General features: G+C 47.9%; 5 protein-coding genes across 8 annotated transcripts; 3 read left to right on the forward strand and 2 right to left on the reverse strand.

Moving 5' to 3' along the window:
* The first annotated feature begins 8,533 nt into the window (after positions 1-8,533).
* C20H1orf159 (chromosome 20 C1orf159 homolog) lies at positions 8,534-49,636 on the forward strand. Its single transcript, XM_063145072.1, has 9 exons — positions 8,534-8,583; positions 28,066-28,156; positions 33,560-33,635; positions 36,922-37,026; positions 40,324-40,389; positions 41,824-41,958; positions 44,578-44,603; positions 45,384-45,411; positions 49,446-49,636. Exons 2-9 carry the CDS (start codon positions 28,085-28,087, stop codon positions 49,538-49,540), a joined length of 603 nt encoding a protein of 200 aa, XP_063001142.1. The 5' UTR covers positions 8,534-8,583; positions 28,066-28,084; the 3' UTR covers positions 49,541-49,636.
* A 36,981-nt stretch (positions 49,637-86,617) lies between these two features.
* RNF223 (ring finger protein 223) lies at positions 86,618-96,447 on the forward strand. Of its 2 annotated transcripts, none has more exons than XM_063145067.1 (2): positions 86,618-86,673; positions 95,527-96,447. In XM_063145067.1, exon 2 carries the CDS (start codon positions 95,535-95,537, stop codon positions 96,384-96,386), a length of 852 nt encoding a protein of 283 aa, XP_063001137.1. In that variant the 5' UTR covers positions 86,618-86,673; positions 95,527-95,534; the 3' UTR covers positions 96,387-96,447. The 2 variants fall into 2 exon arrangements, with proteins under 2 accessions (XP_063001137.1, XP_063001136.1); XM_063145066.1 differs by lacking the exon at positions 86,618-86,673 and adding an exon at positions 94,171-94,280.
* A 5,869-nt stretch (positions 96,448-102,316) lies between these two features.
* LOC134411333 (tyrosine-protein phosphatase non-receptor type 11-like) lies at positions 102,317-167,834 on the reverse strand. Its single transcript, XM_063145063.1, has 16 exons — positions 167,762-167,834; positions 139,311-139,433; positions 127,144-127,338; positions 124,717-124,909; positions 123,920-124,039; positions 123,555-123,668; positions 120,700-120,796; positions 118,382-118,461; positions 116,165-116,320; positions 113,540-113,671; positions 111,830-111,984; positions 109,239-109,306; positions 107,074-107,225; positions 106,038-106,138; positions 104,430-104,555; positions 102,317-102,655 (listed from the first exon to the last, which is right to left on the reverse strand). The coding sequence occupies exons 1-15, from the start codon at positions 167,773-167,775 to the stop codon at positions 104,471-104,473; spliced, it is 1,785 nt and encodes a 594-aa protein (XP_063001133.1). The 5' UTR covers positions 167,776-167,834; the 3' UTR covers positions 102,317-102,655; positions 104,430-104,470.
* Positions 167,835-181,412: 13,578 nt separating this feature from the next.
* On the reverse strand, positions 181,413-450,488 carry AGRN (agrin). Its single transcript, XM_063145056.1, has 36 exons — positions 449,694-450,488; positions 435,646-435,907; positions 341,470-341,505; positions 281,284-281,499; positions 277,603-277,827; positions 274,379-274,603; positions 272,144-272,350; positions 261,945-262,166; positions 253,995-254,189; positions 252,345-252,545; positions 246,185-246,333; positions 244,772-244,877; positions 243,109-243,222; positions 238,935-239,099; positions 230,579-230,722; positions 230,294-230,418; positions 227,775-227,880; positions 224,895-225,275; positions 223,912-224,046; positions 220,948-221,075; positions 220,120-220,234; positions 218,166-218,285; positions 217,234-217,581; positions 216,157-216,349; positions 215,349-215,564; positions 213,452-213,681; positions 212,280-212,414; positions 210,037-210,133; positions 208,038-208,202; positions 207,361-207,472; positions 203,627-203,743; positions 202,117-202,306; positions 201,272-201,359; positions 189,849-190,073; positions 186,819-186,922; positions 181,413-183,767 (listed from the first exon to the last, which is right to left on the reverse strand). The coding sequence occupies exons 1-36, from the start codon at positions 449,886-449,888 to the stop codon at positions 183,610-183,612; spliced, it is 6,150 nt and encodes a 2,049-aa protein (XP_063001126.1). The 5' UTR covers positions 449,889-450,488; the 3' UTR covers positions 181,413-183,609.
* A 98,459-nt stretch (positions 450,489-548,947) lies between these two features.
* HES4 (hes family bHLH transcription factor 4) lies at positions 548,948-552,104 on the forward strand. 3 transcript variants are annotated; one of them, XM_063145042.1, is made up of 4 exons: positions 548,948-549,182; positions 549,875-549,970; positions 550,305-550,392; positions 551,209-552,104. In XM_063145042.1, exons 1-4 carry the CDS (start codon positions 549,075-549,077, stop codon positions 551,760-551,762), a joined length of 846 nt encoding a protein of 281 aa, XP_063001112.1. In that variant the 5' UTR covers positions 548,948-549,074; the 3' UTR covers positions 551,763-552,104. The 3 variants fall into 3 exon arrangements, with proteins under 3 accessions (XP_063001112.1, XP_063001111.1, XP_063001110.1); XM_063145041.1 differs by having other exon boundaries at positions 548,949-549,182; positions 551,182-552,104; XM_063145040.1 differs by having other exon boundaries at positions 548,954-549,182; positions 551,179-552,104.
* The last annotated feature ends 24,612 nt before the right edge of the window (positions 552,105-576,716 follow it).

The raw sequence follows: 576,716 nt of genomic DNA on the forward strand, positions 1-576,716 counted from the left end.
GAAACAGGGTATTCCTAAAAGAAAGAAAAAGACAGGCAGGGTTAGCAGCGGTGATCTCGAAGTAACGAAAAAACAGGCCTCTAATCCCGAAGACTGAGTTCATGATGTATTTAACCGATTTGAACAGAAAAGAGGCGTGGACACGGAGATTGTCTTCACCGAATAGATGACTTTGCTAATTGTCCCATTATGGTCATAAGGCCGTGTTTTGCTGGGCCCTGCTACGTTTGAATTAGTTGTATGTATTTTATGGTGTATTTATTTGTGTTGTTCCCTGCCTTGATCCATAGGGAGAGGCGGGTAACAATTATTATTATTATTATTATTATTATTATTATTATTATAAAAGCGAACGGTTTTGTAATGGCCAGCACATTCCAGGACGTGATGGTCTCTTCGTACGTGTGAATACAACAAACCCTGTGTGAATCAGAGAGTTGTGTTTTCATTCGGACATGTATGCTAGGAATTGTGGGACATTTTCCCATGTAAACAGGCATAGAAACTAGGGCTATGCATGGCCCCCCCCGCTCCGCTCCCGATCCGCAAATAGCAAATCGGAGCTCTGCAGCGGTGGGGGGAGGCGCCAGGTAAGGCCCCCCTCCCTCCTCCCCCTTACCTGCTTCCATCCCGGCCCGCCGCCAGCTTCACAAGACCCCGCAGCTCAACCAGGAACTGTAGGCCCCGCTTGCGGCCTACACTTCCGGGTTGAGCTGCGGGCTCTAGTGAAGCCGGCGACAGGCCGTGACGGACGCAGGTAAGACCCCCCTCCCCCGTGCCCCCTTACCTGGCTCTGCCGCCGTCGCCACACAGGCGGTGGCGGCAGGGCCAGGTAACCACCCCTCCTTCCTTCCCATTACCTGCGTCCATCCGCAGCCCCGCGGCTGCTTCAACTGAGCCCGACTCCTCGGGCTCAGTTGAAGCAGCCGCGGGGGCGTGGACAGACGCAGGTAAGACCCCCCTCCCCCCTTGCCCCCTTATCTGGCTCTGCCACTGTCGCTGCACGGGCGGCGGCGGCGGCAGCAGGGCCAAGTAAACCCCCCTTACCTTTTTTGCAAAGCTCCGGATTGAGGCAAAGAATCCGCCTTCACTTCGATCCACTCTGCAATGCTCTGCTGCTCCCCCGATCCTCTTCGCCTCCGCCTTAAGGGGAGGCGAAGCACCCCGATCTGCTTCTGCTTCTCCGGTCCAAGGAGAAGCGGAGCACAGCCCTAATAGAAACGCTTCAAATTAATTGATTCTCATTTACTCCTTTTCCCTCCTTCCTTCATCTTTGTCGGCGGTCCAAACCCCTGAGGATTTTCTCTGGCCTCTCCCTGACGTTGACGCTCTCCCACCACGTCCCGCTGCTCCCGTCAAATGGCTAATATACTTCCCGGTTCAGTCCCCCGTCAACGCCTGCCATGTTCAATATTTATTTTCCCCGAAGCGGGCTGCGCTAAACTCAGATCTCTCGGCTTGCAGCTCTAGGAACGTATAAAGTGCCTCATTGGAGAGGACAGAGGGAGACATTTGGGTGGGTGGGGTGGGGTGGGGTGGGGCGAGAGAGTGGGAAATTGGGGTCTCGGGAGACCAAACCCTGATTGAAGCTTCTCGGAGGGAAATAGCTTGTTTAGCACAAACATCATGGGCCATTCGCAAAAGCAGCAGGGATGATTTGGGGGCAGGGTGTGTGTGGCAAAGCAGAAGGGGAGCTTGATTATTTCTTCACAAGTTCTGCATCTTACAAAGGCAGGTGCCCACGGTGTAGGGGAAGCTGGGAGAAGCCGAATTTGTTTCGCTTGCAATTCGGGAAACGTAGAATGTTTACGGAAGGGATACCTCCAGTTTCAGAGGCAGTAAGCCTACATACATCAGTTGCTGGGGAGTCCTAGGGCAAGTCTACACCATGCCTTATCCCGGGGATCGGCCCGGGATCATCCCTGTGCATCCACATGATGCACAGGGGATCGTGGGGGCAGGCAGGGATGATCCCTCCATTTCCCCGGGATAACCGGGATGGCTTTAATCCCGACTTTTCCTGCGGTCATGGGATCATCCCGAGGCCACAGGAAGTTTGGGCGGTCGCCCCGGTTTTGTCCCGGCTCCTCGCAAGCTCCTGCTAGTTGGTGCTTACAATATCGGGCTGGAGCACGAGTAGGGACCTGTTCTCCTGGTGAGGGCTACATTCTCCCAGTTGGGATTTGTTGGGGAGCGGCATGCTGGCAGGGGCTGGGGCCAGAGGCCCCTTATAGGCCCCTTCCAACTCTGCTATTCTATGATTCTATGATTCTATGAAGTTCAACTACAAATTGGTTGTTTTTCTCTTGGCAGAATTGTATTGTTTACGTCACAACTTTGTGGGGGGTGATAGGCATTGGGCTGGATCAGTTGGGGAGGGAGAGCGGGACTCGGCTTCCTGCTCCCCCACGGTGGGATCCCCTAAAGGGATCAGGGTGGGTCTGGCACCAAGACCGGGCCAGCACGGGGGCTGCAAGGGTGCCACATCCAGGGTGGAGGGAAAGGGGATTCACGTTAGCGGTCTGCGCCGTGGTGGGCCTCTGCCCCTTCCACCCACAACCAGCGCTCCTGGCAGGCGGGCCAGGAATGGAAATTGGACCGCAGTCGGGCTGCCCGATGGCAGAATCCGTGCCCTTATGCCTCCGCCAATGCGATTCAAAATCAATAAAGTTGTGGCCAATTAATAGCCAATTTAATAACCAATTTAAGTTGAAGTCTCTGGTTTGTTCCTTTCATCTGCCGCACAGACACAATTAGACACGCCGCCACACAAGGGGTGTGCACCGACCACAAGATTTGGTTAAGACCCCAGTTCAGCACTTTGGAGAGCCTCGTATCGCGCAGAGCGGTAAAGCAGCAGTTTCTGCAGCCGAAACTCTCCCTGCGGCCTGAGTTCGATCCCAGCGGAAGCTGGTTTCAGGCAGCTGGCTCGGGTCGACTCAGCCTTCCATCCTAACGAGGTTGGTAAATTGAATACCCAGCTAGCTGGGAGAAAGGTAACAATGGCCAGGGAAGGCAACGGCAAACCACCCCGCTCTAAGGCCTGCCAAGAAAACGTCAGCGAAAGCTGGCGTCCCTCCAAGAGTCAGTAATGACTCAGTGCTTGCACAAGAGGTTCCTTTCCTTTCCTCAGCACTTTGGAGAACAGCCTGATTCAACTTTGAACTATTTGGAGTTTGCCTGATTTGACTCCGGTCTAAGCTCAAAGCAAAATTTGGGACCAAGCTTCATGTCTCCCATTGCTTACCATGAGAAATCCACAAACAACTTTAATGTTTTTACATTTTAACAGAACTGGGTGACATTCACACGTTCTCCTAGGCCGCAATCCTATATACACTTAAGTATAACTCATCGGGACTTATTTTGAGCAGACATCCATAGGATTGTACTATTAATAACTTACGTTTATTGATTTATTTATTGCCAGCATTTTCATCCCACCCTTCAGACAAAAAGGCTAACAGAGCAGCTTACAGAGCTAAGAATTAAGGCAACCCCATGCCCACAGGCTTGCAGTCTAAAAATCAGGACACAAAAGGAAAGGGCGTCTGGTGGGTGGACGAAAAGCAAAAACTAATTCAGGCACTAGATCCTCAGCTGCAAAGTTCAGTAGGTCATGGAGCAGGACCTAAACACAGTGGAAGGTCTTCTTCTTCATCATCTGAAATCCTCAGGGTAGGAATTGGTAACAGGAGGTGAGGAGGATCTAGGCACAACGGAGGGTGCATGTCTGGTCCTTCCTCTCTTTCTGATCACCTCAGCAGTTGTACTTGACGCTCAAAAATAGGGGCTAAATACAGCGAATCTTTTGGATTTATTGCAGAATTAAGGCAGGATGCAGGGGAGTACTTCACAATCAAAGCAGATTAAAAGGTGGAAAACTTCGGAGTCCTTTGCACGCAATTCGCAGGGATTGCACCGTATAACGCTGGTGTGATTAAACTCCAAGAGAAAACCACCTTCTTCGAATTGGAAATGAAGCGATTGTGCTTGTTCCGGTACGGGCACGAATGTCATTGGCCATGCTGGCCGGGGATGATAGCAGCTGTAGTCCAACACATGGTGAGGGCACTTTCAACTTGCATCCGAAAGAACGGACAAATTGCTGAAAACAGCCAGCTCAGATCACAACGAAGAGCTCTGTGTTCAATAGCAACTAAATGCTGCAGATCTTTTTTGCCTTCAGGAGATGTTACATTTTGTCAGACTAGAGCATAGGAGTAAGGAGATTCCTTACACTCTCTCAGTTGCTATTTACTGTCTTTATCTCCCCCTCCCCCTCCCCACCCTTCTCCTCTCCTCTCCTGACCCCCCACCTTCCCCATCCAAAAATCAAAGATTTCTTTCAAATCAAAGCCGCCTTTGATTCTTCTGAAATATCAAAAAGCAGTTGTGGCTTTCTTTTCCCTTTCCTGGATAACAAGAATCGGCTTTTCATGTTGTGATGTCTTTTTAGCGATACACCAGTTCGGTGGAATATTGTGTGTTAATTGGCTGCCTGGGAAAAGAAAAAGGCGATTCCTTGTGTGTTTTAGAAGTTGTTTCTATGCTTGTTTGCACATTTCCTCAGATGTCACCTACGCTTAGTTCAGCGAACTTCCCTCCAAGTAAATTTATTTATTTATTTATTTATTTTATTACATTTTTATACTGCCCAATAGCCGAAGTTCTCTGGGTGGTTCACAAAAATGAAAACCATAATAAAACAACCAACAGGTTAAAAGCATAAATACACAAAATACAGTGTAAAAAGCACAACCAGGATAAAATCACGCAGCAAAATTGAAATAAGATTAAAATACAGAGTTAAAACAGTAAGATTTAAATTTAAGTTAAAATTAAGTGTTAAAATACTGAGAGAATAAAAAGGGCTTCAGCTGACGACGAAAGGAATACAGTGTAGGCGCCAGGCGGACCTCTCTGGGGAGCTCATTCCACAACCGGGGTGCCACAGCTGAGAAGGCCCTCCTCCTAGTAGCCACCTGCCTCACTTCCTTTGGCAGGGGCTCACGGAGAAGGGCCCCTGTAGATGATCTTAAGGTCCGGGCAGGTACATATGGGAGGAGGCGTTCCTTCAAATAACCTGGCCCCAAACCGTTTAGGGCTTTCAATGTCAATACCAGCACTTTGAATCGGGCCCGGACTTGGACTGGCAGCCAATGAAGTTGTAAAAGGACTGGCGTAATGTGATCTCGCCAGCCAGGAAAAATGCGCGCAGGATTAAAAAAAAAGCCGTTGTGGATCAGACCAAGGGTCCATCTAATCCTTTCATCTCTCGACACAGTGACCAACCAGCTATTGATGGAGGATCCACAAGCAAGACATGACTGAAACAGTACCCTCTCATCCATGTTCCTCAACAATAGGGTGACCATATGGAAAGGAGAAAAGAGCTCCAGTATCTTTAACAGTTGTATTAAAAGGGGAATTTCAGCAGGTGTCACTTGTATGCATGCAGCATCTGGTGAAGCTCCCTCTTCATCACAACAGTTAAAGCTGCAGGAGCTATACTAGAGTGACCAGATACAAAAGAGGGCAGGGCTCTTGCAGCTTTAACTGTTGTGATGAAGAGGGAACTTCACCAAGTGCTACATGCATAGAAATAACACCTGCTGAAATTCCCCCTTTCAATACAACTGTTAAAGAGACACGAGCCCTGCCCTCCTTTTCATTCGGTCACCCTACCCAACAATTGGTGTACCTAGGCATACTGCCTCTGATACTGGAGGTAGTATATCGTCATCAGAACTAGCAGCCATTGATGGCCTTCTCTTCCATGGATTTTTCTAATCCTCTTTTAAATGGCGCAGTTGTATGGACTTGGCTGAGTTTAACTGGTCAGTGTCATTTGAAATTGACCTATGGTGTTAAAGTGCACCTAAGCAATGTCTGGGCATTTAGTCAGTGAAGTGGATTCGGCAGGATGAACTTAATCAGTGTCCCCTGGAGCTGACAAGGCTAAGGGGCTTGATGTGTGCCTACGTGCTGCTTGCATGGGGGTAAATGGAGTTCTTACTGGGGGTATCTGACCACTCCTCCCTTTTGCCTTGTGTGCCACTTTACCCTTCCAAGGTGTCCCTATTCATGTTCCGGGGAATGTGTGTGCGTGTGTGTGCTCAAGTGGGTGCTTGTGTGTACACGTGTGCGGGCACACATGTACACACGTGTCTGAATGCATGTCCGCGTGTCAGGGGAATTGAACATTCTAGGTTTTACATCACCATTCAGTTTCCTCTTCATCACAACAGTTAAAGGTTCAGGTGCCCTGCCCTCTTTTAAATCTGGCCACTCTAGTATAGCTCCTGCAGCTTTAACTGCTGTGATGACGAGGGCATTTCACCAGGTTCTCCCTATATACAAATGACACCTGCTGAAATTGCCTTTTCTATGCAACTGTTAAAGATACAGGAGCCCTGTCCTCCTTTTCATAGGGTCACCCTACCACTGTGTGAACAGAGTGCTGGACTAGATGGACCCTTGGTCTGATCCAGCACAGCTCTTCTTACGTCCTTATGCCAGTTTGATGTTCTTTTCTGTCTTGATTTCCCACCCCCACCCCAATTTCACAATGTACACTTAAAAGGGAAACTAGAACTGTGTTTCACCTCCCTTTTTTTCACACACACACACACGGAAAGAAAGCCCCCTGAGAAAAGCAAGCAGAACAAACTTTGATAACTGGAATAAATCACTCCAGTGGGGTTTTTGTGTGTGATCTGGCGTAAATTATTCCATTTATGCTTGCGCAAATTGCCTCGCAAATAACAAAGAATTTCATATAATGCCATTTTTGTGTGCGTAATTGATCGAAATAAAACGTTGCCGTTTATATCAATTCTGCATAATTGCTTAGCGTATAATAAATATTTAAAGCAATTGAGTAGCGTATGCGTATATATCCATGTATATACATTTATATGACGTTCAATGAAATATGTATATATATGGAACATCAGAAGAGCCCTGCTGGATCAGACCGAGGGTCCATCTAGTCCATCACTCTGTTCACACAGTGGCCAACCAGCTGTTGACCAGGGACCAACAAAGCAGGACATGGTGCAACAGCACCCTCCCACCCATGTTCCCCAGCAACTGGTGCACACAGGCTTACTGCCTCGAATACTGGAGGTAGCACACAACCATCAGGGCTAGTAGCCATGGATAGCCTCCTCCTCCAGGAATTTATCCACCCCTCTTCTTAAAGCCACCCAGATTGGTGGCCATTACTACATCTTGTGGTAGTGAGTTCCTCTATCACGTCTCCCCTCAGCCTCCTTTTTTTCCAAGTGAAACAATCCCAGTTTATTTATTTATTTATTTATTACATTTCTATACCGCCTAATAGCCGGAGCTCTCTGGGCGGTTCACAAAAATTAAAACCATTCATAGTATAAAACAACAGTATAAAACCATAATATAAAATACAATATAACAATATATAACAATATACAATATAACAAAATACAATATTATATTATACATCAATATAAGGTTGATGTAACCTTCCCTAATAGGGGAGATGCTCCAGCCCCTTAATCATTTTAGGTGCCCTTTCCTGCACTTTTTCCTATACATATATCTGAGATGGATAAGCTATACGCATGGTATCCATCAGGGATGCTTTGCGGTGGATTCCTGCATTGAGCAGGGGGTTGGACTTGATGGCCTTAGAGGCCCCTTCCAACTCTATTCTATGTTTATATGATATTGCGCACACTCATGACGCTTTCATGATGTGTAATACATATATGCCATTTATATGCCATTTTTGTGGAAAGGTGGGATACAAATCAAATAAATGTGTGTGCACCTACTGTACTACAAGCATAGGGGTTAAGGTAGGCTGACCCTATGAAAAGGAGGACGGGGCTCCTGTATCTTTAACAGTTGCATAGAAAAAGGAATTTCAACAGGTGTCATTTGTATATATGGAGAACCTGATGAAATTCCCTCTTCATCACAACAGTTAAAGCTGCAGGAGCTATACTAGAGTGAGCAGATTTAAAAGAGGGCAGCTTTAACTGGTGTGATGAAGAGGGGATTTCACCAGGTTCTCCATATATACAAATGACACCCGCTGAAATTCCCTTTTCAATACAATTGTTGAAGATACAGGAGCCCTGTCCTCCTTTCCATAGGGTCACCCTAGGCTAAGGACAGTAGGACACCCATCCCCTTCCAACCCCCACTCCCAACTCCTCTCCTAGGGGGCGTCTCCGTCTCCTAGCAACGCGCAAGATGGCCCCCACGCACGCAAGCCTCTTTGTTCCTTGTAGTCCGCTGCATCTATTCCTCCTAGCGCCACATTCCTCCCGAAGACTACATTTCCCAAGAAGCGCCGCGGCAGAAAGAGGGAAGTGGGGGAGGCGGGGACGGGTTTTACCTGAGCGAGGTGAGGCGCGGGCCGCAGTGGTCGCCGGGGGTTGTAGTTTCCCTAGAGCGGGCGGCTCCAGCGGCGCGGATAGGCCAGAGGGGGGCTGGAGGGACTACAAATCCCAGAGAAGAGCGGGAGGGAGCGAGGCAGGGCGCCGGCTACGAAAGGGAGCCGGTTGCAGTCGGCTGTTGGGGCGGCTTGTTCAGGTGAGGTCGGGAGAGGGGTGCAGGTGGGCGGGGCTTAGCTTGCCTCCCTCTCTCTCTCTCTTCCCCCCGCCCTTCGAAGGTAGAGCCCCTGAGGCGCTGCGGGGGAGACCCCGTTGTACCCCAGCGGGCTTCATAAAGGGCCTGGAGGGAAAAGAGAGGGAGAAATGGGGGGGGCTGTAGTAAAGAGGGCCTTGCTCCCCCCACATATATGGGGAGAATATCTATGGGGGGGGATTTTGGCTCTCATTGGGGTGGGGGGTCTTTCTACCGTATTTATTGTTTTGAGGGCAGGGGTCTTTTTGCCTTGAACTCTGGCCACCTTTGTGGGGCAGGGCAGCCCCACATATTTCACTTCGCAGCTCCAGCAGATGTGGGCATTTGGTGGAAATACATTAACAATGTTTAATGTGGAGCCTTTATTGTTATTGTTATTGTTATTGTTACTGCTACTGTTATTAAGCTGCCCTGGCAAATGTTACGGAAGGGGGTGATAGCAATATGGATTAATTATTATTATTATTATTATTTATTTATTTATTTATATAGCACCATCAATGTACGTGGTGCTGTTGGAAATGTTATGATGTAAGGCTGCCTCCCTGGGCATGTTTAGCCAGGCAAAAGCCAGGCAGCTGTGCTGAGGCGTGGAGGGGGTTTTATAGTGGCTGGGGCAGGCTGGGAGTTGTAGGGTTGGTTTTTGCCTTGGGTTTGGTGCCTAGGGCATGCTGGGAGTTACAGGATTGTTTTTTGACTCGGTTTTGGTGCCTAGGGCATGCTGGGAGCTGTAGGGCTACTGGCTGGGGCATGCTGGGAGTTGTAGGATTGTTTTTTGCCTTGGTTTTGGTGCCTAGGGCATGCTGGGAGCTGTAGGGCCTTTTTTCTGCCTCACTTATGGTGGCTGGGGCATGCTGGGAGTTGTAGGATTGTTTTTTCTTGGTTTTGGTGCCTAGGGCATGCTGGGAATTATAGGGCTGCTGGCTGGGGCATGCTGGTAGTTGTAGGATTGTTTTTTGCCTTGGGTTTGGTGCCTAAGGCATGCTGGGAGTTGTACGATTGTTTTTTGACTCGGTTTTGGTGCCTAGGGCATGCTGGGAATTGTAGGGCTTGCTGGGAGTTGTAGGATTGTTTTTTGCCTTGGGTTTGGTGCCTAGGGCATGCTGGGAATTGTGGGGCTTGCTGGGAGTTGTAGGATTGTTTTTTGCCTTGGGTTTGGTGCCTAGGGCATGCTGGGAATTGTGGGGCTTGCTGGGAGTTGTAGGATTGTTTTTTGCCTTGGGTTTGGTGTCTAGGGTGTGCTGGGAATTGTGGGGCTTGCTGGGAGTTGTAGGATTGTTTTTTGCCTTGGTTTTGGTGCCTAGGGCATGCTGGGAGCTGTAGGGCCTTTTTTCTGCCTCACTTATGGTGGCTGGGGCATGCTGGGAGTTGTACGATTGTTTTTTGACTCGGTTTTGGTGCCTAGGGCATGCTGGGAATTGTAGGGCTTGCTGGGAGTTGTACGATTGTTTTTTGCCTTGGGTTTGGTGCCTAGGGCGTGCTGGGAATTGTGGGGCTTGCTGGGAGTTGTAGGATTGTTTTTTGCCTTGGTTTTGGTGCCTAGGGCATGCTGGGAATTGTAGGGCTTGCTGGGAGTTGTACGATTGTTTTTTGCCTTGGATTTGGTGCCTAGGGCGTGCTGGGAATTGTGGGGCATGCTGGGAGTTGTAGGATTGTTTTTTGCCTTGGGTTTGGTGCCTAGGGCATGCTGGGAATTGTGGGGCATGCTGGGAGCTGTAGGGCTTTTCCCTGCCTAAACATGCATCGAATTGCGTTGTAAGCACACACACACACACACACACACCCCAAGAAGGGCAGACTGTGTTACGCTCTCTTTCCTGCATATATTTTTACTAAAATGCCGCTGCATCCTTGGTGGACTCAAAGCCTCCTTGTTGCTTTGCTGTTGTGCCCCTTTACCACCTCCTTCTCTCTATAAAACATTATGTGATAGCAAGTGTTAACTGATAGAGGGCAGGAGTCTTAAGCTCCCTCACGTTTGGGAGCCAGATCTGAACCCAGATCTCCCTGGTCCTAGGGTGGCACACTAACCCTTATGCCATGGAGGAGTCTCTGGACTTCATATGTTTTCTCTGGAAAAGGGGGTTGTGTCTCGCACATTTCTGTTAGCTGGGTGGGAGGGGAATTTCGAGGCTAGGAAAAGAGTTGGGGGCTCTGCTTGGACTGCGTCTCTCCCCCATCCCAAAATGTGTTCTTGGTTTCCTTATGCTTGATGGGGATTATGCTCATGCCTGATGCAGGAGAGCAGCTGCTTTCCATGTGGAAGGTCCCAAATTCAAGCCCTGGCATCTCCAGTTAAAAAGGCCAGATAGCAAGGAATGAGGGAGACCTCAGCCTGAAATCTATAGAACTGAAACCAGTCAGCGTAAAGGATACTAGGCTACATTGACAAATAGCCAAGCACCGCACTGAAGCAACCGCTTGGACCCTGGTTTTTTGGCCCGTAGCCACTGGCTACCAAAGCAGGCAATGCTGGGCTAGAAAGACTGCGTTCGTCTTTCTTGTTCCATTTTAAAAAGAAAAGCAGCATGTGGCATCTGAAAGATTCACTTGACTCCTTGCGAAATAGAGGAGAGAGAAAAGCGACTGCTGCGTTCCCTTGTAGAGAAAAGAGGTTAGAACATCCGGTGCATGAAGTAGACCGGGGCGGGGGAAGTGATGTGTGTACGTTTTAGGAGAGACAGACTGTACTCTGCATGTAAACTGCTGGCTGCAGTTCCCACAGGCCTTCAATTCAAAAACTGCCTTAGGTGTGTGTCATGGGATCTCCTGTAGCTATTCCGAGGCTGCCGTCAAGCAATGAGGAAGAGGGGTTTAAAAAAGAAACTTTTTCCTGTTACTGGGGCAGTGTTGGGCTACATGGTTTTAAAACTTCGGCCCTGTCTCCTGTGAAAGTACCTTAACGTTTGGTCCTACGGCCGAGGAGTGTAGCCTAAGCATCTTATGTAGGTGAGTGGCAGCATTTGTCTGTTCAAGCTTGTCCCCTGTACCCATGAGGACTAGAAACGAAGTTCCTTACCGAGCGAAAGGATGTTCATAAATTCTCCAAAGAAACAAATATGATCCTGAGGTTAATTCTGCGTCCTTGTTGCTTGGACTTCCACCTCTAGGTGGAGAATCAGCTTTGCCGTAGGGATTGTCATTTAGCGAGAGTTTCATATGATGACGGCAGCTAGATATTTTTTTTAATGCTTTGTATTATTAAACAAGGCAGCATCTGTTTAAAATACCAAACTGAAATGTGGAGCCTTATTCCTGGAAGTAAAGCGATCCAAAAAGGCCATGCTGCGGCCCGCCTTAAAATCTCTCTCCCAGCTAAAATCTGCCTTTCCTGGAAGAATTAATGAGATTCCTGGAGTGGGCAGGGACCGTGGTTCAGAAGCGTTGATGAAGGAAAAGTTGTTTGTGTATTTAGCAAACAATGCAAAAGAGATTAATAATGGGAGAGTTGGGTGGAGAACTTACATTCCTGGCAGGGAAAAGATTCCAGGCTTTGAGTAAGAGAGAGGCTTCAACAGCTTTGCTTCTCCATATTCCAAGCCTTTCCTTCGCCGCAGTATCCTGTTGTGTCAAACGAATCCTAGCCAAGCATATTTCAAGGAAAACATCTGCCCTCTTGATTTCATTGTCTAGGTAAATTTAGGATTTGATATTGTCTCCGTTTTGGCAACTTCACGCCTATTTTTCAAATTTTTAAGAAACGGCTGGATAGTGTGCATAGTTTTGTGCTGGTTCCTGTAGTTACATGACAACTGTGATGAGTAAACGTTGGGCAGAACTACTAGCAGTGCAGGTTATGCAAGTGCTGCCAAACCATGAAAAGAAAAATACCCTTTTTTGTGTTGGTTGTAAGTTTCCAAAACACCTATGGCTGATTCATCTCACTGTGTTTTGGCAATTAAGGGTTGTTTCTTTTCTTGTCTAGAGCTTTTGATGATAGACCTTGTTGCTTTGAACCAATGGAGAGCGGTCTTAGGATTCCCTTCGAGTCATAAGAACAGTCTTGCTGTTCAAATCACCAACAGTAGCCAGTTTGGAATACTCAGCACGGCGTTACCTAGTCTTTGTGCTTTTAATTAGTCTAAGGATTACGAACTTGGGCAAGTAGAAGCTTGGGTTGCACATAATACTAACCCATTATTTATTTAACACATGGTTTGTTGCCCTATTGGCTTGTCTGGCAGATGATCCAACAAACAGTAGTTTGTGTTCTCAGTCTCTGGGTTGTTTCCCTCCATTCGCTCCTTCCCTGAATCCCAAGTGCCTTTGCGGTACTGTAGTACTGGCACATAGAGCATTGGGGTTACCACTCTTTCCTGCTGCCTTAATAGCCTGGTGAAATAACCTATGAACCATTCATGGTTCTTGGTTCACACAACCCTTTCATAGAATCATAGAATAGTAGAGTTGGGAGGGGCCTATAAGGCCATCGAGTCCAACCCCCTGCTCAATGCAGGAATCCACCCTAAAGCGTCCCTGACAGATGGTTGTCCAGCTGCCTCCTGAAGGCCTCTAGTGTGGGAGAGCCCACCACCTCCCTAGGTCACTGTTTCCATTGTCGTACTGCTCTAACAGTCAGGAAGTTTCCTTAAGCTACCACGAGTACACAACCCACGGTTTCTCTTTTGGGGTTGTTCATGGCTGACAAACCATGGTTTGTTAGTGTGGTCATCTTTGCACATCCCAGAACCCAGAATTCAACAACCCATACTGTGGGTTAGTGTCATGTGTGAAGTAGGCCACAAAGAATTTCAGAGCAGGCCGTAGCATAAAGCAGTTGCTTGCTTCAGGGAGCAAGTTCTACAGGAAGTTTTACTTTCCTGTCTCAAATCTTGCAGCCCTGTCACTTAAAAAAAAAAAAAAAAAACCAGAGCAGAAAGCACTGGTGTGCGTTTGACCTCTTCAGGAGTGAATCTTTTTTTTAGGCCAGCGCAAGAGACGTCTGAGAACACGTTGGCTGCATGTCTTTGCAAACTCCGAAACCGAAAAGGTTTTGTGGAAGGCTTCAGTGCCCTACATTGAATCCTTTTTTTTCTCCCCTTTAATGAGAATCTTTATTTCACACACAATGCACCACTTTCTCCTGTAGGCAAGTGATGGTGGCATTTGGCTGTTGGGACAGCATTAACCGGACTTGGGCTCCTATTAACAGCCACAATGCTTTCTCCAACACACCAGAAACCTCATTACTCTGGTCACGCTCATGGATGAATGGCGGGGACCTGTTCTTTCTTCTTCTTAGTTTAACTTCTCTCTCAAGAAAAACATGACCGCTTCTGAACTTTTATTTTTTTTTAAAAAAAACGCACACATAGGTGGTCTATTTTTGGTACTTTCTGTCCTGCTTTTTTATGGCAGGTTTTATCGGCCAGTTCATGCCATGTTCTACAGTCTAAGATACCATTCTGTCAGTGACCTCAATTTATATCCCTTTTCCTACTTATTTCCCTCCTGTCTGAGTACGTGTGGGCTTTAAAATGTGATTATAAGAAGAACCCCTTGCCTGTTTTCACAGGCATAGACACCTTCATGCAGCCGTTCTGAGACCCCTGCCTTTGAAACTACCCACCACTGTGACTATGCCTTCAAGTGCACAACACTTTACAGAGTAACAAATACCCCTGCCTCAAGGACACTTAATTTTAACTTAAATTTAAATTTTACTGTTTTAACTCTGTATTTTAATCTTATATCAACTTTGCTGTGTGGTTTTATCCTGGTTGCGCTTTTTATATTGTATTTCGTAATTGTGTTTTAACCTGTTGGGTGTTTTACTGTGGTTTTAATTTTTGTGAACCGCCCAGAGAGCTTCGGCTATTGGGTGGTATAAAAATGTAATAAATAAATAAGGAGTTTAAAACCTAAAATTTGGAAAGGAAAATTGGGAAAACATATGCATTCAATTCAGTTAAGACATGGGTAGGCTCCCATAATACTAGAACCTGGGGTCATCCCATGAAAGTGATTGGTGGGCGATTTAGGACAGAAAAAAGGAAATCCTTCTTCACACAGTGCGTAGTAAAACTATGGAGTTTGCTACCACAAGACGTAGTGATGGCCACCAATTTGGCTGGCTTTAAAAGGGGATTGGCTGAATTCCTGGAGGAGGAGGCTATCCACGGCTACTAGCCCTGAGGGTTATGTGCCACCTCCAAGATCAGAGGAGGTGTATATAGTATGCCTATATACACCAGTTTCTGGGGAACATGGGTGGGAGGTTGCTGTTGTACCATGTCCTTCTTTGTTGGTCGCTGGTTGGCCACTGTGAACAGAATGCTGGACTAGATGGACCCTTGGTTTGATAAAGCATGGCTCTTCCTAGTTTCAGTAAAGGATGAGGATGAAGGGGTTGTGCGAAAGACTTCACAGAAAAGTTGGCTTTTGAGAGATTTGACTATCTTCTCAGCTCCCGGTTAAAACTGTCCTCATCTCTCAGGCATTTGGCATCATATAATGACTTTTTATCTGGTACTGGATTGTCTCTGGTTCATAGAATCATAGAACAGTAGAGTTGGAAGATTCCAACCCCCTGCTCAGTGCAGGAATCCACCCTAAAGCATCCCTGACAGATGGTTGTCCAGCTGCCTCTTGAAGGCCTCGAGTGTGGGAGAGCCCACAACCTCTCTAGGTAACTGGTTCCATTGTTGCACTGCTCTAACAGTCGGGAAGCTTTTCCTGAATCCTAGAATCCTAGAATAGTAGAGTTGGAAGGGGTCTCTGAGGCCATCGAGTCCAACCCCCTGCTCAATGCAGGAATCCACCCTAAAGCATCCCTGACAGATGGTTGTCCAGCTGCCTCTTGAAGGCCTCTAGTGTGGGAGAGCCCATAACCTCCCCAGGCAACTGGTTCCTTTGTCGTACTGCTCGAACAGTCAGGAAGTTTTTCCTGATGTCCAGCCGGAATCTGGCTTCCTGTCACTTGAGCCCGTTATTCCGTGTCCTGCACTCTGGGAGGATCGAGAAGAGATCCTGGCCCTCCTCTGTGTGACAACCTTTTTAAGTATTTGAAGAGTGCTATCATGATAGTTTAAAAATTGTTTTTAGATATATGTTGTCTTTCTGTGTGTGCTGCGTTGATACGTTTTTATGTAAACAGTTTTGCACTTTGTATAATGTATTTTTAATTGTTTTTAAATTTTGTGAACTGCCCAGAAAGCTTTGGCTATGGGGCGATACAGAAATATAATAAATGAAATGAATGGAGAGAAAGAGAGAGAGTCTGTCAAAGGAGATCCTTGAAGAGGCTGTGATGTGGTTACGGTTGTGGTAGCAACATTCTGGATGGCTTGGGAAATAATTACAAGACGTCTGTGCTGGATTTGTAAGGGGAGAGGAAGACAGTGTTGAGATTTACGATGAGGTGACAGTTGGCCTAAATGTCGAAGTGAATGATTTTGATGACCGGGGTTAGAAGGGTGATGGATGAGTCATGACGACAAAAGGTCTGAGAGAAGAAAGGTTACAGCGATCTGGGTAGGGTATGATCATAGTGGGTCAGAGAAGAAAGGCTGTCAGCTGTTCATGCAATACTGCTTGGTGGTTCTCAGACATTTCAGGCAAGCTGACCTTGGGGTGGCAGGGTGCAGGATGCCCTGAGAAGTAGGTGTGAACGGATGTTCCAGGGCAGAATAAGCCCCTCGGGCAGGTAGAAATGTCATCCTTTCCCACCCCACCCTGCCAAGACATAGGTGGGTTAAATACCCCCTGGAACAACAACCTAGGACCAGCAGCTCTGATTGTAGCATTGCTGCCGCATCTTCCAAACAGAGCATGTATCGCTTGGTTGTAATGCGTTTCTGTACATACCTTTAGGCTGCGGTCAGAAATGCCCGCTCCTAATGCCAGTATTGGGATTCATGCTCCAATCTACCGGCAGCCACTGGCCATGCTGACATGGCTATGTGCCAGGATCTCTGCATGGTTTCTTGTGGAACAAGATTGAAGCAGCAGGGGAAAGGCAGAATGTAGAGCAAGTTTAGAAGGGTTTACCCCAACCTGAAAGTTTTGAGAAGCGCTACGGTTTGGTGCCTGGCTATCTGAAAGACTGTCTTCTCCCATACTGTCTTGTTCTCAAGATCTTCTAGAGAGGCCATTTTGAGACCACTGCTTTCAGAGGCACTTTTGGGGGTGGCCCAAGAGAGGGCCTTTTCGGTGGCCGCTCCCAGGCTGTGGAACTCCCTCCCAAAGGAGGTTAGGTTTGCTCCCCTTCCGTTATCCATCTGCTGGCAGGTAAAGACTGTTTTATTTAAGAAGGCCTTGAGCCTGTAAGTGGACCTGTTGGGTTTGGGCAGTTCTTAATAAGTTTTCCCCTGTAATAATGTTTTTATTGTATTGCTTATTGTTTTAAGCAGAAAGGTGGGGTACAAATCAAATAAATAATAAAGATGGCATGCCGCTTGCTTTCGCCTTCCTCTGCCCACCGTGTTTTCTTATGCATTAACTTAGCTTGAGCGGTGAATGCTGCAGTTGGATTTAGTTGCCGACGGCACGGTTAGCTCTCTAAGGTATCCTAGTGTTTGTATTGTGTAACGAAGAAAGCAATGTTCCCTCTGTGTGTAACAGCAATTCCCCTGTGAAGTTAACCGTTACGAAGTTCTTGCTGCTTAATCGTGCCAGTGAGAAACTAACTAACTTGGTTCAAATAATCCTTAAAACGACGGCTTAGATCATTGGTACCAAGCAAGCCATGCTTCCCCTCCCTTCTTGCATGCCAAATCCTTTCTCTGGCCCCGTTCAGACAACACGCTAAACCATGCTGCTTAACCACATCATGGTTAACGGAATGCGATAAGGTTAATGCCTTCCGTTAACCATTTTGTGGTTAAGCAGCATGGTTTAACGTGTTGTCTGAACGGGGCCTCTGTTTCTGTGTTGCTGTAGGCATAGCTGGCCTTGATGTCCAAATACGGCAATCTATGGTCAGCCCTAGCCTCCAAACCATGGTTTTGAAGTGGGTCTGCAAACCATACTTGTCCGTTCCAGAGCTCCCCGGCAAGCCGTGGCTAGAACGAGGAGATTGGATGGCAGCTGTGTGTGAGGAAGGGACGTATAAGCCTGCCACGGTCCTAATAGCTTGAAGTGTGCGGCTATCTGTTCAAAACACTTGTTTCAGCATAGTTACAGTGAAACACAAGTTATAAAACAAGTTATAAAATCGGGTGGTAATAAGAGCCATTTTTCAAGTCAAATGAATTATACTTTCCATCTGCTCTTAATAGACGAGCCTCCAAAGGCCCTTGTTTGAGCCACAATCCTAGTTAATATCCTGCTTTGAAAGTCTCTTTATTTAATCAGCTTAAATATGGATGCATTGGAAATCTTTCTCATCTTTCAACGTTATCGGGGGCACTGGGGGGGGAGGGCAGCTTACCGTAGCTAAATGCGCCTTGTATATGTTGTGTTGGAGTGAAGGTGGTGCTTGTGAGAGAAGGTGCCATTTCTGTTTTGGGGCAGACTACAGAAACTCAATTAGGAATCATTCTTCCAGCTTTTCATCACCTATTTATTATAAAGGGAAGAAAGGAAAGGAACCTCTCCTGTAAGCACTTGAGTCATTGCTGACTCCTAGAGGGACGCCTGCTTTCGCTGACGTTTTCTTGGCAGGCCTTATAGCGGGGTGGTTTGCCGTTGCCTTCCCCAGTCACAGTTACCTTTCCCCCAGCTAGCTGGGTACTCATTTTACCGACCTCAGAAGGATGGAAGGCTGAGTCGACCTGAGCCGGCTGCCTGAGAACCAGCTTCCACTAGGATCGAACTCAGGTCGTGGGGAGAGTTTCGGCTGCAGAAACTGCTGCTTTACCACTCTGCGCCACACGAGGCTCATTTATTATAAAAGACCCCATTTATTTATTTATTTATTTATTCGAAGCCTTTTTATGCTGCTCCTCAGCCAAAAATTATTATTTTCATTTTCTATACCGCCCACTAGCCAAAGATCTCTGGCCGGTTCACAACAATTACAAACCATAAATACAAGATAATCGAAGATAGCATAAACTGTTTAGCATACGAAATTTTAAACAATGTAAAACAGCAAAAACCATTTCAGTAAAATACTACGCTGGATAAGGACAGCTGACATTCTATGCCTTTAAATGCCTGGGAGTAGATAACAGTATTAACCTGGTGTCAAAAAGATGACAGTGTTGGGGCCAGTTAGGATTCAGTGGAGAGATAGTTCCATAATCGGGGGCCACCACTGAAAAGGCCCTCTCCCTTGTTGCCACCTTCCTAACCTCTCTCAGTTAATTAAACGAGACAAGCTTACGATCTAAAAAGACACGAGGAAAAGCAAATGTGGGAGGGAAAAGAAGAGAAGGAAAAATTAATTATTTCAGCAGGGCTGGTGGAATGGCCCTGCTCTCCCTCTGTACAGCCTGGAGATGGCTTCACAAGCACAGTTTATACACTCAAAAACAGTTTATGGCTGGAACCTCCAGTCCAGCACATTATCTCTCTTCTGCAGGACACTTGGAGCTAGTGTAATGACTAAAAGGCTAAGCAGTAGACCGGCAAGTCCTCCGTTCGAAACTTACCTCTGCTCTAAACGTCACGGGTTGGCCTTAGGTTACCTAATATTGCTCGGCCTGTGTAATGTGAGGATTATCGGGGGTCTGACCGCTCTCCCGGGAAAATGAACTTGCCAGTTGTCTCATGGCAGCCTGGGAAATTGGCAGATAGAACCAAGGCGGCAATGAATTAGAGAGTAGGTGGGTGAGGTGGTTGGAGAAGAAACTGGCTAAGGCATTGGCCACCTGTAGCTCCGTTGCAAATGCAAAGAGGAACGGATGTCCTCTTGGCACGAGTACTGTCAGCCATGCAGATCATCCTGGCTACCTGCCGGGCGTTGCTTATAAGAAGGCAAGGAACAGATGAAGAGGTGGTTCTGTGCCCTTAGATACCAGGGGTATCGAAGTCTGTGAGTGCTATGAACCCTTGCCCTAACTGAGCCTACAAGCTGTCCGAGATGCCAAGAAATCTGCGGTCTGGACCCAAGGAGCACAAGGCACTGGAAGAAAGCCTTAAAGGAGAATCTATCCCCTCAGGCACAGCTTCCTGGGGGCTAAGCAGGAGACTCCCTCATTTCAGAGGTTTGAAGTAAAGATGATAATGCAGGTTGAAGCCCCAGATCACTTTGAAGCACTGTGTACATTCTAACTAGCCTTATTACTGGATTTAGCCAACCCTGATACTGAGAAGTGAATCTGAGGCCAAGCTTGCATCAAGCAATTTCATTGCGTGCGCTGGTCTTCTCTGGCAAAATAATAATATTGGCTCAGACAGAATAAAAGCACCAGCAGTTACAGTCTGAGAGGAAGGCAGATCAATTTTACTGTGTAAATCCAGCGCCCTGTTCTTGCTGGAGCAGCTGCAGGGCAGATGTTCTAATTTTAGCATAATTTGCAGCTATGAACAAGTATCAGTCCGTAGACACAATTGTCGGGTTGATAAGTAGCTTTAATGAGTGTCAAGGCTGGGAAATTGAGGCCCACGCCTCGTACCTGCGAGTCCCAACGTTGATGCTGCATCGGTGCCTCCAACAGCAGCTAGTGACAAGGGTTCTTCCTTGTGTAGCCAGGGCTTTAATTTCCTTTTCCCTTTTCTGCTTTCCACGAAGATAGATGTTTTTTGGAGGAATGGTTAACCACACTTGTTCAAACAAGCCTCTTCAATTTCCCTGCCGTAAATCAAGCGAGTATCAATGGCGGTGTGTGCAAAGTGGCCCCAATGGTGATGGATGTGTCGGCAAATGGCTGCAAACAGAGACTGCAGCCCTCTTTCTGGATCCTCCCCCTTCCCCATCTCGAAGAGACAATATTCACATTTTTAGGGAGACCTAGGTGATTTCCTGTTTTTTTAAAAGAAGAAAAACAAGACTGATGTGATGTAATACGTCCTTTGTCACGGAGAAGTAAGGATGTGTGTATCTCTGGTGGGTTGATTGGTTGCAGGTTTCGAATGTGATGCATCGACCCATTTTCCAAACAGATTGCTGCTGTTGAATGAAGTACAGATGCTTTTTCGTTGACAAAACACAAGACTGGAAAGTTGTGTTGTGCTGAGTCAAACTATTTGTTCATCTCGCCCATTTTCCTCTGACGGATTGTGGCTCTTCGAAGGCTTGGACAGAGAGGTGTTCGCATCACCTCCCACCTGGCTGTTTTCAGTCCAAAGACGGAATCTGAGACCTTATGGAAGCAAAGCATTCCGGTTCACCATTGAACTAGAGTCCTCCCTTGCTTTGTGCTCCAGACTCTATTCACATCCTTTGTGGAGGACAGCTTGCATATCTAAAACCTTTAAGAAGTATTTGGCCCTCCTCAGGTTGCAATCTGACTCTTTCATAGAGTCATAGAATAGTAGAGTTGGAAGAGGCCTATAAGGCCATCAAGTCCAACTCCCTGCTCAATGCAGGAATCCACCCTAAAGCATCCCTGACAGATGGTTGTCCAGCTGCCTCTTGAATGCCTCTAGAGTGGGAGAGCCCACGACCTCCCTAGGTCATGGGTTCCATTGTTGTACTGCTCTAACAGTCAGGAAGTTTTTCCTGATGTCCAGGTGGAATCTGGCTTCCTGTCACTTGAGCCCATGATTCCGTGTCCTGCACTCTGGGAGGATGGAGAAGAGATCCTGGCCCTCCTCTGTGTGACAACCTTTTAAGTATTTGAAGAGTGCTCTCATGTCTCCCCTCAATCTTCTCTTCTCCAGGCTAAACATGCCCAGTTCTTTCAGTCTCTCTTCATAGGGCTTTGTTTCCAGACCCCTGATCATCCTGGTTGCCCTCCTCTGAACACGCTCCAGCTTGTCTGTGTCCTTCTTGAATTGTGGAGCCCAGAACTGGACGCAATACTCTAGATGAGGCTTAACCAGGGCCGAATAGAGAGGAACCAGTACCTCACGTGATTTGGAAGCTATACTTCGATGAATGCAGCCCAAAATAGCATTTGCCTTTCTTGCAGTTATATCGCACTGTTGGCTCCTATTCAGCTTGTGACCTACAACAACTCCAAGATCCTTCTCGTTTGTAGTATTGCTGAGCCAAGTATCCCCCATCTTGTAACTGTGCCTAACCAGATGAGGCCTAACCAGGGCCGAATAGAGGGGAAACCTCTTTGGGGATCCCCAAATATCCTTGCCCCCTCTTTCCCCGTAACACGCATTGTTTGTTGTTTACCCAGCTTTCCCTCATTTTAAAAACATGGAATGTCTCTCCAAAGGCTTGGAGGAAAGAAAGGGGGTTGTATTTTTGGCCCCGCCCATTTTGCTTTCAGCCCCGCCCACCACTGGAACCAAAGCGGCCCCCCCCCAAAAAAAAGCTTCTCTACAAAGTAATGCACCTCTCGGGCTAAAAAACAGCTCCTCTCCCTGTTTTGAATACCTTTTCCATCCGAAGGGTTTGAGGCCAGGCTGCAGCACTTTAAAATGGAAGATTACTGTATTTAACGAACGGCAAAAGCGTTGCGTGTACATTTGGGGGAAGGAAATCTTGTCCCCTGTTGCAAAACGTTTCTCATGAACGCCTGCAAGTCTCTTACTGACCTTTCATATTGCTGTGGTCCCAGCCACTTCCGTCATAGCTCCTTTAGGGCTTGTTGACTGTCGTTAAGGAAACAGTAGTTTTACCTGTTCAGACCCAGCATATAATCAAATTTCACAACTTAAAGTTGCAATAGCGCAAATTTCATTTTGTAGGTTTTATTTCCTGTGGAACATTATTATTTATTAATTACCTGTATTTCTTCGACTCTAAGATGCCATCGATGGTAAGACGCACACTAATTTCAGTACCACCAACAGAAAAAAAGCTTTGATTCTAAGAAATAATAAACAACCTGCGATTCTAAGACGCACCCCGTTTTTAGAGATGTTTATATGGGAGAAAAAGTGCGTCTTAGAATCGAAGAAATGCGGTACATTTATATCCTGCCTTTTTTCCTCCAAGGAATCCAAGGCGGTGTACATAATCCTCCTCCTCTCCATTTTATCCTCACAACAACAACCCTGTGAGGTAGGTTGGACTGGGAGTCTGTGGCTGGCCCAAAGTCACCCAGTGGATTTTCATGGCCGAGTGGGGACTAGAACCCAGATCTCCCGAGTTCTAGTCCAACACCTTAGCCACTACACCACACTGGCTCTCCCTCTCCCCAAAAAGTACAAATGAGGCTAAATACTAGAAATATGCAAATATCTGAGAAACCGTTGGCTTTACAGTAAATGTTGTACAGATCACATTTTAGGCATGGGAAATCACTTTAAAACGAGACCTTAACATTTAAAATCTGTCCATAAATAATGGAGATGCTGACGATTTTATGAATTTCGTTGGCCATCTTGGTAACGTCATCAGCACTACACAGCACGCGCCGTAGAGTGACGCCATGGAAGTGATTCATCTATAGGTAGTTTCCGACGAGATAAAACAAGTCCCAACTTTTCCTTGTTAAAACTGCCAGGCAATTACAAATGCTCCCCTGCTATCAGCAACCAGTCGGGTCAGCAGAAATGTGGGGCTGACCCAGTTAATGAGTTAAGCAGCCTTGAAAATAAGCCTACAAAAGTTACTAGCCTGCTGGGGGCTGGCGAAAGAGAGAGAGAGAGAGAGAGAGAGAGAGAGAGAGACCCTTTGCCAGGCTGCTCAGACACCTGGGTGCGATTCCTTTTCATCTATGGCGACCAGACTGGTTCTTAAATACAAAGCTGAGCTGTGATTTTGTCATACTTCTACCATGTTTTTCAGCCAAGATTGGTTTACGCCCATTAAAATCCAGCACAATGGTGCAATTGCTGTTTTATGGATGGCAGTCTCTCTTCGGGCCCTCGACGCTCTGTAATGTTGACCTGATTCCAGGCTCTGTCCTCCGAAGGAACAAAAGTTGCAAGGCAGGTGGGCGTCAGTAGTAAAGATGTCACATCACAGAAGCATCTTTTCCTCTGATCCATGTACTCCCCTGACCGGATCACACGAGCAGAGAAAAAGCAAGTCCAAATTATAGCTTTCTAACCCAGGTATTTGTCCTGTAAGCTTTAACGGACGGTGTCCTCTAAAGTAAAGAGTATATGGTGAAACTGTCACAAAGGCTACCCTTGGGATGTACGTTTTTATTTCGGTTTATAGATTTGTCTCAACCCCAAGTGGTTGGCTCTATCAAGCAAAGGGCCGTTTCTTTTTCTGCCCTCTTTTCCAAAGAGCCTCCGATCTAAAACTTGTACACGTCTCCGTCTGGCACGCGAAATGTCAAAAGGCATGAAAAGCGCGGCACTCTCTCGGCTCCCGTGCTTTGATATCTCTGTTTGGTTTAAGCGCAAGAACGGCAGCTGTGCACGCCTTCTTTTTTCAGGTTTCTCCAGTTCCCTTTTTAATAAGCCTCTTATCATCTCTTGATGTGACAAATTTCCAAGGAGCGAACGGACGGAACCGGTTGCGAGGAAGATGATGGATTTTCGAACATTGATTCCTTCCTTTCAGCTCTGTAAGTCACGTTGAGTTTAGATGTTGGAGATAAAAGAATACTTCATCTTCTAAGGCAGGGGAAGAAGGTGGTTATCCAATTATCACTTGAGAGAGGCATATATTTTTCTAATCTTGGTTTATCAAAAACCCAATTTGTTCTGTGTAGTTAGCTTCTTCTTTTTTTTCTCCTTCCCTTTTTAATTTGGCCAAGATTGCTTTTATGTTACTGGGAGCGTCTCAATTTGTGCATATGAAATTAACGACGTAATGACAGCCTTGTGAATTAGGTTCGCAAAGTTATTAGCAAACTAAAATTTTACTAGACGTAACCGGTTTATGTTGCTTATTTGTGACCCGAACAGGGATGAATTAGCTTTGACGTATCTTCCTTCTCTGTTCACCTAGAAGAGGTTTCTACTCACCCCAGGAGAATGGTGGAGTCTGTCCCTTAGTTAATACACTTTCTTGATACTGTTTGTGCAGCAGTATTTTTCTGAATTAAAATCTAAATTGGGGTTTTAAAATAATATTTGAGTGTCCACTGGGAACTTTGAGCCTTCATTATTGATTATCTTTATCCCGTTCATCTTCTGAAAAGCCCTTGTCAGAATGGGTTTCCTTCCTCACCTCAAGCCTGTGAGGTTAGTTAGAGGGTGACTGGCAGTAGGTCATAAAGTGGGCTTCATGGTTGAGTAGGAATTTGAACCCAGGTCTCTCCTCTCTAGTGATCTTTAACAAGGTCTGCAAATTTCCTCTTTTTTCTAATGTCTCCCCTTCATAAAATGAAACGAGACTTTAAAAGCCGAACAGGAGGTGGGGGGAGCATGCTACATTATTGAATTTTATTTATTTATTTATTTATTTATTTATTTATTACATTTTTATACCGCCCAATAGCCGAAGCTCTCTGGGCGGTTCACAAAAATTAAAATCATCATAAAACAACCAACAAGTTAAAAATACAAATACAAAATACAATATAAAAAGCACAACCAGGATAAAACCACGCAGCAAAATTGATATAAGGTTAAAATACAGAGTTAAAACAGTATAATTTAAATTTAAGTTAAAATTAAGTGTTAAAATACTGAGTGAATAAAAAGGTCTTCAGCTGGCGACGAAAGCAGTACAGTGTAGGCGCCAGGCGGACCTCTCTGGGGAGCTCATTCCACAACCGGGGTGCCACAGCGGAGAAAGCCCTCCTCCTAGTAGCCACCTGCCTCACTTCCTTTGGCAGGGGCTCACGGAGAAGGTTATGTGTTAGTGTTGATAGTGTAAAGTACTTCTATTTCAGTCTGGTTCTTTATCCTCCCTGTAACCTTGACTTTCAGAATCATAGAATGGCATAGTTGGAAGGGACCTATAAGGCCATCGAGTCCAACCCCCTGCTCAATGCAGGAATCCACCCTAAAGCATCCCTGACAGATGGTTGTCCAGCTGCCTCTTGAAGGCCTCTAGTGTGGGAAAGCCCATGACCTCCCTAGGTAACTGGTTCCTTTGTCGTACTGCTCTAACAGTCAGGACATTTTTCCTGATGTCCAGGTGGAATCTGGCTTCCTGTAACTTCAGCCCATTATTCCGTGTCCTGCACTCTGGGAGGATCGAGAAGAGATCCTGGCCCTCCTCTGTGTGACAACCTTTTAAGTATTTGAAGAGTGCTCTCATGTCTCCCCTCAGTCTTCTCTTCTCCAGGCTAAACAGGCCCAGTTCTTTCAGTCTCTCCTCATAGGGCTTTGTTTCCAGACCCTGGTTGCCCTCCTCTGACTTGATGGGGTTCACATGTTTCCCAAATTCAGCATTGACTAGGCACGTCCAAATCAGCAAAATGTGAGTTTGTTGAGGTTCTCCGAATCCTTCATTGAAGATTGTTCATTTGTTTCCATGAATCGCATCATAAGCTCAGGGTTTGACTGCAGGTCCTGTTCTGTTCCAGGAGGTGTGAACTGGGTAAATTCTGGTCGAAAATGACCTGAAACGAATTTCTCGTACATCCCTAGTATTGATCTATTGAAAGTTTTGTTGTGCGTGAGCGAATTGAAGGTCTGAATTGCGACGATTAAACTGGGAGGAGAAACATATGCAATTTATATTGTCTTAGGGGACCCGTCTTTCTTAAGCCTGCCAGAGTGATTGCTGCTAAATTGGTACTGCCTACGGAACGGAAGACACTTCAGCCTTGTAAACAGCTATTTGCCTGCTTGCTTTGGCAGGTAAAAAAAATGCCTCTTGATCCCAATGACCAGGCTGGGATGCATTTCCGAACTGGACGAGACTTGGCTCTTTTCTACTGGGGCATCCATGTGGCTGTAGCTCAGTGCTAGCACACTTTCTTTGCATGCGGAAGGACCCGTGTTCTCTCCCTGGACATCTCCAGTATTAAAAAAGGATGTGACAGCCCATTTCCTGAAACCCCGGAGGGCCTTTGCACTGGGGTAGTTGGACAAATGCACAAGGCAGCTTTAAAATCCACGGTGCCCTTGCGATATCGGTGAAGCTGCTTTGCAAGGCTGAGCAAAGGTTCTGCCGTTTGCGGTCAGAATCATAGAATCATAGAATAGCAGAGTTGGAAGGGGCCTACAAGGCCATCGAGTCCAACCCCCTGCTCAATGCAGGAATCCACCCTAAAGCATCCCTGACAGATGGTTGTCCGGCTGCCTCTTGAATGCCTCTAGTGTGGGAGAGCCCACAACTTCACCAGGCAACTGATTCCATTGTTGTACTGTTCTAACAGTCAGGAAGTTTTTCCTGACTGTTAGAGCAGGAATCTGGCTTCCTTTAACTTGAGCCTGTTATTCCGTGTCCTGCACTCTGGAGACCAAGTGCAAAACTTTGGTAAAGTCTCTGGTCCTGTCTGTGCTAGGCAGAACAAGCCGGTGTGTTTCTGTGTGTGTGTGTGTGTGTGTGTGTGTGTGTGTGTGTGTGTGCAATGTCTGGAAAGTCATTTCTGCTTTGCTTTGCACTTTTGCTCCCACCTCCTCCTGTCTGCTATTGATCCTGAATCGCTGAGCGCTGCACCCAGTCGCTTTTTGTTCCCAGGGAGTCTTTATCGGTGAGGCGACGGTGTCAGGCAGTTACTGTTCCCATCTGCAATCTCATTGATTTCCATCTCTCTCCGATTCTGGGTGTGGGAGAGGCTCCGCTTTGAGGCAACTGATAAAGTTCCTGGTTCCTTAGCAACGCCCCCTCCCTGGACACATACACACACACACACACACACCCCTGCATGAGCAGAAACGTGCCCCACAGCTGTAGCAGGGGCAGTCCGGAATGTTTCCAAATTAGCACCATTTTTGACACAAGGTAAGGTGCCTCCTTTCTCCATTTTCCCCATCCCCAACTCCTCCTCGCCCCCCCCAAAAAATACTTGAGCCATGACAGGCTGGTCACCGGTACACCTAGGGGTAACCACATTACACCAGTTTTAAAATCTCTTCACTGGCTGCCGATTAGTTTCCGGGCGACGTATAAAGTGTTGGTTATCACCTTTAAAGCCCTACACGTTTTGGGTCCAGGCTACCTGCGGGATCGCCTTCTCCCGTACAATCCACCCCACGCACTCAGGTCCTCTGGGAAGAATTTACTCCAGCCCACAAAAACAAGGCTCACAACTGTTACCCAGAGGACCTTTTCTTCTGCCGCTCCCATTTTGTGGAACGGCTTGCCGGGAGAGATTCGTCAACTTCACAGTCTTCCGGGATTTAAGAAAGCCGTGATGACTGATCTTTTCCTGCAGGCCTACCCTGTTGAATTTTACATTTGCCTTTTAATGATGTGCTGCTTTTAGTGATGTATCGGTTTTAAATGTTTTAATTAGTTGTATGATGTTTGCATTTGTGTTGTGCCAAACCTCAATCCAGAGCGAGAGGCGGGTAACAAATAAATTTATTATTGTTGTTGCTGTTTTGGCAGCGAAACGGAGATGCTAGAAGTTGCTGGACGTTTTCTGTAGTTGAGTGCTGAATTATTTCTCTTTTTAGACTTTGCTCCTTCCCGGGCATGGCAATGTCATGCGTCCTCCTCCTAACTATACTTGGAGCGGAAGCAACCAGCAAATCCACTGACGGTTTGGTACGTATTTGTGCATTTCTGCTTTGCGAACGTCTGAAAAAGAACTGGGTTTAGCCGCGGAATCCCGCTGCGTGCCCCAGATTTTTATTTTTTTATGAATCCCATGACCTCTTAGCTGTCTATTCACTCGTTCGCACGTTAGTGTGCTTCCATGCTTCCATTATCCACCTGAGTTAGGCTAGGTTGAGTCTTTCCTCGTAGCAGAGAAGTCCTGCCGTGATGGTATCAATTGGCTGGTTTGGCTGGTTAGCAGAGGTGCAGAAGTGAGTTTTGAAGTGTAGGTTCTCATCATGACAGTCCCCATAGCAACGATCCTAAGGAGAGTCCCAAAATTGCAGACCGCTGTGTTGATCTGTCTCTGCAAAAGCAGCTAGAGCAGTTTTCGCCTCCAACCGGAGCAGATCATTTGGAAAGACAGCGGGTCTTAATTGCCCATTCAAGGCAAAGCCACCTCAGAACACTTCTTATAGAATCATAGGGTTGTGGACTTGGGAGGGACCACAAGGATCATGTAGTCCAACCCTCTGCAATGTGCAGGACAGCCAGTTCAACCATCCAGGAGAGGTGGCTGTCCAGCCTTTTCGGAAAAACCTTCAGAGATGGAGAACCCACAACTTCTGTAGGCAGTAGTACTTCTGAAGTAGATTCTTCCCAGAGGACCTGAGTGTGCGGGGCGGATTGTACGGGAGAAGGCGATCCCGCAGGTAGCCTTGACCCAAACCATGTAGGGTTTTAAAGGTGATCACCAACACTTTCTACTTCGCCTGGAAACGAATTGGCAGCCAGTGAAGAGATTTTAAGACTGGTGTAATGTGGTCACCCCTAGGTGTACCGGTGACCAGCGTCTGTATCTCGTTCTTGTTTGGAAATGTTTCGCCCGTCGTAAACGTTGCCTTTTAGCCTGAAGCAACCGAGCTGCGGTTCTGTTTTGCCTCGGCCCGGCCGCGAGTTCCTTTTCGGTGCGACCTTGTGCCTTTCTCCTCGGAAGGAAGCTGCCTTGAGTTCAATTGGACTTGCTCTCGGGGAAGTCTGTATAAGTTCACAGCCTTAAAATGCCCATGCTGTTTTGTGGAATGCCATGTACTGGCTGCAGCCTCTCCACCTGTCTGGACTGAAGAAAGGGAAGAGAAGAAATCGGCATGGTGCCATCCACCTGTCACAGCTGCTCTTGAGATGCCGGAGCAGAAGCTGAGACCTGTTACATGCACTTCAGGTGCTCTGCCGCTGAGCTCTACTCTCTCATAATGCTCCTACACCTCACCTTTCCCCAACGTACGCCCTCTGAATCCCCTGAAGATCTGGAAGAGAAGCATTCTAATACCTCCGTTGGAAGCAGGCCTTTGAAAGTTCGATGCGTTGCTTTTGCCGATGCTTTGCGGAAGGATTTTGTGGCGGCATTTCAAGCCAACTTCCCGTCAAATCTCAGAAAGGGCTGCATATGTTAACAGATCTGGGAACATCTCTGTGTTTTCCATAAAGGAGCAACTCATCGCGACGTGCGTGTCTGGATGTACGCATACACACACCCTCCTCCACAACCGCATCCCTTGTTTCAAAATGTCACACATGGTGTTGACAAGAAATATTTGGAGTGTGCTTTCTCTGTGCAGCATACGTGCCTGAAGGAGGGATGGTGTGTGTGTGTGTGTGTGTGTGTGTGTGTGTGTGTGATGCCCTGACAAGCACCAAATGAGCAGTTTTTAAACGCACCATACGTTGCTCTCAAGCTTGGCTTGTATATTCTCAGATTCTATACTCCTAAATTCATAGTGTGGTTTTGAAGGAGATGGGTTATCCATTGAACCTGCCCTCCTGCTGCTTCTGGTAGGGGCAAGTGGCAAATGAGTTGGCATCTTGAATAAAAATTTCCTGGCTGTTAGAGCAGTATGACAATAGAGCCAGTTACCTAGGGAGGTGGTGGGCTCTCCCACACTAGAGGCCTTCAAGAGGCAGCTGGACAACCATCTGTCAGGTATGCTTTAGGGTGGATTCCTGCATTGAGCAGGGGGTTGGATTCGATGGCCTTGTAGGCCCCTTCCAACTCTGCTATTCTATGATTCAGGAAAAGCTTCCCGACTGTTAGAGCAGTATAACAATGGAACCAATGACCTAGGGAGGTGGTGGGCTCTCCCACACTACAGGCCTTCAAGAGGCAGCTCGACAACCATCTTTTGGGGATGCTTTAAGGAGGATTCCTGCATTGAGCAAGGGGTTGGACTCAATGGCCTTATAGGGCCCTTCCAACTCTACTATTCTATGATTCAGGAAAAGCTTCCTGACTGTTAGAGCAGTATGACAATGGAACCATTGACCGGGGGGGGGGGGGCTCTCCCACACTAGAGGCCTTCAAGAGGCAGCTGGACAACCATCTTTCAGGGATGCTTTTGGGTGGATTCCTGCATTGAGCAAGGGGTTGGACTTGATGGCCTTAGAGGCCCCTTCCAACTCTACCATTCTATGACTTGGGTGCCGTTTTGGGTAGAAAGGTGGCATACAAGTCAAATAAGTAAACAGCAAAAGCTAACATAATTGGCAGTTAAATGTTATTTCCTTTCTATTTTTGGACTTCCAATTCCCAACTTGGGAGTAAAGGGGCTAATTGTTTAAGAACTATGTCTGTTCCGGGTTGTGCTTAAATTGGCCTGTATGAATATTTTTCCATTTGCCATGCAAAGAGAGGAGATTCATCCAATTTTCTTTATTGCCATCTTATTGTCCTTGTGAGTCTGGGGATTTAGAGACTATAATGCATGTCTGACTACATTGTGGTTTCTATCAGGATATCAGGAGAGAATTGATTGTGTCTCTATTATCCAAATTGCCTGACAGAGACAATCTGTTTTGTGTATCTTAATGCTTATCCAACATCTTCTCTGCAGTAACCAAAAAGGTTTCCCTGTGTGTGTGTTTTCTGTTTCAGTCAAGTTGAGATGGCGTACTGTTTTACCTCTCTGCATGTACTATATTGCTCTACATGTCCATTTATATGTACTTATTGATCTACAGCGTTTTTATCCTGCCCTTTAACCAATTGAGGCTCCCAATGCAGCTTACAAAGATCAGAAATATTTATTTATTTATTTATTTAGAATATTTATATACTGCTCCCCATTGAAAAATTTCGGAGCGGTGTACAAGGTAAAATGAAAATAAAAACAGAATAAAACAGTTAAAACAAAATTTAAAAGAAGCAAAAACAGAAATCCAAGGCTGCATGTTAAAGAAAGGCTTCTTGGAATAAAGATGTTTTCAGGAGGCGCCGAAAGGAGTACAAGGTCGGAGCCTGCCTGACCTCCAGAGGCAGGGAATTCCACAGGAGGGGGGCCACCACGCTGAAGGCTCTTCCCCTGGTGGATTCCAATTGGAGGATGCATCTATGTGGAAACACCAGGAGCAGGCCCTCAGATGACCTCAGTGACCAGGCAGGTTGGTAAGGGAGAAGGCGTTCTCTCAGGTATCGTGGTCCCAAGAAATATGACATTCCCTACCCCATAGACTTACAACCTAAAAGGCACGACACGAAAAAGAGGAGGCGGGGAAAAGGAAATTTGGACACTAGATTCTTAGCGGCCGAGTTCGTCGGGTCGTGGGTACAGTAGACCAGCTGCTGCATTCTCTGATGGCTTCAGCAATGATAGTTGATAGCAGGAGGAAGGTGAACAGGTATATCCAGACATGATGGCTTTTGGGTGAAAAGTTTTATTTTGGGGTGATTTGCAGAGAATCAGCAAAGCGTTTTTCACTCCCAGTAGCATAAGCTAAAAAGCTTTGCTTATTGCCTCCTTCCTCATCGTCTCTAAATAAAGCTGCTGACATGAATAAAGTTGTGGGCCATTATGGCTACGAATGGATTTTTTTGTGTGTGGAGGGGTTGTGAGCCTCGTTCCAGAGCTAAGAAAAATGAATTCCTGAGCTGAGCTTGTGTTCAGCCGGGCCCCGGACCTTTATTCAGAGAATGTGCTTCTTCCACCCCAGCTCCTATGCTGTCCACACAGATGTGCATGCCTGGCTCCAGTTGGTGGACGTGGGTTTTCCCATCAAAAGCAAAGTGGAACCTGCAAGCCTAAAGTTTTACACACAGCTAGATTAGAGGTCATAGAATCATAGAATAGTAGAGTTGGAAGTGACCTATAAGGCCATCAAGTCCAACCCCCTGCTCAATGCAGGAATCCACCCTAAAGCATCCCCGAAAGATGGTTGTCCAGCTGCCTCTTGAAGGCCTCTAGGGTGGGAGAACCCACCACCTCCCTAGGTAACTGGTTCCATTGTCGTACTGCTCTAACAGTCAGGAAGTTTTTACTGATGTGCAGCCGGAATCTGGCTTCCTGTCACTTGAGCCTGTTATTCCGTGTCCTGTACTCTGGGAGGATCGAGAAGAGATCCTGGCCCTCCTCTGTGTGACATCAAGCCCATCCATCACATTAAGAATTTACAGAATAGTCATAGAATCATAGAATAGCAGAGTTGGAAGGGGCCTACAAGGCCATCGACTCCAACCCCCTGCTCAATGCAGGAATCCACCCTAAAGCATCCCTGACAGAGGGTTGTCCTTGGGTTCCTTGGAGGAAAAAAGGCAGGCTGTAAATGCAAAAATAAATAAATATACAAACACAAAGCTCTGACCAGGTGTGCCTCAGACAACCTTCAAGGATAGAAAACCTATTCACGGAAGTTGTGGAATCCACAATCGCCGAGTTGGAAGGAACCATAGAATGGTCATCGAGACCAATCCTGTTGCGCTACTTTTAAGTTTATTTGTTCATTTCGTTTGTATGTCACCCCATAGCCGAAGCTCTCTGGGCGCTTTTTATTCCAAATCCTTTATAATAATCCAACCCTCTCGGGATTGAATGCCGCCGCTGACATGGAACGTCCTTCAAAGCTGCCCATGTTTTCCTATGTTTTTTCATGTTTCTGTGGGCTCTGTATATGTGTGTGTGTTCTAATTAGGAAAGGAAAGGAACCTCTCGTGCAAGCACTGAGTCATTACTGACTCTTGGAGGGATGCCAGCTTTCGCTGACATTTTCTTGGCAGGCCTTATATAGTGGGGTGGTTTGCCGTTGCCTTCCCTGGCCGTGATTACCTTTCCCCCAGCTAACTGGGCACTCATTTTACCGACCTCGGGAGGGTGGAAGGCTGAGTCAACCTGAGCCGGCTGCCTGAAACCAGCTTCCGCTGGGATCGAACTCAGGCCTTGGGGAGAGTTTCGGCTGCAGAAACTGCTGCTTTACCGCTCTGCGCCACACGAGGCAAAGGCATTAAATTGGCGTCTGCCTATCATTTGCTCTGTGTTGCTGTGGTGTAAATGGAACGGAAAACTTGACTGGACTGGCAACATCAGGGAAATGTGTTTGTTGCTATTATTTATTTATTATTAATTACGAATTCCTCTTCTCATTTAGGAATCTGAGCTAGAATGTTGCATGGAGGCAATGGAGGCAAATACCACCTGTCTGGCCAACAACCAGTGCAGCCCAGGTAGGCTATCAATGGTGATGGTTATGCGCTTAAGCAGGGATGCAGAACCTCTTTTGGCCCGAGGGGCGAATTCGATTTCAGAGAAGCTCTCAGGGGCCCATGTTCTAGTGGTGGGCGGGGGGGGGGGGACGACAAAAATCCTCACTCCAACGTATTTAAGCTTAAAGTTTTTACTACCAGTAACTGGAGCCAGCCCAAGACAACTTAGAATCATAGAATAGTAGAGTTGGAAGGGGCCTAGAGGCCATCGAGTCCTTCGGAAGAATGCTGGCTTCCAACTGACTGTGTATTATTTGCCCTTGAGGAGATAAGCTCTGGAGAGGGTTCACTCCCAGCAGGTGAAGAGCCTGTGAGAGCTTCCTCCCCCACTGGTCCAGGCTGGCCTGTGTCTGGCGCCGACTCTTCTACTTCAGAGTCTGATTCTGATTGATCACGTGAAACACCTTCTTCCAACCTAGGGGCAGCAGGGCTAGACAGGACACTAACTCTGAGAGAGGCTTGCTGCCTCCTGCTTCTTATCCAGCAACGTGCTTCAGTTATCCAGCGAGCTCAGTGATGGCTCCAGCTTCTGTAGGGCCTGTGAGCGAGACAGTGCCCCCACCCCTCCCACAGTGAGGCTACCTTCTCACCCCCTATTGTCATTAGCTACTCTTGCTCCCACTTTGCTTGCTGGACCGGCAGAGAGCCGGGGAGCAAGGAAGCCACGGCATTTTTCTCCTCCTTCTCATCACTGCCGTTGTCTGGGCCAAAGTGAGGGGCAGGTGAACAGGCAGTTTGCAGTGGGGAAGAGGAGGAGCAACTCCAGAAGAGTCTTGTCAGTGGGTCCCTGATGAGGTTTGGGCCACCAGCAGGTGCCCAACTATACCTACCCTGGAGTGAACCGATGCAAATGCCTAACTTTGCTTCTGTGTTTGGTGGGGAATTGAGTCGCATTGGGTCCTTTAGGCAAGTGACCGTAGGATTCCTAGTTGCCTCCTCGTTTACGTCTCCTTCATCTGTAGGATTCTGTTTAAAGCCCTCCTGATGAAGTTCTTCATGTTGTGGCCAAACGCGTTCTTCCCAGCCCTTGTGAGGCACAACACATCACTACAGCTTCCAAATTGCGCGAGGAACTGGTTCCCCTCTATTCGCCCCTGGTTAGGCCTCATCTTGGGTATTGCATCCAGCTCTGGGCGCCGCACTTCCCGAAAGGTGCAGCCAAGCTGGAGCGTGTTCAAAGGAGGGCAATGAGGATGATCAGGGATCTGGAAACAAAGCCCTATGAAGAGAGACTGAAAGAACTGGGCCTGTTTAGCCTGGAGAAGAGAAGATTGAGGGGAGACATGAGAGCACTCTTCAAATACCTAAAAGGTTGTCATACAGAGGAGGGCCAGGATCTCTTCTCGATCCTCCCAGAGTGCAGGACACGGAATAACGGGCTCAAGTTAAAGGAAGCCAGATTCCGGCTGGCCATCAGGAAAAACGTCCTGACTGTTAGAGCAGTACGACAATGGAATCAGTTGCCAGGTGAGGTTGTGGCCTCTCCCACACTAGAGGCCTTCAAGAGGCAGCTGGACAACCATCTGTCAGGGATGCTTTGAGGTGGATTCCTGCAGTGAGTAGGAGGTTGGACTCGATGGCCTTGTAGGCCCCTTCCAACGCTACTATTCTATGATTCTATGACCAAAGAGAAACGTCCAGATCAGTGGATTACTCGCGTTCAAGGCTTCTTGTTTCCTTCCTTCCCCCTTTCTGTTACGTTAGCGCTGCTAATAAAATTAAGGTCTTGTTGTTCAAAGTGATCTAATCAAGCGATGGGGTAGGGGGAATAGTTTCCAATGAGTTCTGAATATTAATGTTTCATATCTTTTTGAAAGGTTAATCTATTTCAGTCTTTGGCTCTCTCTCTCTCTCTCTCTCTCTCTGTCTTTTTAGTGTGTCAAAAAGCTTTGCCTTCCCAGTAGGTCTGTTTTCATGTTTAGATTAAATGTCAGCTGTAATTTATCACCAAGGGTATCCAAATGCACAGCTTCCTACCGAGGAAACAGGACAGTGGCGCTCTGTTTCCCAATCAACGCCCCGCTCGCCACGTGCCTCATGGAATAATTGATCCTTCTCTTTGGCTGAAGGCTGTAGAGAGGTGGGGAGAATAACATCGGACCAATTCGGCCTGTTAAAATCAAACCGGCAACCTTGCACGGCCGGTCCGCTTTAGACACCTGTGCAGAGGGAGACCGAGTCAAAAAGCGCTCGCTTTGTTCTCCTACATCCTCTTTGCAGCACCTTACTACGTAACCGGGGCGGATCCTGGCCCTAATGAGCTTAGACCCATTCCTGTCGTTGGAGGCTCAAGTAGCCGCCACGGCTCGGAGTGCCTTTGACCATCTTCGGTTGGTTCGCCAACTACGGCCTCTCCTGGACAGGGATAGCTTGGCCACGGTGGTACAGGCATTGGTAACCTCAAGATTGGATTACTGCAACGCGCTCTCTGTGGGGCTGCCCTTGAAGCTGCTCCGGAAGCTGGAGCTCGGCTGTTGTCTAGAGCTGCCCCTTTCCAGCATGGAACTCCTCTGCTGAGGGAACTGTACTGGCTGCCTATTTGCTACCAGGCCTGGTTTAAGGTTCTTGTACTTGTGTACAAAGCCCTAAACAACTTGGGACCAGGATACCTGAGAGAGCGCCTTCTCCCTTACCAACCTGCCCGGTCACTGAGGTCATCCGAGGGCCTGCTCCTGGTGGTTCCACCTAGATCCATCCTCCGATTGGAATCCACCAGGGGAAGAGCCTTCAGCGTGGTGGCCCCCCTCCTGTGGAACTCTGCTCCTCTTCAAATACTTAAAAGGTTGTCACACAGAAGAGGGCCAGGATCACCTTGATCGTCCCAGAGTGCAGGACACGGATTAACGGGCTCAAGTTACAGGAAGCCAGATTCTGACTGGCCATCAGGAAAAACTTCCTGACTGTTAGAGCAATGGAACCAGTTACCTAGGGAGGTTGTGGGCTCTCCCACACTAGAGGCCTTCAAGAGGCAGCTGGAGAACCATCTGTCAGGGATGCTTTAGGGTGGATTCCTGCATTGAGCAGACGGTTGGACTAAATGGCCTTATAGGCCCCTTTCAACTCTACCATTCTATGATTCTATTATTCTAATTTGATAATATAAAGGCTTTGGAGGAGCTCCTTCGGGACGGTCAGGCAGACTGAGCAAAGCCGGCTTCATCCAATGCTCGATTGTGCATGAAGGGTAACTTTGGCGCGTCTCTCGCCCTTCTCAGCTCAGACTCCGTTTCCCCCTCTTCTTGCGCAGGCTGCTACAGGCGCTGGAACGAAGATGGCAGCAGCAGCTGTGTTAAATGTGAGAATGAAACGGCCACCGCCGCGCCGGTGTACAATCTGACTGACTGCCGAAATCGTGAGTTGCGAGATGGGGATTTCTCTTTTGTCTGATCTTCCCTATTTCCCTCTCCCTGATTTTGAGGCCTGCCTATAAAGTGGTCCCCCGAAGCTTCCTTTCTGGACGCTCCAGAATGCTTCTGATCTTTGGACCCCTACTTCCTGTCCTTGCTTTCCCCACCCTACCGCCATGCCATAGAAGTCGCTGCAGATCGATTTGAAGGCTTAATACGTTGATCAGGGGTCTGGAAAGAAAGCCCTATGAAGAGAGACTGAAAGAACTGGGCATGTTTAGCCTGGAGAAGAGAAGATTGAGGGGAGACATGAGAGCACTCTTCAAATACTTAAAAGGTTGTCACACAGAGGAGGGCCAGGATCTCTTCTCGATCCTCCCAGAGCGCAGGACACGGAATAACAGGCTCAAGTTACAGGAAGCCAGATTCCGGCTGGACATCAGGAAAAACTTCATGACTGTTAGAGCAGTATGACAATGGAACCAGTTACCTAGGGAGTTGGTGGGCTCTCCCACACTGGTGGCCTTCAAGAGGCAGCTGGACAACCCTCTGTCAGGGATGCTTTAGGGTGGATTCCTGCATTGAGCAGGGGGTTGGACTCGATGGCCTTCTAGGCCCCTTCCAACTCTACTATTCTGTGATTCTGTGTGTTCCGGATTTTAATTTTTGTGAACCATCCAGGGAGGTTTGGCTTTGGGGTGGTATTGAAATGAAATGAAATGAAGGAACAGCAGGAGCCCTGAGACTGGAGGGAGAGGCAGGTGAACAAGCAGGTTGCCATGGTGAAGAGGAGGGCAGCTCTTGTCAACGGGCCCCTGCTGGGATGTGGACCCTCGGCAGGCGCCCCACCATGCCTACCCGTGACGCCGGCCCTGTTACCACACATAGGCCTAAACTGTGCTGGATTACTGGATTCCATGGAGGGAAATAATGTGCAGGACATGGAATAACGGGCTGAAGTTACATGGGCCCAGGCCCTCCCAGCTGGATACTGTGTTATCGAGCAGGTGAGGTGTACCTAAGTCTAAAGACCAGGGATAGACTGGGGATTCTGTTAGTGTACCGGCCACCCCGCTGCCTATCAGACTCCCTGGCCCAGCTCACGGAACTGGTGTCTGAGTCGATGTTGGAGTCGCCCAGACTTTTGGTCCTGGGCGACTTCAACATCCCTTTCGGGTGCAGGGATGTCTTCAACATCCCTTTCGGGTGCAGGGATGTCTTCGGGTTTGTCAGGTGCAGCTCGGGAGTTCATGGCGTCCATGACAAACATGGGCCTATCCCAGTTGGTCTCTGGACCCACACATTCAGCAGGTCACACCCTCGATGCAGTTTTCAGTTCCGAACAGACAGCTCTGTGGGCGGAGGTGATAAATACCTCTGCGTTGTCACGGACAGACCATTTTCTGGTCAGGGTTAATATCATGGCTACCATCCGCCCCTGCAGGGGTGGCGGACCTATTAAGATGGTCCGCCCTCGAAGGCTGATGGATCCTCATGGATTCCAGAAAGCCTTAGAGGGTGCTATGGCTGGTATTGTCGACGATCCTGTTGAAGCCCTGGTCAATAGATGGAATCAAGACCTAACTAGGGCTATTGACACGATTGCCCCCAAACGTCTTCTCCGACCTGCTTCCAATCGGGCACCTTGGTACACAGAAGATCTCAGGAAGTTGAAGCGGGAAGGTCGATGACTGGAGCGCCGATGGAGGAAAACCCATCTCATATCCGACAAGGCACGTCATAGAGAACATCTTCGCTCCTACGGGGTGGCAGTACGTGCAGCGAAGAAAGCTTTCTTCTCTGACCGCATTGCGTCTGCGAATTCACGTCCAGCAGAACTGTTTAGGGTGGTGAGGGGTCTAACTCAGGCACCTCCTCCCCTGAACCCAGTTTTAGAGCCTTCGGTAGTTCGCTGTGATGCATTTAATGATCATTTCACAGATAAAATCTCTCGGATAAGAGCCAATTTAGATGCCGTCGTTTGAACAGAAGCTGAAGCTGTCCAGCAACTCCGTGAGTAGGATTACACTGGATCAGTTTCAGTTGGTGAGTACTGACGATGTGGACAAGCTGCTTGGACGAGTAAGGAAGACAACTTGTCCTCTCGATCCCTGTCCTTCTTGGCTGGTCTCGCAGGGAGGAGACGCAGTTAGGCTACAACTACAACATATTGTTAATGCATCTCTCAGGGAGGGGAGTTTTCCACCAAGTTTAAAAGAAGCAGTGGTGCGGCCGCTTCTAAAAAAAGCCCTCCCTGGACCTTAATAATTACAGAACGGTATCAAATCTTCCATTTTGGGGCAAGGTAATTGAGAGGGCAGCTGCCTTCCAACTCCCAGCAGTCTTGGATGATACAGATTTTCTAGACCCATTTCAAACTGGCTTTAGGGCAGGATACGGAGTTGAGACAGCTATGGTCGCCTTAGTGGACGATCTCCGCAGGAGTATTGACAGGGGGAGCGTGTCCCTGCTGGTACTTTTGGACCTTTCAGCGGCTTTCGATACCATCGACCATGGTATCCTTCTGGAACGCCTGAGGGCTTTGGGAATCGGGGGCACTGTGCTCCAGTGGTTCCGGTCCTACCTCTCAGGTAGATTCCAGATGGTGATGCTTGGGGATAGTTGCTCTTTTATTTATTTATTTATTTATTACATTTTTATACCGCCCAATAGCCGAAGCTCTCTGGGCGGTTCACAAACCATGTAGAGGAAGACTGAGTCAATCAGTCTTTCCCAAGGGTCTACTCCAGGGTGCTCCCCCCCGGGTCCCTCCCAATGCTCTGTGCTACGTGACCGGTATATTTCTGGAACAAAGGCACACAGACACTCAGGTAAACCAAGATAAAAGCTTTAATGCATAAAAACAGTGATTAAATGAAGACTTGGTTGGTAGCAGCTACAAAAATAGCAAATATAAGGAAAAGGAGGAGAAAGGGGAGAGGGGAAAAAATGAGGTAAATGCGTATCAGGCCAAACCACCCATAAGTCCATCTAAAAAGAAACAGGCAGGCTCTCCGCTAGTCTCCCTCCCTTCCCTAGCGACAAAACTTTTCTCCCTCTTCCCTCCCCATCCCATTTTCCTTGTGTGTGTCGTGTCTTTTTTAGAATGTAAGCCTGAGGGCAGGGACTGTCTTCTTTACTGATCAATTGTAAGCCGCTCCGGGAGCCTTTTTGGCTGAGGTGCGGGATACAAATGCTCTAAATAAATAATAATAAATAATAGCTGATCTCCCTTTCTGAAAACGCAAAGGGTGATTGTAACTTGGTTAACTCTCCTTAAACATGCTTTTGCTCCCTTTCAGATGCTGCCAGAGGAATGAATTCCCAAACAAACTTAACTACCGTAAACCCAGTGACCGTCAGCGTCGGTGAGTCAGGCTCAAGGGACGGTATCAAAGTCCTTTGCCCCCGAAGTACGTGTTCAGCCCCCCATGGTGTTAGAACATCCACAAAAGACCTGCAGCCTTGTTACCACCTTGCTACTAACTTCCTCCATGAGCAGGATTGAGCTCAAACGCCAACCCTAAGTTATGTAGCCTTGAGGGCGTTTGTTTAAGTGCTTCAAGACGGGGAGCTGTTCGCCTATTTTGCTTGGGGAACAGAACACGGTCTCTCTTAACTCAAAGTGTTTTTTGAAAGTTAATAAACCTCCAAGCCCAGATGATTTCAGTCAATCTGGCAGTGGCCAGATTGATTTCGGGAACCAGAAGGTTCGACCATATAACACCTGCTCTGGTCCGCTTGCACTGGCTGCCTGTATGTTTCCGAGCCCAATTCAAGGCCTATAAAGCCTTACACGGCTTGGGACCACAATACCTGACGGAACGCCTCTCCCGATGTGAATATGCCCGGTCACTACGTTCAACATCTAAGGTCCTCCTCCGGGTGCCTACTCCGAGAGAGGCTCGGAGTGTGGCAACGAGGGACAGGGCCTTTTCGGTGGTGGCCCCAGACTGTGGAACAATCTCCCTGATGAGGCTCGCCTGGCACCAACGCTGCTATCTTTCCGGCGCCAGGTTAAGACTTTCCTCTTTGCCCAGGCATATGGCAGCACATCTTAATCACCCACATGTTTAGATTTGTAACGGTTTTTAATGCTTTCTGTGTGTATGTTCTGTGTTTTAGAATTTTAAATTTCGTATACTTGTTTTTATCTCAATTTTAGAATTTCTGTAAACCGCCCAGAGAGCCCTGGCTATCAGTTGACTTTTAAGAGCCCTGGTCTATAAGTGCAATAAATAAATAAATGGTATCCATCTGAGAGTTCTTAAACTTCCATATGAAATTGCTGGTCTTCCAACACAAATCTCTTTCTCGCCGTGGACCTGTTCAGACGACATGCTAAGCCACCGTGGTTCAGCATTTTGAGCACAACACTATGGCTCAGCACATTGTGCGAACCACTCCTAATCATTGGTGGCTACATAACCGCAGTTTAACCACACTCGCAAACCGTTTGCTGCAAACAGGTTAGCGGCCTAACCGATATGCAGGGATGCTGTCCTGAAAGGAAAAAAAACACCTTAAAGTTTTGTTTGTTATAGCAGTCAGCATTTGAATGGCTCCTTGGGGGTCCATCCCATAAACAACCCCCTGGACTTGAACAGTTTTGTCTATCTCAATGCTAGGAAAGGAAATTGATTTTGATTTATTACATTTATATACCGCCCCCCTAGCCGAAGCTCTCTGGGCGGTTTACAAAAGTTAAAAACAGTGAACATTAAAAAGTATACAGAATTTAAAACCATCAAAAACACCTTCTTTCCTTCTTGTTGTTCAGCCTCTCTGTTCTGACTTCACAGGGGGACCAGAAATAGCTGCTTCTCTCATCTTTGGGACTTTCGTCTTCAGCCTCTTCCTCATTCTGTGTGTTGCTTCGTTCTTCTACCTCAAACGTGCCAATAAACTTCCAAATCTCTTCTATAGAAGAAGCAAAGGTATACTGCTTTCGGTGCGCCTGCTTTTTAAGGACCTATGGGGAAGGAAAAAAACCACTTCAATCGTGGAATAAGTGCCCCCCAGAGAAAGAGCCTTTTCTGTAGCGGCCCCCCAGAAACAAACTTCAAAGTGATCTTGATAGGCTGGAGCGCTGGGCTGAAAACAACAGAATGAAATTTAATAGGGATAAATGCCAAGTTCTACATCTAGGAAATAGAAACCAAATGCACAGTTACAAGATGGGGGATACTTGGCTCAGCAATACGACAAACGAGAAGGATCTTGGAGTTGTTGTAGGTCACAAGCTGAATAGGAGCCAACAGTGCAATATGGCTGCAAGAAAGGCAAATGCTATTTTGGGCTGCATTAATAGAAGTATAGCTTCCAAATCACGTGAGGTACTGGTTCCTCTCTATTCAGCCCTGGTTAGGCCTCATCTAGAGTATCGCGTCCAGTTCTGGGCTCCACAATTCAAGAAGGACGCAGACAAGCTGGAGCGTGTTCAGAAGAGGGCAACCAGGATGATCAGGGGTCTGGAAACAAAGCCCTATGAAAAGAGACTGAAAGAACTGGGCATGTTTAGCCTGGAGAAGAGAAGATTGAGGGGAGACATGAGAGCACCCTTCAAATACTTAAAAGGTTGTCACACAGAGGAGGGCCAGGATCTCTTCTCGATCCTCCCAGAGTGCAGGACACGGAATAACGGGCTCAAGTTAAAGGAAGCCAGATTCCAGCTGGACATCAGGAAAAACTTCCTGATTGTTAGAGCAGTATGACAATGGAACCAGTTACCTAGGGAGGTTGTGGGCTCTCCCACACTAGAGGCCTTCAAGAGGCAGCTGGACAACCATCTGTCAGGGATGCTTCAGGGTGGATTCCTGCCTTGAGCAGGGGGTTGGACTCGATGGCCTTGTAGGCCCCTTCCAACTCTGCTATTCTATGATTCCATGATCTGTGAAAAGCCCTTCCCCGGGAGATCCGCTTGGTCGTTATCACTTTATATGTTTAGATGCTGGGTCTTCAAAAACATCCTCTTCCACCAGGCATTTAGTCTTTGCTCGGATTATTAATTTTACTGCTGACTTGTTCATAGTCTTAAAATCCCTTCACTGGCTGCCAATTGATTTCCGGGCGAAGTAGAAAGTGTTGGTGATCACCTTTAAAGCCCTACATGGTTTGGGTCCAGGCTACCTGCAGGATCGCCTTCTCCCATACAATCCGCCCCGCACACTCAGGTCCTCTGGGAAGAATCTCCTCCAGCCAACAAAAACAAGACTGACAACTATTACCCAGAGGACCTTTTCTTCTGCCGCTCCCAGATTATGGAATGACCTGCTGGGAGAGATTCGTCAACTTAACAGTCTTCCAGAATTTAAGAAAGCCATAAAGACTGAACCCAGTTGACTTTTAAGATGCCTTTTTAATGGTGTGCTGCTTTTAATGATGCACTGGTTTTAAACATTTGAATTAGTTGTATGTATTTTATGGTGTTTTTATTAGTGTTGTACCCCGCCTCGATCCAGAGGGAGAGGCGGGTAACAAATAAATTATCATTATTATTATTATTATTATTAATAATAATAATTTATTTACACGTTTCTGTTTTCATTATTGTTTGGTTTTGGTAGTGGTTTTATTGTTTGGCTGGGGGTGTTATAAACTTAGAGCCTCGTGTGGCGCAGAGCGGTAAAGCAGCAGTTTCTGCAGCCGAAACTCTCCTCACGGCCTGAGTTCGATCCCAGCGGAAGCTGGTTTCAGGCAGCCGGCTCGGGTCGACTCAGCCTCCCATCCTTCCGAGGTCGGTAAAATGAGTACCCAGCTAGCTCGGGGAAAGGGAATAACGACTGGGGAAGGCAACAGCAAACCACCCCGCCATAAGGCCTGCCAAGAAAACGTCAGGGAAAGCTGGCGTCCTTCCCAGAGTCAGTAATGACTCAGTGCTTGCACGAGAGGTTCCTTTCCTTTCTTGGGGGTGTAATAAACTGGCCTGAGGGTTTCTGCTAATTAGGCATTGTGTAAATTTAAGAGAGAGAACGAGAACACCCTTGGGAATTTGAACAGACCAGAACTCCTCCCTAGATTGTCTAGAAAGAAGGATCAGGGTTGTGTGAAAACGCGTGGAAGGGGATACATGACAGAGTGTACAAAATGATGTACACTGTGGAGAATGTGGATGCAGAGACATTTTTCTCCCTCTCCCATAATCCTGGCTCGTCCCCTGAAGCTCAATGGTGGGAGATTGAGGACAGATCAAAGGAAAGACTTCTTCTCGCAGCACAGAGTTAAACTGTGGAACTCACTCCCACAAGATGGAGTGACGCCCACCAATTTGGATACGTTTAAAAGGGGGTTGGATCAATTCCTGGAGGAGAAGGCTATCCATGGCTACTAGTCCTGATGGCTATGTGCTATCTCTCGTATCAGAAGCAGTAAGCCTATTTACACCAGTTGCTGGGGAACATGGGCGGGAGGGTGCTGTTGCACTCATTTCCTGCTCATGGGTCCCTAGTCGACAGCCGGTTGGCCAGTGTGTGAACCGAGTGCTCGACTAGGTGGACCCTTGGTCTGCTCCAGCAGGGCTCTTCTTACGTTCTTCTTTTCTTTATACTTTTCTTCAGGGTCCATTGTACAGTCTGCTGAATCAGTAAGTAAAAAATGCATGCTATCCCTTAACAGGAGTGCCATTGAGTCTGAATTTCTAGCCTCAGGGCTCTAGAAAAGCTACGTAAGAGCCTGAAAACACACGACACTTGATCATCAGAGGACCCTTTCTGTCGGAAGTCATTTTTTTAAGAAACCATTCCAGTACAGGGGGTGGATCTGCTGCCTGTATCATGGCAGAATTGTGTTGCTGATATCAAACTGTTTTTTGGGGGGCGGGAGTGGGGAGGTGTTCAAATAATGCAATAGCTTTGTTAAGCGGGGTAAATGATGGGAGTTAGGTGTCGTTTCCCCTAGTGGGTTGGATTTGGCTCTCTGCTACACTGGGGGATTTAGATAAGCATTTATCTTAACATAGGCTTACGGCAGAAAGCAGAAGCTCTTTCCCTTCGAGGGCCGCGTTGCATTTCGGAGCAGCTTTTGGGGGCCGCGTGCCATTGATGGGCGGGGCCGAAGGCAAAAAGGGGTGGGGCCGAAAGGGCCAACGATCCCAGCATATTTTAGCTTGAAGCTCTTACTGCCAGTCAATAAACCTTAGGAGAGGCGTTTCAGCCTTTTAGAAGGAGGTGAAACTGCACAAAAGCAGTGAAAATCAATGCTTAGGGGAAAGAGGGAGGAGATAAGGGAGGAGGTGTGGCCTTCTGGGGAGCCCTCTAGGACCAGGTTTTACCCCTAGGCCTGAGGTTGTCTGCCCTCGGCTTAGTGAACCTCTGCCTATCGAGGAACTTTGAGAAAAACCAAATCTACCTCCTTGTCTTTACAGGCATCAATGTTATCTCCACCTTCTTCAGGTAAGGATCCCTTTTGCTTTGCTTTTTGCACTGAGCTCCTCATTCTCTTGCTGTCAAGTAGTGGCAATACAATGTGTGTGGGGTTTTTTAAGCACTCTTCAAATACTTAAAGGGTTGTCACACAGAGGAGGGCCAGGATCTCTTCTCGGTCATCCCAGAGTGCAGGACGCAGAATAACGGGCTCAAGTTACAGGAAGCCAGATTCCAGCTGGACACCAGGAAAAACTTCCTGATGGTTAGAGCAGTACGACAATGGAATCAGTTCCCTAGGGAGGTTGTGGGCTCTCCCACACTCGAGACCTTCAAGAGGCAGCTGGACAACCATCTGTCAGGGATGCTTTAGGGTGGATTCCTGCATTGAGCAGGGGGTTGGACTTGATGGTCTTATAGGCCCCTTCCAACTCTACTATTCTATGATTCTAAACCTTGCTGACAAGTTATTTAAAGACTAGCATAAAGCCCATGCTGCCATGGGTGCTAGTAGTCATAGAATCATTGGATAGGTTAGCTGGAAGGGGCCTACATGGCCATCGAGTCCAACCCTCTGCTCAAGGCAGGAATCCATCTTAAGGCATCCCTGACAGATGGGTGTCCAGCTGCCTCTTGAACTTTGAACTTTTAAAGCTCGAGCTTTGAACTTTTCCGAACTTCCAAAAAAATTCCGCGCAACTTCGCTGCCCAAGTTTCAGTTTAAAACAAAAATGAGCAAAATTGGTCAAGTGTGGCGCAGAGCGGTAAAGCAGCAGTTTCTGCAGCTGAAACTCTCCCCACGGCCTGAGTTCGATCCCAGCGGAAGCTGGTTCTCAGGCAGCCGGCTTGGGTCGACTCAGCCTCCCATCCTCCCGAGGTCGGTAAAATGAGTACCCAGTTAGCTGGGGGAAAGGTAATCACGGCCAGGGAAGGCAACAGCAAACCACCCCGCTCTAAGGCCTGCCAAGAAAACGTCAGCGAAAGCTGGTGTCCCTCCAAGAGTCAGTAATGACTCGGTGCTTGCACGAGAGGCTCCTTTCCTTTCCAAGAAGCCTTACACTGCCAGATTTTTTTTTTATATGAGATATATATCCAGGATGCTCTTTGGTGTGCCATCTTTATTTGCTGTAAGAAACTCCCCACAAATCAAAATCCCAGTTTCTAAACAGCCAAAACTAAAGAAACCTCTTTCAATGGCACCCTACAGCATTAAGCGCCGCTAATCAGGCCTCTCTCCGGTCATAAATGCAAAGTTATATTGCCTCGTGAAAATGTTCTTCTCCCCCCCCCCCCCTTTGCCCCCACAATGGCACGTTTGACACTTAAGGAAGTGCGCTTTTAAAAATAGACGGATTTCAGGCAATGGGGATTTTTAGAGGCGCTTGAGAAAGAAAACATCCAAGTTGGCTTCAGCAAAGGGGGGACGCTCACAGCACGGATGGTTTCTAGGATCCCCCGGTGACTCATTTTGGGTCTCACTGGATTGAAAACCTGCCACGCTGCCTAGAAGGGATGACAGATGGAACATGAAAAATTATAGAGGGTGGCTCGATTTCCCCACCCACCCGCCCCCCTTTTTCCCCCTAACGAAATAGTTTTAATAAGCATGTGCAGCTCAAGGCAGTTCCCTAGAGGAATGCTTGTTGTCAAATCAAAATGTTTTCCTTCTTCTTGCAAGACGTGTTTGTATATCATTTTTTTTTAATAATAATAAAAAAAAATCAATCTGTAGGTGGTGTGAGCTTTTCCCGCAAAGGTGAGGAAGTAAAGGAGGTATCATTCTGCTTAGTTTCTCTGGGACTGTTTAGTGTGGGGAAGGAGACCTTTCTTTCCCTCCCGAAATAGTAGAACACTGTGGCATCGTCCCATGAAGCTGTTCGGTGGGAGATTCAGAACACGCAAAAGGAAAGGACTTCTTTAGAGAGTGAATAGTTAAACCATGGGTTTCACTACCACTCGAAGAAGTGATGGCCACCGATTTGGTTGGAAATGAAGGCCATCGATGGCTGCTAATTCTAATTATTATTACCCCAACATTAAAATCACTCCACTGGCTGCCAATTAGTTTCCGGGCAAAGTACAAAGTGTTGGTCATTACCTTCAAAGCCCTACATGGTTTGGGTCCAGGCTACCTGCGGGATCGCCTTCTCCCGTACAATCCGCCCCGCACACTCAGGCCCTCTGGGGTGAACTTTCTTCAGTCCGCTAAAACTAGGCTGACATCAGTTTCCCAGAGGACCTTTTCTTGTCGCCCCCAGATTGTGGAACGGCCTGCCGGAAGAGATTCGTAAAATTAACTCTCTCTGTGATTTTAAGGCAGCTTTAAAGACGAGCCTTTTCCTGCTGGCCTACCCAGATCAATGTGAAATCAAGAAATTTTAAGATGTGTTGATTCCTGTTCTAATGTTGTTCCCCGCCTCGATCCAAAGGGAGATGTTCCCCATGTTCCCATGTTCCCCAGTTATTGGGGATCATGGGTGGTGGGACCATTTCAGCCATGTCTTGTTTGTGGGACCGCCTCCAATAGCGCAGAGTTAAACTATGGAGTTATTCACCACCACCAATGTAGTGACGCCCACCAATTTCAATGCTTTTAAAAGGCGTTTAAAATCCCTGGAGAAGAAGGCTATCAGTGGCTACTAGTCCTTTGGTTTAATCTTTTCATTATTTCCAAACACCAATCAATAAAAGTCACTACAAGAGCAGAAACGAAAACAGAACGAACGAACAAAAAACACAAAAATAAAATGTTCTTCCAATATTCTCCCCAGCAAAAATATGTAACAATGTTGTTGTTATTATTTTACTCTTTCACTGTCAAATCCAAATCTCTAATTTCTCTCTTAACATTTCCTACATTATTGGTTGAATCCACAGATATACACGTCACCTTTTTCTCGTCCCTTCATAAAGTTTACAAAAGGTTCCCATTCAGTTATAAATCTTAAAAGTCGATTTTTCTCTCATTATTGCCGTGAGTTTCGCCATCTCCGCTAGCTCAAACCTCTTCAGTAGCCGTTCCTCTGTTGCGGGCACTGTTTTGCCCTTCCGTCTTCGTGCATATAGTAACCTTGCAGCTGTCGTCATATATAAGAATATAGTCCCATGGTTCTTTTTCATCTGCTCATCCATAAATCCCAAAAGAAAGTATTCCGATTTCAGTTCGCTACTAGTCTTGATGGCTTTGTGCTACTCTAGTATTAGAGGCAGTGTGCCGCTTTTCTACTCTATCTCCACCCCCAAATCAACCCATATTCACTGAAGTGCCAAAGCTACAGGCTGAGACCCCTCTGGAGCTTTCTGCTCTGCAGATGCCAAGTGAGCAAGCCAAACTGGGAGAGAGGAAAAGGAAGCCTCTAGTCACTCCTCATTTGGGCTTGTGGGGTGGGGGGAGAGAAAAGACCGCCTTCCGGATCCTCAAAGGGGTGAAAATGCCCTTCCTGCTTCCTCTGTGGTTTCCCAGGCCTCAGAACTCTTGTGACCTTGCCTTCCCTAACCTGTTGGCCTTCTGTAACCCGGCTTTCCCTAACTTGCGCCTGTGATTTCTGCGCTTCGAATACACTCTAAAAAATTAAGGCTATTTGCATTGCCTTCCCCTGAGAAGGTTCTCTTGCTTCCAACACTGATGCCTTTTCTGTGTCAGGCGAAGATAGTTTTATATTCCGAAGCAGGTGTGTTTTTTTTCTGCTTTTAGTGTTCAGAGTGTACATTGTCCTGAATTTTCCCGGCCTTGAGATGTTCTGGATGTCTTTGGACTCATCCTCTCAACATCCCCAGCCGGCATGGCCATGGGAGTTGTAGTCCAACCCATCTGGGGCGGGGGGCACCAGGGGGGGGGATCTACACTACTGCTTTAAAGCGCTTTATAACAGCTTTGAGAACTGTTGGGGCCCAGGACACACTGCATATACAGGTTTCAAAACGTTTTCAAAGTGCTTTAAAGCGCTTTAAATGCAGTAGTGTAGATCCCCCCCAGGTTGCAGAAGGCTGCTGTGAGCAATTTCACCTGAAACCTAGTTCCCCTTGCGAGCGCGTGGCGGTAACGTCGCCTCTTTTCTTTGCAGTCCGGAAACCCCGCTACGTCAGACGGGAGAGATCGCTGATGTCCTCCGGTACCAGCACGACGATTTCCGCAGAGACCAGGGTCAGCAATGTGTAGCAGTGGTCGTCGTCAGCCCCGACTATTTGTAAATACCGGCACCGCCGAGGAAGCGTACACTCCGTCTCCAGCACGAAGGGCCAGGGAAACGGCAGAAGTAACCAGCTGGGAGGAGTGTGGGTGGGTGGGTGGGAAGCCAGCGTGCCTGCAGTGAGTGGGTTTGTGCCAATAAGCACGGAACAAAGAAATGTGAACTTGGAGCCCAGCTTTAGAAGAGTGTCAGTTCAGTGAACTGCTCTTGAGCGGGCCGCTATGTCTCCGTTTTTTTCCTTTTTGAACTGTAGCAGCCTGCTAAACGGCTCAGCTGCCCTTGAGACGCTGCAGATTCAGTGTGTGGTGATGTTCGGCGGAAGCCGCGTTGCAGCCGGGGAGCCCTCGTGCTGGGCCCCTTGAGGCTGGGTTGGCGCACGGGTTGGCGCACAGCAAGTGCCATGTTTTTGACGCTGGTGGGAAGCATTTGGCGCCTCCTAGTGCAAAATTTTCCAGCCTGCCTACAAGAGGCGTTCTTCTCGGAGACATGCTAGACTTCTAGCCGGAGACCGCTCTCCCCGTGTCCCGTGCAAACCTCTCTTTCCGTTGCTCTTGTAGCGGGTTCTAAATGAGGTCTTCAGTGCGTTTTGCGGCGTTGTTTTAAAAGCGGTTTTGTTTCCTTTTCTCCTTTATCTCTCTGCCTTTTGTCAAGGTGGGAAGCCGAGTTCCTCCTCCTCCTCCGTGAAGCGAGGCTTTGAACTTCCCTTGGTTTAAATTTCGGAAGTCAGACGGGTGCCCTGACCTCGCTCGTTCGCTTTCCGAGCGCTTGCAAAACACATGCGCTCGCTGGCTCGGAGAGGCGAAAAGGGTTCCACTCCGTGACCAAACCGCTTGGGGTGAGAAACCGAGGGATCCGCGCACCTCCAGGGGAGGATGTGTGAAGAGTTTCCAAAAGTTAAAATCGTCCGTTTTCCTCTCTCGTTTTGCACTCATCTGCGACTCGCCAACAGAGCAAAAGAGGCATGATAGGATTGTAGGCCCAAAGAGCGGCATTCTTTAGACCACATCCAATACCTTTTGAGTACCTGGCCATGGGTGGAGATCGACATTTAAAAGTGTGTGTGTTGCCTCAAGCACCAATAAAGTCACTTCCCTGGAGTCCACATCCCTTGAGCGCAGAGTTCACAACCCAGGTTCATTTTTGACCCCGTCCTCATCGCCAAAGGGTCATTCCTACCTATTCCAAGGAAGATATAGAACATTGTCAAGATAATGCAAAGATGTTTTAATGTGTTTGGGCGGGGGGGGGGAGAGCTTTTTTAAAAATGGAGTCTTTATTTTTAATTACTTAAATGTAGCTTTAAGTCATTCTGAAGTTCCTTCTTTTGACCTGGGAGTGTCCTCGTTCTGGTCTCTCTCTCTCTCTCTCTTTTTTTAATTTACAAAAATGATTTCGATCCACACGAAGGAGGGAGAGAGAGATGTGGGGGTGGGGTGGGGACCGAAAGAGCATTGAGCGATGTTTCTGTCTCTGAGTCTGTAGGCCAGGAATGGGGGAAGTGTGACCTTCCAGAGGTCGGTGGACTGCAATTCCCATCAACCTTATCTAGCATAGCCAAAGGGGAGGGTTGGTGTGTTGCAGTCCAACCCCGTCTGTACGGCCACACATTCGCTGTCCCCGCTTGTGGGCACCCTAGGCCAAACGTCGGTATCCAGTCTTGAAGCAGAACTTCCTAAGGAGGCATCTCGAACCCCTCAAGGAATTTTTTTTGCAGATATCAGGTACCTTCTCCCCAAAAGCAACCAGTCCTACGTGTAAACGAGAGCCTTGCTTTATATGGATCTTCCCTTTTTTTAAAAAACGTAAATGCCATTTTTTTCCCCCCTACTGGTTCTTTTGTTTAGATTCTTCTCTCGGGATCTCCTTCGGTCGCTCCGATTCCTCGCAGGTAGAAATGTAACTGGAAAAGAGGCCAAGTTCCAGAACTCCTTTTCCTTTTCTGTACGAGTTGGCCGTGATACTATGCAACGATGCCATGCAATGTCCTTTATAAACAGAAGCCAATATTTTTCCTTCCTTGTGCATTTGTGGCTTGATTTAATTGCCCCTGCCCCTCCCGGTATAAGTTCTGGCGAAAGCTCCTGTTCCTGATATGCTCGCTGTCGCCTCGACCCCAAAGCACACGCCCAGCTCTTCTAATAGATGGCTGAAGATCAGTGTTTTTTTATTATTATTTCTTAACCCTAAGGTGAAAGGTTTGGTTTTATTTTAGCGAGTGTGCGTCTTCTATCGCACCACTCAAAGCCGGGAAAACTATTCTTATCGCCAGTATAGTGGAGGGGGGGGAATGTTTGAACCGTCCCATGTTGGGCCACTTGATCGGACTTCCTCCAACCTGGCGGCCGCCAGACGTGTCGGAATACAACTCCCAGCATCCCCCCCAGCCAGAATGGCGGGGATACTGGGAGTTGTAGTTAACTCATCGGGAGGACACCAGGTTGGGGATAGATGAAGCTGCTTTAATTGTTCTTCTTGCACTGTTGTGTCAAATGCAAAACGTGTGTTTATAGGTGTGTATCTCACTTTTTCCATTCCCTTCTCTTTTCTCCACCACTCTTCACTGGCTTTAATAAAAGCACACCAAGTTCTGAGTCCAGTTGTATTTAATTTTGAAAGCTGACTGGTTTGGTGTATCAACGCACTGGGATCTCAGTTTGGCGAACACTTAGGCCTTAACTAGATGGGGCTTTATCACGGGGTGAACCCCGGGATCATCCCTGTGCGTCCACATAACGCACAGGGATCCCTCCCTTGCCTTGGGGTAGACCCTTCTGCTACGACACAGGCTCTGAACACCAAGCCTGGCCGCAGCTACTCCCTGCTCAAGCCAAGCCCCACCGCTTGATACACCTGGGGCGAGGGATAAAACCCACCTTCCTCCAAACTAGGTGGAGAAAGGGGTTTAAATGGAGAAGGATTTCAATTCATTTAAGAAAACACTGAGTTATATGGGCTGAGGGGAATGGTTGACAGAGTGGGTGTTAAATGAGTAAACTTCAGAGGATGAATGCCAAACAGACACGTGGGATTTTTGTGGTAGATAAAAACAACATGATTAAAATTTATTTTTAAAAGTTCACAAGCTTTGTTTCAGAATAAAACATTTAAAAAACTTTTTGAAACCTTTCATCCAATCCTTTCACTCATTCACATATGCACTTTCCTTTCTCTCACACAATCACTCTTGAGCTTTCTTTATTATCTGTATTGATTCATATACGTCAACTACGTGCACACCACACTCCAAAGACACCACTCTCTACCCTGAACCTCCAATTTCCCAGAACTTAAGTACTCTAAACACAGAGAGCACTAAAGACTCTAAGAGGACCTAACAAGTCCCCCACAATCCCCTCCGTCCTTCCCTTATATATCACTCTTCCCCACTCCCAAGACATTCTCACTCCACCCACTCCGGCCAACATTTTAAACTCAACACAGACTTACAAACTGCAGATACACATTTGGAACTGACTTGTGGGGTGTAACGCCACACCCTCCCCTTCGGGCCCGCTTTTTCCACGGTCCTGGGCTGAGACCGCAGAATGCGTGGCCTGTTTCTGCGACTTCTGCGACCAATTACTCGCACGGAACCGATAGCTACACCCGTTGGGGTTAGGGTGGGGTGGGTGAGTGGGGAAACCAAATTAAATTTACAAAAAACACTTACCTTCAGCGCACGAGCGTTTGTGCGCTGCCGTCGCTTTAAGAAAATTTTTAAAAATTGGCGGGCGCAACGCCTCTCTTCCTGAGGTCGTCGCGCCTTACGTGTAAACAGAGGAGGGATCTCGCGTTAATCACAACGCAGGATCTTATTTATTTATTTATTGCGCTTATATACCGCTCCCATAGCCAGGGCTCTCTGGGCAGTTTACAGAAATTCTAAAATTAAGATAAAAACGAGTATACAAAATTTAAAATTCTAAAACACAGAACATACACACATAAAGCATTAAAAACCGTTAAAAAAAAAAAACCTAAACATGTGGGTGATTAAGATGTGCCGCCATATGCCTGGGCAAAGAGGAAAGTCTTAACCTGGCGCCGGAAAGATAGCAGCGTTGGCGCCAGGCGAGCCTCGTCAGGGAGATCATTCCACAGTCTGGGGGCCACCACTGAAAAGGCCCTATCCCTTGTTGCCACACTCCGAGCCTCTCTCGGAGTAGGCACCCGGAGGAGGACCTTAGATGTTGAACGTAGCGACCGGGTATATTCACGTCGGGAGAGGCGTTCCATCAGGTATTGTGGTCCCAAGCCGTGTAAGGCTTTATAGGTCAAAACCAGCACCTTGAATTGGGCTCGGAAAAACATACAGGCAGCCAGTGCAAGCGGACCAGAGCAGGTGTTATATGGTCGAACCTTCTGGCCGCTGCATTTTGCACGAGCTGCAGCTTCCATACACCAGGCAGCGTGGTGTAGTGCCTAGAGTACCTAACAAGTAGTTGGGAGTTGGGTTCTAGTCCCCACTCGGCTATGGGAGGTCACTGGGTGACTTTGGGCCGGTCACAGACTCTCAGCCCAACCCACCTCACAGGGGAGTTGTGAGGATCGAAATGGAGAAGAAGAGGATCAGGTACACTGCCTTGGGTTCCTTGCAGGAAAAAAGGCAGGGTATAAATGCAATCAATCAGTTGCTGGGGAACATGGGTGGGAGGGTGCTGTTGCACCATGTCCTGCTTGTTGGTCCCTGGCCGAGGGCTGGTTGGCCACTGTGTGAACCGAGTGCTGGACTAGATTATTATTCTAGCCCTAGAATTATTATTCTAGCCTCTTCGCGAGGCGAAGAGGATTATTATTATTATTTATTTATATAGCACCATCAATGTACATCAGTGTACAATGTAGATGGACCCTTGGTCTGATCCAGCAGGCCTCTTACTTCCTTAAACAATTGCAGATCTTCAGGCAAACGCGGTACAGTTCAAGAAGAGACGTTGCTGAAGGACAGATGTTCGCTTGCTCTTCCTCTGTCTGCCTTCTCATCACAGCTCTTTGTGTGCCACATGCCCGGGTCAGTTTCTGGTGCGGCTCCTCTCCTCTCCTCCGGCTGCGTGCCCTCCTGTCCTCTAGAGGGCGCCGTCTCACCGCTGTTTTCTGCCCTAGAAGTCGCTCCCATTCCTTTCAAGAACGGGAGAGATCAGTATTTGGGGTCAGATTGCTTGAAGGGTCTGTCATTCTTCTAGCTTCACAAAATATGTACCGAAGCGAAATGAAAATTGAATGAGCCGCCTCTCCCTCCACTGTTCCTCTCCCAAACGCTTTTTTTTTTTGGACACACAGCCAGGAACCTTGCATTACACGATGGTTAAATAAAAGCAATTACTGTTTGGCGTTTTGTTTTGGTTTTTATCCTCTAAAGGCAGCAGGAGAGGAGTTAAGCGTACCTGCTGTTCCTCCCTCCTCTACGCTTCTGCAGAAATCCCCCCTTTTTCCCCTTTCTTCTATGCCAGATCTATCTCACTGTAAACGATTAGCCCCAGGAGGTTTTTTTTAGGGGGGGGCACTGTGAAAACTACACTAAAGAGTGTTGTCAAAGCGGAAGATGATAGTGAAGCGACATTGAAAACGAACGAAGCGTGGGGGGGAGGAGAGAAAACCTGCGGGCGAATTTGTCAGTTAACCAGCCTCTGACCGAAACGTAATGACCTTCGTCAAGTTGACAAGCGCGGAATCCCAGCCGTTCGGCGTCTGCTTGAAAGCACAGGAATCAAACGGCGAGGCGAGTGCACGGGTGGTGGGGCCTGTGGCGTATTCTTCTGCATACCTGAAAGAAGTTGTCTTGTTTCTAAGGAAAACAGCTGTGACACGAGCTGGCACAGACCTGCGCAGCGCCTCGGAGAGAATGTGACGGGGAAAATTGCTTTAAAACAATAAGTTGTAAAGCCGCTGCCGCGCCGGCTGGAAGGCTGACGCCCAATTATGCTCTCTTCAAAAGAGAAATTTCCCTGCCAGCATCCAGGCAACTCAGAAAAAGCAGAGCCGGGTGGAAAACAACCACGCCTGCATCAAATAACCAGCCGGGTCGGCGCAGTGCTGCAGCGGGAGTCCTCGCTAGCCCTTGCAAAGCGACTCGAGAGCGAAGTGACACCGCTGTTGTCAAAATGGGAAGCATCCCTTTAAAGACTGTCCTTTTCGAGACAAGAGCTGTTGCCGGAAGGATTTTCATTGAACGCAGACCCGCGTGACGTATGAAGCTGGGCTCGGGACATTGGTTCATAAAGGCCCAGTTCAGGTTGAGCGTTTTGAGCTGAAAATGGTCCCGTTCAGAAGACACCTCAAATCATGGCTTGAACCACAGGCTTTTTGCCTTATTCTCTGTGGTTCAAGCCGTGGTTTAAGGTGTCTTCTGAACAGGGCCATTATCGCTTAGTGCACAACTGATGCGTACATTTGGGGAAATATGAACGTCCCTACCCCCATACTCAGCACTAGACAATCTGGTCCCTATAGATATTTTGGACAACAACTCCCATCATCCCTGACTGCCAGCTATGCTGCCTAGGGCTGATGGAAGCTATAGAATCATAGAATAGTAGAGTTGGAAGGGTCCTATAAGGCCATTGAGTCCAACCCCCTGCTCAATGCAGGAATCCACCTTAAAGCATCCCTGACAGATGGCTGTCCAACTGCCTCTTGAAGGCCTCTAGTGTGGGAGAGCCCACAACCTCTCTAGGTAACTGGTTCCATTGTCGTACTGCTCTAACAGGAAGTTTTTCCTGACATCCAGCCGGAATCTGGCTTCCTGTCACTTGAGCCCGTGATTCCGTGGCCTGCAAACTGGGAGGATCGAGAAGAGATCCTGGCCCTCCTCTGTGTGACAACCTTTTAAGTATTTGAAGAGTGCTGTAGTTTCCTGGTTGTGTTTTTATATTGCATTTTATATCATGTTTTTATTCTATTTGTTTTATACTTTGAACGGTTTTAATTTTTGTGAACCGCCCAGAGAGCTTCAGCAAATAAATAGTTCAAAACTTTATTTATTTATTTATTTATTTATTTATTTAAAATATTTATATCCCGCCCTATATCACTAAGATCTCAGGGCCGCGTACAGATAAAAACATACAGTATAAAACAATAAATATACACAGTTAAAAAATTAAACCATGATCCAAATTAAAACAATATATGATTTAAGAGCAATAGATACAGTTAAAACAATGTGCCAGTGAGTTTAACCATCAAAGGCTTTGTTAAAAAGCCATGTTTTTACTTGGTGTCGAAATGAAATCAACGTTGGCGCCAATCGGGGCATTCCACAGTCGGGGAGCCACCACAGAGAAAGCCCTCTCCCTTGTCCCATCATAACGTATATGTTGCATTGATGGGATGCGGAGAAGGGCTCCTCCAACAGATCACACACCCGGGTGAAAGTTCTGAAAGTTCACCTTGTTGCCTACCTCTGCTTCAACTCCTTGCTGCTGCCCACCTCCCAATATCTGCCGCCTAAGGCAGCCACTTCATTCGGCTAATGATAGAGCCGGCCCTGAATACAACCTGCTCCAGCCATCTACAATTCTTGCCTTCTTGAAGGATGGAAGGCAGAGGAACGGCGCTCCAGCCAATCTTAACTGAGTGTTGGGGTGGGGTCCCTTCTTTCATTGGTGAGACTCAGACCCTTCGTGCTCAGGAGCTCGCTGTCTGCAGTCATTAGCGACTCCGTGGAAACACTAGCCTGGGACAGTCTTCCACGAACCATTTGTCAACATGTCGCACTTAATGACGGCCTTGGATCTTGGCTCTAGAGAAGATTTCCCGGAGCTTGCTAGGAGCGTGGCTGAGGATTGATGGATCTTGGCCAAATCTTAGTATTTCCTCCTGGGCTCAAAGCTCATGGTCAACAGGGAGTTGTCTTGAAGGGGGAATTGGCTGTGTGTGGAGAAGGAAGTGTGTGGTGAATTCTAGGGCAAATCTTCCCCTTGGAAGGGCAGGGTCCAATGCATTTGCAGACCTTTGTCTGCGCTCAGCATCTAAGGTCCTCCTCCCGGTGCCTACTCCGAGGGAAGCTCAGAGGACGGCGACAAGGGAGAGGGCCTTCTCAGTGGTGGCCCCCCCAATTATGGAAAGATCTCCCCGAGAAGGCCCGCGTGGCGCCAACATTGTTATGCGTCCAGCGCCAGGTCAAGACTTTTCTCCCAGGCGTTTAACAGCATATGTTGAGCTTTAATCGACCCCAGACATATCTTCAGATCTGGCCGAGAGCTCAAAGTTGTTTTTAATAGGGATGTGTTCTGCTTCTCTTTGGTTCAGAGAAGCAGGAGCGAGGCGGCCTAATTCGCCTCCGGAAAAGGCAGAGGCGAAGAGAGTCGGGGGGCTGCGGATCGAGGCGAAGAGGATCGCCTCAATCCGGAGCTTCACCTGCAGGTAAGTGGGGGGGAGGGGACTCATCTGGCGCTGCCGACGCTGCCATCCATGTGGCGGCAGGTAAGGGAGGAGGGACGCTTACCTGTGTCCATTGCGGGCTTCAATTGAGGCCCCGGTTGAAGGTGGAAGTGAAGGCCGAGGCCTCTTCCGGCTTCAACCAGGGCCTCAATTGAAGCCCGTACCGGATGCAGGTAAGGGGGCAGGGTGCGTGTCTTATCTTGCACCGCCGCCGCTGTCCATGTAGCGACAGTGGCGAAGCCAGATCTCGCTCCGCGGAGCGGAGAGGGAGACGGGCGGAGCGGCGCGAAGAGGATCGGGCCCGATCCGGATTTTCCAGATCGGGCCACGAAGTGGATTGGGGGAGGGGTCCATGCACACCCCTAGTTTTTAAATGGATGTATGCTTTGTATGCTGTCTTGTTTTGTGTTTTTAAAGTTTTTCATATCAATGTTTAATGCTTAGTGTTTTCATCTTCTGTAAACCGTCCAGAGAGCTTCAGCTGTGGGGTGATTTTGAAATAATAATAATAATAATAATAATAATAATAATAATAATAATAATATTTTGGCTTCGTCCAAGGAAGGTTGGAGATTTGGTAGTGGCTAGGATCCAGTTGGAAATGTCCAGTGGCTTTTTTTTTATATCTGTGCCTGAACATCTGAACAGCCATGGGCCATATTCATTGGTTTTGTTTATTGGAGTATTCATCTGACAAGCTGAGCTAATTTTGAGAATTCCAGTGCAAACTGACCTAATCCAATTCTTCCTTTTGCTCCTCCCTATCCCTCTCTCTCTCTCTCTCTCTCTGACCTCCTCCATTTCTGGGAGCAAGTGTGTTTACTCTCTTGCTTCTGTGGGTGTAATGGAACACTAAATGGACTGAACTAACACTTTTTGAAACGATGCTGTACCTGCATTTTATATGCAAACGTACTTGTAAGTAAACCACCCAGAGAGCTTCGGCTATGGGGCGGTATATAAATGTAATAAACAAACCAACCCATCTGGACTAATCGTGTAGGTTGGAACTGAATGATCCACTGGTGTTTCCTAACCGTTCCAATGGCGTTCTTGGCTCGAAAACACATATCAAAATTGAGGAGGGTGGGGAATACATTGAAAATACTCCATGAAATGCATTTTTTTTTACCAGAGTTAAAAGAAAAAGAATCTCCGATTCATGTGGGAGAAGGCTGGTGAGAGATCACAACTGAAAGTGAAATGGACAGGGGGAAAAATGGTTGCCTACCTCTGTTTCAACTCCTTACTGCTGCCCAGCTTTCAGCACGTGCTGCATAAGGCAGCCACTTCACTTGGCTAACGATAGAGCCGGCCCTGAATACACCCTGCTCCAGCGATCCACAAGTCTTGCCTTCTTGAAGGATGGAAGGCAGGGGAATGGCTCCTCAGCAATCGTAACTTTTTAGGGCTGGGACTGCATTTTTGTCCTAAAAACGACGTCCCAACGGTGTTACGGTATCTGGCAGTCTGCTTTTGGAAGGCACTGGTTTTCCCCCATCCCAGTTTCAAAATTAGGGTGGGCCGGTGCCCTATTTTAGTCCTCGATTTAGGAATGTCCTCCATTTGAAGAGATCTCTATTCTAAGTCTGGTTTAATGATTTAAAAAACAAAGAAACCTAAGAAAGGAGCAGTTCTGAGACCACGGCTAAGTCCCCGCCAACTGTCTTCGCTATTCAGGTGGCTACAGCAATACTACAAACGAGAAGGATCTAGGAAATAGAAACCAAAGGCACAGTTACAAGATGGGGGATACTTGGCTCAGCAATGCTACAACCGGGAAGGATCTTGGAGTTGTTGTAGATCACAAGCTGAATAGGAGCCAACGGTGCGACTGTCTGCAAGAAAGGCAAATGCTATTTTGGGCTGCATTAATAGAAGTAGAGCTTCCAAATCGCGTGAGGTACTGGTCCCTCTCTATTCGGCCCTGGTTAGGCCTCATCTAGAGTATTGCGTCCAGTTCTGGGCTCCACGATTCAAGAAGGATGCAGAGAAGCTGGAGCGTGTTCAGAGGAGGGCAACCAGGATGATCAGGGGTCTGGAAACAAAGCCCTATGAGGAGAGACTGAAAGAACTGGGCATGATCATTATTATTATTATTATTATTGTTGTTGTATCCCGCCTTTTGCCCATGCTGGGCCTCAAGGCGGCCTTACAAAGTTTAAAATGTACATTGGGGGGTGGGGGGGGAAACAAAGCCATAAATGTTTAAAATACACAACAAAATTATAAGACATTAACATAGATGGAGGACCGGATTATTCTCCAAAGGCCTGCTGGAACAAAAAAGTTTTCGCCTGCTTCCGAAAGCCCATCAAGGAGGGAGCCAGCCTAGCTTCCCCGGGAAGAGAGTTCCAGAGCACCGGAGCAGCCACCAAGAAGACCCTCTCCCATGTTCCCACCAAGCGCACCTGTGAAGAAGGTGGGACTGAAAGAAGGGCCTCTCCAGAAGATCTCAAAGCACGGGCAGGCTCATAAGGGAGAAGACGGTCTTTCAAATAACCTGGACCCGAGCCATATAGGGCTTTATAGGTCATAACCAGCATGTTTAGCCTGGAGAAGAGAAGATTGAGGGAAGACATGATAGCACTCTTCAAAGACTTGAAAGGTTGTCACACAGAGGAGGGCCAGGATCTCTTCTCGATCCTCCCAGAGTGCAGGACACGGAATAACGGGCTCAAGTTAAAGGAAGCCAGATTCCGGCTGGACATCAGGGAAAACGTCCTGACTGTTAGAGCAGTACGACAATGGAATCAGTTACCTAGGGAGGTTGTGGGCTCTCCCACACTAGAGGCCTTCAAGAGGCAGCTGGACAACCACCTGTCAGGGATGCTTTAGGGTGGATTCCTTAATTGAGCAGGGGGTTGGACTCGATGGCCTTATAGGCCTCTTCCAACTCTACTATTCTATGATTCTATGAATTTGTGTTTAACTGAAAGAGGAACGGAGGATGATACTGTCAACTCATTGCCCACAGGCTGTCCTAAGAGAAATGGTTTCATGTATACATCACTTGGCCGTAACAGTATGGCTCATTGTCAACTATCCATCATCCAGTTGCAATGCCGGCCATTTTGCAACCGTTTGGTCACGGGAAGGCGGAATTGTGACACATGGAAGCTGAGCAAGTTCAGAAAAGGACGACAGAGAACTAGTTATGTGGAAATCATTTTGCACTTCGCTGGATGGGGCTGGATTATTTACCTCCTAGCAGGAATTTGCTTGGGGAGAAATACGAACTTTGCATTGTGTTAACATGATCATCATCATAATTTTATTTGTTACCCGCCTCTCAGGGCAGGCTACAACACAAATGCAAACATGTTTCTTTTTTCTGTTTTGCTTTGCATACGGTGATTGCAATTTGATGACCGGAAGGATTCCCTCTTCCCATATTTATGTCTCCACACCCAAAGTTGCCCCTACCAGATGAGGCTACAAGAGAAAAGGCCTTTCACCACCACCACCCTCCGGTTGTGAAATCTTCCCTGGCGCCTACATGATGGTCTTTTTGCACCAGGGGAAGACCTTTTCAGGGAAGACCTTTTCATTCTCCCAGGCATATGAACTGCTTTTCAATCACTGAGCTTTTGCACTGCTGCCGGTTTTACTTTGCTTTTTACATGCTGGCCTGTTTTTATTTCGCCCCGAGGGTTTTATCCTGCTTTTCACAATGTGTTTTCATTCACGGTTTTATTGTTTGTATTTGGAAGTATTGTACACCGCCCAAGCAACTAGGGTTATTGGGTAGTTTAAAAGTATAATGAATTAATAATCTAAACATAATTGCAAGCGGCAGCTGCAGCAAGACGCTGGAGAATAGAGCGCTTATGTTAAGGTTCCAGCTAGCCAGCCATGACCTTTCTTACGTTACTCCGTTCCATTTACCCCCATCCCCCAGTTTTCTATTTCCCCTCCCCACAACAGACAATGAGCATTCTTCGTCCACTTTGTTAATGCTCCTCTAAAGTTGGATTTCAACACTGAAATCCGAAAGTCTGTACAATTTACAAAAACTGATTGAGTCCTAAAACTTTTCTGAATTTGAACAAGAGGCAGAAATGTCCCATTCTACTATGCTCGTAGACTCTGAGCATACTCTGCTCGTAGAAAAATGGGGGTTCAACGGAATTGTTTAGTGTTTCAGGCCTCTGCCTCTGCCTCGTACTCAGTTTTTCAGCCAAGAAATGTGTCCTTTGCCACGCCTCCCATAGCAGCCATTTTGTGGTGGTGTCCCGGACAGATCCTCAAATTTCCGAATGTGCCCACAGCCCAAAAAAAGTTGCCTTCCCTTTCCCTCAATATAAGGGGCTGAAAATGATTTCAGCTTACATACCTGGGAGTAAGCCCCATTGAACTCAATGGGACTTACTATTAAGTAGACTTAGAATCATAGAATAGCAGAGTTGGAAGGGGCCTACAAGGCCATCGAGTCCAACCCCCTGCTCAATGCAGGAATCCACCCTAAAGCATCCCTGACAGGTGGTTGTCCAGCTGCCTCTTGAAGGCCTCTAGTGTGGGAGAGCCCACAACCTCCCTGGGTCACTGGTTCCATTGTCGTACTGCTCTAACAGTCAGGAAGTTTTTCCTGATGTCCAGCCGGAATCTGGCTTCCTTTAACTTGAGCCCGTTATTCCGTGTCCTGCACTCTGGGAGGATCGAGAAGAGATCCTGGCCCTCCTCTGTGGGACAACCTTTTAAGTCTTTGAAGAGTGCTCTCATGTCTCCCCCTCAATCTTCTTATAAGGGTTTCTAGCCTGGCACCTACTCTTTTTGTCCTGAGGTAACGGCCTTTTTTATTTTCTCAGGCCTTTTAGCATTTAGATAACACTGTGTTTTTATTATGGTTGTTTGGCTCTGTGATTTATTTCTTACATTTTTTTCAACTGTCCATTCTGGGTGATCATTTCCTTCAATGGTTTAATCTCTTGATCTCGGTTTTCAAGTGATTTGCTTTATAGTGATTTGTTTGTTGCTTGTAATTCTAAGCCTCGTGTGGCGCAGAGCGGTAAAGCAGCAGTTTCTGCAGCTGAAACTCTCCCCACGGCCTGAGTTTGATCCCAGCGGAAGCTGGTTTCAGGCAGCCGGCTCGGGTCGACTCAGCCTTCCATCCTCCCGAGGTCGGTAAAATGAGTGCCCAGTTAGCTGGGGGAAAGGTAATCACGGCCGGGGAAGGCAACGGCAAACCACCCCACTCTAAGGCCTGCCAAGAAAACGTCAGCAAAAAGCTGGCGTCCCTCCAAGAGTCAGCAATGACTTGGTGCTTGTACGAGAGGTTCCTTTCCTTTCCTGTTGTAATTCTAATGCTTGCTTGCTTTCAAATCTGCTTTCAGACAGAGAACTCTTGTTATTTGACAGATGATAAATTTAAAGGTGTGCTACATCAGCACGCAGGCAGGGGATGCTCCCAATAGATCAGTGCTCCATATAAATAAAGGATTCCCTGCATCAAGAAACCTAGACTATCAAGGTGAAGGGAGTTTAGCCCAGCAGCTCTGCCTGACATCCTAGTTTTCTAATTTCGGTGATTTATTGATTTACTCGTTCATTTGGAAGCATCCTCAGTTTAAACACTGCTGAGCCTTAGAAGGGGGAGAGAATTATTTCTGGGAACAGTTGATTCCAGATTGCAAGGCAGTTTGAGGTCCTGCCGAAAGACGCACGATGTGCGTGATCTTCCATCCGTCATTTGACACGCTGCACAATGCGTTTGATATCCGTTATCTCGGCAATGCCTGTATTTTGGAGTGAGCGTGACTGTATAAAAATAAAGAAAGAAAAGGAACGGGGATGCGGCAACCCCTTTTCCACATTATGTGACTTATTGGTCAATTTGCATCCACCTCCTGTCTCTGGAAATGAGAGTTAATTGTTAATCACAAAGGTTATGGCACTATCTTGGATCAGTCAAGCAAGATGGCTTTGTCGAAATGTTCAAGTGTTGGGAAACGAGTCTTTGCCAAAGTTGCAAAGGATGCCAGAATGCTTAGCAACGAACAGGTGGACCTTATTTATTTATATTTTTTACTATTACATTTATATCCTGCCGTTGTTTTTCCTCCGAGGAACCTAAGACTACCTCCTCTCCATTTTACCCACAACAACCCTGCAAGGTAGGCCGGAAGTGCCGAACCGCTGCCCCCCACCCACTCGCAGGACTTACTGTGGCCTCCATGTGTGCTAGCGAGCTGCCCAGCCTCCTCTCAGGCCTGCTGAAGTTTACAACACTAAATCTTTTCAGTCCAGAGAGGAGGCTGAGCAGATCAATGGCATGCACAGAGGCCTTTGGTAAGTCCCGCGGGGCAGCAGGAGGGCAGACACTGGAAGAGGGGGGAGTCCAATGGGGTGTTGGTCAGCCTCACATCTGGGAAACCAGAGCAGCTTCTCCTGCTTTGGATTCGGAACCGAGTCTGAAGTGAGGCGGCCCGGGACCGAAGCGCCCCGAATCGAATCAGGGCCTCCAAGTCAAATCGAGGATGGGGGTTGCTGTGCACAGCCCTAGTCTAAAGCAGCTTCTCGGTTAAATCAAAATTTAATTGTAATGCCACTTGGGAAGAATAAACATGCAAAAATGTATTTTTAAAAAGGGACAGCTTTATGGCGGCGGTGGGTTATGACAAGCTACTCATTCCTCGGCCTGGTACGCAAAGCAACACATGCCTCCACGAGAAAGGAAGGCTGGCAAAGGCTTGCGTGTAAAATTAAGTTTAATAACCCTGGCAGTTTCTCCGTACGTGCTCCAGGCTTTACCCTGACTTACCTAATAAGCATGTGGAGGATAATTGCGTGACAGCTTGTTTGATGAGATGATTCAGCCCGGCATTTCAGGGGGGGGGAAAGGTTGGGCCGTGCGTGCGACTGAAAGGGCTGTACGGGCGACGCGTCGGCAATGACAAATATGTCCTCCTCGAAACGGCTCTCTTCCACAATACTGATTGGCCTTGAGCTTGTTTATGGCTGGAGCCATTTTGACATGGGGGTGTAGAATGGAGAGGGGACATTTTGATAGCGGAGGTTCCCCCCCCCCCTTTGAATATTAGTCTTTGCTGTTCAGTGAGCTTGTGTGTTTGACGGGGTAGCGCACGTGTGGGCAACCAGCAGACTGGACCCACGCACACGGGCCGCTACTCCCTGCATGCCCCGCCCACTTGCCCCGCCCCCATCCCACTGCCCAGTTACTCGTCCGTTAGCTGGGCGGCAAGGAACAGATGGGTGCTTTCCTGTTGCTATTAGCAGTGGGGAAACAGTGGGCCTGGTTGGGATCGCTGAGAATGGAATGGAGGCTCAGAGCAAAGCATCCACATTGCCACCGATCCCTGCTGCTGTTTCCCTGCTGCTAGAGGACGGTTTCCCACCGCCTAGCTGATGCCGAGCAGCAAGGGAACAGGGAACTGGGGCAGGATCAGGGGGTGGGGTCGGATGGGGGGAGGGGACAGGGCGGGAGAGACTTTAACCTACCTCGCTCCCAGTGATCCTTGTTAGAAATGTGTGTGTGTGAGAGAGAGACAGAGAGAAAGAATGAGGATTAGAGTTAGTGTGAATGTATTTGTGTGTGTGACAGAGAGTTAAGAGTTAGTGTGTGTGTGCGTGTGTGTGTGTGTGAGAGAGAGAGACAGAGAGACAGAGAGAGACAGAGAGAGAGAATGAGAATTAGAGTTAGTGTGAATGTATTTGTGTGTGTGACAGAGAGTTAAGAGTTAGTGTGTGTGAGTGTGTGTGTGAGAGAGAATGAGAATTAGAGCTAGTGTGAATGTATTTCTATGTGTGACAGAGAGTTTAGCGTTAGTGTGTGTGTGTGTAAAAGAGAGAGAGAGAATGAGAGTTAGTGTGTTTGTGTGTGAGTGTGTGTGTGTGTGTGTGTGTGTGAGAGAGAGAGAGAGAGAGAATGAGAGTTAGTTTATTTATTTATTTATTTATTGCATTTCTATACCGCCCAATAGCCGGAGCTCTCTGGGTGGTTCACAAAAATTAAAAACATTCAAAGTATAAAACAACAGTATAAAACCACAATATAAAATACAATATAAAAGCTCAACCCGATAAAAACAGCAGCAATGCAAAATTACAACTTTAAAACACCAAGTTAAAATTTATTTATAGACTGTTAAAATGCTGGGAGAATAAAAAGGACTTCACCTGGCATCCAAAAGCATCTAATGTAGGTGCCAGGCGTACCTCCTTAGGGAGCTTATTCCACAGCCGGGGTGCCACAGCAGAGAAGGCCCTGCTCCCGGGAGCCACCTGCCTCACTTCCTTTAGTGTGTATGTGTTTGTGTGTGTGTGACAGAGGGTTAGTGTTTGTGTGTGTGTGTGTGTGTATGTGTGTAAGAGAGAAAGAATGAGAATTAGTGTGTATGTGTTTGTGTGTGAGAGAGTGTGTGTGTGAGAGAGAGAGAATTAGTGTGTATGTGTGTGTGTGAGAAAGTGTGTGTGTGAGAGAGTGTGTGTGTGTGTGTGAGAGAGAGAGAGAAAGAGAGAAAGAATTAATGTCTGTGACAGAGTGTGTGTGTGTGAGTGAATAAGAGAAAGAGGTGGAGTGTTTGTATGTCCGTGTGTGTGTGTGTGTGTGTGTGTGTGTGAGAGAGAGAGAGAGAGAGAGAGAGAGCCTTCTTGCGTGCCCATGGCAGGTTCTTCCCATGGTATTGATCCAATTGTCATCCTTTTAAAGATCCCAGAAAGGCCTGGGGAGTCCTCAGAATCGTGGCATCATAGCGCTGAAAGTGCCCGTCGTAAACCTCATATGCCCTGTCCCTCCCCTCGTAAGGTGTTTTATAAATCTCCATAAAGAGGGTTTACTGCCTGCACAAACGTCACTGTTCGGAGAACTTGAATGCGGAGCGAACAGCAGAGGGGCGGGCGTCTGTTTGAGGCTTCTCGGTATAGATTAGCTGAGACCCTGATGCATCGCGCTTTGGGGGGTTATGTTATGGGGCGGCGGTATCCCACGGTTTCTCCTGGGCGATAGACCCCATTTCCTACGACATTAAGGGCTTCTAGGGTGGCGGTCATTGTGGGTTTGCCCGGCATTTATTTTTGTACGCTTCTTATTTATCGCAATTATTGATATGCTGCCATTCAGGATATATGTCCCACCGAGGCAGCTTGTGGGAAGCATAAAAATGATGAAACATTTTCCTCCTCTCCATCCCTCTCTCTCCTGAAATCCTTCCTACAGGGCTGTTAATGGTAGATGGCAGAGGCGTTGCTAGGCATGGTCTCACGGGGCCTGTGCCCCCAAATCTATTCCGCAGGGCCCTGAATGTCCTTTGGTATTAATGGAAGGGGTTTCGCTCAGTTGAATTGTCATGCCGGGGGCAATTTTCTGTTGGATAATAGGAACAACGCCACATGGTTCCAGACACTACGGGGCGATAGACAATGTTCTTGTTGTCTGATCAGTTCCTATTTCTCGCTTCCGCCCCTTCCTCTTCCTTTTTCTTTCCTCTGCCTCTCTCACCAAGCACCAGGTGGTCTTTTCCTGAAGGAAGCAAGTTGCACGCTTCCACTCACACACCCAGGTTTTGAGGGGTGCTTGTGATCAGTGTTAGCTAGCCTTCTCCGAAGATGGGGATAAAACCTCTAATAAAGTAAGTTGCTTTATTTTCTTTCAAACTGGCTCTAGTCTGCGCTTATGCCCTCCAATACCAAATGCTGCATTGCCACGCTTTCTCTATATAAAGCAACTCTGCTGTAAGTCACGCCAGACTTTCCGACGTTTTCAAGGGGGATCGCATTTGGGAGATGCAACGCGGCCCCTCATATCTTCCACTGCACGGCCAGTAAGTGTGTGTGTGTGGGGGGGGGAAGAGAATGATCTGGGTCCAGCTGCCAATTAATTGAAGAACTGGTTTTATTTGAGATGTTTTGGATGAGAAATTGATTGGCTGCCTTTCCCTCCTGTGCAATTTAAAGGCTAGTAATAATTTCTAAATGTGCATATATAGATATAAATTGGCATATGCAGATTTTAAGCAGAGTTGTGCCCTATGGCCCTGGGCCCCCAATCTTTTAAATGCCTTTCAACTCCTCCAGTAGAGGTGGGTGCAGAAAACAGATGGAACAGGTCCTGAGATCTTTGCCTGCCTGCCTGCGGACATCATGAAGTCTGCTTGGACGACAGACATCTGCAAACAGACCAACAGGGACAGGCCATTCGCCCCATTCGTCACCATTGGGCTGTCCACCACCGGAAACAGGATACTGGACTGGAAGGCCCTTTGGTTTAATCCCAGAGGCTCAAACCAAGGCAGAAGGGGGAAAGCCTGTAAATGAAACCCAACGTAGCATCATCAAAGGACCAGGTGTTGTTTGAACGTTGGCAAGCCTGCCTGCCTTGCCTCGTGCCTTTATCGCCCAGAGTTAATTGTCGACGTTTCCGTTGCTGGAGCAACAGAAAGCTTGCCTGTGTTTTAGTCACAACACAGACTCCCGTTCTGTCCTGCTCTGGCTGGTTTTCAGCACAGACTTATAGTTTGAAGCTGGGCGAGTGGCAGAGCGCCTGCTTTGCATGCCAAAGGTTGCAGGTTCAATCCCGGACGTCTACAATGAAGAGTTAGCTAGAGAGCTAACTCTCAGAACTGACAGCATTGGGCTAAATGGAGAAAACTAGGGATGTGCTCCGCTTCTCTTCGGTTCAGAGAAGCAGGAGCGAGGCGGCCTAATTCGCCTCCGGAAAAGGCGGAGGCGAAGAGAGTCGGGGGGGCTGCGGATCGAGGCGAAGAGGATCGCCTCAATCCGGAGCTTCACCTGCAGGTAAGTGGGGGGGGGGGCGGGGGATTAATCTGGTGCTGCCGGCGGCGTCATCCATGCGGCGGCAGCGGCGGCAGGTAAGGGAGCAGGGAGGAGGGACCCTTACCTTCCTCCATCGCGAGCTTCAATTGAGGCCCCGGTTGAAGGCGGAAGTGAAGGCCGAGGCCTCTTCCGGCTTCAACCGGGGCCTCAATTGAAGCCTGCGACGGAGGAAGGTAAGGGGGCGGGGTGGGTGGGTGGCTTATCTTGCACTGGCGCCGTCCATGTAGTGACAGCGGCGAAGCTGGATCTCGCTCCACAGAGCAGAGCAGGAGACGGGCGGAGCGGCGCGAAGAGGATTTTCCGGATCGGGCCACGAAGCGGATTGGGGGTTACGTGCACACCCCTAGAGAAAACACGGGCAGCGTCAAGTGTAGGCCCAGTCGGGCATGTGCCAAGGGCCCACGCACCCAGAGGGCCCACGCACCCTGTTGCTAATCCTCTTCATTACAACCTGCTGGTCCATCTGCCTCTCGCCCTGGCTCAGGCAACGGCAGTGGCGAGAAGGTAGAGCAGAAGACGCCATGGTCCGCCTGCTCGTTGACTCTCTGCCTTTCAAGCCAGCAAATGAGGAATGATGAAGAAAAAAAGAAGAGGAGGAGGAAGAACAGCTGGTGACCATGGTGGTGAGAAGGTCCCTGAGAGAGGGGGTGCAATGAGGGTGTCTTGCCCATGGGAGTTTATTTATTTATTTATTACATTTATATCCAGCTTTTTTCCCTGCAAGGAACCCAAAGCGGCGTCCATAATCCTCCTTCCTTCTCTCCATTTTATCCTCACAACAACAACCCTGTGAGGTAGGTTGGGCTGAGAGTCCGTGACCGGCCCAAAGTCCCCCAGTGGGTTTCCATGACCGAGCGGGGACTAGAACCCGGATCTCCCAACATAGATCCATCCTCCGATTGGAATCCACCAAGGGAAGAGCCTTCAGCGTGGTGGCGCCCCTCCTGTGGAACTCCCTGCCTCTGGAGGCCAGGCAGGCTCCGACCTTGTATTCCTTTCGGCGCCTCCTGAAAACATCTTTATTCCAAGAAGCCTTTCTTTAACATGCAGCCTTGGATTTCTGTTTTTGCTTCTTTTTAAATTTTGTTTTAACTGTTTTATTCTGTTTTTAATTTTCATTTTACCTTGTACACCGCTCCGAAATTTTTCAATGGGGAGCGGTATATAAATATTCTAAATAAATAAATAAATAAACTCCCAGTCTGACACTTTAGCCTCTACACCCCACTGCCTCTCCAAAACAAAGGACGTTTAGTTGCAGTTCAGAACAGAGGAAGTTTGGTCTAGAATGTTCATGCTTCCGTCGTTTTTTAAATTTTTCTCTTCACCCCCCCCTTTGCTCCTGCCGCTTTTCATCATTCTTGCAATGGATCCAAGGACCTACCGTATTTCTTTGAGTCTAAGACGCCATCGATTGCAAGACGCACACTAATTTCAGTAAAAAAAAAAGCTTTGATTCTAAGAAATAATAAACGCACCCGCGATTCTATGACGCCCCCCGTTTTTAGAGATGTTTAAATGGGGGGGAAAGTGCGTCTTAGAATCGAAGAAATATGGTAATCACATTATCAACTTTTGAACAAGTCTTATGTCGGCGCAATTTGCAAGAGGATAAACATACGGATATTTGGTCTGCTTTTCTTGAAACCTTTGTATAACTCTCTCCCTATTTCCCCCCCCCCAGTTTATATGATGGAAATGATGATAATTCTATATACACAATCTATGGGGTTTCTCTCCCCCCCCCCCGGTTTTCACGATGTATTTTTGGTTTGTTTGTTGATATTCACAATAAAATGAAAAAGAAAAGAAAAATCTTGCTGAATTTCCTCTTAGCGCTGTGTTTTCCTGACATCAGCCACTTCGGAGGTCCAGCAAGTTTATGACTTGTGTGTTTGTGTGCAATAAATAAATAAATAAATAAATGGCGTTCACGGCTAGATTCGAATTCGTAGCCGAAAGAGAAAGGGAACCCCAGATAAATAAATAAATAAATAAATAAATAGAGTTCACAGCTAGATTCGAATTCGTAGCCGAAAGAGAAAGGGAACCCCAGATAAATAAATAAATAAATAAATAAATAAATGGAGTTCACGGCTACATTCGAATTCGTAGCCGAAAGAGAAAGGGAACCCCAGATAGATAAATAAATAAATAAATAAATAGAGTTCACGGCTAGATTCGAATTCGTAGCCAAAAGAGAAAGGGAACCCCAGATAACGAGTGGGCAGAAAAAGCCGAAAGGCCAAGGGGTGGAGCCAGGAGTTTGTCCGACACACTCCTGGTTCCACCGCTTGCTTTTTGGCATTTCTGCTCACATGATTCGAATTCAGCCCTCCCTCCCTCACCACAACCCACGCACAGCCGCTATGATGTGCCCGCTCCAGTAGCGCGGCTGTGACATTTCCTTCTCCTTGCTGAGTTCTGAAGCCGGTATCAATAGCTTAATCCCTCTTTTCCCATCAGCCCCCTCTCTCGAACTCTGCCACCATGAGCCGCTTTTCTGTTCTGTTTTAGAATACTTCTTCCTAACCCCCAGAGTGGTGATTTTTATACAGAACGGTGCTTATCTATAAGGCGGCCAGGCAAGCCGGCTTTCTCTTATCGCATCCCGTACTTAGCGGCTGGTCCGCTCCACGAGTCGCTGAGGGGAAATTAATGTCGCCGACGCTAACTGCTCTTCCCCACAAGAGACGCGGCCGCTGCCTTCGTGGGACTTCTGTCGAAAGAGCTCTGATACTCCGGGGGAGGCAAATTCCTCTCTCTCTCTCTCTCTCTCTCTCTCTCTCACACACACACACACACACACTTCTCTCTCGAGGTGAAACGTGGAGAAGAACAATGAACCAGAAGATAGGGTGACCATATGAGAAGAAGGACAGGGCTCCTGTATCTTTAACAGTTGAACTGAAAAGTGGGGCTGTGCACAGACACACACACACCCGATCTGCAAATTCTGGATCGGGCCCACGTTGATCCACCTACGGGCTGCTCCACTCCACTGCGGAGCTCCGGCTCCAAATTGGTTCTCCGCAGCGGCGGCGGTGCCAGGTAAGGCCCCCCTCCCTCCTCCCCACTTACCTGCATCCGTCGCAGTTCGGCGGCTGCTTCAACTGAGCCCGAGGACTCAAACCGGAAGACCAGGCCGCGGTTGCGGCCTGGTCTTCCGGTTTGAGCCTCAGGTGAAGCCGCTGCCGGAACGCGACGGACTTAGGTAAAACCCTTCCCCCCTGCCCCCTTACCTGGCTCCGCTGCCGTCGCCACACGGACTGTGGGGGTGGTGGCGGCACCAGGTAAGGCCACCCTCCCTTCTTCCCCCTTACCTGCGTCTGTTGTTTTCCAGTTGCGGCCTGGTCTTCCGGTTTGAGCCTCAGGTGAAGCTGCTGCTGGAACGTGACAGACTTCGGTAAAACCCTTCCCCCCTGCCCCCTTACCTGGCTCCGCTGCCGTCGCCACACGGACTGTGGTGGTGGTAGCAGCACCAGGTAAGGCCACCCTCCCTTCTTCCCCGTTTAACATTGATCTGGATAGGCCGGAAAAGGCTAGTCTTTAAAGCTGCCTTAAAATCACACAGAGAGTTAATTTTACGAATCTCCTCCGGCAGGCCGTTCCACAATCTGGGGGCAACAGAAGAAAAGGTCCTCTGGGAAACTGATGTCAGCCTAGTTTTAGCGGACTGAAGTAAGTTTACCCCAGAGGACCTGAGTGTGCGGGGCGGACTGTACGGGAGAAGGCGATCCCGCAGGTAACCTGGACCCAAACCATGTAGGGCTTTAAAGGTAATGATCAACACTTTGTACTTTGCCCAGAAACTAATTGGCAGCCAGTGGGGTGATTTTAATGTTGGGGTAATATGCTCATCCCTAGACGTACCGGTGACCAGCCTGGCTGCCATATTTTGAACTAGTTGAAGTTTCCAGACTAGGTACAATGGTAGCCCTATGTAGAGCGCATTGCAGAAGACAAGCCTTGAGGTTACCAGCGTGTGCGCTACTGTCTTTAGGTCTTCTGACTCTAAGAAGGGGCGCAGCTGGTGTATCAGCCGAAGCTGATAGTAGGCACTCCTGGCCGTCGCATCCACCTGGGCTGTCATTTGGAGTGACGGATCCAGGAGCACCCCCAAACTGCGAACACAGTCTTTCAGGGGGAGTGTAGCCCCATCCAGAACCAGTTGACACACCTCCAAACCTAGGTCAGAGCCCTTGACAGCCAGCACCTCCGTCTTGCCTGGATTCAGCTTCAGTTTGTTTTTCCTCATCCAGTCCATTACTGCCTCCAAGCATTCATTCAGAGGAGACACACTATCCTTAGCTGATGCTGTTGTCGAAGGCATAGAGAAATATATTTGGGTGTCATCAGCATACTGATAGCACCCTGCCCCATGCCTCCGGATGATCTCTCCCAGCGGTTAAGGCCCTGAAAAAGGATGATCTCACTGAAGTTGCCCAGCTGCAATTAGCTACTGTAGGGCAGCCAGAGGACTGTACTTGCTGTGTCCAGGTCCCCCTCTCCACTCAATTCAAAGATTTATTGCTTGAGACTTTAGGGTGTGCCTGGGCAAACCCGGCACACTCCTTGTACACGCCTATGTTGGCAGGTGTCTAACCATGCCTACCCCTGGCCCTATGAATACAATTACAGGAACATCTTTTAAAACAGATTTAGGAAAGAATGGGAAATCGTCAGAAACTTTTGGACCGCAAAACCCAATGTTATTTGTAGGCAACACATACAGCATTTTATTATCCTTTTCTCTTCCACTTTGGCTCTTCATTACCCAATATAATCCATCCGTTATTGCCTTTCCTACTCCCCTCTACACACACCACCTTCTTTAATAATGTTATTTATTCATGATACTCATTGCACGCTGATATATTCATCATATTTATTGTCTTATTAATGTTTTATCATTGCCCCCGATTGATTAACATATTAAGAGATGTTATTACGGGCTGTATTTTAATTCCCATAAGATAGCTGGCGTGCTTTTGTTTTGATGGTTTAAACTTCTAATGAGTTTTTTTTTTTAAAAAAAAAATCCATTTTGTTTTGTTATTGTTCATTAAAATTACATCCTTTTTATTTGGTACACGTCTTTGACGCCAAGGAACGACAAAGGGAGAATCATAGAATTGCGGAGTTAGAAGAGACCCCAAGGAAACCAATTCAACCATCCCTGAGAGGTGGCCGTCCGGCCTCTTCTGAAAAACCTCCAGAGATGGAGAACCCACCACCTCTGTAGGTAGACGGTTCCACTGCCGTACGGAAGTTTTTCCTTACAGTTCATCAAAATCTAGGTAGCTATAACTTAACGCCTATTATTTCGGGTCCTAATTCCTGTGGCCGTGGAGAATAGTTCTTGACCATCTTCCTCGTGGCACCTTTGATGGACCTGAACACTGCTCACAGGTCTCCTCTCAGTCTCCTTTTCTCCAGACTGAACACCCCCAGTTCCTTCAGCCTGTCCTCAAGTCCCCTGTATCCTCTTTCTTGCCCTCCTCTGAACCTGTTCTAATCTGTAAATGTCCTTCTACAGCTCCAGGTTTTTGAGGGTGAAGACACCCCCGTGGGCCCCCTCCATCAGCGAGTCTCTTTTCTCACCACCATGGTCACCAGGTGCTCTTGGTCCTCCTCTTTGCTCCTAATTGCTTGTTGGAAAGCCAGGGAGCAAGGAGGCCATGGACTCTGATGACATGCAGCTCTATTTCTCCTTTTCATCTTCAGCAGGAGAGGCTGTGGAAGTGTTGAACCGGTGCCTGGCTGCAAAATGGACTGGATGAGGGCTAATAAACTGAGACTCAATCCAGACAAGACTGAGATGCTGTTAGTAGGTGATTCCGCAGACAGGATGGGGGCGTGTTCTACCGGTTCTGGATGGGATTGCACTCACCCTGAAGGAGCAGGTTCGTAGCTTGGGGGTTCTTTTAGATCCATCATTGTCACTTGAGGCTCAAGTGACCTCGGTGGCATGGAGTGCCTTCTACAAACTCCGGTTGGTGGCCCAGCTACGCCCCTATCTAGACAGGGATAACCTGGCTTCAGTTGTCCATGCTCTGGTAACCTCCAAGTTAGATTACTGCAATGCGCTCTACGTAGGGCTGCCTTTGAAGACGGTTCGGAAGCTGCAGCTCGTGCAAAATGCAGCGGCTAGATTGATTTCGAGAACCAGAAGGTTTGACCATATAACACCTGCTCTGGTCCGCTTGCACTGGCTGCCTGTATGTTTCTGAGCCCAATTCAAGGTGCTGGTTTTGACCTATAAAGCCTTACACGGCTTGGGACCACAATACCTGATGGAACGCCTCTCCCAACATGAATATACCCGGTCACTGCGTTCAACATCTAAGGTCCTCCTCCGGGTGCCTCCTCCGAGAGAGGCTCAGAGTGTGGCAACGAGGGACAGGGCCTTTTCGGTGGTGGCCCCCAGACTATGGAACGATCTCCCTGACAAGGCTCGCTTGGCGCCAACGCTGCGATCTTTCCGGCGCCAGGTTAAGACTTTCCTCTTTCCCCAGGCATATGGCGGCACATCTCAATCGCCCACATGTTTAGTTTTTTAGCAGTTTTTAATGCTTTATGTGTGTATGTTCTGTGTTTTAGAATTTTAAATTTTATGTACTCGTTTTTATCTTAATTTTAGTATTTCTGTAAACCGCCCAGAGAGCCCCGGCTATGGGAGCGGTATATAAGTGCAATAAATAAATAAATAAATAAATAAATAAATAAATAAAATCTTCTGCTCTTCACCACCACCACTGTTGTCTGGTCCACAGCACGAGACCAGCGAACAAGCAGGTTGCGATGATGAAGAAAAGGAGGCCGTCTTCTCAGTGGGGCCCTGTTGGATGTGGTTCCTTAACCTATGCCCAACTATGTGGTGGTCTTGCAGTTACGAATAAAATTACTCACGCATAATACAGGAAAAATCTTGCTAAATAGATTTAAGAAAGAGTGGGGAAATCTTTAGGGATTTTTGAAGTGTGCGTGGTCTCTCCTCTCACACGTTGATGCCACCTCCCAGCCTCTGCCGCCTGAGGTGGTGACCTCACCCTGACTCATGGTAGGGACGGCCCTGGGCATCAAATAAAAGGGGAAACACATAAATCTGGGTGGGTAGAGATGCTAATACAGTAGCTGGCACTCCGACCCATTAAGCCAAGTTTACCTGAATCTGACTCCAGTGGCGAGAGAAATACACCTTGGGCCTTCGTGCTAAGAGGTGCACTTTGCAACAAATAGACGTTTCTGATCAGAGAGACAATTCAGCCTCCCTTGCACAGACTTTGCTTCCCACAGGTCAATTTTCTCAAGGTTTCTTTTCTTTTTTAAGTGTCTTTATTTCCTCCCCCTCTCCTCCTCCTCTTCCTCCTCCTTGCAAAGAGGTTTATAGCTGTGCCTCCAGGAACTGCACTGTCACAGATAGTTCTTGTATTTGTATAAGGGGAAGATATACAGCCTCCTTCAAGGCGAGAGCAGGCTCTTTGGACAGAGAGCCTGCCTGAAAAGAGATAAGGGCTTCCTTTACGTAATGGGCCCTGATTAAGTTTAGACTGGGTGTGTGTGCGTTTGTGTATGTATTTTAAAGAGCCAGCCATTTCCAGCGAGGAAACAACCACACCAAAAAAAAAAAAAAATCTGCAGGCTGGTGCAGTCCAATCATGTTCCATCTGGAACCGGGAGTCTAAAGGTGCAGAGGGAAGAAGGACCTTGGAATAACGAGAAGGGTCTTGGAATTGTTGTAGATCGCAAGCTGAACATGAGCCAACGGTGCGATATGGCTGCAAGGAAGGCAAATGCTATTTTGGGCTGCATTAATAGAAGTAGAGCTTCCAAATCATGTGAGGTACTGGTTCCTCTCTATTCAGCCCTGGTTAGGCCTCATCTAGAGTACTGCATCCAGTTCTGGGCTCCACAATTCAAGAAGGATGCAGACAAGCTGGAGCGTGTTCAGAGGAGGGCAACCAGGATGATCAGGGGTCTGGAAACAAGGCCCTGTGAAGAGAGACTGAAAGAACTGGACAGGTTTGGCCTGGAGAAGAGAAGATGGAGGGGAGACATGAGAGCACTCTTCAAACACTTAAAAGGTTGTCACACAAAGGAGGGCCAGGATCTCTTCTCGATCCTCCCACAGTGCAGGACATGGAATAACAGGCTCAAGTGAAGGGAAGCCAGATTCCAGCTGGACATCAGGAAAAACGTCCTGACTGTTAGAGCAGTACGACAGTGGAACCAGTTACCTAGGGAGGTTGTGGGCTCTCCCACCCTAGAGGCCTTCAAGAGGCAGCTGGACAACCCTCTGTCAGGGACGCTTTAGGGTGGATTCCTGCACTGAGCAGGGGGTTGGACTCGATGGCCTTGTAGGCCCCTTCCAACTCTGCTATTCTATGATTCTGTGATTCTAAGAAAGTAGGTTAACGGTTTGTAAGGGAATCCAGGTCGCGAAACCTTAAAGAAAGATCCCATGATGATGATGATGATGATGATGATGCGTTTTTCTCAGTACTGAGACTCAAGGCAGTTTACAAGATTAAAACACATGCAATTAAAACATATAAATATAAATTACAAAAGTTAGAACAGAATTAAACCTATAGTAAAATTAAAAACATGGAGCTCAGTTCCTAAGTCAAAATACAAGTTCTGCGTGTGTGTCGCAGAACTTAGTGTGTCGTGTGAACCATGGTTAGGCATGGTTCACACGACACACGAAGCCATAGTGGGCCTGTTCAGACAAAACCCACTTAAGCCAGGGCTAGGCCGCTAACCCTTCTGCAGCAAATGATTAGTGAGCGTGTTTAAACCATGGTTATGTTGCCACCATGGCTAGGAATGGTTCACACGATGTGCTAAATTAGGGTGACCATATTTGGGAAACCCAAAAAGAGGACACCTAGTGTGTGTGTGGGGAAGCAGCTTTCTGAGTCCTGCAGAAAGTATGTTATTCCCCCGCCACCTTAAAGAACCCGATTGGAGTGGAGGAGGGGAAAGGATTTCATTCCGCACCACCACCATCCACTCCAATTGGGGCCTTTTCTATAATGTCCACGAATGACCCACTTTCCCCTTTAAGACCTCAATTGGAGCTCGGGGTGGGGGAATGATGTGCCTCAAGAAAGCATGTCACTCCCTCCTGCCATGCTAATGGCAGCCTTAAAGGGGAAGGTGTGTCATTCCAGGACATTATTGCAAATTATAGAAAATCCCCCCTGACACCATGGAAAGAACAAAAACCAGGACAAATCCGGGGAAATCCTGACAGTTGGTCACCCTATGCTAAATGACGGTTCACATGACAAGCTAAGCCGTCATGTTTCGCTCAAACTGCTTAACTACCGTAGCTTAGCGTGCCGTCTGAACAGGGCCCGCGACTCTCAGCCTAACCGATCTCATAGAGTTGTTGTGAGGATAAAAGCGTGCGGAGGAAGACCAGGTACACCACCTTGAGTTCCTTGGAAGAGGAAAAATAGACGGAATTAAGAAATCAGTGTGCCCCCAAAGGCCGCCAAAGCCCTTTGCTCCTTCGTGGGATTTCAGCCAGCCCCCTAAAAGGCTTACGGAGCCGAAACTCAACTCTTATGAGGATGACCGTGGTCCTACCAGTCCAAAGATATCGTATTCTGCCTTTAAACTTTTCGACAGATTTTTTTTTCGCGGTAAGAAGAACAACGGAAGACGCCGTGGGAAAGCACGAGAGGGTTACAAGCGGAAGACGGCAACGTGGCGTTCCACAAATGAGGCCGGGCCAGTCAACGATAAAAACACTCATTTGAAAGCACGGATAGTGTTTCTCTCACATTGCCCAGAAATATCTGTATTATAAACTGCTTGGGTGGGTGGGAGGGAGGGAGGGAGGGCGTTTATTTTTTTGCTAGCCCATTCAGAAAACTACCGACAGAAATCCGATCCGAGATCCATAACGATCTAATGAACGGCTAAGAAAAACACGGAGACCTGGCAAAAGGAATCAATCAACCATTTGCGGTCGAAAGGGCTTACGAGAGTGTTATCCTCTTCAATTGACAGACACACCCACGGCGGCATCGAGGAAACTCATGTAAAAAGTGGAGTCCAAAGGCTATGAAATGAATTTCGGCCTGGTAGCGGGGGTTTCCACCGACTACCATTTCGGAGAAGGACAGGGCGGTGCAGTGGTTAGATCCGTCGTCCCAACCTGACATCCTCCAGACGGATTGCGTTACAACTCCTGTCATTCGCATACAGCGTGCTGGGAGGGGAGGTTCAACGCATCTCCTAGGCAGACAATTGGGGAAAGCTGGCTTAGATGGTTGGACTCGGACCAAGGAGCACTGGGTTCAAGTCCCGCTCCAGTGAAGACACTCGCTCAGTTCTCTTTGTCTGGAAACAAAGCTCTATGAGGAGAGACTGAAAGAACTGGGCATGTTTAGCCTGGAGAAGAGAAGAGAAGACTGAGGGGAGACATGAGAGCACTCTTCAAATACTTAAAAGGTTGTCACACAGAGGAGGGCCAGGATCTCTTCTCGATCCTCCCAGAGTGCAGGACACGGAATAATGGGCTCAAGTTACAGAGAGTCATATTCCAGCTGGGCATCAGGAAAAATGTCCTGATCTCTGCTGGGCGAGCCGGGGATATTGGGGTCGGTGGAGCAAAAAGGAGGCAGACCCACGGAGCTCTCCTCCCTGTGTCTTGGCCAACGACTCTAGGGCGTTTGGATACCTGCGTGACAGGCAGAAATCCACCAGGTGTAGCCTTCTGCTCCTGCAGTGAAGAGCTTCACCGGTTGGATTTCTGCCTGCCGAGGTCGTTGTTAAAGTACGCAGAGCCCTTCTTGAATAGGTGTGTGTGTGTTATATTGATTATTGTACAGCTGCATAACGGGCAGAAATCCACCAGGTAGAGCCTCCGTCCTCGTATCGAAAGCCTTCACCGGTTGGATGGCAGCCTGCCAAGAACTTTGTTGAAGTGCACGGAGCCCTGCTTGAAATAGGTGTTGATGTGTTATAATGATTATTTAACAACTGCATAACAGGCAGAAAATTCCCAGGTATCGTCTTCAGGTCCTGCACTGAAGACTTTCTGCCCTCGTTTGTATCTGGTCAAGCTGTTTTTTTATAAAGATACGGTTGTTTTTATGCTTTTTACGTTTTTAAACTTTGTATATTTGTTTTAATGATTGCTGTTTTTAACTTTTGAAAACTGCCCAGAGAGCTTCTGCTATGGGGCAGTATATAAATGCAATAAATAAATAAATAAAGGTTGGAGCAGTATGTCAATGGAACCAGTTATCTAAGGAGGTTGTGGGCTCTCCCACACTAGAGGCCTTCAAGAGGCAGCTGGACAAGCCTCTGTCAGGGATGCTTTAGGGTGGATTCCTGCATTGAGCAGGGGGTTGGACTCGATGGCCTTATGGGGCCCCTTCCACGTCAACTATCCTAGGATTCTATGACTACTAGCACCCATCTACGATCCAGAAGGGCTCTCCTTATGCTCTGAACTCTCAAATTCTTTCAAAGGTATCTTCCCCAAAGAGATAAGCAGGGGCAAATGTGGGGGGACAGAGACAGCTAGAGCAAAGTTCGCCAGCATGTGCTGCCCACGCTCAGGGCGCATACCTACGACGGAAGCAGTGTCACCGGGCATGGGAAGCAGTGATTGGATCTCGGGGCTGGTTGGCTCTGGCAATCACCCACTGGTGGCTCCCTAATGATTCCTGCTGACTAATTGGGGATCATTAGAAGGGAGTGTGTCTGCCCATTGCCCCAGGCTTCCCTTCAGCTGATCACGGGCCTCTGAACACGCTCTCTCGCCAGCATTCCCAGAATACGTCAGGCAAAGCAATTCACCTGGCTTCTCTCAGGCGCGGCTCATGTGCCGCGGGGCCTGTTCCTCCCTCGCGCACCGGGCGAGCCTCCTCAGCCCCGTATAAAAAGAGAAAGGGGCTGTGCGGAAGAGACGGCACCACAGAAGCCCCAGGCCAGGCCCAGTTTCAAGGATGCTCGGCTAAGCCCCTGCGTAAAGAAAAACGAAAAGGGCAGGCTGCCGTGGGACGTCCTGTCTGGAATCCATTTTGTGTTGAGTCTTGGGAGGGGGAAGGGCGCCTCTGAGCATGCAGAGAGTGCGTTTTCCTCCCCCGCTGAGGCCAGTGGAGGCTGGTGGCTCCGATTTTGGCGGGGCTGCCAAGCCATCCTGGGTTTCAGTCTGCTGCTGTCCATGGTGCTGGGGGGGGAAATCCCCCCAAATCACATCCATCGGCTTCCAAGGGTTTACAGCATGCGCGCGCACACACACAATGTGGTGCCCTCCACAGCTTTTGGACTACGACTCCCAGCATTCCCAAGCATTGACCATGCTGATGGGAGGTGGAATCCACAGGGGTTGGGAAGGCTGGCGCCCAGCTACCTCACCCTGTTCTTTCGATCTGCTTTCTCGTCCGCGCATACTTTTATGAAACTCTTGCGTGTGCCCCTTCAGTCACCTATACACACACACACACACACACACACACACACACACACCCTGCACCCTAAACACAAGGTCTACCAAGTTTTTAGTCTCTGCTTTAAACCCGGCTTTGTATTTTAAATCTCTGCGCCACGGCTAGTTCCCATTTGGTTCTTATTTTTACACTGCCGTTTTAAAGCTTCTAAATTGTTTCTATTGTGTCGTATTTGATGGGTCTTTTTTTTTTTAATTTGGGGGATCCGCCCAGAGAGCTTGGGTCTACTGGGTGGTATAAGAATGAAACCAACCAACCAACAAAATACGGCTTTAAACATTGTGCGTATAAAGAGAATCTCTGGTCTTGCTTTAAAAATAAAGGTTTTTTGCTGTTATGGGGGAAAACCCAGCTTTCATGATGTGTGTGTGCGTGTGCGTGTATATATATATATATATACACTCACACAAGTTTCCATCCTGTATGGGCTGTGAAAATGCACTGGGGAGATCATTCCAAAATGATCTCCCCAGAAGGGCCTCCACAGAAAAGGCCCTGTCCCTTGTTGCCACCTTCTGAGCCTCCCTCGGAGGAGGGACTTGGAGCAGGGCCATAGGCAATGAGCATAATGTGTGGGTAGCTTCGTGCTGGGAGAGGTGCGCCATCCGTATGTATGTGTGTGTGTATACACCCAATGTATGTATGTGTTTACACGTGTGTGTGTGTGTGTGTGTGTGTATGTGTATATGTATATATAAACGTCTATGTGTATATGTATACATATTTATACATGTATGTGTGTGATTGCATGTGTGTATACACACATGTGTTTATATGTATTTATACATGTGTGTATATATATTTATACATGTGTGTGTGTGTGCACATGGTTACATGCATGTGTGTATATACACACACAAATGGATGGATGTGTATAAATAGATGTGTGAGTATGTATACATACTTATTCATGTATATGTGTGTATATATGTGCGTATATATGTGTATACGCACATATGTATATATGTTTGTGTGTGTGCATATATGTATATATATGTGCACACACAAATATATATATATATATATATATATATATATATATATATATATGTATATAATGTATGTGTGCGTGATTACACGCATGTGTGTGTACACCCACCCACTTTGCTTGTAAGGATGTGTTTACACATTTGTGTCTGTGTACAGACAAGTTTCTAGTCCTCATGGTCACTGAAGGTATGCTTGGAAGCCAAAACTTCGGGAAGTCTTGTAAGCCTCGAGAAGAGAGTGTTGCTCAGTGGTGAGAGCCCCTGCATTGCCCCTGATTCAATCCCGGGCCCCTTGGGTCTCTGCCAGAGGACCCCGGGCGCTGCTGGCAGGTCACTGCAGGCGCTCTTCAGCTGCCTGAGTCAGGCTGAGGCATGTCCTCCTGTCCTCGAAGCCTAACCGTCTCCTGACCAGTAATTGCGTGGGAAAAGGCGCTGACGTCGAGCCCGGGGGAATGACTGCTATTCCTGAAATTGGGAAGCCGTGCCATGACTTACCGAGTCACCTGGCCGGCTGGGATGACATCACTCCAGCTGCACCGTGGGGCTGATTATAATAGTTACATAATGGCTGTGGGGTTCCGACGGAGGGCAGGAAACGCCAGATGCCGAAATTACCCAAGACTGCAGGAGGAGAGAATGTAGCTGGTCTGCAGCAAGGCGGCTGCAGGAGACGTGACTCAACATGACAACCCCAAGCAAAAACCCCTTCAGTGGACAATTGGACCCGCCCCCTTTTCTTTTAGCCACACCCAGCCTCCCTGTCCCCTTCCTTAAAAGAAAGGTGTTGCAATATGATCTAAAGGAAAGTGTCTCTGAACATACACAGAGCGCCTTTCCCCTGGGCAAGCTGCAGCAATGCCCTCCTTCGTTATTCGGTGTGGTGGGAGGACAGAAAGAGAAAGTCTTTCAGGGAAGGGGTGTGGCTCAGCAGTGACACACACCCTTTGGTTGCAGGAGGGCCTGGGTTCGATTTACGGCATCTCCAGGTAGGGCTGGCGAAAAAACCCTGTCTGAAATTCTGTTGCCAGTCAGCGCAGAGGCAATCCTGAGACAGATGGGGGTAATGGTGTGTCTCAGTATGAAGCAGCTTCCAGTCTTCCTGGAAATGCACTTTGTCCATGCTCAGAAGCACTTCATTAAGTCACGTGTTTCTTTTAAGCAGGTGTGTGGCCCCCGAGGGGAAGGGATGAAACTGAACGGAACTGGTTAACAGCAAAAAGGAAGAGGGTCCCTTTTGGGTCATTGGGGACCTTTGGGATTTTGAGAGTGTGTTGCGGGCGTTCTCACAAAATGGCTGCCAGCGGGGGAGGGGGGGCTTGCGGTTCCCAGAATGGCTGCTGAGGTGGGCACGGGGTGACTTTGGGCCAGTCACAGACTCTCAGCCCAACCTACCTCACAGGGTTGTTCTTGTGAGGATAAAATGGAGAGGAGGAATTATGTACACACTGTCTTGGTCTTTGCTAAACCTGTGCCGTTAAGATGGCCTTTACTAAACCTGTGCTGCTAAGATGGCCTTTGCTAAAAATGCACTACAAAGGTGGTCTTTGCTGAACCTGTGTTGCTAAGATGATCTTTGCTGAACCTGTGATGCAAATTCTTCAATGGAGGTATCCAAGCTCCTGACTGGGTGACTTGTTCAGTCAGCAGGACTCTGGAGTAGGTAGTGGTGAAAGGGGGAGATGTCAGATTACAACTCCCATCATCCCTGGTCATGCTGGCGGGGATGATGGGTGTTGCATCCCAACATATTGGAATGTTGCCAGCTTGGTTCTTTTCTGGTGCCCCCCCCAGTGCTTCCTGCTAGTCTGTACCCCTCTATCTCGCACACCCCAAAATCAAATCCACGCTTATTTATTCTGCACTCCTTCCCCCGCCTTGCCTGAAAGCGCTCCGGGATCCCTTTCGGTGCTACCATTCTATGAAAAGCAAATGCGAATAACACCAGGGAGGAAAACGCCATCTCTTGCATGTCGTTTGCAAGGCCCATCGTCCCCGGTGCATCTCATGTAACTCAACAAGGAGATAGATTGATTAACAGCTGTTATAAAAGGGTAAAAGTGCACTTTAACGGCCCTCTTCCCTGCCTGCACAATAGGGAGCAGAAATCTCAAAGCGCTCTCGTACACAAATGCATCAAGATCTTTTGGAGAGGCTTTTGTGCTATTTGAGCCGCGCGTACATGTTAACGAGGGACAGAAAGCAGATAATTTGGCTGCACTGACACAAAGAGAAAGCCCACACCTTGTAGATATTACGCATATAAAGGGAATCACATTTCCCCCAAGTCAAAATTATTTCCAGCCCTTATGGCAAAATCTCACTTTCCATCTCAAAATTCAATCAAAATGCAAGTTTCTAGCCCTCATGGGCTGCAAGGATACGTTCGAAAGGCAAAGCCTCGGGAGCTCTCGGAAGCCTCCAGAAAGGATCATAGCTCAGTGGTAAAGGACCTAGTTTGCATGCAGAAGATCTTGGGTTCAAATCCCTCACTCAAAGGTCCTGGGTTCAAATTCCCAGTTCGAAGGCCTTGGGCCCCTGCAAAGCTACTGTTACTCTCAGTACACAATATCGGGCTAGATCATAGAATCATAGAATAGCAGAGTTGGAAGGGGCCTACAAGGCCATCGAGTCCAACCCCCTGCTCACTGCAGGAATCCACCCTAAAGCTGTTTAAATAGTCTCCGACCTGGGTCAGATCTACACCACACCTGACATGACACTTTGAAAAGGGTTTGAATACTGTATAGGGAGTGTGTCCTAGGCCTCAACAGTTGTCACTACTGTGATAAACCATTTTAAAGCAGTCGTGTAGATCCTGCCCTGATTTCTGGCAGAAACAGTCGGAATTCTCGAGGCTCTATCCAAGGGGCCCCACTGTTATCCGAGTCACCACCCTCCACTGAATGCTCCGCTGGAGAGCTCATACCACCAGGAGGTTCTTCCAAATGTTTCCTTAAAATCCCTTCCTGCAATCTGAACCTGTTGGTTCTGGGTCCTACCCACTGGAGCAGCGGAGAACAAATTTGTTCAGTCATCTACGGGACAATCCTTCAACTATATCGCGTCTTTGTCGTCTCTTCTCCAAGTGGAACCAAAGTGGCTCTGTTCAAACTTATTAGATGCCGTGTTACATACGAAACTCATGATATTCATTAACTAGGGTGACCATTTGGAAAGGAGGACAGGGCTCCTGTATCTTTAACAGTTGTATAGAAAAGAGAATTTCAGCAGGTGTCATTTGTATACGTCATCATCATCATATATTTCTTACTCACCTCTCCGATTGGATCAAGGCAGGGAACAACAGCAAGAATAAAATATGTAAAATTCTGATTAAAAACATAGCATACACTGTTTTAAAAAAACATCCTAAAAACACCCTAAAAGCATACTAAAGGCATCCTAAAATTCCTGCCGGAAGAGTTCAGCATCATGCAGCACCTGGTGAAATTCCCTCTTCCATCTCAACAGTTAAAGCGGCAGGAGCCCTGCCCTCAAGTGTTTCTGGTCATGCTAAGCAGGGCTCCTGCCGCTTTAACTGTTGTGATGAAGAGGGAATTTCACCAGCTGCTGATTCAATAAAAATGACACCTGCTGAACTTCCCTTTTCAGTACAACTGTTAAAGACACAGAAGCCGTGTCCTCCTTTTCATATGGCCACCCTACATTAACGCAACGCTAGCTACCTGTGCAAGTTCGCTTTACCAGCTTTGCAATTTTGTACGATTCGTTTCCCGCAGCAAAGCGAATCGTTGAATCGATAGCTCCTAACACACACACACACACACACACACTCTCCCCAGGTTAAAGTCCTGGGTGGCCTACCTCTAAAACCCTCCACCAGGCCTGGACTTAGATTTCCTGGATACAACATTTTATTTTCATTTTTCAAAGAGCAAGATACGCACAGCAGTGGATACAACAAACTCTTGCTCTCCTCCTAAAAAAGTGCAAAAGGCTATATAAACGGGAGAGTCCTCTTCCTATCTAAGCTGCTTGAAACAGGAACGCACAGGTATTTCGATTCTCAGGTCTCTAAAAGACCAAAGTGCTGTGCCATGGGCAGGGTTCCCAGGCAATTTGCTGCTCGCAATCAAAATCCACTCCAGCCGGTCCTGTTTGCCAACAGAAGAAGCCCCGCCCTAGCTCTAAGAGCGGTGAAACCAGCCAATGAGGAGGCCTCGAGTCAGCCACTGGCAGAGACAGGTAATGCTGATAAAACTCACCTGCCGGACCAGAGACTATAAAAGATACTCAAGCAATTACCACTGGGCCAATAATAGGAACGGTGTCATTCAAGGTGTGAGCCACGGGGAGGGAACAACCAATAAGGAATTTCTCATGCCGTAAACCGAGCGGAGTTCACTTTAAAACGAAATACTCAGAAGTCACATCTTCAGGGATAGGAAAAGAAGCCCAGAACATGATCTGCTGTTGCTAACGTTTTACAGTCCCGGACAGGTAAGTGAACTTCCTTGTTCTTTCTTCACTTGCTTTCCGACTGGCAAAAAGTTAATTAAAAGTTGTCACGGGGTCATTTAAGATGAAAGAGGTGGGGGGGGATGGGGAACCCTCCTGTGATGAATTTACGAGGCTCAAGCCACTGAAAAGTTGTCCTCTGAAGTGAGCAGAGGTCTGGTTGTTCAAATCTCTGCTCTGCCACAGAGTTCCGACACGGCCTTGGCTGCATCACTGTTCTTCAGCTCACGTCCTTCTGTGTGTAAATCATAAACAACTTCTTACCTAATGATAACCTTTAAAAAAAAAAAAATCCAAACAGGCACGGCAGCCTGACGATCAAAATGTTTTCTCGAGGAGGCTATGGAGCATTGATTTATTTTTATTTATGGTTTATTTGGATACGGCTTTTAAGAGCGGTGCGGCCCTCTCACGGCCGTTTGCGTGACAATGGTATCATGTCATGTAAATCTATTTTTACAAAATGCAACATCGGTATAAAAACAACCTTATCAAAATACATTATCTAAACTAAACAGCAACAATGTAAACATGGCCGTTTTAAAACCGAAGCCACTTTCCAATCAATCAGTCAAAGTGGATGGGAACAGCCAGGACTTTAAAACCCACTTCAAGACATAGGAACTCTTGCAGCGGGGAGTTCCACAGTGATGGGGCCACTGCTGAAAAGGCACTGTCTCTTTTGCCTACCAGAGTAAGACAAGGAGAACTTTTTACCGGTGGAAAAAGTGTGGAATGCCTGATGCCAAGGTTGTTTTAGAATTAGATGCGATCAACCCAGCTTGAGAGATGGTTAAAAATATAATTGAAAGGCCCTGAAGGGCAAAGGAGGTGGCCATCAAAAAGATGCCTCTGAGCATAAGGTATTATCCTGTGACTCTACCAGCCCACATGTGGAGACAAACATCCTGGCTTTTGGTCATTTAATGATCTTAAGCGTGACAATTGTGTGACTTCAAAAGCCGAGGAGGACGTTGATGAGGAGGGCAGCCAGGATGATCAGGGGTCTGGAAACAAAGCCCTATGAAGAAAAACTGAAAGAACTGGGCCTGTTTAGCCTGCAGAAGAGAAGATTGAGGGGAGACATGAAAGCACTCTTCAAATACTTGAAAGGTTGCCATACAGAGAAGGGCCAGGATCTCTTCTCGATCCTACCAGAGTTCAGGCCACGGAATAACGGGCTGAAGTTACAGGAAGTCAAATTCCAGCTGGACATCAGGAAAAACGTCCTGACTGTTAGAGCAGTATGGCAATGGAACCAATGACCTAGGGAGGTTGTGGGCTCTCCCACACTAGAGGCATTCAAGAGGCAGCTGGACAACCATCTGTCAGGAATGTTTTAGGGTGGATTCCTGCACTGAGCAGGGGGTTGGACTTGATGGCTTTAGAGGCCCTTTCCAACTCTACTATTCTATGATTCTATGTGGGGCTGAGAGGGGCCCCATCCCAGGCATGCACAGACCCCCAGACTGTGGCACGCAAACGCCACGTTGGCTAGGAATGAAACAGCCGCAACATTAGTGAAGCAGGTGAAAAGAGCTGCAAATGGTTCCCTACTTCTTCAAGGCCCTGCGGACTTATGAAAGATTTGTTTTACAAATCCTCCACCAGTCTGCCCTTTTAAGACAGATCTAAACATCTCTCCCGCTATTTTTGATGTCCGGGGGTGCGTGCTGCTGCTTACGTCACCCAAACGGCGCCATCCACGCACAGCAGGTTCAGGAAAGTTGCATGTTTTGCAAAAGTAGAGAAAATCTTTAAAAAACAAAAGCAACCCAGAGCTGAGACCGCATCCCCCCCCCCAAAAAAAACCCCAGCTCCGTGAGGATTGAACATGCTTGGTGGCCACGGTACACCAGCTGATGATTGTGGGGGGAAGTGGGGGAGTTGGAATGGGGAGTCCTCCATCACTGCAACATTTTGTTGCAGCGCTGTAACCCTCTTCTCAAGGTTGCAACCACCGGCTCAGACGTTGTGTTGAGATTGTAAAGGTGCAATGAGGAGAGTTTGCATCTGAATGAGTATTTAGGACACTGCGCTACATAGGTGGGCGGAAGGGAATTTCCTGAGGTTTTGGACTTCAGCTCCCAGAAGCCCCTGCCAGCCGGGCCAAGAATCTAGGGAGCTGAAGTCCAAAACATCTGAAGATCTACTTTCTGCCCACCCCGCTGCAAAGGCTCTCTATGTCGGCACACAGAGTTTTTTGACCCGGGCCTTTGTTTTTTTCCCCTTTTCCATCCTGCCTTATCTCGAAAGGAGCAGAAGGAGATAGAACGCGTGTTTTTCTCTCTTCCCCACTTCTGGCCATTTTATCTTCATAACAACCCTCTGAGGTAGGTGAGGCCTTGGGGTTGTCATTAGGTAAGAAGTTGTTTATGATTTACACGCAGAAGAACGTGGGCTGAAGACCCGTGATGCAACCAAGGCCGTGTCGTAACTCTGTGGCAGAGCAGAGATGTGAACAACCAGACTTTGGTACCGCTTTGGTCCCAGGGAGCATCACGCCTGAGAAGGAGTTTGAACTCAGGGCTCCTTTGGCTGCAGTCTCGCTTCCCAAAACTAACCACTGTGCCACACTGTTTGTTTCAGAAAACAGGTACATGTGTTTTTAAAAGCTGGTGTGTAACCCATTCCATACTACTCTGCCTCAAGAAATAAATTGAAGGTGCAATTGTATGCATGTTTAGACAGAAAAAAGTCCTGCAACTCCCAGGGAGATGTAGGACTTTTTTTGTGTCTAAACATACATAGGATTGTAGGACTTTTTTCAGTCTAAACATGCATAGGATTGTAGGACTTTTTTCAGTCTAAACATGCATAGGATTGTAGGACTTTTTTCTGTCTAAACATGCATAGGACTGTAGGACTTTTCTCTGTCTAAACATGCATAGGATTGTAGGACTTTTCTGTCTAAACATGCATAGGATTGTAAGACTTTTCTCTGTCTAAACATGCATAGGATTGTAAGACTTTTCTCTGTCTAAACATGCCTAGGATTGTAGGACTTTTCTCTGTCTAAACATGCCTAGGATTGTAGGACTTTTCTCTGTCTAAACATGCATAGGATTGTAGGACTTTTTCTGTCTAAACATGCCTAGGATTGTAGGACTTTTTCTGTCTAAACATGTCTAGGGTTGTAGGACTTTTCAGTCTAAACATGCATAGGATTGTAGGACTTTTCTCTGTCTAAACATGCATAGGATTGTAGGACTTTTTCAGTCTAAACATGCATAGGATTGTGCCTAAAATCAATGAGTTTGCTTGGTTCCAAAGGTGCCCAACCATATAGGAGGCCCCCTGTAGCCCTTCTGTGAGATTCCCCGTTCCAACTTTGCCTTGTCCCAAGCATCCTCCGCCGAAGCGCAGGCAATTTGATCACATCTCTTTCACATGTGGGAAAAAGTCCCAATCATTCCCAGCACAGAGGTACAAATGTAGTCATGTGCCGTCACAGAAGACTCCCTGTTGTATCTCTCTATGAATCACTGATCTGGGCATGAATCACTGATTAAAATGAGTTGTGCCCAGAGCAGTGATTCATGCAGATACACAGAGGCTGGGCTCCTCTAAGAGCTATTCTTAGTTCTATTACACATTCGTCTTTTACATAAGTCTAATATTAGGTTATCAAAGGTATGCTGCCCTTAAACAAGGAAGTTCCATTCTTTGCTATTTCAGCAAATAGCCATGCGTGCAAGGGGTACGATTTTCTTCGCACAGAACGACTCCCTTCACTGCAAGTATAAGACCGCTGTGCCTATGCCGAATCACCTAAGCTTAATGTATTGATTTTTCAAGCAGGCTTGAATTAGATGAGCAATCGCCGTATAGCTGTTGCTGCGTCAGACCCGGCTGTTAGCAGAATCTGCTGTCGGCCATTGCCGTGTGACCATCACACGTGTGCAGGCAGGGTGTGAATCTATCTAGGGACTCATTAGAGCATCCCCACCTGAGCGTGCCTATAGCCAGCGTCTCACGGGGTGACTCAGCCCTTTTGGCAGGATTGGAATTCCACATCTTCGGAAACCAGTTTTACTCACTCGGTGAGTCGGAGGCAATCAAGGTCTCTTCCTCCGGGCACTAAGCATCCCAGCTATTTCCAGGCAGGCAGTTCTATTGAGCATAAGCACTCCAACGTGGTGAATGTGCGTGTCTGCGTGTTTTTTAAACACCGGTTTAAAAAACTCCCACCGGTTTCCAGAAATCGTAGGAGGATTGAGGAGCTGGCGCGCAAGAATAACCTACAAAAGTTATTCAATTCCGAAGTAAAAATTTGACACGGACGCTTGGATATACACACAGAGAGACAAACACGCAGGCACACCTTCAAAAGGAAGCACAGTTCAGCCTTTTTTTGGGGTGTGTGTGGGAGTTGAATCATGGTCACGGTTTGTTTTTGAAAAGCGACTTTCAAAAGGGAGACTTTGGATCAGGGAGGGGGAAATGGGCCAGGTGGTTTACTTTTCAAGCGAAACAGCTCAGGGATAACTTGGCAAATGCTTCCAGGACAAAGTATTTGGAGGACACGATAAAGGGTCTCGTGGTACGTTAAAAATGAAGAAATCTATGATGGTGGGAGCTTGAATGGACAAGGAATGCAGGAATCATTGACTTCCATTGATAAGTGTGTGTGTGTATGATGGATGGACGGATGGAGATATGTATCTCTGTGCCCTTATATAATGAAGTGGGCGTTTGCCATCGCAAGTATATACCATGCTACATTTCTTAGATTTTTAGATACTGCAAAGCATTAGTTTTTGCAGCAATGGAAGTCCCACACACACACACACTTCTTAAGCCCTTATGTGGGGGCATGATGGGGGTGAATTTAAAAGGAAAAATGGGTGGGAAGGCTTAACCCAAATGCACATACATCCCATATGCTGCAATCTGGATTAAAGCCTTGCGTGCTGACGCAAAAGGAAAAGTTAGCGACACGCTTGGCCTTTAACACCGCATGTAGTTCAGCCCTCTAGCAAGGGGTTTAAGCTGAAATATGCCGGCATTTTTGGCAGCCTATTAAAGCATGCAAGCTTCCCCCAGAATTTTCTTGTCATTTCCTCTCCCTGTTCATTGCTGTCCTTTTTAGGAGGCGAAAATTCAACCTATTTTGGAGCAGGGCCTTTTCTGTCGTAGCCCCGCCATATAGAACAAGCTCCCCTGAGAACAGTGGTGTTAGTCAGGCAATTTTAGCCCTTGGAAAATGGCTTTTCACACACAAACACACACCACCCTCCTTTAGATGGTAACGTGTGTTACTTCACTTACCTTCAAAAAGTGGTCAGCTATCCTTTCCTTTGGGGGGGGGGCTCCTGCTTGTTTTATTGAGTGATGTGGCCCTGGGCTTGTACCCCGAAAGTCCTGACCAGATCATATCTCTGCCTGGGAAGTCAATTTCCTCCTTTGGCTTCCTTTTGGAAACAGCTTAATACATTTTTTTAATTTATTTTTTATTGGACTCGGCGTCTAGGAATTCAGAGTTTTGTCAGTGGATGCTTTCTCAACATTCTGTTTATTGTTAGGGCATGAATTTAAGACGTTTTGCCAGTTTTAATTTTCTGCTGCGTAAACAAACTTCCCGACGTTCTGTTGAAAGGCGTTTATGAGTACAATAAATGGGTGATCGCTTCTGCCACGGTCCCCAGGAGCCGTCGCAAGGGCGGAAGAAAAAAAAAGACAGACTGAGTGAGACGCGCCAAGCAGGAGTCAGGGCTGCAAATCTCAAACGAGAAGCGAGACACCATAAATAACATTAACCAGCCAAAGTCCCATGTCGTTAAATGAAAATAATTGCCTGTACGTGGTGGGCAGGTTCAGTCAGAAACAGAACAGGCAAACAGTTGCCATGAATGAGTTGGAGATAAAGACTTCGAGGGCCAAGCAAGGGACGGACGAGGTTAAGACAACAAGGAAGTCGCCGAACGGGAATTTCGGAGAACGGTTCTGAACATTCCCCTGCAGCCTGTTTTGCTATGTCATCCTTGCAAAGCAGGAAAAAGAAATCAGGGCAGGCATAGAATCATAGAATGGCAGAGTTGGAAGGGGCCTACAAGGCCTTCGAGTCCAACCCCCTGCTCAATGCAGGAATCCACCCTAAAGCATCCCTGACAGAGGGTTGTCCAGCTGCCTCTACTGTGGGAGAGCCCACCACCTCCCTAGGTAACTGGTTCCATTGTCGCACTGCTCTAACAGTCTAAAAGTTTTTCCTGCTGTCCAGCCGGAATCCGGCTTCCTGTCACTTGAGCCCGTTATTCCGTGTCCTGCACTCTGGGTGGATCGAAAAGAAGGGACATAGGCACTTTGGATTTAGGCAGTGGCATAGTGGACGCTGAGTTTGCCACGATTTCTTTTAATTATGTGATCTGCCACCCTTCTCAGACGTCCCCGTTTCTCCTGCCATTTTCAGACTAGCTGGGGAGGGAGAGGGTGAATTTTCCTAGAAACGATATGTTGACCCGTTTTAGTACAGAACGTTTGTGGGGGGGTGAATCGGGCTTGACAGAGCAATAAGACCCATCAGCTTTACGTTAGACTTGATCCTTGTAGAGCGGCAAAGTGCTCAGAATGGGTTTGTTGCTGCAAATCAATAACATTGCCTGTATTTTCAGACTCTCGCCGGGCGTGAGGCTTTAGGGACTCTCATGTAGGGTTGCTGGAGAAATCCAAGGCGGGCTAAAATGTGTTCGGATTTTTAAAAATCCGACTTAGGGAATCCGCTGCGGAACGCCACCCAGCCACCCAGGCTGTGGGGGACTTCTGAATTGATTTATTTTTTATTTCTCTGAAATTTACGCAAATTCATTCACAGGAAAAGCCACGTTTCTGCGGAGACGTACGCCACGCTGGAACATACACACGGGGAACGGTGAAATGGAATAGGGGGTCGATACACGAAATGTTACGCACTAGCCCAAATCTGTAGTGTGACGATACTAGTTTTTATTATTTCATTGTCCCCCGTGCTGGTTGGTCTTTCCCCTCCCTGTTGGTTTGTTACTGTGATTTTAGAATGCAAGCCATAGGGGCAGGGTGTTTTGTATTCTGTTTTATTCTGTTCCGTACAGCGCCATGAAAACTTGATGGCGCTATATAAAGAAGTATTAATAATAATCTGAACCGTTGCAAACTTTCTTACAGAAGGGCCGGATTTCTTAGTGACCGATCTCTATATTTGCAGCTCAAACCCCACCTCTGCCTCATACATCAGGTTTCTTTTAGTCCCTCCGCTTTGCCTTCTGGGAAATGGAGGTTGTGTCACCCCCCCATGCCAGCCATTTTGTGAGAGTGCCCACGGCACCACCACACCCCCAAATAAAATCCCTAACGTGTTCCCCAACTCAAACAGCTTGCATCTATTCTTAATGTTCCAAACAGGATGGATTGGGACCCGTGTTTAGCTTTCTCCTCCTCCTCCACTGAATGGAGTTATCTGTCTGTCATAGGCTTTTGCAAGACTGTCCAATACGCTCCCACCACCACCACCAGCACCGAGCGGGCTAAATAGCGCCCCCTAGAGAGATCCCTTGCGGATTTCATGGAGACAGCGACACTCCTGTCTTCTCACCTGAGAAGAAACAGCGGCTGGGGTACGTCTTTACGCTTTCTATTTTGTGGCTCTGCTCTTTTCTCTCGCCTGCTTTGCAGCGGTGGTACTGGAGGTGACGGGAGGTGGTGGAGCTAACAGCAGCCTAAGCCTGAGGTGGTGGTAGTAAAGTTAAGGCCATAGGGGCCTCGCTGGATCTGGCCGAAAAGATCCACCTGGCCCTAGTATCCTGCTTCCAACAGGGGACAGCTGGATACTTCTGCCTGCATGCATGGTGACAGTTTTTCCCTTGTCGTCGGTTTAGATATATGCTATTGTACCTGGAGGCTCCGTTTAGATAGTCCGGGCTATAATGTTTGATAGGTGCCGCCTACTCCCGTTGAAAAAAGGCTTTCTTTTCATTTGTGGCAGTGGCTATAATCTTTGGGGTGAGTCTATTCCTCGGGTCAGGCCAGGCTGCAAAATGTCTGGGAGCAGCCTGATCCGATGCCACACAGCCACGTTTTGAAGCTCGGGGAAGGAGGGGCCCGAATTCGACTTTGGAGACGCTCTTGGGAGCTGTATTCCAGGGGTGGGCGGAGCCAAATGTAAATAAATGGGGCGTGGCCAAAACCCAGCCTATTTATTATTATTATTATTATTATTATTATTATTATTATTATTATTATTATTTATTTATTTATATAGCACCATCAATGTACATGGTGCTGTACAGATTACACAGTAAATAGCAAGACCCTGCCGCATAGGCTTACAATCTTTAAGCTTAAAGCTTTTGCTGTGAGCAATACCCCTGCTTTAGTTGAAAAGGTTCCCAGAGTGGCTTACATAAGTAGGGTGACCCTATGAAAAGGAGGACAGGGCTCCTGTATCTTTAACAGTTGCATAGAAAAGGGAATTTCAGCAGGTGTCAGTTGTATATACAGAGAACCTGGGGAAATTTCCTCTTCATCCCAACAGCTAAAGCTGCAGGAGCCCTGCCCTCTTTTAAATCTGGTCACAATAGTATCGCTCCTGCAGCTTTAACTGTTGTGATGGAATTTCAGCAGGTCCTCCATATATACAACTGACACCTGCTGAAATTCCCTTTTCTATGCAACTGTTAATGATACAGGAGCCCGGTCCTCCTTTCCAAGTGGCCACCCTATACATTAGACGAACAACCAACGAAATGGACCCTGGTGTCAGGCGACGGAAGGGGAGAGACTCTCAATCAGCCTGCGTTTTTAAGCCACCGTTGCTCCACTCACGTGGCCTCACTTTCGTTCTGGTTCCTTTTGTCTCCCCAGCTTCCATCATGTCCTGCTTCTCCCAGGTCTGGCACACGGAAGTGCCGGACTCACCTCCCATGAGCCCCATCAGCCCCGTGCCGGCTGCCCCCCATGAGATCCCCATCCCACTCAGCCCCATCGTCATCACCTCCCCGACGCCGGAAGACAGGCCCCGGGTGTGCTCCCCCATCTCGTCGCCCGTGGGCTCCCCCGGGGACGGGAAGACCCGGCTGGGCTCGCCAACGGACCGGCCCACCTCGCCCATCGAGTGCTCCATCTGCTTCAACACGTACGACAACCTCTTCAAGACCCCCAAGCTGCTCCACTGCCGTCACACCTTCTGCCTGGAGTGCCTGGCCCGCCTGACGGCCGCCCTGCCACCCAACCGGGCCGAGGACCAGCTGCCGTGCCCGTTCTGCCGGCAAGTCACCGATATCCCGCTCGAAGGGCCTCCGGGCCTCCAGACGAGCAGGGAGCTCTTAGCCACCCTGCCGCCCGAGCACCAGCGGGAGAAGATGCTCTGGATGGAAGGCACCAAGCTGTGCTGCCGACAGTCGTCCGACCCGGAGAACGCCGATGCCTGTGTCAGTATCGACATCGCCCCCAGCAAGCCCGAGGTCCCTCAAATGCCCCCGGAAGGGCTCGTCGGGCGGCTCTCGCGCTGCGACATGTGCGACGACTGGAAGCGGATCATTCTGCTCTCGGCGCTGATCATCGTCCTCTTCTGCATCATCTTGTGGCCAGTTCAGTGCGCCCTGAAGACGGGCAACCTCCGGTGCTTCACCAGAACGTACACAATGGCCAGACCGCACTATGTGCCTCCGTCTTACTTCACCACCGCAGCGCCGACGACGAATACCGCCAGCCCCATAGAGTGACCCGGGACGACCTCCCCCGGAGTCCAACGGGGAGGGGTCCGCAGCTCTTTCTTTGCACGCCGAGGGCTCCAGTCTCCGGGTTTTGCGTCAGTTTCTTAAGGAAAAGGGAGGGTCCGGTCGCAATACCACTTGCTGAAGTCTCCGGAGAGCGACGACCGGCCAGTGAAGACCAGGGGTATTGAATCTCTTTAAGTCCGGGAGCCGAAATCACTTTCAGATGAACTCTCATGGGCCACATTTGAGTGGTGTTGGGGCCTACGGTGACAGGGCCATGGGCAAAACCCCCAACGTGCCAGCACATTTTAGCTTAAAACTCTTCCTTCCAGGAACTACCCCTTAGGAGAGAGGCATTTCAACCTTTTTTTTTGAAGGGGATGGGATGTGAAATCGCCAAATGATTGGCAGTCGGAAGAAAGGGGCGTGGCCGTCTGCGGAATGTCGGCAGGCCGGATTTGGGCCCCGGTGCTAAGGTTCCACACCCCCAGTGTAGACGGGGGTTGACTGGACAAACCAGTGGACAGACCTGGTCGTGGGTCCAAGGAGAAGTCCCAACACCACTCATGGCGACGCCTTCTGCCCTTCTGTATTCTCCACACATCCTTGCTGCTCTTTTCATGCACTCCTGACAACTTTATGCAACTAAAAATAAACATTGCACCATGTTGGCATCCTCTATGGTTTACCGATCCATGCACTTGCTTTGTTACTCCGAACGGCCTTAGAGAAGACTCACACAGAGCAAACGTTTGACATCCCATTTCTTCTTCGGACGTACGGGAATAAGCGGCCCAGGGCTTGGAGTGGACCACACCGCCCCTCGGCCCTGTTGCGGTGCAAGTACAATAAAGAAGACTTCTTCCTATGGACCATCAACAGCTCCGATCCAATATACATGTGTGAATTATGTCTTGGAAGTGGGGGAAGAAATATTTAATTTTATATGTGTTATTAAACATTTCAAGTTTGATATAAATGGAGACGTGTGGTCACTGTTATCCCGAGAGGGTTTTTACGGGCCTGGGTTTTGTTTCACGGGCTGCTCAGGAGGGCGGAACAAAGCGGAGTTGAAACGGAAGGAGAGGGGATGCGATTTTTGGGGATTTTTCGGGATGAGGAAAAGGGCGCCTGTCCCTTTAATAGCAGAGGGAAGTTTGGAAGGTGCAGCTTCTCACATCACAGAGGAACAGGGTGGAGAGAAATGTATACCGGGTCAATTTCCCATTCTGCCACTCTTAAAGGCCCTTTGTCCTCCGTGGATGGATACATTGTCAGTTTCCTCGAAACCTCTTTCGTTCATTTAGTTAATTCAGATAAATCACAGAATACTAGAGTTTGGGAGGGACATGGAATGGGGATGATCCCATGTGTGCACATCCTAAAATCAAAGAGTTTGAGGTGTCTTTGAGGCCATCTAGTCTTACCCCATGCTCTCTGCAGAAAAGACCTCCGGGCATTATCCAACCATCCTTACCGTTAAGACTGGGATCCCCAATGAGGAGTCTGTGGGCTCCAGTTTGCCCATAGACACCTCTCTTAGAGTTTGCCAGGTTCCTTACCCCTCCTGATTTTTATTTTATCAAGGCTGTTTCTGTCATTGTTATTATTTTTCAACTGGGAGGCTAGCCCGGTACAAAGCGCATCAATATTTCAGCGCCATCTTTTCTTGGGTTCAAAAATGTGGTTTTTCTGTTTGGGAGTTCAGCCCCCACCTCTACTTTGGACTCAGGGCTGGCTACTTTTCTTTTCGCCTCGCCAATTTGCCTTCTGGGCCATGACCGGGGCAAGCCCACCACCGCCGCCGTTTTACGAATGGGCACGCTCTCCCGTGGCAGCCATTTTGTGAGAGTGCCCACAAGGCCCTCCCAAAATCCCAAAGCTGCCTGCTTACTCAAAAAAGTAGGGGACCCCTGCATAAGACATTTCTCAAAACGTTCCGCCTAAATCTATCTTCCTGTTGCTCCAGCCCGTTTGGGCTACGCTCTGAGGCAGTGAACATACCTTTGCCCTCTTCTATGTAATAGTCCTCCAGGTATTTCAAGGGGGCTGTTGTACTCGCCTTGCCTCAGGCTTCTCTTCTGCAGGTGAAATGCAACCAATTCCTTCAGCCTTTTATCCACAGAACCTGTTTTCCATATTGCTTCACGGCCATCCTCTGAACCCAGTTTTTGTATTTCTGAAATTGCAGTGTCTAGATCAGCCTTCCTCAACCTGGGGCGCTCCAGATGTGTTGGACTGGAGATGCAGTCCAACACATCTGGAGCACCCCAGGTTGAGGAAGGCTGGTCTAGATGCTGAGACCATGCAATGGGATAGGTGGATGCTCTTCTCAGGCATTTAATTATGACACTGAGCCCTGAGGTACAGATGGGTAAAAGAATGATGTCTGAAATTATTAGGATTCTTTAAAGATCTTCTATCCACTTGACTCATGTCCAATTCCTGTTGATACTTGTGATCACTGCCCATTTTGTGCAGACAGGAAACATGGACGGAGTTTTGCACAAACCTCTCTGAATTTGTGCCAATTTTCCCCGTCCACTGAGGAAAATTGCGCGAATTCAGAAATTTGCGCAAATTAGGACATTGCACGAGTCGAATTGGAAATTGCACGAATCGAATTGGAAATTGCACGAATCGAATTCAGAATGGGGAATGAGGCAAACGCAAGCCTGTGTTCAACAATTTGCGGATATTTTCATCAGATATGTGCTAACGCTTCACGTTCAGACTCTCAAACGGAGGCACGCTCGCAACATTTTGCAAGCACAACCAAAAATTCTCACACGAAGCCTCAATCCATTTTGGTGAAACTCTCGGGGGGTTGCGTTCTTGTGGTGGGTGGGGCCGAAAACAAAAGCAGGCAGGGCTACAAACACAGGCATGTTTTAACTCAAAGCGCTCACTGCCGGGACCTAGGCCTGAAGGGAGACATTCCGAACGTTCGGAATGGTGGAAAAGAAGCACAATAGCCAGGAAACAACAAAATGATTGGTTGCTGGAAGAAAGGGGCGTGGCCAACTCGGAGGGTTGGATATGACACCCATGCCAGGCTTGAGGTACCACACCTGGCTATTTGAGATGGAAAGAACTTGAAAGTTTCAAATGCAGGAGAAAGCCAAACTGACAGATCAGGGCATTTCTCCTCTGCAGACGAGCTGCGGTTGGAAAGATTTTACGAGGGGGGAAAAAAGATGAAAAATCCAGTTTTCAAGCAGAGTAACCACTAGTGGTTTTTAAGAACCGTCTGTATTAAGACATCAACCAGGCAATCTATATCCTGTACGCTGTCAGCCGTCAGTTCTTCCCAATCGAGCACTCAACGCAAAAAACAACACATACAACCCACCACAACCCACCCCAGTGAGGCAAAGACGGCTCTGAATCGCTCATCGGGGCGATTTGCTGAGACGACGTCTTAACCTTTTTGAAAATCGGGGCCAACGTGATCTGTTGCAAATGCCACGACATTTGCACCCATTAAGCATTTGTTGACAGCACTGGTGGAGGCCCCGATAAAGTTCAAGGTTTAATTTGGAAGTTTTGTCTAGAGAAGGTTCGTTATTATTGTTGTTGTTATCATCATCATCATCATCATCATCATCATCATCATCATCAATAATGATGAAGGCTCCTACAGTTCCAGTGGTTATTTTGCACCCAAAGAAAGGTAGTTAGCTTCTAACACTTACAGGGATGTCCCTGATTGGGTCTAGGAGTCCAGTGGACTCTGCAACATCTGGTACTTTCTCGCTGCGCCGCTTGTGCCCCTGGACCTGCCTGAGTGCCCACGAGAGAGTCCAGCAGCCGGCCATCCCCATAGTGATTTCTGTAAGGGTAATGTTGTGCAAATGGCGGTTGAAAAGAAGCCATTTATGCATCATTAGAATAGAATCATGGAATAGGAGAGTTTAATGGAATAATAGGTGAACAAGGGGTGAGAATAATAGTTGAGCAAGGGGTTGGACTTGATGGCCTTATAGGATCATAGAATCACAGAATAGTAGAGTTGGAAGGGGCCTATAAGGCCATCGAGTCCAACCCCCCCTACTCAATGCAGGAATCCACCCTAAAGCATCCCTGACAGATGGTTGTCCAGCTGCCTCTTGGAGGCCTCTAGTGTGGGAGAGCACACAACCTCCCTAGGTAACTGGTTCCATTGTCGTACTGCTCTAAAAGTCAGGAAGTTTTTCCTGATGTCCAGCTGGAATCTGGCTTCCTATAACTGGAGCCCATGATTCCATGTCCTGCACTCTGGGAGGAACGAGAAGAGATCCTGGCCCTCCTCTGTGTGACAACCTTTCAGGAGATAAACCCGTGAAAATGGGTACATCCAAAAGGCACCCCTCTAAAGCTCAAACGGAGAGATCGGGAGGCATCCCTAAGATTCTCAAAAGACAAAAATGGCAGTTGGAGAATAAGACGACAATAAATCAGGAGACAATAAATAATGGGATAAATTGAGTTCTCTGGCCCCAATTTTGCATTTGATTCATCCGAGGATGAATTAAACGCGATGCATTACCCAAATGTAATACATTAATACGGGTGTGAAGAACCTCACCCCAAATCTATTCCAATGGGCGAACACCATTGCTGGAAAAACTAATGGTTTGCAGTATCTAAAAACCTAAGAAATTAAGCATGGTATATATTTTTGAAAGTTGGCATGCTTCTCCTAAAGATTAGTTACTAGTAGTAAGGGCTTTAAGTTATAATTTGCTGGCCTTTTTTTTAAAAAAAAAAAATGGCCACGCCTCCTCTGCCTTTGGTCCCACCCATGACTACAATAGACCCCACCCACCCAAGAGATTCCGCTAAATTTAATTTCACCCTATGGCTGAAAAAGTTTTCTCACCTTGCGTTAACATATCCAATGATGTGGATACATACCCTAGAGAGTTCACTATTTCTCAGGTTTAAGGAACAAATTGGCATATAACTAATAAATTCTCTGCTGTGGCACCCCGGCTGTGGAATGAGCTCCCTAAGGAGGTTCGCTTGGCACCTACATTATATGCTTTTAGACGCCAGGTGAAGACCTTTTTATTCTCCCAACATTTTAACAATCTATAAATTTTAAATAACATGGTTTTAAATTTGTAATTTTGCATTGCTGCTGTTTTTATCTGGTTGAGCTTTTATATTGTATTTTATATTATGGTTTTATACTGTTGTTTTATACTTTGAATGGTTTTAATTTTTGTGAACCGCCCAGAGAGCTCTGGCTATTGGGCGGTATAGAAATGTATAAATAAATAATTGAAATAAATAAATATAAATTTAGCCATTTTTATGTCCTGTCGAGGGACACAGAGGGGTTTTGTTTGTGCTTGCGTATCACGCAAGCATGTCCGATTCAAAGCTTTGAATTCGGGCATGAGCGTACGCCTGCCAAAAATGTTTGCAAATTGCCGAACATATACCCACTTCGTTTCGTTCCCGAATCCCAGTTCGATTCGGGCCACATCCCCAATTTGCGCAAATTTCCTCAGTACCAGGAATTAGCCTCGCTTTAGCCTAGGGAGGAATTTTGCGCAAAATTTGGGGAAATTTCTGCAAATTTCTCATTCGATCGTGGGTTGATTGGGTGCGAATTCCTCGTTCATGCGAAACAAGCGGGGATCCCGGACACGAAGGGGAATCGAGCACAAGATGAATGAGACACATATTCGCAGTGATTTCGAGCACGGCTTCTTTGCTCTTCTTCGTCCTATCGAAAATAGCATCATTGGCTGACACCCTGAACCAGAGCGTTCACCGTGGCAACATCCTCACCATCAAGAATAACCTTGCAGCACCAGACTTCATTTCCAGATGCAACAATGCGTTTTTGGCCCCCGTATTTCCACACTGTTTTAACATTTCCTCCTCCTAAAGTCCCCAAACACGACATTCATTAACTTAGTGTGCTTTTTATATATATATATATATATGTATAAAACAAGTTAAAACGAGATTCGTAGGCTCTACAATAGACGTCCGGAGGCACTTGCAGGTAAGATCGGTGAATCCTTGAAATCAAGGGTAGAGCTGGGGGGGGGGGGTGCGTACCCCTCCAGAATAAGTTAGGCCAAAGTTTGTTCCAAAGGAGGAGAGGCGTCACCCTCTGGCTGCCAACATGTCAGGTGGCTTCTTTTTGGTTTTGGAGGGGGTTTCTGCACTACATCCAAGATGCTTTGGAGATAGAAGGGCACAGCCTGGTCGTAAAACAAGGCAACGGGCGGAGATGGCAGATTTTACAGCAGTGTGGAAGCCACCCTCAGTAAGTCCTGAAAATACGAACGCACCAGAAGAGAGAGACGGAGAGAAAGGGGGGGGGGAAGAGATACAATTTGGTGAAAATATCAAAATAGAACGAAAGAGGAGTATTGCCTGTTTCTGTATTTTCCTATTCTCTCGTGCAAGCCCGGAGTCATTACTGACTCTTGGAGGGACGCCAGCTTCCGCTGACGTTTTCTTGGCAGGCCTTGGAGCGGGGTGGTTTGCCATTGCCTTCCCCGGCCGTTATTACCTTTCCCCCAGCTAACTGGGTACTCATTTTACCGACCTCGGAAGGATGGAAGGCTGAGTTGACCCGAGCCGGCTGCCTGAAACCAGCTTCCTCTGGGATCGAACTCAGGCCGTGGGGAGAGTTTCAGCTGCAGAAACTGCTGCTTTACCGCTCTGCGCCACACGAGGCTCTCTTCGCTATTTTTAACCAGGAGCCACCGAAGCTACAGGCAGTGCCACTGAGTTTGGGCTCTGGGTGGGCGTCCCCTCTCCACCCCACCCACCCCGGCCATATGGTCAAGTGGCAAATTTCAACAGGCTCGCATGGATTGGGATGGATCTTTTTCTCAGCACTGCGCAACTGCTCTGCTCTACACAGTGTTGGAAAAGCTCCCAACGCAGGTCTATGTTGCGGTCTTTCCTGCCCGGGCAATTCAATTCCTCCCTCCGGCGCGTACACGCTGCACTGCGCTGCAGCAGCTAGCCAATCACGTCGCTTTTGGCCTCTTGGGCTCCTCCCACCCTCCCCACCACAATTGGGCTGATCGCCCGGGTTCTTTTCTCCCGGCCCGTTCAACACTGTACAGCTGTGCAGGATGACCAAAGAACGTTGGAGACGGCTGGCGTTCTCCAAACATCATTACGTTCTGCGCAACTCCCTTTCATGTTGGCGATGGCTGCCTGGTTTGCGCAAAGAGGAAGCCTGCGCAAATCGAGGAACGAGCAAACGGGACATTTGCGCAGAACGCATTCCCCCCTCAGAGTAAAGAGTGGCTGATCCGTTCTACTGAGAAAATCATAGAATCATAGAACAGCAGAGTTGGAAGGGGCCTACACAGAGGAGGGCCAGGATCTCTTCTCGATCCTCCCAGAGTGCAGGACACGGAATAACGGGCTCAAGTGACAGGAAGCCAGATTCCGGCTGGACATCAGGAAAAACTTCCTGACTGTTAGAGCAGTACGACAATGGAACCGGTTACCTAGGGAGGTGGTGGACTCTCCCACACTAGAGGCAACTGGACAACCCTCTGTCAGGGATGCTTTAGGGTGGATTCCAGCATTGAGCAGGGTTGGTCTCAATGGCCTTATAGGCCCCTTCCAACTCTACTATTCTGTGATTCTATGATCCTATAAGGCCATCAAGTCCAACCCCCCGCTCAGTGCAGGAATCCACCCTAAAGCACCCCTGACAGATGGCTGTCCAGCTGCCTCTTGAATGCCTCTAGTGTGGGAGAGCCCACCACCTCCCTAGGTAACTGATTCCCTTGTCATACTGCTTTAACAGTCAGGAAGTTTTTCCTGATGTCCAGCCGGAATCTGGCTTCCTGTCATTCGAGCCCGTCATTCCGTGTCCTGCACTCTGGGACGATCGAGAAGAGATCCTGGCCCTCCTCTGTGTGACAACCTTTTTAAGTCTTTGAAGAGTGTTAAATAAATACTAAATAAATAAAACCAAAGAACACACACCAGGCTGCCTGCCCCATTTTGTAGCCTGCCACCTTTGTCTCTAAAGATCTGAAGAGTTGAGAAGTAAAATGCGCGAAGACGCCATACCGGTTTTATAGCCCCTCGTCCACATTTGCGTTCTGAAGCCGCTACCGTCCTGACTTGCTTATCCCTGAGACCTTTGTGGCTTTGACATTGAGGTTCTCGTATACCGAGGCAGATTCGTCGTCAACCCTGGAGAAAGAGAGAAAAAGAGGAAATCACCGAGATCAATTCCCGTCTTCCACCCCAGGGAGAGCCAAAACCAATGAAGTAGAACCTTAAATCAAGGGTGCAGAACCTCGTTCAGCCCGAGGTCCGGATTCCATTTTGGAGGAGTTCTGGGGGGCTGCATTCTAGTGGTGGGTGGAGCCAAGGGAAAAAATGGGTGGGGCTAAAACCGCCAGCATAATGCAGCTTAAAGCTCCCACTGCCAGTATCTCAGCCTTCGGAGAGGCATTTCAACTTTTTAGAATGGAGGGAAGACCGCGCAAAGAACAAATTATAGGTGGTTTGGGGGGAAAGGGGGTGTTTAGGGGAATGGGGTGGGGGTCATCCCAAGAAGCCATATTTGGTCTCCCTGGCCTGACATTCTGCACCTTTGCCCTAAAAGCAAACCTTTTTGTTGCAGCGTCGCCGTCGTCATCAAGACAAGCTTATTTATTTATTTTATGTACTTATTGCATTTATATACCGCCCCATAGCCGAAGCTCTCTGGGCGGTTTACAAAAGTTTAAAGGCCTTCAAGGCCAACATGTTTAAATAATAAAAACAATAAATAATAATAATAATAATAATAATAATAATAATAATAATAATTAGAGCCCACCACCTCCCTAGGTAACTGATTCCATTGTTGTACTGCTCTAACAGTCAGGAAGTTTTTCCTGATGTCCAGCCGGAATCTGGCTTCCTGTCACTTGAGCCCATTATTCCGTTTCCTGCACTCTGGGAGGATCGAGAAGAGATCCTGGCCCTCCTCTGTGTAGGCCCCTTCCAACTTTGTTGTTCTATGATTCTATGATTTTCTCAGTAGAACGGATCAGCCGGGGTAGGAGAAAAAAGCAGAGACTACAAATCCTAAACAGCACTGAACTTTAGTAAATTTGAAACAGTCATAGAATCATAGAATAGCAGAGTTGGAAGGGGCCTACAAGGCCATCGAGTCCAACCCCCTGCTCAATGCAGGAATCCACCCTAAAGCATCCCTGACAGAGGGTTGTCCAGCTGCCTCTTGAAGGCCTCTAGTGTGGGACAGCCCACAACCTCCCTAGGTAACTGATTCCATTGTCGTACTGCTCTAACAGTCAGGAAGCTTTTCCTGATGTTCAGCTGGAATCTGGCTTCCTTTAACTTGAGCCCGTTATTCCGTGTCCTGCACTCTGGGAGGATCGAGAAGAGATCCTGGCCCTCCTCTGTGTGACAACCTTTCAAGTATTTGAAGAGTGCTCTCATGTCTCCCCTCCATCTTCTCTTCTCCAGGCTAAACATGCCCAGTTCTTTCAGTCTCTCTTCATAAGGCTTTGTTTCCAGACCCCTGTTCATCCTGGTTGCCCTCCTCTGAACACTCTCCAGCTTTTGTTTGAAATCGTTATGCACTGCCTTGATGCCTTCCTCAGAAAATAAATGCTTATCGTTAATATGTGTTCATAATAAACCAACGAGCCAACCGCTTACCCCGTCTGGACCCTTGGCGAAGGGGGACGAGATTTCCCTCTGGGTTTCTCCATCGGCGGGTATCGGATATTCAAGTATTCTTTCTCCTTCCGCAGATTTCTCTGAAATGAGACCGTGGGAATGATTTGATGGGTGCCACAGCTCCCTGCAACCCTAATTGGGGGGTGGGCACATTCCAGTGGTGGGCGGAGCCAAAGGCCAAAAAAGGGAGGGGCCAAAAAAACCCCAAACAGAAGCATGTTTTAACTGAGAGCTCTTACTTCCGTTAACTAAGTATTAGGAGAGGCATTTCGAATTTTTACGATGTGGGAAAATGCACAAAATGGGGGGAACTATTTATTTGTTTATTTATTTATTACATTTTTATACCGCCCAATAGCCGAAGCTCTCTGGGAGGTTCACAAAAATTAAAACCCTAATAAAACAACCAGCAGGTTAAAAACAGAAATACAAACTACCCAAAGATCGGTGATTGGGAAAAGACGGCAGGGGGGAAGCCCTTGCTGAAGAGAAATATTTGAAAGGAGTGAAAGAAAATTTCAAAGGCGGCTAAGGTCGGGCGGACCTCTCTTGTAGTGTCTAAACTACGGAATATCTTCCCAATTTGAAAAAGCCGTCTCTGTTGTCAGAAATCATGCACAGATCTGGGGCAGGGCCCTATGGGTCGATGCAATGGCCAAAGGATCCTGGCCCCAGGCTGTTTGCGGCTTTAACAACTCAACGTTTATTTATTTTATTTATCTGTGCCCGTTGTATCCTGCCTTTCCTCCAAGGACTGTTCTCTACTGCATCCTCACAACAACCTTGCGAGGCAGGCCAGGGCTGAGGTTCTGTGACTGGCCCAAAGCCACCCAGTGAACTTCATGGCCGAGTAGGGACTCGAACCCAGGTCTCCCAGGTCCCAGTCTAATACTCTAACCACTACACCACCCTGGCTCTTGAACTTCCCCGGAAGCTAACTGGAAGCCCACAAAAATGGCCCTAGTGCCTTCAAGCCGCATACTTCCACAACAGGGCCAGTGTTATACCCCCTTACCTGTTCCTCTTCTAGCTCCTTCTGTTCCGTCGCAATGTACTGCTGGACGGCCATGTACACAAATTTGTACTGCGCCTCCGTTTGCACCATCCCGGATCGCTGCCTTCGCACCATCTGGATGGTTTTTGGAATATCGATGTCGCAGTCCAAGCCTGCTTATGGGTCAGAAAGCCAAGACAGGGAGGCGTGTGTTCTTGGGTGGGAAAACACAGCAAGCCTACGCTATAAGCCGGAATTTCCCGAGCATCTGATTGCTGTCGCACATGCACCAACACGCACCAACACGAAAAATCGATTCGGCGGCCCACTCTTACACCCAACGTGGGTTTTTCTCATAGCAGGTACCGCAACCTTTTTTGAGTCGGTGGGCGCGTTTGGAATTTTGAGAGAGGGCCGTGGGTGCGCTCACAAAATGGCTGCCACGGGGGCGGGGCTTGCCCGTTCATACAATGGTTGCCAGTTCCAAGGACCGTTGAGGCAAAAGAGGGGAAAAGCACCACGAAAAGACCATGACAAAAAGAGGCTACTAGATTTGGTGCTAAGAAATGTCCAATAAAAATAAAAATAAATAATAATCTTTATTTTTATCCGAAATATAAAAATTCAAAAATGTTCAAAAAAACGTTCAATCAAACTTGTACAACCCTCAACGTTTCGGATCCGGAGATCCTTCGTCAGGAGCAGTACAACGAAATAACTTACTTTTTGAAGTAATTATAAATTTAAAACCTCCTAGATATTTTTTGCAAAATATTGTGTACAGTCGTGTTCGTTCTGTCTCCAGAATGTACAACTCCTGACGAAGGATCTCCGGATCCAAAACGTTGAGCGTTGTACAAGTTTGATTGAAGGTCGTTTTGAACATTTTTAAAAAAATTATATTTCGGATAAAAATAAAGAAATTTCTTTTGACATTTCTTAGCACTAGAGCTAGTAGCCTCTTTTTCTCATAGTCAGTTCCAAGGATCAACAGCACCAGCATAAAAGCATGCCGGTCAGAGATCCGACGACTCGTTGCACTAACGTAGCGAAATGCATCCAGAGTGCTTACGACGCTTTCTGTCCAAATTTTATTTATCTCCCACCTTTCTACCAAAATATAGCACTCTATTTGTTTGCCCTGTCCTGGACGAGGTTGAACTCTCCCTAAAGGATCGGGTCCGTAGTTTCGGGGTGCTCTTGGATCCAGAACTGTCACTTGAGGCACAGGTGAACTCAGTGGCAAAGAGCACCTTTTATCAGCTTAGGTTGATATACCAACTATGCCCTAATCTGGACAGAGATAGCCTAGCTACAGTTATCCATGCTCTGATAACCTCTCGCTTGGATTACTGCAATGCGTTATACGTGGGGCTGCCTTTGAAAACGGTCCAGAAACTTCAACTGGTACAAAACAGGGCAGCACGGTTACTAACAGGGACTGGCCGACAAGACCACATCACGCCAGTCCTTTTACAGCTTCATTGGCTGCCAATCCAGGTCCGGGCCCGATTCAAAGTGCTGGTATTAACATTTAAAGCCCTAAACGGCTTGGGGCCAGGCTATCTGAAGGAACGCCTCCTCCCGTATGTACCTGCCCGGACCCTAAGGTCATCCTCAGGGGTCCTTCTCCGCGAGCCCCTGCCAAAGGAAGTGAGGCAGGTGGCTACCAGGAGCAGGGCCTTCTCTGCTGTGGCACCCCGGCTGTGGAATGAGCTCCCTAAGGAGGTTCGCTTGGCACCTACATTATATGCTTTCAGACACCAGGTGAAGACCTTTTTATTCTCCCAGCATTTTAACAGTCTCTAAATAAATTTTAACTTGGTGTTTTAAATTCGTAATTTTGCATTGCTGCTGTTTTTATCGGGTTGAGCTTTTATATTATGGTTTTATACTGTTGTTTTATACTTTGAACGGTCTTAATTTTTGTGAACCGCCCAGAGAGCTCCGGCTATTGGGCGGTGTAGAAATGTAATAAATAAATTAAATAAATAGGCAGCTGATATACCTATGTTAGTAACTTGTGATCTACAACGGGTAGAGGACACCCTTTCGGAGCTGTTGGCTCACCTGGCAAGTGGCTATTTACAAGGCGGTATTAAACTCTACGGCATGAATTCAATCCTCGTTCCAAAAAAAGAAAAGGAGAAAGGGAAGAACTCCAAGATGGAAGCTACAGTGTTTACCTTGCCTGTGAATGGTGTCCACCAGGATGTCAATCACGATGATGGTGCCTGTGCGTCCTATCCCAGCGCTGGAAATGGGGAGAGAGAAAGAGAGGGATGAAGATGATGGAACGTTTCTAAGCAGATTATCGGATACACAACCCATGGAGTCAAAGCTGGTTGAACTAACTCATCATCTAGATCAGGAGTGCGGAACCCGCGGCCCGCGGAGCCTCTTGGGAATCCATCCAGAAACACGGCACTTCGCAAAGAACAGGTTTGACAGTAGTCCTGCCCCAACGAACTTTACAATCTAAAATTAAAATGGGGGAACAGAGGAAAGGTGGGTGTGGAAATGGAGACGTGGGTAGAGGCAGGGGAAGAATACCGGGAGAAGACAGAGGGGAGACATGAGAGTCTTTGAAAGGCCATCACACAGAGGAGGGCCAGGATCTCTTCTCGATCCTCCCAGAGTGCAGGACACGGAATAACGGGCTCAAGTTAAAGGAAGCCAGATTCCGGCTGGACATCGGGAAAAACGTCCTGACTGTTAGAGCAGTACGACAATGGAACCAGTTACCTAGGGAGGTGGTGGGTTCTCCCACACTAGAGGCCTTCAAGAGGCAGCTGGACAACCATCTGTCAGGGATGCTTTAAGGTGGATTCCAGCATTGAGCAGGAGGTTGGACTTGATGGCTTTAGAGGCTCCTTCCAACTCTCCATGATTCTATGTAACAATAAGGAGGATCCATGGAAGTTCCCCATCTTTTGTGCAGCGTTTCCTCCACTCAAAGTATCAAATTGCAAGAAGAGCGTTAAGGAAACATAGGGTGCCGTTTTTATGCTTTGCCTTTCGGCCCCACCCACCACTGGAATGCGGCCCCCGAGAGCGTCTCTGAAATGCAATTCGGCTCTCGAGCTGAAAAAGGTTCTGCACCTCTGGTCTAGGACTGTCGCTCAGTGGCGGGGTCCCCACTATGCACGCAGAAGGCTCCCGGTTCAATTCCCAGCATCTCTCCTGAAAATCAGGTAGGAGGGGATTGGACAGACGCGGGACAGCCCATGGCCATCAGAGCAGAGAAGATGGCCTCCCTGTCTTGAGTTACCCTTGCCATTTCGACCTGTCAAGGAGAAAGAACCTTCACACCCCCTGCTGTGGAAGCTTTGAGAGTTTGGAAAGGATTCTGGAGTGTGCGCTGGGGTGCCCTCTTCCGGTCATGGCTGGTGTTGACAGTCCTTACTGCAAGGCATGAAACCTGGGGGGGGGGAGCAGGGAGGGGGGCTAGTGGTGATGGGAAATGGGAGGACGAGGAGCTAAAAATTGGAGGAATTACCTGGGGAGTTGCCTGTAGCACGACAAGACACGAGGTAGACCCAATATATAAATTAGAGAGCAATACGTAGAGTGACCATAGGGAAAGGAGGACCGGGCTCCCGTATCTTTAACAGTTGTATTGAAAAGGGCATTTCAGCAGGTGTCACTTGTAGGCATGCTAGCAACCAACGAGTGTCAAAGACACACAACTACTGTAATATACAATATTCTATATACTAAACATAGAATCATAGAATAGCAGAGTTGGAAGGGGCCTGAAAGGCCATCGAGTCCAACCCATTGCTTAATGCAGGGATCCACCTTAAAGCATCCCTGACAGATGGTTCTCCAGCTGCCTCTTGAAGGCCTCTAGTGTGGGAGAGATCACAACCTCCCTAGGAAGAAAAAAAAATCAGTTTGAGATTTTTCTGCCGGGCTTCAAGCAATCAAGTGGATATATAGAATGATGTCTGGAAGCCCTGCCTTTTTGGCCACGGCATTATCCTTATGGTTGGGTGTAATTCTGAAGAAGCAAATCAGCGAAAACAGGATTAATTTACACCGGTAGCCTGTTATGAAAGAAATTCATGTTAATTCAAAAAATATTGTGAGATTTTGTTATTGAAAGATGTCTATGTCAAATTTAAAAAGAAAACAGTATTGAGATTTTCTATCACCCCTTTTGTTAATATGTTTAGTATTTAGAATATTGTATATCATAGTAGTTGAGTTCCTTTGGCACTCGTTGGTTGCTATTATTCATATCAACTACTGCCTTCTTTAATTTTGTGTATTTGTAAGCATGCAGCACCTGGTGAAATGCCCTCTTCACCACAACAGTTAAAGCTGAAGGAGCCCTGCCCTCTTTTGTATTTGGTCAAGAGGGCAGGCCTCCTGCAGCTTTAACTGTCGTGATGAAGAGGGAATTTCAGCAGGTGCTGCATTGCCTACAAAGGACACCTGCTGAAAGGCACTTTCCTGCACAACGTGGCCCATAGTTGCACTGCCCAGGCAAATAAATGTTTTCCACCTGGTACCCCAAAAATATACAGCGTTGGCACTGGGTGCACCTTCCAAGAGAGGTTGGCTCAAAATTGGGGTGCCACTCCAGTAAAGGCCCTAAATAATAAACACACTTTTCCTCGTGGAAGAATCTCGCTGGGTGCTTCACGTGGGACGTAGATCATAGAATCATAGAATAGCAGAATTGGAAGGGTCCTACAAGGCCATCAAGTCCAACCCCCTGCTCAATGCAGGAATCCACCCAGCTCCGCATCGCCCTCTGCTGGCCACTCACCTGCAGTGCACTACGATAGGTCCAGGATCCGGAACGCTCCGTTGGGCTCTGTTGACTTGATCCAGGAAGCTGAGGACTCCTCCCGGCTCGTTGGGGACCCCGTGATCCGGCCAGCTGAAGTACTGAAAGTGCGTGAGGTGTCTGGGCCGCTCCTCCTGTTGAGTTTCAGAGGCGGAAGAGAGGCTCGGTCAAACCAAACGCGGGCACCGCTCCAAGTGGCGCGGGACAGGGAAACGCATGCATCTCCAGCTCGTTTCGGGAAGGGGAGGGGGGAAACTTCAATCGATGGCCACGATTTTAACTTTAGTACCGCATTTCTTCGATTCTAAGACGCACTTCCCCCCCAAATAAACAGCTCTAAAAATGGAGTGCATCTTAGAATCGATGGCGTCTTAGAATCGAAGAAATACGGTAAGAGGAAAAGAGGAAGCTCCTGCAGCAGCCGCGAGCCGTGCGAACGAGGAGGAGCTGGGAGGGTAAGCGCCTGGTTTTTTGTTAGTCCTGAAGGTGCTTCGGAAATCCTACATTTATTCAGAAGTCCCATCAATTTCCACGGGACTTACTCGCGTGTCGTCGTCCCCTGGTGCACCGACAAGTAAAGAGCCGGATACTATGGAGAATTTGGAGCGGCTTAAACGGAACCGATCGAACAGACGCGGGACTGAAGCGTTTTAGCTCCTTAATCGCGTCTTCTCCTCTCTCTCTCCGCCCGAAAATATTGTTTATTCTTTGTTTCAACGCCCCCCCTTCTTCCCGCGCAAACGGCGGTTTCTTCTCGCACAGAGGGGAAAAAGAAAAGGACCCAACCATTAGAAGAGAGTGTGGAGGGGGGGAGGAGGTTGGCTGGGCGGTGAGGGAAGTAGTATTTCTTCGATTCTAAGATGCCCTGTTTTCCCAAATAAACATCTCCAAAAATGGGGTGCATCTTAGAATCGAAGAAATACGGTACCTTTATGGCCACAAACTACGGTGGCCTGGTTCTCCTCGTCAGCGGTGGCAATGGCAGCAGGTAAGCAGAGAGAGGGGAAAGGGAGGCTTTTCTGGGTGCCAGCTGAGCAGCCAGCACCCATAAAAGGCTGAGTCGCCTCAGAGGGCCCGAATCTCGCCTTGGCACCGAGGTGAGGCGGGCAACTCCCGAAGCACCCCGAAGCGAATCGGGGCTGTTTCAGGGGCTCCGAATCAGCCTCTGAGCCAAATCAGGGGTTCGTGCACAGCCCTAGTGTTCTCCTCTTTTTTCCGTATCTTTCAGTTTCACAAGATTTACTGTTCTGTCAGTTACAGGGACAGGCAAAGGGATTGGATAAATAAAATAAACAGAAACAAAATATGAACGATACAACTTAAAGGGGCAACTTTATGAGTCCCAATATAAACTAGCAGAAATCTAATTGAAGCATTCCTTTAGCGTCGGAGATTTCAACAGCATTGCTCGGACGGAGCCTTTGCAACTGCTCTTTCAAGAGGGCTAGGAGCTTGATTTTGATTTGGAGAAAAGCAGGAAGGTTTCAGCTTTGCACACTTTTTCTGAACTCCTGTTAAGACAGCAGATTTTAACCAGCCCTGGATAACTTAATAAGCTTTTCAAGTTGAAAGATAGGTAGGTGTTGGTCCACATGCAGAGGACAGCGAAGTAGGTCAGAGGGGGGAAATACAGTCTGAGCATCAGCACTTATAAAATGAAGTGGAGAGTGGGAAAAGGTGGCATCTCACCCGGTCCGTCCGTGCAATCTCTAGTTCCCGGACGTGGTAACCCTGTGCTTCATGTTCTCTGACATTCATCACGCTGATGCAGCCGTACTCTTTGGTGCAGTCTCGATCCGGCCAGTAACGGAAACATTTATTCTGCAGGCGCACACAGAAAGAAAGCGACGGATTGAATTCCGCGAGCGGGGTGTGGGTGTGTGTCCCACTTGTGCATCAACAGGGAGGGCCGAGAATTTTCTTCCCCTCGGCAAATCACGTGGACACATCCTGCTCGCAAACCAGAGCGCAAATGCCCATAATTCCCAGAAGTTGCGTTCACGTGAGGCGCTGCGCAAATGTGCATCTGCATTTTCAGTTTGGCCCATAGGGGGAACACACATTTTTGATCAGGGAAAAAATGTGCACTTAAAAAAAAAGTGCACTTTTTTTCAAAAAAAAAATGTGCATTTTCCCCAATTGAAAATGCACATTTTTTCCCGAGAGAGAGAGTGCTTGTGTTCGGGAACACCAAACAGGCAAACCGAGCTTAGAGGAGGAAATTAGACAATCTTATTAAGCTCTTACAGCATACATTCGCCCATCCCTGTGCATCAGTACACAAAAGACAGGCTGGCAGACAAATGTTTTTACCTTCGTGCAGCCCCTATCATTCTTAGACTAGGATAGGGTTCTGCGTAGGTGAGCCAGGATTGGGGGTCAGACACCCAACCGGGCTGGCAGTTGAAACATTCTTCAGCACTAGTGATAGAGATGTCGTGGGAATCCAGTTGGGTCCAGAAATTTGGTGGGCAGACCCACGTCGGATCCCCGGACCCAGCTTGTGTGTGCCTCATGGTTCACAAGCACCCCGAAGCCACCCGCTTCCCCTGTGAGCTGCCCTAAACAGCCATTTCCACAAGATTACTGCAGACGCTGACTGCAGCCAGGAAATCAGAAGACGTTTACTTCTTGGGAGGAGAGCAATGACAAATCTTGATCAAATAGTTAAGAGCAGAGACACCACACTGACAACAACGGTCCGCATAGTTAAAGCAACGGTATTCCCCGTAGTAACCTATGGCTGCGAGAGCTGGACCATAAGGAAGGCTGAGCGAAGGAAGATAGATGCTTTTGAACTGGGGTGTTGGAGGGAAATTCTGAGAGAGCCTTGGACAGCAAGAAGATTAAACCAGTCCAGACTCCAGGAAATCAAGCCAGACTGCTCACTTGAGGGAATGGTAGTAAAGGCAAAACTGAAGTACTTTGGCCACATCATGAGAAGACAGGAGACGCTGGAGAAGAGGCTGATGCTAGGGAAAGTGGAAGGCAAAAGGAAGAGGGGCCGACCAAGGGCAAGAGGGATGGATGATATTCTGGAGGTGACGGACTCAACCTTGGGGGAGCTGGGGGTGGCAACGGCCGACAGAAAGCTCTGGCGTGGGCAGCTTGCAGAAATGGCTATTTTCGACACTCATCGTGCGCAAGATCAGATCTGCACACTTCCAGGAGCCCAGCATTTCTGGGTAGCAGGGAAAAACGGGTGGCTCACAGGCGAAGCGGGCAGCTGCGGTCACTTGCGGATCGCGCAGGGTTTGCACAGGCGAGCAGCAGCAAAAACCACGAGCACCAGCCGCCCGGCGACTCCGTCCATCCTTCCTCAGTGGGCACACAAACGCTCTTCTCTAGCGTCCTTGTGGCCACCTCACAGCATTTGCCGCCTGAGGACTCTGCTTCACTCTGCCTTATGGGAGGGACGGCCCTGGCGATGGCTACAATCCAGAAACCGTGCCGTGGCGGCACACCGACAACACTAACAAACAGCAACCGGAAGTTTCCAGAGAGAGCAAGAGGGGTTTCAATTAGGGATTGGCACTGCAGGTTTCCGTTCTCATTGCCGGTAATGAAAAAAAAAAAAACATTCAGGAGACGAGTGAATTAATAAGACTCCTGAACAGCGGGATAATTATGAGGCAGGCTCTGTGCTGGCTCTCTTTCAAGCTCTCGTTTGAAGACGCTGTTCAAGCTCATCAGCCGCTAATTACAACCCACTTGCTCTTCCTGACATGCGGAGAACGTACAGGAGCTCTGGGTGAGCTCTCGAAGCTGTACTTCAACCCCAAAAGGCCAGGAGCTACAGAAAACGTCTGACACCAGCAGAGCAACTTTTGTCCCTCTCCCACCTGCACGGAATATTAGAAAGGGTTTTTGAGGGGCAGAAGCGCCAGACAACCTTCCATTTGGGGTCCTCTATCCCAAAACAAGGCAGGCCGTGTTGACGAGGAGGGTCAGGGGTCTGGAAACCAAGCACTACCTATGATCAGGAATGCTAGAGGTTGGAGTCCAAAAATCTGGAGTTCCGCCCACTCCTGCCCTAAACTAGCCTTCTGCCATCAGTTGCAGGCCTGTTGAAGTCAGGTTGTCTTCTGTTCATGGAATTCAGGTGGGTGGGTGCTATTTGTCCTCTGTCTCACCCAGCAAACTCTCTTATAAGCCAGCCCTGACTATGAAGAATGCTTTTTCCCCATGCTTTTTTTTTTAAAAAAATAATGCATATAGAAAACTCCTTGCATGTAGAAAACTCGCACACAAGGTATAAAGCTTTGCCCTGAAGCACTAGCTTTCTACATACAAGGAATCCAGAATTTAGCTCACCCTCCCTCGCTCCACTTCCTTGGTCGTCATGACGATGACGTGGGTGCGCTCTTGGTACACCATGGCCCAGAAGTCGTTCACCGTGGTTTGGAGGCAGCCTTGGGTGGCAATGTAGATTTTGCTGTGTTCAGAGCTCCTTCCGTCTTCGGGGACGTTCTAGAGCAGCGCAGGAGAGGGGGGAAATCGAGGGATATGATGAAAGGGAAGCGTAGATAATAAAGGAGGGCGTTTTTTGAGCAAGCTCTGGAAACACGTGTTTCCATTTGAGCCATCAACCAATTAAGAGACTTTTTAGCTCATTGAACATCTGCCTTTTAACGGATTTAATTGAATTTAGGTCTGGAGACCGACCGGTTTTGCCTAGCGTTAAAAGCCCTTTTAAAGCGGGAGGCTTCCTTACGCTTATCCCATGTTCATTTCTGGGAGTGAGGTTATCCATTTCTCTGAAAACACACACACACACTTATTTATTTATTTACGTCTATATCCTGCTTTTTCCCTCCAAGAAACCCAACGTGATGTACATAATCCTCCTCCTTGCCTCCATTTTATCCTCACAACAACAACCCTATGAGGTAGGTTGGGCTGAGAGTCCATGACCGGTCCAAAGCCACCCAGTGGGTTTCCATGACTGACTGGGGACTAGAACCCGGATCTCCCAACTCCCAGTCCAGCATTCTAACAACTACACCACACTGGCTTACCAATTTCCCAATTAAAATTTTAAACTTATGTATTATACCTTGAGTGGCAAGTGGGCTTCACCTTTTATTGGAAATACGGTATTGTTTGTATAATTTGATGGTTTCCTCTCCTTTTATTGTAATTATGGCTAAAACCTACACAGGTTGCCTAATAAACATACATACACATATATATATATATCTCCAAATTAAACAAAACTGTGTATGACTTCCTCTTCAACACTGAAGAATACCTATATTTATTTATTTATTTCTAATATTTATATCCCGCCCATATCACTAGGAACTCAGGGCAGCGTACAGATAAAATATACAGTATAAAACAATAAATATACACAGCTAAAACAAATTAAACCATCGATCAAGTCAAAACCAATATATAATTTAAAAACAGTTAAAACAATTAAAACAGTTAAAAGAATGTGCAAGCCAGGTGAATTTCACCATTAAAGGCTTTGTTAAAAAGCCAGGTTTTTACTTGGCGCCAGAATAGAGTCAGTCGGGCCTCCAAGGGGAGGGCATTCCACAGTTGGGGTGCCACAACAGAGAAGAGTGTTAGATCAACAGAACATTGATCTAACACTCCCATGTCCCACCATAGCGTATGTGTTGCGTTGGTGGGATGCAGATAAGGGCTCTTCCAACAGATCTCAAGTCTCGGGCAGGCCTATATAAGGAGAGGCGCTACCTCAAGTATCGAGGTCCCAAGCCGCTTATGGCTTTAAACATCGTAGAATCATAGAATAGCAGAGTTGGAAGGGGCCTACAAGGCCATCAAGTCCAACCCCCTACTCAATGCAGGAATCCACCCTGAAGCATCCCTGACAGATGGTTCTCCAGCTGCCTCTTGAAGGCCTCTAGTGTGGGAGAGATCACAACCTCCCTAGGTCACTGGTTCCATTGTCGTACTGCTCTAACAGTCAGGAAGTTTTTCCTGATGTCCAGCCGGAATCTGGCTTCCTTTATCTTGAGCCCGTTATTCCGTGTCCTGCACTCTGGGAGGATCGAGAAGAGATCCTGGCCCTCCTCTGTGTGACAACCTTTCAAGTATTTGAAGAGTGCTCTCATGTCTCCCCTCAATCTCCTCTTCTCCAGGCTAAACATGCCCAGTTCTTTCAGTCTCTCTTCATTGGGCTTTGTTTCCAGACCCCTGATCATCCTGGTTGCCCTCCTCTGAGGCCTAACCCACCTCACAGGATTGCTGTGTGGATGAAATGGAAGGGGTAACCTATACGTGCTGCCTTGAGCTACTTGAGTGGGGGGATGCACGGTGCATAGGTAATAGATATATTTAAAGAAAACAGCATCAATTTATATCCTCGATGCCCAAGGAGAGGCACCTTGGTTTTCAGCTCGGTGTAGACATGTTATCTTGACTCCTGAAAGAGGCTGGGAAGTAAAGGCCTTCATGCACTCAGTATTTCAAAACAGCGCCTACAGGCTGAAATCCCAGATCTGGATTAAGCCCGGCCACCCTCACCTCCAATTCCAATGCTGCACCTTTTCTGCTCACCTTGATATAATTAGCGTTGATGTAATCCGAACCCGGAATGCTCCCGTCCACATCTCGGAGAGTCACACGTGTCGTGTCAACTACAAGATCAAGAAATGAGATGGCACAGTTATGTGTGGAGCGGCACGTGCACCCCACCCCAAGGCCCTGTCTCCGCTCTGATGAAGGGGACATTGCAAAAATCAGACTTATTCATTGCATTCATATCCCGTTGTCCCTCCTAGGAGTTCACTGGATTCTCCCCACCCTCAATTCATTGATCTCATTCCATTTATATCCTGCCCCTTCATAAAAAGAAAAAAGAAATCAAAGGATGGATATCAATATGAAAAAAATATAATTAAACAGTAAAATAACAATTAACAGAGAGACACAAATACATCACAAGAGATTCTGGCATATTTATTGACTTCCACCCCACATGGCTATCTTTTTGATACCAGAATAAGAACGGTTCTGTTCTCCCAGGCTTTAAGTAGTTAGTACTTTTAGGGAACAAACCTATGGATACAAACCTACAGAGTTGTAGGACCCTTCACTCCACATCTAAACATGCATAGGATTGCACCCGGGCTAAAATCCAAGCCCTCATGAGTAACCGGTTGGTGGCCCAGCTACGCCCCTCTCTAGACAGGAATAACCTGGCTTCAGTTGTCCATGCTCTGGTAACCTCCAAGTTAGATTACTGCAATGCACTCTACGTAGGGCTGCCTTTGAAGACGGTTCAGAAGCTGCAGCTCGTGCAAAATGCAGCGGCCAGATTGATTTCGGGAACCAGAAGGTTGGACCATATAACACCTGCTCTGGTCCGCTTGCACTGGCTGCCTGTATGTTTCCGAGCCCAATTCAAGGTGCTGGTTTTGACCTATAAAGCCTTACACGGCTTGGGACCACAATACCTGATGGAACGCCTCTCCCGACGTGAATATACCCGGTCACTGCGTTCAACATCTAAGATCCTCCTCCGGGTGCTTACTCCGAGAGAAGCTCGGAGTGTGGCAATGAGGGACAGGGCCTTTTCGGTGGTGGCCCCCAGACTGTGGATAGATCTCCCTGACGAGGCTCACCCGGCACCAACACTGCTATCTTTCCGGCGCCAGGTTAAGACTTTCGTCTTTGCCCAGGCATATGGCGGCACATCTTAATCACCCACATGTTTATTTTTAACAGTTTTTAATGCTTTATGTGTGTATGTTCTGTGTTTTAGAATTTTAAATTTTGTATAGTCTTTTTATCTTAATTTTAGAATTTCTGTAAACCGCCCAGAGAGCCCTGGCTATGGGAGCGATATATAAGTAAAATAAATAAATAAATAACTGAACTCCTACACCAGTCTTAAAATCTCTTCACTGGGTGCTGATTAGTTTCTGGGCGAAGTAGAACGTGTTGGTTATCACCTTTAAAGCCCTACATGGTTTGGGTCCAAGCTACCTGCGGGATCACCTTCTCCCGTACAATCCACCCCGCACACTCAGGTCCTCTGGGAAAAATCTACTTCAGCTAGCAAAAACTCGATTAACCACTGTTACCCAGAGGAACTTCTCTTCTGCCGCTCCCAGACTGTGGAATGGCCTGCCGGAGGAGACTCGTCAACTTGACCGTCTTTTAGAATTTAAAAAAGCAATAAAGAATGATCTATTCCGGCAGGCCTATCCAGTGAAATTTTAGAATGTTTTTAGGATGTTTTAAGGATGTTTTAATCATGTATGGTATGTTTTCAATCCGTTTTTAATGTGTATTTTATATCATGTTTTGATACTGTTTGTCTTATACTTTGAACGGTTTTAGTATTTGTGAACCGCCCAGGGAGCTATATTTATTTACTGTCTAAAAAATGCAATAAAATAAATAAATAAATAAATAAATAAATATTCATTTCAATGGCTCTACTTTATATAAGACTTACATCGAATTTTTCCGTAACGGTTAAGATTTCAATCCCCTCACAATGTGGTTATTAACTCCTTCATCTGATGTCGGCTTTTATTTTTGCAACCTTACATTTCACGCTGTGCCAGTGTGCCTATGAATTTTATATTGTGTAATATATACACATACATATTTTTTATATGTGTTATATAGCTTTTATTGTCATCATACTTGATTGTATTGTGTTCTAATGATGTTTTAAATTATATACTGTACGGCGCCTTGATAGCTTTTTTATAAGGCATTTAATAAATTAAAAGCACAGCCCTATGTATGATTACACAGGGAAAAAAGTCCGAAACTTCAGCTGGAGCTTGCTGGAAATTGTAGGACTTTTTTCTTCCTAAATATACGTGTGCCCCAAATAAATATATATTTCCAGTACTTACAGGGAAGAATGTTCTTGTAGCGGTTTTTTGCCTTGTTTTCTAAATGCTGCCCCTCTTTCCTGGGGTAGAGGAATTTACACTCCTGTTGCTGCAACATCTGTGGGGGTGAGAATCATTATCATTACGACACTTGGCAATTTCGCTCCGTGCTTTAAAGCAGTTGAAATCAGTCAACATGGCAAACCCACCCTGCAAGGCCAGCGTCCCCAAATCGCAGATGGGGGTGGCTGACATCACCACCACGGCAATGCTACGTCATTGAACGGGCCTGTTACCAAATGCACAGTTACAAGATAGGGGACACTTGGCTCAGCAATACTACAAACGAGAAGGATCTTGGAATTGTTGTAGATCGCAAGCTGAATATGAGCCAACGTGCGATATGGCTGCAAGAAAGGCCAATGCTATTTTGGGCTGCATTAATAGAAGTAGAGCTTCCAAATCACGTGAGGTACTGGTTCCTCTCTATTTGGCCCTGGTTAGGCCTCATCTAGAGTATTGTGTCCAGTTCTGGGCTCCACAATTCAAGAAGGACGCAGACAAGCTGGAGCATGTTCAGAGGAGGGCAACCAGGATGATCAGGGCTCTGGAAACAAAGCCCTATGAAGAGAGACTGAAAGAACTGGGCATGTTTAGCCTGGAGAAGAGAAGATGAGGGGAGACATGATAGCACTCTTCAAACACTTGATAGGTTGTAACACAGAGGAGGGCCAGGATCTCTTCTCAATCCTCCCAGAATGCAGGACACGGAATAACGGGCTCAAGTTAAAGGAAGCCAGATTCTGGCTGGACATCAGGAAAAACTTCCTGACTGTTAGAGCAGTGCGACAATGGAATCAGTTACCAAGGGAGGTTGTGGGCTCTCCCACACTAGAGGCCTTCAAGAGGCAGCTGGACAAGCATCTGTCAGGGATGCTTTAGGGTGGATTCCTGCCTTGAGCAGGGGGTTGGACTAGATGGCCTTGTAGGCCCCTCCCAACTCTGCTATTCTATGATTCTATGATGACATGCCAAGCCAGGGTTAGGCCACTAAACCTTTTGGCTGCAAATGGTCAGTGAGGGTGTCAAAACCGTGGTTATGCAGGCACCATGGTTAGGAACGGTTCACGCGACATGCTACGCCATAAGGTTTAGCTCACAACACTTCCCCACCATGGCTTAGCGTGTTGTCTCAAAAGGGTCAATTTCATGGATTTGCTTTAAACGTTTATAAACCACTTCCTAGGAGACATCCTCTCAAGTTAGCACACAACAAAACTTAAAGACGCAACGATGGCTTGGGACCACAATACTTGATGGATCGCCTCTCCCGACATGAACCTACCCGTACACTGTGCTCAACATGTAAGGTCCTCCTCCGAGTGCCTACTCCGAGGGAAGCTCGGAGGATGGCAACAAGGGAGAGGGCCTTTTCAGTGGTGGCCCCCCAATTATGGACTGATCTCCCCAAAGAGGCCCACCTGTTGCCAACATTGTTATCTTTTCGGCGCCAGGTCAAGACTTTTCTCTTCTCCCAGGCATTTAACAGCATTTAACAACACTAAGTTTGTTTGTTTTTAACGGACCCCAGAACTGTTGTTTTTAAATGGATACCGGTGTTTTTATACTGTTGTTTTTATACCGTTGTTTTTATACTGTTGTTTTTATGGGTTTGGTTTTAAATTTTGTATAGTTTTTTTAACGTTCACCTATTTAACTTTCATAAGCCGCCCAGACAGCTTCAGCTATAGGGCCGTATATAAATGTAATAAATAAATATATAAAATTAAAAGCACAAACTTTACGGTAGACAGCCAAGTTTTGAACCGCGGACTTGGTGTTTCACGGCCCAAGCCCTTTGCCATGGGTCTTGACCCACGATGGCTCCCCGCTCCCCACCCAAGGAATTCTGGGAATTGTAGTTCTTTCTGCAAGGGCAGTGCGGAAGATCCACCATCTTGCTTAGCTCACTGCTAGCCCTATTACGGGCGACGAGGACAAAGACAAATTCACATCCAAAGGATTCTCTTTCAGCCTCAGGCATTTGCGCCACTCCAGCACAGCGGCCACCAAATATTTATATTTAGTTTAAGTATCATAGACAGATCCGGTTCCAGATTTGAGGGAAATCCTGGGACAAGTCAGTGAAGCAGAGAAATAATTTTTGGACTAAATGTTTGCATGTATCCCCCTACTATTTATTTGAGTTCGATCCCAGCAGAAGCTGGTTTCAGGCAGCCGGCTTGGGTCGACTCAGCCTTCCATCCTCCCGAGGTCGGTAAAATGAGTACCCAGTTAGCTGGGGGAAAGGTAATAATGGCCGGGGAAGGCAACAGCGAACCACCCCGCTATAAGGCCTGCCAAGAAAACGTCAGCGAAAGCTGGCATCCCTCCAAGAGTCAGTAATGACTCAGTGCTGGCACGAGAGGTTCCTTTCCTTTCCTTCCCTTTTTCCTCCAAGGAACCCATGGCAGTGTACATAACCTTCCTCCTCCATTTTCTCCTCATAACAACAACCCTGTGAGGTAGGCTGGGCTGAGAGTCTGTGACTGGCCCAACGTCACCCAGTGGGTTTCCATGGCCGAGTGAGGACTGGAACCCGAATCTCCCGACTCCCAGTCTGACGCTTTCGCCACTACACCCCACTGCCTCTCGTACTCTTTAGATGGTAACGTGTACTAAATCGCCTGACTTAATGTCCCACAGTGCACCAAATCAACATTGTGAAAAAGCACCGTGGGGCATTAAAATGGCGGCCAAACCATGTTTCATGGGGGAGGGGGTCCCATGGCATGTGTCGTCAGTGGCCACGGAAGCCAGGCGTTGACCCCAGTCACGTCAATAAAGGACACCGTAGCTCGGAATTGTTCCCCTACCTCAAACTCCTCCCAGAATCCTTGCTTGGCCTTCTCGCTGTGGTCCGCCATTTTGTTCAGCTCTTTCACTCGGTTCTCGATGTTGGCTGCAATGATTCGCGTGGCGTTGAAGGGCTGCAAGAGAGAGATAGGGAGAGAAAGAAAGGGACAAACAGATGACAACTTCGCCACACCGAGGCCCAAGAAGAGAGGACAGGGAATGAAGAATCATGGAATAGCAGAGTTGGAAGGGGCCTACAAGGCCATCGAGTCCAACCCCCTGCTCAATGCAGGAATCCACCCTAAAGCATCCCCGACAGATGCTTGAGGAAGCCTTCAGAAGGCACCACGAATCTGAAGCTGTTGGGGTGTTGCGGCCACATTACCTGTTTCAGGTGTACAACGGCTCCGGATTTCTCCACCATGGGGTTTTTCTTATAGTGCTCCACCAAGTCCGTGAGGGTGTCAAAACGCTCGCCGCCCCCGACATCGTATTTCCCGTCCAGCTGTGTGGGAGGAAAAGGCAGTTATAATCTCCAATTCTTTGAGAACCAGTGTGGTATAGTTGCGGGGAACCGCACTGCGGAGATGCCCATTCAAATCCTTGCTCAAACACAACTCAGCGGATGGCCTCGGGTCTCGGCTTTGCCTAACTCGAAAGGCAGTGTGGTGCAGTGGTTAGAGTGTTGGACTTTCAGCTGGGAAGACACAAGTTCAAATCTCCACTCTGCCATGAATCATAGAATCATAGAATAGCAGAGCTGGAAGGAGCCTACAAGGCCATCGAGTCCAACCCCCTGCTCAATGCAGGAATCCACCCTAAAGCACCCCTGACAGCTTCAACTGAGTCAATTCTGGTCAAAAATGAAGAGGAACACATTTCTCACCCAACCCTACTTGAAGTCCAAACCACCTCAAGGGCATTGGATGGATTGGGGAATGCTGCCATAGGTTGAGCAGAGTGATTTGTTTATTTGAAGTGCTTTTTATTCCACTCGTAAGCCAAAAAGGCTCCTGGAGAGACGTGCATGCAATCGGTAAAACAAAGAAGTCCCTGCCCGCAGGTTTATCATCTAAGAAGACTCGACACACAAGGAAAAAGGCATGGGGAGGGAAGAGGAAAAAAAGTATTTCAGCAGGAACGGACTGGATGTTTATGATAATGGGTTCTGTCATGCCTTACCTGGTAGCGGATCATGATGTGGGTCACCCGGGGTTTCCGGTCGCCGGTGTCGGCTTTGTCCTCATTCGTCAGCACCGACAAGACGAAGTCACCCGGTTTGCTTTGACTGCTGCGCACCAAGAAACTCCCCGGTTTGCCCTTCTCGGTTAGGAGTTTTTCAGCCTCTTTGCCTGTCAGGTGGCCATGGTACCATCTAGGAAAAGAGGGTTTAGTACCATGCAGGGCACTGGGGGGAGCAAATACGGCCCACTTGGGAGATAAATATGACCTTCTGGGTTTCCCGGATGGCTACACACTCAGTCGCCCTATAAACCGATGCCACATACTTCTATAGCACCTCTGGTAGGTTCAACGGTCACTGCATACATGATCCTTACCTCTGGGGCTGGCAAGAGATAGGTCAGGATTTATTGGCCCATCTCTGGGTGATTTGCAGTAGGATGAGCAAGGTTTTTTTTGACTCCCAACAGTTTAACCACAGCAAATAAAATCGCAACGTTAAAAAAACCCATAAATCTCCATGCTGCAGCTGGTTTACCACATTTCAACATCGCCCGTGGAAAATGACCCCTGTGAGGTCATCCAGTCCAGAATCTAAAGTTAGCGAACTGCACTGCCGGGTGTGAACAATAAAACCTGTTCCCAACTCACTAGGCCTCATGCTTGCCCCATGAGGGAATCTCCAGAATTCCCTCGTTTTAAAATGAGGTTTTCTGACACCTTCCTCTAGATGGCACCTCCGGTCTGTTGTGAGGAGTGACACGCTTCCGCCGAGGGGGGAAGCCACGCCAACCCTGATGTCACCCTCGGTGACGTTGGCGGGTTTTTAGCCGTTCCCGCCATGACATCACCAAGCCTAGGCCTGCAGAAATCTGGGAAGCAGGACAGGGAAGAACTGGAACTCGAGACCCAACAGGAATGAAAACAGATTGGTGAGCAGACCTAGGACCCTGGTCTGGCACCACCATATCTGTAAACCGCCCAGAGAGTTTCGGCTATGGGGCAGAATAGAGATGTAATAAATAAATGAATAAATAATAACGGGACCGCCCAAGACATGACACAGAATAGCACGCCTCTCCCAAGACAAGGTCTTTAGCACCCAAGTTATTCTGGCGCATGAGGCAGAGAATTATTATTATTATTATTATTATTATTATTATTATTAATTATTATATTTATTTATATCCCGCCTTTTTCCCAGTACTGGGACTCAACGTGGTTTACAAGATTAAAACATGTACAATTAAAACATATCGCTATACATTACAAAAGTTAAAAGAGAATTAAACCTACAGTAAAATTGAAAACATGTTAAAACATTTTTTTAAAAGTTAAAAACGGGGGGGATCCAATACGTTATCACAGGTCCAGTATAGTTCTGAAAGCCTGCTGAAATAAACAAAAAAAAAAGCTTTTGCCTGCCTCCGAAACTGTAGCACAGAAGGAGCCAGCCTCGCCTCCCTGGAAAGGGAGTTCCAGAGCCTTGGAGCAGCCACCGAGAAGGCCCTGTCCCGCGTACCCATCAGGCGTGTCTGGGATGGTGGTGGGACTGAGAGAAAGGCCTCCCCAGGGGATCTCAGAGCACGAACAGGCTCATATGGGAGGATACGGCCTTTCAGATAACCTGGACCCGAGCCGTAGAGGGCTTTATAGGTGAATTCCTTAAGCGCCTTTCCATGGGAGCAAAAATGCAATACTAAAGAATTAAATCACTAACAATTGGCTTCCTCTTCATGTCACTCAAAAGTCTGCTGCCTGAGGCACCTGCCTCACGCTGCCTAGTGGAAGGGCCGGCCGTGCCACCATATGACAAGGCATTGTCAGGCAACCGCTGGGCCCACTGCTGACACCATTAATTTGTCCCCCCGCTGTGCCGCTCATTGCCCAGCCGGCCGCCATTTTGAATTCCTCACAATGCCCTAGAGCGCCGTTCCCACGGGGGCATTATGGGAAAAACAGACAGCAGTTGCTTGGGGCCAGTGGGGAGCACTGCCAGAGCAAGCGCCCCCGGGCATAGGAGGGGGTGCTGTCATATACTAGACGCCCCCTCAAGACTTCGGCCAACAGCACGAAAGCATTGTTGTTATTAGAATTAGAATTATTATTATTCTGATCCATTTCTCTCTCCGGAGCAGTGGTCGCAATTACAGTTCTTAGCCATGGCCCGGCACTGTGGGCGTTCAAAGCATTTTACAGCACTGCTCACAACAACCCTACAAGGTAGGTTAGGCCGATCCACTCAAAATACCTGCAATGCAGACGAGTGCGGTGTTGGGCACCCAAAGCAACCAGGATTGAAGGCCAGCCTGCCCCAACCTTCCCCATGCGTTGGACTACAGCTCCCATGACCCCCCCAGCTGGGGGGGTCATGGGAGTTGTAGTCCAACGCATGGGGAAGGTTGATCTAAGGCACGCGCCACTCACCTCTCCGAGGTGGGATCCTGACAATTCAGAGGGAATTTCAGCTCAATGACGTTGCTGTTCCTCTCACGCAGAAGTCCTTGTTGCTCCGTGTAATACTGGATGAGTTCTGCCAACGTGGCAAATTTCTCCCCTCCGTACAGGTCGTAGTAGTCTCCGGTGTTCTGGATTTTGATGTGGGTGACTTCGTCGTTCCTTCTGGAACAGCAAATAAAAATACAAACAGTTGTGCATGGGGGGGGCAGAGAACGGAGAGGGGAACGTGTTACTCACTCTCTCTCTCTCTCTCTATGTCAAACATACGTCTCAGAGTATGTGTGGAGGAGAACTAGCTACACCTCCCTGAGCTCCTTGGGGTGATGACAGAGTGACCACATGGAAAGGAGGACCGGGATCCTGTATCTTTAACAGTTGTTTAGAAAGCCAGTGTGGTGTAGTGGCTAAAATTGGGAGATCTGGGTTCTAGTCCTCACTCGGCCATGGAAACCCACTGGGTGACTTTGGGCCACTCAGACTGGGAGTCGGGAGATCCGGGTTCCAGTCCTCACTCGGCCATGGAAACCCACTGGGTGACTTTGGGCCACTCAGACTGGGAGTCGGGAGATCCGGGTTCCAGTCCTCACTCGGCCATGGAAAACCACTGGGTGACTTTGGGCCACTCAGACTGGGAGTCGGGAGATCCGGGTTCCAGTCCTCACTCGGCCATGGAAAACCACTGGGTGACTTTAGGCCACTCAGACTGGGAGTCGGGAGATCCGGGTTCCAGTCCTCACTCGGCCATGGAAACCCACTGGGTGACTTTGGGCCAGTCACAGACTCTCAGCCCAGCCTACCTCACAGGGTTGATGTTGTGAGGAGAAAACGGAGTGGAGGAGGAGGATTATGTATGCCACCTTGGGTTCCTTAAAAGGAAAAAAGGCGGGATATAAATGCAGTAATAAATAAAATAAATAAATAAAAGGGAATTTCAGCAGGTGTCCTTTGTATGGCTGCAGCACCTGGTGAAATTCCCTCTTCACCACAACAGTTTATTTATTTATTTATTTATTACATTTCTATACCGCCCAATAGCCGGAGCTCTCTGGGCGGTTCACAAAAATTAAAACCATTCCAAGTATAAAACAACAGTGTAAAACCATAATATAAAATACAATATAAAAGCTCAACCAGATAAAAACAGCAGCAATGCAAAATTACAAATTTAAAACACCAAGTTTAAATTTATTTATAGACTGTTAAAATGCTGGGAGAATAAAAAGGTCTTCACCTGGCGTCGAAAAGCATATAATGTAGGTGCCAAGCGAACCTCCTTAGGGAGCTCATTCCACAGCCGGGGTGCCACAGCAGAGAAGGCCCTCCTCCTGGTAGCCACCTGCCTCACTTCCTTTGGCAGGGGCTCGCGGAGAAGGACCCCTGAGGATGACCTTAGGGTCTGGGCAGGTACATTTACTCTGTACAGCACCATGTACATTGATGGTGCTATATAAAATAATAATAATAATAATAATAATAATAATAATAATAATAATAATAATAATAATAATAATGGAGCTATACTAGAGTGACCAGATACGAAAGAGGGAAGGACTCAGGCAGCTTTAACTGTTGGGATGAAAACTTTCACCAGGTGCTGCGTGCATACAAGGGACACCTGCTGAAATGCTCTTTTCCATGCAACTGTTAACGATACATGCCCTCCTTCCCATATGGTCACCCTAAGGATTGGAGGGGGGAGTGATAAATAGATTATCTTTACAGCCATGAGAGCCAGAAACTTGTGGTTTTTGTTTTAAATAATAAAAAGTGAAGATTGCAGGGAGATGGCTGCTAGACTTCCGAATACGTAGACCCTACACTAGGTTTGTATATTCACAGCTCTTGAATCACTGGCTTATCAGCATTTTTAAAAAAACTAGATTAGGCCAGGGAATGAGATGGACCCAACTCATCCATCAAGCGTCTGGAGTCTGAATGAGCTCAGCAGGCAGCCGGCCTCTAAGTGCTTTTAAAATGCAATTAGCCTCCAGTCCCAGGAAGGCTAGCCGGGACAGAGGAGGAGGCCAAAGGGAGACAGTGCTGCTCTTAGTGCTGCTAATAGCCAAATGGCTTTAACCCTCCGAGTGCTGGAAAGGAGAGGACATTGGACTGCAAATGGCATTAACCCCCAGACTTCCAGAAAGAAGAGGGCACATCTTCTTCCTTTTCAGAAATTAAACTTCAAAATCAGAGGCAGGCTAAAATGACACACGTCTGCGAGGCCACAAACAGAGGGCACCTAGTTCGGAAGCGCAACGCAACTGCAACAGTTTTGGAGAGCGCGGCAATGAAATGCATTAAAGCCGTTATGGGATACAGATTACGGGAAGAGCGAACCGTTATATTGCTGAAATACCTGGACGGATGCGCGGGGGAAGAAAATGTCGACGCGGCAACAAAGTTGCTCACTGCAGCAAGAATGTCTGTTATTGCTGTACTAGATATATAAAGAGAGAGAGAGAGAGAGAGAGAGAGAGAGAGAGAGAGAGAGAGAGAGAGAGAGAGAGAGAGAGTTCCTGGGATCCAGGGCTCTGGGGAGACACCTAATGGATTTTTGTTTGTTTTTAAAAAAAGGATTTTGGGCATGAATATAGAAATTGCACACCAAACAAGAGACTCTCATTTGATGCAAAACATATTCATCTTCAATTGCTCTGTGCCAACTTAACACTTTGAGCTGTGCTACTTTCTTATTTGGGATATTTGGTTCTAATAAGCTGTTAGCTATTTGGGGCAATTTGTTGGTTCTGAAAAATGGAAAAGGGGAGTAAAAAATATTGATAAATAAAAAGTTTGCTTTTTATTGGGACGGTCAGTGTCAGGATAATATTTCTCAATATTCATTCTTGTCTTTAAGATGATGGCTCAGTTTAGATAACATGTTTAGAACTCCAGGGTGGGGTTTTTACATCAACGTTGAGAAATGTGTTGTCTGGCAGGAAAACTCCATGCAACACTGGGGTTTGTTTTTTTGGGAAAACACGCCATGCAGAATATCAACGCTGTGCAGAGGTGAATTTTTGCACAACCATTGTGTTGTGTGGTGGGCTCCGTGGAGTTAACTTTTCCCATTGGCTACAGAGTTCTCTGGCAAGAGCAGTGAAAGAAGGGAGGGCCTCTCTAGGAGAGCCACTGGGAACGGTTTTTTTCGCCGCAATGGCTGATGGGATACCATGGAAGGACCAGGGGTGGAGACAGGGCGGAGGAACTGTCAATCAAATATTGTGATGGATTTTACTCAACTCCACGGGAGCCCATGGGAACCCAGAGTCACACAATGGTGGAGTTAGAACATGTTGTGTGAGGAGTGCGCCCTAGAAACTCAACCGTTGGGTGGAGTTTTCACACTGCGTTGACTAATGTGTTGCCTGAACTGAGTTGTTTATAGGTTTGATCACCTACAGTAGATTCCCCCTTCCCTCCTTCCTACAGTGCGTGGTTAAGTATTACTTTTTCCTCTTCCCTCCTCCTCGCTTTTTCCTTTTGTGTTGTCTCTTTTTTCGATTGTAAGCCTGTGGGCAGAGGCTGCCCAGCGCCCTCGTTTAACTGATGATATGCAAGCTGCTCCAGGACACTTTTCAGTGGACAAGTAGCATAAAAATAATTATTTTATTTATTTATTTATTACAGTTCTATACCGCCCATAGCCAGAGTTCTCTGGGCGGTTCACAAAAATTAAAAACATTCAAAGTATAAAACAACAGTATAAAAGCATACTATAAAATACAATATAAAAGCTCAACCAGATAAAAACAGCAGCAACGCAATTTACTTCCAAGTAAGTAAGTAAATAACTGTGATCCTCATTGGGCCCTGTTGCGGCCCCTTCTCCCCTGCTCCGCTGCCGAAATGCGCAGCAGCTGCCCAAAATATAAAATAAAAATGGCAGTTTCGCAACAGAAAGGAGAAATTGCCACTGTTGAATTTGGCAGTGCAAGAACAGTGTAGAGTGTGTGTGTGTGTGTGTGTGTGTGTGTGTGTGTGTAAAAGTAGCCCCTGAACTCTGTTATACAATAGATTTTATACTTTTATACTGAGTTCAATCAATATAATTAAAAAAGTAAAAAAACACATTTTTAATTTTATCATTACATTTCTTTCCGGCCTTTTTTCCCCAGTTCTGAGCAAGCCAAGTTAGCTCACGTGATCTTCCCCCTCTCCCATTTATCCTCACAACAACCCTGTGAGGTAGGTTCGGCTGAGAGTCAGTGACTGGCCCAAAGTCGCCCAGTGGCCTTCATGACCAAGAAGGGACTTGAACTCGGATCTCCCAAGATATACCTCCCTGTGAGCCCTGCCTCGGAAAAACCACTACTGGGCTGAAGGAAAGGAACCTCTCGTGCAAGCACTGAGTCATTGCTGACTCTTGGAGGGACGCCAGCTTTCGCTGACGTTTTCTTGGCAGGCCTTATAGCGGGGTGGTTTGCCGTTGCCTTCCCCGGCCGTGATTCCCTTTCCCCCAGCTAGCTGGGTACTCATTTTACCGACCTCGGGAGGATGGAAGGCTGAGTCGACCTGAGCCGGCTGCCTGAAACCAGCTTCCGTTGGGATCGAACTCAGGCCGTGGGGAGAGTTTCGGCTGCAGAAACTGCTGCTTTACCGCTCTGCGCCACTGTGGAAATATTTCTCTGGCAACAACTGAAGCAAGAAGGAGGCGGCGAAGAGAGAAACAGCGCGAGAAAAACGCTAAACAGCACGCCATGCCGACAACCTAAATACGCGGCAAAGCGGCCAAGGCTCGATTTGTGAGATTTCTGTCAAACGGTCACTCGCAGTCGCGCTGCTGTGGCGGCCATTAAGCGAGGTCGGCGGGATCCCTTCAAACTCGTTGCTGGATTAAACACTTAGCAAAAAAAAAAAATAGCTGTTGTTGCAAATCCGGCTTCAGGGGAGAAGAGCTTCCCTCAGCCTCCGCTCTGCTTTGGCACGGATTTCTTTTAAAACAATACCGAAAGGGGGGGGGGAGAGAGAAAGAAAACCCGCCGCAACGCAGCACAACCCGAAAAACGCAGCTGTGCCTGCTAATTACACCCAAAGCCGCAAAAAGGTCGCATCGCGGGCGACCTGTGACGAGGTTCGGATCTGAAGAGGAAGGAGAAAACACGCCCGCCCGTTCCCATTTCCCCTCAAATTCGACATGACTGTGGCTCAAACCTGTGCGTCTGGACGCAGGGGGAAGGCACGGAAGCCCTAGGAAGGGCTCGAGATAGTGCCGTGTAGTGGTTAGAGTAGTGAATCAGGACTGGGGAGATGAGTTCAGATTGTGTAGTGTTGAATCGAACGCCCACCCTGCCCCATCTGGGGAGCCAGACGCGGCCCACCCAAACTCCCCTGCCCTGCCCCGACCAATCACACTAAGAGACAGTGTGGTGCAGTGGCTAGAGGGTCGGACTGGGAGTCGGGAGATCCGGGTTCTAGTCCCCACCCGGCCATGGAAGCTCACTGGGTGACTTTGGGCCAGTCACAGACTCTCAGCCCAGCCTACCTCACAGGGCTGTTGTTGTTGTGAGGATAAAATGGAGACGAGGAGGAGGAATATGTATGCCACCTTGGGTTCCTTGCAGGAAAAAAGGTGGGGTATAAATTAAATAAATAAATAAAATAAAACGGGTGAATTTCTGGCTTTTCTGTGTTTTCTTCTCCCCCACCCCTTATTCTAAAAGGCAATAAGAGCCTAAGCTAAAAGTACAAGTTTTGGGGTAATTTGGGCCTTAGCTTTTTTACCTTAGGCACCACCTACCACCGGACTGCACACACACACGCCCCAAGAGCTCCCCCAGAACCAAACCCAGCCCTCGGTCCCAAAAACATCCAACAACCTTGACCTATACCGGACGTGGGCCCCTGGGGTTTTCCTCACCTCCCGCTCCTTTGAATGGGGGCTTCCGGCTTGCAACCCCTTCCCTTAAGACACCAGGAACTGCTTTATACAGGGTCAGAGCACTGGTCCATCTCGTCCAGTATTGTCGACACTGACCGGCAGCAGCGGTTGTCCAGGGTTCCACTGAATATGAGCCAACAGTGCGATATGGCTGCAAGAAAGGCCAATGCTATTTTGGGCTGCATTAATCAAAGTAGAGCTTCCAAATCGCGTGAGGTCCTGGTTCCTCTCTATTCGGCCCTGGTTAGGCCTCATCTAGAGTATTGCGTCCAGTTCTGGGCTCCACAATTCAAGAAGGACACAGACAAGCTGGAGCGTGTTCAGGGGAGGGCAACCAGGATGATCAGGGGTCTGGAAACAAAGCCCTATGAAGAGAGACTGAAAGAACTGGGCATGTTTAGCCTGGAGAAGAGAAGATCGAGGGGAGACATGAGAGCACTCTTCAAATACTTGAAAGGTTGTCACACAGAGGAGGGCCAGGATCTCTTCTCGATCCTCCCAGAGTGCAGGACACGGAATAACGGGCTCAAGTTAAAGGAAGCCAGATTCCAGCTGGACATCAGGAAAAACTTCCTGACTGTTAGAGCAGTACGACAATGGAACCAGTTACCTAGGGAGGTGGTGGGCTCTCCCACCCTAGAGGCATTCTGGACAACCATCTGTCAGGGATGCTTTAGGGTGGATTCCTGCACTGAGCAGGGGGTTGGACTGAATGTCCTTGTAGGGCCCTTCCAACTCTGCTATTCTATGATTCTATGATTCTATGTCAGTGGTCAAGAAAACCTCTTTGTATATTTAGCTCCACCCATTTTGCATCTAGTCCCCGCCCCCTTCGACCCACCCACCACTGGAATGTGCCCCCCCCCCCGAGGGCTTCACCGAACTGGAATCCAGCCGTCAGGTTGAAAGAGGTTCTCTCACCCCTGGGCATAGAGTCTATAAGTCCACTGAGCTTTCCCACCTTACAACAACCCTGTGAGGTAGGCTAGGCACCAACCAGCGAGCTAAAATAGCTGAACAGGGGATTTAAAATGGCGTCTTTGTTCACAGCAACAGGAAAACAGCCGGAGAGATGCTCCTCTCCATTTGGGAAGAGACTCAAAAGCTGCCTTCATTCCCTCGGGATCCCTCCCCTAACCAAAGTTACAAAGCATCAGTTCAAGAAAGATTTCTCTCCCGGACGCCTTTCCTTTTCAAGCCAAAAGCCCTCTGGCACTTTATGATCAGGGGACGAAAAGGAAAAACGGACAATCAATCTATTGAGCAGGACATTTCCCAACGTTTCACAAGAGCATGAAGGATTCCATCTGCACTCGCCACTTGAATTGCGGAAAACAATCCAGTCAAAACAGCCTCACCCAAATGGCTCTGCATTCAAATTTTGAATTATTATTATTATTATTATTATTATTATTATTATTAGCATCTTTCTTGCTCATGGTGGTTTTTCTAGATGGACGTGACGGGCTTTGCCAAGTCATGCTATCTTTTACTGATTCAGGGATTTCCTGACTGGTGAACATGTTTTAAGTAGGACTGGTTTTTGCATGTTGGTGTGGATATATTTGGGTAGGCCCAGTTTCTGAAGGTTTTCTGTAAAGTTTTTTTGATGTGATGCCGGTGACTGATGTACCTAACAGAATAACTGTGACCTTTTCCCGTTGCCATAATTCCTTAACTTCCATGGCCACTGGTCTATAGTTTTCTCTCTTTTCCTCTTCCTATTCTACAACATTTTTGTCATTAGGTATTGTTATGTCGATGAGGTAAGAAAAGAACTGTCCCCCTAGAAGAGAACTCGCAATGCATTATTGGATATACACTTGTACACGTGACAGTGGTACAATGCACACCCACAAATAACCTGGAGGGGTTGCATTCGTTTAACAGTTCTGCCAAGTAGAAAACCTGTGCGGGGGGGGGGGATGCGGGACTGGGGATAGAAAGTCCAGAAGCCTTGCTGTCTTGGCTTTTTTCTGATCCCCCCCCCCCTGATTTTTATGTTTTAAACAAAACCCAAGTTTCTAGCCCTATGGCTCCGGAGAAATGCAAAAGATCTGAGCAACATTGCTGAAGGCAGAAAAGGAGTGCCTTAGGATTTCTAGAACTTGATTGGAGGGGGAACACAAGTTGTGCCCTGTAAGACCCTGATCCCTAGAAGCCCCCCTACTAAGCCCCTGTTCCAGATTAGGGCCCCTGTACCTCCTCTAGAGTAAAAAAGAAGAAGAGAGGAGACATGATAGCACTCTTCAAATACTTAAATGGTTGTCACACAGAGGAGGGCCAGGATCTCTTCTCGATCCTCCCAGAGTGCAGGACACGGAATCATGGGCTCAAGTGATAGGAAGCCAGAATCCGGTTGGACATCAGGAAAAACTTCCTGACTGTTAGAGCAGTATGACAATGGAACCAGTTACCTAGGGAGGTGGTGGGCTCTCACACCCTAGAGGCCTTCAAGAGGCAGCTGGACAACCATCTGTCAGGGATGCTTTAGGGTGGATTCCTGGCCTTATAGGCTTCCAACTCTACTATTCTGAGTCTATGATCTTGTGGCAGAGAGTTCCAAAAGCAAATGACTTACATGTTGTGTGAAGAAATACTGCTGACAAAAGCGCAACAATCCTGCTATTAAAAAAAGGTATTGACTAAATAAATAAATGACCATTTGTCAGGGATGCTTTAGGGTGGATTCCCGCATTGAGCAAGGGGTTGGACTTGATGGCCTTAGAGGACCCTTCCAACTCTACTATTCTATGATTCTATGACTCTTGGCCTGATCCAGCTGGGTCCTTCTTACGTTCTTTTACAGTGGGGAGTGTTGCCAGAAACTGAACAGAAGCAGACACACGACCGAACAATATTTCTACCCCCTTTGCCTCCCCTCTCTACCCCCCCCAACAGCAATCGAGATGACAGCCCCATCCAGCAGAAAATAAGATCCGTTCTCATATAAATCGGCCCCCGTTTACCACGTTAAGTGCCGTCCGTGGCGTGCAGAGGCTTTTGAGCTCTCCTCCCCGGCAGCAGCGTCCTCGGCCGGCTGGCCCGAAGCCCAAATACCTCTTAGGGAAATGCGCAAGAGAGCCAATTCCTGTTCTTTGAATTATTTACAGAGATCCGGCTGCAGCTGTAAATGCCGGATTCCCTCTCCTCCCCCTGCCCTCCGCCACACACACCAAGCAGTAACGCAAAACGTTTGGAGGTTTCGGAAGCGCAAAAGGCACAGTCTCAGCGCCCTGTCAGGTGGACATGGCCCACGGAGCAGGGGTGTTCAACCTCTTTCATTCCGAGGGCCGAATGCCATTTCAGAGAACCTCGGGGGGGCGGGTCTGAAGGCAAAGGGGAGGGGCCCAGAATACAAAAAAATAATAATAACCCAGCAACGTTTAGCTTAATGTTCCAACTACATAAGTCAATGAACTTTATTGGGATCACTGGGAATGGCAAGCTTTAACCTTCCTTAGTAGGGCCGGCCCTACCATTAGGCAAAGGGAGGCACTTGCCTCAGGCGGCAAATGCGTGGAGGAAGATACTGTTGTTTTAAACCGTTGTTTTTATATTTTTATTTATTTATTTATTTTATTACATTTATATACCGCCCCACAGCTGAAGCTCTCTGGGCGGTTTATAACAATTAAAAATAGTAAACATTAAAAGTATACAAAATTTTTAAAAAACATAAAAAACAGTATAAAAACAACAGTATCCATTTAAAAACAACAATTCTGGGGTCCATTAAAAACAAACTTAACGTTGTTAAATGCTGTTAAAATGCCTGGGAGAAGAGAAAAGTCTTGACCTGGCGCCGAAAAGATAACAACGTTGGCGCCAGGCGAGCCTCGTCGGGGAGATCATTCCACAGTCGGGGGGCCACCACCGAGAAGGCCGTCTCCCTTGTTGCCATATTTTTGATGGTTTTGAATTTTGTACACCTTTTTAATGTTCACTGTTTTTAACTGTTGTAAACCGCACTGAGAGCTTCGGCTATGGGGGGGGGAGTTATATAAATTTAATAAATTTATATAAATAAATTTAATAAGTAAATAAATAAGAACATGAGAAGTGTCATGCTGGATCAGACCAAGGGTCCATCTAGTCCAGCACTCAGTTCACACAGTGGCCAACCAGCCATCGGCCAGGGATGAACAAGCAGGACATGGTGCAACAGCACCTTCCCACCCATGTTCCCCAGCAACCGGTGCACACAGGCTCACTGCCTCAAATTCTGGAGATAGCACACAACCATCAGGGCTGGTAGCCATGGATAGCCTTTGCCTCCAGGAATTCATCCAACCCCCTTCTGAAGCCATCCAGATAAGAACACCAATAACTAAGATTTAGGAGAAGCGTTTCAATCTATTTAGAATGGGGAAAAGGTGGGGCAGTGCACACACACACACACAATTTGGGGCTTCCCAATCAGCCCTGATATGATTCGAGTCACCTTGGTCCCTGGCCACCTCGCTATGGATTCGGTTCCGAATCTGAGGCAGAGCAGCAGCTGTGGTTTCTGAGGCTCAAGGCCAACATGCCGACTACGCTGTTGCCTTTTTCAACAGTGTAGCTTGAGGGGGTTCAGAGGAGGGCAGCGAGGCTGATCAGGGGTCTGGAAACAAAGCCCTATGAGGTGAGACTGGAAGAACGGGGCCTGTTTAGCCTGGAGAAGAGAAGATGGAAGGGAGACATGAGAGCACTCTTCAAATACTTGAAAGGTTGTCACACAGAGGAGGGCCAGGATCTCTCCTTGATTACCCCAGAGTGCCAAGTTACAGGAAGCCAGATTACATCTGGACAGCAGGAAAAACTTCCTGACTGTTAGAGCGGTATGACAAAACATCAGGAAAAACTTCCTGACTGTTCGAGCAGTACGACAATGGAGCCAGTTACCTAGGAAGGTGGTGGGCTCTCCCACACTGGAGGCATTCAAGAGGCAGCTGGACAACCATCTGTCAGGGATGCTTTAGGGTGGATTCCTGCCTTGAGCAGGGGGTTGGACTCCATGGCCTTAGAGGCCCCTTCCAACTCGACGATTCTAGGATTGAAGGATTCTATACCCTGTTTGCCTGTGCCATGGAGGGCGAAAATGTACTTTCTTCTTAATATTTTTAATTGCCATTGATTACTGCTGTTTATGGTTTTGTTTTTTGATACATTTAGAACTGCAGTTGTATTGGCTCTGAAGCTGCTTTTAATGAGTATATTAATATTGTTTCAATTTTTAAAAATAAAAAGGAGTTGTAGAGTGCCTCGAATGGCCAATCTTGGGTGGAAAGGGAAGACTTTAAAATAAAATAACAACGTCTTCACTACAGGGAGCTCACACAGCCAAACTTCCCCTCACCCCACTCACCACAGACCGCATCCAAAAACCTTCCACAATAACTATCTTGCAAAACCAAATTGTTTTGATTAGGCGAAGTAGGGGGAGGAGGCACTCTGCACAAGAGAACGCACATTTTTTAAGTACGACTTGGCCACCCTCTATGGCAGGGGTGTAGAACCTCCGTCCTGTGGGCCAAATCCTGTTTTCTGGGGTTCCTGATCCAGCACTTTGGGGTTCACCGGGTGGCCTCCACACACCAACCATTTGGTGTTTTGGTGCTTCACTTCGGTCTCGAATCCTGAATCTGAGTCGAAGCAGGCCGATTCGGGCCGAATTTGGTTCAGGGCCGAACTGCTTTGGGCCAATTCCACCCAATGGCCAGCCACTGCCCCCAGCCTGCTCACCGCCAGGACGTACTTCAGGCATACGTACGTGCCGACGACCCATTCAGCCTCCTCTCTGTCCTGTCGTAATTTACAACACTAAATCAATGGCAGTCTGGAAAGGAGGCTGGGCAGCTCGCCGGCAGACGTGGAGGTGTCAGGGAAGTCAGTACAAAGTTTATCCGTATAATAACCTCCTCTCCAAAAAGATGCAACTATTGCACATTGCAAAAGCATATGGTTAAGAAGGAGTATTTGCTCTGTTATACCGCCAGGCCTTTCCTGTGGTGGCACCTTGGTTGTTAATTACTATTCCAGGGCACGAGAACAGAAGGAAGAATAGGATCCATTGCAGCAAACGTACAGTGTAATGAGATTTCCTAGACATCTTAAAAACATACTCCAAGTCCTGTTAACCATCAGCAAGTAGAGATGGGAGAGAAAACTTACCGAACGTTAGACTTTCTAACCTGGGCGATGGGGTGGGGAAACTCCGCCCCAGGGGCCGAATCTAGCCACGCCCCCTGGCCCCAGCCCCAGTTCATACCTGACTGATAAAGTGAAGTCTCCTGGATTGCTTTTACTGGGTCGAGCCAAAAAGCTTCCATGAATGCCTCTGGTTAGAAGCAGTTTCTCCGCTTCGATGCCGTTGATGTTCGGGTGAAACCACCTTGTTGAGGGGCGGGGGGAGACAGAAAATAGAAAAAAAAATAATACACAGAGTTAATAACCTTACCCGAACTCGGTAGATCCAGGGAAGCTAGTCAGTGCTAGAACTCCTATTCACCTCAGGTAACCTTCCCCTACCCGGTCCTCTCCAGATATTTTGGACTACAATTTTTTATTTATTTATTTATTTTATTTATTGCACTTATCTACCGCTCCCATAGCCAGGGGCTCTCTGGGCGGTTTACAAAAATTCTAAAATTAAGATAAAAACGAGTATACAAAATTTAAAATTTTAAAATACAGAACATATACACATAAAGCATTAAAAAACGTTATAAAAAACCCTAAACATGTGGGTGATTAAGATGTGCCGCCATATGCCTGGGCAAAGAGGAAAGTCTTAACCTGGCGCCGGAAAGATAGCAGTGTTGGCGCCAGGTGAGCCTCGTCAGAGAGATCGTTCCATAGTCTGGGGGCCACCACCGAAAAGTCCCTGTCCCTCTTTGCCACACTCTGAGCCTCTCTCAGAGTAGGCACCCGGAGGAGGACCTTAGATGTTGAACGTAGTGACCGGGTATATTCACGTCGGGAGAGGTGTTCCATCAGGAATTGTGGTCCCAAACCGTGTAAGGCTTTATAGGTCAAAACCAGCACCTTGAATTGGGCTCGGAAACATACAGGCAGCCAGTGCAAGCGGACCAGAGCAGGTGTTATACGGTCGAACCTTCTGGTTCTCGAAATCAATCTAGGCAGACCAGCCAGGAAAGAGCTATAGAAGAACTGCATTTCCACTCCAGCTTTGCCACAGCAACACGGTCTCCTGCACCTGCTGCAGCCCGTACCTGACTACCTGTGAATCCTAGACTTTGCCTGACCTTCTGTTTCACCTGACTACACCTTTTGCCTCCGGCCCTGCTTGAACTCTGTTTGCCTCTGGACTCCAAACCCTGCTTGCCTTTTGCCTCCGGCCCACGCCCCGGACCCTGACAATGGCCAGGAATGCTACGAGTTGAAGGCCACAACATCTGGAAGGTAGAGTTTAGGGAAAGCTGACCTAGAGTGTCCAGGAAGGCTTCCTCTAGCTTTGGGGGGAACAGGTATTCTGGCAAATTGCCTACCCCGGTGCACCCCCTGGTTGGATTATTCAGAAGGAAAAGGAAAGGAACCTCTCATGCAAGCACTGAGTCATTACTGACTCTTGGAGGGACGCCAGCTTTCGCTGACATTTTCTTGGCAGGCCTTATAGCGGGGTGGTTTGCCGTTGCCTTCCCCGGCCATTGTTACCTTTCCCCCAGCTAACTGGGTACTCATTTTACCGACCTCGGGAGGATGGAAGGCTGAGTCGACCCGAGCCGGCTGCCTGAAACCAGCTTCCGCTGGGATCGAACTCAGGCCGTGGGGAGAGTTTCAGCTGCAGAAACTGCTGCTTTACCGCTCTGCGCCACACGAGGCTCGGATTATTCAGAAGTACCACAATATTCAGATGGAGCTGCCTTTTTTTAAAAAAAAATCCCATAATATCCTGGAGCATCACTACACCAGGGGCATTGTGGGGAATTAAGATGGCATCAGGCAGCTACTTGGTGTTCACAGCAGCATAGGGGAAATGGGGTCTTCCACCACTGTGTGTGTACCATGGCCCAACAGCTGTGAAAGCCGCCCCAGTACCCTCTTCAACTCAGGTCACCATCTTTATTTCCCACAAAAGCCTCTGATGTAGTGTCACTCCAGGAAATAAATAACGATGGGCAAAGCCAAGCGTGGTGTCGTTTTAAGAAAAGAGTGGGGGAACTGAGTAAAAGAAAAGGGGGAAATGAGAGTGTGCCATGCCCCCTGAAGGGATCCTTCTTAGAGGAGGTGCAGCTCCCCGAGATAAACAGCACCCCACTACAGGTCATGTCAGAAGACCAGGAGGATTCTGGGCCCTTGGGGGAGATGCAATCCCTGCAAGTGGCAGGGGGCTTGTCTCTGAGGGAGAGGCTGGGTGAAACCCACTCGACAGTTTTGTCGTCTTAAGAGGCAGACCGGTAGGGCTTCTCTGAGAAGTCATACTCAATTACAAAGACAGACTCCTCATGGCCAAGGCCCCCTTCATGAATAGGACTTTTGCCAGGGGGGCTGTAATGCGCTGCGGCTGAGCCATGCGTGCAGCTCAGGAAGCTCAGGCTATATATAAAAAATGCTTTCAATTTATATCCCGCCTATATACAAAATATCCCTTTTCCTCCCCATCCAGACAACAAGAGCTTCTTTGAAATGGAATTCATCCCTCTCAATGGAAAAGCTTCAAACACACACACCAAGGCCAATTTAATCTCTGTTCAAGCAGCAACCCTCATGATGAACTGTGTCTTTCCAAAGGATATCTCAGCTCAGTTTCCCCTAATCAACCCGCCTCCTGTCATTTCATCACAGCCCCCAATCCCCACACCATCAGCGGGGAGCAGGGCTCGGGGCATGTGCAGTATCCCTGTGTAAGCGTATGTGTATATCAGCAGGAAGGAAAAAGGAAATGGACGAAAATAGCACAGGGCCGCCGGTTCGAATGTCATTCACGCCTAAACAAGGAAGCCAAGGGACCAGACCTCTTTCTTCTAGCGCCTGGCCTGTAGCAAGCTAATGCAGAGTGTAAAAATAACCCCCCCCAAAGAATTGCATAGTTCCTGATCGTCGCTTCAGCGTAAGGAAAAGATGGATCCGGAAGGCTCCTATGTCGATAGATGATAAATATGTGTCTGGAATACTTCTCTGCCCCGCTGCCCAACGTTTGATACACTTCAGCCTTCCACGACCTGGTGCGCATCAGATGGGTTGAGACTAAAACTCCCAGAATTCCCCAGCCAGGACACTTGTGCGTGCGCCTACTATCGTAGGCTGGTTCTTCTCTTCTTAACAGCGGAGTGTGGGGAAGCATTATCTGTCCCATCAAGGGGTGTTTGATCGGATAGATTATCCACCCCCAATTTGGGAATGCGTTCAATTAGAACTCCAAGCCTTTCCACCACCCCTTCAAGCGCGAAGTCACAACACAGACAAACACACCGTTCATTGCAGGTGTTGAAATGAAGGCAGGGGGGGAATCTTAGCAACTTTCCAGGAGCGAGAAAACGCAGGTTTAGGGATGGAGTGTCAGGTATAGTAGATTTATGAGGACATGCGTTGAGAATGTCAGATGTTCCCTGCAAGCAGTTCCCATGGGAGTCGCTGGGTTCGCTCCCTTGCTTCGGCCTTGAAGCGGCTGGTTCTCTGGGAACTTCAGCGTGTTTTGGGAAAGGTGGGGGCCGCTCTTCGAAGTGGGTTGTAACATCCTGCCCTCTTGGCACGTGGACGCGGTTTACAAGTCAGAGGACCTGTCTGTCAAGTGGCTTTGACTAGGCCTTAAAGGCCGGTGCAAAGCTGAAAAAACTTGGCTAGGTTTCATCTCTCGACGCAACGCCAGACCTCCCTCCTGCTTTGGGTTCCATCTCCGCTTGGGACTTTGAAAGCAAAATCCACGAACCTCCCTGTCTTCATTTCTCATAATGTGTGCAGGTTGCACGTGCGATTTGGGGGCAAGCAATTGCCCCAATAGGCTGCATTTTCAAACACTGGTTCCCCCCCCCCCCGGCCCCATTATATACAATTCTTGCATGCATCGTTTTGCAAAGTTCAGAGAAGCGCGAATTCAGAAGAAGCGCTGAACTTCAGCCGGCGGATGGGTTCGGAAGCGTGAAATTGGAACCAAACTAATTTCCGACCTGTTCAGAGCAAGACAATGCCCACTCAGCGGCCTTTCTCAAGGGCCAAATTCAATTTCAGAAGTGGTCTCCGGGGGGGGGCACATTCCAGGGGTGGGAGGAGCTAAAGGGGTGGAGCTAAAATATATATCAGCCTATTGTAGCTTCAAGCGCTTCCTGCCAAGACCTAAACCTTAGGAGAGAGATTTAGACCTTTCAGCTTGGCCGGAGGCAAACCCTGCCAGGAAGCTCCCAAGTGATTGGTGGTTTGGGAAAGGAAGCAGGCGTGGTCTTCTGGGCCAAATTTCACCCCCAGGTCTTAGACTCCTCGCCCCTACCCTAAAGCGACCATCCCCGTTTTCACACGAACCCAGCTGACCCACGCTTTGAGGCTACGGAGAAATCGCGTGCTCGGTCCATGTGGTGCTTCCTCGCCGGAAGAGGCTGCAGGGAGCGCCTTTGCAAGCTAACCCAGATGAGCTTTGCTAAACCTGAGCAGCCGGGTGGCTCAGGTTTGAGACCTGTCATGCTCATCCCTTGCCAGAGGGCCGGGCCAAGCCACCAGCAGCTGGTAACGAAGAGTCCGCGGCCAGAGAGCTGCACACTTCTGTCTGCAGAACCAAGAGCCCTGTCGTTACACGCATAAGAATTGGTCCCTTAAAGATCATTCCACCACAGCTGAAGGAACAAGATAATAAGGTTTAATGATGCTTAAGAACAAGAGCGAGTTGCCGAACATCGCGGATTAATGTTCTGGCGCACTGAAGAGCCGTAATGAAGACTGAACGCAAGAATCACGCTCAGCTGTGCCTCTCCAAGACCTGCGGCCGACTGACTGCAGCTGCCAGAGCCGTGCAATGCTGGATTGGACACAGGCTCAGGTGCATCCGCCCCAGTTCACTGTTTCCAACAGCGGCCAGCCCGATGCTTCTCCATCTTCCCAAGCAGGGCGTAAAGCAGGGATGCAGGACTTGTTTTCACCCCAGGGCCAGATTCTATTTTGGAGAAAGTCTGGGAGGGCGGCGTTCCAGGGGTGGGCGTGGCAAAAAGGGGCAGAGCCCAAACGCCAGCCTATTTTCGCTTAAAGATGTAGTACTACCAATTAGTAAACCTTAAAAGAAGCAACTCGAGTTCTTATAATGGGGGGCGGGACTATACAACGGTAGGGAAATTACCCCACAATCAGTGGTTGAGGAATAGCATCTGTCGGGGATGCTTTAGGGTGGATTCTTGCATTGAGCAGGGGGTTGGACTAGATGGCCTTGTAGGAGCCTTCCAACTCTGCTATTCTATGATTCTATGATTCTATGATAGGGATAGGGCCAGAGAAAGGGGTAGAAACCTTCTGGAGAAACCCAAGAGGGTCCCTAGGCCCAAAGGTTTGCACCCCTAGCGTACAGGTTATCGTCATTTCTTTCTTTTCTTGCAAAGAGAAACCAGCAGCTGGTACCTAAAGGTGTGCTAGTTTTGAATAAGGAGGGCCTATTTAACTAGTGGCGATTGGTAAGCCAGTGGAGAACCAGTGTGGTGTAGTGGCTAAAGTGTTCGACTGGGAGTCGGAAGATCTGGGTTCTAGTCCCCAATCAGCCATGGAAACCCACTGGGTGACTTTGGGCCAGTCAGAGACTCTCAGCCCAACCCACCTCACAGGGTTGTTGTTGTGAGGATAAAAAGGAGCGGAGGAGTACGCCACTTAGGCTTCCTTGGAGGAAAAAAGGCAGGATATAACTGCAAATATTACTACTACTATTACTACTAATAATAATAATAGGAATGGGGAAGATTAGTGTTAAAATTAATGACAGCCAGCGTGGCATAGTGGTTAGAGCGTCGGACTGGGACTCGGAAGATCCGGGTTCTCATCCCCACTCGGCCATGGAGCTGGCTGGATGACTTTGGGCCAGTCACAGACTCTCAGCCCAGCCCGGGTTACACTGGGTTACACAGCAATTAAGCTACGGTGGGGTGATCTGGGACAGGGGTGCAAATTAAATTGAAGAATATATTTTATTCGAGGAGACCGGGACAAGAAATCAATTAGCCGGCACCGCCTCTTAAATAATTCCTAGTCATTATTGCTTCATTTGCGTATGTATAGAACGTTGTGCAAATCTATACATTCTATGGAGGTATGCATTTTATGCAGATCTAGGAATTTCATGCATACGAGAATCCTATGCACAGACGACAATCTATGCAAATTTTACGCAGGTATGTGCGTCCTATCGGGCTGTCCCCCTACGTCTTTTAAGCGCCTAGCAACAGCCTTGATTCCTTCCCTCATTTCGCTTGTTTAGAGTGGACGTCATCTTCCTCCTCCACCTCCTCTTTCCTTCCTTCCTTCCCGACTCACGTTATTAGCAAACATAAAACGCGTGGGCAGGAACGGCGAACCGGGGTGGTCCTTGTAAACAGGATGGGCTGGGTGAGCCCTCGTTTGCTAGTTCAGCAACGGCGAAACACTCGCCAATGAAACTATCAGGCTGTTTTGCTGCTGCTGTTGAATTCCAAAGCTCCTCAGGGTTGTTTAGTGCGGGAACAGGAGGAAATATATGCAAAGAAGAGGAGACAGGAAACCCGTCCATCGTTTCTCGGCTTCGGGAGCCAGCTTCGTGCAGATGGACGGAACAGATAGTTGACAGCCACGTTCAAGAGTCAACCACAAACATTTACAGTGCAAAGCAACATGTTGCTAAGACCACAGAAGTTTATCTGCACTCAGGCACCCAGCCAAAAATGCCGGTTCTCCCCATCAGGTTCTACAGCAAAGGTCTCTCCATGGGGGATTATCACACCGGATTGTGAAATTTGTCAGCGTTAACTTGATTGCCGCTGCTGAGAAACGGGAAACAATATTGTACCTAGCGATGGACAAACTTCGTCTGGGCGAATTTTTTCGTTCCTTGGATAATGGCAGGGATTTATCACATCGGATTATGAAATTTGGATGTTAAATGGAGGGTTGGAACTTCCGGTTTTCAAAATGAAATGAAATTAAAGCCCTGGACTAAACATGCCACCGGATCTCATGAACGTTACTTGATTGCCGCCGCTGAGAAACAGGAAGCAATATTGTACCTAGCGATGGATAAACTTCATCTGGGCGAATTTTTTCATTCCCTGGATAATGGCAGGGATTTATCACATCAGATTATGAAATTTGGATGTTAAATGGAGGGTTTTAACGTCCGGTTTTCAAAATGAAATGAAATGAAAGCCCTAGACTAAACATGCCACCGGATCTCATGAACGTTACTTGATTGCCACTACAGAGAAACGGGAAACAATATTGTACCTAGCGATGGACAAACTTCATCTGGGTGAATTTTTTCATTGCTCGGAGAACAGCAAACTCACCCATTTAAGTTCGGACGAAAGACCTCCCTTAAAAGCAAGCCTCATTCCATGTAAATGAGCTTTTGCGCATGCACAATCATTAAACCACCTTGGGAGCAGCAGTTTGGAAAAACGTGGTGTTTCACGACGTCATGCCTCACAACGTTATGTACCCCCCTTCCTGACAGGCTGTTTTCGCCTCTCCCAGAAACACTCCATCCATTTATTTCTTTTATTTCTTTATTACATTTTTATACCGCCCAATAGCCGAAGCTCTCTGGGCGGTTCACAAAAATTAAAACCATTAGCAACATAATAAAACATCCAACAAGCTAAAAACCCAAATGCAAAATACAATATAAAAAGCACAACCAGGATAAAACAAAATACAATATACAATTTAAAAAGCACAACCATCACTAGCAATAAAGTACCAGAACAAAATAGAAGCACCGTACGAAGAATGACAACCCAAATCCAATCCACCGAGAAGACAGAGAGACACCCACAGTGTTTACCGTACGCAAGAAAAGGGTTCATCCAACCAGCTCAGCGTGGAAGGAGCGTGGTTTACACACAGACTGCACGTGCTCAGAAACTTGCATTGCGATCTTAAAAGTGAATTCTTAAAACATCGGTTGAGGCTTGTTAAAGAGGTAAGCGTTATGAATAGGGGAAGTTTGACCCGCAAGCTGCTGAATTACGAAATTTGGCGACGTCAGTAATTACATCCACCGCCCCAAGTCTCTCGAATGACCCATCACGCTTGAGTCCGCTTCCACTCAGGACAAACTCTCCTTATTCATGTCCTGGGCTTTAATTCCCTCCTCTTTGTCTGATGGCAAAGTTTTCATTGGGAACTCCTTGAAGCAGTGACTTGTCAAAGCACCTGTTCATTTAAGAAGGGAGGAACAGCACTGCTTTGGGGAGCTGTCACTGTCTCGGAGACATCAGCAGCCACGGCACCAATCCCTCCCACTCCTCTCAGCCCTATTTGCATGTCCAGCAACCAAACCGCATCTCAGTAAAGGGCGGGGGGGGGAGATGACAAGCCTCCTTTCCTCCCCGAGGCAAAGAAGCCGTTTTCCATTTTGGAAACGGTAGGGTGTTTCCTATTGCAAATATTATTCGCTGCCAAATAAACGCTGCATCAATAGGGCCTTAAAAACAACAACAACTTTGTAATCCAAATTGGAACAAAGGAAAAAGGAAAACGTCAGCTGAGGAATGGGGGAGAGATACACACCCAAGTTCCTTTCCTCTTTCTATTTGAGGATTTAAAGTGGCCAGGAAGAGAAGGTCCACAGCTCAGTGGTAACAGCAAAGAAACTTTGCATAGAGAAGGTTACAAAATCAACCCTTTGTTAAAAACATCAAGGAGGAAATCTCTCTCTCTCTCTCTCCCTGAGACTCCTCTCCTGTGGGAAGTCAGAATCAGCTAAAGGCAAGAAGAAAGGGAAAAAGATTCGTCCAAACATACACAGAGTTGTAGATATGCAATGAATCACGAACGGACCGTATATCTGGGCGAGCAGGCGAGCATCGCCTTTGGGGAACTCTGAATTTTTCTCAGCCCATCAGGAAAGCAATATCAGGTAGCCAGATAGGGATTTTGAAAAACTCATTCCATCGACGTTTCGTGGATGGACAGGTGCCTTTCGTGCCGTCGCGCGCTCATTGGCAGAATCGGATTTTTCCCAATTTCCCAAATTTGGACAAATTCACATTTGCAAAATGTGGAAAATCCCCTTTTCCCCTCCCACACACTTCAACCTATATGGGTATGTTTTGTACTTTTGGCCACTCCCCTCCTCCGCCATTAGCTCCGCCCCCCTTCCCAGCAGGATGCAAACACAGCTCTTTGATGACTGCCTGGTTTGGGGACCGGAGGAACAAGCATCTCCGTCCCGTCCCCCCGGGAAGCAAGACGGTCAACGGTAGACAAAACAACATTTAAATCTGTCAGCAAGGTTTCTCCTGGAGGGGCACTATATTTAGAATGATTACAAACACACAAGTGAAAAGAAACTTACGTCGGTGGTGAATGAGTTGTCCAAGCAATTTTTACAGTGATGTTTTTCCTACCTCAATAAAGCACAGAAGACCCTGACCGGATCTGAAAGGGGTGGAATAGGGAGAAGAGGCAGATTGGGGTGCGAAGCGTGATACCCAGGGACAGAAATCTAGCTAGGACACTGCTCTTGGAACCCACTCTGGTACCTCAGGCTTCCCACTTCATTGATTGGTTTTTTTTAACTAAAAATTTATTTTTAAACTATTTTTCAGGAGGCGCCGAAAGGAATACAACTTGTGCGCGTACCCAATTGGAACGGACGAGAATTTTGCTGCTGCGTGCAAAACACGCCAACGTCTCCCACGTTTGCAGTCTCTAACATGAACATGAGCAGGAATGCAATTCACGGGAAATATTTGCAATTTCCCCAGAACTTGCATTCGAAAGTCTGCAATTTGCGCACCTGCTCACTCAAAATGTGCATTTTCACTGTTTAGCATATGGGGGGGGGGTTGAATACGTATTTTCAATTGGGAAACACTTGCATTTCAAAAAAAATCGGTGCTTTTTAAAAAAAAAAATTGGGGAAAAGGTGCACATTTCCTGATTGAAAATGTGCATATATTTTTTCTGATCCAAAACAGAAAAGAAAAATACTCTTCAAATACTTTAAAGGTTGTCACACAGAGGAGGGCCAGGATCTCTTCTCAATCCTCCCAGAGTGCAGGACACGGAATAACGGGTTGAAGTTACAGGAAGCCAGATTCCAGCTGGACATCAGGAAAAACTTCCTGGCTGTTAGAGCAGTACGACAATGGAACCAGTTACCTAGGGAGGTGGTGGGCTCTCCCGCACTCGAGGCCTTCAAGAGGCAGCTGGACAGCCCTCTGTCAGGGATGCTTTAAGGCGGATTCCTGCATTGAGCAGGGGGCTGGACTGGATGGCCTCATAGATCCCTTCCAACCCTACTGTTCTATGATTCTATGAAAAGATGTTCGTATTCCTGAATGCGAAACAAGTTTCAAGGCAGAATTCAGAAAATCCCAATAAGCTCGAATGTCGCACGGTCACCCATCCCTAACAAGCACGCTCAAGAATTGGGTTCATGGATTTATAGCACCATGCAATTGCTTTTCCAGCCAGTCAAGTCGCCCTCCAACGCGGCTCACAAACAGCCATAAAAATCAATCATGCTTCCCTGATGAAATAAACGCACAGTGAGACGAGTCCTCGCAGCCTTACAGTAAAATACAAAATGAGGTTTTGAGTGCAGCCCCAGTAAACTTTTCAGAAGCGTGCGATACCAGCTCAGCAGGGGTGGGGAACCTTAGGCCCACGAGCTAAACCTGGCCTACCTGGGTGACAAATTTGGACCCTGGAGTTTCCCAGGTAGACACGCCCTCTTTCCCCTAAATGCTGGATCATTTGACAGTTTGATGTAGGGGTTTCCCCATTTTAAAAAAAGTTGAAATGTCTCCCCTAAAACTTTGTGATTGTTTTGGACTACGACTCCCATGAGGCTTGGCTGGCTAAGGCTGATGGGGGGTGTAGTCCGAAACAGGTAGAGGCCCACCACTGGGCTAAAGACAGCCCCTTACCTCATTCTTGTCACGGAGCAAGAGGAAGATGAGAAACCATCAGAGACAGAGAGAGAAAAGGGGACGACCCACAGTCTCCACTCGGGATCGGTTCTGTTTGCCTCCGGTGGAATCAAGGACCATCCGAGGGTTGAATGCTTCGCTCCACGCGCTCCATCCGGCGTTGGCCCAACTCCGCGGAGTTGGAACCAAGCGCGTTTGTGACATCAGAGCTGCATCACACAATCAAAACTCGAAGGAGGTTTCAACACTTCCTGGGCGATCTTCGAGCAAGACTCGCTTCGTGTTAGCGCTCAGCCGAATCCTGGCCCCTATTTTCCACAAACTGTTTCTCTCCCTGAGAAAGAGGCGTTCTTTTTTCTGCTTCTTTCATGAGGGGGAGAATTCTGGAGAATTCTCTCCCTGGGGAGAGGGACAGCATTTCCGCATACTTTTTAAAAGTGTAGCCAGTTGTTTAGGGGGTTCTTTCTATAATTTTTAAATTATTTTTTAAAAAACTTGGAAGAGCATGGCACTTCTTCCTGAATGCCTATTGGAGACCATGTGACCTTGCCTTCTCCAATAGGCATTCAGGAAGAAAAGTACCGGGTTGTTGTTTTTTAATTAAAAAAAAATAGAAAGAAGAGCCCTCCAAACTTCCTACACTTAAAAAGGTATGTAGAGACACTGTCCCACCACAACCAGCACCTCCGCATGGAGAAAATTCCCTAGCAAAGGTTTCATTTTTCCCTCTACCCACCACAAATTGCTGAAAATGGAGTAATGGAAATTTTGGGCCCAGCACTGCCTTCGTAGACATCCAAACTCATCGTGCTGCTCTCGTGTACGGGGCAGCTCCAGGCGTCAGGCACGCATTCCCCACCCACCCATTTTATCTTCGCAATAAAGGTAGGTGATGCTGAGAGACAGAACGACGCAAAATCAACCCAGGGAGCTGGCGACGGAAGGCCTTTGCCTGGTGCAAAGCCAAGTGTTTTGCATACAGCATACTTGGTTCCTAGTTGAGGCTCAGATATGACAGCGGTCGTCTTACAGGATGCAAAAAAAGCAAAAAAAAATATCCCCAACTCAGTGTGTGTGTGTGCGTGTGAGAGAGAGAGAGAGAAAGAGAAGGGGGAAGGGTTAGGGAGGAAAGAGAGGGAGAGAGGAGGGAGACGGGGAGAGGGAGGGAGGAAAGAGAGAAGGAGAGAGAGAGGAAAGGGAAGGTGAAGAAGGGGAGAGAGGGGAAGGGTTAGGGAGGAAAGAGAGGGAGAGAGGAGGGAGAGGGAGGGAGAGGAGGGAGAGGGAGGAAAGAGAGAAGGAGAGAGAGGAGGGGGAAGGGGGAGAGGGAGAGGGAGAGAGAGGGAGGAAAGAGAGAAGGAGAGAGGAGGGAGAGGGGGAGAGGAAGAGAGAAGAGGAGAAGGGGAAAGGTTAGGGAGGAAAGAGAGGGAGAGAGGAGGGAGAGGGGGAGAGGGAGGGAGGAAATGGAGAGGGAGAGACGAGGTGGAGAGAGGGGGAAGGGAGAGAGGAGGGAGAGGGGTGGAGGGAGAGGGAGAAGGAGAGGGAAAGGAACCAATTAACAGACAAATGAACTAGGCAGAGCTGGTGTCAAGGGTAAGCATGGTTGGGCAGGGGCCAAGGGCCCACCCAGGCCCTCCTGCTGAGAGCCCCCTGGAGTGGCTCCTCCTCCTCCCCACGGCCACCCGCTTGTTCCACCTGCCTCTCGCTCCAGCTCGAGGAGCAGGAGACGCCCCCGGCCTCCCGGCTCCCTGGCTCTCTGCCGGTCCAGCAAGCAAGTGGGAGCCGTGATGAGGAAGAGGAGGAGCAGTAAGTGCAGCTGGTGACCGTGGTCCAAGGACCCTCCAGAACCTGGAACCACCACTGTACGTGCAACGCACACACACGCACACACCCCAACCACCACGCATGTTTCCGCTACATCTCTCCCTGGGTTTCAGGTTAAAGAACGGTACCGGCCCATCCCAAAACAGCAACAGGGTTCTGTAGCTAAAGCATGAGAACCAAGCAAAAAAATATTTTATTTATTTATTTATTACATTTTTATACCGCCCAATAGCCGAAGCTCTCTGGGCGGTTCACAAAAATTAAAACCATCATAAAACAAATATAAACTTGCAGCAAAGCTCATTCCTTCCTTTGAAGATGTGCCAGGGTATTTTTTTAAAAAAAAAAAATAGAAAGTTTTAGAACCATAAAATTTAATAGGGAAACACACGCAAGTCCTATATTTAGATTCGTTATCTCGCTTCGGGAAGCGTGCCCCTGCACACGGAGGAGGACGACGACATGCAGCAGCTTGCAGGACTCAAAGAGAAACGTTCGCTATCGCCAGGTACTTGAGGGCGCCATCAGGCCCTCAGCCTGGCATCTGGGCGATCCGGACACGTCATGTAAATCGAGGTCGAAGCAGATCCATCTGCTGCATTCTGCGGAGCGCGTCCCGCTGCCAAAATTCAGGATTGTCCAATCGCTCCGGAAGGTTGTTTTGCCAAGTATGGTTACTGCTTTATTTATAAACTTCTTTCCTCATAAAATACTCAGAAGTACAAGCCTTCTGGTGTCTAGTTTTGGGAAGAAGCGACGGCTTTGTGGATTATCCCACGAAAACACTTTGCACGCTAACCCCTGCCGGCGGGTATAAGGGTTTTGCGCTATTTATTTGCCGGTGACGGCAAACGTGGCTAATAAGAGCCAGGCTAATGACAACACTTTGGAGTCTCTGACGTTAGCGATTATTCTTTTTAAATACAGGAATTGATCCATCTCAGATTGGTGGGTCGAAGTGAGCATTTAGGCGTGAGTTTAAGCCAGAGGACACGGTGTTTCGGCCCAGTTTGAAACTGACACCGATAAATAAACCGTCCAGGTATCATGTGTGCTTCGTGGGCTACTAGCATCTCGTTTTGTGTTCATCTATATCAGGCGTGGGGGAGCCTCCGGCCCGTGTGAGCCAAGTGTGGCCTGCAGGTCTGACCATCTGCCCCACCACCTTTCTCTCCCAGAAAGCTCTTATCTCTGCTGAGCTAAATCAAGGGTGGACACCTTGGGGGTCACCTTCACCCCCTCCACCTCCAGATACACCCCCCCCATGGGATGCCCAACTGCCATGCCCTACGGATCGCTTTCAAACTAAGGGTGTCCCTTTTAAGCCTCTGTAGTGATTTGCTGCTGAAAATCCCATTTTTTCGCCACGGCTGCAAATTTCGGCAGAAAGTGTTTCAATCAATTATATGTATTCCATTGTATTTTGTATTTGTGTCGGACCCCGCCTCGATCCAGAGGGAGAGGCGGGTAAGAAATAAATCTATTAATTATTATTATTATTATTAAGATTATTATTGGGCCTCCTCTCTCTCTCTCTCTCTCTCTCTCTCTCTCTTTCTCTCTCTCTCTCGGAGCACGGCGTTGTGCTTCTGTGTGAGATGCCAATTGCCTTTCGTTGTTTAGCCTCTGTTTATCTAGGCTGCTAAGGAGACAGAAGCTGTAGAGAGGTGGCCGGATGAGTTTGGGAGAAACTTCCTTTATATTTAGCTTCCTGGGCCCTGGATATAGCAACCCCGGGTTTATTTCAGAGCAGACTTTTTGGTGTGAAGCACATAGAGCGATGCCGTGGCCAGGATTAAATGCCTCCCAGCGTTCAAGCGAACCAGCGCAACACACCTTCTAAACTCCTGGACTATTACCAAGTTTTCTCTCGCCCAATTCCAGCTGCCAACGCCTTCCTTTCACTCTTCATCCAGGCAGGTGCTGGGGAGACGTGACGGAAGAACCCCAGGAGAAGCCACCGGCCAACAAACGCTATCGTAAGAACGAAAGAACGTAAGAGGAGCCCTGATGCTTGATCAGGCCAAGGGTCCATCTAGTCCAGCGTTCTGTTAGAGCAGTACAACAATGGAACCAGTGACCTGGAGAGGTGGTGGGCTCTCCCACACTGGAGGCCTTCAAGAGGCAGCTGGACAACCCTCTGTCAGGGATGCTTTAGGGTGGATTCCTGCCTTGAGCAGGGGGTTGGACTCGATGGCCTTGTAGGCCCCTTCCAACTCTGCTATTCTATGGTGGCCAACCAGCTGCCCACGGGAGACCCACAAGCACAACATGAGTGCAACAGCACCCTCCCACCCATGTTCCCCAGCAACTGAAGTACACAGTGCTCAGTTGGCCTACTTTAGTTTATTTGTACTTTGGGAGATATTATATATACTGGCATACAAATAAATGTTGGTGATTATGCTAGCTATACTGCCTCTGAACCTAGAGGTAGAACTTAGCCATCAGGACATGCAGCTATTGGTAGCCTCCTCCTCCAGGAATTTGTCCAACCCCCTTTTAAAGCCATCCAAATGGGTGGCCATCACGACATCTTGCGTTAGTGAGTTCCACAGTTTATGGATTGCGTCAAGAAGTCCTTCCTTTTATCCGTCCTGAATCTCCCACCAATCAACTTCATGGGATGTCTCTGGGCCTTTCTACACCTAAGGGTTATCCCAGGAAAATGGAGGAATCGCCCCCGCCTGCTCCTGGGATCCCCTGTGTGTCATTTGGATGCACAGGGATGATTCCGGGACGATCCCGGGGGGGGGGGAGGGGGAAGGCAGGTGTAGAAATGGCCTCTGTTGAGTTTGAGTATTACAGGAGAGGGAGAAAAAATGTCTCCCTCCCCACATTCTCCACACCCTGCATAATTTTGTACACCTCTATCAGGTCTCCCCTTAGCCTCCTTTTTTTCTCCCATGTTAAACCATCCAAATTTTGAAGTACAAGCACTCATACAGAGGCCCCAAAGCTCAGCTCGCTCCACCCCATCCCGAAGGGTTCAAAATTGCAGGCAGCAAAAACTGAGCTCTATCAACGAAGTGGTTCTAGCCATTTTCATCTGTGCTGGGAGCAGGGGATATTTTGGGGGAAGCTGATGGGCCGTGGCGGCCCGTTCAAGCCCCAGTAACTTCAACATACTTTGCTTAACAACAAGGAACAAGATATTGGCACTAGGAAAATATACTGTAGCTAAGCTCAGACGCAGCAGATAAGGCAGCAAAGGGTTGATAGATAACAGCAGCGTCTTTCCTATTAACTAAAAATAAAGGGCCTGTGCTGTTTCTGACGTCTTCCAAAACTTTCGAGACCTTTCCTTGGAGACTGTTCACAGAATTAGGGCAGGAGGTTGAAAAAAGATTCTGGGTGAAATCCAACGAAATCGTGCTTAGAGTAATGAATGGGACCAAAGGTAGTCATGACTAACTTACGTCCCGTTCATTCCAATGGGTCTCCTTTGAGTAGGACTTGCCTTGGATTTTACCCACTGAAAGCAAGGCACGAGTTACGAGGGTCATCGGGGTTGCCAAATTCTAATTCCAACAATACTGACGCACCGCAGGAACCCATGGAAGGGTGGAGCCATGACAGTACCTGTGGATCAGGGAGGTTTTGTAAGATCAGGTCAACACCTGAATCCTTGGGCAATTGCCACGGGGCCCCAGGGCATGGCAGGGCCCAACGTCGTAGGAACTGCGTTACTCAGGTTCTGGAAAAACTGAAATATCGGTCTCATGTACAAATAGCAAATTTGTGCACCAAACGTGGAGCTTTATTATTAAAACGGCACCATTTTCACACAAGGAGAGTTCTGCAATATTGGGGAAACTTGGGTTTCCCCCCCCAAAGTATAAAATTCTTCAGGAAAAACAAACTAAAGGGATCGCCCCCCCTCTCAACTCCCCAAAACAACTCTGTGAGGACTGAGCATGTTCAGTAGCCGCAGAAGACCAAGTCCTGAGAGTTGGCAGGGACACACAGGAATGGAGTACCTTTGGAAAGGGCACGGCTGGCTGAAATCCTGAACAGGAACACCCCACCCTGCAAGACTTTGTCGCAGATCCAACTCGTTTCATAGCCTTAAGAAATCTATACCCAGCAGATCACACAATCAATTTGTAGGTTTTTCCTTGGGGAATCCAACCTGTTTATGAACAGAAGATTTCAGCCCTGTTACATTGTCAGGCTCTAACTGTCCCCGCCTCCCCGCCCATCCACGATCTATAGGCAATTGCATTCTCCTTGGGTGCAGCGACCTATGTAATTCTTAAAGACACACTATACCCTGATAGTGATGCTATAACACCCGATGATCTCAGTTTCTTCAGTACATCGACGGTACCGCCTGCTCTTTTTCAGCACGCAACACATCGTTCGCGATACTTTCAACAGAACTCGTGGTCTCCCATCGGAAAGGGATAAAAAGCGGTCGTTTTTAATATCCAAATTGCTTTAACGGTGACCATCTTTGGGGGGAAAGGCAGAGGATACCTATCTTGTAAATAAATGAGACCTGGGTTTAGGGAAAGAGGCAGGAATCGAGTCGTTCCGCTTCTCCCAACAATTACAGGCTAGCAAAACACATACTGTGCAAAGACTAACATAATGCTATTTGCACCAAGTGTGTGTGTGTGTGTGTGTGTGTGCGCGGGGGGGTTGGGTATTCAGGAAGCAACGGCATTTCCTTGTATCCAGCTCTGTTTTAAGTAGCGGCATTTCTGACCTTCCCTTTGGACCCGAAGCAGGAAATCTACGAAGCGAACAAACTTCACCGCCTGATTAAACAATCATCCCAGACACATTTCCTGGACACGAACCACAACTTTGGAAGAGCAAAGAGTTCCATTTGAGCCAAGATTCGTAACTTGGGGGTCCTCCTAGAACCATCTCTGTCACTTGAGCGTCAGGTAGCCTCGGTGGCATGGAGTGCTTTCTACCAACTCCAATTGGTGGCCCAGCTACGCCCCAATCTGGACAGGGATAACCTAGCTTCAGTCGTCCATACTCTGGTAACCTCCAAATTAGATTGCTGCAATGCCCTCTACGTGGGGCAGCCTTTGAAGACGGTTTGTGCAAAATGCAGCAGCCAGATTGATAGCTGGAACAAGGAGGTTTGAGCATATAACACCGATTCTGGCCCGCTTGCATTCGCTGCCTATACATTTCCGAGCCCAATTCAAGGTGCTGGCTTTAACCTATAAAGCCCTACATGGCTTGGGACCGCAATACCTGATGGAACGCCTCTCCCGACATGAACCTACCCGTACACTGCGCTCAACATTTAAGGTCCTCCTCCGAGGGAAGCTCAGAGGAAGGCAACAAAGGAGAGAGCCTTTTCGGTGGTGGCCCCCCAACTGTGGAATGATCTCCCCGATGAGGCTCGCCTGGCGCCAAGACCGTTATCTTTCAGGCGCCAGGTCAAGACTTTTCTCTTCTCCCAGGCATTTAACAACGCTAAGTTTGTCTTTTAACGGACCCCAGAACTGTTGTTTTTAAATGGATGTTGCTTTTATACTATTGCTCTTATGGTTTAAATTTTGTATACTTTTTAAATGTTTACTGTTTTTAACTTTTGTAAACCGCCCAGAGAGCTTTAGCTATGGGGCGGTTTATAAATGTTACAAATAAATAAATAAATAAAATTCAATTATGGGTTAAGCCCTCCCCCTTGCACCCCACCACCACTACCACCACAAAAGGTAAACAAGCCAAACTCTAAGTAGTCATTTCCACCCAGCCCCTAGAGAAGGATATCAGTTCAATCCCCTTCCTACGGTAGCTGTGGCATGGTTGCTCTCAACGCTCAGATAGCCTGCTCCTGCCCAAAGCTCATGCGCAAGACGAGGCATGAGGGGAGACATGAGAGCACTCTTCAAATACTTAAAAGGTTGTCACACAGAGGAGGGCCAGGATCTCTTCTCGATCCTCCCAGAGTGCAGGACACGGAATAACGGGCTCAAGTGACAGGAAGCCAGATTCCGGCTGGACATCAGGAAACACTTCCTGACTGTTAGAGCAGTACGACAATGGAATCAGTTACCTAGGGAGGTCGTGGGCTCTCCCACACTAGAGGCCTTCAAGAGGCAGCTGGACTACCATCTGTCAGGGATGCTTTAGGGTGGATTCCTGCATTGAGCAGGGGGTTGGACTCGATGGCCTTGCAGGCCCCTTCCAACTCTGCTGTTCTATGATTCTATGAAAAATGAAACCCCAAACGGCACATTCTGGTGGCTGAATGCACAGTGCTGCGTTAGGTTGCAGGCACAGGGACAACGAAAAGCTGCGATGGAACTATTCTGCCTGGCCAGCTGCCCTTACTGAGCCTCCAAGAAAGGCAACATCAATCCAGATTTTCACCTTATTACCTTGAAAGGCGGGGGGAAAAACACCCTTGATTTTATTAAACGAATTAAATAGAATTGCATGATTTTTGCCCAGGAGACGTCCAAACCAGGCGCCTCTATGCCCGCGGTTTTTCTTACGCGATGGGCACATCTTAGGAATTGCCTCACATGAAAGCGCTCGTGAAGAGGAGCTGATCTTGTTTTGAGTTCCCACGAACGACTGGGATTTCTGGCATAGCACCTGCCAAGGCCCACGCCTCGAGTCAAAGACAACTTGGTGGTTTCCCACTCAACGCCGGAGGAGAGCCAACAAAAAGCATTCTTTAAAACAAAACTCAACATATATTCCTCCGGGCAAGTTACGTTTCCATTGCTTTCCCCCATTCCCTCCCCGCCGGAGACAGGGAAGGCAGAAATGCCATGAGAAATCGTCCGGCTCACACCTCTGCTTCCGCCCGCTCCTTTGATCCCATTTTGTAACACTTCGGAGACGTGCACGCCCCGGGTTGAATCACCCCAACACACCCTTTTTTGGGGCCAAACAGTCAGGGATGAGTAAGATCCAGTTCACTGGCATACGCGCTGGCGGAGGGGAGGCGCTTCTCACGGCGAAGGAATGCGCAAGTCGGTAGCTTGAATCTTTCAACCTGGGATTACAGCACGTGGCTGTCCACAGTCGGAGCCAGAAAACTGGGCTAATTAGGAAGATGGAAAAAATTGATTGACGCCGGGTTGGGCTATTTGTCTACCTAGTCTGGTAACAGATCCTTTTTCGTCGGAGCTGTCCGGGTTGAACCTGGGACTTTCTGCGTACTAAGCGGGGGTTCTAGGGTAAAAAGTTGCGGTCTTTCCCCAAATGGCCAGAGCCAATCATGCAAGAAGAAGTGGTGTACAACTCCCAAGTTGAGTGGATCCTTCCTTAGCTAGGAGGTCATCAGAACATCAGAAGAGCCCTGGTGGATCAGACCAAGGGTCCATCTAGTCCAGCACTCTGTTCATACAATGGCCATTCAACCAGCTGTCGACCAGGATGTGGTGCAACAGCAGCACCCCACCCATGTTCCCCAGCAGCTGGTGCACACAGGCTTACTGCCCCGTATAGTGGAGGCAGCACATAGCCATCAGGGCTGGTAGCCATGGATAGCCGCCTCCTCCAGGAATTGATCCAACCCCCTTTTAAAGCCATTCAAATTGATGGCCATCACTACATCTTGCGGTAGTGAATTCCGTAGCTTAACTCCGCGCTGCCCTTTATCTTATCCAATCAGCTTCCTGAGATAAACCCGGGCTCTATTCTTATGAGAGGAGAAAAATGTCAAAGCAAGTTCTTTTAGCACCGACGTACGGCCCCTTCCCAAACAACGCAAGGGCTTCCAACCCCAGCCAGCTCTTCAACTGGGGGCCAGATAACATAAGAGGGCATGGCTCCACTCCCTGACATAATCTGGCCCACGGAGGGCTGGGTGTGAGGGCTATACGCCCCCTTATCCAATTTAAGTTCCCCAGCCCTGCTATAGGGCCACGGCGGGGACAGAAAGGGCTGGCACACGTGGGCCTTTGTCGCATCCCAGCAGCGCCGTGCCGTCCACTGTCCCACCTGTTGCAACGTTGCTCTGTTGCTGATAGGCTAGATCGCTGATTGGCCAGGACCACTGTTGGTATAGCCTATTACGAACAAAAAATGTCAGGAAAATAGGTGCAGGGGCGGGGGGGAAAGGCGTTATAACAAGGGGGTTGAATCTCTTTCACAGCCCAAGTGCTGGATTCAATTTCGGTGCAGCTCTCGGGGCGGGGGGGGGGGGGATTCCGGTGGTGAGCAGAGCCAAAAGGACAAAATAAAAATATATTAATATTAATAAATAATAATAATAATAATAATAATAATAAAGCTTGCTTTAGCTTAAAGCTCTTTCTGCTAGTTACTAAGCCTTTTAGAATGGGGGGGGGGAATGCACAAAAGCTGGAAAATCACCCAATGATAAGAATAGGAGAGCCCTGCTGGACAGACCAAGGGTCCATCTAGTCCAGCACTCTGTTCACACAGTGGCCAGGGACCCACAAAGCAGGACATGGTGCAACAGCACCCTCCCACCCATGTTCCCCAGCAACTGGTGCACATAGGCTTAGTGCCTCAAATACTGGAGGTAGCACACAACCATCAGGGCTAGTAGCCATTGATTGCCTTTGCCTCCACGATAAGTGGGGGTGGCCAAGGAAAGGGGGTGTGGCCAAGGAAAGGGGGTGGGGCTGTCTGGGGAACCCCAGGGAGGTGGATTGGGTCCCAGGGCCTGAAATTACCCAGGGAAAGGAAAGGAACCTCTCGTGCAAGCACTGAGTCATTACTGACTCTGGGAGGGACGCCAGCTTTCCCTAACGTTTTCTTGGCAGGCCTTATGGCAGGGTGGTTTGCTGTTGCCTTCCCCAGTCGTTATTACCTTTCCCCCAGCTAACTGGGTACTCATTTTATCGACCTCGGGAGGATGGAAGGCTGAGTCGACCCGAGCCGGCTGCCTGAAACCAGCTTCCGCTGGGATCGAACTCAGGCCGTGGGGAGAGTTTCAGCTGCAGAAACTGCTGCTTTACCACTCCGCGCCACACGAGGCTATTACCCAATCCTGCTTTATATTACACCATCATCATCTTACTGCTAAGGGGGAAAACTGCCCTTCCCACATACCTCAAACCAGCAGGCCTGAAACAATAGGAGGAAATTGCTGAGCCATGCTCTGGGTGCGATCACGGGTCCTTTCTAGGAACACCACGCAGGGCAGCCAGGGATCTAGTAACAGCCCTCCAGCGCCTGGGAGTGCAAGTTTGCAGCGCCTCGGATGCCTCCGTCTCATCGCGGCGAAAGGCTTTTAATCTTCCCCCTCTCCCCTCCGCCAGCAGGCTGCAGCGCAAGGGAGCAGGCATGTTATTCTTAGCTTGACCTCTCCAACGAGGCAGCCGGGGTGATGGAGCTCTTGAAATCAAGCCAGGGATGTCCGGAGCATCTGAGATTCCAGGCGTGAGGCTGGGCTCGTGCGGTGTTGGGCAACGAAAGACACCCCCCCCTCCCCGGTGGATCAGACGACGGTCCAGCTATTCCAACATCCCATTCCCCATGGCAACCGACACAACGCTTTCAAAAGCAGGACGGCAAAAGTAGAACCGCCTTCCCAACAACCGATATTCAGCGGTACACTGCTTCTGAACCTGGAGGTTCTATCCAGCTATTCTAACGCCCTTTGAAATCCATCTAACCGTTGATATTTCCTCATTGGGAATTCGTCCGATCCCCTTTCAGCAGGGACAATGAACTTGAAGGAACGCCTCCTCCCATATGTACCTGCCTGGACCTTAAGATCATCTACAGGGGCCCTTCTCTGTGAGCCCCTGCTAAAGGAAGTGAGGCAGGTGGCTATTAGGAGCAGGGCCTTCTCCGCTGTGGCCCCGGGCCCAAATGAAACCCACCAAATTCCCCGCCCCGGCCACGCTCAACTCTCAGCTTCGCAAGAAACATTCGGCCGACAGGTTCAGCGCAGCAGCGCATCGGAAGAAAAAACCGCTTCCCGCCCCCCGCAAGAAACTTCTCAAAAGGAAAGGACGGAAAACAAGAACCGCCAACGTTTTCCACGGCCCCTTCGCTGCTTCACCTGCTATGGAAATACATGTCAGCCCTCTTTTTTTCTTTTTTCCCATCCAGTCAGCTCTCTTTAAAAAAAGAGAAAGAAAACAAGAGGAAATGACCGAGGCGGCCGAGGCTTTCGCCGCAGGTTGAGCGCAGGAGGGTGTGAGTCACGAGAGGACGGAGCGCGTTTCACCTAGTTAGGATTGGAAAGAAAGAAAGGAAAGTATTGCCTGATCGAGGGACGAGACACAGGAAGTGGTGCACGGGCCTAGAGGTCTGTAGAGAGAACGGCAAAGCAAAGTCCATTGCTGCAGGCTGCTCCCAGGCTCAAATTAAACTCTGATGGGGTAGGAGAAAAAAGCAGAGACTACAAATCCTAAATGGCACTGAACTTTAGTAAATTTGAAACAGTCATAGAGTCATAGAATCATAGAATCATAGAATAGCAGAGTTGGAAGGGGCCTACAAGGCCATCAAGTCCAACCCCCCGCTCAATGCAGGAATCCACCCTAAAGCATCCCTGACAGAGGGTTGTCCAGCTGCCTCTTGAATGGCTCTAGTGTGGGAGAGCCCACAACCTCCCTAGGTAGCTGATTCCATTGTCGCACTGCTCTAACAGTCAGGAAGTTTTTCCTGATGTCCAGCTGGAATCTGGCTTCCTTTAACTTGAGCCCGTTATTCCGTGTCCTGCACTCTGGGAGGATCGAGAAGAGATCCTGGCCCTCCTCTGTGGGACAACCTTTCAAGTCTTTGAAGAGTGCTCTCATGTCTCCCCTCCATCTTCTCTTCTCCAGGCTAAACATGCCCACTTGTTTCAGTCTCTCTTCATAGGGCTTTGTTTCCAGACACCTGATCATCCTGGCTGCCCTCCTCTGGACACGCTCCAGCTTGTCTGCGTCTTTCTTGAATTGTGGAGCCCAGAACTGGACGCAATACTCTAGATGAGGCCTAACCAATGTCTGTAGAGAGAACGGCAAAGCAAAGTCCGTTGGTGCGGGCTGCTCCCAGACTCAAATTAAACTCAGATGGGGTAGGAGAAAGAAGCAGAGACTACAAATCCTAAACGGCACTGGCCTTTAGTAAATACGAAACAGTCATGTGCTCTTTTCTGGTCTTTTAAGGGCAAGGTGGCCTTCCCGGAACTCGGCGCCCTGCACACAGGTCAGACTCCAACCAGGGGAACTACGTTCAGCATCTAAGGCCCTGTTCCGGGTGCCTCCTCTGAGGGAGGCTCAGAAGGCAGCAGCACGGCAGAGGGCCTTTTCGGTGGTGGCCCCGCCAAGTACGGAAAAATCTCCCTGACGAGGCCCACCTGACATCAACCTTGTTCTGTTTTTGGAGCCTGACCTCCTTATTTTCTCAGGCATATGGATGGCAACATGTGATGAGTTTTAAGCAGGTCCCGGACTTGCTTGGTGGCTGATTGCTGAAAGTTGTTGTTAAGAGATACAAGGTTGTCTCTGTGTGAGCTGTCTATTTTATGTGCACGTGGGCTGTTTTCGTTTTTTGTTTTTAACTTTGCATACTGTGTTTTTAATGGTTTTAATCTTTGTAAAATGCCCAGAGAACTTTGGCTATGGGGCAGTATAAAAATGTAATAAGTAAGAATATAAGAAGCACCCTGCTGGATCAGAACGAGGGTCCGTCTAGTCCACCCGATTCAAAGTGCTGGTTTTAACCTTTCAGTCCTCCCCTGTCTGCCCACCCAGATCCAAAATTCATCATCTCAGGACCTCCTCCAGGTACCCCAAGCCAAATGAAGCAAAGCTGACGGCTGGAAGAGAAAGGGCCTTTTCGGTGCTGGCACTCTTTCTGCAGAATGCTCCTGCACTACATTAGGGTCTTGAATGAGCTGGGTGAAGAACTTTTTATTCTCCAAGACATTTGACGAACGGTTTTTAGCGCTCTTAGGTAATCCCACTTGTATTCTGCTGCTATTTTTGTGCTCTGTTTTGAATTTGGTTTTGGTGCTGCACAGTTTTTACCCGGGAGGTTTTGGGGCTGCACAGTTTTTACCCGGGAGATTTTTTGGTGCTGCACAGTTTTCACCCGGGAGGTTTTTTGGTGCTGCACAGTTTTCACCCGGGAGGTTTTTTGGGGCTGCACAGTTTTTACCCGGGAGGTTTTTTGGGGCTGCACAGTTTTTACCCGGGAGGTTTTTTGGGGCTGCACAGTTTTTACCCGGGAGGTTTTGGGGCTGCACAGTTTTTACCCGGGAGGTTTTTTGGGGCTGCACAGTTTTCACCCGGGAGGTTTTTTGGGGCTGCACAGTTTTTACCCAGGAGGTTTTTTGGGGCTGCACAGTTTTTACCCAGGAGGTTTTTTGGGGCTGCACAGTTTTTACCCGGGAGGTTTTGGGGCTGCACAGTTTTTACCCGGGAGGTTTTGGGGCTGCACAGTTTTTACCCGGGAGGTTTTGGGGCTGCACAGTTTTTACCCGGGAGGTTTTGGTGCTGCACAGTTTTTTACCCTGGTTTTATTTTGTCTTCGTTTTATTTTGTGCCACTTTTATCACTGTCTGTTTCATCTTTTGTGGTTTCCATTTCCCTTTACGCTGGTTACTGGACAGTCTATAAGAAAGAAAGAAAGTTCTTACGTCCAACTGTAACTCAGCTAAGCTAACTGACACAACAATATCCGGCTTTGCTGCTATCTCCCTTTCTGTAATTTACCCAGCATCAAATTTTAGATTGCAACCTCCTCAAGGCAGGGACCTATCCACCATATTCACCAAGGACACCATATGAATAAAAATGTATCATCCCAAAGGTAAATCAGGGTGGGTGGGCTTGGCATACAGAGAGCGAATCCAAAGAAAACAAAGACGGAGAGAATATCCAGGTTGTACCACTACGGTTGTTCTCTAGTTTAGATCAAAGAAGACATTTGTTTATATTCTATTTTTAACCACTCACTTGGGGGGGGGGGACACACACAATATTCTGAAGACACCTTGAAAGCTGGTTGACCTAAAAACAGGACAGGACATTTTAAGATAGATCATTCAAATAAGAAATTCCTGGGCAGTGACACAGCAAGTACGCGTTGTTGATTACATTTTTATCTTGACCTTTCTCCAGAAAGCCCTGGTACATGCGCAAAAAACACACACATCCTTTCAGCCTCTGAACGACAAACTTGCAAGGTAGGTTTCCTTCCCCAATCCAGCATCAAGATGTTTCGGATGACAAATCCTAGAACGCTGGACCATTTTCCGGGGCTGGTGGGAATTGAAGTCCAAAATATCTAGAGGAGACCAGGTCGGGCGAAGGCTGAGTTAAAAGCTAGCTGCTGATACCGAAGGGATTTGAATGCAGATCTTAGAATCAGAATAGCAGAGTTGGAAGGGGCCTACAAGGCCATCGAGTCCAACGCCTTGCTCAATGTCCAGCAATAACCACTACACCACACTTCCAGAAAAATGCAGCAGACCCACAATGCGCTTTAACACAAAGTTGTTACCAAGCTGAGCACAGGTTGATCCAGGCCTTTCCCAAATGCTTCAGTGACCAGAGACGGCTGTCCTACGAGAAGAGCTGTGGGACTCGGAACGGAAGGATGGATTTATTTATTTTTAAAGACAGGAAAGTCTCTTTTCGGATAAGGAACGCAAGGTCAACCAGACGACATTTGGCTGGGAGAAATGGCTCCCCGACAAAGCAGCCCTGGGGTCCTTTAACCATGAACACCTTTCGCCGCAATCAACACGGCCAAATTGAAAGCAAACAACGGTAAATTTTGGGAGAGGAAAAAGCTGACCGCCGGACCGACCCTCGAGGGAGGAAGAGGACGAAAATCGTGCTGCCTTTTACCCGGATGCGTGTGGGGAAAGTTATAATTCTTCGACAGGAAGGAAACATCCCTGCTTTCAGAGGCACTTTTCCCCACAGCACTGCAGAAATCCAAAACGTTCAGCACTCTGCACATCCTCAGATGCACCCGCCAATTCTACGTCGAGGCGCTTTCTAGGTTCCAACCCTGCCAGGGTTAGATTTTTAAGTTGGAGGAAGGGAAGAGGAAATGAAGGCTTCAGGCTGATTCACACCCGCAAAGAGTTATCTAGTTTACGACTAGGAAATGAAGGAAGGAAGGGGGGGGAAACACCCTCAAACACAGAGAGAGAAAATAAGCTGTAAGGAAAGACGGCTGAGTGCAGCAGCAGGGGGAATTCAAAGGTTAGGGATACAATCCTAGACAGGAAAGAAAGCCCTATGACTGCCAGAATGCTGTGAACTTTATGATGTTTTTTCCTTTCTTTCTAAACTTGCACAGGATTGCGGCCTTAGACTGGAATCCAATGTGTACAACCCTGGGAGTAAACATCATTGAATTCAATGGGATTTACTTCTGGGTAGACGTATTTAGGATTGTGCTGTCGGAGCTCAAATGAACATGAAAGCAGCAGAATATGAAGGATTTAAAAAGCAAACCGCAGAGTACAACAGCTCAAGAATTGCCTAATACAGTTGAAAGAGAAGCAGTGTTCCTTTTTCCCCGCACCCAAAACAATTCGGCTTATGACTTCACTAACGCATGATGCAGAGATAACCACTAGGCTATAGGGCGAGGGGAAAAGGAAGAGTTCGCCACACGCCTGGGCATGGTTAGACAGAAAAGATGTCCTACAATTCCCAGCATTGTATTGTACTTCCATGCTAGGACGTTCTGTCTAAACAAGCAGGCTAAATGTACTGAGAACAGGTCTGTCAACAACATCTATTAGCCACAACACATCAATGGAGCTTCTCTGAACAGAAGCAGTGTATCTGAGTACTAATAATAGGAAGTTGACATCTTCCACTTAAATTATTTTTGTCTTCTTTTTTTTAAAGAGTCTTTTGCTTCTGTTTCCACACACACCCCAGCTAAAATCCAATCAAGAATGAAAAATAGGCCACTGATCAACGTCGATAGAGCGATAATTCCACGCTCAGCTTACGAGAAGGGTGAGGGGTCAGTTTGCCAATCTAGTGCAACTCCTAGCATTCTTTTACACAGATGTGGTGGGGGAAACGGATCGCTCCTCAGCGGGATGGAAATACGTCTCACTATGCTCAGAGGCACTCTTTCCCGATTGCACTGCAGCCATTCAGAAAGGTTCCGCGCTCCGCTCATCCTCAGAGACGCCTGCTTCTTCCCCTAAGCTTTCGAAACAAGCAGTCGAGGTTCCGGCCCTGACAGAACCGGATCTTAAAACGTAAGAACAGCCGTGCTGGATCAGGCCGAGAGCCCATCTAGTCGAAGGACACGGGTGCAACACCATCCCCCCGCCCATGTTCCCCAGCAAAACCACCAGAACTGGATCTTAGAACGTAAGAACAGCTATCCTGGATCAGGCCAAGAGCCCATCTAATCGAAGAACATGGGTGCAACAGCATCCCCCCACCCATGTTCCCCAGCAAAACCACCAGAACTGGATCTTAGAACGTAAGAACAGCTATCCTGGATCAGGCCAAGAGCCCATCTAATCGAAGGACATGGGTGCAACAGCATCCCCCCGCCCATGTTCCCCAGCAAAACCACCAGCAGGACACGAGGGCAACAGCATCCCCCCGCCCATGTTCCCCAGCAAAACCACCAGCAGGACATGAGGGCAACAGCACCCTCCTGCCCGTGTTCCCCATCAACTGGTCTGGACTGGGAGAAGGGAAGGGGGCTGGTGGATGATGGGAACTGTAGTCCAATCCGTCCAGAAGGCTGGGTTAGAGAGGAGATTCGTTTTTAATCTCCCCCAAATCAGAAGCAGTCTAGCTGCAAACATGATAAAGCCACATAACCACAACAGGCTCAGCAGGATCGCCCAAACCAATAGGTTACGTAGGCTTTTCATGCAGAGGGGGGTCTAAGCCAGCAGGAGATGTTGCCGGGAGCCTGTTTTAATACCCGGTGAGGCTCTTACCTGCGGGAGGTCATGGCGCAAGGTGGGAGAGCTCGCGTGTCTCCCCTTCCCCAAGACCACCGGCTCCGTCGGCAGCTGCCCGAACTCTGAAGCGGCCACAGCGAGCGGCTGCGAAGGTCCCCGGCGCAACTCCCAGGCCACGCCCCCTGCGCTGCCATATATGGGCAGGCCGCCCGACGCCCGGGTCTCCCATTGGCCGGGCCGGGCAGAGCCGGGCCACGCCTTGGGGAACCCACGTGTCAGCCAAGGGGAAAGCCCTCCCTGCGTGTGTGCGAGAGCCGAGAGGGGAATCCCCCCTCCGCCAATCACCTCTGCCTGGCAACAGGCCCCGCCTGGCAACCGCAGGAGCTGCTTTTAAAGAGACAGCGCTTTAAATCTCCCCGCCCGAAGCGTCCATATTAGGGCAAGGCCTCGCTTTGGAGCAGCAGCTGGAGGCTGGTGACTCCGAGGTCAGTGGGGCTGTGGATCCGCTCCTGGCAATCAGAAATTTTTAAAGATGTATTGATTCCTGTTCTAATGTTGTTCCCCGCCTCGATCCAAAGGGAGAGGCGGGTAAGAAATAAAATTATTATTATTATTATTGTTATTATTATAAAGGAGCTGTCCAAAGTATTGAACCCAATGAGACAGCTCCTTTTATTTTTATTTTATTTATTTATTTATTTATGCATTTTTATGCCGCCATTCAGCCAAAAAAGGTGCTCACGGCGGCTTACAAAAGTATTGATTGCTTTTGGATACTGTTTTTTATACTGTTGTTTTATGTTTTTGATGGGTTTTTTTAAAAAAAAATGTATGTTTTTGAGTTTTTTTTAAAATTTTGTATACTTTTTAACGTTTACTATTTTTAACTGCTGGTATTGACATTTAAAGCCCTAAACGGTTTGGGGCCAGGTTATTTGAAGGAACGCCTCCTCCCATATGCACCTGCCTGGACCTTAAGATCATCTACAGGGGCCCTTCTCCGCGAGCCCCTGCCAAAGGAAGTGAGGCAGGTGGCTACTAGGAGGAGGGCCTTCTCTGCTGTGGCACCCCGGCTGTGGAATGAGCTCCCCAGAGAGGTCCGCCTGGCGCCTACCCTGTACTCCTTTCGTCGCCAGCTGAAGACCTTTTTATTCACTCAGTATTTTAACACTTAATTTTAACTTAAATTTAAATTAAAGTTAAATTTAATGCGGCTGCAAAAAAAGCAAATGCTATTTTGGGCTGCATGAATAGAAGTATAGTTTCCACACGTTGGACAGCTCCTTTAGAGTTCTGAGCGGATTCGCCACCTGACTGACACCAGAGCCACCGGCCTCAAGCGATCCTTTGAAGTAGAGACGTCGCGTCTCGAACCTGGGGCTGTCTATATGAAGTAAAGTAGCTGTTCCAGGGCTGAGCTCCGTTCCCTACCTCCATCCAGGTGACCTTTGCTTTGGCCTTGGCAAAAAAAAAAAAAAAAAACAGCAGCAAAATTGCCCGTGCGACTGAATTCTGTTTGAATAACTGGCACTGTTGCGTTCGCTTCTCTCTGGAGTTCCCTCTAGGACTGTTCTGTGCCATTCTCATTTTGTAATGGCGTATCCATGCTTCTGGTTGCAGGCGTTTCGTTACGCCGGATGGCTAAGCCAACAGCGCGATTACCTCCCTACAATCGGCGTACGCTGCTTTACACCAGGTCAGGCTCCTTGTCCATCCGACCCAGAATTCTCTGCTCCAGGGGTGTGGCTTAATCCAAGGGTCTACCTCCCCCAAATGGCCACACCCTATTCCTATGGCTCCACCCCCTCTCCAATTGTTCTGTGGTTTCTCAAGTTTTGCACAACAGGAGCTGATAACTAAAATATGCTGATACTTTGGCTTTTTCTGGCCCTGCGCCTTTTTTCCTCTGGCTCCACCCACCCTCAGAAAGCAGCCCCCGAGCGCTTCTCTGAAATTAACTGCGGCCCTCAGACTGATAGAGGTTTGACACACCTGCACTAATCAAACAATCCTTCTTTTCATAAGGCAGAGGAGGGGACGTTTTTCCCTCCAGATGTTGTCGGACTCCAACCCCCAGCAGCCCGAGCAGGATGACTAGAGGTCAAGGATGATGGGATTTGTAGTTCAACAACATCTAGAGTGCCACAGGTTCCCCTGCCCCTCCCCACTCCCAGTATAAGGGATATATGTGTAAATTCTAATCCAGAAAAATAATACAAAGTTCTTTAAAAAAGAAGAAGACAAAAATAAACTAAGTGGAAGATGTCAACTTCCTATTATTAGTACTCAGATATACTGCTTCTGTTTAGAGAAGTTCCATTTACGTGTTGCAGCTAATGTACTCAATACATTTTACATGCTTGTCTAGACAGAAAAAAGTTCAACAACTCCTAACGTTACTAATTATAATCCAGAATTTGGGGAACGCTGTCCTGCCGTCTAACGGGAGCAAAATGCAGAAGTGCAGACCGCGCCCTTTTGGTTTCATTGGGGGGGGGTTTACGTTTCCAGTGGGTCGTCGCCAGAATTAAAAGGAAAGGGGACCTACGACATTGCGACCCACATGGCCTCTCCAAAGCCCTGATGGTCCGGAAATGGCTGAGGATTCTTCCAATTCCCTGGAGAACATTCTCCAATCAAAGGCAGACATTGTCTGTCCAAATCGGTCACAAAGGCAGAGAAAGAGAGAGAGAAAAGGAGTAAAGGGGATGGTTTGTTCTCTTTCTTCCTTGGGGATTTTTTTTTTTTTAACACTGGGTATGGAAAAAAAATTGACCGGCCTCCATAACAATGGTGCCTCAGTCGTCTCAGTGGAAAGCTTTTGGAGTGACAGCGGAGGGCCTTTGGGGTTGGTCCCTTGTGCGTGTGCATGCGCGCGTTGGTGGAAAACCGACTCATCGCGGTGTCTCGTTGCTGTCAAATGTTATGAGCTCACTGGTGCGTCTGAGGTCTCTGGACTTCCCCTAGACAGATGTGGCCTTTGCTCGGCCTTATTATAGATCCCTCCGACGATTCTTCTGTGTAGCTCTGTGTCAGTTCTGTGGCATCCGTGAGTGGCCTGGAGGACTTGACCCACACCCTTTCTCTTCCCCTGTCTCCTAAGCAGCGGAGGCTGGTTGCTCCAATGTCAGTGGGGCAGCGAAAAAGAACATAGAACCATAGAATCATAGATAGTAGAGTTGGAAGGGGCCTATAAGGCCATCGAGTCCAACCCCCTGCCCAATAAGAACGTAAGAAGTGCCCGTGTGGCGCAGAGCGGTAAAGCAGCAGTTTCTGCAGCTGAAACTCTCCCCACGGCCTGAGTTCGATCCCAGCGGAAGCTGGTTTCAGGCAGCCGGCTCGGGTCGACTCAGCCTTCCATCCTCCCGAGGTCGGTAAAATGAGTACCCAGTTAGCTGGGGGAAAGGGAAGAACGGGCAGGGAAGGCAACGGCAAACCACCCCTCTATAAGGCCTGCCAAGAAAACATCAGTGAAAGCTGACGTCCCTCCAAGAGTCAGTAATGACTCAGTGCTGGCACGAGAGGTTCCTTTCCTTTCCACCTAGTCCAGCATTCTGTTCCCACAGTGGCCAACCAGCCGTCGGCCAGGGACCAACAAAACAGGATGTGGTGCAACAGCACCCTCCCACCCATGGCCTTGACCCATGACTCGATGGCCTTGTAGGCCCCTCCCAACTCTGCTATTCTATGATTCTATGATGTTCCCCAGCAACTGGTGCACACAGGCTTACTGCCTCGAATACTGGTGAAAGCACCTTGGAAAGTGCCTTTGGAGTTCTGAGCGGAGCGGATTCACCATCTCACTGGCATCGGATCCACCAGCTTCCACAGCTCCAAAGCCCAACTGATGTGTGTGTGTGCGTGCGCGTATTAAATGTCTTATTTCTTATTGGGACCACAATACCTGACAGAACGCCTCTCCCGACGTGAATATACCCGGTCACTACGTTCAACATCTAAGGTCCTCCTATGGGTGCCTACTCCGAGAGAGGCTCGGAGTTTGGCAACAAGGGATAGGGCCTTTTCGGTGGTGGCCCCCAGACTGTGGAATGATCTCCCTGATGAATTTAAAATTTAAAATTTTGTATACTCATTTTTATCTTAATTTTAGAATTTCTGTAAACTTCCCGGAGAGCCCTTGCTATGGGGGCGGTATAGAAGTGTAATAAATAAATAAATAAATTTAGGTTTACATTGGCATACTTTGGGAACAGGGACAAAATTCTCCTATTCCCATTTCAGACCAGTTACTCATGCAGAGGGGCTGCAGGCAGTCTGCTTTTTTCAGATAGGTCATTTTGGTGTGTCATTTTTCAATGTCTGGCAGAAGGTTTGGGTCCCCTGTTTATGACATCTCTAATCCCCCCGTCCCTTCTTGCAAGGAGCTCAAAGGCATTCCAATTCGTCCCCTTTCCAGAATTCACAGGGCATCACCCAGATCTCTTCTCAATCCTCCCAGAGCGCAGGATATGGAATCATGGGCGCAAGTGACAGGAAGCCAGATTCTGGCTGGACAGCAGGAAAATCATCCTGACTGTTAGAGCAGTATGACAATGGAACCAATGACCTGGGGAGGTTGTGAAGGCCCTAGAGGCCTTCAAGAGGCAGCTGGAGAGCCTTCTGTCAGGGATGCTTTAAGGTGGATTCCTGCCTTGAGCAGGCGGTTGGACTTGATGGCCTTAGGGGCCCCTTCCAACTCTACGATTCTATGCTATCGTGATGGGCCTAATGATTTCCTCCTTCCTGCTTCCCCAATTCTGACTTGGCAGGAGCCAGCTGTTTTCATCCCATGCCAGCAACCAGCAGCTGCCACCTCCCTTCCCGGGCAGCTTTGCATCACACTCACAAAAAGGGCCACGGATGTTACGAGCCGCTGGTACAACCAGACCATTGTTGGGAAACTGTCACTGGACGCTGCTCAGCTCAAGCAAAAAAAAAAACCCCAAAAAACAGACCGACCGTGCTAAGCAGCGCAATTCCTTTCGCCCTCTTCGCACAGGCCTCAGGATGCCACTTTTATTTCGGTTTCGCGGGGTTACAGTTTGGGCAGTTCGGATTCCAACCGCCCCATCCAGAAAAGCAAGAACAAAACATCAGGGCGAGTTGGAGATCCCCTGACCAACCTGGAGAAGATTCCCACATTGTAGGATGATTTGGCACCACTCCGACCTTGTCTAGAAGACTGTCCGGTTCTGGACAGTTCTGATGGGAGTTGTAGTCCACCGGAATGCAGCCCCGGAGACCTCCTCTGAAATTCGACCCCTCTGATGTAAACAAATGGGAATGCGTTCAGAGGAGAGCAGAAGGAACTCTAGGAATGATCCACCTGGACCATTAGTTGTGAGCGGGCTTCCCTTTTCGTCTCATTCCCCCATGAATAGGCCTAATCTCCTTTTAATAGCATCTAGGCCTGGGCTGATGACCACATCTTGGCCAGATCTACGCTAAGTGCAAAAGCAAGGAAAACCCCGTGGATGAGTAAAAAGAAGCCAAAGGCAAAGGTAGAACCAGGCAATCTTCAAAACGGAATATTTACGAAAGTTTATTTACAGTGCAAAGGTGCCGCCTACGCGTTTCGAACGCAAAAAGCGCTCTTCCTCAGGGCTGTTATAGAGTTCGCTAAGTTGCCTGGGCCCCAACGATTGTCAGTATTGTTATAAACCATTTCAAAGCAGTAGCGTAGATCCTGACCAGAAGTGTTACCTCCGACAACCAGGCTAACAGTGTTTCGTCCGTCCGTCAACTTAACAGTCTACTAGCATTCAAGAAAGCTCTCAAGACTGATCTCTTCCGGCAGGCCTATCCAGTGGAATTTTAAGATGTTTTTAACAATGTTTTTAGGATGTTTTTAACAACGTATATTATGTTTTGAGTATTATGTATTTTATCGCTTCTTGTTGTTCCTTGCCTCGATCAAAGTCGAGAGGCGGGTAAGAAATAAAATTATTATTATTATTATTATTATTATTATTATTATTATTATTATTATTATTGCCAACCCATTTCAGAAAAGGACTGCAAGGTTGTGGGAGAAAGAGAGACATTCTTTTAAACATCCCGAAGGGTTTCCAGACTTTTCTTTTTATTTCGTGGTGACCGACAAGAAAAGACAGAAGTTAGTCATGAGTATTCAATCCTGCCACTGCTTCTGGGATGTGCCCACCTCACGAATTCATACAGCAGTTCAGAACGGTCATTAATTTGCCCCTTGTAAAGAGATAATCCCATCGCAAATCGTCATTATCGTATCGTAACCTGTTCATTTGGGTAACTGATCCAAACTTCCAGTGTTATTCATTTTAAAAATGTCATTTTGGGAGTATAAATGTGTTATATCACATACCACCAAACAGAAAGCACAAACGTTGTAAGTCTATGCAGCTTCGGACGAATCCTAAATCAGATTTATTTATTTTTTAAAAATCGTTCTGCAATAAACCGCTTACATTTGGGGCATTGAAATATAAAACCCAGTAAGGTTCTGCTGGCTGCACTGTTACTGCAACCTCTCCCGTAGCCCAGGTCTCCTCTAGATGTGTTGGTTGGACTACAACTCCCAGGCCTGGGGATGATGGAAGTGGTAATCCGACAAAACTGGACTATGATCTGGGTTATAGGATTTCGGCAGTGTGGGGCGTCATCCCCTCTTGCACAAGCTGCACTGATAAGAGGTGCTGTGAATGTTCACATCAATGGCGACGGTGCGAGAGAACTTCCTACTTCTTTGGGTCTACTGGTCTCCCACAATCTGCTAGCTCTCCTCTTTCCATTTCGCCAGGAACCTCTGTCTCCAGCTCATGGAGATTGGCTGTCCGAAACAGAATTATTTCCTGCTGTTGACAATTCTAGATCGTTGGGATTCTGCTTACCTCTGCGGCTACGGACACATTGGGGAAAAGCAATCTCCCGCCTGAGTCATCAGGTCATGCCTGCCAGTAAACCCAACCCAACACGCAAATTGAAGAACACTCCGGGCGCAACCCAATGCATGTTTAGACAGCGAAAAAGTCCTGGGAGTTGGGAGGACTTTTTTCTCCGTCTAAACATGCATAGGGTTGCACCTTAGATGCTCAATGGAAGAAAAGATGCAGTGGCCACAAGGTGCCGTGCGCATCGTTAGGAAGAACGTTTCCAAATGCGGGCTAAATAAGATGGCATTTCGATGCATTGCAGCATCCTCAGCGGTCCGTCCCGACGGGATTGAGGGAGACGGCCAACGCTTTGCCCTGCTTTGTTGGGATTTTCGATACATACTGTAACCCACGGGTCCTGCCAATGCTCCTTTCAAGCACCAACACATAAAAGAAACAGGAAAACAGGAGCTGTAATGTTTGAGATATCCAGTGGGTTGGCCGGCCTGTGTCTGGGGCTGTACCGCTTCACAGACGTTCAATGTTTGTTGTGCAACAAACAAAAAGCCAACCCTTTATAGAAAGTAGCATGTCAGAGAAAAGGAGTTTCAGGGGCCCGTTCTCCATGACATGCTGGTTTTCTACACGCAGGGACATTAGGATTAATTTTTTTGGCCATCATGAGAAGTCCCCACCTGCACAAGGCCATGACGTAATGACGTCTTGATGTAAAGGAGAGTCACACTGTGACCGCTTCATAGGGGGAACAGTTTGAAGCAGTGACTTTTTGGCATAACCGTGGATGTCTGCAGTGCAAAATTAAAATGTAGCCCACTTATATATGTTTATATATATATATATTGGTGCATCATCAAAAATCCCTGCATGCTTGCAGGAGGCAACGCTTATCAAATATGCAGATGACACAAAATTGGGTGGCATAGCTAATACTCTGGAAGACAGAAACAAACTTCAAAGTGATCTCGATAGTCTGGAGTGTTGGGCTGAAAACAACAGGATGAAATTTAATAGGGATAAATGCCAAGTTCTACATTTAGGAAACAGAAACCAAATGCAGAGTTACAAGATGGGGGATACTTGGCTCAGCAATACTACAAATGAGAAGGATCTTGGAATTGTTGTAGATCACAAGCTGGATATGAGTTAACAGTGCGATATGGCTGCAAGAAAGGCAAATGCTATTTTGGGCTGCATTCATAGAAGTATAGCTTCCAAATCATGTGAGGTACTGGTTCCTCTCTATTCAGCCCTGGTTAGGCCTCATCGAGAGTATTGCGTCCAGTTCTGGGCTCCACAATTCAAGAAGGACACAGACAAGCTGGAGCGTGTTCAGAGGAGGGCAACCAGGATGATCAGGGGTCTGGAAACAAAGCCCTATGAAGAGAGACTGTAAGAACTGGGCATGTTTAGCCTGGAGAAGAGAAGATTGAGGGGAGACATGAGAGCACTCTTCAAATACTTAAAAGGTTGTCACATAGAGGAGGGCCAGGATCTCCTCTCGATCCTCCCAGAGTGCAGGACATGGAATAACAGGCCCAAGTTAAAGGAAGCCAGATTCCGGCTGGACATCAAGAAAAACTTCCTGACTGTTAGAGCAGTACGACAATGGAACAAGTTACCTAGGGAGGTGTGGGCTCTCCCACACTAGAGGCCTTCAAGAGGCAGCTGGACAACCCTCTGTCAGGGATGCTTTAGGGTGGATTCCTGCCTTGAGCAGGGGGTTGGACTCGATGGCCTTGTAGGCCCCTTCCAACTCTGCTATTCTATGATTCTATGATTTCCTGTCCACTGTTTCTCCCCCAATTGTCATTTTTCTGAGGGCAAACCAATTGGATCAGAATGTCAAAGTGTTTCTCACAGGGACAAAAAACCCTTTCTTTCATTGGCATCTGTGGGTACCAAATAGGTGAAGATGCTGGCTTGCTCTGGCCCCAGACACCAGTGCATGCACTGGCCATCCGCCCCAGGCAGCGTTATCAAATCCTGAAGTGGGCTATTGATGGGGACACATTTCTCCAAGCCGCCAACGTGGACGAAACCATGACAGAACGCTTGTTTTGTCCGAGAGTTTGATTTCGCAAAGTCTTTTGGCTTCCTCAAAGATGGAGCCAGAAGACATGAGCACAGAAGGCAAATGAAGAGGACAGATGGGTGACGAGGATGCAGTCTACAACCCGTTTCCCGGATAATGCCGAACGCAAATTCAGGTTTTAAAAGACACTCCATTTAGCGGTCCATTTAGGGCCAAAACAGATGTTACTTAGTGAAATGTGTGTCTAGCAGCTATGTCCTTAAAAAAAAAAAAAAGCTAGAGGAGACACAGGGCCCCAATCCAGATGCTGAAAGCCCACCTATTCCCCGTGCTAGGGTCTCAATCCAAATCAGGGCTAGTTTAGAGTAAAATGAGGAGAAAGACACAAAACACATATTGAAATTCATGCCTCTCTTGGCCTTTATGGCAGCTGGAAGATAGGATCCCGCAGACACATCACCAATATTAAGAGGGCCGCCAACCTTTACCTAGCCTGTCCATCAAGGAATTTGTAACGTTCATTCAACCACGTCCTCTCAGTTTTGAGTTTGCGCATGCCGTTCTCTGCCTGCGTTCGAGCCTGGTACCCGCAAAAGCAGCCTGCAATTTCTCCTGTTCCTCCTTCTCACCACTGCTGTTGTCTGGCCCAGAGCGAGAGGCCGGTGAACAAGCAGGTTGCAATGGGGAAGAGGAGGAGAAACTCCAGGGTGTTCTGCTCAGTGGGCCCTAGCTAGGATGTGAGCCCTCAGCAAGTGGCCATACATGCCTACCCTTGACTCTGGTCCTGTGTGGCTGGTTAGGTTAGGAAGATCACTCTCCAGGGCCAGATCTGCACGTCGTTGCGAAGGCGCTTCTGTGCGCCTTTTTGAAAGATGTCCCTAAAAGAAGCGCCTCTTTTTTTACTGTGTGTACTGTGAGCTAGGCAGCGCCGCCTGCAGAAGAGTCTCTACCCCATTCAAAGACGCTGCTCGGGCGGCTTCCCCCTCGCGTGTTCCTCCATTTGAATAATCCCCCCTCCCACCCGGCGGCTCTTCTGGCGCGTCTCGGCGGCGGCGGCTCCTCCTGCAAAACACTTTTCTCCCTCGGTGTGTTTGTATTTGCGTGCGCGTGTGCGAGCACACACCGAAGAGAGTCCCGGGGAGATGACACCGCGGGGGAGAGCGAGAGGCAGGAGCTGAACTCGTCCGCCGCGCGCACGCAAATACGAACACACCGAGGGAGAAAAGTGTTTTGCAGGAGGAGACGACGATGAGCCGCCGGGTGGGAGAGGGGATTATTCAAATGGAAGAACACGCAGGGGGGAAGCGACCAGAGCAGAGCAGCGTCTTTGAATGGGGTCAAGATTCTTCCGCAAGCAGCGCTGCCTAGCTCACAGTACACACAGTAAAGAAAGAGGCGCTTCTTTTCGGTAGTCTTTCAAAAAGGCGCCTTTGCAACGGCGTGTAGTTCTGGCCCAGCACAGCCACCACCGGGTAGAACGTTGCAACCGTCAACAATCCCCACAGAAGATGGGTGTGAGGTTTGGGGTCAGCGTGATCGGTGGTGCCCCCCCCCCCCGTCTTCTTCTCTGTTGACGACCTTTTTGTAAGCCCTCTGGGGACAGACGAGAACGATCCTCCAGGAGTGTGGAAACAATCCCATGTAGCCCTTTTCTGTCTGGAAATCCCCAAAGGCAGTTTCACTTTTGAGGCATGCCCTCCACACGCAGCCTTCTGTGTTTTATAGCAGTGTGGCTGTTTCCCCTTCGCAAGAGAATCCATTATTTTTATACAGACATGTGCATGAACATAGGTATGATACCTCCAGGACAGGCCCAAAATAAATAAAAGTATAATAACCCCCCTTGCATATTTCCACTTAAAGCTCTTAGGAGAAGTATTTCGACTGTTTAGAATGGGGAGGAACCCGCGCAAAACTGGGAAAGCCCCAAATGATCGATGGGACGCCAGAAGACAAGAGCGGTAGATTCAGCCCACAGGGCTGAGGTTCAAGACCTGTATTCTACATCCATGAACCAGGCTTGATGTTGACTTGTAGTAGGTGCATTTATCAGGAGGAGGAGGAGGAGGAGGAAAGATGAAAGTTCACAGTGGGTGCTGAAGATGCTGATATTTGGACCCACTCAAGTGAAGAAGTCTTGCTCATCATGTATAGTCCTTGTTTCAACAGCTCATCCACCCTAGTCCCAATCTAGAATGTAGCCATTCATGAATTCATTTAGTCTCTGAGCAACACCAAAAGGGCATCCCGATGGGCGTTTCTGGGCGGGACTGCACAGGTTCAACTCCAGGTTTAAGGGTATTCTCAGCATAGGACCTATTGGTCCCTACCTAGTGAGTGGACTTGTTCTTCTGTGTGTGTAGGGAGCTTCCATTTACATTTCCACGCAATGCTCTGGAATGTACATTAGGGGTGTTGTGGGAAATGGCCCCAGCTGCCCAACACTGGGATGTGGAGGGGGGGAGAGAATTAAAAAGGAACCCAGTGTCAGTAATGGACCCTTCTGGGCCCTCCTCAGTTGTCCAAGGATGCTACATAATAATGACAGGCCTGGTGCTGTCTGTCTGGCAGCTGGTGGACCAGAGGACAGTGGAAGATCACATGCCGCAGTTGTCAGCTGTATGTTGGAGCAAATGTACCCATTTGTTGAGGGATCTCTCTGCTGCAAATGGGTGGGAGATTTATAAGACTCTTATAAATCTCCATAGGTGAAAGCAGTTCAGCTAAAGCTTACCACCATAGGGCTCTCCCAAGACCATCTGTTATCCCTGGACCTAGGTAGTGCTAAAAGGATCATTAAGCAGAGACTCCTGGACATTGATACTCAGGAGCTACAGCAAGCCGCACGGGGCCCATGTTCCCCGTATGCCTTGGGGCTACGGGATCACGACCAAAATAGTGTACCTCTGTATTTAAGCTGGTTATCTATACCCAAATATAGGAGGGCATTTTCCCTAGCAAGGCTTAATGCTACGCCTTCTAGGGTAATGGAGGGCAGATTTGGGAAAGTCCCACTATCAGATAGATGCTGCCCCTGTAACGACGAGGAGGTGGAATCTATCTCCCATGTATTATTCAACTGCAGCTTCTATCAGGAGGCAAGAAAAGTCCTTATCCATCCTTTCACGCAACGATTACCTGGACGATCGTACGTGACCCTTATGTCGGCCCTTTTACAGGCTCAAGATAAGCATACCACCGAACAAGTTGCTAAATTTCTTAATCACGCAATCCTTACCAGATCAGTCATGGTGGCAGGACTTTCCTTTGCTTCTAGCGCAGAACTTTAAGGAGGCTCATGCAATCATACTCTGTTTTAATTTCATGTATTTTAAATATTTATTATGTGTTTGTTTATATGTTTTATTGGTCTGTTGACTGTAATAAAAGGAATTGAATTGGGTAGGTAGGGGGCACTACCCCAAATATAGAGCCACCTCTGGGTCTTACCACCCTCAGCAATGGATTTTTGCTGTGTGTCTAGCACGATCACCGCTAGCACATGAAAAGCGTGGACAGAGTTTTTCTGGACCATAGGTCATAAACCGGGATGCTGAACCTCTTTGAGCTTTGAAGCTGAATTCCATTTCAGAGTTCTCAGGGGCCGCATTGCAGTGGTGGGTAAGGGTGGAGAAGAGCCAGAAACTACCAGCTCGTTTGACCTTGAAGCTCCTAGGAGAAGCATTTCGCCCTTTCAAAATGCAGGAGGACACCGCACCGATGCCGGCAAACCAGCAAACGATTGGTGGAAAAGAGATGAAGAGGGCCACGGTTCTTTGGGGAACCTAGGAGGGCCGGATTTTGGCCCACGGGCCGAAGGTTATGCGCCCCTGCCATAAGGCCTGTAGGCAGGACTCTCCTTAAACCTGGCAATTCCAAAATCCGCTTTCGGGGCTTACAAACACCATGAACCGAGAAAGGCGGTTTCCTGGAAATTGATCCAGGGTGTTTAAGGGCTTGTAGTCATGGCTGCCAAGAGCCAATCTGTTGAGGGGGAAACACCACGCCACGCATCTCCTTTTCTTGCAGCGAAGGCACAAGCCTGAAACCTCTCCCCCGTCGGGAGGTCGTTGTAAAAAACAAAGAGAGGCAAGGCCGTGCAGAGCTGAGACATGTCTGGATAAAAATAACGTGTGGAAATAGGTTCCACAGCTGCTGTTGCGCACTTCCAAGGAGGGACCGGGTGGGTGGGGAGTTATTTGAAAAACAAAAACAGGCTTGATGGCTTGTTAACGGCTCTTTGGACCCTTAGAATCATAGACTGAAAGAACTGGGCATGTTTAGCCTGGAGAAGAGAAGATTGAGGGGAGACATGAGAGCGCTCTTCAAATACTTGAAAGGTTGTCACACAGAGGAGGGCCAGGATCTCTTCTCGATCCTCCCAGAGTGCAGGACACGGAATAGCAGGCTCAAGTTAAAGGAAGACAGATTCCGGCTGGACATCAGGAAAAACTTCCTGACTGTTAGAGCAGTATGACAATGTAGGGAGGTCGAGGGCTCTCCCACACTAGAGGCCTTCAAGAGGCAGCTGGACAACCCTCCGTCAGGGATGTTTTAGGGTGGATTCCTGCATTGAGCATGGGGTTGGACTTGATGGCCTTATAGGCCCCTTCCAATTCTTCTATGATTCTATGAATAGTAGAATTGGAAGGGTTCCAAGCCCCTGGGTTGTCCGGTCAAAGGGGAACAGGATCCGCCGAGGTTCGCCGGAGACGCGCGGCCAGCTTCTCATGGCAGATTTTTTTTGGGGGGGGTGTCCGCATTAAAAGCCAGCAAAACGTCCGTTATTGAGGGTTTGTTTTTATTACATTGTTTACCACCAAAGGGGGAGAGTGCCATTTTGAACCTCCTGCCATGGGCACCCAAAACGTCTTCGGCCATCTCTGAGCCTGCATCTAGTTCGAACCATCCGGAGAGGCCTTGGGGGGTGGAGGTGGGTGTCACAGTCTCTCTCTCTCTCCGTCCGCCTCACGCATGCACACCACAGAAGTAACACCCCCCACCACAAAGCCAGTCACACATCCATGGGCAAGCATCAATGAAATGCAGTTGTGTGTATGTGTGTGTGTGTGTGTGTGTGTGTGTGAGAGAGAAATGGGGAACATGTTTTAGGCAAGGGGAGCACAGCAGTGAAGACTTAAGGGTGGGCAGTTAGGTAGAATGACCTGTCCCTATGCTGTGCTCCATCTCCAGATAAGAACAGAAGAACATAGCCCAGCACTCTGTTCACACAGCGGCCAACCAGCCACCGGCCAGGGATGAACAAGCAGGACACGGTGCAACAGCACCCTCCCACCCATGTTCCCCAGCAACTGGGGCACACAGGCTTACTGCCTCAAATACTGGAGATAGCACACAACCATCAGGGCTAGTAGCCATGGATAGCCTTGACAGATCTGGCAGTGTCAGCGAAGTTTCGGGAGCGCCAGGTAGTGTACCATTTCTTAACCTTTCTTTGAGACGCACACAGAGTGTTTTGTGGGGGGCTCATATGGCCATCTCCCGTGGTCTTTACGAGGGTCCCTTTCATATCGTGAATCCCCCGGCCACAAAAGCAATCACTCTGCCCATTCTCAGAGAGAGAGAGAGAGAGAGAACCCATCTAAGCTGAACTGGTTTTCCAAGGCGTTCCCGTTTACCCCAGTGACCAGCGAAGAACAGATAGGAAATTAAAAAGTCACCTTCCAACAGTCTCAGGACCAATGCTGCCTAGGAATGTTGTCGCCCCCTGCTTTGCTCTCCTCAATCTCTCCTCCTACCCACGCAAGACGAAACCTTTATATTCGGTATTTCTCCCCAGAAGCGGCCTGCAGCCATTCTCGCCATTGCTACCAAAGGGTAGAATCCCCCGTTCACTTATATCAGGGGTGCAGAACCTGAGGGCCGGATTGCATTTCAGAGCAGCTCTCGGGGGCCGCATTCCAGTGGTGGGAGGGGCCAAAGGGGCGGAGCCAAAAACCACCACCCTGTTTTAGCTTGAAGCGCTCACCGCCCGTAACGAAAGCTACCAGAGAGGCGTTTCCCCTTTTTAGAAGGTGGGTGGACACGGCACAATAGCTGGGAAACCCAAGAGGGCCAGACTAGGAATCCACGAGAGCTAGATTGGGGCCTGCGGTTCCGTACCCCTGACTTATATGCATCGGAAGTACATCAGCGGAGAGAAAACCGTCCGTCGTTTTGCCTTCCTAATTTTGAGTACACAAAGATAAAAGTAAGCCTAGTTCAGACTAAAGGAGCAGGCGAGAACGAGGCCATGCCAGAGTTCGAAGGTTTCTTGTCCATCCTCCTCCGCCGGTGCCCCCATTTGCCTCAGCCCCCGTCACGTTTGCTCCATTCCACCGCCTGACGGTCCTGGCCAGGTCTCTCCCCATTACCCGTCCCCACAAGCTGTCTCAGTCGCTGCTGCTGCTTCGTTCAAAACCGTGACGAACTCCGCTTTTCCTTTCACTCCCTCGCGGGCTCAGGGCCGTGGCCGGGAACCTCTTCGTTTTCTCCCCACGGGTGTCAACCGAAAACCGATTTTTTAAAAAAACAAACAAAAAAAAACAAGTTTCAAGTATGAATGACATTTACAGCCGAAGATGACGTCGAAAAGCAAGGCGGAGGTGGGGTGAGAGAGAGTGGATTTGTTCCTTGGTCGCATCCCAGAGTTTGTTCGTTTGTTTGTTTTTTAAAAAAAGATGGAGGCTTGGCTCTTTCTCAAGAGTCCAACTGGCTTGGATGAGGTCAACGCTGCAACCGAACGAGAAACCCAAAAATAAAAGTCCCCCTCTCCGAGGGTTCTCTCTTCGTCCTCCTCTTCTGCTCCCTGCTTTCCCCCCTCCCTTCCCCCACAAAAATATAAAAAGCAATAAGTTTACAAAAATAGAAAATAATTACAGCAATAGCCGGGAGGAGGAGGAGGAAGGGAGAGAGAGAGAGAGAGAGAGAGAGAGAGAGAGAGGGAAGAGGGCAGGAAAGAGGAACAGCGGCAGGCCGTTTTATTTGGCTGAACATTGTAGTATGGTGGGGTTGTTCAGAGCATCCTCCACCAAATGTAGTTCTTGGCGGTCCACGAAGACGTCTCGGATGCAGCCAATGTATCCGGTGCTGTAGGCTTTGGGCAGCTTGTGGGCGACGCTGAGCTTCTCCAGCCCACCTGCAAAATATTTATTTATTTATTTATTTATTTATTTTATTACATTTATATACCGCCCCACAGCCAAAGCTCTCTGGGCGGTTTACAACAATTAAAAATAGTAAACATTTGTTGTTGTTTATTCGTTCAGTCGCTTCCGACTCTTCGTGACTTCATGGACCAGCCCACGCCAGAGCTGTCTGTCGGCCGTCGCCACCCCCAGCTTCCCCAAGGTCAAGTCTGTCACCTCCAGAATATCATCCCTCCATCTTGCCCTTGGTCGGCCCCTCTTCCTTTTGCCTTCCACTTTCCCTAGCATCAGCCTCTTCTCCAGGGTATCCTGTCTTCTCATTATGTGGCCAAAGTACTTCAGTTTTGCCTTTAATACCATTCCCTCAAGTGAGCAGTCTGGCTTTATTTCCTGGAGTCTGGACTGGTTTGATCTTCTTGCAGTCCAAGGCACTCTCAGAATTTTCCTCCATCACACCACAGTTCAAAAGCATCTCTCTTCCTTCGCTCAGCTTTCCTTATGGTCCAGCTCTCGCAGCCATAGGTTACTACGGGGAATACCATGGCTTTAACTATGCGGACCTTTGTTGTCAGTGTGGTGTCTCTGCTCTTAACTATTATTATTATTATTATTATTATTACTATTATTATTATTATTATTATTATTATTTATATAGCACCATCAATGTACATGGTGCTGTACAGAGTAAAACAGTAAATAGCAAGGCCCTGCCGCATAGGCTTACAATCTATTTTAGTAATGTTTAGTAGTAAACATTAAAAGTATACAAAATTTAAAACAACATAAAAACGGTATAAAAACAACAGTATCCATTTAAAAACAATTCTGGGGTCCATTAAAAACAAACTTAACATTGTTAAATGCTGTTAAAATGCCTGGGAGAAGAGAAAAGTCTTGACCTGGCGCCGAAAAGATAACAACGTTGGCGCCAGGCGAGCCTCTTTGGGGAGATCAGTCCATAATTGGGGGGCCACCACTGAAAAGGCCCTCTCCCTTGTTGCCATCCTCCGAGCTTCCCTCAGAGTAGGCACTCGGAGGAGGACCTTAGATGTTGAGCGTAGTGTACGGGGACAAGGAGTTAGGAATCAGGCAGGAAGGAGGCTAAACTCATACAACCTCATCCGGCAGAAACCCATCTAATCTCCGCCTCCGCCCATGCTGCCACCTTTGCTGATTTATTTACAATGTTGACATACCTAGGGTGACCCTATGGAAAGGAGGACAGGGCTCCTGGATCTTGAATGGTTGTATAGAAACGGGTAATTTCAGCAGGGGTCCTTTGTATGCATGGAGAACCTGGTGAAATTCCCTCTTCGGCCTCATCTACACCAAGCAGGAGAATATTGCACTATGAAAGTAGTATGAAAGCGGTATATAAAAGGCAGGAGCCACACGACGGCTTTATAGTGGTACTGAAGTGCACGGACAACTGTTGGGGCCCATAAGACACATACCATATACTGCTTCCATACTGCTATATTCTGATTGGTGTGGCTCCTGCCTTTTATATACCACTTTCATATCACTTTCGTAGTGCAATATCCTGCATGGTGTAGATGTACAGGCTCCTGTATCTTTAACAGTTGCATAGAAAAGGGAATTTCAGCAGGTGTCATTTGTATATATGGGGAACCTGATGAAATTCCCTCTTCGTCACAACCGTCAAAGCTGCAGGAGCCCTGCCCTCTTGACCAGATACAAAAGAGGGCAGGGCTCCGGCAGCTTGACCTGTTGTGATGAGGAGGGAATTTCACCAGGTTCTGCATATATATATATATATGACACCTGCTTAAATTCCCTTTCCTATGCAACTGTTAAAGATACAGGAGCCTTGTCCTCCTTTCCATAGGGTCACCCTAACATACCGCTCCACATCTAGGCAGACTCTGGAGCGGTGAAGGATAAAAGATACACCGGTAAGATAAAAGAGTAAAACTCCATGTAATGAAAAACGATGATTTTTAAAATAACAGAAGTTCGAAATCGGAATTCTGTTATTTTAAAAACCATCATTTTTCATTAGATGGCAGTTTTATTCTTTTATCTTATCGGTGCATCTTTGATCACCATGGATCAATCATGGAAGGCTTCATGGAATAAAGATGTTTTCAGGAGGCGACAGAAACAGGATTTGGAGCGGTCTTATTATTAATCTTTGCAAACTGAAATGGGAGATTTTGGGGGGAGACGAGGCTGAAGACCAGGCATAGCTTATGCAGTCAGCTCTGCCCACACCCCACACACCCCACCTTGCTATTTTGCACCCCTGGCTACAGTTGGCGGACTTTAAAGTCCGATTAAAACAAACGAAGTTGCTTCTCCATAGGGTTGTTGGAGAAATCCGTTTGGGAAGTGGCGTTTGGTGAGTTTTTCTAGGTTGGGCAGCCCGGACTTCGATCCGGTTCCTGCTGCACTGCTCGACTCGTTCTGCAGTGAGGTCGTGGATTTTCCGGGCATTTTTGCGCCTTTTCCCCCCACAGGTTCTGCAATTCGCGCAAATCTGCGTGAATCGCGGCCGAATTTGTGCGGGCCGCGGACGGACGTGAGCGAATTGCTCGGGCACGTGCCCCAAGCTCCGGAACCTGTAGGGGAAATGCGCAAAAACGTTGCCGGAGTTCAGGGGAATGTCCGCCGCTCGAGTCGCAAATGCAAAACAAGTCAGACGTGCCACGGAGGCCAATAAGAACTGGGTTTCCCAGCGATGTCCTCGTTGCCTTCAATCGGGGAAATACGCCTGGATACACTGGCATGTTAGAGGCTCACAGCAGTAAGCATTAGACCCCCATTTGCAGGATTGCAGATAGGATGTATTGGACTGCAACTCCCATCTGGACTTCTCCAGATGTGCTGGATTGCAACTCCCATAATTCCCAGACACCAGTCCAACACATCTGGATAGCAACAGGCTGAGGAAGGCTCCTATAAATACCAGAGATCATAGTCTCCTCATATCCAGACTTCACTTCGGTTACCTGGAGGGGAGAGCGTTGCTAAGGAGAAGCAAACTCCACCACGGTTGGATCAAACAAGGCTCAACTCACCCAGCCAAAGGGCTCCATCCGTGTCCAGCTGAGTTGCCCCAAGAGGGGAGGAGGCTGTGATGGGCGCCTCGTTGCCGACCTGCAGGGACCCTTCCCGCTGCACTCTGCCAGAAAGTGGGTAAAGGCAAGCAGTCATCAAAAGGTTGGGATCCAGTCCAATCAGACAAGTTACTTTGGCAAATGTACCTTCGGTCTCTATTATTTATTACTTATTTATTTACAGTATTTATATACCGCTCCGTATCTGAAATAGATTCCGGAGTGGTGCACGTAGGAATAAAACAGTAAAAAGAAAGATTAAAAAACCCAGCAAATTACAACTGTTCAATTAAAACAAAGGACCGATAATAACAGTGGCTGGTCAGTGGAGGAAGACTTCCTGGAATAGAGTTGTTTTCAGGAGGTGAATCAGCTCAATGAATCAGCTCAAACCCGTATGATTCATCGGTTTAAGATCCAAGATCTCTTTAGCGACGGTCCAAGGGGGGCGTAAATAAATAAATGAACATCCTCCATGTGCCACCTAGGGTATTCGGTATATAGGCGGGATACAAATTGAATAAATAAATAATTGGTGTTAGCGATTTCCAGTGCAAGTGCACTGTTTGGACTATCGTAATCTTTTCGGCGCCAGGTCAAGACTTTTCTCTTCTCCTGGGCCCTGAACAGCACATGCTGAGTTTTTTAACCAACCCCAGAATAGTTGTTTTAAATGGATATTGCCTGTTTCACATAACGCCAGTCCTTTTACAACTTCATTGGCTGCCAGTCCAGGTCTGGGCCCGATTCAAAGTGCTGGTATTGACATTTAAAGCCCTAAACGGTTTGGGGCCAGGTTATTTGAAGGAACGCCTCCTCCCATATGTACCTGCCCGGACCCTAAGGTCATCTACAGGGGCCCTTCTCCGTGAGCCCCTGCCAAAGGAAGTGAGGCAGGTGGCTACTAGGAGCAGGGCCTTCTCCGCTGTGGCACCCCGGCTGTGGAATGAGCTCCCCAGAGAGGTCCGCCTGGCGCCTACCCTGTACTCCTTTTGTCGCCAGCTGAAGACCTTTTTATTCTCTCAGTATTTTAACACTTAATTTTAACTTAAATTTAAATTTTACTGTTCTAACTCTGTATTTTAATCTTATATCAATTTTGCTGTGTGTTTTTTATCCTGGTTGTGCTTTTTATACTGTATTTTGTATTTGTGCTTTTAACCTGTGGGTTGTTTTACTACGGTTTTAATTTTTGTGAACCGCCCAGAGCGCTTCGGCTATTGGGCGGTATAAAAACGTAATAAACAAACAAACAAATAAATTTTAATTGGATATTGTCCGTTTTAAATGGGTATTGTCCGTTTCTGTTTGTATTCTATGCTTTCTTTATGGTTTTAAATTTCTGTACATCTGTTTTTAATGTTCACTGTTTTTATCCTTTGTAAACCGCCCAGAGAGCTTCGTCTATGGGGCGGTATATAATAATAATAATAATAATAATAATAATAATAATAATGATGATGATGATGATGATGATGATGTTGTTGTTGTTGGAGAACGGTTTGGCTCTCTGGACTCAGCGCTTGAATTATGATGTGGGAGAGGTAGGGGGTTCTTAATGACCTACAAACCCCACCCTGGACTTGCCCAAATTTTGTTGAAACAAGGCCCCCTCTGACCCTCTCCCCCTTTAATCTGAGAACTTCCTGGATACCATCTGCACACACAACCCATCCTCCCTGCTCTGCCCTGGACTTGAGGGGCATGGACGGAAAGCCCCGGCATCTCAGCCGCTCGACGCTGCCTCCCTGAGATATAAATAAAAATCCAGCCGCGTGGCGGAGGTGGGCCAGGAGCCTAAAAGGGGGGAAGAGAGAGTGGCTGGCTGCCAAAGCCAATCTAGAGCAAGGGATTTTTGCCTGCCCCCTTGGCGACCTCTTCCTAGGGCCCGGAGAAGGCAAGTCCAGGCCTGAGCTCCGGCCATGGCATCCTGCATCACCGGAGTCATTAAGGCCAGATTTTCTCTCTCTTTCTGATGACCTGCCAGGTTTCCAGGGCAGAGATCAACACGAGCTCTATGAGAGGCCCGTTGCTTGCGCAGCTGTGGTTTTGCGCAGGAGGAAGCGACTTATAGAATCATAGAATCACGGGATAGTAGAGTTGGAAGGGGCCTGTAAGGCCATGGAGTCCAACCCCCTGCTCAATGCAGGGATCCACCTTAAAGCATCCCTGACAGGTGGCTGTCCAGCTGCCTCTAGGGCAGGGCTCCTGCAGCTTTAACTGTTGTGATGAAGAGGGAATTCCACCAGGTTCTCCATATATACAAATAACACCTGCTGAAATTCCCTTTTCTATGCAACTGTTAAAGATACAGGAGCCCTGCCCTCTTTTAAACCTGGTCACTCTAGTATAGCTCCTGCAGCTTTAACTGTTGCGATGAAGAGGGAATTTCCCCAGGTTCCCCATATAGACAAATGACACCTGCTGAAATTCCCTTTTCTATGCAACTGTTAAAGATACAGGAGCCCTGTCCTCCTTTTCATAGGGTCACCTTGCTCTAAGGCCATCGAGTCCAACCCCCTGCTCAAGGCAGGAATCCACCTTAAAGCCTATCTGTCCAGCTGCCTCTTGAAGGCCTCTAGTGTGGGAGAGCCCACCACCTCCCTACGTCATTGGTTCCATTGTCGTACCATTCTAACAGTCCAGAAGTTTTTCAGTCAGGAGCTACGCCCTGTTTCCAGATGTTGAAGGAGATTGACGGAAAGAGTTGGGTGGCACAAGGACACAGTGGCCACTCATAAGAACGTCAGACCAAGGGTCCATCCAGTTCTAGTTGACACAGTGGCCAACCAGCTGTGGACCAGGCACCCACAAACAGGACATGGTACAACAGCACACACACACACCACCCAAGTTCCCCAGCAACTGGTCTATATAGGCTTGCTGCCTCTGATACTGGAGAGAGCATATAACCATCAGAACTAGTAGCCATGGACAGCCTTCTCTTCCAGGAATTGATCCAACCCTCCTTTTAAAGCCGTCATCCCTCACCTGTACGCTTTGATTTGGACCCATTGGTTTGTGTTGACCGGGATGGTGGAACGCAGGACCACGGGCTTGGAGCCGAGGTCGTAGGTCATCTGGACGTGGGCGTCCACAATCGCCAAGGCAATGTAGTCCGAACGGTCGAGGCCTTTCCCGCTCCAGAGGATGAGGCCATGCGTGGCTTCGGTCTTGATGCTCAGCTCAAAGTGGTTCGACTGCAGGGCCTTCTCGCTGCGTCGAGGGGAAAAGACAGAAGCGTCAGGTTTGGAGACAGGGAGGGCTCCCCCTTCGGCGCCCTCGCAACGGCACAAAGGGCAGAGCCGCATCCTTGATGGATGAGCGGTTGGCATTCAACCTAGAGATGTGAAGGCCAGGGAAAAACACGAGGAAAAGTAGGAGGGAAACGAGAGAAAAAAATAGGGGGAACCCAGAAAAAACAGGGCGAAAACATGTCACTTGAGAATTTTTTAAAAAATGTGGAAAAAACGTTTCGCTCCCAAATTTTGCAACCCCGTCTCCTCCTTCATTTCCCCTCAGGACTTCACATCTGTAATTCCATCGTTGTGGAGTTTTCTCTTTGGAGTCAGCCATGAAAAGCCAAACAATGAACTCAACGGCCTTATAGGCCCCTTCCAACTCTACTATGCTATGATTTTATATAGCGTCTCTCTGTTCAAGTGGCACAGAGAAAGATAAATATATATTTTAGGTGGAAGAGTTCCAAGGCCGCTACTCCTCAAGGTTCATAAGGTGGAATAACACTCGGGTTCTAGAAAATGCTACGGAAGGACGTCCCGTTTTACCTCATGGACTCTATGTGGAAGGGCGGTTCTTATCCTCGGCACTCTCCCACCTCAAAACAGCAGAAATTGCTGAGGTAAAAGAGCCACCAAGAAAGCCACATTTTCTTCAGGCTCACACCTGGCCCATGGCAAGGCCTCATATAAAGTGACTGTGTTGACAAGCATATAGAAGGCCACAAGGATGCACATATACCACACACATGTCCACACGAGACAACACCCACAACAACACAGAAAAGGTGTTTCATCCCCCAACAGACATGGGACAGCAAGAGACGCCCAGCGGCTGTTGGTGAAGTCCACATTCGATGAGCCGGAAAGTGGAATAAAGGAGGCGTCATAAATACGGCCATTTTGGTGTGCAGAGTTCATGTGATTTTAAAGATCTGGAGATGAATCTGTAAGGAAGTCTAGCGTTTGCTGTTACCAGTGACAGTTACGGCGGAACCTCCATGTTCAGAGACAATATACCTATCCGTTTGAAAGGTAATCACGGCCGGGGAAGGCAACGGCAAACCACCCTGCTATAAGGCCTGCCAAGAAAACGTCAGCAAAAGCTGGCGTCCCTCCAAGAGTCAGTAATGACTCAGTGCTGGCAAGAGAGGTTCCTTTCCTTTCCTTGAGATGTTTGGGGGGTGGGCAATTAACAAGGCTTGTAAGTTTCTCAGGAGCATTCAGTTTGGGGGTGGGGAGCAGATACAAAACAGAACAGGGGGTCCTCCTGCACCTTGGATAGTTGTGTAGAACATCAGAAGAACATCAGAAGAACCCTGCTGGATCAGACCGAGGGTCCATCTAGTCCAGCACTCTGTTCACCCAGTGGCCAACCAGCCATTGGCCAGGGACCAACAAAGCAGGACATGGTGCAACAGCACCCTCCCGCCCATGTTCCCCAGCAACTGGTGCACACAGGCTTATTGCCTTGGATACTGGAGGTAGCCCATAACTATCAGGGCTAGTAGGCATTGATAGCTTCTAGAGGGCACTTCGGCAGCTACACCTCCTTAAATTCCCTCTTTTACATGACCATTCAAGGGGCAGGAGCGATGTCCTCTTTTTCTTTTCTTTTTTGCATCTGGCCACCCTAACTTCCATTTGTAGAGAATTTTATGCTGCTCAGATGGAACTCTGGTCTGTTCCAGCCGGGTTCTTCTCTTCTTAAAACAGGCATTCTGAGAGGGAGGCAAGGTAGCAAGCTGAAAGAATGGGGTTGCTATCCTCTACTTACTTACCTAGGAGTAGGCCTCATTGAACTCAATGGGACTTACATCGGAGTAGGCAAGCGGGAGATTGCACTGTACATCAATATAACTGCCTGGACCACAAGATCATTTTCAGCGTGAGTTGAGTCAGTTGGCTTCTAAGAAGAAGGCCTTTTCACTGATGGCCCCCAGTTGTGAAAGAACCTCCCCGAAGAGGCCTGTCTTGATGCCTCCCCTGTGGTCTTTGGGGCACCTTATTTAGGGTGACCATATGAAAAGGAGGACAGGGCTCCTGTATCTTTAACACTTGTATTGAAATAGGAATTTCAGCAGGTGCCATTGGTAAGCATGCAGCACCTTGTGAAATTCCCTCTTCATCACAACAGTTAAAGCTGCAGGAACCCTGCCCTCTTTTAAATCTGGTCACTCTAGTAAAGCTCCTGCAGCTTTAACTGTGGTGATGAAGAGGGAATTACACCAGGTTCTCCATGCACACAAATGACCCCGGCTGAAATTCCCTTTCCTATGCTACTGTTAAAGATACAGGAGCCCTGTCCTCCTTTCCATATGGTCACCCTGTTTTAGCTCTGTTTTGTGAACTGCACAAAGAGCTTCAGCTATTGGGCCATATAGAACTGTAATAAACCAACCGACCGACGATTCTCCTGCCCCAGACCCAGGGGCCTTAGCTAGACCTAAGGTTTATCCCGGGATTGTCCCGGGGTCATAACTGTTCATGTGAACGACACACAGGATATCCCGGGAGCAAGCAGGGACGACCCCGGGACGATTCCGGGATAAACCTTAGGTCTAGCTAAGGCCTCAGTCCCCTAGGAAAAGGAAAGGAACCTCTCTTGCAAGCACTGAGTCATTACTGACTCTTGGAGGGACGCCAGCTTTAGCTGATGTTTTCTTGGCAGGCCTTATAGTGGGGTGGTTTGCCGTTGCCTTCCCCAGCCGTGATTACCTTTCCCCCAGCTAACTGGATACTCATTTTACCGACCTCGGAAGGATGGAAGGCTGAGTCGACCCGAGCCGGCTGCCTGAAACCAGCTTCCGCTGGGATAGAACTCAGGCCGTGGGGAGAGTTTCGGCTGCAGAAACTGCTGCTTTACCGCTCTGCGCCACACGAGGCTGTGCCACTCAGTCCCCCAGAGTGCTATTATATGGTGTCGAACCCCAATCCAAGAAGACGTGGTCCCTCCATTCTCCCTCGGCTGTTTTTCCATTTAAGATGGATGTTCGCTTCAATTTATCTGTTGTGCAAACAGAATTAAGAACCTCTTAATCAGGTTTTCCTCGTTCGCAGCAGCCTCGGCAGCTGACAGCTTTATTAAAGATGATCGGCTGCACGTTGATGAATTTAATTTTAAGATTTTATATCTACAGTGTATATATTGCAAGCCGTCTGGATTGGCTCATTACAGCGGTCTGGTTAATTGAAATGAAGACCCCAAATGTTGGGAAACTATTCATCCTGTCGAACGAGGCGCCCCGCGCCATGTGACGGCCACCAACCAATCGGGACAGCAAGGATGAATTAATAAATGACTAGGTATGTGATGAACTACGGGCCACTTGGGACACGCTTCTACTTTATAGAGATCTGTAGAGATGGAAATGCGATTGGGATGGGAAAAGGTCTCTGTTCATAATAGCCTGGGCTGACCACAGGAATCACGTGAAGTAGGGGTGGCATGGGTACCTATCCCTTCCAAGTTAGAGGAAGCTGCTGGACAGCAGGAAAAACTTCCTGACTGTTAGAGCAGTACGACAATGGAATCAGTTGCCTAGGGAGGTTGCGGGCTCTCCCACACTAGAGGCCTTCAAGAGGCAGTTGGAAAAGCATCTCTCAGGGATGCTTTAGGGTGGATTCCTGCATTGAGCAGGGGGTTGGACTCGATGGCCTTATAAAATTCTATGGTTGACTTTTTAAGATGGATGACTGGCAGAGAGCCACGGAGCGAGAAGGCCGTGGCATCTCCTGATCCTCCTTCTCACCACCACCATTGGCTGGGCCAGGGTTAAGGGGAGAGTGAACAAGAAGGTTGCCTAGGGTGACCATATGAAAAGGAGGACCGGGCTCCTGTGTCTTTAACAGGTGTATTGAAAATGGAATTTCAGCAGGTGTCGTTCGTATATATGGAGAAGGAAAGGAAAGGAACCTCTCGTACAAGCACTGAGTCATTGCTGACTCTTGGAGGGACGCCAGGTTTCGCTGATGTTTTCTTGGCAGGCCTTATAGTGGGGTGGTTTGCCGTTGCCTTCCCCGGCCGTGATTACCTTTCCCCCAGCTAACTGGGTACTCATTTTACGGACCTCGGGAGGATGGAAGGCTGAGTCGACTCGAGCCGGCTGCCTGAAACCAGCTTCCTCTGGGATCGAACTCAAGCCGTGAGGAGAGTTTCGGCTGCAGAAACTGCTACCTTACCACTCTGCTCCACACGAGGCTGTGGAGAACCTGGTGAAATCCCCTCTTCATCACAACAGTTAAAGCTGCCCTCTTTTAAATCTGGTCACTCAAGTAGAGCTCCTGCACCTTTAACTGTGGTGATGAAGAGGGAATTTCACCAGGTTCTCCTTATATACAAGTGACACTTGCTGAAATTCCCTTTTCTACGCAACTGTTAAAGATACAGGAGCCCTGTCCTCCTTTTCATAGGGTCACCCCAAGGTTGCAATGGTGATGTCCAAAGGACTCTTGTCAGTGGTCCCCTTATGGGGCAATGGGGCAGGGGCCCTTGGCAGGAGCCTGATTATACCTATCCTTGACACCCTGCTCAAGAGAAGGGGTGCAGGGATGCAGGAACTGGGGTTTGTCCGGAGCACACAGCTCGCAAGAGACGTCTGCATGGGAGAGGGGAAAGGTGCCCTCCTCCACTTTGCAAAATCCATCAGCTGGCTAGGTGTACACACACTAGGCCAAGGCCTTATGAGTGGAAGAGGCAGCGGTGATTGTACGAACTATGAGGGCTGCATGCTCAGGTGAGCTCAACCAGCATTGAGCAACACATGATATTAGCAGCAACTATCGAAAGTCAGGTGGGACCTTATGGGCTTCTCAAGTCACCTGAACCTCCTGGTCCTCAAAGCTGCAGCGCATCCTTGAACTACACACAGCGACGGTGCTACACAGCAGCAAACCTTGCGCCAGATTTGGATCATGGGACCCAGGGATTGCGGATTTTATTAAATATGTTCTGCCTGTGTTTCGTGGGCTGCCGGGTGTCACTCATTCCATCTTTCAGACAGTGACTGAATCATGATTTTTTTTTTAAGGGGTTTTTTTCCTGTTTCCATTCCCCTCCGAAAAGTAAAAACCAAAAAAACCTCTCCACAAGCTTGCAAATCCACACGACTCAGGAAAGGCTGGTCTCCAGTGGAATCTGCAAGTCGGATTCATAGAAGTCCAAAGTCATTTGAATCTGTTGTGGGTTTCTCCAACACCCTTAATGGCAGCTCTATCACTTTGAATCAGGTCATAGAATTATAGAATAGCAGAGTTGGAAGGGGCCTACAAGGCCATCGAGTCCAACCCCCAGCTCAATGCAGGAATCCACCCTAAAGCATCCCTGACAGAGGGTTGTCCAGCTGCCTCTTGAAGGCCTCTAGTGTGGGAGAGCCCACAACCTCCCTAGGTAACTGGTTCCATTGTCGTACTGCTCTAACAGTCAGGAAGTTTTTCCTGATGTCCAGCCGGAATCTGGCTCTTCCTGTAACTTCAGCCCGTTATTCCGTGTCCTGCACTCTGGGATGATCGAGATGAGATCCTGGCCTTACTCTGAGTGACAACCTTTCAAGTATTTGAAGAGTGCTTTCATGTCTCCCTTCAATCTTCTCTTCTCCAGGCTAAACATGCCCAGTTCTTTCAGCCTCTCTTCATAGGGCTTTGTTTCCAGACCTCTGATCATCCTGGTTGCCCTCCTCTGAACATGCTCCAACTTGTCTGCATCCTTCTTGAATTGTGGTGCCCTGAACTGGACACAATACTCAAGATGAGGCCTAACCAGGGCCGAATAGAGAGGAACCAGTACCTCGTGCAATTTGGAAGCTATACTTCTATTAATGCAAGCCCAAAATAGCATTGGCCTTTCTTGCAGCCGTATCGCATTGTTGGCTCATATTCAGCTTGCAATCTACAACAATTCCAAGATCCTTCTAGTTTGTAGTATTGCTAAGCCAAGAATCCACCATCTTGTAACCGTGCCTTTGGTTTCTATTTCCTAGATGTGGAACTACACATCCATGTTTGCAAACCCTGTTTCTCAAAGTTTGGAAACGGGAGGCATCCGCCGCATTTGGACACGCCAAGGCAAATCGAGTGGATTTTAGTTTCGGCCTTTTTTAAAAACATGGTACCAAAGAGGGTCAAGGACTTGAAGAAGGGGATCACAAATGAACTGTGGGAAAGCCCTACTTCGGATTACGGGCTAGAGTTTAGGTTCTTTGTGTCATTAAAAGAAAAAAATGACGATGCAGCCATCATGCACAACAGCAAAGCAGAACACAAAGAAATGAACACATAAATGAAGATGATGGTGGCAACAGTTAGCAACATCTGGGACACCGGAGACACAAGAGCAGAAGCTTTCTCGGGACTCACCTGATATCCAGAGGATAGTCCAGAACATCAGGACTTAGAAGCAGGAAGAAAGGGGAGGCATGCAATAAGCGCCCATGGCAAACAGTGAACTGGCTTGCAGCGGGGAAAAGTGCCTAGTCCCTGTGAAACGTGAGAGATCCCAGCAGCTCTTGCGAAACGCAGAGCTACGCTCTTGTGCCTGAGAAACGCCATTTACCGCTGGGCGACGTCAATGGTTTCTGCACATCCTGAAATAATAGCCCCTGAATAATGAGGGGGCTCATTATTTCAGTGGGAGGAAAGAACAGAGCCCCTGAATAATGAGGGGGCTCTTCCTTTTTCCAGATTTCACGTCTAATTAATTCTTTCCTCTCCTTTCTGTCCTTGGATTGGTTGACATGATCAAACAGAGGGAGTGTGAAGGATTCAGAGACCCTATCTCTTTGTTAATTTAGGGCTCCTGACATACCTCCATTTCGTCACCAACTACGTTGGCTCACACAGTCAAATATGAGGTAACAACCCCTTAGAATGTGTTAGTCGGCATGGGGCATGAGGTTAAACCAGAAAGGGAAGCGTGTGGAAAGCAAGAAAAATAGCCTCTATTTCATATCAGGATACATGACCCCCGCGTACAATAGCATATCATTATCCCAGGTATGCAGAAAGGAGATTCTCTCCGAAACCAAGGTAAGCATGTGATGGCTCAGGAGAGACCCATAATTCCAAGGAAAAGGATGTAACAGGAACCCCAGAGTTGCCTGGCAACCTAAAACAATCGCACGTGTTTCCGGAAAACAACTCCAAATTCAGCCACCCCTGAAACAGTCCAGAGTGTCTCTAATTATGTCAGCCGGCCTCTGTATCCCTTCCCTCGTTACCACGCTACAAGGGCACCTTGCTGTTTTAACACATTTCGATTCCAGCGATACAGCCGAGATCGGTTATTTATCTATTTTTTTCCCTTTCCCAGAATGGGATTTGAGGCTCACAGTGGTAGATTTCAGCTGCAAAAATTGCACCGAGGTCTTAACCTTTGCAACAGCTGGGTCACGGCCGTCAAGCCATCTCGCTCGAAGTGATCTCTGGAGACCGATTACTTTTTTCTTTACAATTTTTTAAAAAAGGCTACCGAGAAAAACAAACAAGCAAACAAAAACCCAGAGCGGATTGTCAACACGCTGAAAAAAAATCCCCTTTGCTTTTCTGCGTATTTGCGGTTTCTGCATAAATAGAGGCGAAACAACATTCCACCGCTTCTGTTTTTGGCTCCGGCTTTCTTTAATTAATTAGATTTGGTACAAACGCACACACACACACACGCACTATTGCTTTTTTAAAAAATATATATGCAGAGATTGGGACAAAAGAGTTGGCTTTGTCGAAGTTAACTCTTGTGCGAGAAAAGTCGTCAGCGATGTTAGAAAACGATGGTAGGATTACTCAAAACTGGGAGTGCAGGACTTCTTTTAGCCTGAGGACTGAATTCCCTTTGGGGAAGCTCTCTGAGGAGGGGGAGGGGCATATTCCTGAAGTGGGTGCGGTCAAAGACAAAGGGGAGGAGCCAAAATGCCATCATAAAGCACTTCCTGCCAGTCCTTAAAGCCTTCAGAGGGGGTGTTTCGACATTTCGGAATGGGGAAAAATACTGTACAAAATCCAGAAAAGCAACGAACTGTCAGTTGGGGGAAAGAGGTCATCTGAGGGGCTGGATTGAGACCCCAGGAAGGTCAAATATTCCCCCCTCCCACACGCCTGAGGTTATATACCCAAAGAGATCCACAAAGGCCCAAAGCCTTATATACATACCTTGAAACAACATCAGTCTTAATTCAAGTTCCCAGTCCTCACAAGGGAAACTTTACCATGGCAACATAAGGCCCAGTGGAGGGAAAGGGGGAGTGCCAGTGGATGGGGAGGGGACGGCTGGCTGATACCGTAATCCCCAGGCCTCCCTAGCCTCCTTTCCTTCCGCTCCCCAGAGCTGCAGCTAGATGGGCGAAAATGCCCGTCTAGCCGAAATGCAGAACGATTGCCTCTTCCGCTCCTCCCGCTCCACACTGGAGGGGGGGCGCAGTACACTTCCATGAATGGAGGGTTACGGCCATTGTGATAGGATTGCGCCCTAAGCCAATGGCAGCTTCCGAGAGTTCAACAGGCTGGGTGTATTTTATTAAGCTAAAATTGTCACAGGCTAACTCTTACATGACCTTGGATGATACTGGCCGGGAAAAGGTATGTCTGATCTCACCCTTTAACAAGCTCTGGTTCTGTGGTCAATGGGGAAGCTAATGTATAGCAAAGGGCAGTGAAAGTATGCATGGTCCCACTTGGATAGCTTTCTGCAACCTGGTTGGCCGTCCGAGACATCTGGAAGACACCATGTTGAGAAAGGGGTGGTTTAAGACTCCCTCCCCACCCCGCAAAGAAGGCTGGTGAACTGGAGTGAGGACGGAGTGACGCGGCGGGTTGATGGCTGGTGTGAAAAGGTGATTGTTGAGGGGGTGCGGAAGAGGAAGGAAGTTTACTTACGCTGGAATCTCATTGGTCAGTTGGCTTGAAAACAAAGAAACAAAGACATTCAGGGGACACACACACAGAGAAAGACAGACAATGAGAGACAGCGAGAGGGAGAGACAGAGAGACAGCACAAGAAAGGAATAACATATAACTAGTATGACCATATGGAAAGGAGGACAGGGCTCCTGGATCTTTAATGCTTGTATAGAAAAGGGAATTTCAGCAGGTGTCATTTGTAAGCATGCAGCACCTGGTGAAATCCCCTCTTCATCACAACAGTTAAAGCTGCAGGAACCCTGCCCTCTTTTGTATCTGATCACTCTGGTATAGCTCCTGTAGCTTTAACTGTTGTGATGAAAAGGGAATTTCACCAGGTGCGGCATGTATACAAGTGACACCTGCTGAAATCCCCTTTTCTATACAACTGTTAAAGATACAGGAGCCCTGTCCTCCTTTTCATAGGGTCACCCTAATATAACGTTCTCCAAAGGGACAACCAAACGGGAAATGGTTGGTCAAGGGTGTCAGCAAAGCTGGAACCCCCAAACAAGAGAATACACCCAAGAGGCCCCTGCTCCAGGTGGGTTAGAAGACAAGGCTTAGGAGCCACGAGGATGACGGACAAAAATGTTCATCATGAGACAAGAGAATACACACACACACACACACAGAGGTAGGCAGACATAATGGCTAGGACTAGGAGGGTGTACTTATTTATTTATTTATTGTATTTTTATTCCACCCAATAGCCGAAGCTCTCTGGGAGGTTTACAAACAATGATGGCCTTCCCCTGTTCTCTGTCTCCGTCTCCTGCTGTTGGGTGATAGACTACCTTTGTACTAGTACTTACTAATCTAGTACTTTGGCTGTAACGGAGCAAAGGTAGCCTATCTCTCAACAGCAGATGACAGAGGCAGAGGACAGGGGAAGGCCATCGTTTTTATACCCTGCCTGAGAGCTTCCCAGAGGCATTCAGCTGGACGCCGGTTGCAAATCAGCAAGCCGAGAAAGACCGAGGCCTCCGTCCAGCATGGCAACTTTGTACTTCCTTCTCTTTTTCAAAACGGGATCGAATCCTTTGCCTTAGACTGCCCCATTTGCAGCTCCCTCCTATCCTACTTGTAGGGCGCAGAAGGCAAGGTTACAAGGGCTGGATCGACAGGGGTATGTGGGGCGCTTGCCCCCCGCCAAGCTCCCGTCGCTGGGATGGACTCTGAAATTCATCCTTGAACACTGTGGATCGTTGGAATGGAAAAGGCCTGCGGAGTTCAGTTTTAAGGGGTCATAGGATCTTGGGACCAGAAGGGCTAGGCCACGCAGGGCTAGGCCACCCACGCAGCTAACTCTCCTCCCCCCTTTACCCCCCATTAAGAATATCAAGCAGGAAGCCGTCTCGGCATCACCAAGCGTTTGGCAGGACATTGAAGCTCTGAATAGCTCAAGGGAGTCAGCCAAGCTGCAGATGGCAGGGTAAAGCTGCCACCACCACCCTCGTCACAAAGACCTGTCCTCTCTGCCCTAAATGACGAACACTACTTGTTTTTACCACTCCCAGCATGACAAAGTCATGGCTCTGGGTGTCTGAAGGCCTTTGGGAAAGACACCAGTCGACCTCGTTCTCGTTCTCATCAGGGCTCCCACTGGCTTGTTGGACAACCGGGGAGCAAGGAGGCCATGGTGTCTCCTCCTCCTCCTCCTGCTCCTCCACCTCCTCCTCCTCCACCTCCTCCTCCTCCTCCTCCACCTCCTCCACCTTCTTCTCCTCCACCTCCTCCTCCACCTCCTCCACCTTCTCCTCCTCCTCCTCCACCTCCTCCACCTTCTCCTCCTCCACCTCCTCCTCCTCCTCCTCCTCCACCTCCACCACCTTCTTCTCCTCCTCCACCTCCTCCTCCTCCACCTCCTCCTCCTCCTCCTCCTCCTCCACCTCCTCCTCCTCCTCCTATTCCACCTTCTCCTCCTCCTCCTCCTTCTCACCACCACCGTTGTTTGGGCCAGAGCAAGCAGGTTGCAATGATGAAGAGAAGGAGCAACTCCAGGGGGCTCTTGTCCGTGGGCCCCTGCTGGGATGTGGGCCCTCACCAAGTGCCCTACCATGCCTACCATTGACACCAGTCTTGGCTCACCCCTACTGGTTGGGCTTTGCAGCTCAGCCCCAACCACTCACAGCCTTGAGCATCCTTAGGGGGGAAGAAGCTGCAGGGGAAGTGACTCCCAAATCTCCAGGCTTCATGGTCAAATATCAAGTCCTGGTCGAGCGCCTACTCATAAATCCACTGTTTTGAACCCCCTGAATCCCTAGTACAAAGGAAGCCTGTTACCTCTTGGTTACAGCATTGTGGTACTCTATGTACGTCCTGCCGTTGAAGGCAATGGCCTCTGAGTCTCCTGCCGCCTTCTCAATGATGACTGGAGGGAGGGAAGCAAGCAAGCAAACACACAAAAAACAGGCGGTCAGGTTAGGCTCCCTGATGGGTTATGCCATCTAGCTATTTACTGTTGTTCCCCACCTTGATCAAAATGGAGAGGCGGGTAAGATGATACTATTATTGTTGTTGTTGTTGCTGTTCAGACAGGTTGAAAATGGACCGCCATTTTTTTTAAAAAAAGAACACAGAACCTGGAGCGCGCCTGCACTCCAGCGCAAAAGTAAGTTTTTTTTAAAAAAGGCCCAACTCCCCTCCCCTCCGCACCCCACTCCCCTCCACTTGAAAACTCTGTACCCTGTGCCTGGTTCCCGGCTCCTCGCGTTGAAACCGGGACAAAACCGGGATGGCTGCTCGGGACAATCCCGAGACTGCGGGAAAAACCAGGCTAAAAGCCATCCGGGTAATCCCAGGGAAACGGAGGGGTCGTCCCTCCTTGCCCTCGGGATCCCCTGTGCGTCATGTGGATGCACAGGAAGGATCCCAGGGCGATCCCCGGGATAAGGCATGGTCTTGACGTGCCCCAGGAGGGGCAGCCACAAACGCAGAACCAAAGCACAATACACACGGTTGGCCCCGCACTGACACGCGGTCCCAGAGCTTTTCCAAATTACGCTGGATACAATGCATCGCAGTCTCTATTTCGTCATGACAAGAAATCGATTGTCCGCAGCATATGTCTACCCTTCCCCCCCCTTCCCTGTGGTAGTTCCTGCCAGTTTAGGGGAGCCCGGCCTCACCTTTCTCACAGTGTGCCCCGAAGAAGCCTCTCTGGCACGTGCACTCGTAGCTCTCCAACTGGGGGTTGCACATCCCCCCGTTCTGGCAAGGACTGGGCTTCTGCGTGCAGGGGTGGGAGCGGAAGGAGGAGATCTCAACGGCGCTGCGGATGTTCTCCTCCTTCAGAAGCGGAATGCCCTTGATGGAAATCTGAGAGGTGGGGAGGAGGAGGAGGAGGAGGAGAAGAGGAGGAAGAGGAAGAGGAGAAGTAGAAGAGGAGGAGAAGGAGAAAGAGACGAGGAGGAGACGGGGAGGAGGAGGAGAAGAAGAGGAGGAGGAGAGGAGGAGGAGAAGGAGAAAAAGGAGAAGGAGAGGAGGAGGAGGAGGAGACGGGGAGGAGGAGGAGGGGAGGAGAAGGAAAGGAGGAGGAGAGGAGGAGGAGGAGGAGGAGAAGAGGAGGAGGAGTGGAAAAGGAGGAGGAGAGGAGAAGATGAAGGAGTAGAAGAAAAAGGAAGTGAAAGAGAAGGAGAAGGAGGAAAAGAAGGAGAGGTGAGAAGGAGAAGAAGGAGGAGGAGGAGGAGGAGGGGAGGAGGAGGAGGAGGAGGAGGAGAGGAAACAAGAATCAGAGTGGATTTAGAAAAACAGGGAAACCTCACCACAGGGTGAGGTTTCCCAACACCATACTTCTGGGTTCAAGTCATAGCGTCGGAAGAGGGGTCTTGTAGGCCAACGCACTGTTGTATGCAGGGTATCAAGAACGATAGCACGTCCAAAAGATGGCGGAGCAACCTCTGTTTGAAGCCCTCCAGTGGAGACCCCCAAACCCCTTTAGGGCAGGGGTACAGATGGTCTTTCAGCCCATGGGCTGAATTCCATTTTGGAGGCACTCTCGGGCACTGGACTCCGGAGTTGGGCGGGTGGCCGAAAAACAAAGGGGCGTGGCCAGATTATTTCTTTAAAAAGCCACGAACACCCGCATATTGTAGCTTAAAGCTCTTTCCGCCCATAGCCACTGTGGAACCACAACTAGTCAGCGCACAATCAAACCTTGTGAACGATAAAGGAAACACAAAGAATGACGCATCGTGATGATTTCGTCAACGCAACCCATGGATGAGGAATTGGTCGATTTCTATTTCTCTCGCTCTCTCTTTTTCCCCCTGAGTCTTAAATTCGGTTTGTTCTGGACTTTGATCATTTTTTACTCAGATTGTATGAAAATCCATAAGCATTTTCATGGACATTTCATCTAATCGGTGCATTTTTATACACACTTTTGCCTACGGTGCCCATTTTTACAAGCAATTCTATTAGTATTTTGCATTTTTACACGAGCTTTTCTCTATTTTATTTATTCGTTTGTTTTTGAGAACTCCATTGCAAAATTTGGAGGATTGCAGATTTTGACGATTAAGGAGTATCACATCGTATAGAAACTCAAAAATGTGAAATTTGTGTGTGTGTGTGTGTGTGTGTGAAATGGGTAAATTCATATTAAAATGCAAACTGAATAAATTTCTCCCGCCTTACCTTCTGAATGGCTCCATCAAAGCTGGTGGACATCGCTGCAGCCCGGGCCAGTTTGCTGAAATCAAACGCTCCCCCGACGTAGAGCGGTTCCTTCAGGTTGAGAGATGTGTGGGGCAGCTGGAGGAATAGGGTGGAAAAAGCCGTGAGAAAAGAGGAGACCCCCCTATTGAAAGCGAGTTCCTGCTCTGCCGTGGGGCAGAGAAAGTAGCGAAACAGGGGCTAAGACGGGCATCGCTAGATAGCCGTCTTGGGCGTTTTGCATGGAAAAGGGGGAAACATCAATTTCGCAAGTAAATTCAGCTCCCGCAAAGAGGTGCAGTGGAGGCTGGTGACTCCGATTTCAGTGGGGCTGTGAATTCATTCTGGGTTTCGGTCAGAACCAAGGAAAATTCTAAAGGAGCTGTCCAAGGTGCCGGGCTTTAACCCCAAACTTGGTTCAGCTCCTTGGATAGCTCCATAAGCGGTCTGGCTGGTAACCAGGATGATCAGGTGGTCTGGAAACAAAGCCCTATGAAAAGAGACTGAAAGAACTGGGCAGGTTTAGCCTGGAGAAGAGAAGATGGAGGGGAGACATGAGAGCACTCTTCAAATACTTGAAAGGTTGTCACACAGAGGAGGGCCAGGATCTCTTCTCGATCCTCCCAGAGTGCAGGACACGGAATAATGGGCTCAAGTTAAAGGAAGCCAGATTCCAGCTGGACATCAGGAAAAACTTCCTGACTGTTAGAGCAGTGCGACAATGGAATCAGTTACCTAGGGAGGTTGTGGGCTCTCCCACACTAGAGGCCTTCAAGAGGCAGCTGGACAAGCATCTGTCGGGGATGCTTTAGGGTGGATTCCTGCATTGAGCAGGGGGTTGGACTTGATGGCCTTGTAGGCCCCTTCCAACTCTGCTATTCTATGATTCTAACTAAAACCCAGAGCGGATTCGCTACCCTACCGAAATTGGAGCCCCCAGCCTCCACTGAATCGATGGGATTCCTGGGGTCAGGAATCTGGTCCTCCAAAGCCTTGTGCTTCTTTTACACCAATACCTAGAGCCTTCCAAAACGTAGTGCCCTCCAGATGCGCTGGACTGCAACTCCCATAATCCCCAGGCAGCCTGGCCAAAGGCTGGTTGACCACATCCACTTCACCCTCCACACAGCCTTTTTTGTTGTTTTAGTTGTGTGTTTGTTTTGAGGTTGTTTTGCCCACGTGTTTGTTATTGGGGAGAGCCTCGTGTGGCGCAGAGCGGTAAAGCAGCAGTTTCTGCAGCTGAAACTCTCCCCACGGCCTGAGTTCGATCCCAGCAGAAGCTGGTTTCAGGCAGCCAGCTCGGGTCGACTCAGCCTTCCATCCTCCTGAGGTCGGTAAAATGAGTACCCAGGTAGCTGGGGGGAAGGTAATAACTGCCGGGGAAGGCAACGGCGAACCACCCCGCTATAAGGCCTGCCAAGAAAACGTCAGCGAAACCTGGCGTCCCTCCAAGAGTCAGCAATGACTCAGTGCTTGCACGAGAGGTTCCTTTCCTTTCCTTCCTTTGTTATTGGGGGGGAGGGAGGAATTCTCTGAGTCGTAATTTTCATTCTGCGCAATGGGTATTTTGTTGTGGGGTCCGGTGGCATGGCATTTGGGACTCCAACCCAACCTCTTCCATTGAACTCAGTTTCTTGCGCATGTTACAGCCATTTTGTGACTAGGCAGTCAGCCATGGCAACCATTTTGTGGCAGTGCCCATGAGAGTTTCTCCGAGTTCCCCAAAGCTGTCCCGTTAGAAAATTAAAGTCTCCTAATGCCAAGTTGAAATCTGCTCTTCTCCAATTTCCACCCATTTGGTTCCAGTTCTGCTCTAATCTGTTCCGTCTTCTGCATAACAGTCTGTAAATATTTGAAGAGATCTATTGTACCTCCCCTTAACCTTCTCTTCTCCAGGCTGAACCTACCCAGCTCCTTCAAATGTTCCTCTTAGGGCTTTGTTTCCGCACCGTCCCTCATCCCCTTCTTGACACGTGACCTCTATCACTGGGTCACGGTTCCTCCCCACAATAGCAGTCTAAAAAGTAAGACTGGGCTCTTAGGATACACAGTTTTACTCAAATAAGACACCTTCAGTGGTTTCCTTAGTCCCGTATCTCCTGTCTCTGCAAAGGAGCCTTTGAACCAGCTTTTCAAAGTCTCCCCATGACATACGGAGTCGCAGAAACTACAGGGAAAAAAATCCTGACCTGCCAGAGTCCCACGGACGTCACCCCGAGTTCACAGCACCAAAACCACATTTCATTGCGTTTTAAAAAAATAAAGAAAAGGAAACTATCTAATAATGTTCAATGGCATTAAAAATGGAGCATGGCCGAACTTTGTGGAAATGTGACACGAAAACAAACCGTCGACGTTAATGAGTCCTTTAAAGAAAAGAAAAGAAGAAAGCGTCTATTCTAACCAGACCCAAAACGACAGGTGATTTTGACAAGACGGAAAGGTCAGGTCGATGTCAGGGATGATAAAAGACCGGCGTTTGGATGGAGGAGCGGAGAGACGGGAGAAGGTGTATGCCAGCGTTGGGTGAGATGGAGAAGGGGGGAGAAAAACGAGACGAAGACCATTATACTTATCTTTTACCTTACGGGATTTCTGAAATCCAGACAGCAGGGGGAAGGAAAAAGGAAGAAAGAGAAATGAGAATCAAAAGAGAGAGAGAGAGGAGACAAAACAAGAGTTCAGTGAGATAACATCATCACACGGAGAGTTGCAAGATATACGCACCAACCCGTCCCCTTGTGAGTGGCAATTGAGAGAGAGAAAAAAGCACAGAATGGAACATTGGGGGGACGGGACGGAGGTGGGGGAGTGTCCGGCTCTGGTAGAAACGAGGTGGTTCCTTTATAAAGCAAACTTTAAAGCTAGGAAGAGGAGAAAAAAAGGAGCGTGGGTAGAAGATCAGACATCAGCCACGAGCATCTTCTGTTCTCTTTGTGTGCAACTCGCCGTTTCCCCCCCAACCTGCTGTAAGTCCGCTTTCGGAAGCGTGTTTCCTTCCCGGTGTTGAAAGGTGGAAAGAAACCGCTGGGTCTAAGATCACGGACCCGTTTGGGGACAGGGCGTTGAAGGCCAAGAGCTTGAAAGCGGGTTTTGTAGGGTATATATCATAGGTGTTTAGAATGTTTTTTAGGAGGTTGTAAGGCTGTTTTAAAGATTTGAAAGATGTTTTAATCACGTATGGTATGTTTTTAACCAGTTTTTAATCTGTGTTTTATATCATGTTTTTATACTGTTTGTTTTGTACTTTGAATGGTTTTAGTTTTTGTGAACCGCCCAGGGAGCTTCAGCTATTGGGCAGTATAAAAATGCAATAAATAATTATTTTTTTAAAAAAAAAAGGATCAAAGAATAGTAGAGTTGGAAGGGGCCCAGTGAGGTCGTGGGCTCTCCCATACAAGAGGCCACCAAGAGGCAGCTGGACAGCCACCTGACAGGGATGCTTTAAGGTGTATTCCTGCATTGAGCAGGGGGTTGGACTGGATGACCTTATGGGCCCCTGGAGTTTCCAAGGTCCATCACTTTGGGAAGGTGGACCTTGGAGGAGGGAGGTACACACCGGAAGGGATGGTTTTACAATAGTTCTCTGAACTGGAGAGAGAACATTACCCAACAAATGACCAGCTTTTGACATTGGATGTTGTTAGTTCAGCTAGATAAGAGAATCCTCCCCAAACTGCTTCAGGGCCGTCCTTTCAGCGGCTTCAGGGACTTACCGGCGACTCCCCCATGATTCGTTCGCCGTTATCGATCCTCATCACCCCTTTGCGGGCGTTCCTCTCCAGAAAGACGCTTATCCAGGTGTTCAACGGGATCGGTTCCTTGCTCCTTGGAGGGACGTGGCAAATATATGGCACAGAGAGAGAGAGAGAGAGAGAGGGGAAAGAAATAACAACAGAAAACTTGTTTATGGAGTTGGATTGAGGCCGCTATCCCGTGCACCGTTACTTCTGACACCTCGTTCTGCTCCATACGCACGCAGATCAAGTCGTCACTCAACCCTTTCCTAGCTCAACGCTGCAACCATAAGGTCTAGAAACTAAACCAAACTCTAAAAGAGAAGGCAGATTCTCAGGATGCTCGATTCTAGGCCAGAGAAGCACCCCACGTTTGCACGTTAAAATCAAATGCACAAAAATCCTGACTGTTAGAGCGGTACGACAATGGAACTTGTTACCTAGGGAGGTGGTGGGCTCTCCCACACTAGAGGCCTTCAAGACAGCCCTCTGTCTTGAGATGCTCTAAGGTGGATTCCTGCATTGAGCAGTAGGGTGGACTCGATGGCCTTGTAGGCCCCTTCCAACTCTACTATTCTATGATTCTATGAGTATACATGCAACTCCACCGAGGGTGAGCCTCCATTACTGCCCTTGCAGTGGAAAGCTGGTCTTACTTGATTACGGCCGCTCCTTTTCCCAGGTCGTATCTGTACTCCAAGTAACCATCGTGCAGGGCCAAGGAGATGAAATCCCCCTTGCCGTCCGTCTTCTGCCCGTTGTAGAAGATCATGCCGCTGGGGTTCTTCGCCAAGAAAACCACTTCCATGGTCATCTTCTCCCTGAAGGATTGGAGAAGCGAGCCTCCAGTTTCAAATCATTCCCACCCCCGTAGCAAAATAAATAAAAGCAAGGCAGCAGGAGCACTTAAATCTGTCACACCAAGGGTGACCCTATGGAAAGGAGGACCGGGCTCCTGTATCTTTAACAGCTGTAGTAGTAATAAAGCTTTAGTGTTTCAACCAATGTTTACAACAAGTACAATGAAAACGATGCAAAAACAAATCATACATGCAAGGTCTGAAAGTTTGCTGTATACATTTGGGCTGTCAGAGCGAAGTTGGCCAATGCTAGGGTGTGTGAATAAGAAGCTGAAAGTTCTGGTGCTTGAAATATCAAAACGATTTTTTAATTGTAATCCTAACTACCAGAAAGTAAATCTTCTTAGTTTAAAACTTGCTACAGCAATTCTATGATGCTCAATGTTTTGGGGCCGAGGACCCTTCGTCAGGAGCTGTATAGCGTCACGGTTTGACTGCTTAGAGAGAGCGAACGAACTCGACTGCGGTTCGTTAAAATTTATTTAAAAGGCTTGTGGATTTACGACTATTACAGAGAAAAAACTGTGACGCTATACAGCTCCTGACGAAGAGTCCTCGGACCCGAAACGTTAAGCATCATACAATTTCTGTAGCAAGTTTTAAACTAAGAACTCATCTCACACTATTGCCCCGCTCGTGCTCTTCGCTCCTCTGATGCCATGTTTCTCACCTGCCCAAGGGTCTCTCCTTCCCTTGCTCGGCTTCGTCCATTTTCTTCTGCTGCCCCTTACGCCTGGAACGCTCTTCCAGAACACTTGAGAACTACAAGTTCAATCGCAGCTTTTAAAGCTCAGCTAAAAACTTTTCTTTTTCCTAAAGCTTTTAAAACTTGATTTTGTTCTGACTTTATACTGCTAGTTTTACCCTACCCTGTGCCTGTTTGGTGCATTCTCTTCCCCTCCTTATTGTTTCATTATGATTTTATTAGAATGTAAGCCTATGCAGAAGGGTCTTGCTATTTACTGTTCTACTCTGTACAGCACCATGTACATTGATGGTGCTATATATATAAATAAATAAATAAATAAATAAATAAATAATAATAATAATAATAAGATTTACTTTCTTGTCGTTTGGATTACAATTAAAAAAAAATCATTTTTGCCAATGCTAGGGTGACCATATGAAAAGGAGGACAGGGCTCCTGTGTCTTTAACAGTTGCACAGAAAAGGGAAGTTCAGCAGGTGCCATTTGTATATATGGAGAACCTGGTGAAATTCCCTCTTCATCACCACAGTTAAAGCTGCCCTCTTTTAAATCTGGTCACTCTAGTATAGCTCCTGCTGCTTTAACTGTGGTGATGAAGAGGGAATTTCACCATGTTCTCCATATATACAAATGACACCTGCTGAAATTCCCTTTTCTATGCAACTGTTAAAGATACAGGAACCCCATCCTCCTTTTCATACGGTCACCCTACTTCATCACCACAGTTAAAGCTCCAGGAGCTATAGTAGAGTGACCAGATACAAAAGAGGGCACGGCACCTGCAGCTTTAACTGTTGTGATGAAGAGGGAATTTCACCAGGTTCTCCATATATACAAATGACACCTGCTGAAATTCCCTTTTCTATGCAACTGTTAAAAGATACAGGAGCCCTGTCCTCCTTTCCATAGGGTCACCCTACTCAAAATACATAGCTGTTCTTTTTCGTTTCGTTTCGTTTTTCCTTTCTGTGTCTGTTGTGGTGGCCTAGCACTGCAAGCAAGAAAGTTACGTTTCTCTGATAGGCCCCGTTAACTTGAATTATTTCTGTGTAGGTGAAAGAAAAGATGAAGGAGAGGACAACTTACTGTAGGTCAGGCACAAAGGTTTGGAGGCCGTTCATCTCCAGGTAAGAGAAGCCGTTAAACTCAGGCAGGAAAGGTACCGTCTGGTCCAGTTCTGTGACTGAACGGGAGAGAAAAGCAAATGAAGAAACCCGTGACAATTCCAGACTGAATAGTCAGCCTGAATTAGGGTGACCACATGGAAAGGAGGACCGGGCTCCTGTATCTTTAACAGGTGCATAGAAAAGGGAATTTCAGCAGGAGTCACTTGTATGCATGCAGCACCTGGTGAGATTCCCTCTTCATCACAAGCTGCAGGAGCCCTGCCCTCTTTTGTATCTGGTTGCTCTACAAAAGAGGACAGGGCGCCTGCGGCTTTGACTGTTGTGATGAAGGAACTTCACCAGGTGCTGCGTGCATACAAAGGACACCTGCTGAAATTCCCTTGTCTATACAACTGTTAAAGAGACAGGAGCCCTGTCCTCCTTTCCATATGGTCGCCCTAGCCTGGATGGTCCGAGAGCGAGAGAGAGAGAGAGAAAGGGATAGTGACAACAGAGTCAGATTCATGCCTACTCAAAAGTAACTGCCTTCAAGTTCAGGGAGCTTTAGTCCCAAGTACATGGGTATAGAACTGTTCTCAGCTACCACCCCAACCTCCTCTAGCTTCGGAAGCAGTGAAGTGGGATTCATGGAAAATATTCCACTAGGAATTTTTTCCACTGCCTAAAAATGTTCAAAAAACAACTTTCAAACAAACTTGTACAACGCTCAACATTTCGGATGCGGAGACCCTTCGTCAGGAGCTGTACAACGAAATAAATTACTTTTTGAAGTAATTATAAATTTAAAACCTTCTAGATATTTTTTACAAAACCGCAGTGGTGTTCATTCTGCCTCCATCAGCAGCCAAACTCTTCTGTGTTAAGACCTTCGTAACAGTTATCTAGAAGGGTTTTATTTATAATTACTTGGAAAAGGAATTTATTTCCTTGTACAGCTCCTGACGAAGGATCTCCGGATCCGAAACGTTGAGCGTTGTACAAGTTTGATTGAAAGTTGTTTTGAAGGTTTTTAAATTTTGGTATTTCGGATAAAAATAAAGAAATGTCTTTTGACATTTCTTAGCACCAGAGCTCGTACCCTCTTTTTCTCATAGTCCACCAGGAGAAGAGACTTCAGCGTGGTGGCCCCCTTCCTATGGAATTCCCTGCCTTTCGAAATCAGGCAGGCGCCAACGTTGTATTGTTCTGACGCCTCCTGAAGACGTCGTTTCAGCAACCGTTTCTTGAGTCGGTTTTACCAGGTCTCGGTTTTACCAACACTTCATTTATTTTTAAAAATACTCGGTTTTTTTAACATGGTGTTTTCATTCTTTTGTCCTATCTGCTGTTCTTTTTCTCTTAGTCTTTTCGTGGTGCTTTTCCCTCTCTTTTTCCTCAACTGTCTTCTCCTGGTGGACCATAGATCCATGTGGAGCCACCAAGAGGCAGCCCTCTGATGACCTCAGTGACTCAGTAGGTTGGTAAGGGAGAAGGCACTCTCTCAGGTATCCTAGAATCATCGAATCATCGAAGTTGGAAGGGTCCTCTAAGGCCAACTAGTCCAACCCCCTGCTCAAGGTAGGAATCCACCTTAAAGCATCCCTGACAGAGGGCTGTCCAGCTGCCCCTTTTCTGAACTTGCTCAGCTTCCATGTGTCACAATTCCGCCTTCCTGTGACCAAACGGTTGCAAAATGGCCGGCATTGCAACTGGATGATGGATAGTTGACAATGAGCCATACTGTTACGGCCAAGTGATGTATGCATGAAACCATTTCTCTTAGGACAGCCTGTGGGCAATGAGTTGACAGTATCATGCTCCATTCCTCTTCGGTTAAACACAAATTCATAGAATTCTAGAATTGTAGAGTTGGCAGGGGCCTACAAGGCCATCTAGTCCAACCCCCTGCTCAAGGTAGGAATCCACCTTAAAGCATCCCTGACAGAGGGCTGTCCAGCTGCCTGTAGTCTCAAGTTTAGGGATTAATACACTAGTAGCAAAATCTTCAAGCTGGCCCAGTAGAAAATAGGCAGCCAGTACAGTTCCCTTGGCAAAGGCACGCTGAAAAGAGGCAGCTCCCAAGAAAGCCGAGCTGCTGCCTTCTGCACTGGCTCCAGTTTTGAGGGCAGCCCCACGTAGGCGGCATTGCAGTCATCCAGCCCTGAGGTTACTAACGCCTGGGCCATGGTGGCCAAGCTCTTCCTGTCCCGGAGACCAGCTCACCTGATTCACAGAACTCCCCCTCCCGTCCCATCGGGCATTCGCATTTGGCGCCCCCTTCTGGCAGCACCAAGCAGGTGGCGGAGATGTGGCACGGGTTGGGGTCACAGGGGTTCCTCTCGTCCGCGCAGGTCGGCCCTGACGGAAAAAAAGAGAAACGCCAACTCAGCCTCTAGCCCGTCGTTTTGATACGATTCTATTTGTTCCGGCATTTGCTGTCTGACTCCCTTTGGGGTACAAAGTCATCGTCACCATCATTTCAAAGATCCACAACCCTGCTTATAGAAAGCTAGTGCATCAGGGAGAGAGAGAGATTCGGGTCACCCGTCCCACCACTCCGCAGCCCAACATGCCGAAAATTAGCAATTCAAGGAGAAAGAATCACAGAATCATAGAATAGCAGAGTTGGAAGGGGCCTACAAGGACATTGAGTCCAACCCCCTGCTCAATGCAGGAATCCACCCTAAAGCATCCCTGACAGATGGTTCTCCAGCTGCCTCTTGAAGGCCTCGAGTGTGGGAGAGCCCACAACCTCCCTAGGTAACTGATTCCATTGTCGTACTGCTCTAACAGTCAGGAAGTTTTTCCTGATGTCCAGCTGTAATCTGGCTTCCTTTAACTTGAGCCCGTTATTCTGTGTCCTGCACTCTGGGAGGATCGAGAAGAGATCCTGGCCCTCCTCTGTGTGACAACCTTTTAAGTATTTGAAGAGTGCTACCATGTCTCCCCTCAATCTTATCTTCTCCAGGCTAAACATGCCCAGTTCTTTCAGTCTCTCTTCATAGGGCTTTGTTTCCAGACCCCTGATCATCCTGGTTGCCCTCCTCTGAACACGCTCCAGCTTGTCTGCGTCCTTCTTGAACTGTGGTGCCCTGAACTGGACACAATACTCAAGATGAGGCTTAACCAGGGCCGAATAGAGAGGAACCAGTACCTCACGTGATTTGGAAGCTATACTCCTATTAATGCAGCCCCAAATAGCATTGGCCTTTCTTGCAGCCAGATCGCACTGAGCCAAATATCCCCATCTTGTAATCCAGGCCAGCCTTCCCGCCGCTCGTCACCCCCGCATTTAGAAAACTAGCATGTCAGGGGGGAGATGTACGCAGGTCTCTCTGCAACCCCGCACATGAAAAGTAGCCTGTCAAGGGAGAAAGGTTCGGGAGCCCGCCAACCTGTATAACCGTTGAGGCATTCGCAGTGGAACATCTCCGCCTCTTTGACGTGGCAGAGGCCGCCGTGGTGGCAAGGGTTGGGGTGGCAGGGGTTGTTGCCGCACTCGCCCACCCCGCTGCCATACAGCACGTCACTGCCTTTCTCCCGCAGGTCGTACATCTGGTTGTTGACGTCCAGCAGGCGGATGCAGCCCTTCAGGCCGGACGTGACCGAGGTGTGCTCAGCCACGCTGGAACAAAAGAGAAGAGGCGAAAGGTCAGGAGGGAGCGCCGGCCGGCCGGGCAAGGGTTTCGCTTCCGAAGACAGAGACGCTGGGGGATCAAACCGGGCAAAAGGCTGCAGCGTATTTAGAAGGCGAGTCCGGAGGAGAGACCGTAGCACACGGCCGTCTGGGGAACGCCAGAAGGCTGCCTTGGGATCCCTGGGCATCAGCGGTCCTAAGGCTTCATCCCACGTACCTGTTTCCCTCGAATTATCCCCTACAGCGTTTAGCTGTTGTCGTTGTGGTTGTACCCCGGGCGGCAGCACTTTGACATGGCTGTCAAAGGCAGGCAGAGAGGGAAGAGCTCAAAACGTGAATTTTTTTTTAAAAAAAATGACTGGAACTGCGGGTTTGGGGAAAAACGAGAGGAGGAAATACCAGCAAGAAACTCAGTTATGCATAGATCTTCCTTTCCTATTCAAACAAGAGATTCCGGACGCCATTTTGGGCCCAACCTCGTTTTCCCCCCCATTCACTTGCATTGGAAAAGAAAAACGCCTATAACTTTTTTGTTTTCCAAGATACACACATGTAACTGGGCACCATGATAGCTTCCACATAGGACCTCAGGCATGGCCACTTTGAAGGAAATCGGATCATGCCCTGATTTTTAGCGATTTTTTGACGATTTAACCCTCAACCATTCCCCCAATTTACCAAACTGGCATGAATAAGGATCTATTTAGACGCTATCGTGGTGCCCAGTTACAAGGGTGTATCTTGAAAAACATACAATAGTATTCCTTGCATACCAAGGAAAGGGTTTAAGGGGGAAATGTAAAAAATCATTAAAAAAATCAACGGATCACCCAATCCGATTCAAATTTGGTACGCTTAAAGCTCTCCTTAATATCTATTACTATGCCGATTTTGATGTTTTTATCTTTAAAACTTGTGGAGATGTAAGCATTTGTTTAATTCATACTAAATCTTCCTCCTGTGCCCCCAGTGGCCGCTTGGAGAACAACAAATGGTTCGCTCCAAAACTAGTAGCAAAATACGTCGGGTCTTTCCCCTTTGAAGCACAATCAAAGCCGGACGCATGGGAGTTCCTTCACAGTCAAAACAGATTATAAGGTGGAAAACTTCGGAGTCCTTTGCACGCAATTCGCAGCGATTGCACGGTATAACCCTGGTGTGATGAAGCTCCTATTTGTTTTTAGAATTACTGTATTTCTAGCTATTTTTAATCTGCTGGTCTATGACCGTAATAAATTTTGATTGATTGATTGATTGATCTGTAGATCCAGGAAAACCCAATTAGATCAATAGATAGATAGATAAATAAAAAAAACCTATGAATCAACCAAACTTCAGCTCGTAGAATTGTGTGCCCCTTGAGAACGCATTCGTCATTCTCCCGTTGATGAAAACATATCTGTGCATGGTTTTTTTTCAAAAGTTTGCCTTTTTTTTTTTTCATGTGCATTTTCCAAATCGATGCACGCGGAGGTGTTCTTCGCTTCGCAAATCGCATTGCGAGCTGGGAAATGCATGGACTCCGACCGCAGATCGTTCCTGCCGGGTATCCCTTTGCTGCACCGAGCCTGAGTATCCTGCCACCGTCTGTCACAGGCGTCCCACAACCTTCCATCCTAAAGAGGGGTGTCTCCCGCCCCCCGCCAACTACTCACGCGGCAATTTGGTCTTCCGGCGCCCCTCCCACAAAGAGGTCGGTGTCGAGATTGAGCCCGTCCGTGCCGCTGGGGCTCTCGCCGTTCACGTGGGGCTCGCCGTCCACCGACAGCATGCCGTTCCTCCGGTTCCGATTGACCACCAGCTGGTGCCACCTGCCCGGTTCGATGGGAACCCTGCTCGTGATCACGCCTGTTCCAGAGCCGGTGTTGAACCTGGAGAAGGGCGGAGAAGCAGGAGAGATTGACTTCCTCCACCCCTGGCAGGGGAAGAAGAAAACGGATGCCGCAAAGTATCGGGGACGTTAGAGAAGGAAGGAGCCTGGAGAAACCGTACACCGAAAGGAGCCATGAAGATCTAGAGAACATCAGCTTCTCCCTGATATTTATACTCCACCATAATTATACTCCCTACGAGCAGAGGTGGCAGTGGTTCCAAACAGAAGCTCGGAATAAGGCCCGTCTCTGAGTCCTTCTTGGAAGGTGGAAGACAGACTCAACATGTGCTACTGATGAAGGCCCTGTGGACCATCCGGGGTGTGGTAGGGCAACAGGGCCAGCTACACTCATGGGCCATGAATGTTCTAGCTGATTGTCTGATGAAAAGGAAGATGGTGGAATTCCTGGGGAACTACAGCGGGAGAGATCTCCTCCCCTTCGGTCTAGCTTTAGGACTTCTTATACCTGCCTGATTGGTCACTGCAGGAATCAGGATACTGGACTAGGTAACACCTCTCCTGATCTTTGTTCCACCCAGCCTCACCTCCGCCCACGAGCCCGCGGCTGTGAAGACCACGAAGCCGCTCACCTGAGCTCCACAAAGCCGTTCACCAGCGCCAGGGAGATGAAATCTTTGCCGCGGTTCTGCCCGTTGTACAAGAGCACCCCGCTGAGATCGGAGGCCCGGAACTCCATGGCGATGCGCACGGTGTGGTAGGCCTTCATCATCTTGAACGCCAGGTAGGACTTGCCACCGAAACTGGGGATGAAGTACCTGATGGCTGTCAAAGGCAGGCAGAGAGGGAAGAGCTCAAAACGTGATTTTTTTTTAAAAAAAATATATGAGTGGAACTGCGGGTTTGGGGAAAAACGAGAGGAGGAAATACCAGCAAGAAACTCAGTTATGCATAGATCTTCCTTTCCTATTCAAACAAGAGATTCCGGACGCCATTTTGGGCCCAACCTTGTTTTTCCCCCCATTCACTTGCATTGGAAAAGAAAAACGCCTATAACTTTTTTGTTTTCCAAGAGGCCACGGTGCCTCCTGCTCCTCCCTCTCACCACCACCGTTGTTTGGGCTGGAGCGAGAAGCAAGGGAACAAGTAGGCTGCAATGAGGCAGAGGAGGAGGAAGCCCAGGGAGCTCTCGCCAGTGGGGCCCTAATGGTCTGTGGGCCCATGGCCCATGCCCAACCATGGCTACCCTTGACGCTGGCCCTGAAACCTGGTACCGCCCCTATTGGCATCGTGAAGTGCTGCAGGCAACCATATTCTCCAGGCAATTTTCGTAGAATCATAGAATCATAGAATAGCAGAGTTGGAAGGGGCCTACAAGGCCATCGAGTCCAACCCCCTGCTCAAGGCAGGAATCCACCCTAAAGCATCCCTGACAGATGGCTGCCTCTTGAAGGCCTCTAGTGTGGGAGAGCCCTAGGGAACTGGTTCCATTGTCGTACTGCTCTAAGAGTCAGGAAGTTTTTCCTGATGTCCAGCCGGAATCTGGCTTCCTTTAACTTGAGCCCGTTATTCCGTGTCCTGCACTCTGGGAGGATCGAGAAGAGATCCTGGCCCTCCTCTGTGTGACAACCTTTTAAGTATTTGAAGTATTTTAAATGCCCTCTCCTGTGTTTGTCCCCAAACATGGACGTTCCGACAGCATCCCTTACATTTTTCACAAACCGCTCCGCCCTTTCCAGCCGGACAGCTGCAGGTGAAGTCCCGTCCGTCATCCTCGCACGTGCCGCCGTGCAGGCAGGGGTGGGAATCGCAGGGGCGCGCCGGTTTCCTGGTGGCCGGGGGCAGGCGCGCCGGCTTCTTCCTGGCAGGGGTGGCCGGGGCGGAGGTGACGGGCCTCTTGGTGGTGACCGGGCCGGGGGCTTTGCCGTTGGGCCTCCCTGGGTACAGAGCCCGGGGGACGCCGGTGGTGGTGAACCGGCGGGTCGTGGCAGCGGCCGGGGCCATGGTGGTGGCTGTGGTGGTGGTGGTGGTAGTGGTGAAGAGTTGAGGAATCCAGTCTAGAACAAGGCAGGAAGGAAGAGAACAGTTGTGTGGGTTCACAGTTGCCCTCCTGTGAACACGCTCCAGCTTGTCTGCGTCCTTCTTGAATTGTGGAGCCCAGAACTGGACGCAATACTCTAGATGAGGCCTAACCAGAAGCATCTTTGTGGGGCCGGTCTCAACCCCGGCCTCGGGGCCGGGGGGGGGGCGCTCATGCTAATTAACTGGGGCACGGCACACTTGTTCCGTCTTCCCCCAAAGAGACGGGGGAGGCTTTCGAGACGGGAGAAAGTGGTTCGTCCCAGAATTTGTCGCACCTCAATAGGACGGGGACCTTGCGAGGTTTCAGATGAAAGGGGCATTGTCTCTTTGAGATAAAAACGCCTTTTAAAAATCCTAGCTTTGGAGGAGGAGGAGGAGGAGGAGGAGGAGGAGGAGGAGGAGGAGGAGGAGGGGAAAATACACCAACGGGAGCTTTTTGATGCGCTGACGACCTGAATGGGGTCAGGTGGAGACCTCTCTTGAAGGGGAAAATGTACAGCTAAGGCAGAGACAGGAATCGGAGAGAGCGGGGGTCGGTTAAAAAGGGAGAGCAACCCACCGAAGTCCATGAATTTGATGTTCTCCTGCTGCGGCCTTTTCACCAGGATGGTCTTTTTCTTGGAGCTTTTGATCTGCTTCAGAAGGCTTCTCTGGATGTCGGCTGCCGTGTAGGTGGTGGCTGCAGGCAGGCAGGAAAGGAAGAAAGGGGGAAAGCGTGAGAACAGGTAGGTTCGGAAGCGGCTTTTCCCCTTTTCGTGCCGCCCCTGAAAACCGGCTCCCTTTCAACTCTCCCCATCCCCACCTCCCCGGCTGCGTTTTCTGCAAAAAAGAGATGTTACGGCCGGCATGCGCCCCGTTGCAGCCGCAGATCTATCACACGCCCACACGCCCTCGCCATGCCTGCTGCGTTTTGCCAAGCAAAAGGCACATCTGAAGCGGAGAGGGAGTTTTTTTCCCCGTTGTGTTTGTTTTCAAAGGGAAAAGGTCCGGCGGTTTTGTGCCTTCCAGATTATTACGAAGCGAAGCCTTCGCCTGCTCTGGGCCTTCTCTTCCTCTCCGTCTGGTGAAATACGGGGCTGTGTGTGAATCCTGCATTATTAATCCTTTTTTTAAAAGGAGGAAATTCTGTGTGTGCGTGCGTGCTCTCCCCCCCCAAAACCCTCGCTTCTGCGACCTGTGATAAACGGCGTAAATTTAGCTCCTCTGGCGTCTGAGGTTTCGTGCAAATTCAAGCGTGTCTTCGCAGGCTTTGGAGCTTTGAACAGCGGGGTGGAATCGCTTCCAGCCTGAAGACCGGGTTCGATTTTGAAAAAGCACTTGGGGACTGCATTCCAGCGATGGGCGGGCCGAAGGGGAAAGGGGTGTGGCCAAAAGCCAATTTAACGATCAGGGGAAGGGGTGTGTGGCCCTCTGGGAACGTCACAGGGCCGGATTTGGCCCACAGGTGCCGTGATTCCAAGCCCTCCCACCGAGGTGCGAGGCAATACAGAGGTCTGCCGTGGAATCATAGAATCACAGAATAACAGAGTTGGAAGGGGCCTACAAGGCCATCGAGTCCAAGCCCCTGCTCAATGCAGGAATCCACCCTAAAGCGTCCCTGACAGATGGTTGTCCAGCTGCCTCTTGAAGGCCTCTAGTGTGGGAGAGCCCACAACCTCCCTAGGTAACTGATTCCATTGTCGTACTGCTCTAACAGTCAGGAAGTTTTTCCTGAGGTCCAGCCGGAACCTGGCTTCCTTCAACTTGAGCCCGTTATTCCGTGTCCTGCACTCTGGGAGGATGGAGAAGAGATCCTGGCCCTCCTCTGTGTGACAACCTTTGAAGTATTTGAAGAGTGCTCTCATGTCTCCCCTCAATCTTCTCTTCTCCAGGCTAAACCTGCCCAGTTCTTTCAGTCTCTCTTCATAGGGCTTTGTTTCCAGACCCCTGATCATCCTGGTTGCCCTCCTCTGAACACGCTCCAGCTTGTCTGCGTCCTTCTTGAATTGTGGAACCCAGAACTGGACGCGATACTCTAGATGAGGCCTAACCAGGGCCGAATAGAGAGGAACCAGTACCTCACGTGATTTGGAAGCTATACTTCTGTTAATGCAGCCCAAAATAGCATTTGCCTTTCTTGCAGCCATGTCGCACCGTTGGCTCCTATTCAGCTTGTGACCTACAACAATTCCACGATCCTTCTCGTTTTTAGCATTGCTGAGCCAAGTCTCCCCCCTCTTCCTCCTTCAGATTCTGTTTTGACCTCCTGAAACCCCTTCCCCCACGTTAGGGGAGCAACAGGCTTCCGTTCAACCCCCTTGCCTAGGAAGCTTGTCCTTTCTTTTTTCTTTTCTTTTCTTAAAGTGAGCGTTGTAACGTTCAGGGAGTTGAATTCCGTGCCAAATTCCACATTCTGTGGGTTCTCTGCCCAATTGAGGTGCACGCACAACGCACACAGCCGTGGCTAAACATCCGCGGGGTGGGTGGAAGCTTGGGCACAGTGTGAGCAGTGTGACAGAATTGGGGTGTCTCACCTGGGTCAAAATGGGACTCCACCATGACACGCACGGCGTTGCTCTGGCCCAGCTGTCGCACCCGGATGCTCTTGAAATCCTTCTTCACATCGGAGTTGCGGAAAAGTTCATCCAGCTAAAAACCAGGCAGGTGTGGCAGAAACAGAGGGAGAGGGAGAGGGTAGAGAAAGAGAGAGAGAGGGAGAGAGAGGGAGAGAGAGGGAGGGGGAGAGGGAGAGGGAGAGAGAGAGAGGGAGAGGGAGAGGGGGAGAGAGAAGGGGAGGGGGAGAGAGAAGGGGAGAGGGAGAGGGGGAGAGAGAAGGGGAGAGAGAAGGGGAGGGGGAGAGAGAAGGGGAGAGGGAGAGGGGGAGAGAGAAGGGGAGAGGGAGAGGGGGAGAGAGAAGGGGAGAGGGAGAGGGAGAGAGGGAGAGAGAGAGAGGGAGGGAGAGAGGGAGAGGGAGAGAGGGAGGGGGAGAGGGAGGGAGGGAGAGGGAGAGGGGGAGAGAGAAGGGGAGGGGGAGAGGGAGAAAAAGAGAGAGGGAGAGAGAGAGGGAGAGAGAGAGAGCAAAACAGATTTATAGAAGGGGTAGAATTGTACCTTTTTGTACAGGCTGTGTGAATCTAGAGCAAAATTTCTGAAGCCATGTCTTTACTGGGCGCCAAAATGAAGCCAGTGCAGGGTGCCAGTCGGGCCTCCAAGGGGAGGGCGTTCCACAGCCAGGGTGCCGCCACCGAGAAGACCCTCTCCCACGTCCCACCGCCTCGCGTATGTCATGATACAGGCGCCAGGTCCGACGGTTCGTGGGCCGGTGGCGCTTGGGCGCCCCCTCTTTTTGTCCCCGTGCTCACCGCGCTTTCGATGCTCCTGGCGGTCTCCCCAAACAGCTCCGATTTGGGGTCGGCCATCTCTGGTGTGTAAAAGAGCTCCTGGCCTTCCACCTCCTCCAAGATGAGGACTCCCTGGAACACTTTGGTCGCTGCAAGGGGGACGGGGGGAAACCGGAGGAGAGACAAGTCCGAGAAGAGACGGCGCCGTTAACTCAACAGAGAAGTGGGAGGCGTGAAGGGGGTTTCAGGGAGCGACAGAAACGTTTCTGGAAAATTTTAATTTTTTCACAGCCAAACTATAGGAAAGAGTGTTCAGTCCCTTGGCAGGAAGGAGAAGCGAGCAGATGGCAGTATATGGGTCGTGCCAGAGTCTGGGGTTAGTCGGGATGGTGTGGTGGGGGCAAGTGCTATGGAGGGTTAGTGTTTTGAGGATGCTGGGTCAAAAAAATAAATAAAACACCCCAGGTTTGTAGAATTGGCAGGGTTTACCATACAGCTTGCTCTCGCTCCACATTAGATTGGAGGCCATCCTGGACCGGCTGAGTAACAAGAGAGAGACGGTTAGCTAGAAGTAAAGGCATATACAAAGGCTTGGGATACGCGCGTGCGAAGAAGGGGATTTTTAAGACACCCAAAGGAACGAAACAAAGGTAAAGAGGAAGAATTCATAACGACTTCTAGAGATGAGCCAACGTGTCCTATTCGAATGCACCCACGTTTTCCGCATTCCTCCCCGGAGTGGGACGCCGCCTCGTTCACGTCCCTGAACACGAGCGTCTCGTCTTCTTTTTCTCCCCAACCGGGGTGGGTGGGTGTGGAGAGAATTGGGGGAAAGGCACAACCACGATGTGCGCTCGGCACGTTTTTCGAACGGGCTAGCAAGTTTGGAACGGCCGCCCACGTTTTCTCCAAGCGCGAATCCGAGCTCATGTCGCATCCGGGGTTCTTCGAACGTTTTTTTTTTTTTTTTTGCGAGGAGGAGCGGAATTCTCGGACGTCGCTCGTTCTTTCTCCCGCGTGGTTCTCGCTGACAAACCGCACGGACGAGGAGCCGGGGAAGGCTGGGTGGCTACGATTTCGGAGGGGGCGGTGATTCCACGCTGGGTTTAACTTAGAACCAGCCGTTAGTCTAAAGGTGCTATCCAAGGTATCTCCAAAATGGATTCAGTACCTTGGATAGCGCCATTAGAGCTCTGGCTTCTTTTAACTAAAACCCAGACTGGAATCACCACCTATCCAAAACAGCCTCCACTACGGGAAGCAAAGAATTTTGGGGAAGCCGTGGAAGTGAGCAGCTTGTGTCTATCAGGACGAGGTTTAACAACATTGTCAAGGTACCACAATCAACGTTTATTTTCACTTTTTAACTATTCTTTCCCATATGTACCTGCCTGGACCCTAAGATCATCTTCAGGGGTCCTTCTCCACGAGTCTCTGCCAAAGGAAGTGAGGCAGGTGGCTACCAGGAGCAGGGCCTTCTCTGCTGTGGCACCCCCCCCCCCCCGTGGAACGAGCTCTCTAAGGAGGTTCTCCTGGCACCTACGTTATGCACTTTTCGACACCAAATGAAGACCTTTTTAGTCTCCCAGTATTTTAACCGTCTATAAATTAATTTTAACTTTGCTGTTTTAAATTCGTATTTTAAATGTGTATTTTTGCATTGCTGCTGATTTTATCTTGGCTGTACTTTTATACTGTATTTTATATTATGGTTCTATACTGTTTGTTTTATACTTTGAATGGTCTTAATTTTGTGAACCGCCCAGAGAGCTTCGGCTATTGGGCGGTATAGAAATGCAATAAATAAATAAATAAATAAATAAATAAATAAATAAATAAGACATTCCTCTGGCACAATATTAATCAATGGAGGATAGAACACAGGCAAAACGGGCACACAATGAAAGAAATTGCTATCATTGACCACCTTAAGTCTTCATCTGGGATTTCTCGGTTAGATACGCTCTTGATGAGCGTATTTGTGAACCGCCCAGAGAGCTTCGGCTATTGGGCGGTATAAAAATGTAATAAATAAATAAATAAATAAATAAATAAATTGATCTGTGGCTATATGACCTCCTTCTCCTATTTCTTTCCCAGTTTTGGAAACCTGTATTGATCACACCTCGTTTCCCATTGATCTTGCCTTCCTCCCATATAATGAATTATGTCAATCTTAATTTTAAACAATTATGGACCTACTTCATGCCCCAAGGTTTAGTCATGACCACTTCCTCTTTTTGGTCGAAAAAGAAGAACCAGTGTGGTGTAGTGGCTAGAGTGTCAGACTGGGAGTCGGGAGACCCGGGTTCTAGTCCCCACTCAGGTGTGAAGCTCACTGGGAGACTTTGGACCAGTCACCGACTCTCAGCCTGTCCTACCTCACAGGGTTGTTGTGAGGATAAAATGGAGAGGAGGAGGAGGATCGTGTATGCCACCTGGGGTTCCTTGCAAGAGGGAAAAAGGCAGGAGATGTAAATGCAATAATAAATAAATATTAAAATGGAGGGACTCAAATTTCTTCCGAAGACTACAGGGGGGCTGATTCACTTCACTGAAGAAATTTGCGCAAATCAGGAAATATGCGGGAATCGAATCAGGAGTGAGACGAACACAAGGACACGCTCGAGCAAATACATGATGGGAGTTGTAGTTTTGTGAAGAACGGAAGGCTCAAACCCTATTTACATATTTCTGCTTCCCAGGTCTTTGGTGGAGAAACACGGCAGTGAAATGGGTCTGAAACAAATTTCGAGAGCTAGCCACGTCGCTCGAACGCTGGCCACGGACGGAGACCCGTTGCTTGGCAAATTTCACAAAGTTTTCCCCTTTTTTCTCAAGAGATGTGTGTCGTCTTCTACAATTCCCAGAGTTCGTAAGCAGCTGAGAGAGCTCGCGAGAGTTAAATGCCTCTTAAAAGAAGCCGGGATTTCGTTCCTAACGCGAGTTCGGCACTTCGTACGCGAAGCTGGGGACGACGCTTACCTGGGCAGTTGCTTCCCTCTGCGTCAGCCGCCGGGGTCTTGCCGTCCGAACAGCATCCCAAGGGGGTGTTGTAACACGTGGCCCTCTCTATCACCGGAGTGCCTGTGACCTTTGCTTCTTCCGTCTCCTCGTCCCCTGTATGGTGACAAGGAAGGACAAGGATGACACGCTGCAAACACCCAGGATCACGCTCAGGTTCAGGAGGTGTAAACGTGGTAAACTCTGGTCACAGATAAGCTGAAACAAGGTCTACATGCAACTCTAAGTTACCAAGCCCAGCAAAAAGACGCTGGGCTCCTCTGCCAAAGACGCGGCCTTCTCAGCAGTGGCCTCCGCACATAGGCATCAGGTTTCTACCTCATTGATTTTTAAATGCTTCTATGAAGAAGCTTGTAGAACGCCGTCCCAGGCCAACGTGACCCCTTTGCATAGAATCATAGACTAGCAGAATTGGAGGAGACCTACAAGGCCATCGAGTCCAACCCCCTGCTCAATGCAGGAATCCACCCTAAAGCAACCCTGACAGATGGTTGTCCAGCTGCCTCTTGAAGGCCTCTAGGGTGGGAGAGCCCACAACCTCCCTAGGTAACTGATTCCATTGTCGTACTGCTCTAACAGTCAGGAAGTTTTTCCTGATGTCCAGCTGGAATCTGGCTTCCTGTCACTTGAGCCCATGATTCCATGTCCTGCACTCTGGGAGGATCGAGAAGAGATCCTGGCCCTCCTCTGTGTGACAACCTTTTAAGTATTTGAAGAGTGCTCTCATGTCTCCCCTCAATCTTCTCTTCTCCAGGCTAAACATGCCCAGTTCTTTCAGTCTCTCTTCATAGGGCTTTGTTTCCAGACCCCGATCATCCTGGTTGCCCTCCTCTGAACACGCTCCAGCTTGTCTGCGTCCTAGGCTCCTAGGCTCTGAAACGGGCATCAACATGGCACCGTAACATGACCCACGACATGGCACCACAACTGCGGCATTCGCTTACCGGCAGCGCTTGTGCCACTGCCTTCCTGGTCTCCGCTGATGCCCATCTCGGGGTCCCCGCTGCCTTCTGCGCTCCCCGATTCGACGTAAGCCGGCTGGGGGGTGACCGGGACCACCGGGGCAGTGGAAAGAGGTCGGACGGTGGTCTGTCGGACGCCGTGCGTGGTCCAGGCGGTAGTGGCCGGGTGTGGGGCGGCGTTTGTGTGTTTCGTGGCTTGGTGGCTCTTGCGGGTGGGCTGGTCTTCAAAAGGCCGGGAGCTGGCTTCCGTCTCGGCCTGCTCGGCTACCTGGGGGGTGGTTCGTGGGGGTGGAGGGAGGAGGAGGGAGTCCAAAGGCCGGACGGTGGCAGGCGGCGTGGTGTGGCTGGCGTGGGTGATGGATTCTGGAGGAAAAGGGAAGAGAAGCCACGGTTAGGATAGGGATGCAAGACTTCAAAGCTGGGGCTCACCTGGGGGGGGCAATCAAAGTCCTCCAGTTTTCCCCAAATGGCCCCTCCCCTTTCCCCTGGCCCCTCCCCCTCTACCCAAGCACCTATGCTTGGATGCCCTCCACCCTAAAACGTTAAAGCCCTTCTCTAAATGCGGAGTGAGTTCCAGCTACAAAACGCCGGGACGTTTTGTAGCTATTCCCTCCACCGCCATTGCCCTGCAGCCCGCCCGCCCCCCCCCCCCAGTTTCTCCGAAAGGGAATCCATCCCTCAGGTTGAAAGAGGTCCTGCGCCCCTGGATTGGAAGGAGGCCAGGATGACGTAAAACCAGGCCTGCACAACATGCGGCTTGCCAAAACGAATGCAGCCCGTAAGCTGTGTACGGTGGTCCAGAAGGCCTTCGATAAACCTCCAGGGTATTGCTGTCTACTGGAGGAACAGGGGTCACCCAGTACCTTGTGGGCTGTCATGCACTGTTAGTGCATTAAAAACGAGTCGCACCCTTGGTCCACCTAGCCCAGTAATGCTGACACTGACTGGCAGCGGCTCTTCCAGGGTTTCAGGTAGGACTCCTTCCTAGCCCTACCTGAAGATGCTAGGGGGTGGAACCTGTGGCCTTTTGTGTACACAGCGTATGCTCTAACACTGAGCTACAGCCCTTCCTTCTTTTTCAACGTCTTGACTCACACGTTGCAGAACACATGCAAAAAGCAAGGGAAGAGGAATAAGAAAGAGCCGGCTAGATGGCAGAATTCATTTGCAGTTTTCTCTGGTGTGCTGCAGGTAAAGGAGTGAGAAGGGAGAAACTGGGTTGTGGAGTTCCATCCAGTTACAAAATAGTCACGTGGGCTTTGTGTAAAGTATCTAAACATATAAAACACTAAGGCAACGTGTGGCATGTGGCAATACGTGGCACGCTGGAGGTTCTGAGCTATGAGAAGAACTTTGGATGCTGGAGGTTCTGAGCTACGAGAAGAACTTTGGATGCTGGAGGTTCTGAGCTATGAGAAGAACTTTGGATGCTGGAGGTTCCGAGCTATGAGAAGAACTTTGGATGCTGGAAGTTCCGAGCTATGAGAAGAACTTTGGATGCTGGAGGTTCTGAGCTATGAGAAGAACTTTGGATGCTGGAGGTTCCAAGCTATGAGAAGAACTTTGGATGCTGGAGGTTCTGAGCTATGAGAAGAACATTGTGTTGCTAAGCAACAGGCTGGCCTTACCTGAGAGGAGCCCAGAGAGGAGGCTGGGTGGCTCACTGGTGGCTCCTCTCAGGTAAGTCATGCAGGTTGACTGGGAGTAAGCGGGAGGAGTGGAGGGGAGTGTGCAGGGGGAGGAGCTGGGAGGGAGTAGGGGGAGTGGCTGGGAAGGACTGGGGGGGATTGCCTGGGAGGGGGGAGTCCAATGGACTCCCAATCAGCCTGGTGCCCAACTTTCCTATGTGCCCACAGGTGCCTGGAAAACCAGAGCAGCCATCCATGCGTATATAAAGAAATGTATGATACTGAACAATAAATACTAGTTCACAGATGCTCTGCACCAGAAAAGCTAGTTAGAAATAAATAACCAGGGCTAGGTTGATTGTGCACTAAAAGCAACTGAAAAATGCTACGCACGTTTCAACTCAAATTCTGTGGAGTGAAAAGCTCAATTCCGCGAGCTGCATTAATTAAGGGGAACGTGCATATTTTTTTTATTTATCCTGGGAATGGAATATAAGGCCAGGATAACACAGCGCTGGTGAAAGACACACACACACACAGGGCTCACTGGAAAACTTCTTCAGCCGTCTCTCTGGGCTTGCAGATTCGATTAGGCCTGGGTCACGTCCTTGCAAGCATTTCTCGGCAAAGTTAAGGGATCCGCTGCACAGCTTGGGGGCACTGTTAGACACGGCCCTACGGATGGATGGATGCTCAGGTATCCGTCTTGGCAGGCAGCACCTGTACGTCGCTTCGCTAGGTAAGCCGGCCCTAGCCTCTTGTGGCAAAGATAGTCCCTGATCACATCCATGTGATAAGAAACTGCCTTTGCAAGGAAGTCTAGGGACCGCTGTTGCTTTAGAAAGCTGCAGAAACGTGGCTGCTTAGTATTTTCGCCAGTCCGTAAAGGACATTACTGAGGGGCGGGGAGAAAAGCAGTTTATGAGATGCAATTTCCAAAGCACCTTTGGAACTTGAGTCACGCACCCCACCTCCCCTCTCCACGACCCATTTGATTCCAGTTCAAGTTAGTACATCAGCTGGGCTACACTAGAGTGACCAGGAGCTATACTAGAGAGACCAGATACCAAAGAGGGCAGGGCTCCTGCAGCTTTAGCTGCTGTGATGAAGAGGGGATTTCACCGGGTGCTGCATGCATACCAATGACACCGGCTGTTAAAGATACAGGAGCCCCGTCCTCCTTTTTCATATGGGCAAGAGAACAAAATGGCCGACGCGGCGCCGATGGACTCACCTTGGCACTGGCCCAAATGCTTCACGTCAATGACCTGCCCTTGCCGGCAAGCGATGGTCCTCAACTGGCACTGGTCTCCGTAGGTCACTCCGTCAGATCCACAGACCTAGGATGTGGGGGAACGTTTGAATGAGAGAGAGAAACAGAAGGAGGTGGTTAATCAGGCAGAAAGGGAAATGGGTGGCGTCTCTATCAACGTAGCTGGGGCGAAGAGCAAAGACCGGTGGGATCCCAGCAGCAGCTAAGAGAAGAAGGGAGAAGGAGGGCGAAGAGGAGAGAGGTCATGAGACCCCCAGAGACCTGGTTTTCAAAGCCCACCTCAGCTGTAGTTAATGAAGGGGCTGGAGCATCTATTATTTATTTATTTATTTATATGAGCCAACAGTGTGATGTGGCTGCAAGACAGGCAAATGCTATTTGGGGCTGCATTAATAGAAGTAGAGCTTCCAAATCGCGTGAGGTCCTGGTTCCTCTCTATTCGGCCCTGGTTAGGCCTCATCTAGAGTATTGCGTCCAGTTCTGGGCTCCACAATTCAAGAAGGACGCAGACAAGCTGGAGCGTGTTCAGAGGAGGGCAACCAGGATGATCAGGGGTCTAGAAACAAAGCCCTATGAAGAGAGACTGATAGAACTGGGCATGTTTAGCCTGGAGAAGAGAAGATTGAGGGGAGACATGAGAGCGCTCTTCAAATACTTAAAAGGTTGTCACGCAGAGGAGGGCCAGGATCTCTTCTCAATCCTCCCAGAGTGCAGGACACGGAATAACGGGCTCAAGTGACAGGAAGCCAGATTCCGGCTGGACAACAGGAAAAACTTCCTGACTGTTAGAGCAGTACGACGATGGAACCAGTGACCTAGGGAGGTGGTGGGCTCTCCCACACTAGAGGCCTTCAAGAGGCAGCTGGACAACCCTCTGTCAGGGATGCTTTAGGGTGGATTCCTGCATTGAGCAGGGGGTTGGACTCGATGGCCTTATAGGCCCCTTCCAACTCTACTATTCTATGATTCTATGGTGGCTTTGGGCAAAACACACTCTCTCCAGCTCAATTGTCTCCCCATCTGCAAAATGGGAGCCGTGATGACTACGACCTCTTGTGAAGAAGAGGAAGATCGGGAATGCATTGTGCCCATTGAAAATCCTATTACTACTAATAAATATTTTTTAACAGGGAAGGCTCAGAAGTCAGCTACAAGGGAGAGGGCCTTCCCAGTGGTGACCCCCCCCCCCCAATTGTGGCATGATTTCCCCAATGAAGCCCGCCTGGCACCTACAGAGTTATTTTTTCAGCACCAGGTGAAGACCTTCCTCTTTTCTTAGCCATTTGGAAGCACCTTGTGAGTTTTTAATTCCTCCTGGATTTGTCTTACGGTTATGGTGGGTTGTTCAAGTTTGTTTTTAGATATATGCTGTCTTGGTGTATACCGCTTGTTTCTGTGTTTTATGGAAATGGTTTTTAAACACCTTTTGTATATTGTATGTATTTAATGTTTTTAATCTTTGGAAACTACCCAGGGAGCCTCAGCTATGAAGCAGTATAGAAACGATATTATTATCGTTATTGTTTTATGGAAATGGTTTTTAAAAACCTTTTGTACGCTGTATGTTTTTAAGGTTTTTAATCTTTGGAAACTGCCCTGGGAGCCTCAGCTATGAAGCAGTATAGAAAAGTTGTTGTTGTTATTAATTTAATTTATATCCCACCTATATACAAAATAGTCCAGGCAGGATACATACCAACAGTCACCCCATGCAATGTATTTACAAACCCTTTTGCGGTATAATTAAGCACATAAGAAGATACCTGTTGGATCAGACCAAGGGTCCATCTAATCCAGCACTCTGTTCACACAGTGGCCAACCATCTCTCATCCAGGGACCCGCAAGCAGGACACGGGTGCAACAGCACCCTCCCGCCCATGTTCCCCAGCAACTGGTGCACGCAGGCTTACTGCCGCTGGTCCTGGAGACTGCAGTGAAATGGCTTGCCGGGAGAGATGTGTCAACTTAATAGTCTTCCGGAATTTAAGAAAGCCATAAAGACTGATCTCTTCCGGCAGGCCTACCCGGCTGAATTTTAAATTTGCCTTTTTAATAACGTGCTGCTTTTAATAATATATTAGTTTTAAACGTTTGAATTAGTTGTAGGTATTTGATGGTGTTTTTATTTGAGTTGTACCCTGCCTCGATACAGAGGAAGAGGCGAGTAACAAATAAATAAATTTATTATTATTATTATTATTATTATTATTATTATTATTATTAGCCATCAGGGCTAGTAGCCATGGACAGCCTTCTCCTCCGAGAGATCTGTTGTCCCCAATCTGGCATTGAGGACCCAGCGCATGCACTACACGAAGGGAAGGGAACCGCGGGCCCTCATCCGACCTGCAGAGCCTTTTCGGATTCCTCTTCCCCTGTCCCCTGTACGAATCCCCGCCGCCATCTCTGACGCGTGACCACGCGCGGAACCCTCCTTCACGGCTTGCCCCTCTCTTTGCTGTTCCCGTCTTCTGCTTACCTTGCTCGTGTTGGCCTCCGTGCAGAGCAAAGAAGGGCACTCGCAGTGAGCAAAGCCGTGGACTTCCACGCACGACGCCCCGAACTCGCACGTCATTTCGGCGCAGGAAGAGGGGGCCGAGGGGTCTGCAGAGGACGGAAGGAACACAACATTGACCCAGCGTCACACACACCTTTGGACTCCCGTTAAGTCCTCCTTTGTGGTTCGGCGGGGAGGCTATTAACGTGTTAAGAGTGCGAGACACGCCCAATGCAGGAAACCGCCACCCCTCCTGATCCTCCTCACCTTTCTCACAGCCAGACATCCCCAATTTCCTGCCGTTGGGGCACTGGTTGCATTTCATGCCGGTGATGCCCGTTTTACAGGAACACAAGCCCGTCATCTGCTCGCAGTCGTCCCGCACCGAACCCACCGGATCACAGTGGCAAGCTTGGCAGGAAAGCAACACAGAAGCACTTTTTTTATATAGAATAGCACAGTTTGGAAGGGACCTCAAAGAACATTTAGTCCAGCCCCCCGCCGACGCAGGAAATCAGCTGCTACGCTGTCGCCACTAGGGGGCCGCTTATCCCCTTGGCAGGAAAGGGCTGCGGCTCAGTTGCAGACCAATACTTTGCAGAAGGTCGTAGGTTCGAATCCCGGCACTGGGAAAAAAAACTGTCTGAAACCCTGGAGAGTTGCTTCTGCCGGTCAACGTTGACAATACTGGGTTTGATGGACCTCTGGTCTGACTCTGTATTAAGAAGCTTCCTCTATTTTTATATGGACGGATCTTGGGTTTGATTCAGCGTTCTCGCCAGAGTGGAATATCCCACTCGAATATATACTGGGCAACGATGTTTCTTTCTCACAGATCCCGGGTGATAAATACAGAGAGTAGCATGTGCAGTCCACACGTAATCATCCCATATTTATCCTTAAGCAGGCTCCATTAGGGATAACTCGGTGGTAGTTTAGTGGTAGAGTCCCTGCCTTGCATGCAGAAAGTCCTAGGTTCGACCTCCAGTTGCTCCAGACGAGGCTGGGAAAATAATCCTGCCTGAAATTTCGGAGAACTGCTGCCAGTCAGTGTTGACAGCAGTGTCTGACAGGCCATAGCTAGACTTAAAGTTTATCCCTGGATCATCAAGGGGTCAAACCGGTTCATCTAGGTGACACACAGGGGATCCAGTGCTCAGGCAGGGGCGAGCCCTGGATGATCCCAGGATAAACCTCAGGTCTAGCTGTGGCCTAAGCGTAAGGCAAGATTCAATAAAGGAGAGTCCACCGTCTTCTGAAAGAACTGGGCATGTTTAGCCTGGAGAAGAGAAGATTGAGGGGAGACATGAGAGCACTCTTCAAATACTTGAAAGGTTGTCCCACAGAGGAGGGCCAGGATTTCTTCTCGATCCTCCCAGAGTGCAGGACACGGAATGACGGGCTCAAGTTAAAGGAAGCCAGATTCCAGCTGGAAATCAGGAAAAACATCCTGACTGTTAGAGCAGTGCGACAATGGAATCAGTTACCTAGGGAGGTTGTGGGCTCTCCCACACTAGAGGCCTTCAAGAGGCATGAGAGCACTCTTCAAATACTTGAAAGGTTGTCACACAGAGGAGGGCCAGGATCTCTTCTCGATCCTCCCAGAGTGCAGGACACGGAATTACGGGCTCAAGTTAAAGGAAGCCAGATTCCAGCTGGACATCAGGAAAAACATCCTAACTGTTAGAGCAGTGCGACAATGGAATCAGTTAACTAGGGAGGTTGTGGGCTCTCCCACACTAGAGGGCTTGAAGAGGCAGCTGGACAACCATCTGTCAGGGATGCTTTAGGGTGGATTCCTGCATTGAGCAGGGGGTTGGACTCGATGGCCTTGTAGACCCCTTCCAACTCTGCTATTCTATGATTCTATGATTCTATGATTCTACAGAAAAAGGCATCTTTTAGGAGAAACACTTTCAACTGATACCTTTTCGTTCTGACTTTTTACAAAACCATTTGCAAACACTTACAGAAACGGGATAGAACACACTCAGGCTTTTGGGGGTCTCAAAAGTGTAGAAACAACCATTCTGGCCCAGCTGTAACCCCGCAGTTCTCCTAGTAGCTAGGGATGGGTGAACAAGCAATCCTTGCCTTCGCCTATCTTCTTCGAACATCAGCTTGACGTTCTTCTCGTCCCATTTTGCCACGGTCGTCTGCGATCTCTGTACGATTCCCGCGAACGGGAAAACCGTGCAAATCAAAACCGATCGAATGGGGGAAATGCGTGAAGTAGGCGCATTTTTGCAAAGATGCAAAATACGCCTCTTGACTAAAACATGACATTGCAAAGGGCTTGTTTGATTAAAAAAAAAAAAAAACTGCACATTTTTTCAAACGCCTGTGCGACGATTTGCAAACGTTTTCGGAGAACATCTTCTGCTCACTTCTACATCTGCGGTTGTGAACACAGCCTGTTCGACAGTTTTGCAAGTCCAAACAAAACTTGTAGACATGACAGCTTTCCTGTAGGCAAATCCTGCTCTCTCTCTCTCTCTCTCTCTCTCTCTCTCTCACACACACACACACACACACACACACACACAGAAGCCCAATTCCCCCAAATTCTCTGCTGAGCATTTCAATAGCAGGAGGAGGGCAAGTTACAAAACAACCCGCCTATCATCTGAAAACTCCCAACGGGGGGAAAAAAAATTCTCTGGTTCATTTTACAAACAGCAGGTTCTTTGAAAAAGAGACAGATGGTTTTGAAATGGTGGAGAATTCATCAATCCCCATCAGTCATCAGTTACGATAGTTAATGAGTGATGCTGTTGGAAACAAACACTCCAATTTCCAGCTTAATCTTCAGCGTCTAGCTATTAGTTCCTAGCCTGGTGTATGCGTGTGTGTTTTATAAGTTTAATGAGCTAACGCTCGTTACAGTTCCCAGAATGGGACTTAAGCGTTTCAACTCCCAATCCAGCGCATAACCCTAGGGTACAGGGCTATTGGGTAGTTTGGACGGATAAAGCCATCTCCGTTTGAGGACTAACTCCAGAACAATTCCGATCCCTCGCTCATGAGAGAGAGAGAGAGAGATGTCTCGGTAATAATTTCACATACCCAGAGAGAATTCCCGCACTCCTTTGTTTGCTATCCCTTCCAAATAACTCTCTTTCCCCTGATAATTCCACCCTCTCGCCGTTTGCCACCTTATCGATTCCTTTGCTTTTGTCTCCAATGGAGCTTGAAATTAACACAGCCTACACACACACACACCGCCTTCCCTCTCCTCTCCCCCCTCTCCCCACACACAACCCGCCCCGCTCCACCCCGGTCACAGTTCACTTCCTTGTTTGCACAGGGAATATAGTTTTGATGCAGATCTGGGGGGGGGGAAACTGACACAGATCTGGTTGGCTCCCCTGCTGCTGAACTGTACCCCCCCCCCGCCATTTTTAAACAGAAATAGAAGAGGCCATTTGGTGCGTTGGATAGGAGAGGGGTTGAAACTGGAAGACGCCCGGGAGGGTGGACAGACAGCTGTGTGTAGAGCTATGGGTGAACGGAAGGAAAACTATATTCTGCTGGTGAACTACTGCAGGACTCATAGAATCATAGAATAGTAGAGTTAGAAGGGGCCTCATAAGGCCATCAAGTCCAACCCCCTGCTCAATGCAGGAATCCACCCTAAAGCATCCCTGACAGATGCTTGTCCAGCTGCCTCTTGAAGGCCTCTAGGGTGGGAGAGCCCACCACCTCCCTAGGTCATGGGTTCCATTGTCATACTGCTCTAACAGTCAGGAAGCTTTTCCTGAATCATAGAATCATAGAATAGTAGAGTTGGAAGGCGTCTATTAGGCCATCGAGTCCAACCCCGTGCTCAACGCAGGAATCCACCCTAAAGCATCCCTGACAGATGGTTGTCCAGCTGCCTCTAGTGTGGGAGAGCCCACCACCTCCCTAGGTCATGGGTTCCATTGTCATACTGCTCTAACCATCAAGATGTTTTTCCCAATGTCCAGCCGGAATCTGGCTTCCCTATCTATCCCTGGGGATCTTAACTGGGGGAATCTTTAAAAAACAGGAAATTTCTCCCAACCCCTGAAAATTGCAACAATAAAACAGAACAACTGGGTTGGGTACACTGGCGATAATAATAATAATAATTTGATAACAACAATAGGAAGAAGCTCTCCGACCCGGCTGGCTCTTCCGCCGGCAGCTGGAGGCCGGCGAGGAGGTGGGCGGCGGTGGCGGCAGGACGCAGCTGGATTCCCCAGCCGCCTCCGCCTCTTCCTCCGTCTCTTCAGGGCACGATCTACACAGTCGTTTTGGGGGCGCACTGGGGGCGCATGCAAGCGCCCTCACAACGACATGTAGATTCCCTCCAACTCTGCTATTCTATGATTCTATGAAGGCGGAGGTACTCTGAAAACTTAGCCTGTGCAACAGAATTTAGGTGAACTCCTGTTCAGCAGGGGTGAGCGACATCCTCTTTCCTACAAGCTGGAGACAAACGGCAGGCTGAAACGCAGGGTTTCTGTTAACATCTGGAGGGAAGTAAGACTACATGTCCCACAGGGGCTGCCACTAACATCTGGTGAAGTGCACGGTGAAATCCACAGCCCATTATTGCTAACATCTGGGAAAGAGAATGTCAGGTCCCTCCCAGAGATCTTGCTAACGGCGAGAAGGAAGTGCGGTTGCGGGTAACATCTGGAAGGCATCAGGACAAATCTCTCTAGCATCTGGAGGGAAGGAAGGAGATGTTTTGGGAAAGGGCCGTTACTGGAAGGAGATGGACCGTGCTTCCTCTAAAAGCTGGGCTTTTAAATTCCCGTGAACCAACATGACGGAATGAGTTTCCTCTGCACGCCCCTCCGACCTGTTGACAGGACCCTTGTCATTTCGCTTGCCGCAGGCCGACGTCACGTATATAGAAGCTTCTTCAGTTTAAAATGAATGGGCGCCAGCACATGATGAACCCAAGGGGGACCTTCTGGAATGAGGCTACTTGCTAGAAAACCCTTTGAATAAGGACTTCATGCCACCGAGAGTAGGTGTGCCCTGACCTCCTGACCCGGATGTTATCCCTCCCGGGTTTGGTCTTTGGGCAGGGGGGGGTCCTTCCATGGAGGGCTCGTTCTTTGCCCCATTGCGGAGGCCAAAACTACCAGAACATGAGTAGACCAAGACTGAAAGAACTGGGCATGTTTAGCCTGGAGAAGAGGAGATTGAAGGGAGACATAAGAGCCCTCTTCAAATCCTTGAAAGGCTGTCGCACAGAGGAGGGCCAGGATCTCTTCTCGATCCTCCCAGAGTGCAGGACACGGAATGACGGGCTCAAGTTAAAGGAAGCCAGATTCCTGGCTGGATATCAGGAAAAACTTCCTGACGGTTAGAGCAGGACGACAATGGAACCAGTTACCTATGGAGGTGGTGGGCTTTCCCACACTAGAGGCCTTCAAGAGGCAGCTGGAGAACCACCTGTCAGGGATGCTTTAGGGTGGATTCCTGCAATGAGCAGGGGTTGGACTACATGGCCTTATAGGCCCCTTCCAACTCTACTATTCTATGATTAGAATAGATTAGTTAAACTATGGAATTCACTCCCAGAAGATCTGGGGATGGCCACCGATTGGGATGGCTTTAGAAACACGTTGGATAAATTCCTGGAGGAGAAGGCTATCCATGGCTACTAGCCCTGATGGTTGTGTGTTGTCTCCAGTATTCGAAGCAATAAGCCTATATACACCAGTTGCTGGGGAACATGGGTGGGAGGGTGCTCTTGCACCATGTCCTGCCTGTGGGTCGACAGCTGGTTTGCCTCTGTGAGAACACAGCGCTAGAAGGACCCTTGGACTGGTGACTGATCCAGGAATCAGTTACCTAGGGAGGTCATGGGCTCTCCCACACTAGAGGCCTTCAAGAGGCAGATAGACAACCATCTGTCAGGGATGCTTTAGGGTGGATTCCTGAATTGAGCAGGGGGTTGGACTCGATGGCCTTAAAGGCCCCTTCCAACTCTACTATTCTATGATTCTATGACCAGATGTAGAGTCTGTTTCTTTGGTTATAGGGTGGAAGATGAAAACACCCCTTCTCCCAGCCTGGCATTGGCCATGCTGCATAATAATGATTGGAGATGGAGTCCCAACACATCTGGAGGGCACCAGGTTGGGGAAGATGTCTGTATATTGAAACGTGAGTACATGCCCCCATGGACTATATAACAACACTGCATTTCATAAGCGTAGGTTCTCCTGTTGTAAATGAACGCACGCTCGGATATGGTGAACGTAAGCTGGACCTTTTGAAACTCTGGCTGCTTGCTATACAGCCAGTGTGGTGTAGCGGATAGAGTGTCGGACTGAGGGTCGGGAGATCCGGGTTCTAGTCCCCACTCGGCCATGGAAACCCGCCGGGTGACTTTGGGCCAGTCACAGACTCTCAGCCCGACCCACCTCACAGGGTTGTTGTCGTGAGGATAAAACGGAGAGGAGGAAGAGGATTACGCACACCGCCTTGGTTTGCTTGGAGGGAAAAAGGTGGGTTATAAATGTAATAAATAAATCAATAAATATCTTTGAACCCTCACTTCCCGCCCCGCAGCAACGCTTCACGCATCTGACGAAGACGACTCTCGTCTTCAAAGGCTTTATGCCATAACGGAGCCGTTCATTTCCACCGCGCCACAGCACTCTCGGTAGTTTTCTGTACTAGGTATGCTGCTTTGAGCATCTATTACTCCTAAAGCGACAGATTAATAGTCTAAACAGGGCGGGGGGGCAGGCAACGTGGTGCCCGTGGGCGGCTGTGTGTCCCTGAAACACCTTTCCCTGCATGTCATCCTTCCCGCTCTCTTTCTTTACAATAAATTAAATTATTATTTTTTTCTTATCGGTGGCTGGGGTTGCTCCAAGGCAAAGCGAGGGCCTGGCCATGCTTCCATCCTCATTTCCCACGAATGCCTCTGGCTCAGACGTCGCGTGCAGAGGCATTCTTAGGAAATGTAGGCGGTGGCTACCTCCAGGGCTACACTTTCCTCTGTGTGCGAGTGAGAGAGAGAGAGAGAAATAGGGGGATGAGTTGACTGGCAGAAGGGAGAGAGAGAGAGAGAGAGAGAGAGAGAGAGAGAGAAAGAGAGAGAATTTTGCCTTCTGTGAAACAGGTTTCTGTCGGGGCCGAAAGCCGTGGATTCAAGGAGTTGCTGTGCGTATTGGGACTGCAGCTGAAACTCTCCCCACGGCCTGAGTTCGATCCCAGCGGAAGCTGGTTTCAGGCAGCCGGCTCGGGTCAACTCAGCCTTCCATCCTCCTGAGGTCGGTAAAATGAGTACCCAGTTAGCTGGGGGAAAGGTAATCACGGCCGGGGAAGGCAACGGCGAACCACCCCGCTCTAAGGCCTGCCAAGAAAACGTCAGTGAAAGCTGGTGTCCCTCCAAGAGTCGGTAATGACTCAGTGCTTGCACGAGAGGTTCCTTTCCTTTCCTTCCTCATCCTTTGGCATGCCTCCCGTGGTGGCCATTTTGTGACGGTGCCTACGACCGTTTCCTCTCATAGCGAAATGTGCCCACGAGGCCCCGGAAAGGTTGCTTACTCTGTCCTAAATAAATGCTCGATAAAGTCTACTTGGACCACCCGTTTTGATAACAAGAGAGTTCCAAATACCTCTATTTATAAAAACAGATCCTATAAGACTGTTCCCCCCACCCTCTGCCAGCCTTCCATCACCAAGAAACGGAGCTGAGAGTCAGGCTGCATAGATAGCTGTAGGCTTGATTTTTCTGGGTCACCCAAGGAGAAGGAACCAGTCCCGTATATCCAGCCCTAGACCTTCTCCTGTCTGGTTCCCATTCCTTCTCAGCGGGGAAAGCCCAGAGCTGTCCTGTGGGACCACGCGGCAGCAGGGACAAACTTTGTCTACCTCTTCTGACCATCGGTGGTCCAGACACCACCAATAAGGACACTCTTGGAGGGAAGCGTGTCCCTCCCCCTGCTTCTGAAGGCAGCTCCAGCGGTGTAGAGGCATTTGGTGATCTGGCACACAACGGGACAACCGGGTGGCGTTCCCTTGACAATCAGTTGCCCAGACTGAACCTGGGACCTTCTCCATGCAAAAGACAATTGGACCGATGAGGCTGCCTTTTACCGAGTCAACCCATTAGTCCATCAAACCCAGTATTGTTCACACTGACTGGCAGTTGCAGTAGGGTGTCAGGCCATCCCCTGCTAGATGGTCTTGTTACTAGAGAGGTCGGCGTTTGAACCTGGGGCTAAATGGACAAAAGGTACCGTGGCCACTTCACCGAAAACAAGAGGAAACGCAGCACCGAAACCCAAGGGGAACAAACTCGGATAAACCTTTTGCCTCTGCTCATTTATAGGGGTAGAAAGAATGACTCTTGTTTGATTCATTTAAGGCTGAAATCCAACGCAGGTTCAGGCAGAAAAAAAGTCCTACGGTTGGCGAGCGGGGAGAGAGGGGTGGAGACGAGGGCGTGGGCGTCTATTTAGGCAGGAAAAAAAGTCCCGTGATTGGTGGGCGGGGGAAAGGGGCGGGCCAAGAGAGGGGGTGTGGCTTCCTGGGGATTGCAGGCCAGCCGGGTGGGGCTCCACGAGGTCCCCCACCCATCTTCGAACCCAAACCTTCCCCGGTTGCAACCGGAGCTACTCACGAGTGCAGCCGCTCTTGCTGTCGGTGACGATCCCTCGGAAGTTCCAGAAGCCCGGCTCGCAGCGGTCGCATTTCAGCCCTCCAACGCCAGGTTTGCAGGAGCACTGCCCCGTGGCGGGGTCACAGCCGCCTCCGTAGGAGCCGTAGGGGTTGCAATGGCAGGTGCCTACGAGAGAGGGGGGGGTGGAAGGAGGGAGAAGGGTCAGGTCTCCGCGAATTGCAGCCCAGCAAGTGGGATGCCGCTCCGGTCCACAGCCCAGAGGCCCGCCCAGCTCGAAGAGGAAACCCCCAAATAAGCGTAAATCTTTCAAAGGGCTTCGAGGGAGCCGTCGCGTTTTCTGACCTTTTCCAAAACCCGGAGCAAAATGAAAGAAGATGGTACGGCCCAAGCCGGCGCAACTCCGGGGTGGGTTGGATTACAACTCCCATGATCCCCAGGGGATCATGGGAGTTGTAGTCCAACCCATCCTCTTGAGCGCAAAAAAAGTTCCCAGAGCGGTTTAAGAAAATCAATAGTGACATGGAATCATAGAATAGTAGAGTTGGAAAGGGCCTAAAAGGCCATTGACTCCAATCCCCTGCTCAAGGCAGGAATCCACCCTAAAGCATCCCTGACAGGTGGTTGTCCAGCTGCCTCTAGTGTGGGAGAGCCCACCACCTCCCTAGGTAACTGGTTCCATTGTCGTACTGCTCTAACAGTCAGGACGTTTTTCCTGATGTCCAGCTGGAATCTGGCTTCCTTTAACTTGAGCCCGTTATTCCGTGTCCTGCACTCTGGGAGGATCGAGAAGAGATCCTGGCCCTCCTCTGTGTGACACCCTTTTAAGTATTTGAAGAGTGCTCTCATGTCTCCCCTCAATCTCCTCTTGCCGGCCACCGCTCTTACAGAGTTCCCTTTTTTGCCTCCTGCCTGTCCGTGTTTACACGCTGCCCCGCTACAAAGAGCTGCTCCCTCCCGCAATGTCAAAAAAGGGACGGTTTCAGCTGCTCGTCGTCATGCGAAACATCCCAGGGGTGTCTGGCTGCACTCAAATTCCCAGCTGTTAGGAATCAAACGCTAATGCGCCGGCGGTCCGACCCTCTGTCCGTCCCTCCATGGGAACGGGTAAAAGTACATTCGGTTCCTGGACGGGTGCGAGCAGGCCGTCCATCCCAGAAAGCTACTCTCTCTGGAACGGGAACCCAGAACGAGAGAGCTGGACGCACCAGGTGACCCTCAACGTTTCTCCAGTCTCCCAGGAAAACAGGCGAGGGGGGGAATTATTGCACAAACCGGCCGCAGGGAATAAATCTGAGGCCTGCCACGCATACAGTGGCTTGCAGGCTGGTGATTACATCTTGATTTATGCCCCTTGCTGGGGACGCAAGGGCACGAGCAGGGATACAAGTCAGAGAGAGGTTTGATTCAAGGCAGGGGGAATAATCCTTGGGCGGGGAGGATTCAAACACTCCCAGCCTGATAAATGGGTCAGATATGCCCACTGTCACGAGCAATAGGCGTAAGCAGCGAGAGGAAACTGAGTCGCCCCCTGATTCTGATCAGTGCTAGCTTCTGAGACCTCATGAAGGGTCGCCTGGCTATTTTGAAGCTGGTCTTCACTGCTATTAAGAGCTTCACGCACACAGGGTCCTCCCAGTCCCAGAGGCAACTGTGATTGCTTAGTGTCATACTTTTCTGAGAGCCCAGAAAAACTGGTCGCAAGGCCGAACAGGAGACCACTGGACTCCCCCTCCCAGCCACTCTCCCCCTGCTCCCAGCTGTGTTTACATCTTGTTGCTTAGCAACCCAAAGTTCTTCTCATAGCTCGGAACCTCCACCATATAAAGTTCTTCTCATAGCTCAGAACCTCCACCATATAAAGTTCTTCTCATAGCTCAGAACCTCCACCATATAAAGTTCTTCTCATAGCTCAGAACCTCCAGCGTTCCATGCATTGCCACATGCCATGCATTGCCTTAGCATTTTATATACAGAGATAATGAGCAAACTGTGTCCTGGGGGCACCCTAGAAAAGCCTTCCCCAGCCTGGTGTCCTCCAGCTGTGTTGGACTACAACTCCCACCATACTGGGAGTTGTAGTCCAACACATTTGGAGAGCATCAAGTGAGGGAAGTCTCATTATGTATTTATTTGTTACTTTGATATCTCGCCTTTCCTCCAAGGAGTATCAGCTGGAAGGGAACGGGAAGATTATCCCTTACAAGACAGGGCAGTTTGAAATGATGCAGTGTACCTCTGGAACTGGCATTGCGGTTGAACTTCAGATCTTCTTTATTTATTATTGCATTTATTTATTGCATTTATAACCTGGCTTTTTTTCCTTTTACAAGGAACCCAAGGTGGTGTACATGACCCTTCTCCTCCTCTCCATTTTATCCTCACAACAACCCTGTGAGGTCGGTGAGGCTGAGAGTCAGTGACAGGCCCAGTGAGGCTGAGTGGGGACTAGAAACCCAGGTCTAATGCTCTAACCACTTCACCACGCTGCCTCTCCCCAATATCCCCATGGGAACCATCCCTATATTGCAGATCCACGGGGAAGGGGGATGAGAATGAATGACTTTCTTCTCGACTCTCCCAGAGTGCAGGACGTGGAATCATGGGCTCAAGTTACAGGAAGACAGATTCCAGCCGGACAGCAGGAAAAACGTCCTGTTAGAGCGGTATGACAATGGAACCCATGACCTAGGGAGTCGTGGGCTCTCCCACACTAGAGGACAGTCAAGATGCATCTGTCAGGGATGCTTTAAGGTGGATTCCTGCCTTGAGCAGGGGGTTGGACTCCATGGCCAGCGATTCTACGACTTTGCCTAGGCTCAGCGGCTGAGTTCGAATCAGCGTTGCGATTTTAATAGTCCCACCATCTCTCAGCTGGTACGCTGCCTCCACTAGCAGTGCGACGCCCTGAGAACAGGCATCCGCCTCCCACCCGCCCCCACTTCCCACCCCACGGGTGACCTCAGTGGCTCCGTGGTCCCGGACTTCCCCTGGGGAGATGAAAGCTGCATTCGCAACGCCTCCGCTTATTAAATTATATGGTGCATGAAATGACTCCGCGTCCTCCATCAAGGCTGCCTCGGCCAGCCGCACGCGCATGCCGGTGCCCGCCGACCGCTAGCCGCCCTACCGGGGCCCCCGCTAACCAGCTGGCCGTCAGCCTCAGCTGTTAAAAAATGCCGCTAATGCTTTCCCTTGTCTCGTTAGGTTAAGGAGCCAGCTCCGGCTAATTATTTCATAAAATATTAATAAAGCCTTCGCCGGCGCGGTTGCAGCACAGAGAAAGGGATGTGCTCGTATTAAAATACCGGGTGCAAGGTTTTTTTTATCTGGGGCGGAGGCGAGAGCCTCGGATATCAACCAGGATCAAGAAGCGATTTCCTAGGCTCTGGGAAGTCTTGCTGTGTCGATGTTTAAGACAAGGCCCCCCCAGAGTTCCTCCGCCTCTTCCCCAACGTAACCTGCTTGTTCGCCTGCCTCTAGATCTGCTCAGACAACAGTGGTGGGAAGAAGGAGGAGCAGGAGTTGCCCACGACCTCCTGGCTCTCTGCCTGTCCAGCAAGTAAATGGGAGCCACGAGGAGCGTGTTCAGAGGAAGGCATCGAGGATGATCAGGGGTCTGGAAACAAAGCCCCATGAGGAGGGACTGAAAGAACTGGGCCTGTTTAGCCTGGAGAAGAGGAGATTGAGGGGAGACATGACAGCACTCTTCAAATATTTGAAAGGTTGTTACACAGAGGAGGGCCAGGATCTCTTCTCAATCCTCCCAGAGTGCAGGACACGGAATAATGGGCTCAAGTGAAAGGAAGCCAGATTCCGGCTGGACATCAGGAAAAACGTCCTGACTGTTAGAGCGGTACAACAATGGAACCCATGACCTAGGGATGTTGTGGGCTCTCCCACACTAGAGGCCTTCAAGAGGCAGCTGGACAACCCTCTGTCAGGGATGCTTTAAGGTGGATTCCTGCCTTGAGCAGGGGGTTGGACTCAATGGCCTTGTAGGCCCCTTCCAAGTCTACTAGTCTATGATTCTATGAGAAAGAGGAGGAGGAGCAAGTGCAGCCAGTGGCAGTGAGGCGGTCGACTCATTGAAGGCCCCCAAACCTGGAACCAACCCTGCCTAAGAGCTCTGCCGTTCCAAGACAAAGAAGAAAAGAAAAGGAGGGACTCAACTCACTGGGGCATCCGGCAGAGCCTACTCCGAGAGCCAAAGTCACGTTGTCCGGGCAGCATCCATAGACCGTCTGGCTGCAGTGGAGGACTTCGAGCGGAGGTGGAAGCGTTGGGACTCCTATGGGGAGGAATGGAAAAATATAGACCGGCGGCCTGCCTTTCCACTGGCAGGTAGGACTCCAAAGAGAGAAACGAGGGGGCCAGAGTGAAGTTAGCGTCTAGGAAAACACACTCCAGGACTGCATGTGTTGTTGTTTTCCTGAATCACACTACATACAGCACAGAAACTGGCAAATGAGTATCAGAACTCAGCCACCTGAGGCCCTCGACATTTATTATTGTTATTGTTATTATTAAAAAAATCAAGTTTCTAGCCCTCATGGTTGTCACAACAGACTTGCCAATGCACGAGGAGAATCAGAACTCAGCCCTCTGAAGCCCTCAACATCATCATCATCATCATCATAATTATATCAAGTTTCTAGCCCTCATGGCTGTCACGACAGAGACTTGCCAGTGCATGAGAAGAATCAGAACTCAGCCCTCTGAAGCCCTCAACATTATTATTATTATTATTATTATTATTATTATTATTATTATTTAAAAAATCAAGTTTCTAGCCCTCATGGCTGTCAGAACAGACTTGTCAGTGTATGAGGAACGCTTGCCAGTATTGGAAGGCAGTAGAATTGTTATTTAAAATTGCAGGGGGAGAAAACCAATGGAATAAAGTAGGGTCCCAGCAAGAGAGCGGGTCCCAAGTGCTTAACAAGAACTCTCGTCCTACCGCCCTCAGCTTTTGCAACCCCCGTTTCCCAAACGTTGGCTGCTAAAGCAACAGGCTGCTAAAGCAACAGGGGCAGGAACGGGAAGCAGGGGTGGATTTGGGAATCGAAGGGACTTTGAGCTCGGTTCTGGTACTGCAAACCCATTCCTGGCCCAAAGAGGTACTCAGAGGCGGCCTGTTGTTTAGCTTGTGTTTGTACTGGGGCTGTGCAGCCACCCCCCCGATCTGCCTCGGAGGCCGATCCGGAGCCCCCGAAGCAACCCCGATCCGCCTTGGGGCTGCCCGATCCGCCTCGGCACCTGAGCCAAGGTGAGATTCGGGCCCTCCAAGGCGACTCAGAGTTTCCTGGGTCAGAGTTTTCTGAGCCAGAAAAGGCTCCCCCCCACCCGCAGTCTCCTCACCTGCTGCCTCTATCGCCGCCGCCATCTTTCTTCTGGCGGCTTCTGGTGCGCTGCTGCCGGAAATGACCAGAAGTAGGCCGCGCGATTTTAAGATATCACACAGCCTCTGCTGTTTCGCACCTCTATGGCCACAAACTATGGTGACCATAGAGGTACTAATCACAGCAGAGGTCACGCGAGATCTTACAATCTTAGGGTCCGAATCATCCCGATCCGCTTTGGATTCAGGGTTCGGATCCGAGGCAGTGCACAGCCCTAGTCTGTACACACCACTTGGCCAAAGGGTTGTCCCCGGTTCCAAAGGGTGAGCGTCAAAGTTCTCATAAAAAAAAAAAAGTGGATCTCATGAGCTTCAGGTCTGCCCAGCCTTTATCTAGAGTAAAGAGGTGGGACGGAAAGAAAACAGAGGTAGGGGCGCTGCAAGAGGAGGGGCCGTGTGCCCACGTGAAGGCCTCGCCGGTCTTGGAGGGGAGGGTTACCTCGGCAGGACCCTTGGCCCGTCGCGTAGATATCTTGACGCTTCTCGCAGCGTGTCTTCTTGAGTTCGCACTCGTTGGCATAGGTCAACCCGTCGGAGCCACAGACCTGCGCGGGGGAGAAAGGGAAGGCCGTTCAATGGCTCTGGTTGCAGGCGAGACAGACCGCTCTTCCCAAATCCAACGTCCGCCAGACGGGTTGCCATGCCCCAACCAACATTCTTAGCTAAAGGCAGGGCCGGCATCGAAGGTCGTTATGGTGGGGCACCTGCCGACATCTCATGCCCAAGTAGGGACCCTCTCACAAATGCCCCCTGGAGTTGCTCCTCCTCTTCCAGATTCCAGATGGACATCAGGAAAAACATCCTGATTGTTAGAGCGGTACGACAATGGAACCAATGACCTAGGGAGGTGGTGGGCTCTCCCACCCTAGAGGCCTTCAAGAGGCAGCTGGACAGCCACCTGTCAGGGATGCTGTAAGGTGGATTCCTGCACTGAGCGGGGGGAGGGACACGATGGCCTTAGAGGCCCCTTCCAACTCTCTGATTCTATGATTCCAGTTTCCAGCTGGACATCAGGAAAAACTTCCTGACTGTTAAGAGCGGTACGACAATGGAACCCATGACCTAGGGAGGTCGTGGGCTCTCCCACACTAGAGGCCTTCAAGAGGCAGCTGGACAGCCCTCTGTCAGGGATGCTTTAAGGTGGATTCCTGGCCTTGTAGGTCCCTTCCAACTCTACTATTCTATGATTCCAGTTTCCAGCTGGACATCAGGAAAAACTTCCTGACTGTTAGAGCAGTACGACAATGGAACCAGTTACCTAGGGAGGTGGTGGGCTCTCCCACACTAGAGGCCTTCAAGAGGCAGCTGGACAACCATCTGTCAGGGATGCTTTAGGGTGGATTCCTGAGTTGAGCAGGGGGTTGGACTCGATGGCCTTGTAGGCCCCCGTCAACTCTATGATTCTGTGATTCCTCATTGCAACCTACTTGTTCACCTGCCTCTCGTTCTCAACAGTGGTGAGAAGGAGAAGCAGGAGATGCCCACGGCCTCCTCGCTCCCTGGCTCTCTGCTGGTGATGATGAGGAAGAGGAGGAGGAGCAAGAGAAGATGGTGACAGTGGCGATGAGAAGGTAGCCTCACTGAGGGAGGGGGCCACTGGGGGTGTCTTGCGCAAGGTCAGTCCACAACCCGGAAGCGGTGCTGGCCAGTGGCCGTGCTGACTGGGGATGACAGGTGTTGCAGTCCAACACATCTGGAAAGCATCACTTTGCGGAAGGCTGATTCAGCCCAGCCTCCAGCTCCATGCAGAGCTAAAGCATCTGGGACGGATGACTGTCCAACCTCCGCTCGCAGACGTCCGGCAAGCTTTTGTAGTTGGCTGGGCTTACGGACGCACCTGTTGGGCACCTACCAGGTTCTTTGGCACGGCCCCGCAGGTATAGTCACACACACAGCGGTCGTCCTCCACGTCCTCATCCCAGGAGCCCCCGTACCGCCGGCAGCTGTCCCGGTCACACTCGTTCGAGTCCCCAGAACCAGACCCACCTCCTGAGCCACAATCTGTACAGGAAAACAAAAGTGGAGCCCATCAATACTCCCCTGCCTAAATCCTAGCCTAGCCAAGGCTGCGTGCTCCTCATTTCAGCAACCACAGCGTACAGCTGAAGATGTTGGTACCGGAAGGCAGCCGTCTTAGAAGCCCGGCGCTTGTTTCAAAATTACAATCAAGTTTCTAGCCCTTATTGTTATCTTTCTTTTCTCGCTAGTGGCGGGTTTTTCTAGACGGACATGATGGGCTTTGCCAAATCGTGCTGTCTTTTACCGATTCGAGAGTTTCCTGGCTATTGAACTTGTTCTGAGTAGGACTGCTTTCTGGATGTTGGTGTCCATGTATTTTGGTAGGCCCAGTTTCTGAAGGGTTTCTGTATAGGGTTTTTTTTTTTTTTAATGTGATGCCAGTGATGAGGCTGATGCTTGGGAAAGTGGAAGGCAAAAGGAAGAGGGGTCGACCAAGGGCAAGATGGAGGGATGATATTCTGGAGGCGACAGACTTGACCTTGGGGGAGCTAGGGGTGGCAACAGCCGACAGAAAGCTCTGGCGAGGGCTGGTCCATGAAGTCACGAAGAGTCGGAAGCGACTGAACGAATAAACAACAACAGTGACTGATGTGACTAATGAAATAATTGTGACCTTTTCCTGTTGCCATAGTTCTTTAATTTCCATAGCCAGTGGTCTATATATTTTTCCCTCTTTCCCTCTTCCTTTTCTACAACATTTTGTAATCAAGTATTGCTATGTCGATGAGGTATATGTGTTTTTCTTTTTTATCGATAACTGTTCTGTCTGGTTGATTGCAAGGTATTTATTTATTTATTTATTTATTACATTTTAATACCACCCAATAGCCGAAGCTCTCTGTGGTGTGGTCCGTATGAATTGTTTGGTCCCAGTATATTTTATGATCTGCATTTTCCAGGATTGTTTCCGGTGAGTATGTATGATATGATGTAGGTTGTTTGATGAGATGATAAGGATTCAATCCCCACCATCTCCAGTTAAAAGGATCAGATAGCTAGGAAATGGAAAGGCCAGGCCTGGAGCATTGCTGTCCTCCAGAATAAACAATACCAGTTTAGAAAGGCAGCTGGTCTGAGCTGGCATAAGGCCGCTTCTTAATGCAATTACATATCTTTAAAAAGCGTCTGCCTACATGATGAATTTGTCTGTTCTGCTGAATTCCTGTCTACAGGCCTTGGGAGAACACGCTCAAGGTTTCTCACCGATACTAGTTGCAGGACTTACATCTCCTTGAGGCAGAATTTGCATTCCCTGGGCACAGAGAATGCACGGATGTATGTCTTTTATGAAACACAACACACACACAGAGAGAGAGAGAGAGAGAGAGAGAGAGAGAGCTGAGCCCATCCCAAATTCCGCACTCACGCACCGCGAGCGAAAACACCTGCAAGAGGAGATCGCACAGCTGAATTCCAAATGCCTTCCCCAGCTCAGTGAGATCCTGTATTAGATTGGACACATTTTTTTTTGGTACTTTTTTTAAAAAGAATACATTAATTTAGGTTGTAAAAAATTCACGGCGCCTCCAAAAGAAAAGCGCCCGTCCCGACGATTTTTCCGTGAGAGATCAAAAGCGGGAAGTTGGCACCAACAGAGAGAATTATTCAAACGCTTGTCTCAGAGGGGCAGCAACCTGAAATTCCCCCGGGGCAGGCACGCTGGATTAAATGCTATTTTCTGCCATCTGCTTTCTCCCCCGCAGCCTTCTCCTAACCGCTGGTGGTGTTCTCATCCCACTGCATCAGACACGCAACGTGTAAAGGGAGGAGCCGTTGGTTCGATCGCCGGAGTCTTCAGGTAGGGGAGGAAAATCTCCTGCCTGGAAACCTGGGAAGGTTTTCCCAGGTTTGCTGCTGCCGGTCAGTGTTGACGATACTGTTCTAGAAGGACCAAGCATCTGACTCGATAGAAGGCAACTTCTGGTGTTGCTAGACGCAGCTTTGGAACAAGAGACCAGTTGCCTAAAGAGCAAGGGTCTCTCTCTCTCTCTCTCTCTCTTCAAAGCAGCCATAAAATGTTGAAGGGATATGCAAGACTTTATCTCAAGAGCTGCAGGATGTGGAAACCAACTTCATAGAATCAATTAGTTTGCCTAAAACGGTGCAACTGCATCGAAGACAGCCTTTTGCAACTTGGCGTCTTCTAGACATTTTGGACTTCAACTCCCATTAGCCCCAGCCGGTACGGCGAATGGTCAGGAACACTGGGAGTTGTAGTCCAGAACTCCTAGAAGGCACCAGTGTTGGGGAAGCGTTGATCTAGGAGCAAACGAAGAATCCGGAGAATGTCGCCTTTTAAAAGCAAGTTTCTAGTCCTCAGTGAAATGAGGTCCTGAATGAAATCGCAGTGTCTAGCCCTGAATGAAGTTTCGAGTCCTGACGAAATTGCAGGCCTCATTAGCACCCTCTGCTGCCAGCCCAGGAGAGCATGCGTCCTCTCCCACCATGGCAGTGACCAAGATGACTGAAACAACTGGGCATGTTTAGCCTGGAGAAGAGAAGATTGAGGGGAGACCTGAGAGCACTCTTCAAATACTTCAAAGGTTGTCCCACAGAGGAGGGCCAGGATCTCTTCTCGATCCTCCCAGAGTGCAGGACACGGAATAACAGGCTCAAGATAAAGGAAGCCAGATTCCGGCTGGACATCAGGAAAAACATCCTGACTGTTAGAGCAGTACGACAATGGAACCAGTGACCTAGGGAGGTTGTGGTTTCTCCCACACTGGAGGCATTCAAGAGGCAGCTGGACAACCATCCATCAGGGATGCTTTAAGGTGGATTCCTGCACTGAGCAGGGGGTTGGACTTGATGGCTTTATAGGCCCCTTCCAACTCTGCTATTCTATGATTCTATGATTCTGGAAAGAAATGGAAACAATGTGGAGGACTTTAAAACAGCCATAGAGATGGAGGCACGGAGCAAGCCAGGTCCTGCGGTGACAAAAAATTATCTCCAGCTTGTGGGCTGTGACCCCAGACTGTGACCCTAACCTTAGCGGGTTGCCCAAGCAGTATTTCCATAGTTTTATTTTTGCTGTTATTATTGTTGTTGGGGACAGGATTACAAGAATGCATTGATTTAAAACCATTTTTAGGGCAATTTTCCAGAAGCACTCGAAGTTATTTAAAAAGGTACAGAGCAGGAGAAAAGAGAGGGAAGCCGGTGGGTGGGAAGTGAAGGGAAAAAAGTATATCAGCTTAAAAAATAAGAAGCTGGTCCCATGGGACTGGAGGCGGTTAAAACGTAGTCCTGAAACACAGTGAGTGGAATAATATAGCAATATTTATACTCTACTCAGCCTGAATTATTATAAAGCTCTAAAGGTATTAATAGCAGCAAGCTGCTAGACCTCATGACTGCATGAAACTGTAAGCCTCATTCCACCCATATATTTTTCCCCTCGTCAACACAGCTGAGTAGGGCCCCACGGGACTGACCGCCCCAGTTGGGAAGTTAAATGCAGCACACAATGGGCTGGAAATGATTCTGGCCACATTCAGAAGACACCTTAAACCACAGCTTTAACCATGGTGGTTAAGCCAGAAAGCCGGGCTGTGTTCAGAAGACGCCTTAAACCATGGCTTTAACCATGGAGGTTAAGCCAGAAAGCCAGGTTGTGTCCAGAAGACGCCTTAAACCATGGCTTTAACCATGGAGGTTAAGCCAGAAAGCCGGGCTGTGTTCAGAAGACGCCTTAAACCACGGCTTTAACCATGGAGGTTAAGCCAGATAGCAGGGCTGTGTTCAGAAGACACTTTAAACCACGGCTTAACCATGGTGGTTAAGCCCGAAAGCCTTATTCACCAGTGTTAAAGCCATGGTTTAAGGTGTCTTCTGAACACAGCCTAGCTTTCTGGCTTAACCACCAAAGTTAAAGCCGTGGTTTAAGGTGTCTTCTGAACTTGGGCCATTGAGGAATTTGAAGCAGCCGTAGAAACGAAGGTCCAGATGGCCGAGGTAAAAACCTCACTTTCAGATCCATCAATCTAATCCCCGGTCATTTGTTCGGTTTGGTTGCCATCCTTGGTCGCTGACAGTAACACACTCCGTACGCACTCAGAGACTCGCCTTCCGTCTCGTGTTTTAAGAAAGTCAGGCCTCAAAGGGTATTGTTGAGGCTCAGTGAGGTACGGTCAAAAGGACACCACGGCTTGACCTCTTTTCTCCCACCCCGAATTGTCCTGCCATGGTCAGGGGAGAGAAGGAGAAAGAGAGAGAGAGAGAGAGAGAGAGAGAGAGGACGCAGAAACACGGTGGCTCTCCCTTCTCCCACCTCCATCTACCCTCTGAAGTGTGAAATTAAAGCACTGATAAACCTCTTTGCCGCGGCCGATTACGTGCCGTCACCTTTCATTATTGGCAGATAAAAAGACAATGAGAAGGAGGGATGGAGGCCGGGGAGGGGGGGGGATACAGAGGGAGAGGAGGGCAACGCCTGACAGAACAGTGAAGCCTGCAAGCTTAATGAAACCAGAGGGGAAACCACTTTCATCCCTGCCACCTCGCTGCGCGCACACGCGGACACCCAGCACAGCGGCACTACAGCACTGTCACACGGAAAGGAGCAGTTCAGAGGCGCGCATGGGCATTGCTAGGCAACGCAAGAGGCCTTCCGGGTACACCGGGCCTGCAATAGCCTCGGGGGCAACAAGTGAGGAAGACCGGGGGGGGGGGGATAAATTTATTTATTTATTTATTTATTATTGCATTTATATCCCGCCTTTTTTCCTCCAAGGAACCCAAGGCGGCGTACATAATCCTCCTCTTCTCCATTTCTATCCTCCCAACAACAACCCTGCAAGGTGGGTTGGGCTGAGAGGCTGTGACTGACTAGGGTGACCCTATGAAAAGGAGGACAGGGGTTAAACCAGAAAGCCAGGCAGTGTTCAGAAGACACCTTAAACCATGGCTTTAACCACAGTGGTTAAGCTAGAAAGCCAGGCAGTGTTCAGAAGACACCTTAAACCATGCTTTAACCACAGTAGTTAAGCCAGAAAGCCAGGCAGTGTTCAGAAGACACCTTAAACCATGGCTTTAACCACAGTGGTTAAGCCAGAAACTCGGGCAGTGTTCAGATGACACCTTAAACCATGACTTTAACCAAAGTGAATAAGGCTTTTTGCCTTAGTTACCATGGTTAAAGCCATGGTTTCACGTGCCTTCTGAACACGGCACAGCTTTCTGGATTAACCACCGTGGTTACTTGATTGGAACGTACTCCGGTTTAGTTACGGTTACAGGAGCTTTCTCTAACGCAGTGCTGTCGAAATGAGTTGGAACAGAACATCATCTTCAGCTCCTTTGGGGAACTCCAAAGAGAGATTCCAGCATGAAATTGAGGAACTAGAATTTATCAATGAGTTTGATTTTATTCATAGCGGGCTCAACCAAGACCAGGGATCTCCCTCACACAACGACGTTACGTTAGTGTAGCGAAGCTAAGGGGGTGGTATTATCAGCAGTGGAGGGGTTTTTTGGGGGGAGAACAGTCCACGCGGTGCAGAAGAGAGTTCCTGCACAACCGTAGTGTGGCGTGTTGTGTGGAGGGCTCCATGGAGTTTCCCGTTGCGTTGAGTTGGCTTTCCCCCCCTGGCTACAGAGTTGGCGAGAGCAGCGAAAACAGTGAGTGCCACTCTAGGAGAGCCGCCGGAATTGGGTTTTTTTTCAGCAATGGCTGATGGGATACCATCGGGAGGGCTGGGGAAGAAGAGAGTGCGGAGGAACTGTCAATCAAATATCGTGATGGATTTCACTCAACTCCACGGTAGCCCGCAGTCACACAACAGTGGACTTTGACCATGTGGTGTGGGGAGAACCCTTTAGAAACTCAACCGTTGAGTGGAGTTTTCACACTGCATTGGCTAACGTGTTGTCTGAACTGAGCCTTTGAAAAACTCACCTACCACCGCTTTGGGGCATCACAGTAGCAGCTTTGCAGGAGGGGGGCCGTGGAATCAGCCCACCGCTATGAGGCAAGGGGGGGGGGTACTTACCATCCTCGCAGGGCCCCGTCCTCGCAATCTCAATGTCTTTCTTCTGTTGACAGGCCGCCACCCGGAGCTCGCACGAGTTGTCGTAGGTCACGCCGTCGCTCCCGCACACTCGTGCCCAGGGCTGTTTCTCGCAGCGGGGGCAAACGCACTGCCCTCCCACGCACGTGGCCCCGAAAGAGCACACTGCAGCCCCACAGATTTCTAGAAGCGGGACGAGAGGCAGCGGGAGGAGAAATCGTCATCCGAGGAAACCATTATCCAACGGGGCAGACACCATAGCCTATGGTGTCTGCCCATAGTGTCTGGTGTCTGGAGGGCCAGGATCTCTTCTCGATCCTCCCAGAGTGCAGGACACGGAATAACGGGCTCAAGTGACAGGAAGCCAGATTCCGGCTGGACATCAGGAAAAACTTCCTGACGGTTGGAGCAGTACGACAATGGAATCAGTTGCCTAGGGAGGTTGTGGGCTCTCCCACCCTAGAGGCCTTCAAGAGGCAGCTGGACAACCCTCTGTCAGGGATGCTTTAGGGTGGATTCCTGCATTGAGCAGGGGTTGGACTCGATGGCCTTGTAGGCTCCTTCCAACTCTGCTATTCTATGATTCTATGATCCCATGCTGCAGGGCCTCCTGACTCTCTGTCTAGCTGGAGGGGGTGACGTGGAAAGGAGGAGGAATCAATTTGGACACACCCCAAGAAGGCATCTCTCAGCCCTGCGTAGAGAGATTGAGGCCCCGTTCAGAAGACACCTTAAACCATGGATTTAACTACGGAGGTTAAGCTAGGGTGACCCTATGAAAAGGAGGACAGGGCTCCTGAATCTTTAACAGTTGTATAGAAAAGGGAATTTCAGCAGGTGTCATTTGTATATATGGGGAACCTGGTGGAATCCCCCCTTCATCACAGCAGTTAAAGCTGCAGGAGCTATACTAGAGTGACCAGATTTAAAAGAGGGCAGCTTTAACCGGTGTGATGAAGAGGGAATTTCACCAGGTTCCCCGTATATACAAATGACACCTGCTGAAATTTCCTTTCCTTTCCTTTTTTATTTATTTTTAAATTTTTATTTTTATTAATTCAAACACATACCACCCTACTTCAACTCAATATCCCACAATAATAAAAATTAAGAAACTTAATAAAATAATATAATCATTATATTATAATAATATAATAATTATACTAAAAAAAAAATCAAGCCATTACTCAGGCAGGTATACAAGTACCCAATCATCCTGAGTTAGCTGCTCATTTTCTTTGGGAAATCAAAAATATGACCCCCTCCATTCCAGAGGCTGCACAAAACCTAGCAGTACCCTTAAGGAAAGAGTATACCACTTTAGACCGCCTGTGTGTGTGTGTGTGTGTGTGCGCGCGCGCGTGAGCACACACACTCATATAATGTAATGCTCCATAAAACCAAAAAAATTATTTTAAAAATTTTCTGCATACAGAAAACTAGCATGAGAGGGAAGAACCATTTTCCTTGACAGGCTAGCTTTCTACATGCGGGGATTTGTATTTATTTGCCCTTTGGGGGATAGAGGAGTGTTCCATTACATGAGTAGCCTCCTTCATCTGCCATCTGGCAGCCCAGACACAGGTTGACCACCTCAGGGAGGACGAGGCTGAAAGAGAGGCAGGAACTCACTACAGTCGCCTTGTGCCGCCACCTCAAGGTTGGTTTGCTGGGTGCAGGCCCGCACGTGGAGTTCGCACTCGTTCCCGTAGGTGTTCCCATCGGTGCCACAGACTGGTTGAGAGGACGGGATGCATTCAGTGGGGCACACGCACCTCCCAGTCTCTGCCTCGCAGATGGCGCCGAACTGACATTTTCCACAGCGGTCTAAAAGGGCAGAGACAGAGACAGAGAGAGAGACTTATTGACCACATGTTTTATCTCCCCTTTCCCCAAAGGAGCTGAAGATGATGTTCTGTTCCAACTCATTTCGACAGCACTGCGTTAGAGAAAACTCCTGTAACCGTAACTAAACCGGAGTACGTTCCAATCAAGTAACCACGGTGGTTAAGCCGTGCCGTGTTCAGAAGGCACGTGAAACCATGGCTTTAACCATGGTGACTAAGGCAAAAAGCCTTATTCACTGTGGTTAAAGCCATGGTTTAAGGTGTCTTCTGAACACTGCCTGGCTTTCTGGCTTAACCACTGTGGTTAAAGCCATGGTTTAAGGTGTCTTCTGAACACTGCCTGGCTTTCTGGCTTAACCACTGTGGTTAAAGCCATGGTTTAAGGCATCTTCTGAACACAGCCCGGCTTTCTGGCTTAACCACCGTGGTTAAAGCTGTGGTTTAAGGTGTCTTCTGAACGGGGCCTACGGCTCACTCTTCCCATGTTTGCTCCTCACTGTTTCCTCCTCCTCCTTCCCTTTCTGCCATTCCTTCCCCCGAGTCGCATTTCAGATTGGAAACTGGGACTCCTCTCCTCGCGTGCCGTAAACCGCTCGGTGCGCCGAAGGCACGCTATAAAGAGCAGCAGGCGGCATGCCTTTAATTGAAAAGATTTCTATGCCACCCCTTCAGCAGAGCTGCCAGGGTTCTCCGCGCAAACAAGGTGAAATACAAATGAAATACCAACAACCTATTAGAAATCATTAACACGTTAAAATGCATTTAAAAGACAGGGGGAATAAAATCGTCTCTGCCAGGCGCCAGGCCTAGCACATTGGGGACAGGCAGGCCTGGCTTTCCCCAGTCTAGCTGTATATACCAAGGATTGAATCTGGGGCCATTTGCAAGCTAAACTGGGACTATACCACTCGGCTATGTCCTGTGTTCCGGTTAGGACTGTCAATTTCCTTCTACCAAGTCAAACCCTTGGTCCATCTGGTTCAGGGTTGTTGAAACTGACCAGATGTGATTCGCTAAGGTTTCAGGCAGACATTTTCCCATCTCTGCCTGGAGAAGCCAAGCCGGGAACCGAACTCGAGACCGTCTGCCCTGCTGCTGAGCTGTCATCCCTGCTCGTACGTGAAATGCAACAGCCCCTTTCCCCATCTAGGCAATCCCAGATTGGATGCACAAATAGTCCGACAGAGTACACGGCAGCGTCCTGTGTTCCAAAGCTGCCAAGCAGGCGGAAATCCAACTGGCGCCGTTTCCTCCATCTCTGCGTTGTGCTCTTTGGGGAGAACCTGATTTGCTAGATTTCTACTTCTCATGCCATGGCTACACAAACCGAGTAACGCTCTAGGATGTGTGCGGGAGGGGAGGGAGTCAACCAGCCGTCCCTCCGATGCCTTGGACTGCAACACTCCTAACTCCCAGCCATTTGGGAGACAACTCCCCACCCCCAGATTCTGCCTTTACAGCCGGCACTCCGGCTGCGGCGGCAAAAAATAAATTGTCTTGAAGAAAAGCTAAATTTGTCCTTAATCAGCATCTGTAGCGGTTTGCTGCTGAATTATCCCCCCATTCAGGGAGGAGAGACCGTGGGGGGGGGGGGTAGTGTGGGCAACATATGTTGCTTAACGCTTTTCTAAATTTTCTATGATTTATTTTATTTATTTATTATTTTATTACTGCATTCATATCCCGCCTGTTTTCCTCCAAGGAACCCAAGGAAGCATACATAATCCTCCTCCTCCTCCTCTCCATTTTATCCTCACAACGACAACCCTGTGAGGTAGGTTGGGCTGAGAGTCTGTGACTGGCCCAGAGTCACCCAGTGGGCTTCCATGGCTGGGTGGAGACTAGAACCCGCCTCTCTCCAGTCCTAGACCAACACTCTAACCACGACGCCTCGCTGGCTCTCCATCAATGGAACCGCCGGGTCTTGAACCCAGGGCCTTCAATACACAGAGCCGGAGCTCAGTCACTGAGCTACAGTCTTCCTGGCTCAGCGGTGTGACGATAAACGGAGAAGAATCAAAGCACTGCCCACAAAAGGATGCGCCCCGTTATCTGCTTCTCCCGATGCTACGGTTGACCCTGAGCGTCGCCTTGCCTGGGGAGGGAACATGGTAATGGGAGAATCGGGCCACTTCGTCGTCGGCATCTTAATGAACTGTCAGGGCGGTCGTAAAAGCCCAGCGCAATCTCCCCTCTTGCTCGCGGTGACGTCGCGGAGCCCAATGCTCAATCAGAGGGCGGTTGACCCCCGAGGAAGGGGAGGAGGGGGGGCGGAGAGGCGGCCACCGACCTTTAAATCCAAGAGTCGCGGCGACAAAATGTCAACCCGGCGCTGCGCTACGCTTCCAAACGGGCGACAGAAGGGAGTTCCGTCTCGGGCGCAATCATAAAGCCATGGAGGCCGCGGGGTTGCGCTCAGCAGGGGATGCGCCGTGGCGAACTAGCGTTTCGAAGATTTCATCTAGATCTACTGAAGAAAATGGGCCCACTCTTGTTTCACTTGGGATTTCGGCTTCTCTTGGGGAGGAGGCTGCTGTTACAGCGGTCCTGCGATAACTGTCTGACCCCTATGATAAACCTCCTTTCTCCTCGCCGGCTCAGGGTCGTGGCAGGTGGGCTGGGTTCAAGCATGTGGGTCAGATGGCTCCGAGACTCACATTTCCTGGCTGGGAAATACGAGTCCCGGGAGGTAGCGCTTAACACTCACCACAAATACAAAGGTTGGTTCAGAGTGGCTCAGGTTAAGCAGACTACTTCACAATTTGGGGTGGGGATGGGTTGGCTTAATTGGATTTGCACCCTGGGGGATTTTCCCGTCACTAGTCACAAGTATGCCCTGGTGAGGAGCTGCCATTCCTGAAGGCTGTACAGAGAGGGAGATCAGAGGGGAATCAGGGCCATTCCACCAGCCCTGCTGAAAGACTATCTCTTTTCCTCTTCCCTCCTCATCCCTCTTTCCTCATGTGCTGTATCTTCTTATAGACTGTAAACCTGTGGGCAGGCATCTCCTCTTCACATTGTCAGGGCTGAGTCACAGGCTCATGAAACTGCGATCTTTCCCCAGTTCAAAACAGACTTCTCCCGTGCATGTGAAAAGAAAATCGGGTCACAAAGGAGAACTGCAGCGAGACAAACTGAGCTACGAAGTGGAGTCTGGAGCATTTCGGCAGACTAGGTTCTCCAATCCAATTGAGACTGCCGTCGGTCTGATCCTGCTGGGCTCCTTCATTCTGACTTCAAGCGCTGGGGGAAACAGTCTGTTCTGGCATCCGGCATTGCCGGTCACAGAATGCAAGACCAGATTTTTTATTTATTTTATCATTGCATTTATATCTGGCCTTTTTTTCCTCTAAGGAACTCAAAGCGGCATACATAATCCTCCACCTCCCCATTTTATCCTCACAACAACAACCCTGTGAGGTAGGTTGGGCTGAGAGTCTGTGGCCTTAGCTAGACCTAAGGTCTTCCCTGTTCATGCAAATGACACACAGGATTTCCCGGGAGCAGGCAGGGATCACTCCAGGAGCGTGTTCAGAGGAGGGCAACCAGGATGATCAGGGGTCTGGAAACAAAGCCCTATGAAAAGAGACTGAAAGAACTGGGCATGTTTAGCCTGGAGAAGAGAAGATTGAGGGGAGACATTATAGCACTCTTCAAAGACTTAAAAGGTTGTCACACAGAGGAGGGCCAGGATCTCTTCTCGATCCTCCCAGAGCGCAGGACAGGGAATAACAGGCTCAAGTTAAAGGAAGCCAGATTCCGGCTGGACATCAGGAAAAACTTCCTGACTGTTAGAGCAGTACGACAATGGAACTAGTTACCTAGAGAGGTTGTGGGCTCTCCCACACTAGAGGCCTTCAAGAGGCAGCTGGACAACCCTCTGTCAGGGATGCTTTAGGGTGGATTCCTGCCTTGAGCAGGGGGTTGGACTCGATGGCCTTGTAGGCCCCTTCCAACTCTGCTGTTCTATGATTCTATGACGATGGGATAAACCTTAGGTCTAGCTAAGGCCTGTGACTGGCCCAAAGATACCCAGTGAGCTTCCATGGCCGAGGGGGGACTCCACTCCCAGTCTGACACTCTAACCACTACACCACACTGGACTTTTTTTTCCCGATCCAGCAAAGCAATTGTTAACCAACAGCACCCATTCGCCACTGCCCCTTCCCTGGGCGCTGAGCAGCCGGCTACGGGCCACCATTCAAGAGCCACGTCCGGAAAGGGTTTTTCGGACGGAGCGGCGTGTCCACGCCGGTCTCATTCGATCCACGTCGGAGGGTGATGAACGCTTTGTGTCTCTCTCTAAAAAGGCAGTGCAACCCCGCGGGCTCCTTTCTCTGATTTTAATAGCTTCTCCCTTCCTGGGAGCGGATGTATTTACAACATGACACCAATAATTCACAGCGCCTGCCGCTTCCTTCTTCCCCCCATCTCCTCGAGCGAATGTGTGTTCGCGGCGGGGGGCGGACGGGGAGGGAGAAAAGGCGGGGGGGGTCGACAGGGTAATTCATCTTCATAGTTCACTCGCCAATTCGCAGTTCTTTTAGCACACGGAGGAAGATGGGTGGAAGAGGTTGCCCGCCTGTTCCTTTGTGATGCCTCCGACCAGAGCTATGCTTTTGGGGTTTGTTGTAGGGAAACATAATCAGCACCAAATTATTAAATTATGAGCCAGTGTGGTGTAGTGGCTAAAGTGTTGGACTGGGGAGAGCCGGGTTCGAGTCCCCACTCAGCCATGGAAAGCCACTGGGTGACTTTCGGCCAGGCACAGACTCTCAGCCCAGCCTACCTCGCAGGGTTGTTGTTGTGAGGATAAAGTGGAGAAGAGGAGGAGGATCATGTAGGCTGCTTCCTTGGAGGAAAGAAGGTGAGGCATAAATGCAAGAATGATAAATAAAATACAACTTGAAGCGAAATATAAAGCTTTGGAAGTTTAAAAATACCACGTCAGACCAAAGTAAACTCAGCAGCGGTTGCATCCCGGGGAAAGCCCGTGGGAAAAGATGTGTTCTCAGGAGCCGTTCAAAGGATGTTACATTTTCCGCCCACTCCCCACCACGAACCGCACGAGTGAAGGTTTTCCAAAGGTGGCGTAGTGGTTAAGGTGTTGGACTGGGAGTCGGGAGACCCGGGTTCGAGTCCCCACTCAGCCTTGGAAAGCCACTGGGTGACTTTGGGCCAGTCACAGACTCTCTCAGCCCAACCTACCTCACAGGGCTGTTGTTGTGGGGATAAAATGGAGGGGAGGAGGATTATGTATGCCGCCGCCTTGGGTTCCTTGGAGGAAATAGGCGGGATATAAATGTAGTAATAAAAATAAATTAAAGAAATTGCCCCTGAAAGCTTGCAATTGCAACACATGCAAGACAGGGGGCAGAACCTTAGCTTTGGGCCAAATGTGCCCCCCTAGGATTCCCTGAATGGCCACGCCCCCTCCCCCTGATCCCACCCCCTTCCCCTGATCCCGCCCCCTTCCTCCCAACTGTTTGGCGTTTTCCTGGATTCATACAATTTCCCCTCATTTTAAACAGTTGAAATGCCTCTCCTAAGGCTCTTACGGCCAGTAAGAGCTTTAAGCTAAAATACGCTGGTGTTTTTAGCTCCACCCCTTTTGCCTCTGGCCACGCCCACTTCTAGAACCCGGCCCCAGAAAGCTTCTCCACAATGGAATCCAGCCCTCGGGTTGAAAGAAGTTTAGCACCCCAAGTGGTTAAGGAGAAAATTGTCTCCTGTCGGTCTTGGGGGGGCGGGGTGTCTCACAGCTCCTCTTCTCTCCCTTTAGCCACACCCATTTAGTACCAACCCCTCCCAGCTATGGCGACGCCCCCTCTTAAAGAGACAGCGTCGAGAAGGAAAACGGGACACGGACCTAGCTGAACCTTGCCTGCAGAACGCCCGTGAGATCTCCAGCGGCAAGGATCAGGTTGCAACGGATCGGTAAAACACTTTCCTTTGAGATCTTGGCGTGTAAGTGATCCTGGATGGTAAGAGGGCGGATTTGGCCCCCAAATTCTGCACCCCGATGCAGGAAATACCGAACAACACGGAGACGGGTCTGACTCGATAGAAAGCAGCTTCCTAAGTCTCTAAGCTGACACAGTTCCAATATCCGCAGTGTGACGCCGCTGCAAACTTTGGCCTGGATGCTCCGGTGTGCCGCTCCCGTACATTTCCACGGGGGCCTGTGCACAAGACGCCCCCAGTGAATTGTGCTCGGCGTCTTAACCTGCATTCTCCGCGCTTCCTGCCAATTTAATTACAGCCTGAAATTGGCAATGTGCAACCGACTGCCACGCCCCACTGTACCGGGGCGCTGCTCAAACGTGCGCTCTTGGCAGGAGAAACAACCCCGTCCCGATCTCCCCCGCCTTTCCCCGCAGATAGAGCATGCTTGGGAAACGGCCCACGGAGAGAAAGCGCAGCTGCGCAGCTGCGCTCGGACAGCAGCGGGGGAAGGACATGGCCCGAGGATTTGATTACACCTGAAATCCAGCTTACGTAACCATGGCCATTTTGACTATCACTGAGAAGAAAACCGTTCCGTAGCCGGTGCTCGCAGCAACCCGGCTTTGTTCGCTCTCCCTCTGCACCCGCCCTGTGCTTCCTGTTACCCAAGAATTCTGTGCCATGTGTTTATTGGATGCAGGAGAGCACAAATGAAAACCGTCAAGCCAAGATAGAGAGAGAGAGTGTTTCTGCCAAGAGAGAGTCCTGAGGCAAGCTGATAGGGAGGGGCCATGGCTCAGTGGTAGAGCCTGTGCTTTGCATGCAGAAGGTCGCAGGTTCAAACCCCAGCATCTCCAGGTGGTGGTGGTATTATCATCATCATCATCATCATCATCCTCATCCTCATCATCATTATTATTATTATTATTCTCTTTCTCGCTCATGGTGGTTTTTCAAGACGGACATGATGGGCATTGCCAAGTCATGCTGTTTACAAATTCAGGAATCTCCTGACAATCGAGCATGTTTTAAGTAGGACCGCTTTCTAGATGTTGGTGTGGATGTATTTTGGGAGGCCCAGTTTCTGAAGGTTTTCTGTGTAGTTTTTTGATGTGATGCCGGTGACTGATGTGACCAACGGAATAATTGTGACCTTTTCCTGTTGCCATAGTTCTTTGACTTCCATGGCCAGTGGTGTATATTTTTTTCTCTCTTTCCTTCTTCCTTTTCTACAACATTTTGTAATCAAGTATTGCTATGTCGATGAGGTACAAGTGTTTTTCTTTTTTGTCTATAACTGTTCTGTCTGGTTGATTGCAAGGTATTTATTTATTTATTATATTTTAATACCGCCCAATAGCCGAAGCTCTCTATGGTCTGGTCCGTATGAATTGTTCGGTCCCAGTATATTTTGTGATCTGCATTTTCCAGGATTGTTTCCAGTGAGTATGTGCGATATGGTGTCATTCAGTATTGCTACGTCGATGAGGTATGTTTATTATTATTATTATTATTATTATTATTATTATTATTATTATTATTATTATTTCTCACCTTTTCCCCAGTACTGGGACTCAAGGCGGTTTACAAGATTAAAACACGTGCAATTAAAAAATATGAATATAAATTACAAAAATTAAAATACAATTAAACCTACAGTAAAATTAAAAACATGTTAAAAATGTTTAAAACTGTAACAGGTTAAAGGAGGTCAAGCAACCTGTTCTCCGCCTTCATCCCAGCCTTGCGGCACAGGGAAAAAAAAAAAAAAAAAACCATTCCGACTCACCGCAAGCGCCTTTGTGTTTCACCCGGATCTCTTTCCTGAGGGCACAGGCCATGGCGTCCAGCTCGCAGGGGTTGCCGTACGTGAGGCCGTCGCTGCCGCACACCGGGTCGTAGACGCTCTGGCACACTTGCTGGCATTCGCACACGGCCTCCTGGTTCTTCACCACGCAGGTCGCCCCGAAGGTGCACTCGATGCTCAAGCAAGGGCTGGGCATGCCGAGATCTGAGCAGGGAAAGCGGGTAGAGGAAGCAGGAGGGGAAGCGTGAGCTACAGTCCTTCTGCCCCAAGGGTGCTTCCATCCCGCACCAGGGCCCCTGCGAACCCTGCGACCGTACGGATCAAGCTACTCGAATATATCTCGGCAAACCTTTTACGTCCGGATGTCTATTGCCCTTTTAGGACTTGCCGGAGTTCTGCAGCGCACTGGACTCAGCTTGCATTTGCAAGCCAAGCCACGGATTTTTCCTAAACTCCAGGAACTTTCCCCGTGTGTGTGTGTGTATGTGTTTTTGTGGAGTACACACACACACAATGGCAACACACTGGTGGCTGGTAACTCCGATATCAGCAGGGCTGTGAATCCATTCTGGGTTCCATTCAGATCTCTAAAGGCGCTGTCCAAGGTTCCAAACCCAAACCCCACTAGTTTCCGCACCTTGGAAAGCTCCTTTGGAATTCTGGCTGGTTCTGAGTTGAACCCAGAGCTGATCCACACGGCCACACAGACATTGCAGCCACCAGCCTCCGTGTCAAAGTAAACGGAATCCTTTGCCGTGTACAGCAAAGCGCTCAGACCCATACAAGTTGTGCCAATCAATGTATGTGTGAATGCCTATACACCCGCAAGTGTCCAAATTTATTTTGTATTCCTGCCAGCCCCACAGAGTTGCAAGGAGCTGTTCAGGATGTTACATAAACTTTATCTCCCGCATTTTATCCTTACAGCAGTGCAATGAAAGCGATTAGGCCAAGATACCCAGAGAGCTTCATGGCTTCGTGGGGCATTGCACCTGGATCTCCTCAGCCCCGTCGTGCCTTTCTTCTGTGACATCACCTAGCATAACCCACACATTTCATGAGGGCTAGAAACTTTGCTTTTAAGTAATATGTCAAAATAACAATAGCCACCACGACCACAACAAAAACAGGCTGTGATTCGCAGGACGCGGCTGAGTTCTGCGCTTGCACAGAAACAGGGGTAGGAGGCAATTTCCCACAATCCCACAGAGCTGTAGCAGACGCCAAATTCCCACTCTAGCTGGGTCTTAGAATTAGAATACCTTGCCCCTGCAGCCGCAAGGTCAGCCTAAGGCGTGTAGGAGGCAGATCCGTGTTTTAAAGTTAAAGAGATTTTAGTGAACCCATAATCTTCATGCAACCGGCAGGCAGCGGGATCAAAAAGGGGTGGGCAGGCAGAGAGGCCTACTGCTCCTTTGCCAGGGGCTGTAAGCTGGTGCCATGCCTTTTCAGGCCGCTTACAGACTCCGAGAGGGATGCTAAAGGCAGGACTAAGGCAGGTTGCAGGGGGGGTGCCTACATTCCATCAGGATCAAAAAACAGCCCTGGGAGTTAGCGAGGAAGGAAGAAAGAGAAAGAGAAAGAGAAAGAGGAGGAAGAAGAGGAGGAGGAGGAGGAGGAGGAAGAAGAAGAAGAGGAGGAGGAGGAGGAGGAGGAGGAGGAGGAGGAGGAGGAGGAGGAGGAGGAGAGGGAAATACTGAAAAGGAAACAGACAGGAAGCCACGATGCACAGACAAGCAAACCGGATAGGCAATTGCTATTCTTAGGCCTAGATTTGAGTGAAGCAGCCAACCTGTATCTGTCGGTGGGGGCTCACCTGGCTGAATGCTCCTCCACCACGCCAACTAAACCAAACCTAAAATAAAATCCCTGCACACAGAAAACAAGCAAGTTAGGCAAGAGGGTTCAAGCCTGGCGTGCTAGTTTTCTACAAGCAGGGAAATGGATTGAGTGCTCCTCCTTATAACCATTTCCTGGCACGTAGAAAACTAGCAGGTCAGGAAGGAGGCTAGGGACTGTCCTCTCTCATGTGCTAAGATTACACATGCAGGGCAGATGTCTACGTTACAAGATGTTTCACGGCTTTACTGGATTGTCGCCAATGCGGCAGCCACCTTTCCCTCCCCAAGCAAGGATCTCATCCACCTTGCATTTAAAGTAAGACCATTGTTCAAAAGGTCTTAGAATTCCCCTTCAATTTAAGTATTAATAAAAGCTAATAAAAAAAAATCCCCTCCAAATGTTGACTGTCCTCTTTCACAGTTAACAAATCGTCTCATGAAAGGGGTGGTAGCATTTAGCTGAGCTGTAATACTGAATGCTCAAGGTCACCCAGCGAGATTCTGGGCTGAGTGGGGATTCGAACTCACATCTTCCGACTCCTAATCTAACACCGTAACCACGACGCCATACTGGCTCGCATGTTATTAGAGCAGGGTAGCCCACGGAAGGTCCTGCCCTGGTGACGTGTCTTGGTTAGGAAACCAAGCTGCTAGTATTTATACTAGGACGAGCCAATCCAGGGGCTTCTTAGTGACTGCCAATCGTGGGACCCGATGCCGCACACTGCTATCCCCTCATCGGCCTGAAGTTTGTGTGTGCAGTTCCAGGTGTTGTGTTTCTCAAAACCTCCCGCCTTCTTGGGAGACAATAACGAGGCCTGCTAAGGAATCCGCAAAGCTTTATCCAAGCAAGAAACATCTCTTCCCACCTGAAGAGAGTCTAATCTCTAGGAATTATCCCCCTTGGCAAAACTATGCAAACTAAGCGAGACAATTGTCCTTTCAAGAAGAATGGAAAGCCTTTTCCCAAGACGCGTTAACTTCAGAGAGACTAGTTCTGAGGCAGCTTCTGACGGGATGTCAGCCGGGCTGACTTTCTCTCGCCTTCCTTTAGCTTCGTCCGTTTTAGTCTGCGGCGTACTCTAGGATCGGCTAACCTCTCCATGCTCTCCCCTTCGGAAGAATATTGGCTCCTCACTGACTGTATTATTTGCCCTTGAGGAGATAAGCTTTGGAGAGGGTTCACTCCCAGTTGGTGAAGAGCCCGTGAGAGCTTCCTCCTCCACTGGTACAGGCTGGCCTGTGTCTGGCGCCGACTCCTCTACTTCAGAGTCTGATTCTGATTGATCACCTGAAACACCTTCTTCCAACCCAGGGGGAGCAGGGCTAGACATGACACCAGGTACGCTGCTGTTTTAAGAGGCCCTAATATCTGGAATCGAAGCAGTTTTCATGCACGCATTCCCGGAGAAAGAGATGCAGACACACGTGAAAGAATGGAGAGGGGGGATGTGGGTCAACAGCACGGCAATTCCAGAAGCCAGGCAGGGAATTTATTTTATTTTTAAACCACCAACCAGGAGCAGCCCAAATTGACTCATTCGCAGGGGGAAAGGAGCAGTCCACGATGCATTTTTTGGGGGGGGAGAAAGGAGCTTGCAAAAAAGACGAAAAGCAAATGCTTGCGACAAAATTCCGTGCACTTCTCGTTTCGGAGCTGGAAAAGGAAGATGCAAAGCGTTTGCAAGGCTCAAGGACTTTGCATTCCAAGTGGGGAAGGGGGCCCTTTTTCTTTTCTTTTCTTTTTTTACCCTGTCGGACTAAAGAGAGGGGAAGGAGGAGAAGAAGAAGGACGGATCATCCTGGGCAGAGCTAAGGAGAAAGGAAGAAGGGTAGAAAGCCGACCTCGGAGCAGAGATATCCCAGCGGGGAACGGCGGCGCGGCGCAGATGTGCTTCCGTTCTCCAAGCAGGCAATGCTGGAAGACACAAGACACACAACGGAAAGAAAGAAAAGGACAGAAGAGGAAGAAGGGAGGAAAGAAGGATGGAGAGAAAGGGAGAGAGAGAGAGAGAAAGAAGACAGACATGGCTACATCGACCCACATGCACGCCATTCCCAGATTTAACCTCCAAATTAGATTACTGCAATGCCCTCGACGTGGGGCAGCCCTTGAAGACGGTTTGGAAGCTGCAGCTTGTGCAAAATGCAGCAGCCAGATTGATAGCTGGAACCAGAAGGTTCGAACATATAAGACTGATTCTGGCCCACTTGCATTGGTTGCCAACACATTTCTGAGCCCAATTCAAGGTGCTAGTTTTAACCTATAAAGCCCTACACGGCTTAGGACCACAATACCTGACGGAACGCCTCTCCCAACATGAACCTACCCGTACTCTGCGCTCAACATCTAAGGTCCTCCTCCGAGTGCCTACTCCGAGGGAAGGGAGAGAGGGCCTTTTCAGTGGTGGCCCCTGAATTATGGAATTATCTCCCCGACGAGGCTCACCTGGCGTCAACACTCTTCTTATCTTTTCGGCGCCAGGTCAAGACTTTTCTCTTCTCCCAGGCATTTAACAGCATTTAACAACATATGCTAAGTTTGTTTGCTTTTTAATGGACACCAGAACTGTTGCTTAAAATGGATACTGTCGTTTTATACTGTTGTTTTTATATTTTTGACGGTTTAAAATTTTGTATACTTTTTTAATGTTCACTGTTTTTAACTTCTGTTCTTATAGGCCCTTTCCAACTCTGCTATTCTATGATCCTATTCATAACATTGCATCATTTTGAAGGTAATTAATGGGTGCGGAAGATGGGCACGGGGGGGGGGGGCAGTGGGGCCATTTGGCATGGGCCTACGATTTTAAGGGGTCCTAGGCCAGATCTACACCAAGCAAGATAAAACACTTTAAAAACGTTTTGGAAACTGTGCATGTAGTGTGTCCTGGGCCCCAACAGTTGCCGAAGCTGCTATAAACCATTTCAAAACAGTAGTGTAGATCCTTCCCTACTCGGAGTCCCCCTGGTAGAGGCAAAGGGGGACCCTTTGGTAAAGATTTGTTACAAAGTAGCTTGATTTTTCTGTTGTTGATGATGAATTTGCCCAAAGAAAAGCACGTAAACATTTCTGAATGTGAAGAAGTGATGTCTTACATACATCTTGAATAAAAGTGCTTGCCATTACCTTTTTAATAAATCGTTCTAGTTCATATGTATTTAGAACTGACTGAAAAATACTTAATGAGCAGTTTGAAATGGGGCCTACATTTCCCATCTGCCACGGGCCTACTACCAGCTTTGCCTGGCCCTGGCTGTGGCCAAATACTCTCAGGGACCTCAGGGGTGGGCAAACTGTGGCCCTCCAGATGTTGTTGGACAGGGAGTTGCAGTACTACAACATCTGGAAAGCCACAGGTTCCCAAACCCTGAAATTAAAGACAAGGACACTTTTTTTAAAAAAAATTGGAACTGGGCAGGAGCCGATGCAAAGCCTTTGCAAGTCTCCAAAGCTTTCGTTTCAAGATGGAAAGGGTTGCATCATTTTCACCCTTTTGGGATAAGGGACAAAGAAGGAGCCTCAAAAACTATGCAATTCTTTGGCATAGCACAAGTTTAACAAGCTGTGATTTGGGATGTGGCTGTAATGAATTATCTGCGGTGCAATGTAGTGTGTTTGGGTGCGCGTGTGTCACTGCAACCTAGACTTCCCCCAGAATACTTCTGCTACGTCGTCGTCTCCCACAGATTTTGTTGGGATTACAACTCCCAGAATCCTGACCCTGGGCTGACTGGGGCTTACGGGACTTGTAGTCCGAAATAACGGATATTCCTGCCCTAGAATCTCAACTCACTCTCATCATGGCACTACTTACACGTCTTGTTTTTAATCATCCAATTAAAAAATAATAATTAGGCTACGTTCTGCGAAACAGCCAAAGCTGCCTTTAGTCTGGGTTGGATGATTTCCCAGGCTTGTTCAGTGGCATCTCCTCTAAATGGGCTCCGAACTCCAGAGTGTCTGGCACGGGCCTGTGTGATTCTTTGAGCCGGGGTGGGTGCGTGGGTTAGGTTGAACCTGGAGACAGCCTGCAGGCAAAGTCTGCCGCTGAGCTGTGATTCCTGACTGTGAGCTGCAGGGAAAGAACATCACCTTCAGCAGGACTTGAACCCGTGACCCGTGAGCGAAAGCCTCCCTATCCCCAAAGGGGAGATGGAAGGGAGATGGCAGAGGGCTTGCCCTTTTTGCATGGGGCTGGGGCTGGAGGACAGCCTGTGAGCTGTGCCTTGCGAGAGCTCCTAAGAGCGAGTTGGTGACATCTTCAGGAAGGCGGGGGACATGTCACTTATTCTTCCAGCACTTTGGGAGCAAAAATAGCTGAGGATAAGTACTGGAGGAGGAGGAAATGAGGCCAGGAGGCCACCCAGGCCACGAGAGAACAACCTGCCCTCCGAAAACTAAATAAGGCTGGAGCTGGGAGTGGAGAGAGAGACAGACAGAGAAATGCCTCCAAGCGTTTCTTGTCCTGGATCTGGCGAGGAACCGCTGAGTCAGGTGTTCTCCCCGCGGCTGACGGTCCTGCGGCCTGCTCCGCCAGGTACAGATAAAAGTCGGCCACAAAGCTTGAAGCTCCACCGGCCCTGGGCTGCAATTGCAGGCTTCCAGGGCTCCTGGTTCAAAAGGGAACGCCGTCCCATCCGCCTCTGAAAGCACTCTTTCAGCGTTAAACCCTGGTTTTGCTGACGACATCGTGATTCCTGGGGGGCAGGGGTTCAGGGGAGGACAACCAGGATGATCAGGGGTCTGGAAACAAAGCCCTATGAAGAGAGACTGAAACAACTGGGCAGGTTTAGCATGGAGAAGAGAAGATTGAGGGGAGACATGAGAGCACTCTTCAAATACTTAAAAGGTTGTCACACAGAGGAGGGCCAGGATCTCTTCTCCATCCTCCCAGAGTGCAGGACACGGAATAACGGGCTCAAGTTACAGGAAGCCTGATTCCGGCTGGACATCAGGAAAAATGTCCTGACTGTTAGAGCAGTACGACAATGGAATCAGTTGCCTGGTGAGGTGGTGGGCTCTCCCACACTAGAGGCCTTCCAGAGGCAGCTGGACAACCCTCTGTCAGGGATGCTTTAGGGTGGATTCCTGCATTGAGCAGGGAGTTGGACTCGATGGCCTTGTAGGCCCCTTCCAACTCTGCTATTCTATGATTCTATGAACTTCTCTCCCCTCTTCTCTTGCCTTCCTAGGAGGGGTCCGAAAGGTTCAAATAATGACGGAGAGAAAGATGCCTTCTCCCCTGCCTTCAACTCTCGTGAAAGAGACATTGACAGAGCTGTGTGTACACTGTACTAAAAGAAAGGCTAAAATTAGAATTCTACGCTGAGATCATCCCCATCACACACACACACACACACAAAGACACAAATTCAGCAACCTGAATAAGGCCACAATCTTACAAATGTCTTGTGGAAGATTAACGAGTATGGACACTGGCTGGAGAAAACTGGGAGAAGTAGGGCTTTTCCCCTGGCCTGAGAATGCTGGGAGTTGCCCCTCCCTGGCAACAAGGGAGAGGGCCTTTTCAGTGGTGGCCCCCCAATTATGGAACGATCTCCCTGATAAGGCTCGTCTGGCACCAATATTGTTATCTTTTCGGCACCAGGTCAAGACTTTTCTCTTCACCCAGGCATTTAACAGCATTTAACAACATATGCTAAATTTGTTTGTTTTTTAATAGACGCCAGAACTGTTGTTGTTTAAAATGGATACTGTTTTATACTGTTGTTTTTATATATTTTTTGGTGGTTTTAAATTTTGTGTAGTTTTTTTTAATGTCCACTCTTTTTAACTTTTGTAAACCGGCTATGGGGCGGTATATAAATTTAATAAATAAATATTAAATTTTAAATATTTTAACTTTTGTAAACCGGCTATGGGGCGGTATATAAATTTAATAAATAAATATTAAATTTTAAATATTTTAACTTTTATATACCGGCTATGGGGCGGTATATAAATTTAATAAATAAATATTAAATTTTAAATATTTTAACTTTTGTAAACCGGCTATGGGGCGGTATATAAATTTAATAAATAAATATTAAATTTTAAATATTTTAGCTTTTATATACCGGCTATGGGGCGGTATATAAATTTAATAAATAAATATTAAATTTTAAATATTTTAACTTTTGTAAACCGGCTATGGGGCGGTATATAAATTTAATAAATAAATATTAAATTTTAAATATTTTAACTTTTATATACCGGCTATGGGGCGGTATATAAATTTAATAAATAAATATTAAATTTTAAATATTTTAACTTTTGTAAACCGGCTATGGGGCGGTATATAAATTTAATAAATAAATATTAAATTTTAAATATTTTAACTTTTATATACCGGCTATGGGGCGGTATATAAATTTAATAAATAAAAATAAATAAATAAATAAATATAAGACTTTTCTCCTGGCCTGGGAATGCTGGGAGTCATAGGACTCCCCCCCCCCTCGCCTAAACATACATAGGACTGTGTATGTTAATAATTATGTTAATAATTTGTCTCAATGTTTAGGGAAAGGGCCCTGGTTCCATTGTACAGTACAACCAACAGGTAGAAAACTGCAAATTGAGTCCCCGTCAACTTCAGGTAAGGCTGAAAAAAAAATCCCTGTCTGAAATTCTGGGGAGACACCGCCAACCCATGGCGATGACATTGAGCTATACAGATCACGGGTCTGACTCTAGATATTATATTAGATGATGTTCTATATTAGAATAAGTTCAATTTATAATAGAACATAAATTGGCACAGAGTGCTTTAGTGGCACGGAGTGCCTTTTACAAATTCCGGTTGGTGGCCCAGCTACTCCCCTCTCTGGACAGGGATAACCTGGCTTCAGTTGTCCATGCTCTGGTAACCTCCAAGTTAGATGACTGCAAAGCGCTCTACGTAGGGCTGCCTTTGAAGACGGTTTGGAAGCTGCAGCTCATGCAAAATGCAGCGGCCAGATTGATTTCGGGAACCAGAAGGTTCGACCATATAACACCTGCTCTGGTCCGCTTGCACTGGCTGCCTGTATGTTTCCGAGCCCAATTCAAGGTGCTGGTTTGACCTATAAAGCCTTACACGGCTTGGGACCACAATACCTGACGGAACGCCTCTCCCGACGTGAATATACCCGGTTACTACGTTCAACATCTAAGGTCCTCCTCCGGGTGCCTACTCTGAGAGAGGCTCGGAGTGTGGCAACGAGGGACAGGGCCTTTTCGGTGGTGGCCCCCAGACTGTGGAATGATCTCCCTGATGAGGATCGCCTGGCACCAACGCTGCTGTCTTTCCGGCGCCAGTTTAAGACTTTCCTCTTTGCCCAGGCATATGGCGGCACATCCTAATTACCCACATGTTTAGTTTTTAATCGTTTTTTAATGCTTTATGTGTGTATGTTCTGTGTTTTAGAGTTTTAAATTTTGTATTCTTGTTTTTACCTCAATTTTAGAATTTCTGTAAACCGCCCAGAGAGCCCTGGCTATGGGGGGCGGTATATAAGCGTAATAAAATAAATAAATAAATACCATGTTGTATTTTGAGTTATTATATTAATACTTCATTTGATATATTGCAAGCCATTTGGAGCACAATCAATGGAATGAATGAATGACCCCCTCTTCTTTTGTTAACCATTTCAGAACCAAGGCTTATTAAAAAAAATGGTTCCAGGCCTGACATACCCCAGACCTCTCTTGGTTAATCAATACCTGCATCACGTGCAAAATTTTCTCTCTCACTCTCTCTCTCTCGCCACACATTTGAGACAGACAAGAAAAGACGCCGCTAGGAATCGTGGCTTGCAGATCGCACCTGTAAACTGAGAAAGGTTCGTCCAGAGGCGGGGCTGGGGGACGGACACGGGAGAAGGCAAACTGTGGATTGTGGGAGCGTTACCCAGGGTGCAAAGGGGGAGCAATGAGAGCTGCTTCCGGGCGGCATGACGGAGCGTTGGGATAGCGAGCGGATGAACAGACGGGCGGAAGGCTGGATGGGAGGCAGGGACTGAACACTCTCAACACTGACACCATTACTCAAAGGTTGCCTTTCACAAGGAGGGAGCAGAGACAGAGGACAGAAAGGCAAAGAACAAGACAACACCAGAAAGAAGGGCAAAGAATCGGAGAGGAAGCGTCAGCACCCAGGACTTGCCTGACAGCGGCCCAGGAGAGAAACCACTTACCTGCAAAAGTGCGTTCGTGGAGGACTCTACCACTTGGACCAAAAGGATGGATACAGAGAAGGTGGAGCGATCAGAGGGTTGGCTTCGTCCCTCCCACCTCACTGCCCCATTTGCAAAGACTTAACAGGGGGTGCCCTGTTGCCCCACGTCCCTTACCACAAGGGCCCTGGTGCTTGACTGGGATGGCGGCTCGTTGCTGGCACTCGGCTTTCTGGCGCTCGCACTCGTTGCCGTACGTCCGGCTGTCCCTGCCGCAGAGGGGCCGGTAGGAGCCGTCGCAGACGATGCGTTCGCATGAGCAGCGGGCCGCTCCCCGGCGGTTGAGGCACACGCCGTTAAAGCGACACTCGTCCTTGCACTTGTCTAGAAAGGGCCGAGCGGGAGAGAGACGTGTTAGCTGGAGACAGCATAGAAGGCCGAGGGGCAAGTGAGGGCAGTCCAGGGCAAGTGAGGGCTGTCCAGGGCAAGTGAGGGCTGTCCAGGGCAAGTGAGGGCAGTCCAGGGCAAGTGAGGGCAGTCCAGGGCAAGTGAGGGCAGTCCAGGGCAAGTGAGGGCAGTCTAGGGCAAGTGAAGGCATTCCAGGGCAAGTGAGGGCATTCCAGGGCAAGTGAGGGCATTCCAGGGCAAGTGAGGGCTCTCCAGGGCAAGTGAGGGCTGTCCAGGGCAAGTGAGGGCAGTCCGGGGCAAGTGAGGGCAGTCCAGGGCAAGTGAGGGCAGTCCAGGGCAAGTGAGGGCTGTCCAGGGCAACTGAGGGCAGTCCAGGGCAAGTGAGGGCAGTCCAGGGCAAGTGAGGGCAGTCTAGGGCAAGTGAAGGCATTCCAGGGCAAGTGAGGGCATTCCAGGGCAAGTGAGGGCATTCCAGGGCAAGTGAGGGCTGTCCAGGGCAAGTGAGGGCTGTCCAGGGCAAGTGAGGGCAGTCCAGGGCAAGTGAGGGCAGTCCAGGGCAAGTGAGGGCAGTCCAGGGCAAGTGAGGGCTGTCCAGGGCAAGTGAGGGCTGTCCAGGGCAACTGAGGGCAGTCCAGGGCAAGTGAGGGCAGTCCAGGGGCCAGCTCAACTAGGGATGGCAGAACAGGAGGAAAGGAGTTTAGATTTCTATGACCAGATTTTCTCGAGTTGCACAAGTTTTGCTACTTTCTGGAATTGTATGCGAATTTAGGGTTAGGGTTAAGGTTCAGAGGACAACGTATCTGGAGGGAAGGCCAGCTTAAGCTATGGTTAATTGAAACAAGCCAAGATCAAACTCTGGTTTCTGATTCTGGCTTGTCTCAAGCAACCCTAGTTTAAGTTATTGACAGTTCCGGGATTGAACATCCACAATAGAATATGGCTCCTTGCAGCAAACAAACAGGTCTTGGCACCACTAGGCAGTGGTGTAGCAGGGGCACAGCCCCAGGCTTTTGTTTTTAATGAGCGAGGTTGCTGACATCATCTGCCTCCCCTCCCAGATTTCCCTGTTCCCTATGCAATCCTCCCAGTAGCAGAAGGGAAATGAATTTTCCCAGAATATTGCTCTCTGTTGTGATGCAAAGTAGTTTGGCGTGGCTTGGTCTGGAATGAGCAATGAAGACCCATCAGATTTATATATGGAAATGAAAAGTGCTAGAATTGGTCTGCTGACATGGATCAACACAGCCGCCAGAATTTTGGGGCTCTCCTTGTGGGAGTGGGCTCTGGGGGTTCTCACGATGAGTGCCTACGTGTCAAAATTTACCACTGTACCACTGCCAATGGGACAATGGGCGTGTGTATATGTATATACGTCCTTTCATGCATCCAATAGTGGGCGGTGCTCCCTGAAAGCGTGTTCAGAGGAGGGCAACCAGGATGATCAGGGGTCTGGAAACAAAGCCCTGTGAAGAGAGGCTGAAAGAACTGGGCCTGTTTAGCCTGGAGAAGAGAAGATTGAGGGGAGACATGAGAGCCCTCTTCAAATACTTAAAAGGTTGTCACACAGAGGAGGGCCAGGATCTCTTCTCGATCCTCCCAGAGTGCAGGACACGGAATAACAGGCTGAAGTTACTGGAAGCCAGATTCCGGCTGGACATCAGGAAAAACTTCCTGACAGTTAGAGCAGTATGATAATGGAATCAGTTACCTAGGGAGGCCATGGCCTCTCCCACACTCGAGGCCTTCAAGAGGCAGCTGGACAAACATCTGTCAGGGATGCTTTAGGGTGGATTCCTGCAACGAGCAGGGGGTTGGACTCGACAGCCTTGTAGGTCCCTTTCAACTCTACGATTCTATGATTCTATGAAATCCTCTGCCCCAATAAACCTTTAGTCTAAATCACCCCAAAATACAGGACTCATTTGCGCTTTTCCCTACCACAACACACACACACACACACCATACACCTACCCAAGAACAATATTTAAGCTGAGACTCACTTACCCTGAGGCTGACATGGTCCTGAGCGCACCTTCTGGATCTCGATCCCCCGGACAGCGGCCGCCCTCACCATGACGCAGTCGCTTTCGTAGGTGGTCCCGTCATCCCCGCACACCAGGTCTCGCTTTAGGGGGCAGCTTTCAGGCCGGGGCAGAAGCTCAGCACGTCGGGTTCGGGGATTGACCCGGCAAACTCGGTTCATGTCATTGTGGGTGCTTTTGCAGGGGTCTCCAAAAAGGAAGGGGAGGGAGAACATGAGCATAAGAAACAGGTCGCTGTTGGAGTCAGCATGTTCATTCATCCCACCGAGTATCATTCCTGACTTCCTGACTGTTAGAGCAGTATGACAATGGAACCAGTTACCTAGGGAGGTTGTGGGCTTTCCCACACTAGAGGCCTTCAAGAGGCAGCTGGACAACCCTCTGTAAGGGATGCTTTAAGGTGGATTCCTGCATTGAGCAGGAGGTTGGACTCGATGGCCATGTATGCCCCTTCCAACTCTACTATTCTATGATTCTATGATTTCTTATTTATTTATAAAATGTATGTACCACTCCATATCTGAAACAGATTCTGGAGCAGTGAACATAACAATCTAAACAGATACAAAAATTTAAACACCATTATTATACTAAAAACACACACGAAATGCCAATAAAATACTTGGCTGTGAGTCAAGGAATGCTTCTTGGAATAAGACTCCTGTTTTTTGTATTCGCTCATGTCAGGGATATAAGAAAGGCGGGTTCATTAAGTGATTGGTATCGATCAAGGACCTGAATCTGTTCTGATCAGTTAGAAAGCCTGTGCTTCGCCGGTGGTGCAGGACACGGAATAACGGGCTCAAGTTAAAGGAAGCCAGATTTCGGCTGGACATCAGAAAAAACTTCCTATCTGTTAGAGCAGTACGACAATGGAACCAGTTACCTAGGGAGGTTGTGGGCTCTCCCACACTAGAGGCCTTCAAGAGGCAGCTGGACAACCCTCTGTCACGGATGCTTTAGGGTGGATTCCTGCATTGAGCAGGGGGTTGGACTCGATGGCCTTGTAGGCCCCTTCCAACTCTGCTATTCTATGATAAGAGTAAGGGGAACATGCAACACATTCGAATAGATGCGCAAGGGCTGGTGTGCGTGCAGAGCTGTGACGGAAAAAAGCAGAGCACAGGTGGGGATCAGTGGGGTCTCTGGCTGCCGCCCGGCTAATCCAGGCTTATCCGGATCACCTTCCATTCACCGCTTGGGCGCTCTTATCAGAATGCTAAAGACACCGGGCTGTTTATTGGCTAATCCCCTCCTCTGTCTCTCCGCTGGGGCGTTTCCAGTGCCCCGGCTGATAACACCTGGATAGAACCACCTCGCTTTGACTCCATTAACAGAAGAAACGCACACAAAAAACATTCCAGCAAAACCAAAACGCATTGTCCTTTTGTTTTGTACTTTAATCCCAGTGCTCGGAAATACCTGTATTCCTATCTGACCCCTCCCGAGAGAGGGCGGGGAACCAAAAGAGGGACGGAGGATTAACAGATCACCATGGAGACTGGAAGAGCCACACATGTATATATTTGGGGGGGGGGGTGTGTGAAAGAAATGACTCCTTAACCCTGCAGAAGATACACAGAATAAGACTCTAGCCGGCTCCAGTTCAGTGGGTCCTCCGATAAGAGGTCATTTTGCCCCAGGGGTGTATAAAGAAAGAATAATAAAACAATAAAATCAATGCCCTTGAGGGTTTTCTGCCGCGCACTGCCTCAAAACCTCTGGGATGAGGTTCAGGAAACACCTCTCGCACCATGGGTTTACATAGCCTACGTTTGCAGGTGGTTATTACTTCATACAGCACCTAAAATCGAGCAGACCCTGCCAAGAGGTTTTACAGGCTGACAGATCACCTTCATTCAGAGCAAGGCTGTTGAAACTCTTTCAGCCCATGGCCCAAATTCCGTTTCAGAAAATACCTTGGGGTCTGCGTTCCATTGGTGGGTGGGGCCAAAATAAAAAAGGGAGTGGCCAGAAATACCCCCCAAAGGCCAGCATCTTTTGGTTTAAAGTTGTTCTGTCTAGAAACTATGCCTTAAGAGAGGCATTTCCACCTCTTCTGTGAAAGAAGGAATATTGCTGTGGTCTGTAGACTGTCGACTGCAAACCTCTGTCTTCGTGCCCTCCTCACCTGTAAAATGCAGCCTTCCAAGAGCTTTTCCAAACTGGAATGTGGAAGCTGCACCCCTGCTCTAGAGAGCTGCTGTCAGTCAAAGCAAGCAATACTGGGCTAAATCAGGAAATAGACTGACCCATGTTAGGTTCAAAGATTCCGCCTGCTAGTGTGCAAATCACAGCCTGCACGTGTGCACCAGGAAGTTAGTGGCAGAATTGGAACAGTGGAACCATCATCAGCTCCTACACACTGGGAAATGCCATCCCATTGCTGGCACCGCTGGCCATGAATAAGATAAGTGTCTAACACATGCGCTCAAGAGAGAACAAAATGGCAGCCGGTAAACCCAGGAAACTCACCACAGAGAACAAAATGGCAGCCGGCAACCCCAATAAACTCACCACAGAGAAGAAAATGGCAGCCAGTATCCCCAATAAACTCACCACAGAGAACAAAATGGCAGCCGGTAACCAAATAAACTCACCACAGAGAACAAAATGGCAGCCGGTAACCCAAATGAACTCACCACAGAGAAAAAAATGGCAGCCGGTAACCCCAATAAATTCACCACAGAGAACAAAATGGCAGCCGGTAACCTCAGTAAACTCACCACAGAGAATAAAATGGCAGCCGGTAACCCCAATAAACTCACCACAGAGAAGAAAATGGCAGCCGGTAACCCCAGTAAACTCACCACAGAGAACAAAATGGCAACCGGCAACCAAATAAACTCACCACAGAGAACAAAATGGCAGCCAGTAACCCAAATGAACTCACCACAGAGAAAAAAATGGCAGCCAGTATCCCCAATAAACTCACCACAGAGAACAAAATGGCAACCGGCAACCAAATAAACTCACCACAGAGAACAAAATGGCAGCCAGTAACCCAAATGAACTCACCACAGAGAAAAAAATGGCAGCCAGTATCCCCAATAAACTCACCACAGAGAACAAAATGGCAGCCGGTAACCCCAGTAAACTCACCACAGAGAACAAAATGGCAGCCGGCAACCCCAATAAACTCACCACAGAGAACAAAATGGCAGCCGGTAACCCCAGTAAACTCACCGCAGAGCCCATCAAACTTCTTGAAGATGTTTTCCTGCTTGTCGCAAGCATGCCTGTTAAGGTGGCACTCGCTGCGGTAATCCTTGCCATCGCTGCCGCACACATAATTCTCCGGGACGCTGCTACAGGAGGACGGGCAGATGCACTTGGCCGACTGCCCATCTGTGGAACGCGCGCAGGTGCTGCCAAAGCTGCATGTCACCTCCGTGCAGGGGTCCTTTGAACCTGGAAAAGAGGGGGACAGAGAACCCAAACTGATGAGCACGCTTGGCATGAGAAATAGGGCAGCCACAATGGGAGGACTCCAGGAAGTGTGGGAGAATGCGACTGATTTTGGAATGGCACGTCAGCAGGTGAAATTGGAATGGACAGGATAATTTTTCCGTACTAGCTGTACCCGGCGTAACATACATCATTGTAGCATATCTTAAAGTTTATTAATTAAATATCATCGCGGGGGCGCTGGCTGCTTGGAGGCCGCCAATACAGCGCCGTCTGGCAGACCTGGGGGGCAGGGAAGTCGGGGGGGAGGGGGAGCAGGTGTCCCCCTCTCCCCGGGGTTCCTGTCAGCCTTGGGCCGCCCGCCCAGCTCACTTGAGATTAGGCCGAGGCCTCGGCTCGCAGCAGGTGAGCGGCCTCCCACCCGGCCACCAAGGGCCCCGGCCGTGCCTCGCTCATGCTCCGGACCGTGGCGCTGCAGGGATGCGCAGAAAGGGAGTAGGATTACCTTGGAAAGCCCAGAGGAGTTGGGCGAGGGGCTTAGCCACCTGTATCAGCTGACATTACACGTTGTTCCTGTTGCTTAGCAACCTGTATCAGCTGAAGCCTTTATGGAAACATACCTAAGCGTTTTATATAGAGAGATTATATTTGATAGAGGTGTCCCACCAACACAGAAGTAAGCAGTAGTTGAGCAGGTGGATAGTGTTCGTTATGCCTTCCACAGCTGGCTGTACCCTACCATTGTTTGGTTCCTTAGTTCCTTCCCTTGGGACCCTCACCTTCCTGCCTGGGTCCACAGCCATGTTTCTACACAACAGCTGCTCGCCAGTGTTATGTCCCACTTTCATTCTTGACTTTCAGCCCTCCATACTAAGCAGACCATCTTCTCCTGGTTCCTTACTTTGAGTTGTGATGGTTGCTAGACCTTACAAATACGTGTGAGGGTGAGGACTTGGGGTCATGGCTGCCAATATCACAAAGCTATTGATATGCCTCTATAAAGCAAGGGAAAGCAATGTATTTCTGCTAGGGCAGCTGTGATCTTCCCCCAGATGCTATTGGAATTCCAGCAACCCCAGCCAGCATGAGCAACGGTCAGGGAATCTCCTTAGCCAGTGTGGTGTAGTGGCTAAGGTGTTGGACTGTGAGTCAGGAGATCCGGGTTCTAGTCCCCACTCGGCCATGGAAACCCACTGGGTGACTTTGGGCCAGTCACACACTCTCAGCCCAACCTACCTCACAGGGTTGTTGTGAGGATAAAATGGAGAGGATGAGGATTATGTACACCACCTTGGGTTCCTTGGAGGGGAAAAGGCAGGATATAAATGCAATAATAAATAAATCTCTCCCAAACAAAAAGTCAACAGATTCCCAAAACACAACCCATTATGTTCCCCTCCCACTCAGCTTTGAAGCAGCTGTCCTCACCTGACCGCTCTGGCAGAGCAATTCAGGGAAAGAAAATGGACAGAAAAAATAGACTTGCAAGTACGTGTAGTATCGCTATGTAGGTGATGTCGTCCCATAGTCTATCACCGGTATGAGCAAATGTCATGTTTGCGGGATCTACAGTGTCCAACAACCGGAGCCAGGAGGAATGTAGTGGCTGTGGGACGGAGGCAGGTACAAAATGGTAGCCCGTGGGGTGGACCCAATTTGTTCCCCATGACCTACAATTGAGACCAACATATCCAGATGAGGCTCTGGTTAGGCCTCATCTATAGTATTGTGTCCAGTTCTGGGCTCCACAATTCAAGAAGGATGCAGACAAGCTGGAGCGTGTTCAGAGGAGGGCAACCAGGATGATGGAAATAAAGCCCTATGAATAGAGACTGAAAGAACTGGGCATGTTTAGCCTGCAGAAGAGAAGATTGAGGGGAGACATGAGAGCACTCTTCAAATACTTGAAAGGTTGTCACACAGAGGAGGGCCAGGATCTCTTCTCGATCATCCCAGAGTGCAGGACACGGAATAACGGGCTCAAGTTACAGGAAGCCAGATTCCGGATGGACATCAGGAAGAACTTCCTGACTGTTAGAGCAGTACGACAATGGAACCGGTTACCTGGGGAGGTGGTGGGCTCTCCCACACTAGAGGCCTTCAAGAGGCAGATGGACAACCATCTGTCAGGGATGCTTTAGGGTGGATTTCTGAATTGAGCAGGGGGTCGGACTCGATGGCCTTATAGGCCCCTTTCCAACTCTACTATTCTACGATTCGGTAAGTACAAATATCAGCTACCTCGGAGATTCTTGAAACTTAGGAATCGGAAACACTTGCCAATCTACTATAAATCATCAGGGTATCTACCAGTAGACGCCATCCTACTTCCTGCCCACCCACATTCTACCATTCAAATATAGAAATGAATCAGGAAAGTTGAAGCCACCCAGTAATTTTAAGTGGCGGTGAGGAGGTCCTCAGAAAGGCATCCACGGTGAGGTCACCTGGATGAGGTGAGTGGTGCAAACCAAGAATTCCTCTCACCTCCTTGGGTGCTCCATGTACCGTGAGAGCGGTGGCACCTTGGCTAGTCCAACCTCACGCAATCATGCCTTCCTGTGGAGCTGGTCCAAGGGGAGGGGGCACCGTTGCCCCATTTACTCCAGAGAAAACCCAACCCTTCCGAACTCGGCCACGAAAAGGAACATTTAGTTTGCCCCTGAAACTCGAGGGCTCGCTGCACCCGGGTTCAACAAAGCAAGGGGTGAATTCGCCCCTAGTTCCTCGCCGCGCCGGTAACAAGGTCCTCTTAATGTGCCGTGAGCAAAATGTAATTAGAGAGAGACATCAAAAAGCCGTTCTCCGCTCGACCAGGATGGGCTGACGTGTTATTTATAGGCTCCCTTTTTATTTATTTAATTGTTTCTCCCTTTCATTTGTCACTTCCCCCCACCTCCCCGCTCCACCCAATCCCCTATTATTATTTTAAATAAATCACTTTGGCGCACCCATCTTCCTTCCTTCCCCTGCTTCCGCCAAGAGCCCCCCAGCAGGAGCAGAGATGCTCAGATTTATTGCGAGCAGGAACCGCTCGTCAGGGGAGGGAGGGGGGGAGAAAGGTCAAGTTAATTTACTTGGGAGACATGCGGGCCGGGGGTTTCATTTGCAGAGTTCCTTGCTTGCAGCTGGTGCGTGCCGTGTTACCAAGGAGGGTTCATTAGCCTCGTTCACGAGGCTTCTCCGGAAAATAACCTGCTCCAGGGCGCAGGGCGCACACTCATGCGCCGCCCGGCCTATGCGCCATGCGCCGGTGCTCGCAAATGCGCCGTTTTGAGCAGACTGACGGCATTATCAGGCAGGCCTGTTGCATATCATAGAATCATAGAATAGCAGAGTTGGAAGGGGCCTAAAGTTTTGCCTTTAGCCTTGCCAAATGTGGCCCCTGTGCGCTTCCCTGAAATTGAATTCACCCCCACCCACCCCGGGCTACATGAAGAGCCGGCCACCGTCACTCACCGCATGCTCCTTTACTGATGGCTTTGATCCGGCGCTGTTGGTTGCACTGAGCCTTCTCCAGCTCACATTCGTTGCTGTAGGTGGAGTAATCTGAGCCGCAAACCGGGGCCACCACCGAAGGGCACGCGTTCTTCTTGCACACGCACAAAGCCTGGGAAGAGTCAGTGGGGCTGCGCTCGCACACGGCGCCGAATCCGCACAGCATCCCCCGGCACACTGCGGACACAAAGGGAAAGAGAGAGTTCAGCAACGGAAGCCGCTTGTGCTTGAAGAAGAAGAAGAAGAAGAAAAAACATGGCAGGAATCGCAGCTTCCACCTTTCGCTTCATTAAGTTGGAATTTCCAGCCTCTCTGCCTAGGAAAGAAAGTCTGAAAGTACGGTGGTCAGAGAGTCCATATAGACAACGAACAACAGCGACCTTCCTCGCAGGGTTGTTGTGAGCGCTGGAGCCGGTGGCTCCAATTTTGGTGCAGCTGTGAATCCATTTTGGGTTTTAGTCTGATCTCTTCCGGCAGGCCTACCCAGTTGAATTTTAAGATGCCCTTTTTTTAATGGTGTGCTGCTTTTAATGATGCACTGGTTTTAAACGTTTGAATTAGTTGTATGTATTTTATGGTGTTTTATTTGTGTTTTTTATTAGCATGAATTTTAAAGATGTGTTGATTCCTACACTAATGTTGTTTCCCGCCTCGATCCAAAGGGAGAGGCGGGTAAGAAATAAATAAATATACAAAATCCCTGCACATAGAAAACAAGCAAGTTAGGCAAGAGGACTCAAACCTGGCATGCTAGTTTTCTACAAGCAGGGAAATGGATTGAATGCTTCTCCTTATAACCATTTCCCAGCATGTAGAAAACTAGCAGGTCAGGAAAGAGGCTAGGGACTGTCCTCTCTCACATGCTAAGATTACACATGCAGGGCAGATGTCTACGTTACAAGATGTTTAATGGCTTCACTGGATTGTCGCCAATGCAGCAGGGGACCTCTGATAGACCCAGGGTGCTGAACCTCTTTCACCCCGCCAGATTCATTTCAAAGAAGCTCTCAGGGGCCGCATTCCATTGCTGGGCGGGGCTAAAGGAGTGAGGCTGCATTCCATTGGTGGGCGGGGCTAAAGGAGTGAGGCTGCATTCCATTGGTGGACAGGGCTAAAGGAATGGGGCCACATTCCATTGGTGGGCGGGGCTAAAGGAGTGAGGCTGCATTCCATTGGTGGGCGGGGCTAAAGGAGTGAGGCTGCATTCCATTGGTGGGCGGGGCTAAAGGAGTGAGGCTGCATTCCATTGGTGGGCGGGGCTAAAGGAGTGAGGCCGCATTCCATTGGTGGGCAGGGCTAAAGGAGTGAGGCTAAAAACACCAGCATATTTTAGCTTTAAACTCTTACCAGTAACTCAGGATTGGGACTAAAACCTTTAAAATGGGGGGAAATCTACAGAACAGCCAGGAGACAGCCGAACAATCAGTGATCGTGGGGGGGGGGGCAATCCAAAGGTCTGGATCGGAACCTCAGGCAGACCAGATTTCGCTGCCAGGAAGACAGGCTGTGCTAATTAAAAAAGGAATACAGCTACTCTACACACACACAAACACACACACACACAAATGCAGATTGCTGGAGTCTGAAGTATTAAGGCTTCATGACTCAAGCCACTTAGTCAGATGTAGTCCCATGGACTTTGTAGACACACCACCCTTGCAGATTGCAAAAAGGAGAGCCGTGAAGAGGGGAGCATAATAGAGCGGGGGGGCGGGGCGGTCAGCATCCTCAAAAGAGAAGCACCTTCCTTTTATCAGGCATGCTAATCAGAGAGGCCAGCACAGACCAGTTCTCCATCTAAATTGCAAATGAAACCGAGGTGCTGGTTGTTCTTTTTTTAATTTTGGAGGTGGGCGCGGAGGCGGGAGGGATGCCAGGTTTGTGAAGTCGAGAAACACACACACACACACACACACACACACACAGAGAAAGAGAAACGTGTGACTTTTCACGCAGTCTCAAAATAGGCACAGGGCCAGCCAGATCATCGGTCTTAGAGCTTGGGCACTTATTCCACCATGGACACTTGGTGTGATCCAACAGGGCTCTTCTTACGTTCTCATCTATATCTAGTTAAACTATGGAATTCACTCCCAGAAGATCTGGGGATGGCCACCAATTGGGATGGCTTTAGAAACGCGTTGGAAAAATTCCTGGAGGAGAAGGCTATCCATGGCTACTAGCCCTGATGGTTGTGTGTTGTCTCCAGTATTCGAGGCAATAAGCCTATATACACCAGTTGCTGGGGAACATGGGTGGGAGGGTGCTCTTGCACCATGTCCTGCTTGTGGGTCGACAGCTGGTTTGCCTCTGTGTGAACATAGCGCTAGAAGGACCCTTGGTCTGATCCAGCATGACTCTGGATACCTAGGGAGGTGGTGGGCTCTCCCACACTAGAGGCCTTCAAGAGGCAGCTGGACAACCTTCCGTCTGGGATGCTTTAGGGTGGATTCCTGCATTGAGCAGGGGGTTGGACTCGATGGCCTTAGAGGCCCCTTCCAACTCTACAATTCTATGATTCTAAGAGGTAAGGCCTAAGAGGTTTTGTGAACTGCCCAGAGAGCTCCGGCTATTGGGCGGTATAGAAATGTAAGAAATAAATAAATAAATAAATAGCTGGGCAACCATTTGCCAGGGATGCTTTAGGGTGGATTCCTGCATTGAGCAGGGGGTTGGACTCGACGGCCGTGTAGGCCCCTTCCAACTCTGCTATTCTATGATTCTATGATTTCATGATTCTTACGTTCTTGCTTAATTATGTTTGGTTCATGGTGGATGGAGAGGTAAAGTAGAAACCTTTGAAATAAATAAAGGGCTGGTGTGTGTCAGAGTAGGCAGGATGAGATATATTTGATTAGATTTATTTAATTTATTTGTACAGGACGTCATACACACAGACGGACGTACACACAAACACATATTCTATGGGCACAGAGCACCTATGAGAAAATGCCTGGCCTACATAATAGCAGGAGGGGGGGGGAATTAAAAAGAGTGTGGAAAGAGAAATCATAAAGGGAGGGGGGAAATAAAAGGCTTGCCAGTGGTTCATTTACACTTCAATACATGGGCGCTTGGCTTCATCTGCCTGGAGAGTTTAAGCTCATATGCACAGCAACAATGCAGCACTAAGAGACTAATATCGTCAAATAAAAAAAGAACTCTCTTTCTCTCCTGCCCAATATCTAAAAGCAATTTATCATTTTTATGAAGCTCTGTGGATCGTCTCTTTCTCTACCCTGCTCTCTCCTATAGAAAAAAAATATATATGCAGACAAATCTTTTTCTCTCTCTCTTTCCCCACAGTGAGATAAGGGGGTGGAGAACGAGACGAGAAAAGCAACGGGTGTCTAAAAATGCAGAGAGAGAGAGAGAGAGAGAAAGAGAGAGAGAGAGAGAGAGATGATTATTTTTTCTCCTCCTCCCCCAAAACAGCCCTCCCTTCTCCTTCATCTTTTTCCAGGGCTGAAGTCTTAAGAGTTTGTAGCACATTATCAAACTGTCACTCAGCTAGCAAATGGCACAAAGACGAGTCAACTCAGGGATGGCCTTGGTAGGGCGCTGGAGGAGAAACTTGCCAGAGTGGGTAGGGAAGCTGGCAACATCTCTTCTAGGCCTCCACTTAGAATACAGATATTAAAGTTCCAACCGGTTCTGTGTGAAACCCGGAGCAGATTCATAGCCCCACCAAAAATGGACCCCCCAGCCTCCACTGCCTGTAGCGTGCTACCCGGATGCCCCCTGCAATTCATAGGGCACCAGGCAGTCTGTGAAGCATGCCAAAATTCTGCAGCGAGCTACTACAGAGTGCTCCAGTGGTTAAATTTCGCTTGTTTCCAGGCTAAATTGAAACCTTCTGGTGCTACGGAGCACCGAAAGGGCCAAGTTTAGCTTGTTTCAGGTTAAATCGAACGCCTCTAGTGCAACAGAATGACGAAAAAGCCAAATTTAGCTGGCAAACTAGCTAAATTTGGCCGTTCGGGCGCTCTATGGTCACTACAGACAGTTTTGTAAAATAAAATTAAAGCATATGGGGAACGCACCAGGCAATGGAGGCAGGGCACACACATCGTCCAGTTTGACAGGTGATAGAAATGTCCAACTTTCCTAGGTAGAGTACTAATGGTTTGATTTGTTTTTTGCTGTGTATATTTATTGTTTTAAATTGTTTGTATGATTTTACCTGTACACCGCCCTCAGATCCTTGTGATATAGGGTGGGATACAAATGTTTTAATAAATAAAAATAAATAAAATAAATAGGTAAGGCCAGTGTGAGCATCTGGCATCCTTGGGCAGATACCAGGGCACTGCTGATATTTATCATGCGCCCCTCTTTCCCCCCCCCCAACACTCCTAGGTGGCTGGACCGAGCCACCAATTTATTTCCCACAATGCCCCATGCCTAATGTCCCCCTGGGGCATTATGGGACATTATGGGACATTAAGTATAGCTTCCAAATCCCGTGAGGTACTGGTTCCTCTCTATTAGGCCCTGGTTAGGCCTCATCTAGAGTATTGCGTCCAGTTCTGGGTTCCACAATTCAAGAAGGACGCAGACAAGCTGGAGCATGTTCAGAGGAGAGCAACCAGGATGATCAGGGGTCTGGAAACAAAGCCCTATGAAGAGAGACTGAAAGAACTGGGCATGTTTAGCCAGGAGAAGAGAAGATGGAGGGGAGACATGACAGCACTCTTCAAATACTTAAAAGGTTGTCACACAGAGGAGGGCCAGGATCTCTTCTCGATCCTCCCAGAGTGCAGGACACGGAATAACGGGCTCAAGATAAAGGAAGCCACATTCCAGCTGGACATCAGGAAAAACTTCCTGACTGTTAGAGCAGTACGACAATGGAATCAGTTACCTAGGGAGGTTGTGGGCTCTCCCACACTAGAGGCCTTCAAGAGGCAGCTGGACAACCCTCTGTCAGGGATGCTTTAGGGTGGATTCCTGCATTGAGCAGGGGGTTGGACTCGATGGCCTTGCAGGCCCCTTCCAACTCTGCTATTCTATGATTCTATGATTCTATGATTCTAAGGGTCTCCAGACACAGCTGCCCCAGTTGCATTGCCCACAAAGCTGGATAAACCCACCAAGGCTCATTGATTAAGGAGGTGTCTAGGTGTCCTACGTCACACAAGGCAGTCCTCTCTTTCAAGGGCTGTCCAGTCCCAGTCCAGTTCAAAAATAAAAGAATCTATTGCTCATCACATGGACAGCAGGCTGATCAGTCACTAGGACATTCTCCACGATGGTGCAATGCATTGTATTTCAATTTATATCACAGTTATTATTTCGAAATGTGCATCTGGACATATAAATTATCATATGCTCATGTTATGCAGAGTGGTATCTGCTCTCTTTCCCACTTTTGGGGGTGCATTTCCTCAGTTTTGGTGGCCACAGATAAGCTCACTGGAGGGTATTTTTTGCCCAGAGTGGCCTCAAATCTGGAGCTGTCCTTGGTGCTGCAGCATCTAGCTGGGTATTGCAAGGGAAAGAAAACACAAAGCAAATACCGTACCATTTTTTTCTCCTGAGAATACCCTTCAGAATGATATGACACGATGACATTGCATGGCTCCAAGTCATTCTTGGTAAGAAAAAAATGGGGGCTGACAGAAACTAGGAGACCGCCTGTCAACTCTGCTCCTCCTCATCCAGAAATTTTGCCCCCAAAAAATGTAAAAGGGGGAGATGGTCCCCCGCCTCTTTTGTTAACCCCCACACACCAAATTTGGAGCAGACCTCTCAAAGTTAGCACACCAGAGGCACATACACCCAGTCTGGGCCCAGTGGCTTCCGGGATGGACAGAAGTTTCCGGAAACCTGAGAGGCCCTCGAAGACATCTGCTATTCAGTACCGGGGCCGTGAAAACGTGACCTCCTTTGAGTCTCTCACCCATGTCATGAGGAGACAGAGCCCATTCCCTGGGATGTACTATAACTTTCCCCACCCTTGTTCATCCTGTCAGGGCTGAGGCCTAGTGAATAATTTAGTGCAGGTTCAGCCAAGCCCTGGTGCTTCAGTCTCCCCCAGCAGAGCCAGGAGCGTGCGAGGACGCAGCTGGATTAGAAGGCCATGAAAGATGTATGAATGCAGAGCGTATGGCGTATGGCTGAGTTACTCCTCCAGTCTTCCATCACCCTGTTCACACACAAACACACACACACACACACACCAGGATCTCCATCCACTTCGGGGTACCAGTTGGCAACAGTCGTGACTGCCAAATTTGACAGGACTATCCCACCACAGCTGGGATAATTTTATGTATTATTATTATTATTATTATTGAGCCTCGTGTGGCGCAGAGCGGTAAAGCAGCAGTTTCTGCAGCTGAAACTCTCCCCACGGCCTGAGTTCGATCCCAGCGGAAGCTGGTTTCAGGCAGGCGGCTCGGGTCGACTCAGCCTTCCATCCTCCCGAGGTCGGTAAAATGAGTACCCAGTTAGCTGGGGGAAAGGTAATAACAGCCGGGGAAGGCAACGGCAAACCACCCCGCTATAAGGCCTGCCAAGAAAACATCAACGAAAGCTGGCGTCCCTCCGAGAGTTAGTAATGACTCAGTGCTGGCACGAGAGGTTCCTTTCCTTTCCCTATTATTATTATTATTATTATTATTATTATTATTATTATTATTATTATTATATTTACATCCCACTTTTTGGTCATAAGAAGAGCCCTGCTGGATCAGACCAAGGGTCCATCTAGTCCAGCACTCTGTTCACACAGTGGCCAACCAGCCGTCGGCAACAGCACCCTCCCACCCATGTTCCCCAGCAACTGGTGCACACAGGCTTGTTGCCTCGAATACTGCACACAACCATCTGGGCTAGTAGCCATGGATAGCCTTCGCCTCCAGGAATTGATCCAACCCCCTTTTGAAGCCATCCAAATGGGTGGCTGCCATGACACAGGCTCTTTACAACAGGCCTGTCCGCGGACACTCCCTGCTCAAGCTACATGCCACCACTTTATGAGCCCTGAGGTGAGGGACAAATACCACCTTTCTACCAACTATGTGGAAAAAGGGGTTAAACAGGAATAATTCCAGGAATAAAATAATGCGCTGTGAATTATATGTGCTGATGGAGAATTAATGTCAGAACGGGTGCTATATGTATATAACTGCAGATGATGAATGCCAAGGAGACACGTGGGATTTTTGTGGTAGTCAAACAAACCGAATAAAAATTCATTTCAATGTTCACAAACTTTGTTTCATAATAAAACTTTTCAGACCCTTGTTAAGACCTCTCATCCAATCCTTTCTCTCTTCTCATACACGCGTTCCTTTCTCTCACACCTTCACTCTTGAACTTTCTTTATTATCAGGATTGTTTAATATACACCAACTGACTATCTGCACCCTACATTCAAAAGACAACCCTCTTTAACCCTGATCCTCTAATTCTCTCCCGAACCAAAGTACTTTCTTAAAAACACCCTCCATCACCTCAGTCATTCCCTTATATATCCTCCTCCCCCCTCCTAAGATATTCAGTCTCCACCCACTCAGGTCAATGTTCTAACCACAATAGACTTACAAATCTAGACATACATTAGGAAACTGACTTGTGGGGTGTAACGCCACAGTGGCCATCACCACATTGTAAGCCTATGCGGCAGGGTCTTGCTATTTACTGTTTTACTCTGTACAGCACCATGTACATTGATGGTGCTATATAAATAAATAATAATAATAATAATAATAATCTTGTGGTAGTGAGTTCCATAAATTAACTATATGCTGTGTGAAGAAGTCCTTCCTTTTATTTATCCCGGATCTCCCACTGATCAGCTTCATGGGATGACCCCACTGAGTTCTTGTATTTTGAGAGAGGGAGAAAAATGTCTCCCTGTCCACATTCTCCATACCGTGCATAATTTTGTACACCTCTATCGTGTCTCCCCTCAGCCTCCTCTTCTCCAAGCTAAACAATCCCAGTTGTTGTAACCTTCCCTCATAGGGGAGATGCTCCAGCCCTTTCATCATTTGCGTTTCCCTTTTCTGCACTTTGTTGCTGTGAACTGTTGGAAGGGTGGTAAATTGCACATCTGTGTATGAAATTGTCTTCCAAACCATACAGACAACCATGTCAAGCGAGCATATGTTGTCAACCATTAGCGTTCCTTGCATGCTTATGGACTGTTTGGTTATGGTACAGAATGGCCCAGAAGGTGGTATACTCTGTTACATTAGCACTATATAATATAGTATTAGTTTTTAAGAAGAGCCTGCATGGCACCCCTATTGGGTGCTGTTTCGTGGGTTTTTTGCATTGCCAGGGGGTGGGTTGGATGACCTCTGAGGTTATTTCCAACTCTATGATTCTAAGCCTCTCTGCAATTTCTCCTCTGGAATATAGATGTCATGTATAGCCCTACTGCTCCTGTATTGGGAGCAGGTGATGCAGGTAATCAATCAGAAACAGATTCAGACTCAGAAGACGCCGAGCCAGACACCAGGCAGTTAGAGCCAGTGGGGGAGGAGGTTCACACAGGAGAGGCTTCAGCTGAGAATCTGCCCCCTCCAGAGTCTATCTCTTCAAGGCCTAATTCTATGCTTTCAGTGGACAGGGAGTCAACTTCTGAGGGTGAGCATTCAGAAACCTTACTTGATGCTAGGAATCACCAGAAACTAAAACGTTCAGTGAGGTTAGCGGCAAAGAGACAGTCGGACAGATGGCATGAGAAATCGTCCACGCATCAACCATCTTGAAGTTATGGACATTTGAAAAGCCTTTTCTTTTCTTTGAACGGACAATTGTCTTGCTTAGTTTGCATAGTTTTTGCCTAAGGGGGAGTTTCACAAAAGGTGCCTAGTTTGTGTTACAGAAGTGTTTATTGCTTGCAATAAAGCTTTGTCAATTGCCTAGCACTTTGCCTGGTTCATCTCCCAGAGAAAGCTGGAGCAGCTACAGTACACGACACTAGTTTGGAAACCACCACCCTATGGGAAACGTAAGCTGAAAACTGTCATGTGCCATCCCGCGCCATTGGCTAGGCTCCTGTGATGTCAAGGAACGTTCACAAGCATCCCAAACCGCTCAAGGTAGGAGGTAAGATGGAAGCAACGGAACTCTGACAGTCAGTGCAGCTCTGGCAAAAGAAGTGAAAGGTCAATACGGGCACGGGAGGAAAACAGTAATCTATCTTGAGTGTTGCTCCTTGATTGAATGGAGAGGGTGGGGTGGAGAGGTTGGGTGGGCACAGAAGGGGAAGCCTATGAGATTGCCCCAGGTGTATTCCTCATCCACTTTGGGTTAATTCCAATCAATCAGCTAATGCTTCCTCTGGTCTCCATTAAAAGGATGGCTTGCTGCAGCTGTGCTAGACAGATGTGTGCTTGGGGTGGGAGCTGGGGGGATGGAGGAAGGACCATTCTAGCCTCCGAGCCCTGTACACAAAGATGCTTAGCATGACAGAGTGAGATAATAATGCTTCTTCTCTTCTAACGATAAGTTATTTCAGATGTCCGGGTTAATTAATCAAGCCTGGATGGCTCTTGACCCCGAAAGGAAGGGGGAAGGGACGAAGCTTATTATTAAACCTTCTGTTCCTAAATACATAGTACAGATATTGGTGGGAGGGGGCTTAAGTGGTGGTCTTCTCAAAGAAAGGGCAAGGAACACTTAGCCTACGTTGATGCCTTTCTTCCTATTAGAGAGATGCCCAGCTCTTTGCAAAAGGTGCTTATTAACGGCCATTATATCTCACTGACTCAGTCGGGGTCCAATTTGCTGAGCAAACAAAGGAAGATCCATTTCTCCCAGGGCTCCGGGAGGAGAGAAACAAAGGGCTTTTCTTTTAAAAACACACAAAAAAAGTAATTTATGTAATTGGATTTTTAGCCCAAGGGTTAGGAGACACTTCTTGGAAGGGGTGTGTGTGTGACCCACTGCAAAAGAGGGCCAGGATCCGGCCCCCTGAACAGCTGTGCAGAAGAGAGGATTTCAGCGGGTACCGCTTTCATTTAAATAAATAAAGACTTGCAAAGACTGCAGAGGGCAGGCCTCATCGTAAAAAGAGGCTAAATTGTAGATTGTGCTTGGGGATATTTATAGAAATGTATTTCGCTGTCTTGATGTACCTATTGTCCCAATCCTTTCCCACCCTTCCTGGGGATTGAACCTCAAGACCTTCTGCAAGTCAAGCAGGTGCAATACCACCGAACTACAGCCTGTTGTAGGCTTTGAGGAGCAAGAAGCAGCAGCAAGGGCTCCCAGAACAGAGTCTGAACTGGGAGACGTTGGAGGAAGAATGGTGTAGTGGTTAGAGGACAGGGGATATCCGGGCCCAAATCCCCACTCAGCCTAGAAGTTCACTGAGTGGCCGTGGACTACTTACTATCTCTTCCCCTTGACTACCTCGGAGTCTTGTCCGGAAGGGAAAACGGCCGGAGAGAAAACAGCCCCAGAGCTCCTTGGAGGAAGAGTGAATTATTCAATCTATCAGGAATGGGCAACTTGTGGTCCATCAGACGATTTGGCCTACACCTCCCATGAACCCTCACCATGGTGGCTAGGCGTTGTTGAAAGTCGTAGGCCAAAACATCTCGAGGGACGCAAGTTGGCCACTCCTGTAATAAATGCAATCTAAACTTTCTGATGGCTGTTGCAGAAGAGAAGAAGAAAGAGGTTACAGGTCTTGGCTGGGGGAGTGTTTTCGTGGACTACCCATGGGCAGGACTGTCACAAGAAGGGGCACAACAGGGCATGTGCCCTAGCAGGTTTTTCCCCGCAGCACCCCAAATCCTCAGAGCTGAATAGTGTGTGTATACTTGCTCACAGAATGGTTTGAGAGGACTCCGCAGCAGCCATAATAAAAAGTTATATCTGAGGCATCTTCCAATTTTCTCCCTATCTGTGCCATGATTTCTTTTATTTGTTACATTTATATCCTGCCTTTGCTTCCAAGCAACCCAAGGTGACATACGTGATACCGCTCCTGTGGTGTTTTTTTTTATCATCACAACAATCTTGTGAGGTAGGTTAGGCTGAGAGACAGTGACTGGCTCAAAGTCACCCAGTGGGTTTCACAGCCGACTGGGGACTAGAACCCAGATCTCCCGAGTCCCAACCACTTCAATCACTACACCACAGGGTTTCAAGGTTGTTTAGTGCGCAAGAAAACTCTACATCTTTGCCACACGGCTCTGTGAGTTGGCGGTTTTTGTTGTTGTGGTGTTTTTTGTCCATCTGGAGAAGCATGGAGGCATCAGCATTATTCTGTTCACAGGTGGGACGGAGACAAACCATGTTCCGTTCAAAGGTGGGAAGGAGACATACCATGTTCCGTTCAAAGGTGGGACAGAGATAAACCATGTTCCGTTCACAGGTGGGACAGAGATAAACCATGTTCCGTTCACAGGTGGGACGGAGACAAACCATGTTCCATTCACAGGTGGGATGGAGACAAACCATGTTCCGTTCACAGGTGGGATGGAGACAAACCATGTTCCGTTCACAGGTGGGACGGAGACAAACCATGTTCCATTCACAGGTGGGACGGAGATAAACCATGTTCCGTTCACAGGTGGGACGGAAACAAACCATGTTCCGTTCACAGGTGGGACGGAGACAAACCATGTTCCGTTCACAGGTGGGACGGAGACAAACCATGTTCCGTTCACAGGTGGGATGGAGACAAACCATGCTCCCCACAGACAGACAGACTGGGCTAGGGCAGCAGACATTACTGTGGTGTGTGATTTGGGTTGGAAGTTCATTAGCCTGCTTTGTGTGAAGATTAAATTACAGTAATTATTTCTACATTTGCATACACACACCCACACACACGCTATGAAGCTTTTGTGCAAATGTGTGTCCAATGGACCTGTGCATTGAATTATTTTAGGTACCTAGCAACACCATGCTTGAGAAGCCGGTGTCAAGAATAGGGCACCTGCTGAAGACCCAGATCCCAGCAGGGGGCCCGCTGGCAAGAGCCCTCTGGATTTGCTCCCCCTTTTCATCATCGCAACCTGCTTGTTCACCTGCATCTCACTCTGGCCCAGTCAACAGTGGTGGTGAGAAGGAGAAGCAGGAGACGTCATGGCCTCCTCGCTCCCTGGCTCTCTGCCTTTCAAGCAAGCAAGAAAGATCTTGGAATTGTTGTAGATCACAAGCTGAATATGAGCCAACAGTGCGAGATGGCTGCAAGAAAGGCCAATGCTATTTTGGGCTGCATTAATAGAAGTAGAGCTTCCAAATCACGCGGTTACCCATCTGTCAGGGATGTTTTAGGGTGGATTCCTGCATTGAGCAGGGCGTTGGACTCGATGGCCTTCTAGGCCCCTTGCAACTCTACTATTCTATGATTCTATGATTCAAGCAAGGGGGAGCCATGATGAGAAAGAGGAGAGCAAGAGCAGCTGGTGATCATGGGGGTGAGAAGGCAGACTCACTGAGGGAGGGGAGCCTTGCCCAAGGGCCCTCCAAATCTGGAGCTGCCACTCTGGAGAGGAATATCAGTGGGCCTGGCACACAGGCCTACCTATGAGAAGAAGACAACAGGGACAGCTCAGGGGGGAGGATCCCCCAAGTAGGGTGGCGAGGTTGACCAACTTGACAGAGAACAGTCCTCCATTTGAAGAGCTGCCACAGGGCAGTCCTCTATTTGAAGGGATCCTCTGTTTGAAGGTCGTAAGCCACAGTTTGGGTTCCACCAGTGTGCGGGGCAAAGGATGTCTTTCTCCAAGACGGCAGTTTGGGAGCAAAGCACCTATCTAAAGCCGCCACGAGCGGACGAAACGAGGCCTTTAATTCTCTTGTCGAAACGTTAAAAACGTGGAACGGGTTTATGGTAATTGGCTCCAGCGCTCAATCGCACGTCCTCACCATGAGAGGCCACGTTTGAGTCAGCGGGTGTTTCCCTGCCGAAACGGGAGCCCTTTATACGCAATCAAAGTTTCGGGCGTTCTGGCAGAAATTACTCTTGCAACCGGGGTAGGGGGGTGGGCAGAGAGAATTAGCAGCGAGAACAATCAAATGGGAAAACTCAACAGAGAAAAAGAAAGGAAGATAAGCGTTTTAAGGCGTGGATTGTGCAAGCCATTTGAGCACATGCTTAAATTAAATTAAGGCACTGGGGGGCTGTCCCATTTAGTTCAAACGCGCCTGGCTGGAAAGAGGGACTGAAATTGGATATGGGGAGGTGGGGGAAATCCTCCAAACGGAGCACAGCGCAAGATGATCTCGGGTTTCCTAGTGTAATAAGCGAGAGAACCGATTCCTGATTAAATATCAAACTGCAAGCGGGCTGTTAGGGGCAGGAATATTCTTGTTAACGTTATTACATTTAAAATGAACCGTCATCTAACGATACCGCGGAAGTCTTTTGTTCTGCCGCAGATGGCAAACTGCCCCCCTTTGTGCATGTGCGGAAGAAGAAGGAGAGACAGGAGAAGTCAAGCTAGGCCAACGCTGCATTCCTAATGTGCCTGGAATGTTTCTCTTTCACAAGCTTCTTCCAGAAGAAGAAGAAAAGCGAGGGTGACCTTGTCCCCTCTCGAGGCGGATTCGTGTCATCCATCAGTACCAATTCGGGTTTCAAAAATATTTGTTCACCAGGGAGCGAGTAAATCTCCCGAAAGCAGTAAACGGCATCAGGGAAAGCTACTGGCCAGCTGTTCTTGGTATTACATTGGCACTTTCTTGTTATCCGGTAACGTTCGTGGGGTGCGAATAAGGATGTTGGAGAATCAATCCAGGAATCCGCATGAGTTCAGATTTGTCTGAATCCGACCCGCAGTTTCTGCAGCAAACCTGCTTCTCCTGAATTGCACAGATTCTGTGGGTCATAGAATCATAGAATCGTAGAGTTGGAAGGGTCCAATAAGGCCATCTAGTCCAACCCCCTGCTCAACGCAGGATATGCAGACCATTTTTTTTTTGATATTTTTTTTTACTTTCTGGAATTTTACCCAACTTTAGTCATATAAAAATACATTTATAATTTTTTTAAAAAAGCATCAACTGAATATGTACATTTCTCCCATAGGCTAAAGCACTGAAATAAGCATTTGGGGAGATTTGCGCATTTTTTGCGAGTGAGAATTTGGGCAAATTCAGGATTATTATTTTTTTTAAAAAAAAAAAACACAATTCCAATTCCAACAAATAGCAGACAATAGAACGAAAGGTGTCTGGGAACTTGCGAAATGCAGATGTCATGGATTTTACAAAATCTATACATTCCGAATTGTGAGCCACCGGGGGTGTGTGTGTGATATTGGCAGAAAGGTGAGATTCAAATGCTTTTTAACCCCCCCAAAAAAGTGTGACCTATTGTGCAGAATCATCATGCATAACCAATATATCGTAGAATTGGAAGGGGATCTTGGAGGGCATCTAGTCTGACGTGCTACTTGATGTTCAGAGCTAGAAAATCCCTAAGAGATGACTTTCCATCTTCAGACAGGGCTAGGAAAGAATCCTGCCTGAAACCTTGGCAAGCCACTGCCAGTCAGTGTCGACAATACTGGGCTAGAAGGACCCAGGGTCTGACCCAGTCTAAGGCAGCTTCTCGTGTCCCTACAATCCAGCAGGGCTCCTGTTCCTACGGTTTCGCACTGCATTGTGGATTTTGTAGTCTTAGAGCTGGATTTTGCTTCACGGATTTCATCATTTCACAGCTGGATTTTGCTTCACGGGTTTTGTAGCTGGATTCTGACTGTGGCCATAGCTAGACCTAAGGTTTATCCCTGGATTGTCCAGGGGTCAAACCTGTTCATCTAGGTGACACACAGGGGATCCAGTGCTCAGGCAGGGGCGAACCCTGGATGATCCCAGGATAAACCTTAGGTCTAGCTGTGGCCCTATTCACAGGCGGTGACTTGGAGTAAAAGGTTCAAATCACTGGGGGAACAGAGATATGGTGAGAACGGAGGATTCTTGGTGACAGTAAGGCGGTAGAGACTTAAGATCGTAAGGATTTGGTTAGGGTGACCATATGAAAAGGAGGACAGGGCTCTGGTGTCTTTAACAGTTGTATTGAAAAGGGAATTTCAGCAGGTGTCATTTGTATATATGGGGAACCTGGTGAAATTTCCTCTTCATCACAGCAGTTAAAGCTGCCCTCTTTTAAATCTGGTCACTCTAGCATAGCTCCTGCAGCTTTAACTGTGGTGATGAAGAGGGGATTTCACCAGGTTCTCCGTATATACAAATGACACCTGCTGAAATTCCCTTTTCTTTGCAACTGTGAAAGATACAGCAGCCCTGTCCTCCTGTTCATAGGGTCACCCTAGATTCGGTCCTAGCTGACCCGAACCCGAAGCCTGCCCCAGCTGTTTCAGAACATACCGCTTCCTACCAGTTGCTTTGAGCAAAATTTGGCTGCAAGCTTTAGTCCAAAGAAAGGAATGGCTAGAGCAACAGGAGACGCCGCTAATCATTATGGTGTTAGCTGAAAACCGTTGAGAAAGGTAGAGTACGGTAAGGGATTGGATTAGCAGGCGGATATGACAGAGGGGAGCTCCTGAAATGAATGGATGGAAACAGGAGCAGCAGAGCTGACCTTTCTCTGGCCCTCCTGGGGTTGCTGGAGCTATGGGGGGGGGGGGGAAGGGGGAGGGAGGAAGAGAAAGGCCAAAAGGTCTATTAGAACAACACTTCAAAACAGCTGTGTGTGGGAACCCCATAGGACGAGAGGGAGGCGAGGGTTTTAACGAAGTTGAAACCTTTGCAAACACACACACACACACACCTAACTGCTTAGTCTTTTCAGCTTTCTGCACTGCAGTTGCCACTGGAACATACTGAATCCGTGACCTGCTCTTTTCTTCCCCGTAGAGAACGGCGCTACGTTTGACCCCCACGCTCCCCCTGGGGAACACGCCGGAAATGCCAAACGCCGGGGAGCGCCTTAGAGGCCGTCGCAAGTGCCTTTCTGTCGACGAGGGACAACAAAAGCGTCCCCCACCTGCCAGCGTCACTGAAATGATGGGGAAAGAACGTCCAGGTCAAGACGTGTTTAGCTTAAGCCCCGGCACTTACTGTTTTACAAATCGAACACTGGTTAGCCAACGCGGCAACGAAGGTTCTGGGACCTTAAAGGCTGACACGTTTATTTTGTGTCGGCTTCATCAGGTGCATGTGTATAAATTGGCCAAACGGAGGTTAACGCTGCATGCGTCTGACGAAGTGGATCGTGTCCACAAGGGCTCATGCTAAAATAAATGTGTTACAGTGCAATCCTACACATCTTTAGACAAAAAATGTACTACAACTCCCAGCACTGCTGGCTGAGGGATACTGGGAGTTGTAGGACTTTTTTTCTGTCTAAACATGCTCTTCTTGATCCTCCCAGAGTGCAGGACACAGAATAATGGGCTCAAGTTACAGGAAGCCAGATTCCGGCTGGACAGCAGGAAAAACGTCCTGACTGTTAGAGCAGTACGACAATGGAACCAGTTACCTAGGGAGGTGGTGGGCTCTCCCACACTGGAGGCCTTCAAGAGGCAGCTGGACAACCCTCTGTCAGGGATGCTTTAGGGTGGATTCCTGCATTGAGCAGGGGGTTGGACTTGATGGCCTTCTAGGCCCCTTCCAACTCTACTCTTATATGATTCTATGAACCAGCAGAACTCTTATGTAAGCAGGTGGAGGGTTGCAAGTGTGCGTGGAAAGGAAAGCCAGCTCTTCTGAGCTTGTGCCCTGTCACAAATTCTCCTCCCGCACCTGCGATACGGCATCGGTTTTCAAGGCACTCCCTTTGCCCTGTCGTGCCGGCTGAGCGGATTCCTGGAAGGAGGGGACCTTATCGAGGAGATCTCCGTCAGCGTCGTAACTCGAGGAAAGAGCACTTGGAAAGGGAGGCAGCTTCCGCCCCGAACGTGAAGGGCATGAAACGGCCAGGTGCTCAGTTGGGCCAGGCGAAACAGGGAGGAGGAGACAGGTATCTACGTCTGTCCCTTCAAACAGGTAACCCCTGTCACTTGAGGTGGCGGAACAGCTGTCAGGATGGCTCTGTTCACTGTCTCTCTCTCTCTCTGTCTCTCTCTTACACACACTGCCCCAAGCTGTGACCAGATGGAGGAATGGCAGCCCCCATTGCTGTTTCAATAGCAAATTAACAAGCCTGCACGCCAGCCTCCCCCCCCCCCCATCAGCACCAGTGGGCTCGCCCCATAAACCCTGAGAATGAAGTTCCCCCCTCTAAATGCAAGGGGCCTCATTGCTTTCCCTTTAAAAAAAAAAAAGATCCCAGGGAAGTGACCCATGGAAACCCATTATTTCGCCCTGCACCCAGAGCCCTGGTAACATGAGCAAAATGGCAAAAATGAAACAGCTGGGAGCCCTATAAATAACATTTTTTAAAAAAGCCTACCCCACCCCAAAAAAGGTCCCCGAGAAAAAAGAAGCATTGTGGGGGGTTCGGATCGGACTCTTGCACAATGCCTCCCCCCCCCCAAAAAAAGGACAAAGGAGATCCCAGGGGAACCGGAATGAGGAGGTGGAGCAGTACGAAGAGAAGACGAGGACGGATGGCAGCTCCCCAAAAGGAATGCCAGAGTGGCTAAAGAGTTGCCAGTGGCTACCTTTTGGGTCCTTGGGCTTCTATGGGGACAGGAATAGAGAAGCCAGAGGGGGTGTAGCTCAGTGGTGGAGAACCTGCTTTGCATGCAGAAGGTCACCGGTTCGATCCCTGGCATTTCCAGGTAGGACGAGGAAGGAATCCTGCCTGAAACCCCTGGAGAGCTGCTGTCAGCCAGTATAAGCAGTATTGGGCTAGGTAGACCTAGGAAGGCAGCTCAAACCAGCCCTTCATTCCGAACCATGAGGACTGGAACCTTTCTTCTGCTTTTAAGGGGATGACTACACCGTTCAGTGGTAGAGCACCTGCTTTATTTGCAGGTTCAGTTTTCAACATCTCCAGGCAGGGCTAAGGAAGAATCCCGGGGAGCAGCTGCCAGTCAGTGCCAACAATACTAGATGGACCAAGGGTCTGACTCTGTGTTTATTTCTTTATTGCATTTATATCCCACCTTTTCCCTTCCAAGGAACCCAAGGTGGTGTACATAATCCTCCTACTCTCCATTTTATCCTCACAACAACAACCCGGTGAGGTGGGTTAAGTATTCTTCAAATACTTAAAAGGTTGTCACACAGAGGAGGGTCAGAATCTCTTCTCGATCCTCCCAGAGTGCAGGACACGGAATAACGGGCTCAAGTTAAAGGAAGCCAGATTCCAGCTGGACATCAGGAAAAACTTCCTGACTGTTAGAGCAGTATGACAGTGGAACCAGTTACCTAGGGAGGTGGTGGGCTCTCCCACACTAGAGGCCTTCAAGAGGCAGCTGGACAACCCTCTGTCAGGGATGCTTTAGGGTGGATTCCTGCATTGAGCTGCGGGTTGGACTCGATGGCCTTATAGGCCCCTTCCAACTCTACTATTCTATGATTCTTTGATTCTATGATTCTAAAGCCAGGTTCTGTATGTATGCTATGGTTTCATAGGAATGCAGAATTCAGGCCTGGGTGCAGCATTCCACTTCCTGTAAACATCAATGAAGTTTCTAGTCCTTATTGGTTAAGAAGACACGCTGGAAAGCATGGAGCATGGCTGGTTAAATCCCAGAAGCCAGAGTAAGATTTCCAGGTGACTGGAGACAGGGATTGCATGTTCCATATCACTTCTCCCCACAACCACCACACCAACCTTCACATTACTGCCAAAGCTGGAATAAAATATGATGCAAATTAGTCAATGCTGAGAAATAAACCATGAATCGCAAGGGGAAATACGCACTTCTGCGAGTTTGCATAATTCTACAGGTTGCAGAATTCAGCTTTCCCTGTCCCAGAACTGGGATGGTCTGTGTGCAGGCTTCTAATGTATGGGTTGATTGTTTTTCCCAGCACGGAGCGGAGACAGTCTTGGCTCAAGCCAGGAAGAATCTCGCAGCAGGAGAAATTTCAGTTTTGAAGAACGGAACGGATCAGCATTGCAGCAGATACAAGAATATTTGGATGGGGAAGAGAAATCGGGATCTCCATTTGCGGTATGAGCCTACTTCCAGTGACTCATATCCCTTAAAAGAGTTGTCTACCAAAGACATTTATTTATACAAATCTCTGAAAATCTCGACAAATTTCTTCTGGGGGAGAGGGGCGTGAGGATATCTCTGTGAAGTTTCAACCGGGATTCACAGTGGCAGATTTAAACAGGACACATTTAATTATAGCCTCTCCCCCCTCCCCCCCCCCCCCCCCCGGGCTCCTTTCAGCCTTGGTTTTGGCAGGGCTGCTTGCCGGCACTTGTTGCAAACAGTTTGGAACAGAGCACGCTGGCCTGCCGATTCTTATTTTCAGAAACTGTGTGGGGGACAAACAGCACGCCGCGTCGGAGGAGGAGGAAGAAGAAGCGAGGCGGCTGGCTAGCTTTCCACCTGACACCAAGCGCCTCTACTCAGAATCATAGAATAGCAGAGTTGGAAGGGGCCTACAAGGCCATCGAGTCCAACTCCCTGCTCAATGCAGGAATCCACCCTAAAGCATCCCTGACAGATGGTTGTCCAGCTGCCTCTTGAAGGCCTCTAGTGTGGGAGAGCCCACCACCTCCCTAGGTCACTGATTCCATTGTCGTACTGCTCTAACAATCAGGAAGTTTTTCCTGATCTCCAGCCGGAATCTGGCTTCCTTTAACTTGAGCCCGTTATTCCGTGTCCTGCACTCTGGGAGGATCGAGAAGAGATCCTGGCCCTCCTCTGTGTGACAACCTTTTAAGTATTTGAAGAGTGCTCTCATGTCTCCCCTCAATCTTCTCTTCTCCGGGCTAAACCTGCCCAGTTCTTTCAGTCTCTCTTCATTGGGCTTTGTTTCCAGACCCCTGATCATCCTGGTTGCCCTCCTCTGAACACGCTCCAGTTTGTCTGCGTCCTTGCCGCTTTCATGGGGACCTACGTCCGAGGCTAACAGGGCTGTGCTGCACTTTGAAATGCTACAGGTTCTTTTCTTCCCAGCCCCACCAAATAAATAAATAAATAAATAAATACATGAACATATATAGCATGTGTGAGAATTTTCCAAGATTCTGGCACAAGGATTCCAAGCTGAGAATCTGGCAATGGGAGGGAAGGGATGCATCCTACAGCCAGCCTTTTTCTCAAGGAAACAGATGCTAGAGTTGTCTGAAGGCAACGGCACAACCGTGAAGGCGTGTGTGGAAGGGGGTTAAACCCACATTAGTTCCCTCTTTGTTCCATCCACATTCATGTGAACACTGGTGCGAAGTGAGTGCAGGAGTTTAAGTAATGTGCTTGCTTACTCAAGGGGACTACTCGTGAGTTGGGCACTCCTCGCGAGGAGCACGTCTGACAAGCCTCTCATGTGATGCCATCGAGCAGGACTGGCCCAAGACAATTTACTGCCTGAGATGGAGAACAAGATGGTGCCATCTGTTTCATGCACAAATGCTGACTAGGCTGCTTCTTCAACACTGGTGATGGACTAGCATCCACCATTGAACCTGAAGGCAGCAGGCTAGTTTAGGGTGTATAGAGCAGGCCAAGAAGCACACAGCTCTGTTTTCCAGCACCTTGTTGCCACCCAAGGTGACTGCTTCACCCTCCCTAATCATAGGGCCAGCCCTGCAGCTGAGCACTGGGTGGGGCTCTAGTAGCTCTAGATATGTCTGCTCTCAGAGCTGCTGGAAACAGTGCGTCTGCCAGGTCCAGCATCTCCCTCCAAGGTGACTGCTTCACCCTCCCTAATCATAGAGACAGCCCTGCAGCTGAACACTGGGTGGGACTCTAGTAGCTCTAGCTATGTCTGCTCTCAGAGCTGCTGGAAACAGTGTGTCTGCCAGGTCCAGCATCTCCCACCCAAGGTGACTGCTTCACCCTCCCTAATCATAGAGCCAGCCCTGCAGCTGAGCACTGGGTGGGGCTCTAGTAGCTCTAGCTATGTCTGCTCTCAGAGCTGCTGGAAACAGTGCTTCTGCCAGGTCCAGCATCTGCCACCTTGCCTCCTGGCCTGGCCTTGTGATTGATGCTCCATGCTACTGAACCTTGGACTGTTTCTTGACCCTGCTTCTGGACTGTGTGATGTATCAGATGGCCTAACTGTGTTTTGATCTCTGTGTGCTACCTCGACCACTCCTGCCTCTGACCTTTGCCTGCTATCTTGACCCCTTCTGCTTTAGCCTGAACCCTACTGGACTGAAGCTGTGTGCTTGAGCATTCGCTTGCTCAGCAAAGTACTCTATTGTGTTCTTGCTTTGCAAAGAGCCAGGACTCAGTCTAGAACAGGACAAAGTCATAATGGAAAGAGAGGGGAGGGAGAGGAAGTGAGTATCCTTGAGCATGCACAAAATGCCCTCCAGGTCACCAGAAATGACTTCTGGGTGACCCCTAGCAGCCCTCTAGGGTTGGGCTGATGGCGTTGCCTAGAAAAAGACCCATCCTGGCAAAATCTCCCTGCCTTCGCCTTGTAAGCATTCCCATTTAAGGCAAGACGTCCATTTGCCAGTCTGGATGAGCTCCAGATGACACACGCACACACTCTCTCTCACACACACCAGCTCGTCTCCCGCCACACAGGCTGTGGGAGAAAAACAATCAGAAAAGCACAGCAGGAAAGACGATTAAAACTCCTGGGTGGGAGATAGGAGCGTAGGATTTACCTAGTTTCATAGCTCTTAAAAAGTCTCTGAAGGCAGAAGCGCTGGGCTGGAAAAAATATGAACACTCCCCCTGTGTGTACATGGACGCAGAGCTGCATTCACGGCCAAACATGCTGCAAGGTACTTGTTAGAAGAGAACGGATAGCAAAGGAAAAGGCCAAGGTAGACCATAGGGAGCTTTTGGCAGGGGCAGCAAGACGGTGATCTCTGACATCCGCAGAGGACCAAGCAGGGGTTGAAAGGAAAATGACCATCAGCATCGCAAGAGGGCGGCTATAAAACTGTGTGTTTCTGTTGCAAGAGACGACAAAACGTAACAGCTTGCAGAAATGACCGTTTTCAGGGATGGTTAGGAGCAGAAGGGGGACCAAGGCCTCATCTTCACCAAGTAAGATATCACACTATGAAAGCAGTATGGAAGTGGCATATAAAAGGCAGGAGCCACACCAAGCAGGTTATAGCGGTATGAAAGCCGTACATGGTCTTTGGCAATGGGCCCCAACAGTTGTCAGGGCACTTCAATACCACTATAAAGCAGTGTTGTGGCTCCTGCCTTTTATATACCGCTTTCACGGTGCAATATTCTGCTTGGTGTAGATTAGGCCCAAGGTTCACTGGAACCAAAGAGGAAATTTGACCCTCACATTATGGAGAATGAGATGACTGAGTTATGGACAGGTCCACTTGGTACTGCTGACGTAAAGGTCATGTACCTGAACGTTCCCCTGTATTTATTTCTAAACCCTCCCTTGCGTGTTGTAAACTAGCACATCAGGGAGAGCACTTTGCTAAACCTCTTTCCCTGGAGATGCTAGCTAACTACATGCAGGGAGCATTCCGAAATAAACACAGATTTAAATATGCATTTTGAGATATGTTGAAATTGAGAGATTTGCGAACCGCCCAGAGAGCTTCGGCTGTGGGGTGGTATATAAATGTAATAATAAATAAATAATTTTTAAAGAAGTATTTTGAGAAGGTTTTCTTTAGATTTGGAAACTAGCTTTAAATGATAAGTTGACACAACATAGCAGGTTAGCAAGAGGAGAAATAACATCAGACACATTTGTGGAAAACTGGTTGGATTTTTTCACATTTATTAATATGAATCCTGCCGAACCTAGACCCCCAGTGACTCAGGAATCCTTTTGGTCAGAGGTTCTAACTTAACCTGCATCTTTTTTCTGTACCAAGTGCTTATTGACGGAATGAACACCCATGCTTTCTTTTACTCTGTGTGTTTATTGTATTTGTCCTTACTTGAAAATCAATAAAAATAGTATTAAAAAAAATAGAAGTCATGGATTATTTCCGGCCTGCTACCTCTCCACATGCTTACAGCTTACTTTTTCCAGGTGCCACAGCACCTTTTCAGTGGTAGCCTCCCTGTTATACAATGCCCCCCTCAGATAGCCTCTGGCATCTTCTTTGTGCTCTTTGGGAGGAGGGACCATTTTTTATTCCCTTCAGCTCAGTGGAGGCTGGTGGCTCCAATGTCAGGGAGGTGCTTGGATCGCTCCTTTAGAATCCTGACTGGTTATGACTGAAACCCGGAGCGGATTCAATGCCCCTCTTACATCGGAGGCACCAGCCTACACCACCCCAGCTTCTAAACCGAGAACTTTTGAATCATCTGTAGTCTCAGCTCCGCTGTGTATTTTTAGCCACCTTGTGTATTTCTCCCTGTGCCGCGGAAATTTTCACGCTGAATTTTTTTTTACAGCAGAACACGGCTTTTATTGTTTTGCGCTCATTACCGAATTTCCAAGTGCTCCTCCTGTCTGTAAGCTGCCTGGAGATCTCTGTTCTTGGGTGGCATATAAATGTTGTTAATGGTAATGGAATGAGAGCTACAAAAATTCAGGAGTGACACAGACCGGAAAAGAGACACAGATTTCTCTATCCCCAGCGACGGCGGAGTAAAAAAGCTGCTATCCGACCGAACAAAGAGATTTATCTGGAGTAAATGAACAAGCATTAAGCTCACAGTTACTCACAACTGCTTCAGCATACAGCGAGATGCTCTATGCGGTGTAAAGTAAATAGGGGCAGCAGCAGCATATGTGAACAGAAGAGACGATTTCAGAGCAGTTACGCAGCTGAAGAATGTCGTTCCAGCTAGCCCAGTTAGATAAAGAGGAGGGCGAGTCCCTTACAGAAAGCCTACACCACTGGAAGCTTTGGAGAATACTGCATGGAGGGCAATTTAGCCTTGGCAGCAGGGGGGTAAACAGACTGCCTAATTGAGTAGGCCTTTCTCTCCTTCTAATGGGTATTGACGGGAACCAAGGTAAGATTTACCTTCACGCCACGCATAACTCAAGGAGGATTCCCCAGGCATGCGTAGCAGTGCAGGGGAAGGAAAGGTAAAATGAACAAAAAATTAAATCGGCATTCACAAAAGGTGGGATTTGATGCTACAATCCTTCTAAGAATGACCGCGCTGATTCATGCCCTTAGTTTAGGAAAGTTCTACTCTGCCTTTTGGACATCCAAAGGGGTGCACATCCACGCACAAACATACCAAAATAATGTCTAGGTCAAGACAACAAAAATGAGAGCAAACGCAATATATAAATAATAATAATAATAATAATAATAATAATAATAATAATAATAATAATCATTTTTAGCATTTAAGAAAGCTATAAAGACTGATCTATTCCAGCAGGCCTATCCAGAGGAATTTTAGGATGTTTTTAGGATGTTTTTAGTAATGTATAGTATGTGTTTAATTCAGTTTTATGTGTTTTATACTTAATGTTGTTCACCGCCTCGATCTAAATGGAGAGGCCGGTAAGAAATAAATTATTATTATTATTATTATTATTATTATTATTATTATTTATTTATTTATTTATTTCAATCATTAAAGCAGTGGTTTGAGAGGGGCATAAAACAACTCAAACGTACACTCATCTAGAGTATTGCATCCAGTTCTGAGCTCCTCAATTCAAGAAAGATGCAGACAAGGTGGAGCATGTTCAGAGGAGGGCAACCAGGATGATTAGGGGTCTGGAAACAAAGCCCTATGAAGAGAGACTGAAAGAACTGGGCCTGTTTAGCCTGGAGAAGAGAAGATTGAGGGGAGACATGAGAGCACTCTTCAAATACTTCAAAGGTTGTCACACACAGGAGGGCCAGGATCTCTTCTTGATCCTCCCAGAGTGCAGGACACGGAATAACGGGCTCAAGTTAAAGGAAGCCAGATTCCAGCTGGACATCAGGAAAAACTTCCTGACTGTTAGAGCAGTATGACAATGGAATCAGTTACCTAGGGAGGTGGTGGGCTCTCCCACACTAGAGGCCTTCAAGAGGCAGCTGGAGAACCATCTGTCAGGGATGCTTTAGGGTGGATTCCTGCCTTGAGCGGGGGGTTGGACTCGATGGCCTTGTAGGCCCCTTCCAACTCTGCTATTCTATGATTCTATGTTTCTAGCTGTGGCCCCAGAGTCTCCAACAGAGAATTCTTGCCCTCTTGACCAAACAACATTTCCCAGGATTCTTTTGGGGGGGACACCATGACGGTAAAACTGGTTTTAAAAACCACAAGAACATGTCTATGTATACATGTTAAGATGTTTTTAGAATGTTTTTAGGATGTTTTAACAATGTACATTATGTTTTAATTCAGTTTTATGTATTTTATATTTACTGTTGTTCCCCGCCTCGATCAAAATGGAGAGGCGAGTAAGAAATAAATTATTATTATTATTATTATTATTATTATTATTATTATTATTATTATTATTATTTCATCCAGGTTGTGGTTTGCTTTGGTCCAGAGTGACGTGTTACGTTGCGTTTTCACTTCAGGTGTGAAAATATCCCCTAGCATTGAGGGCTTATTTTTAAATTAAAATAAAATAAAATAAATACATCCTAGATTTGGATGCTGTTACCTCAAAGCTGTTATCCTACGATAACCGTAGACTACACTGGGAGAAATAGAGGACAATAAAAGGCATAATAATAATAATAATAATAATAATAATAATAATAATAATAATAATAATAATATGAACATCTCCTCCTCTGGATCGCAGCTATACCATTCCTGAAGTGAATTATCACACTCGGTGATGGCGCTTGCAATGCAACTAGACTTCCTTGAAGTGGCCTCCTTGTTTGACTTAATTCCTACCGGAGCTGTACAAATAGTTCCTATGTTTAAAATCCAGCATCAAGTGTTGAGTCCTCAACCGCTCTCTTCCTAGCTGAAAGCAAAAAAAACCCTTTTAACTTCCTGGTTATTCCGTTCCTCTTCCTTAGTATTCCAGCAAGCCCCTATTCATTCAATGTAGGACGCGGAGATAATGAATTTCCCGGTGTCAAGCACTGGAGAGGCCTTGGAGAGGCCTTGAAGAACCTGCCTTTATGAAGCAGCGGAGGTATTCACATTCTCTCCCCCACATTTTCCTCTCTTTTTTTTTTTTCTTTTAAGAATCCAAACACAAATTATCTCAAGTCGAACCGGAAGGGTCGGGAGGGACGCTTGAGCCAAGGGGATCTTATTTCTATAGGTACTTCGCAAAGGACGCGCATTCGTTGGAAGACAACACCAAACCAAACCCAAACCAAAAAAAGAGTCACTCCTGGATGCCGACGAGGGGTGATGAGGAAAGAGCGGAACCGCACCGGCAGGAAGGGAAAGGCCGACATGAATTCTGCATGAGGCTGAGGTGTACGTTGCCATGGAGACCTGCTAGGCCAGAGATCCAACTGAGACACTCATCTGCGCGCAGTCACTCCTCCACTTTGGGCCCTCCTTCCCTCCCCGCCATCAATATTAATTATATCACCCCGGGCTTCTGCAAGGAAGGGGGAGGATTCCCACTAGCTTTCGCCGGCTTCGGTGGAACAGCTGGGGGGCCGCCCTGTTTAAATGCAGCGGAAGACTGGGGGAAAACAAATACAGGTGACAGGAGAAGCTGTCAAGAGGCTGTACGTCCTCCCCGTCCTGAAGTGTCACTGTGTCGTTCAAATCATAGAATCATAGAATAGCAGAGCCGGAAGGGGCCTACAAGGCCATCGAGTCCAACCCCCTGCTCATTGCAGGAATCCACCTTAAAGCATCCCTGACAGAGGGTTGTCCAGCTGCCTCTTGAAGGCCTCGAGTGTGGGAGAGCCCGCAACCTCCCTAGGTAACTGGTTCCATTGTCGTACTACTCTAACAGTCAGGAAGTTTTTCCTGACGTCCAGCTGCAATCTGACTTCCTGTAACTTGAGCCCGTTATTCCGTGTCCTGCACCCTGGGATGATCGAGAAGGGATCCTGGCTCTGCTCTGTGTGACAACCTTTTAAATGTTTGAAGAGTGCTATCATGTCTCCCCCCTCAATCTTCTCTTCTCCAGGCTAAACAGGCCCAGTTGTCCTCGTACTGGGCTTCTGATGGTAACATTTATCTGGGGTGAATGGAGACACGTTTGCGTTTTCTGACGGGATCTGCTAAATGTCACGTGGTTTCCATCAACGTGTCCAAAGCTCTGAAATCCAGCAGGCATGGCGCTCACCAAGTTGGTAGCTTCGATTGCTTTGACAGTATTCCATGTACAGTATTCATAAGAACATAAGAAGAGCCCTGCTGGATCAGACCGAGGTTCCATCTACTCCAGCACTCTGTTCACACAGTGGCCAACCAGCCATTGGCCAGAGATGAACAAGCAGGACATGGTGGAACAGCACCCTCCCACCCACGTACCAGTTGCTGGGGAACATGGGGGGTGGGTGCTCTTGCACCGTGTCCTGCTTTGTTGTTCCCTGGTCAACGGCTGGTTGGCCACTGTGAGAACAGAGTGCTGGACTAGATGGACCCTCAGCCTGATCCAGCATGGCACTATTTATGTTCTTAAAAGGAACCGCCATCCCCAGTGCCAATAAAATATTTGCATATTTTTATGACCTCCGGATGGACAAGAGTGATCCAGTTTGGGTGATCACGCAGATACACGCAACGTCATTTCCCCCACGCATGCAGCCCCTTTGCTCTTGACTTCATGGGAGCCACATTTAAAGCAGGAGGCCTTGAATTAACCATGGTTTCCCGTTTTCTCTGAACCAGGAATCTGCCATGGCTCAGAACTGAGAGCCCAGTGACAACAACTCCAAGAAGGAGTCCGAACCAGTTCCCACAAATGGGCCCTCCACCGTGATCCCCATGAGGCACCGTGGGCCTCTGTTTCTGAAGAGTGGTCTTCCAGAGAACTCCGGGGAGAATTCCCCAACCAGTCCATAGTCCTCAGACCCTCACCAGCCAGAAGAAGCCAGCAACAGCAGGAAAGGGCCCTTTGAAAAAGTAGATGTAGCACTTGAGGAGACGAATCTTGCAGAAGGACTTTCCCGGTCTGGTTAGAAAGACCTGTCAGTTGCTACCTAGCTGCAGGAGTGCTCTCCATGGTCCTGAATGTGAGCCATTGTACCTACATCTGGTGTTTTCAACTTGCAGGACTACTTTAGCTGCCAGCCACCCTGCAACATCTTGTCGCTTGAGATGATGAAATCCGCAACGGAACAATCCAGAAGCAATGAAAACCTTCCCCAACCTGGCGCCCTCCAAATGCTTTGGACTACAGCTCCCATAAACTCTAGCCCAGTGGTCCTCAACCTTTTTTGCTCCATTCCCCCTTTTCACCATTGTTCAGAATATAATTCCCCCCTTCCCAAGAAGCATTCCAAATAATATGCATATAATATTGAAAATCTTTTATTTTTTTCTATATTAGTCCCATTTAAAGGGGAAACGCAAAGCATGGCCCCTTTTACATCCTCAGCTCCCATGCTTTGCATTGCCCCTTTAAATGGGAAGCTTGAAACTTCTATGATTGCTAGGGAGGGAGGGAAAAGAGAGCAAAGGCCTGGCTTTTGCAGACAATGTAACACTTTTCTGGGACGTTTTTAATAACATGTGTAGGAAGACATAATCTACAGGACATCATACTTTGCTGAATAGTGGTCCCAATTTCCCCCCCCAGAACCCTAGAATTCCCCCCTTCTTGAGAACCCATGCTCTAGCCAGTATGGTGAATGGACAGGACTCCTCAGAATTTATTTATTTATTTATTTATTTAAGGATTTTTATGCCGCCATTCAGCCAAAAAAGGCTCTCATGGCGGCTTACAAAGGTATTTCATTGAATTGTCATTCAAAACATCTGGAAGGTGCCAGGTTGGGGCAGGCTGAGCTACACATAGCAGCTTCAGGACAAGCCAGACTATTAAACCAACTTCAAACCATGGTTTAATATCTTAGGTTGTTCCAAAGCTGGAAACCATAGGGTAGTATCCAGCGTTAATCCTATTTAGAGTAGACACACTGCAATGAATGAGACTTACTTTAGTCGTGACTAACGTAAGCCTCATTTATTTCAAAGGATCCACTCTACATAGGACTAACATGGAACACCACCCATAGTTTCCAGACTTTGATGAAACAGGAAACTGTAGTTAATCGAAGGCTACCTGCATTGAGCAGGGGGTTGGACTCGATGGCCTTTAGGCCCCTTCCAACTCCACTATTCTATGATTCTATGATTGGTTGGTTCATGCTGCAAAGAGCGGAGCAAAGAGGTTGTGTGCACAGGCAAAAAGACTGTTTATATTACAGCTTATTAAGCAAAGATATGGTTGTCCAAACATGTCCACTGAGAGCCACCGCTATTAACCTGTCACTACTTCGAAATCGACTTGTATAAATGTTCCCGTCAGAAACCCAGATTGTTCACAAAGGTGATCAAGGACGAGTGCTTTGCTCACATTTCCAGAGTTAGTGGAGGCCTGGTTTTAAACAAATAGAGTTCGAACGATACTTGAATGGTCCGTTTCAGCCCCACATGTGGGGAGTAGAAATGCGAAAATCAACGGAACAGGTTTCGCCTACGTACAAGGACAGGGGTGTTGGGATTTCTTACAACCAGAAGGCTGCAATTAGGGCAAACTGCCATCTTGGCCCTGTGGGGAAGAAGAAGGACCGAGGGGACAGGAGAAGGCCGAGGAAACATCAGGGCCTGCTCCAGTTGGACTCCCCTCCTTCGGGAGCAGGACAATCCCATCAGCCCTTCTCCCAGTCCACTTAATTTCTCTCTCTCTTTACCTCTTCCCTCCTGAACTCCTTTTCCTTGTGTGTCATGTCTTTATTAGACTGTAAGCCTGAGGGCAGGGACTGTCTTTTTTGCGAAGTGCAAGCCGCTCCGAGAGCCTTTTTTGGCTGAGGAGCGGGGTATAAATATGATAAATAAATAAATAAATAAATAATTTCATTTCAGATCAGCTTTCGACCGGATGGTGGTGGGCGGGCCTGAAGGCAAAATGGGCGGGGCCAAAATACCAGGGTATTTTATCTTAAAGCTCTCCCTGCCAGAAACAAAGAGGCATTTCCATTCTTTACAATGGCGGGGAACTGCACAAGAGCTGGGAAACCACCCCTCAATTATCAAGGGAAAGGGAAGAGCGCAAATCAAATGGAGGATTTGCGCAAATTTCCCAGATTTGCATACGTTTTCCTGGATTTGCGCAAAATTCCTAATTTGTGCCAGTTTTCTTCCTAAAGTAGGGCTGATGCACAGAGGAAATTTGCACAAAGTAGGGAAATTGCACAAATCAATCCCACCAGGTGGCTGCCTACTTCTTCTTCAACAGCTCCAGGCAGGGAAAGCCCAACCTCCTTCCAGGTCATTATCTCGATTGTCAAACTGACATTTCTCCTAATGTCTAACCAGTTGCTGACTGCAGACTGATAGATCTTAATGAATGATGCAGTAACCATGCACCCCTTTTGCAATAACTCCTACAGAAATATCTTAGCCTCAGTTTGTTGCCTTTCTAGCTGCCTTTGCCGAAACACGAGAGCTCTTTCAGATGTCCGATGTTCACTTCCTGCTTCTGTAAAGCAGAGATTAAGAGAGATACACACACACATCCCGCCAGCCTGAGGATTAAGAGACAACACTGTCCATCTTAGCCACAAACAGGTCTAATCTCCTCTCTCAGATCAAATATACGAGGAGATTTCCGATAAACGTCGGCGAGGAACCTTATTCAAAGGCCAAGCCCTCGACGCGATCCAGCCTGCATTGTTGCCAACATGTTTGATTCCCAACCGGGACTGTTCAAAAGTCGCAGGAGTTTAGCATGTCTCAAAACTCTCTGGCGTTCAAAATTTGACGCTGTAAAGGAGCCAGACGACTGAACTAAGGGCTCAGCAGCCTTTCCCCAGGCCACTGGCATACAAAGGAACCAGACAGCAGGAGGAGTAGAAAACAAAGAAGGATTACGTAGGGTTTCAGTAAGAAAGGGGTGGGGGGGGTGGAGATTTTATCCATGCAAAATCAGAGCCTCTCCCCCTCCTCAGAAAAAGCTACTTGCAAATGGGTTAAACAAGACATGAAAAATTGAGTTCTGGAGTCCGGCATGTAAAGCGAGGATCCAGAACATGATGTGGTCTGATTGAACATCTTCCTCTCTTTTACCATGGGGTGACAATTCAAGCTACCCTTACAGGAGTCTAGAAACAAAGCCCTATGAAGAGAGACTGAAAGAACTGGGCATGTTTAGCCTGGAGAAGAGAAGATTGAGGGGAGACATGAGAGCCCTCTTCAAATACTTGAAAGGTTGTCACACAGAGGAGGGTCAGGATCTCTCCTCAATCCTCCCAGAGTGCAGGACATGGAATAACGGGCTCAAGTTAAAGGAAGCCAGATTCCAGCTGGACATCAGGAAAAACTTCCTGACTGTTAGAGCGGTACGACAATGGAATCAGTTACCTAGGGAGGTGGTGGGCTCTCCCAGCTCTACTATTCTGTGATTCTATGATTCTATGAAATCAAATGATCTTAGCTTTATCGGGTCCGGCGTTTATCACAATTCCCATCGTTACGAGAGCTCCAGGGTTGGCTGGCTGGTTGGCTCTTAATCACCAGAAGAATTAATCAGCTTTGCGGGGTGGGCGAAGTGAAGGTTGGGGAGAGGGGGGGGCTGAGTGAGTGGGAGAGCTAAGAACAGAAGCCGCGAGGGCCAGCAGGCAGAGGCTTCGGTGTGGTTGCTGTGGCTAAGCCTCTCTTTAATAACCGGCTTCTGGAGGAGCTCTCTGTTTGCCACCTCCACAACACTGCTTCCCACCCCTTACTGGAAATAAAATACAGGCAAGAGGAGGAATTTGCCCTGGAGGGGCGATCAGCAGTGAAAATACAGGAAGCAGCACGACACACATTAAGGAATACGCTTTAAATTGAAAGGAGCCAGAGAGAGCAGGGGGAGGGGTGTGAAAAGAGAAGGAGAGGAGGAACAGCACTTGGTGAGGTTTTCCCTCCAGTGCCTGGCAGAGATCCGGAGTACGTCCCAGAATGGTTGCAGGTTCAGAACTTGCAAGGGGTCCGGATTCGTGCTGGCAGGGGGTGTGGAACCAATGCCCTGAATTGGGGGGGCGGTTCAGCCTGAGTGCTCCCACAAGGCTACAGCCAAAGCAGGAGATGACGGGAGACGTCTCAAAACTATAGGAGACATGCTTCTTTGCATTGATAGGCCAGAGCGGGTCAGCTGACATTCCCTAACTCATATAAGCACATGTGGGACAGGCTTACTTGCAAGTCTGTCCAGGATAGAAGTGCAGGAAGCCAGATTCAAGTGGCAGGAAGCCAGATTCCGGCTGGACAGCAGGAAAAACTTTCTGACTGTTAGAGCAGTATGACAATGGAACCAGTTACCTAGGGAGGTTGTGGGCTCTCCCACACTAGAGGCCTTCAAGAGGCAGCTGGACAACCTTCTGTCAGGGATGCTTTAGGGTGGATTCCTGCACTGAGCAGGGGGTTGGACTTGATGGCCTTATAGGCACCTTCCAACTCTACTCTTCTATGATTCTATGATACAGATTTGCTCAAGGATGGCTAGATTAAACCACCCAGCCAATGCACTCCCAGAGTGCAGGACACGGAATCACGGGCTCAAGTTAAAGGAAGCCAGATTCCAGCTGGACATCAGGAAAAACTTCCTGACTGTTAGAGCAGTACGACAATGGAACCAGTGACCTAGGGAGGCCATGGCCTGTCCCACACTAGAGGCCTTCAAGAGGCAGCTGGACAGCCCTCTGTCAGGGATGCTTTAAGGTGGATTCCTGCATTGAGCAGGGGGTTGGACTCGATGGCCTTGTAGGCCCCTTCCAACTCTACTATTCTGTGATTCTATGATTCTTGTGGACTACAGACTGCCTCCGGACCAGCAGGGCATATTTCAGCTACACCGGAGCTAGGACTGGCCGCTAGGGGACTTCGACGAGTCACACGTGCAACCCAGAGCTTGCAAAGTTTTTTGTGCCATGTGCCGATGGTGCAAAGCAATTTCACGCATACGCCTGCAGCAGCGGCCGCCTTCCGTCCTCCCTAGGGGACGATGACGCACTTCCTCTTGACCAACAGTTCCAGGAAGAACATTGGGCTCCCCTCCAAGTGACAGTTGTCCTGGGGCTGCAGAAGACAGCCAAAGGAACAAGAGTCTGATTCAAGCAAGAACACCAGCAAGGGGAGGTCAGCCTGGCCCAAGGTGCATTTAAATGCTCCCATATTGCTCACCACCTCATCCTGGCCTTGATCTCCGTTCCCTCCTGTGTCTCATCTTTTTCATTCGTAAACCTCACGGCTGGGCCTCTCCCTCTTTTCGAAGGAGTCTCAGATGGAGGTCTCCCCTTCCCCCTACACGATCTCAGATGGACGTCTCCACCTTCACCTTCTTTCAACTAGGGATCTATTCGGAGGGTGGGCCTCCATCAGCTGCCCCCCTCTCCGGGCCGTTTCTGCATGGCCTCGGGCCAACTCGTGGATTTTTCTGGGTTTAAATTTTTTTACGTCAATAGAAATGTGCAGAGAATAGCGAGGCACAATTTGCACGATTGGCGTAAACTTTGGCTGAAATTTGCGTAAAATCTGAGATTTGCAGCCGAAATTTGCGCAAGTTATAGAAATTGCACACCAGTTGTGTACATTTCTATTGATGTAAAAAAAAATTAAAAAAACAAACCACACACATAGAGAGAAAAGCCCGACAGCTTGGCCTGCAAATCTGAACTGAATCGGGTGCTCAACAGGAGTCAGTTGAGCACACAGAGGGATGGATTCCACAACACTGGACATCCCTACTTTCAACTGGAGGTGCCAGGTATGAGAGATGGAAAGGGGGAAGGAGCCATACCAGAAGGGCATAGCACCAGCTTTGCATCCTGAAGATCTCAGATTCCAGCCCAGGAATCTCCAGTTAGCAAGGATTAGGAAGCCGGGATGAGAAAATATCTCGCTACCTGAGTCCCAGTCAGAATACGCAATACTAGCTTAGATGGATGAGTGGCTTAACCTGGTATAAGAAAGCTTCTTCTGTTCTTAAAATGACAGATCTTGAGGGTTTGAATTCAACTTTTACGAGCTGTCAAATTTCCCTTTGGGAATGTGACTCGGTGGCGCACTTATCAGATCACTTAATTATTGACGGCTCATTTTAAGATGATTGAAGCCACATATCACCTGTCAAAAAAACCCACCCCAATATAGTTGAGCACTTTGTTGTTGAAGTTCCTCAGCCCACCCACCCACCCTACCCGCAGCCCCCAAATTCAAACATTATCCATAATGGGAAATATCAGGAGGAAAGCAGCCATATTCACGAGAATACGAAATTCAGATTTCTGCCGGAAAATCGCAATGGGACAAAATGGTAGGGGTGGGTGAATGAGTGATGATCGAGATGGCCCAATTCCCATACACGTTTGCAATCGATGCTCACTCTGCATGGATAAGGAAATCTGCGCAAATTGGGTGGCGAGATTTGTGCAAGTTGTCCTAAATTTGCATAAATTCCTAATTTGCACAACTTTTTTTTTTATTGCATTTATATCCCGCCTTTTTTCCTCCAAGGAACTCGAGGCAGCATACATAATCCTCCACCTCGTCTCCATTTTATCCTCACAACAACAACCCTGTAAGGCGGGCTGGGCTGAGAGTCTTTATTATTTTTATTTATTTATTTATTTTATTACATTTATATACTGCCCCACAGATGAAGCTCTCTGGGCGGTTTACAACAATTAAAAATGGTAAACATTAAAAGTATACAAAATTTTAAAACCATCAAAAACATAAAGAACAGTATAAAAACAACAGCATCCATTTAAAAACAACAATTCTGGGGTCCATTAAAGAACAAACTTAATGTTGTTAAATGTTGTTAAGACGCCTGGGAGAAGAGAAAAGTCTTGACCTGGCGCCGAAAAGATAACAATGTTGGCACCAGGCGAGCCTCGTCGGGGAGATCATTCCATAATTGGGGGGCCACCACTGAGAAGGCCCTCTCCCTTGTTGCCGTCCTCCAAGCTTCCCTCGGAGTAGGCACTCAGAGGGGGACCTTGGATGTTGAGCGCAGTGTACGGGTAGGTTCATGTCGGGAGAGGCGTTCCATCAGGTATTGCGGTCCCAAGCCGTGTAGGGCTTTGTAGGTTAAAGCCAGCACCTTGAATTGGGCTCGGAAACATATAGGCAGCCAATGCAAGCGGACCAGAGCAGGTGTCATATGCTCGAACCTCCCTGTTCCAGCTATCAATCTGGCCTCCGCATTTTCCACAAGCTGCAGCTTCCGGAACGTCTTCAAAGGCTGCCCACATAGAGGGCATTGCAGTAATCTAATTTGGAAGTTACCAAAGTATGGACAACTGAAGCTAGGTTATCCCTGTCCAGATAGGGGCGTAGCTGGGCCACCAACCGGAGCCACCCAGTGGGTTTCCATGGCCAAGTGGGGACTAGAACCCGGATCTCGTGACTCCCAGTCTGACACTTTAGCCACCACACCACACTCCATAGGCTGAAGTGCAGCTGATTCAGTCCCTGGAGGAAATTTGCGCAAGGAAGGAAAATGGCGCAAATCAAACTGGGCATCGGGAGCGAGCATGGGTCCCACCATTGACGACATGCTCGTGATTGCACACGAGGTCGGCACTTCAAATGCGGCAACGCTCACGTGTTTTGCAAGCCGAAACGAAGCCCTCATACATCCCTACAAATCAGCTGTAGCATTTTGTCTCTTTCCCATAACTCCTTTTGGTTCTAGTGAAGGCCACTCCAGAACTCCCATCCCCACACTCCATCGCATAGCAAGGTCAGCCTAGGGGGGAGAAAATGGCATTTTTCATGTCTTCTCTTTGATGATCCGCCATATCTTTGCCCTGTCCTGGACGGGGTTGCCCTCCCCCTAAAGGATCGGGTCCGTAGTTTGGGGGTGCTCTTGGATCCAGAACTGTCACTTGAGGCATAGGTGAACTCAGTGGCAAAGAGCACCTTTTATCAGCTTAGGCTAATATGCCAACTGCGCCCTTATCTGGATGGAGATAGCCTAGCTACAGTTATCCATGCTCTGATAACCTCTCGTTTGGATTACTGCAATGCGTTATACGTGGGGCTGCCTTTGAAAACAGTCCGGAAGCTTCAACTGGTACAAAACAGGGCAGCACGGTTACTAACAGGGACTGGCTGACGAGACCACATTAGCCAGTCCTTTTCCAGCTTCATTGGCTGCCAGTCCAGGTCCGGGCCCGATTCAAAGTGCTGGTATTGACATTTAAAGCCTTAAACGGCTTGGGGCCAGGCTATCTGAAGGAACGCCTCCTCCCATATGTACCTGACCGGACCCTAAGGTCATCCTCAGGGGTCCTTCTCCGCGAGCCCCTGCCAAAGGAAGTGAGGCAGGTGGCTACCAGGAGCAGGGCCTTCTCTGCTGTGGCACCCCGGCTGTGGAATGAGCTCCCTAAGGAGGTTCACTTGGCACCTACATTATATGCTTTTAGACGCCAGGTGAAGACCTTTTTATTCTCCCAGCATTTTAACAGTCTATAAATAAATTTTAACTTGGTGTTTTAAATTCGTCATTTTGCATTGCTGCTGTTTTTATTGGGTTGAGCTCTTATATTATGGTTTTATACTGTTGTTTTATACTTTGAATGTTTTTAATTTTTGTGAACCGCCCAGAGAGCTACGGCTATTGGGCGGTATAGAAATGTAATAAATAAATAAATAAATAAATAAATAAATAAATATCTTTATGTATTAAAAAGAAAGAAAGGCAAGATACAGGCACCGCACCATTGCTTACATCCAGCCAGGGGAGGGGAGGCTGGGGTGGTGGTGAAATGTTACAGGTGCAGCACGGAGGGCTCGCTCCATGGGAATTCAGCGCCAGCTTGACTGCAGGTGAACCGGCTGTTTGCTCAAAAGATACAATCCTTCTATTCTGCCCTTCGGAGGCATTGGGGCTCTGTACTGCGTTGCCATGGCAAAGAATGAAAGAAAGTGGGGGGGGAGAGAGAGCCACTACAGAACAAGTGGCACCAGAAGGTGACAGATGGGGGGACCAGCAGGGGGACGAGAGAGTGGAAGTGACCTAGGGACTCAACAGCTGGTCCCGGGCTCTGATGGCTTCCCAGCTGGGCCCTCGATTGGATGGATGAGCAATGTGCAAAGAAAGAAATACAACTTTTGCCCAAAAAGACTTCAAAGAACCCGAGCGTCTCTTTAAAGGTAGGGCTGGGAGGGGGGAGGGAGGGAGAAATTAAGGAGCACAGCGGGGTCTGGACTGTTCCTGATGGAGAGCTCGGGACAACGTTTCCCTCTGACTGGCCTTGTCTTCTTCCTCTTTCTCAAAACGTTAAAGCTGATCGCCTTTAGAAGAGTCCTTTTAGAAGAGTCCTTTTAATGGTGAATTGAAATGTTTCAAAAGCACCAAAATGCTGAAGAAGGGACATACCCTGCTTGGTGTGCCCCGCCACGCTGGCCGCAAAACAGGGGCGTTCGCTCTCTTTTCCCTCCCTCCCTCGGCAAGCCTGCGGCGGGTGCTTCGGATTTTGAATAAATATTCAATTAATTGTTACTGTTTTGAATTTTGTTGTTATTATCTTTCTTAGTGGGTCGATGAAAACTGCTATTCTGAATAATGATTTTTATAGGGTAGGGTAGGGGGCACTGGGCATGAGTTTGTGGAACCAAGGGGGCGGTGACCTGAAAAAGTTTGGGAACCACTGAGTTAACCATTTTGTGGTTAAGCAACATGGTTTAGCGTGTTGTCTGAACGGGGCCATTGTCAGCATTTGGGCCTATGAATCTGATATAAAAGCAAGCTCTAGCTTTATCTCCCACCCACCCCGCTGCCCACCCCCCACCTGCTGCAAGGATGGCTTGGCTTGAGAGGAAGGGAAAGGAGAAAGGGAGGTGAACGTCTCCACGAACAGCCTCAAAGCCACGTCAGGAGGAGGAAAGCTGAAACATCAGGACTTCGAAACGATTTATGAAGGAGAGGATTAGGGGCCTTTGCAGCTCGAGATGAGGTCCAAGCCAAGGAGTCGTGCCGTCAAATCCGAAACAATTCTCCCTTTCTCTCCCCTGCCATACGGCCCCAAGATGATTTAACCTCGCCAGGCGAAAAGTGAAGAAATTGATCCCCGAGAGGCCGTTAAAGCTTCACAGCAAATACAGGTGGGAGAAGAGATGCAAGCCACACACACACACACACACACACACACACACACACACACCTATATTCTCAAGAGATCACAAGTAGTACCTAATAAGTAACTAACCACTAGTAGCTTCTCTTCTACGCAGATTTTTTTTCAAGAGCTATGTTTAGCCTCCGTTCTCCCTCCAGAGCAAATCTGAAACTGGCTCAGATCATTCAGAGCCCTGAAGCACCCTCAGCTCATGCCAAGACCCCGGGGGGGGGGGAGGATGCAGAGGAGAGGGAGGAGAAGAGCCTCTTCATTTGCACCAAACACCCACTGCCTCCCCTCTCCTTCCCCCGCCCCCACTCATGTTTTGATCTGCAAACAGCCCAGCCACCAAATAACGGCGGCAAGGAATCAATCCCAGTAATGACCAAACTGTGCACTGCCAGCGAACTGCCAGGATCGCGAGAAATACATCCATGGAAGAATTACACGCTCCCGTGAGCCTGGGGTGGTCGCTCACCCCAAAAGGAGGTGACCCGCTGCCCCTCTGCATGAGGTGCTTGCCCCCTTCCAGCTAACCCCCACTGGGTGGATTTCCTGTGTCTCTCCACCAAAGGTGATGGAATGATCGGATTGCTCCCAATGTAAAGGACTCAACGAAACATCATAGAATCATAGGATAGCAGAGTTGGAAGGGGCCTACAAGGCCATCGAGTCCAACCCCCTGCTCAATGCAGGAATCCACCCTAAAGCATCCCCGACAGATTATTATTATTATTATTATTATTAATAATAATAATTTATTTATATAGCACCATCAATGTACATGGTGCTGTACAGAGTAAAACAGTAAATAGCAAGATGCTTGTCCAGCTGCCTCTTGAAGGCCTCTAGTGTGGGAGAGCCCACAACTCTCCCACACTAGCGTCAGAAGAGTCTGACCTGTCACAACCCTGTGTGATGCCCTGGGGTGGGCATGCCTCCTTCCGAGCAGGATTCATGCAGAGACACTGTGGGCAGGCTTGCTTTCGAGGCTGAGAGTCGTACTAACTCTCACAGGTTTAGATACTGCGATTGTTGTGAGAAACGTGGCCTGTAAAATGTGTCTGCCTATAGAAGCCTTCTTACATCCTCCTATGCCTTTTATATACTAGACCACTGATGAAGACCTTTGGGTAGTATCCCATGTTAGTCCTACTTAGAGTAGACCCATTGAAATGAATGGAACTTAAGATAGTCATGACTAATCTATGTCTTATTCATTTCAATAGGTCTTCTCGAAGTAGGAACAACAATGGATACTACCCTTTGTGTCGAAATGCATTCGGTTTCAGTTCTACTCGGTAGTGATTATTTCTGGTCTTGTGGGACACTACAGCACAATAATATGGTACCTTCCTCTATTGTTTTAATATATGTTTGCAGCTTGCACAGATGAAATTGAATGATCAGGCATTCATCTATATATTCTTTATTACAAGAACCTAAGAAGAGCCCTGCTGGATCAGACCAAGGGACCATCTAGTCCAGCACTCTGTTCACACAGTGGCCAACCAGCTGTTGACCAGGGACCAACAAAGCAGGACACGGTGCAACAGCACCCTCCCGCCCATGTTCCCCAGCAACTGGTGCACGCAGGCTTACTGCCTTGGATACTGGAGGTAGCACACAACCATCAGGGCTAGTAGCCATGGATAGCCTTCTCCTCCAGGAATTTATTCAACCTCCTTTTAAAGTCATCCAAATTGGTGGCCATCCCTCCTTCTTGTGGTAGTGAGTTCCATAGTTTAACACCCCTGCTCCCAATGGGTCATAATACATAGCCATTGTGACCATTAGTAGCCATTATGCCTAGTACATTGCAGCAACGTGCAACAAAAACTCAACAGCCCCCTTTTCTTTGCAATGTGCGTATAGGACTGAGCACTTTCTCAGAGCAGTGCTTCATCCGAACTAGTGGCCATCACCCCACCTTATGGTGGTGAGTTCCAGAGTTTAACCACGCGCTATGTGAAAGACTTCATAGAATCATAGAACAGTAGAGTTGGAAGGGGCTTATAAGGCCATCGAGTCCAACCCCCTGCTCATTGCAGGAATCTACGTTAAAGCATCCCTGACAGATGGCTGTCCAGCTGCCTCTTGAAGGCCTCTAGTGTGGGAGAGCCCACAACCTCCCTAGGTCATTGGTTCCATTGTCAAACTGCTCTAACCATCAGGACATTTTTCCTGATGTCCAGCCGGAATCTGGCTTCCTGTCACTTGAGCCCGTTATTCCATGTCCTGCACTCTGGGATGATCAAAAAGAGATCCTGGCCCTCCTTTGTGTGACAACCTTTCAAGGACATGTCGGTGCCCACATTGGAGCATCCAAAAAGGCACCCTTCACCGATGTGGTTACACAATCAGGCAGGAAGTCCTCTTGGTCCTTCTGATCTGAACAGGAGCTGCTATCTATAGAAGGCCGTTTCACAGGTACGAGAAAAGCAGGGTGAAGCATCACTTTGCAAAGCACCCTTAAAGGAGGTCTGCTCTGCCACTCTTTAAATTTTGAAAAGTGTCCCCAGAGGCATCAGGGAAAGCAGGAAGTGACACACACTTATTTGGAAGGGTTTTTTAAGGATGATTTTCATACTGGATTCTGGAGAGAGAGGGAGGAGCAGGATAGAGGCAGACTCTCAAAACAGCGTCCGGTTTTGACAAGAAGCCAGGTAGGCAGTGCAGGCAAGTAAGATAATGAGCTCATAGCTTCGAGCTATGTTCAGTGCTGGAAAAAAAACCTAACGCCTCTGCAAACTAACGTCTCTGCTCCAGAGAAAGAAAAGTTTACCATTCCTGATCGAGTGGGTGCACAGTCATAGAATCATAGAATCATAGAATAGCAGAGTTGGAAGGGGCCTCTAAGGCCATCGAGTCCAACCCCCTGCTCAAGGCAGGAATCCACCCTAAAGCATCCCTGACAGATGGCTGTCCAGCTGCCTCTTGAAGGCCTCTAGTCCATTAGATATGGGGTGCGCCTGTTTTAGCTTGCACCATATGGGGTTAGAATTACAGCCTGCCCGGCCCCCATCCTGGTAAGAACAGCAAAGTCCTGCTTGCCCCCTCCCAAGCAAAATATAATGGCGTTTCACCCGGCTATCTGAAATTTCCTCCACTTTTTCCTGACACAGCAACGCTTCCAGAAGGGGATAAGACTGGGACTTCAGTCAGTGGGGGAAGGGGTCCCCAAAGTGACAGGCAACACCTGAAAAAAAGCATGTCTCTCTGTGTGGGACTTTGCTGTCGGATCCTTGACACCTGTTACTATCCAAGATGGAAAGGTTTGGTGGATAAAAGATGGTTTGGCTTAAAAAAGAGGGACCGTTTAGTTTGGGGAGTAAGGGAAGATTGACAGAAGCGTGCAAAACGATACCTGGTCTGGAGAAAATAGATAGGGTGTTTTTTTCTACCTTTCTCACAAGACTTGAGAGGCCAATGGGGTCATCCCATGAAGGTGGATGGTGAGTTTCAAGACAGATCAAAGGAAGAACTTCTCTTCACATAGCACAGAGTTAATATAGCAAGACGTAGTGATGGCCACCAATTTGGATGGTTTTAAAAAAGGGCTGGATAAATTCCTGACGGAGAAGGCTGCCAGTGGCTATGTGCTACCTCCAGTATTAGTATTATTTATTTTATTTATTTATTTATTACATTTTTATACCGCCCAATAGCCGAAGCTCTCTGGGCGGTTCACAAAAATTAAAATCATGAAGAGCATTAAAACAATCAACAATCTAAAAACACAAATACAAAATACAATCTCCCGACGTGAATATACCCGGTCACTACGTTCAACATCTAAGGTCCTCCTCCAGGTGCCTACTCCGAGAGAGGCTCGGAGTGTGGCAACGAGGGACAGGGCCTTTTCAGTGGTGGCCCCCAGACTGTGGAACGATCTCCCTGACGAGGCTCGCCTGGCGCCAATGCTGCTATCTTTCCGGCGCCAGGTTAAGACTTTCCTCTTTGCCCAGGCATATGGCGGCACATCTTAATCACCCACATGTTTAGCTTTTTAACGGTTTTTAATGCTTTATGTGTGTATGTTCTGTGTTTTAGAATTTTAAATTTTGTATACTTGTTTTTATCTCAATTTTAGAATTTCTGTAAACTGCCCAGAGAGCCCTGGCTATGGGAGCGGTATACAAGTGAAATAAATAAATACTGTTGTGTGTGGAGGCATACACAACAGTATGCCTCCACACACCACTTGCTGGGGAACATGGGCAGGAGGGTGTTTTTGCACTCATGTTCTACCTGTGGAGATCCCGCAGGCAACTGTTTGACAACAGAATGCTAGACTACATTGGCCTTTGGTCTAATTCAGCATGGCTCTTGTGATCTCAGAAACTGTATGGGGTGTGAGGAAATAGGCACTCTCCAGTGTCTGTGGGGACTAAGCCATATTCCTGTGGATCTAGATCGAGGAGAAACGTGCAGAAAATGGGTCTTCTAGGTCCACCTCTATCCGCTCGGAGGAGCTGAAACTGGAGTTCTAAAAGGCCCCCTTTAGATCCAGGCCACAGCTAGACCTAAGGTTTATCCAGGGATCATCCAGGGTTCGCCTCTGCCTGAGCACTGGATCCCCTTGTGTGTCACCTAGATGAACTGGTTTGACCCCTGGACGATCCAGGGATAAACCTTAGGTCTAGCTATGGCCCCCGTTTTCATTCTACCAATTAACATAAGAACATCAGAAGAGCCCTGCAGGATCAAACCAAGGGTCCATCTAGTCCAGCACTCCGTTCACACAGTGGCCAACCAGCTGTCAGACAGGGACCAACAAAGCAGGACATGGTGTACCAGCACCCTCCCACCCATGTTCCCCAGCAACATGTGCACACTCTTACTGCCTTGGATCCTGGAGATATCACACAACCATCAGGGCTAGTAGCCATGGATAGCCTTCTCCTCCTCTAGGAATTGATCCAACCCCTTTTTAAAGCCATCCAAATGGGTGGCCGTCACCACATCTTGTGATAGTGAGTTCCATAATTTAACCATGCCCTGTGTGAAGAAGTCCTTCCTTTGACCTGTCCTGGATCTCCCACCAATCAGCTTCATAGGATGACCCCAGGTTCTAGTATTATAGGAGAGGGAGGAAAATGTCTCCCTGTCCGCATTCTCCACACCATGCATCGTTTCTAGAGAGTACAGAGGCAAGACTTCTCTTTTCTCATCAAAGGTGGTACTCAACCTTCAGCCAACAAAGGACGTAAGCTACAAAGGCAGAAAAGACCCCTGCCTCTCCCCCAGATGCATCAGAAATTATGGACCCTGCATAAAAATATTACTTTGGAGGATGCCAGCCCAAATTTGAATGAAACGACAGCATACTTTCAGGGGAAGGGGGATAGTTCACCTGGTTCTACCTTTCTCCTGAGCCGTTTAAATTCCCGGATGAGCAAGACACCTAATGTAGATTCGCTTGGCACCTACATTATATGCTTTTAGACGCCAGTTGAAGACCTTTTTATTCTCCCAGCATTTTAACAGTCTATAAATAAGTTTTAACTTGGTGTTTTAGATTTGTAATTTTGCATTGCTGCTGTTTTGATCTGGTTGAGCTTTTAGATTGCATTTTATATTATGGTTTTATACTGTTGTTTTATACTTTGGGTGTTTTTAATTTTTGTGAACCGCCCAGAGAGCTCCGGCTATTGGGCGGTATAGAAATGTAATAAATAAATAAATAAATAAATAAATAAGACGCATCCTTTTTAACATTGGCAGTTCAGATCCATAATTAAGGATACCCTCTGGACGACCTATTGAGAAAAGCTGTAATCCAAGGGGCTAATCCCTTTTAGTCTTCAAACAAAAAAACCACCTGCACTCCTCAGCCACAACATTTATTTATCCATGTATCTTTATTTAAGTATTTGTATCCCACCGCAACACTGCACTCATGAAGGAAGGTGTTCGATTACATTTTGACCCTTTAGAGGAAGATACTGTGCAAAGAGAGGGTCCACGCCTCTCAGACCTCATTCTCTAGCAATGGAAACCCCTTAAGTACTAAAATAAATAAGTAAAGCGGAGGAGGGCCAGGATCTCTTCTCAATCATCCCAGAGTGCAGGACACGGAATAACGGGCTCAAGTTACAGGAAGCCAAATTCCAGCTGGACATCAGGAAAAACTTCCTGACTGTTAGAGCAGTATGACAATGGAACCAGTTACCTAGGGAGGTTGTGGGATCTCACACCCTAGAGGCCTTCAAGAGGCAGCTGGACAATAATCTGTCAGGGATGCTTTAGAGTGGATTCCTGCCTTTAGCAGGGGGTTGGACTCGATGGCCTTATAGGCCCCTTCCAACTCTACTATTCTATGATTCTAAGAGGCAGCTGGGCAACCATCTGTCAGGGATGCTTTAGGGTGGATTCCTGCCTTGAGCAGGGGGTTGGACTCGATGGCCTTAGAGGCCCCTTCCAACTCTAACTATTCTATGATTATCTTTATCTTCAATCATGAGCTCCCTAAGGAGGTTCGCTTGGCACCTACATTATATGCTTTTAGACGCCAGGTGAAGACCTTTTTATTCTCCCAGCATTTTAACAGTCTATAAATACATTTTAACTTGGTGTTTTAAATTCGTAATTTTGCATTGCTGCTGTTTTTATCTGGTTGAGCTTTTATATTGTATTTTATATTATGGTTTTATATTGTTGTTTTATACTTTGAATGTTTTTGATTTTTGTGAACCGCCCAGAGAGCTTCGGCTATTGGGCGGTATAAAAATGTAATAAATAAATAAATAAATAAATCATCTTTCCATAGTTCATTGAGAACAGTTTCAAGTGTTTAGGGAGGAGAGGAAGTGAACCGCTTGTACTTCCTGTTTTGCTGTAGCATCCAAAATGGAACGTCTCATGCTTTGTGCATGGAGGCAAACACATGTTTAGGATTTCAAGCGCTGTTTATCCCCAAATAACAGCTTATCAAAACAGTCACTGGGAGGGGGAGAAACCAAGGTGACGCTTTTATCTCTCTTAGCCACTGACACGTTCACCAACACCAACACCCTGCCAACGTGCGCCCCTGTGAAAAATGCCAGTGCATTTCCCTTGCGTGGCTCTTTGGAGAGAGAGGATCAGAATTCAATCATATTGAGAGGAAAGCTATTAAAGAAGAAAAGAGCGCCCCAACGTTAAAAAATAATAAAATAAAACACGCGCGCAAACTGATCAATCTATTTCTCTGCCCCCTCGGTGGGCGGCTGCCGGCTTTGCAGGCTAATCCAGGCCTATTTCTTTTTTGACACGAGCCGATATGAGTCGCCGCGTTCTGCCAAGTGGATTCATAGCTGGGGAGAGGGGGACGCCGGCAACGCCGCTGAGCTGGTTTAATGGAGTGAAGACGCGACTAGGCCTTCTTCCCTCGCCTAGCTAGGCCTTTCTTCGTATTCCCCTGGAAGTCAGCAAACACACACACACACACACACACATTTTTTGAAGTATCTGCAGCTGACTTCCAGCAGCTTGAGTGAAGAAATTGATCCACCCCAGCAGTAATCCATCTTGCTAAGGCCTCGGGGCTGCTGTGTCCACCTGTGTCAGTTTTCCACATAACAAATTCTCCCAGACAGACCCAGCTTTGACGATAAGCCGAGCTGATACTCCGTGCTAGGCCCCAGAGTGGCTGCCGTGACCTCTCCTCTCTTCTCTGGAGAAAGGAGACAGACTCGGAGAAGCTTAGCGCGGGGAGGGAAGGGACGCCGAGGGAGGAGGGGATGGCCAAAGCCATGAAGGATTCCCCCCCACCCTTTAAACTCTTCGCCGATGGTCCGGCGTCTTGCATTGGTCACAACAGCAATGGTCACGTAGGAATTCCTCCTCTAAAGGGTTCCTCCAAAGAAGGAAGGTCTCAGCTTCTGAAGCGTGGGAAGAAAAGGCGGGCGTTGACCTTCCTAATCCTTTAGTGGAGTGTTTAATCAATTAAATGCTCAAGGCCACCAGTCACATCCCCTGACCTGCCTCCTCGGGGGCCGTCACCTGTCCCACGCACCTGCTGCTCGATTCTCCCTTGTCCATTGCCACAAGCAGTTTATACACTATGAATGAGTAGAACACCTATCACTGTAGAGCTGTTCAGGTGAATCCCCTCCTGTACACTGTGGTGGGGAAGGTGATTGTACCTGTAAACCCAACCCCTCCAAGGTGCAGAAAAGGGGAACTCAGATGATCAAGGGTCTGGAATATCTCCCCTACTAGGAGTTACAACAACTTGGATTGTTTAGTTTGGAGAAAAGGCGAGTAAGGGGACATATGATAGAGATGTACAAAATTATGCACGGTACGTAGAATGTGGATAGGGAGACATTTCTCTTCCTCTCCCATAATACTAGACCCCAGTGGGGTCATTATCCCATGAAGTGGATTGGTAGGAGATTCGGGACAGATAAAAGGAAGGACTTCTTCACACGGCACAGAGTTAAATTATGGAATTCGCTACCACAAGGTGTGGTGATGGCCATCAATTTGGATGGCTTTAAAAGGGGGTTGGATAAATTCCTGGAGGAGAAGGCTATCAAGGGCTACTAGTCATGATGGCAATGTACTCTGATATTAATCAGAGGCAGTATGCCTAGGTACACCAGTTGCTGGGGATCATGGATGGGAGGGTGCTGTTGCAACATGTCCTGCTTGTGGTTTCCTGGTCTATTTTGTATCTGGTCACTCTAGTATAGCTCCTGCAGCTTTAACTCTTGTGATGAAGAGGGAATTTCACCAGGGGCTGCACGCATACAAAGGACACCTGCTGAAATTCCCTTTTCTATACAACTGTTAAAGATACAGGAGCCCTGTCCTCCTTTCCATGTGGTCACCTTATCCTCACCCCAAGGAGCTCAGGGAGGTGTAGGTAGTTCTCCTCCATGAGGGTGACCATATGAAAAGGAGGGCAAGGCACCTGTACCTTTAACAGTTGCATTAAAAAAGGGAATTTCAGCAGATGTCCTTTGTATGCATGCAGCACCTGGTGAAGTTCCCTCTTCATCACAACAGTTAAAGCCGCAGGAGCCCTGCCTAGCATGACCAGATACAAAAGAGGGTAGGGCTCCTGCAGCTTTAACTGTTGTGATGAAGAGGGAACTTCACCAGGTGCTGCATGCATACAAAGGACACCTGCTGAAATTCCCTTTTCTACACAACTGTTAAAAGATACAGGAGCCCTGTCCTCTTTTCCATAGGGTCACCCTAGCCAAAGGTCCCTTGCGCTAGTACTATGCAATTTCGTGTAGACTTGGACGCAGCCCACTGAATTTGTGTAAAGCGATTTGCGCAAATTGCCTTGTATGGTGTGGGAGGAGGGGGAACCAAAAAAGTCCCCAAATTTCAGGAACACACTCCTCCTCCGCTCGCAAATGCAAGCCGAGTCAGGGACGCCGGAGGAGATTTCCTGGCGACGGACATCCCTATTTCAGAATGGCTCAGGCTACCTGATTCCTCATCGTGGCTCATGGGACGATGTGACCATGTGTTACTTGACTGTGTAGGAGCCCGCAAACCCATGTGGGTGGGTGGAATTATTACCACCCCGGCTGACGTCCTGAACCCGTTAAATATAACTGTGATTAAATTGATTTTCTTTCCGTTCTCTTTAAAAAAGAAAAAGAAAAAAGAATAGTGATGGTGAAGGGGAACTTAGATAAACATCCTCCATGGACCAAAGACCTTTGATTAAAATCGCAAAATTAAAGGGACCCCGGAGGGGGTCACAGATCAATGGGAGAGCACTTGTTTTGCATGCAGAAGGTCCCAAGTTCGTGGCCTGACATCTCCCAATTAAAACAATCAGGGAGCAGGAAATGGGAAAGGCGCCTTTGTGCCCAAGGTCCTGGGGAACTGCTGCCAATCAGAGTTGAGCATACTAAGCTAGTTAGAGAAATAGGCCGTAGCTAGACCTAAGGTTTATCCCAGGATTATCCCGGGTTCGTCCCTGCCTGAGCGCTGGATTGCCCTGTGTGGCACTTAGATGAACAGGTTTGACCCCAGGACAATCCTGGGATAAACCTTAAGTCTAGCTACGGCCATAGTCTAACCCAGTGGTTCCCAAAGTGGGCGGTACTGCCCCCTTGGGGGCGGTGGGATTGCATAGGGGGGCGCTAAGAGGCAAGGGAGCGGCAGGGGATCGCCCTGGGATTTCGCCCCGTCTAGCTAGGCAGCTTCCTAGGTTGCTAGGTTGGACTAGATGGCCTCCAAGATCTCTTAATATCCTATGATCTTCCTAATGGAAGGAGCAAGGACACCCTGAGATTCCCTGATGCTGACAGGTATGGGGGAAAACCAGAAGCATCCTTATTGCCTAGAAGAAACAGTCCATTCCTGAATAAAGAAGCATCACAAGAGCCGTGCTGGATCAGACGAAGGATGTACTTGATCCAGCGATCTGTTCCCACCAGAAGTGCCAACGGGCAGTTCACAAGCAAGACTTGAGTGCAAAAGCACCCTCCTGGACGTTCCCCTCCGATGACTGGCCTACAGAGGCAGATTGCCCCCAATGCTGGAGGTATTATATAGCCATCATGACTAGTAGCCATTGATGGACAAGACTCCAGGAAGCAACTGGACTATCCCACAGTTGCAAGGAGATGCCTGCTCAATTGGCGGGGCGCTAATCAAGAAATTCTGAGTGCATCTTTTGGAGAGGAAGAACGAAGCATGCCTCGAATTTTAATCCAGAAGAGAACGGAGAACGGAGCCCCGGATATCAGATGTCTGGGAATCACTTTATTAAAACGGGCCACTGTTCCGTATCCCACTGGATCCCAAGAACAGCTCCATACGCCAATCTGCTTTTTCAGGACCTTGGAGTTTTCCGACAATTACTAAACGGCAGAACGGAACCACTACAGATCTCTCGAAATGCCCTTCGGTAGAATAAGAAAAAGCCCACCCAATTTAGCACTCGGCTTAAGCACCATGGTCTGTGCAACCAAGGAGGTGGATAACGTCTGTTAAGATGGTCATTAATCTGTATTAAGCAATCCAGCAAGCACACATAGAATATTCATGAACATTCCAACTCCTGAGGGGAAAGGGCTGGTGATGGAATGTTGAGGATCAGTGCAGCTGATATGATGGGAGTGAAATGCTGTTTGCCTTCAAGGATGGCCTCACACAGAGTTGAGAGGATGTTCGGCTTTAGAAAGGCTGCAGGAACTCAAGCTGGGGGGTGATAAATCTAGCCCTCTGGGGACTCAATCTGTCCCTTTAGGGTTCTGTAACCCCCCCTCCACTGATTAGTGGATGGTTTCCTAGCTTTTGCGTAGTGGTTCACCCACCACCCCGCATTCAAAAATGCCTCTCCAATGGCTTAGTTACTGGCAGTATGAGGTTTAAAAATCTGCTGGTATTTTTGGCCACACCGCTTTTGCCTTTGGCCCTGCCCATCACTGGAATGCAGCCCTGAGAGCTTCTCTGAAACAGATGGAAGAAGTTATGCACCTCTCCTCTATAAGGAACAGAGATGGTATAATATGAAAGGCATCCATCTTAGAAGAGGCATTCTCCTCTCACATACAAGATGGAATCCCTCTAACACCATCTTAGAAGAGGCATTCTCCTCTCACATACAAGATGGAATCCCTCTAACACCATCTTAGAAGAGGCATTCTCCTCTCACACACAAGATGGAATCCCTCTAACACCATCTTAGAAGAGGCATTCTCCTCTCTCACACAAGATGGAATCCCTCTAACACCATCTTAGAAGAGGCATTCTCCTCTCACATACAAGATGGAATCCCTCTAACACCATCTTAGAAGAGGCATTCTCCTCTCACACACAAGATGGAATCCCTCTAACACCATCTTAGAAGAGGCATTCTCCTCTCACATACAAGATGGAATCCCTCTAACACCATCTTAGAAGAGGCATTCTCCTCTCACACACAAGATGGAATCCCTCTAACACCATCTTAGAAGAGGCATTCTCCTCTCTCACACAAGATGGAATCCCTCTAACACCATCTTAGAAGAGGCATCCTCCTCTCTCACACAAGATGGAATCCCTCTAACACCATCTTAGAAGAGGCATTCTCCTATCACACACAAGATGGAATCCCTCTAACACCATCTTAGAAGAGGCATTCTCCTCTCTCACACAAGATGGAATCCCTCAAACATCATCTTCAAAGAGGCGTTCCCCTCTCTCAGAAATCACAAGCTGAATATGAGCCAACAGTGTGATGTGGCTGCAAGAAAGGCAAATGCTATTTGGGGCTGCATTAATAGAAGTATAGCTTCCAAATCGTGTGAGGTACTGGTTCCTCTCTATTCGGCCCTGGTTAGGCCTCATCTAGAGTACTGCGTCCAGTTTTGGGCACCACAATTCAAGAAGGACGCAGACAATCTGGAGCGTGTTCAGAGGAGGGCAACCAGGATGATCAGGGGTCTGGAAACAAAGCCCTATGAAGAGAGACTGAAAGAACTGGGCATGTTTAGCCTGGAGAAGAGAAGATTGAGGAGAGACATGAGAGCACTCTTCAAATACTTAAACGGTTGTCACACAGAGGAGGGCCAGGATCTCTCCTCAATCCTCCCAGAGTGCAGAACACGGAATAACACGATCAAGTTAAAGGAAGCCAGATTCCAGCTGGACATCAGGAAAAACTTCCTGACTGTTAGAGCAGTACGACAATGGAACCAGTGACCTAGGGAGGTTGTGGGCTCTCCCACACTAGAGGCATTGAAGAGGCAGCTGGTCAACCATCTGTCAGGGATGCTTTAGGGTGGATTCCTGCATTGAGTGGGGGGTTGGACTCGATGGCCTTGTAGGCCCCTTCCGGCTCTACTATTCTATGAATCTATGAAATAAGATAGAATCCCTCTAACACCATCTTAGAAGAGGCATTCTCCTCTCACACACAGGATGGAATCCCTCTAACACCACCTTAGAAGAGGCATTCTCCTCTCACACACGCAAGGAGGAGACGTCTCTCTAATATATCGGCTGCACTGACGTCCCCTGAAAACAAATGTATGCTCTTTAATTCAAGAACAATGGTCCTGTACATTTGTAAATGTATGCAGACTTAATCAATTAACTAATTAAAACCAATGTGATTAAAACTGGATGACGGGCCCCATGCAATGATCAGGAAACTGAACGCAGCCTTCAGCGTGAAGATCTACGTCCCCATGGCAGCCCTGGGCAGGAAGAATTTACAACGCTTTCATTTTTAATCAGCTAACTGGTCTTTAACAAAAGAGAGATTGCAAAAGGAAAACACCTCTCCACCCCAGGATGGTCCCGAAAGCCCGCAAGAAGCAGACGGCAAACCCAATATTTATGGGGCCGAGAAGGGAGAGCATGCGTTTCTTCCAATATTTAATTTATCAAGTGTTTTTTCTTTCTATCCTGCATCACCGCTGAGGGTTTTACGGGGCTATAAAAAGGCGTTCCCTCGTGGCCTCCCCACACCTGTTTTTTTACGGGCAGTGCAAACGGAGGCGCCGCTATCGTTCAGCGGTTAACCTGAGGTAGTGTCACCCCTGTCCTCTCCCACAAAGACACACACACACCCCGCAGCCTTTGCAAATCTTGTTGGGGTGAAGAGAAATTTGAGGCGCTTCCTGGTTCTGGAAGCCCCAGAAGAAGCAGGGCTCGAACGAGGAGGTTTTTAATCCCCAGTGTTGGAAGCTCCGGTGAACGTCTCCTTGCAGCAGGTGGGTGAAAGGCACCTTTGCATTCTGGCATCTCATGCCGTGCTGCACCCAGAGCCTTGCTCAAAGGGGCCTGGGGTGGCGAAACGCTGAAGAAGAAACCCTGAATCTCCAGCAGGCTTTCAAGACATTAGAGCGGCCCACCCGGGCACGAAAAAGCCTGGGAAATGAGCACGGAGGCGTCATTAATTATCAATAACGCCTGTGCGCTGTAGATAAACAAGCCGGCGCGCCCGAGAACACAGGCGGATTGATTGATCGCAACGTCTCTCCTTAGAAACCGTTCACCCCCACCGTCCGGGGCAATCGTCTCCCCCTTCAGCAGCTCCGAATCGGCTGCACCCCCCCAAGGCTCACCCACAGCCCGAGGGCACGATTGCAGGAGGCAATCCCCCAAGAGAGTTCCTCGGCTCTCAAAGGGGGCGCGACGTTCTGTCGAAGCACGAAAGATGTGTGTGTGTGTGTGTGTGTTCATGACCCATATTTTCCGAGCATGGCTCATTCCTCATTTAGAAGGAGTTGGGGAAATGGTGTGTGAGTGGATGCGAGGGAGAGGGAGAGAGAGAGAGAGAGAGAGAGAGAGAGAGAGAGAAAACCTCCAGGACTTTTAAGATCCCCGTGGGGTTTCGGTAGCTGACGATGGCATCCATCAATTTCAGGGGGCGTCTTGAAGTGGTCCACTTTTAGGGTAGCAGGGAGACCAGACTTAGCATCTGGAGGGCACCAGGTTGAAGGAGGCTGATTTAGTGCACTGTAATCCCACCCTTCTCCAAGGGTGGAATTAAAAGGAAGACTCTTGTATGGAGAGAAGGTGAGAAGGGAGAGAGAATAGATACTGCTCCATTTAGTGTCCTAAATTTAAAGGGCAAATCCTTTGCCAAACCAGCATCCAGGTCTCCATCCAACAGCATGCCAAGTGTGGCGTAGTGGTTAGAGTGTTGGGTTGGGACATGAGAGATCTGGGTCCCCACTCAGCCATGAAACTCAATGGGTGACTTTGGGCCAGTCGCGGGTTCTCCCAGCCTCACCTACTTTACAGGGTTGTCGTAGGGATAAAATGGAGAGGTGTGAGGATCACATACCCCACCTTGGGTTCCTTTCAAGATGGAAAAAGGTGGGACAGAAATGTGATGGTGATGCCGATGATGCTGCTGATGATAGGATGGGTATCACAAAACACCCTATAGACTCCTACTCCGGAAGAGAATATGCCTAGTACATTAGAAAAGGTGCTTTTATTTTTAAAGGGAAATATGTCATCTACATAGGCTTGAGATATTAATATTTCACAGTACCGAGATGCAAGCTACACCTACGTTCATCTTTATTTTTAAACAAGACACCCTTGGTCCAATTATAGATTAATCACATTATTTTTTTTTCATCAAACACCCGTTGTTCTCCTACTCTTGACAAAAAAGGGGGGGGGAAGGAAGAAAGAGAGGAATCAACAAGCTATTAATTGGCTGCTGTTTCTTAGAAATGTTTTGATCACCAGTATATTTTGAAAGGGGGGGGGGAGAAAACCAACTCCATGTATGTAATGTTGTCAACCAGTATTTCTCTTACCTGTCTGAAAAACTGCATCAAAGAAGCTAAACTAATAGTAAGAATATGAGAACATAAGAAGAGCCCTGCTGGATCAGACCGAGGGTCCGTCTAGTCCAGCACTCTGTTCACACGGTGGCCAACCAGCCCTCGGCCAGGGACCGACAAAGCAGGACATGGTGCAACAGCACCCTCCCACCCATGTTCCCCAGCAACTGGTGCACGCAGGCTTACTGCCTCGGATACTGGAGGTAGCACACAACCATCAGGGCTAGTAGCCATTGATAGCCTTCTTCTCCAGGTGTTTATAGCGGGATCTGAAAAGATCCAAATTTCCTATAGCTCCACCCAGGTTCCATTCCGGCTCCCTAATCTGCCAGCTTCTCTTCTGGGGAACTCCGGGTTTCATTCTTTGGCGTCTATTTTAAGAGCCCCTTTTCACCCGTCATCCCTCCCTCCCACCTCGAAGTCCTGTCTTCTCAATTTCGCTTTGTCTCCATCGGTTTCAACTTCATCAGCACTGCCCTTTGGCGTTTTAAGCTGTCCAAGAGCTAAACAGGCTCGAATGGAGCAAAAACATCAACACTTTGCCACAACTGCATGTCCACTTGCAAACGGAACACTACAAAGCATTTCTTGGGCCTGCCTCTGCCTTGCACGTGCCGAGCTGTCAGACCAAAACACAGCCAGTACCGATAAAGATACACTTTGTTAAACCAGAACTGCTTGATAGCACAGATCTAAGTAGGGCTGTGCACGGAGCCCCCCAAACCGCTTCGTGGCCCGATCCACAACTTTCAGATCATGCCGATCCACTTCGGGTTGATCCGACCCTCCCCTGCTCCACTCTGCAGAGCAAGATCTGGAGGGGCAGATCGAGGTTTTGCCCCCCCTTCCCTACTTACTTGCCTCCATGGCGAATGGCAGAGGCAGATAAGTGAGGAAGGGGGGCAAAATGAAGGCTGAATAAGCCCCACTCCACCCTGCCCCCTTACGTGGCTCTGCCGCCATCACTGCATGGACTCCGGGTGGCTCCGGCACCAGCTGAGCCCCCTCCCCCCCACCTTACCTGCGTTCGGAGCTCTGGATGGAGGCGAACCGCTTCGCCTTGATCCGCAGCTTCCCCGACCCGATTCGGATCCACTTTTGACAGAATCGGATTGGGTTGCTCCGCTGCAGATTCGCAATCCGAATCGGAGCGGAGCACGGCCCTAGATCTAAGGTCTTGCCTAGTACACTTTGTAGGTAATGTACGCAGAGCTGAGGAAACAATACGTTGAGCCCTTAATTGTTGGGTTCAATTATATCTCCTCTGCAAGCATAATTCTAACACTACTGGCTGGTACAGACTATTACACATCATATTGGACTGCCAAGTTTGTCATCTTGGCCCTGTGGGGAAGAAGAAAGACCGAGGGGACAGGAGCAGGCCGAGGAAACATCGGGGCCTGCTCCAGTTGGACTCTTCCCCCACCCCCACAGGGCAAACTGCCATCTTGGTCCTGTGGGGAAGAAGAAGGACCGAGGGGACAGGAGCAGGCCGAGGAAACATCAGGGCCTGCTCCAGTTGGACTCCCCTCCTTCGGGAGCAGGACAATCCCATCAGCCCTTTTCCCAGTCCACTTAATTTCTCTCTCTCTTTACCTCTTCCCTCCTGAACTCCTTTTCCTTGTGTGTCATGTCTTTATTAAACTGTAAGCCTGAGGGCAGGGACTGTCTTTTTTGCGACGTGTAAGCCGCTCCGAGAGCCTTTTTTGGCTGAGGAGCGGGGTATAAATATGATAAATAAATAAATAGAAATAAATAAATGGGCTCTGGAGAAATGAAAGTCACTGGCAGCCATAAAAGACTAAACTTATTAATATAATATAATATATTAGAGTGACCATATGAACAGGAGGACAGGGCTCCTGTATCTTTAACAGTTGTGTTGAAAAGGAATTTCAGCAGGTGTCATTTGTATATACGGGGAACCTGGTGAAATTTCCTCTTCGTCGCAACAGTTAAAGCTGCAGCTGCCCTGCCCTCTTTTCAATCTGGTCACTCTAGTAGAGCTCCTGCAGCTTTAACTGTGGTGAGGAAGAGGGAATTTCACCAGGTGCGACATGCATACAAATGAACACCTGCTGAAATTCCCTTCTCTATGCAACTGTTAAAGATACAGGAGCCCTGTCCTCCTTTCCACAGGGTCACCCTAGTAATAATATGTCAGCAAATATTGTCCAGGATTACAAGATGTTTTAACCTGCTCTTGTGAGCCATTTTATTAACACTTTGTATTTTTGGCATTACCTCTGGCGTGAGGAGTGTTTTATCATGTTTCTGTATGCGCAGGGCCTGACCGGCTAATAAGCAATAAACTGTCGTCGTTGTATATCTCTGAAAGGCTAGGATTCTCCGAGTTGGTAGCGTGAACAGTATCCGAGGTGAATGTGTGACAATATCTGAGTCCCATGCATGTCCAGGTGCTTGGAGTACCGCTCCCAAATGCACCCTCCTGCAAGAATGACTGGTTATCCCACCCCCTCTACTGTAAAATTGACTGAATCCACCTTTGGGGGGGGGGGGGAGAATCCTTTGCAGTTCCAAACCTATCACCACTGATTCTCCCTGTCAATTATAACAAGTCCTCTCTCTGCTTGTTCGTTTCCAGCTCAGACACAACATATAATTTTGACAAAGGCTCGGAAAACTCCAAAATGATGCCAATCCCCTTTCTTCAAGAGGAACACGCGGAACCCATTAACAATTCCTTGCCAGTTCAGTGGGCAGGTGGATGCAATTTGCTAGGGCCGCACATATGTATCCTGATATTAGGGGAAGCTGTTTGAATGCAAACCACAGCCTGCTAGGGCCCTGGTACATTATCTGTGCGCAAGGTGGGTTTACTTTGGCAGAAGTGGTGAATTTAAATGGAATATATATTTAGACATACATATATACATGGGCTGGCTCGAAAGCGAAGTGCAGAATTCACTCAGGATTCCTCACACACACGTACCTGCAGCTCCCTGGGATACAGAGCTTTTCGAGGAAGATTAGAAGTAGCTGAACTTCCCAGCCAGGAAATTCTTTCAGGCTCTGCCCATGAGCCCACCAAGATTCCACTCTGGCTCCACCCATCTTCCCACCAACGTTCCATTGCGGCTCCTCCTATTTTCCCACCAACATTCCATTCTGGCTCCACCCACCTTCCCACCAATGTTGCATTCTGGCTCCACCCACCTTCCAACAACATTCCATTCTGGCTCCTCCTATTTTCCCACCAACATTCCATTCTGGCTCCACCCACCTTCCCAACAACGTTCCATTCTGGCTCCACCCACCTTCCAACAACATTCCATTCTGGCTCCTCCTATTTTCCCACCAACGTGCCATTCAGGCTCCACCCACCTTCCCACCAACGTTCCATTCTGGCTCCTCCTATTTTCCCACCAACATTCCATTCTGGCTCCACCCACCTTCCCAACAACGTTCCATTCTGGCTCCACCCACCTTCCAACAACATTCCATTCTGGCTCCTCCTATTTTCCCACCAACGTGCCATTCAGGCTCCACCCACCTTCCCACCAACGTTCCATTCTGGCTCCTCCTATTTTCCCACCAACATTCCATTCTGGCTCCACCCACCTTCCCACCAATGTTGCATTCTGGCTCCACCCACCTTCCAACAACATTCCATTCTGGCTCCTCCTATTTTCCCACCAACATTCCATTCTGTCTCCTCCCATTTTCCCACCAACGTTCCATTCAGGCTCCACCCACCTTCCCAACAACATTTCATTCTGTCTCCTCCCATTTTCCCACCAACATTCCATTCTGGCTCCACCCACCTTCCAACAACATTTCATTCTGGCTCCTCCTATTTTCCCACCAACGTTCCATTCTGGCTCCACCCACCTTCCCAACAACATTCCATTCTGGTTCTTCTACTCATGTTCTTGCCAAGATCTTGTTCTATCCCTGCAGCGCCCCTGTCAATCTTCCATTCTGGCTCCTCCCCCGGCTGCTTGCCAACTGCATGGGGGGACCACGATCATCCTGACACCACAAAACATGGGGCCCACCATCGCTGTTCTGTCCCAGCTCCTTGCGAGTAAACGCGAGGAGCTGGGAACCGGGCACAGAGCTGCTCATGAGCTCTGTGCCCATCAGGGGTGGGGTGGGGGGAGTTTTTTTTAAAAAAAAACTTACATGTCGCTCAAGCGCTCCTTTCCTTTTGACAAAAACAAATCCAAAATGGCGGCCGCGATGTGTGGACAAGGGGGACAATGTCGCGATCCTAATATCGCAAGATCATACTCCTCCAAACCCCTCGTCTCGCCAAGCCCCTGGCCTGGGTCTGCCTGCAGCTTCTGTCAAGTGGATCCTTCACTCTTTTGTGTTTAGGATCAATAGCAGACGATCCTTAAACACCCAACGAAAACCTGCCGCGGTATCTAGAGGGTTGGGCGAAGAGCGGGGCAAAATCCCAACCCTCTCATTTGCCTCGGGCAAACAACAGTGCCAGCTTCACACATTACGGAGCATGAGCGTATGTACACCATTGGCGTGGAATGTGCACCGTCCCGCCAGAAGTGAGCTTGCACGGCTAACCCGCCGTTCGGCCAAAGGAATCGCACGGTACGTGCGTGCACGGCCTCTTCGAATGGGATGGCGGGAAGTCGTGAACCGTAATGCGTGGAGCGGCCCTGGTCTTTTCTCTTCAAAGTCTTCACATACTTGTTTTCGATTCCATTGAAAAGAGCTCAAAAGGGACGGGAAGGCTAAGTGTTTTGGCCTTGCAAAGAGAGAAACAGAGAGAGAAAGTCAAAGAGCAAAAATATTGTTTATAAAGGGATGCCAGCTGCGATTTGTCACTTTGGTTTAAATGGTCTATTATGAATTTTTTATTTATTTATTTTTAAAGATGCCAAGGTATACGAAGTGAAAGATCATATGGCTCTCCCACCCTAGAGGCCTTCAAGAGGCAGCTGGACAGCCACCTGTCAGGGATGCTTTAGGGTGGATTCCTGCATTGAGCAGGGGGTTGGACTTGATGGCCTTGTAGGCCCCTTCCAACTCTGCTATTCTATGATTCTATGATTCTATGGGTGGAAGAGAGCAGAATCACAGGAAAGGGTAGGTACTATTATTTTTTAATGCGGGAGAATTATTATTATTATTATTATTATTATTATTATTATTATTTATATAGCAACATCAGTGTACATGGTGCTGTACACTGCTTTTTTAAGTAGGGGGCATTCAAGGAGAAGTTGCTTCTAATGCCCTGAACCAATGGTATATTAAAGTTTTAAAAAAATAAATGAAATAATCATTCCTTACGTTTGTTTTAGATCTCACCCCTCCTCTAAGCAATTCCCAATAATGTTAATAATACTCAACCTCTTTTATCTTCACAAGGACCCTGTGAGGTAGGTCACGCTGAGAGAGAACCACTAAATATTGACAACGTTTGGGGCTTTTTCGCTTAGCTTTGGGTATGTGGGGACATGGCAGAGGTATATAAAAGTATGCCTGGAGTGGACAGAGAGATTTTTTTCTCCCTCTCTTATAATATTTGAACCCAGTGGGGCCATCCCATGAAGCTGATTGGTGGGAGATTCAGGACAGATAAATGGAATGGATTCTTCACACATCGCAGAGCTAAACTGTGGAACTCACTGCCACAAGATGTAGTGATGGTTTTTAAAAGGGGTTTGGATAAACTCCTGGCCACCTCCCATATCAGAGCCAGTCGCTGGGGAATACTGTGGAGGGGGTGATCATGGGCATTTTAGTTGGCCATTGTGTGATGTTGCTGCAAAAAAAAGCAAATGCTATTTTGGGCTGCATTAATAGAAGTATAGCTTCCAAATTGCATGAAGTACTGGTTCCTCTCTATTTGGCCCTGGTTAGGCCTCATCTTGAGTATTGCATCCAGTTCTGGGCACCACACTTCAAGAAGGATGCAGACAAGCTGGAGGGGGTTCAGAGGATGACCAGGGGTCTGGAAACAAAGCCCTATGAGTAGAGACTAAAAGAACGGGGCCTGTTTAGCCTGGAGAACAGAAGACTGAGAGGAGACATGAGAGCACTCTTCAAGGACTTGAAAGGTTGTCACTCAGAGGAGGGCCAGGATCTCTCCTCCATCCTCCCAGAGTGCAGGACACGGAATAACGGGCTCAAGTGACGGGAAGCCAGATTCCGACTGGACATCAGGAAAAACTTCCTGACTGTCAGAGCAGTACAACAATGGAACCAACGACCTAGGGAGGTGGTGGGCTCTCCCACCCTACTCAAGAGGCAGCTGGACAGCCCTCTGTCAGGGATGCTTTAGGGTTAAGGTGGATTCCTGCCTTGAGCAGGGGGTTGGACTGGATGGCCTTCGAGACCCCTTCCAACTCTACTATTCTATGATTCTTACCAACGGCCCAGGCTTACCCCAGTGAGCTTCCTGGCCAACGAGGCATTTGAACCCAGATCCCAGCTCAACTCTCCACCGACGCCAGCTTGCCGTAACAGAATCAGCAACAGGAACAACCATACATACATGGCAAGAATTAGAGACGCTATTATTAGATTATTACGAATTGGACATCATTTGTCTTCTGGCTGGCAAATTTAAACCAGTGAGCCACTGGGGAAAGGAGCGTGGTGAAAGGAGAACCAAGTGAGGCAGTGAAGCAGATCACTAGGTCACGGGAGGGGGGAGTGCGTTCCCCGCTGGAAGTGTCAGCCGACGGGGCCCGCGAGATCAGTTTCCAAGTGCCCCCCAAAAGTCAAGCGTAAAGAATACAATCTGAATCGTTTGTAACTCACCATCCTGAGGCTGCGGGAAGTAGTTCACCGGCTTGTCTGCAAAACAAAACGGCAAGGAGGATTATGAATACAGGGAAACATTTCCAGACATGAAACAGTAAAGCAATTGCTTTTGGCCTGCAGCTAGCTAGTAGCTTTAAAAACTTCGGACCAAACCAGGTCTCGAACGGCCCGGAATGCACATGAAGGTGAACAAGCGTGTTCCTTTCGAGAACTTGGGAAGTGAAATGTTGTTCATGTTTACTTCGACGTGAATCAGCCAGATTCACAACTGCGGCCAGAAGGTCTGAGCAAATAAACCCGCTTGTGGTGGCTGCCTGTATGTTTCCAAGCCCAATTCAAGGCCCTGGTTTTAACCTATAAAGCCTTAATTGGCTCAGGACTGCAATACCTGAAGGGACCCCTCTCCCAACCAGAACCTGCCTGGACAATACAATGAACATCTATGGCTTCCCTTTGGGTGCCTACTCAGAGTGAGGCTCAGAGGGTGGTAACAACCTGGAGGGCCTTCTCAGCGGTGGCCCCTCAACACTGTCACCTTTTCGGCACCAACTTAAGACTGCCCTCTACATGATGGGGCATTAATGCCAGTCCTCTAAGGAGGTCTAGTATTTTATTGGAACTGATTTTAGCTGCCTAAATTGTTTTAAATTTTGTACATTTAAATGTTTACGCTGTATTTTTATGCTTCTAGCACAGAACTTTAAGGAGGCTCATGTAATCATACTCTGTTTTAATTTCATGTATTTTAAATATTTATTATGTGTTTTTATATGTTTTTATATGTTTTATTGGTCTGTTGACTGTAATAAAAGTTATTATTATTATTATTATTATTATTATTATTATTATTATGCCGTGTTTTATTATTTTGTGAATTCTTGTAAACGTCCAGAGACCTTCAGCTCTTGTGCAGTATAGAAATAAAATAAATAAATATTTTTTTTATTATTAAGTCCCAGTGATTTCAAAGGGACTTGCTTTCCAGCTGTGATTACAGCTGGGAGGGTCATTCCTAAAGTTGATCTGACGGTGCCAGCTGTACCAGTGGCTGCTGCATATTCCAAATAGCATGCCTTGAGAACCATCCAGCACCCCCATTTAAAATGAAGCTGCCTGTTGCTTCCCTGCATGACTAACTATGCTGGCCTTGTTTCCTTCCAGCCACTGCTTTTGAGGGGTGGGAGCAATTCTGCCAAAAACTGATTATTCATTTCTAATGTAGAGAGAAGCAACAGAATATTAACCACCTTGAAAGGAGCCCCCCCTCTCTATATATATACCAGTGACTCATGCAGAGTCATAAGAACATACTCTTCCAAGATCAGAATTTTCTTGTTCATCACACACACTAAAAGCAAATTTGCAGGGGGGACGTGCATTCAGAGCCAAGTGCGTCTCCATTTTAAATTCTAGAACAAAAGGAACGTGCAAAGGTTTAGGGACCCGCTATAGTAAATAAATATGCTTCTCTTGTGGCACAGGGGAGGTAAAGGGTGTGACAGCCGCTGCCTTGGGCAAGTCAATCCATCAGGGTCCCTCCTGACGCCAGCCGCGATGCAAATCAAACTATTTATTACCTAGCGCACAAGGGCATCCCAAGACACGGATCCATCAAACTCATTTGAGCTGATTGGTGACCTGTGTCTGAAAAGCTGCTGTTCATTAATGGTGTTCTGCCATAAACAGTGCTAAAAAGGCTCCTAGCCGACATCAACTCTATCCCAATCAAAAGAGCGGTGAAATAAATAAAGAAGGGCCAGTAGAATCAAGAGGTAAAGGCTATCTCTGGACTGCAGTCATGTAGTGGACTGCAATCATGTTTGAATAATCCCTTCCGGAAAGCAAACTCTCCCTGCAGGTGGAAAACTAGCAGGTTGCAGAGGAAGCTGGGCTTTCTGTGTGCAGGGAGGGTTTGAGAATCGCAGAGTTTTCAAACGGGAACTGCCGGTGGTTATAGGAAGGAAGTTTCTTGTTCATACCCACGGACAGCGGAATGAAAGGCACATGGAGCAATTAATGCAGCTAAGCAAGAAGCTTGATGTGTGTGATGTATGCGTGTTTCAGAATTAGCTTAGGGGTAGGGAGAAGATGGAGGTGATGGGATTTAATCATGGCCACTATCTTCGTTACATATTAAAGGCCGCCCTGTCTGCAAAGAACATTCTCCTGAAAGGTAAAACTAGCACCGCTTTTGCCGTGCGACATACGCTGCTCCTTTCCAAAAGCCGATGTCACATCCAACCACCGACGTGACGCTTGTGCATCTGTCCCCGTACATCTCTCCTCTCTCAATCCTCACACACACACACACACACACACACACACACACACACACACACGACTCATTCCTGCGGTCAAGGCTGGATCGAAACGCAAGGAAAAACGGTGCCTCAAGAGAAATGCCTCCCACATACTTAACACTCGCTGCCCCACCCTTTCTATATCCAGCAGAAAACGGAGCCAAACAGCTGTCTGGGAATGGCAGCGAAAAGGGATGCTTCCCGACTGCCTAAGGGGGTGGGCCTTAAATCCACACTGAGCACAGGCACCCTGTTTTCTATGCCCTGGAGCACGTGAAGTCAAAACCAAGACGAGAGTGCCTCTGAGCTCGTGCAAGACGAGGCCCCCTTTCTTCGCAAAGAGACTCCAATGCAAATTGGATTTGGGCAAATCTTATCCTCCACCATCCATGTGTGTGGACTGCAACTCCCATCATCCCCTACCAGGCTGACTGGAGTTATCTTCAACACATCTAGAGGACACCGGCACGGGGAAAGCTGGGTTAGGGTTTTCGGAACAGAAGGCGTGACCATCGCCCAAGCCTGAACCTCTGAAGTTTTCATACAGTATTTATTTATGTATTATTACATTTATCTCCCGCCTTTTTTCCTGCAAGGAACCCAAGGCGGCATACATAATCCTCCTCCTCCTCTCCATTTTATCCTTACAACAACCCTGTGAGGTAGGTGGGGCTGAGAGTTTGTGGCTGGCCCAAAGTCACCCAGTGAGCTTCCATGGCCGAGTGGGGACTTGAACCCGGATCTCCTGACTCCCAGTTCAACACTCCAACCACTACACCACATTGCCAAATATCGTTTGCACAGAGCAGGAGCTTAGCTGCATGCTGGACACCAACACACATGCCAGAGTGTCAACTGCAGAAGGGTTTCGTTCGCACGTTTACAAACAGCTACTTTTGGAGGGGGGCGACTGAGAGCAGAGGGGACGTTCTTCACCTGCTGTCTCCTCGTTTCAAAGCATTACGCAGAGTACCCTATCACATATGGGGCCCAAATGGACGCAGCAGCGCAGAGAGAGAAGGTTGTTCACATTTGTACATGGGCAACGAAGCAGTGAAAAATGACCCTTGATCCTGGCTAAAAAAATTAAAACATTAGCTTGAGACACAGCAAAGTTCTGAGCAGCACAGAATTCTTCATCGGGCCGACCCCACTGATGGCAAAGGAACTTGTGAAGATGCAAAACACTTCCATGTTCCTATCCCGAGTGAAATCCAAAACCTTGTTCTGTCTACTTTAACGGAAGAAACACTCCTGGGATGGATCAAAGGTGTCTGTGCCTTACTATGGTGACCAACCAGATGTCTCTGGAAACCTAGAAGCACACGGATGGATACACCGTGCAATCTTACACAGGTTTAGACATTAAAAAAAAGCCCTACAACTAAACTTCCAGCATTTCCCAGCCAGACATGCCCAGCATACTGGCTGGGAATGATGGGCGTTGTAGTCCAACACCTCTGCGGGGCACCCGTCGGGAAAAGCTTGCTAGAGGAATTGCCGATCAAAAACCCAGTGGGATTGATCAAGCTGCATTTCCAATGATCTAGGGGTCGGAATATAAGCAGAACTGCAAGGGATCGCGCCCAAAGGTCCGCCATCTTGTTTCCAGCAACGGCCAGCCGGACGTTGCTGGAAAGAAGACAAGGAGAGCATGAAAACAACCAGGTTTTTCCGTCCTGTTGTCTGTTCAGAACATTTAATATTCAGAATGAGATTACAGACGCAAGGAAACTGCCTTCCTCCAGGTCAGACCATTTTTCCATCTCTCCTGATGGGGTGCTCTCCAAGGTCCCCGGCAGAGGAGGTAGCTTACTACCGATCTTCCCCATTGGATCGAACCCAGGACCTTCCGCATACAAAGCGGGAGCTTTGCCGCTCAGCTACGGTCTCTTCCATCCTCCCAGCATAGGAAGCAGCATGACACTGAGTCAGAGTATGGGTCCGTTTAGCTCCAGACTTGTCTACTCCAGAGGTAAGGCAGCCTGGTGCCCTCTTGATGTTTGGGACTTCAACTCCCATAAGCCCTGACCAGAATGGCCAATGGTCAGGGATTGGGGAGGGGAAGTATTGCCCAGAAGATCACAAGGGTTCCCATTTGCCTAGCCCTGGGATGCATGCATCAGCAGTGTCTCTCCTGGGTTGCCAGACAGTAGTCCTACCTGGAGAATGAACCTTCCGCTTTCTTTCTCTCTCTCTCTCTCTCTCCATCTACCTCTATCTATCTAGAAGTAGAGAATGAGGATTCCTTCTAACCCTACCTGCAGAAATAGAACAGGGCACCTTCTGCACATAGAATCATAAAATAGTAGAGTTGGAAGGGGCCTATAAGGCCATCGAATCCAACGCCCTGCTCAGGGCAGGAATCTACCCTAAAGCATCCCCGACAGAGGGCTGTCCAGCTGCCTCTTGAAGGCCCCTAGTGTGGGAGAGCCCATCACCTCTCTAAGTAACTGGTTCCATTGTCGTACTGCTCTAACAGTCAGGAAGTTTTTCCTGATGTCCAGCTGGAATCTGGCTTCCTGTCACTTGAGCCCGTTATTCCGTGTCCTGCACTCTGAGAGGATCGAGAAGAGATCCTGGCCCTCCTCTGTGTGACAACCTTTTAAGTATTTGAAGAGTGCTCTCATGTCTCCCCTCAATCTTCTCTTCTCCAGGCTAAACCTGCCCAGTTCTTTCAGTCTCTTTTCATAGGGCTTTGTTTCCAGACCCCTGATCATCCTGGTTGCCCTCCTCCCGTTATTCCGTGTCCTGCACTCTCACGCGCTCTGCTACTGAGCTACAATCCTTCCATTGAACACACATGGATGTTCTATTTTCCTGCTACGACTAATGGTTGCCCTTATCCACCATACATTTCAGGTGAGGCTTCAGTGCTGGGCATAACCCCTTGCTCCGATGGTCAAGAAACCTCAGGAAATGACCCAGCAATGACCCAGCTTATAGGATGCCGGAAGTGGAAGGGGTTGTGAGTGCATGGGCAAAATGTTAAATTAAAAGGTCATGAGACCACCACTATCCACCCAACCCAGCTTCTAAAACCAGGCTTGTAGCCACAGCGATACATGCTTTGGTTACATCTAGGTTAGAGAACCGTAATGCCCTCTACGTGGGGCTGCCCTTGAAGACTATAAAAACACCGCAACTGTTACAGAAGGTGGCAGCTAGAACTCTCGTGGAAGCTAGACTTTAGATCTTGTCATTCCTGTTCGGTGTCATTTACATTGGCTTCCTGTTAGTTTCCCAGCCCAAATCTAGGTGCTGGTTTGGGCCTTTGGAGTCCTAAATGGTTTGGGACCACGTACACTTGTACGAGCCTGCCCGAACATTAAAATCTGAGCTGGAGGCTCTAATCTCTGGCTCACCAGCAAGAGCCAGATTGGCAGGTGCTAAGTGCAGGGCTTTCTCAGTGGTAGCCCCACACCTAACTCCCTCCCCAGGGCTGATACGTACGGCTTCATCACTGCTGGATTTTAAAAGAAAAACCATGAAGACACATTTATTACAGTCTGCATAAGGTGCTTAAAAACCATTAGTTCCTTCTGCTGCTGCTACTGTGCTCCCTCGCTCTCACTGTGTGTGTGTGTATGTTTAATTGCAATCTGTATGTTACTGCTTTTGTAATCTTGTAAACCAACTTGTGAGGTCAGTGTGCCCATGAGAGCACTCTTCAAATACTTGAAAGGTCGTTACACAGACGGGGGCCAGGATCTCTTCTCGATCCTCCCAGAGTGCAGGACACCGGATACTGGGCTCAAGTGACAGGAAGCCAGATTCCGGCTGGACATCAGGAAAAACTTCCTGATGTCCAGAGCGGTACGACAATGGAACCAATGACCTAGGGAGGTTGTGGCCTCTCCCACACTAGAGGCCTTCAAAAGGCAGCTTTAGGTATGCTTTAAGGTGGATTCCTGCATTGAGCAGGGGGTTGGACTCGATGGCCTTATAGGCCCCTTCCAACTCTACTAATCTATGATTCTATGAAAGGCTGGTTTAAAATCTTTTGAATAAATAAATAAATAAATAAATAAATAAATAAAGACGAGAGAAACCATTCAAGGTTTAGCCTACAAACAAGCCCCTCCAAGCCACGCCCACTTTGCCTCGACGCTCCTCCCCCTCCCCGGCTGAGGCCTTCCACCGCTCCTTTCCCCCCCCCCCACTGTCCCAGCCACGTGCCGAGGGAGACACCTACAGTTGTTGAGGAAAAGCAGGACGGCAAATCCCAGCGTAGAAGTGGCCAAAAGGATCAGGCATATGTTACAAGGGATCATGAAGTATCGCACCACCAAAGAGACTTTGTGTTGGTACATCCGGTCCCGCTCCAAAGAGCCCGGTCCCAAAGGATACTGACAAGCAGTCATGCCGCTGACCGGGGCCCACGCCCCTACCGGGAGATCCAGGGCAGCGGTTGCAGTGGGCGCAAAGACACCTTTGCCTGCCCGTTCCCAAGATGGTAGCCAGCTAAGTGTTCTCAGGGGCTGCCATCCTCCACCAGACACGCTAGCGGGACCCGGTTCTTCAGGGGGAAGGATCTAACGTCGCACAGGCCATCTTTGAGATTGTAATCCAAAAGCAGGAGAAGAAAACCCCGAGCTAAAGGGATGGGCGTCCCATCAAGCGGCCTCCTCCATTGGGGATCGGACACGCCCCTCCGAACCAGGCGTTCCGTTACCCACAAGCCATTTCTACCAGGATCCGAACCAAACCCAGGAAGGAAACGCCGAAATGTCCCTCGGCTCCGGAACGTTACCCAGACGCACCATCAGATTGGGACGGAGCCGAACGAACTGGGGACACGAAAAAGTTGGCTCCATCCAACAGCTGCTCTTTTCGTGGACCGGGGGTGGGTGGGAAAGAAACGATAATCCGGGTTTTGAGATCTGTTTCCTCTCAGATGAGCGAGAGGAGGCTATCATGGAAGGAAAAGAAGGGAGGTGGAAGGAAGTCAAGGCCAGCCCTCAAAGAATAGCGAGCGCTAATCGAGTCTCGGGGAGTTCTCCGAAGGCGTGGCAGGCGTTACGAAGCCGCCAACTCAGTTGCCGGGCGGCCTTCTGTCCTAGAATGAGCCGCTTCAGCCCATGTGCAGCCTCTGACGACAACTGCGAGAAAGACACCGACGAAAGGAAGGAAGAAACAGCCCCCTGTATACGACTCCCAAACTTAATTGAGAACGCGAGCAGATAATCCCTCCACTGAGCAAGGCTACCGGGCCAGAACCACCGTGCTCCGCTTCCTCTTTCAAAGGGATGCCAAAGTCCGTCGGGGGCCCGGCTCGGCTTTCTTCGACAGCAGCTGGTGACCACCGCTTTGGTTGCTCCCTGTCTTCCCCTCCGCTCTCTCCTCCAGGGAGAGGCTACAAGAGACAGATCCCCGTCTCCGTTTGCCGATTCAGCATCGATGCACCGCCGCCTTCTCCCCGGGCTGCACTTGACATGCCGGTCCTTCCCAGAGAGAACGGCTGGTTCCTCACACTCGCATACCCATAAATATATCTTCTAGTAACGAAAATAAAAACCCGCGTCGGAACTCTAAAGACGTATCCACGCATGCAATGCACGAGGGTTCAAGGCGAAGGTTTTCAGAGCCCCAACTCCGGAGCGTTGGCAACAGAGAGGTTGTTCACGGCATGGGAAGGAATCGGAAGCAGCCGGGCGTACAACACACACCCAAGTTTCAGAAGCCGCTCGGCAGCAGCTCCGATGGTCTGGGGTGGCGAGGAAAGAAGGGACGGAATAGATTATCGTCCAGCGACGTTCCTTGGACACCGTTGCTGGTTTGCTCTTCTTACCCAGCGTGAGATGTACCTCTCCAAAAGGCGTGCAGTGGCTCCATCCGTCTCTGACGCGGGTCTCTCCCGCCCTCCGCCCAAAATACCAAAATACTCACGCAAACGTTCCACCGCTGCCAGACAAGCCAGAGAAAGGGATGGGGAGAGTATTAAAAAAAAGGGGGGGAGACGGAAAGAAAGGAAAAGGCACTCGGGGTCTTCTCTTTTGCGAAAGATGGAGAAGCCGTAAAAACAAAGGAGAGAAGATCGCCGGGGTGTGGGTGTGGGAGGAGGTATTTTCTGCCCAGGTTTCTCCGGGGAGCTGTTCTCATGCAAATAGGCGAGAGGATCCCGTGGTCACCCGTTGCCTTTCAAAGATACCTCTAGAGCCGTGGACACCTGTCAGCATTTCCACGGAGATGAGAGGGAGGGGGAGGAAGGAACGCTCCGCTCACTACTCCTTGCCTCCCTCGAAGAGACTGAAAGGGAAATTGCCCCCTCCCTTCCCACGCCACCCAGCACCCCCCCCTTTCAGCCCCGCATCTCATTTGTGAACTCAAGATGTTGAAAGGGGCGGAGAAGACAGTGTCAAAACTCATTATGTGTCTCTTTCTCCGCCACTCTTGAGCTCAGCTTCTCTGCACACACACAGGCGCACCCTCCCCGTAGACAGACGCACAGCCTTGGCCAGCGAAACAGCTGATTTGGGGGAGGGAGGGGGAGTCCCGAGAGGAGGGAGGAACACAGGGACAGAGATCAAGTTGCAAGCCGGGCTGGCGAGATGGTTACCTTTGAAGGAAGGAGATTGCCTTTCTAGAGAAGAGATCTAAAGTTGCAAATTGAATCCATGAATGGTTCAGAGGGTTAAAAGGAAGAGAGAGGGGGGGGGAAACCCACACCGATGTTTCATAAAAGGAGATAAAAAGTTTTCCCCCACACACAAGTAAAGTTGAAGGTATATCTCAAAAACACCATTGCAAGGATCACTCACTTTTAGAAAGGATGAAGGAAGAAGAAGGTGGTTTCTGGCAGGTGGCTACCAGGAGGAGGGCCTTCTCTGCTGTGGCACCCCGGCTGTGGAATGAGCTCCCTAAGGAGGTTCGCTTGGCACCTACATTAGATGCTTTTAGACGCCAGGTGAAGACCTTTTTATTCTCCCAACATTTTAACCATCTATAAATACATTTTAACATGGTGTTTTAAATTTGTAATTTTGCATTGCTGCTGTTTTTATCTGGTTGAGCTTTTATATTGCATTTTATATTATGGTTTTATACTGTTGTTTTATACTTTGAATGGTTTTAATTTTTGTGAACCGCCCAGAGAGCTCCGGCTATTGGGCGGTATAGAAATGTAATAAATAAATAAATATCAACAGTTATCAGCCACGGCAGCTAAAATCGTGGCTGCGTTCGCACATAACGCTAAGCCATGGTTTATGTAAACCATGGTTTGTTGCTTTCAAGCCAACAAATCTTGGCTTGCTTTCTTAATTTTTGTTTTGTTTTGTTTTGCTAACCTTCAGAGCGATTTCATTGTCAGGCTGATCTATCTGAGCGCCTCCACTTCAGCGTGGTGCAGCACAACCAAGCCAGGGGGAAGCCACGGATCTGCGTCCATACATTACAACAAGCCATGGTTTAAACAAGGCATATTTCATATGCTCAATAACAAACCATGGCTTTTAATTGTGGTTTGTAGCTGGGTTAACAAGCCATGGTTTGTTTGCACGGATGCATTCGGCCCAATGGTAAGCTGAGTTTCAACAAACTATACCATGGTTTAGCCTTACATGGAAACCCAGACAGCGCCTCTAGGGAACAGCAGCATTTAACATCGCCTCCTGTGATTGGCAGATCGTACAATACCACAGAAAGGGCCAGGCTTAATATAAATACCAAGGCCAGCTCTACCATTAGACAGAGTGAGGCGATTGCCTCAGATTGCAGCAGATTTGTGGTGTCATGAAAGGGAAGCAGATGGTTAGTTATCTGAGAGAGTGCCTTCTCCCATACCAACCTGCCCCATCACTGAGAGCATAGGAGGGCATGCTCCTGGTGGTTCCACATGGACCTTTGCCCTGAGTGGAGACCACCAGGAGAACAGCCTTGAGTGTGGTGGCCCCTTCTCTTTGGAACTCCCTGCCCCTGGAAGTCAGGCAGGCACCAACACTAGGCTGCTTCCGACGACGCCTGAAAGCATTTCTGTTTTGAGATTCCTGTTAATCTCCATTTTTGAAATCCCAGCCTGGAATCTGAGCCAGGAGATTTACGTACATTCTTACTCATTATGAACCTATGTAAATCTCCTAATTATAAAACAAATATCATACAATCCTAGAATCGTTGGAAGGGGCCTATAAAGCCAACCCCTGCTCAATGCAGGAATCCACATCAAAGCATCCCTGACAGAGGGCTGTCATGACCTCCCTAGGTCATTGATTCCATTGAAGAGAGACTGAAACTGAAGAAGAGACTGAAGAGAGACTATGAAGAGAGACTGAAAGAACTGGGCATGTTTAGCCTAGAGAAGAGAAGATTGAAGGGAGACATGATAACACTCTTCAAATACTTGAAAGGTTGTCACGCAGAGGAGGGCCAGGATCTCTTCTCAATCCTCCCAGAGTGCAGGACACGGAATAACGGGCTCAAGTTAAAGGAAGCCAGATTCCAGCTGGACATCAGGAAAAACTTCCTGACTGTTAGAGCAGTGCGACAATGGAATCAGTTACCTAGGGAGGTTGTGGGCTCTCCCACACTGGAGGCCTTCAAGAGGCAGCTGGACAACCCTCTGTCAGGGATGCTTTAGGGTGGATTCCTGCATTGAGCAGGGGGTTGGACTCGATGGCCTTAGAGGCCCCTTCCAACTCTACTGTTCTATGATTCTATGAAATCTTCCTCCGGTCCGCAAAGGCTCCAAGACCATGGAGGCATCCCTCAAGACCGGAGCTGTCCCTCAACAAAGGAGGCTGCTCTCATTCATACCCAAAAGCATTTTGACAGGGGCCTGAGGGGAAAGGTGCCCTAGAAGCAGAAAGGGCCATTGTTCCACTTTCTAAGCGCGTGTATACACACACACACACACACACACACACACACACGTCTGTGACACTGGCACTATTCCTTGGCCGATAACGCCTCAGATTTCAGCGCCAGGCTCTCTCGGGAACACTGGACCTCATCCAAAAGCTTTAAATCTCCCAGCTCCTGTCCTCACCCTTGGAAGAAATGAAAAGAAAAGGGGAAAGAAAGAAAGAAAGCTGCAAACAATTCATTTGCATGCCTCAATTTGCATGTTTCCATATGCAAAGCGAGCCTAGCAAAGCCCAGAGGGACGGCAAGAATGTGCCCTGAAAGAAAAGATGGCCCCTGCAGGGAGTGACGGAACAAATAAATTCAGGAGAATGCGAAGGTCTCCCCACACACACACCACCACCACCACCCCTCTTCCCTCCCCAGACCCATTTCCACGCTCCTTTGGCAGCAGAATTTGACACACACAACCGGCACGGACAATGGTCGTGAAAGGAGAGAGAGAAAAAGAGGAATTCATCAACAGGAATCCTTTCTGGCACAACAAACGGAGGTGACCCGTCTGTTTCGGCGCTTTAGAAGGGACGGCCGTTGCCGGAAAATCCGGGCCTGTTCGGGACACACAGATTCCCGTGCCACTCCTGACACAGTTTGCATTGTGGAGGTTGTTCCTGAAATCCGGGAACTTTCTCGGGGTGTTTTTTAGGCAGGGAGGGCGCAAAAAGCAAATTGCGCAAATGATTATTATTTACATTAATGACGTTATTATTTATTAAATTGCGGCTGTGATTTGCGCAAATTGCTTTACACAGTTTTTCTTTAAAAAAAAACAACGAACCGGAAATCCACAATCTGTCCCAACTAAATGTAGATCAGGTTGGGCCAGCTTGCCGGAAAGTTGAGCCAAAATCCGGGGGGGTTAAGCCAACTACAGCTCAGTGAACTTCACCCCCGTTGGATGGTTTCTTCAAACATCCGTAGGCTTTAGATTGCACATAGGGTGTGCCAAGGCTGAACCTTCCTTCATTAAAAAAAAAAAAAAAATCACTGCACACAGAAACTTAGTATCACAGAGAGGAAGGTCCTTGTTTCGTCCTCTCCTTGACATGCTGGTTTTCTTAGTATGGGGGTTGATTATTATTATTATTTTTTAAAAAAACTTAGTTTGTAGGAGCATTGAATCATATGCCCACCCACGGCCTGCAATACTGAAGCGTAAGAAACAGGCTTGTACGAAGTTAGACACTCAGTCCGTGTAGTTCAGTATTGCTCCCAATGACTGGAAGCGACTCTCTGAGGATTCATACAGGAGTTTTCCCAACCCTACCTGGACATTGAACCTGGGAAGTTCTCCACGCAAACCAGGCATGCTGCTACTCCGCTAGAATCCCTCCCTCCAAGCAGCCGATAAGAGCTGGAAGTGTGAAGAGGTAACGGAAATAGGTAGGGCTAGACCCTAAAAAGGATCCAGCAGTTCCAGTGAATGAGAGCCTGACAGAGGCCCCGTTCAGAAGACACCTTAAGCCATGGCTTTAACCACAGTGGCTAAGCCAGAAAGCTGGGCTGTGTTCTGAAGACACCTTAAGCCATGGCTTTAACCACGGTGGTTAAGCCAGAGAGCCAGGCTGTGTTCAGAAGACACCTTAAACCATGGCTTTAACCACGGTGGTTAAGCCAGAAAACCGGGCTGTGTTCAGAAAACACCTTAAACCATGGTTTTAACCATGGTGAACAAAGCAAAAAGCCTTATGCACCATGGTGAAAGCTGTGGTTTAAGGTGTCTTCTGAACACGGTCTGGCTTCCTAGCTTAACCACCGTGGTTAAAGGCATGGTTTAAGGTGTCTTCTGAACGGGCCCAGACAAAGCCCAAACTGACTTCTCTGACCTGGCCTAATTTGGGAGCCACGTCTTTATAGTCCAACGTTGCACATGTTTGGGCGGGGTGGGGTGGGAGGAACCACCTTGGCCAAAACTATCTGCTTTGAACAGCAGCACCTCCCAGGAGCTCAGGCGGAAATCATTGAAGCAGAGATGCTCAGGGCTGAATTTGGGGTTCTTTGCATGCAAAACAGGGGCTGTAAGCAGAGTGACAGCCCTTTTCCAACCCTTATATCCTAGAGGGAGAGACAGACAGACAGACAGACAGACAGAGACACACACACAGAGAGAAAGAGAGACAGACAGACAGACAGACAGACAGAGAGACAGACAAAGAGAGACAGAGAGACAGAGACAGACACACACACAGAGGGAGAGACAGACAGACACACACAAACACACACACACAAAGAGAGAGGCAGACAGACAGACAGACAGAGACAGACAGACAGAGAAAGAGAGAGAGACAGACAGACAGAGCGAGACACAGACAGAGAGACAGACAGACACACAGAGAGAGAGAGAGAGAGAGACAGACAGACAGACAGGCAGAGAAAGAGAGACAGACAGACAGAGACAGACAGAGCGAGACAGAGAGAGACAGACACACATACACAGAGAGAGAGAGAGAGACAGACAGACAGACAGACAGATAGGCAGACAGAGGGAATTTAGAATAGGTATTTGATTTGCAGGGTCAAAAGGCATGCTGGCCATTGCAGGCCAATTTCTTTTCTCGCAACTATAGTCAATGGCTCTATTTACACCTTCCCCAAACGGAGCCATTAAACATGGAAGCGATAACGGAGGCGAATCCTCATTAAGCTCCGTGAACATCTCTTCAGTGCTGTTTTTGCACATCTATTGCCAGCGTCGTGAGGACCTAAAAGGGCAGCCTGTCTGGATCAGGCCAAAGGTCCATCCACTCCAGCATCTTCCACCCCATAGCAGCCGAGTCGGGGTTCTCATGAAGCCCACAGAGAAGGCATGAAGGCAACAGGTGGTGGCTGTGCAAGGGTTGGACTTTGGGGCACACGTCAAGAGCCCCAGGTGCCCAAACAACTCCCAGAGGAGGCAGCGGAGGCAGATGATGGAGAAGGGGTAGGCAGGACGCAAGCACAGCAGCTCCAGCCAGGGCTGATGCCAGTTGCCACACAGTAAAAAATTTCTTCCCCTCTTTTAACATTTCGTTAAACAACGAGGATGATCAGGGGTCTGGAAACAAAGCCCTAGGAGGAAAGACTGAAAGAACTGGGCGTGTTTAGCCTGAAGAAAAGACCGAGGGGAGACATGATAGCACGCTTCAAGTCCTTGAAAGGTTGTCCCGCAGAGGAGGGCCAGGATCTCTTCTCGGTCATCCCAGAGTGCAGGACACGGATTAATGGGCTCAAGTTACAGGAAGCCACATTCCGGCTGGACATCAGGAAAAACGTTCTGACTGTTAGAGCAGTACGACAATGGAACCAGTGACCTAGGGAGGTTGTGGCCTCTCCCACCCTAGAGGCCTTCAAGAGGCAGCTGGACAACCATCTGTCGGGGATGCTTTGAGGTGGATTCCTGCCTTGAGCAGGGTTTTGGACTCGATGGCCTTGTAGGCCCCTGCCAACTCTACAATTCTAGGATTCTAGTCCAGCCAGCTGGCTGAGCAAAGAAGGGACCCCTGCAGAGACTCCAGATGCACCTGCCGCCTTCATTTCCCCAGAGAACAAAGATGGTGAGTACAGCCAGAGATTCGCCAGCAGGTTTTCTCTGCGCCGTGCAGTCATCCAACTAAATGTTTAAAAAAGAAAAAGAAAACAGGTACACTTCTAGCCAACGGCCTGGCAAACCAGGAGACGAGAAAGGAGATCAGAGAGGCCAACCCACAGCAGCAGGGGAGATGGTGCTGCACGGGGGGAGAAAATAGGGCACCTTGCCTTGGGCTTCTTCATGCCACTGGCAACCGGCAGCTCTGTTGTTTCTCCGTAACGTCTGTGTTTCGAGGTATACTGCTTCTGAACATGGAGGCTCCATTTTTACCTCTCCGTGACTTTGACCAAACTCTCGGATAAAGCCACCCTGTATTCTATAAATCAATTCTGCATTGAACAGAAAGAACATCGGGCATTGCCTTATCCTGGGTCTAGCCCGGTATTGTCGACACTAACCGGCAACAATGACTCTCCAGGGTTTCAGGCTGGTGTTTTAATAGCCCTACCTAGGCGGGGATCGAAACTGAGACCTTCTGCATGCAAAGGAGGAGCTCTACCGCTGAGCTATTGCCCTCCCAAGGACTCTCTTTTGTCTGCCCTGAATCTTCTGGCTCCATTTGCCTCCTCATTCTCATAATGGCCATCTCATTCCAGCCCAGCTGTACCTTACAACGTGTTTGCCAAGGGCACAAAAGCCAGTGTTCACACTCCAAAGTGCCCTCTGCTGTCTGTGGCTGCAACCTGCACATCATTCCTTCCTATCCCCGCCTACTAAACAAATCGCCGTATCAATAACAGCATCAGTATCGATATATTCACTAATCCAAGAGGGGACAGAAGGAAAACACTCCAGAATAAGGAAGTCGAAATTAAAAATCCTGTTAAATTTTTTGCATAGGTTAAACATGCAGACTTGATTCACAGCAATCCTTCCCCTCTAGGGAATATGATTCATATTCTGTATCCATTTGATGCCTTCAGACTCTGATAAGAGTTGCGTTGAATTAGGGGTGAATGAGAAATTCCTTTCAATTTGTTTTTGGTCAGGATTTACCCGGTTCTCACTTTCCAGACCGAACACAGATTCGGACGCAATATGCAATCTCCGGGTTCATCGTTTCGGGGTTGGCAAGGTGATTTGCAAATCCCCAAAACGTGCTTTTTCAACGGCATGCACGCTTTTGAAAAATGTGAAGATGTTGGAACTCGCAGAGATGGCAAAACTCACAGCGATAATGAGAGAAAGGTCAACAACTACGTTTATGCAGCTTGGGACCACAACACCTGACGGAACGCCTCTCCCGAAATAGAATCATAGACTCATAGAATAGCAGAGTTGGAAGGGGCCTACAAGGCCATCCAGTCCAACCCCCTGCTCAAGGCAGGAATCCACCCTAAAGCATCCCTGACAGATGGTGGTCCAGCTGCCTCTTGGAAGGCCTCTAGGGTGGGAGAGGCCACAACCTCCCTAGGTAACTGATTCAATTGTCGTACCGCTCTAACAGTCAGGAAGTTTTTTCTGATGTCCAGCTGGAATCTGGCTTCCAGATTCCATCAGGAAAAACTTCCTGACTGTTAGAGCGGTACGACAATGGAACCCATAGACCTAGGGAGGTTGTGGCCTCTCCCACACTAGAGGCCTTCAAGAGGCAGCTGGACAACCACCTGTCAGGGATGCTTTAGGGTGGATTCCTGCCTTGAGCAGGGGGTTGGACTTGATGACCTTATAGGCCCCTTCCAACTCTACTATTCTATGATTCTATGATTCTATGTGATGTCTGTGTTGGTGATGTTTAAAATAAAAAAAATTAAAAGTCAAAAAAAGAAAAATGTGCATTGAGACGCTTTAATCAAGCGGGGAAGAACGCAGGCATTTCAAAGTTGTGCACAATCGATGTGTGCATTTGGGAAAGTATGTCTGGCTTTTCATGTGGTGGAGGGGAAAATGACAGACCTTGTGATCAGATACAGATTCAACTCAAAACGAGCTTAGAGGTGGAATTGGCAGAACTTTGCCGAAATTGGATTTTGCTGATTCGCACTTCGTACCTTGAATTGTACGTTCGGTACTTCTGTTGTATGAATGTAGCAACATCCCTACCCACCACCCCAAATGCGTAAGGAAACGTAGCCAGGAAGACAGGCTGCGTCTTAGTGGATGGGCAAGGTCAGATCCGGACTGGTTTACTTCTTTACAACATGTGTATAACTTTCCGCAACGAGACAGGTTGCAGAGCAGTGAAGAACGGGAGATAACACGAAAGGAAGAATAAAACGTGATATTAAAACGATGCTTGAAAAAACACTGTGCCAATGAAAACGAGGCTCATTCAATGAAGGAATGCTTCCTGGAAAAGAGCTGTTTCCAGGAAGCGCCAAAACAGTGCAGTGTTGCAGCCTGCCTGACTTCCAGAGGCAAGGAGTTCCATAGGAACCCCCTGATTTCTCAACTGGTTTTGTTCCGCTACTCAGTGCTGAAGTGAACTATGGGAGGAAGGTGAGGGCTTGGGGCATGGAGGGGGGGTCCCACTGCTATGGAATCGCCCCCCCCCCAAGGTGCCCCACACCTTCTGTAGAAGAAGCTTGTGCTGGAGAAGTGGACACCTCCCCCAGAAAGGTCACACCTGGGGTTGGGACAGCTGAGAACCTGGCAAGGTCTCTTCTGATGTCGGCTTCCCTAAAGCAAGGGCCGAACAGCGAAATTTTCCCACTAGTTTCTACGTAGGAGGAGGAGATGGGAAAGGGCTGGGTGTCAGGGGGGAGATTTCTCCCCAAGGCAAATGTTTACACGTTCCGCAGAGGCAGACCGTGACCTCTCGCTCTCTCCCCCCTCTGCTTTCTGGCAAAACCCCGCAACTTTGCAAGCAGGCCAAGGCGGAGACTCACGGCAGCGCAAACATTCTCCGGGAGCCTTTTTCACCGCCGCGCCGCTTGCAACACAATCAAACGGGAGTAACGCCGGCGACGCCTCAGACACATTCTTTTCCCAACGCCGCTGGGTTTGGCCGTCCTCCAGCAGCGACGAGCCAACTTTCGTTCAGCAGCCAAAGTTCGCCTTTCCTCCGTCGCGCAAACTACAAGCGGATTCCCAACGTCTTAAAAATCCACAGATCCATCAGGGGGGAAAAGTCACATGCCTGGGACCCGTTGATAAGAACGCCGGGAGCTGCTTTATGCTGAGTTGGACCCTTGGTCCATCCAGGCCAGTATTGTCAACACTGACTGGCAGCAGCAGCTTTCCAGGGTTTTAGGAAGGAGCTTTTCGTGCCCTACCTGGAGATGCCGGGTATCGAACCCGGGCCCTTCTGCATTCAAAGCAAGGGTTCTACTATGGTGCTATAACCCCTCCCTATGTCCCTATATCCTTATGAGATATAACCCCCTCCCTGACTCCTATAACCTTATAAGACAGCTTTCCTTGACCTCGGAGGAAGGCAACCTGGTGCCCTCCAAATGTTTTGCACTACAACACCCATAATCCCCAGCCAGCAGGGACCATAGTCAGGTGTGTGATGGACGTTATATTCCAAAGTATCTTGTGATGAGGAGGGCAACCAGGATGATCAGGGGTCTGGAAACAAAGCCCTATGAAGAGAGACTGAAAGAACTGGGCCTGTTTAGCCTGGAGAAGAGAAGATGGAGGGGAGACATGAGAGCACTCTTCAAATACTTAAAGGGTTGTCACACAGAGGAGGGCCAGGATCTCTTCTCGATCCTCCCAGAGTGCAGGACACGGAATAACGGGCTCAAGTTAAAGGAAGCCAGATTCCAGCTGGACATCAGGAAAAACTTCCTGACTGTTAGAGCAGTACGACAATGAAATCAGTTGCCTGGTGAGGTTGTGGGCTCTCCCACACTAGAGGCCTTCAAGAGGCAGCTGGACAAGCATCTGTCAGAGATGCTTTAGGGTGGATTCCTGCACTGAGCAGGGGGTTGGACTAGATAGCCTTGTAGGCCCCTTCCAACTCTGCTATTCTATGATTCTATGATTCTATGACATGTCACTGATCCGGTCCTACCTGCTGCTCTCTAGATGTTGTTGAACTACAACTCTCACGATCCCTGAAGCTGATGGGGCTTGTAGTCCAAGACACCTACAGGGCACCAAGCTATGGAAAGCTTGCTGTAAGGTGTGTGTGTTTGTTTAATGTGTAACGGCTGACATCCCCCCAAAAGGATGTTCTCAGACTTCATTTATTTATTTATTTATTTATTTGTTGCATTTTTATACCACCCAATAGCTGAAGCTCCCTGGGCGGTTCACAAAAATTAGCGAAATGATTAGCTAAATGGAGTCTCTACATTCAGAGGCACCATATCTGTGAATCCCAGGTGCTTGGGTACAAATGAAGAGACTTCACGTAAGCATGTGCAGAGGGCCTTAACCCTCACCACTGCCACCACTCCCTCGCACACGTAATATTGGATTGGGACCTTTGGAAGCGATCTTTCCCGGTGTGAGATTCCTGGCACAAGAGCTTTTCAGAATTTCTGATTTTTTAAAAAATAAATAAATCACATATAAGGCTAGACTACATATTTATCTGTGATATTTATATATCTCCACTTGTTCTCCAATGAGGTTAATGCAAGACAAAGCGTTCGTCTTCCAAGCATTTTGTCCTCACAACGACCCTGTGAGGAAGGTTAGGCTGAGAGAGGTCGCACGACGGTTCCAAGGTCAGCAAGTGAGAGCCAGTGTGGTGTGGTGGCTAAAGTGTCGGACTGGGGGTCAGGAGATCCGGGTTCTAGTCCCCACTCGGTCATGGAACCCCACTGGGTGACTTTGGGCCAGGCACAGCCTCTCAGCCCAACCTACCTCACAGGGTTGTTGTTGTGAGGATAAAATGGAGAAGAGGAGGAGAATTATGTACGCCGCCTTAGGTTCCTTGGAGGAAAAAAGGCGGGACATTATTATTATTATTATTATTATTATTATTATTACTCATGGCGGAATGGGGACTTGAGCCAGGGTCTGATGCTGTAACCACTACACCATGATGCCACTCAGATACCTCAGAATGAGGTAGCCGAATGCAAGGCACCATTTCAGGCTGCGTTTGGGGGAAAATAATATTGTTGAATGCAGTTTCCCACCCACCCCAGCAAAATACTCCCTGCAATTTAAAACAACAGTCTATGACAACAGGGAAAGGGGTTCTAACCCAGCCTGTTCCATGGTGCTGCTTTTCTACTTGCAAGGCATATGTTTTCCCCACATGCAGGGGAAAAAGAAACGTTCAAAAATGCAATTCCACCCCCAGTAGTCCAAAGTGGTAGAGTCCATTCCTACTCCACTGGACTCTACCACTTCATTCCGCTGCTTGGGTGGACCAGAACTATGGAGGAAGCTCAGGATATTCAGCTCATAAGAACATCAGAAGTGCCCTGATGCTGGATCAAACCGAGGGTCCATCTAGTGCAGCACTCTGTCCACACAGTGGCCAACCAGCCATCGGCCAGGGACCCATAAGCAGGACATAGGTGCAACAGCACCCTCCCACCCATGTTCCCCAGCAACTGGTGCACACAGGCTTACTGCCTCAAATAGAATCATAGAATCATAGAATAGCAGAGTTGGAAGGGGCCTACAAGGCCATCGAGTCCAACCCCCTGCTCAAGGCAGGAATCCACCCTAAAGTATCCCTGACAGAGGGTTGCCCAGCTGCCTCTTGAAGGCCTCTAGTGTGGGAGAGACTACAACCTCCCTAGGTAACTGATTCCATTGTCGTACTGCTCTAACAGTCAGGAAGTTTTTCCTGATGTCCACCTGGAATCTGGTTTCCTTTAACTTGAGCCCGTTACTGGAAAGCTCACACAGACATAGGTGACATGTTTGTGTCTGCCAAGGTGCCTTATTGTATTATTATTATTATTATTATTATTATTATTATTATTACCCATTTTTTAACCTGCAGCAAGGATTGCTGTGAAATAGGGTTTCTTTGGGGGCTGAAAAGGAGTTGTTTAGCATGTGGAGGCTCACCCCCCCACACACACACACACTTACACCTCTGCCTTTTACGATGCCTTTGGGTCAGATGACTCATCCTTAGCCACGCCCTCCGTGGCAGCCATTTTGTGCCGGTGCCCAGGGCAGTTTCTCCAATGGCCAAGCGCGCCCACGGCCCAAAAAAAGCCTGCCTACACCTGAGCTAGCAGATGCCAGCCAAGAGACGGGAGGAGAAATTTAAGACCTCCTTTGATGAAAAGAGAAAGGGGGGAAAGGGATGTGGTGAAGAAAGGAAGCAGAGGAAGCCGGTCTGGCTCTGACGATACCCTCCGAGAGGGGAAGCATTCACAGCAAATCCCCCCTGCTTCTTCCTCCCACGCCACGTCCACTTTAGACGCACCCTCAACCTTGCAAACGGGGGCGTTTAAACGCATTAAAATTGCAGCGTGGTCAAGCAGCAATCCTTAATAGCCCAGGGTGGCTAATGGTCTTATTACGAAAGTGCTCTTGCAATGAAGCGATCAACAGCTGATGCCCCCACTAAGAACAGCCCAGAGGATTTAGGGGGAGGGCGAGGGGGAGGCTGATGGAATGGAGTAGGAGGAGAAAGGGCTCTTAGCCATCTGCGGCTCGTCGCCCTCTCGTGCGGCGGTGTCTCCTCGCTCCATTAACAAGCCTCTATCGTTAGCTGAGGGTGGACGGAGATTTATAAGATTAGGAGGGAGACAGAGATGATCCCCCCCCCGCCCCATTTTCACAATAGAACAGGGGCACCAGAACCACATTCATCCCCAAGGGCCGAATGCCATTCCGGAGGAGGTCTCGGGGGCCACGTTGCAAGCTGAGGAAGGCTGAAAGACCCCCGCAAAAAATACCAGCCTATTTTAGTTTGAAGCTCTTACTGACGGCAACTAAGCCTGGGAGAAGCGTTTCAAACTTTTCGAACTGGGAGGTGGGGACTGCGAAAACGCCAGCAAAACACCCAGCGGTTGGGGGAAGGGCTTGGGGGGCTTGGGGGGGGGCTTGGAATCCCCCCCCCGGAAACAGATGGGGAGTGAACTCAGGACAGACCAAAGGGAGTGGTCAGAATTCTCTGCTCCCCAAGGCTCAGAGCGATTGGCATGTTGAATTTAGACTTAATCTAGGAGGAGGAGGAGATTAGCACAACAGCTAAATAGAACCTCTACGTTCAGGAGCAGTGTATCCCCAAGGACCAGTTGCAAGGGAGAAACCATGGAAGAGGACCGCTTCCTTTGAGCTCTGTTCGATGGTGCTGTTACACTCATGTCCACTTTTTGGATTTCTTGGTTGGTCACTGTGGTGAGAGAGTGCTGGACTAGATGGACCCTTGGTCAGATAAAACGTGGCTCTTGTGCTCACCCAGAGAGAAGGCTGCCTGCGGCATCTCTGCGTGATTTCCCGATCCAACCTGCCAAGCAGTCTCTGCTCGGAGGAAGGCGGGGATAATTCCAGGGCATGTGATTGGCTCATATCATATCACCCTTTGGAGGGGGGCATGCCTGTTGCACCTCTGAAGGAGCCATTACCTGGAGTTTGCTTTTGTCTAATCCCACACAGAAACTGTGACCCACACAGAAATGCAGGAAGGGCTAACAACTAAAACAGTGAAGAATTAGTGCCTACATTTTCTTTTCCTGGTCCCTCTCTTTCCTTTTTATCTTTAAGACTAGAAGTCGGAGGCCATGGACTGTGTTGTTTTTCTCAGCCTTGTTACCATGCCTAGACAACTGTAGACACTTCAGGGCACAATGGTGTGTACATTTAGACAAAAATAAGTCCTACAACTCCCATCATCCCTCAGACAGCATGGATAGCTAAAGCATGCTGGGACTTGTAGGACTTTTTCTGTCTAAACCTGCGTAAGATTGTGCCCTTAATCAATCAATAGGCGCCCATTGACACTCCAACATCATATTCACATATTGATATTTTAATAAAGTAAGACCTGTAATAAAATGTTGTAGCACAGCATTCTCCTGTCCAGGATTCTAGGCAGCCAAGCCCCTTCCTGTGATACTCCATTCCATTTTCATTCCAAACCCTTTTATTTGTATTTATTGATTTTATTATTGTATTTACATCCCGTCTTTTTTCCTCCAAGGAACCCAAGGCGGCATACATAATCCTCCTCCACCTCTCAATTTTATCCTCACAACAACCCTGTGAGGTAGGCTGGGCTGAGAGTCTGCGACTGGCCCAAAATCACCCAGTGGGTTTCCATGGCCGAGTGGGGACTCGAACCTGGGTCTCCCGACTCCCAGTCTAACACTTTAACTAGGGTGACCATATGAAAAGGAGGACAGGGCTCCTGTATCTTTAACAGTTGCAAAGAAAAGGGAATTTCAGCGGATGCCATTTGTATGAAATCTGGTGAAATCTCCTCTTCGTCACATCAGCTAAAGCTGCACAAGCCTGCCCTCTTGACCAGATACAAAAGAGGACAGGGTTCCTGCAGCTTTAACTGTAGTAATGAAGAGGGAATTTTACCAGGTTCTCCATGTATACAAATGACACCTGCTGAAATTTTCTTTTCTATTCAACTGTTAAAGATACAGGAACCCTGTCCTCCTTTCCATATGGTCACCCTACTTTAACCACTACGCCACACTGGCTCCAACAGTGTGGCGTAGTGGGATTTGTTTCCCTAAATACTTTTTCTACTTCTGCAAAAATTGGAGCTCCAATATGTATCACTTAAATACTTAAAAGGTTGTCACACAGAGGAGGGCCAGGATCTCTTCTCGATCCTCCCAGAGTGCAGGACACGGAATAACGGGCTCAAGTTAAAGGAAGCCAGATTCCAGCTGGACATCAGGAAAAACTTCCTGACTGTTAGAGCAGTGCGACAATGGAACCAGTGACCTAGGGAGGTTGTGGGCTCTCCCACACTCGAGGCCTTCAAGAGGCAGCTGGACAAGCATCTGTCGGGGATGCTTTAGGGTGGATTCCTGCCTTGAGCAGGGGGTCGGACTCGATGGCCTTGTAGGACCCTTCCAACTCTGCTATTCTATGATTCTATGATTCTATGATTCTATGGGGGTGGGGGCATTTCGGAGGCCTGAGCCGTCCATTCCATAGTCTTGCTTTTCCCACCGCAGGTCGAGGGGACTGAAATATCCCTCCTAGCAAACAATCTCCAATGTTCCTGATTCCTTTCCAGCTGTACTCAGGGTTTTCTCTAAAGCCCCCGTTTGGCAGAGAAGCTAATTGGTATTTATCTGGCAACCCAGGCGGGCTGCATAAACACGTTTCATTATGGCTCAAGGAGGCCTGTCTGGAGTGCTAATGGGTTAATACACCCTCTTCGCACACTCACACACAGAGAGGGAGTCCGCTTTCTCTCGTTGGCTTTTACAAGCTAATTAGTAGCACTAAAGTGGGGGGGGGGGAACAAGCTGGGAAGGAGGGGGGGAGAATCACCCCCACTGCACTCCACTAGACACACGAGATTTTAATGATGCCATTTAACACACACACACACACACACACACTCACACCCTAGCCTGCCCTCCCCTGCCACTAAAAATAAAAATATTTGAGGAAGGGACAAAAACACAGCAGCAGGAATACAAAGCTAGACAACGCGAGTTTGTGGCGGCTGTGTGAACTGAATGCTGGATGAGACGGACCCTTGGACTGATCCAACACGGCTCTTCTTCCGTTCTTAAGAAAGGATGGGCGAGTATAAACCCTGAGAGTTTGCCGTTTGAATCCGTCCGTATTCAGATCTCGTCCAAACAAAAGCCGCCTCCGCCCTTAAAAAAAATCTGCAATACGCTGCTCCAACAGGACTCTTAGATGTCTTTAAGTAATCACAGATTAAAACGGGAAGCTTTACTGAATCCCCGCTGATGGTGAGAGCAGGCTTTGGGCAGGCCATCCTAGTCCGTGGCTTACAGGATGCATGTGCGGGCTCTGTGTGTGCATTTGCACATATTGAGTGTGCATGTGCGCACATTGAATGCGCATACCTGTGCACCCTAGAGATTCAAGGAGACGCCTCTACCTCTCACGAGTCAGATATTTGTGCATGGAGGGAAAGAGAGGGAAAGACAACACAGGTTATTATTATTATTATTATTATTATTATTATTATTATTATTATTTACACTTATATACCGCTCCCATAGCCAGGGCTCTCTGGGCGGTTTACAGAAATTCTAAAATTAAGATAAAAACAAGTATACAAAATTTAAAATTCTAAAACGCAGAATATACACACAGAAAGCATTAAAAACCGTTAAAAAAAACCCTAAACATGTGGGTGATTAAGATGTGCCGCCATATGCCTGGGCAAAGAGGAAAGTCTTAACCTGGCGCCGGAAAGATAGCAGCGCTACTAGCGTGCTGACTCTACTAAACACAGGCACAGGTGGAGCACGGATTAACAACGTGTATTTTTAAAGACGTTCGTTAGAGAAGTGCACGAAGTACTGAACACCCCAAATGTCTTTTTCTATTTATTTTAAAAAATTGCATTCTTCAGTCTCTTCTGGCAGTGCAACAGCGCCACCTTCTGGGCCTTTAGAGGCAGAAGCTGACTTGGAAAACAGACCTGCAGAAATAAGAACCAAGAGTCCCTCTAGCCCATCAGTCTGTTCACACAGTTGTCAACCAGTTGTCAGCCAGGGACGAACAAGCAGGACATGGTGCAACAGCACCCTCCCACCCATGTTCCCCAGCAACTCGTGCACACAGGCTTAATGCCTCGAATACTGGAGGTAGCCATTGACGGCCTTCTTCTCCAGGAATTTAGCCAACCCGCTTTTAAAGACATCCAAACGGGTGGCCATCTCTACATCTTGCGGTAGTGAGTTCTACAACTGACGTATGCGCTATGTGAAGAAGTCCTTCCTTTTATTTGTCCTGGATCTCCCACCAATCACCTTCATGGGTTGACCCCGTGTCCTAGTGTTGTAAGAGAGGGAGAAAAATGTCTCCCTGTCCACATTCTCCACGCCATGCATAATTTTGTACACCTCTATCATGTCTCCCCTTAGCCTCCTTTTTTCCAAGCTAAACTATCCCAGCTGTTGTAACCTTCCCTCATAGGGGAGATGCTCCAGCCTCTTAATCATTTTAGTTGCCTTTTTCTGCACTTTTTCCAGCTCCATCATATCCTTCTTCTTTTTTTAGGTGTGGTGACCAGAACTGTACAGTACACAGTATTCTATGTGTTGCACCATAGATTTGGACAAGGGACAGCAACGAGGGACAGGGCCTTTTCGGTGGTGGCCCCCAGACTATGGAACGATCTCCCTGACGAGGCTCGCCTGGCGCCAACGCTGCTATGTTTCCGACGCCAGGTTAAGACTTTCCTCTTTGCCCAGGCATATGGCGGCACATCCTAATCACCCACATGTTTAGTTTTTTAATGGTTTTTAATGCTTTCTGTGTGCATGTTCTGCGTTTTAGAATTTTAAATTTGGTATACTCGTTTTTATCTTAATTTTGGAATTTCTGTAAAACGCCCAGAGAGCCCTGGCTATGGGGGCGGTATATGTGTGATAAATCATCATCATCGTCATCAACTGTGTTGTCTTTCCCTCTCTTTCCCCCCATGCACAAATATCTGACTTGTGAGAGGTATAGGCGTCTCCTTGAATCTCTAAGGTGCACAGGTATGCGCATTCAATGTAAGAACATAAGAAAAGCTATGCTGGATCAGACCAAGGGTCAATCTCGTCCATCACTCTGTTCACACAGTGGTCAACCGGCCGTCGGTCAGGGACCAACAAAGCAGGACACGGTGCAACCGCACCCTCCAACCCATGTTCCCCAGCAGCTGGTGCACACAGGCTTACTGCCTCAGATACTGGAGGCAGCACATAACCCTCAGGGCTAGTAGCCATGGATAGCCTTCTCCTCCAGGAATTGATCCAACCATTTATCCATTGAAGTCTCTTCCTCCACTCCATCTTAAGACTTTCACCATGCAGACATCATGACCTCAGTATCATCAGCCCTTTCTCCCTGTCCTCTTCCTCTTTCCCCCATGACCTGCTTTTTCTAACGTCTTGCCTGGTGAAGAGCTCTTGAGTCCTCGAAAGCTTGCTCACACAGTTTTGTGGCTACAGGGCTGGTCCTGAGACCTTAACTGGATAAAACTGAGAAAACAAAGAGAAGCGCTCTGTTCTTCAGCCAGCAGGGGGTGCTGTTGGATGCCATGACACTCTCCTTTACAGGTAAGAACTTCCTTAAAAGACCACCTTTCCTAATGGGCAGGTGTTTTCCCAGCACCCAAACAGTGATCTTCTCCCATCGCGAAGCAGGAAATTTGGCGATGCAACAGAGCAGGAATAGGAAGTGATCATCACAAGACAGACTACAGCAGGTAAAAGGACAGGGGCTAAAAATACCCACATAATGGAGCTTAAAGGTCTTACTGCCCATAAATGAGCTTTAGGGGAGGTATTTCAATCTTTTAGAATGAGAAGACAAACTGCAAAAAAACATGTACCCACCCAATGATTGGAGGTCGGAGAAAGGTGAGTGGGGCCAGGGAAGGGCTGGACTGAGACCCCAGGTGGGCCCAATTTTTAGGTTCTGCAACTCTGCCTTATATAAACCCAATCTCGCCAGGCAACTCCTAGCACCACTGGTATGGCATAGGACCAGAATGTTATGGCTAGAGTTCACTATGCCAAGGAGAGAGAGAGAGAGAGATTCTGTCCCCAGCGGCTGGAACAGCCGGTAGAATTAACACCAAGTGCGAAATTCAACACTCTCACAAATCTCAGCTTTCTTTTTGAAAAGTGAAGTCCTTAGCCCTCATGGATGCAAACCCAGCATTGTAACGAGACGCCTGAAGAACTCAGTGAAGAGAACAGTTATTCTTTGAGGCACCAAGTTAAAACTGTTCTGTTTGCCCTGGCTTTCAGATAGAGAATTGCTTCTCTTGATCAGGGGTCTGGAAACAAAGCCCTATGAAGAGAGACTGAAAGAACTGGGCAGGTTTAGCCTGGAGAAGAGAAGATTGAGGGGAGACATGACAGCACTCTTTAAATACTTGAAAGGTTGTCACACAGAGGAGGGCCAGGATCTCGTCTCGATCCTCCCAGAGTGCAGGACATGGAATAACGGGCTCAAGTTAAAGGAAGCCAGATTCCGGCTGGACATCAGGAAAAAGTCCTGACCGTTAGAGCAGTACGACAATGGAATCAGTTACCTAGGGAGGTTGTGGGCTCTCCCACACTAGAGGCCTTCAAGAGGCAGCTGGACAACCCTCTGTCAGGGATGCTTTAGGGTGGATTCCTGCATTAAGCAGGGGGTTGGACTAGATGTCCTTGTAGGCCCCTTGTAGTATTGCTGAGCCAAGTATCCCCCATCTTGTAACTGTGCATTTAGTTTCTTTTTCCTGCATGTAGAACTTGGCATTTATCCCGATTAAACTTCATTCTGCTGTTTTCAGCCCAGCGCTCCAGCCTAATAGGTCAATTTGAAGTTTGTTTCTGCCTTACGGGGTATTAGCTATCCCACATCACTCCCTGGAATGCCTTTAAGTCCAGAGTTAAAATTCCACAGCTGCGCCAGTATTAAGAACTGTGCAATGAGGGACCTTCTTCATGGAAAGCAATAAACTAAGTGCTGCCTTCTACGGATGCCACCTTAAGAACGCAGGAGGAATACTCTGAGGTTGGGAAACAGAAGCAGAAAGGCAGCTCCAAACCTCAGTTTTCCCAGCACACCTTTGGATCCTAAACCGCGGTTAGCACAATGTCTGGACTGAGCGGCCGAATGAGTCACTTTTCGCCCACGTTCACTTCTACTCGAGGAAAGCGCTGCCCCGCTGCAGGCACCAGGGGGCAGTGTTTCACGTCCCAGCTCGCACGCCGTCCCTTTAAGCCAGGGAAAAGCAGGCGCCAGAAAAAAGCGAAGGCCTGTGAACCCTTGCGCAGAAGGGCAAGACATAACTTGGCAAAGCCGGGCAGATTCCAAATTCCTGCCTCGCATGCTCGCCATATCTGAAGCGGCTGAACAAAGGCGCTGCCGGCATAACCCTTCTCATCAAAGCCCGTCTCACCCAACACACACACACACACACCCTTGGCATCCTGGGATTCCCAATTCTGGGATTCCCAGGAGGAACAGGCATTGGCCCAGGTTTGAGCCAGTGGTACGCTGCCCCCCTCCACGCTTGTTATAACGGCCTGGGTTTCCTCATTCCGAAGAGCAAAGGACTCTTCCACAGCTCGGAAAAGCTGGAAAAGAGGGAGGGGAGAGATTGAAAATCTGGAAGGAACGTGGGCAGAGACCGCAAGCGATCCTGCAGGAGGCACAGAAGTAGACCAGAATGCTGGAGAATCGCAGCTTTCATTTAAAACAGCGGTGGGCAACTGGGGGCCCTCAATCTAGTCTTCTGCGGCCCTCGGCCAGGTTTCTGCATGGCAGAACCCTTGTTTTTATTTAGGGCTGTGCAAGCCCTCCCCGAACTGCTTCAGTTCCCAATCTGGACCTTCCGGATCGGGCCCGAACCGGTTCGGGTCAGTCTGGACCTCCCCCAATCTGCTCCAGAAACGGAGCGAGATCCAGAGGTCCAGATCAATATTCGGATGCCATTTTGCCCCCTCCCCCTTCCCCACTTACTTGCCTCCGTGGTGGGGGGACAAAATGGGGGGGCGAATAAGCCCCCCTCTCCCCTTTACCTGGCTCTGCCGTCCGCCGCCACACGGCGGCTTCAACTGCCACCCAGGCCTAAGGCTAGAAAGAGGCTGCAGCCGATCTCCGGCTTTAGGCCTGGGTGGCAGTTAAAGCCACTGCATGGACCGCGGCGGAAGACGGACCCAGGTAAGCCCCCCTCCCCACTTACCTGGCTCCGCCGCCATCACCACATGAAGCGTGGTGGCGGTGGATGGGAGACCCAGGTAAGCTCCCCTCCCTACTTGGAAGGAAAGGAAAGGAACCTCTCATGCAAGCACTGAGTCATTACTGACTCTTGGAGGGACGCCAGCTTTCGCTGACATTTTCTTGGCAGGCCTTATAGCGGGGTGGTTCGCCGTTGCCTTCCCCGGCCGTTATTCCCTTTCCCCCAACTAACTGGGTACTCATTTTACCGACCTCGGGAGGATGGAAGGCTGAGTCGACCCGAGCCGGCTTCCTGAGAACCAGCTTCCGCTGGGATCGAACTCAGGCCGTGGGGAGAGTTTCAGCTGCAGAAACTGCTGCTTTACCGCTCTGCGCCACACGAGGCTCTCCCCTCCCTACTTACCTGGCTCCAAAGCTTCGGAACAGTCTGAATCACTTCGGTCAGTTCCAAACTGCTTCGGGCTGATCCGGACCTGCCCAAATCAGCTCCGACTTAGGAGGTCGGGATCGGCCCGCTCCGCTTCGGATCCAGGTATCGGTTACGGAGTGGAGCACACCCCTAGTTTTATAGTTTTCCGCTTTGTACAGTGCCATCTAAAGTTATGGTGCTTTGATAATAATAACAAGAACAACAGCCCACAGGACCCAAAGAGCAGGTGTGCCCCATCTCATGCGATTTTCCCAATAGAAGTTCCTCCTCTGCGCTCCATTCATATATCAGGCAGAATAAAAGGGGTGAAATGAGCATGCACGAAGAGTGAACACAGCACAAACACACACCACACTGCAAAGGGATGGGACAGGTAGCACAATTATTTTTTGCCTAGGACAGCAACTGTGTGTGCATTTGTATTTGGCAGCATAGAATGAAATTGTTTGGCGGGATTAGATCGCCCAAGATGTCAGCATTAAGAGCAAAAAGAAATGCAAGCCATTTCTTTCTAATAATAATAATAATAATAATAATAAATGAATTATATATTCTCCCAAAAGCAAGCTAAGGAAAAAAGGAGAATTGAGAATGTTTTAATTATTGTTCCAGGAAATGTTTAGACTGCTTTTTCACTTATAAAGAAGTCGCAACTTTTACAAAAAATAAAAGCAACAAAGTATAATAATACATTTCCAAACAATACAAGTTAGCATGTCTTTAGCGCTTTCACTTTCGCTTTGCAGCACTTTGACTGAGTCACGGGCTCAAGTGACAGGAAGCCCGATTCTGGCTGGACATCTGGGAAAATGTCCTGACTGTTAGAGTAGTACGACAATGGAACCAGTTCCCTAGGGAGGTGGTGGGCTCTCCCACACTGGAGGCATTCAAGAGGCAGCTGGACAACCATCTGTCAGGGATGCTTTAGGGTGGATTCCTGCATTGAGCAGGGGGTTGGACTCGATGGCCTTAGAGGTCCCTTCCAACTCTACTATTCTATGATTACCATTCTATAGACACTTTCCTGGGAGTAAACGTGGGATTGCACTTCTAGTCAATTGATCAGTTTCATTCATCAATCTAGAATGATGAAGAAGAGGAGGAGGAGGAGGAGGAGGAGGAGGAGGAGGGAGAAGGAGGAAAAGGATGCCCCCATCACAGTGGACAGAGGATTTCCTGTCCATTCGTGGCAAGAGGCGAGATTCAAACCAAGGCCAAATCTGTGTCTAATCGTTACGATCTCATCATGGTAACGCTATATCCCGACTTACACATTTATATCTCACAAGATACACCATGACGTTCCTTGCAGTGTTTTGGATAATGTGGAATAAAAAAAGCAGGAAATAATACTACGAAAGTGGTCGATGGGATGTGTAACGTGCCCCGACAGTTATCAATGCACTTCAATACCGCTATAAAGCAGCAGTGTAGATCTCGACCAAGCGATTCAAGATCAATAGCTCTTAAGCAACACAGAAAACAAGAAAGAGAAGTTTTGACTCCCGCTAGGCAACTAGTCAAGATGTTGTGGGCTATGTCTCCCATGATGGCTCCCCTGCTCACTAGCTGGGGCTGATGGGATTTGGAGCCCAACACCATTTGGAGCCCAACAGCAGGGGGTTGGACTCGATGGCCTTGTAGGCCCCTGCCAACTCTGCTATTCTATGATTCTATGAACGTCTCGAAGGCCTCACGTTGTCCACTCCTGGTCTCGCAGGAGACGAAATTTCTCTCTCTTCTTTTCTGCATTGCTGATTAGAGGACAGATGGACAGACAGACGGATTGATAAATAAACAGAAGAGGGGATTTGGGGACAAAGCCAGCACTTACCAGCAAGGAGCCTCCTGTGTTCTTTTGGAAGCAATTGGGGTGGGGGAGAAAGGGGGTGAAGGAAAAGGAGAAAAGAAGAAGTTAGCACAGCAGCATGGAGGCGGTCAACAACATCTGTTCCAAACGGGCATGAGGATGCAAGAGGTCCCTGTGCTGGCCAGCTAGACACTTGCAGGGCACCCACAAGTAAGGCATAGGGACCACAGCCTTTCTGAAGGTATTTACCACACGCCACGCCCCACCCCAGCTGCTGGCATTCCTGCCTCTGCACTCGAAGCTTCCATTGATCCACTCCAAGAGAATGGACGGACCCAGCTTTACACGATTTGGAATAACACGTCATTTGATGCAGCAGAACCAATGACCTAGGGAGGTGGTGGGCTCTCCCACACTAGAGGCATTCATGTTTCAGCTGATACATCAGCTGCGCCCCTTCCTAGAGTTAGAAGATGTAAAGACGGTAGCGCACGCGCTGGTAACTTCAAGGCTCGACTTCTGCAATGCGCTCTACATAGGGCTACCTTTGTGCCGAGTCCGGCAACTTCAACTAGTTCAAAATATGGCAGCCAGGCTGGTCACAGGTACACATAGTGGGAACCACATTACACCAGTTTGCAAATCTCTTCAGTGGCTGCCAATTAGTTTCCAAGCAAAGTTTAAAGTGTTGGTTATTACCTTTAAAGCCCTACATGGTTTGGGTCCAGGCTACCTGTGGGATCGCCTTCTCCCGTACAATCCGCCCCGCACACTCAGGTCCACTGGGAAAAATCTACTTCAGCTAGCAAAAACTAGATTAACCACTGTTACCCAGAGGAACTTCTCTTCTGCTGCTCCCAGATTGTGGAACGGCCTGCCGGAGGAGACTCATCAACTTGACAGTCTCTTAGTGTTCAAGAAAGCTATAAAGACTGATCTCTTCCGGCAGGCCTATCCAGTGGAATTTTAGGATATTTTAGTATGTTTTTAGAATGTTTTTTAGGATGTTTTTAAACAATGTATATTATGTTTTATTTGAGTATTATGTATTTTATCATTTATTGTTGTTCCTCGCCTCGATCAGAATGGAGAGGCGGGTAAGAATTATTATTATTATTATTATTATTATTATTATTATTATTATTATTTCGCAGGGATGGTTTTAGGTCGATTCCTGCACTGAGCAGGGGGTTGGACTTGATGGCCTCAGAGGCCCCATCCACCACTACTATTCTGTGATTCTTTGATCACTCCACCCCGGATTTCCCTGTTCCCTTGGCTAAGCCGCAATCCCCACTGTAGCTGGGTGGGAAACGAATTTCACCAGCAACTTTCCATGGTTCACTGTTGCAATGCAAAGGATTTTGGTCTGGAATGGGCCAGGAAGACCCCATCAGCTTTACAAAACCGCTAGAACTGTTTGGGTGGGTAGGGATCGATGCAGCTTCCTGCCACTTGATTTGTTATTATTTATTAAGCATTTGTATCCCGCCCTCTATCGCAAGGATCTCCTTGGGGGCGCGGCAACGGGGACGGTTATGATGAGCGTCTGCATTTCGAAACCGACCACAACCCCACCGGAATTGACTACAGGTCACATCTCTGCTTTCACCCACCCCCATCATTCCCCCCCCCCCACTCCATGTCCTCATCCTCAAGTTGGGATGAGCCGCTTGCTGGCTATCCAAGTTTCTGCCCATCATCTGTCCTCTAGCAGGTTAAAAGCAAGAATTTAGAGCAGGTGTCAGAAGCACTGGACGCATCTATCTCAGCCGGCCGCCGACAGCCTGTGCGTGGGTACAGCACGTATCTTGGATAGGGAAGGGATGAGAAGGAGAATGCGAACAAGGTCAAAAGGGGGGGGCGGCAGTATTCCCTGGCTTCCCAAGAATTGGCATTGCATGGGGCTGGAGCAAAAGCAACACGAAATGTCTGCTGGGAGGGGGGGTGCGTTAATTGGGGGGGGGAGCCATCTTTCTTGCCAGGGTTCGGCATCCTGTGGGGAGCCGAAGGAGATGACGTCATCCACATGAGAAGCAACGGGATGAACAAATGGGCAACGTGACTTTGAAAGAGTCACAAATGGCCGGGGCGGTGGCTGGAGGTTCGGGGAGGGGGGGAGAGAGAGCTGAACCTCCCAAAGTGACCGCCAAGGCCTGCGGGAGGATGCTTTGCCAAGGCAATGATGCAATGCTGCTGGCAAGCTGTCCTGCTTCCCGTGCCACAGGTCTGGGGTTGGATTAAGGCGGCTTAAAATATCCCAGACCAGTAGGGTTATTTTTGGGATGGGGGGGTGGAAGAATGAATAGGTTCTTTGAGAGACAGAGAGAGAGAGAGAGAGACAGAGAGAGAGAGCTGTTGTTTCATGAGCACATAAAAAAGCTGAATGATACATAAGGCCGGAACGGCCAAGGAAAGCGTCACCGAATTAACATAATGACTGGCCAGCTACTGCAAATGGAGGGCGGCTATTCCTAGGTCTAATAATAATAATAATAATAATAATAATAATAATAATAATAATAATTGTTACCCGCATCTCCCTCTGGATCGAGGCGGGGTACAACACGAATAAAAACACCATAAAATACATACAACTAATTCAAACGTTTAAAACTAATGCATTATTAAAAGCAGCACATTATTAAAAAGGCATCTTAAAATTCAGCTGGGTAGGCCTGCCGGAAGAGATCAGACTTTATAGCTTTCTTAAATTCCGGAAGACTGTTAAATTGACGAATCTCTCCCGGGAAGCCATTCCATAATCTGGGAGCGGCAGATCCTTCTCCTCCCAGCTCAGACCCATCTGGTCCTTTTTTCCCATCTTTGCTGACCTCCGCAGCCCTGGTCTACCCAGGTGGTAAAATGAAGTTGGGGAATCGTGAAGTAGGAGAGGAGAAATGTACCACTGCAAGTGGAGGCGGTGTTATTTTGGAATCCTTCCCCTCTGTGCAGGTGAAAGCAAGCCAGCAAGCAAATAAATAAACAAGAGCCCTGCAAGTAGAGAAGTAGCATCACAGGGGGGAAAGTCCTGGCCCACTCACTCTTCGTTGAATCTATACAGAGCGTGAGAGCATTCTTTGAAAACATGTTCTGAGCTGTCTTGTGCAGAAATATTGTAAATTAAAAAGAGAGAGACAGATCGAATGCCTCTATCTATTCCAAACAAGGACAGCATTATGGATGGATGGATGGACCCCTGGCCACACACACACACGGGATATAAGATTTTGTAAAATCCATTCTGTCTGTGGTTATGCAAATTGTCAGGTGTCCAGATGCGACGGCCAGGAGTGCCTACTATCAGCTTTGGCTCAGTTGCGAACTTTTCTAGAGTTGGAAGACCTAAAGACAGTATTGCATGCGCTGGTAACTTCTAGGCTCGACTTCTGCAATGCACTCTACATAGGGCTACCTTTGTGCCTAGTTCGGAAATGTCAACTAGTTCAAAATATGGCAGCCAGGTTGGTCACCGGTACATCTAGGGGTGAGCATATTGCCCCAACATTAAAATCTCTTCACTGGCTGCCAATTAGTTTCCGGGTGAAGTACAAAGTGTTGGTTATCACCTTTGAAGCCCTACATGGTTTGGGTCCAGGTTACCTGTGGGATCGCCTTCTCCCGTACAATCCGCCCTGCACACTCAGGTCCTCTGGGAAGAATTTACTCCAGTCATCCAAAACTAGGCTGACATCAGTTTCCCAGAGGACCTTTTCTTCTGTCGCCCCCAGATTGTGGAACGGCCTGCCGGAGGAGATTCGTAAAATTAACTCTCTCTGTGATTTTAAGGCAGCTTTGAAGACTAGCCTTTTCCAGCAGGCCTACCCAGGCAATGTAAAATCAAGAATTTTTAAGATGTGTTGATTCCTGTACTAATATTGTTCCCCGCCTCGATCCAAAGGGAGAGGCGGGTAAGAAATAAATATATTATTATTATTATTATTATTATTATTATTATTATTATTATTATTTCCTTGGTAGAATCAGATTTTTTCTAATTGCCGAAATTTGCACTTGCAAAGATGCACAAACTCCACACACACACACACACACACACAATGCACAAATCCTCCAAAATATGCAAATTGCATTTAGCCTATGAGGAAAATGCATATTTTTGGCTGGTGTTTTTTTTATTTTATTTTATTTTATGCATTTTTCAGGTGACTAAATTCGTGTAAAATTCCAGAAACTTTTAAAAAAGGTGGTCGACAAAAAATTCAAACCCATTTGATTCATTTCAGATTTCCTTCACGTCCCTAACACAGCCACACAAACATTTAGATAATAGATTTGTATATATTGATGGTACTACATCAGTCATCCCAAATTTGTGCCTTCTAGATGTCTTAGACTACAAACCCCACCCATTCCCATTTTGGTTGGGAATGATGGGAGTTGCAGTCCAACACAGCTGAAAGACACCGTGTGGGCGAAGGCGGCGCTATGTCAATAAAAATATTTTAAGCAGCGGATTACGGATGCCCACTGCCATCCCTAAATATACAGAAGGTAGGTTTCTGTATTGAAAAGTTCTGCAAGGGAAGATTCCATTGAACTATTCATAGAATCATAGAATAGCAGAGTTGGAAGGGGCCTACAAGGCCATCGAGTCCAACCCCCTGCTCAATGCAGGAATCCACCTTAAAGCATCCCTGACAGGTGGTTGTCCAGCTGCCTCTTGAAGGCCTCTAGTGTGGGAGAGCCCACCACCTCCCTAGGTAACTGATTCCATTGTCGTACTGCTCTAACAGTCAAGACGTTTTTCCTGATGTCCAGCCGGAATCTGCCTTGCTGTAACCTGAGCCTATGATTCCGTGTCCTGCACTCTGGGATGATCGAGAAGAGATCCTGGCCCTCCTCTGTGGGACAACCTTTCAAGGCCTTGAAGAGTGCTATCAGGTCTCCCCTCAGTCTTCTCTTCTCTTAAGTCCGTAAGAAGACAGATCAGAGGAAAGGCCCATGTAGTTCATCCACCTGTTTCCCCCAGGGGCCAGAGAGGTGCTTCCAGGCAGCCCACAAGAGGCAACAGCTTTCCTTCGATTTCCCCCAGAAGCTGTTATTCAAAGCTATACTGCTTTTAAACATGGAAGTTCCATCCTGCTATCGTGACTGCCAGCTCTTTCTAAACCTCTCCCTCACGAGTTTATCTAATCGCCTTTTAAAGTCGCTCAATCCAGGGGCCGTTAAGACAGTCAGTGGTAGGGAATTCCACACATGAATTACATGTTAGGCTATTACTAAACAATAGGTGGAACAGGAAACGCTGCACATGGTTTCAGTGGAGAGCCAGGGCAACCGTGTTCCGACTCCCTGCCTCCGGTGTCAAGTGGCAGCATCTGCCTTGCATGGTATTCCCCCTCGTGGGATATACCAGCAGCAGCAAGGTGCTACAACTTTTCCAAAAAGTAGCTGTGCACCCCTTCTCTCAATCAGTGGAGGACGCTTTAACCTTGTAGGGGAGTGAAGATGGGGGGGCAGGCCGAAGGCACGTCACCGCCTGAAGCAGGGATGCAGGTGCCAACCAGGACCAAGAAGCAGCAGAGCGTTTGTAGGGGGAAAGTGCTCACTCTTCCCATACTCTGCTGCTCGCTGCGCCTGGGAGGATCGAGAAGAGATCCTGGCCCTCCTCTGTGGGACAACCTTTCAAGTCTTTGAAGAGTGCTCTCATGTCTCCCCTCAATCTTCTGTTCTCCAGGCTAAACAGGCCGAATTGTTTCAGTCTCTCTTCATAGGGCTTTGTTTCCAGACCCCTGATCATCCTGGTTTCCCTCCTCTGAACACTCTCCAGGTAGCCTTCCCGTGACAATATGTTGCAAAATATGCCCATGGCTCACCCCTGGGCTACAATGATTGGCAAATCCTCTCCAGGGTTTCAGTCCTTGGTCCTCTTTACCTCGAGGTGCCAAGGATTGAACCTGGTACTTTCGTTGTGCCAAACAGGTCCTCTATCACTGAAACTTACAGCTTTTCTCCCCAATGAAACAAAGAAAAACAAAAGTCTCAAAGTCAACGCGGCTGCCCTTCAAAAAGAAGTGTGAATCTTCTCTCCTCTGTCATCTCCCCCCTTTTTAATTTTATGTATATGTCTATATATTTTACACACATTAAAACAAAAAGCAGGGCGGGGAAGATCACTCCCCTCCCAGCGTCTTGATCTTGACACTTGCTTATTGAGCCGGATAATGATAAAGGAGCGAGAAGCAAAAGAATCAAAGGCGAGTTTAGATCTACCGGCATTCAAAGGCAGTTCAGAAGCTGCCAGGGTGAATTCTGCCTGAATTGCACTTTTATTCTAAGTCAGGGGAAAGGGTGGGGAAGAGGCAGAGAGTGTGAGAGATTTGGGGAGGGCGGGGGAGGGAGAGAACAAGAACGGGGCACCACTGCCAAAATGTCTCTCACTTAGAATCATAGAATAGCAGAGTCGGAAGGGGCCTACAAGGCCATCAAGTCCAACCCCCTGCTCAATGCAGGAATCCATCCTAAAGCATCCCTGTTGCTGTACCGCTTTAACAGTCAGGAAGTTTTTCCTGATGTCCAGCTGGAATCTGGCTTCCTGTAACTTGAGCTCATTATTCCGTGTCCTGCACTCTGGGAGGATCGAGAAGAGATCCTGGCCCTCCTCTGTGAGACAACCTTTTAAGTATTTGAAGAGTGATCTCATGTCTCCCCTCGGTCTTCTCTTCTCCTGGCTAAACATGCCCAGTTGTTTCAGTCTCTCCTCATAGGGCTTTGTTTCCAGACCCCTGATCATCCTGGTTGCCCTCCTCTGAACACGCTCCACACACTTCTTTGGGTCTTCTCTATGGAGGTAACTGGGGCTGACAGATATCTCGGTAGCACATGCAAATTATCATTATCCTGCTCAAAGCCCTATGAAGAGAGACTGAAAGAACTGGGCATGTTTAGCCTGGAGAAGAGAAGATTGAGGGGAGACATGAGAGCACTCTTAAAATACTTGAAAGGTTGTCACACAGAGGAGGGCCAGGATCTCTTCTCGATCCTTCCAGAGTGCAGGACACGGAATAATGGTCTCAAGTTAAAGGAAGCCAGATTCCAGCTGGACATCAGGAAAAGCTTCCTGACTGTTAGAGCAGTACGACAATGGAACCAGTTACCTAAGGAGGTTGTGGGCTCTCCCACACTAGAGGCCTTCAAGAGGCAGCTGGACAACCATCTGTCAGGGATGCTTTAATGTGGATTCCTGCATTGAGCAGGGAGTTGGACTCGATGGCCTTGTAGGCCCCTTCCAACTCTGCTATTCTATGATTCTATTCTACGAGCAATGCGACCTCACAGGACATCGCTTCCAGAGGCTTTGGAGAAAGGAATGCCACAGCCACCAGCAGGGAACGTCACATGATACTGGTGAGATTCACACTCTTACCCTGTGGATTTAGGCCTCTCCCCTGGCTTGGGGATGCTGGGACTTGCAATCCAACCTATCTGGAAGGCATCAGGTTTTGGAAGGCTGTGATAAACTGTAAGGGATTGAAGTACAGTGATCCACAAACCTTCCACAACATTTCCAATCCATACCCAACATCCCATAGGTACATGCTCAGTCCCCACTAAACTCTTGGGATGGGGGTGGAAGAATCCCCTTTAGGGTTTTTAAATGATTTTTCTTTTCTACGACTGCGGACCTCAGGGATTCCCTCAGGCACACGGATGCTCAACGGCTCCATTTTTTGCTCCAATTCTCTCGGCACTCACCACCTGAGTTTGCAATTAGAAGGAGCGACGGTGTGTGCGTTTTTAGCATACACAGGATGCTTCCCACACATTCGCTCAGTAATCTTCACAGCAGCTCTAGAAAAGCAGGCTGGTATCCATCATCCTCATGTTGCAGATGGCAGATGGATCGCGGCGTGTGGAGATTTCAAAACCAGACACCTTTCCAGATTGCAGCTCATGCTTTTTCCCTCCCTCTCTCAAAATACTAGAATCCATTGGGGTCATCCCATGAAACTTGATTGGTGGGAGATCCAGGACAAATAAAAGGAAGGACTTCTTTACACAGCGCAGAGTTAAATTATGGAACTCACTGCCACAAGATGTAGTAATGGCCGCCAATTTGGATGGCTTAAAAAGGGGGTTGGATCAATTCCTGGAGGAGAAGGCTATCCATGGCTACCAGCCCTGATGGTTGTGTTCTATCTCCAGTTAAGGCAATAAGCCTGCGTGCACCTGTTGCAGGGGAACATGGGTGGGAAGGTGCTGTTGCACCATGTCCTGCTTGTTCATCCCTGGCCGATGGCTGGTTGGCCACTGTGTGAACAGAGTGCTGGACTAGATGGACCCTCGGTCTGATCCAGCAGGGCTCTTCTTATGTTCTTATGTTCTTAGCTGCCACGCAATATTACTGTATATTGGTATCACCCCAAAACACCTAAACACCACCACCTACTTTTTGGTGGTCAGCAGGGGTGGGTAGCCACCAAGCTACTGGGATGTGTTTGACAAGAGAAAAGAGGCAGAGAGAGAGAGAGAGAGAGAGAGAGAGACACCGTTACTCTAAACACAAGGCAGACCAAATGTTGATTCATACAAACTTAAGAACATCAGAAGAGCCCTGCTGAATCAGACTGAAGGGCAATGCCTACCAAAAGAGCAGACGGGCAGTTGAAAAGTTTCATAGAATCATAGAATCATAGAATAGCAGAGTTGGAAGGGGCCTACAAGGCCATCGAGTCCAACCCCCTGCTCAATGTAGGAATGCACCCTACAGCATCCCTGACAGATGGTTGTCCAGAATGCCTCTAGGGTGGGAGAGCCCACCACCTCCTTAGGTAACTGGTTCCATTGTCGTACTGCTCTAACAGTCAGGAAGTTTTTCCTGATGTCCAGCTGGACACAGGGGTCACAGGGCCAGCCCTACTATGAGGCAGAGTGAGGCACCTGCCTCAGGTGGCAGGTGCTGGGCGTCTGAGGGACTGCCCGGCCAAACGCGGATCACCGCTTTTCTCTCGGTGTGTGTTTTTACTCTGAAGCCGTCTAAAGTTTACTTGGGGTTTCCACCTCCTCAGGCAGTGTAGAAGCAAGCCGCTACAGATCGAGAGTCAGGGAATCGCCTCCAAACCCTCCAGGCCTTTCTCTCTCTCTCTCTCTCTCTCTCTCTCCAGATCCCTTCTCAATTGACACTAAATGAGTCGTGAAATGGCCGTAACAACAGAATGGGCTTCTCCTGTTTCCTGTCTCCAGCGAGCCGTGCGGCTCTGACCACATCCCTTCACTTGTTAAGCTTCTCCACTGCCAACGAAAGAAATCTGAGTTGATTAATTATCCAAGTTTTCAATCGATTATGTTGTTCATTAAACCAGCATGCGTTTGCACATGGAGAAAGGCATTAATAATATAAGAATATTCAAGTGAAGGGTCCATCTAGTCCAGCATTCTGTTCACACAGTGGCCAACCAACCTCCCATGGGAAACCCACAAGCGGGATATTAGTGCAAAAACACCCTCCTGCCCATGTTCCCCAGCAACTGGTGTCCATAGGCATACCGGCTCTGATACTGGAGGAAGTGAATAGCTATCAGGGCTAGTAGCTGTTGCATTTCTCAGAAAACTCTTGCTTTCGATGGGAGGCAAATGACGAGGCTTGCTAAGTAATCCAAAAAGCTTTTATTAAGCAACAAACGTCTCTTCTACCTGAAGAGAGTCTAACCTCTGGGAAACGTCTCCCTAGGCAAAACTATGCAAATTAAGCAAGACAATTGTCCACTCAAGAAGAATAGGAAGCTACTTCGCAAACGCCCTTAACTTCAGAGAGCCTAGTGCGGAGGCAGGTTCTGGCGTAATCGAACTGACTTTCTCACACCTTCCTTCCGCCCTGTGCGTTTGAGCTTTTGGCGGACCCTAGCGTCAGCTAGCTTGTCGGGATGCTCACCTCCAGAAGAAGGCTCACTTCCCATTGAGTGTGTAGGATTTGGCCTTGAGAAGATAAGCTCTGGAGAGGGCTGACGCCCAGCTGGGGAATCGCCCGTGAGAGCTTCCTCCTCCACTGGTACAGGCTGGCTGGTGTCTGGCGCTGCGTCTTCTAGTTCTGAATCTGATTCTGATTGATTATCTGAAACATCTTCTCTCAAAACAGGGGCAGTAGGGTTAGACAAGACAGTAGCCATGGACAGCCTTCTCCTCCAGGAATTTGTCCATCCCCCTTTTCAAGCCAGCCAAGTAGGTGGCCATCATTCCACCTTGTGATAACAAATTCCAGAATTGAAATGATCCACTGTGTAAAGAAGTCCTTCCTTTTATATGTCTGGAATCCCCTACCATTCAGCTTCATGGAATGACCGCCATTGGGTTCTAGTACTATATGAGAGGGAGAAAGATGTCCCCTCTCCATATTCTCTACACCCTGCATCATTTTGTACACCTCTATCAGGTCTCCCCTTAGCCTCCTTTTTTCTAAGCTAAACAATCCCAGCTGTTGTCACCTTCCCTCCTAGGGGAGATGCTCCAGCCCCTTCATCATCTGAGTTGCCCTTTCTTGCAGTTTTTCCAACTTTACAATATCTTTTTTTTTTTTTAGGTGCGGTGACTAGAACTGAACACAGTATTCTAAGTATGGTCGGATTATGATACCGGAAGCTTTATTCTCACTTCCTTTCCCCCACTACGCCTAACATGGAGTTTGTCTTTTTTTAAACAGCGTCCGCACATTGAGCTGACATTTTCACCGAGGTCCACCCCAACCTCAAGATTTATTTATTTATTTAATTTATACACCGCCCCATAGCCGAAGCTCTTTGGGCGGTTTACAAAAGTTAAAAACAGTGGGGGGAAAGTATACAAAATTTAAAACCATCAAAAAATATAAAAACAACAGTATCAAACAGTATCCATTTTAAACAACAACAGTTCTGGGTTCCATTAAAAAAACAAACCAACTTAGCCTATGTTGTTAAATGATGTTAAATGCCTGGGAGAAGAGACAAGTCTTGACCTGGCACCGAAAAGATAATAACGTTGGTGCCAGGCGAGCCTCATCAGGGAGATCATTCCATAATTGAGGGGCCACCACTGGAAAGGCCCTCTCCCTTGTTGCCATCCTCCGAGCGTCCCTCGGAGTAGGCACTCGGAGGAGGACCTTAGACGTTGAGCGTAGTGTACAGGTAGGTTCATGTCGGGAGAGGCGTTTCGTCAGGTATTGCGGTCCCAAGCCATGTAAGGCTTTATAGGTTAAAACCAGCACCTTGAATTGGGTTCGGAAACGTATAGGCAGCCAATGCAAGCGGGCCAGAATCGGTGTTATATGTTCGAACCTTCTGGTTCCAGTTATCAAACTGGCCACTGCATTTTGCACAAGCTGCAGCGTCCGAACCGTCTTCAAAGGCTGCCCCGCGTAGAGGGCCTTGCAGTAATCTAATTTGGATCTCTTTCTTGGTCAGGCATTCTGCCCTCCAGCCACTACTTTTCCCCTGTCCCATCCCATCAGTCTTGCCTCTACTAGACACTGTCTGTCTGTCTTAACACCCTACAGTTAAGCAGAGCGGCCCAAAAGCGCATCTGCCAGGATACAATAGCTGGTTCAGTCTATGTCCCGCATCAGTGGAAGAATCTTCCAATGCGGACCTCCAGATCCTCCTCTTAAGTGCAAGCCGCAGCAGCTGTGCAAGCCTCCGTTCGCAGGGCTCCAACAGGTTGGTGTGCGCATGGCGGCTCTTTTTTTGCCAAGTGCCTCTCCGGCCTGGAGGAGCCCGGCAGGACAAATACGCCTTTGATTCTCCGCTGGGGAGGGTTGCCAGCCTGGCCCGCTTCCCAGTCGACGGAGCTGTGTTCGAGAACATAAGCGCCTATTGTCTCCATGCCGGGGACTTTGTCACAGGAGCTTCCACTGAACGGGAGAGGGATCCTTTGCTTAAAATGGGGAGCGTGGTGTGGTGGTGGTGGTGGGGGTAGGGAGCAGAGGCCGGCGCTGAGAAAGAAACGTCAGGAATAAAAGCGGAGAGCGGAGCCTCTTAATTACATTAGTTTCACTGAAAATAAAGCTGCCGTTCCTCTTCTGTGCCTGTTTGATTCTCTGCTTCCCCCGCGATTTCCCCCGGAGGGAGGGTGGGTGAGTCTCCTTCCTTTCTCTCTCTCTCTTTCAAGAAGAGTGGGTTCTTTGTTAAAAGGAAGATGGTTGAAGGATGGCTAATGAGACCGATCCTCCAACAGCAGAGAGGTGCCATCTTCGAAAACGATCCAGGCCAGGACACGTTGACAGAAGGATGCTGTGAAGCGTGTGGACTTTGTCTGTGTTTTAGGACCCTGTGATGCTAATGCTCTGGGCCAAGATGGCCTGCTCTCACTGGTAGCAACTCTCCAAGGTCTCAATGACAGGTCTTCCCCATCACTGAAGAACCAAACCTGCAACCTTCTGTGGTTTGTCTATGGAGGAGGTTGACATTTTAGCCTCACTACAGCCCTGTCAGAGAGAGAAATGGACTGGCTGAGGAGGAGGGGATTTGAACCTAGGTCTCCTCAGTCCAGATCTGAAACTGTAACCGCTCCAGCATGCTGGCAAATCTGGATGCTATATGTTCTCTAATTGAGCTATGGACCCTCTCTTACATTCTGTTTCTGAAACTCGGAGAAAAAGGAGGAGGAGGAGGAGGAGGAGGAGGAGGAAGAGGATTTATAATTTTGTTGTGTATTTTTTAATTGTTTATGGTTTTGTTTCCCTCCCCTCCCCCCCATGTATATTTTAAACTTTGTAAGTCCGCCTTGAGGCCCAGTATTGGGCAAAAGGCGGGATACAATTAAATATAATAATAATAATATTTATTTTCTTTATATCCCGCTTTTCTATTACCAATAGCGCTCAGATTATAGCATTTTGCCTAACACATTTTACCTGCCGACGGTCTAAACTATTCAGACCGCTAGTTGAATGCCAAACTCCACATTTGGGCACAGAAGCAGTAAAGGTGCATTTATTTAAGAACATAAGAAGAGCCGTGTTGGATCAGACCGAGGGTCCATCTAGTCCAGCACTCTGTCCCCACAGGGGCCAACCAGCTGTTGACCAGGGACCAACAAGCAGGACTTGAAGGTAACAGTAACTGGGGCGCACAGGCTTACTGCCTCAGACACAACCATCAGGGCTAGTAGCCCTGGATAGCCTACTCCTCCAGGAATTTATCCAACCCCCTTTTAAAGCCATCCAAACTGCTGGCCATCACTACATCTTGTGGTTGTGAGTTCCACAGTTTAACTATACGCTGTATTTTATTTACCTCCCGCCGTTCTACTGCAAATAGCACACAAGTGACAGCATTTTACCTAACCGATTTTCCTGATGCAGGAAACATGAAAAACGGATTTTGAGAAATCGGTCGCCCCGCCTTTGCAGAACATTGCCGTCCCCGTCCCCCCGATCATGCCACAGTACAGGTAATTCATTTCTCCGCCCTCCAATCATGCCCTCTTTAGAAAGAAAGATGAAATTCCCAATGACTTTGATCTCCTCCTGCCTCTTCTACATCACACACACAAGAGTCATTGCTGCCGGCTACAATAAGAAACATTTCTTTTTAAAAAACCAACCTTCTCAAATTCCAAGAGAACACAACAGAACCCAATTCGTCTAAAAATGTGGGGTACCCCACACACCCCTATAACAAGATGAAGAGGGTCTCCCGTTTTCTCTTCCTCATTTCCTGCCCCCTGTGAAGCTTGAAAGTTGTTCTCCAAAAGTCTTGAATAATTGAAGTTGCACATGAAATTTTAAAGTCTTTCAAGACTTCATTAAAATTCATTTGCTTTTACCCCCTTTGGAGGATTGTCACTGCTGGAGTGCCACAGAGGGCAAAAGGCAGCTGCTTTTAACTCCTGGCTCAGGAAAAATCATAGAAGAGTAGAGTTGGAAGGGGCCTCGAAGGCCATCTAGTCCAACCCCCTGCTCAATGCAGGAATCCACCCTAAAGCATCCCTGACGGATCTGTCCAGCTGTCTCTTGAATGCCTCTAGTGTGGGAGAACCCACAACCTCCCTAGGTTATGGGTTCCATTGTCATACTGCTCTAACAGTTGGGAAGCTTTTCCTGATGTCCAGGTTCGTCTTCAGGCTTAGGTAGCCAAGGAAAAGTCAGCACACAGATACACAGGTTAGGTAGGTAGACACTGAGACAGCATGGCGGGGAGATTACAGTGCCTGGTTTCATTTTCATTTTCTTATTTCTACCCCCCACCCCTTTCCTACCCCTGAAGGCATCGTCCACACTGCGTTGGGCTTCGTGTATCCTACAGTAATTTTTTTTTTCTCCCTTTCTGTTTTTTCTTCTGCCCTCCCTACAATTCCTTCTAGAGCCTGGTGGTGGCAGCACGTAGGGCGAAACTCTAGGTGGCATCCTTCAGGCAGGGATTTTGGCTCAGAAATCCAGACTTTGTTTTGGTTCTTGCTGCAGCGCCCAATTTTATCTGCAGCGGATCAAGCCAAGTCCCGGATTTTCCCGGATTTCGGAGCAATTGTTTTTTAAAAAAACTCCTGCAATTCGCTCATATTTCTGAGCAATTGGGGCGAATTTGCACAAACGGTGGCCAGATTTGCACAATTCCTACAAATTCAGCCATATTTTGCACAAATCTGTTCGTAATTGGTGCAAACTGCAGAACTCTCCTAACCAAAAAAATGTGCCAAAAAAAGTTCCCAAAGTTCAAGGGGCAAAGCACACCTCGGTTTGCAGACTCAAGGCGAGTCGTACACACCGCAGAACTCTGCCAAGCCAAATAAAAAAAGGAACTAGATTTCCGAGCGACGGGCATCCCAGCCCTCAGCTCACCAGTTCAACGCCTACGTTGCCCATCCCTGGGAGATGTGGCAAGCAGAACATATTAAAGAAAACAATGGCAAAATAATCAATAAGACATTTCTCTTTTAGCAAGCGCCTTTATGGGATATTGAGCATTTCATATGCATTCGTTTGCTGCAATCTTTACAGCAACCCTGCAAAGTAGGTCAATAAAACTCTTCTTCCCATCACATGATAGCTGAGAGAAGAACAAGTTGTGAGTTTACGGCGGGGATGGGTTTTGTATCAGTCTCTCGATTCCAAACCCATGATGGTTAGAGCGGTACGACAATGGAACCCATGACCTAGGGAGGTTGTGGGCTCTCCCACACTAGAAGCCTTCAAGAGGCAGCTGGACAACCCTCTGTCAGGGATGCTTTAGGGTGGATTCCTGCATTGAGCAGGGGGTTGGACTCGATGGCCTTTGAGGCCCGTTCCAACCTTACGATTCTATGACTCTTAAGATGAGACTAGAACCACTTATTTTATAGCTTATTTTCTCATGTGATGCAGTTTAATCAAGGCAAAAGACTCTTCAGACCAAGGCCTGGTGGCTGTTTGCAGCCTTATGACACTGCTGGGGGAAGACCACAGCGGACATCAGCAGTGGGCCCTGCTAGGACACAGAGGCCCAGGAAACTGCCCACGATGCCAACCCTGGGTCAGCCAAAGCTGGGCGTATAAAGATCCGTCCCTTATTCAGGGTGACCGTCCAGCTCTGGTTCCAGGAAAGGACTGGGGTTCAAATCTGAAAGCCAGCGATTTAACCAACAGGCCCACAAAACGCGGCATCCATCTTTCAAAGATGGGGCTCTATTCCACCCCTCCATCAAGACAAGGGTGTGTGGCAGGTCTTACCCAGGTGGGAAAGGCAAGAACGGGGTTTCTTAGCAGGCACGGCAAACTGATGGAAGAATCTACTGGCCCTGCCTGTTCTCTTCTCGCCCTGCCCCAATAATCCGCCACCCACCGCCCGAGCTGCCTCCAAACATGTGCTTCCTTCAGGGGACCCGCCAGCTGTTTTCGCTTATGGCTTTAATTCCTTCCAGATGCAGCGCCTGGGAGCCGCCGACGTGTCTGGCCACGGTGCTAAAGGCACCCCAGGACTGGACAGGTGCATTGCCTGGATTTCGGGAGCACAAGCCCTCCGATAACCCAAATCCCCCCCCCTCACCATTCATGTGACTATGGGAGCATCAAAGCTACACCTTGGAGGGCGGTTCATCAGTCAGAGCCAAAGAGCTTTTTAAGAAAACAACAGCACAAAATTCCACCTTGCGTACGAGATGTCTACTGTTTCGAAGTTCTGAAGCTTTCAAAAATCCTTGGCCGCTGATGGAGTTAGAGAGAGACAGAGTGGTTTGGATGTGGGCAGGGGAGACCCGGTTTCAAATCCCCTGCCATGAAGCTGACAGGGTGAGCATGAAGAAACCCCTTCACCCAGAGAAAGGCCAGGATCTCTTCTCGGTCATTCCAGAGTGCAGGAGACGGAATCATGGGCTCAAGTCACAGGAAGCCAGATTCCAACGGGACATCAGGAAAAACGTCCTGAGTGTTAGAGCGGTATGACAATGGAACCAATGACCTAGTGAGAGCATAGGGTCTTCCACACTAGAGGCCTTCAAGAGGCAGCTGGATAGTCATCTGTCAGGGATGCTTTAAGGTGGATTCCTGCATAGAGAAGGGGTTTGGACTCAATGGCCTTGTAGGCCCCTTCCAACAGTATTCTATGATTCTATCTCTCTGCCTACTCTACACTGCAGGGTTGTTTTGAAGATGAAAATGACTCCCTCCACAGACACTACCACAGTCATTCTAGCAGGCAGTACCATGGGGGAAATGCAGCCATTCCACCAGCCCCTGCTAAAAGATTTGATTTTCCCCCCTCTTCCCTCCCCATTCCTTTTTCCTTGTGTGTCGTGCCTTTTGAAGACGGTAAGCTAATTATATGTAACCTTATTTATTTTTTGCATTTCTATACTGCCCAATAGCCGAAGCTCTCTGGGCGGTTCACAAAAAAACTGCTCTGGGAGGCTGAGGAGCAAGAAAAAATAAATAAAAATAAAAGTCCTATAAATACTTCACCGCTCACAGAGGAATAGCAGCTCCCAAGTACTTCTCTGAAATTGAATTCGGCTCTCAGAGACAGAATTCGGCTGAATTTCCCCACCACTGGGGGATTGTTCAATTATTACCCTGTTTCTGAAGTTCTTCTTAAGGCACCCTTAACTTCCATATTCCAACTTCCCCTCTGCCATTCAAGTTATTAGGGTTTTTAATTCACTGGGACATGCACACCATATAGAAACAAACATAACCAGTAACTTTTCTCCCTCTGCTAGGTCATTGCTCTTGGGAGAATTTCCAAGTCACTATGTTTTGATCCAATTTTCCCAGAGTTAAATAAACTAAAAACAGGGAACATTTATTTATTTATTTATTTAAAAAAAACCTTCCGTGTTCTTTTCTCAGTATGTCTTCTGGGCTTTTCAAATAAGGTCACACTTAGAAGAGGGGGAATACACAGGCCAAGGTTACATTATGTCTTTGAGGAGGTAAAAGTCTGGATTTTCTCAAAGGCAGTAACCTTTCCATCTTTGCTGAATGTGAAAGGCTAGTTTGCACAGGGTTCTGCAATTCAGTGCAAGCGTAGAATTTAAAAAAATTGGGCATGGAATGAAAAGGAAAGGAAAGGAACCTCTCGTGCAAGCACTGAGTCATTACTGACTCTTGGAGGGACGCCAGCTTTCGCTGACGTTTTCTTGACAGGCCTTAGAGCGGGGTGGTTTGCCGTTGCCTTCCCCGGCCGTTATTACCTTTCCCCCAGCTAACTGGGCTGAGTCGACCCGAGCCGGCTGCCTGAAACCAGCTTCTGCTGGGATCGAACTCATGCTGTGGGGAGAGTTTCAGCTGCAGAAACTGCTGCTTTACCGCTCTGCGCCACACGAGGCTCTTATGGAATGAAAACACCGTGAGAATCTCAGTTTTCTTTTCTTTCTTTTTTTAAAGCAAGTTTCTAGTCCTCACTGCTGAAGAAATAGGCTTGGAAGTGGGTGGGCAAACCCTATCTGAAAAACTGGGATGAAGGTGGGCAGGTTTTTCATAGGGGATGAGAGCTGAGCGTTGACACTGAACGCAGCTAATCATCCTTTCTCCAGGTGGAGATGAATCAAGTTACGCAAATACACACCTTTGTGTTGTAATTTGCTTGGTTTTGTCTTGGTGGCAAAACCCAGCTTTCCTCAGCACAAAAACCTGCATTGCTTTGGAGCAGAAATCTTAACAGCCAACATTTCACAGAAGAAAATAAAGACATCCATATAATAATGTATCAAAAACCCTGCCCCTCCTATTAAACATTACTTGAAGGCGCTATACTCGTCTTTCCCCTGCTGTAATTGTCTACTCGGCAAGAAGAACAGACCACAAGTTTGTTTCTCTGATAAACAATACATTCCAAAAACGTAACAACATGTGATCACAGTTCAAAATATACCTCAGCATTTGCAGCAAATGAAATAGCAGGCGTAAGAACAGACGAAGAGCCCTGTTGGATCAGGCACTCTCCTTCTCACTGTGATGGGTGAGAGCCAGTGTGGTGTAGTGGCTAACGTGTTGGGCTGGGAGTCAGGAGATCCGGGTTCTAGTCTCCAATCGGCCATGGAGTGACTTTGGGCCAGTCACAGAAGACACCTTAAACCATGGCTTTAACCATGGTGGTTAAGCCAGAAAGCTTTATTCACCATGGTTAAAGCCATGGTTTAAGGTGTCTTCTGAACACTGCCTGGCTTTCTGGCTTATTCACTGTGGTTAAAGCCATGGTTTAAGGTGTCTTCTGAACACAGCCCAGCTTTCTGGCTTAAGCACTGTGGTTAAAGCCATGGTTTAAGGTGTCTTCTGAACACAGCCCGGCTTTCTGGCTTAAGCACTGTGGTTAAAGCCATGGTTTAAGGTGTCTTCTGAACACTGCCTGGCTTTCTGGCTTAAGCACTGTGGTTAAAGCCATGGTTTAAGGTGTCTTCTGAACAGGGCCACTCTCAGCCCAACCTACCTCACAGGGTTGTTGTGAGGATAAAATGGAGAGGAGGAGGATTGTGTATGCCGCGCCTTGGGTTCCTTGGAAGAAAAAAGGTGGGATATAAAATGCAATAATAAAATAAATAAATAAAATAAATGGGTTTGGGAAACTCACAAGCAAAGCGCACCGCATGGGACCTTCCGGTTCATGCGCGCGCATTTTTATGCGCACTGGGGACAAGAGGGGTCTGCATCGTTGTGAGATTTCACTTCAAGAAAGTTTGGGGAGGGAGCTAAATCCTGAAAGCTGGTGACAACTCGAATGATCAATCAATCAAATTTATTACGGTCATAGACCAGCAGATTAAAAATAGCTAGAAATACAGTCATTATAAAAGCAAGATACAGTCATTATAAAAGCAAGCCAACAGGGAAACAATATTTCACAAGGGATCCCACCAAAAGACAAAACAGGAGTAGGAAGTGTAAAACAAGGGTGGCTGTTCCTGATCCATAGGGACCGTTGGAGTGTTCATATACACCACAGCACCCGGCTCAAACCCTTCTCCTTTGCCCAAGATCAGCCATAAGAGCGCCGGACAGCTGATGCCCGCATTCGAAACAAGTTGCCAAGGCGGCAGGGCTTTGTGTACGGAGCAACAAAACCTTTGAAGTCATGTGCATGGAATGTGGCACTGCCGCTCCCGTAAAAAATCCAAGCTGAACAGGGGAGTTTTTTGTCCCAGAGGCTGCCGAACGCACCTTTCTCCCCCCGCACCCTCATGTCATCTAGCTGCATGCCCATTAATCGTAGCCTGCCTGGAGATCCCAAGGCAGAAGCAAATAGCGGCGGGCGAGAATTTCTGTCGCTGTTTGCAAATCATCACAACTTCTCGAGTTTGCAAACTCAAACATGAACGCATTCACTACCCGCTGCTGCCGCCGCCGCCAAAAATGCTCACACGTCTCCAAATTTGCGATGGGGTCTGAAAAATGCATATTTTAGAGGAAGTGCACACTTTTAAGGGAAAAAAAGTTGCAGAGGGAAATGTGCTCTTCCCCTGTTCAAAACGCACACCAGCCGTATTCGAATGAAAAGAAAAACGGGTCATGAATCGTAGAATCATAGAATAGCAGAGTTGGAAGGGGCCTACAAGGCCATCGAAAAACGGGTTTAAAATGTGAGCATTTTAAAATGAATATAAGAACCCGTACACTGCGCAACAACATCTAAGGTCCTCCTCCGAGTGCCTACTCCGAGGGAAGCTTGGAGGATGACAACAAGGGAGAGGGCCTTTTCGGTGGTGGCCCCCCGACTGTGGAATGATCTCCCCGATGAGGCTCGCCTGGCACCAACATTGTTATCTTTTCGGCACCAGGTCAAGACTTCTCTCTTCTCCAAGGCATTTAACGACATATGCTGAGTTTGTTTGTTTTTAACGGACCCCAGAATAGCTGTTTTTATAAGGATACTATAGTTTGTTTGCTTTTTGTTTTTAAACTTTGTATATTTGTTTTTAATGTTTACTGTTTTTAACTTTTGTAAACTGCACAGCGAGCTTCAGCTATGGGATGGTATATAAATTAAATAAATAAATAAGAAGAAAAAGAAAAGATTCATTTTATTTATTTATTGTCTTTCTATTCCGCTCAAAGCCCTATGAAGAGAGACAGAAAGAACTGGGCATGTTTAGCCTGGAGAAGAGGAGATTGAGGGGAGACATGATAGCACTCTTTAAATACTTAAAAGGTTGTCACACAGAGGTGGGCCAGGATCTCTTCTCGATCCTCCCAGAGTGCAGGACACAGAATAACGGGCTCAAGTTAAAGGAAGCCAGATTCCAGCTGGACATCAGGAAAAACTTCCTGGCTGTTAGAGCAGTACGACAATGGAACCAGTTACCTAGGGAGTTTGTGGGCTCATCCACACTAGAGGCCTTCAAGAAGCAGCTGGACAACCCTCTGTCAGGGATGCTTTAGGGTGGATTCCTGCATTAGCAGGGGGTTGGACTCGATGGCGTTATAGGTCCCTTCCAACTCTACTATTCTATGATTCTATGATCTGGCAGGCACATGTTCCTCACGCTATGTCTCAAAACACTGGCAGGTGTTCCCCCCGCCCACCTCCTAAAAGCAGCTCTCTCTCTTTGCCATAGAAGCCCCCACCCTTCGATTGAAATAGGCACCCCAGCGTGGTGTGGGAGGGACGAACACACACACAACCAGAGCAGAACTCGTAAGACTCCACAGCCTTTCCCACAGCCCCACCAAGGGCACGCCAGGGACCGCGGTCACAGAGCCCGTCATTGTGACCGGGGTCAAAGACACGCGGCCTTTGACCCCCGCTCCCCTCCACAAGAAAAGCCGCTTTCCGTTTTCTCCAGGGAAAAAAAAAGCAGCTGTTCTCCGAGGAATGACAAACGGCATCTCTAGAGCCCATGAGCATCTCGGGGGGACATCGGAGGAGGTCAGAGAACGTGGCTCCTTCGCCGCCCAGCCCGGCTTTTCAAAACAGCCGGGAAATGTCGCACGGGGCAGCTGGATAGATTTCTCAGGTGTGGCTCTGGAACCTCGATCAACAGACGCCTTGGAGGATTTGGCACGTTGGCTCCCAGAAGGCCGGTTCAAGGCAGGCCAGGGGTAGATGGAACGGAGCGAGAGTAAAGAAGAAGTCCGCAATCTATCCCTCCAAAGCCCTGATAGGACTGGTATGCGGTCCCGTTAACAAAGGCCTTTTGCTCCTCCTCCAGCTGCACATTCCTGTGAGAAGCGGCTGCTGTGTACGTCCACGTCTCTCTCTCTCTCTCTCTCCATCCCTACATTCCAAAAGAGCTGAAGACTTTAACTGCTGTGATGAAGAGGGAATTTCACCAGGTGCTGTGTGCATTCAAAGGAAATTCCCTGCTGAAATTCCCTTTTCAATACAACTGTTAAAGATACAAGAACCCAGTCCTCCTTTTCATAGGGTCACCCTATGCAAACCAAACGTTTCAATTCTACAATTCCTCAGCTGTACTTAAGAATCTTTTGCCCATAGGTGGCGCCACAGCCTGGAACAGAGGGGCCGTTGCCTCCAGCCCATCAATCCATTGAATGATGCCTCTGGCTACTAGAAGGAAAGGAAATTTTCAAAATACAAACTATAATGGAATCATGTGCTGGATATGAATCATTCCATCATTATTAACAAATAAATAATAGTAATATTATAATAGTAATATTAATAACGTGTTCAGAGGAGGGCAACGAGGATGATCAGGGGTCTGGAAACAAAGCCCTATGAGGAGAGACTGAAAGAACTGGGCATGTTTAGCCTGGAGAAGAGAAGATTGAGGGGAGACATGATAGCACTCTTCAAATACTTAAAAGGTTGTCACACAGAGGAGGGCCAGGATCTCTTCTCGATCCTCCCAGAGTGCAGGGCACGGAATAATGGTCTCAAGTTACAGAGAGCCATATTCTGGCTGGACATGAGGAAAAACTTCCTGACTGTTAGAGTGGTACAACAATGGAACCAGTTACCTAGGGAGGTTGTGGGCTCTCCCACACTAGAGGCCTTCAAGAGGCAGCTGCACAACCCTCTGTCAGGGATGCTTTAGGGTGGATTCCTACATTGAGCAGGAGGTTGGACTCGATGGCCTTCTAGGCCCCTTCCAACTCTGCTATTCTATGATTCTATGAATATTATTTCTCTATCAGAAAGCTAACTTCCCGGGCATAGGAACATCGGACGCTGGCCTATACGGAGTCAAGCCCTTGGTCCACCTAAGCCCAGTATTGCCAGCACTGACTGGCAGCAGTGGCTCTCTAAGATTTCAGGCTGGAGATTTTCCAGCCCTACTGGGAGACGTAGGAACTCTAACCTGTGACCTTCTGCATGCAAAGGAGGGTCTATATGATGGCAGCTATGGTCCCACCAGATTGGGGTGGAGTTGAGTCATTCAAGAGGCAGCTGGACAACCCTCTGTCAGGGATGCTTTAGGGTGGATTCCTGCATTGAGCAGGGGGTTGGACTCGATGGCCTTGTAGGCCCCTTCCAACTCTCCTATTCTATGATTCTATGATTCTCTTTCTCCCCAACACACACACACACACAGAGCAGCAAGTTCAAGACATTTTAACTCATCTGCACACAGTCCCTCGATTTACAATTGCTCCCAATTGAACAAACAAAGGATGTTGACATGCCACACAGAAAGGAAAACTACTGGACCTACAGACTCAGAACTCTTGGTCCATATGGCCTTAATCCAGAGGACGACTCATATGCTTTCTACCACTCCTGCCTCTGTATTGAGTTCTTGTTTTTTTCCCTTTAGGAATTTTCATTTCCCAGCCTTCCAAGATTGCCACTGGATTTAATATCACAGGAGCCAAAATGTGTAGCTCTAATTATATTTTGCAATTGTTGTGTTGTTAGTCTGCCTATCATACACACGCACATATAGAGGCTCTCGTCTGGGAAACTGTTCTCCACTGTTTTTTTAAAAAGCCTTTTCTTTCTCGTTCTTCTGCAATATCTTAGAACTCTTTTTGTGCAGACGAGAACCAGAAAACGAGGAAGCAGAACAAAGCCGTGGAACTCTGCCTCTTCTCAGGAATGCTAATCCTCCTTGGTACGCAAGAAAGATTAGGAAGTCATTTAGGGAGGGAGGGAGAATGTAATGGAGCGTCTTGGAAGAGGACAAGGCTGCATGGCTGGCTAGAACTCTGAACAGGATACTTAAGCAGAACTTCCTTGTTCAGGGGCAGTGTACCTGTGAGACGGGCTTCCCAAAAGCATCTAGCTGGCCACTGTAGAATGCAAGATACTGATTAGAAGGAGCTTTGGTCTGATTCAGTGTGGCTATTGTTATGTGCAGGAGGATAAAGGCTGACGGAAAAAATTATATATGCCACATTTGTGTTTTTTAAACAAAAAAATTAAATCAGAAGGTGTTAAAAATACTGAAAAGCAGTGTTGAAAACTGACCCTTGACATGATTGGGCGAAAATGCATCCGTGTCACATGCCCAAGTAATTTGAGCATTTGGGGCACACAATATGTAGTGATGAATGCATTGGGCCGCCCACATGGTTCCCATAACCTCCGAAGTTTTGCAGATGAAAAATACAGACACTTCTGTATACTTGAAACACCCCTTTTCTCATTCCATAGATCACCTCCAAACAACCTCCTTTTCACGATGACACATTGCTGAAAGCTTTTCGCTGTTTGCTGAATGCTGCATTCATTTATTCTCCAACTGTCTGTCCTGCATGGGTTTAAAAGTAAAGAGGGCGTCTGTTCTTTTGGTGAAAGATATGGGGGGGAGGGAGACAAAAACCCATGGATTGCCCAAAAATAAATTACTGCCTGTTGAAAACAGATTGCATCAGCTGCGGCTTGTGAAATAGCAGACCACTATGCATTAGCGCTTTGTGCATGCACAGATATTCACACACACGGGAGTCAAGTGGCAGATGACAAGAGACATGATAGCACTCTTCAAATACTTGAAAGGTTGTCACACAGAGGAGGGCCAGGATCTCTTCTCGATCCTCCCAGAGTGCAGGATACGGAATCACGGGCTCAAGTTACAGGAAGCCAGATTCCGCCTGGACATCAGGAAAACCTTCCTGACTGTTAGAGCAGTATGACAATGGAACTAGTTACCTAGGGAGGTGGTGGGCTCTCCCACACTAGAGGCCTTCAAGAGGCAGCTGGACAGCCACCTGTCAGGGATGCTTTAAGGTGGATTCCTGCATTGAGTGGGGGGTTGGACTCGATGGCCTTCTAGGCCCCTTCCAACTCTACTAGTCTATGATTCTATGCTCCCCAACTAGAGTTGAAATCATAATGCACACTTTCAAGAGGGCAAAATACTTTGAGCACAGTGGTGCTTACTCATGGAACAGGAACAGGATTACGGATTTTGTGAAATCCGTCCCGAGAGGGTTTTGTGAATTGTGCCGTGTTGTTCATTCCAGCGTCCATCCACAGACGGATTTGATCTTATTTTTCCGTTATGCAGGGAAAGTACACAAATAATTCGTATATAACATTTAGAGTAGCATCCCTTGTTCCATTCTACTTTCCCTGTGTTTATTTTCCAGCAGGGCATATATCCCAGCAGAAACGTGCGGATTCTCCTGCAAATGAATTTGCGCACATTTTGGGAAAGTTTTTTTAAAAAAGAAAATCTGGAAGTCCGCAGACTCCGCATGGCCTGAGGAAGCCGGTCTGCCGCGGATTCTGCAGGTTGGAGTCGTAGAAACCCAAATCCATTTTACCCGTCTTGAATTTCTCCAGTATCCCTAATCAGGATGCATAACTAATTAACTTCTAGAGCAGGTGTGTTGAACCTCAGGTGTATGGGCCAAAGGTGACCCTCCAGAATACCCCAACTGGTTATACCTTCCTGCGCTTCCCCTGACCGCCAATATTTAAGTTACTTCCTGGCTTTAGCGGAGTTTTATCCCCCATTCTAAAACTTTTAAATGCCTCTCCTAAGGCTAAGTTACTGCAGGAGAAGCTTTAAATTGAAATACTCCCATCCCTCTTCTTCATTCAGCCCCATCCGCCACTGGAATGTCTGTGTTTTTCGTCCTCCCTCCCAATCCCCTTTCCTTTCGTGTCATGTTTTTTAGACTGTAAGCCTGTAGGCAGGGACTGTCTTAAAAAAAAAAATTGTAAGCCGCCTTAAGAGCTTGGGTTTTTTGGGGGGTTGAAGGGCAGGATAAAAGTGCTATAATAAAATAAATAAATGTCATGTCTAACCCTACTGCCCCTGATTTGGGAGAAGTTGTTTCAGGTTATCAATCAGGTTCAGAACTAGAAGACGCAGCGCCAGACACCAACCAGCCTGGACCAGTGGGGGAGGAAGCTCTCACAGGCGATGCCCCAGCTGGGAGTCAGCCCTCTCCAGAGCTTATTTCCTCAAGGCCAAATCCTACCCACTCAGTGGGAAGTGAGCCTTCTTCCGGAGGAGAGCGTCCTGACAAGCTAGCTGACGCTAGGGTCCGCTGGAAGCTCAAACACACAGGGTGGAAGGAAGGCGTGAGAAAGTCAGTTCGATTACGCCAGAACCTGCCTCCGCACCAGGCTCTCTGAAGTTACGGGCGTTTGCGAAGTAGTTTCCTATTCTTCTTGAACAGACAATTGCCTTGCTTAGTTTGCATAGTTTTGCCTAGGGGAACATTTCCAAGAGGTTTGACTTTCTTCAGGTAGAGGAGAAGTTTGTTGCTTAATAAAAGCTTTGTGGATTACTTAGCAAGCCTCATTTACCTCCCATCGAAACCAGGAGTGTTCTGAGAAACACAACAATAAATAAATAAATGTGGCCCCGGAGAATTCATCCAAAATTAAATTCAGCATTCCCAAAAGCCACGATTAAGACAACGTTCAAGCGCAGAGAAGAACCAGAATATCAGGGCCATCTCTGAAAAATTATTTATTTATTGCATTTCTATACGGCCCAATAGCCGAAGCTCTCTGGGCGGTTCACAAAAATTAAAACCATCCAAAGTATAAAATAACAGTATAAAAATAGAAGCACGTGGGAGAATATGGCCTTGCACATTCATCCTCAGATGCTACTAAGCGCACCTATATATTAGCCTTTCAAAGCACGCTGATAGCTCAAAAGAGAGAGAAAAGAACTAACCTACTTCCAGGTTTCCTACTTGGTCACCTGGAAATGCTACTTTACTCACCATAGGCGACTAGGTGAGGGGCTATTTACAAGTATGGAAATAAGCAGTCCTTGGGGTTGCCAGACACCTGTTGGGCTCTCATCAATTTAAAGAAGCAGTGGATGGAAAGGGGGCTCAGCAGGGGACATGGTTATGCGCACAGCAATTAAGCAGAAAGCTCAGGGAATTTTCGCAGACTGGGTGGGGGATGGGTCAATGTCATTGGGATTCTGTGTCCTTTCCTCCCACAAGCCATTTTCTTGCTGAAAAACAGCAATAAATCACGAAGGGCTTGAGGAGGGAGCGGAGAAGAAGCCGTGGACGGCAATGACATAAAGGCCTGCACAGAGCAGGCAGCCACCTGTAATTAAATGAGGGGGGGGGAATACTCCACCCAAGGGTCCAACCTGCCCCGATCGACTGGGTTGCATTTGACAGAATCTCAGCTCCACAATGAATAAAATCCAAGCAAGCCGACCCACGTGCTTATTCGACATCGCGCTGTGCCAAACGGTTCGATTTATTTTCGACCATTCGTTGCGGGAGAGGGGCGAAAAGGAATTGCACCCGAAAATCGTGGGCAGGGGTGAGGATTTAGGAGAGATTCTTCAAGCGCACAAGGCTTCATGGTTACCTTAGTGTAAGGAGGTGGCCGTGGACAGTGTGTGCACTCTATTTTACCATTTTGACCCTGTTCTGTCCTGACAGCTTCTCCGGCTGCTCGTACTGTCTGGAAAGTATCCTAGAATTCCAAGTGTTGCTGCCTGCTGAGAAACGCATTTTTGGTTTTGTTGTTCTTAAAAGAGAAGAAGAAGAAGAAGAAGAAGAAGAAGAAGAAGAAGAAGAAGAAGAAGAAGAAGAAGAAGAAGAAGAAAGTTCTATACTGTCCCATAGCCAAAGCTCTCTGGGCGGTTCACTTTTTTAAAAGAAAAAAATTACAAATACATTATACGAAGTGCAAAACTATTTACAGAAAAAAACATATAAACAGACAGAAGACAACACAGAGACCACATACAAATTATAAACAAATTTTAAACTATTAACCAAAGACAGTCCAGGACTTGATTAAAAACTCATTATATGCTGCCATTTGCCTGAAAGAAGAGGGCGGTTTTAACCTGGTGCCAAAAAGATAATGTTGGTGGCAAGCGACCCTCATCAGGGAAGTCATTCCATAATTGGGAGGCCACCACTGAGAAGGCCCTCTCCCTTCTTGCTGCCCTCTGAGCCTTCCTTGGAGAAGGCACCTGAAGAAGGACCTTAAATGCTGAAGCTAGCGTATAGATCAGTCCATGCCGGGAGAGGTGCTCTTTCATGTATTGTTTTCCTGAGTCATGTAAGATATGCGTGCAGCTCTTCTTTAATAATACAGTACTACACCAGTGGTTTTCGCGTTGTATTCTTAGCTATGTTGGCATTGCTTGTCAACCTATCAGGGTTCCTCAACCGGGATTGCTTGTCAACCTATCAGGGTTCCTCAACCGGGATTGCTTGTCAACCTATCAGGGTTCCTCAACCGGGATTGCTTGTCAACCTATCAGGGTTCCTCAACCGGGATTGCTTGTCAACCTATCAGGGTTCGTCAACTGGAAGATTGGTAACAGCAGACAAGCTGTCACTGGAAACAAAGGCGTGTCTGCCACTAGCCCATTCTAAGCCTAACCACTGCCCTGTGCATGCCAGAATCCTTTGTGATGCACAGGTGGTCCCTCGACAGACAAAGTTGAAGTTACAAGGATTCACTGCAGACAAGATGTTTGGAAGAGTCACAGCTCTGTGTCATTTCTTTTCTAGGCTGGAGATGAGCTGGAGAGAACAGTCATTCCCAAACCGTGCCAAGGCGCAGTAGTGTACTGTGAGAAATAAGTTCATTAGAGATGCCTCAGAGCCAGACATCTATCCACAGCAGAGGCTGCCCGCAGAGCCTCTGTATGATTTATTGCTCCAGCCTAACTCCCTTTCAGACAGACTCTGCAGGAAGCAAATTACTCAGGCGCTCTCTCTGCATCAGATGTCTGACTGGATCATTTCATTGCTCCCAACACAGATGCACCACAGAACTACCCAGCACCAGATGAGGTGGCCTGCTGTAACTCCGCATGAGTAACTGTCCTGGGCTGATCTCCGTCCAAACTGGAGACACACAGAGAAGAGTGAACTCACACAGAAACAAAGAGGGGTGGGACGAAAAGTAATCCTTCTATATCCAGGGGTACTGAACCGGACATAGGAAGTTGCCACAACCATGGCCATGGGTTCATTTAGCTCCGTATCATCCACATTGACTAACGGTGGCTCTCCGGGTTTTCTGACAGTGCCGGCTCCAGGTTTTGGGCCAGACACCCTCAAAGGGACCTCACTTTCAGTGAGTCTACGTTCTCACCACCATTCCACCAGCTGCTGTTGCTTCATATCCTCTTTCACATTCTTGCTACCGCAAGAAACCAGGCAAAAAACCAGGGAGCAAGGAGGCCGCGGCGTCTCCTGCTCTTCCTTTCTACCTACCTCTGTGGTTTGTCCAGAGCAAGAGGTAGGTGAACAAGCAGGTTGCAATGTGGAAGAGGGGGATGTTTAAAGGATGTTTTAAAGATGTTTTAATCAAGTACAGTATGTTTTTAATCAGTTTTTAATGTGTATTTTATATCATGTTTTTATACTGTTTGTTTTATACTTTGAACGGTTTTAGTTTTTGTGAACCGCCTAGAGAGCTTCAGCTATTGAGTAGTATAAAAATGCAATAAATAAATAAATAAATCGGGGAAAAAGAGGCTAGCCTTCCTACTCAGACAAAGGCGAAAGAGGCAGTTTCCTTGCGGCCCTCTTTAGCGACTAGTGTGTTCAGAGGAGGGCAACCAGGATGATCAGGGGTCTGGAAACAAAGCCCTATGAAGAGAGACTGAAAGAACTGGGCAGGTTTAGCCTGGAGAAGAGAAGATGGAGGGGAGACATGACAGCACTCTTCAAATACTGAAAAGGTTGTCCCACAGAGGAGGGCCAGGATCTCTTCTCGATCCTCCCAGAGTGCAGGACACGGAATAACAGGCTCAAGTTACAGGAAGCCAGATTCCAGCTGGACAGCAGGAAAAACTTCCTGACTGTTAGAGCAGTACGACAATGGAATCAGTTGCCTGGTGGGGTTTTGGCCTCTCCCACACTAGAGGCCTTCAAGAGGCAGCTGGACAACCATCTGTCGGGGATGCTTTAGGGTGGATTCCTGCCTTGAGCAGGGGGTTGGACTCGATGGCCTTGTAGGCCGCTTCCAACTCTGCTATTCTATGATTCTATGATTCGTGTATTTCTTACAGCCCCTCCATTTGGGAACGGCGGGGCTCATACAGGCAGGGCAAAATTGAGCAACGCTGCCTTCAACCCCCCACCCCACCCACTGCAACACAGCAGTGGGCTCGCAGGTCGGGACAGGCCCGAAGGGTGCTTGGAAGCCGGAAAACGAACATTAGGAAGGCGGCCGTGAACTTGCGCATCTGGTTTCTCCGGCCTTAAGACAGAAGCCCAGTGAGGGAGGGAGGGAGGGAGGGAGAATCGCAGGCAGCAGGTAAACCAAGGGAGCGCCCAAGAGAAGACAAGGAGTGCCCCGAGCTACGAGGAGCACACAGCCGGCTTTATGAAGCTGCTTCAGCACCCCGCGCCCTGCCTGCCCCCGCTCAACGCCATGGGCCTCAATTAGCATCAGCCAGCCAGCATCCGGTGCTAAGCACCACCCTCTCTCCAGGGTAAGGGGGGAACTCTCCCTGGGAGAAATGGAACTCCGTCGACGTGCACAGCAAGGCTATAAAAATGCCTCTTTGACCAGCGTGCCGCTCCGTTATTATCATTTTTATTTGGTCTCCTGTAGAGAGGGTCCCACGTGGGGTAATGGCTTGGGGATCCCTGCCCCATGCCTTGAGTTAGGGAAGGATCCCCATAACTTCCTCCCATGCTCCTCCTGTGCTTTTGGCAAAACTGCAGGCTGTTCCTCCTCTAGCCATGTGACCCCTGAGAATGCCTTCTAAAAGGGTGAGCTGAATTCCGTTTTAGAGGATGTTTCAGGGGCCACGTTCCAGTGGTTGGCGGGACCCCAGCCCTCTCTGGGGATCAAACTTGGAACCTTCTGCATGCAAGGCACGTGTTCTACCACTGAGCTACAGCAGTCCAAATGGCAAGGGGGTTGGAGCAACACCCCTGTAAGGAAAAGCTGGGGCCGAGAGGAGTGCAGGACATGAGAGATTTATAAAATGATGCATGGTATGGAGAATCATAGAGTTGGAAGGGGCCTCTAAGGCCATCAAGTCCAACCCCCTGCTCAAGGCAGGAATCCACCCTAAAGCATCCCCGACAGATGCTTGTCCAGCTGCCTCTTGAATGCCTCTAGTGTGGGAGAGACCACAACCTCCCTAGGTAACGGGTTCCATTGTCGTACTGCTCTAACAGTCAGGAAGTTTTTCCTGATGTCCAGACAGAATCTGGCTTCTTTTAACTTGAGCTCGTTATTCCGTGCCCTGCACTCTGGGAGAATTGAGAAGAGATCCTGGCCCTCCTCTGTGTGACAACCGTTTAAGTAGTTGAAGAGTGCTCTCATGTCTCCCCTCAATCTTCTCTTCTCCAGGCTAAACCTGCCCAGTTCTTTCAGTCTCTCTTCATAGGGCTTCGTTTCCAGACCCCTGATCATCCTGGTTGCCCTCCTCTGAACACGCTCCGGCTTGTCTGCATCCTTCCTGCAGTGTGGTGGATAGAATTATTTTCTCCCTCTCCCATAATACTAAAACTCGAGAGTCATCCATGAAACGGATTGGCAGGAGATTCAGACCCCCACAAAACACACTTCTTCACATAATGCGCAGTTGACTTATGGATGTGATGCTCCCTTAGAGGGGAAAAGGAAACCTTCAAGTGCACAGAGCTGCCAACGGAACTGGTCCCAAAGTTTCCCTGTTTTGAAAACCAGGGAAACTGGCAAATCTGTGGAATGAATGGAGTCGGGATACGCCGGCAACAGATTCCAACGAGAGGGAACCAGAGGAAGACAAAACAAGCAACTCAACAGGGGACATCCTATGGAGCAGAGGAAAACTAATGCCAGCTCTGTGGGAAAAGCATACGGGAAAGAAAAGGGTTTTGCCAATAAACGTAGGGGGTCGGCAGATGTTTTCCACTCTGCCAGAAACACGGAGCGGAAGTCGCTTTGGACCTCTCTCGCGATCCCGACCATATCCCATGTTTTCTCTCCTTAGTCTACTCCGCAGGTGGCACTTCCTCCATGATAAGAGCCATTTCCTCTTCAGTCTTATCACATTCCTGCATTGTTCTGGTATAGAGAATCCATGGAGATAGAGAGACACACACAGAGGGAGACCTCTGGGGTTAAGGGTGGTGGACAACACATGGAGCTCAGAAAAGCCCTTCTGAGCCAAAAGAGAAAGACCCATCTGGTTTTCCACAGCGGGCAGCTGGATACTTCCAAAAGGCCCCCAAGCAGAGTGTGAATGCAATAGCCTGCCCCCTCGACGTTCGCCATCATGTAGACAGAGCAGAGACAGCGTCACCGGTAGACGTTGTTGGGCGCTTGCCAAGGGCCATTTCCCACCATTGCAGCCTATAAGGCAGAGTGAAGCAGTGGCCTCAGGCGGCAGATACCAGGAGGTGGCAGCAAGGTGTTTTGGAGGAGAAACCTCTGTGCCATAAGGCCTTCTCTGCACTCCCTACGTTGGTTAGCTTGATGTCTCCAGGCACAGTGGAGGATGCTGTCCCAATGCCAGAAGGGGGCGCCATCTTGTACTTTGCCTCAGGCAGCAAAATGTCCTGCTAGCTCACCCTGACGGTCCATGGCTCTCTAAAGCATCTCAAGCAGAGAGAGAGTTTCTCATCCCCTTCTCCCCGATTCTTCTAACTGGGGATTGAAGTGGGCCGTTTTACATGGAAAGCACCTGCTCTTCTACTGAGCTACTGCCTCTACCTATTTACTTTAAAAGGTTAAAAACAAATGTGTGTGTTTTAAAAGCTGATGCACATGAGCAAAGAAGAAGCTGCACTTGTCAATTTAAGAGCCTGGTTCTCACTGGCTCAGAAGAATAAAAACACTTCTTTTTTTAACCAGTGAATTCGACATGCAGGCCATTTTGGGGAGGTTATTTCGCAAGGGAATTCCTGCTCCCAAGGGACGTTCCCAAGCAGTCTCACAGTTCCCCGCCTCGATTGGATCGAGGCGGGGAACAGCACCAAGCATAAAATACATAAAATACTGATTAAAAACATAGTATACACTGTTAAAAACATCCTAAAAGCATCCTAAAATTCTACTGGATAGAATTGTCATTGCGTCCTGCATTGCAGACCCTGCACTGGGAAGGGGGTGGACTAAATTACCTCTAAGAGACCTTCCGATTCAAATACTCTATGATTACAGGACTGTTAAGTTTATACAAGAGCCTTTGGGGGGAGACGTTGACCAGCGCTTTTTGGAAATCCCAGTATATCACATTTATTTAATCCCCTCAATCCACCTACTGCTTGAAAAAGAACTCGAGTCTCAAAGACCAGATCGACCAGCCTACTGCAAGTTGGTGTCCTCCAGATGTTTTGGATTACAACTCCCATCAGTCCCGGACCAAACCATCTGGAGGGCACCAGACAGTGAAGGCAGAGATGGACACATTACCTCTTTAGATTGTGCCCTGGGGAGAAGGCAGAGAAATTATTTCAGGGTACAATCCTATGCATGTTTAGACACTGGGGGAAAAGTCCTACAATTCCCAGCATTCCCCAGCCAACCATGCTGGTAGGGGGATGCTGGGACTTGTAGGATTTCCCCCCCCCAGTCTAAACATGCATAGGATTGTGCATTTAGGCTCTCAGATGCAACAAAGTTGATGACAAAAGGAGGAATGAAAGTGAGAAATAGCCAGAGAGGTAGGATAGATTTGGTGAAGGGGGGTAAAGTTTGGGATTATTGTTAATAGGATTTTACAAGTTTCATCCTTTTCGCTTCCTGTATGGAACAATGTTGCTCTGTGCCAAGTGCAACCCTGCCTGGGTGTCAATGGAAATATGATTCGCTTCTCTTTCCACAAAGAGATTAAACATTAATAAATAAATAAAATCAAAGCAAATGCCCCCCCCCCCAAGCTATTTAAAAGCAATGAGGGAGCAGCAGAATTAGGGTGTGTGTGAGAGAGATCTCCAGCCTGGGTGTCTTTGCTTGTTTGAGATTTGTTTTACAATGGGGATATTCACGGAGTGCAAAGTCCCAAATCCAAAAAAGAGCAAACGTTTCTGCACGGCCTGAAAATTACAGAAAGGAGACAGATGTTACGCTGCCAATTACACAAAGGAGACAGATGTTAATTTGCTCACGCAAATTCTATTCAAAACAGATTGCCAGTCAGCAACCATAGAAACACAGGGAGCTGGCTTATATTGAGTCAGAACCCTTGATCCATCCAGCCCAGTATTGTCAACACTGACTGGCAGCAGCAACACACCAAGCTTTCAAGCAGGGTTCCTTCCTAGCCCTACTTGGAGAAGTTGGGAATTGAACTTGGGACCTTCTGCATTTACCCCTGGGCTACAGACACTCTCAACCAGGCCTGGCTCCAGGGCTTGGGGAATCCACAAGGAAAACCAGGGCTGTGCTAAACATTCAGTCATTCTGTTTTTGCAGTTTAAATTAGCTCTGTTGATGGAACAGAACCTTTACCCAAACATAGGGTGACCACATGGAAAAGAGGACAGGGCTCCTGTATCTTTAACAGTTGCATATAAAAGGGAATTTCAGCAGGTGTCATTTGTATGCATGCAGGAGCCCTGCCCTCTTTTCTGTTCTAAGTTTTTGTTATTTTTTCCAACAGCACCCAGACAAACATCACACATAATACATACATACAAAGGTATACATAAAACAACTACAATTACAATAAAAAACATTTAAGGGTAGGTTAAAGTACTTTTTAAGCAATCTTCATGCCAAAAATGCCCACTAATTTCTTAATTACCCTTTATATATCAATCAAATTCAGTCTTTGTCTTAGAATTTATCTAGACCTCATACATTGGATTCACAGAGTTATACTTCTTTCCTCTCTTTCCCCAGAGTGACCAGAAACAAAAGAGGGCAAGGCTCCTGCAGCTTTAACAGTTGTGATGAAGAGGGAAGGTCACCAGGTGCTGCATGCATACAAATGACACCGGTTGAAATTCCCTTTTCTATATAATTGCTAAAGATACAGGAGCCCTGTCCTCTTACCCTACCCTGTGCCTGTTTGCATTCTCTTCCCCTCCTTATTGTTTTACTATGATTTTATTAGATTGTAAGCCTATGCGGCAGGGTCTTGCTATTTACTGTCTTACTCTGTACAGCACCATGTACACTGATGGTGCTATATAAATAAATAATAATAATAATAATAATAATAATAATAATAATGTTCACCCTATGTTTGGGGCTTCGAGCAAGGCATTCTCACACACTTTGTGAGCAAAAGCTAAATTCTCAGACATCCCTATTTGTGACACACACACACACACACACACACAGTGTCTGCATACGACATAGGGTGCAATCTAACTTCCAATGGAGTTCCCAGGAAGATAAGGCAAGAATCATAGAATAGTAGAGTTGGAAGGGGCCTCTAAGGCCATCGAGTCCAACCCCTCACTCAATGCAGGAATCCACCTTAAAGCATCCCTGACAGATGGCTGTCCAGCTGCCTCTTGAAGGCCTCTAGTGTGGGAGAGCCCACAACCTCCCTAGGTAACTGTCAGATCCGTGGCTCTTCATAGAATCACAGAATAGTAGAGATGGAAGGGACCTCTAAGACCATCGAGTCCAACCCCCTGCTCAATGCAGGAATCCACCTTAAAACATCCCTGACAGAGGGTTGTCCAGCTGCCTCTTGAAAGCCTCTAGTGTGGGAGAGGCCACAACCTCCCTAGGTGACTGGTTCCATTGTCGTACTGCTCTAACAGTCAGGAAGTTTTTCCTGATGTCCAGCCGCAATCTGGCTTCCTGTCACTTGAGCCCGTTATTCCGTGTCCTGCACTCTGGGATGATCGAGAAGAGATCCTGGCCCTCCTCTGTGTGACAACCTTTCAAGTATTTGAAGAGACTTGCACGACACAGAGTAAATGTAACCTCTAACCCCACGAGTTAGATGCAAGACCCAAATGGGGAGGGGAAAAAAGCAAAATGCTTTTAACTTCTTTTCTTTTTAAAGGGAGGGCGTAGCGAGAGAAAAGAAAAGCACAGAGGATCCTAGTATCTTTCATCGATAGAGGGCTGATTGCGTTGCGACTGCCTCCCTCCACCCAGCTCAAAGGAGGCCACCCATTTCTTAAGTAAGACAAAGCGCCTGTTACTATCGTAACTCTGAAGAGCTACATAGCTGGCATTCCAGCCTGGCAGACTTTCTACCTCAGCTAATCCACCTGACCCAGGCACATGCCAGAACAGGTTAAAAAGCAGCTTTCTCTCAGAGAGGAAATTTCAACAGGCATTCAGGAACAGCGGCAGAGGGGGAGGGGAGGGGGAGAGAGAGAGAGAGAGAGAGAGAAGTCTTAATTACTTTTTCTTTTCTTTCTTTTTTAATGGCCTCATAAAAACAAAAAGCGTGCAATTGATCAGATGTGGTCAGTCAAGGCACTTGACCTTTGCAATTTTACAAGAGAGTGGAGCCACAGAGCCAATATAGGAGGAGGTCAGGCTAGGATGCCACAAAGTTCTGGGTTCGAATCTCACCTCAACCACAAATATACACAAGCTGTGTATGTTTCTTGTTTTTGTACTGCATGCTTTTATCTATATGCCGTCCTGAGATCCTAATGATATAGGGCGGGACACAAATGTTTTCAATAAAGAAATAAATATGCCAAGTGGCCTTTCAAAGCTACTTAACCAAGAACAGTCAATCCATGGAAATGCCTGTAGCTGGAGTAACTTTCCCAAGAAGCTAGGTAGAAGGTGGAGTTTGAGCTCCAAAACATAAGACCGCTCTTTTGAACACAAATAAAGAACCATGCTGGCGGGCAGCACTGACTTTGGACTGCTTCACTTTGGAGCAAGCCAGTCTCTCAGGGTTTTTTTTAAAAAAAAATAGTTAAAAAAACCCAAAAAAATGTAAAATATAAATCAGGAAGGCTGTCACAAAGAAGTTGTAGCAGATGTTTTCTGTTGCTCCAGAGGGCAGGACTACAATCAATGGGTGAAAATTGCAGGGAAGTCAATTTTGGCTAAACATTAGGAGAAACTTCCTAGAATCATAGAATAGCAGAGTTGGAAGGGGCCTCTAAGGCCATCGAGTCCAACCCCCTGCTCAATGCAGGAATCCACCCTAAAGCATCCCTGACAGATGGTTGTCCAGCTGCCTCTTGAAGGCCTCTAGTGTGGGAGAGCCCACCACCTCCCTAGGAAACTGGTTCCATTGTCATACCGCTCTAACAGTCAGGAAGTTTTTCCTGATGTCCAGCTGGAATCTGGCTTCCTTTAACTTGAGCCCGTTATTCCGTGTCCTGCACTCTGGGAGGATCAAGAAGAGATCCTGGCCCTCCTCTGTGTGACAACCTTTCAAGTATTTGAAGAGTGCTATCATGTCTCCCCTCCATCTTCTCTTCTCCAGGCTAAACATGCCCAGTTCTTTCAGTCTCCCTTCATAGGGCTTTGTTTCCAGACCCCTGATCATCCTGGTTGCCCTCCTCTGAGCACGCTCCAGCTTGTCTGCGTCCTTCTTGAATTGTGGAGCCCAGAACTGGACGCAGTACAAGGTTGTTCAGGATTGGAACTGGCATTTAAACAGAGACTGGGCTGCCATCGTTCAGGGATGCTGAAGCTTGGAGAAAGTTGACTCACTGAGGTAAGGAGACCATGGGAGGTGTTGTGCTGCTATCATCTAACTCACCTGAACAGGGGTTTGGACAAGATGGACTCCAAGGCCCCGTACAATTCTATGATTCTCTATGTTGAAATAATATATAGAAAAAAGACAAATAAGTGGGTTCTAGAACAAATTAAGCCAGAACTCTCACTAGAAGCGAAAATGCTGAAATTGAGGCTATCCTACTTTGGACATATAATGAGAAGAAATGACTCATTAGAAAAAAAGAAACGTAAAAAGCAGAAGGAAGAAGGAAAAGAGGAAAACCAAACAGGAGACGGATTGACTCAATAAAGGAAGATATGGATGTGAAGTTACAAGACCTCAATAGGGTGGTTTCTAACAGATGCAACTGGAGGTCGCGAATTCATGGAGTCACCATAGCTCAAAGTCAACCTCGAGTTATGTCGAAACGCCCCCTGCCCTTCTACAACATGCAATCCACATACAGAGAAGACGGCAGGCTAAAACCTCTCTCCTGGACAAGATGGACCCTTGGTCTGATCCTGCATGGCTCTTCTTATGTTCTTTTGATATTCCGTGTGTGTTTGAGCACTGGTGTAGAAGCCTTCAGTGATGTGAGCCTCCAGCCACAATTTGATAGGGCACAGCCCAGATCCACGATGAACATCCTCAAATGAGACTCCCATCCGGCAAAAAACACACTCTCAAAATAAGGCTTGGCACAATACCAAGTTGGGCAAGGCACCCCCTCCCTCAGTGAGTCAACCTTCTCGCCACCATGGTCACCCGCTGCTCTTGTTCCTCCTCCTCTTTCCCGTCATGGCTTCCACTTGCTTGCTTGAGAGGCAGACAGCCAGGGAGCAAGGAGGCCGTGGCGTTTCCTGCTCCTCTGTCATGTTTCTCAAAACCTCCTGCCTTCTTGCGGGGAGACAATAACCGGGCCTATTCAGTAATCCACAAAGCTTTATTCAAGCAATAAACATCTCTTCCCACCTGAGGAGAGTCTAGGAACTTTCCCCTAGGCAAACTATGCAAACAAAGCAAGCCAATTGTCCTTTCAAGAAGAATGGAAAGCCCTTTCCAAATACACATTAAATTCAGAGACACTAGTTCTGAGGCAGCTTCTGACGGGATGCCAGCCGGGCTGACTTTCTCTCGCCTTCCTTTAGCTCCACCCATTTTAGTCTCCGGTGCATCCTAAGATTGGCTAACCCGTCCATGCTCTCTCCTTCAGAAGAATGTTGGCTTTCCACTGACTGGGTATTATTTGCCCTTGAGGAGATAAGCTCTGGAGAGGGTTCACTTCCAGCTGGTGAAGAGCCTGTGAGAGCTTTCTCCCCCACTGGTACAGGCTGGCCTGTTTCTGGTGCCAACTCCTCTACTTCAGAGTCTGATTCTGATTGATCACCTGAAACACCTTCTTCCAACCCAGGGGGAGCAGAGCTAGACATGACATCTTCCTTCTCACCACCACTGTTGTCTGAGCAGAGAGGCAGGAGAACAAGCGGTGGTGAAAAGGAGGAAGTCAATGGGCCCTTGCTGGGGTATAGACCTTGACACTGGCCCTGGGTGGGGTAACAACAGCTAGCAATTAAAAGAACCCAGGTCTAAAACAATTCCAACCGGCCAGTAAGTCCAGGGGGCGCATCAGTGGGGACCCAGATGGGACTCTCAGCTGGTACCTTGACGCTGGCCCTGCTTGGACATCATAGTAGGGTTGATATGCCCACAGTAACCTTAGAGCAGAACTACATTGTGGAACAAAGCACTTGGCAGCCCTAAGAAATTTCTAAAGCAGATTGGAAAACCCCACAAGAAGTCACTTTCTCCATCTGCTTCTTCAGCAACCACACGAACTCCGCGTTATTTCTCCCCAAGGCTGGGAAATCCCCGAAGATTACAATGGGTCCATCGCCAAAAGAAAAGGAAAGGAAAAAAGTCTGTTCCTCTACCTTCTGGTATCTCTTAGACAATTATAGTTTACATTGCTGGAGGTAGGAGAGCAATTGGCTGCCAGATGTATTCACGCACCCTCTCCCCAGAGGTAGGTTAGATGAAGATCTCAAAAGGCCAAGTTGATGGCCGCAATCTGAGCTTGAATGTATGTTGCAATTCCATGAGCATGGAGACAGGCTGCAGGGTGTGGTACTGGGCCAAAATCTGGCTTCCTGGGAATGTCAAACATTCAAGAGAGCAAATTTCTAGTCCTTATGAATGCCAAGTTGTGCTTGAAAACACAAGGGCATTGCTTGGGATATCTCAGCTGGTTGCTGGTAAACATTCCTAATAGTCTGAGAGAAGGGGAGCCATCAATTGTCGCTGTTGTTACATATATATACCTCCTTTCCTCCAGGCATCTTACATAATCTTCCTCCTCTCCATTTCATCCTCACAACAACCCTGTGAGTGAGGCTGAAGAGTCAGTGACAGGTCCAAAGTGTGGGGACTTGAACCCAGGTCTCGCCTAATCCCAGTCCAAAACACATACAACACACTAGTTGGTGAAGGCAGAGTTAAAGGATGGATCTTGGGTTACAAAAGACCATGTTGGGGCCAGGTTATCTGAAGGAACGTCTCCTCCCATATGTACCTGCCTGGACTATAAGGTCATCTTCAGGGGGTCCTTCTCTGTGAGCCCCAGCTAAAGGAAGTGGAGCAGGTGGCTACCAAGAGGAGGGCCTTTTCTGCTGTGGCACCCCGACTGCGGAATGAGCTCCCTAAAGAGGTTCGCCTGTCGTTACAGTCTTAACAATGCCAGGTGAAGACCTTTTTTATTTCCCCCGGTAATTTAAACTTTTTACCATCTTACCTTCGCTGTTTTAAATCTGTACTTTAAATTTCTGCATTGCCGCTCAGTTTTATTCTGGTCGTACTTTTATATTGTGGTTTAAGCTTTGGATTTTAAAAAGTGCTTGATGGTTTTAATTTTTGTGAACCGCCCAGGGAGCTTTGGCTATTGGGCGATATAGAAATGCAATAAATAAATGATCATCTTGAGAAGGGTCCAAGCTATATGCGTTTCCAGGCCGCTGAACACAAAACCCAAAGGTTCTTGTTTCAAACCTACCAAAAGCTTCTAAGCAGGATCTCTCTCTCTCTCACACACACACACACACACACACACACACACGTTGTGCCAAAAAAAAAACCCACCAAAAAAAACAAATCCCCAGATTTCCAGATGTTTGGCAGGTACAGGCTGCTCCACGTTATTCGTGCCAACTTTACATGGTTTGGGACATACCTGACGGAACGCCTCTCCCGACATGAACCTACCCGTACACTACACTCAACATCTAAGGTCCTCCTCCGAGTGCCTACTCCGAGGGAAGCTCGGAGGATGACAACAAGGGAGAGGGCCTTCTCTGTGGTGGCCCCCCAATTATGGAATGATCTCCCTGACGAGGCTCGCCTGGGGCCAACATTGTTATCTTTTCTCTTCTCCCATGTAGTTAACAACGTGCGCTGAGTTTTTTTAACTGACCCCAGAAGAGTTGTTTTAAATGATATTGCTGGTTTTATGCATTTTTGTATATTAATGTTCACTGTTTTTTTTTAACTTTTGTAAACCGCCCAGAGAGCTTCGGCTATGGGGTGGTATATAAATGCAATAAATAAATAAATAAAATACTATGCTTTAACTTCAATGGCATCTTGAGCAACACTCATACCTTCCACTTCCTAATACTTCACCACCCTTCTCTGCAGAAATTATGCCCTTAGGGCCCCAACGCTTTCTAGACCACAAACATACCTAGCTGAGATATGAACGGAATGCCATTGCCTCTGGTCGCAGGTCTAGGCATCCCTGTTCACACAGGAGGAGATCAGAGATATTTTCCTCATGCAAAAAAAAAAAAAAAAACCCAACCCAGGCACAATGCAGGAAAAAGGGGAAAGGGTTGACAAAAAGGTCTCAGGGGGAAAGGCAGGACCAGATTTCAAACAGGAAAGACAAAGAAAAACTATGGAGGAGGCCAGACGTCCATGACCAGGAGCCCTCCAGCTGTTTGGTCTACAACTCCCATAACCCATGACCATTGGCTATACTGTCTAGGGCAGTGGTTCCCAAAGTGGGCAGTACTGCCCCCTTGGGGGCGGTGGGATTGCATAGGGGGGCGTTAAGAGGCAAAGGGACAGCAGGCGGGCACTCAAGGTGGCCTTTTCCAAAAAGCGCCTCTCCAGAAGGTCTTAAAACCCAGGGACATTTTTATGGTTTGGTCCCAAGCCATATAGGGGAAGAATCCACACATGTATTAATACCGTTTAAGAAGAGTCCTTTTAATGGTGAATTGAAATGTTTCAAAAGCACCAAAACGCTAATGAAGAGACATACCCTGCTTGGTGTGCCCCGCCACGCTGGCTGCAAAACAGAGGCGTTCGCTCTCTTTTCCCTCCCTCCTTCGGCAAGCCTGCAGTGGGTGCTTCGGATTTTGAATAAATATTCAATTAATTGTTACTGTTTTGAATTTTATTGTTATTATATTCCCTAGTGGGTCGTTGTTCTGAATAATGATTTTTATAGTGTCCAACACTTTAGCCACTACACCACACTGTCTCAAATGTCATGCAATGGGGAAGAATCATTTGACCTAGGTGGACTTTACACAGTCCACACACAGGGCTCAAAATCTTGGGACGTAATGGAGACGTAAAAGCGTAATGCAAGGGTTAATCGTATTTGCTCCCCTGACTATTATTAAGAGATGGTGAAAGTCTTGTGGGCACACACACATTCTTTCTTCCTCTTTCTTCCTAACTCTTGTAAGGATGCACCTCTCCTTGCACTTTTGGGAATTAACCGTGGTTAAGATTACACATGTACTTTCCTCAATGCTTAACCATGGTTAGCTTAAGCTGCCATTTGCAAACCATGGTTAGCACTGCAGTGAGTATATGCGAAGCACTAATGATAAGTTAGCACCAAAACGTTAAGAGAGGCAGAATCTGTGCAAGAGTGCGAGGAAGAAGGGGGGGGTCAAACATACAATAATTTCCCAGTCGCCTAACCATGGTTAGGAGATTAGCCAGGGTTGTGTTTGCATTAGATCAGAGAAAGGAGCCAAAACACCTGGAGGAAAAATACCCACCGTACATGTTCCCTTTAGCTGATGCAGCATTTTTTTGGCAATCTGCTAGCCTGGGTTTTGCACCACCACCAACAACAACAAAAAGGCAGATGAAAGACTGAAGTTAAATCAAATTATCTCGCTGGAACTGGCGTGCCTTTCCCCACCCACACGGGCCACCAGCTGTTTCCTTAGCTGTGTTTATGATCTTGCCAAGATAAGAGTCTGCAGAGCTTTATTAATCACTTCGGATATTTCTTGGGTCATTTTCTACCACTTTCCGCTTTGAAGATGTAGGGCGGCAGGCACTCTAGCTAGACAATATGCTAATCGTGTCGTCTTGTAGTGAGCGTTCTTTAAAACATAAGAAACTCAACTAAAAAAGAGAGAGAAAATAAGACGAAAAGGAGAAGAGGGGACGAGATGAGAAGAGAAAGACTAAAATACCCAGTTACGGTTTGCTTTGGGAAGGGGGAGGAAAAAGGGGAGGCTAATTTCAAACTTTGTTTAAACTTTCTTCGGCTCTAATTAGCCATCCCCAAAAGGTAAATCCTTAGCATTCCTGTAACCATGAGGTTTCCCAACCCAATCACACACCTAACGTGTGAGTGTGTGTTTTCTCCTGAAAGACCTTCCTTCTGTTTTGTTCTCTTTTCAAAATAAAGGTTCTAGTCCTGATGGGGGTAGAGTCTACACCCATAAAACGTGGTTTTGAAAATAGAAAGGAACTGGATTGCACAACATAAGAAGAGCCACGCTGGATCAGACCAAGGGTCCATCTAGTCTAGCGCTCCGTTCATGCAGTGGCCAGCCAGCTTTCGACCAGGAACCCACAAGCGGGACATGGGCGCGACAGCAACTAGTGTATACAGGCTTCCTCAGCAACTAGTGTATACAGGCTTACCCATCTGATATTGGAGGTAGCACATAGCCATCAGAACTAGTAGCCATTGATAGCTTTCTCCTCCAAGAATTGCTGAGCAAGACCTTGAAGAAAGAGCAAGGGGACAGGAGCAGGCAGAGGAAACATCGAGGCCTGCTCCTGTTCGATTCCCCTCCTGCAGGAACGGGACAATAATTTCTCTGTCTTTTCCTCTTCCCTCCTGGACGCCTTTTCCTTGTGTGTCATGTCTTTATTAGACTGTAAGCCTGAGGGCGGGCACTGTCTTTTTTGCTAACTAAACCACTCCAAGAGCCTTTTTTTGGCTGAGGAGCGGGGTATAAATATGATAGATAGATAGATAGATAGATAGATAGATAGATAGATAGATAGATAGATAGATAAGAAAGACCTAGTTGTCACGGCAGGCAGGCACCCTGGTCATTCAATCTAGAGTATTGCGTCCAGTTCTGGGCTCCACAATTCAAGAAGGACGCAGACAAGCTGGAGCGTGTTCAGAGGAGGGCAACCAGGATGATCAGGGGTCTGGAAACAAAGCTCTATGAAGAGAGACTGAAAGAACTGGGCAGGTTTAGCCTGGAGAAGAGAAGATTGAGGGGAGACATGAGAGCACTCTTCAAATACTTGAAAGGTTGTCACACAGAGGAGGGCCAGGATCTCTTCTCGATCCTCCCAGAGTGCAGGACATGGAATAACAGGCTCAAGTTAAAGGAAGCCAGATTCCAGCTGGACATCAGGAAAAACTTCCTGACTGTTTGAGCAGTACGACAATGGAACCCATGACCTAGAGAGGTTGTGGGCTCTCCCACACTAGAGCTGCCTTCAAGAGGCAGCTGGACAAGCATCTGTCAGGGATGCTTTAGGGTGGATTCCTGCATTGAGCAGGGGGTTGGACTCGATGGCCTTGTAGGCCCCTTCCAACTCTGCTATTCTATGATTCAATCGAGAATCAAGCAAGAAATGAATCTATGAGCAGCTCAGCCTGGAACGCAGCAACGATTGGTTCAGTCGGAGAAGGCTGGCCACATTATCAGACCATGTAGAACACGATTGGTTCTCTGCATCCTCTGAGACCTCTACCATTGAACGTCGCAGAATCACTCCTGTCCATCTGCAGGTATGGCGTTGCAGCACAGACGGGATCAGAGCAGCAGTCCCATGGTCAGAGACTAAAGACACCTGGGCCTCAGCACTAGTGACCAAGACCTCTACACTAAAAGAAGCTCCCTTATACCAAATCAGACCACGGTACTGACAAGAAAACTGTTGGTTTTTTATGCTTTTTAAATTTTGTATATTTGTTTATAATGTTTACTGTTTTTAACTTTTGAAAACTGCCCAGAAAGCTTCGGCTATGGGGCGGTATATAAATGCAATAAATAAAAAAATATACTGACTGGCAGTGCCTCTACAGGTTATCCTACAGGAGCTTTTCGCAGCCCTCGATGGAGATAGCAGGATTTGAACCTGGAACCGCGTGCATGCAAAGCAAATGCTCTATCCCAGTGCTAATTCCTTCTGACACAAAGCTGCATGGACCTTCCCCAGCCTGGTGCCTTGCAAATGTTTTGAACTACAACTCTGAGCATTGGCCATACTGGTTGGGGCAGATGGGAGTTGAAGTCCAAAACATCTGAAAGGTGCCAGTCTGGTGAAGGCTATACTATGCCATTTGTCTGCAGAGGGCTAGCAAAAGAACTCCGCCTGAGACCTCAAAGTACTACCATGGATTGAAAAATTTAAGAACCGAACACAAACACAATATTACAACAACCCTGAGAAATCCGGCAGCTGCATGACCTTGCTCATTGTAATCTTATGTCCTCAGTCTGAACACAGAGCCCAACTGGGCCATTTACAGCTCCAGATAACTTACGTAACTCCATCCTTAACAGTTCTCAGCCTCTTGATAATCTCCCGGATTGCTTCCAACTGGCCTCCTCCGTTTAGTCTTGCTTAGAACTTGTGTTTGCTGCTAGAAGATTATTTCTCCCTCGTTGGCCAATAAACAATGGATTTATATTTATTTATTTGTCATTACAAAGGAAGCTCCTTCCTCCCGGCTATTCATCTCGCCAGCCTTCATAAAACAGTCATTGAGCAATCCCAGAAATACTTAACTGGACCAGACGACGTTCACCCAAACCAACCAATGCAGTTAGGCAATCTTGGGTTTCTAGGTAATGAAGGTAATTTCAGAAATGTGAACTATCCAATTTGCAGCTTTCATCACCATTAACAGACATGGATCCTTGACCTGATTCCTCCACCTTTTCTGTGACTGTGAGCGTTTGCAGGACTGGAATGACCTTCATCTGGTTCCTGGTCTCCAGTGAAAAGGATGCAATGGAGAAATCCTTGTCAGTTTCACTGATTGGACACAGATCAATGAAACTGACCAGGTCTTCACCACCCACATTGGTTTCACCAGATCAGATTTTGTTTTATTGTAGAACTAGTCAAGAGACCTGGTTTCCTACGGGTTGGAATATCCCTTAGGGTGACCCTATGAAAAGGAGGACAGGGCTCCTGTATCTTTAACAGTTGTATTGAAAAGGGAATTTCAGCAGGTGTCATTTGTATATATGGAGGACCTGGTGAAATTCCTTCTCCATCACAACAGTTAAAGCTGCAGGAGGTATACTAGAGTGACCAGATTTAAAAGAGGGCAGCTTTCACTGTTGTGATGAAGAGGGAATTTCACCAGGTCCTCCATATACACAAATGACACCTGCTGAAATTCCCTTTTCAATACAACTGTTAAAGATACAGGAGCCCTGTCCTCCTTTTCATAGGGTCACCCTAATATCCCTTAGTTTGACAAATCAAAGTCTGCATGCAAAAATATTGTAAATCTGTAAAAAGTGCAGAGAAGGGCAACTAAAATGATCAAGGGGCTGGAGCAAACCCCCCATAAGATAAGGGAATGACTAGATGGCCTTTTAGGCCCCTTCCAACTGTACTATTATTCTATGATCTGGGATTGTTTAGCTTGAAGAAGTAAGGGGAGAAATGACAGGTGTACAAAATCATGCGTGGTATAGAGAATGTGGACAGGGAGACATGTTTCTCCCTCTCTTATCATACTGGGGTCATCCCATTAAGCTGAATGTTGGGAGATTCAGGACAGATAAAATGAAGTCCTTCTTCACAAAGCATATAGTCAAACTATGGAATTTGCTACCACAAGAAGCAGAGGTGACCACCAGTTTGGACAGCTTTAAAGAGGATTGTACAAATTCCTGGAGGAAAAAGCTTTCAATGGCTACTAGTTTACGCTACCTCCAAGATCAGAGGCAATGTGTGGGGGGTTGGACTTGATGGCCTTATACGCCCCTTCCAACTCTACTATTCTATGATTCCATTCTATCTACACCGGTTGCTGGGGAACAGGGGAGGAAGGAGGCCACTGTTGAAATCATGTCCTGCTTGTGGGTTTTCCATGGGCAGCTGGTGGGCCACTGTGAGAACAGAATGCTGGACTGGACCCTTGGCCTGATTCAGCACTCTTCTTATGTTCTTATGAATCTACCACTGAGTTATGGCCACTCCACACAGACTCACGCTACAGCACCTCTCAGAAGTTCACCATTCTGTCTGTTTCCATGAGCCGATGGCATTCTAAGTTTTCCTGAGCATTTTCCACTAGCATGGACTGATTCCTAATCCATGGTTCCAACACTTCGGTAGGCAACCCGAAGACGGCAAGCCATTCGATGCCACGCCCGGCGCAGAAGTGCGACACTCAGAGAAAACCTGACCCCGCCTCGGTTCCCAACCCCTGTTCGTCCTCTTCTCTACGCTAAAACAACATCAGCCGCGAATAAAAGCGGCAACAGTATTGCCAGCGCTCTGGCTCGCTTGAGCTAATTAACATCCTTTGCACAAAACACACACACATGAAAAGACACAGGGAGAGCACGGACAGCGTGACAGAAGGTCCGATGGGAATGCAGATTGCCTGCGGTGCTACAGGAGGGAAGTGGAAGGCAGGTGGGTAGAGGAAGAAAGAGGGACGCGAGTGAGAAATGAAGGAGCCCTGAAGGACTCAGGGCTCAAAAGTCAGCCTGACTTCAGTAGGGCTCCATCCAATCCCACCTCTGAGCTCAACTCTTCAGCCTACAGCTGAACGGTTTCATCCCTGTGGAAACCCACCTAGGTTCTACTAAGGTGGTAAACCCTGTTGTGAGGATAAAACGGGGTGGACAGAACCTTGTACACCAGGGTGGCGAACCTCTCTCCGCCCGCGGGCTGGATTCCATTTCAGAGAAGCCCTCGGAATCCACTTTCCAGCGGTGGGCGGGGCCAAGGGGAAATGGGGCGGGGCTAAAATCCTAGTCTATTTTAGCTCAGGAGAATCATTTCCACCTTTCAGACTGGGGAAGAAATTTATGGTGAGGGGGAAGAAATTTATGGTGAGGAGGAAGGGGGTGTGACCTTCCGGAGAATCCAGAAGGGAAGGATGGCCTTCTAGGCCCCTTCCAACTCTACTAGGCTATGATTTGCCCCCGTACCCAGACCTAGGGTGACCCTATGAAAAGGAGGACAGGGCTCCTGTATCTTTAACAGTTGTATAGAAAAGGGAATTTCAGCAGGTGTCCTTTGTATACATGCAGCACCTGGTGAAGTTCCCTCTCCATCACAACAGTTAAAGCTGCAGGAGCCCTGCCCTCTTTTGTATCTGGTCACTCTAGCATAATGCTCTACTCTCTCCCTTTTTTTAAATTCCATTCCTTCTGCTAGGTATCTTCCCCAGGGCTGAAAATCACTCTCTTCGACAAAAAGACTCATTAACGCCAAGCCTGCAATGATCACCCCCATCAGCTTGATTAATATCCTTACTGAAGTCTACACTAAACTTCTGTAATGGAGGCAGGAAGCAATGAGGTGAGATCTTCTCCTCCAGCTGTCCCCAAGGTGTTTCGGACTTCAACTCCCAGAATTCCTGACCATTGGCCAAGCTGGCTGCAGCGGATGGGAGTTGAAGTGCAATGCATTAGAAACATGCGAGGTTGGGAAAAGCTGTTCTATGCTGGTATTCAGACTTCACTAGATTTTGGAAACATAGGATGGGGAGAGAGAAAGAAACATTTATTCAAGAGTGGGAAGGGGGAGGCCTTGCCCTCCACACGTTCTTTCCTCTCTTGTTTTTAACTGACTTTGTAGTTTCAAGTTGTAAGAGCCTGCTCAGGGAATTGCCCAAATTGGGCATAAATAATTGAAGCGTCTCGAATCGTATTTCCTTGCTAATCAAAGAGAGTGGTTCGGTGTAGCTGAAGAAGCAAAAAAAAAAAAAAATTAAGGAATTAAGAAAAGGCAATTCCGTTGAGTGGGTGGAATGAAGTGGGACGTGCCAGCCAGACATAGACTAGGCCACACGAAGGCCTCAATGGAAGGGGACTGTTCTAAAAAGCGCCTTGCGTCAACCTTTTGGTCTCCCTGGGAGTCATCTTGAAGGAATGTAGGTTTTTAAAACAGAGCACGTTTGATACGAGAAAGAACCCAACTAACACTGAACTCGCACTTTGGGGCTGGTTTGAGAAAAGCAAGCCCAGGCTAGCCCTCCACAGAAGCCTGATTTCTCCAGGGACTTCCATCTGGTACCCCACGGTGAAGAGAAGCAAGACCTCTTCTCAATCATCCCAGAGTGCAGGACACAGAATCATGGGCTCAAGTTATAGAAAGGGAGATTCTGCATGGACAGCAGGAAAAACGTCCTGACTGTTAGAGCAGTACGACATTGGAACCAATGACCTAGGGAGGTAGCAGGTTCTCCCACACTGGAGGCCTTCAAGAGGCAGCTAGACAATCATCTGTCAGGGATGCTTTAACGTTGATTCCTGCAATGAGCAGGGGGTTGGACTCGATGGCCTTGTAGGCCCCTTCCAACTCTGCTATCAACTTACAGTTTTTATATGATCTTTTACTACATTATTGTACTTTACAGCTTTATGTTTTGTTTTATGAACCACCCACAGAGCTTTGGCTACTCTTGAAATGTAATAAAATAAATAAAATAGGCACCACGGCTGTTTCCCTTCACCCTTCAAAGAGATTCTCAGGCCACTGGGTTCAAAAGCTCCCTTCCCCAATATATCCATGCAAAAGGCCGTTTGATTGACCAAGCACACACAGCTGCAGAAGTCTGGAAGCCGGTAAGCCAGAGATATTTCAGAAGCCAGAGGACCCCAAAAAAAGGGGGGGAGATTTCTCCCTTTGCCCCCTCTCTCCCTCCCTCCCTCCCTGCAGCCACCGGAGGACCAGATGTAGCCAAAATTCCCAGCAGTCGTGACCCTGTGGCCTTGACTAAGCAGGCTGTTAACTTCCTACATTTCTTCTCAAAACAGAAGTAGCTCACCGGCCTGTGGCCAAGCAGAGCAGGGAAGGGAGAAGGGGAAAAAGAGACAGAGAAGGAAGAGAAGAGTTTGGAAAACAAAAACAAAAAATGGCATCTGGGTCATTAACCAGAGAAGACGCTGCAGCGGATCCCACGGTAGGGAAAGAGAACAGAATTCCATGTGCAAAGGGTAAGAGGCGTTGCAAAAAGCAGACAACTTCCTCCCACACAAAATTAAAAGAATATCCCCCCCCTTCCAGCTGGGGGTGGGGGCACCATCTTGCAGCCATGGCATGTAGTGGTCCCCACTGGTCTATTGAGGCAACAGAATGAATTGGTAGAATTCCAGGTGGACTGTACCACTTCAGACTGTACCACATTTTTGAACACTCTCACATGTTTTAAAAATTTTAAAAAACAAGGAGACGGCTATCAATGGCTACTAGTTCTGATGGCATCATCATAATCATCATTTGTTTATTTATTTCTTACCCGCCTCTCCCTTTGGATCGAGGCAGGGAACAACATCAGTACAGGAATCAACACATCTTAAAAATTCTTGATTTTACATTGATCTGGGTAGGCCTGCGGAAAAGGCTAGTCTTCAAAGCTGCCTTAAAATCACACAGTTAATTTTACGAATCTCCTCCGGCAGGCCGTTCCGCAAACTGGGGGCGACAGAAGAAAAGGTCCTCTGGGAAACTGATGTCAGCCTAGTTTTAGCGGACTGGAGTAAGTTCACCCCAGAGGACTTCAGTGTGCGGGGCGGATTGTACGGGAGAAGGCGATCCCGCAGGTAACCTGGACCCAAACCACGTAGGGCTTTAAAGGTAATGACCAACACTTTGTACTTTGCCTGGAAACTAATTGGCAGCCGGTGGAGTGATTTTTATGTTGGGGTAATATGCTCACCCCTAGACGTACCGGTGACCAACCTATATATATATGCTATATATGCTACCTCCATGATCAGACGAGTAAGCCTGTGTACACTAGTTGCAGAAGAAGATGGGTGAGAGAACCCAGATGCCCTCATCATCATGTATGTAGCGCCTTCACTATACATGGTGCTTTAGAAAGAATGATGTGACAAGTCTCTTAGGGTGGCCCTATGAAAAGGAGGACAGGGCTCGTGTATCTTTAACAGTTGTATTGAAAAGGGAATTACAGTAGGTGTCATTTGTATATATGGGGAACCTGGTGAAATTCCCTCTTCATCACAACAGTTAAAGCTGCCCTCTTTTAAATCTGGTCACTCTAGTATAGCTCCTGCAGCTTTAACTGTTGTGATGAACAGGGAACTTCACCAGGTTCTCCATATATACAAATGACACCTGCTGAAACTCTTTTCTATGCAACTGTGAAAGATACAGGAGCCCTGTCCTCCTTTTCATAGGATCACCCTACTTCCTGTAACTTGAGCCCGTGATTCCGTGTCCTGCACTCTGGGATGATCGAGAAGAGATCCTGGCCCTCCTCTGTGTGACAACCTTTCAAGTATTTTATTCAGTTGCCCCGCCCCCACCCCATTCTAAAATGTTGAAATGCCTTCTCCTCCTAAGGCTTAGCTCCTGGCAGTAGAAGCATTACGCTACAATATCCTGGCATTTTTTGGTACTTTTCCTCCTACCTCCTTTGCCTTTGACCCGCGAGCTTTGCTAGAATGCATCCAGCCAGAGTGTCTCCAAAACTGAATTTGTCCCTGATGTCTTTGTGTCTTCCTCCACCACCACCCCACCTTATTTATTTATTTATTTGCAATATTTATATACCGCTCCCCATTGAAAATTTTGGAGAGGTTTAGAAAATAAAAACAGAATAAAACACTCTAAAATAGATTTTAAAAGAAGCAAAATGTACAGTGAACCGTGGCGGGTCATTAAGGAAATGCTTCCGGGAATAAAGATGTTTTCAGGAGGCGCCGAAAGGAGTACAAAGTTGGTGCCTGCCTAACTTCCAGAGGCAGGGAGTTCCACAGGAGGGGGGCCACCACGTTGAAGGCTCTTCCCCTGGTGGACTCCAATCGGAGGATGGGTCCACGTGGAACCACCTGGAGCATGTCCTTGGATGACCTCAGTGACCGGGCAGGTTGGTAAGGGAGAAGGCGCTCTCTCGGGTATCCTGGTCCCAAGTTGTTTAGGGCTTTGTAGACAAGTACAAGAACCTGCCCGGTAGCGAATAGGCAGCCAGTGCAGTTCCCTCAGCAGAGGAGTTACATGCTGGAAAGGAGCAGCTCCAGACAACAGCGGCGCTGCAGCATTCTGTACTAGCACCAGTTTCCGGAGCAGCTTCAAGGGCAGCCCCACATAGAGCGCGTTGCAGTAATCCAACCTTCAGATTCTACCCATGCAGACTTCGTAAGTTCAACATCAAATCAGCCTTTCTCCTCACCTCCTCTTCCCCCAAACTCAACCTGCTTTTCAGAACAAAGGGATTTGGAAAGTTTGCAAGCCGTCTTATCACTCCCAATAACTGTATTTGCCTGACTGTGGATCTCGGACCAGCACGGCTTCCTTCGTTTGCTCAGTTGTGCAAAGAAGATGCCCTGCATTTTGTTCTGGAAGACGATCAAAGAAATAAGCATGTGCGCCTCTCCCAATTTAAGTGTGGGTTTTAAGCCAATGTTTGGGGAACACCATTCTTGCAGTGTGGAAGAGCCACGGATCCGACAGCCTGCTGCAGCCTCCTCCGCAGATATTTTAACACCACCCCACCCCAACAAGTTTCAACCCAGAATCTCACGCAGCAGGAGTTCTTCATAGTCCTCTACATTTTCACAGCTGTTGGCTAACTTTCTCAGCCTCCCGAAGCAGAGGGCCATCTAGAGCCATTCGCTCCAAAAGGAAAGGGCAGCAAAAAACCCGCACATTTTAAGAACACAAGGTGAAAAAATCCGCCACAAAAGCCCAAGGAAGGATTAAGAGAGAAGGAAAAAAAGGACTCTTCCCAGAGATGTTATGAGCCAGGAGCCTGGGAAATAACCAGACCCCGGATTCACCAAGCGCCGGACTCCATGCCAGCAATTTCCTTGCTAAGAGACACCCTCCCGGAGACTCTGAGAAGCTCTTTTAAGGACGCTGAAAGGGGAATTTTGCACGGGCCGGTTTGCGAGAACAAAGGTCCTCAGTACTGGGAGAGCTTTTGCGGAGAAGGAAGAAAGAGGGATGGAAAGAAATAAAGAACAGGCAGGAAGAGAGCAAATAAAGTGGAAACACTTAAATCACAAACACAACCAACACACACTCGCACGCACACACAGCGTTCTAAGAAAAACCAGTGTGGGATAATGGATGGGGCGTTAGCCTTCAACTGGGAAGGCCGGGGATCAAAACAGTGATTGGTCTGAGTTTCTGCCAGTCACAAGTACGTACGAAGAGCCACGCTGGATCAGACTAAGGGTCCATCTAGTCCAGCACTCTTCTCACACAGTGGCTAACCAGGAAATCCAACAAGCAAGACATAGAATCATAGAATAGCAGAGTTGGAAGGGGCCTACAAGGCCATCCAGTCCAACCCCCTGCTCAATGCAGGAATCCACCCTAAAGCATCCCTGACAGAGGACTGTCCAGCTGCCTCTTGAAGGCCTCTAGTGTGGGAGAGCCCACCACCTCCCTAGGTCACTGATTCCCTAGGTTACTGATTCCATGAGTGCAACAGCACCCTCCTGCCCATGTTCCCCAGCAACTGGTGCACACAGGCTTACTGCCTCGGATACTGGAGGTAGCACACCACCATCAGGGCTAGTAGCCATGGATAGCCTTCTCCTCCAGGAATTTATCCAACCCCCCTTTAAAGCCATCCAAATGGGTGGCCATCACTACATCTTGTGGTAGCGAGTTCCATAGTTTTACTCTGCGCTGTGTGAAGAAGTCCTTCCTTTTATCTGTCCTGAATTACCCACCAATCAGCTTCATGGGGTGACCCCCACTGGGTTCTAGTACTTTAAGAGAGAGAGAAAAATCTCTCCCTAGCCACATTCACCACACCAGGTCTTTTTAAATTGCGGGCAGGGACTGTCATCTTTGGCTGAGAAGGATAAAAACACTGTATATAAAAATAAACCAATGTTTCAGCACCTGGTTTTATCCACCAGGGAGGAAAGATAGGATAAAGTATTAAAGGATGGAGCAGTTCTTGGGATACAGGTCTCATTCTCACAAAAGGGCAGACATGGTGGTCAGCCTGTGTCGGGGCTGTACCACTGAAGGGTAAAAGTGGGGGACCTCACATTATGGAACACCCCTCTGTTCAAAACACACACACACACAATCCAACAACCCTAGATACACACCTAGCTCCTTTCCAAGCAATCTAGTTTTCAATGTAGAGGGAGTTCTATTTTGCATGGAGGCACATTTCATCATACAAGGACCCCATCCTCAGTTTCAAGTGGTACAGTCCAACCCTAGGTTGATCACCTTGTTGCGGAGAACGAGGTTGTCTCCACGGATCACATAGCCTAGCGTCCCTTAGGTAACTAAAGCATCAGCTAAAAATCTAGCGCCTCAATTTGCTTTTTTTCCCTCCTCCCACCCAATCCCCTTTCCTTTCATGTCGTGTCTTTTGCACTGGAAGCCTTCAGGCAGGGGTTGTCTTATTTCTTATCTTCGTAAGCTGCCTTGGGTGGGATTAAAAGGCGATAAATAAATCAACCCCCCCCCCAATTCTCAGACAATCATGCTTTGAAGGAATTGGTTAAATTAGCCTGAATTAGGGAGGGGGGAGACTGGGAGGTAGGGGAGACAACATGATATGCTGAAGGCTGTCACATAAAATAAAGTAAAGACTCTGCCCCCTAGAGCTGCCCCAGAGCTACATCGATTAGGCTTAAGTTACAGGAGGGCTGATTTTAGCTGAGCTTCTTAATGTTGAATACAGCTTGGCAACTACTTAAGACAGGGGTGGGGAATGTCAGGGGAGTCCTGCTATTGGTGGGAAAGTCTATATGCTAGGCTGGTACGCAAGTCAGTTAAGCTGGCAAATGAACAAAGCACAGTATTACCAGGCAAGTAGGTGGTTCCCAGAAGAGAGGTCTGAGGTGTGGCCAAAGTCAAAACACAGATAAGCAGCCAGATACAATACGCAATCCAAGAAACAGAATCAAGGAAGAGTCCAACGGTCAGTAACACAGAGGTTCAATCACACGGCAAGGTCAGGAAAGCAAGATTCAAGGTACTAAAGCTGATGGAACAATGTTGTGGCTAGGCTGAGAGGGGAGGCTTATTTAGCTAGAGCTTCCTAAGCCCCACCCAGAGCTCAGCTGCAGTCTGTTGCAGCCCTCTGGGAAAAATCCTACTCACAAGGAGTCCTTCCCTCTTGAGGCGTCTTTTGAAATCAAGCACGCCTTCTCAAAGGAGCCCTACTGGAATGCCTCTGGGCAATGAAGATCTCAGGAGCCAGGGGGTCACCCAGCCTCTTCCTCAGAGGCAAAGCTCCCTGTCACTTGTAGAGATTGACCTGCGGCCATCTCCCCCACGGGCTGAGGATCCTCCTTGTCTTCTGACAGAAACTGTTCTGGGATGCTCTTTATCTTGGGGAGCTCTAGCTTCTCCTCTGAGGAGGATTCCTCCAGCGGGCGCATGACATCAGGTCCCAATCTGGCCCTCAGGAATGCCTCAGACGGCCCCAACCTACTTTTTTAAAGAGTTGTATAGAGAAGGGAATTTCAGCAGGTATCATTGTTATGCATGCAGCACTGGGTGAAATTCCCTCTCCACCACAACAATTAAAACTGCAGGAGCTATACTAGAATGACCAGATACAAAAGAGGGCAGGGCTCCTGCAGCTTTAACTGTTGTGATGAAGAGGGAATTTCACCAGGTGCTGCATGCATAGAAATGACACCTGCTGAAATCCCCTTTCCTCTCCAACTGTTAAAGATACAGGAGCCCAGTCCTCCTTTCCATGTGGTCACCCTAGTGTTTCCTCTCACTTGAGATCTTCAAGCAGCAGCTGAACAGCCTTCTCTTGGGGATGTGTAGCTCTGTATTTCCCATATAGAGCAGGAGCTGGACGAGATAGAGTACAAGGCCACCTTCAGTTTTATAATTTGACTCCCAGCTCGCTCAGGTTACGTCAGCCTGCCTCATGATTGCAAGGAAGTTTCTAAAGGCTGCAGCAGGAGGGAGAAAACGAATTAATTCTGTGGTGTTCCTGTCAAAGCCGTGGTGGTGGTTGTGGTTATTAATTTTTTTTTTATTATTATTATTATTATTATTATTATTATTATTATTATTATTATTATTATAGATCCCCCAAACCACACAGGGTTAACATCTGTCTGGGCATGTAACTTTCTCTTATTTGAACATCTAATGCCCAAAGGAGGATTCTATGTCAGGTTGCTAATCAATTAATTGATTAAATCTGTATCGTAGATTTACACATCAATAGAACTACTGTTTTGAAGGGAACGGTTAGAGCAATACGACTGTTAGAGCAGTACGACAATGGAATCAGTTACCTAGGGAGGTCGTGGGCTCTCCCACACTAAAGGCCTTCAAGAGGCAGCTGGACAACCATTTGTCAGGGATGCTTTAGGGTGGATTCCTGAATTGAGCAGTGGGTTGGACTTGATGGCCTTGTAGGCCCCTTCCAACTCTGCTATTCTATGATTCTATGATCTCTGTTTGTAGGTGATGTATATATTGTGCCGCACCAACATTCGTCTGAGAAGAGACATTTTCCCGGGGGGAGGCTGAGGAAGGACAGGGATGGCTCTTCTAAGCATTGTCTGCCGTTTTTGTCCATTTTTATATATATACATTTATATAAAAATATCTGCTGCCTGGTTTAATTGAGGGCAGTACTTAAAATTCCTTATTTAAATCCTTTTGATCTATCATTCAAACTGAGCGGCTAAAAGTTGCAGCTGTAAATTCAGTACCATGGGAAAGGCAGCGGAACCGGTTCTACCTCAAAGGGGGGCTTCCGCACCGATGGATTTGCAAGTTGTCAGGGTTCTGGTCATGCATGATTTATACGTTTGGGGGAAACTGCCCCTGTTCTGATCGCTGCTGGTTCAGATGGACTAGCAGGATGGGCCAAGGAGGTAGATCATGTTGGCAAGGCTGGCTCTAGAGCAGTGGTTCCCAAAGTGGGCGGTACCGCCCCCTTGGGGGCAGTGAGATTGCATAGGGGGGCGCTAAGAGGCAGGGGGGCGCTCGAGGTGGTCTTTTCCGTACCAGGAGTTTTGGTTACAGAAGGAAATTTCTGATCGCTCTCCTGCACTACGGAGAGCGGTTCAGAAGCTCCTGGTTGCATTTCCAACATCATATTGGGTGGAACGTGGTTTTAGTGTGGTCTGCCTACTTCTCTCCAAGCAAAGAAATCGACTCCAGATTACTAAACGTGGTGATTTAAGACTCATGTTAAGTGACTTTAAACCGGACATCGGGAAACTGGTCTCACTTCATCAAGCCCATCCATCACATTAAGAATTTACAGAATAGTGAGGTACTCCACCCTAGTTACTAAAGGTGATATCTAATATTCTTGCTAAATGCCTATCAGACTTTGAAAAGATGGTATCACTGGATCAAGTTCGTCAATTATGTTTAATTGAATAAACTAAAAAATGCATTTTGAATAAATATTCAATTAATTGTTACTGTTTTGAATTTTATTGTTATTATCTTCCTTAGTGGGTCGTTGAAAACCGCTATTCTGAATAATGATTTTTATAGTGTAGGGTAGGGGGCACTGGGCGTGAGTTTGTGGAACCAAGGAGGCGCTTACCTGAAAAAGTTTGGGAACCACTGGTCTAGAGCATGGCAGGTGCGGTGGGGGGTGGGGATGATCCCAGCAAGAGATTCCCCACAAGTTTCACAGAGGGCATCATGCAATGTTAGCCCTACTTAGGTTAGACCCATTGAAATGAGCGGGACTCAAGATAATCACAACCCATCGAAATAAATGAAACTTAAGTTAGTCAGACAACGTTCGGACAACACGCTAAACCATGCTACTTAAACACAAAGTGGTTAATGGAATGCATTAAGGTCAATGCATTCCGTTAACCCAGTGGTTCCCAAAGTGGGTGGTACCGCCCCCTTGGGGGCGGTGGGATTGCATAGGGGGGCGTGAAGAGGCAAGGGGGCGGCAGGGGGGCTCTCGAGGTGGCCTTTTCCGAGAAGCGCCTCTCCAGAAGGTCTTAACACCCAGGGACATTTTTATGAGAGAAGGTAGTTTGGTCCCAAGCCATATAGGGGAAGAATCCACACATGTATTAATACCGTTTAAGAAGAGTCCTTTTAATGGTGAATTGAAATGTTTCAAAAGCACTAAAACACTAATGAAGAGACGTATCCTGCTTGGTGTGCCCCGCCACGCCGGCTGCAAAACAGAGGTGTTCGCTCAAATGCAAACACAAATTCGAGAAATTGCAAACATTCCCCGAGAACCGCATTCGGGTTGCGAACGGGACGCGCTTGCATGATTTGCAAACAGGGACGAAATTCTTGTTCCTTCCTTCCAAAACGTAGGACAAAAATAAAGCAAATAAATCAAATTAATAGACCAATAAAACCGTAAACAGCCTCGGACTGGGCTTAAAAGACGTGCATCATGTCCTTATGTGCCACCAACGTCGGAGGGCCTCCAACAGCAAAGGATCAAGGCCATCCAGAGTCAGGGAGGGAGCAACGGTTTTGCCAAATGTTCTCTCCCCAGATCCCAGATATTCAGCCAGCCCCACAACCTCAATCTTGATTACATTCCTGGGTCGCTCTCGAGTGCGACAGAAGGACGGGCACCCCATCACAAAGAGTACAGGCGGGCTGCCTCCCCGACTTGGTTCAAGGTTCACATGACTAATAGGGCAAATATGCAATTGAGTCAATGGCACTGGAATGAATGGAGGAGACTGCACTGCTCGGAGGAATGCCAACATTTCTCCGCCACAAGGTGTCTTACAACCTCCTCCTCCTCTTTCTTTCTAATCTTCACTTCCTCCCTCACAGAAAACTCAGCACAGTGTCAGCCCCTCTTGGACTGTACACAAAAGACCTGATTTTCATTGTAGCCACAATCAGAGAGAAGTAAAAGACACTCGGCCTGGTGGGAAATCAGTAACGAATTAGTCAACCTGGTTGGAAAGACATTTTAGATGAATAGGCAGGAGGTCGTTGAGGGTTCTACGTAATAGAACCAATAACCAGTTCTGGGCTCCACAATTCAAGAAGGATGCAGATAAGCTGGAGCGTGTTCAGAGGAGGGCAACCAGGATGATCACGGGTCTGGAAACAAAGCCCTGTGAAGAGAGACTGAAAGAACTGGGCCTTTTTAGCCTGGAGAAGAGAAGACTGAGGGGAGACATGGGAGCACTCTTCAAATACTTGAAAGGTTTTCACACAGAGGAGGGCCAGGATCTCGTCTCGATCCTCCCAAAGTGCAGGACATGGAATCATGGGCTCAAGTGACAGGAAGCCAGATTCTGGCTGGACATCAGGAAAAACTTCCTGACTGTTTGAGCAGTACGACAATGGAACCAGTTACCTAGGGAGGTGATGGGCTCTCCCACACTAGAGGCCTTCAAGAGGCAGCTGGACAACCATCTGTCAGGGATGCTTTAGGGTGGATTCCTGCATTGAGCAGGGGGTTGGACTCGATGGCCTTGTAGGCCCCTTCCAACTCTGCTATTCTCTTATTTTATGATTCAATAGCCAAAGCCAAATGCCACTAGTGTGAGGTTTGCTTTAGCGTAAAGCCTTTAGGTGGAATGTGGGGTTTTTGCTCTGGAGACCCCAGAAAGGAGTGGGGGAGGGGGCAACAGGCAGAAAAACAGACTGGTTGAAATGTTTATTTGCTGCCTTGAAGAGGATTCCAGCAGGCTTCCGTATTATTTGTTCACCTGCTCTTTGGGCAGAATTTGCAGAGCCCATGAGAAGTGACTTTGTTTGCGGGAGGGGGGGTGGACAGAATCTGGGAAGAAGCAGAAAGTCAGATTTCGTTCCAGGAATGCAAAGACACGTGTTTCTAAGCAACACTGGATTAATCACAGCTCATATCGGGATGGGTGGGGTCATCCTGCTAACTCTAGGTAGCCTGTGGGATCAGAGCAAATGGTTCATGTAACCTAGTACCCTGTTTCCAACAATGTCTGACCAGATCTTTCCAAGACGTCTACAAACAGGGCATGAAAACAGCAGCTCTACCCCACCCTCCGGGTAATTCTTACTCAGAGTTACACTGCTTGTGAACATGGAGGTTCTTTTTAGTTGTTACAGCTAGTATTTGAAAATATTCAATATCCCCACACATGTTGCTATGTGCTCCCAATCCAGATTCCAATTTGTAGAGAAGGACAGACGCACAAATAAAAATGCAGAGACGTTGACTTCCACTTTCATAGAATCATAGAATAGTAGAGTTGGAAGGGTCCTCTAAGGCCATCGAGTCCAACCCCCTGCTCAATGCAGGAATCCACCTTAGAGAATCCCTGACAGGTGGTTGTCCAGCTGCCTCTTGAATGCCTCTAGTGTGGGAGAGCCCACAACCTCCCTAGGTAACTGGCTCCATTGTCGTACTGCTTGAACAGTCAGGAAGTTTTTCCTGATGTTTTGTGTTATTGCTCTAACATGAAGTTTTTCCTGATGTCCAGCCAGAATCTGGCTTCCTGTAACTTGAGCCCGTTATTCCATGTCCTGCACTCTGGGAGGATCGAGAAGAAATCCTGGCCCTCCTCTGTGGGACAACCTTTTAAGTATTTGAAGAGTGCTATCATGTCTCCCCTCAATCTCCTCTTCTCCAGGCTAAACATGCCCAGTTCTTTCAGTCTCTCTTCACAGGGCTTTGTTTCCAGACCCCTGATCATCCTGGCTGCCCTCCTCTGAACACGCTCCAGCTTGTCTGCATCCTTCTTGAAGTGTGGAACCCAGAACTGGGCGCAATACTCTAGATGAGGCCTAACCAGGGTCGAATAGAGAGGAACCAGGACCTCACGTGAGTTGGAAGCTATATTTCTATTAATGCAGCCCAAAATAGCATTTGCCTTTCTTGCAGCCACATCACACTGTTGGCTCATATTCAGCTTGTGATCTACAACAACTCCAAGATTCTTCTCGTTTGTAGTATTGCTGAGCCAAGTATCCCCCATCTTGTAACTGTGCCTTTGGTTTCTGTTTCCTGGATGTAGAACTTGGCACTTATCCCTATTAAATTCCATTCTGTTGGTTTCAAGAAGGTTCTCCAAGCCATCAAAAGGTTTGGGTGCTAAATGCAAACCCAGCAGGTTGGCCGGTGTGTCCTCTTCCACAAAGGACAGCTCTCAATTTGCTGACAATTTCTAGCTGAAAGAGTCTGCTGTTCAATTCTATTTTAGAGATAAAGAACCTGTTTCCCATCTCCAGTTAGCACCTGGACAGGTACACAGAGGTCCCCTGGGCCCAGTCTTCTGCCTGAAGGTGAGACGTACTGCATTTGAATTTAAATGATAATAATGTCTACGTTTGTATCTGTTCCTATAAATAAGCACATGCAATTTTTATGCGAATGTGTGTCCTCTTTAGAGATGCATAAAGAAAGTATGTCATGACCTACAACGGGGAGAGGGGAAAGGGGGTTGCCAGTGGGAGGGGAGGCAGTAGAGGCTGCATCCTATGCCGCTGCACCCCTGGGTCCATTCCTGCCAGTGAAAAGCCACTCAGCAACTCAAGAGGCCCGTCTAGTTAAAAAAAAAAATATCAAAAGGAGGACCGAACCACCTCTGTCCTTAATGTTTTTACTGTTTGTAATCTTCTTTTTATTAATGCAAGGTTTTATCATTTAAAATTGTTGTACCCTGACATCCTAGGTTTCTAGGAACAGGGATATTTTTGTTTTTGGTATGGAAGATCAGTCCCTTTCCTCACGTCTGCAACAGCAATGAAATGACTCTCTCCCCCACCTCCTGGCTGTCCTGAATTACACTGCTGAAATGACGAGAGTTTGGGGAACCTGGGAGTCATGTTTTAGTGAGGAAAGATTGCAAGCTCTGTTCAGTTCAAATTCCTAGGTTCAGGAGTTTCTAACCATTCTAAGTTTACGTCTTTTGCCCAAGTTGATTGAGCTCTCAGTTCAAGTAAAACACACACACACACACACACTCACAAAACAAAATAGTAACCAAAAGCTTGATTCTGGTCTACCTAACAGGGTTCTGGGGGGGGGGGGGTTAAAAAAAAAAGAATGGGTCATGTTCCCTTCCATAACAGCCCTCAAAACAATGTACAACAACATTAAAACAACTAAAACCTTGGAAGAAAAGTTGGAAGCAAACATGTTTTTTTTAAAAATGGGGGGATAAATCAAGTTTGGAAATCCAAAGTTACATGTAGAAAACTGCAACATTTACCATTTTGGGGTGTGTCTGCAAAGCGGGTCCCAACCCCCTGGCCGAAGCTCAATGTTATTGCCACAATCAGTCCCAGCAGACACCATAATCAGAGCTGTGTACATCCACCACAGGAGTGCAAAAGGTGGCACTGAACACACGATATTCAGCTGCCCGAGAATGTCAGCTTTTTAAAAACACACAGCCGCTAAGTTTCTAGCCCTCATGTTTGCAAAGTCATGCACGAAAGCACGTCGGCGACAGAAGATGAAACCTCACAAGACGGAGAGGCGGGCGAACGAGACTCCGAGTGGTTTGTGGTGTGGGGTGAGATAGCGACTGTCCCCTCCCCTTGACGCATGAAACCAGAATTTAAAAAATGCAAAGTGACGTACAAAAATAAGTGGGGGAAATGCACACGTCTGGCTCCATGTACGCAAGGCCGCAATTTCTGGATTGCTGTGGGAGGGAGTTTCAATATTGTTGAGCATCAAGCCATGCTATGCCTGAGAGACAGTTCTGAGCTGGGTGGACCCCCAAGCCAAACCCTGAACACATGCTAGACTTACCTTCCACGCAATGTTCGACTTCCTCCAGATTGCGCAAGGTAATCCGCATGAGGCTTGAGTTGAGCATCAGTTCGTTCTTGTGAGCTGGCCACATATAGTGCGGGGCGGGGTTAACAAAGAATATCCGGGTGTCCCCCGTGGATACCTGGTTGTCGCAGATCAAGGGGTCCCCAAAACCGCCGATCACCACTTTATTCCCACCGTCCAAGAGGATTTCGTGAGTCACAACCTCCTTGCCTTTTAAATACCTCCAGACTCTCACCTAGAGGAAAGACGGGAGAGAAAGACACGATTAGGGCAGAATCTCCGCAGAACCTTAACGCTCAAGGCCGTCGGAAAGAGCAGGAAGAAGAGTCCATCAAGCAGGCAGTTGGATAACGGCAGCTTATAAAAACACTCACTGGGAAGTTAATTTCATTAGACACCCTGCAAGAAGCCATAAAACGGTGCAGTCAGAGAAGACGAGGGAATCCCGGCAGTTCCGCCCACAGCACGCTGGACTGGCCTCTCCTTCCAAACACATCGCCCCCCCACCCCCACCCCCCGTTAAAACGTCCTCCACCCTAACTCTTAGGAGAGAGCTTCGGCTATGGGGTGGTATATAAATGCAATAAATAAATAAATAAATAAATAAACTCTCGGGAAGTTCGGAGGATGACAAGGGAGAGGGCCTTTTCAGTGGTGGCTCCCAATTGTGGAACAATCTCCCCGATGAGGCTCGGCATTATCATTTTTTCGGCGCCAGGTCAAGACTTTTCTCTTCTCCCAGGCGTTTTAACAGCATATGTTGAGTTTTTAATTCACCCAGAATAGATACATATTGTATGTAATCTGTTTTTATGCTTTTAAATTTTGTATATCTGTTTTTAATGTTCCGTGTTTTAACCTTAGTAAACAGCCCAGAGAGCTTCGGCTATGGGGCGGTATATAAATGCAATAAATAAATAAATAAATAAATTCTCGCCTAAGGAGGTTCGCTTGGCACCTACATTATATGCTTTTAGACACCAGGTGAAGACCTTTTTATTCTCCCAGTATTTTAACAGTCTATAAATACATTTTAACATGGTGTTTTAAATTTGTAATTTTGCATTGCTGCTGTTTTTATCTGGTCGAGCTTTTATATTGTATTTTACAGTATGGTTTTATACTGTTGTTTTATACTTTGAATGGTTTTAATTTTTGGGAAAAAGAAAATACAAATAAGGAAAAGCCTTATTTTTTGTATAAGGACAGAGGCATGCAATAGGTGACAGGCTTAGGTATTTAGGTGTGAAAGGCAGTTCTGTTACTTGGTCCAATTAAAATAAGTCAGCCAACAAATACCTTCGGCCATAGAACTGGCTGGTTGGTTAGCTCAAACCCATTCGTGAGATTCAGTCCTGTTAAAGGCTGCAATTCGAAGCACTCTTTACGAGGGCGTGAGCCCCGTGAAAGGCAGTAGAACTTACTTTGGAGTAAACATGCCTAGTCTTACATTATTTGCCACCTCTCTTTTTGAACTTCTGTGCCTTGTCCTTGGTAGTTTTTCAGACCATATGGTAGTCGACGTTCTGTCGGAGGCATTCGGAATGTTTGTTGACATTCCGTGACATTACAAAAACCTAATGGGGCGAGAGTCTTGCAAGGAAAAATATGAGTTGCTTAAAAGGCAGGTCTTCCTAGGGCAGGGAGGGGACGGACGATTTTTGATTAACCCCACACGTTCTTAATGAGAATTCCCCGCCTTAATGGATTGGCTGTGCCGATTAAGGCTCTCAGCTGTAAATCTAAATTTAAGAGATTTGAAAAAAACACAAAAAAACCAGGAATGGAGCTGAGCTTCTAGTTCTAGGAAGCAATTCTCTCTCTGCCTTCTTCCCCACCGTTCACAGGGGCTGCTGACTCCAAAAATTCCCAGGGTAGGCCTCGATTTCCTCGTGTGTCCGCTGCTGCGGTTTGCACGAGCGGCTGGTGGTGCGTCGGCTGCCAGAACCACACTTCAAGGAAGGGGGAACCGTCATTGCAGACAGCAGCGGGGTTCCTCTTCTCGCCACACATGGAAATTCCCCCCCCCCATGTTCGTGCTGGCAGAGGCCCACATTTCTCTGCGTACGAAGACTCTAAGGCAAGAGCGCAAGAGCGCAGCCCCAGACACGGCACAAAGAGGGAAAACGCAGGCACACATCCACACCCCGAAGCTCAGGTTAAAAGGGGCCACGCGAAGCCGCAGAGCTACTGCACTCAGCTCTTCCCCCGCGGGCACGGAGCCAGCTTTAAACAGTGCCAAGGGAGGGACGGAAGCCCTCAGCACCAGCTGTTTGCCAAGCTGCACCCTGCAGGTACACTTTACCCCAGATTCAAGTTGAGGCAGAAGAGGTGGCCGCGGAGGGGGGGGGGGAGAGAGAGAGAGAGAGAGAGAGAGAGAGAGAGAGAGAAGAAAACCAGAATCAGCCCCACCTGCTCTCTTTGCAAAACAGCAGAAGAAACAGAATTGGAACAGCAGGGCAGAAGCGAACTTGGCTCACCATCCGTATCGCCTTTCAGGAAACAGGGGCTGCACTATTTGGGGGCCCTAGTATTCCACCCACCCACCCACCCCGAACATCCGTTCTGCTACAGCAGCCTCCCGCAGAGTCTGGAGCCCAGGGTCCCCGAAAGTGGGCCATGCCAAGCTGGGGCTGACGGGACTTGCAATCCAACACATCTGGGAGGCATCAGGCTGACCGGCACCAACGCGCCAGAAGTTTAGACAGGATTCGTTCTCAGCCCTACCTAGGGACGCTGGAGATTGAACCTAGGAAACTCTGCATGCTAGGCATGGACGCTAGGCAGGGGCTGCCCCGCTCAGCCACGGCTTTCCCCTGTGAGGCAGCGTGGAGGAGGTCCACGGACATGCTGAGTTAGATTACGCTTTCAGTATGGAGAGGTATCCAGGAAGGCTTGGGTTCAAGTCCACGCTCAGCCACTACGTTTTCAAGGTAACCTTGTGACCGTTTCTCCCTCAATACGGCCTACATTACAGGGCTGTTTTTCAGGATAAAATGGAGGCAAGGAGAACATAGAATCATAGAATAGTAGAGTTGGAAGGGGCCTATAAGGCCATCGAGTCCAACCCCCTGCTCAATGCAGGAATCCACCCTAAAGCATCCCTGACAGAGGGTTGTCCAGCTGCCTCTTGAAGGCCTCTAGTGTGGGAGAGGCCACAACCTCCCTAGGTCACTGGTTCCATTGTCATACTGCTCTAACAGTCAGGACGTTTTTCCTGATGTCCAGCCGGAATCTGGCTTCCTGTAACTTCAGCCCGTTATTCCGTGTCCTGCACTCTGGGAGGATCGAGAAGAGATCCTGGCCCTCCTCTGTGTGACATCTATGAATTCCCTGAACTTTTTGAAGGAAGGGACGGATTTTTAAACGTAATTTAAGACATAATTACCGGTCGGCTGCTGGTTACCCCAACCCTAAAGACTCAGCACCAACCCTCTAGCAAGTTAATAGCATCAGAAAGCAGTTTTCATTCTTTTTTTATGTACAGACACGAGGGTCCAATCCTGCAAAATGTTTTCAGCTCCTCATTTGCTGGCAAGCAGATGAATGGATGGGACAGGAAGGTCATTCATCAACAATTGGGCAGCCTTTCTCAAGAGACACTGAACTCATCAAGGGCGATTAAGAAGCCTTGCTTGGTGAGTCACCAGGCATGTGCAGAATTTTGTCAAAGGACCATGACGGAAAAGGCATGAGAGTATCAAGCCTGAGGGATAATGGCTCCTTAGACCCCTTCCAGTGACAAAAGTGTGTTTCAGAGAAAGATCTATAAGGCAGGGAGAACAAGCGACATGGACCAAAAAGAAAGAAAGCTTTTAGCAAATCTCTTAAATTTAGATTTATAGCTGAGAGCCTTAATCGGCACAGCCAATCCATTAAGGCGGGGAATTCTCATTAAGAACGTGTGGGGTTAATCAAAAATTGTTCGTCCCCCCCCCACCGCCCTATAAAAAGGGAGCTAGGAAGACCTGCCTTTTAAGCAACCCATATTTTTCCCTATAAGACTCTCACCCCATCGGATTCCTGTAATGTCACGGAATGTCAACAAACATTCCAAATGCTTCCGACAGAACGTCGACTACCATATGGTCTGAAAAACTACCAAGGACAAGGCACAGAAGTTCAAAAAGAGAAGTGGCAAATAATGTAATACTAGGCATGTTTACTCCAAAGTAAGTTCTGCTGCCTTTCACGGAGCTCACGCCCTCGTAAAGAGTGCTTCGAATTGCAGCCTTTAACAGGACTGAATCTCATGAATGGGTTTGAGCTAACCAACCAGCCAGTTCTACGGCTGAAGGTATTTGTTGGCTGACTTATTTTAATTGGACCAAGTAACAGAACTGCCTTCCACACCTATTGTGGAAGGCACCTATTGCATGCCTCTGCCTTTATACTGATTGAGAAGCACCAGGAGCTAATGGAACCACGTTTGCTTACTACAAGGCTTTACTTTGGGGATCTGAAACAAACCTGACTGTGACCTGGGTTCTGGATGGGATTGCACTCACCCTGAAGGAGCAGGTTCGTAGCTTGGGGGTTCTGTTAGACCCATCATTGTCACTTGAGGCTCAGGTGACCTCAGTGGCACGGAGTGCCTTCGACAAACTCCGGTTGGTGGCCCAGCTACACCCCTATCTGGGCAGGGATAACCTGGCTTCAGTTGTCCATGCTCTGGTAACCTCCAAGTTAGATTACTGCAATGCACTCTACGTAGGGCTGCCTTTGAAGACGGTTCGGAAGCTGCAGCTCGTGCAAAATGCAGCGGCCAGATTGATTTCGGGAACCAGAAGGTTCGACCATATAACACCTGCTCTGGTCCGCTTGCACTGGCTGCCTGTATGTTTCCGAGCCCAATTCAAGGTGCTGGTTTTGACCTATAAAGCCTTACATGGCTTGGGACCACAATACCTGATGGAACGCCTCTCCCGACGTGAATATACCCGTACACTACTCTCAACATCTAAGGTCCTCCTCCGAGTGCCTACTCCAAAGGAAGCTCAGAGGATGGCAACAAGAGAGTGGGCCTTTTCAGCAGTGGCCCCCCAATTATGGAATTATCTCCCCGATGAGGCTCGCCTGGAGCCAACATTGTTATCTTTTCATCGCCAGGTCAAGACTTTTCTCTTCTTCCAGGCATTTAATAGCATTTAATAACGCTAAGTTTGTTTGTTTTCTATCAGACCCCAGAACGGTTTTTAAATGGATACCGTTGTTTTTATACTGTTTATGTTTCTGATGGTTTTAAATTTTGTATACTTTAACGTTCACTGGTTTTAAGTTTTGTAAACCGCCCAGAGAGCTTTGGCTATGGGGCGGTATATAAATGTAATTAATAAATAAAACAGTAGGGAACAATGATCTGAATTGGTAGAACTCTGCTCTCTTTTGTCCCTGGCACATAAGAAGCCAACTCAAAGAATGGCATTATTCTTGTTAACTGAAAAATACACACCTCCACACCGCACGGGTGGTTCATGCTGACTAAGAGCCCTGTGTGACTCGAAAGCTCACATCTATCATCCGAAGCAGAAGTTGGCCCGAACAAAGGGCAAAGGTGACAACTCATTTGCCCAGGTATTCCGGCCACTCACCCCTGACTCAGAGGAACAGGCCATAAACCTGGGTCAAAAGCGAAGCTCAAACAATGTCCCTGCCTGCTTAGTCACTCCATTCAAGGGAGGTGAGATTAGCCTGTTTCCATCCCAGCGCCTGCCTTCTGTCCTTTTCTCGATTGTTAAATCAGCTGGCAGGGAAATTAATGGCTGGAAGCAATCTGCAACTGTTTAGACAACATTAGTTCTAATTTCTTTCATCGGCTCCATCTCATTTATCTTTGTATATATCGAAAGATTCCGCCTGGGAGGGTTAGAATTTAACCAGCAAAGACAGGGGAGCACAGCGGGATACACACAACACATCTTTTAGGGAACATCTACGGAGACCACCCAATGCCGGCGAAAACATTCCCAGCTGCTAGTGTGCGGGGAAAGACCAGAACAAACCAAACAGCCCAAATAGCTTAGAAGGCTAAACACATTTTTAAAAAAATCAAAGCTCTCTTATCCAAACAGTTGGTTATCTTCTAACAGGTGACAAAAGGGGAAATTAGGTCCAAATTGGTGCAGAGTCATTTTGGGGGAGCATTTTCCGAGCAACGTATTCATGTTTGCGGAGACCTAACCAGCTCTGATCTTCCTTTGCAAAGAGAAGCAGTGGGGAAGCCACTTCATCACCAATAGAGGCTCAGGTCCCCCCCCCCCCAAAAAAATATGATGTCATCTGCGTATTTCTGGGCCTCCCTGTTCAGAAGCAGTATACCTACAAGCACTAGATGGCGGAGACAGACAGCAGGGGAGAGCCCTTAATAAGCTGATAAACTGCCCAGGGGCATTTAGACGGGCAGTGCTTGAATTGGGATATGGGTCTCTCTAGAGGGATCCTTGAACATGTCTTATAGGCAGGTGAGGAAATCAGAACTTCAGTGGAAATAAGCTGACACACAGCATGGAACCTGCAGAAGAGAAGATTGAGGGGAGACATGATAGCACTCTTCAAATACTTGAAAGGTTGTCACGCAGAGGAGGGCCAGGATCTCTTCTCCATCCTCCCAGAGTGCAGGACACGGAATAACGGCCTCAAGTTAAAGGAAGCCAGATTCCGGCTGGACATCAGGAAAAACTTCCTGATTGTTAGAGCAGTACGACAATGGAACCAGTGACCTAGGGAGGTTGTGGGCTCTCCCACACTCGAGGCCTTCAAGAGGCAGCTGGACAAGCATCTGTCAGGGATGCTTTAGGGTGGATTCCTGCCTTGAGCAGGGGGTTGGACTCCATGGCCTTGTAGGCCCCTTCCAACTCTGCTTTTCTATGATTCTATGATTCAGGGAAAACTTCCTGACTATTAGAGCAGTACAACAATGGAATCAGTTACCTAGGGAGGTTGTGGGCTCTCCCACACTAGAGGCCTTCAAGAGGCAGCTGGACAACCATCTGTCAGGGATGCTTTAGGGTGGATTCCTGCATTGAGCAGGGGGTTGGACTCGATGGCCTTGTAGGCCCCTTCCAACTCTGCTGTTCTATGATTCTATGATTCTAAGAAGCCACCTTAGCTCCGTTTGACTCCACCAGCCTTCCCCAACCTGGATGTTTAGGACTGCAACTCCCAGCATTCCTGAGCACTGGCCAAGCTGGTGGAGGGTTAATAGGAGTTAAAGTCTAAATCTCTGGGAGGGTACCAGGTTGAAGAAGGATTATCTACATAGATAGGAAGCAGCCCAACTGTATATAGCAGGGAAAGGTTGCTCCCCCTTCACTGCCTTGAGGGCCATTCTCATGGTGGAAATGCAGGGCATAAATCAAATGAATGAATTCTCCATCTCAGAAACAGTGTGGTGCAGTGGTTAGAGTGTTGGAGTGGGACTTGGGAGAGCCAGGTTCTAGTCCCTGTTCGGCCATGAAAGCTCACTGGGTGACTTTGGGCCAGTCACTGACTCTCAGCCTCACCTACCTCACAAGGTTGTTGTGAAAATAAAACAGAGAGGAAGAGGGCCATGTAAGACGCTTTGGTGTTTCTTGGAAGAGGGCCAAAGGTGGAATATAACCATAACAAATATTAAAATAATGGATTTTCTGCATTAAGAAGAACAGACGGAAGGAGCAATAGGGAACTACATGAGAGTCACAAATAATAAACGACATTACGGGGACGCACGTAAAATTCCATGAATGAATCAGGGCATGGCGAAACAAAAGTCTCACCTGGAGAAAAAAGAACCCTGATCCTTTTAAATGGAAATGCCAGAGAATGAGCCTGGTACCTTTCAAAATCTTAACTTTATCATCCTTTCATTCCCTTTTATTAAACGTTCGAACCGTGAACATGATCGGCAGACCCTGCCTTGAAAGAACCCCTAAAACAGAATGCAATGTCCTTGGACGTTGATTATATTATCCCTCAATGCCGTTTAATCACATTGTTATCCTTAAAAATCGGAGTGACGGAAGGGCAGATATCCTCTGCCGTTAAACGCTTATGAATTGTTGCGAGTGTGGAATGTGTTCTAATCCACCATCACCTCTTTCATCTTGGAATTAAGGGACGTCCGTCCTTTCTGAGTAAGTCACAAAGAGTGAAAAAGGTGTGGTCTTGCAGGGGTGATGCAATCCCATCCTTGCTTGGCTATGTCTCACAATCACTGAGGTTTATTGGAATCCCTTCTTGGTCAATATTAACCTCCGCTTCAATTGCTGAATACACTCAAGGGATTATAAGGGTTGCACGGCTGATCCTAAGGGTTGCATGAACCTTTAAGCGCAGAAAAAAAATATCCGTTGGATTGGGGAGACGTTTCTTGTATTAAGTTGCTTCTCTCTCTCTCTCTCTCTCTCTCTCTCTCTCTCACACACACACACACACACACACACACACACACACAGAGAGAACACCCTCTATTACCTTCTCTACTTCTGTTTCACCTGCATTCAGAACCCCATGTTTTCCTCACCATTTTCCCACACAGCACACTATTGCAAGTGTCTCGTATGCAGCTGCAATGCAGAGGATGCTGCATTCGACGAACAACGACCAAGAGTCCTGTGGCATCCTAAAGACTAACCAATTTAAGGTACAATTCTATGCAAGTTCAGACAGGGGAAAAAGTCCTTGTGCCCTTATCCTGGCAGAAGCTTAGATGCCACAAGTCTCTTTGCTGGTTTTGCCTCTGGAAATGGTTACATTTGAGAAAGGACTCTCTAGCCCAATTCTTTCTGCTCTGGAGGACAGAATTCATTATTCTCAGCTCTGCAACAACCTTTGCAGCACTTCCTAACCACCAGCTGCCTTGGAATGCCTTAGGAACAAGTACATAACCTTCCAGGAGTAACAAGATTTACTTCAAGACCAAACGCGAGCAATACTTTACACATACTTTACAGTGGCAGGGATATTTGCACACTCAGCAGTGAGGTTACAGCAAGAAGAAATATGCCAGACTTGGGCCCAGAAGGGGTTAAACTTTGTGGTACATTTGACTGCATAAAGGTGCAACTGCAGCCAAGCATATTCACGGAGATCCTTTCCTATCCCTATATCAAAACGTTTCCATCACTGACCCTGTTCAGATGACATGCTAAGCCACAGAGGTTAAGCGTTTTCAGCTAAACGTTGTGGTTTAGTGTGTCATGGGAATCATTCCTAACCATGGGGGCTATAATATAACCATGGTTTAAACACGCTCACTACCCATTTGCTGCAAAGGGGTTAGCGGCCTAACCATGGCTTAGCGTGTTGTCTGAACAGGCCCACTTTCAGAACTCACATAGCAAGGCTATTGGGGCAGAAGCCTTCCAGGGAGCTCCACAACCAGGTGCTCTGCAGATGTTTTGGACTACAAATTCCATCAGCCCCAGCCAGCATTGCCAATGGTCAAAGGTTATAACAGTCAGAATCCAAAACATGTGAAGGACACCAGATTAGCTACTTCTGTTCTATTAGCTACCTCTCTCATTCTCTCTTCCAACAAAGAGAGAATGAGAGAGAGAAAGAGAATGAGAGAGAGAATGAGAGAGAGAGAGAGAGAATGAGAGAGAGAGAATGAGAGAGAGAGAGAATGAGAGAGAGAAAGAGAATGAGAGAGAGAATGAGAGAGAGAGAGAATGAGAGAGAGAGAGAGAGAGAGAGAGAGAGAGAGAGAGAGAGAGAGAGAGAGAGAGAAGCCGTTTCTACACCTGCCTTTTTTCCCCGGGGATCATTCCAAAATCATCCCTGTACATCCAAATGACACAGGGGATCCCAGGCAGGGATGATCCCTCCATTCTCCTGGGATAATCCTTAGGTGTAGAAAGGGCAAGAGAGAGAGAGAGAGAGAGAGAGAGAGAGAGAGAGAGAGAGATTTTAATTCACCAGCATCCATGGAAAATTTTGGCATGTTTTTTTTAATCAGACAGGTTTAGCAGGAGAAAAGAAAAATCTATAGCCAGAGGCTGATTTTTAGTCAAACAATAGACAGAAGTTGAACAAACTTAACTAAAAAAAAAAAAGAGCTTATGGGAATAAAGTCTGAAGTCAAGTTTTCAACAAGAGGCGCTCTTCCAACTGGTGGCTTTGAAAGTTTTCCAACCAGAAAGTGTAAAGAGACCTTGCTATGCTGCAGATGTTGCCTTAACAGCAGCTTTCTGAAGACGCTCCCTTGTATGGGTTAGCCTGGTTTTTAAGAAGGTTACTCGCCGCCGTCTAAAAATACGTAATTATGTGTCGAAGCTTTTAAACTCTCCCAATGAAAAACATGTGTCCTTGCCTTAAAAAGGGAACTTGCTCAGAATTACAAGAAAGGTTTTCAAGGAAGAAGGAGAAGAGCCTGTAATCAAAACAGGAAGAGATTGGTTCAAGCGATCCTTAGATTAGCTTTGCATTGAACTGTGGCTTAGAGAGATTTGGGGGCAAAGTTAGCAGCTACTTTGAAAACATGACACCCTGCTCCAATTTTTTTTTAAAAAAAAATGGCGAGGTGAATGCAAAGAAGGGACGGCGGTGTTCACAATCCCAAATTAATCCGTTGTGAAATCGGGTCTACGGTTTTTTTTATTTTGTAAAGCAATTCAATTTAAGCATAAGTGGCAAAGAATCTTTGAAAATCCCAGGGGAAGTTGGAAATGTACTTGGACGCGTTAAGATAGCAGTTAAATCAGCGAGAAGAACATGACAAGTGAAGGAAAATCTGAAGCTGCCTTTTGGTGCAATGAGGCCAGCAATGTCAACACTGACCGGCAGCAGCTCTTCAAATTTTTAGGCAGGATTCGTCCTTAGCCCTACCTGGAGATGCCAAGAGTCGAAACCGAGGAATCCTACGCACACATCTTGTGCTCTGACACCTTCTTAAGCACGTAACACTCAACAGTGGTTCCAAAATGATGCGAATAAAAGCTCTTGTGAGTGGCGAACACCAGTTCAACGGTGAGACCACCGGCGATTTGACTCACTGTTCTGACATCCCTTCTTCAATCATCTCCCCAGGGGCCCAATTCCACCACATCTCTGCTTGAGGTGTGACCGGATCCTTTCAATTGCTCTGGACACAAATTCAGAATGAATCACACAGATGAGGCTGCCCGTTGGGCCTCTGCACATGTACTCTGAACTTGCTTCCTTCCACTCTGGTGGCAGTAAGACATGCAGATGAGGGTCAGCTCCTCCACAGCTGGGTAATTCTTGTGGATTTCAAGGCTGGCAAGATGGTGAAGACCGCAGAACCCACAAACCTTTTCCTCTACAGACGGGTTACCAACATCTTCTTGAAAGCCATGGGTCTGAAGGAGGAGGAGGCCTTCTTCAGCCACTGCTTGTGGAACACGTTGCCACAAGAGTCCCATGCAAAGATGAGTCCCCCCCTCTCTCATATGCTCACCAATCCCACCCCTCTGACGCATCTCCATCACTCAGCCCCACTACCTTCCACACCTTGGAGGGTGAAGACGCGCTCTCCACAAGTCGACTGTCTGGGCGATTTAGAACGCAGCCTGAGCAATGTTCTAACTCATGCAGGGCTCCCCTATGCATGTACAGCCTGCTCCTCACTTCCAACCCATGGCAAGCCTGGACACCAGAGATGTGAGAGAGCCAGGGAGCGCAACCCTGCGCTTGCCCAAATTGCGTGAGTTCACTGAATGCCCGAATATGGCTAAGGTGACAGCTTTAAGAGGGTATCGGACAATATCCTTGGAGGGTTGCTTAACTGCTCGCCATGGGCGACAAGGAATTCTGAGTAGGCGAGTGAGTTGGCTTGCAGAGGAAGGACGGATCACTCCGTCCATCGGCCATAGAGGCAGGCAAGGTCCTACTTCTGCAGCAGCCATGTGGGTTGGTAGATCAGGGATGAAGAGTTCCATTGCAAAGGCTTCTTTTTTTATATATATAACTTGCTAAGAGGCTAGGAAAAATAAATATACCAAGCTAGCAACTTCTCTGACCTTACATACAAGGTTGGATTATCAGTGGCTATTAGACATTTAATGGAATCTCCGTGCAAAATGGCAGTATACTTTAAATACAACCTCCTAGAGGCAGGCACAGGGAAGGTGAGGCCAACGCCTTCACATCTTGCAGTTTTCCTTCCCAGAAGAAGGTATCTTGCTGGCTGCCATTTGAAACTGAGTCCTAGACTAGATGGACTTTGGTCTGATCCAAAAAGTCTGCAAGTTGAGCAACATACCCCAAGGGGAGTGAAAATGTAAGAAGAGCCCTGTTGGATAAGACCAAGGGTCCACTCCGTTCACACAGGCCCCGTTCAGACAACACGCTAAACTGTGCTGCTTAACCACAAAATGGTTAGCGGAATGCATTATACATTCCGTTAACCATTTTGTGGTTAAGCAGTACGGTTTAGCGTGTTGTCTGAACGGGGGGACGCAGTGGTCAACCAGCTGTCAACCAGGAACCCACAAGCAGGACACGGATGAGCTGTATCTCTGACCACTGAGGAAGTAGGTGGTGAAATGAGGCATTATTCCAGGACTGTGTCTTTCTCAAGACATATTCACTTATAACCCAAACCTACACATATCTATTTGGAAGCTAGGTCATTCAATGACGCAGCTTACGGTCAGGTATGACATCCGTAGCAGTGCAGCGATAGGGGGAAATATGTTCCCCACTGATTCCAATGAAAGGTTGTGTTTTTAATAATGCTGCCACATGCTTCTGTCTGTTCTGGCTCTGCTACTCTGGAGTAAAAGAAAAGTGGGCTGCGTGGCTTATGGCCACCAGCACGGCTCTCCTAGGAACACCACTTTCTCCTTGAAACAAAGCAAAACACTTTACATCCAAACTCCCCAGGAATGTCCTGAGAACATAACCCTGAACAACAGAAAGAAGAATATCACACCCCAGACGAAACTTTCATTTTAAAATGTCCAGCGGCCACTGATTTTTTCCTTCTTTTTTTAAAAAAAAAGTCTTTTAACCTTTTTAATATCTGTTTTCCAGGGGCAGAGAATGTTTAGCTGACGTTCAATTCATTTGAAAGACTAGAGCACACTTTAGTTGTAGAAACACTTGCTAAAGGAAAGATAGGTACAGGTAAAAATTCCCCCTTTTTCGTTTAAAAATGCCCAGTTTCCCATTCACACACACACACACCAAAAAAACCCTCAATTAACCTCTTCCCCAAACTGTAAAATTTTGGAAACATCTAATTCATTCTGAAGAGCCTTGGGATTGCATCTAAGGTTAGACCTAATTAGAGTAGACCCACTGAATTGAATAGTACTTAAGTTAGACTGGCATTGGAAACACGCCATTGGATGCAATGCTTTGTCTAGGAGCAGAGAGAAGTAGCCAATGTTAGTCCTACATGGAGTAGACCCATTGAAATGAATGGGAATTAAGTTAGTTGTGCCTAACTTGCATCCCATTCATTTCAATGGGATCCCTCTCTTGGTAAGGGTAACATTGGGCAGAATCTACACTACTGCTTGGTTTATAACAGTAGTGACAACAGTTTAGGCCCAGGACACACACCATAAACAGTTTTCAAAACATTTTCGAAGTGTTACATCCTGCTTGGTGTAGATGAAATCTTACACAAGTTTGTCAGTTACATCCAGACATAGTCAGGAGCAAAGGAAGTTGCCTGAGGGCCCATTGGGGCTACTCGGGTGTAAGATGAGGGGGAGGAATCCTTCCACATTGGGTGTCCTGCCAAAAACCCCACTGAAAGCACAGCCTTAGGCGATAAAATTATGTTTTCGAAACTGAAGGTTGTCTCCTATGCAAGTTTGATCCTAGCAGCAGTTTGCAATGGGGAAAGGGGGCGTGGGGGGGAGGGAGCAAACAGGAAATCAACAAGTGTGGGTAGCAAAATAAATAATATTAAAACAGAGAAAACTTTTTTGCAGACTGCAAAGATTCCATAATCCACCGGGTGAACCCACGAGCGGAGGGTGTCTCCCCAGCACCGCCACCACGGCCAGGAAAGAGCAAGGATTCGAGCGTCCACACGCGCCGCCCAGCCGTCGCTCCGAATTTACCTTGCAGGAATAGGTCTGGTGCACCGGATCCACGTTCATGATTTCTTCCACTGTCCCGGTGAGGACGACGTTGGCCGCTTCCTCCCGGGTCTCCAGCTCCCTCTCCGGACAGCTTCCGCTCGCGTTGCCCAGGCAGGATGCCAAAAGGAAAACGCAGGCGAAAGGGATCCCGGGGGGTCGCTTCACCCACCCCATCGCGGCACAAAAGGACCGGGTGGGGAGGGGGTGGAGGGGGGTGGAAAAACCCCAAAAAACAGGCGGAAAATAGGGAGGCAGCGAGGATTTCGCCAGGCGATCAAGCCCTGGAACTACTGCACGGCTGCGTCCCCGATGCAATCCTGGGTTGCATGGGGGTCTGGAGAGAGGAAGCAGAGGTTACTTTTGTTGCCCGGGGGGAGGGAGGGTTTAAAAAAGGAAGACGGGGGGGGAGAGAGAGAGAGAGAGAAGGAAGAATCAAAGCGAGAAGGAAGAGGAGGAAGAAGAAGAGATGTATTTCCAGCCCTTGATGAGGCACAGAGAGATTTCCTTCGCCTGCTTTGGTTTTTCTCTGTCTCTCTCTCTCTCTGTCTCTCTCTCTCTTGCCAGTGTGAGAAAAGGCTACACACAGGGGTGGGTGGGAATTTGCATGCGATCTGAATTGCTGATAAGGAAAAGGGGGAGGGGGCACGCCAGGGGGAGGCTTGGCAAAAAAAAAGAAAGGAGAGTGGGGGGTGAAAAGAGAGAGAGAGAGAGAAAGGAAGGAGGCTGGCTGGCTGGCTCTCTGCCTGTTCGCTTGCCTGCTTCTGTCTTTGCAAAAGCCAGAGAGAGAGAGAGAGAGAGGAGAGGGCTGGAGGAAGGGGAGAAACGCCACCCGCAGGAAATACGGCTCACATCAGGTTAATGGATAATCAGGCCTCCAAACGTGATGTGGTTTTTAAAGGTGCAGCTTAAAGGCGTTCAGCAGGCTGGGGGGAAGTCGAGCAGCCTTCCGCTTGGATGGCGAGATTGGATTGCTGCTTCTGCTTTTCCTCTATTTAAACTCTCCTTCTCTTCCTTGTCTCCTGGCGTTCTGCAGTCCTCACCTCTTGCTTGGATAACTAGATTGGGTTTCTTCTTTATTTCAGCCCTTCTCCACTTTCTTGTCTCCTGGAGTTCTGCAGTCCTCACCTTTTGCTTGGATAACTTAGGGTGACCATATGAAAAGGAGGACAGGGCTCCTGTATCTTTAACAGTAATGTAGGAAAGGGAATTTCAGCAGGTGTCAATTGAAGTGGGTGAAATTCCCTCTTCATCACAACAGTTAAAGCTACACTAGCTATAGTAGAGTGGCCAGATACAAAAGAGGGCAGGGCTTCTGCAGCTTTAACTCTTGTGATGAAGAGGGAATTTCACCCTCTTCAATTGACACCTGCTGAAATTCCCTTTCCTACATTACTGTTAAAGATACAGGAGCCCTGTCCTCCTTTTTATATGGTCACCTATTTTATTTATATATTTCATGTATCCCACCTTTTCGTTCCTGCAAGGAACATAATCTAGGGTGACCCTATGAAAAGAAGGACAGGGCTCCTGTATCTTTAACAGTTGCATAGAAAAGGGAATTTCAGCAGGTGTCATTTGTATATATGGAGAACCTGGTGAAATTCCTTCATCACAACAGTTAAAGTTGCAGGAGCTATTCTAGAGTGACCAGATTTAAAAGAGGGCAGGGCAACCCCCTTTTAAAGTCATCAAAATTGGTGGCCATCACTACGTCTTACGGTAATCAATTGCCTAGTTTAACTCTGCACGGTGTAAAAAAAAGTCCTTCTTTTTATCTGTCCTGAATCTCCCACCAATCAGCTTCATGGGGTGACCGCACTGGGTTCTAATATGATAGGAAAGAGAGAGAAAATGTCTCCCTATCCTTGTACACCTCTACCTTTCCTCATAGGTGAGTTGCTCCAGCCCCTGGGCAATTTTCATGATCATAATCCATACAACGGTCTTGCAAAGTAGGTTAGTGCTATCTCCTAATAATACAATGGCCCCATTCAGAAGACGCCTTAAACCACGGCTTTAACCATGATGGTTAAGCCAGAAAGCTGGGCTGTGTTCAGAAGACATCTTAAACCATGGCCTTAACCACAGTGACTAAGGCCTTAGCTAGACCTACCTGAAAGTCCGGGATGGAGGAGGGAAGATCTCACGTTGTGATTAACGCGAGATCCTTCTCCGGTTTACACGTGAGGTGCGATGACCTCAGAAGGAGAGGCATCACGCCCGCCATTTTTTAAATTTCTTAAGGGAGAAGCAGCACATGAAGCTCGTGCGCTGAAGGTTAGTGGGTTTTTAATTTTAATTACTTTCCCTGCTCCCCCCACCCTATCCCCAATGGGCGCAGGACTCCTCCCGGTTCTGCACGAGTAATCGCGCAGAGCAGGGTCAAGCCATGGCAACAGGCCACACGCTCCGCGGTCTCAGGCTCAGCCCGGGACCACGGAAAAAGTGGACACAAAGTGGAGGGCTGTATCTCGGTCAGGTGGACACACAGGGACCATCCCGGGGTTGGCCCCGGGATAAAGCCCGGTCCAGCTAAGGCCTAAAGCAAAAGCCAGAAAGCCGGGCTGTGTTTAGAAGACACCTTAAACCATGGCCTTAACCATGGTGACAAAGACAAAAAGCCTTATTCACCATGGTTAAAGCCATGGTTTAAGGTGTCTTCTGAACACAGCCCGGCTTTCTGGCTTATTCAGTGTGGTTAAAGCCGTGATTTAAGGTGTCTTCTGAACACAGCCCAGCTTTCTGGCTTATTCGCTGTGGTTAAACCCGTGGTTTAAGGTGTTTTCTGAACACAGCCCGGCTTTCTGGCTTATTCACTGTGGTTTAAGGTGTCTTCTGAGCGGGGCCATAGCCTCCCTATCCACCTTCTCCATGCCATGGATAACTCTATACTCTTCTGAGGCATTTCTCACTTATTCTGGCCACCTCTCTTGGCCTCGCCTTGCCTCTCGGGAAACCCTGACTTTGCTTTGTCCTTGGATGTGATTACACCAGGTCGGGTGGGGGGTGGGGGGGAGGTTAGAGCTGCCACTGGCAATCATTGCAAATCTAATATGAAAACTTAAGAGGTACCCAGAGACAGATTGTCTCTTTTACATCTCCAAATTAGCCCTCCCCCTGGAGACATTTATTGTACAAGTGGTATTTCGCATGTGGGACCCTTAACAAGTCTGATTTGCAACGTGAGGGCAAGTGGTTGAATTATTGAATGGAATGGAACAAGGAAAAGGCATCAATAACCGGGCGAGGGACAAATTGGATCATCAAAGGAGGACGTCGTTAGCTTTTTTCGTACGCGCTTATTTCTAAAGAGGAGATGCTTTTATTGGGTTTTAGGGTGCTTTATAGGTATGCCGCTTTATATGTTCGGCACACCACCCAGTTTTTAGACGTATTAACAACACATTAATATTTAATAATATTTTACTGCTTTTTTTATGATGGTTTTAATGGCTTTTATGTTGCCGAGGCTTCTAATGAGTGGAGGGGTCGCTACAAATAACAATAAGTGGTGTTGATTAATGTCGCGGCCTTTTGCCATGGCTCCTGGGCCTGGAACAACAGATTGATCCAGACATAGCTAGCCAGCGAAGTTTTCCCTTCATGCCAGGGGGAAAAAAGACAGAAAGATGCACCACTCCCTCTATTTCTGACGTTCAAGCTGTGAGTGCCGATGCGTTTGTAGCCCAAACAACGCTACACAAGCACAGGTACGGAAGTATTAGCAGGCCTTGAGGCACCCCGAGATTTGCAGAGGAACAACCGTTTTTTTAGGGCAGGAACCCAGTGGAGGCGGGAGACCCCCAAACAGCCCAACGAGGAGTAAGTCAGCTCGCTGGCTATGAAATTCTGACCGTTGGAAGGAGGAATAGAGAGCTTCTGGGAGGCGAGGAGAGAATGGAACGAAGCGTTCCAGAAAAGCGTGACTGGCTGGCTAGTTGGCCGAAACTCTGCCATTGCAAAATTTAGTTGCAGGTCCCACTCATCTCGTTCTGTACAGTTCACGCCTGTCCCACCCATTTCACAGAATTAAGAGAGGAGGGTGGCAGGATTTGGGGCTATATCACTTCAGGCACCGTATTTTTGAAGTCTAGCCCGACCTTAAAAAGAAAACCCTTTCTATCAGTGCCAGGGAATGTAGCCCCTTACTTTCCGCCAGGCCTGGATCCAGTTTTTTGAGGGCCTTTGGGTAGGGTGACCATATGAAAAGGAGGACAGGGCTCCTATATCTTTAACAGTTGTATTGAAAAGGGAATTTCAGCAGGTGCTATTTGTATATATGGAGAACCTGGTGAAATTCCCTCTTCATCAGAACCGTTAAAGTTGCAGGTGCCCTGCCCTCCTTTAAATCTGGTCACTCTGGTATAGCTCCTGCAGCTTTAACAGTAGTGATGAAGAGGGAATTTCACCAGGTTCTCCATATATACAAATGACACCTGCTGAAATTCCCTTTTCTATGCAACTGTTAAAGATACAGGAGCCCTGTCCTTCTTTTCATAGGGTCACACTACTTTTGGGCAAATACCCTCAGTAAGGTCCCTCCCTCAGGGAGTATATCTTCTCACCGCCATGATCACCAGCTGTTCTTTCTCCTCCTCTAAAGTGACCCTATGAAAAGGAGGACAGGGCTCCTGTATCTGTAACAGTTGCATAGAAAAGGGAATTTCAGCAGGTGTCATTTGTATATATGGGGAACCTGGTGAAATTCCCTCTTCATCACCACAGTTAAAGCTGCCCTCTTTTAAATCTGGTCACTCTGGTATAGCTCCTGCAGCTTTAACTGTTGTGATGAAGAGGGAATTTCACCAGGTTCTCCATATATACAAATGACACCTGCTGAAATTCCCTTTTCTATGCCACTGTTAGAGATACAGGAGCCCTGTCCTCCTTTTCATAGGGTCACCCTACCTCCTCCTCTTTCTCATCATGGTTCCCACTTGCTTGCTTGACAGGCAGAGAGCCAGGGAACAAGGAGGCCATGACATCCCTTCTTCCTCCTCCTTATTTCCACTGGGCCAGAGCACGACGCAGGTGAACAAGCAAGTAGCTGTGGTGAAGAGGACCAAGTTCAAGAGGCTCTTCCAGTGGGCCCCTGCTGTGGTGTGGACCCTCAGCCAGAGCTCCACTATGCCTACCCTTGCCCAAGGGCAATCCAAAACCTGGAGCCAGCATTGGCTGGGTGGTTTAATCTAGCCATCCTTGAGCAAATCTGTATCACAGAATCATAGAAGAGTAGAGTTGGAAGGGGACTATAAGGCCATCGAGTCCAACCCCCTGCTCAAGGCAGGAATCCACCCTAAAGCATCCCTGACAGAGGGTTGTCCAGCTGTCTCTTGAAGGCCTCTAGAGTGGGAGAGCCCACAACCTCCCTAGGTAACTGATTCCATTGTCGTACCGCTCTAACAGTCAGGAAGTTTTTCCTGATGTCCAGCCGGAATCTGGCTTCCTGTCACTTAAGCCCATTATTCCATGTCCCATATCTTGCTGGCTGGCAATTATTACTGCTCTGGTTGCGAAATTTGCCTTCGCTGCAAGTAAGTTGAGATCTAGGCATCAAGACCATTTACAAATATCGTTAACAGGGAATTGGAGATTTTGGCCTTTGTTATATGTGCTGCTCTAGTACCCCACTGGGGAGCTCTTAATTTATGTGAATGTGATTTTGTATTTTTATATTCTTGTATTTTTGTTTAGTGTTTTTACTTTATTTTAAACTATATATTTTTATTTCATTTGCTTTAGCTCATATTATTATTATTATTATTATTATTATTATTTATTTATTTATTTATTTAGAATATTTATATACCGCTCCCCATTGAAAAGTTTCGGAGCGGCATACAAGGTAAAATGAAAATACAAACAGAATAAAACAGTTAAAACAAAATTTATAAAGAAGCAAAAAACAGAAATCCAAGGCTGCATGTTAAAGAAAGGCTTCTTGGAATAAAGATGTTTTCAGGAGGCGCCGAAAGGAGTACAAGGTCGGAGCCTGCCTGACCTCCAGAGGCAGGGAGTTCCACAGGAGGGGGGCCACCACGCTGAAGGCTCTTCCCCTGGTGGATTCCAATCGGAGGATGGATCTAGGTGGAACCACCAGGAGCAGGCCCTCGGATGACCTCAGTGACCGGGCAGGTTGGTAAGGGAGAAGGCAGAGCTCTCTCAGGTATCCTGGTCCCAAGTTGTTTAGGGCTTTGTACACAAGTACAAGAACCTTCAACCTGGCCCGGTAGCGAATAGGCAGCCAGTGCAGTTCCCTCAGCAGAGGAGTTACATGCTGGAAAGGGGCAGCTCCAGACAGCAGCCGAGCTGCAGCATTCTGCACTAGCTCCAGCTTCCGGAGCAGCTTCAAGGGCAGCCCCACAGAGAGCGCGTTGCAGTAATCCAATCTTGAGGTTACCAATGCCTGTACCACCGTATTTTTACTGGTATTTTATTTTTCTAACTATGTCAAATTGTGACGGCTTATAGGGTGGCTAGATCCAGCTGCCCAGCACCATCTGGATTGCCTGGTCAAAAGACAAGGGGACCTGAGGGGCCACCACCAGCGGGCCCTGCCAAGGAATGGAGACCCTGGCAATTTCCCAGACATGCCAACAGTGCTGGCTCTGTTCTCAGCTACCACCCAGAATGAACCAATGACATTATGAGAGCATCACATTTCCCCAGTGGCGAAGTCTTGCGAAAATAACCGCATTTTAATCATTATTCTTTCCATGCCTGAAGAAAGGACTTGTTGTGTGCCCGAAGGAAAAACGAGCACTCGCGATTCTTCATCAGCGCCGTCTCTCTGGAGACACAAAAGGTTGTGGCTCCTTACCTCGTGGCTGTTATGCCAGTCACACAGCTTAAAATATTTCAGATCACTGAGAGATGTCTGTGTGGGCTCTGTGTCCTGGCACTGTGTGAGAGGCAAAACGGAGGAGCAAACTCCCTGAGCATGGAGGCAGCAACAGTAGGGTGACCATATGAAAAGGCGGACAGGGCTTCTATATCTTTAACAGTTGTATAGAAAAGGGAATTTCAGCAGGTGTCCTTTGTATGCGTACAGCACCTGGGGAAATTCCCCCTTCATCACAAATGTTAAAGCTACAGGAGCCCTGTCCTCTTTAGTATCTGGTCACTCTCGTATAGCTCCTGCAGCTTTAACTGTGGTGATGAAGGGGGAATTTCACCAGATAGCCAGGCTATCTGAAGGAACGCCTCCTCCCGTATGTACCTGCCCCAACCCTAAGGTCATCCTCAGGGGTCCTTCTCCGCGAGCCCCTGCCAAAGGAAGTGAGGCAGGTGGCTACCAGGAGCAGGGCCTTCTCTGCTGTGGCACCCCGGCTGTGGAATGAGCTCCCTAAGGAGGTTCGCTTGGCACCTACATTATATGCTTTTAGACGCCAGGTGAAGGAAACTTCAGCTGGTACAAAACAGGGCAGCCCGTTTACTAATAGAGACTGGCCGGCGAGATCACGTTACGCCAGTCCTTTTACAACTTCACTGGCTGCCAGTCCAGGTCCGGGCCCGATTCAAAGTGCTGGTACTAACATACAAAGCCCTAAAAGGCTTGGGGCCAGGCTATCTGAAGGAACGCCTCCTCCCATATGTGCCTGCCCAGACCGTAAGATCATCCTCAGGGGGTCCTTCTCCATGAGCCCCTGCCAAAGGAAGTGAGGCAGGTGGCTACCAGGAGCAGGGCCTTCTCTGCTGTGGCACCCCGGCTGTGGAATGAGCTCCTTAAGGAGGTTCTCCTGGCACCTACACTACTCTCAGAAGCCCACAAGCAGGACACAAAGGCAAAAGCCATATTCGCAGGGATTCTATGTAACTGTCACAGCCAACAGCTACAGATTGACCTCCCGTCTTCCATGAATTTGCCTAACCTAGCCTTCAGACAGGTTGGGCAACAAATCCCATCACCCCTTCCAGCATGATGGGTGTTGAAGTCCAACACATTTGGAGGGCGCCATGTTGAAGCATGCTGCCTTAATCCCTTTGTAAAAACCATTTAATCTTACTCAACAATGCAGAACAAAACCAAAAAAAAAACCAAAACCCGAAAACGGCTCTCCCACCTAGCTGAGGAGTTCTTTCGGTTGTTCTTAACAAATCTGGAGCCTCACGTCTTTGATGAAAGCTTTGCAATATGTTTGAACGTGTTGAATTCTTCTCCCACTTTTCCTTTTCTCTCTCCCTCTCTCCTCTTAAAAATTAATCCCTGTTGGTGATTTCCGGCATAGTCAAATGGCTTTTGTGAGTACCGTTGGGAGAAATCTCTTGATGTTGGAATCCAGCAGCTTTCCCTAAGGAGTCGCCCCTGGGAGACCGTTTCTTAGCCAGGCCTGTCTGCCTGGATAATGATTTTCAAATAAGTAAATCTATTAATGAGATTGCAGTAAGCGCAATAATGTCCCGGGGGATGGGGGAAAGTGGAGATTTTTTTTTGCCACTTGGGAAAGCAAAGGTTGGTAAAACAGCCCTTTTTTTCTGGGTCAGCTTGCAGCTGAGAGAGAGAGAACGGCAGACTTCTGCTAAGAGCACCAGCAGCCCAACCCCATTCTCAGGGCCAGCGTCATGGGTAGGCATCATTGGGCCTCTGCTGAGACCCACACCCCTGCAGAGGGCCCACTGCTAATGCCAAGTTCCTCTTGGCCTCGCTGCTGCTGGTCTTCCTTGCTGTCGCTGCTTACCTGCTCTCCCGAAGTGACACAGTGAAAAGAGCGAGAGAATAGAGAACCTTGCTTTACGCGCTTCCTCTGGGAAGTGGTATAAAATGGGGACAGAGGGAGAAGGCAAGTGAACAGCCATGGAAATGAAGAGGTGAAGCCGTGCAGAACGGGCGTTTACTGAGGACAAGTCTTCCCCCTCCACCCTACAAAAATATCCCTGGAGCCAGCGTTACCCAGAAGTTGCGATCTAGAGTTCCGGCAAAAATCCCTTCCTCTTTGGACAAAGGAAACTTCTCTATACCGAATCAGGCCCAGCGTTGTTGACTAGGGTGACCCTATAAAAAGGAGGACAGGGCTCCTGTATCTTTAACAGTTGCGTAGAAAAGGGAATTTCAGCAGTTGTCATTTGTATATATGGGGAACCTGGTGAAATTCCCTCTTCATCACAACAGTTAAAGCTGCAGGAGCTATACTAGAGTGACCAGATTTAAAAGAGGGGAGCTTTAACTGGTGTGATGAAGAGGGAATTTAACCAGGTTCTCCATATATACAAATGACACCTGCTGAAATTCCCTTTTCTATACAACTGTTAAAGATACAGGAGCCCTGTCCTCCTTTTCATAGGGTCACCCTAGAGATGCCCCAAGTTTTAAAATTATGAAGCGTCCTCCTCCTGGCTATCCCCTTTCATGTCTCATACTTAAAACAAATGACTTTTAAAGTTAATTCTAGGGTGACCCTATGAAAAGGAGGACAGGGCTCCTGTATCTTTAACAGTTGCATAGAAAAGGGAATTTCAGAAGGTGTCATTTGTATATATGGGGAACCTGGGGAAATTCCCTCTTCATCACAACAGTTAAAGCTGCAGGAGCTATACTAGAGTGACCAGATTTAAAAGAGGGCAGGGCACTGTAACCAGGAAATCTGCGTGTCTGTCTGTTCACCCTGCTGCCCAGGTACTAACTGTGTACGGACAACAGTTCCTATGGGTTTTTTAATCTTTAAATGGGAATTGAACAGGAGTCCTTCAAACAGAGGATGAAACTCTAGTAACTCTTCAAATAAAGGTCTGTAAAAGAGGACACAGGCCCACTGTACAAAGCTGTGATGGGTACTGTGGAGGCTTCAGGATGTGGGTTTAGTGTCTCAGCTCCCAAATCTTAACATCTGTCCCTGACATCATGGTTGCTCGTTTGCTCAGGGCTGACTCAAAGTCCACTTCCTCCAGACCTTCTAAGATATGCCCGTTATCCCGGCAGACATTCCTGCTTGCCAGTATAAACAATGCTGGCTTATATAACGTTGATGGAGCATACAACAGCTACAGGAAGTGAGTGTGATGATGGCGGCATTGCTCATGGGGGCCAAAGTCACACGCAGAGTATGTAATGGCTGCGATTTCAGCAGGGCTGGGGCCATTGTGCTGTGGATCAACTGAGGCCCACGGTATTAGACCGCCCTAAAGAAACACAGTCTCTGCCCTAAAGATATGACTGGGCTGAAGACAGCATTCCTTGAAGAAGAAAATAGCAAGCCGCTTTGTACCGGGTTAGATTATTTGAAACAAAGTCTACTAGCGTCTTAGCAAACTAATAAAAGAAAAGGCCTTCTATAAGCGCACTGATGGAGGAGAGATGGAGCAATCCATCCCTTTATCTGCCAGCTTCAGCTTTCACTCCTCTTCAGCTAGCTTGGAAAATAATCAGGTCAGTGGAGGAGAGATGGTTCACTCGCCTACAATGGAAGTCCTGATCACCTCTGGTGACCAAGTGAGTGGTTAAATACAAGGCTGTTATAAGCCATTATTTTAAATTGTAAACCAGCTCCTGTGAGCCAGCAGGTAGTTTCATTTGGGATCTCTTTCCCAATGCCTTATTATTATTATTATTATTATTATTATTATTATTATTATTATTTATATAGCACCATCGCATAGGATTCACTTTTTTCACTGCTGCCACTCAATAGGTCAACATTTCCACTCTTGGAAATAACACCCTGGACTAGACAGACACTCAGTCTGATCCAGCAGGGCTCTTCTGGTCTTCTTATCGTACAGTAGTGAATTCTATAAGTTAATTATGCATTGAATGTCATTGAAGAGAGAGAATAAGCCGGAAGGGCTAAACAAGCCAGCCTTTTGCCAGATGATTTTCCATTACAAATGCTATCACACACACACACACACACACACACACACACATTCACATTTGCGTTACCGTGGCCAATGTGAGTTCGGAAAAACGCGCTTGCTATGGTGGCGTGTCCCTTCCACCCTTCCCAGCAAACCTTTCAAACCCTGGAGAAGCCGGAGCGCTTCTTTAATTCTGAAAAGGCCAAGGGAACAGAGCAAGAAAGGTCCTGCATTATCAAATCCCATTTTAAAAAGTGCACTGGGGTTAATTGTATTACTGGTGCTCAGGTGCCATTTTTGAGAGTGAAGGCATCCTAACAGGACAGGGGGAGGATTTCTTCTTTGTAGAGCGGAGCGGGAGGGACCTGGGACCCCAAGCCTTTGACATCCATTTTTCCCCCTTGGAAATCCTGTCACAATTGACATTTCCTTCAGCCGCTTTTCGGAGAAGAATGTTTCTGTACATTACCCCTGACATGTCAGCGGCCGAGGGATTCTAGGGACCGGTTGTATTTAATTACTGCTCCTGGTGGATTTATGACTATTATGCCTGGATTAATTGCAAAAGTAAAAAAAGCTTTATCGAGCGATCCGTCTTCTCTAGGTTACTTACCTTGTCATGGGCTAATAACAGAGAAATAAAAATATCTCTCTTTCTCTGCCGCATCGTAGGAAATGGATTTCCGTAATTCCTTGTGTAGAATTTTTTAAGAGGCATTTGAAAGCAGTGGGAGAAGACAGACTGGGATAACCAAGGAGGAGGGGAGAAGGAATACAGCCACAATCTCTCCAACATAAAATATAAAGAATTTAAAAGACGGCAGGATAGAATGCTGGGTGTGGCTCCTGTAAGAATTCTTCTGGTGTAAGGATAAGCTCCTGTCATTTTCTTTTTTAAAAGACCAATTCCCGAAACTGCCCCACAGTTCTTGTTTCAGAGATGTGCAGCTAAAGATTGGGCTAGTTCATTCTGGGGCCTTTTCTACACCTAAGGGTTAACCCAAGAAAATGGAGGGGTCACCCCTGCCTGCTCTCGGGATCCCCTGTGTGGCGTTTGGATGCACAGGGATGATCCTGGGGGTGGGTGGGAAGGCAGGTGTATGTTGGAGGAAAATGCTGAGAGTGCCTTGGACTGCAAGAAGATCAAACCAGTCCATACTCCAGGAAATAAAGCCAGACTGCTCACTTGAGGGAATGTTATTAAAGGCAAAACTGAAGTACTTTGGCCACATAATGAGAAGACAGGATACCCTGGAGAAGAGGCTGATGCTGGGGAAAGTGGAAGGCAAAAGGAAGAGGGGCCGACCGAGGGCAAGACAGATGGTGATGTTCTGGAGGTGACGGGGGAGCAGGGGTGGCGACGGCTCTGGCGTGGGCTGGTCCTGATCAGTCCTTTCCACTGTGGTGTGATGCCTTGTATTCTCGCTTAAATCATGGTTATTATTTCTGAATGGCATACGTATAAGACCACATGTGCAAATGTTATGCAAATTGGCTGTCCTTTTTTTTGGCTATGCATTTCCTCTTTTTCAGCGAAATGTAAATGACCACCCTAGTTTGGAACACTCCGCATTGCAACATGTTGTGGTAGGTCCCAGAAGAAGAAGAAGAAGAAGAAGAAGAAGAAGAAGAAGAAGAGGAGGAGGAGGAGGAGGAGGAGGAGGAGGAGGAGGAGGAGGAGGAGGAGGAGGAGATGACACCACTGGCTATAGAAGAAAGAAAAATATGCACCACTGACTATGGAAGTTAAAGAACTATGGCAAAAGGAAAAGGTCATAATTATTCTGTTCGTCACATCAGTCACTGGCACCACATCAAAACACTATACAGAAAACCCTTCAGAAACTGGGCCTACCCAAATACATCCACACCAACATCCAGAAAGCAGTCCTACGTAAAACACGCTCTATTGTCAGGAAATTCCTGAATCAGTAAAAGACAGCAGGACCTAGCAAACCCCGTCATGTTCATCTAGAAAAAACACTACAGGCGAGAAAAGAGAGACCATAACGTTGTTGTTGTTCTGATCCACCAAGACAGTTTTTAAAAACACACACCCTGCCTCTCATCCCCACTCCCCCCTGTCCCCATGGGGCGTCCAAAATGTGAACACCCGCTTAGCACACGCATCATTTAAGCTCCTTGGGCCCATGTTTGAAGACACTCTGGCAGACGCCTCGAAGCAGGAGTAGGGGAGGAAGATGGGAGAGAAATAAAACTCAATTGTATTTGCGTCCTCCTCTTTGAACTGAAAAGGCATTAAGGATTCTTGGAAAGAGGTTTCCAGTAAAAAAGACATAGTATTAAGATTCAAGGCACACACACACACACATATATGTATATGGCACAGGAGCCATAGGGCAGAGCAGCGTCTGCTTACAAGGGTGCAAGGCCTGGAATGTGCACAGATGCCCCCTCTCCCTTCCTGTCCTCCCTCCCCACCGTGTCCCCCTCCCCCTCCCCTCCTCCATGGGGGAAACAGAGAAATTTCCAACCTGCAATTCTGCAGTTCTTTTAAATCCATAAAAACAGGATTAATGGGTGCAAACTGTCAAGGAGAAGATAGAGAATTTGAAAAGGGTGGTGGTGGAAATTCTTGAGGTTTTGCCAAATACTTAATGTAACTGTGTTGCCATTCCCATTAGCATGGGCAAGAAGGGGGGGACACGCACTAAAACTACCAGGGAAGATTTTTCTTTCGATTAAAACATATATCAATTTCCTTTTAAGTCCTGCACAGAAGGAAGGAATTGCACCCCGTCCATAAAACAGCACTAACGTGTACAGTTGCCAACTTTTCCTTTCTTACATAGCTCCTATGACTTTAACAGTTGCGTGCAGAGGCTCGGAATTCTTTAATCTTTTAATCCCAAGTGTATATCTTTTGTACCAGGCTCCGCTTGGTGTAAGGTGACCGCATGGAAAGGAGGACAGGGCTGATGTATCTTTAACAGTTGTATTGAAAAGAGAATTTCATCAGGTGTTGTTTGTATGCACGCAGCACCTGGTGAAATTCCCTCTTCATCACAACAGTTAAAGCTTCAGTAGCCCTGCCTTTTTTTATATCTGGTCACACTAGGCAGGGCTCCTACAGCTTTAACACCAGGAGCTTGGCTGTTAGCTCCCACCTGGTCAATAAAACAGTGCAATCTACTTTTCTGCTCTTTGCATAACCACAATTTCTCCTCCACCACTACTTCTATGATCCCCTTTGCAATTGACATGCACATCAAAAGGGCAGGGCTCCTGCAGCTTTAACTGCTGTGATGAAGGGGGGATTTCACCAGGTGCTGCATGCATACAAATGACTCCTGCTGAAATTCCCTTTTCAATACAGCCATTAAAGACACAAAAGCCCTGTCCTCCTTTTCATATGGTCACCCTAGCTTGGTGGATCTCAGGGTTCTAGTAAATAAACACAGTAGATCCCACAGGCCTGAAGTTGGCTCACCGCCGTGTTAGAGAGTCTGAGAGCTTCCATTTTGGAATCTGCCTTGTGTGCACACTCCATGGAAAGGGAACCAAGGCCAGGCCTGTTCCAAAGCCTTCATCTCTTCCCAGCTATTGACCATCTCCTGATTTCATTACCAGCTCTTAGAAGACCTGCACACCTCAGCACATTACCCTAACTGTATGGCTGTTTAAATTTATTTATTTATTTATTTAAACCCACCAATCCTCATCACCACCTCCTAACTTGGAACGTCTCCTGCTCACTTTCTATATTAACTTCATTGGGAGAGGGGGAGTTTTTTACGGGCCTGCTAGCATAATTTGCAAAGCATGCAGAAAGCATAAAATAGTGGTGGAGGTGGCAGGTGACCAAAAGTTCAGGGCTGATGCCAACATCTGTCATTCTTGCACAATCACCAGGGCCCCAGCAATCCGGCAGGACCCACTGCTGACACCAGACAGGCAGCCTGGGGATGCAAGCCGCCTGCCATTTTAATTACCCACAATGCCCCAGAGAGTAGCATTCTAATTACACACCGCCCCAGGGAGTAGCGTCCTGATTACCCACAATGCCCTGCAGAGTGGCATTCTAATTGCCCACAATGCCTCAGAGTGTAGCATTCTAGTTACCCACAATGCCCTGCAGAGTAGCACTGTGAAAAATTTAAAAATAGTGGCACCTACTTATGCTTCACTGACAGCAAGTAAGAACATAAAGACATAAGAAGAGACATGTTCTTATGAACCATGACCTCTCCTCTATGCTCTTCCTATTCTATAACGAAAGCTGTTCCCTGGTCATCCACTCCAAGAGAAAGAAGAAAGAGAAATAGACCTTCTTCAGATGACACGCTAAGCCACTGTGGTTAAGCATTTTGAGCTAAACGGTATGGTTTAGTGTGTTGTGTGAACCATTTCTAACCATGGTGGCTACATAACCACGGTTTAAACACGCTCACTAACCGTTTGTTGCAAAGGGACTAGCAGCTTAACCATGGCTTAGCCTGTCATCTGAACAGGGTCAGAGAAAGAGAGGGAGAAAATGAACACTGGTTGTCACACAGAGGAGGGCCAGGATCTCTTCTCGATCCTCCCAGAGTGCAGGACACGGAATAACAGGCTCAAGTTAAAGAAGCCAGATTCCGGTTGGACATCAGGAAAAACTTCCTGACGGTTAGAGCAGTACGACAATGGAACCAGTGACCTAGGGAGGTGGTGGGCTCTCCCACACTAGAGGCCTTCAAGAGGCAGCTGGACAACCATCTGTCAGGGATGCTTTAGGGTGGATTCCTGCATTGAGTCGGGGGTTGGACTCGATGACCTTATAGGCCCCTTCCAACTCTACTATTCTATGATGGTGTTTTTGTCGTATTTGTTTTGTATCCCAGCAAAGAATACTGCAGACAAATAGATTCTTTAAGCAGGTAGCCCAACCACTAAATCTGTGCCAGGTTCTCCGAAAACAGCAAGTCAACTGTATGTCTAACGATGCTTCTGCCAAGCCCTCTCTCTCTCTCCCTCTCTGCCACTCCATCCCTCTCCGTTTGAAGAGGAGCAAGCGATAAGACAGGGGCAGGCCACCTGGTGCCCTCCAGGTATTTTGGGCCTCAACTCTCGTAAGGCCCAGCCAACATGGCCAATGGTCAGAGAGTATGGGAGTTGATAAATCCTCATAAAGTAACTCAAAAACATTCAGCAGGTCCCTGTATCGCTGGTATTCCAATATAAAATACACAACCTCCATCTGGTAAACGTTTCTCAGTAAATATTTGCTGTAATGTTAGCTACAAGCACCAGGATGGACTTTAATCCTGGCCCGTAGCATTTTTCCCCCTGCAGGTCAAGCACTGGAGCCAAAAGCCAAATAGATCTTTCAGTGATGTAAGCAGGGGAGTCGCTTGTATTGCATGCAGCACCCAGACAGCTCCCACTGCCTCCTGGGACAAGGGTTCAAGACCCACCCAGGGAGGGAAAGACTCTTAGATGGCCCCACAAGGCCCCCACCAGCTCTACAGTTCTATATCTAGGGAAGCCTTCTCCAACCTGTTGTCTTCCAGATGTGTGGAAATCCAACTTCCAGCTGTTGGACTTCGAATCTCAGAGTTAGATGGGGCCAAAACGTCTGGAGATCCAAAGTCCAAAATACATGGAGATTTACCTTCTGCCCACCCCTGACCTAGAGGAGTCAGGTCTTAAAAGCAGAGGCTGGCCAGCAGCTGGACAACCATCTGTCAAGTATGCTGTAGGGTAGATTCCTGCATTGAGCAGAGGGTTGGACTCGATGGCCTTTTAGGCCCCTTCCAACTCTGCTATTCTCTGAAGAGGCAGCGACAGCAAAGATGAGAAGGCTAGGGAGTCAGTAGCCGGCCCCCTGCTATGCTGTGGGCGTTGGCAGGGGCCCAATCACGCCGACCCCTGGCGCCTGACCGATTTACCAGGAATGGGGAACAGAAAACAGGTAGCCTCCCTACTGACTCGGGACAGTGGAGATTATGTTTAAAGCCACTCCATCCTCAAATGAGTAAGGAAGGGCCACAGAGTGGAGAGATGCATAGCTGAGATTCCAGAGCGACAGAACCCAATCTCTTTATCAGATGCTGAAGACTAAGCTTTGCAGGGGAGGGAAAACAAACTGCCTGCAAAGAGGACCTTCCTTCCCTCCCGTTCTCTGGGCTCCTATTTGGTAAAGTGAGCCAGGGCTGCCTGATGGAGCCAGTTCTTGGAAATAACAGAATGAATAAGCAGCCATTAGAAGGACAGCAGGGACAGACAGCCTTCTGGGCCTCCTTCTGGCTCCACTTTTACAACGGCATTGTACAGACAGCTTTGTTGTTGAATAATAATATTGTTTGAGTAATTGGATTACTTAAAACAGTAAAGAAGAGATTTCAATGCAAAACAGCTGCCTAAGACAAGGCCTATTTAGGCAGCCTAGTATAGTGGTTAGAGTGCTGGACTAAGAATGGGAAGACCTGGATTCAAGTCCTTGCTGATTCGAGGGGCTTGCCGGTGGTATTGGGCTAGTCACTGTCTCTTGCTCTGCTTAACCTACCACTTGTGATGATAAAAGGGTGGAGAGAACCATACATACTGCTCTTAGATGCCTAGAGGAAGGGGGATATAATAAATAAAGCAAATAGAACAGGGGTGGTGAATACTTTTTGCCCTGAGGATTGAATTCCATTTTGGAGAAACTCTTGTGGAGGGGGGGGGCATTCCAGCGATTGGCAGGGGGCAAAGGCAGAAGTCAGTGGGGTTGAGAAATCTAAACCCCAACCCAAATTCCATTGTTATTTATAGCAAGAAACATATCTACTCAGAAGTAAGCATGATCAACCTATCTACTCACAAGTACGCAGGACAAGCTTCTACTCAGAAGTGTGCATGAGCATCAAGTCTACTCACAAGTACTTCTTTTGCTTTTGATGTTTATTGTCTATGCTTTTATTGCTTTTAATTGCTATTGCTTATTGCTTTTAATGTTTATACTGCTTTATGTATTGTTGTAAGCCGCTTTGGGAGGGCTTCTGCCCTGAAAAGTGGCTAAGAAATGTTTTAAATTTAAATTAAATTAATACACAGGACAAGCCTCTCTAACTCTATTCAGAAGTGTGCATGAGCAGCAGATCTACTCAGAAGCAAGCAGGGCAAGTCTCTGCATGTCTACTCACAAGTAAGCAGGATAGGCCTCTGGAGATCTACTCAGGAATGTGAATGAGCATCATGTCTACTCAGAAGTAAGCAAGGCAAGTCTCTGCATGCCTACTCAGAAGTAAGCATGACCATTGTGTCTACTCACAATTAAGCAGGATAGGCCTCTGGAGGTCTACTCAGAAGTGAGAATGCACATCACATCTATTCAGAAGCACACAGGGCAAGTCCCTGCATGCCTACTCAGAAGTAAGCATGACCATCGTGTCTACACACAAATAAGAAGGGCAGGCCTCTGGAGTTCTACTCAGAGGCATCTACAGTGCAGGGATCTTGCAATGAGGTGTGAACCAGTTAGTCTTGAATCAAAATCTTGCCCAAAGCCAATAGCTCTTAGCCTTAGCACCAAGTTGCAAACATGGGGAGAATAATGTCGTCCCACCTCGCAGGGACATTGTTAAGGACTAGCGAGACCTTACATTCTGTGAACCCATTCGAGGTGTCAGTCAGAGCCAGACAGAATGCCAAGGGTGCGATGCCAAGTGCTTGACTTATTTTGGTGATTAAGTTCAGCACCGTGGATAGCTCCTTCGCAGTTCTGGCTGGTTCTAACCATGAGTGGATTCACAACCTTACCAAAATCGGAGCCAGCAACTTCCACTGCTTCAAATATTCGGCACAGTCAGACACCTTGCCATCCCAACACCTAGGTCAGTAACGTTTACTGAATCATAGAATCATAGAATAGTAGAGTTGGAAGGGGCCTCTAAAGCCATCGAGTCCAACCCCCTGCTCAAGGCAGGAATCCACCCTAAAGCATCCCTGACAGATGCTTGTCCAGCTGCCTCTTGAAGGCCTCTAGTGTGGGAGAGCCCACAACCTCCCTAGGTCACTGGTTCCATTGTCGTCCTGCTCTAGCAGTCAGGAAGTTTTTCCTGATATCCAGCTGGAATCTGGCTTCCTGTCACTTGAGCCCGTTATTCCGTGTCCTGCACTCTGGAAGGATTGAGAAGAGATCCTGGCCCTCCTCTGTGTGACAACCTTTGAAAAGTACTATCATGTCTCCCCTCAATCTTCTCTTCTCCAAGCTAAACATTCCCAGTTCTTTCAGTCTCTCTTCATAGCGCTTTGTTTTCAGACCCCAGTTCACCCTCCTCTGAACACGCTCCAGCTTGTCTGTGTCCTTCTTGAATTGTGGAGCCCAGACCTGGACGCAATACTCTAGATGAGGCCTAACCAGGGCCGAATAGAGAGGAACCAGAACCTCACGCGATTCGGAAGCTCTACTTCTATTAATGCAGCCGAAAATAGCATTGGCCTTTCTTGCAGCCATATCGCACTGTTGGCTCATATTCAGCATGTGATCTACAAGCTGAATAGGGTGCAGAGTGTCATGTGAACCCATTCCTAACCACAGTGGCTACATTACCACAGTTTAAACACTAACAATTTGCTGCAAAAAAGTTAGTGGCCTAACCATGGCTGTTGTCTGAACAGGCCAATTGTCATTACTAGCTAACCTTGATTGCTTCCCTCAATCAACTTAGCTGGGTTCAAATACCAGACTACAGGAACCCCCTTGGTCTGGAATAACTGAGGCTTTCGTTTTGCCTTTGGAACACACAAATATAAGCTCTCACTTACAACATTCTTAGGATGCTTTTAATGCTAGGACATCCGACTTGAATTCCACAAGCATTGATAAACATCCTTGGAAATGCTTCCACCCACCCTCGGCTGATTCATAGAACTGTAAGAGTTGGAAGAGGGGTCTTGCAGGTCATCTGATTGAACCCCCGGCAAGAAATCCGGAGCCACAGTACCGCCCCACGGAAAAGATAGTTGTCCAGAGAGGGAGACCCACATGCCCTGCTAGGTAATTGTTTCCATTGCTGAATTGCTATCCCCTCATAGAATCAGAGTTGGAAGGGGCCTATAAGGCCATCGAGTCCAACCCCCTGCTCAATGCAGGAATCCACCTTAAAGCATCCCTGACATATGGCTGTCCAGCTGCCTCTTGAAGGCCTCTAGTGTGGGAGAGCCCACAACCTCCCTAGGTAACTGGTTCCATTGTTGTACCGCACTAACAGTCTGGAACTTTTTCCTGATGTCCAGCCAGAAATGAAGAGGAGGAGCAACTCCAGGGGGTAGATATAGGCAGGAATTGGTGTGTGAATGGAGCAGCAAGAATCATAGAATAGTAGAGTTGGAAGGGACCTACAAGGCCATCGAGTCCAACCCCCTGCTCAATGCAGGAATCCACCCTAAAGCATCCCCGACAGATGGGCGTCCAGCTGCTTCTTGAAGGCCTCTAGCGTGGGAGAGCCCACAACTTCCCTAGGCAACTGGTTAGGAAGCCACAGCCTCTCAGCCCAACCTACCTCACAGGGTAAAATATTTCCATTTAAATTATATCGTTTCTAAATCTGCATTTGGACAAAGAAATTAGCCTCTGCCCGTTTTATGCAAATTGCTGTCCTCTTTTTGTCCACTTTTTGGGGAATGCATTTCCTCTTTTTGGAGGGTTTCATCGGTAGCAGCCCTAACCCCAATAAACGAACAGCCCAAGTGGGGCTGCTCCTCTTTCAGGAGTGGGACTTGAAGCTGAGCTCTAAATCACAACCGTCGTTTCTCCGGCTCAACCCTCATCGACGGCAATCTCATTAAGCTAATGAAAACGTCCTCTATAAAATGAAATCTTCTCGAATGCTGCGCTCGAGGCTTCTGGCAGAGGAGGACGCAAAACAGCAGGGCGCTCGTTGCGCGAGATCGAATTCTTTATCTGCAGCGTTGGAGAAGGGCCATAATGCGGAAGGTGAGCCAGGCAGGAGGGTGCTGTTGCATTCGTGTCCCAGGGGCAGCTTCTTGGTCACTGTGTGAACAGAACGCTGGACTAGACCAACCCATGGTCTGTTCCAGCACGGCTCTTCTGATGTTCTTATGTTCAGGATTGTCAGGGCTGGTGCTACCATAGAGGCCACTCAGGCGGCCGCCTAGAGCGCCAAGCTAAGAGGGGCGCCGGGCACAGCACAGCACTCAGATGTGTTGGCTGTGAGCCGGCCCAGCCCGAGGATTCAGCTGGGTCTGGGTGGGTGAGATGGCGCCCCACGCCCGCCCAGCCAAAGCGAAACCAGGGACGCTGGGGTGGGGGTGGGGCGGCCCCACGTTCGGACTTCCGGAACGTGCCCAGAAGAGAGAGAGAGAGAGAGAGAGAGAGAGAGAGAGAGAGAGAGAGAGAGAGAATGTATGGGTGAATGGGGTACATGGGGTCTTTGAGTGAATGCATGTGTTCACACATGTGTTTGTTTGGAGTGAGTGATGCTGAGTGTGTGTGTGCACGCGTGTGTGAGTTGTGGGGGATGGTTTGGAGATGATATTCCTATTAATTGTACCATATGTACCTGCCCGGACCTTAAGATCATCTACAGGAGCCCTTCTCCGTGAGCCCCTGCCAAAGGAAGTGAGGCAGGTGGCTACTAGGAGGAGGGCCTTCTCTGCTGTGGCACCCCGGTTGTGGAATGAGCTCCCCAGAGAGGTCCGCCTGGCGCCTACACTGTACTCCTTTCGTCGCCAGCTGAAGACCTTTTTATTCTCTCAGTATTTTAAGACTTAATTTTAACTTAAATTTCAATCTTACTGTTTTAACGCTGTATTTTAATCTTATATCAATTTTGCTGCGTGGTTTTATCCTGGTTGTGCTTTTTATATTGTATTTTGTATTTGTGCTTTTAACCTGTTGGTTGTTTTATGATGGTTTTAATTTTTGTGAACCGCCCAGAGAGCTTTGGCTATTGGGCGGTATAAAAATGTAATAAATAAATAAATAAATAAATGATGCATTTTAGACCCTTAGATGTTCCTTTCCAATTTGTTTGCTATAATTGGCATGACATATTTCTTGCACTTTAAAATAAATTTAGCAGTTTCAAGTTTTGTGCTTCTTATTTTTTCCAGGAAACATATGTTCTTAAAAATCAAAGTTGGCATTTTGGGGGGTGGGGATGAAAGTAGCTCACCTTGCCTAGGGTGCAAAATAGTTTGGCACCGGCCCTGAGGATTGTTCCCTGTTGTTCTAGAGGGGGCAGGATTAGAACCAATGGGTGGGAAAGGCACTGCTAGCAGATTTTGGAGAAACATTAGGAGGAATGACTTAATTGCAAGAGCTGTTCAAGAGTGGAACAGACTGACTCAAGAGGTGGCAGCCTCTGCTTCACTGGAAGAGGCTTGGATGGCCATCTGTCTGAGATAAACTGGTTGCAGCGGCTGCATTGAACAAGTTTAGATGACTTTCTAGATCCCTTCCAACTCTGTGGTTTTATGGTAGGGGCAAGAAAGTAGATCCCCACATTCTGCATCTTTGTAAAGAGAGAAGAGATGAGAAGAGAAGCACCTATAAGGTCGCGTCTGGCTAAAAGTAAAGCACAGTGCCATCTTCCGGCTGGTAGTGGGCACTGCAGAAGGGAACACAACACCACACCTGTATTAGGACCAATTAATAATGAACAGCGAGACCTTGCATTGATAAAGCCCTTTCAGAGCCTTTCAAGCACATTGCTGTAATCCTTACAACAACCTTGTATGGGAGGCCAACATTATCCCCATACTGCAGATATGGCTGAGGCCAGGGGTGGGTTCCTTGAGGCCTCCTAGGAAATGTGTGGCCGAATCGAGGTTTGAACAGGGACTTGGTGATCCGTAGCTCAGCCATTTAACTGCCGTGTGACTTCTTCCCTCTGTAATGTATCCTGAAGCAAAGAAGCAATGCCCCTCCTTCTCTCTCTCTCTCTCTCTCTCTCAGAATTCTAAAAGCCAACGTCTTATCCTGAACTATTTGTACCAGCAGTGCCGGCTGCTGGTTTAGAAGCGCCTTTGGGCAAGTCCCCCTTAATGCTCCCCCTCCCTCAAGGACTCTACCTTCTCACCACCATTGTCACCTTGCTCCTCATCTTCTTCCTCATCACGGCTCCCACTTCCTTGCTGGAGAAGCGGAGAGCCAGGGAGCAAGGAGAGCCAGGGAGCTCCTCATCATGGGCTCCACAATTCAAGAAGGCTCCACAATTCAATTCGTCCAGTTCTAGGCTCCACAATTCAAGAAGGACGCAGACATGCTGGAGCGTGCTCAGAGGAGGGCAACGAGGATGGTCAGGGGTCTGGAAACAAAGCCCTATGAAGGGAGACTGAAAGAACTGGGCCTGTTTAGCCTGGTGAAGAGAAGATTGAGGGGAGACATGAGAGCACTCTTCAAAGACTTAAAAGGGGGTCACACAGAGGAGGGCCAGGATCTCTTCTCAATCCTTCCAGAGTGCAGGACACGGAATAACAGGCTCAAGTTAAAGGAAGCCAGATTCCAGCTGGACATCAGGAAAAACTTCCTGACTGTTAGAGCCGGACGACAATGGAACCAGTGACCTAGGGAGGTTGTGGGCTCTCCCACACTAAAGGCCTTCAAGAGGCAGCTGGACAACCCTCTGTCAGGGATGCTTTAGGGTGGATTCCTGCATTGAGCAGGGGGTTGGACTCGATGGCCTTGTAGGCCCCTTCCAACTCTGCTATTCTATGGTTCTATGGCTCCCACTTCCTTGCTGGAGAAGCAGAGAGCCAGGGAGCTCCTCATCATGGCTCCCACCTTCTTGCTGGACAGGCAAGGAGAGCCAGGGAGCAAAGAGAGCCAGGGAGCTCCTCATCTTCTTCCTCATCATGGCTCCCACTTCCTTGCTGGAGAGGCGGAGAGCCAGGGAGCGAGGAGGCCCGGGGCGTCTCCTGCTCCTCCTTCTCACCACGTCCGTTGCTTGAGCTGGAGCGAGAGGCGCATGAACAAGCAGGTTGCAATGCCGAAAAGGAGGAGCAACTCTAGGGGGGTCTTGTCTGTGGGCCCCTGCTGGCGTGTGAAGTGCCTAACCACGCCTACCCTCAATGCTGGTCCTGCGCCCCAGTCTGCATCTGGTGCAACCTGAGATTTTATTGCCCGGAGCACAAACTAATTAGTTTGCAATGAGTGTCCTGAATAGCCACATTAAGTCGGCTGTGTATTGCATGAGGACACCTCTTCATTTCCACCTCTCACTGGAGCTAATGGGAGACACAGACCTGACCCATAGGGCCCAATCTGCATAAAACTCTGCACAACCCCCATGGCAACCAACTGGCCTGCTTTGCACAGCTCCTGTTTCTCCCTGTGCGATCAACGCAGGTGGGATGGGCTCTGGTTGGTCAAACCTTTCTTTTCTCCTGCTTTCCTGCACTGAATCGCCCACACACCCTGCAACCATCCTACCCCCCAGGGTCCTCTCTCCCCTTGCCTTGTGACAGGGCTGTCTCTGGTGTCTAGAACAGAAGAATTCCATCCAAGTAGTACTCGAATGCCTGGCTAGGGCAGGGGGAAATCTCCGTTTATCACTGGCACTGGGAACGCAGCCAAAAAGCTGAAAGCATCACTGCTAGAGCTGGGGAACTGGAAGCCAAGGCTCCATATAACCGTATATCTCCTTTTACTTAGCTGCTGTCAGGAGAAAATGTGCCTTTTGGCACCCTCCTCCCCGGTGCCTTTCAATTAAATTAATTGCTCCGGTGGATTTTTTGCTTCTTCGTTACATTAAGCAATCTCAGACGGCCTCGTTGTCCGAGGTGCTTCGTTTGTGAAATGGTTTTAATTTTTTTAATGGGGTTGGCCAAGGAGCCAATTTGCTTTGGGTCCAACAGTTGTCCGAATGCCTTTATGTAGCGGTTTGCCACGGCTGCATTTGCAATACCATGATCCATTCTAATTGCCGGCAGTATGGAGTAGTGGTTACAGCAGGGGTGGGGAACCTGTGGTTTGCAGATGTTGCTTGACTCCAGCTCCCATCAGCATCTATATTATTATTGTTGTTGTTGTTGTTGTTGAATTTATATCCTGCCTATTTTCTGCTTGCAAGGAACCCATAGCAGCTTACATGATCCTCCTTTCCATTTTGTCCTCACAACAACCCTGTGAGGTAGGTTAGGCTGAGAACCAGTAACGTGATAGGTTGGTTTTGGAACACTGTGTGAGCCCTTTAAGCACTCAGCCTAATGGCCCGACCAGTTGAAATCAAATTGGTTCCACTCCACCCCTGACAGAACCTGGATGTTTACCTACAAAAATGCAATCTGCCCAATGAGTCATTGCCTGGAGATGGGGGGTGCCCCCAAACTGGTTCTAACTAGTGTTGTGAGTATTGCATCCAATTCTGGGCACCACACTTAAAGAAGGATGCAGACAAGCGGGAGCGTGTTCAGAGGAGGGCAACCAGGATGGTCAGGGGTCTGGAAACAAAGCCCTATGAGGAGAGACTGAAAGAACTGGGCAGGTTTAGCCTGGAGAAGATTGAGGGGAGACATGAGAGCACTCTTCAAATCCTTGAAAGGTTGTCACACAGAGGAGGGCCAGGATCTCTTCTCGGAATCATGGGATCAAGTTACAGGAAGTCAATTCCAGCTGAACTGCAGGAAAAATGTCCTGATGGTTAGAACAGTACGACAATGGAACCAATTGCCAAGAGAGGTTGTGGACTCTCCCACACTGGAGATGCAGCTGGACAGCCATCTGTCAGGGATGCTTCAAGTTGGATTCCTGCATTGAGCAGGGGGTTGGACTCGATGGCCTTATAGGCCCCTTCCAACTCTGCTATTCTATGATTCTAGTCAAGGTTGTTAGGTCGAGCTGTTAGCGGGGTCACACGCTACCCCAAAACCAAGCCTTTGAGTTGCACACAAAATGGCATCCTGGAGGTGGGGGTATGGGACCCTGTGGGGCTCTGGGAGGTGGGTGGGTGTTCAGGAGGCTGTGGGCCCAAGTGTACCCCCTCACCTGTCAATTTGATGGAAGCTATACCATTATACATTACCACTCCTCGTTCCCTCGTCTCTCCTGTAAATCCTTTCCTGCCTTCTTCGTATGTTTGACAGCCAGTGTGATATAAGTTTGGACCAGGACCAGGGAACCTGAGGTTCAAATCCTCACTCAATTGTGAAGCTTGATGTATAGCCCTGAGCCAGTCATTCTCTCTCAGCCCAACCTACCTCACAGGGTTGCCGAGAGGATAAAATGGAGTATGTGCAGAGGGGGAGAACCATATAAAACTCCTTGGAAGAAACGTAGAAGAGCAATAAATAAATTTGCAGCAAAGATGGATCTGGGAACTGCAGGACTGTGTCTGAATGTGCCGTTCAAGGTTTAAGAAGTTCAGGGACAAGAATTTTGTGAAATAAGAGCCACAGGCCTGTGGGCTGCCATTTGGTGCTCACCCAAATGAACAAAACACAATGGCCATTTATAAATGAACCGTCCCATGATCCATTGTACTACGGTAGCTTTCAAACTACTTGCATAGATCATTTTTTGCTGGATGTAAAACAGGCCATAAAGGGGAGAAGAAGGAGAAGAAATGAGAATTGGGGGTGGGTGGGAGGAGAAGGGAAAATGCAGAGAGAAGGAATCTTAGACGGCAGGAATTGAAATCACAATGTAAGCAAAGCTGACACAAGAGAGAATTAATATTGCTAAAGTGTCTGGCTGGCTCGGGGCTGTCAGGGACATTAAGATGTTGGCTAAATGAATTTGCAAGGAACCCTGAGCAACGGGGAGCTAAAAACTCCTCATCGTAATTCCAGGAAGCAGTACTCTAATATTAATTACGTTGGCGGAGATATTGACCGGCTGAGGAGGAGGAAGAAGCAAAGTTTTCTGCAAACGGAGCACTACGGTAATTACAACCCTGTCGTTGGGTGCTTCGGGGGGGGGGTCGTTGCACCCCACCTTCCTTGGCTGTATGCATGAAAGAGACATATTCCATGTCAGGAATTATTAGGGCAGTGCTTGAAAGAAAAAGCACAAGTATCACAAAGCCACCATTTAAATCTCCAAAGATACGGCTTACAATTCAGGTCTCAAAAAAAAAAAAAAAAAACCCACCCAATGTCGCAGAGATGGAGAAGATGTGGGCAAAGAGCGAGGGGTTGAGTGACTCCCCTGTGAGGAAAAGCTATAATGTTTGGGGCATTTTATTTAGGAAGTGGGAGGAAGACAACTACACGTCTGAGTTTCCTATCCTCTGCTGAGCGGAAGTACACAGTGCAGGTACAGTGGAGGAAGCCATCTTTGCCTCCTCCCGTCCGCCATCTTTCCTGATTTTCGCTACATGGGTTTTTCAGAACGGGAGGGAAGGAGTCTAGAGGAGGCTCAGGATAACTCGTATCCTGGCCTCTCTGGTCTCCTCCCCCTTTTCTGCACTGGCTGCCAGGGGGAGGGGCCTGGGGTCAAATCTCCAATTCCCCCTTCCAACGTCAGAGAGCATGCTTGGGATTGAACCTGGGGCCTCCTACACCAGTTTTAAAATCTCTTCACTGGCTGCCAAATAGTTTCCAGGCAAAGTAGAAAGTGTTGGTTATCACCTTTAAAGCCCTACATGGTTTGGGTCCAGGCTACCTGCGGGATCGCCTTCTCTTGTACAATCCGCCCCACACACTCAGGTCCTCTGGGAAGAATCTACTTCAGCTAGCAAAAACTAGGCCGACAAGTATTACCCAGAGGACCTTCTCTTCTGCTGCTCCCAGACTGTGGAATGGCCTGCCGGAGGAGATACGTCAACTTAACAGTCTTTTACCATTTAAGGAAGCTATCAAGACTGATCTCTACCAGCAGACCTATCCAGGGGGTTTTTAGGATGTTTTTAGAATGTTTTTAGGATGTTTTAACACTGTATATTATGTTCGTAATTCCATTTTATGTATTTTATATTTACTGTTGTTCCCCGCCTCGATCAAAATGGAGAGGCGGGTAAGAAATGTATTATTATTATAGAAAGCAGGTGCCCTACGACTGAGCGACAGGCCCTCCCTAACACTGTAACATGATATTGGGCAGTATAGAACTGTAATAAATAAGTCTTCCACCTTTATCATCTCCTCCCCATCACAGCTCCATCACAACTACTTTTCTTTACCCAGTTTTCATCCGTGGTTTCCCCTTCGTTTCCTTAGCGAGTCAAGCGCTGGGCACTTTCACGTCTGTGCATTGTTGCGCTCTTTCAGCTCATGTATTCTTTGCAAAATTATACATGGTATGGAGAATGTGGACAGGGAGACATTTTCTCCCTTTGTCAAAATACTAGAATCGGGGTCATCCCATGAAACTGATTGGTGGGAGATCCAGGACAAATAAAAGGAAGGACTTCTTCACAGAGCGCAGAGTTAACTTATGGAACTCACTACCACAAGATGTAGTGATGGCCACCAATCTGGATGGCTTTAAAAGGGGTGGATAAATTCCTGGAGGAGAAGGCTATCCATGGCTACTAGCCCTGATGGCTGTGTGCTATCTCCAGTATTTGAGGCAATAAGCCTTCATGCACCAGTTGCTGGGGAGCATGGGTGGGAGGGTGCTGTTGCACCATGTCCTGCTTGTTCATCCCTGGCCGATGGCTGGTTGGCCAGTGGGTGAACAGAGTGCTGGACTAGATGGACCCTTGGTCTGATCCAGCAGGGCGCTTCTGATGTTCTTACTATGCCAGCGAAATCTCCCACTCCACCCCGACGTTCTCCTTTCCCCTGCAGTTAATTGTTCATTTTTTAAAAGAATATATCTTTATTTCTGCCAAATTTCTGCGCAATTGCAATAAAACAACACACTATACTTTCCCCTAAGATCATATTAAACAAATTCTAAGTAAGGGAGGCTGCTTGTAGGAAGCAGGAGGGAGGAAACTTAACTATATAACCTCAGGAGAGAGCTGTCCTTTGCTGTAATAACACCTTTATTTTGTCTCCTAGTTTACCTGTACCTTCAAGCCCTGGACTAGCTCCACCCACTCAGGCTAGCCATTGGATCCTGCTGGACAGGAAGGAGCATAAAAGGGGCTTCTCCTGCTTCAACTGAGCCTCGCTTCAGCAGCAAGGTCTTCTTGAGCGATTCTTTATTCCTGCAGCCTTGGTTTTGCAATCCTGATTTCAGCTTGCCTCTCAACTTTGCTTTGTGTGGGTTGTTGAGTTCTAACTAGTAGCTTGTCCACGGGCTGCTGGCTTACCCAAGACTGCTCCCTACAGCCTAACTGTGGTACTGTGTTGCCTACAGAAGGTCCCTGGTTCAGTTCCCCACATAGAATCAGAATAGTAGAGGTAGAAGGGGCCTATAAGGCCATCAAGTCCAACCCCTTACTCAATTCAGGAATCCACCTTAAAGCATCCCTGACAGATGGCTGTCCAGCTGCCTCTTGAATGAATGCCTCTAGTGTAGGAAAGTGCGCAACCTCCCTAGGTCATTGGTTCTATTGTCATACCGCTCTAACCGTCAGGATGTTTTTCCTGCTGGCCAGCTGGAATCTGGCGTCCTGTACCTTATCTGCAAGTAGGGCTAGGAAAAAATCCTGCATGAACCCGTAGAAAGCAGATGCCAGGCAATGTTAGCAATACTGGATTGGATGAATTTTGGTACAAGCTTCCTATTTCCCTATTCAACAACCCATCATACAGAGACACAGCAGTCACCCATCTGTGGAGGAGGCTGCCTCACGTGTCTCTGTGTGAGTCACTGTCCTGGGCCAGCCTTCTTCCACTGAGAAATTGCTCCCCCATCTCTGTGTCGGATGTGAATGGAGCAGTCAACTTACCAACAAAGGAGGTTGCCTGCTGCAATTCTCCATACATAACTGCTCTAGCCTCTTCTAATCAACCTCTGCTGGGCTGAGTGGCACTCCTCTCCTGCTCGTGGGTTTCCTGTGGGCAGCTGGTTGGCCACTGGGTGAATAGAATGCTGGACTAGATGGAACCTTGGTCTGATCTAGCAGGGCTCTTCTGATGTTCTTAATAGGACTGTGCGCCCCCTCCCCAAATCGCTTCGGGTCCCGCTTCAGGGGGCTTACCTGCGTCCGTAGCGGTCTGGGTGGCAGCTTCAACTGCATCCCAGGCCTCAAGCTGGAAGCTTTTTTTGAGATCCTCTCCTGCTCTTAATTTCTGCTATTGGCACTGTTTTTTTAATTTTTAAATCATTATATAAAGTTTGTTTGAATGACACAAGGGGATCCCAGGAGCAGGCAGGGATGATCCCTCCATTTTCCTGGGATAATCCTTAGGTGTAGAAAGGACCAGAGAGAGAGAGAGAGAGAGAGAGAGCGCATGCAGAAAACACTGGGATAAGAAATGGGGAAAATATAAACTCCAAAGTGAGCTCTAAATAAATACACACCAATGCTGGCATTCAAAATAAGCCCCACCTCATTGCTACACTTCTTTCTGCATGGCCAGGGAAATCAAGAATTTATCCTTCATGATGAGAGTGGGAATGTTCGGCTCAGAGGTCCAGAAAAAAATGTTCCTTCAAATATGCTCAGTGGAAAATAAAGTACACACACATATTTGAAGGCGCGGATAGGAACCTGTAAATCAATCCAACCTGGGCCTAATTTGCCTTTGCAATTAGTGTAATGATTCCATCTCGTTGCATTCAGAGTAGAGCGCTAAGCGGTTAATTTCTTACAGACTCTTACTATACAGGCGTTGGGGGTTAGTCATACCGCTAGAGGCCACGAGGGGGCTGTCTGGAGTAGCACATGGCCACCAACGGTACTTTGTAAGGCTGTAGGTGAATTCTGGCTCTGTTCTCAATCCTGAACGCAAGCAAGAGTGCGTTGACACATTTGCAACCATGTTTGAAAAATGTGTTGTTGTTTAAAAAAATATGCATGTTAAAATGAACCTTCCCCCCTCTGAAATACTATTTTTCATGCTTTAGTTAACAGAGTGCAGAGAAATGTCCACTTTTCCTGTTTGAAATGTGCCCTTTCTGATTCAAACGAGATGAAAAACATGCCAAAGACAAATTGACTCATCCCATGTAGCAGCGTGAAGTGATTTGCCCGTACCTAGAGATTTCAGACTAGGCCACAGTGACACATGCCTTAACTTAGTTACATCCAGATTGGATTACTGAAACACGTTCTACGTGGGGCTGCCTTTGAAGAATGTCCGGAAACTTCCGCTGGTTCAAACAGCTGCAGCCAGATTGTTGACCAGGGCTGGTTACAGGGAGCGTACATCCTTTTGTACGTAACTTCTGCTGGAATGAGCTATTGACTGCAATAAAATTGTTGTTGTTGTTGTCCCCTGTAAAAACAGCTCTACTGGCTTGCATTCTGTTTCTGGCCACAATTCAAAGTGCTGGTTATTACCTATAAAGGCCTCTTGGGTCCAGATAATCTGAAAGACCATATTCTCCCATATGAGCCTTTGAGATCTTCTGGGGAGGGCTTTCTCTAAGTCCAACCAACATCCCAGGCACGCCTTCTTGGGACAGGGCCTTCTCGGTGGATGCTCCAAGGCTCTGGGACTCCGTTCCAAGGGAGTCCAGGCTGGCTCCCTCTTTGTTACACTTTCGGAGGCAGGCAAAAACTTTTTCGTTCCAGCAGGATTTTGGAAATACTCTGGACCTGTGTTAATGTATTGGATTTTTGTAAAAATAATAATAAATGTTATTGCTTTTTAATTTTTTTAATGTTTTTAATTTTACTGTGGGTTTAATTCTATTTTAACTTTTTAAAATATATTTATATGTTTTTTAATTGAATATGTTTTGATCTTGTAAACCGCCTGGAGTCCCAGTCTTGGGGAAAATGAGGGATATAAATATCATCACCACCATCGGAGTGGGGTAGATATAGGCAGGAACTGGTGTACGAATGGAGCAGCAAGAATCATACAATCATAGAATAGTAGAGTTGGAAGGGGCCTATAAGGCCATCGAGTCCAACCCCCTGCTCAATGCAGCAATCCACCCTAAAGCATACCTAGCAGAGGGCTGACCAGCTGCCTCTTGAAGGCCTCAAGTGTGGGAGAGCCCACGACCTCCCTAAGTCATCAGTTCCATTGTCGTACTGCTCTAACAGTCAGGAAGTTTTTCCTGAATCATAGGATAGTAGCGTCGGAAGGGACCTACAAGGCCGTTGAGTCCAACCCCCTGCTCAATGCAGGAATCCACCTTAAAGCATCCCTGACAGATGGTTGTCCAGCTGCCTCTTGAATGCCTCTAGTGTGGGAGAGCCCACAACCTCCCTAGGTAACTGGTTCCATTGTCGTACTGCTCTAACAGTCAGGAAGTTTTTCCTGAATCATAGGATAGCAGCGTCAGAAGGGGCCTATAAGGCCATCGAGTCCAACCCCCTGCTCAATGCAGGAATCCACCTTAAAGCATCCCTGACAGATGGTTGTCCAGCTGCCTCTTGAATGCCTCTAGTGTGGGAGAGCCCACAACCTCCCTAGGTAACTGGTTCCATTGACGTACTGCTCTAACAGTCAGGAAGTTTTTCCTGATGTCCAGCCGGAATCTGCATTCCTGTAACTTGAGCCCATTATTCCGTGTCCTGCACTCTGGGATGATCGAGATGAGATCCTGGCCCTCCTCTGTGTGACAACCTTTCAAATATTTGAGGAGTGCTATCATGTCTTTTCAATGTGTTGGCCCTACTAGGAGAGGCGTAGCTATTTGAGCTGTGCTTCAGGCAGCAAAATATCTTGGCCCGGCACCGGATTTTGCCCATGTAATATATATAAATTGATGTCTTCTCCAAAGGCAACCATTTGCCCTTACCTTCTTTCCACCAGTAGAGGGGAGTAATGTATAACACGAAATGTTGTGTTCAGGGCGGAGGGATGAGAAATACTTTCCAATAACCGAACTCAAGAGCAGGTCCTGAAGTACACTTAACAGGGATTAGCTGCCCCTTACCACCTTTTAAACACGCTTCTCAGGCCCATTGGCCATCCATTGTCTTTCCCCTAACCGCCTCCCTAAATGCTTATGGACATATATTCCAAGTCAAAAGCAGGGCTTCTGTGAGCAGAAATCTACAGAGCAATGAGTCTGTTGTGACGATGCGTCAGACAATTTTAGACAAGGGTCTTTTGTGAGGTGTTGAACCTGAGCCCCTTCATATGCTACGGCTTTCCTGGGACACAGAGAGATGCTCTCAGATCCTCACCCCAGATGGGACTCGAACCCACAATCCCTGGCTTAGGAGCCCAGTGCCTTATCCATTACACTTACCTGAAGTGAGCCTCATTGAACCCAGTGTACTCCTTGGGGCAAGGACTTGTTAACATTCATCTAACATAGCTAGGGTGACCGTATGGAAAGGAGGACAGGACTGCTGTATCTTTATCAGTTGTGTAGAAAAGGGGAGACATGATAGCACTCTTCAAGTCCTTGAAAGGTTGTCACACAGAGGAGGGCCAGGATCTCTTCTCAATCCTCCCAGAGTGCAGGACACGGAATAACGGGCTCAAGTGACAGGAAGCCAGATTCCGGCTGGACATCAGGAAAAACTTCCTGACTGTTAGAGCGGTACGGCAATGGAACCAACGAGCTAGGGAGGTGGTGGGCTTTTCCACCGTAGAGGCATTCAAGCGGCAGCAGGACAACCATTTGTCAGGGATGCTTTGAGATGGATTCCTGCATTGAGCAGGGGGTTGGACTCGATGGCCTTATAGGCCCCTTCCAACTCTGCTATTCTATTATCTTCTATGATCTACGATCTATGGATTTCAACAGGTGTTATTTGCATGCATGCAGCACGTGGTGAAATTCCCTCTTCATCACAACAGTTTAAGCTGCAGGAGCCCTGTCCTCTTTTGTATCTGGTCACTCTAATATAGCTCCTGCAGCTTTAACTGTTATGATGAAGGGGGAATTTCACCAGGGGCTGCATGCATACAAAGGACACTTGCTGAAACTTCCTTCTCTACACAACTGTTAAAGATGCAGGGGCCCTGTCCTCCTTTCCATATGGTCACCCTAAGAATCTAATGTAGGGTGACTATATAAAAAGGAGGACAGGGCTCCTGTATCTATAACAGTTGTATTGAAAGGGGAATTTCAGCAGGTGTCATTTGTATGCATGTAACACCTGGTGAAATTCCCTCTTCATCCCAACAGATACAGCTGCAGGAGCCCTGCCCTCTTGACCAGATACAAAAGACAGCATCATAATTGTTCACAATCCTCATCCCAGGCTTGGAAGCGTTTATTCAAGAACTTCTTCTGAGCAAACATTGCTAGGATTGGGATGTAAAAGGAAAATTTTCAGGTGGAAGAATGAAAACTGCTTTGAGTTTTAATTTGGGGGAGGCGGGAAGCTAAACAGACATTTGGAAAACGCTCTGTTATTTCACCCCCACCTAGGAAATGATCCTTGCTCCACATGGGCCTAGCTTACTGGCGATGCGTCACAGAGGGGATGGTAATTAGTTTCTCCAGACAACTTTTCCACAGGAGGAGATTTGAGAGATACATCAACTCGATGACTCCCCTGGGACTCAACCATCAAAGCATCAGCCACAGCTAAATAGTATTGTCATTTTCTTTCCCCCTAGGGGAGAAAGGCGTGGAAACTTTTATCTATCACATTATATCCGTCCACATTGAAGCCAACCCATCAATCAGGGCCTTCAGTCTCGCTCCTTCAATGGCGAAGGGGCCTGTGGGTTCTTGGGCTCCTAGCGCTTCTCCCAGTAAGGGACCGAAGCGATGGAGACACTGTTGCCACGGCGATCCTTGTTGCTGCTTCCTGTTGCTCCAGATGTCTGCCGGTGGGCTTCCATACAAACTGGCATTGTCCCATATGGAAGCCGAGGAGACAGAACACGCTTTCTAAAGCTGTTCTCCTGTCTTAAATTCCAGTAGCTTGTCTCCATCGCTTCGCAAAGGGATTCCCATCTGGTTTGGAAGACGTTCCTCTTCCAAATGGATGGTGGCAATATGGGGTTTTCTTCTAACAACATCCATCCATCCATGCATCTAATACGTCATCATAACTGTTCACAAGTCCCTGCCCCAAGGAATTTAAAATTTAAAATTCGGCACAGAGGAAACCACAGAAGGAAAGAATAGGGAAAGGGAGACAGGGTGAACAGAGGAGCAATGGGTATTAATAATAATAATAATAATAATAATAATAATAATAATAATAATAATATCCCGCCTTTTCCCCAGTACTTGGACTCAAGGTGGTTTGCAAGATTAAAACATGCACAATTAAAACATATAAATATAAATTACAAAAGTTAAAATAGAATTAAACCTACAGTAAAATTAAAAACATGTTAAAAATATTAAAAACTGTAATAGGTTAAAAGTGGGAGATCCAAAACATTAATACACAGGTCCAGTATAGTTCCAAAAGCCTGCTGAAACAAACAAACAAAATTATAATTATTTTGTTTGCCTCCGAAACTGTAGGACAGAGGGAACCAACCTAGCCTCCCTGGGAAGGGAGTTCCAGAGCCTTGGAGCAGCCACCGAGAAGGCCCTGTCGTGCGTACCCATCAGGCGTGCCTGGGATGTTGGTGGGACTGAGAGAAAGGCCTCCCCAGGAGATCTCAGAGCACGGGCAGGCTCATATGGGAGAATACAGTCTTTCAGATATGTGTATGCTACACATTATGCTACTCATCCCCGCCTTTTTCCCTATAGAAGAGACTTTTATAAAATTGCAAATTAATGGCGGATACAACTATCAATGATTACTGGACAATATGGCTATATATAACCTCCAGTATCATCCAATGTTAATTTTATGTAGATTATTATTGTTGTTGTTGTTGTTGTTGTTGTTGTTATTATTATTTGCATTTATATCCTGCTTTTTTCCTCCAAGAAACCTTCAGTCCAAAGGTTTCATCCTGCTGATATTGCACACTGCTCTTTATTTCCATATTTGAAAAGAGTTATGAGGGTACCTCCAGATGAGGCTTTTGTCGCTTGCCTCCTTTGCAGAATTTTGCAGGGGGTATCAGTTGTTGCCAGGCATAAGCCTCCCAGGTCTTTTCATTGCTGATTCTGCCTTTTGAAAACCCATTTAGGAGGGAAAGACAGAAAAATGTCTTGATTGGTAGCAATGAGCCCTCTCTCTGGAAGTACTATAACCAGGATGGACAAATGTCTAGGGTGACCGTATGAAAAGGAGGACAGGGCTCCTGTATCTTTAACAGTTGTATTGCAAAGGGAATTTCAGCAGGTGTCATTTGTATATAGGGAGAACCTGGTGAAATTCCCTCTTCATTGCAACAGTTAAAGCTGCAGGAACTATACTAGAGTGACCAAATTTAAAAGAGGGCAGCTTTAACTGTTGTGATGAAGAGGGAATTTCACCAGGTTCCCCATATATACAAATGACACCTGCTGAAATTCCCTTTTCTATGCAACTGTTAAAGATACAGGAGCCCTGTCCTCCTTTTCATAGGGTCATCCTACTACAACTGCTATCAGCCCTAGCCAGCATAGTCAGTGGTGAGGGATGATGGGTGCTGTAGTCCAAAACATCTGAACAAACACAAGGTGCCCACGCCTGCACGACAAATGCTGAGCACACAGGCTCCAGGTAAATGTTTATTTCAGAACATGAGGTTCGAAGTGTAAATCTTGAAGCCACCATGAACTGCCTTGGGCAGGGAGGCCAGGTGGTTAATTGGCTGTCACACTCAGGGAGGGTGATGACCTGGAAAATGGCAGCATTTTGACCTACGACCTTTTGGGACATGTTAACTATTTCCAGGTCAGCAGAGGAGAGGAATGACACATTTTTTCCAATTGGAAGGGTGAGAGGAGATGGTTGCATGAGTCCAAACGTACCTCGGCGGTTGCAAATATGAGAAGGAGGTGCATTTATTTGGGTTGTTTTAATGGATGTGTTATTTTTAATAGTTGTAGGGGGTTTGTTGACTTTGGTAACCTTTTTTGTACATCACGTCAGTTATTATTTTAATAGAAAATTGAGATATCAATAATTTTCAAAATTATTATTGTTGTTGTTGTTGTTGTTATTATTATTATTATGGCACCAGTTGCTGTAATTAGGACAGAAATAAAACACACACACACACACCAAATTTCTCACCCTATTTGCAGGGGGAAAATTTAGGAGTGCATTTTGATTTTTTTTCACAGAAAGTGCGTGTGGGAGGGTGGAATATTACAACAGCTGCAACTTCTTTTTACTTTTATTTTTCTAGAATCCTGGAATGATTCCAAAGGTATGCAAAAGGCGGAGAAACATGGCAGAGACTGGAGCTCTTCCTTAATTTTAAATGAAGGGCGGAGACAAAAGGAAACCCCTGCTACCATTACTGGGGAAAAGGCAGGATCGAGAATAATAATAATAATAATAATAATAATAATAATAATAATAATAATGGTAAGCACTTCCCAAAAATGGACACTTTTCAAGACCTCCACCCCACCCCCTTAAAATTGTACCTAAATTTCCAGGAGTCCGAAATCCCAAACCAGAGCCAAAACAGAAGAGGCATGAAAGTATCTGCACTTTTATATCCCAAAACCGCAGTCGTGAAGCTATTTACATAAAGCAGAACAAATATAAACGTTCAGATACAGAAAGGGCATGTTTACATTATATTATACTGGTTTTACGGCAGTTCAATGATCAAGGCTCGCCTTCGTCACCCCATCCTGTGAATTGTAGTTTTGTTGAGGGGCTGAGAATTCACTCTTAGCTCCTCTCAGAGAATGAACGACGGCCTTCTATTTGAAGGGTTGCTAGACGGCCATCCTATATTTTGAAGACCTCGTCTATTTCAGGGGTGCGCAACACACGTCCGAGGGCCGCATGAGGGCCCCCATGGAAGTGAGTGTGCCCTCACTTGTTTTGTCACCATACAGCAGGGGCCAAAAAAATCAGTGGTTTGCCACCAAAATTCAGCCGAAACTGCTAGAGACTCAAAAGTGCCAAATTTAGTTTGTTTTAGCTTCTCGGCCTAATATCAAGCATGTAGCTTGTTTTCAAGCTAAATTTCTGGGTCTCTGCAGCAGTTTGCTGCTGATTTTCAGGAGCAACTCTCTATTTTTTGGCTGTGAAAAATCTGACGGCATGGCAATTCAGCTGAAGTTGCCCATCCCTGTTATATTTAAAGGGCTGTCCAGTTTTAAAATAAAGAGCCTTCAGGAGGAAGAGCTGGGCTTTACATTTGCCCATGAAGAAGCCAGATTCCGGCTGGACATCAGGAAAAATGTCTTGACTGTTAGAGCGGTACAACAATAGAACCAATGACTTAGGGAGGTGGTGGGCTCTCCCACACTAGAGGCATTCAAGAGGCAGCTGGACAACCATCTGACAGGGAAGCTTTAAGGTGGGTCCATGCATTGAGCAAGGGGTTGGACTTGATGGCCTTCGAGGTCCCTTCCAACTTTACTATTCTATGATCAACAGCATCAAGACAGCCGAGCATAGATACCCTGGTCATGGTCTTCCACACTATGGCAAGATGTACTGTATTTCCATCTAAATTATAATAATCGTTCCTAAGTTTGCAAGTCTACATATAAATTAGCATATGCTAATTTTATGCCATTTGGGGGTGCACTTGCTCTTTGTATACAATTCCTAAGTGGCCACCCTATAGAGAAACACAGGTCTCTATGGCTAGGGGAAGACCACCAAGCCAGTGTTAGTCAGTTGTGTTCTTTGCCATTTGCCAGTATTGGGCAAAAGGCGGGATACAAATAATAATAATAATAATAATAATAATAATAAGAAGAAGAAGAAGAAGAAGAAGAAGAAGAAGAAGAAGAAGAAGAAGAAGAGAAGAAGAAGAAGAAGAAGAAGAAGAAGAAGAAGAAGAAGAAGAAGAAGAAGAAGAAGAAGACGAAGAAGAAGAATCATAGAATAGCAGAGTTGGAAGGTGCCTACAAGGCCATCTAGTCCAACCCCCTGCTCAATGCAGGAATCCACCCTAAAGCATCCCCGACAGATGCTTGTCCAGCTGCCTCTTGAAGGCCTCTAGTGTGGGAGAGCCCACAACCTCCCTAGGTAACTGATTCCACCGTCGCACTGTTCTAACAGTCAGGAAGTTTTTCCTGATGTCCAGCCAGAATCTGGCTTCCTTTAACTTGAGCCCGTTATTCCGTGTCCTGCACTCTGGGAGGAACGAGAAGAAGAAGAAGAAGAAAAGAAGAAGAAGAAGAAGAAGAAGAAGAAGAAGAAGAAGAAGAAGAAGAAGAAGAAGAAGAAGAAGAAGAAGTCATGTTACCCTATTTCTTCGATTCTAGGACACACTTTTCCTCCCATATAAACATCTCTAAAAACGGGGTGCGTCCTAGAATCGTGGGTGTGTCTTAGGGTTGTTGCTTTTCTGTTGGTGGTACTGAAATTAGTGTGCGCCTTACAATCGATGGCGTCTTACAATCGAAGAAATACGGTATTAATTTTTATGAACCACCCAGAGACTTCTGGCTATTGGGCGGTATAGAAATACAATAAATGAATAAACAATGCAGCCCTGATGCTACTTCTTACTCGGTGTCTCAAGAACGGCGTGTTTGCACAACCACTTTGTAAAGCATTGCTGTCCTTTCTGCTTCCAATCTCCTTAGCCCCACTCCACTGTCCCTTTACTCTCCTTTATTCTTTTCTTCCAGTATGAGAAGAAGAAGACAAATGTCCAGAAAGAGGGGAAGGGAGGGGAGGGGAGGGAAACCATGCCACCCCATCCTTCCACGACACCCCACCCCCCTCCTGATACGCTGTACCGAGCATAGCGCTAATGAGCATTATTCTTTGCGGGTTGCTGGGGGTGTTGGAAACCTTGCTGCCACGGCTCAGATAACAATCAGAGCTGTCAGCCAGGCCCAGAGTGCAGTTAAAATATCCAAGAGCTTTTGTCAAGGGGATGGGAACTTCAGACTTAACAAATGCATTATTTTTCCTCGTTTAGCAGTGTGGGGCGGAGGAGGAAGGGGCAAGCTGCCTCCATTCCCAGTTGATTCACCTAAAGAAAGAGATGGTTACAGCACCACTGAGTAGAGAGAGAGAGAGAGAGATCTCATCTGGAGATTTAGGCCATAGCTAGACCTAAGGTTTATCCCAGGATTGTCCTGGGGGCAAACCTGTTCATCTAAGTGCCACACAGGGCATCCAGCACTCAGGCAGGGATGAACCCAGGATGATCCTGGGATAAACCTTAGGTCTAGCTACGGCCTTAAAAGGCAACTCCAAGTTCTTTGAAGTGTGTGAGCGCATATAGATATAGCTCTCTCATGCAATAAGCTATAAGGCTTGAATCAAATATTTGGGTTGTTTTTCACCTACCCTTCCAAAACATTTATGGTTTTTGGATCCACACTCTATCAACCGATAGGCAGGCAATGCGATCCACATGACGCAGCACTCCAGAAATAAAATGAACAACCACTAGTAGCACACCCCTCTCTTTCTCCAACTAGCTCAGGGCAATGTCTGGATTCCTGCAAGAACCTTGCAAAGTAGGTTGAGAGAGAATCATAGAATAGTCAAGTTGGAAGGGGCCTATAAGGCCATGGAGTCCAACCCCCTACTCAATGCAGGAATCCAGCTTCAAGCATCCTTGACAGATGGTTGTCCAGCTGCCTCTTGAAAGCCTCTACTGTGGGAGAGCCCACCACCTCCCTAGGTCACTGGTTCCATTGTCGTACTGCTCTAACAGTCAGGAAGTTTTTCCTGACGTCCAGCCGGAATCTGGCTTCCTGTAACTACTTGCCGTTATTCCGTGTCCTGCACTCTGTGAGGATCGAGAAGAGATCCTGGCCCTCCTCTGTGTGACAACCGTTTAAGTATTTGAAGAGTGCTATCATGTCTCTCCTCAATCTTCTCTTTTCCAAGCTAAACTTCCTGACTGTTAGAGCAGTATGACAATGGAATCAGTTACCTAGGGAGGTTGTGGGCTCTCCCACACTAGAGGCCTTCAAGAGGCAGCTGGACACCCATCTGTCAGGGATGCTTTAGGGTGGATTCCTGCCTTGAGCAGGGGGTTGGACTCGATGGCCTTGTAGGCCCCTTCCAACTCTGCTATTCTATGATTCTATGATTCTCTCATGTTTTATTAAGGACATAAGAAGATAAGAAGAGCCCTGCTGGATCAGACCGCGGGTCCGTCAAGCCCAGCACTCTGTTCACACAGGGGCAACAGCACCCTCCCACCCATGTTCCCCAGCAACTGGTGCACACAGGCCTATTGCCTCAGATAATGGAGGTAGCACACAGCCATCAGGGCTAGTAGCCATTGATAGCCTTCTCCTCCAGGAATGTATCCAACCCCCTTTTAAAGCCATCCAAATGGGTGGCCGTCACTACACCTTGTGGTAGAGAGTTCCATACTTTTAACTCGGTGCTGCGTGAAAAAGTCCTTCCTCTCATATGTCCTGACTCTCCCACCAATCAGCTTCATGGGGTGACCCTACTGGGTTCTGGTATTTTGAGAGAGAAGATAATATTATCTATGCTGATCTTGTTCTTAGCACCTCCGCCCTCACCCAATCCCTAGGGGCAGTTTGTCTTAAAGCGAATGAGATATGAAATGAGGTTCATCACCTTGGAGAGCTCCTTTAGAGTTCCGGCTGGAACCCGGAGCGGATTCACGACCCCACTGGCATTGGAGACACCAGCCTCCACTGGCCGATCGGCTCCTTTTTTGCACAGTACATGAAACACACAAACACACACACACACACACACACACACACACACACACACACACACACACAGAGTCCCTCGGCCTGGCCTTGGTGGGACTGAATATCAATCAATCTCCTTTGCCAGCTCTGCCACTCCTTTTTCCTCCTCCGTTTTGTTACTCGAGAAATAAATTTTGTTTGAAATGAATTGGCTTTCCCCACACCCTTCTTGCGCGGAAGGATTAAAAGCCCTCGCGATGGAAGCATTAGGGGTTGGAAACAGTGGCTTTTCTATACTTTTAACACATCGATTCCCCAATCCCTTTCCCCCACCCCCTTGGCCGAGTTTGGCTAAGACGTAGGCCTCTGTTCACCCCTCCAAAAAAACAAAACACACACATACAAAAACCGGTCCTTGTTCACGGGGTCCTGAATGAAGTGGCTCTCAATTAAAAGTTTCCCATTGAGGCGGGCTGAATGGGACCTCGCTGGGGGATTCATCCCGCTGAATGAGCCCCGGCCTTGGCGAAATCTTAAGGGACCAATAGATTTCCCACAATATTTGTACATGGTCTTTTGTGTGCATTTTTCCCTCCAGTGAACCAGAAACAGTTAACACATCCGCTCCTGGAGGCCCAGGCTGAGAGGCTCGGCTGCTCTCAGGGACTTATTGGCAGAACCCCACAATCCCAACCACCCCACCCCATATCCCATGCAGAAGGACTTTCGGCCCATTCTTAGTAGGGGTGGGGATTGATTGCCACCTGCTTAATGTCTTTCTTCACAGAGGTCAATCGTAAGTACGAGCACCACAAATGAGAGCGGGGCGAGAGGGACCTACGATGCCATGTGACTGCCTTATTCCATTATATTTATTTATTTATTTCTTTATATACCGCTCCCATAGCCAGGGCTCTCTGGGCAGTTTACAGAAATTCTAAGATTAAGATAAAAACAAGTATACAAAATTTAAAATTCTGAAACACAGACCATACACACATAAAGCATTAAAAACCGTTAAAAAACTAAACATGTGGGTGATTAAGATGTGCTGCCGTATGCCTGGGCAAAGAGGAAAGTCTTAACCTGGTGCCGGAAAGATAGCAGCGTTGGCGCCAGGCGAGCCTCGTCAGGGAGATTGTTCCACAGTCTGGGGGCCACCACCGAAAAGGCCCTGGCCCTAGTTGAAACACTCCAAGCCTGTCTCGGAGTAGGCACCCGGAGGAGGACCTTAGATGTTGAACGTAGTGACCGGGTATATTCACGTCGGGAGAGGCGTTCCATCAGGTATTGTGGTCCCAAGCTGTGTAAGGCTTTATAGGTCAAAACCAGCACCTTGAATTGGGCTCGGAAACATACAGGCAGCCAGTGCAAGCGGACCAGAGCAGGTGCTATATGGTCGAACCTTCTGGTTCCCGAAATCAATCTGCATTTTGCACGAGCTGCAGCTTCCAAACCGTCTTCAAAGGCAGCCCTATGTAGAGCGCATTGCAGTCATCTAACTTGGAGGTTACCAGAGCATGGACAACTGAAGCCAGGTTATCCCTGCCCAGATAGGGGCGTAGCTGGGCCACCAACCGGAGTTTGTAGAAGGCACTCCGTGCCACCGAGGTCACCTGAGCCTCAAGTGACAAAGATGGACCTTTGCCCCATAAGCATTGCTATAGGTCCTCTAGGCCAGTGTGGTGTAGTGGCTAGAGTGTCGGTCTGGGAGCCGGGAGATCCAGGTTCTAGTCCCCACTCGGCCATGGAAACCCACTGGGTGACTTTGGGCTAGTCACAGCATCTCAGCCCAACCCTACCTCACAGGGTTGTTGTTGTGAGGATAACATGGAGAGGAGGAGGAGGATTATGTACGCCGCCTTGGGTTCCTTGGAGGGTAAAAGGTGGGATATAACTGCAATCATCATCACTCACTCACTCATACCCACAGAGCGAGATGTGCCTGTAAGGCAGGGAGTGAGAATCTCAGCCAAATCTGACCTGGCTGCAGTTCCAACCCAGCCCTCCGGGGTTCCCAGATGGAGGCCATCTTTTCCCCTGACCATCAATCATTTAGCAGTTTTCCTGGCTTTTGTACAGTTCCCCCTTCTCAAAGGTTGAAACGCCTCTCCTAAGGCTTAGTTAATGGCCAGGCTAAAATATGCAAGTGTTGCTTTTTTTAATACTATTGGCCCCACCCCTTTTTGTCTTTGGCTCCGCCCCTTTGCCTTTAGCCCCACCCACACTGGAATGAGGCCCCAAAGAGCTTCTCTGAAACTGGTTGAATGAGGCTCCCCCACCCTCTGTTCTAATGCACATATGCATTAACTACGGCCCCAAGATGGTGCTGGTTTTAACCTATAAGGCCTTACAGGGCTCAGGACCACAATACCCAACAGAATGCTTCTCCCAACCTGACCCTACCTGGATACTGTGATCAACAACAGAGGCCTTCCTCCAAGTGCATCCTCTGAGGGAGGTTCAGAGCATGGCAACTAGGGGCTTCTTGGTGATGTTGACAATTTTGAAATGTTCTCACTGAGTACTGCCTGGATCTTGACTATTTACCTGGCATTAACCACACACCTGCTTCTCCCCTCTCTGATTATGGTTTATTTGCCACCCTGGAACTCAATCCTTGTTTATTTTGGAGCACACACCCACTTCGGGCCTACTGGGACAACCAGTCAGGTTCCCTCAGTCCCTGAAGCCTGGTCTGTTCTGATTCTGCTGTAGTGAGGACTTAGCATCATTTAGCCATTGGTGGTTTGCCATTAGCCACTCGTTTGCAGGGTTGCCCTACAAATTGGGCTTTTCAGCAAGGTCAGGTGTCAGGAAAATGAATAGATCAGCACCACGGAAAGCTCCAAGTCGTGCTGGGGCTGGAAACCAAATCGGCTTGTCTATATGTTGCTCCAACAAGCAGCAGATTGTGAATGAGCCTTAAGTTGGGATTTGGCATCCTTTAAACAGGTTAGCCCTGCCTCCACAATGACTAAGGCCTTTCCTGTTACAGGGTGTCTGGTCTGTTTTAGCAGCCTCAGGTTGCAAGGATGTAGTGTGGCTCTAGCATGTTGGTATCTCATTACTGGGCTCCTCAGAGTCCAAGGATAGCCATATGACCTCTAGACTCGGGGGGGGGGAGGTCCCTAGGGTCTTTCTGGAGAACTGGTTCCTGAGGAAGTGAAAGAATCATAACTCCTTTCTGTAACAAAGTCCTTTCCCTGAACTGTTAACTCAGGAGCTTGGGATATTCAGAAGACAAGGGTTCAGGGTCCACGACCAGCCTGAAGACTGATTCTTGTCAGGGCCGAACAAAAGATTTGTTTGTTTCTTCATTGTAGCAGATGGACAGTGCTCAAACGTGCAGGGGCAAACACATCTGGAGATGCACGTAAATTCACTGATTTATGCAATCTTCAATTTGAGAGGCTGTATGCCTCTGAGTATTAGCCATGGGGGAGCCCCAAGGGTCATTGTCTTCCAGGTTGCAAAACCCTTCTTGGTAAAAGCACACAGAGCTTTGCCCGATCTCTCTGTCTGGCAATGCAGTTGGTTTTTAAAACCGCAGCAGTTGGAATGTTTACGAACATTCCATAACACCTCAGCAGCTGAGCCAAAACTTAAGGGAAGAACTTGTTCCAATCAATGCCGAAGGCCAACAGAGGTCTCAAAGAAAATAGAGTGTGTTTATTACAGGGTTGTTGTTGTTTTTTCGTTTGCTATGTAATTTCTTCACAAAACAATTATTTTTCTGCATAATGAGTACGGAGACGGGCTAGGTCAGACTGAGGGTGACATAGTACTTTCCTTTGGTGGTTCTTGACACTTTCACCAATCTCTGGGTTTTGTGTTTTAATGTGATGCCCTTTTATGACTTTAGCATGCACCCTAAAACTGGTGGTGGGTTTTGATCTGTGTTCTAGAAGTTCCTCAGTGAAAATATTAGTAATGATAGCTTTTCTGAAAGTAAAGGCGCTTATCCTCAGTTATTTATTTCCCCCTGCTTGGTGCAGCCAATGGTAAGATGTTGCACATCTGTTCAGGGTTCACTCTTAGTTTATGCAGGACAACGCTGTGACCCAGTTAGGCTTGCTAGCATCACCTATAAACCTTGCATGCACACACACACACACACACACACACAGAATCCTGAAATGCTCCCCCCACAAAAAAAAAATGTTGTCAGATGTTCAGGGGTACATGTTAACTGGATTTCCTAAAGACAAGAAGTTTGAAAACCTCTCTTAAAAGAGTATCCAAATCTGCCCAACATAGTTGATCAACAAGTATGTTTTCCTTTTCCCTCCCCAACCCTTTTCCTTTTGTGTTGTGACTTTTTAAAAAAATAACAATAACCCTGTGGGAGGATAACCCAGTCTAGTTAAAATAAAATAACCCTGTCTGGTTTTATTGATTTGGAACCTTTGCAGCTGAAGGGAAAGGTAAAACTGCTTTCAATAAATAAATAAAACCAAATCCAGGGGAGATGTTTCTTAGCCACTTTGGCTCCTGGTTTTGAGCAGTAGTTTTCCTGGGAAATATGATCGCCAGGTCTCCTGCGGTAAAATTAAGACGTCTCCTGAATTCCCATTCATCCAGAGAGACCACTCGCCGCTTCTCTTTTATACCGCTGAGTTATCCCCAGCTAAGGATTCCATAAAAATCTCAGAGGTTCATCTTCTTCTGGGGGACAAAAGAGAAAAACATGTCCTGGCCAAAGAGAGGTTGTTTTGCAAACCTCCGAGGTCAGCGCTGACATTTGTCGTTCCAAAATTGGACAGAAGGGTGGTGGACCCCCATCACTCAAAGAGCTGAGTTTCGGTGGAGCACCCCACCCCAACCTTTCTCTGGAAGGCACAATAGGTTGGGTCTTGACCCCCGTTGTCCTTGCAAACTCGATCCCTTTCTCTTCTTTTTAGCACGGACGACAGGAAAGTCTGTCAAAAGGCGGAGCATGCGACCCGCCCGACCCACGGACAATAGGGCAGGTCAGTGACCCCCAACACGGGATACACAGTTGGCTCTTTGTTTCTAGGTCATGCCAAAGTCCTCTGTGGGTGGGTGCCCCTGGATGGAGAAAAGGCAGAGGGACACTCTCCTTTAGAAAGGTTTACTTTCGGCTTTAGCCTCTGCTTTTCAGGGGCTCACTTGATAAAGACAAGGCGCAGTTTACAAGGTGAAGAGGCCTGTCATTGGCATCCGAATAGATCTGTTTCAAGGGCTGTGCAGCATCTGGAAACCACTATGGGGGAGGTACGTTGGGGGCGGGAGAGGTTTAGGGTGCAGCTGCTCAACTTACGGTGGAAGAATTCCACAGCAATATCATTCCAAATTAGGTTTAAGAGACCAATTTTCAACCCTCTTTAAAAGCTTGCATAAAAGACCACATCTGCTCTAAGAGCTTTGCCTACTTCTGTGAGTCTAGTGCATATACCTTTCAGTATTTCACAGACAGGGCCGGTGCCAGACTATTTTGCGCCCTGGGCAGTTGAGCTCCTTTCACCCACCCCCACCCCAGCATACCTAGGCGCAGGGTGCCATCTCGCCTGCCCAGCCGAAGCGAAGCCAAGGCGCTGGAGTGGGGGGGGCAGGCGTGGCTTCGCTTCGGCTGGGTGGGAGCCCAGCTGAAGCGAAGCCAAGACGCTGGGGCAGGCGGGCGGCTTTCGAATGGAATACCCAGAAGCTGCCCTCTCAGAGCCACTGTGGGAGAGCGGCTTCCAGGTGCGGCGTTCAGTGTCCCCCTTACCTTGGCGCTCTAGGCAGCTGCCTGAGTGGCCTCTATGGTAGCACCGGCCCTGTTCACAGATGGAAAATGGCATGGCCTTCTAACGCTCCTGTTTGAGAATCATAGAATCATAGAATAGAATCATAGAATCATAGAATAGCAGAGTTGGAAGGGGCCTACAAGGCCATCGAGTCCAACCCCCTGCTCAATAGTAGAGCTGGAAGGGGACTATAAGGCCATCAAGTCCAACCCCCTCTACTCAAGGCAGGAATCCACCCTAAAGCATACCTGACAGATGGTTGTCCAGTTGCCTCTTGAGTGCCTTTAGTGTGGGAGAGCCCACAACCTCCCTAGGTAACTGGTTCCAATCTTGCACCATACGACAGCATCCATCACTGCTACACTGTGCCTAATGGTAGAACCGGCAACCTTTTGCCAGGGAGAGGTCCTGTGGATGCCACTAGCAACTGTGTAGGACATTGAAGGAGAATGGGTGGCCCTTCAGATGTCACTGGACTGCAAGACCCACCACCTCCCTAGGCAATTGGTTCCATTGCCGTACCGCTCTAACAGTCAGGAAGTTTTTCCTGATGTCCAGCTGGAATCTGGCTTCCTTTAACTTGAGCCCGTTATTCCGTGTCCTGCACTCTGGAAGGATCGAGAAGAGATCCTGGCCCTCCTCTGTGTGACAACTTTTCAAGTATTTGAAGAGTGCTCTCATGTCTCCCCTCAATCTTCTCTTCTCATACTGCCCGTGCCCACGCACACCCACAGAGTGGTGTAGTGGTAAATTCAGAAGTCCAGCCACTAATCATGACAAGACCACCATAGCCGTCAGAAAAATCCAGGCAATGATTTCGATCCAGATCAACAAAGCAGTTCTCGCAGTTTTCATACCCACCAGGAGCAGGACTTTGATAAAGCTAATGGGTCTAAGTGACCTATTGGCGACCAAGCTGACCCAGAATGCTTTGCATTACAACAGATTGAAGCTGGAGCCATTCATTCACCGCCTCCCATAACTACTATAAGGATTTCTGCTAAGCTCAGAGGAAACAGGGAAGTGTAAGTCAAGTAGCAGATGACATCAGAATCCATGCTAATAAAGTTTCAGTGCTGCTTGGCTTTGAGGCCTGGTTCCATTGCATTACTAGAATCATAGAATAGTAGAGTTGGAAGAGGCCTATAAGGCCATCAAGTCCAACCCCCTGCTCAAGGCAGGAATCCACCCTAAAGCATCCCTGACAGCTGCCTCTTGAATGCCTCTAGTGTGGGAGAGCCCACAACCTACTACATACTTACCCCCACATTACTCTCCCTATTAGCTGGTCCTGGCACCGTTTTCAAAGCCAAGGAGGAGTTCTTACTAAGAAAGGAAAAAAGGAAAGGAACCTCTCGTGCAAGCACTGAGTCATTACTGACCCTTGGAGGGACGCCAGCTTTCGCTGATGTTTTCTTGGCAGGCCTTATAGCGGGGTGGTTTGCCGTTGCCTTCCCCGGCCGTTATTACCTTTCCCCCACCTTGGGAGGATGGAAGGCTGAGTCGACCCGAGCTGGCTGCCTGAAACCAGCTTCCGCTGGGATCGAACTCAGGCCGTGGGGAGAGTTTCAGCTGCAGAAACTGCTGCTTTACCACTCTGCGCCACACGAGGCTCATTTCTTACTAAGAAAGCATCACTAGATTGAGCCTCCCCAGCATGCGAAAGAAACTGCAATCACGGAGTATGCATAGCAGTGCCTCTGAACTCAATACCGTCCCAAGGCATTTTGCTGCCTGAGGACAGGCTGATGACCAACCTCCATTCCGTATACAGAAGCCAACCAGACTGGCAGTTGAATCTTGCACCACAGGACAGCATCCATCACTGCTACACTGCGCCTAATGGTAGAACCGGCTCTGCAGCAACCTTTTGCCAGGGAGAGGTCCCGTGGATGCCATTAGCAACCGTGTAGGACACTGAAGGAGAATGGGTGGCCCTTCAGATGTCGTTGGACTGCAACTCCCACCACCTCCCTAGGCAATTGGTTCCATTGTCATACCGCTCTAACAGTCAGGATGTTTTTCCTGATGTCCAGCCGGAATCTGGCTTCCTGTAACTTGAGCCCGTTATTCCGTGTCCTGCATCCTGAGAGGATTGAGAAGAGATCCTGGCCCTCCTCTATGGGACAACCTTTCAAGGGCTTGAAGAGTGCTCTCATGTCTCCCCTCAGTCTTCTCTTCTCCATGCTAAACTATTTACCACCTAAACACAGAGGATCTTTTCATTTAGGGGGCCCTTGAAGCTGAAACCCTAGATCTCTCTGCTCCCACTTGCCCCCTTTTGCTTTGCCCAAGTATGTCACTCTCTTATTTTCATACTTTTTAAAGGCCTCTTTGAAAACAAGGGGACTCCTGGCTCAAAATCACACACACACACACACACACACACGCCTCACTTGGTGACCTTAGATCTCATCGTAGGAGGAGTGAAACGAAGGGGGAATTGCAATTCTGCTTCATCTCTTTCCCCTAAATCTCTCCCTCTCCCTGGGACACGTCATAAGTCACTCCGGCAGCTGCGCGGGAATGTGGACTCTTGCCATGTTCCGCCGTCATAAACGCACAATAGCCTCAGCCGCAGAGAAGCACAAACCTCCCCTTCCTGGCTCCCCTTCGTCGTAAAAGGGGGGGGTTGCTTGGGTGGAGTGGGAAAGGGGGGGGCATGACAAAACTCCAACCCTCATTATGTCCCCTACACTGAAGTTTCCCAGGAAACAAACCTGGTCAATGCATCCCTTTCCTATCCTGCTGTGGTCCACGGCAAGATACAGTATTGCCGGCTGCTGTTTCTCTTCTGTCTTCCAGCTGCCTGCCATGTGTGCTCCCAGGGGCTGGCGAGGAGAAGGTGGAGTTGATACCATCTGGAGCTCCAAACTGCCCACCCCCCAAACCTTCCAGAATATATGACCTGCTGCATTCAGTGAGACGGGGCCCTTTGCACAATTACATTTTACCTCTTAGTTGCTGCTGCGCTAGAATTAGTGTGGACACAGAAGGCCATACCTAGATAGAGCTTTATCCCAGGGTGATCCCTGGGATCATCCCTGTGCATCCACATGATGCACAGGGGATCCCAGGATCAGGGAGGGATGATTCCTCCCTTGCCCCGGGATATCGCCCTCCCCTTTGGCCCTGGTTTTTCCACGGTCCCGGGCTGAGCCGGCTCCGTGCGATTCCTCGCGATTCCCTGAACCCATTGGGGGTAGGGTGGGGGGGGAGTGGGGAAAGTAAGTTAAATTTTAAAAAGTACTTACCTTTTGCGCACGAGCATTCGTGCGCTGCTAGCCCTTTAATCCCCCCCCCCAAAAAAATAGCGGGTGCGATGCCTCTCCTTCTAAGGTCATCGCACGTCGCGCGTAAACAGAGGAGGGATCTTGCATTAAACACAACGTGAGATCTTCCCTCCTCCATAGCAGGATAACAGGTAGGTCTAGATAAGGCCTTAGAATCATGGAATTATGGAATAGTAGAGTTGGAAGGGGCCTATAAGGCCATCAAGTCCAACCCCCTGCTTACTTACTCATTGCCAGAAGAAGAAGTAATGCAAAATAAAGGGTAATAGAGCATGCAGGCCAACATAATAATTGCATATGCTTGTTTGTTACTTTTCTATGCTGTCCAATAATCAAAACTCCCTGGGCCGTTCACAAAGATCAAAGCCCTAAAGTACAACCTTATAAAACCTTAAAACAGAATAAAACCTATGTGAAAACCAGTGTAAAAAAAAAATCAGCCGCAAGGTAAAGATCTAAAAACACAATAACGTACTTAAAATCGAATCTGGAGGGCTAAAAAGCCTGGGAAAATAAGAAGTCCTTCACCTGGTGCTGAAAAGGCTACAATGTAGGTGCCAGGCGATTCTCTTTGGGGAGGGTGTTCCACAATTTGGATGCCACCACTGAAAAGACCGTCTTCTTTGTAGCCTCACCTCATTTGGTGGGGCCACCTGGAGGAGGATCTCTGAAGGTTGATCTTAGTGCCCCGGGCAGGTAAATATGGGAGGAGTTGATCCTTCAGGTAACCTGGCCCCAAGCCATTTGTGTGCAGAGACACATTTAAAAATAAGAAGAACACTGGATCAGATCAAGAACACTGGATCAGATCAAGTGTTCATTTAGTCCAACGCTCTGTTCACACAGTGGCCAACCAGTTATCGGCCAGGGACCACGTAAGGGACACGGCGGTGACAGGTGTTAGCCCCCCCCCTCAGTTTTCCCCAGCCAAGCCTTCCCTACAATTAATCCATAGGATCTTTGGGACTCTTCACTTTTGGGGCCGTTCCAGACTAACACAGCTACCGCTCTGGGATTTGACAGTGAAGGGTGACATGAAAGGAAACCTGGAGATAATAATAGGTGTGTCACAGAATCTAAGCATGGGATTTGGGAATAATACCACAAACTCACAGAGCCCTTCCGAGAATCAAAGCGTCCCTCTTTGTGAAAGTTTTGAGAGTTTGCAAGGCTTAAGGGCAGACAGGAATAAACATATGAAGTCATAATTCCATCAGGCACAGGTGAGCTCATTACTAAGCCTTCCCAGAACCGCTGATGTCCGCGTTTTCAACTTGGCGCCATTTGCGTTTCAACATTCGTTCGAATGAACCGTTGCTGTTTTAGTTTGTCGTGCTATGCTTTGTACTTATTTTAAATTCTCTCTTTTTTATTTTTAATCATAAGAGCAAAAGAAGAGGCCTGATGCTGGATCAGACCGAGGGTCCATCTCGTGCAGCATTCTGTTCACACAGTGTCCAAATATCTGCCTGAGAGAAGCCCACAAGCAGGACATGGGTTTCAACAGCATTCTCCCACCCATGTTCCCCAGCAACGGACAGGATGAGACATCGGTGAGCAGTGAGGACTTTGATATGAGTGACTCCACATGGATGTCAGCTGACCAGCATCTTAACTCTAGTTTGAGCCCACGCCAGGAGGAAGGGATGCGCCTCCCACAGAATATCCACAGCCAGGAGGTAAGTGGCTATTTACGTCCTTTTTTTGTGGGGGGGGGGACAGGGAAATCCTCTTAGGAGCTCATTGAACAAGAACTGCACCGTTTTGACCAAGCACACAGGGCAGAATTCATGACACTCTGGGCATTTGGAGGAGCTTGGGTCCTTACTCTTTGATACTTTGTGAACTCATGTAAGAAATGCAAATTCTGCATCTCTTGATATAATTAGTGCCCTTCGGGCTACATGCAGGTGTTAAGTGACTCCAGGCCAGTGATAGAGTGCCTCCTTGCAACGGTGTCCTCATAGCCAGAATCCTTCTCTGGTGGCAACCCAGTAACTCTTATCCTGCAATAACAATTACATTTTCTTAAAAATAAAATCTGACTTACTTAGATGAACGGGTACATTAGAGGTTAAAGTAATTGTTGTAAACCGCCCTTAATTGTTGTAAACTGCCCAGAGAGCTTCAGCTGTGGGGCGGTATATAAATGAAATGAAATAAATAAATAAATAAATAAACTGGTGTTCATAAACATACTGCCTCTGATACTGGAGGTAACACACCGCCAAATGTAATTTTATTGTTCCGTCTACATCACAACAGCTAAAGCTCCAGGAACTATATTAGAGTGACCAAAAAGAGGGCAGGGCTCCTGCAGCTTTAACTGCTGCGATAAAAAGGGAATTTCACCAGGTGCTGCATGCATACAAATGAGACCTGCTGAAATTCCCTTTTCAACACAAGTGTGAAAAATACAGGAGCCCTGTCCTCCTTTCCATAGGGTCACCCTAAACTTGACAGATTGTATGGAGGGTTCAAATCAATTTGTGAACATTGCCTCTGCCCCAGTCTACATGTATATAGCAGAACGAGGTGGGATAGAATGAGGAGACAGAAAGGACTCTACCATATTAGACTACAGAAAGCAGATGCCATTTTTGAACAATCTCTTACATTTAAAAAAAAAATAAAGTCTAGGCAAGCAGAAAACTAGTACAGCAAGGAAAGGCCTTTCCATCACCATGTGCTAATTTTCTTTTTGCAGAGAGATCTTTCAGACTAAAAAAAAAAAAGGCATTTCTTCTCCCAAAGCCTGAAGTGGTACAGTCCCTTCAAGATTCTATCACTCCTTTCTGCCACATTCCAGGCCCCAGTAAGGACAAGAACACCACGCTGACTTCTTAAGATCCAGCTCCTCTTCTTTTGTACCAATTAACTTGCTTGCCTTTGATTTGGGCGCAAGACCCGTTCCCAAGTCACCCAGCTGAGCGGTTTCAAAGCCGAGGAGTCATTTAGCAAACGAAGCGTCCACTAAGTATCTTTGTCCGGATTTTCTACGCAGTGCCTGTCTGCCCCCTGTTCTCCCTCGAAAACACCTTTCCAGCAGCCTTCGGACCAGATGCTGCCTTTATCGTCCCTTTCTCAGCCTTTGTTGTCGCGGAAGATTTATCGCCTCTCGGCTGCCTTTGCAACAGCACGCGCTAATTTCACCCCAAAGGGTCGAGCCGGTCTGCTCGTCCGCCCCGCCACTGAACACATGTTCCTTCCCCCAAAACTTTCCATCCCTGGGGTGACCAGGTCATGACAGCATAAACGCTCTTGTGGTTTAATGAAGTCAAGATTTATTAAAGTTAATCTGCAGCTGACCTGAGAAAGTGGTTGAAGTGTTCCGTTTTGAGACTCGTGGGACAATTTGCAGGCCAGTCTGGTTCCATTTTCCTGTTGTTCTAACTGGTTTGGCCCAGTCTGGCCCAAAACATTTTGCTGCCTGAGGCAGAACAGCAAATGGCATGCAACCACATGCACACTCACGTACACACACAGTCAAGGTGCATACTAGTACCCAAAGAGGTCCAGGTTATTTTATCAACTGAGGAAGAAAATCCCACAAGCATCTCTCCCTGGGAGCAACAATATAATATACATATGTTAACTAACGAGATCTCCTGCCATGTCATGATGACACCCAAAGTCATTTGCCCAAAGCAGCTGCCTCATTTTGTCCAATGGTAGGGCCGGGCCTGTAAACAGGTCAGCGTTAGAAAAATAGTTGGGGCTGGGGTAGCCAGGTGTCCTACTTTACAGAGAACAGTCCTCTACTTGAAGGCATCTATTTCAGGATGTGGCCCTCCAGATGTTTCAGCCTACAGTTCTCATCAGCTCTCACCACTGGCCATGTTGGCTAAGGCTGATAGCAGTTTGTAAGACAAAACATCTGCAGGGTTATATGTTGCCCACCCAGACACTAGGTAAACAAACCAGGCATAAACAGCTTAGTGGTACATCTGAATTTAGGATTATGCTTTATTTCACATAATGGACTGGATGAGGGCTAATAAACTGAAACTCAATCCAGACAAGACTGAGATGCTGCTGGTGGGTGGTTCCTCTGATTGGATGGGGGGCGTTCAACCGGTTCTGGATGGGGTTGCACTCCCCCTGAAGGAGCAAGTTCGTAGCTTGGGGGTTCTCCTAGAACCATCTTTGTCACTTGAGGCTCAGGTGGCCTCGGTGGCACGGAGTGCTTTCTACCAACTCCGGTTGGTGGCCCAGCTACGCCCTTATCTGGACAGGGATAACCTAGCTTCAGTTGTCCATACTTTGGTAACTTCCAAATTAGATTACTGCAATGCCCTCTACATGGGGCAGCCTTTGAAGACGGTCCGGAAGCTGCAGCTTGTGCAAAATGCGGCGGCCAGATTAATAGCTGGAACAGGGATGTTTGAGCATATAACACCAGTTCTGGCCCGCTTGCATTGGCTGCCTATATGTTTCCGAGCCCAATTCAAGGTGCTGGCTTTAACCTATAAAGCCCTATATGGCTTGGGACCGCAATACCTGATGGAACGTCTCTCCCAACATGAACCTACCCATACACTGCGCTCAACTTCTAAGGTCCTCCTCCGAGTGCCTACTCCGAGGGACACTCGGAGGATGACAACAAGGGAGAGGGCCTTTTCAGTGGTGGCCCCCCAATGATGGAGCCCCGATGAGGCTCGCCTGGTGCCAACATTGTTATCTTTTCAGCGCTAGGTCAAAACTTTTCTCTTCTCCTAGGCATTTTAACAGCATTTAACATTAAGTTTGTTTTTAATAGACCCCAGAATTGTTGTTTTTAAATGAATATTGTTGTTTTTATACTGTTTTTTATAGTTTTGATGGTTTTTAAATTTTGTATACTTTTAATGTTTACCATTTTTAAACGTTGTAAACCGCCCAGAGAGCTTCAGCTGTGGGGCGGTATATAAATGTAATAAAATAAATAAATAAATAAACAAACAAACAAACCAGGACTGGTGGGCCAACAACAAACCCTGGTTTAAAGCTAGCTTATGATCCTGGCTTGTTTGGATGCAATAAACCATAATCCCAGGTTCAATTGTAATATGGCTAAGATATACAAAGCTGGTTTGTTAACCTGCTTGCACAAGCAGGGGGCTTGAATGGGCTATGTGCATAATTATGTGCACGTTGTGGCTTAATAAACAAGGTTTCCTGTCTTAATGTGATTTGTGAATGTGTAGGATGACCCTATGAAAAGGAGGACAGGGCTCCTGTATCTTTAACAGTTGTATTGAAAAGGGAATTTCAGCAGGTGTCATTTGCATGTATGGGGAACTTGGTAAAATTTCCTCTTCATCACAACAGATAAAGATGCAGGAGCCCTGCCCTCTTTTAAATCTGGTCACTCTAGTATACCTCCTGCAGCTTTAACTGTTGTGATAAAGAGGGGATTTCACCAGGTGCTGCATGTATACAAATGACACCTGCTGAAATTCCCTTTTCTATGCAACTGTTAAAGATACAGGAGCCCTGTCCTCCTTTCCATATGGTCACCCTATATTAGGCAACAGAAGGAGGAAGAGGCAACTGACCATTTATTATTTTTCCAGTACTCCCTGCACAACACGTTGCCTCTCCCTGCTTTGCACAGCTGAAAATCCCAGCATCCTTCTGGACTGCTGGTGGTCCTCCCTCCTCTTTCAGCCCTCCTGGCCCTATCTAGGTTGACCCCATGAAAAGGAGGACAGGGCTCCTGTGTCTTTAACAGTTGCATAGAAAAGGGAATTTCAGCAGGTGTCATTTGTATGTATGGGGAACCTGGTGAAATTTCCTCTTCATCACAACAGTTAAAGCTGCCCTCTTTTAAATCTGGTCACTCTAGTATAGCTCCTGCAGCTTTAACTGATGTGATGAAGAGGGGATTTCACCAGGTTCTCCATATATACAAATGACACCTGCTGAAATTCCCAGAAGTCAGTCCTATCGAATTGCTCAGAGGCAATGTTGTGTGTTCAGGGTACTGTGCCCTATTTTGCCAGTAGAGGGAGTAATTGTATCAGGCTGTGTTTTAAGGTTACACAAAGCACTCTTCAAGTCCTTGGAAAGTTGTCACACAGAGGAGGACCAGGATCTCTTCTTGATCCTCCCAGAGTGCAGGACGTGGAATAACGGGGCTCAAGTTACAGGAAGCCAGATTCTGGCTGGACATCAGGAAAAACTTCCAGGTTGTTAGACATCAGGAAAAACTTCCAGACTGTTAGAGCAGTACGACAATAGAACCAGTTACCTAGGGAGGTTGTGGGCTCTCCCACACTAGAGGCATTCAAGCGGCAGCTGGACAACCCTCTGTAAGGGATGCTTTAAGGATGCTTTGATTCCTCACGAGGAGCTGGGAGCCACTTACCATTAAATCTGAGCATGAGCAATTTCACATTTTAAGCTCGGTTAAATCATAGCAGCAGCATCCAGGATCAGAGGCAGTAAGCCTCTATGCCCAAGTTGCTGGGGAACATGGGTGGGTGCTGTTGTACCGTGTCCTGCTTGTGGGTCCCTGGCCGACAGCTGGTTGGCCGCTGGGTGAACAGAGTGCTGGATTAGATGGACACCTTATCTTCTCAAGTTCTTATCATGACTGCAAGAATAATATGGAGTTGCTCAGCCAATATTTGCTGCTGTCTTGCATCTTTTGCTGTTCTCTGGGTAGTAATTGTGGGGGAGGGCTGGGGGGAGAGTGCAGATTAAGACCCCGAAGGTCCAGCCATTGCTGTACCTCTGGTATAAGGCAGTTTCCTGTCTAAACTCAAGTCGCCCTGACACCTTGTAGATACGTTGTCGTTAGTTGCAGGCAAAGAATCTGCTTCTCCCCAAATCCGCTCAACATCTCCGCCCTCATTCTTGTTTTTCCCACCTGCTCCCCCACCCCGCTCTTCTACAGCTGCCGAATTTACAAGACTTCCGGCTTCCCAAACTCCCCGGCTGCGGAACTTCAGAGGAAACCATAAGGGGATTTGAGTACATTCTGCTTCCCGGCTGCCCAGAAGAGCAAACTCTGGGAGGAAGGAAAGTAAATGAACCAAGCAAAGGCAGCTGCTGAAAGGGTGGGGGAAGATATAAGGCCTCTTATTTCATTTCTCCATTTCCTCATCTGAATCATGAGCGCTAATAAACAGGTCGGAGGCCCCAGGCTCTCTCGGGTTTGCCTCGTTTAGGAGTCGGCGGCTGGCAGACGCCGCAGGCAAGGTGTGCGGTTCGCTGGAGAAGGATTCTTCAAAGTGATGGATAAGGATGTTTTTGTATTCAACTCTGGCGGGGTGAAATTCCCTCTTCATCACAACAGTTAAAGCTGCAGTTGCCCTGGCCGCTTTTAAATCTGGTCACTCTAGTGTAGCTCCTGCAGCTTTAACTGTAGTGATGAAGAGGGAATTTCACCAGGTGCTGCACCAGGAGGGCCAATGGAAGGGGGCGTGGCGAGATTTGGAACCCAAGAGAGCCAGACGTGATTGGCCAATGGAAGGGGGCGTGGCCAGATTTGGAACCCAAGAGGGCCGGACCCGGACCCCAGGCCAAAGGCTTCCCACCTCTGCTTTATCTCTTTCACCTATATGTAAGCGAATGGCTGCCATTCATTCATATGGAGAAGCAGCGTTATATCCGGAGACACTGTGGCGGCGAGGACGGATCCTTCCTCTGACCGGGTGGAAAGAGGGGAATGAGATGCATTCCATGCGTGGAATCCCACACGGCCCTTTTGGCACATGCACAGAACCTGGCGTTCAACCAGGCCGTCGGATAACCATTTAGAAAGCAGGAGTTATTTTGCGGAGAACGAGAGGGGGAAAAGTGGCCTGCCTCACTGCGGAACAGCTGTTGTTTTGAAGTTCGGTGTCTGAGGCGGGATCACGTTGCTACCGCCGCCGCCGCCGCCTTGGCATTATGTCTCCACCTCTGGCTGTGCCGACAGCCATAAACCCGTCTCGGGGTCAAACTCCGGGTGCGGCTCCACCATTCACTGGAAGAGCCAGGGATGAGATTTCTGCAACACGGGAGTCTTTCCTTAAGAAGCATTGCGGGGGGGGGGGGGTCGGGGGGGAGGCAAAAGCGGAGGAGAGGATGGGAAGAAGGATGAGCCCCGTCTCTGCTTGGAATCAAAACATCGGGACTTCCTGGATGGCTCATCAGACCAAGCAGATATTCCACTATGAAAGCGGTATATAAAATGCAGGAGCCACGCTACTGCTTTATAGCGGTATTGAAGGACACTGACAACTGTTGGGGCCCATTGACACAGACCATACACTGCTTTCAGACCACTTTCAAAGTGTTATATCATGCTTGGTGTAGTTGTGTCATGGGCCCCACCAGTTCCCAATGCGCTTTATTACCACTATAAAGCAGTAGTGTAGAGCCTGCAATGCACTTCAATATCACTAGAAAGCAGTATTGTGGCTCCTGCCTTTTATATACCGCTTTCATACCATTTTCCTAGTGGAATATCCTGCTTGGTGTAGATGAATGGCCCAGTAGGGAGAAAGCCCTTTCAAGCACAGCAAGACTTACTTCCAAGGAAACACGTACAGAATCATAGAATCGTAGAGTTGGAAGGGGCCTCTAAGGCCATCAAGTCCAACCCCCTGCTCAAGGCAGGAATCCACCCTAAAGCATCCCTGACAGAGGGCTCTCCAGCTGCCTCTAGTGTGGGAGAACCTACCACCTCCATAGGTCATTGGTTCCATTGTCGTACTGCTCTAACCATCAGGACATTTTTCCTGATGTCCAGCCGGAATCTGGCTTCCTCTCACTTGAACCCGTTCTTCGGTGTCCTGCACTCTGGGAGGATCGAGACGAGATTCTGGACCTCCTCTGTGGGACAACCTTTAAAGTCCTTGAAGAGGGGTATCATGCCTCCTGACGTTCTGGTGCTGCCTGCCTGATGTTCTTCTGTCTCTAGCCACAGGCACCCAAATGCCCCTGGCCCCAATCCTTTCTCCTCTACCACCAGTTCTTTGGTGGTTCCCCAGGTTTTGTGCAGGTTCCCTGCATTCTAAAAGGTTGATTTGCCTCTCCTGAAGGCTCAGTTAATCTTCGCTTGGTTGAAGCTAAAACAATGGTGGTATCTTTGGTGTTTTGGCCTCACCCAACACTAGAATGAGGCTCCTGAGATAGGGTGACCATATGAAAAGGAGGACAGGGCTTCTGTATCTTTAACAGTTGCATAGAAAAGGTAATTTCAGCAGGTGTCATTTGTATATATGGAGAACCTGGTGAAATGCCCTCTTCATCACAACAGTTAAAGCTGCCCTCTTTTAAATCTGGTCACTCTAGTATAGCTCCTGCAGCTTTAACTGTCGTGATGAAGAGGGAATTTCACCAGGTTCCCCATATATACAAATGACACCTGCTGAAATTGCTTTTTCTCTGCAACTGTTAAAGATACAGGAGCCCTGTCCTCCTTTTCATAGGGTCACCCTAGCATTGGCGGAGGGAGCAATAGCAGCTATGGACCATGGTAGCGAGACAACAGGCCCACATTGAAAGGGTCTCTTACTCAAGTGCCCTCCAAAACCTGGAGGCAGCTCTGGCCATTAAAATTAGGGAGACGGCCATCGCTGCAGGGCCAACATCTGTGGGATCCGCTTCCTGTGCACTGTTCGGGCGAAGGGGAGCGACTGGGACCTGTTTGGAAACCATCGGTTTAATCCACTGGCGAGATTCCGAACGTGGCTCCCTAGAGTAACATTGGAGTTTTACAGGCAGTTGCAGCTGCTGTTCGAGAAGGAGAGAGGCCTGTCTCCGCACAGGCAGCTGTTGTCAGGTCAAATGTTCAGGACTGGATTCTTCCCCCCACTCTCTCCTTGGCTCCGGTTTCGTGTTTCCTTGGCTCCTGCCGTTAGCCGACACCCCTTCCCTCCCCACGGAATTGAGCGATTGGATGCAGCCGGCCAGGCCGCGTTAGTAACGTGCACGGATGCCGTGTGGGCAGGAGGGAAACAGCTGGCGCTGGTTATCAATAGCTGATGTTTACCGTTTGCACAGGGCTGTCTGTGTACGCGGCATTTCACGGAGTAACATAAGCCAGCAAAAAGGGATAGATGCCTGCCCCTAGGAGCCTACATTCTCCTAGGGTTACTTTCCTTCTACTCGTTTTGAACACACACAGAACACATCCTGAGATATCTCTCCTGATGCATCTCTACGAGCTCCAGAAAGCGTTCCCCAGCCTTATACAATTTTGGGAAGTATCCTTCCCCAATTTCTCTCAGGGATTTGCCACTGGATATCGGGTGATGTGAAGGTCCACCGTTCACATTTCCCATTGGGTGTTTACATATTTAGTTATTTTATTTTTATTTTGTATCCCACCTTTTTCCCTCCAAGGAACCCAAGGTGGCGTACATAATCCTCCTCCTCTCCATTTCATCCTCACAACAACCCTGTGAGGTGGGTTGGTCTGAGAGTCTGTGACTGGCCCAAAGTTACCCAGTGGGTTTCCGTGGCTGAGTGAGGACTAGAACTCAGCTCTCCCAACTTCCAGTTTAAATCCCACCTTTTTTTCCTCCAAGGAACCGAAGGCCGCATACATAATCCTCCTCCTCCTTCTCTCCATTTTATCCTCACAACAACAACCCTGTGAGGTGGGTTGGGCTGAGAGTCTGTGACTGGCCCAAAGTCCCCCATTGGGTTCCATGGCCAAGTGGGGACTGGAACCCGGATCTCCTGACTCCCAGTCCAACACTTTAGCCTCTACACCATACATAGGCTTTGTCTACACTACAAACATATGTTGGTTTTATGCCACTTGAAATGCCATGCCTCATCCCACCCAACATCCGAAAGAGTTATTATAATTATATAGGGTGACCCTATGAAAAGGAGGACAAGGATCCTCCATCTTTAACAGATGTACAGGAAAAAGGAATTTCAGCAGGTGTCATTTGTATGTGTTCAGCACCTGGTGAAATTCCCTCTTCATCACAACTGTTAAAGCTGAAGGACCCCTGCCCTATTGACCAGATACAAAAGAAGGCAGAGTTCCATCAGCTCAAAACCTTTTTGTTTATGCAGGCATTTTGATTGGCTAAGTCTTGTCTGTTTCCTCCCCTTTTTCTTTCTGTATTCACTGCTTTTTTGTTTGATGATGATGTGTTTTTATTGTTTCATTTATACGTGTTCACCGCACTAGTATCGGCAAGGATGGAGAGCAGTTGTAAAATGTTTTAATAAATAACACGTATGTAATTTCTCCGTCCGCTGCCAGAATAATGGGCAGGTGATTGATAACTGGCAAATAGAGGGAGAAAACGTGGAGGCAGTGACAGACTTTGTATTTCTGGGCGCAAAGATTACTGCAGACGTTCACTGCAGCCAGGAAATCAGAAGACGTTTACTTCTTGGGAGGAGAGCAATGACAAATCTTGATAAAATAGTTAAGAGCAGAGACAACACACTGACAACAACGGTCCGCATAGTTAAAGCAATGGTATTCCCCGTAGTAACCTACGGCTGCGAGAGCTGGACCATAAGGAAAGCTGAGCGAAGGAAGATAGATGCTTTTGAACTGTGGTGTTGGAGGAAAATTCTGAGAGTGCCTTGGACTGCAAGAAGATCAAACCAGTCCACACTCCAGGAAATAAAGGCAGACTGCTCACTTGAGGGAATGGTATTAAAGGCAAAACTGAAGTACTTTGGCTCATAATGAGAAGACAGGATACCCTGGAGAAGAGGCTGATGCTAGGGAAAGTGGAAGGCAAAAGGAAGAGGGGCCGACTGAGGGCAAGAGGGATGGATAATATTCTGGAGGTGTGGGGGTGGCGACGGCCGACAGAAAGCTTTGGCGTGGGCTGGTCCATGAAGTCAAAAAGAGTCGGAAGCGACTGAACGAATAAACAACAACATATTCAGAAGTAAACTCCACTGAATTCAGTGTGAACTTACTCCCAGGCAAATGTGTATATGCTGTGTAGGATTGCAGCCTTGCATGGTTTTTGTCCCAACATGCATAGGATTGCTCTCTTCGTCAAACACATCATTAAAAGAGCCAGAACTTCATAATATATACCCAAATAGAGGCATAACAATTTGTGACATTGAACAACAGAGAAATGTAGTCATCCAGAATGGACGGAAGTTGGACACCAACAATTCCCCTGGCTAAAGTCCTCAATAATATATTAAATTAAAGTCACATTATGTATACACTTTTCATAGCCTTTCTAAACATGAATCAGGAAATGTTACTTACATGTTCTTTTGCAAAGCCCCAATAACTAGTGTTCTCTTCTCAATTTTTTAAAAAAATCTTAACCTAAAAGAGAGAAAGATACCCATTTATTATTATTTAAGTCAATTTTCATTTTTTATAAACTTTATATAAAAATTTATTTATTTATTAAAATGTTTGTATCCCTCCCTAGATCACAAAGATCTCAGGGCGGCGTACAGATAAAATCATACAACCAATATAAAAGAATAAATATACACAGCTAAAAACGAATTAAACCATTAAGAAGCTAAAACCAGTACAGAATTTAAAAACAGTGAAAATGGAGGTTGTGAAAATGGCAGCACATTCCCAGCATGGCATCATGATCAAGACCAGTGGTGTAATGTGAAAATCACAGGCCCTAGGATCAAGGAGCCAAGAAGTGCACCTTTTAACAGGTAATTTTTAAGAGAGAAAAAATCCAAAGCAACAGCATTGTATTATGAAAACCAGACCCTTTAAGTTGAGGAATTGTTAGCCTCTCTGACAATCCGACCCTACCTAGTCAAAATGGTCTCCATCTCCACGGTGAGAACATAAGAACATTAGAACATCAGAAGAGCCCTGATGCTGAATCAGACCAAGGGTCCATCTAGTCCAGCACTCTGTTCACACAGCGGCCCATGTGAAGCAAGACATGAGTGTAACCGCACTCTCTAGCCCAAATTCCCCAGCTACTGGTGTATACAGTCATACCGCTTCTGTTCTGACACTGGATGTAGCTTATAGCCCTCAGGACTAATAGCCAATTATAGCATTGTCCTCTATGAATTTGTCTAACCTTTTTTTAAAAAGCTATCCAAATTAGTGGCCATCAATACATCTTGTGGTAGCGAATTCCATAGTTTAACCAGGCGCTATGTGAATCATGTGCAGGGCCAAGTACTGGTCTGTTCCACAACCTGTCTGCAAACCACTGCTTGCCCCTGGCCTGTAACATATTTTCAAAGGCTGTTCTTTACCTTCATCCTTTGGGTTAAATGTATACTAAGGAAATGTATTCGGCCCAAGGGCTGCTCACGCATTGGCCCTGTTTAGAAGACACCTAAGGCTTTTTTGTTAATAAAAAAAGCCTTAACCATGGTTGTTAAAGCCGTAACCACCGTAGTTTAAGGTGTCTTCTGAATAGGGCCGTAGTCTTTCCCTCTGCAGGGAGCCATGTCAAAGTATGTATGTCTAGGGGTGGACCAGTGGGTATTTCCAAGGCCAAAGGGGCCAGGATCATGACTCTCCTTCCCCATCATTGTATGTGTGTGTGTTGGGGGGGGGTCTTCACACAAATAATGTATGAAGGGAGCTATGATATACAGTTGTATCGTAAGCTTTCTTCCAGAGGTCAGCATCCCAACAAGCTAGCGGATGCTAGGGTCCGCCGGAAGCTCAAACGCACAGGGCGGAAGGAAGGCATGAGAAAGTCAGTTCGATTACGCCGGAACCTGCCTCCGCACCAGGCGCTCTGAAGTTACGGGTGTTTGGGAAGTGGCTTCCTAATTCTTCTTGAGCAGACAATTGTCTCGCTTAGTTTGCATAGTTTTGCCAAGGGGACGTTTCCAAGAGGTTAGACTCTCTTCAGGTAGAAGAGACGTTTGTTGTTTAAATAAAGCTTTGTGGATTACTTAGCAGGCCTCGTCATTTGCCTCCCACTGAAAGCAGGAGTTTTTGGAGAAACACGACAGCAGCCCCCAAAGACCTGAAAATCTCCAACGGCCAGAGGCAAAGCTTTCAGCAAAACTGTCTGTCCCCTCACAGGTCGTTGATTAACTTGGGAGCGTCTGTCTCCCAGCAATAAAAACCCTGGGTTACCTGGACAAAAGCTGGGAAGTATTTCTTGCGGGGGAGGGGGCAGTAATGTTTCATTAATTCCTGATTAAAGCGTTTCAGCTTAGGGAGAAAAATAATATGGCTAAAGGGGAGGACATGTTAGAGATGTATAAAAATATATGAGCGATTTCCCCCAGTCTTTCTCCCAAACAGAGTTGCCAAATGACCAGAAAAATATGGCCCTTCCTTTTCTTAAGTCTTTAATAGCAGCTTGATGCACAGAAATCAATAACAGGAGCTTTTCGGAGCATGATTGGGGTATCTCTTAACTTCTGCACATGAAGCTGCTGCTCAAGGAAGAGCAACAGGTCTCAGTCATAGGCATGCACAAGGGGTGTGCCATGTATGCCCAGGCACACCCTAATGTCTTAAGCAGTAAGCACCAAATTGAGGGGTCTATAGGAGGATACATAGGGGGTTCTAGAAAGTTCTAGAAATCCAAACATTTATAACCTCTATCTTACAGCGAACTCCCGGTAGATCAGACGAATATTACATAAAACATCTTCCATCGCATCAGAATCCTCAGGTTACTCTAAAAGTGGCCAGTTTTCGTGCGGCTGCCATAAGCCGACAGAAATTGATGTTGAAGAATTTCATTGTACCTTAGACTTAGGCGGAGACTGCCATGGTTTTTGTATTTTATGTATGTATTTTATTGTATGTTGGGGTTTTTTAATATTATTGTGATGATGTTTTCTGCTGTGCTGGTCTATGAGCGAAATAAATAATAAACAAGCAAACCTTGTTCCCTCACATATAGGGGAAAGGTTGTGTTGTTTTCACCCTTTCCTCAGGCTTTTCAAGAAGTGGCGCTTGGCTTGAGAAAGGTGTGCTAGGCAAGGCCTTCTGGGTGAGGTTGGTGTCACCAGGGCCGGTGCTACCATAGAGGCCACTCAGGCAGCCGCCTAGAGCGCCAAGGTAAGGGGGGCGCTGAACGCCGCACCCGTAAGCCGCTCTCCCACGGCGGCTCTGAGAGGGCGGTTTTCGGGCATGCCGTTCCAAAGCTGCCTGCCTGCCCCAGCGTCCTGGCTTTACTTTGGCTGGGCACCCACCCAGCTGAAGCGAAGCCACGCCTGTCCCCCCACTCCAGCGTCCTGGCTTTGCTTCTGTTGGGTGGGCGTCCAGCTGAAGCAAAGCCAGAACACTGGGGTGGGGTGGGGCGGCTTTGGAACAGCGTGCCCGGAAGTCGCTCTCCCAGAGCGGCTTCCAGCTGGGTGCGCCGTTCCGAAGCCGCCCACCCCACCCCAGAATCCTGGCTTCACTTTGGCTGGGCAGGCAAGATGGCACCTTGTGCCTAGGTATGCTGGGGTGGGGGTAGGTGAAAGCAGCTCAACAGCCTAGGGCACAAAATAGTCTGGCACCGGCCCTGGGTGTCATCGTAGTCCAGCTCAGCCTTCCTGAACCTGGTGCCCTCCAGATGAGTTGTAGTCCAACGCATTTGTTGGGCACCTGGTTGGGGAAGTCTGCTCTAGCCTGACATCTGGGAGCGAGCTATTGTGCACAGATTCTGCTGTCTCAGCATCCGTCTCATGCCCCCCTCCCAGGAAACAGGAGCCAGGCAGCCTGACGAATAACCAAGCCCCCAGGCCCTGTCAATAATAAAAAAAAAACCCTACCCCATTTGCAATCGCCTCCAGAGGTTCTCAGGGTAGAGCAAAATGGGATTGAGGGGTGGGGAGTGGGTGGGGAGAGGGAGCCCGGCTCCAGGCAATACCAGCCTGTCTCATCAGAAGATTGAAATACACTGGGCAGGGTTGAAGAGGTATTTGGGCCATTATCTCGAGCAAAGGAGCAACCCCACCGACTCGGGGCTGCTGGTTTTTCCAACTAATTACATTCCCTCCATAAAAGCCAGGGTGGGGTTTGAAGGCAGAGGGAGGGGGCTTGCGAAATCAAAGAAACTTCATTTAGAAAGAAGGCCGGTAGCACTTTCTAATTGCTGCTCATGTGTCAAAGCTTTAACAAGCCGGCTTGATATTTATAGGGCACCCTGCTTGTCCCCCTTCTCCCCCACCCGCCCGTCATTGGAGCCCACCACAATTGTTTTTGAAACCACGGCTCCCAAATTCGGGGCCTCTGCAACACGTAATTAACAGGCGGAATTCAATTGGGAGACCCCAAGGGAAGGTGAAGGCAGCAAGCTTAGGTAACTTTTTTGTCGTTAATAATGGGACAAATCAATGCAGCGTACGTCTATCAACAACGGTTAGCTGTGATGGCTACATCTATACAGTGCCGGCCTTAGGTTTTGTAGGGCCTTTAGGCAAGACCCCATCAATGACCTCCCACACACTCAGTACTTCTCACCACTAGGTACCACGTCCAGATTGGCCCCGGAGCGACGTATTGACATCATCCCAATTGAAAAAGTCGGGGTAAATCCCTGGCTTTTTCAGTCTGCAGCCTTGCGGGAAAGCCCCACAAAGTCTGCAAGGTTACGTCTGCGTCGTCTAACTGACACAGTGTCATGTCTAACCCTACTGTTTTGGGAGAAGATGTTTCAGGTAATCAGAATCAGATTCAGACCTAGAGGAGGTGGCGCCAGACACCAGCCAGCCTGGACCAGTGGGGGAGGAAGCTCTCACAGGCGATTCCCCAGCTGGGAGTCAGCCCTATCCAGAGCTTATCTCCTCAAGGCCAAATCCTACACACTCAGTGGGAAGTGAGCTTTCTTCTGGAGGTGAGCATCCCGACAAGCTAGCTGATGCTAGGGTCTGCCGGAAGCTCAAACGCATGGCACGGAAGGAAGGTGTGAGAAAGTCAGTTCGATTACGCCAGAACCTGCCTCTGCACCAGGCGCTCTGAAGTTACGGGCGTTTGAGATGTAGCTTCTTATTCTTCTTGAACGGACAATTGTCTTGCTTAGTTTGCATAGTTTTGCCTAGGGGGACGTTTCCAAGAGGTTAGACTCTCTTCGGGTAGAAGAGAAGTTTATTGCTTAATAAAAGCTTTGTAGATTACTTAGCAAGCCTCGTCATTTGCCTCCCATCAAAAGTAAGAGCGTTCTGAGAAAACACAACGCACAGCGCAAATCCACAGCCGCTGCGGGGTTTTCCCGGCATATAAACAGCCCCACGGTCACAAGGTGTCGCAGAGCTGGAAAAAGTGCAGAAAAGGGCCACTCAAATGATCCAGGAGCTGGAGCACCTCGCCTATGAAGGAAGGTTACAACACCTGGGATTGTTTAGCTTGGAAAAAATGATGAGTGAGGGAAGATATGATAGAAGTGTGCAAAATGATGCCTGGCCTGGAGACTGCTGATAGGGAGAAATCTTTCTCCCTCTCTCATAATATTAGAACCCGGTGGGGTCATCTCATAAAGCTGATTAGTGAGTGCTTCAGGACAGATAAAAGGAAGGAATTCTTCACACCAGCACATCATTAAACTATGGAATTCGCTACCACAAGTCATAGTGATGGCCACTAGTTTGGATGGCTTTAAAAGGGAGTTGGGTCAATTCCTGGAGGAGAAGGCTATCAATGGCTACTAGCCCTGACGGCTATGTGCTACCTCCAGTATCCAAGGCAGTAAGCCTACATACAGCAGTTGCTGGGGAACATGGGTGGGAGAGTGCTGTTGCACTCACTTTCTTCTTGTTGGTTCCTGGTCCACAGCTGGTTGGCCACTGTGTGAACAAGGTGCTGGACTAGATGGACCTTCGGTTCCAGCCAGAGTAGATAAATTGTAGCAAGTGATTTCTCTGGTTCAAATCCCATCAACCCTCAAAGAATGTGGAGAATGTGGATAGAGAGACATTTTTCTCCTTTCCCCATAATACTAGAACCTAGTGGGGCCATCCCATGAAGCTGATTGGTGGGAGATTTAGGACAAATAAAAGGAAGGACTTCTTCACACAGCGCAGAGTTAAATTATGGAACTCACTACCGCAAGATGTGGTGATGGCCACCAATCTGGGTGGCTTTCAATGGGGGTTGGATCAATTCCTGGAGGAGAAGGCTATCCATGGCTACTAGCCCTGGTGGTTGTGTGCTATCTCCAGTATTTGACGCCGTAAGCCTTTGTGCATCAGTTGCTGGGGAACATGGGCGGGAGAGTGCTGTTGCACCATGTCTTGCTTGCTCATCTCTGACCGACGGCTCGTTGGCCACTGTGTGAACAGAGTGCTGGACTAGATGGACCCACGGCCTGATCCAGCAAGGCTCTTCTGATGTTCTTATGATACCCATACCCATGTTTTTAATAAATGTTTTAAACTTTTATTAAAAACAACCTGGGTTCCAGCCAGAGTAGATAAATTGTAGCAAGTGATTACTTTGTTTCAAACCCCATCCACCCTCAAGGAATGTGGAGAATGTGGAAAGGGAGACATTTTTCTCCGTCTCCCATAATACTAGAACCCAGCGGGGTCATTCCCATGAAGCTGACTGGTGGGAGATTCCCGACAGACAAAAGGAAAGACTTCTTCACACAGCTTGTTCTTTGCTGCAATTTTTTTTCCAGCTCTACAATATCTTTTTAGATGCTTTAACTAGAACTGTACACAGAATTCTAAGGGTGGTCGCACCACAGATGCCTATAAAGGTACTATGATATTAGCAGTTTTATTCTCAGTGCCTTCCCTAATTATACCTAAGATAGAGTTTGCCTTTTCTGAAAATCTCCAACTCCTCATCCTAACCGTAAAAATATAGTCCCCCATTCTTTTCAAGCTGAATTAAACATCGTCTCTTCCATCTTCACCCCACCCCCCACTACCCAAGTCTAACACCTGGAGACCTTGTTAAAAAAAAAAAACTTAATTTCTTTGGCGGGAAGGTGGGGGGGAGCTTTGATTAAAACTACCAGGCAGGGGTGCTCCCGTCTCTCTCTGTCTCTCCATCTTTTCTTTGAGTCAATATTGGTTTTAGAACAGATGTGGTGGTGGGTAGGGGGGGGCAAAGCTACAAGAGACGGGGAGACACACATGGGACGACTGGTGCCGGGGACAAGACAAGGAGATGGAGAAGTCTTGGGTCCCAACTGCCTCCGTTCAAGGAGACTTGATTGCAGCAGGATCAGAGGGGCAGGCGGGCGGGCGGCTGGGAGGGGGCAGTAGTTCTGAGCATGCAGCGAAGAAACCACAGAGAACAAAGCATCAAAGACACAGCCAATGTGGCTAATTGAAGGACTTTTAGTGTCAAATAATGAGGGAGAAGGAGGGGGCGCCTTTTATCAGGAGCCAGCTTCTTCCCATCGATACTGGGAGAAAGTAGTTTCCAAAGGATGGGCGAGGGGTGGGGGAACCAAACACAGGAGGTAGAGTAGGGGTGAATTAAGTAAATGAGAACTGCAGGTCACGGTGTCCCAAAAGGTTTCCTACTTGACTCCGAAGATGAGAAGATGGCCATTAGGAAGAAAGGAAAAAGAGGTAGACCCAGAAGCATATGTACTGTTTTCCCTACGGCACCCATAGAATCATAGAATAGTAGAGTTGGAAGGGGCCTATAAGGCCATCGAGTCCAACCCCCTGCTCAATGCAGGAATCCACCTTAAAGCATACCTGACGGGTGGTTGTCCAGCTGCCTCTTGAAGGCCTCTGTATCTTTAATAGTTGTAGAGAAAAGGGAATTTTAGCAGATGTCATTTTTATTCCTTCTTCATTAAATCAATTAAAGCTGCAGGAGCTATAATAGAGTGACCAGATACAAAAGAGGGCAGGGCTCCTGCAGCTTTAACTGGTGTGATAAAGAAGGAATTTCACCAGGTGCAGCATGCATAAAAATAAATGACACCTGCTGAAATTCCCATTTCTCTACAACTGCTAAAGGTACAGAAGCCCTGTCCTCTTTTCCATACGGTGACCCTACTTGTGGGGGTGGATGAATGCCCATATAAAGCACCCAAGCAATGCAGTAGTTTCAACACACTCTGCCTAGTGCCTAATAGCATGCCCAAACCCAGGTAGGAGGAGGGACAGAGAGGCGATTGTGAATAGATCCGAGATAACAACTGAGCTTCCAAAATGCTGGATCGATGAAGATTAGAAGAAGAGAGACCAAGGCCACAACTAGACCTAAGGTTTATCCTGGGATCATCCAGGGTTCGCCCCTGCCTGAGCACTGGATCCCCTGTGTGTCACCTAGATGAACCGGTTTGACCCCTGGACAATCCAGGGATAAACCTTAGGTCTAGCTATGGCCCAAATAAACATAGCAGCAGTAAAGGAAGAAATAAATAAATAAAAGGTAGTTGTTTGGGGAGGAACTGGAGGTTCACTGCCCCCCCTACACACACACACACTCACACACTCCTACCATAGCACCACATCTGGCTACATACGCAGAAAAATGGAGGGATTATCCCTGCCTGCTCCCGGGATTCCCTGTGTATCATTTGCATGCACAGGGATGATCCCAGGATGATCCCATGGCAGGGGAAAGGCAAGTGTAGAAACGGACATGGTCTTCTTCAAGCTAGGAATAGCTGTACCAGGTGCAGACAGGTGAGGATTTTGTTCGGTTCATGGTTTGATAAGAACTTATCAAAATTTGCGTTATTCTTCATAAACAGAACCGAAAGAACTTGATATTTTAAAGAATCAAATGTGGAAGAAAGTGAAACCGACAGATTCGTTATCTCCTTGCAGCTAGCCCCAATATTTTTAACCGAATAGAGGGACAAAACAGGAACAGTGATTTTACCAAAAGTGTGGACCAGAAAGTACAGTCTGATGTAGTGGTTGTATGTGATGAAGAAGAAACCCACATGAAAAAGAATCAGATTAAATCATCGCCAGCCAACAAGACAAGTTAACAGCAAAACATGGGGCACAGTGATTCCAAGCAACCTTCCTGTTTTCCTCGCCCCTATATCTGTCACTGGTACATCACAGATCAAGGGCAAACCTGCAGGCTGTTTTAAACCAGCACCAGCAGGAGGTTTGGGCTAATGAGTAAAAATCTGAGCATTCCTCAAATTTCCCATTCATCCAGAGACTAAGAGTGCAGAAAACGGAACAGCGAGGGCTAGAACGAAGCATAATTCTTCTGTGTTCTGGTGTGACCTGGATCTTGAGGGGTTTCTTTGGAGTCTTGCATAATAACATTACTTATTTGATTTTATTTTGAATATCAAAATAAAATTCTCTGCTGTGGCACCCTAGCTGTGGAATGAGCTCCCTAAGGAGGTTCACTTGGCACCTACATTCTATGCTTTTAGACGCCAGGTGAAGACCTTTTTATTCTCCCAGCATTTTAACAGTCTATAAATAAATTTTAACTTGGTGTTTTAAATTCGTAATTTTGCATTGCTGCTGTTTTTATCTGGTTGAGCTTTTATATTGTATTTTATATTATGGTTTTATACTGTTGTTTTATACTTGGAATGTTTTTAATTTTTGCGAACCGCCCAGAGAGCTCCGGCTATTGGGCGGTATAGAAATGTAATAAATAAATAAATAAATAAATAAATAAATTCAAAATAAATTATCTTCCCAAGGCAGTTTACAATGGTCAGTAAAACAATGTAAGATTACACACACACAAACAACATTAAAACAACAGGAACACATAAATAAAATGAATTAGATGGGGGGGAAGTATCAGCAGTAAGTAAAAAGAACATTAAAATAGCAGCAGGTAGCTTTTCAACAGGAAAGAGACACAGCTTAAGGGTAGAGCCCCCAGTTCAATCTTCAGAGAGCCAGTGTGGTGTAGTGGTTAGAGTGTTGGACTGGGAATCGGGAGATCCGGGTTCTAGTCCCCACTCAGCCATGGAAGCCCACTGGGTGACTTTGGGCCAGTCACAGACTCTCAGCCCAGCCTACCTCACAGGGCTGTTGTTGTTGTGCAGATAAAATGGAGAGGAGGAAGATTCCGTACCCCATCCAAAGTCACCCAGTGAGTGGTCCAAAGTCACCCAGTGGGCTTCCATGGCTGAGTGGGAACTAGAACCCGGATCTCCCGACTCCTAGTCCGACACTCTAACCACTACACTACTACTTTTGGGCCAACCCACCACTGGAATGCACTGCCTGATAACGTCTCCAAAACCCAATACCTCCCTCATCCTGAAAGAAGCTCAACTCCCCTAAAATAGAGGACGCCTTCGAAATGGAGGACCGTCCCCTGGCAGCCCTTCAATTAAAGGACTTCCCTCTGTAAAAGAGGACACATGGCCACCCTAATTGCCCCTACCTGAGAATGACTAGTCAAATGGCAAAGAAAATCTGGAGGGCAGGATGAAAGAAGGGAGAAGGCTAGATTAAGAAGGAAAATCATTGTCATTTCCCCCTCGTTAATGGTCCTGGCATATGCAGCCTATTCCATGAGTCAAAGGGATCCCCGTAAATCTGAGTCCCTTTTTCTCTTTCATCTCTCCCTGCTTACATGAATCCCTTTCTCTTTCCCTCTGTGTGTGGGTTGTTGGGGGGGGGGGTTTTCTCCCCTCCTTCTCTCCCTGAGATTTTAATTACATTCTTCTATTTCCACTCACTAGATCTGTCATTCTCTGGCAAGCCTGATGTAATTATATTGTGGGAAGAATTGACTTGCTTTGCCGAGACTTCAGAGGCTTAGGAGTCCTCCCTGGTTGGGGCTTCTGGTGTGTGTTTTTCCCCAGTCTTTCTGCCAGGTATATACTCAGATGACAGATGGTCAAGGGGCTGTTGATTCCCCCTAATGAGCTGGCTCCTTAGCGGGTAACAAAAGGAGATGTCTCCAAAGAAAACAGAAGTAGATTCTTAATTAACTCGCGCTCGTTTGCTCTCTGACTGCAGTGTCAGCCAACGAGTGGATGGGTTTTGGAGGAGCAAGGAACAGACAGGCCCTGTGAGGGGCAACTCTGTAGTCCCATAGAATCCTAGAATCAGAATCACAGAATAGTAGAGTTGGAAGGGGCCTCTAAGGCCATCGAGTCCAACCCCCTGCTCAATGCAGGAATCCACCCTAAAGCATCCCTGACAGAGGGTTGTTCAGCTGCTTCTTGAAGGCCTCTAGTGTGGAAGAGCCCACCACCTCCCTAGGGAACTGGTTCCCTTGTCGTACTGCTCTAACAGTCAGGAAGTTTTTCCTGATGTCCAGCCGGAATCTGGCTTCCTGTCACTTGAGCCCGTTATTCTGTGTCCTGCACTCTTGGAGGATCGAGAATTGAGCCTGGCCCTCCTCTGTGTGATCAACTTTTAAGTATTTGAAGAGTGCCATCATGTCTCCCCTCAATCTTCTCTTCTCCAGGCTAAACAGGCCCAGTTCTTTCAGTCTCTCTTCATAGGGCTTTGTTTCCAGACCCCTGATAATCCTGGTTGTCCTCCTCTGAACACGCTCCAGCTTGTCTGCGTCCTCCTTGAATTGTGGAGCCCAGAGCTGGGCACAATACTCAAGATGAGGCCTAACCAGGGCTGAATAGAGAGGAACCAGTACCTCACGTGATTTGGAAGCTCTACTTCTATTAATGCAGCCCAAAATAGCATTTGCCTTTCTTGCAGCCATATCGCACTGTTGGCTCCTATTCAGCTTGTGATCTACAACAACTCCAAGATCCTTCTCGTTTGTAGTATTGCTGAGCCAAGTTTCCCCCATCTTGTAACTGTGCATTTGGTTTCTATTTCCTAAATGTAGAACTTGGCATTTATCCCTATTAAACTTCACTCTGTTGTTTTCAGCCCAGCACTCCAGCCTATCAAGATCACTTTGAAGTTTGTTTCTGCCCTGTTTTGTACCAGCTGAAGTTTCCGGACTGTTTTCAAAGGCAGCCCCACGTATAACGCATTGCAGTAATCCAAACGAGAGGTTATCAGAGCATGGATAACTGTAGCTAGGCTACCTTCGTCCAGAAGTTAGCCAGTGCAGGGAGTAAGATGCAGAATCTAGGTGGATGCAGAACTAGCTCACTGCCATTGCCACTGGCTGTGATTGATCCTCAGTGGCTACCACTTGCTTACTTCACAGACAGAGAGCCAGTAGTGAGCAAGTAGGTCATGGCCTCTCTCGCTCCTCCATCTCACCACCACTGTTGTCTGGGCCAGGAAGGAGGTGAACAAGCAGGTTGCAATGTTGGAGATGAAGAGCAACCCCAGGGGGGGTCTTGTCATTGCGCCCCCTGCTGGAGTATTGGCCCTTGACACGTGCCCCACTAAAGCTACCCTTGATTCCAGTCCTGGTCTGATCCATCAAGGCTCTTCTCAGACAGGAAAGGCGGACATGGCTCGGTAATGCAGAGCTGCAGGCGGCTGAAGTTCGCAAGTAGGTGTGAAATACCCAGCCACTTTGAAACCGATGGCAGGCTTCTTGTCTGTAAGGAAACCAACTGGTTTCCCCATTTAACTATAGACCACTGGCCTCCAAAACCAAGCTGCCTTTGCAAAGGCCCACGTGCTACTGCCAGAGCGCTCCATCACTGATGGGGAAAGGCAGCGTGGACAAAATGTGACGTTGACAGAGGACAGCTCAGCGGCCCGAGGAGCCGTCCATTCCGATTAAATACAACGGGTGGAAAACCCAAGGGTCTTGACCCATCTTGGTAATTAAAGATCCCACGGTAAGAGCGAGCCAGCCGAGATCTTCTCCTATTCCCAGGCCAATTTTCCCATTTGGGCAATTACTCTCCCCAGCTTCTCCGCCCCATTCCCCGACTCCGGCCTCCTGGAGGGTCATTTCTGAGGCAGCTGCAATGTGACGGAGTGTATGATGGGGCAGAGTGGGGGCTGCCGTTGACCCCGGGGAGAAGGCATGAGAGAGAGAGAGAGAGAGAGAGAGAGAGAGAGAGAGAGAGAGAGAGAGAGAGAGAGGGAGAGGGAGAGAGAGAGAAGGCGAGTTTTAGGGTGTCCGGCACATAACCCTGCTAGCTCATTAGATGATAGAATCGGGTAAGCCTCTTTTCAACTGTTGCATTCATTCCTGGAAGGACCCTACGGAACCTGATGAGGACAACCCTCACCCAAGACAAACTAACTCCATTTCGGAGCCTCACTCTCTGCCTCCCTAATGCTCTCAGCGTCGTTCTTATTAAGTTCTTCAGTGCCTACCCTTCTAACAAAATAAGTTCCTTCTCTCATTAGCTCAGAAAAGGGGTTCTCAAATTTTCAACAGAGGAAGTGCACTCCTCTCTACCCCATCCTCCTGGAAGCATAATTCACTCTATCACATGCACCCCAAATGTGTTTACTAGTAGCTCTAGGTAGGGGTGTTGTTAAGCACTCAAAAGATGTGGGGCGCAGGCCTGCAGGACACAGATCTGCATAAAATTTGCATTTTTGAGTTTATATCTGAGCATGCACATTTAGAAATAATTGCTAGCACTAATTGAAATAAGTCACAGAAGGCAAAGCCAACCAATTAATGTCACACCCAAATGACCCCAAGGAGAGTTCCCTTTATTTAGGGCGACCCTATGAAAAGGACGGCAGGGCTCCAGTATCTTTAACAGTTGTATAGAAAAGGGGAATTCAGCAGGTGTATGCATGCAGCACCTGGTGAAATCCCCTCTTCATCACAACAGTTAAAGCTGCAGGAGCCCTGCCCTCATTTGTATCTGGCCACTCTACAAAAGAGGGCAGGTTTCCTGCAGCTTTAACTGTTGTGATGAAGAGGGGATTTGACCATGTTCGGGCTGTGAATGCCTGAACGTTTGCTGAAATGGCATCTGTCCTGCACTAGAGGGAGGTGTCAGACAGCTTGGGGGAACCCCTAAGTTTGCAGAAGTACCTCCCAAAAAAACTTTAGGAGAAAAAAGGAGCTGCTGAGGGGGACCCCAAAACACTAATGAATGCGGGCTGACTGTTGGGGTGGGGTGGGAGAAAACTAGGAAGGGAGAATGGAATGGAGTTGCTGGAATCTTGAACAGGACACACTGCATACTGCAAGATTTTGTTGCAGGGCCCTCTGGCACACCATTATTTCTCTTCCAGGAATCTAACATGAGACAAACCTTTTCCAACAATGCAATTTGCTCCCGTATTCTGGGTGCCGTCACTTTCTGCATGCGATTATAGGATTACTGGCTCAGGCACTCAGACTGTTAAGCAATTAAAGGATTTTTGGTTGGTGAATCATCTGCTTTTAAACAATGAATCAAATCATATATTTTTTTACATGAATTTGCATATTACTGGAACCTCAGTTTAGGATCCACTTGCCTTTTGGGATGAGAGGAGGGGATATTAGACCGAAACAGAGTGTACAGTTTAAGAAACAAAAAGCTACCTTACATTGTTAGAAGAATAAAAAAGCAACCTGTCCTACACACTTTTTTTTAAAAAAAAAAAAAACCCTATTACAGTAACATGTCAGAAATAGTCTCAATGTACAATCAGGAATAATCTCTCTCATATCCCCATGATTAGGGTGACCATATGAAAAGGAGGACAGAGCTCCTATATCTTTTACAATTGCATAGAAAAGGAAATTTCAGCACCACCTGGTGATATTCCTTATTCATCACAACAATTAAAGCCGCAGGAGCCCTGCCCTCTTTTGTATCTAGTCAAGACGGCAGGGCTCCTGCAGCTTTCACTGTTGGGAAGAAGGGGGGATTTCACCAGGTGCTGCATGCATGCAAATGACACCTTCTGAAATTCCCTTTTCAATACAGCTGTTAAAGGTACAGGAGCCCGGTCCTCCTTTTCATGTGGTCACCCTACCCATGATTAAAATTGACCCTCAGTGATAAAAATTGGCCTGTACGGTTTAATCGAGTCACGTTTTAATGGATTCATCCACTGATTAAATCCCTACTAAGGATTTTTAGACTGCTTAGGAACATAGAAAGCTGCCTTGTACTGAGTCAGGCCTTTGTCCACCCAAGTCTTGTTTTCAAAATAAACACTACTAGAAGTATAGGGGAAAGCATTTCATATATTCGTAGCACTCAGAGATCCTGAGCCTTTTCAGAGCCAGACACCAGGCAGTCATTCATCAGGGGATGCATTTCCCAGCATGGAAGTGTAATAACAAGGAAGGGGAGATGCGTAGGGTGACCATGTGAAAAGCAGGACTGGGCACCTGTATCTTTAATAGTTGTATAGAAAGGGGAATTTCAGCAGGTGTCATTAGTATGCCTGCAGCACCTGGTGAGATTCCTTCTTCATCACAATAGTTAAAGCTGTAGGAGCCCTGCTCTTTTGTATCTGGTCTCTCTAGTATAGTATAGGAGGGCAGGGCAGGGCTCCTGCAGCTTTTACTGTTGTGATGAGGAGGGAATTTCACCAGGTGCTGCAGGCATACAAATGAAAACCCCTTTTTCAATACAACTGTTAAAGATTCAGGAGCCCTGTCCTCCTTTTCACAGGGTCACCCTAGAGATGCGCCAGTTGAATTTATTCCACAAAGATCACCTCTAAGCCTGAAAAGAGTTGGCAATTTTACCTTACTCCACAACGCCATAACTGTTCTGCTTCTGCAGCAGCTAAACCCCATCAGAATGGAACAAGAGACTTTATTCTAAACTAGCTGATATATCCGGCGTAGCTCGGGGCCCTTAAGATATATGTCTCCAAGGTAATCATCTTGGCGCCCTCCAGAAGTGTTGGTTGGGGATGATGGGATTGGCTTGGGATGATGGGACTGCAGTCCAACACATCTGGAGAGCATTAGGGTGTGTGGAAAACTGTCCCAAGGCCTTCTGCATGGCAAACAGGTGTTCTTTGCACTGAGCTATGGGATACCGCCTCGCTGAGCTTTGGGAGGGTTACTTGACACACATTTCTGAGTAACTTTTAAGCATCTATGCAGTTTTCCCTATCTAAGACACTCATTCTTTGTCAGCAAAATCCAGATTGCCTTTCCAAGCTGACTTTTGCTGGGTTTCCGTTAGGACCATGTGGTGTGGCATATACAATTAAGCTATCATATTAATTATTTGCTAAGCGCCATGCAGGGACAATAAAGTGGTTTGATTAGAATAACAGGCTATGTGCTTCCCCGTCTGTCCGGGATGACTTTTCAGTCACATCAGCACAATTGGATTGTGCAGAAGCAATCTTTGTGGCATTTTTTAAAAGTTGCAATTAACAGATAATGAGACTGGCAAAAGGATAGAGAAAGATATTGGGGGGGGGGGAACTGATGCAGAAGAGAGACTTTGGGGAAAGTTTTCATCCTTCTGTTGTAAGAAAGAAAGAAACTCTGTAGTCCACGGATAATGTTTGTGTCTTAAGGACAATTTCGTTGAGTTTATTAATACAAATGTAAGTAAATGTTTTAAAAATCCAAACTTTCATCAAGGTTTCTAGCCGTTAAGGTTTTAGAAATGTTTTTAGTCAATGTTTTTAGCTCTCAAGGCTTAAATGCATAGACAATGTCTACCTTGTTCAGTCTGTTTGTTCTGTGAAAATCAGCACATGAAACTTTACATGGCGTGGGAGTAAGCCCTAATTACCTGCTAATGGTAGTTAAAGACATAGGAGCCAAGAACACTTTAAAAAGTTGGCAACCTTAAGTGCTTGGTGAAACCTCAGGGAGCTGAGGCAGAACTAGACCAGGGACAGGATATGAGGGACCTGCAGAGTTTAGCCCTTTGACCCTCTAGCAGGAACAGAATAAGATATAGAAAATAAGGGGAAATGCATTAACTGTATAGCTAGCAAACCCAGTTTCTTCTCTTTCTTTTCTATTTTTTAACCCTATGCAGCCCTGACCATGTGTTTCCTTATGTTCATCACTTTATTATGCTATTGGCATGACATAAAACAACAAACAGCAGCAGAATTAACAGTGTTACAGCTAATCGTTTCTATAAGTCTGGGACCAGCTCCCACTTCTAGTTCTTCCCCCACCCCGATGACATCAGCACCAAAAAAGGTCCAATTTGTGGGCTTTTAAGGGAATTACTGCTTGCATTCCCAGCTCATACTGTTCAGATAGACTGCTCTTTCTCATAAGCTCTTTGGGAAAACAAGAGCGTAGAATAATCCTGCCAGTTGCTCCTGTCCATTGTCACACGTCACCTCGTTCTCCAGGAGTGGGACAGTTAGGTAATTTTAAACTCTGGACTTAATTGCCTTTTGAGGGGGTGGGAGAACCCATCTTTATATGGCAGGGTGCATCACGTCTTTTCAAAAACTCCTGTTCTGAGGCTTCCCTGCTCGTTCTGCTCAGTGGAGCCCTGGACAGAAGCCAAGGATCTCCTACTCTATGATCCAGTGATTGAATGTGCTGTGCTGTGTTAGGACACAGGCACTCTGCCCAGCCAGCTTCCCTCACCAAGCCTCTGAGCAAGCTGACATATACCATGTTTTCATTTTCAGCCATTGTATTGAAAACATGCTTAATTATTCCTTACCAAAAGGAAAATGTAATGTATAATAATACTAATAAAAACCTTATGCCTCAATATATGACCTTGAATGCCCATTTTGCACCATGTCTGGTTGCGCACTAAGGAACATGCTCCTATTATTATTATTATTATTATTATTATTATTATTATTATTATTATTTACATTTATATAGCGCCCCATAGCCGAAGCTCTCTGGGCGGATGATGATGATGATGATTGCATTTATATCCCACCTTTTTTTCCCTCCAAGGAACCGAAGGCTGCGTACATAATCCTCCTCCTCCTCCTCTTCATTTTATCCTAACAACAACAACCCTGTGAGGTAGGTTGGACTGAGAGTCTGTGACTGGCCCAAAGTCACCCAGTGGGTTTCCATGGCCGAGTGGGGACTAGAACCCGGATCTCCCAACTCCCAGTCCAACACCTTAGCCACTACACCACACAGGCTCTATCCTGCTGTCTAGTTACACCAGTGTGCTGGAGGAGCAATTGATCTCTCAGGCTTTGACTTGTTTCTAGGGCTTTTGTGTAATCACCCGAGCTCCCTTTACAATAAATTTAAACCATTATCATCATCATTGGGTGACCATATGAAAAGGAGGACACGGCTTCTGCATCTTTAACAACTGTACTGAAAAGGGAATTTCAGCAGGTGTAATTTTTATGAATCAGTACCTGGTGAAATTCCCTCTTCATCACAACAGTTAAAGCAGCAGGAGCCCTGCTTAGCATGACCAGATACAATCGAGGGTAGGGCTCCTGCCGCTTTAATTGTTGCGATGAAGAGGGAGTTTCACTAGGTGCTGCACGTATAAAAATGACACCTGCTGAAATTCTCCTTTCTATACAACTGTTAAAGATTCAGGAGCCCTGTCCTCCTTTCCATGTGGTCACCCTCGTCGTCATCATCGTCATCCAAAACTGCATTGATTTGAACGCTTTGGATGGAAGAAACTGCCAGCAATTTCTGGGAGTTGAAGATTCCCTGCATTACACCACCTTTGAGCAATGCTGTTTGAACTGGTGCAGCTTTCTATTGTAGTATGGTTGGTGGAGGGGAGGGGGACAATTCCCTATGGGAGAATTCACACACTTCTTCAGTTTCCTTCCTGGCTGCTTTTAATGGAGGTGTGTCAGTCTCCCCATCAGCATGCTAATCCTCCGTGGCTTTTGCCTGGGCTTGAACGGCACACAAAAGGTAACAAAACTCTCCTTCGTTGCTGACCGGGCTTGTCCTGTCTTCTGTGGAAACCGCTAAAGACTTGTGGACTTAACATGTTTCCATTGTGAGTCATAGTTTCAGTAGCAAAGCTGAGTTTGCGATATTGAAGCAGTAAGGAATGGCCTTGTTGTGGTGGTGTCATCAGTGCTGGTTATGACCTATAAAGCTCTATATGGTTCGGGTCCAGGTTATTTGAAAGAACGTATTCTCCCTTATGAGCCTGCCCGTGCTTTGAGATCTTCTGGAGAGGCCCTTCTTTCAGTCCCACCTTCTTCACAGGCGCGCTTGGTGGGAACGTGGGACAGGGCCTTCTCGGTGGCTGCTCCGGTGCTCTGGAACTCTCTTCCCGGGGAAGCTAGGCTGGCTCCCTCCTTGATGGGCTTTCGGAAGCAGGCTAAAACTTTTTTGTTCAAGCAGGCCTTTGGAGAATAATCTGCCCCTCCATCTATGTTAATGTCTCATAATTTTATTGTGTGTTTTTTTAATTGTTTATGGTTTTGTTCCCCCCCCCCAATGTATATTTTAAACTTTGTAAGGCCGCCTTGAGGCCCAGCATTGGGCAAAAGGCAGGATACTACTACTACTACTACTACTAATAATAATAATAATAATAATAATAATAATAATAATAATCAGAGCAGGATTTGGAGGGCCCTCTACACCAGAATGGGCAGGACCCCCCACCCCCCAAAAATGCTATACCCCCCATGTATAGCTCCCATAAGCCCCAGCCAACATGGCCATCATTCAGGGATTATCCAGGTCCAAAAACACCTGGAGGGCAACAGTTTATTTATTTATTTATTTATTTATTTATTACATTTTTATACCGCCCAATAGCCGAAGCTCTCTGGGCGGTTCACAAAAATTAAAACCACAATAAAACACCCAACAGGTTAAAAACACAATTACGAAAAACTGTGTTAAAAACACAGTTTACCTGCCACTGCCAAAAAACTACGATTTAACTTTAAGAATTGGTCCCTGGGTTTGATTTGATTTTTCTCCTCTCCCCTCCTCATCCCTTTTTCCTTTTGTGCCGTGTCTTTTAGACCGTAAGCCTTTAGGCAGGAACTGTCTTCTTTTTATTAATCACATGTAAGCTGTTCTAGGAGCCTTTCCATCTGAAGAGCAAGATAAAAAATGTTTTATATTAAAAAAAACCAAATGAATAAATGAAATCCGGAGTCTAAATTTACCTAACTGCACCACGGTATCTACTGTTAGACAGAGTGAGGCAACAGTTTTTAATTTGTACACTGATTGCCGAGAGAACTTCAGTTACTGGGTGACTTTAAAATGTAATACATGAAATAAGATAAAATAATTTTGAAGAATGGCATCACCTCCTCCAGTTAGGTGCAAAGTGCTCTGTTTTTAGCTTGAAAAAGGTTTTGGCAGGAGGCCCACTTAGGTGCACAATGTTTACTTCCTCTTTCAAAAAAGGAAGTAATGAGGGACAAACGCACGGGCAGAGAAGCGATGGTAAGGAAACACAATTTCCCCCCTGTGTCATGACGCTGTATGGCAGGCTTGATGCAAGAGAAATTCCAACAGAATCTTCCATCAACAACACATGTTTGGAATGTAAGAGCAGAGTTGGGCTCTGAACCTTATCGGAGCAACAGCTGCCTTTCCCAGGAGCTCTCCGGGGTCCTGAAGTCACTGAACTCTCAATTCTACTACCTGCAACCTCCTTCCTGGCTCCTTCTGCTGGAAGGTTCCTGTCCTCACAAGCTACCATGTAGAACAGGGGTGGAGAACCTGTTTCTGCCCATGGGACAAATTCCCTTTCAGAGAAACTCTTGGGGTTGCATTCCAGAGATAGACAGGGCCAAAGGCAAAAGGAACAGAGGCAGCATATTTTAGCCAGGGCCGCCCCAAGACATTTTGCTGCCTGAGGCAAAGAACAAGATGATGCCCTCTCCTGCTCCAGGTACAAAGCCAACTGGACTCCTTCTTCAACACTGAGAATGGAACAGCATCCTCCACTGTACCTGAAGGCATCAGGTTAGCTTAAGGAGTACAAGGCAGGCCACTCAGCACTCATCTCTCTCCTGCAACACCTTGCTGCTACCTCCCACCTGAGGCGACTGCCTCACACTGCCTAATGGGAGGGCCAGCCCTGAGTTCAGCCATCCACCATTAAGACTTAGGAGGCATTTCAACCTTTTAGAATGGAAGGAAATTCGCAAAAGCCAAGTGTACCACCAATGGAAAGGGGGCGAGGTCAGGGAACGAGGGGATCGACATCTGGGCAAACCCGTCTAGACTGGGACACCAAGAAGGCTAGATCTGGGCTCTGGGCGTGAGGTTCCACACCCCTGATGTAGACTCACATTCAGTGAGGATGGAGCACCCAGGTGTTTACAGGAGCAGTTGGAGTCCAACCCCCCCTGAATTATCATGAAGGACTCTGGGCCGTTTTCACACCAGCACTGGACGGGGCTGGCACAAGACTTTTTGCTGCCTGAGAAGCCGCAAACAGTGCCCCCCTCCAGGGCAAACTGCATCGTACCCAAGGCTAGACACCTTGGCATGTGAGGCAGAAGGTCCATCACAGACCTATTCCCCCTCCTTGGGACTAAAAATGCAACTATAACGCATTAAATACATTTAAAAATCGGTTGCCCTTTCATGACATACGAGATGACTGATTCACTCTGACCCCTTGGTCAGAGGCGGCACAAACAATACCTCCAACCTGAGGTGCTTTCAGACTGTCGGCTGGTAGCACTATCGAGTCATTCCTTTATACTACATAGAATCATAGAATCATAGAATAGTAGAGTTGGAAGGGGCCTATAAGGCCATCGAGTCCAACCCCCTGCTCAATGCAGGAATCCACCCTAAAGCATCCCTGACAGATGGTTGTCCAGCTGCCTCTTGAGGGCCTCTAGTGTGGGAGAGCCCACAACCTCCCTAGGTCACTGATTCCATTGTCGTACTGCTCTAACAGTCAGGACGTTTTTCGTGATGTCCAGTCGGAATCTGACTTCCTGTAACTTGAGCCTGTTATTCCGTGTCCTGCACTCTGGGAGGATCGAGAAGAGATCCTGGCCCTCCTCTGTGTGACAACCTTTCAAGTATTTGAAGAGTGCTATCATGTCTCCCCTCAATCTTCTCTTCTCCAGGCTAAACATGCCCAGCTGTTTCAGTCTCTCCTCATAGGGCTTTGTTTCCAGACCCTTGATCATCCTGGTTGCCCTCCTCTGAACACACTCCACCTTGTCTGCGTCCTTCTTGAATTGTGGAGCCCAGAACTGGACGCAATACTCTAGATGAGGCCTAACCAGGGCCGAATAGAGAGGAACCAGTACCTCACGTGATTTGGAAGCTATACTTCTATTAATACAGCCCATAATAACATTTGCCTTTCTTGCAGCCATATCGCACTGTTGGCTCATATTCAGCTAGTGATCTACAACAATTCCAAGATCCTTCTCGTTTGTAGTATTGCTGAGCCAAGTATCCCCCATCTTGTAACTGTGCATTTGGTTTCTATTTCCTAGATGTAGAACTTGTCATTTATCCCTATTAAATTTCATTCTGCTGTTTTCAGCCCAGCACTCCAGACTTATCAAGATCACTGTCCGCACTTCGACAGGTATGGCACTTTTTTAAAAGTACAAACATCTTGCCATGTTTTATCCACACCTATGCACCCCCGTTTTAGCTCTGACTCATCAGCTAGCTTCCCTTTCAGTTCAGAGCCAGTCTAGGGGGAGAAATATGTTTCAATGATTGGGAAGGTTTGCTTGGGAGAATTCACAGGCAGTGGAGAGTTTAGTGCCTTCCTTCCTATCAATAATGCCCCATAAATTCTTGCCGGCCGGCCGGCAGGCCGACTGCAACTTCATTTTTAATCGAAAGGAAATATGAAATTTAAAACTCAATTTTTCCTCCAGACTATCGAATTCTGTCCTAAAACTGTACAATAAGATCATATGAAGCAACAGTAACCTACCTCACAGGAGTGTTGTGGGGGACAGGCCCTAAAGGTTGTAAAGCAGGTTGAAAATGCTATACACACACAGTGAACTGGAGTAGTGCTTAAATACAGTCCGAGAGAAAAGAACCGGGCATAGCTATTTTCTTCTAGCAACACGCCATCAAAAAGTTTTATCTCATTAAGGTTGTAAACAAGGTGGACTTTTTTCAGCACATTTAGTTTAAGAACCAAATTAAATGTTCCAGCGATTTACGGGATTCGATCTGGTCTTTCTCCATAAGCCGGTCCGGGCTCCTGATGGCTGAATGGCCAGCTTGAAAGGGAGGGGAGGTGCCCCACTGTTTCGGCCAACTGACCCATTCTAACGGGTCTCCTTTGAGGAGAAGCATGGGTCCCTTTCAAGAGTTCATTCGATACAGCTTACAAAAGATTTTCACCCAGGATAAGAAAAGTTTACAAAAAGTTTTTGGGAAAGGAAAACTGCCGAGTCTTTTAAAAAGAGAATAAATTACCTTTGCTGTGTCTGGGTTGAGCTAATCTGATTAGGCCAACCTCATGAACAGCCCCAGTGAAAAGAGGAGAGGGGGAAAGAAGGGGGGAACCCATAGATTCCAAAGAAAAAGAGAACCAGTAATGTTAGGCAGGTTCAAACAAACACAGGGCTGTACGTCTCACTTCTTGACTACAGATGACAAGATGATAAATGATTTGAGAGCCAGAACCAATATAATTATTTTTTTCCCTTTCTTTTTTTCTTTTACTTCAGGTATGGGAACAGACACTTAATAAGATTAAGGGAGGCAAAAATGAAAGACCCCAAGAACACTACAGATATTTGCAATGGGTGTTTGGATAACATAGAAGTTTGGGGGCTCTTGAATGAAGCCCGGGGTGGGTAGAAGGAGTCTTCTGAGTTAATTAAGTTAGCAATGCTTGATTTCTCAATAGATCAGAGCTTTAGTAGTCATGTTGTCCACACAGAATGAGAAATATAGAAAGGGCTAAATACTGACGACTATTGATCAAGTGATAACATGCCGTTATGGGCATGCGCTTGATAAGGAAACGGATTGTTGTAATATTCTGTGAAGGATAGAGAGACTTCTTTTTTTTTTAACATTTCTCCACATCTAATCAAAGAAGGGAGTGGTAAAATTAACTTGGGGCTTTGGTAGGATGGCCAGCACATCATGAGGGAACACCCACTATCACTAATTGTTAAATGGCTGTCCAGCAAATATACACCGCATAGTTTTCTTGTGCATGTAGTTAAACTATGGAATGCACTCCTACAAGATGTAGTGATGGCCACCAATTTGGATGGCCTTCAAAGGGGGGTAGGCAAATTCATGTAGGAGAAGGCTATCAATGGCTACTAATCCTGATGGCTATGTACTACCTCCAGTATCAGAGGCAGTAGCCAATGTATGGCAGTTGATGGGGAACATGGGCAGGAGGGTGCTATTGCACCCATGTCCTGCTTGTGGGTTCCTGGTTGAGGGCTGATTGGCCACTGCGGCCACAGCTAGACCTAAGGTTTATCCTGGGATCATCCAGGGTTCGCCCCTGCCTGAGCACTGGATCCCCTGTGTGTCACTTAGATGAACAGGTTTGACCCTGGACAATCCAGGGATAAACCTTAGGTCTAGCTATGGCCTGTGTGAACAGAGTGTTGGACTGGATGGACCTTTGGTCTGATCCAGCATTAGGGTTCTTCTCCAGAATTCGAGGATAATAAGTGACTGCTCACTTGAGGGAATGATACTAAAGGCAAAACTGAAGTACTTTGGCCACATAATGAGAAGACAGGATACCCTGGAGAAGAGGCTGATGCTAGGGAAAGTGGAAGGCAAAAGGAAGAGGGGCCGACCGAGGGCAAGAGGGATGGATGATATTCTGGAGGTGACAGACTCGACCTTGGGGGAGCTAGGGGTGGCGACGGCCAACAGAAAGCTCTGGTGTGGGCTGGTCCATGAAGTCACGAAGAGTCGGAAGCGACTGAACGAATAAACAACAAAAGTGACAACAGACAGTAAAAATGGCTTTCATAAGAACATAACATAAGATGTGCCATGCTGGATCAGACCACAGGACTATCTAAGAACTTCATTTGATTCTTTTTCTTTCTTTCTTTTTTAAATAAGAGCTCACCAAAATCTGCAAATTTCTGTATAAAGTTGAGACGTTAAAATCGCGAATGCGGGAGAAACTGGAATGGGCAGATTCGTCCATGCAGGCAGAAGGCTTTGAGTGATTATCTCTTTAAAAATATGGGTTTGAAGCCCTGTGTGTTCAACCATGTTCGTGGTGTTGAATTAGGGTTAGAACAAACCAAGAAAGGGAAATGTATATATACCTTGACGCACAATATGAAGCAAAAGGAAAAGTCACAGGTATAACAACATTAAGTTGTAGTAATATTGTTGTACATGTGACTTTTCCTGTTGCTGAACTAGGGTTGCCACCTCTCTCTCGTTTCTGACATGCTCAGCTTTAACATAGAATCATAGAGTCATAGAATAGTAGAGTTGGAAGGGGCCTATAAGGCCATCGAGTCCAACCCCCTGCTCAATGCACGAATCCACCCTAAAGCATAACTTCTAGGCAGGTACAGCATGTTCCTGTCTATACTGGGAATTAGAATCCTTATTGAATTTGCCTGGTACAGAAGGGTGAAAATTTCATTTAGGTTTGGTGTTGTTTTTTTACATGAAATTAACCCAAATCCACAAATTTCTTCATATATGGGATGGGAAGAACTAGAATGTGGAAGAAAGCAAAACTGACACTTGCTCCATCCTTTTCTATCTTGCCCAGTTTCCAACAGCAGCCAAGCAGATTCATAGAATCATAGAATAGTAGAGTTGGAAGGGGCCTACAAGGCCATCGAGTCCAACCCCCTGCTTAATGCAGGAATCCACCCTAAAGCATCCCCGACAGATGGTTGTCCAGCTGCCTCTTGAAGGCCTCGAGTGTGGGAGAGCCCACAACCTCCCTAGGTAACTGGTTCCATTGGCGTACTGCTCTAACAGTCCCGAAGCTTTTCCTGATGTCCAGCTGGAATCTGGCTTCCTGTCACTTGAGCCCGTTATTCCGTGTCCTGCACTCTGGGAGGATCGAGAAGAGATCCTGGCCCTCCTCTGCGTGGCAACCTTTCAAGTACTTGAAGAGAGCTCTCATGTCTCCCCTCAATCTTCTCTTCTCCAGGCTAAACATGCCCATTTGTTTCAGTCTCTCTTCATAGGGCTTTGTTTCCAGGATCCTCAGGATCCTCAAACCCTTCCCAGCAGATTTTGGGTGTGTGTGCAGGGGGGAGGAGAACTGTGTTCTGCTAGGAGTTCCCATTCTGCTGGTGGACCTGTAGCATTGGATCCAGGCCTTGTGTCCTTCTTGTGGGTTTCCTGGGGGCAGCTGGATGACCACTGTGTGAACACTGGACTAGATGGACCCTTGGTCTGATGTAGCAGGCCTCATCTAGAGTATTGCATCCAGTTCTAGGCTCCACAATTCAAGAACGACGCAGACAAGCTGCAGCAGGTTCAGAGGAGGGCAACCAGGATGATCAGGGGTCTGGAAACAAAGCCCTATGAAGAGAGACTGAAAGAACTGGGCATGTTTAGCCTGGAGAAGAGAAGATTGAGGGGAGACATGAGAGCACTATTCAAATACTTCAAAGGTTGTCACACAGAGGAGGGCCAGGATCTCTTCTCGATCCTCCCAGAGTGCAAGACACGGAATAATAGGCTCAAGTGACAGGAAGCCATATTCCGTCTGGACATCAGGAAAAACTTCCTGACTGTTAGAGCAGTACGACAATGGAATCAGTTGCCTGGTGAGGTTGTGGGCTCTCCCACACTAGAGGCCTTCAAGAGGCAGCTGGACAAGCATCTGTCAGGGATGCTTTAGGGTGGATTCCTGCATTGAGCAGAATTCCAAGGGGTTATGAGCTTTATCACACCAGCGTTATACTGTGCAATCACTGTCAATTGCGTGCAAAGGACTCCGAAGTTTCCCAGCTTATAATCTGCTTTTATTGTGAAGTATCCCCATGCATCCTCCTTTAATTGCGCTTCGTAACCAAAAGAAGTGCAATATTTTGCTACTAGTTTTCGAGCGTATCGTTTGTTGTTTTCCGAGCGGCCACTGGGGCGCAGGAGCAGAATTTGAAGAAAAATTAAACAAATGCTTACATCTGTGTAAGCTTTAACGATAATCAAAACTGGCATAGTAATATATATTAAGGAGAGCTTTAAGCATACCAAATTTGAATCAGATTGGATCATCCGTTGATTTTTTATGATTTTTTTTTACATTTCCCCCCTTAAACCCATTTCCTGGTGTGCAAAGGATCTAGCCGCCCGCTAGGAACAACAACAACAATAGTGACAGTTTAGCGCTGTAGGGGATAATTCGAGGGAAACAGGTACATGGGATGAAGCCTTTAGTCACAGATGGCAGCCACAGACAGGTTGGCAAGCCAGTGCAGAGGAATGCTCCCCACCCCACCCCACCCGTCCTCCAACCTTTGTTGGGTTTCATTGGGACGTCCAGGTCCTTAATGCTCAGTTTTTCAGATTCCTTCACACACCGGAAAAACACGTTCTGCTCCTTAGCAAATATAATTAAGGAACAGTATCTGTGGAAGACCCTTGTAAGGAGATTTTCTTCCCGAGGTCTCCTTAATACAGATGTAATTGACTGCTTTCTGCCTTCTGCACACAGATTGCTCTGGTCCCACTCTTGCTATTCATCAGCAAATTAACTGGGGATCCTTTGAAAAGGACCTCTCCGTCCAGGAGTGCATTTGGAGAATGAAGCTTTGGGCTGCGTTAAATCTAGACACTGGCGTTTGCTTCCCTCTTCCCTTTTTATCTCCGCCGCCTTTTCAAACGTGTTTTCAAGCCGGGGAGAAGTCAGCAAATATGTGTTTGGGGAAACCGAAGGGGCATTTGTTAAAGAAGCCTACATCTGTTTCATTCAGGAGGTCAACCGGGCCAACTTTGGTTCTTTTTTCTCCTTTTCTTTCAGAACAACGCACTCTGAAAGACTGAACTTTGCAAATTCCCTTTAAGCTTCTCGCTGATTCTGGGGGGAGAAACAGAAAGTGAAGGAGGAGAAAAATGTTTTGTGGTTCCTCCAACTTCCCTGAATGGTAGGAGCATAATAGGGGTGAGCACAGGAGAATAGTGGTATTTCAGAAATATCAATTATTATGAATGAGGTGAGCTAGGCACCCAGATAGGTACCCAGGCATGTCTTTCAAAAAACGTTAGTTCCCCCTAAAGTGGACAATATAATTTATTTATTTAATAAATTTATAGGCTGCCTTTTAGGGTTAAGCGTTCAACTAAGAAAAGAGAAATGGGGTGGATCCAGATTTGATCGTACTTGGAAATGCCCAATAGTTGCCTCCTTTTCGGAGGAAGTCATCAGATGGCTAAACTTTGTATTGGAGAACTCTTTAATATTTTCTGATGTACATGTTCTCTTAAATTATGTACCCGCTTCTTCGAATGTAACACATGGTCAGCGTAAACTGATTTTTCACGCCCTCTTGACTGATACTACAACCCTGGAAAGATAAAAGTTCACCACCTATAATGCAAAAGATTGAAGACCAAACAACACTAGAAACATTTGAAAGAGTGGTATATAGGGGCCATTCACAAATGGACTTATATTTGGATATTTGGTCTGTCTTTATGGAAGTTTATGTGTAATTTCCTCCTCCCCCCCCTTTTTTTAGAATGCTGTAATATTTGAAACTGAGACCTTTAAAGTATGCAGTTACACTTGCAATTTTAGTTTTATTCCATTGTTTTGTTGAAACTTACACTAAAAAATGATAAATACTTAGAGTACACCTATCAAAATCAATAGGACCTCCTGTGACAAATCTACTCTATGCTTAAAATGTTGTCACACAGAGGAGGGCCAGGATCTCTTCTCGATCCTCCCAGAATGCAGGACATGGAATAATGGGCTGAAGTTACAGGAAGCCAGATTCCGGCTGGACAGCAGGAAAAACTTCCTGATTGTTCGAGCAGTATGACAATAGAACCAGTTACCTAGGGAGGTTGTAGGCTCTCCCACACTAGAGGCCTTCAAGAGGCAGCTGGACAACTCTCTGTCTGGGATGCTTTAGAGTGGATTCCTGCATTGAGCAGGGGGTTGGACTCGATGGCCTTGTAGGCCCCTTCCAACCCCTTGCTCAATGCAGTCCTATTTAAAACATGTTCAATAGTGAGGATATTCTTGAATCAGTAAAAGACGGCATGACTTGGCAAAGCCCATCAGGTCCATCTAGAAAAACTGCCACGAGCAAGAAAAGAGAGATAATAATTGTTGTTGTTGTTGTTGTTGTTGTTTATATTTATTAGGCATCTTTCTCAAAAATGAAAACAAGATGTCTTACAAAAAAGATGCAAAATGTTAAGCAGCTTAAAACAGCTAATAACAATTAAAAATACCAGGAGCCAATAAAACAACTAACATTAAGGAGACCCATCATATACCAGGAAATAGAGGACCAGAGGGAAGTTTGTGGATGGAATATTATTATTATTATTGCAAGAGCAAAAGTGGTGCCCCATTCCTCTGACAACTGTTGCTGCTTGTGGAAGTGCCATAGGCCCAATCACTGGGCCGCTGTCCTTGGTGCTGGACAATCAAAGAAGACAGCTAGGCTTCAAGAAAACCCCTTCCGGTCATCCCAATTCAGCAGGGGGAAGGCGGGATCACATCACCTATTGGGGCCTTTATCTCAATCCAGGTAGTTGTAGGTATCAGTCTTCTTGTAGGTATCAGTGTGTTAAGAGGAGGGCAACCAGGATGATCAGGGGTCTGGAAACAAAGCCCTATGAAGAGAGACTGAAAGAACTGGGCATGTTTAGCCTGGAGAAGAGAAGACTGAGGGGAGACATGAGAGCACTCTTCAAATACTTGAAAGGTTGTCCCACAGAGGAGGGCCAGGATCTCTTCTTGATCCTCCCAGAGTGCAGGACACGGAATAATGGGCTCAAGTTAAAGGAAGCCAAATTCCAGCTGGACATCAGGAAAAACTTCCTGACTGTTAGAGCAGTATGACAATGGAACCAGTTACCTAGGGAGTGTGGCAGTGTAAAGCAGCAAAGGCTTCAAACTGGGGACTCAGACAGCAGCACCCAAGGGCCCTGCTCCCTACACCACTCTCAGGAAATTGGCCTGCTCTTTCCTGTGTTGCAACACTACCCTTATAATGTCCAGGGAGGAGCCAGGTGACCTGAGGAACTCATGGGGGCCTGGCTAGTTCTGCATCATTATTGCTCTGGTTTCTCAGTTCATTGACTGAACAACTTGCTGTCCTGTCTTGCCTTGCCTTTTTGAGAAGCAACCTGACCTCCAATCTGTCTTTGACCACTTCTTCTTCTGGCCCATTAGTCCTTGCCTATCTGATCCAGAACCCAACCCTCCGCCTATCTTCTATGACTTCTTCTGGCCTTTTTGCTCCTCATCTACCTGCTCCACAATCTGAGCCCTTGCCTGTCTTTGACCGTATCATCAGTCTCAGGACCCTTTGTGTGTTCATAGAATCATAGAATCATAGAATAGCAGAGTTGGAAGGGGCCTACAAGGCCATCGAGTCCAACCCCCTGCTCAATGCAGGAATCCACCCTAAAGCATCCCTGACAGATGCTTGTCCAGCTGCCTCTTCAAGGCCTCTAGTGTGGGAGAGCCCACAACCTCACCAGGCAACTAATTCCATTGTCGTACTGCTCTAACAGTCAGGAAGTTTTTCCTGATGTCCAGCTGGAATCTGGCTTCCTTTAACTTGAGCCCGTTATTCTGTGTCCTGCACTCTGGGCGGATCGAGAAGAGATCCTGGCCCTCCTCTGTGTGACAACCTTTCAAGTATTTGAAGAGTGCTATCATGTCTCCCCTCAATCTTCTCTTCTCCAGGCTAAACATGCCCAGTTCTTTCAGTCTCTCCTCATAGGGCTTTGTTTCCAGACCCCTGATCATCCTGGTTGCCCTCCTCTGAACACGCTCCAGCTTGTCTGCGTCCTTCTTGAATTGTGGAGCCCAGAACTGGACGCAATACTCTAGATGAGGCCTAACCAGGGCCGAATAGAGAGGAACCAGTACCTCACGTGATTTGGAAGCTATACTTCTATTAATGCAGCGCAAAATAGCCTTTGCCTTTCTTGCAGCCATATTGCACCGTTGGCTCATATTCAGCTTGCGAACTACAACAATTCCAAGTGTTGATCTGCCTGTGCCAGAACCAGACGCCTGTCTGCAGCCCTTCTCTTTCCTTCTGAAGTGTATCTCATGAGTAGGGCGGCCTCTTTTGAATCTCTAAAAATAGCAGATGTGCATCACCCCAAAAAATAGTTGGCACAAATTCGCGTAAAAATTGGCATATGCTAATTTATATGTATAATGCAAAATTAAGGGTGGAAATGACTATAAAATTAAATATAGTGCTAACTGCTGATAGGAAACAGTTGTTAGGTTTCATCATTGAATAGGACAGGCCTTCAAATTAGTGCTGTGCTGCGACTCCACGTGTCATTCTTCTGCCTCTTTCACAGGGACTTGGAGAATTTCAGAGAAATTCCTCGGGCTGCAGAGTTTCTGGGCTTACTGTAAGGAAGTGGCTGAGGAATGGTCGGTGATGGTGTGTGCCTCCTCTATTTTACCAATTTTATCCTGTTCTGTCCTTGACTACTTGAGCTTTCTGAAAAGTTCCCTAGAGGACTTACCTAGGATGTGCTCCCTTGGGGCTTTCTAGCACTGCTGCCTGCAGAAGGCCTGACAGCCGAGTAAGCCATTTTTGGTTCTGTTTTGCTGTTGTTAAAAGTCCTTTTAACATCACACACACAGCCATCATCACAGAGGGCCATAGTTCAAAGCTTTAAATCACACTCAGAGCATGTGTTTCCTCGTGGTTTGAGTGAGGAAGAAGGCAAGGATTCCCGTGAGAGTGATGACGATGGATCCCTTTGATGTCCGCTAGAAGATGACGCTGGCATCTAAAGTCATGTATGCAGCTGTCTCTCATCCGACGATGGCAAACCACATGAAATTACCCCAGAAAATCCAGTGCCCAGAGGCACAATTGCTGATGGAAACAGCCTACAACAGGCTTTCTCTCTTTTCACACCATCTGGCTAGCTTTCTTGGGGATTCCTCAACTGTACCAAGGCACGGCAAAGGGGCTGGAAATTAAGCCATCACATAGAATGCATCCGGCGCCCTTTGCCCAACGGAGCAGGCAAGCTTTCTGCAGCACGCCACAGTTACCAACATAATAAGAACATCAGAAGAGCCCTGATGCTGGATCAGACCAAGGGTCCATCTAGTCCAGCACTCTGTTCACACAGTGGCCAACCAGCCATCGGCCAGGGATGAACAAGCAGGACATGGTGCAACAGCACCTTCCCACCCATGTTCCCCAGCAACTGGTGCACGCAGGCTTAGTGCCTTAAATACTGGAGATAGCACACAACCCTCAGAGCTGGTAGGCATGGATAGCCTTTGCCTCCAGGAATTGATGCACACAGGCATACTGCCTCAAATACTGGAGGTAGCATATAGCCATAGGGCGACTAACTTATTTCCCATGCTGTGCACACCATGTTTACTTATAAGTAAGCCAACGCTGATTTGAACAGGGCCTAGTGAGCATGCTTAAGAGTGCATCCTTACTCCCAAATGTGCTACCCTGCTCTCAAATAGGAAAAGAAATGCTACTTTTGCATCATATTATTTTTGCTGGTAGCCTATAGATGGCACTGCTGGGCTTCTCTCTCTCTCTCTCCCTCCCTCACAGGCATTACCCACACAATAATTGTTCATGAAGAAGAAATGGAAAGGAAGCTAGAAAGAGGGTGAAATTCTCCCGGCACCTCTTCCAACACACAGCTACACAGAGATTTTGTGTGTGTGTGTGTGTGTGTGTGTGTTTGTGTTTCTCCTTTGAAACTGCAGGTCGTGCTCGGAGATTTGATTATCAGGGAGGTCTGGAACCAAAAGAACAGGAAAGTGGGGTGGGGGATCACTTGACTTGGTTTAATAGTACTTGTGCATGTGTGTGGCCCAACTCACCACAAGGGTTCACTTGTAGGTCTTTTAACAGGCCTAGCAAGTGTAAGTTCAGAACTAACTAACAACCACATCTAGTTCACTTTCAGACAAAGGCGGGAGGCATTCTGCACATGCTCAAAGAAACTCTGCAACCTTTAGTGGGTCATTACCAATGCCTTTGTTATCCAGTGGCTACATGCACACCACAACAAATTCACTCCTGTTCTGTGACTCACACCAGGAGTTGTAATATTAAAGGTGGGTCTTGAAAGAAAGGCAGGATGGGTGGATAAATACACACATATATTTTTCCAAGTAGCACTGGAGGATGGTTGGGTTCAAATCCAGCCAACAGCCATGAAGTTCACAGAGTTAGTCACCGTCTTTCAGTCCTACCTCCCTTGCAGGGTTGTTGTGAGGTTTAAAAAGTGTGTGTGCGTGGGTATGCTATGTGTATCTCTCTGCCTGTCTTGAAAAAAGGGAGAAATATAAATCAAATGAATAAACAAATTTGGAGACAGCAGGCAACCAGGTTTTTCCTTATTCGTTCTGCTGGGCTTCGCAGTTCATCTTTACTATTGTTTTTCTACTTAAGATGTAGCTCTTGCATTACATTTATAGTTCTGTCATTGTTACTTTTAAGCTGTTTTGTGGACCGTATTGGACCTTTTCCATAAATAATTAAGTAAATAAATAAATTGATATGGTGTATGTATGTGTGTGAGAGGGGGGAGATTATGAGCAGAAACAGGCTGTCACACAGAGGAGGGCCAGGATCTCTTCTTGATCATCCCAGAGTGCAGGACACAGAATCATGGGCTCAAGTGACAGGAAGCCAGATTCCGGCTGGACATCAGGAAAAACTTCCTAACTGTTAGAGTAGTACGACAATGGAACCAGTTACCTAGGAAGGTTGTGGGCTCTCCCACACTAGAGGCATTCAAGAGGCAGATAGACAACCATGTGTCAGGGATGCTTTAGGGTGGATTCCTGCATTGAGCAGGGGGTTGGACTCGATGGCCTTATAGGCCCCTTCCAACTCTACTATTCTATGATTCTAGGATTTAAAGATGGTTTTAACTAAACCTTTCAGCTTCTGCCTTGCTCAGTAACACAGGTGGGATTTCGAAAACGCTGAGTGGGGTGAGACCCCACATACATACGTGTACAAACTGAACATGGAGGTCGTGGGGGGAGGGTCACTGAGCACAAGCTGATGGTTCATCTTCATAACAGGGGTTCTTGCAGACACCACACAAGCGGATGGTTTTAGCATGACCAGGAGAGAAAAATTCTGAGAAGTGTGGCATATGCAAAAGCGGTTTCAAGCAAGCAAACAAACATCAAAAGGTCAGAGAGAAATGAAGCATTGCCTTCCAGAATAAATCCATTCAGTAGCAATAAACGTTTAACACACACACACTGAAAAGAAGATAGGAGTTGAGGTCCGGAAGGCACCTCCAAATCCTGGCCACAGTCACCCATGTTCATCATCTTCATCAAAGTAGATTAATCAACCAAACATAATACAAAAATAAAATAAAAATGCAAAGAGACACATTCAGGGTATGTATCCCACCACCACCATTCGTGGGACTGACATGAAACTCCATCGATCCACCAATGCACAGTCTCTAGGGTGGCCTCCCCTGCCCTGGTAACCCCCCTCTCCTCCAGGTGTGTTGGAGACTACAACTCCCATCATCATCCAAGGAGGATGGGAGTTGTAGTCTCCAACGCACCTGGAGGTCGCCAGATTTTGGGAAGGCTGCTCTATGGAATGTTGCAATAATCATAAAATAAAATAATAATGGTGATAAGGAGGGCGAGGAGGAGAGGAGAGGAGAGGCGTGGTTTTCCCATGGCTGTTTTTTCCTTGGCTTGATTGCACGGCAGGAGTTTGCAAAAGACCTTCCTTTCTTCTTTTTCTCCTTTTTTTTTCTCCTTGTTTCTTCCGTATATGTGTGCGTGTGTGTGTGTGTGTGTGCGCGCGTGTGTGCCTGCGTGCGCGCGCGCATGGTTGCAGGAAGCCAGAAGCGCCTTGGCACGTGCTCTCGTGGGCGATACGGGAGGAGGCCAGGGCTCGCGCGAGCGCGGGCGCGCGCCCCGAGCTGGCTTGCATAGGAGGCCCGGGTGGAGGCACGAGAACAGCTGGCTGCTGCCTCCGCCGAAGGGAGGAGGAGGAGGAAAAAGGAGGGGGGTAGCGAGCTTGATTGACAGCTCAGGGAGCCGCCCGCCAATCGGAGGCAGCTTGGCTTGCAGCCTTGCATCTATTGGCTGCCTGCCTGGCCCGGGTTTCGCGTGCCTGACCAGCTGCTGCTGCTGCTGGCTTGCTTTATTTTTCCTCCACCAACCCCCACCCTCCTTTTTCTACTGCTGGAAGAGAAGGGTTCTTTTTGTGTGTGTGTGTTTTTACAACAGCTGGAGAGAGATGTGGGTAAGGTTTTGTCTGGAAGCAGCGGTGTGTGTTTTTTTAGTTTAGAGACAAGGCAAAGGAAAAATTTCCACCCCACCCACAGCATTTTGTAAGTGACAGGGGACCCCAAAAACTCCATTATTCCGGGGGCCCTGATTTCTCTGGGTGGCCCCACATTTAAAACCCTGTGGGTCCCTTTCTATCCATCCCCGCATGATTTGGCCGCTTTACTGTAGACATTTTTCCTTGTGGGGGGGGGGGAATATCTACTGAAGTGGCAGCTATATAATCTACACACACACGTCGAGACAACACACACAACCTTCAGAGGCAAGGGGTTCCGCCGAAAATCCAAATATTGCAAGCAGGTTTAATCACCTCCTTTCAAAAGCAGTCTAGTTTGTAAGGAACCACCAAGGCACCGTTTAGGTTTGGCTGCGATTATTCTGTACATACACATTTTTTTTCTTGCATTGCAAGAAAATATTCAATTCGATACCTTAATATTTGGAGGTTTGTCATATATTTAAAAGCAATCTGGTTTGCCCAGCTGCTTGCAGGCTAATTTAGCAAGGGAGCACCAAAACTATATTCCCCAGCCTTTCCCATGTAGACGTCTCTAAATCGAAAAAGGAGAAAGAAAATAAAAGAAGCCCAGTACAATATAACAGGAAAAGAAAGATGGAGCGAAAAAGAGATGAATTTGTTTTCAAAAGCTGCTTTGCAAACCCAGGGAACCGGAGGGGGGGGGGGGAATAGTTCAAAATTTAGCACAATTGACCTTAATTCCTTAAAAAAAAAATCTTTGTGCGAAATGGGCAGGTTTGGGGTGGGGGGGGGCTTCCCTATTCAGCAAGTGAAGACGACCACTGGGATGATGTTTGCCCTTCTTCGTCCTGTAAGTAAGAAATGCCCCCTCACATTTTAATAATGGCCCGAGTTAATAAAATCTCCTCCAGGCCAAGGAGAGAAAGGCACTGTGGCTCTCCACCATCCTATACACGCTTACCTGGGAGCAAATCACGTTGTGGCACTTATTTCTGAGTAAACATGTCTATAGGTTTGCAGTGACCTAAAAAAAAAAATTCCTTATTGATTGGCGGGGCAAATCAACCCCACCTTTTATCAATCCCAAAGACATCGTGCGTTCTCCATAGAGGCAACATTCATTGCGGGGGCGCGGGGGGGGGGCGATTTAAAAGAAAAAAGACCACCTTGCAAAAGAATAAATATCATCCAAAGCCTTTGCAAAAAAAATAATAGGATACCATCTCTGCAAAACCTGAACCACGCTTTGACGATCTCCAGCGACCCTTTCCCAAGGCACAATTGGGATTAATGCATTCTTATAGTTCCTGGTGGAGGGGGGGGGGTTTCCACGGTGGGGGGGACGTTGCCCTATATAAGATGCTCCCCTAATTGTTGCACAGGTTGCATCGCACATCTCCTTCAAAGGGGAGGGGAGGGTTGCTGTCTCCATCGAAGCTTGGGGGGAGACAGATAGATTATTATTATTATTATTTTAAAAAATATCTTTTTGGAAGTGTGGAAAGCGCACGGGGGGGGGGGCAGAGAAGGAAGCTCAGCGCGTGACTGACAGCTCGCGGGGGCGTCGTCCAATCGGCGAGCCCGACGGGGTGAGTCCCGTGTCGGATTGGCTGCCGGGAGTGTGGGAAAGAATGTGGAGAAGGTTTCACACGAATTGGGAGCCGCCGCGAGCTATAAAAGCGAGGGGGGGAGTTTCCTTGCGCAGCCAAGCTGAGCGCAGGCAGCCGCGGCTCCCCAGCTGCATAAGGAAAGAATCAGCCATTGCATTGGCTGCAAAACGCAGACTTCCCCCCCTCCATCCTGAGTTTTGGCCAGCAAATACTCTTTGAGCTGGATAAAGAATAAAGCTTCCTTCCCAAACTGCAACTTTATCACACCTGGGCGACCCAAAACAACGGATGTACAGCGTGGCGGTGGGGTTTTAAGCAGCCCGTTTCATCTGCTGCTGCTGCTGCTGCACCAACGTTATTTTCCTCCCCGTTTTCTTCTTCTTTTTAAATCTGTGCATTAAAATAAAGAAGCCACAAAGATGCCAGCTGATACCATGGAGAAACCGACGGCGTCCCCTCTTGCAGGAGCACCTGCCAGTTCTAGCCAGACGCCGGACAAGCCCAAAAGTGCCAGCGAACACAGAAAGGTAATTTTCTTCCCCAATGTCTTGTTAAGGGGGTCTTTGGTTTGTTTTTTAAGCGCTGAAAGAATAAGCTGGTAAACGGATGGATATTCAGGTCCTTACAACAGGACTTATTTTTACATATATATTTGTCTTCACTTGCATCATGGCTACTTGATGCAATAGCTCCGGCTATTGGGGGGTATAGAAATGTAATAAATAATAACTTATATCATCAAAAGCACCCCGCAAAATGTTTGGGGGAAATTAGTCTTCTGCAATTCCCGAATTGGGTGGTGGGTATGGTGGCAAAAGGTAACTGAAGGCTATGTGAGAGCGAGAACTGGTATATGCCCTTATGGAGACAGTTCCTTGGTAGGGATTTGTGTATTTTAAAATAGCTATAGGGACAAAGCTATGGGGCTCAAAACAGCAGTTTGCATTTGTTTCCAGAGTTGCCATGACGGTGTGGAAGTAGGTGGATATGGCATAAGGAATTTGAGTTCAGAAATAAGTAGGGGTGCAACTCCTAGGGTGGAATTTGCACTGTTAGAGGGGTCTACAAGGGTGTTGAAGTTAAGGTGGATTGCAAAAAAAAATGACCAGGGAAGTAATTCAGAAGTAGAGGCACTCCTGTACTACGTGGTGCGGGCAAGCATGCCCATTTAATGCCTACCTAAATGTTGACTCCTCTCTTCCCTCCCCCCTCCCCGCAGTCTTCCAAACCAATCATGGAGAAGCGACGTCGTGCAAGGATTAACGAAAGTTTGGGCCAACTCAAGACCCTCATCCTAGATGCCTTGAAAAAAGATGTAAGTTGAAATTGAAGTGGAGTGGGGGGAGACAGGCGTCATTCAGGGTTGTTTTGAGGGGGGTGGAGGGAGGGGAGGATTTGGGGTACACGCACACACACACACACCCTGGGACAATCCTTCTAGAATCTGGGGATCTCTCCACCCATCTGGTCTGCACAGTTCAAGTTTTGGCCATGGACATAGCTGGAAGTTTGGGGTGGGGTGGCAAATTAGCCTCAAGTGGCCAGATGTCATGAAGGTTTTCAGACATGGAGGAGGGTCTTTACTGCTTCATGCTCCGTCCTGACTACAACAATAAACTCACTTATCTTGTTTCTTTGATTCACACCAGAGTTCCAGACACTCAAAGCTAGAGAAAGCGGATATTCTGGAAATGACGGTAAAGCACCTGAGGAACCTCCAAAGAGCCCAGATGACAGGTGAGCAGCAACCCTCCTGTTAGCAAATTTGGTATAGGGGGAGAGTTCTCTCTAGAACTCTTTAATTATACTTTCCCTTGCTTAGTTTCTCAACAGACTGGTCAGGGACAGAAACAAAGCAACCCTATGAAAATCTAGCTACCTTCTGCATCCTGTACCCATACTGCATTTGTTCCAGTTAGATACTTCCACATGGGGCTATCCTTTTTTAAAAAATAAAATCCTCTAAGCAACCCTGTGAGGTAGGCACAAAGTGGTTTACCCAAGTGAGCTTCATGGCTCAGCAGGACTCGAACCCAGTTCTCCCTTTTCCAGGGCCACATTTCACCACACACATTTCCCACAAGGGATTTGCCCAAGACGTTTCATGGAAACAAAGGGATTTGAATCTGGGTTCTCCTTCATGAAGCCTTATACAACCACCCCCCCACCCAGAAAAAACATACACCGCCTTCCCCAACCTAGTGCCCCCTAGATAATTTTGGACTACAACTCCCAGCATTCCTGATCATTCACCATGCTGGTAGGGGTTGATGGGAATTGTACTTCTAAACATCTGGAATGCATCTTATTGGGGTAAGGCTGTCCAATACTTTGCCAAATGCAAGAGATGTCAACTGGTAAGAGAAATTCCAAAGCCAGCATATAGCCGTTTGCAGGTTCCCCCGCCCAAAAGAAGGGGAGTCTGCATCCCTAAGAAGCAAATATACCCCTGAGTTTGAAGTCTTCCAATCATTCCAGGAGTTAATCCCTCTGCCCCCCCCCTCTCTCCTGTCTCCGTTGCAGCAGTTCTGAGTGCTGATCCTACCGTTCTAGGCAAATACCGAGCCGGATTTAATGAGTGCATGAACGAAGTCACCCGTTTCCTCTCCACCTGCGAAGGGGTGAACACAGAAGTCCGCAGCAGGCTGCTGGGTCACCTCTCCACATGCCTGGGTCAGATTGTGGCCATGAATTATCCCGCTCCACCACCACCACCACCACCTCCAACCACGAGCGGACAGCCTGCACATCTGGCTCAACCTCTGCATGTACAGTTGCCAGGCCCAGCAGCAGGAACTGGGGCGATGCCGGTGCCCTGCAAACTTAACCCTGCCGAAACCCTCTCCCCGAAGGTCTATGGGGGATTTCAGCTGGTGCCAGCTACTGACGGACAGTTTGCTTTTCTCATCCCAAACCCTGCGTTCCCACCTGGCACAGGGCCCGTGATCCCTCTTTATGCCAATGCAAACATGCCAGTTTCTGCCGGCAGCTCAACAGCAACTCCTTCCATGTCCCCAGTGCAAGGGCTCACATCCTTTGGGGGAAACTTAGTGCCTGTCTCCCAAGCCGGAGGGGAACGCAGCGAAACTGTCTGGAGACCTTGGTGACTTTCCTCTGACACGCACATATATCCAAGAGACTCTGAATTTGGTTCCGTTGTATGGAACCTGGACTCCTCTATATTTTTTTGTTGGTTGCATTTCCCCCAAAATCTATTTATTCATTTCCAAAGGTTGAGATTTCAGTTTGTGTTTTTACGGCTTTTTTTTTAATTAAAACAAAACATGTTATGTGAACTACTTATGTGAAATACTTCTGTTTATTAAAACCTAAGGAAAGTCTTAGTTTTGTATCAAATATTCCCACATACTATGCCAAAGCATTTTTTTGTGAGTCTGTGTATGTCTGAGGTTTTGTTTTTAAAGAGCATTCGAAGATGTTTGTACAAATAAAGCCTTTCTTGAAGTAGAAATGTTGCTGTGTGGTTGCAGAAGCAAAGATAGGTGCAGTAGATATCTGAAGGGGAGATTTTTACAAAGTGTGGGCTACTGATTTTTCTGGATTCATGAATCAGGCAGGATGGCGTCTATTAGAATCATGGATATGTATTTAAAGGGTTGAATGGAGAGAGGCCACAAATGTTACATTGGTTATATTATACAATTTATTCATCGGAAAATGCTTTTGATCAACTAAAATGGTTCCCCAATTAGGAAGACAGTGGGCCTGTTCAGATGACACTTCAGGCTCTGTGGTTAGCGAAACTGTGGTTCTCTGGGGTTAGCACTAACCTCAAGCCGTGCTGTCACACACAACACTTTAAGCCATGGTTCAGAGCCTCTAACCCTGCTGCAGACAGTCTGACTATGGTTAGTGAGTGATCAGGGTTTAGCAAAACTCATAGCACAAAACCTCTTAAAACCTGCTGCTTAACCCAAAGTCTTAGCTAGCAGGTTTTAAGGTGTCTTCTGAACAAGCCCATTGTTCATTTTTCTTTTATGTGCATATTAAAAACATACAGCTGCCATCAGAGAAGAGGAATCCCCATGTGTGAAGGAAAAGGAGCATGGCTCTGCAAATAATGCCTGCATTGTATTTTTGAAAAGTAGGCTTTTCACTTCAGCACTGTCTATAACCCTACACAAATTTTAAGCGACAAAACTTGCATGGGAGAAAATCCCACTGAATACAGCAGGTCTTACTTCTGAGTAAACATCCATAGGATTACTGTACAAGGCAAATGATTTTTCTTTTAACAGAGTAGCAGCCTCTTAAGAAGTTGATGTTCTCTTTCCAAGGCAACTTTCCAAAACCTGATGTCCTCCAGATATTTTGGACCACAGCAACCAGAATTCCTGACCAGGAGCTATGCTGGTTGGGGCTAATGGGAGCTGAAGTCCAAAGCAACTGGAGGGCACCCAGATGAGAAAGACTGCTAAGAATTCCCTTTTAAGAAAGCAAAATTGCTTTCATTGCCCAAAGGCAATCAACAAAGGAGCCTTATTATATCATATTTCTTTCCCACAGTTTACAAAGGTTTCAGGGTAGACTCCAATATATCCTTAAGTAGGTTAGGACAGTGACTCAGGGCCTACCTCCTGAATTTAATTGCCTGGGCAGGGATTTGAACTTGAAACCCTTGGTCTCCACCCAACATGTTCTCTGCATTGGGTTCTACACCATAGATGAGACATCAGGGAAGATCAACTTGGGTCTGAGCTCTCTGCTGGAATCCCATTCTGCTTCTCAATTTGGAAATTGGGAGAAGGAGCATTACCATTTCCCACCTTCTTGTGCTTTTTTTTTAACAGGTGCATGACAGGCAGAACTTCAACAGGATAAGCTTTCCCCCTTTGTTTCTCCTTCACCGCAAATCATTGCTGTGAACTGCCACCTGTTTAAAGTCTACCTGTCATACATCCATTAATGGCAACAGATACACAAGCACACACACACACAGAGACAAACCCCAAAATAATTGCTTTTGCTCCTGATTCTGCTTAAATTGGGTTGCTAACCTCCTGACCTGCGTGTTCATTAGCCATTTAGAAGGCGATCATTCCACAATTTAGGCTCTGAGATGCTTCAAGTGCTGGTCTATGAAGCGGAAGCTGTTGTTAAAGGCACAGGAACAGGCCTGGGCAAAGTGTGTTATCAGTTTGCAGCCTTTCTTCTAAAACAGCCCTCCCTAACCCGGTGCCCTGCAGATGTTGGCTGGGAGTTGTAGTCCAACATATCTGGAGGTTGGGGGAGGCTATTGGAAAGAATGCTGTAGCGAGCAGAGTTTAGTAGAGAGAGATTTTCTCCAGGATGTGAAATGTCTCTCAAAGTGCCTGCCGTGGTCCATTTATTATTAATTCCCTTTTCTCACTCGTGATGGTCTTTCTCGATGAACATGACAGGCTTTGCCAAGTCATGCTGTCATCGTCATCTTCTTATTAATTATTATTATTGTTATTTTGTAATGATTCATGGCTGAACCTGTAGAGCTCTCTCTCTCTCTCTCACTCTCTCTCTCTCTCTCTCTCTCTGGCATTCTGAAAGGGTTCCCATGCAATGAGACACATAGTAGTTGCCTGTACATGTTCTTCTCATGCCTCCTATAGCTTTCAAAGCAAGGAGCACGCCTAGCCGGCAGTTGTGACGAAGACTAATGAGGTTGCTGAAATCCACAATTCCTAGCTTCGGAATGTGAATCTTGACAGCTTGCTATGTTCGCCTCAAAGGCAAATCAAACCATCACAGCCCCCCCCCCCCCCCAAAGTTCTTCTACAGATCAGAGTTTAACCTGAGCCTCCCACCCACTGCTTCCATCACAGGTGGCATTGCAGAAGAGATGTGTGTCTCTCTCTCCTGTCTGACACCTGGCATACTGCAATGGCTGCATGCCACGTGCAAGAGAGGAAAAGTGGGGGGCGGGGAATATCTCCCTTCTTTCAACCACTGCAGCAGTATGCCAAGAAAGTTGGGACCGGGGCAGGTAGATAGCTCATTGGGTTGGATTGGATCCTGTTGTTCCCCCAAATAACATCAGCGGGACATGGCAGCTCTTTTTCAAGTTTGGGGGAGAGAGTTCTACCCATCACTAGGGAAGTTTGGGGGAAGTTGCCCACCTTGTCTAGGGGATTCTTGGTCCTCTATCACAGTTTTGATTGAGTCAAGTTAGTTGTGACTCCACACCTCACGGGACTTCTGGTGGTAGGATTTGAAATGGGAGAAAAGATGTTACACAGCTGTTGGATCTTGGCCAGCCTTCAGTGCTGGGGGGTTGGGGGGGCCTGGATAACTCCACCTATATCCCAACTTCCTAAGCTGCCGTCCTGTGAAAGGAGTATCACTTCTGTGCCGTAGCATGAAAGGATTCGCCTTCAAGCAGACCTTCCCTGTTTCTCAGAACAGGGATGGCAGCTCAGGGCGGTGGCTCAAGGGCAGAGCCCCTGCTCTGCATGCAGAAGGTTTCAGGTTCAATCCCAGGCATCTCCAGGTAGGACTGGAAAAACTCCTGCCTGAAACCCTGGAGTCAGTGATGATGATACTAGCCTATATCGACCAAGGTTCTGACTCAGTATAAGGAAGCTTCCTATGTTCCTAACCTGTGGCCCTCTAGATGTTGCTGGACTACATTTCCCATCATTCCTGATCAGCAGCTGCACTGGCTGCAGCTGATGGAAGTTGGAGTCCAACAACATCTGGAAGGATACCGGTTCTGCAGCCCAATGAGGAATTCTGGAGCTCAAAACTGGGCCTAAATATTGCACCCTACCGCCCTTAACTCTAGATGTGCAGGGGCAGGCACTCTGTATGTGCACAGAAGTATCCCGCCATCTACATTGCCCCGAACTCCTTGGAAGCAGCTTGGGATAAAGTTATAATATAATATAACAACAAATAAATGAAGCCTAGCTCAGCTTTGAGCCCAAATTTACATCTACTGTCATTAAACTTTTTTTGCAGTGAGCTGGTTAGGAACAACACACACACACACACTATACTGTCTCTGTCTTCTCTTTTCCTTGTTCAAGGGGCTAGGGGGGAAGTGGGAAAAGTTACCCTCCCGCCTGATAGGAGTGCTAGGCAGAGAAGAGTCCTGGCGCTATTGTGGAGAAGGGTAATTAAAAGGTATAAAAGGTCTCATTGAGTATGCAGCGGGTTCTTTTGCAAGCCCGAGAGTCTATTGAGATCCCTGGGAATGCAGCGCAGAAGGGTTAAATGTGCCTCTTTTTCCGCTTCCCACCCACTCACGCTGGAAGCCCCCTTCTCATTGACAGGGTGAGATGGACTCTCGTACTCAATGGTGTTGTAAATTCAATCGCCTGCTTTCACAATGCCTACCTCATAAAAGAGAATAATTCAGCCCTGTTCCTTCTCCTCCTCCTCCTCCTCCTCCTCCTCCTCCTTCTCTCTCTCTCTCTCTCTGTCAGCCCCCGCCCCCTTCATCCATAGTACAGCAGGGAAGGAAAAGAATTGAGGAAAACACAGTTTTTCCACCCATTATCACACACACAGACACACACCCAGCATGTGAATCCCTGCCAAAGAGGAAGCAATAAACACAAGGCCTAGTTGCAGAGAAACAAGCTGGTTCAAAACTGGTACCAATGGGAAAAGCTACAAAATAAGGGTCAGGGGAGGCAGATGTGGCCCTAATTATGAAGCATGGTGAGGTGGCAACAACCACAACCACAACAACAACAACAACAACGCAAAGGGATCATTCCATGAAGCAGAATGGTGGGAGATTCAGGACAGATCAAAGGAAGGAATTCTTCACACAGCGCATAGCTAAACTATGGAATTCGCTACCACAGGATGTGGCGATGGCCACCAATTTGGATGGCTTTAAAAGAGGGTTGGATAAAGGGAGAATTAGACAAATTCAAGGAGGATAAGGATTTCATTATGAAGGCTATATGCTACCTCCAGGATTCTGCCTCTCAATATTAGTTGCTGGGGAATATGGGCAGGAAGGTGCTGTTGCATTCACGTCCTGCTTGTGGGCGGGCTTTCAATTCTGGCATCTGGACAGAATGCTGGATTAGATTGGCCTTTGGTTTGATCCAGCACAGCCCTTACGTCCTTAATTAAATAAATTCAAGTTTGAAGACCTAGATTTTGGGTACATACGGTGTGAGCAAAACCGAACGAATAAAGTGAACCAAACCAATGCACAGTATCACCTTGGTTATAGTTGCCTTTGAGAAGGGCGAAGGAACAGGGTAACTGCCAATATATGGTGAAAGTCCACGGAAGTGAGTAAGGTTTGCAATAGTGGGTAATAATAATGATGATGATGATGATGATGTCATATCTGGAGGGGGAAAGGTTGCTGTTCGAAGTGATGGCCACTCACAATCTTTGGCAAGTCAAGTCCAAAGTTTCAAATTGCGCCACTCTGTTCTGCATTACATAGGGTGCTGCATATGCAAGAACAAGGGTGGTGGGCAGCGTTTTGTTAAATTGATCACCAGGGCAGGTGCCAAGATAGGCATGGTCAGGCACCTGCTCAGGGACCACAACCCAGCAGCTCCCAACAGACAAGAACACCCTAGTATTGCTCCTCCTCATCACTGCGTGTTCACCTGCATCTCAATCTAGCCCAGTCAACAGTGGTGGTGAGGAGGAGTGGGAGGAGCAGCAGATGCTGCGGCCAACTTACTCACTGGCTATTTGATGGCTGGGAATCCCAAACTTTTTGGAATGCAATATCTAGTGGAGGCTGGTGACTCCTCTTTCAGTGCAGCAGGGGATCCATTCTGGGCTTCAGTCAGAAGACCATAGAATCATAGAATCATAGAATAGCAGAGTTGGAAGGGGCCTACAAAGCCATCGAGTCCAACCCCCTGCCCAATGCAGGAATCCACCCTAAAGCATCCCTGACAGAGGGTTGTCCAGCTGCCTCTTGAAGGCCTCTAGTGTGGGAGAGCCCACAACCTCACCAGGCAACTGATTCCACTGTCGTACTGCTCTAACAGTCAGGAAGTTTTTCCTGATGTCCAGCTGGAATCTGGCTTCCTTTAACTTGAGCCTGTTATTCCGTGTCCTGCACTCTGGGAGGATCAAGAAGAGATCCTGGCCCTCCTCTGTGTGACAACCTTTTAAGTATTTGAAGAGTGCTATCATGTCTCCCCTCAATCTTCTCTTCTCCAGGCTAAACATGCCCAGTTCTTTCAGTCTCTCTTCATACGGCTTTGTTTCCAGACCCCTGATCATCCTGGTTGCCCACCATTCGGAACTCTAACCCATTCTACCTCACGGATCGCAGTGTCCCGGTATCATGCATTCCTGGGCCTTGTCCCTCAGTTATGGAATTCACTCTCCTTGCCACTGCGGTTGACTGAGAGTTTGGAGGTGTTTAAGAAAGGTTTAAAAGCCTTTATTTTTGAACAGAGGGGGTTGGATGTTTGTTCCTGGGATAAAGCATGCTGATGGTTTTTGTGGTGGCCACAACACATTTCATACAGGTTTTTATTGTTCAGTTAAGGTCTTTTATAAGAATTATTGTATTTATTCTATTTTTGTAAACTCTTAGAATCATAGCATAGTAGAGTATTTGAAGAGTGCTCTCATGTCTCCCCTCAATCTTCTCTTCTCCGGGCTAAACATGGCCAGTAGTTTCAGTCTCTCTTCATAGGGCTTTGTTTCCAGACCCCTGATCATCCTGGTTGCCCTCCTCTGAACACTCTCTTGACCTATTTTATCCTACGTACAGTGCTTCATCACAAAGCGCTATATAAATACATTTATTGTTGTTGTTGTTATTATTATTATTATTATTATTATTATTATTGGAGCTATCCAAAGTGCTGAACCTCACCCCCAAAGTAAGTTCAGCACCTTGGATTGCTCCTTTCAAGTTCTGACTGTAGCCCAGAGCGGATTTACCGCCCCATTGAAATAGAAGCAACCAGCCTCCACTGGCAAAATCCTTAGAAGGCAAGATCAGCCTTTCCCAAGCTGGAACCCTTCCATGTTTTGGACTTCAGTTCCCATCACCTCCTAGCCAGCAAAACCAATGCTCAACAATGCTGGAAGATGTAGTCCAAAACATTTAGTGGATACTAAATTCGGGGAGGCTGTTCTAGCTAATGAATGGGTCTGTGACTATATATTAAACAAATTGGAGGGTGGACAGACTAGAATCATAGAATCATAGAATAGTAGAGTTGGAAGGAGCCTATAAGGCCATCAAGTCCAACCCCCTGCTTAATGCAGGACTCCACACTAAAGCATCCCTGACAGAGGGCTGTCCAGCTGCCTCTTGAATGGCTCTAGTGTGGGAGAGCCCACAACCTCGCTAGGTCACTGATTCCATTGTCGCACTGCTCTAACAGTCAGGAAGTTTTTCCTGATGTCCAGCCGGAATCTGGCTTCCTTTAACTTGAGCCCGTTATTCCGTGTCCTGCACTCTGGGATGATGGAGAAAAGATCCTGGCCCCACCTCTGTGTGACAACCTTTTAAGTAGCTAGTGTGAGGGGTAGATAAAGTGGTATGGAGAATGTGAAGATAGAGAATCCCCTCCCCATAACACTGTAATTAGGGGTGGGGGATGATCACTGAGTGAAATTGATGGGCAGTATATTTGGGCCTCACATGCACACACAAGGAAGTACTTGGCACAACATCTAATTGTCGTACGACATTTGCCACCATTGGCTGAGATGGCTTTCTAAGGAAATTTATGTAGGCCAGTCACCAGCAATGATCCAAAACGTCTGGAACTTCCCTGTTCACAGCCAGTATATCCCTAGTTACCAGATGCTAAGGACAAACAAAGAAAAGGGACATTGTCCCAGCTCACTGTTGGAATCAAGATGTTCAACTGCATGTTCCACAGTTCAAGAAGGACGCAGACAAGCTGGAGCATGTTCAGAGGAGGGCAACCAGGATGATCAGGGGGTCTGGAAACAAAGCCCTATGAGGAGAGACTGAAAGAACTGGGCATGTTTAGCCTGGAGAAGAGAAGATTGAGGGGAGACATGAGAGCGCTCTTCAAACACTTAAAAGGTTATCACACAGAGGAGGGCCAGGATCTCTTCTCCATCCTCCCAGAGTGCAGGACACGGAATAACGGGCTCAAGTGACAGGAAGCCAAATTCCGGCTGGACATCAGGAAAAACTTCCTGACTGTTAGAGCAGTACGACAATGGAATCAGTTGCCTAGGGAGGTTGTGTTCTCTCCCACACCAGAGGCCTTCAAGAGGCAGCTGGACAACCACCTGTCAGGGGTGCTTTAGGGTGGATTCCTGCATTGGGCAGGGGGTTGGACTCAATGGCCTTGTAGGCTCCTTCCAACTCTACTATTCTATGGTTCTATGATTCTATGTAACTTCTGGCTCTTCTTTTACTGCTGCTCATCACGCATTCAAGTTCATGTGAAAGCCGGTGTAGTGGTTAGAGTGTGGGGCTCTAGAGACCCGGGTTCTAGTCCCTGGGGGACTTTGAGCCACTCACGCAGTGGAGCCTACCTCACGGGGTTGTTGTGAGGATAAAACGGAGAGGAGAAGGTTTATGGATATCTTGCAAAGGCGAGATGTACATGTCAACGCGTAAGCAGTAGCTGAGCGAGTATTTTTAATCCGGAATCCTCCCAGATCCGGCTCGCACCAGCCTGGCGCGGGAGTCACCCAGCCGAGGTCTCCGGGTCTGCTGTTGACTCACTCGGCTGCCCCGGAGCCGCCGGTGTGCGCGCTCGGCTGGCGGCCGCGCCGTCTCCCCGCCCTGCCGTGCGCGCTGGCTGGCTGGAGGTCGTGAGAACCAAGCGGTTTCCTCCCCCTCGCTCGCCTCTCTCCGCCAAGTTCCAGCAGCCTGCGGCCGGGCGCGCGGCCAAGCGAGCCAGAAATTCCCTCCTGGCTTGGGCTGCGTGCGCGGAGGCTGCTGGCTGGCTGGCTGGCGGGCAGGCAGGCGGGCGGGCGGGCTGGACAGCCGCCGCGGGCTCTTGGCGAGGCAGCGAGCGCTCAGCCGCCCACGCGGGGCCAGGCGGCGGTGGAGCGAGGCGGTGACGCAACCCTTCCCTGGCGCAATCGCCGGGCGGCCGGGCGGGCAGGAGGCCCTGCCTGGCCCCGCTGGGAGGAAGGACGGAGGTGGGTGGGCCTGGCGGCGCGGAACGCATGGAGCGAGCCGGGAGCGTGAGAAGGCAGCTCCGCTTAGGGGCAGCCCCAGAGATCCGGGCTCTGGGAAGGAGGCCTTGGCCTGGTTCCGAACAGGGCTGGGCAGAAAGAAGGAGAGAAGATGGCAGAGAGGGAGAAGGGAGAGAAGGAAGGAGAGAAAGGGGTGGCAGAGAAAGGGTGCCAGAAAGAGAGAAAAGGAGAGAGAGGACGAGAGAGAGGCAGAAAGAGCAAGGATTGGGTGGCAGGAAGAGAGAGAAAAGGGTGGCAGGAAGAGCGAAAAGGGGATGAAAGAGAGAAAGAAAAGGGTGGCAGAGTGAGAGAGAAAAGGGTGGGCAGAGAAGGGATCACCGGACCACTGCCATGGGGTCCCAGAGCTGGGCAGGGGGTGGGTGGGCAGTGGGGCCAGTTGGCGTGGGCCTACGACTTTGAGGTGCCCCACTCCGAGTCCCCCTGGGCAAAGTTGCTTGAGTTTTCTGTTGTGGATGATGAATTTGCCCAAAGAAAAGCACGTAAAGCATTTCTGAATGTGAAGAAGAGAGGTCTTATATACATCTTGAATAAAAGTGCTTGCCATTAACCTTTTCTTTAATAAATCGTTCTAGTTCATATGTATTGGGCGGTATAGAAATGTAATAAATAAATAAATAAATAAATAAATAAATCAAGGGGACATCCTTCTGCGTACACTACACAGGATTGCGTTCTAAGGCTGAGATCTTAGGCATTTATTTATTTACTGCATTTTTATACCGCCCAGGAACCAAAGCTCTCTGGGCAGTTTACAAAAATTAAAACCATAAAACCCATTCAAAATCTAAAACAAATAGTGTAAAAGCATAGTATAAAATGCAATATAAAAACACAACCAGCAATGCAGCAATGCAGAAATTAATATAGATTTTAAATACAAATTTAAAACAGCAGAGCTAAAATTAAGTTGACAGACTGTTAGAATGCTGAGAAAATAAAAAGGTCTTTATCTGGCATCTAAAAGAGTATAATTCAGGTGCTAGGCGAACCTCTCTAGGGAGCTCATTCCACAGCCAGGGTGCCACAGCAGAGAAGGCCCTCCTCCTGGTAGCCACCTGCCTCAATTCCTTTGGCAGGGGCTCATGGAGAAGGACCCCTGAGGATGATCTTAGGGTCAGGGCAGGTACATATGGAAGGAGGCATTCCTTCAGATAGCCTGGCCCCAAGCCATTTAGGGCTTTGAATGTTAATACCAGCACTTTGAATTGGGCCCGTACCTGGACTGTCAGCTAGTGAAGCTGGAAAAGGACTGGCATGCTTACTTGGAGGAGGGGCCTTAATGAAATCCCTAAGTTCACATAGACTAGCCTCAAATTTTAGCCAGATAATGCCTCCCCTCGCCCGCAACAAAATTCCAAAAAAGTGGATAAGAGGGGTATCACAAAAAGTAAAGGAGGCTGCTCATACCCCAAGCCCAGTAATTCAAGCACTACCTGAGAGTAAGAACTGTTGGACACAATGGGGCTTACTGCTTAACATACATACCTAAAATTGAGCTGTGTGACAGCAATCCTATGAGCACTGGCTTGGGAATCACTCAGCAAGAGGCACTACCAGCTTGGCTCAGATGGCCTTAAGAGGGGATTAAGGAAAATTTGTAGGAGATAGGACTATTAGCAGTTCTTAGCCGTGATAGCTCAATGGAGCCTCCAGCCTCAGATGCCGTATGTCCAAAAGATGTTGGGGCCAAACAACAAGGGAGACCTGCTGGGGCCAAACAACAAGGGATAACATCCTTTCAAGGGGCATCCGATTGGCCACTGTTGGCAACAGGACACTAGACTGAACCTTGGTCTTATTGTCCTTATGACTGATAGTAAATAAATGTACTGGCTCTGTGCATCTGTACAACCACCCTCGTGCTCTTCAAGAAGACACTGGTCAACAATCTGTTGGGGGAAGCTCTAGCTCTTGATATCCAACATCAGGAAGGAGGTTGAACTGGATGGCCTACAGGACCCATCAACTCTACTACGGTTGAAGCTAGGACAGCCATTGAGTGGTCTGCCCTGTCATGACTTGGCACCCTTCAGATGTGATGGACTACAACTCCCATTATCCCCAGCCAGCATGAGCAATGGGGATAATGGGAGCTTTGGTCCAACACACCTGAAGCAGGTTGGAGAAGGTTGGACTCTAATCTCACTACACAACGGCTTTCATAAAATGCGCCACTGACTTATGGAATTCTCTGCCACAAGGTATGAGACAGCCACTTGGTTAGAAAGGTTTGAAAGTGGAGCAGACAAATGCATGGAAGAGGTGTGTTGGAACGTCCATTTACCAAGTATATCTCTCAGTGCCAGATGCTAGGAAGGGTTATGACCTATGTGCTATGGGGAATCTAGTTTTTCATGGCTGGAGCCATAATCCTACATCGGATGGACATAATCCTAGTCTAGACTACATAGACCTTTGATCTGGTCCAGCATGGTCATTCTTATGTATTTACGGCCCCGATTGGTACAGACTGACATTTTCTTTGTCAAACTGGACAGGCAAGCTTAGGCACCGGGCCCTCGGAATATCTTTCTTGAGAAAGATGTATTTAGCCAAAGTTCGTGTTGAACCCGCAGAGCAGAGGAGAAAGGACCTGATCCAAGGCCCTCTCATAAGCAGTCCCTGCAGGTCACAGCTGGCCAAGTGGTGGGCAGATTTACTCAAGCCATTAATTTGATTAATTGAAAAGAAGTGCCTCCAGAGAAGCGGTCGCGTTCTCCGGGGTCAGGGGAGGTCACTGCGCTGAAGCATTCAATCAGGATTTTCTCTTATGCCGAAGGGGATTGGAATGCCAGCTCTTTCAAAGCTGGGTCGCTTGGCGCCAAATTTCTTGCTTTACTCCCTGCCTCTTCTGTTGCACTCGACCGAACGCACCCGCCATTACGAACAAAGGCAGCAAATCCAGTTCAATTTGGCTTGTGTCTGCCCCGCCATACCTCACACAAAAGGGAACTGGCATAAAATAAATAAACCAGATTGTTTTCCATCTGCAGTCTTCCTTTAAGGGCACTTTCACTTGCGAGCTGGCTGAGAGGATTTACAGACCCTCGTGCAAACCTAAGCGTGGCTTCTCCCTGCCTCAAAATTGCATTTTGAAACTGACCACTGTTCTTGGTAGTTGCTCCACCTCATCTCTTACCCCTCCTTCTCACCTCTGCAAGGCAGCCCTATCTCTCTGCTGGTTATGCCTAGTATCTGTCAGTGTTTCTGAGGCCTTAGCTAGACCGGGCTTTATCCCAGGGCGAACCCCGGGATCATCCCTGTGCATCCACATGACGCATAGGAGATCCCGGGATCAGGGAGGGAGGAGGGATCTTACATTAATCACAACGCGAGACCTTCACTCCTCCATCATGGGATAGAAGGTAGGTCTAGCTAAGGCCTGAGATTCCTGGTGGTTGAGCTAACGGATTATTATTATTATTATTATTATTATTATTATTATTATTATTATTATTATTGCCAAGAAGCAATAGTTGGTTAACTTTGGAGGAAGAGTCCCCTACTCAAGAATGACTCGGTTGGATAAGAACATAAGAACAGCCATGCTGGATCTGACCAAGGGTCCATCTAGTCCAGCACTCTGTTCATACAAAGGCCAATGAGCTTCCCATGGGAAACCCACAAGCATAACATGAGTGCAACAGCATCCTCCTGCCCATGTTCCCCAGCAAACTGGTGTACACTGGCACACTGCCTCTGATACTAGCCACAAAGACTAGTAGCCATTGATAGACTTCTTCTCCAGGAATTTGTCCGTTAATCCTCAATGATCCTACAACCTGCCTGGTTTCCTCATGGAATTGTATTAAACCTGAGACCTTCTGCATGCAAACCATGTGGTCTGCCACTGAACTATGGCCTCTCTCATGCTTTTGAACATGTGACGCAGACAAGCTGGAGCATGTTCAGAGGAGGGCAACCAGGATGATCAGGGGTCTGGAAACGAAGCCCTATGAAGAGAGACTGAAAGAACTGGGCCTGTTTAGCCTGGAGAAGAGAAGGTTGAGGGGAGACTTGATAGCACTCTTCAAGTACTTAAAAGGTTGTCACACCAAGGAGGGTCAGGATCTCTTCTCGATCATCCCAGAGTGCAGGACACGGAATAATGGGCTCAAGTGACAGGAAGCCAGATTCCAGCTAGACATCAGGAAAAACTTCCTGACTGTTAGAGCAGAATGACAATGGTCATACCTAGGGAGGTTGTGGGCTCTCCCACCCTAGAGGCCTTCAAGAGGCAGCTGGACAACCCTCTGTCAGGGATGCCTTAGGGTGAATTCCTGCATTGAGCAGAGGGTTGGACTCGATGGTCTTGTACACACCTTCCAACTCTGCTATTCTATGATTCTATGAAGAGTTCTTCACCTTCACTCTAACTACAGCCAGCCTCCACATATCCAAAGTTAGGATAGAAGAACTTCCTGATCAAAGGATATGATTTCCAAGTATCTCTCTTCTTTCAAATGTTAGACATTGTGGTGATCAAAAAATGTCTTTATTGGATCATATACAAATAAGATAAGGTACAACTCTGGCTATTTTTGATGGGAAGAAACAGCCAGTGTTTTCATTTACTAAAACAAGAACAAAAAAACCCAACAAAGTCTTTTCTTGGGCAAATATTTTTGAAAACCTTCTGGCAGAAGGGAGAATTGTTAAAAGCTGGGCATCATCATCATTATTAGAAGTATTGCAGGCAGCAGAGGAAACACATGTTCATTTAACAAATTTGTAAGCTGGTGCGTGTCTGCAAACCAGCCTGACTTTCTGCCAGTTTTCTGAGGCTAAAACAGCTGGCAAATCTTGACAGATCTGTTTGCTGCTGACACTTCTACACCAATCAACTGACCGGGACAGGTGAAAGATTCCTAAATGGTCTGGGTGGGGTGGAGCAAAAAGCGATACAGCCCCCTCTGAAACACAAACCTAATTAGAAGCATCAAAGGGTTATATTTATCATTGACTCAAGGGGGGAAATGGCCGACTCACAGGTTTATGGTTCTAGAGAGCATTACGGCTGTTTATGTGTCTGGTTGTCTGAACCGAAGGCAAAAAGTTATCTGAAGCAGATAACAGCAAGTCTGTCTGAAGCAATTCCTTCAGCACAGGGAGAATTTGTTTTGTAACGAATGAAAAGCTGAATAGAATGGGCTCCATTTGGTTCGGTTTTTGCATTTTTCACGGAACATGCTGTCAGTAAGAATGGGGTTCATTTTTGTTCATTCATACCAATCCATCACTCATTTGGGTTTGGGGAGCAGTAGCAGATCTAATTTGAGGCATCTGGCATTTTATTTTCTCAGTTGATCCTGGACATTATATGATTCCGGGATGTTTGCATCTTGGAGTAGAAATGGGGGAGAACACTTCCTGAATCCATTTTATCCTCACAACAACAACCCTGTGAGGTAGGCTGGGCTGAGAGTCTGTGACTGGCCCAGAGTCACCCAGTGGGTTTCCATGGCTGAGCAGGGACTAGAACCCAGATCTCCCAACTCCTAGTGCAGCACTTTAGCCACGACACCACACTTGTTCACCTACCCCTCACTCTGGCCCAGACAAGAGTGAGGGTATGCACAGCAACAGATGTCGCCTACTTATTTGCTGCCTGGCTCTCTGTCTGTTAAGCAAGCAAGTGGAAGCAATAATGAAAAGGCCAATGGTGACAAGGCAATACATATGCCTCCACCCAATACATATGGGTGGAGTTTGGGGGCACCACACAGGCAGGATAAATTGCTCACTTCTAACCACGTCCCCTCCACCTTGCATGCTGAAAAGCACCTCTCCGAATGAAAATCCATAGCGATGGGACCAAAACATAACCTTCCTGAAAGCTGCCGCTTGATTTTTAACCAACTTTGCTACTATCCGGGCAGTTTGGGTTACATTAATCACTGTTGTCAGCTACTTTATCAAGAGGAAGTGAACAGGGGGAGACTTGAATGGCAAGAAAGCAGCAAAGAGCACTAGCTACGTACCACCTCCCCCATCAGAAGACTGACCTTGTGAAACGTCGTACACACACATGCATATGCGTGCACACACAGACACACACATGTAATACACCAAAGGTGGAGAATGAGTTTATTTCTTTACTACTCCCCAAAGGTCATGTTGTTTCAAGCTGTGTTAATAAACCTAGCAAGAAAGACAGAGCAAACATTCACAGCAGAGTGTTCACGTTGGCATTTATTATTCATTACATTTATATCCCACCTTTTCCTCGAAGGAACCCAAAGTGGCGCATGTGGCCTTCCTCCTCTCCATTTAATCCTCATAATAGCCTTGTGAGGTAGGTGAGGCTGAGAGTCTGTGATTGGCCCAAAGTCACCCATTGAGCTTCATAGCCGAGTGGGGACTAGAACCCGGATCTCCCGTCTCCCAGGCCAACATTCTAACCACTACACCACGCTGGCTCTCAATCATAATCACAAACCAGGATGGTTTTTAACAGCCTTTGCTCCAGGGCAGGTGCATGGCTCTTTTTACACTGCCCACTCAAACCGGATTACAGCCGTCCTGACTCAAAATCAGAAGACAATATACGTGTCAGCTGAGGCAGCAGAAATGGACCAGGATGCATTTGAGGTGGAAACACAAATCACAATGCTTATCAAGTCATTCTCATGCTCCTCACTCCTCAACTGCCTCCACCACAGGAGTCATTAGAAGGTTTTCCCTCCTTCCCCTTAAATTCCATCGACTTGAATAATTCTCTTTAAATTGGGCAAACGTTTTTTTTAAAAAATAGCACCCTGTGCTTGCATACGCCGAAGAAAGCTCTACTGAATTCAGTGGGGCTTGATCCCAGATAAATGTGTATACAGAATTGCAATCAACGAGTTTAATTTGCCTTCTTATTTTAGAACGCAAGGCAAGCTTTGTTGGACCAGACCAAGCATTCATCTAGTCCAGCGGTGAGCAGATTTCAGACATGCAGTGCCTACTTCTTGTTTTACTAGAACCTAGAGGTTCTAGTTTTGCACCCAGCTGGAGCCAGGTACAAAACAATATTTCAAGGAGGCAAAACCATGTGCAAAATGGTGGCTCGGTGTGCAACCAATTATACTGCAGATCAGGAGGGTATATCTAATTCAAAACGTTTAAAACAGCCCAGAAAACCTGCATAAAGGCCTGGTGAAAGGCAACCGATCAACACTCCTATTTTACAGATAAGGAAGACTGAGGCTGCAAAAGAACTGATTCATACAAGGCCAGCTATGGTCAGACAACTATCTTTCTCCTCGCTGTTGGGCCCCCGTCGTTGCTTGAAGGAAAGGCATTCCTCACATAGAAATCATAACAATCATAAACTGGAAATTAAAATTAGGCTGCAGTTGTGATTATGCTTACTTGAGCATTAACTAATCAATGGGATTTATTTACTACAGAGAAAATACATGGGGACAGGAGTGTCAAAGTTATATATACCATTATTTCCTAGGGCCTGTCTTCATGACAACAAGTTGGATGCTATGGGTGGCAGCAAATTATTTACATGAAGTGAGGCAGCTCAGGCTTTCTGGCAGCCATTGGGATTGCTGGATCCTCCCCCTCCCGCAACTTCTGGCGACCAATGAGAGGTCACCTGCTGTCTGGGAACGCCCCCTGGTGCAGCGCCCGAGCGAGGACAGACAGGGAAGAGCCGTGCTGACTTCGCTCAGCCAGGAAAAATCAGGATAAGTCCCCGACTTTTCTGCTGCAGGTCTTCAGCTCTTTGCCCCGCATTGGCTCCGAATCGGCATCGGCGTCATATAACCGATGCAGTGCAGATTCGGAGCCGCAAAGATGATCTTAAGGCAACCCTCTAATCAGTTATTTAATACGTGGGGCAAAGTTTGCCCACCTCACTGTTTCCCTATACATTTTGAGGGGAGAATGAAGGGTGTTCAAACTCTGCACTGGGGTTCCAGGAAGATGAACACACTGCAACAGAAATGCACATTTCTTTCTAGAGGTGGCTCTATGTTTGGGACAAACGGGGCAGTGACCCTCTCCCACTTGTGGCAGAGAGATTCCCCCCACAACCAGATATATTTGTTCCACTGCTTCCAGTTGGCACACATAGTCTTCTCCTGTATTCCTCCAGCAATCGCAGTGGAATATTGAGCACCTTCCACTGCGATTGTTTCTTCCAATCTTCCAATATTCCAGCCGCCATTGTTTCTTCCAATCTTCCCCGAAACCTGTCACAAAATGGCAGCACAGTCTCCTCAGTAGGCCCTCCGTCCAAATGTTGGGCCTCAGCATTTGCCTAACCCGGCCAACTCCTGGCAGCCCCCTGCAGGGTTGCCTCTCTCCACTCCGACTCGTGTGCACTCTCTCGCTCTCTGCATTTGTGCCTGTCTCCAACTATAAGGCTGCTCCTTCCTCTTAACGAGAAGTTAAGCTGCTATAGGAAATCGATTCTCTGAGAGCACAGCACGGCTCGGCTCTCCAGCGAAACCCTCTGAGGTTTCAAACAGGAAGCCACAGAAACCTGAGAAGCCAGAAAGCTTTTAAAAGCATTTACGATCAAAAAGCCAAGGTGAGAGAGAGAGAGAGTCAATGTCTCATGAGCAGGATGTGCTTCTTGGAGATGGGCGGTCGTCTGGGTTTCAGGGAAGCCCACGTCATCTTCTCAGGATTGACCTTTGGGGTGGACCGTCCTGAGCTACAGAGGACCTTTGGCACAACGAGAGCACAGAGCTACAGTTTGCTTTCCACTTCTTAAGACATCCGTTTTGAATCATGACGATGGGGCTGATGGCACTCCAGAGTTGCTGCTGCAGCTCTGGCGAGCGGAATGGATTTGTGTGTGAGCTCAGTTCTGGTACCAAAAACAAATTCCCTGGGATGAGCAGGTGCTCAGAGGAACCTTGTTCCAAAATTCTAAGTATACGGCCACCCCCGTGAGACATCATTTTTTTGCACCTGGTTGATTGTTCTAGTATAACTGGTCATTTGTACTTTATCTGCTGTTACGTCTTCGATATTATTGATGATTTCCCTATTTTATTCGTTTTCATTTTTGTTAGTTCCGTCGGACACTTTTGGAAAGGCAGAACAGACACGTAGAAGTAATGGTAGTAGTACTAATAGTAATAGTTGCCACAGTAAATAATAATTTAAAAAATGAAGCCTGCTCATTCTTGCTCAAATATACAGGCCCTGTCTCCACACAAGTCTCCTTCTAACCCATCATAACTGATGGTCATTTTGCCAGTACGATAAAAAGAGATGCTTGAATCCAAATTGATCTATCTAGGCACATGGCCAAGGTTAGGATGCATGGAACTGCACAGAGAATAGAGCTATCCAGGCAGGGGACGAATTATGAAGAACAAGGAATTGCAAACAACAACAATAATAATCTTAACATTCATATAGTCCTTACAAGTGTCCACAATAATTCACATTATTCTTAGCTGCCATCTTTACCACCCTGTAAGGGAAGCTAATATTAAGAACACAGGAACGTAAGAAGAGCCCTGCTGGATCAGACCAAGGGTCCATCTCGTCCAGCACTCTGTTCACACAGCGGCTACCAGCTGTCAGCCAGGGACCAACAAAGCAGGACATGGTGCAACAGCACCCTCCCACCCATGTTCCCCAGCAACTGGTGCACACAGGCTTACTGCCTCAAATACTGGAGGTAGCACACAACCATCAGGGCTAGTAGCCATTGATAGCCTTCTCCTCCAGGAACTTACCCAACCCCCTTTTAAAGCCATCCAAATGGGTGGCCATCACTACATCTTGTGGTAGTGAGTTCCATAATTTAACTATACACTGTGTGAAGAAGTCCTTCATTTTATTTGTCCTGGATCTATGATTAACTCCCATATTGCTGATATGGGAACTGCGTCTGGGAGAGAGGCAATGGCTTGTCTAAGGACAATTAGCAAGTTCATGGCAGGAACAAGATTCAAACTGGAGAACCTCCTGATTTGGAGCTAAGCTCAGTGTCTTCACTCTGCACTGGTAGTAATAAGTCATGCAGCAGAATGAGGTTGTAGAGAATCCTGAGGTGATAGAATTTCATTTTTGAAATCCTCCCCCAAATTAAACAAAAGCAAAATAAAATCCCCTGCAAATAGACAGGTAGCATGCGAGGGTGAGGGAAGCTGCAGCCTAGCCTGGTTGTGCTAGTTTTCTCTCTGTGGGTTTTTCAGGAAGGAAACATTCTAGTCCCCACTTGGCCAGGGAAACCCACTGGGTGACTTTGGGCCAGTCACAGACTCTCAGCCCAACCCACCTCACAGGGTTGTTGTTCTGAGGATAAAGTGGAGAGGAGGAGGATTATGTAAGCCGCCTTGGGTTCCTTGCAGGAAAAAAGGTGGGATATAAATGCAATAATAAATAAATAAAGCTATGATCATCCACCACCTGTAGTCTGATGATGCACACACCACTCTACCACCTCAATATTCTACCACTTGTCCGTCTCTGCACATTTGGAGAATCAGCCACTAGAATCCTGAGGTGGTAATATGACTGCAGGTATAGGTTGGAATTTTCTAATGTTAAAAAAACCCTCACTACAAGTAGAAAACTAGCACATAAGGGGGGAAGGCCTAAGCTGGCTATTTCCCTGCTGTGCCTGTTTTCCTCTTGCATGGAGGTTTTGGTTTCATTTGGTTTTGATTGTAGGAAAAGCACTCAAAACTGGTGTCTTCTACCAAAGTCGATTCTACCAGCTCAGACCTCCACCATCACATTCTGATGCATGTGTGGACCTGGCCTTAAGAGAGCATATAAGAGAATGGAAGCGTCTGAAAGGAAGTTATCTATGCAGAAGATGGAGCAATCTTGCACTGTGCTGCTCCAGAGGGTGTAACTTAGGGTGACCAAGTGTCAGGATTTCCCCGGATTTCTCCTAGTTTTTGTTCTTTCCATGGTGTCAGGGGGGATTTTCTAGAATTTTCAATAATGTCCTGGAATGACACACCTTCCCTTTTAAGGCTGCCATTAGCATGGCAGGAGGGAGTGACATGCTTTCTTGAGGCACATCATTCCCCCACCCCGAGCTCCAATTGAGGTCTTAAAGGGGAAAGTGGGTCATTCGTGGACATTATAGAAAAGGCCCCAATTGGAGTGGATGGTGGTGGTGCAGAATGAAATCCTTTCCCCTCCTCCACTCCAATCGGGTTCTTTAAGGTGGCGGGGGAATAACGTACTTTCTGCAGGACTCAGAAAGCTGCTTCCCCACACACACACTAGGTGTCCTCTTTTTCGGTTTCCCAAATATGGTCACCCTAGTGTAACTAGCGGGTAGAAATTGCAGGAAAGCAGACTGCAAGTGAGCATGGAGAAACTTCATAACAGTAAGAGCTGTTTGACAGAGTCAGAGACTGCTTTGGCAGGCAGTGGGATTCTCTTCACCGGAGGCATTTAAGCAGAAACTGGATGGCCATCTGTCACCACAAGATGCAGTGATGGCCACCAGTTTGGATGGCTTTAAGAGGGAGTTGGACAGGTTCCTGGAAGAGAGAGCTATCAATGGCTACTAGCCCAGATGGTTATGTGCTAACTCCAAGATCAGAGGCAGTAAGCCTGTGTGCACCAGTTTCTGGGGAACATGGGTGGGAGGGTGCTGTTACACCATGTCCTGCTCTGTGGGTCCCTGGTCGACAGCTGGTGAGCCACTGTGTAAACAGAGTGCAGGGCTAGATAGACTCTCGGTCTGATCCAGCATGGCTCTTCTTATGTTCTTATGTCAGGGGATTGGTCCAGATGACCTCTGAAGACACTTCCTACTCTATGTTCGTGCCAGAGGGAGGCTTTCTACAGATGAGAACATGGACAAGTCGAGTACAGCAGGTCTTGTTTCAGAACCAAGACTCCCACAGGTAGGATTTGGGGGCGGGGGCACAGTGCACTGAGGATTAACCCTTCACTCCCCAACCCTGATCTCCCTGGAAATCCCCTGCCCTGCATAGCAGCTAAGCTTTGGAAAAACATTGGCAACAAAGGGATTTTCCCCCCCTCTAAGCTTAATTACCTTGCATTTGGGAGGGTTGGAGTTGCACACTGCAGCATGTGAAGAGGGGGAAATTAACCCCTCCTTCCCCATCCTGATTCAAAGTTTGTCCGTTGAATGGCAATTAAACTGATTTTTTTAAAAAGAAAACTTTCATGGGTAGCAATGTATACTCAAGGTTCCAGGGCCATGGGAAATTGACCTGAAACCAGAGTCTTATGGATCCTAGAATCATAGAATAGTAGAGTTGGAAGGGGCCTACAAGGCCATCGAGTCCAACCCCCTGCTCAATGCAGGAATCCACCTTAAAGCATCCCTGAAAGATGGTTGTCCAGCTGCCTCTTGAAGGTCTCTAGTGTGGGAGAGCCCACAACCTCCCTAGGTCATGGGTTCCATTGTCGTACTGTTCTAACAGTCAGGAAGTTTTTTCCTGATGTCCTGGCTTCCTGGCCTAGCAACGCCCCTGCCTGACCTTCATGACTTCAATTTAACCCACCCTTCTCCGTGTGGCGCAGAGCGGGAAAGCAGCAGTTTCTGCAACTGAAACTCTCCCCATGGCCTGAGTTCGATCCCAGCGGAAGCTGGTTTCAGGCAGCCGGCTCGGGTCGACTCAGCCTTCCATCCTCCCGAGGTTGGTAAAATGAGTACCCAGCTAGCTGGGGGAAAGGGAATAATGGCCGGGGAAGGCAACAGCAAACCACCCCGCTATAAGGCCTGCCAAGAAAACGTCAGCAAAACCTGGCGTCCCTCCAAGAGTCAGTAATGACTCAGTGCTTGCACGAGAGGTTCCTTTCCTTTCCTTTCCTTCTCCCCTCAGCTTCACCTGCCAATGTACTGATACAGACCCCCACACACATAGGCCCACTCCCCACTGTCATGTTCTATATCTCAAGGTGATCAGGAACGCTAAAGAGCACACACTTCTGCAACCAAGCAGAGAAGGAAAATAAGTACAAACTGCTCCCCTTAATATATGGATAATGGGGCCGCAGAGGACCTGTCAGGTTTTAAAGTTCCAGCCACAAGTGCAGGATATTCGTAGATAATGAACTTTCCCTCGTAAATCGTGAATATCGTTATATGTGGGTCTTAGCATGACAGCCTGGCTCTCACACCGCCATTGATTGACGGCCCTATGAATTGCAGGAATGCACATAGATAGGCCATTGGTACCTGTTGGAGCAAAGAAATCAACAGGGCCTACCAGGAAAGGAAAAGGTAATAGGATTGGGAGCTTTTTCATTTGAGCCAGGGAGGTGGAAGACAATGAAGGGAACATGGATAGAATGGTGAACCACATGGAGAGAGTACAGTAAGGCATTTTTTTCTTCTCTTTCTCAGAAGACGGGACTACCCAACCTAGCCAACTGGCAGTAGATTCACATTTGGGAAAGGCGATCCTACTTGAATAGAATGGAATGAGGTAAATTTTTCACTAGAATAGGGTGAGATGAATTTTTCAGCGTGAGGTATTTTTTTCAGCGTGAGGTAGATAAAGTGAGGCAAATTTTCAGGGGTAAATGTTTCAGGAGAATAAAATGAAGTGCATTTTTCAGAGTTTGATGGGAGGGGTTTTCTCAATAGAATAAAGTAATTTTTCCCTCCCTCTCTCGGAGTACTAGAACACAGGATTACCAATGTAGCTGACGCTAGCAGGAGATTCATGACTGAGAAAGGAAGTGCTCTCATTCACATGTTGCATAATCAAACCTATGGAACTCACTGCCACAAGATGTGGTGAGAGTCACTAGCATAGATAACTGACAACTTTTTATATTGCATTTTTTTAATGTTTTAATCTTTTGTAAACTGCCCAGAGAGCAGTTATTGGGAGGTCCACAAAGCTGATAAATTAACAATGACAACAAGAAATGCAGCTGTCTTTTACCAGGCCAGACTATTAATTAATATAGCCCCGCATCATCTATTTCTTTGACTGGTAGCAGCTCTCCATGGACCAGGTAGAGTGGGGTCTTTCCCCCATCACTACCTGAACCTTAGCTGGATATGCTGAGGATTGAACCTGAAACCAACTGTATGCAAAACCACTGAGCTAAAGGATTGTCAAAGGAGGCCCAACAATAGCACTTTATTTTAGCTTAATGGCGCAATCCTATGCATGTTTAAACAGAACAAAAAGCCCTACAACTCTCAGCATGGCTGGTTGGGAGAAGCTGGGAGTTGTAGGACTTTTTGTTCTATCTAAACATGCGTAGGATTGTGCCCTACTATCACTAATTAGGCCTTAGGAGAAACATCTCAACCTTTCAGAATGGGGAAGGCACTGTTCAAAAGCCAGGAAAACACCCAATGATCGATGGTTGTGGGGGAAAGGTGAGGCCAAGAGAAGGGAATGTGGCTATTGGGCTCCACAATTCAAGAAGGACGCAGACAAGCTGGAGTGTGTTCAGAGGAGGGCAACCAGGATGATCAGGGGTCTGGAAACAAAGCCCTATGAAGAGAGGCTGAAAGAACTAGGCATGTTTAGCCTGGAGAAGAGAAGATTGAGGGGAGACATGAGAGCACTCGTCAAATACTTAAAAGGTTGTCACACAAAGGAGGGCCAGAATCTCTTCTCGATCCTCCCAGGTCTTGGAATACGTTCGCCACTCAAATGTATTCCAAGACCTTTCCTTTCTGGAAAGGTTCAGATGGGCTGGGGGTAGAAGGGAAGTGATTTCTTCTCGATCCTCCCAGAGTGCAGGACATGGAATCATGGGCTCAAGTTATGGAAGCCAGTTTCCGGCTGGACGTCAGGAAAAACGTCCTGATGGTTAGAGCAGTACGACAATGGAACCAATGACCTAGGGAGGTTGTGGGCTCTCCCACACTAGAGGCCTTCAAGAGGCAGCTGGACAACCATCTGTCAAGTATGCTTTAGTGTGGATTCCTGCATTGAGCAGGGGGTTGGATTCGATGGCCTTATAGGCCCCTTCCAACTCTACTATTCTATGATTCTATCCGGGGAACAGAACAGAAACCCAGGAAAGCTAGATTCAACTCGCAGAATTGAGGTTCTGCAACCCATGGAAGAGAGAGGCCTTATCAACAGCAATCAGCCACGATGGCTAAACACAAACTTCCATGCTCTGAGATATGTCGTCTCTGAACCTGGATACTGAAACAGACAACAGGAGAGGGGGTGTTTCTGTCCGTGCTCCACTTGAGAGTCTCCCAGAAGCATGGCACTTCCCTGAACCCTCCGGAGGTCTGGAGTTGCCTGCTTTGTTTCTTCCTCCCTCTCTTTAAATCATCCCAATTATTTCACCGATGGAATCCAGACAGGTTTTTTTCTCCCACAAGGGCAATGAAGGGTGGAGGAGGAGGAGGAGAAGGAGGAGGAAGGGCAGTCAACTGGCAGGCCGACCACAAGCTCAGGCATGCTTCTGGAACGTAGCTATGGGGGGAAGGGAAGAGTTATTCATCATTTAATTCCTCCCTGGAGGTTTTCCCGGCCTCCTTTTTCCCACAACCAGGCGTATTATTTCAGTCGCTGAAGGTATCCGGTTCAGGCTGTCAGACAGGGAGGGCCCCACCTCTTCGGTGACACAGGGCACAATGCATGGGAAAGTGTCAGCCCGCCCAGCACGCACGCACGGTGCTTGCCTCACACTGGAAACTCGCCTGCGGTGGGTAGTTCGTGTCGTTACAACAGCTGCGCGCTGCCGGCAGCCCGCCATACCTCTCCCATCTTGCTGTGTCAGGAAGGCGGGCTTGGAGAGGGGAGGGTGAAGGCAGAGGCAAGCCAGAGGATAAAGTGTTGGTGGGGGAAGGAACGTATGAAGTCAAGGAGGTGGAAGAACAGAGTTTGCTTAAGTTTATTATGCCTTGGAAGTGCCTTTCTTTCTATCCTCATCCTGATACTATAAGTTAAGAACATTAAAAACATAAGAAGAATTGTGCTCAATCAAGCCAAGGGTCCGTCTAATCCAGCACTCTGTTCACACATCACCCGCAG

Source organism: Elgaria multicarinata, chromosome 20 (assembly GCF_023053635.1).
Source record: "Elgaria multicarinata webbii isolate HBS135686 ecotype San Diego chromosome 20, rElgMul1.1.pri, whole genome shotgun sequence".
Lineage (NCBI taxonomy): Eukaryota > Metazoa > Chordata > Lepidosauria > Squamata > Anguidae > Elgaria > Elgaria multicarinata.

What these genes read in the sequence shown, in the direction of transcription:
- HES4 (XM_063145040.1), top strand. Translation starts at nt 549,075, where the DNA reads ATGCCAGCTGATACCATGGAGAAACCGACGGCGTCCCCTCTTGCAGGA. An exon ending in TAGATGCCTTGAAAAAAGAT is followed by an intron (nt 549,971 to 550,304) that starts GTAAGTTGAAAT and finishes GATTCACACCAG; the next exon opens with AGTTCCAGACACTCAAAGCT. An exon ending in CCAAAGAGCCCAGATGACAG is followed by an intron (nt 550,393 to 551,178) that starts GTGAGCAGCAAC and finishes TCTCCGTTGCAG; the next exon opens with CAGTTCTGAGTGCTGATCCT.
- RNF223 (XM_063145066.1), top strand. Translation starts at nt 94,229, where the DNA reads ATGGAGACAGCGACACTCCTGTCTTCTCACCTGAGAAGAAACAGCGGC. An exon ending in GAGAAGAAACAGCGGCTGGG is followed by an intron (nt 94,281 to 95,526) that starts GTACGTCTTTAC and finishes TTGTCTCCCCAG; the next exon opens with CTTCCATCATGTCCTGCTTC.
- C20H1orf159 (XM_063145072.1), top strand. Translation starts at nt 28,085, where the DNA reads ATGGCAATGTCATGCGTCCTCCTCCTAACTATACTTGGAGCGGAAGCA. An exon ending in GCAAATCCACTGACGGTTTG is followed by an intron (nt 28,157 to 33,559) that starts GTACGTATTTGT and finishes CTTCTCATTTAG; the next exon opens with GAATCTGAGCTAGAATGTTG. An exon ending in CCCAGTGACCGTCAGCGTCG is followed by an intron (nt 40,390 to 41,823) that starts GTGAGTCAGGCT and finishes CTGACTTCACAG; the next exon opens with GGGGACCAGAAATAGCTGCT.
- LOC134411333 (XM_063145063.1), bottom strand. An exon ending in GACTTCACTTTATCAGTCAG is followed by an intron (nt 127,339 to 139,310) that starts GTATGAACTGGG and finishes TTGCTGTTCCAG; the next exon opens with AAGGAACGACGAAGTCACCC. An exon ending in TCAACGCTAATTATATCAAG is followed by an intron (nt 116,321 to 118,381) that starts GTGAGCAGAAAA and finishes GCGCTGCTCTAG; the next exon opens with AACGTCCCCGAAGACGGAAG.
- AGRN (XM_063145056.1), bottom strand. Translation starts at nt 449,888, where the DNA reads ATGGGGTGGGTGAAGCGACCCCCCGGGATCCCTTTCGCCTGCGTTTTC. An exon ending in ACCAGACCTATTCCTGCAAG is followed by an intron (nt 435,908 to 449,693) that starts GTAAATTCGGAG and finishes TCTTTCCTCTAG; the next exon opens with GTGAGAGTCTGGAGGTATTT. An exon ending in GACGGGGCCCTGCGAGGATG is followed by an intron (nt 246,334 to 252,344) that starts GTAAGTACCCCC and finishes TTTCCTGTACAG; the next exon opens with ATTGTGGCTCAGGAGGTGGG.